Below are 493997 nucleotides of genomic sequence, written 5' to 3'. Positions count from 1 at the left end.
AGAATGTTACGTTTACACACATCCATAAATTACATGTAAATGCTTTAGCTACACTGTAATACTCACTACTCACTAATCTTGGGTACTTTTGAAAGCTCTACTTTTCACTCATACTTTGAGTAATATTTACAACAGTTACTTTTACTTGCACTACATTTTTGGGCAAGTAATGGTACTTTTACCTAAGTATGATTTTTCAGTACTTTTTCCACTACATAGATCAATTACTGTTTGTGGAACCATGCTTCATTGGACTCGAATTTGAGTGATCTGAGCCAAGAAAGTGGAGACAGAGAGGTGAGGCAAATGTTTTCAATATAACTCAAAAACAAAGTTTTAAGTTGCTTTAAAGTTTTTATTTAGTGCTTTGCAAAGAACTGCATGAAAATAGCCTTTGTTAGTTGATAATATGTCTATATCATTAGTGTGAAAAGGAACAAAAGTTGTTGGCATCATACTGAACCATATAGCTTTTATTTCATCTAGAAACTGCAGTCAAACACATATTGAAGTGCATTTTGCAGTTGAAGCATGTATTTCCAATGAGCCCGTGTCTTTACCTAGCCATCCTTGTGATCTCGACACTCATGTACCGGATGTGACAGCTGTTGAGTTGTGCCACAAATCCTTTTTTAGTTCATGTCAGAAATAGTTTCACCATTTGGATTATGTCAGAAATTAAATGAAGCATCAGTCTTGGATTTGTTGTGCTGTGCCCTGCTGCATACAGTTTAAACAAAACACAGGTTGATGCAGCCTTTCACAGAAACTCAATAAAAGATGCAGACTATATGCAGTTCATGACTGCTTTAAAGTCACCATGAAATCAAAATGTTTATAATTTTACAAATATGAAATTATTTAAAAATCAAACACACACACACACACACACACACACACACACACACACACACACACACACACACACACACACACACACACACACACCATTCGTCTGGGCTCACACTTGGCTTATCCACATAAAAGTAAAGATTAAAAAAAGCATAGCTGCCAGAATTCATAGATAAAAAAAGATCAAAGACAATATCACACGACAGCTGACAGGGAACACTGAACTTCAAAAAAAAAAAAAAAAAAAAAAAGAAGCTCCTGGTGGCTTCATTGACCCCGTAAATACAACCATATTTGCGTAAGCCAGCAAGTTTGACTTCACCTGTTGGCCAAGTTTATGCCACCACAATCTAACAATAAAACTAAAATAAAAAATATAATAATATTGATTTTTTAAATTACTTGTTTAAAATGAGCTGAAACAACATAATTACAGACAAAAAGATTGTATTATATTCAATCCAAAAAAATTATTTAAAAAAAGTTGACTTACTTGATTTGTGTTGAGATACAGATTTTTTGTTTGTGTAACTACCTGTGTAGTTATGCCAAAAATGTTGACAGTTCAAGTTTAATCTCTAAAACAAAAATAATTTGGTGATTTGGAAAAGTTTCTGTTAAGTTTTATAGTTGATCTCATGAAGAAATGTAAATGCTAGAAGAGTGCCTAGTTTGTAAGAAAACATTCAATTCTAAAATGGAGGCATGGCACAAACCCCACCTCATCACTGGGAGAAGAGCAAAAATAATACTAAAATACGCAGTAGGTAGTGCTGTCACCTCACAGCAAGAAGGTCACTGGGTCGCTGGTTCAAGCCTCGGCTCAGTTGGCGTTTCTGTGTGGAGTTTGCATATTTTCCATGCATTCGTGTGGGTTTCCTCAGGGTGCTCCGGTTTCCCCCACAGTCCAAACACATGCGGTACAGGTGAATTGGGTAGGCTAAATTGTCCGTAGTGTATGAGTGTGTGTGTGGATGTTTCACAGAGATGGGTTGCGGCTGGAAGGGCATCTGCTGCGTAAAAACTTGCTGGATAAGTTGGCGGTTCAATCCGCTGTGGTGACCCCTGATAAATAAAGGCACTAAGCCGACAAGAAAATGAATGAATGAATGACATTGTACATATTCATAAGAATTAACCTTCATTCATCATTTTCCTTTGGCTTGGTCCTTTCAGGGGTCGCCACAGCGGAATGAACCGCCAACTCATCCAGCACATGTTTTACGCAGCAAATGCCTTCCAGCCACAATGCAGTACTGGGAAACACCCATACACTCTCACATTCACACACATACACTACGGCCAATTTCATTCGTTCATATTCTTTTCAGCTTATTCCCTTATAAATCAGGAATTGCCAAAGCGGAATGATCTGCTAACTTATCCAGCATAAGTTTTATGCAGCTGATGCCCTTCAAGCTGCAACCCATCACTAGGAAATACCCACACACTCTTATTCACACACATACATTACAGACAGTTTAACTTACCCAATTAACCTATAGCACACATCTTTGGACTGTGGGGGAAACCGTAGAACCCGGAGGAAACTCATGCGAACATAAGAAGAACATGCACACAGAAACGCCAACTGGCCCAGCTGGTGTTCGAACTAGCGACCTTCTTGCTGTGAGACAACAGAGCTAACCACTAAGCCACCGTGCTGCCCATAAGAATTAATCACTAAATCAAAAAGTTACAAATTGTATTCGGTTGTGTTGATGTCACCACTGTCTAGGTGTAGTGTTCATGCTGAGGATGTCAGTTTATTACAGTATTGTTTGTAATTTCACTAAATGAGCATTAACAGTTCTGAGATCAGTCCCTTTTTACTTACCCAGTTCTTATGTTCTAAATAAAAATGTGTTATTTAAGTAGTCATGTTTGAACTGCAGTGGTTAACAGAACTTTCTAAGTGTACAAATTAAGTGATTAAGATAAATTGGCTCAACAGGAGCAAAATTTCAAACGTGTGCAAATTTGTGCCATAATTACATTTAGTCATACTGTACCAATGATTTATCTTTATTTTTGAGTGTATAGTGTGAGTAAAAAGTAAACAAGAAGCTTGACTGATAAATGGCTGTGTGAATTAAAACTCTTTTGCTAATTGTCCTGCCATCACACTGAGCAGCTGGAGGAGATCAATCAGGCGCCTCTGCACTGCTGCAGTCACCACTGCTTTATGGGCCAAAACTAGTGCCAGTTTTGCACATGGCATATCTGCAATTGTGCGGTAAAAGAGAAAAAAAAACTGGTGAACTCTAAATGTCGGGTACGTTGCTGCAGCATTAAGCATCTCAGTGGGACATGAGGGATGAGAGAGAGATGAATCCGGAAAGAGAAGGATGTGTGAATTTATCTCCACATCATCCCACATGGTGGGTTTTTACTGCCACATACAGATGCAGATGCCAAAGCCTTTAATATTTCCTTTCATCTCTTTTTTTAAGCAAACTCTCGTGAACTCCTCCCTGGCCTGAAGAGATTTTATAGCAGGGGGTCAGTCTGTGTGCTGAGAGACATGATATCCTTCACCCTACAGCTGTGAGAGCATATGGAGCTTCTTCAGGGCACAACAGGGAATCTGTCTCAAACCTCATGATTAAAATTACTGTATGCTTTGGAACAGGTCTGTGAGCTTTAAGAGTTTTATTTTAAGTAATGCATGAATATATGTATATTTGTGTATTCTGTTTGCAGACTGCTTTCAAATAAATAAATAAATAAATAAATAAATAAATAAATAAATAAATAAATAAATAAATAAATAAATAAATAAATAAATAAAAGAAATAACTAAAATAGGCAAGAGTCAGTAAATATTGAGACTATTAGGGAGTAATAATAGTCTAATATTGAAATATTGAGGGAATGAAAATGAGCAGAACATACAGTACAGCCAACAACCAAAACTCCTGGATGTGCAGTAAAACCAGTTGAGCTCAAACTGCACCTCACATGGTCACTTACCACACTGGATTGCAACTGTTCATGGGTCTATATCTAAATTTGGCTTTATCCAGTGCAAAATGACAAGAGGATTGTCCTGCTGCTATCCTTCAGTCATCACAATAATGGGATACATGTCGAGAGGTTGCTGTACAAGGGACTATGCATATCAAGCAACTGTACACTTCCACTTTTATATTCCATTCCATGGGTACTGATGGGCTCTTGGAGATCACAATGTGAACTCTATTACAGCATGTTTGGAACACTGACTTGGGTTAAGCCAATTAGAGAGGGCTATACATTACCCTGCTACATCAGGACCTTGCACACATGTTGAACCCACAATGGCACTACAATTTTATAGAATTAGATTGAAAATGCGTTTGTGGGATTGTTCTTTGTTCTTTTTTTTCTTGAAACCATTTAGTGGGCTACCCACAATATTTAAATTATTTCCTCATTAGACATAGGAGGTCACAGAATTCTTTACTAATGAAAAAATAGCAGAGGTTAACAGGGATTTTTTTCACAACTAAAGTATAATGCTTTAAAATGGGATGTGTGTGATTGTGCTCAACAAATCACAATCTTTTCAGTCAAGTGTTCTTTTAACTTAGTAATAATTAGTTACATTTTAATGTATATTTTATGCCTTGGACAGATTCATTTGAGGGGGATATTAATTTTCTTTACAATTTAAAGCATTGGTTTGCAAAAAAAAGAAAAAAAAAATAAAAATATTAAAAAAATGTATATTAAAAAAAATGTATATATAAAAAAAAAATTATATTATAAAAATTGAAAAAAAATTGAAAATAAAAATTTTGTAGTAACTTTAACAGCATGAGTGGTGTAGTTCGTAAAACGCATGGCAACATGTTTTGACACGTTCGAGCATGAACTTGGTTCGAATCCAGCGTCTGATTAACTTATTTCCCCCGCTACATATCAGATTTTGTCTACTCTTCATCACGAGGAAGACAAGTAGGAATCATTAATAAGTCTGTTCATCATATTTTATTTGCACATTTATTGAATGGAAATGTTTCTGATATATGCAAATTCATCAATTGCGCTTTAATATGTGGCTGGTCAACTGCATGGTATAGAAACCGTATATACCTGCTAGACATGCGGATGAGCCCGTCTCATTCAGCTGCCATTGCACGGCTCAGACACTTTGTAGAGTGTAATTTAACACAACTGTCTCTAGGAGTCGCCAATGGAAATAAAACAGACACACAAGAAATGTGCGTACGCCAGGCATGAAGTTGGTGTGGACCAAACGTAAACGTGAAACCTGGCGTACGCAAAGTTTTTGTGCGTACGCAGCGTTGATACATGAGGCCCCAGAAGGTGCTCTCACGTGGCAAATACAAAAATACTTATAAATATAAAAAAACAAAATACTTTTTAAAATACTTGCACTGTATTTAACAAACCTGCTGAAAATGAAATGAAATTTAGAATGATGCACTAGACTAGATTCTATGTTCTACAGATATTCTTAAGAATAAAGGTTCCTTATTGGCTTCAAAGGTTCGGTGAATTAGGAATCTTCCTTACAACATTCATGAAACCTTTTCAATCCATATAAGGTTCTTTACAGTGTACAACGTTCTTATGATTATGAAATTGTTACACAAAATGTTCCTCTGTAAAACAACGTGCTTCTGTGCCATCACTGTGAAAGCATCTGTGGTTCTTCCTTGTATCTTTATTTGTAATACCATTACAAAAAAAAAGAGAAAAAAGAAAGAAAGAAAATGCTTTTACAACAACAAGAACAACAAAAACATGGTTACACTGATCATAATGTAACCACTTTGCTACTCAGTTTCATCATGGTAATTGTAGAAAAACAACAAGGTTATGTTATGTTTTTTTTTTTTTTTTTTTTTTTTTTAGTGTTGATTTATAGTGTCGTTAGTCCATAAATTGCATTTGTGCTAGGCCAAGTCACTTATTTATTTTATTATGATTATTATTTTATTAGTGTATTCCTCTGACCAATGGAAGGTCATGCAGATTTTATTGCATTGCATATATTGCACAATGCAGATTATTGTTCTTACCATATCAGGCACACAGGAACAGATCTAAATAGCTGTGTTTCATTTTGAAGGGCTTTACCATCTAAAGTGACAATTTAGAAGGAATCAATACCGGTGACCATATTGTTTTATATAAACAAATATTTGACAGAACAAAGAAAGTATTAAATGTCATTTATTTAAGAAATTACACAATATTGAATGCAATTTGAAAATTAGAATAAAATGTTAGAGAGAATGATGTGAACTTTAGATTCAGTAATTTACATTGTTAATGGTTTTGATGAGCTTATAAACACCATTATTTATACTGTGATTTTAGAGCATTGGCGTGTAGTGTTGAGGGATTGGCTGGCATTCACTCATGATGCTATTTGATGTAATTCAACAGCCTGCTGACACAAGACCTGATGTCTGATGGAAGCGGTGAAAGCATAGAGGCTGAAGTCTCTGGAGACCCTCTTTCCTCATGTCCTGAAAATGACCTGAATGTGTAAAGACCCAGAGCTCAAATCCTGCTGGTAAAATCAAATGTGTTCAGAGCTTTTTAAAATACACAGATGCACTGGTGAACATACATAATGCAAATTGAACAGCAGGATAAAGAGACTCGCAAACAGTCTGTCCCTGGCATAAAATCTTATTTCACACTTAAATGTTTATCAAATGTGACTGAGAATCACAAATCAAATGGTTGGCCTGGTTGCCAGGCTCACATGGCCAGTGGGTGGTCATAAGCAGGTGTGTGACAGTGACAGAGCTGGCAGTGTGTGATTAGGGACATTTGATGCAAATTGTGTTTTGTCAATGGCAGTTGGATATCCAGCATTACACATATCCTCAGGCTACTGCACTTCTGTTGAAAACAAAACTAAAACAAAGAAAAAAACATTTGGACAGAGGGTGATTTCTATTACATTTAGCTTCTTGCATTCTTGAGCTGTAGAACTTTAGGAATTAACAAATATAATGATTATGTTCTCCATCATGATTTAATAATGACTCATATCTTGTATTTTGTTGAAAGAACACGGACAATGTCTACACAGTTGCATGATCATTGACAGTGCAGAATCTGTGTAAATATGTCTAATTCGTTTTGTAGCAATATCCATTGTGGATGACACTTTACTCATGGAATTATCATAAATTCATGCACGGGAGAAGAGTATCATTCTGTGAATATAATTATTATTACAATTATGTAATTGAATTAATAAAGAAATAGGCTAATTACAACATGCATGCACACAAGCAAGAACAGTATGTCTATTTATGAGAGAACTAATGATTTTAATTAATAATGATCTGATTTATCAATTAAAATGTAGCCAAAAACATATGTGTAAATATATCTCCCTTTTGGCCTTTATTCATCTTTGGAACATGAATTATGATATTTTAGGTGAAATGAGGCCAGAAATATCAGCAATAGTCATCAGCAGCACAACACACTGTGCACTCATGAGCAAGTGACCTAAACTGAAACTGAAAAGAAGGAATTGTTGAATTAAATCACTTTTTTTGTATACAAAAGAATTATTTTAGCTTAATAAAATTATGATTGAACCAGATGACACATGGACTGTTGACACTGGACGCTGTTCTTTTGTTACTTTTCTGCATTTTGAACATCTTGCGACTGTTGCTGGGTCTGAGCTCCAGATTTCATACAAAATATCTTAGTACTTAGTATTGAATAAAATAATTGTCATTTTTGGATGAATTATCCTTTTAATCAATTAGCTTATGGTATTAAAATATTAAATCAAAAGATATAGAATATGATTTGACCAAACTGGATCTTGGGTGTCTAATGCTAATCCTTTATTCACTATTACACCATATGAGTCCCATCTGTTTATAGTGACCTTTCATGACCATGCTTTTGTTTTGTTAGGTGTTTACAGTATATGGCTTGATAACAAAATGGTTTTATATTTATTTCATTTGTATATTAGGGATTTGCACTTGTTTTTCTCTAAACCTGTGACAGTGTTCTGTCAATCTGCAATTGCACAGTGATCAATCATTTACTGCATCTTCAAACGCCCTATTAAAACAAATACTAAAGCTATGGAATAATTTTTTACCAGTGTTGGATTAGATTGATGTGTGTATTTCTGAATGTGTCCTGTTTCTGTGGATGTGTGAATATGTTTTAGTGTTGGTGCTCAGCTTTGAGTTCTCTGCTCTCCAAGCAGCTGAATGAGGTCTCCATGGTAATAGTGCATTTTTCTTCTTGTGACATTGACTGTAATAAAACCAAAATGCACCGTTCCTTAGAAACACACATAATTTTTCAGAACATCAATAAAACTGTGTTTTTTTACCTCTGAATTTTTGTGTTGTATTTATATTGGAACTTTGGTTTAATTCCCAGCGGTCAATACCACTGTTGTGGTCAAATGTATTTTGTCTAAAAAAGAGCAGCTGAACATTAAAATCTACCTACAATGTAAAAATATAAGCCAGTATAACAACAAAAAACAAAATCCTTATTTCATTTCGCTTTGTTCACTCAACTTTTAAAAACATCAGCTGCATTGACCTAAATCATTTGTCAGTAATGCAAAAAATATTTAGTTAACAGAAGATTATTGGTTTTCTGGAGAGGTGAACTACTTTGTAACAAAACTTTTTAAGTTGTGCCAAATGAATTTTTTTTTTGTCTGCAGAACTGGAATGCCTGCAATGAGTTTTTTTCTTCTCATGCACTCAACATTTTTTCACCTTTTATTGATAGGACAGTAGAGAGTATAAACAGGAAAGCATGGGGAGAGGAGAGAGATTGACATAGGACCTAAAGGCTGGAATCAAACTCGAGTTTGATGAACACCATGCCATATGTTGACACACTTACCACTACACCATTGGTGCTGGTATGCTTGTCCTTTGAAAGCATCAGTTCCACTGACCTAAAATGTCTGAAGGAAATTGATGCTAAGAAATAATATATTATCAGAACAAACAAACATAGTGCAACTAACCAATTTCACATTTCGGAAGTCATCATAGCTGGTAAACTTAGAGCGCAGTTTTTTTTACAATCCTATTTCTTGAAATAATAAAAGAAAAACAACATGATGGTGTTATCAAGACTTTCATGAAAAGGATAAAATAGTGTGAGACTGATAACCACAGCTAGAGTGAGAGAATAACATCAAATTTACTCTCAGCCCCATAGACGCTGCATTAGAAAAACCTTGCATCAGCAGTAATTCGTTTTTTTGTAATTTGACACATAGATGATATATACACAAATGTATATAAATGTTCATACATTTAAAAAAAATATCTAAAAACTATAAAAGATTAAGATGCTGATGACCGCTAAACACATCATAACAGGCTTGTGAAAAGGGTCCATTGAAAAAACAGGAAGGCATGCTTCACATGTGAAGCATTATTTTTCCCTGTTTGTCCTGCCCTGTTTTGATCCTTGTCTTGTTTACCATTATTTTTGTTTTGCCTCCTGAACAAAATGAGTTTTTTTTGTTCACTCAATTTCAGACATTTTAGGTTAGTGCAACTGATGTTTTCAAAAACAGCATACATGTTAGTGTCAGTTGTGTAGTGGTTAGTGTGTTGATACATGGCACTCTGGTGTTTAAAGGGACCTGAGATCGATTCTTGCCTTAAGGTTCTATGGAATCCTTCCCTCCTCTTCCCATTCCTACCTATACTCTCTATTGTCCTGTCAATTAAAGGTGAAAAGAAAAAAAAAGTAGTCACAGTCATGAATAGTCAATGAATAGTTCTTGGTCTATTGTTTAAGCACTGTTTTAAATAAAGTAGATTGTCAGCAAATTTTCTACAGAGGAATAAAACTAATTTATTTAATGCAATTTTCCTAATATAGCTTTGTGTTTCATATCAAAAGCACAGTCAAACATTTTTAAGAATCAAAATGATATTAATTATAAATGATATTTTATTAACAAAGTTCAAGAAACAATCCATACTCAAAAAAAAAAAAAAATACTTTTGCTGCTTGGTCAAACTGCTTAATTAAAATGAGTTGAAACAACATAATTCTTAAGGTTTCTTACTTAAGGTACAACTTAATCCTTTTATGTTCAATCCACTTAAACCTGTTAAAAAACGTTAAAAAGTTAACTTAATAGATTTGTGTTGGGACAAACATAAAGGAATTGAGTCCGTTCAGATTTGTGAAATTATAAAATTTCTCACAAGTTTATATTGTGCATTAATATTCCTTTCTATTTTTGTCTTAGGGTACCAGGTTTCCATATAATAAAAAATAAAACATCAGATAAATACATTTATAAAAAAGCTTTTCTTTTTCTACTTCTTTATTTTATTATTATTATTATTATTATTATTATTATTATGTTGATCTATGGGGTCTCCATTGTGATCAGCATTTTCACTGGAGCAAATGGTCCCTGTAGAGACAGGTGTGCCTCTGCTTTTCATGTGCAGGTGTCCTGCTGTTCAACCGGCTGCTGCTGACTAATTACACAAACACATATGTACACACACTGACTAAACCACTCAACATTTTAAACCTCATTTCAGGTCAGTTCATTAAACTAGTCAAGCGCAATGCCCAACATTGGAGTTGTCATAATGACAAAATGCATGTGAGCAAAGCAGATATAGAAATAACTTTTTTCCATCAAAGTGCAATAATTGTCATTTGCAATTGGTTTCTAGTGGTTCATTTTTATGATAAATAATTTGTATATAATTACCTTATATGTACATATAATTATATGTACATATTATATTATCTATCTATCTATCTCTCTATCTATCTATCTATCTATCTATCTATCTATCTATCTATCTATCTATCTATCTATCTATCTATCTATCTATCTATCTATCTATCTATCTATCTATCTATCTATATATATATATATATATATATATATATATATATATATATATAATATACATATTTTTATATTGAAATAATGGTCATAAATGGTTATCAGGGAACTGAACAAATCAATTGAAATTATCAGTCATGTAGTAAGCAAACTCAAATATAGCTGCCTATAGTATAGAATTTCAGATGCAACACCAGTCTTTGGACAAAACAACTCAAACATAAAAAAGAGAAAGACTGGAGAAAACTACATTTATCATAACATAATTTATAAAGTGATGAGAGTAATGTGACCCATAATAGCAAAGAAAATTTTAAGTTTTTGTCTTGCCTTTTATTCTGCTCTTAAAAGTTCATATTTCCAAGTTACTCAATTCAAATTACCTGGCCAGCTAATCAAAGACTTGGGACACACAAGATGTAGTGGCTCACACTCTTTTTAGTATTTAAGTGTTGTCCGCGTCTCATATCTCCCATCTACCTCTTTAAACATTTCCCAATTGTCCCATTTTGATTTTCAATATATTTTTGTAAATATTTATTTATTTATTGTTCTTTTGATATACAGTTGAAGTCAGAATTATTAGCCCCCCATTGATTTTTTTTTTCCCCTTTTTTAAATGTTTTATAAATGATGCTTAACAGATTCAGGAAATTTTCACAGTATGTCTAATAATATTTTTTCTTCTGGAGAAAGTCTTATTTGTTTGATTTCAGCTTGAATAAAAGCAGTTTTTAATTTTTAAAAATCATTTTAAGGTCAAAATTATTAGCCCCTTTAAGCTATATATTTTTTCGATAGTCCACAGAACAAGTTATCATTATACAATAACTTGCCTAATTATCCTAACCTACCTAGATAACCTTATTAAACTAGTTAAGCCGTTAAATGCCACTTTAAGCAGTATAGAAGTGTCTTGAAAATTTTCTAGTAAAATATTATTTATTGTCATCATGGCAAAAATAAAATAAATCAGTTATAACAAGAAATGAGTTATTAAAACCATTATGTTTAGAAATTTGTTAAAAATCTTCTCTCCGTTTTGAGAGAAAAAAATAGAGAAAAACTAATCAGAGGGGCTAATAATTCTGATTTCAACTGTACATATCTTTTGTAAATAAAACTCACTCTATTGCATTTAGTTAGTCTTGGTTTTTTGTTCCTCACTAGTTGCTATTGTGTTTTTGCTTATGTGTTTAATCCAAAATTTATGTTACTCTCCTCCCCCTTAACTTACCATCTTTAAGACTGTAACAGGCAGATTATTGAAAAGTATGTTCTGGGTAATCATTGCTATGACAACTCTATTTACATTACTACCTGTACATTACATCAGCACACTCTGAGTGGGCCTGCGACACCTGCACAGATTCTCTCTTCTGTGTAGTTGCCAATTTTTGGGTGGACTTGTTTATTCACAGCTGACATTTAACACTCATTTTAAGAATGTTTTTAAAATAGTTTTATCATTTAAAGAACATGTATAAAACAACGTTTCTCTCACTGCTGATAAAGAAAGGCTTATTCCTGCCTCATTCCTATCTGCAAGTTTATTTAAGAAGCTGCAGTTTGTGCTAAAACCAACTGCTCCCATTTAAACTAATACACCATTTTGTTGTCATATTACCTGCTTTCTCAATTACACTGGTTTCCAGTTCCATCACGTATTGATTTTAAAAGTACTTAACTTAAAAAGCAATACATGGGCTGGCCCTAGAATATATTTGTAATTTGGTCTCATTCAGGGACATGCAGGTATTTTGAGAAGCTCAAGTGAAAAAAGGGCAAGTGTGTAAAATGAAAGTTTTGTTGTGACTTGTCTATTTAGAATTTAGTATTTATATCTGTGACATAAAAGTGAGCTTTCTAAAGACATCCACTGGAGCCAGAATAAAATATCTTTTTAGAGTTGATTATTAACGTCTAAGTGACAAAATGTGAACGTTCCAGAATAAACATTTTTGCTACATCAGCTATGAATCAAAGGTGATATTCATGCACATTTTGGCTGTAAAACCAGCTCTTTAATCAGTTGTAGCCTAAATCTCCAAAGTGTCAAGACTACAATGTACTACAGTCACACTTGCTCTAAGAGAACTGTTTGTTAAGACTGTGCAGATTAAAGTTATTAACATTGCAAATACTTTCTTATTTTCAATACAATTCAAGTTTTGATTGATAACAATAGTTCAAAATTAAATTTCAGCAGTGGTGGAAAGAGTACTGAAAAATCATACTCAAGTAAAAGTACCATTACTTGCCTAAAAATGAAGTGCAAGTAGAGTAAAAGTAACTGTTGTAAATATTACTCAAAGTATGAGTGAAAAATAGACCTTTCAACAATACCCAAGACAAGAGTAGTGGGTAGCGAGTACGCTGTAAACAGCTAATGCATTTACATTTAATTTGTGGATGTGTGAAAATGCAACTTTCTGTATTGCAATTAGTCATCATTGCCCAGCAGGCACACAACATCATTAGACATTAATATTAGCTTAGATGTAGGTTGTGACGTCAGGTGACCAAAATTCAATGTCTAGCCAGCGTCTAAGGACAATGTTTTTTTGATGTGTCTAATAGCAACATCAAATGACAGTGATATTAAATTGATTTTAGGTTGTGTTAGAATGTGACCAAAATCCAACGTCAAGCCAACATCTTAAAGCAACGTCATATTGATGTTGAATACTGACATTTATTTATCAAGTATAGCAACCAAAATCCAACGTCTGATGGACGTCATAGTGGTAACGTACACACAACGTCAAGATATAACATCATCAGATCTTGATAATTGGTTGATTTTAGGTTGGATGTTTGACATCTTGGCCTGACGTTGAGTTCTGACATCAACACGATTTTAATTTCCAAATAATATGCAACGTTCCTACAACGTTGGGGTACACCTTCAATCTGACGTTATGTTGACATCTTGTGCCTGCTGGCTGTTTAAGGTCATTTCGGACGTCATAAAGTAAAGATCCGTCATCTTTTCATCAGTGACATGCATCTGAACAGTCTCTGGGTCAATGTGTGTAAAGATTTTGGACGTCTTCTTGGACACTTTTAATGCTTCCAAACAGTTTGCAGCAATTATAAATCATCCATGCATTGAGATACTTCATTATGATTTATTTGATTGGAAAGGAATCACAGGACAGATTTTTCTAATCCCCATAGACAAGAAAAAATAAAGCGGGTTGAAGGAAAGTAGTGCAGTAAAAGTACAAATGCAGCACAAAAAATGTACTGAAAGGAAAGTAAAAGTACACATTTATAAAAATACTTAGTAAATTATAATCCCTGAGTAAAACTACTTAATTACAATCATTTGAGTATTTGTAATTTATTACTTTACACCACTGAATTTCAGATATCAACAATGAGGCATCACGGTGGCACAGTGGGTAACACGATTGCCTCAGAGCAAGAAGGTTGCATTCAGTTGCCATTTTTGTGTGGAGTTTGCATGTTCTCTGCGTGTTCGTGTGGGTTTCCTCAGGGTACTCTAGTTTCCCCCACCGTCCAAATACATGTGGTATTGGTTGATTAAATAAGCTACATTGGCCGTTGTGTGTGTGTGTGTGTGTGTGTGTGTGTGTGTGTGTGTGTGTGTATATGCAAGAGTATATGGGTGTTTCCCAGTGTTGGGTTGTGACTGGAAGGGCATCTGCTGCGTAAAACATATGCTGGATAAGTTGCTTATTTCGCTGTGGCGACCCCTGATTAATAAAGGGACTAAGCTGTAAAGAAATCAAATGAATGAATATCAACAATGAATATCAAAAATCTAATGGTTGATGTCAAAAAAAATTCCAACATTTATTTATTTATTTATTTTATCTTCAGAATCCAGATGTTCGAAAAGTTGTATATTGGCCAAATATTGTCCAATCCTACCAAATCATATATTATTAACGTTTTTATTGATAAATAAATCTAAAATGGTCCAGGGGCACAAATGTGTCACTGAAGTGCAAGTTAGCTCTTTAAGTGACTTCAAATGTCATTGGAGAGGTAAGTCAGCATCAGCACTGCTACATCAAACCTATTAAACCTCTGATGTTTTGAAAGCGCCAGTAAACGTAGGTAATAAAACAGAAAGAAAAAGGCAACCTGTCGGAGCTTTACATCAGTTTATCCAGCGTCCCCTCACCCTCCCTCCCTACACGAGGATTACAAGTGGCGTTCAATGAGCTCGACTCCACTGCGCTGTATGCAGACGCACGCGCTCCTGACGAGACAAAGACAATGAGCTGTCACAGTTTCAGATGAATTACTGTGAGTTCTGAGAGAAAGACATGCTGAAAGGAAAGTCCAAAGAGCGACAAATCGGTCTGTTGTACTCTAGGAACCCGCTGCTGGATCAAGACTACCTGTGGGCGCTGTAGTGAAAGGAACAACAGCTAGCGGCGTTATCAATCTACCAGCGAAACACACAACACACATTTATATGGCAAAGTTCCTCGCTGAGCTGCTGGGATGTACACTGCCCGAGAAAGGAGCATCTCCCATGTTCGAGGTGAGATTTAAGTCTGTTTGTTGACATTGTAAGCTACTATTGTGTTAGACTGTAATCTCAGATTTTTGGTTTAACAATGATTTGTTTTGGTTCACCGAAAATTAGCCGGGGTTTAATAATGTTTTGGCCATGTAGATTATTATTTGTATTTATCACAGTTTTAATATGGTTAAACTATTGGTAGTATTGCAAAACCATATAATTTTTGTTAGGGAACTGTTAATTAAGTACATCTTTAGGTCATCTGATTGTTTAAGATGCTGAGGTTTTTGGAAGCATTGGTACCTGCATCACTCACAGCAATTTGTTAATATTACTGCTGCTGCCACACAATGGATGGCTCACCTGAGCATTGAAATAATGGCTAAAGATTGTAAAATAAACATGCATTTTTACACTGATGAAACATTAGACATGTGTTAAACGGTGGATAGATATGAAACCCAAATCGTCAAATATTGATGGAAGGGAGTCAGGCTTGATGTCTTTAAGAAGCTCTTCCAGTGCGTATTTAGGTCACTGTGTCAGGAGAAATTGCACCTGTACACAAAACAGCATTTCTGAAAGCTCCAAGAAAACATAAGAATTAATGGATTGTTTGAAATGCAGAATAATTTTGTCCATACAAAAGGTTTAATGCATTTAATCAAAAGCTTTCCAACGTATGTAACGAAATTTATTGCAAAACATTGTGTGATCTTATATGAGAGATCACATATTTTATAAGTCAGTCCACTTTATCTACAGGTAGAATTTTGGCTTTGTTGCTTTTTCAGCTGTGCAGTCAGGTCACTCATATGTACCTTGTGTTTGGTACACTGTAATATGTGTACATATTGAAGGCGACTCATTCCCTTTCTCATGAAAATATGTTTGTTTGGATGATTTGTTTGTCATGTTAGCTTCTGCTTGGCTTCATTTTCTTTATAATCCTCAGATCAAGCTATTTCACCAGATGAATCTGCTTTTCAATTATCTCTAGAAATATGTTGCTGGTGGGCATAATCGGCTGTAATGGCAGTTTACAGTGAGTGACGAACAACTGCAGCATAGTGGTGTTGAGGGATTAGCGCCCAGGCCGTTATATAAGAGAATATTCTGTTCAAAGCCATCAGATCAGCCTTTGCCTCTAATCCCACCGTTGCCTGTGTTGCTGTTTATATATGAAACACCCTACTGTATGTGTTTTTTTTTTTTTTTTTTTTTTTTGCATTCATCCTAATTGATCTTTAAACTTTAAAGTAAATTTTAATTAGGGTATGTTGTAAGGCTAATAATCATAATGTGGATATGTGTGCAGAATCTATTTTTGCACAGATATAAAGACATATATTCTCTAAGATGCCATATTACCTGCTAAAAAAAGATATTGTCTCTCAATGAGACTATCCTGGTTAAATAAGTACATATTGAACATGTTGAATTGAACATGAAATTTTGAAGTTGAATGATTTGAATCCTTTGCTTTATTTATTTAGAAAAATAATGTGTGTATTTGTATAGTTTATTCAGATTTGTCAGATTTAGTTCTGTGTTTCTGATTGTTTAGCTTTGTTTGGTTTAGGTGTTGTGGGTTTAAACCGGGTTAGACCACTGGTTCTTAGAAACATTCACAAGATGGATTTTAAATTACTTTAAAATAACATGTATATCAATAAAAAATCTTTGATTAGAGTATAGTGGTTTAATTAGGTTTGGGTTAAATGTATTTATTGGTAAGGTTTAGATGCTAATTCTTTGTTTATACTTTGGTTCAGTTTGTTATTTTTAGCTTTCTAGAAATGTTCAGTAAAAGTTGAAATACAAGAAGGCATCTCTTACTGTTGTGGGGATGGTGTAGGTGTTGAATGTTGCATTGGCTCAGATCTGCTCCTCATTAGTATCCTGTGGTCACTTGTTTGACACTCAGCATGAGATTGACTCAGGCAAGGTGACACACATACATGCGCTCACACACACACACACACACAACATCACACACTGCCACCCACATAGACCCATACACAGATACAGTAGCTTGCTGTATAAAAAAACATCTTAATTCTAGTCTAACATCTTACCTGGTTTTAATGCATTATAAGATATTTTTTAAATTTTATATCCTTAAAGCCCTTTTAATGACATTTATTCTTAAGTAAATACACTTGACTCATTTCTGTTAGAGGTAAGCATTATTGTCAGCTTGTTCACTGAATCAATTCAGTATAGTTTAAGATAACCAATTCACAAAGTGAATATAAAAAAGGAAAGCAGTAGATATATAGAGTCATGTTTTAAAGTTAATTTCTTTGAATTTAAATGAGTTTATTGCTTTACTTTTTGATCAAAAGGTGTATGTTACTGCAGTAATAGTGTAAGTGTACAGTACTATATTTAAAAAAAAAAGATTTTAATACATAATGTGTTCTGTCTGATCTTGCCAAGGGCACCATGTGAGTCAGAACTGGCACTGTATCTTTTAGTTGTTTGAAAGATGTGTAGAGAGTATTATAGCACCCAAACAAATATGTCAAGTTCCTAAATGGATTTTGAGATCTGGATGGATGAGAAAGCAAAAGTCCCATCTTGAGTGAAGTTTTCATTTACAGGGCACATGCGCTCAGCTTCATTCCTAATCACAACCACGTCAGGATGTCGCTGCTCTCGACAGGCCATTTCATAGTGGACACTGAAATGCTGCCAGCCAAAACTGAATCCATTTCTTTTCGTGAGCTGACAATTGCTGGGTAATTGACTTGGCTGGTGTGCGCTTAGAAACGGCTGGACTTTATAGCAAAGATTTGTTCATGTTCTCTGCCATTTTCTCTAGGTTGTTGCTGCTTTCCCTAAAATGTGCTTTTTTTGAACACAGCCCAGCAGGCACAGGACGTCAACATAATGTTAGATTGACGTTGCACCCCGATGTCATGGGGACGTTGCATTTTGTTTGGAAATGAAAATCGGGTTGAAGTCAGAACTTAACTGACATCAATGTCCAACCTAAAATCAACCAAATATCAACATCTAATGATGTTACAGCTTGTGTGGACGTTACCACTGTATTTTTTTTTTGGTTGCCAAATTTGATGTCAATATGAAGTTGGTTTAAGATTTTGGTCACCTTCTGACATAACCTAAAATAAACCAAATATCAACGTCATTTGATGTCGTTACTGAATGTCAAAATAGCGTTGTTTTTAGATGCTGGCTAGACATTAAATTTTGGTCACCTGACATCATGACCTAAATGTAACCTAATATTAATGTCAAATAACGTTGTGTGCCTGCCTGTAATATTGCAAATGACTATACAAGTTCTCATTTTTTGATCTCTTATTCATTTAGAATAAGTAAAAGACAACTTGGCTGTTGATTCACTTGTTGAAAAAGGGTTATAATCTAAATACTTAGAAAATTATTTTTAAAGTTCAATTCAATTCACCTTTATTTGTATAGCGCTTTTACAATGTAGATTGTGGCACAGCAGCTTCACATAGAAGATCACAGTAAATTGAAACAGTGTCAGTCCAGTTTTCAGTGTTTAGGTTTATTTCAGTTTAGCTCTGTTTAGTCTGGTTAATAATCATTACACAAACACTGAAGAGCAAATCCATCAATGCATTGTCCAAATTAAGTTCTTACTGTAACTATGCATCTTTCTGATAAAAAAAGAAGTTTGTATAGTATGGGAGAAAAAAAAAAAAAAAGTCTTTTCGAAAGATGATCTTTACCTAATATTCTAATGATTTTCTGTCATAAAAGTAAAATGGATCATTTTGTCTATTCCCATAAATATAGCTATGCAACATAAGACTTTGGGTTTTAAAAGTGTTTTTTTTTGAAAGTGTAAAATTTAGTTTAGATAGTATGCGTTTGAGTTTTTATTTGTTCTTCAATTAGTTAGTTGTGAAGTCATAAAGGCATGGTTAGTGGGACGGCGTATGCCGGAAGAAAGAAAGTGGGTCAGACACAATTTTTGACTGGACGATGCACCTCATTTTTTTTGTTGGAAGAATCTTAATAGTTATATCTGAATTTTGATGCCTATTTTGTAGGTCAGTTATTTGTTTAATAAACAAAAGGAGCGAAAGAATGAGAGTGGAGTGTAATGTGTTTCAAACATAGCTCAATACCATGCCTCTGCGGACAGATCAAAAGGCTACAACATGTCTTGTTAATGCCAAATGTCAGAGGAAAATGGCCAGACTTGTTTGACCTGATAGTGCTGGTGACCTTATGTGTGTTTAAACAGTCCTTTAAAATAGTTGAGGAGAATGAAAACATCAGTCATGGACACATAATTTTCCTTATGCTTAGTATTTTGTTATTATATATAAATTTTCATTAAATGATTTGTTCTTTCCTGGAATAAATAAAATATTAGAACAATTAACTTTTTTTTCATTTGTGTTCAAAATTTTTGTGTTCATTTGTTTCAATTACACAATGAAAAAACTTATTCAGACATAGACACATTAAGCTAATAAGAATTTCACTAGAAAATGCAGTAAAATAATAGTAAAAATAATTCTCATCTTGAAATTACACATTGTGCTTTGTAGACAACACAACTGTCTTTGTTCTTATGTTTCTTTTGTATTACTAAATGGCTATGTTTCATATTTAAAATCCTAATGCCATAATTGCTTTAATAATTTTGTGATAATAACGCAGCTCAAAGCACAGTGCAGACTATTTGTCTTTTACATGGCATCACATGGATCTGTCATTCAGAAACATGGCTTTTCCTTTCACCTCTGTGCTGACAACACTCAGCTCCACCTTTCATTTTACTCAGATGATCAGAAGATATTTTCTGCTGATTGTAGAACCATCACCTTGAAGGACCGGCTCACCTAACCCTTAACCATAACTTGACTATAGACTGTCATTTGTCTACAAAATGACCACTGGCTCGGCACCTTTTTACTTAAACCTATTATTTCAGGCTTATGTGCACTATACAGGACTTTCTGGACACTCTGTGGTGCCATCCTAAGGGGCACAAAATCAATTGCAAGGACTTTTAACTTTAACGTTCCCTAGTGGTGGACTTATCTTTCCTAAATCTATGTTATTTTAAATATACGTAACTAATCTTAAGCAGTTTGTTTTATCAACACTTAATCTTGCAATACCACTTCCTATTTATCCATTATCCACCTGTTTATTCTCCATCTGTCTTGTTTGTTAAAAAAGTTCAGAATGCCAAACTAACAAAATAGTTTTTCACATATTGTTGTACTTCTATTATTCTTATTTGAAAGTCACATTGAAAAGGAACATCTGCCAAATTAATATTGTGAAATCTGAATGAATACATAATGCATGAAACTTTGAAACAGATGAGCTACAGTTTCGGAAGATTTGAACAGCAAACTGAGGCTATAATTCATACAGGCACCCCTAAACTGGACAGAAATAGAAAAGGATGTCTGGTCTAACAAGTCTCAAATTCCTCTGCAACATTTGGAGAGATTCAGAATGTGATGCAAACACCAAAGCAAATGATCTGTCCTGCCTTGTATAACAGTTCAAGCTGCTGTAATTTGCTTTCTTGTCATGCTTTGGGTCCTCCTTTAACACAACTTCTAAGTGAGTATTGTTGCTGACTGTACTTTTATGACCACACTCTCAAATTATCTCAAACTGGTTCCTTAGACATGATAGTGGGTTTACTGTACATAATATGAGTTTAACTATAATAACTTTTTAACAGATTAACTAATATACAGATTTTAATGTACCCCTTTTTTCAGCATGAACTTTTTTCCCTAATGTGTCCACCATGAGGCAGTGTTTAGAGAGACAATGTCAAAAGTTAAAACCATTGTTTACTATGCAGTTTTCATTTATTGTTGTGATGCCAAAATCTGCTTAATATGTTGGTTTCATGGAGAAGTGTCTTTAAAAAGGCTCGCTTCATTAAGTGGATTTTTTAATGAAGAAAGGAGAACATATGGTCATGATTACTTCACAAAAGCAGACATCGGTACATTTATTAGATGTGAGTTCTTAAGGATGTAGAGGTCACAAACAGATCATAACCAGCATACACAAGCAGAAAAGACCATACCATGGCTATTGTCAGCCTGATCAACATATTCCACTCATCATTTTTACATGTATTTTTTTGTTTTAGGACAATCTATAAACACGGAAACATTCAATGCAAGCTAACAAGAATTCCAGACAGGAGAAGCAAGTGACCTTTAAGATATGAAACTGTGCACAAAGATCAGTAAGAAATGCCACAGATTGTTTGATCAGACATGCTGCATGTTTCTTTTAAAATATGTGAATAAACAACTAAAAAGGGTTGTAAAAGATTGCAGGTTTTCTATGTAACTTTTATACAGTTGAAGTATTTATAAGCCCCCCTTTGATTTTGTTTTCTTTATTAACTATTTCACAGAATATCTGATAATATTTTTTTTCTCCTGGGGAAAGTTTTATTTCTTTTATTTTGGCTAGAATTAAAGCAGTTTTTAATTTAAAATTAAGGTCAAAACTATTAGCCCCTTTAAGCTATAGATTGTTTCGATAGTTTGCAGAACACATTTACCAATTACCAATAACCAATTACCCTAACCTGCCTTGTTAACCTAATTAACCTAGTTAAGCCTTTAAATGTCACTTTAGCTGTATAGAAGTGTCTTAAAAATAGATAGTAAAATATTGTTTACTGTGATCATGGCAAAGATAAAATAAACCAGTTATTAGAAATGACTCATTAAAACTATTATGTTTAGAAATGTGCTGAAAAAATCTCTCAGTTAAACAGAAATTGGGGGGGGGGGCTAATAATTTAGGGGGGCTAATAATTCTGACTTTTCATGTTCAGCACAACAGTCAGACTTCAAATTCTGTCCCTTTGAGCAAAGATGTATGTTAGAAACATGTGACCTGGCAATTCTTCTACTCAAAAGATGAAGTCTAATTGTAGAAGTTCAATTTATAGACATTTCAGTGTCCTTCAACCTTTAAAGTGCTTTTTCATGTCATTTCAGTTATGAAACTAGTCTGGTGCAGTTTAAATATGGCTGACTCAATGAAAAAAAAATTGTGCAAAGGAAGATGCAAAATAATGTCTTTCACTGGCCACAATGCATCATGTTTTAACCACAAACCAGCTTTTATAAACAAAAGGGGAAATAGTTTATGCTGAGTTGTGTGCAAATTGTTTTGTTTTGTTCATAATATATTGTTTGTGCTTTAGTGAAGCATTCGGCAAAGTGTACATTGCTTACAGTTTTGTGTTTTTCATTGTTTTTAGTTTCTGTGAGTGTAATTTGTGAGTGTGTGCATGCATGTGTGAATATTTCCATGAATAATTTCTGTATTTATGGTGGTTTAATTTACTTTTTTATGGTGGTACTAATTTACATTTATTAGCAACTGTGTTTAAATGCAAATTATTTATAATGGCTGGTTAAACCACCAAGGTTTATAATACCAAAATAATTGCAATTTAAAAAAATATATGGAGATGTGTTCAGGCATAGATGTGACTTATAATACCCGTCATCTTGACAAAAGCTAATATAATGGTTTAAATTACATTTTTATCATTAATTGCTATGTGCTTCCCATGCAGGAGTGATTTCATTTTCATAAATGCATTCTTTGAGGTGTAGGATTGTCATACAGTGTGTGCAGTTGCTTTCAGCTGAAAGAGCTTTGAGGCTTTATCTCTTTTTGTGCCTATTAGAGTTTTAATTGACCTTCATTGACTCTTATCTGAGGCAATTTCCATTTTAATGACAGATTTTTGACTTGGGGGTAATGGATCTTTCCTTCTTGGGTGTTATTGAGGTATTAGCTTCCTGAAAATTGAGATGTTATACCCTGACTTCCATTGTTTATTGTGCAGTTATGGATTGTTTTCTTGTAAAATGTTGTTTTTCTGTCAGTTGTACTGATATATAACCAACCATCAAAATCATAACTATTTCCAAAGATGCACCAAAATGCTTGTCTTCTGGCACACATTCAGTGTTTTATTTCTCCTTCTCACTGTGAATTAATTTGTTGGACATTTTTTTTCCAGGGAAAACAGGGAAAGCTGCAGTTTTGTTTTCACAGTAATCTCATCAAACAACGTTTTCCTTGGAAACTTTCAGCTCTCGATGCCATGTGTCAATCTTCTTTGTGTCTCGTTAGTCATGAACAAAGGCTTCGCTCAATCCACCTGCTGTTTTGAGCGGGGAATCATCAGGCTCAAGGTCTCAAAAGAGAGACATGTCACTCACACATAACAAGCTAATCAGCAAAGATCTTGGCGGCAAATTACGCAAAGGGACTTACAATAGAAAAGGTGCTTGCCAGAAAGATTTTTAATGAACACTCTGTTGCCTGCATCTCGTGTCTAATGCCTCTTGTGCTTTCATGAGCAGCTGTGTTTCTAAATTATGGGAAGCTCCCTCAACCTAAATAATGAGAAGCTAATTTGCACAAACCTTGGTTCATATGTGTAAACTCAAATGTGCCACAAGGGGGCTCTGTGCATTTCTAAACTCAAAGATTCACTTGAAAAAGTGACAAAGCATGATCTTTTAAAGGAGCACGTTTGTTTGACAGTGATGCTTCCATATAGTGTGATACTATTAGGCATGGGCCGGTGAACAAAAAAAAACCTAACTTGTTATTTTATTTAAATTAACAATGTTTTATTTATTCATTTTTTTATTGGCTTTTTATTTGTTTAAATAGTCAAAAAACATACATTCATTAATCAACATAACTAACAAAACAACACACACACACATATATATATATATATATATATATATATATATATATATATATATATATATATATATATATATGAATATATGACTATATAAATGGACGCCACATGGTAGTGAACTTAGACCCAGAACCATTTAAATTAAGTCTTATTTTTCCAGACTAAGGAAATGCAACACATCATTAGCCCACTGTTTAAAAGAAGGGGGAAATTATTGTTTCCATTTTTATTAAAATCAAGCGTCTTGCCAAAAGAGTACAATACATTTTATTTTGAGAACCATTTAAAATATTTTGACTTTTTTATTTTAAATAAGTCAGGCTAAATCATTTGAATTAAATCACTGACTATTTTCATTAGTTTTAAAAAGATTACATAACAATTTGAAAAGGCATCTTTGGAGATCTTTTTTTTCTTTAGATTTAAAGTAAAGCCACTGCACTGTTCGGGTCTATAGCATGTTTGTATGTTGATGTTGAAGTGACTTGTTTTTCAAACAATTTCTGAATCATGGCCTGACTTGTTGCTTTTGATTTGGAGGGTACTTTTGATGTAGATACTGTTGCCCTAAAAAGCTTAATGAAATAGTTGTGAAAATCACATTTAAAAAAACAACTTATATATACCATAGGGATGGTATGAAAGAAAATGTTCGAAGGTTTCAAAACCTTGACTCTTCCAAACCATGGTAAACCTTGAAACCGGTTATCCCATGCATAGATACTATTCAGTAAAAAACTTTTTTTTGGAACAAAACAGCCATATAGATGCAGTGGAGTCCTGAAAACCCCAGCAATTTTATTTTAATTGGTGCTCTTTGCATCTAATATTTTATGGTCATCATTACAATTTCACTATATAATATATTATATTAATTCATAATTTCACTGTTCATTCTGAACATCTTTTTTATGCTTTTAATCCAATCTACATTTAAGTAGGCATGGGCCGGTGTAAGATTCTGACGGTACGATAACCTTGGATAATAATATCACGGTTTCACGGTATAGTGATTGCTGCTCTAAACAATATTCTTCTAAATGTCTGGATAAAAATCAAAAACGTTTTTCACCCTTTGAACACAAAATATATATTTTGAGAATTTTTTAAAAGTATTTTAGAGCAGTAAACATGGCAGGCTAAATAATTCAAACAAATCACTGACTTCTGCTGTCTTCACAAGTTTCAAAAACACAGAAAATTAAAAGCTAAAAAAAAAACCTTACATATATTATAGAAATGGTATAGCAGAATATGTTAGCAGTTTTAAAACCTTGACTTTCCAAACTGCGGTATACCTTGAAGACAGTTATTGTCCCATGCCTACATTTAAGTACAGTTTTATTCAATATATGTTTTCAGTTATATTTTTTTCTGTAAATCTGTGTTTATGAAATGTGCTTTATAAATACTTTTTTTTGTTAAATTTCTCAGCATCAATAATGTATTAGATTTTTATAAAACATAAAACACTGGAGGTTAGTCTTTTGTAATTATATGAAAGCTTCAATACTTCTATATGACTGGGGCAATAAACCTTCATATTGGCTTTTTTCTCAAGACCTTTCACAAGATGTCAAGGTAATTTATCCTGAACTGTAAAGGAGACCCTTTACGTGATTCATTCCTTTTGTTTTATGAGACCAGTTCTGTGCATTAGCTGCATCTGAGAGAGAGAGTGAGAGAGACTCACAGCTGGGCAGGCCAGGGGTGAGCAGACACTGTCAGGACATCAGAGGCTGGTGTGCTGATGGGACCTCCGTTTGCTATATCTCATCCTCATGACAGCCATGCACTCCGTCACCCTGACGCTGATAAAATGATGCCCGCTGGATGGAGAGGCTGCCTCCGTGTCTGCGTTAGCCAAGGTCAGCTTTATATAAGTGCTGCTGCTCATCTGCTTGAAATGGAGGGGATGAAAAAAGACAGCGTCCTGTTGTTTAGATAGTTGAGCTGCTTTTTAGAAAATATTTATAATAATCTTGTCAGCGGATTCCAGCAGTCCTCTGAAATGCATAGTGTAGCTTTGTTGACCCTGATGAAGAAACACTTTGGTATTTGATTGTCTGCGAGTGTCTCCAAAGCAGTTGTTGCTATGAAGGCTTTATTATCAACAGTTTTGTATAAACATTGAAGTCCTTCAAGTAAAAGTAGGTCATGTATACAGTACTGTTTATAAGTTTGAAGTCTGAACATTTTTTTTCTTCTGTTGATCAAAAAATATGAAATTGAAAAAAATGTTGGAAATTGTCAGCTATTATGGAAGATAATGGCTGCTGGATCTCAACATCTTGCAAAATATCTTCTTTTGTGGTCAACAGAAGAAGAAAAAAACTCAAATAAGTTTGTAACAAGTGGAGGGTAAATAAATTATGACAGAAGTTTAACTTTGGGTGAACTATCATTTACATCCTTGGATGAGTGTAATAAATGTAAGTATTTCATTTGAAGGCTATTTTTGACATTTAAAATAAAAAAGTTCCAATTAAATGTAAAATTTAGGGATAAACACATGAGATTTAGCTTTTTTGTGTGTAAAATGTTTTCAGCATTGAATTTCATATTGGCATTATTTATACATATGACACTAGTACTGAGTAAATTCTGTTGATAGTTGAGCTTCACAGGAACAAATCGGGTTTTAAAACACAATATATTCAAATGTATTGATTTAAAATATCAAAACAACTATGTTTGACAACATTAAATTGTGTAATAATGTCTGAAAGTAGCTGACAATTTGCATACATCTTGTGACAGCTTGCGCTTGGCAAGAAACTGTCATTGAGATGAATGGCACTGTTAATGGATAATTATGTATATTACAGTCCTTGTGGCATCATGCATTAATATAATGCTGTATAATTAAATAGTGTATTTACCTTCTATATGAGCTGCATCTGTTCACTGAACTGATAGTGGATATGTAAGACATTCTGGAGTCTACAAATAAATGTTTTTAAACATCTATAGTCTCGAGAAACAGCCGTCGAACTATTGGATATGCTACATTTGATGATAAGGAGATTTTGATTGCTTTAATTACAGCACTTCATTGGGATTCTTTGGCATTTAGTGTAATGATATTCTGCTCATATATGCTCATTTAATCCTCGCCGTCCTTGACATTTGTGTCTTGCATATGGATGCTGCTTCTTTATCTTCTCAGTCTGGGGTATGGTTTGATTGGCATTTGGCATTAAACAGGTTAATGACGTCAGGACCCTTTCCCAACAATAGGCATTTGACAAAGATGCAATAAGGTGAAGTCTACTTTCATTTGCAGCCTTGCATTTGTCTTGGAGATGTGCTTTCGGTTTAGTCTAAAGTGGCGTATAATACAGAAAAGGCTTTAAATCATTAGTCATATTCTGCATTTGGAACGCAAATGAAAAGAATGTAATATGTCAACACCATACAGAAATGTTTTTATAATGTGGAATAATTCAGCACTCACAACACCAAAGGGTTTGAACTTCTTTTCAGCTCCAATGATTAAAATGTCAGCACAGTCAGAGAGAAATTCAAACAGTTTTAATGAAAAGGAAACAAAAGTAAATTTTTATTAGTGCTACAAAAGCCACAAACAAGATTAAAAATGACTCCCTTCAGCCATCCATTTTCATGGTTAATCTGAATTCATCACCACTTCTTTTATCTACTTTTATTTAACTAGAACTGTGAGATCAGAGGCTAGTTGTCATCTACTGTCCTTGAGATGGGCTGCTACTTGCGGGTTATCAACTGTGCTTTGAATACCAAATAAAGCACAGCGTCTATAAAAAGATTCATGAACAGTTCTACTCTGCAATTCTGCATTTTATTTTAGGGAGAGAAAATGTAAAAGCTCTTATAGAAATTCTGTTTATGCTGCAAGGCCATTTTAGGCAGAGCTATACATGTCATTTAGACTTTTCACTTAACATTACATTTGGAAGTTGTTGCAATGTTGCATCCTGAAGCTCAACATACTATAATCATAATATAGTGACACTATAATATAGTCATAATATAGTACTATGGGCGACATGGTGGCACAGTGAGTAGCACAATTGCCTCACAGCAAGAAGGTCGCTGGTTCGAGCTTTGTTCTCCCCGTGTTTGTGTGGGTTTCCTCTGGGTACTCCAAGTCCATGTGGTATAGGGAAATTGGGTAAGGTAAACTGGCTGTAGAGTATGTGTGTGATTGATTGTGTATGGGTGTTTCCCAGTTATTGGTTGCAGCTGGAAGGGCATCCGCTGCGTAAAACATATGCTAAATAGGTTGGCGGTTCATTCCGCTGTGGCGACCCCAGATTAATAAAGGGACTAAGCCGAAAAGAAAATGAACGAATGTATAGTACTATACCATACTATAACACTGGGGTAGGGAACCTATGGCTCGGGAGCCACATGTGGCTTATTGACCAAATATATGTGGATCTCAAGCTGGCTCTCTTCAATAATATTATAAAGTTTAGAAAATATAACTGTCACTACAAATAAGTTTTCTATTAATAATACAATTAAAATTCCCTTTATATTGTATTTTTTATTGCAAAATGAATAAGAACGCAGTTTATTATAAAAGGACGCTTCAACCAATGCATATTTGTGGCGCTGTGGATTAACTTGAAGCGCGACACCAAAAAAGGGCAAGCAACCTATATTTCACATGTAAATTCAAACAACATTCATGAGTGGCCATGGCAAAAAGAAAAAATATATAAATTATACTTTACTATATACTATAAACCATAAATTGTCCTTTCTTAATAGATTGTGATATTTATATTTGCTTATTTTTGATTTGGGCATCGACATAAATAAAGGTTTTGTTTATAAATAAATAAGGTTTTGTTAGATATATACCCCCTCCCCCCAATGGCTGTTTATTAAATGCATTTGATAAAAAAAAAGAAAAAAGGTTCGCGACCCCTTTTAGTCTCAGACAGTTTAGTTTATTCAATTCATTTATACCTGTATTGTACAATGAGAAACCGGAGCAAACCCATGTGAACATGGGGAGAACATGCAAACTCCACACAGAAATGCCAACTGACCCAGCCAAAATGCAGACCAGCGACCTTCTTGCTGTGAGGCAACAGTGCTAACCACTGAGCCACTGTGAAATTAGCTTATTATAAATAAAGTTGGACACAGTGGGTAGCACGATCGCCTCACAGCAAGAAAGTCTCTGGTTCGAGCCTCGGCTGGGTTAGATGCCATTTCTGAGTGGAATTTGCATGTTCTCCTCGTGTTCGTGTGAGTTTCCTCCGGGTGTTTCGGTTTCTCCCACAGTCCAAAGACATGCGTTATAGGTGAATTGGGTGAACTAAATTGTCCATGTGTGTGAATGAGTGTGTATGGGTGTTTCCCAGTAACGGGTTGCAGCTGGAAGGGCATCCACTGTGTAAAACATATGGTGGATAAGTTGGCTATATGATTGACCCCAGATTAATAAAGAGATTAAGCCGAAAAGAAAATGAACGAAAACAGTAAATGAATAAAGTGTAGCACACATGTCTTGCTTTTGATGGATATTTGCATGCAATGTAGGAAAGCTAGAACTAATTAACTGAATTTGAAACAAATGCATGTTGCCAAGTGCTCAAAGTGAATGGCTATGTGGTCAGTAAGAACACATGAAGTGACAATCTGTAGACATCTGTGCACCTGAAGAAGGTTCTGTGTCTCATGTCATGATCTTAGCTCCCACACAAACACAAACAAACAGACTCGTGTTGTGGAGGAGCTCAGTCATTCAGACAGCAGTCATAAAGGAGCATCAGAAATCATGCACGTGTCTGGCTGCTGTGGTAACTAGGCAACCGGGCTCCCTCATAATCAAGAACACTTATGTGACGTGGTCTCTGGTAGCCATTGCATTGTCTGTCCTCTCTCTTGATTTGTGCATGAGTCTCAAGCATTGAGTGTGCTGATGCATTTACATGGGCAACAGTTTTCTTTGCTGATTTGGTTCATAATGGTTCATTTTCCATTTTATAATTGGCTATTAGCTACATTTACGTTTCAGCTCTTCTGGAAAGGTTCATCATGTTTGATTGGCTGGAGCAGGTGTTGTTAGTCCAGGCCCAGTGTTGTGTCTCTGCGTCAGCTGAATACATTCACTCAGACCTCATTCCCTGGTAATTGCTTTGTCCAGGCAATAAAGTGGTGTCTGATTCAGGTCAGTGTTTAAATCTTGGCTTTAGAGATGAACTGGGGGAGACAGTAAGAGTGGTTTGTGTGCTTGCATGTGTGTGTTTGTGTGCGTGTACAGGTCCATGTGGTCCATCAAAATAAACTACAAAATACAACAGCCACAAATGTATCAAAGTATAATACTGTATTTTGTTTAAATACAAAATACTTTTACAAGGGAGCATGACATTTCTTCACAAACCCTCCATCAATAGGCATATTTAATCAATCCCTTCACCATTAAACTGACTTACTCTTTCATTTTAGCATACATTTTGTACAGATTTCATACAGAAAGTCCTGTCTTGAAGACAATCTCTTTAATCACTGCAAAAACTATCTATTGCAGATAATGAGTTGGAGCACTATATCTCCTTATTGTGTTTCCATCCACAGCGTAGCCAGTGAAATGCAACAATTTCTTAACTTATACTTAAATCCTATATTTAAAAAGGATGTATGAAGAGGCTATTTTATTTTTTGTTTAATAAATGTTTAAATAAATGTTTTTTGCAACTGAAATCTTTATTACTTAATGTAAAAAAGATGTCTTAAAGAATTTTAGTAGTCTGAAAACTACTAAAATCTCCAGTTTTAGTCATTTCCATCAATCATGTTTTTGTTTTTTTTGCAGTTGTACTCTTTAATGCACAAACAAATGACAATGATTTCTCTAAAAACTTAAGTTATCTCTTTTTGCACTAAACTCACTATATACATCCTACTGCTGCTGTATAACGGGAGTCTTGAAAATCCTCCACATTTTCACCCGCAGCACTGAGACTGAAAATGATTATGTGCTGAAGGCTCCATATCCTGTTCTTAATTACTTTATTCCTCCTCAATTCCTCAATTCCTTCTCAAAGCAAAGATGCTGATGCTGAATTGTACATTATGCAGCCATATTATATTACTGGTCTTAGCATTAACCAGTAAATTATTTTCAATGATTGTTGACTTGCTCCAAATATGCCATTTGTCTGTTATTTTCATTATTTTCATTATGTGTGCATAATTTCTATCAATACTTCAACCATTGACCTTTTTAGTCAGTTTTCTGTTCTGACTTTTTCATCAACCCTATCAAATACAAATTACAAAATACTATTTTGTATTTAAAATACATAATTGAAATAAATGTATCTTAAATACTGCTCATCCCTTACTAGGCCCACACAGAATGCATGCTCAGAAATCAGCAGATTTTTTTAGCCCATCATTAAATCGGTCTGTTTACTTGCGCAAATGTGTGTAAATTTGTATCTCAGTTTTTGTATAAATTTTAGTAATGTTATTAACTTATAAGCATATTTGTATATGATCTAATTACAAAACAGTTTGTAAAGTATTATTTTCTGTATTTTTGTAGATTTGTTTACCAATAAAGTGGTCCTAATTGCATTTGCAAAATGCAGAACAACGCTGGGTTACACACATTCGATTTGTGTTGGGACAACATAAACAAATTAAGTTATTACTTTTTACAAATAAAAAACCTAAAACAATTAAGTTTTCCTAAAGAAATCTCAGGATTTGTGTTGTTTAAGCTCATTTTAAAAAAGTAGTTTAGACAAACAACAAAAAATATTTGTAAACCTTAAATAAAAGTAAAAAATGTATTATTTTGTTATTTGATGTTTTTAGTTACTATACTTAAAATCATTATGCTTAAATCTGCTGATTTTTATTATTTTTATAAAATTCAACACAGACATAGCAAAAAAAGTGCAGATTGAGTCCGGCCCTGGGCATTATTTAAAAATACAGGGTGATGACTTGTGTCCATGTTATTAAAAATCATACTTAACGAGATCTTTTGAAATAACGAGTATAAGTGTAGGGGTGGCTTAGGACATATAATAAGTGTTTTTTTTTTGCAGTATAAAATACATTATGCCTATCCAGAGTCTGTAAACCATGTATACAAGTGTGGGTGTGTAAGAAAACAAGGATTTGTTTTTAGAGGAGGTGTCATGATTTGAGTCAGTTCAGGTATTTTTGTATGTGTTTATGCAGCTGGTGAAGCACAACCTCAGAGCAGTGACAGACTTTATCAGACTCGTCTTTGGAAAGAAAAGCAAGCTTGTTTGCTTTGTTGTCACGTTTTCAAAAAGTCTGCATTCTCTGATGAACCGGGCAATCAGAGTTGACAGCTCTGACAGAAAGTCATGTATAGTGTATGATTGCTTTCAGACATGTTTGATGTCCTCAGAGCTTATTTTAGAGCACATATTATCTACAACTGGAGTGTGTTTCCTACTCTCCAAACCAGCAAACAAAAAACAGCCCTTGGATATTTGGCAACCCAATGGTGGACAGAACACATGATGGGTTATTTTGATTCAGCTTGCTGAATTTTAACCCATTTTCTAGGTTGTTTTTGACATGCTGTGTTAAACTACTGTTCCAAGCAGATATTAACTGTAGCATAAAATTATAATGTATAATAAGGGATAAAGGTGTCAGTAAAGGTGGTTTGTGTTTCTGCAGTAATAAAAATACCGCTAGATCACCATAAGAAGTTTTCTCTCAGAACAGCTCACAAAACTCTTGACACATTTCTGAAAATGTTTTTTTTTTTTTTTTGTTTGACAGAGACTATCCAACTCTGGGTAAATGTGTGCAGTTGTTTATCATTTGTATTTATATGTCAGTGAATTTGACCCAGCAGCTGAATTACTCAACAATAGGCACCTGTGTTTATATACACTGTAAAAAAAAAAAAAAAAAAAAAAAAAAATATATATATATATATATATATATATATATATATATATATATATATATATATATATATATATATATATATATATATATATATATATATATATATATATATATATATATATATATATATATATATATATATATATACCTCTCAGTGCCATTTGAAATGTTCTTCTAATATTACCATTTTTCTCAGGTTTCTTTGTCTTGATTCATTAATTTCTCTTTTATGGCAAAGAATAGATTATTTTCATCACTTTTAACAAAAATAACTAAACATAAACATAAGAGGCTGAGAAAAATGCTTATTTTAGAAGGAAATTTCAGATGGCACTTAGAGGTTTTTGCATCGGAACTCTTCATATATATATATATATATATATATATATATATATATATATATATATATATATATATATATATATATATATATATATATATATATATATATAGTCACAAGTTTGAGAAGTGTGAGTGTGGTTTCTATGTTTTTGAAGTTTACTAAATCAGTAAATGCTGGAGGTACCATATGGGTTTTCCTCTAGCTGATGCAGATACCAATAATTAGAAATTAGGGCAGTCCATTTATATTATATGATGCAGATTTTTTTGGCCAATATGTTCAGCTGATTTTCTTTTTAGTTAAAAAAAGGGTAAAAAAAAATTAAGTGATAAAATATAATAAATAAAATTACTTAAATACCTTTTAGCTGGTTATAAATGTGCTGCACCGATCCAAATTATTTGAAAACGGTAAAAATCAGTCAGAATAATCAGCTTGCCAATCAATTTGTCAACCTCTATGTGCATGGAAATGTTTTGAAATGGGTTAGATAAATTGCATTATTTAGACTTTTATGTGCTTATTATACAGAAGATTTTGCTCTACTGCCTTGTTAATTTAACACCTCTTTGAATAGGTAAAAATGGTGAGTTAAGTTTTTTTTTTAAACAGAGACGTCAGACAAAAATTAGCTCTATTCACTTGCTGACTCTCTGCCAGCCTTCACAAATAGGACTGAATCTTTATGATGATGCAAACAATTAAGTTTAAAATGTGCTGACACAATTGTTTTTTTTAATTTCTGTTGAATCCCGGACCCTCTCCAAGGCTGAGATTATTGGATTTCTAAAATTGTGTTTAGAATAGCTGTTCAATGCCATGTTAATTTAAGTAGCTGTCACTTAGTTTATATATCAGTTGTGTTAAAATTCACTATTTTCTGAAGTATTTTTTGGTGAGGGAGAAAGCAAAAAAATCAATTATATCAAGCAAAAAATGTGTTTCTGTTTGTGCACCAGAGAAATAAAATCTCTGTTTGTTCCCTCCACAGTGCAGGAGTCAGCCACACATCGGACTGAGGCACGTCACCAAACAACGGGTATGTTCTCTCCTCTGTTTTCCCATGTTATATCCTGTAGGAAACAGGAAGCATTGATTTTTGGAGCATAAGCTAGTTGCCCCGAGGCAGAAAACATCACTGATATTTTCCCACCACTAGTTTTTGACAGCCAGACTTGAAATATATCATATATACCTTCTGTAAATCACACCTTTCACAATATATTTGAACCGTGAACTTAAACAGTGTTTAACTGTAAAACGTTTTAAATGAGTTCTCATTAAGTGTGTGTGCTGTAAATCCTAATTAAGGTAACTCAATTAGAGTATGTGATGGTCAAACCAACTGAGGAAACTGGTAGAAACAGAGGTACTTTAAGTGATTAGCAAAAAGACAATAATACTGTGTGTAAGCGTGCGCAGCCATTGATTTTTAAGTAAAGCAGCATACAGTTTTAATGGAATTATTTGGCCTGTCATTGACCTGTTCACTGTATCTGCTCTTCAGCAGAATGATATGCCTCAGATAAGTCTTTCTTGGGACTTTCATGCCCCAAACTCTGCTCTTATTTTTTGATAAAATTTAAAAAATCTTTTTAAAGGTTTACGCTGTTGTTGCAGATCAAATTTTAATATTTATATGTTTTTTTATGTAAAAATGTGTATGTTTATAATAATAATAAAAATATGTTAATTATTACTCACTTAGACCCTATCTAAACCTAAAATATCTAAAAAAATCATAACACATCCACCATGTTTGTATTTTAGACTTATGCTCTGAATCCAGTGCAGAGGATTTGTGGGCAATTTCCACCATTAATGTGCATCAATCTACACTTTGAATTGTTTTTAGAATCATTTTAGACTATTCTGTCACTTCCCAAAACAAACTGTGATTTCAGACACACTCTTATTCTCTATTAGGCTACTCTAATTCCAGAATAACAGAACACTTAATAACACTTAAAATTTGAACATTTTCTATCTTTTAACAGATGAAAGCAAAGCATGCTGAAACTAGAAATCTGCTTCATTAAATTAGTTATCGAGAACTTTTTTTCACCTAAAACTTTGGTAACATTTGATTAAAATATAGTTATAGGTTTATTTTTATTGTACTGTTAGGGTTTACAGTAAAATGGAAAAACTGAGCTTAAAGCTGTTATGTGTGTTTGTGTCGACAGTTTCCAGACTGTTCCACATTGTTCTGACAATTTGTTTTGCCTGCCTAAACAGAGCCACCAAATGCTCATCTACTAACTATTACATCTGTGCACAAGGATTTTCATGCAGAAATAATTAGCATAATCATTTTAGATTTTCAAATTAGTTTTAAACCAGTTGAAACAACAAACTGAACAACAACAATATTAAAATGAACATAAGAACATTCATGTCATTCATTAATTTTCCTTCGGCTTAGTCCTTTTATTCATCAGTGATCGCCATAACAGAATGACTCACCAACTTATCTAGGAAATGTTTTACACAGGGTGTAATGCAGTGGCGCAGTGGGTAGCATGTTTGCCTCACAGCAAGAAGGTCGCTGGTTCAAGCCTCGACTGGCTCAGTTGGCATTTCTGTGTGGAGTTTGCATGTTCTCCCTGTGTTCGTGTGGGTTTCCTCCGGGTGCGCCGGATTTCCCCACAAGTCCAAAGACATGTGGTACATGTCTTACAATTGGTACAATTGGTTTTGCTAAAATTGACAGTAGTGTATGAGTGTGTGTGAATATTTCCCAGTGATGGGTTGCAGCTGGAAGGGCATCTGCTGTGTAAAACATATGCTGGATAAGTCGGCAGTTCAATCCGCGGTGGCAACCCCTGATTAATAAAGGGACTAAGCCGAAAAGAAAATGAATGAATGTTTTATGCAGCGGATGCCCAGCCAGCTGTAACTCACTACTAGGAAACACCTATACACACACTCATTCACATACATACATTATGATCTTTTTAGTTTATTCAGTTCACCTATACCACATGTATTTGGACTGTGGGGGAAAACCAGAGCATCAGGAGGAAACAAGGGGAGATAAGTCTTGCAAGGCGACTGTGCTAACCACTGAGCCACCATGTCACCCCAAATATATATCTGCTTTTTATAATTGTGATGGAAATGTGTGAGTACATTTGATTACATATGTAAATAATCTTACTGTTTAAAAAATATTAACGAATGAGGCCCAAACAAAACGAAACAGCTCTGACACACTTTTTTGAAAAGAACACAAATGTCTTATTAGTAGTTGCCTATAATGAACGAAACCAATGAAATTGCAATAAATTCTACCATCATTTGCTCACACTCATGTTGTTCCATCAAATAACTTCATTTTTTGTTTTAAAGATGAATTAAAGCTGAGTGGATCTGTTATTACATGAGAATAAGTAAATAATGACAGAAGCTCTATCTTTAAACTGCTTTAACCTGTAATAACAGTAAAACACACCAGAGTTAAGACTCGTCACACCATTTTGTTTTGTATGAAAATACAGTCTAATCTTGCCTCGTGAGATCACCTGTCTAAAGAAGAGTTGAAGAGCTTTTTTTATTTACACCTGTGTGACCAGCATGATGAAACAGCACTCCATATAGTGAGACTGTAGCCTGATCCACAGACCTTCTGACAATACAGCAGCGGCGAGGGATCAGGCAGAAGCTCTCCATCAAAGCCCAGAGCTCTTCCTTGTCCCCATTAACACTGGGACCTCCATCAGCCCGGCACTGCAGGCGAGGCTTTGATCCTCGTGCACATACACAGTCACGGTCCGTCTAGGAATGCTTAAACATGACTTTCATCTTTGCAAATTCAGATTCTTATTCTGTCAGCATGTGCTCCACTTGTTCTCAAGGCAGCATTTGCTAGGCTCCACCACAGCAGAGGTCGACTGGGTTTATCTGACTCTTTGATACTATGCATTTGATGACATTTTTTTTTTCTGAGGCAAACAACTGAGCTTAGAATGTGAGGGCTGGATCGTGTTGCAAAGCTTTTGTTGAGACTCACCTGACTTGTACACTTGGCTCACAAAGCCCTTCATTAAAAAGTGTCTTCAATGAGCGATTATGCTGGGGAAACAATGAGACTCATGAATTCTGCCTCTGAACTTGCTCAGATTTTACATTTTGTTCTCACCGAAGGTAAACAAGGACTGTGGCACTGAAATGGTTGTGTGAGAACAGCATTATAAGGGTCTCCTGTTTCTTTATGTGGTTTTCTTTGACATCAAAAGGCATCTTGGACTGGGTTTGTTTTTGGTTGCACCCTTTCCTTTCCTTGTGGAGGATTAGAATGACCACCTAATGACTATTGTCAAAACATAGTTCTTATTTTCAAGGCAAAAACAGCTCTGTTTATTTTAATACCTGTATATTTTATACTTTGACAGGGCTTGAATAAAGGTTGGAAACTCCCTTTATAGAGTGTAGATTTGAACGATATTAGCATACATTCTTTGGGAGGACTTCACACTGATGAGGAGCAAACCATGTAAATGTTAAATAAATACAGATAATAACTAATCACAAGGTCAATCAAATTGCAGAAATATGACATGGGTCAAAATGTGTTGAAATTTAAACCAAGCACCCAATTTAAAGGAGCAGTTCATTTCCAGAATAAATATTTTGTCATCAATTTCTCACCCTCCACTTCTTCTTCACTTCCTGTATGACTTTCTTCTGTTGATTAAAAAAAATATATATTTTGAGAAATGTTGATATTTGAGCAGTTGATGGTCACCGTTGGCTTGCTTAGTAGGGCTAAAAAAATACTGTGGAAGTCACTGGATACCATTAAAGAAGTGGAAGTCGGTGGTGTCCAGTAATCCTTGAAGTTAACTACTCTTGGTTGTTGTTCAATGTTTTTGAAGACATAAGGGCTGGTCTGAGAATTTCAGAAAGTACAGGGACTACGATTGGACGTAAACAGGTTTAAAATTGTAATATTCAGCCTGTTGTGTACATCACAAATACGAAACATGCTCCATATAAAACAGTTCAGTACACTACAATGTAATTGTGTACGGGTCCCCCTAATTAGGCTTGCATTTCTACTGCCAACAGTGCTTATGCTTTATAGATGTCAACCCATGCTTATTGGAAATATGTGCACAGGACTGCATTTTTGAGAACTGATAAATATGTACCCTGGACTAGGTTGTCTTGCAGTTTTTGTTTTATTACAAATCCACTAGAGGGTCCCGTGTACATTTTTGACTATGTTGAAATAGTGAGAAACAGAGAGAAATGCTTTCCACTTATTTAATTGCAACATCTGAATGGCTCCATAAACAGCAATAGAGGATTCACCCTTTTTGTACCGTAGTTTTGTGCTAGGTACCCTTATGAAAGGGTCGCAAAAAGTGCTATAGTTCGCTAATCTGGTACTTTTGACAATGGTCCATACTATACTCTACTAAATACTTTACTAATACTAAACTGAATCCCTAATGAAAAATGAAAAGCAAAAAACAAACAGCTTAGAGGATAAAAATAAAACATGTTCCATACTCTAGGATTTATTCAATCAAATCTTTTTGGTTTATATTAATATACGGTATATATGGGTTATCCATAGATCCTGCTTGATCTGTTCACATTTACTGTTAACGATGGCCCATTCCACTCAACTAATAATGAGGACATGTGAAAGGAGCAATAAAATCTAACTAACTTCTACTTGGTCAAATGATGGCATGTACAAAACGCAATGCATCATTAAGAAAGGTTGCTGAGCATGTAATAATAGCATCGATCTGTCACTGGAACTTTGATTAACCTTAAAACATTAGCATGTCTGCTAGGCTGCATAAATCAGGTATTCGCTCTACAAAAAAACATGCTATGCTGAGATGCAAATACAGGAAATGTATTGATTTTCTTTTTTTTTCATGTCACGAGGGATGAGAATTTAATGGACCCTCATTATGCCTCTGCATGCAGTTGTGGTGTTTCATGCACAGATCTCTGCCAAGACTCTACTCCAGTTGATTAAGAATGGGACGGTCAGCTTGATTAGCTTGCACAAAGCTCCTGCTGGCCACAGTTTGTTATGTTACAGCGGCCAGAGTTAAAATTAGCTACAGCGACCTGTGCAGGATTCATTGCCAGCCTGTAAAACTCACTTTGGACTCATTTTGTTCTTAATCATTTCCTTTTACTCTAAAGTGTTTTGAGTGTCATGCAAAAATATGAAATCATTGCAGAAAATGGCATAAATTGGAACACTCAATTAATAACTACATTTCACAATTTATGATTGTTACATGCTTATGTAAACATGCACAATCTGAGGAAAGCACTCATCAAGGCTGTCTTTATTTGATCAAAAATACTGTAATAATAGTAAATAATGAAATATTAAATATTACAATTTAGATTAGAAGAATATATCCTTCATATATACGTTTTAGCACTGTTGTTATGCTTCTGTCTATGTTGCCTCTTGTCTAACATGGTTTTCTTGTTGTTTAAGTTGTTGATGTTAAATTGCTGATGACATGTCTGGACTTCAGTTCCTTGAAAGGACCACATTTTCCTTGACCACATTGACCTCATGTCTCCATTTCCCTGCAGTGGGTTAAACATGACAGTAAAGCTGAATTTGACTTTAAAAAGGCATACATTAACAATTATATCCCGTATTTTAGATCATTCAAGGAAATCTTCCTAGGCTTGTATGACCAAAAAAAAAAACATATAGCTGAAGAGTTTGTTTGTATGTATAAACAGATTTGGATGAAGGCATTTGAGCAATACATCAGGAAAATAAATGCAGTCTAAGGATACGCACACAGAAACACACACATGCACACGTACACACACATGAATATATGGTTTTTAAGGACTCGCCAAAGGTCTGTATTTTATACAGAAAAAGCTAATTATATTGGGAAAAAATGCTTATTATATGGCCTTACCCTACCCCTGTACCCCTAAACCCAATCTTCATGGGAAAACTGTAGAATATTTTGAAAGTTCAATATGTAAAGTATGATTTTTAAGCATTGTTAATTACAAGAACACAAGTCATGTCCTTGTAACTATCATACCCATGTCATTATACAATTTAATGTCCTCATAAACCACATAAACGTGTACACAGATGCACACACGGGCAGCAGCTGCTCTCCACTTAAGTGTGAGTCTGAGCTCACCTTTGACCCAACATAAACATGTTGACATTATCACACACTGGGTCATACTTAGCTGCAGTTAGCAGCTGACTCCCTTGTGCTTAATTATTTATTTACTTTTCTTCACCATCATCATTCTCTAGAAGAAACCACACTGGCATTTATAGCATGCCAGAATTCCGCTGCTTATGAAGTGTCATGTATTAAGCAGAATCTTTCATTCATTCATTTTCTTTTTGGCTTAGATCCTCTATTAATCTGGGGCCACCATGGTGGAATGAATGCCTAAGCAGAATCTGAATACTGAAATTGCACTTTTTTTAGTCTATAATGAGATTTGATCAAAACATTTGGCCAAAAATGTAATTCATTAATTGAATAAGGAAATTTTGTTAAATAATATTAGATTATAAGAAATAATATGAGAAACACAGGCTTAAATTCCTTTTTGTGTTTGGAACTGTACATCTCCCCTGGATTTAAATCTTGACAGTTTATAAACTGAGCTAAAACCTCATAACGAAGGGGAAAAACTACCAATTTATTGTGTATTGTAACATCTTCATGGACACATTTATTTTGGATTATAATTATTGAATGGTATAAAGCAAAATCAATAAATAAACAAAGGTCTGCCTGTATATATACTCTGCCATATCCAGAAATTTACCATCATCAAGTGTGATTTACCTTTATCTTTGTATTTATTCTTTGGGTCAAGTCAATATCACAATAAAACATTTGAATGTCCACTGAGGAAAGTGATGTATACTTAAAACAGTTGCTTATGGTCTCTTTAAAAGTCTTTAAGACGGCCTTACAAGACATCTGATGACAGAACAATATAAAGGCACAGACTGTTTGGCAATTCAAAATACTTTAAATTTTATTTTACTATGCTTTTATTTAGATAATATTATTTGTATGAAATACCATTTATTAAACAAAGCTATTTATTAAACAGTAATAGAAGGATGCTAGGCAAATCAGTCAAAAAACAATTGCAGTGTTTTGATTTAATTTCTGTGAAGTTATACAACTTTTCAACTTAACTGTTTGCTCTAGAACAAATAATAGATGAATAAGACCAAATGCAGCTGCATGGTGGCTCAGTGGGTAGCACATTCGTCTCACAGCAAGAAGGTCGCTGGTTTAAACATATGCTGTATAAGTTGGCAGTTCATTCCGCTGCGGCAACCCCAGATTATTAGATCATTAGTCCAGGGGTGGGCAAACTCGGTCCTGGAGGGCCAGTGTCCTGCACAGTTTAGCTCCAACACTAATCAAACACACCTGAACAAGCTAATCAGTGTCTTTAAGATCACTAGAAATCTATAAGCAAGTGTGTTTGATTAGAGTTGGAGCTAAACTCTGCAGGACACCGGCCCTCCAGGACCGAGTTAGCCCACCCCTGGACTAAGCTAAAAAGATAATTAATGAGTGAGACCAAATGCCTATAGATATGCCCAAAGTGAAAAAATATTTATTGTTTAAATACTACAAACACGTGCACCAAATTCCAGAAAAAGGGTCTGTGGTAAGGCTGCTCTTGGTCGTGTAGGTGAGTGGAACACTGGTAAGTAGCTGCTGAGCTCCAAAATCATTTAAAAAAAACACAAAAAAAATAAAAAATAAGTTGCCGACCTTTAGAAATAAAACAGTTCATTTGAAGTCTGAAAAAACTGCATGTTTATAAGATTACTATTGCATTGAATTGAGGTATGAAATCCGGAAGAGACCAACACTTCAGGATGACTAATTGACTGCTTTCAAACTGTCAGACATCCTTCAGCTGCCTGCTCTCAGACAGGTATTTATAAGTCAAAGCCGAGCATTGATTCACACATGTCTGTCTGAAGTCTAAATCTGAAAAAAAAAAAAAAAAAAAAAACTAGAGACCCATTCAGCTGAGAGATCTTTCTTTGTCATTTCACTTCAATTTTACTGTTAATTCCATTCAATCAATTCATTTCATATTTTCCACTTCAGCCAATCAAGTTTGCTTAAGGTTCATGTTATTAACAATTATTAACCCATTAATTTAAACCACACTTAAGGTGCAAACAGCTGTTTCATGCTGTGTTTATACAAACCTGACAAAACTCATCATCAACCTGTTGAGCTGAATTGATGTTTTGACAGTTTAAGTGGCTGTGGTGGGGGGTGATTTCATTACTCGTGTCTAGTTTGTCACTATATTTGCAGAGTTAATAGTTGATTTCTGAATTATAGGGAATGCAATTTCCTGCAATAACATGTAGGTGAGCATCTGTTTTTCAGCCAGACGTCAGTGTGACAGAAGAGCCACTCATCTGTGTGATTAGAGGCCTCTGGTGCACCTGTGGCAGCAGCATGGATTCCCCCAGTGTTTCCATTAAAGCAGAGATCTCAGTAGGCACCGTTTCCTGTTTAGGTGCCAGAGACTGATGTTCCAGTCAGCAAACTGAGTGTGAAATGTCTGGTTCCTGGCACACAAGGACGCCGGGTTCCCATTCTGCCTTTCAGACTGTGTTCTGTGCATGGTTGAAGATTATGAAAATTACCGGAAAACTTGAATCTTGCCTTAGGGAAGCCCCGGACATGCTTGGCAGTTGTTGAAGCAAACACAATGTGTTAAAATCAAGTTTTTTTTAAGGGCCGTTTGGGATTTGGAGCTCCTAAAAGCTTCCATTAACACTTTAGAATAAGACTCAATTTTGTAACACATTCGTTAATAAATAACTTATCCTGGCTACAGTTCAAAACAATGTTTCAGTAATTTACAATTAAAATTAGGTTATTTCAGGTAATGTTAAGTTCAACCTTTACTAATCCATTAAATCATATCAGTTCATTATCGTTTGATGATCCTGAGCTAACAATGAACTCCTGTATTACAGTTCATTATTGCATTAATTTATCTATATTAAGGTTAATTAGTAAATATTTTTTAATGATGATATATATATATATATATATATATATATATATATATATATATATATATATATCGTACCATTTTTTTATTTTAATCTTTACAAATTCTTTTTTGTAAAATGACCTTTGCTGTCATTTTATTTATATTTTAAAACAAAAAAGCACACCTGTAGTTGCATTGTTGTACATGTTACTGTGAAAATAAATACACAATGCATTATATATTGTGAAATTATCAAAGATTTTAAAACTGAAAATCAATTAATTAAACAAATTAAGAATAAAATACCTTTTTAACTTTTTAAAACTACTTTTAATTCTGTTTAAATTTGATAAACAACATAAAACTGGCTACAGAATGTAATTAATAGTTCACAAATGATTCAGCCCTCACACATGATAATACATGAGATCACATTCTTACCAGCTGTGCCAAAATACAAACATCCTTCCGATTAAGTCAGCATGACTTACCTTTTTGACCCAGCCCACTAAAACAAGTGCAAGACAGAACTTGCAGCTCAAATGGTTTGCAGGGGAGTATGGTCTGTTAGTGTGGCCCATTATGATTCCAGCAGTTGTATTAGTGCAATGTTTTTAATTACACGCATGACTTGCTTTGCTGCCTATTCTGTCATTTTCTCATTGCCGGAGGCACCGGGTGCTGTAACTTAGCACTGTTGTTTTGTTAATTGCTTTAGATCACTGACCGATGGACTTACAGAATGAGATGCTTTCTGCCATGTTGTCTCATTTGTAATTTTAAGGTCTAGACTTTAATTAGCCAAATGAGCTTCTTTTTTTCAATGTCTAAATTACAGTCACACAATTTCCATTTATCTTGACATAGACACCTGCTCACACGAGTAATGAATTCTGCTGTTTTATTATAGTCATCATTCCACAGCCCAAAGTCATTAAACATCCCAGAGGTTGTTAGACACAATGCGTCCTGTATTCACAACAATAGCCTCAGGAACATGTTATGCTGTGTGAGATGTGTAACACTGAGATCAGTTAAATTTATTAATTGTTCTCTCAAAGGTTGATGTGGGTCGTAATGATTGTTAAATTGTGAAATGGCTTAATAAAGCTCATAAAACATAGCATTCACATATTGAATCGTCAGCATCTCTCTTCGCAGTTTTATGACTGAGTCTGTGTCACTATTCCAATGAAAAATTCATCAGATGCTAGATGTGTGGATGTCAGAGTTGGCTTTGAATTTAAAACACTTAAGTAATTAATAAATTATTATGTAGGGCTCAGTTGCTGCAAAAAGTAATGCAATGATCAACAGTCTTTTATCTGCAATATCATGGAAATATTGAAAGAAAACTGGATATAAACAAGCCACGAGCCCAGAAAATGTTAAAGTGAGTAGTTCCCCTTCGGTTGGGGAACTTCAGTGCCATGAATGGGAGGATTCGGATCAGAAGCCGCTCATCTGGAGAGTATTGAACGGGCCAATGAATGAAATTAATTGGCAGCGTAAGCTTGCGCAGGTGTGCGACATCTGCAATTATCTCAGCATATAAGCACACCTGAAGCCAGCAGACGCCATCCTTTTCGCTTCAGATCCTTTCTGAGTGAGTCGATGAGGGTTCCTCTTGCTGATCAGCACTTCAGAGCGAACGAGTGTGTCTCCCGGTCCAGAGTGGGTCTTCGCGGTGGCAGACGGTCGAGCTGGGTTTCTCCCTTGCCTGCGGTTCTTTGGGTCCGGTCCTCCAGAGCGGTGCGTATAGTTGCAAACTTTCCTAAAAGAGCAACACAGTCGTGCAGCACGTCCTTTTCAGGATGGCGCTCCGACTGTGCGTTTCTGGATGCGGGGGTTTCCTGGCTCCGGATGATGGACACGATCACTGCATTGCATGTTTGGGGGTCCAGCATGTTAATGCGGTGCTCGCGGGCGGTTCATGTCGTCATTGCGATGCCATGACCGTTGCACAGCTAAGATCGCGGCTAACTTTTGCAAGAGAGCGAGCCACCCCAGTTGCCTCCTGTTCTAAAAAAGCAGCGGGCGCTCGGGCAGATCTGAGGGTTTCAGCGGGAGATAATCCGCCGCCCACGGGCTCGCAGACCTCTCGCTCCTCACGGCGCTCCATCCAAGCTTCGGGTAGTGGGAGTGATCCGTCTAACCAGATGGTAGCTCTCACACTCGCTGATACCGGAGATCAGATGTCCTCCGCGGCATCGGAGGGTGGGCTTTCACTGTCCGACGAAGATCCGGACCCGCTCGCCCCCTCCGGGCAGGTGAGCGCTGTCAAATCGGATCCTGAAGCGGACATGTTAGCCGTGCTTTCCCGGGCTGCTTCGGCCGTGGGGTTGGAGATGGTTTATCCCCCAGCTCCGCGGCCGGACCGACTAGATGGGTGCTACGTAGAGGACCAGAAGGCGAAGCCTTCGAAGCCTCTCGTCCCCTTCTTCCCGGAAGTGCACAGTAGGCTCACGCAGTCTTGGAGGCACACGCAGCATGGGCAGAGAAAGGTGACGGCGGAGCTGCCAGGGGGTATGAGGCGATCCCGTCAGTGGAGCGCGCTATCTCGGTCAATCTTTGTCCGCGCGGCGCCTCTACGTGGCGGGGTTTGCCCCGCCTCCCGTCCAAAGCCTGTAGGTTGTCTGCCTCCCTCGGAGCCAGAGCTTATAAGGCTGCGGGCCAGCCTGCTTCTGCTTTGCACGCGATGGCCACCTACCAGCGCTACCAAGCGCAGGCGCTGGCCGAGCTGCACGAGGGCGGGTCCAACCCAAGCTTATTACATGAGCTGCGCACCGCGACCGACTATGCTCTTCGGACTACTAAGTCCGCCGCGTGTGCGCTGGGGAGGACGATGTCCACACTTGTGGTTCAGGAACGCCACCTCTGGCTAAACCTGGCCGATATGCGCGATGTTGACAAAGTTCGCTTTCTTGACTCGCCCATATCCCAGGCTGGCCTGTTCGGCGACACCGTCGGTGAATTCACCCAGGAATTCAAGGCGGTGAAAGAGCAGTCGGATGCGATGGGCAATGTCATCTATCGGCGTGGCCGTAAGCCCGCTCCGCCCACCGAGCCATCCACCTCCGCTGTTCCTCGCCGAGGGCGCCCGCCAACAAGTGCTGCCCCGCCCCCGCCTGCGCCTCCGGCCAAGCGGGCGCGGCATACACCTCGAAAGCAGGCAGCCCCTCCTGCCCAGGGCGCCGTTAAGTCCGGTAAACGGACCGCGAAGCGTCCCTGAGACAGGCCATCCGGAGAAGAGGAAACTTGCTCTTTCCCCGCTGGAGGGCGGGGCCCCGATAACAACGGTACTTTTCAGTGCCACCAAAACATCAGTAAAAGAGCACTTTTTCCCTTCCCCGGATGTGACTGCACGAGTTCTGCCAGTCTGGGACGTGCTGCCTTCCGGCTCGCAGACTCTACGTGCTTCGCCAGTGGCTCACGAGCGCTGGGGGGACGGTCTCCCTTCCCTCAGCCCTCCAGCCCCCTCTCCGGAGTCAGGGTGCGGAGCCAGAGCGAATCGCTCTCCTCCAGCTCTTCCGCGGGACCCTCGTGCTTCCCGGATCAGCACACCCACTCCGCGCTGCCCCACCGCTGGTACAACAGCGATTGTAGCGATGACTCCATTAGCGAGGGCTCTGCCTGCCTGGTTAGCGCGGGCCAGCCCCTCGCGGTGGCTCTTACGCACAATCAGACTCGGTTACGCGATTCAGTTCGCGAAATGGCCCCCCAAGTTTACGGGCGTGTATTTCTGCAGGGTCAACCCCCTGTCCGCCCCTGTCTTGCGAGAGGAGATTGCTGCCCTCCTGGCGAAGGGTGCAATCGAGCCGGTTCCTCCAGCCGAGATGGAGAGTGGGTTTTACAGCCCATACTTCATCGTACCCAAAAAGAGCGGTGGGTCACGGCCAATCCTAGATCTGCGCATTTTGAACCGCTGTCTGCACAGGCTGCCGTTCAGAATGCTCACGCAGAGGCGCATTCTCCAATGCGTTCGTCCTCAGGATTGGTTTGCAGCCATAGACCTGAAGGACGCGTATTTCCATGTCTCCATTCTTCCAAGCCACCGCCAATTTCTGCGGTTTGCGTTCGAGGGTCGAGCGTGGCAGTACAAGGTCCTCCCCTTCGGGCTCTCTCTGTCTCCGCGGGTCTTCACCAAACTCGCGGAGGGTGCCCTAGCGCCCCTTCGGCTCGCGGGCATTCGCATACTCAATTATCTCGACGACTGGCTGATTTTAGCCCACTCGCGGGAGCAATTGATTATGCACAGGGACAAGGTGCTTCGGCATCTCCGCCTACTGGGGCTTCAGGTCAACCGAGAAAAGAGCAAACTCGCCCCCGTGCAGAGGATTTCTTTTCTCGGGATGGAGCTGGACTCGATCACCATGGTAGCGCACCTCTCCGAGGAACACGCTCGCCTGTTGCTGAACTGTCTGAGGGAGCTCGACAGCAAACTAGTGGTCCCACTGAAGTTCTTTCAGAGGCTCCTGGGGCATATGGCATCCGCAGCCGCCGTCACGCCGCTCGGGTTGCTCCATATGAGACCACTTCAGCACTGGCTTCACGATCGGGTCCCCAGACGCGCATGGCACGCGGGCACACACCGGGTCTCGGTTACTGCGCTGTGTCGCCGCGCCCTCAGCCCTTGGAACGACCCCTCGTTCCTACAGGCCGGTGTGCCTCTAGGACAGGCGTCCAGCCATGTTGTTGTTTCAACAGACGCTTCCAACACGGGTTGGGGGGCCGTGTGTCGCGGGCATGCGGCTGCGGGCCTCTGGAAGGGTGCCCAGCTGCATTGGCATATCAATCGCCTAGAGCTGTTGGCAGTGTTCCTCGCTCTCCACCGCTTTTTACCGGTGCTGGAGCGGCAACACGTGCTGGTCAGGACGGACAGTATGGCGGCGGCGGCGTATATCAACCGCATGGGGGGTATGCGCTCTCGCCGCATGTCTCAGCTCGCCCGCCGTCTGCTCCTCTGGAGTCACCCGCGGTTGAAATCGCTGCGCGCCATTCACGTCCCAGGCACGCTCAATCGTGCAGCCGATGCGCTCTCACGACAGCTGTTACGCCCTGGAGAATGGAGACTCCACCCCGAGTCTGTTCAGCTGATATGGGCGCGATTCGGGGAGGCCCAGATCGATCTGTTTGCTTCCCCCGAGAACGCTCACTGCCAGTTGTTTTTTTCCCTGACCGAGGGCTCTCTCGGCACGGATGCACTGGCCCACAGCTGGCCTCGGGGCATGCGCAAGTATGCGTTTCCCCCAGTGAGCCTGCTCGCGCAGTTTCTGTGCAAGGTCAGGGAGGACGAGGAACAGGTTCTGCTAGTTGCGCCCCTTTGGCCCAACCGGACCTGGATATCAGAGCTCTCACTCCTCGCGACGGCCCTCCCCTGGCGGATCCCTTTGAGAGAGGACCTACTCTCTCAGGGACAGGGCACCATCTGGCACCCTCGCCCCGATCTTTGGAACCTCCACGTGTGGTCCCTAGACGCGAGGAAGACTTGGGTAACCTACCGACTGCGGTGGTTAATACCATCACTCAGGCTAGAGCCCCCTCCACGAGGCGCGCCTACGCCCTGAAGTGGAGTCTATTCACTGAATGGTGCGTCTCTCGCAAAGAAGACCCCCGAAATTGCCAGATTAGTGTTGTGCTCTCTTTCCTTCAAGAGAAGTTGGACAGCAGGCTGTCGCCCTCCACTCTCAAGGTTTACGTGGCCGCCATCTCCGCTTATCATAGCGCGGTAGCTGGCGGCACCGTGGGAAAGCATAACCTGGTCATCCAGTTCCTTAGGGGTGCTAGGCGAATTAATCCATCTCGCCCCCCTCTCATGCCCTCTTGGGATCTCGCCCTCGTTCTCACGAGTCTGCGATCCGATCCCTTTGAGCCACTCGAATCAGTATCTCTAAGATTTCTGTCCCTGAAGACAGCTCTGCTGGTTGCGTTGGCCTCCATCAAGAGGGTCGGGGACCTGGAGGCATTTTCGGTCAGTGACTCGTGCCTGGAATTCGGGCCGGATTACTCTCACGTCGTCCTGAGACCCCGCCCCGGTTATGTGCCCAAGGTTCCTACCACCCCCTTTAGAGATCAGGTAGTGAACCTGCAAGCGCTGCCCCCGGAGGAGGCAGACCCAGCCCTTTCTTTACTTTGTCCAGTTCGCGCTCTGCGCATTTATGTGGACCGTACTCAGAATTTTAGATCATCTGAGCAGCTCTTTGTCTGTTATGGCGGTCGGCAGCAGGGAAGTGCCATATCGAAACAAAGATTATCCCACTGGATTGTGGATGCCATTTCACTCGCTTATTCGAGTCGAGGTCAGCCGTGTCCCCCGGGAGTACGTGCACACTCCACTCGGAGCGTTGCATCCTCTTGGGCGCGTGCACGCGGCGCCTCTCTAACAGACATCTGTAGAGCTGCGGGCTGGGCGACACCCAACACATTTGCAAGGTTTTACAATCTGCGAGTGGAGCCGGTTTCCTCAAGGGTATTAGGTAACCCTTTGGTGATTGAGGAGACAACTCGGTAGGGTGTTGAAACACGCTTGCTGCGCCATTCTCCCTAACACGGAGGTACGTGCGCCTTTTTTATCTGTCAGTAAAGTTCCCCGTCAGGTGAGCCCTGCAGATTCCTCCGTGGCCCCCAGCACTGACTCAGCGGAGGAGTCACTTGCTGGCCCACTACGTTGTAGGTCTGCCCGCTGGTCAGCCCGCGTTTTGGGTATAGGTGCCTGCTATGCGTGATCCCCACTAGGCGATCCCATATGCTTATTCCGCCACGGTTAAGTCCCCCCCCTGGGCGGACCCGTGTCTTCCCTCTCCGCTAACCACTCTTTTGCTATGCGTACTCCCCCTTTTTTAGGGCTAGTCCATATGTAAATTCTGCCATCTATCCCCCCCTTGGGTAACGGATGGCCTCCGCAGCGTCCTCCCTATCGGGATTGCACGCTTCCCAACGTACTGTCGTATTTCCTAGAATTATCTAGATGCTCACGACTTCCCAAAAAATATATCTAAATCCGTAAAACTTCTGTTGAAGTAGGATAAATTAGGGCCAGGGACACGTTGGAGGACCGCGCCCCCCATGATGTGGGTGCGTCACGCTTGCTTGACTATCTCCTCATCGAGGGTGTTGGTAAGGTGCAGTCATTATGGCGCTTTCCATATTTCTCCCATTCATGGCACTGAAGTTCCCCAACCGAAGGGGAACGTTCGAGGTTACAGAAGTAACCCTTCGTTCCCCGAGGAGGGGAACGGAAGTGCCATATTCCGTCGCCATAATGACTGTCCCTTAGCTGTTTGAAAGTCTCTTCAGCTTAAAAGGATGGCGTCTGCTGGCTTCAGGTGTGCTTATATGCTGAGATAATTGCAGATGTCGCACACCTGCGCAAGCTTACGCTGCCAATTAATTTCATTCATTGGCCCGTTCAATACTCTCCAGATAAGCGGCTTCTGATCCGAATGCTCCCATTCATGGCACTTCCGTTCCCCTCCTCGGGGAACGAAGGGTTACTTCTGTAACCTCGAACGATCTCAGTACCAATAATGTTTAAAAATGCATTGCTAAAAAAGCATAAAAAGATGCCAAGGCAACGTTGGCCAGGACAGAACAGTAAGACCTTTAATTGTCATATACTGTAGTTCTTTTCAGTAACAATACTTTAAGTGGCTTGTAGCTTTAGTATCCACATTCACACGGGGCGTCAGCGTCAACGCTTCCCATTCACTTTGAATGGGTGACGTCAGGCATTGCCGAACTGCATTGTGGATCTGTCGGCACTGCTTTAGAGGCATTGCTCACTGCACATAGATATATACATTAGATGTCGCCTGACCTATTGTTGTCTATTGGACGGAATGCGTCAATAGCGCCGCCATCTTGCTACAGGGTAGTGCTCCTTTAAAATGAATGCGGGACCAAGGTACAGTGGAGGACTGTGGCCATCCAAAGCCAGAGATATACACATATACACATATATCTATGATCGGGAGTTTTGTATGTGATTTTTTTTTTCTAATTACGAAAATTATAATTTTACATCACTTTTCTACATTGATGGATCAGTGACCGCATGGGCATTCCTGACAAAAAGCTTAGTTTGTGTGTACAGAAATGTACTATTCACCCTCCCTTTTAAATTTGATCTAATCATGTTGTGAAACACAGCTCCTCTCCTGCTTTCACTTCTCATACTGATGGAGGGAGCGATTCGTTTGTGAATGAATCCCCCGAACGACTCTTTTACTAACGTTAGCCAACAATAATACAAGTTTCTGGCAGCGCAGCATCTAGTTGTCATATTTCTTTTGCATTGTTTGCTGATTTTATTCAACAAAACTAGCATAAGCCGAGTGTTTAGTGCGAGATGGAGCTGCTTTGCCGCATGGTGAATGCAGTAAGTGACTGTTATCATCAATAACGTTACCTGATTAGCACAAAAGTTCAGAACATACAAAAACAGAAAAAAACTTAATATTACCTATGAAATGTTCTGCCTTTGTGCTTTGTTTTCTTTTTTTGCTTGTTACTACACCCGTAGACAGCGCTAAAGTCCCACATATTCACGTAATAACACTGTATTGACTAGTGCGGTTGAATGACATTTGTCTTGGGAGCACTGTACCAATGTGGCGGCGCTATTGACGCATGCTCAGGGTCCCTATGCGATATCTAGTGTATATATCTATGCTCACTGCAGAAGTTGGGACTAGCTCAAATTTTCAAGCATCGACGGAAGCATCAGCCAATCAGATCGCTGTATGCAAATACACCAGCTAGACAGTGGCCTATTGCTGACTGAATTTCATTGGCTGATGCTGCTATGACGATCGCATAAGCCCCAACTTCAGACACGCCTTCAGTCAAGCGTTGAGCTGTAATCATTAAAATGTATTGTGGGAAATGGAGTTTGTGAGTAGCAATGGTGCAGGATAAAGTGCCCTCTAGAGGAGCTTGTGGCCACTCCATTTGGTGATTAATAATATCTGGGATCTGGAGTGTTATCTGAATACTTTGAGTAGTTTAAATAATAAAAAGTATGGTGGTTTAAAAAAAGTACAGTGACTAAATTACCAGTTGTGGACAGTTTTACAATGGTTGATCAATCAGAATTACATCTCTTGCATTTAAGATTAATTCTCCAAACAGAAGCACAATTTTAAGATTATCACTCATCCTTTAAGATCTAATTACACTGTGTTAATTCATAATTCTTGTGTCCAGTGTAGACAGTGTGTAGTATTCTTAAAATTTTTCCTCTGCGTGATTTTTTTCTTTCTTTTTTTGCATTACAAACAATTTGTGTTTTCATTTTGAGTGGACCACTGGCCTTGATTTAACCTTCACTGTGAATTTTCATCAGGTTCTAGCTTAAGATCTTTCCCAATGCTATAGTATGTAACAAAGTCTGAGTGCAGAATGGTCAATTAGCTTGCTGCTACTTTTTGTCCAGTGCTTTTGTATCAGCTTCTAATCTGGTTTGATTTTTTTTTCTTTGATCTGTGAACTCTCTGTAATCATGACCACTATCATGTGATGTTTATACACCCTCCTTTACTTTAAAAGGAAATCTTCATGCTAGACTTTGCTCATGACCTGCACGTCAACTTTTTTGAGATTTTTAACTGGTTGATTTTTTACTTTCTTTTGCAGCCCACCATATTTGGGACACTTATTGAAAAACCACTTGGGGACCACAATGCAGTAAGCAAACACAGCTTATTTATTCTAACTATTTTACTGTTTGGAGAAAAAAATGTGTAATGAATACAATACAATATGTGGTTTTGGCCCGTTCTTCACTTATTAAAAGGCATTTTCCTTGATGTGATCGGAAGAGTTCATCCGAGGCACACACTGTTTTACATCTACTGTGGTCTCCCCTTTCATTGAAACTTTCATCATATTTTGTCACGCTCAGTGTCACTTTTGTTGGAGCTTTTTATGTGATGCATATATATTTGTACATGAACAGTGGGTGCTGTTAAAGAAACCAAGTTACATTGACTTGTTAGTGGGAATGCAAGTGAATGAAAATGTTGTGGATGTTAACTGCAGTTTCTATCATAATCTGTGTCTTTTGATGTAATGCAGCAAAGCATTAATATTTTGATTTAGTGTGGTTTCTCTGAAACATCCCATAATGATCTTGTTGAGTCAGTAGGCAGAGAGTAGTTTTGTTTTTGGAAAGCAATTAATCACATGAACATTTATACTGTAAAAACAATCTAATTTAATGGTGCTATATGTTTGTTTTTGATAGTTCTAAAGCATAAATGCCATAATATTAATATAAATTGCGTTCCTCGTTGGAATGTCTGTATTTGTTTTGATCTGAGTAACTCCGCCCATGCCAGTTTATCCAATAAAATTTTGGCATCCTGCATTGCCTTGGTGGAAAATACAGCACATTTCATTTAAGCTTTAAAGGCTCCCTTAATGTATGTAAGTGTGGCCCAAAATGCAGCCTCTGAAATAAGCTGCAGATTCAGAATTCCAAAAAATCCACATGAGGTGGTTCATTCAATTAGCAAATATTACAAATGTCAATATTGGCTAAGGAGCTTACAGTGTAAGGATCAATTGTAAGGTACACTCCCTCCTGTTTGTGTCATCAATTTGGCAAAACGAGTCATCTGAGGTGGGTCTGAGTGAAAAAAAAAATCCCTCCAATAATTTAAAAATGTTCTGCAATACCTATTTCAACCACTAGGTAATCTGTCTATTCTTTATATTTCATTCCATTTCATTTCCCTTTGGCTTAGACCCTTTATTTCTCAGGGTTTGCTACTGCAGAATGATCTGCCAACTTGTCCAGCATATGTTTTATACAGAGGATGCCCTTCCAGCTGCATCAAAGTCATGGGAAACACCCATACACATTCACATTCACACACATACACTATTGACAAATTGGCTTACCCAATTCACAAATTGCGCATGTCTTTGGACTTGTGAGGGAAATCAGAGCACTTGGAGGAAAACCCCATGCAAACCCTGGGAGATCATGCAAAATCTCCCATAGCTATGTCAACTGGCTTAACCGAGACTTGAACCAGTGACCTTCTTGCTGTGAGGTGACAGTGCTAACCACTGAGCCACCGTGACACACTCAATACTTTATACTGCACCTTTAATAAATGTTTGATGACCTACAGTAGAAAGTGGCTAAAAGTGGACAAGCTAAGAAGTTTTCATTTCTTTCTTACATCTGTATTTAACATCATTCACATGATTACACTGACCAAAACACCATCTTAATATCAGGTTTAAATTAGACCTCTGACGCATTAGTCTGTTCTGCTCTTGACAGGTTACTAGTTTATCTTTATTCATAGTCAGCCAGTGCTGATATTCAATATAATGATTAAATTTTTCATTTATTACTGGCAATTCTTGACAGCTTAACTATACACCAAGCCAGTACAGAATTGGGATGAGGAATGCAAAGCTTGCCAAGAAGCAAATGACTTATTCAGTTACTTGTGGTGCCAAGTGCATGAGGAAACAGACTTTCATTACATTCATTCATCACAAATAATCAATTTGTCATAACGGTTTGTCATGTCGCCACTTCCTTGCCCCATGATATGTTATGATGATCTTTCATTTGTTTGTGACAATGATGGCCTGAAGCAGTATTGGATGCAAATAAAGATCCAGAGGTGAATTCATGCTCAATATGAGTCATATTATAAACACTGCTTGTTAAAGAGCCCGTATTATGCATTAAATAAGGTACAACAACAATCTGATATGCATGTAAGGTCATCAAAACACTTTCATTTTCTTAAAATATACACTTATTTGAACCTAATTATACAAACGACTCCTATTTGTTCAGCGATTCATTTGTTCCCAAACCCCTCCTTAGTGTGTGAATGACCCATTCTGTTGTGATGGGTCGACTGCGTTTATCGTGAAATGAAAGAAATGCCCACCACGGCTTATCAACAGTATCGAAGTAGTCAGAGTGCAGAGTGTATGTGTGAGCCCAATGCGGGAGTGCATTAAAGCAATGCAGTTAAACACCAGCATATTGCTCTTTTCTTAACCATATGTAATAACAATGACACGCATTTAATATTAATCCACACAGCGGCAAAAGCTGAACTATTTTGAAACTTGACCGCCGCACACATGATGTCAGCCCACAGCTGACGGTGGCCATAGCAACGACAAACGACAGTACATTGATTCACACAAATGATTTTAAATCCGTAAACAAAGCGGCACACATTGCATTTTCAATGTGGTTTTAGACGTGATATGAGAATATAAAGAATTAACCAGATACAATACAAGCAGTTAAAAGTATCAAAACTCAATTAAATACATAATTTGCAAGCTAGAGAAAAGAAGGAGGCAACCTTTTTAATCACACTTAATTTACTTACACTTGTGAAATGCCTTGTGTAACTTTTTGATTTAGTGGCTAGTTCGTACGAATTCGTACGATCTAATTAATACAATTTAGTTCAATTTGCTCATCACCCAATGACGGTTGGGGTTAGGGGTGAAGTTGGGTGCCACGCCTCTATTTTAAAATCGTACATTTTCGTACGAGTTCGAATTAGTACGAATTTGCCACTAAACTGACAAAACGTAAAATACTTACGTTTCCTGGTGAGATCAGGTTGGAAATTCTTGTCAAGCACTGACAAAGCATCAAACACATCAAAAGTGTCATTTGAACCACTCTGAGTCAACTCTTTTATAGATGAATCAATAATTTTAAACATAGCACAATTTAATAGCTATTATTCATATCATGGTTTTTCCTTTTTTTTAATTATTAATACATCTGATTTAGGCTAAGGTGTGTAAGGCCATGCAGCGCACTGAAAGTTGTTCTTTGAAGCAACTCTCTTTCAGTCCTGCGGATACTCACAGCTGGAGATCACATTGTATTCTGTGAAGTTTTGGGCATCAGGCATGCTTTCTCTGCCTAATGAAACCTGGGAGAATCCAACTTGCCCAAAGACACACAGGAGGATCAAGGCCTAATATTATGCTAACGTATGCGTGTCGAACAATGGGACTGTGCACCAGAGCCAGTCGACACATGAGATCAGTGCAGAAGGCTTAACTCCAATGAGATGAGCTTTAAGGATTAATGCAATTACAATGTGCCAAAGCCAAATTGATTTTTTGCAGTGCTTTTGTTCTCTGCAAACCTACATTATTCAGATCCCTCATCCACCTTTACTGCTGTAACACATTATCTGGGGTTTGTATAAAAAAAAATGAAGAACATGTCTTAAGACTGATCGCCATTGGTCTTGTTCTTCATGGTTAATTGATGTGAGGATTTAAATATTTTAACTGAATGACAACTAGTTAAGCAGCATTTTAGCTGTGATCTTTTAATGAATTGTTCATTGACTGAGCTCTACCAAAAATTCAGCAGCTCTGGGACTCTTTCTGCAATGTCTACCGATGCACCAGTATAGCCTTTTCCCTTTAGTTCAGAAAAGGAACCTCTAAATCCAAGTGCAACTCTAAAGTTGAGAGAATCACATGCACAGTGATCATAGCAAGTGAAGCGTTGGACAATTCGAGTTGCATTAGAGTACCAAAAATGTTTGACTGACGATTGACTTGCTGCCTGAGGTTGTCCATTTGGTTGGTGTCCCATGAAAAGTGGCCAGGCAGCTCGACAGGAGCTCTGGAATTTTAATCAGTGTTTTGAGGGGGGTGTCTGATCCTCTGGAGCAGTTCAGGACAAGCTCTATATTTAGAATACATCTGCACACCATTTGAATAATACAGTAGTGACCAGCAGCATAATGATCTGACACAACTCTACAATAGACGGTTCACTACATGAAAGGGTAGTTGGAAATTGTCTTAACGGCTCTAAAAGATGTGTCAGTTTTATAATGTTATTAGATGTGAACCTCTTCATTTTCATTAAATGTTTATCAAAAGTATGCGTGGAATGTATGAAAAGTTCAGATGCTTCAAGTGGTGTTTGAAATTTTCTTCTAAAATGAGCATTTTTCTCAGGCTTTTGTGTATGTTCATTTATTCGTTCATTTTCTTTTCGGCTCAGTCCCTTTATTAATCAGGGGCCACCGCAGAGGAATGAACCACCAACTTATCCAGCAAATGTTTTATGCAGCAGATGCCCTTCCAGCTGCAACCCAGGTAGACCACGGACAATTTAGCTTACCCATTTCACATGTAGCAGATGTCTTTTGAACCTGTGGGGGAAACCAGAGCTGTATATGTTCAGTAATTTTTTATGGGAAATAATAGGTTCTTTTCAATGTCTTTAAAGTAAAATAATAACTGAACGTAAATGTAGGAGGTTAAGAAAAGCGTCATTTTAGAAGAAATTTTCAAACAGCACTTCAGAGGATTTTGCATCTGAACTCTTTTTAGTTAAAACACTATTTGAATTGTTGCACATCTATGTCTATAATCATTTTATTATACTTTTTTAATATGCCAAAGTATTTTCAAAAAAGTATTCACATGTGTTTGTTTTTCCCAGTGGTTGTTGTATGTGTAAATGTTTATTTATTTATTTTTTTTCCATGAGTTATTGGTTTTGATGCCCCGTGGGTCCTCATATTGAGTTGGTTTTTCTAGGTCACCACTATCTAACGTCAAATACATTTATTTGATGCCATGCAGCCGACTGCATTGCTATGGCAACAGGAAAAGCTTTTATGCCTACTTGCACCCACTGAAACAGGGAATCTTCAAAGAGAAGACATCATTTTCTGACAACATTGCATTAATATAAAACTGTTTTATTGGCCTGTTTATCTTAAACAGCACTCTTATTATCTTGGTTTCTATTTCTCATGTTATTATGAGTCATATTTGTTTATGTGAATGTGTTTCATTTTGGTAAGCACTTTAAATCTATTTGACCAATGTAGAGGCTCATTTCTACTATATAAGAAAAAAATGTTAAAGAAGAAGGTCATGATTATGATGTACAAAATGAAAAATGAGAAATTAATAAATTTGATTATTAATGTCATAATTATGATTCTCATGATCTCATAATTCACTAAGTGAATTAAGAGATCATAATAAATACCTTCTAGTTTATTTGTATAGTTAATTTTCACAATAAGTATTGTTCCAAAGCAGCTTTACAAAAGGTGTGCATTATTACATTACAATCAAAATTAGAAAACTGAAGTTTCAAGCTGTTCAGTGTATACATCTGCAATTATACAACATATTAGTAGTGTTAGCATATTCAGATTTTAATTTGTGTGTTTTTTTTATTTTATTTTATTTTTTTGCCTTTAAACAAATTCAAGAGCACTGGATGCCTGGTCCTGGTACACCATATGAAAGTTGCTTGAAAGCAAAGCTGAAAATCCATCCTAAAATTAATAGATATAAAACAACACTTTTAAAATGTACACAAAAACAGAACAGGCAAAGTAAATTCAATATAATATCATTTATAGATAAATTGCCTAAGAAAGCTAGTGTCATAATTATGACTCATGATCTCATAATTAACTTGTCTGGTAATTTCAGTTTTATCATGTATGATAAATAATGTTTGGTTGCTCATTATTTTATAGTACATAATGTTTACTTGCAGTGTACTTACCTAAGAAATTACTGGATAATATAAGGTAGGTTATAGTTAAGTTCAGGGATTTTTGGGGGGTATACAGTATTCCCATGTGAAAGAGCACTGTAAAAAAAAGCACTAATTTAAAGCAACATCAATGGAACAAATCATAGGATTGTATCAGTAATTCCATAATGAAAAATGTTCAGATGGCTTTATTTAATGAATTGCATGTCCATTTAATTTTTGTAGAAACTACACGTATATCACACATGCTTCAGCTTGTTGAGTGAAATCCAGGATTATCTTGGAGTCTGCCAGCCTCTGGTTTGCTGCCAACTGATGCAACGGTGGTCACTCAATCTAACGATGATGCATTATGTAACGAGTCAGGGCTCGTTATTAAGCTCTTCATTTCTCCTATATAGCATTGTTTCATAATTGGCGGATCATCATGACCTAGAAAACAGAGGTTCTAACAGACAGAGAGAAAAAATCTGTTCTGTAGCACACAGAACTACAGTATGTACAACTAACAGTGTAGTTGTATAATTTGATGGTCGAAGAACCTGCTGAAGACATACTGTAAGTTCATCCCCTGCACTTTATCATTGAAAAGTCACATAGAGGCTTTAGTGAAGCAATTTGTATACATAAATCTGTTGTAATATATATTTATACATTTGTGGATATACTGTAAATGTACATAAATATATTCAAAAAGACAAAATAGCAGCATGTGATCAATGTGAAGCAATGCCCTCGCTTGTCACTCTCTTTACTTTCTCCAACATTTAGAGAATTCACACACCACTAACGCTGTAAAGTACATTTTTCAATATTCTCACTTCAACTGTGTGTGTGTGTATGTATATATATATATATATATATATATATATATATATATATATATATATATATATATATATATATATAATGTATGTATAATATCATATCATATAATATTATAACTATATTAAAACTATATTCTGGAGCCTAAAGAAGGATCCAGCTATTTTCATCTAAAACTGTCCTCTTACTTCATCCTCTTAAACCCATTCAGTTTTGTCTAGTTCTCAGATGAACATTCCTGTGGTGAAGAGCAGTGGTTGATGGTCATTCCTGTGGATAACCTGCCCACTTCTATGTGTGTTTTTCAGATTTATTGTAGGCAGACTGAGATAGTTGAATGTCAAATGTACAATCTAATGCTTCTGCAAACTTTTGATAGACTGTGAGAAAGCAAACAAGTTCTTAACAATCTCTTTATGTTTTAGGCTTTTTTAGAAAAAAAAGTGCTGTGCCATTTTATAAAATTTTAATTCAGGTGTCTGCTAAAATTAACATTTGTTATATTTTTCTATGTTTTTTCTTAATTGGTCTGAAAAATAGCACGAGTCCTGTTTTCATTAGTAGTGTTTTTACAAACACAAAGGGGAGTTCACATTGGCCCACAGTCTTTACACAGTAAAGTCAGTCTATCCTCTGGTGAATAAAATGTATGCATCCTTGTTTGTGTCAGAGTGTCACTGAAGCTTTTCTATTGGTTATTGCAATTTCACATACACACTCAGATACATAAAATGAAATGTCTAGACCAACCCTTGTCAGAAGGAAAAACAAAATATGAAGGCTTTAAATTCACACCACATAGACATTGTGAAAACAAAGTGTTGATTTTGTGTGGTGGGGAAAGTGCCTACGCACAAGCTGTTCTGCCCATAAACTTGGGGCCAAGTGACCTTCCTCTGAGGGTGTTTGTCTTGCGAGGAAAGGCTGCTTTGATAACTCACTGACTCAGCTCTTTTTGTACAGGCTGCTTTATTCCAGTTTTATGGATGGGCTACTACACCCGAACCTCCCTAAGATGAGTTTGAACTGTTGTAGCAAACAACCTTTTGTATTTAAAGGGTCACGAAACACCAAAACACATTTTTTGAGCTGTTGACAGTCGTATATGTGTCCCACACTGCTAAAAACACTATTAGGACACCTATATTTCACTAAAAAGTGTAAATTGGTTGTTTTTGCGTTATTTCAAGCAAATTCGTACTTCCTGTTTGAAAAGAATTTTTGAAGCTGCGTCACGGTCATGACATAATAGCGTGTATTCCAGCGTGCAGACTGGGCGTCTGTGCCAGAGTGTGTCTTATTACGTCTTACAGTGTGATGCATTAATGCATGAGTAAGGCTTGGTTCAAACCAATCAGCGCGCTCTATTGTGCAACTTCATTAATATTCATTACAGAGACGCCACGTTGTGTTGGCAAAACAAGCGTGAAGTGTTGCTTTTACAGTTTGCTGCCATTAAGTTTCGTTTTCATTTTCTCTCTGTGAGAGCTCATCTGGATCACGTGTGGATTACAGTGTACGCGACGCTCGACAACAATAATTTACGTGTCTAAGGGGGATTATTGTTTACCTGAGAGCTGTTCTCATCTGCAAACGCTGAAATCCGGATTCCGGATGTAGTCTTCTCTTCATAAAGACGCGGCTCTAGTTGCTGGTGATTGTCCTGTCTCTACAGATTTGGTAAGTGAGCGACCAGTGCTCTTTGTATATTCAGTTTGTTCGTATCAAATAAGTTAACTATTGCATTGAGTGCAAACATGTTAGCACCGCATTTTGTGACCGGAATAACACACGCGGCTTTCTGACGCTACCTGCCGTGTGCATCTAAGTTTCCGGGAAATGCGGAGGTTTTTTTTCTGTCATTCGCCGTGCAGTATCAAACATTGCATGAAAAATACACGCTTAGAGCAGATCTTCGAATCAAATATCTCATTTGTCGCGAGGGGCATGAATGAATTCCCTGAATGAAAGAGCCAAACTGCAGTTAAAGTCCACCATTTAATAATTTGGCAAATAATTCGACTACAAATGTCCATGTAGGTTGAACACCATCCCTTTCTCCTGTGTATTTTGACTGAAACTCGCGCGTGCCCAAATAGACACTCCCACACCCTCCCACTTTAGTTCCTCCGACACTCCCCCCTAAACAGAGCTGGACACCCCCACTTTTCTGACTTTTTCCAAAGAAGAGGTGTGAAAACACCCTGCTGAAACGAGGGGGTTTCATGGCCCTTTAATGACCTAGATCACTGTGACGCAGTGCTTCTTCAATAGTTTACGCTTTTGTTCAACATGCGTAAGTGTTATGAAAACGTAATCGAGGTCAGGAGAGCAGTTCATGAATGAAGGTGTACTGTGTTCTGAAACGTTTGATACATTTTTATAGCCATTGATGAAGACCAACATAAAATTACATCTAAGTAATGGGCTACTACATGTGTCAATTGCCATTCTACAGACAAAACATGATGTTTCTAAATTATTATTCAGACTAAAAATTATTATCACTAGCAGTGATTACAAATAATTTGGTAATTCAATGAATTGAATACCTGTTGTGTAATTGCATCAGTTGACCTGACGGACCAATTTTTAGTCACACTTTATTTTATGATGCAATTCTCGCTAATAGTTCAATTAAATTTAATTCATCTTTATTTCTATAGCGCTTTTACAATGTAGATTGTAGAAGTTCTAGTAAATTAAAACTGTATCAGTCCAGTTTTCAGGGTTCAGTTTAGTCCAATTCAGTGGTTTAAATTTCAATGCTGAAAGTCCAAACAATGAAGAGCAAATCCATTGATGCACAGCTCCACAAACACAAACCAAGCTGGCCAGTGGTGACAGTGGCGAGGAACAAAACATCACCAATTGACGAAAGTGAAGGAAAAAAACCTTGAGAGAAACTAGGCTCAGTTGGGCATGACCATTTCTCCTCTGCCCAAACTTTTTGTGCAGAGCTGCAGTCTAGGCGCTGGAGACTGGTGAACGATGGACGTCCATCATGGAGAACTGCGGGTTTGAGCTGGTCACCAGCGAGTGTTCAGGCTGGCCCATGGGATCAATGCAGACACTCGTTTGTCAATGGGGCCTTTTAGGAATTGCTTTCATGTAGGCTTGCCACGATAGACGTGTTGACGGTGATTTTTTTTGACACTATAGTTCTTTCTAGTTTTTTTTTCTCATCATTAGAGTTTAATATTTCATAATGTTTATTGCATTACTTTAATGTCTTGTGTGTCCATGATGGTGTTTATTGGTTGTGTGAATGACACTGAGTGCCTTCTACATATTACTGTGTTTCTTTGTCCGCATGGAATTGTTGTTTGAGATGAGCTTTGGCTGTCTCGTTAACATCTGCTTTTGGGGTTTTTGTCTGTGTATTACAAATATTGTCAGGGTTCTGCCACTCTGGTCATGTAAATTCTTGTTTTGGTGGCAGAGTCCGGACACTACTCATGTCTAGTCCTGTCCTGTTGTGCTCGGCTCGAGTTTTCTTGGGTCGAGCACTTGTTTCTGTCATTGTGTGTCTCCGTGTGTGCGCGCGCGCGCTCCTGCTTGATGCGGCCGCGCGGGCTCTGCGTGCCTCCGACGCGCGCGCTTTTGTAATAGTGTTTGTGTTTGTTCTGTCAGTATCGTGCTGCTTCATTCTCGGCGCCTCTGTCTAGTTGGTTTCAGTTTTGGTTGGTGCTGAGATGAAGCATGTGCGTTGCTTATGTGTGAGCGCACGGTAAGGTGTTTATCTATGTCGTGTCTTGCGTCTCTTGTCAAAGCACGTGGCTTGCTGTTTACATTGTGGTCACGTGGTTTTGTTGTGTGCTTCATTGTTGCTTGTGTTGTCATGAACACGCAGTTAATGAGTTCTCATTGGCTGCGTGTTCTCGTCTCGTTTTATGTGAGCGCATGGCTTGTGTTGTCTCTCTGTGTCATGCGCTCTCCCGTCTATTGTCTAGTCCCACCCTCCTTGTTAACTCATTATTAGTTTGTCATGTTCACCTGTTTGTTTCATTTTACTTCTGCTTTATAATCTCCTCATGTTTTCTGTCCTGTGCCAGTTCGTCGTCAATCTTTTCCTATCCTGCTGTGTCCAGTCCTGCCTTGCCTTGCCTGCCCAGTCAGGTTTGTTTGTTTATTTGTTTTTTTTAGTGTTTTTCCCCCTCGGGGTTGTTTGTTTTGCCTTTTTGTTTTATTTGTATTTTATAATAAATCCTTATTTGTCTGCAATTGGGTCCTCGCTCCCTTTTTTACCTCACCCGACTGTGACAAATGTATGATGTAGTGTCAGTGTATTAACAATGTAAAAAAAATGTAGTTTACTGTACATGTAGAAATGTCTGTACTTTTATTTATAGTGACCAGTTTTTTTGTGTACATTTCCTCCATTAAACAGAAATAGACAAATTATGCTCTAAAAAGAAGAGAAAGCTGTGTTTTAGTTACCACTATAACAATTTTTTGCAATATGTTGTACTATTTACCACCGACCGTCTACTGTTACCAACTTTAGCAATACTACAGTAGACTAAGTCTTCAAGTGTTTTTCATCCCTTATTACAATTAAGCAGCTCTGAAGCCCAGCAATACACCTGACCTCATGTGAAATGGCCTTCACGTAATGAGGGTCTGAAAGAATATCCATCAAACAACTCACTGAGTCTGTGCACTGTGATTCTGTCTGACACACATTATCTTTCAGTCTTTCGTGACTGCTCGACTCGCTTTTTGTAATGTTTGCAATACAGAAGGAAATGACTTTGGCTTACAGACTTATGGACTTGGCTTAGAAATAACACTGGTCAAGATACCATTGAACAGTTTAAGAGGATTAGTTCTGATCCAAAGAGCTATCTAATTACGCTGAATTGTGTCATGAACCTGAGGCCCAGAATGATTTGCAATGCAACGATGATCAAAAGCAGTGTTGTAATGGACAAATTAAAAGAACTTCACATCAGATTCACCAAATCTTTTGTGACTTTCTATTTTCGATGACTCCAAATAAAAACTAAACAATGAAGTTCGCTACTAATACCAAAAACAAAGAATTAACAACATTTTAGAACTATATAACTTCTGAGCATAGTTTGCAGTGGCTCTGACAATGTATTCAAATACCTATCTTTATTTTTCATAACATTGTGTCTATTCATTTTCCTTTTAAATCAAAAATAAAAACCTAAAATAACTGTTTGCTGCAACTACAGTGATTTTCAATTGGTTATGTTAGGGCTGCACGATATTGGATAAATCTGACATTTTGTTTTTCAGTGATATATGTTGCAATTTAAATACAGTTTCACCAGATGGCTTGAATAGCTCTGTTTGGAAAGCCATCATTTATTTTGATTGATTGGGGAGATTTTGTAAGGGTGTGAATCATGTATAATAAATTATTTACAAGCAAAAATTATTCAATGGAGCAAAAAAAAAAAAAGTAAAATAAACAGTGCTTTATGGTTTTCCCTAGAGTTGAACAGTATGCATACAGAAAGTTAATAATAGAATGTATAACAACTCTTTATAGTTTTCATTGTATTAATAATTCAGTAAAATTATTCCTCGTTAAAGTTACAAATGTACTTTTTGTGCTTGAATGCTTTAAATTCTCTTGAAATGCCCTTAAAGCACATGCAAATGATACCATTTCACTCTGTTATGGTCATACTTTACAATGACAAATGTCATGCATTCTCAACTGTAGTGCTGATCAACTATAATCCCAACTCAATATTACATGTCCTGCGATGTGACTATTGTAAACACACGAATTGCGATATCATTGCTGAAATGATATATTAGCCTTAGGTAATGCGTATTTTCAGCTCTTCTCAGTGAGTATCATGGGGGATGTAGAACCTTGCCTTCTGGATGTCATTTACTGTCCCAAGACAACCATTATTTCCCTCATTAGCATAAAAGCTCCTCTGCCTCAGATCAAGCACATATGGCTAAGTGTTTTAGTGGATTTCTTTATACGGCTGACGTTGACTGTTTTGTCTAATAATGTCATTCTTGATGGATTTAAATCCGTATTCTTTCGTTTGGACTACCGTCATTGTTCAGTGTATTCAAATTAGCTGAATTGTAGATTGGTTGAAAAAAGTTTATTTTATAGATTTTATTTTATAGAAACTTTTGATTTAAACTTTTTTTTAAAGAAATACATTTCTAAGTAGTGGCTAAAGATTAAAGCCAAAATGTTAAATGCCATTTATGTATGTTACTCACTGTTTTGAGAAGGGGTTAAAATTATATTTCAATAGTCATTTTTTATATAGTCATTTTATATACAGTTCAGGTCTTATGAATTCTTATCCCCCCTTTGATTTTCTTTTCTTTTTTAACTATTTCCCAAATTATGTTTAACAAAGCAAGGACATTTTTACAGTTTGTCTGATAAATTTTTTTCTTCTGTGGAAAGTCTCATTTGTTTTATTTCGACTAGAATAAAAGCAGTTTGTAAAAAAAATAATAATAAAAAGCATTTTAAGTTTAAATGTTAAAATTATTAGCCCTTTTAAGCTATATATTTTTTCGATTAGCCTACGGAACAAACCATCATAATACAATAACTTGCCTAATTACCCTTACCTGCCTAGTTAACCTAATTAACCTTGTTAAGCCTTTAAATGTCACTTTAAGCTGTAATATATATATATATATATATATATATATATATATATATATATATATATATATATATATATATACATATATATATATATATATATATATATATATATATATATATATATATATATATATATATATATATATTGGGGTGTTTTGTAAAACGGGTTAAATTATTTATTTATTTATTTATTTATTTGGTTTTTTGATTTACACAGAGATTGGTAGGTCTATCAGTAGAATCTGCTGACTGATAACTATTTTTGTTTGAATTTTATGCCAGTGGAGAATATAGACAAAGGATGTTTTTTTTTTTTTCTTGAAGTCACATTAAATATGTTATCAATCAATGATTATGTTTACTTGGACATCAGTAATTGAAATATTTGTCTTAATCTGAATAAGATAATATGATTAAGGTGTTTACGTGAGTTGCTTTTTGAATGTTCCTTTCATGATCCAGTTTTACATGTTATAGCACATAGATCAATTAATGTCATTGCTTGTGGTATCCATGTTTTCATCTGGAATTTCATGTAGTTTTGGGTGTATCATTTTAAATTTGTCGACTTTAACTGCAGTTTGGCACTTTCACTTTCCTTCTAGAACATTTCATGCATGACTACGTGACAAACAAGATATTCGATGCAAGTATGAGCTGCTGGAAGATTGTTGTTTTAATGGTTGTTTTAATGGAATTTGACACCGTATAGGGAAAAAAAAAACTGAGTTTCGCGATGCAGGTGTTTGTGGTCCTTCACTGACTCGGTAGGTGCAGAGTATAGTGTCAAACAGCTCTGTGTGTATAATCTATTCTGGTGCAAAATGCGGTGAAAATCCTAACAATGGTATTAGCTTGATTAAAGTGTTAACATGTCTGTATACTGCACTTCAATAATGCAACCAAAATCAGCATACTCTTAATTTGATTTCTGTTCAGTTTGACTATGATGATCAAAATCTGATTAAGGTAATCAAAAATAACTGTTTACTGTAATATCGACAGACCTTTTATTCTCTATGTGCTGCAGGGAAATGTTTATTATTTTCGATCGCTTAAAATGAACACTAGTAAATTTTCATCTCATATTCTGGTTTTAATCACTTTTTATGTTTGTCATTCTTCTTAAAAAGTTGTAACAAAATAAGTCAGGGAATGGCCCAGCTGTATTTATTCATGGCCTCAGCAGACCAGAAATGAAACAAGTTTTAAATGAGAACTTGTGTGAAATTCAATGCTTTTTTTATACTGGTTTCACCAGGTGACTGTCAAATGTCCATCAGATTCATTTACTGTATCGCACATCAGTTCTAGAAACTTGCAGAAAACCCCCTCACTCCCACTCAGTGTAGTTTTCCATACTTCTAGAACCTGCTTTCATCTAACAGCGGTCATGTGTTTACTTGCGTTGTTTCACAGAGAGAAATAGTAACCTCAGCATTGTGAAATGCCCACATTCTCTTTTCATTTCCTCTTTCTCCTAATTCTCAGAGAATCATGCTGTAGATAATGAAGTCAACCATATTTGGCTGTAAATCACCATATTGGAAACCTTGGGACATGACATTATTGCACACACTTCTGTTTTGTGGGGAGAAAATAATTTTCCATGAATTAAAAAAATACTATATCTGGATGTACTTCTGGGGAAAGTCCTTTTAACAAGAAAAAATGCAAGAGGGTTGATTCATGAATAATTTACCACAGAATCTGCTACACTCTGTATTGAACAAGATAAACTGAGGCATGGCTTTACTTAACTAAGCGATGTGAGCTTTAGACGAGACAAAAACAGTATGCTTAGCCTGAAGGAATTATTAAAGCTTCCTTTTTTAGATTTGCTGCCCTTTTCCTTTCAGTAAAAAGAAAATGATAATGTTTTATTTATGCTGCACCGTAGCCTGTGGCAAGCCAGGAATGTTTCTTCTTGGTGAGATTAGATATGTTAAGTCATTTGTTAAATTGTTCAATGGGATAATAAAAGCTTCAAATTTGCATGTGTGCTTTGTTGTTGATTGCTTCATGTTTACAAACCTTTCAAAGGCAAACTGTAAGTCTGCAGCAGCAGATAATCACTTCCTGCTCCTGTGGTTATGGAAAGCTGGCTTGAATGGAAATGTGCACTTTGCATTCATTTGTATTTGGGTGATTTTCTCATTCGTTTTTTTGGACAGTGTTTTTAGGTATTAAGGCCTTTGCTGTGTAATATTGATCAAAGGAATACTTCATTACAAGCACCTTACCCCAACAATGTATATTCATAAATTAATAATAGAAATGTTTTGTGTATGTGCATATTATGAAGCCAGGTTTATTTCTTTCCCCCATTTTCTGTTTAACGGAGAGACGATTTTTTTCAACATATTTCTAAACATAATAGTTTTAATAGTTAATTTCTAATAACTGATTTATTTTATATTTGCCATGATGATATCTATCTATTTATTTATTAATATTTATTTTTTACAGGCACAAAGGTTCAACATGACCTGAGTTTTGGCACATTTTTTTCCCTTCAAGTGGTTATAAAGCTTTAGGAGTTATTTTTTTCTGTTAATCACCAAAGAATTTATTTTGAGGAAAGCTGAAAATCTCTAACTATTCACTTTCTTAATTGGAAAAACAATTTCTATGGAAATCAATGGCTACAGGTTTCCATCTTTCTTCAAAAATAATCTTCAGTTGTGTGATGAAAAAAGTCAGGGTTTGGAACAAGTGTCTTTGGTTTTGGGTGAACTATTCCTCATTCTTTCAACATTTTCCATCTGCACTATTAGATTTGAATATGGGGTAAGTGTCATGTGTTATTTAGCAAAGCATTAAATAATGATCTTAACTGCCAGAAATAAACAGTAAAACTTTTCTTCAGACAGAAATGTACTTTTATTATGGATAAATAAAGGTTCAACAACATTTTCAAAAGATTTACTGAATGGCACATTAATGTTAATACGGCAACAAGTGAATACTGTGAGTTTTTTCTATTCAAACATGTGTGGAAGTTTTTATATCGTGTTTAAAACTTGCATCGGTTTGTGCCCCTCTCAGCCGAATATATTTCTTAAATGAAATAAAAAAGTAATCTGAGTGAAAGGCACACATGTGACACATAGCATTATGGGTAGTCATAAAAGGTGTCAGTTTCAATTACATTAAATTGACTGTGACCACATGAATTGATGTACAGAGGGCGAAGAAAGGTAATGGAGCACCTGTGTCCCATCAGCTTGACATTTTCTACATGCTACAAATCAGACCACAAAGACAGTTGTAGACAGTCCATATGTGAAAGTCTACATTTTTGCATTGTGTGTGTGTGTGTGTGTGTGTGTGTGTGTGTGTGTGTGTGTGTGTGTGTGTGTGTCTTATTTTTAATGTTAAAGCGTTCCAGATTCTGTGAGATTAAGCCGTTTGTTCTGACCTGACTCTCTCTGAGTGTGTGGGATAAAGAGAGAGAGCAGTGGAGCAGTACCTGTGGGTGTGTGAGTGAGAGCAGGACAGGACAGGTGCGGGACTGACTGCGCTCAGCACTGTGACTAATGGTGCTGAGAGGCAGAGCGGGACAGAGACAGGAGGAAATGATGAGAGGAGGATGACTGTGTGGATGGAGGGGGAGATGAGTGACTTTGACTGGTGGGAGTGTGTCTTTCTCTCTGCATGAAATGACTCTCACTGTCAAGTGATGGACTGATTACATTGTTACCCCAAATAACATAAAGTACTTGTATAGAATGAATTTTAAGTTGAGTCAAGAATGCGTTGACTCAACTTAAAATTAAGGCAACAAACCTTAGGATATTTTTTAGTTGACTCAACTTTCAATCCAATTACTGCACTTGTCTCAATTTAAGTTGAGTAATTTCTAAAATATCCTGAAGTTTGTTGCCTTATAATTTTAAGTTGAGTCAACTTTTTTATTTTCCAGTGTACTGTTGTGTGTTGCATTTCATAAAAAAAAAACACAAAATGAAATGTTGCAGATATTTTGTAGCTGATTTATTTATGGCTGAATGATTAAGAACACCTACACTACAATAGAAATCTGATCACCATCTGGATGAGATATAAAATGGGCAAACTCAATGCCATAATGCCATATCCACTTGTGATTGGATTTTTAATAAATGCATCTTTAATACCAGGTGTCAAAGGCAAAAGGCAAATTGGGTTTCAGAAGAATGTTGCTTTGTTGAGGCACAGTATTGCACTCCCTGTGTCTCATAATAATGGCAATACTGGACAGGCATGGACTAAGTGTCTGTATGAGCATTGCTGTGCTGCAATTCATCAAACATTCTGTCATGTTGTTGGGAGTGAATGCTGAATCTCCAGTGGATGAGCTGTGATTTTTGCCTTTGACTTCAGAGATTTTTTAAGGTCTCACTGGGGACAATGGCACAGCTTTTACTGATGTCTGAATAGCAACAGATGAGAGAAGGGGAGACTCAGAAACCATTACTGTCAAGTGTGTGTGTGTGTGTGTGTGTGTGTGTGTGTGTGTGTGTGTGTGTCTTCAAGCCTGCTGAAGCATATACATGCATCTCTTCTCAATCCTCTCTGTCTCTCTGACTCATAATGAGCTCATATCCAGTTACATCATAGCGAATCGGCCCTTTGAATCCAATCGGTAGCCTCCGGCTGAGAATCTCATTCACCCACCAACTGTTAAATTTATGCTAGATTTATGTGGCTTTCTGATATGGGGAAATAATTCCTGCATAATTGCACTGGTTACGGTGTGTATGGGAAAACATGCTATCTTCCTTCTCTTGCTCACAAGTCTGATTGATCAGCTTCAGACTCTGAGCATTTGTCAAGCTTTCCTTAAGACGTTTGTCTATAGGTTTCAAATAAGAGTTGCTACACCTCTGCCCACCACAGCTCTCAAACAAAACAGAACAATTGATTTACAGGGATAGTTCACTCAAAAATGAACATTTACTTTCCCTCATGTGGTTCCAACTCTTTGTCATTGTCTTTTTTTTCCATTGAACTCAAGAGGAGATAGTTTAAAAATGTTGAATACCAGGAGCGATAGCTCTTGGCCTCCATACAGGAAAAAGGTCAGTGGTTACTAGTTTCCACCTCCCCCCTGAGGTTTAGATTGATTAACATTAGGGCACCTCAACCATACAATTGTATGTGTGCAGCATCTCTTTTTCTGCTTTAGCACCCAATTTCAACACACAAACTCTCAAAGAAGATGTATAAATGAAAAGGAGCATTTATTATTTAACACGTTAATCTAAGGAGAGACTAAAAACAAGTGATTTAGTAGAGAGGGGAAAAGCCAAAACTGCAAACAAATCAAATCCTAGCCAGCTAACTAAGGTTCAAACCTCTTTCACAAAATAAAAGATAAAGAAACAACATTGGCTTACCTAACTGTTGACCACAAAACATTGGAAAGGCTAAATAAAATGTTTTAACTTAAAATAACCTAATAAAATACTTAGGCCTCATGTTATGTAAATTAGATTACAAGGTTTGGTGTGCTGATACAATTTGGGAAAGTTTGTTATAAGGCATCCATTATAGGTTTTAAAGCTATCAGGTTCTTTTTGTTACTACTTTTTTTTTTTTTTTTTGTCGATACAAGCTATGATTAGATGATGACTCACTCAACTAAAAGCTAAAACAAGCTCTGTACTTTGCTATATTAGATCAAATGTACATAGTGTGTACATAGAGTGGTTGCATATATCATATTATTGAACCGTGTCAGTTGTTGCATGAAGCTACAATAAATGCACATTTATATTGATTTCAAATTATAAGATTGACCCTTGAACTACTCCACCAAGAAAAAAAATGTTTGGATTGCAGTTGAGCCTCCTCATTCTTTACTTTCACTTTCACTCTTGTGGATAGGGAAATGTGTTAAATGCACAGACATCAATTAGGCTTTAAATAATTAATTTCATTTGATAAATGCAGAGATTTGTTACAAAACCATTTCTAAATTCAGTTCTAATTTCCAGCAAACGAATAAATGAACAATAATAACGAAGTGTGGTCAAAAAGTTATATCCTAATACACGTTATGCTCCATATGATCTAAACCTGACAGGTGGGCAAATCTAAGCTTGTTTTTAATAAAACAAAAATGAATATGCATATGATATATAACGCTGCTAATAATAATAGCTTTATACAAAAGCAAATTGTTATGAACAAACTGAAAAGCCTCCCGAGATGAAGAAGGCATGAAAGTGTTTTTTTATATTTATGTGGGCTAGAAAACAATATGTTTTGTAATATTTTAATTCTTTATATTTATATCATATATATATATCCTTATTATATCCTATATATATCTTTAATATTTTATTTCCTTTTCATATGAGAAGATAAAGATATTTGCATATTGCTCCACATCAGGGGTGCTTAATCCTGTTCCTGGAGATCTACCTTCCTGCAGATTTCAGTTGCTACCCATATCAAACACACCTGCCTGTAATTATCACGTGGTGTTCAGGTCCTAATTAATTGGTTCAGGTGTGTTTGATATGGGTAGCAACTGAAATCTGCAGGAAGGTCTATCTCCAGGAACAGGATTGAGCACCCCTGCTCTACATCTTGTGTGTATTAAGCAGTGTGTAAGCGGGGCGCACAACTAACAAACTCTGCGCTGGACTATAGACCAGGTTTGTTCTGGGCTATTGAACAATCTATTAGCAACCTGCCAGCAATGCACCTCAACATGCCTCCTTTTTTAGACCAGAACGCTTATGGGTGCAAATATGAGCGCAAATGTATTTGCTATTTAAACAGCGTGGTGCAAAACATCAAAACGACTCTTGCGCCAAGCTGAAGCTAGCAAACAACAAATGCGTCACACCTTGCGCCAGGTGTATAAAAGGGCCCCTAATGTCACTAGTTAACACACTCAATGAATTTTTTTTTAACACATCCCATAATTTCTAAAATATCAGCCTCTACCAAATGGTTGATATGTCCGTTTATGGTAAAAGTACTGTAATTATTACATATACCATCAAAAATATGAAAACATGAAGTGTAAGACTAATTTATTTTTGAAAAAATATTCAAAATAAAACATATTTGAATACTAAATAAAATATGCCATTAAATATTTTAGATTCACCTTTTACATGTTTTCTTGTTTTGTTATTTTTGTTTGTTTGTTTGTTTGTTTTGTTTTTACAATAAAACCAAAATCAAGTGTAGTATATGTTTGAACTTTTTTTATTTTTAATTTTTTTTAAACCAGCAATGCTGTGTATAAGCCATTAATCAATACATTCATTTTTAAAATGACTTTAACAGTCATTATTTAAAACAGTAAAAATATTGTCAACCATTTGGTAGGGGTAGTCAAAGGGTTAATCATTACAATAATGACTTAATTATTTTTACCTAATGGTGACCAGAGACATTTTTACTCTGAGCAAATTCAGACTTTTCTTGATTCCAGCATGAATACAAAGAGTAAAGCAGATTTCAAATGGTTAAGCATGTTATTGATTGTGGATAATATGAGTTATGCAAGCATGCTTTTTTGTTCTATACAAGTAAGACAATCTGTTTTGTAACCGTTTCCTGTAGGCCTGTTAGTTTTAGCATTAATCTCATGAGATTTCCTCATCTATCAACTGGCTTTGGTACGTAACTCTTTACGGAAAAAAATATACAAAAAAGGTTTACTTTAAGTTGTAACACTGCTTTGTAGATGATAAAAGTCTGAAGTTTTACTTAGTAAACAACTGTCATAGAAACATTACCCAACAGGAAGCTACTCAGTGTGGTCACCACTGGAAACCGTTAATAAAGCCACAGTTTGTTCCAAAACACAGCCAGACTGACAAAAGCACAGGTCAATGTAGTCATCGGACAATTATTAAGTGTCCAGTTGCCTGGCACTGAGAAAGTTCTGACCCCTTCTTGGAGGGGTCATGATGTCCCAGACGATGATTTTGCGTCATCTCTATGACATGATAACATTCTTAAACTCCAAAATGATGCTTAAAGTCTTTAAAATGTACATCAGCAAAAAAAACAAAAAAAAAAAAAACATTATATTATAGCTATAATAAAATATTAGTATTAATACTGTTTTATTATTTGTGGAGCAGTTGCAAAAGCACCATTGTGACTGATCATACGCAACACTGAGTCACTTTCTTGACAGTTTGCTTTAGATGCAGTAACTACATCACAATCTCCTCCTTAGACTGAATCAAAACAAAATTAAGACAGCATTATCAGCATATTTAATAAGAAAAATCACATACACTAGGGGTCCTTAATCCTTTTCCTGGAGATCTGATTATCTAAAGTAGTGTTCAGTTGCTGTTGTTTTTAAACTGTATAATGTATCTGTGACCGTAAGATATACACACTGCATGACTACAAAACAATTGCTGACAACTCTGGCTCAAAAACGCACACAAAAAATGATACGATCACACAAGTTCATGTGTGAGACTATAAATGATACTCAATGAATATGACAACAAAATCTTTTATCAGGACTAGTTTAACTTTTGGGTAGCATTGTGGCGCAGTGGGTAGCAATGTCGCTTCACAGCAAGAAGGTCGCTGGTTCGAGTCTCGGCTGGATCATTTGGCATTTCTGTGTGGAGTTTGCATGTTGTCCCTGTGTTTGTGTGGGTTTGCTACGGGTGCTCCAGTTTCCCTAGTCTAAAGACATGCACTATAGGCGAATTAGGTAAGCTAAAGGTGTCTGTAGTTTATGTGTGTGAATAAGGGTGTATGTGTGTTTCTCAGTGATGGGTTGCAGCTGGAAGGACATTCGCTGTTTAAAACATATGCTGGATAAGTTGGCAGTTCATTCCGCTGTGGCGACCCCCGATTAATAAAGGGACTAAGCCGAAAAGAAAATAAATAAATTATTGAGGTTTAACTTTCACATTCTGGTCTAATCTGTTTGCTTATGTGTGGAATGCATCATCAATAAACTGCATAGTGAGTTTTGGCTTTTTAATATCATGTTTTAACAACCTTGGTTGAAGAAAAAACTTTTTTGCTATATAACTCTGTAAGTTAAGTTAGTTAGGAAAATGATTGGACAAAAAAAAAATTTGTTCTGTTGCCAGAAAAAAAATCTTAACATGGCTAATAATACTGACACTAACAATTAATTTATAAAATAAAATTAAAAAAATTAAACAGCCAAACCAAAAGAAACAATTTTCTTGCCGTTAAAATTTAGTCAGGAAGTATTAGAGAAAGAATTTAAATTTCTCAGTAGGGCTAACAATTTTGACTGTACATGTCGGACCATTTGTATTGTCCTGAAGCATATGTCACCTCTGTCACTCACTATTGCATTTTACTCATCATTTAGTATGCAGTATAATAGTGAACAAGAATATTATTTAACCAGAGAGAGCAGAGTATCAATGCATCAAATAATGACTTCAACAGCTGTGAAAAACATGCTCTCCTACAATATTAGCGCCAGACATATCAGCAAGCTGCCTCTGATGCAGTGTTGCAGCGTAGTTATACACACATTCATGTTGTGAAGAAAGTGATCATGTGTGCTAGAAAGGTCTTGACTAACAGCACAATGGCAGAGGTTTGAGTCCAAAAAACTCTTAACTTAGCCAACAGATTTGACAAGAACTCTCAGCCTGGCAGAAAGCAGTTTATATTACTCATTTAGCTGTCAAGCAACCTGACATACAGCAGTCATGCAGAAAAAGAATTGAAACAATTTTATTTTTCATGAAAACTACAAATACTATGTATACATGGCAGTTGTAACCCTAAAATTGTAAAATCAATTAAATGTATCACGTTTTTTAACGGATATAGTTATAAGGTTAGTAGGTATAATATTTTAGACTAGTTTTTTAGAAGCAAACTTCAAAACAAGAACTGCACAGGTAGGTGTGATGTGAACACAATTCATCTGAATTCATTTGAAGCAGCTAACTGTAGCATGTGTTTGCTTGTAAAATTAACAAAGACTCAACAAAAAATATGTTATTATTATGATTTTGAGTATAAGTGAATGTTGAAAATTGAAACAATGAACATGATAATTAATTATAGGTTATTCTAAAATATTTAGCTTGAAATTTTTTAACAAATAAATTATTATATTCAAATATATTTTTGATTTAAGGTTATTTACAATTCCACTGAATAAACTAATTATTTTACTTATTTATTACATATTTCTATAGTGCCCTCTTATCTAACTACTAACATATTATTACCATATGTACCAAACTGTCAGTTCTGCTTTTACTCTGTGTACCATGTGGCATTGTCTGTATTAACTACATACATACATACAGTGTCACAAGACCATTTAAATAGCTTAATCTAATTGTTTTCTGCCTGAGGCTAACAGTATTCCGATACAGAAAATATATAATCACAATGCAAAAACTCCATTTTTATTTGCTTTGTCTAGTTTCTAGTCCAAATATCAAAACAATTCTTAAATCAAGTAAAAATATTTTGTTTTCACCATCAGATGAAACAAGCCAAAGTTAAGAGTTTTTTCGTTAAAACAAGCTAAATTATCTGCCAGTTGGGTAAGTACACTAATCTTTTGCCTTGAAATGTAGATATTGGTAGTAAAAAAAAGAGAAAAAAAAACTTCTTTTTTTTTCGCACCAATCGTTTGAATTCAGTATAAATACACACTGTAAAACCCAACAGTCAACTTTATTAAAATAAATGAGTGTAGTTAACTCAAAATTTATTGAAAGTTAATTCTGCTCATTTAAAAAGAGCTTTGAACTCAGTGTTGAAAGTATTGAGTTAATTAAATACCTCATTACTTCAACTTAAATGAAGAAAGTTTACAGTACTCATATAGATTAGTTTTTAACCCAAATGGTTTGTAGCAATCGGTTTCCTCAAATGGTTTGATTTGCCTTAACTTAAGTTTTACAGTAGTAGAAACCAACAGGAAAGTTGGTTTGAGTTCTCTTCATTTCTTGGGTTTTACTGTGCTCAAATTGCTTCATTTACTCAAATGGATTAAGTTCACAGTACTTATTAGGATTAGTTTTGAACTTGAATGGTTTGTAGCAATCGGTCTCCTCAAACAGTTTAAGTTGCCTTAACTTAAGGGTTTTACAGTACTCAGGTGGTTTGAGTTCTCTTTATTTATTGGGGTTTGCTGTTTTCAAAGTGCTTCATTTACACAAATGGATTAAGTTCACAGTACTCATTAGGATTAGTTTTGAATTTATGGTTGTTGCAATCGGTTTCCTCAAATGGCTTCAGTTACTTTTTAGCTTTTAAAGTGCATTATATACATATATATATATATACATAATTAAATATAATTCTGTGGCTCTTGTTCAACTATAATCCAGACTCAACATAGCAAATCTTGCCATGTGACTATTGCAGATGTGCTCATTGCAAAATCGATGCTAAAACAGTATATTGTGCAGTCCTAGTGTTTGTTGTTTAGTTTCTGTTTAAATGTACATCGTTGGCCAATGTTTCAATGTCATTTCTGGAAAAGAATGTCTAAAAGATCTTTAAATGATAAAACAGCCTGGCAAAATGTCCAGCTATGCTTCCATGTACAGCTGATAAATCATTTTTGTAACCTTCTGAACATTTCAACTAATAATTGTTAGTAGTTCACAACTATGTTCATAGTTCACAACTATGACTTCAAACAATAACTGCTGCAGACTTCAAAGAGTAACATTGCAGTATTTCTGCGGACCCCTCATTGAACGCCCTTGTTATAAGGCATTAATCCTGATTCTGCATTTTGAGCTTATGTTTATGTGTGTATTACATCATGGCTCATTGTAGCACATTACATATTGCCATGATGTAACAGGCTTTTGTTCAAAACAGTCACACTATGACCGAGCATGTGTAGTTTCATCAGAATAGATCAACATTCACATGAATAATGAACAGCTCGTGCCAGTGTCATATAGTCTCCACCTATTGTAAATAAATAGTCCATGAGATGATGATTCAGTCTTTGAGTTTATTTTTTTAAAGAGACTAGTTTTAAATATGCTTCATTTATTATTGCTCCTACGCATTTGACTGCAGTAAATGTCAGTGTACTTTAGGCTATACGGTATCAGTGTTCAGCATAATCTGAACCTGTGGAGTGTCTCTGTGTCTTCAAATGGCAGGTGGGTTATCATTCTCCATAGGGCTCACTCTTCCTCTCTTAGGCCCCGTTTACACTAGAGCGTTTTAGTTTGAAAACGCATAAGTTTTGCTACGATTACGCCATCCGTCCACACTACGCCGGAGTTGTCGAGCGACGAAAACGGAGCTTTTTGAAAACGCTGGAGAGGCCGTTTTCATTCTGAAACGCTGCTGCTCCGTCTCAGTGTGGATGGGGAAAGACGGAGACATCTGAAAACGGAGGCGGGGCTGCAAACGTTCGCCTATCTGATTGGGGCTTTTCCTCAATATTAAGTAGCCCACACACAGTTCAGTCTCGCATCCTCTTCTTATAAGTTCAGACTTCGCAAGTTTGATCAAGGCTGCAGTCTCCCCCTTCTCAGTTTGATATGGAAAACATACCGAGGACACGGGTAAATCTTCAAAGGGAACAGTGTACTTTATAACTTCATTCACACCACCAATTGGCTACGTTGTTTCACTTTCTCAACAATAAAATGTATACATGATTTAAGGAACTTCCTATTTTCTTTTTAATATTAGCAACTTAACAGACAGCAGAAATGTTGAGGCGTCGTGCTGCATATATGAGCGTCATCTTCACTGTGTGGATATTTATAACAAAACAGAGCCGATAACAACTGCCTCCTTTCAATTTCAGTGAAAATACGAAACGCACCCTCTCTTTTGTTGAATATCAGTTTTAATAATCGATAATTATAAAAGTATAACATACAATAAGTTTATACATTGTAGGAAATAAAGGCAAGCGATCAGTCAATGTACCTGGATTAATCATTAACTTATCTTTGCGCTTAACCAAAACATGTTAACGTTACCCGTGAACAAGTAACTTAATAGATTCCAATGATCAAAGTCAGGGAATTGGCCTATGTCGTTAGATAAAGACAACAACATGAATGAAATATCACGTTTAGCAAATATAGTGAGATTAGATCCAGCGGGAGATGCTTGATGAGCAGTCCGACAAGCAGAGCTCTCATCTGGGTAGAAATGCTGGAGCGCTTGCCCGAGAGTGTGTGTGTGGTCACGTGATGTGCGTTTTCAGCGTTTTGGTGTGGACGGAGAGCAGTTCAGAAACGCTGGGTAAAACGCGAGTGTGGACGCGGATCGTTTTCATTCTACAACGCCGTTTTAAATCTAAAACGCACTAGTGTAAACGGGGCCTTAGACTCTTGTTCTGCACAAGATTTGACTTAACTGATATAGATTAGCCAAGCCTTTTAAGTAGCCACAGTTCCTGGTTGTGTACTGTTTTAGTGCCGTTGATTACATCTAAATTAAGACATTCTAAATACAGTAGTAAAAGGAAAGTTTGAGGTAAATAAACCTTATATGTAGATCTAGCCGGATTTTCCAACATAATAAAGCCTGACAAGTTTATAGACAGCCCTACACAAAACGGAGCCTGCATTGTAGTTTAATTAGATGTTATTGGGGAATAACATACCTTGAAATGTTTTGATCTGACCAATCAGAATCAAGTATTCCAAGAAGCTGTTTAATATTCGAGAATAATGAAGTTCAGAGAATGTAGTGCAATAATGTATATTTCATTTAAAATATATATTTTGTATGTTTCTTTTTGTTGTTTAGTTATGTTGTTTACTTCATTATTGTTAGTGTTGTGTGAGTGACCGTTTGTGTAGTTGTTGTGAAGTAATGTGTTTAAATACGGTATATAAAGTTTGATTTACTTCATCGCCTGCCATTTTATTTAAAAAAAAAAAAAGTTTATTTAAAAAATGCTGACTTGTTTTAACTGAAATGTGGGTCACTTTTGAGCAAATAAGCATTATGTTAAAAATATTAAAAATTATTATAAATAAAAGTTTAGGTTGGTACAGCTAGCATTTTTTTTTAACCCAAGTAACTTTATTATTCATCTAAAAATATTTTTCAGGTGTCTCATATGACAAGTCTACTAGAGGTGTGCTGTCTACATTTTTAGAATCTGAAATGCATTTCTTAGAATGTTTTGTACCTGAAGGGTTGTCCATCCGGCAGTTGATAGGTGAGGGAAATATATTTGATTGTAAATCATAGACACTGTTAAGTTGATTTGTGGTATTTATTTGAACTGCACAAAAGAATCCTTTATTGGTTGATAATATGTCCCTGTAAATATCATTAGTGTGAACAGGAACAAAAGTTGTTGGCATCACACTGCCCTGGAGCATTCATTTTACTTAGAAACTGCAGTCAAATATATGTTCAGTACGTTTTTTTTAACATTTTTTAGAAAAAAGTAGGATGAAGCTTGTATTTGCCATGAGCCTGTTTGGCTTTTATTAAAAATGTTAGGCAGATCACCTAATTTAGTTAATGCATGTCTGTACATTGACAATATATAACTTGCACCATATATATGGTTGTGTACTGTAAGATGAGAAACTCTTACAGTGGTCTATAAGATTATAGACTTCATTTATGTTCTACATGTTGATGTAAAGAGAACTAAAGTATATCCAAGGAGTACAAAGTGTTTTGGAAAGCAGAGGGCTTCTGATAGGAGGGTGTGTGTTGATAACTTTGTCTGTTTGGGATGGGCTGTTCAGCTTCCGTTTCACTCGTCACCTTACCAGGAAAACAGCATGATCACACACAACTTTAACGTGACTGAAATCACCAGATCCTTAAGCCTGGTTTAGACTTCTGCGTCAAGTGACCGGCGCAACTCACGGCGCAGGCAACGCGCGTGGCTGTGCATTTATACTTCTGCGCACTGTCTCCGTTGGTCTGCATTAACACTTCCGAAACGCTAGTGGGCAGTGAGGTGTAAATGTTCCTCTGTGTCGAGTTTCTTCACTTCTGTTTTGCTATTCTGAACACTTCCTGGATGTACAAGTGACTCAAACTCGCTCATTTTGAGGCAGGAACCGGCGGACGTGCAACAACTTTAACCATGAGGTAAACACAGAACAAAACTTTCCATCCGGAGCTCCTTCACGGGACTCCACACTTGTAAACAATCGCTCGCGCCATTCGCGCGGCTTTCGGTCCCGCCCAGACTCGTCAGCGCTACCAAGCCGACCAATCACAGAGCTTGCGCTACGCGTTGTTGCGACGTGTAGTTACAATTTTTGAGAGGTGCACGTCAGTGACGGCGATGGCCACGGCGAAGGGCTATGCGTCAGCGCCGTAGCCTACGCCGGTGTTTGACGCAGAAGTATAAATCAGCCTTTACTCTTTCCCTTAGAATAAACACAGGGACCCTTCATCGCTAATCAAAACATTACTATTCAGAAAAGATTTGTCATAACCATGAGAGTTTTAATCACACTTTTAACTAAATTTAACCACATGAATTCCCATATCACAGCAGTTTTAAGTCATATACTCAGTATTCCCAAAGTTATGCATTACAGGATGAGATTTCAGCACTTCTCACATAAAGTTTAATTTAAATATTTTTCCTTCCATTAGGTACGTTTGTGTTATATAGCCTACAGTGGGTAAAATAAGTATTGAACACACCGTGATTTTTCTCAGTAGATTTATTTCTAAAGATGCTGTTGACATAAAAATTGAACCAGATTTGGTAGAAAAAAATATGTTCATACAAATTAAACAAAAGTAATAACAATGTACTGACACTAGGAGAAAGCACTGAACTACTAAAATGTATTTAACACTTTGACAGCTTCAAGATGTCTTTTGTATGGAAAGTAAAGTCACATATTTTTCCACCATACTTCAATGGAGTCTTAAAATCTCAATAGTTATATGGGTTTCTTCTATGAATTCTGATCTTTAATTCTTATTTTTTATTGGACTCAACTTTTCAAGTGATTGTCTGGGCCAGTCTATGGCTTTATTTTCTTCTTCGGAAAGCAGTTGAGAGTGTTCTTGGCAGTGATTGTGTTCTTTGAATTGCTGAAATATCCCCCCTGGTTTTTGACAATGAGGAAGGGCAGAGGCTTGATTTCTAACTTGAGATATTTCATCTGCTGTCTGGGCTTTCCATGCCATTTTACACCTCCCTTTCTTCATGTGTTCAATACTTTTTCCTGCATTATTTCATTTTATTAAACATAACTTAGTTTCTAAACTAATCAGTTTTGTTTTCTTTGTATGTATGGGTTATTTTGGTTGTTACCAACAATTGTCAAGTCAACAGCACATCAAGAAATATGTTTTCTAAGAAAAATTGTCAATTGTAAATATGCATTTTACCCACTGTAAATCATTTACAGATAACAAAGGGGTCTCTCCAAAGATTGCAGTTTTTATGTCACCTGCTTATTTTCATGAAGAGTTATGTTTTCAAATTAAGCATAAAAATCTCTCATACGTTGCATTTAGTGTACACATCGCATTTTACAGTTTTATTAAAAAATGTAAATGTAAAAGGGCTAATATTACCAATATTTACAAGCCTTATAAACATGTATAATAATTCATTTGACTCCACAAGAAAAACGTTTAATTTACCGATATTAAAAATAGTAAAAAAGACAGAAAAAAAAGTCTTAAACAAGCCAAACATTTTGTCCCATTCATGATTAACATCCGTCATTTAAAAAAACATATAAAATGTGTTTACAGTAAAAGAAAAAATCAAATGCATTCAACAGCAATCTAAAAACCTTTTTTACTTTCTTTAATAATACTCCTATTTTATTTACTTTAATAATTAGTTTGATTAAAATTGCTTTTAATACGTTTTTATCTGTTTTTAATCATTTTACTGTTTGTTTGTTTGTTTGTTTGTTTTTAATTTCTTATACTTGTCTTTTTTATTATTGTTTATGTAAAGCACTTTGAATTGCCACTGTGTATGAAATGTACTATATAAATAAACTTGCCTTGCCTTTTAAGTAGAAGCAAATTTCATATGGAAGAATAAATGTTCTGAAAAATATAGTGCTTAACTTTTTTAAGACATTCGAGTTTCAACGAATTAGCTGATCATGTTGTCACGATGCCTGTTTTAGGAAAAGCTATTTTCAAAATCTATGTTTACAGTAGCTGTAAAAGTTAAATAGGAGGGATAAAAGGGGCCTCATGCTTCTGTCTGAGAACCCAAAACAGCACTAAGTGCATAATAGGCGCATTGTCCATCAAGTCCAACCTCCCCTCCTTTTCAGGACAAATTGTGCAATCTGTCCCAATTTTCAGGTCTGAACATTAGCCGATCAAAAGGAGAAATGGTCTGGAAGAAAGAAATGACACACGATGCAAAGGTCACATACTCATACACAGTCAGGTATTTGGGAATTCTTTGAGTTATCAAAATGTGTAATATCTACATACTCTTTTATCAGGCAGATAAATCCAAGGCCGGCTCCATCTGGGACTGCTTTGTGTGGCATTTGGCGTGGCATGACTGCCATCTGCGCTTGCATTGTTTCAGGCACTGGTGGCATGATGGAAAAGGCTGTGAACAGGGTCAGAGCAGACAGTCTAGCGGCCCGCTCCAAGAGACAAACGCCAGCATTAGGGAAAGTTAATTTTACAAGTAAATGCATTACTGACTTGTGTTACATCTTTGAAAAAGCACCTGAATGTGTTTCTTAGTTACTTTTTAACCATTATGTTTATTTTGCATTATATCAACTGGGCTGGGCTTGTTTGGTTGTAATTATTAAAACAACAATCTTGTCTAAACGAAAGGTCCTTTTATTCCAAAAGTCATTACTTTTTGATAAAGTCACTCTAAAGTAAATATTTTAGTGGTGGAAATTAGTGGTAGGCACAATCTGATTCCTAGATTAGTCTTGACCTACATTTTTTATTTACGTATTTATTTTTGGTTGTGCAAATACATCTTTCCAACAATCCATTCAAACCAAAATCTAGACCTTCTATTTTTTTTATTCAAATTTTATAATTAGACTCTATGTACGACAGTACTTAAAAATTATTTGCTCAAGAAATTTATATTCAGGATGAACAAGCTCTGAATTTAACATTGAAATGCTAGATCACAAAAAACAATGCACTTAGAAAGAACAAACTATTCTTATTCCAAAATAACATATTTAAGATGCAATAACATAAAACATCTTACATAACATATAATATAACATTTAACTCTAGCTTCAAAACATAGTAGTTCACAAAGTACCTCTGTTTGCAACAATGTACAGTAGCTCACTTTCATTCACAGTCTGTGGTTCAAAACACAATCTGCAATCAGTTGTACACATTACATTATTTTCCTCCTGTCCACATTCTTTGGTGATCCTAAAGCCAGTCACACACTAGATGAGAAGTGCATAACTGTCACATCTATGTCAGCTCAAGGTTTCACTTTATGCCACGCCACATCTGTAAAGTTCTTAAGTTTGTCCATCTTTTTCCAAATGAATCAAATTCAGCAGCATTGTATCTGTTAGCGCTTATTATTTTTCTGTTTCTAGCTTGCACTATGCAGGATCGCACTGTCACTATTTCATTTGAATACAGGGTTACACTTTAAATTGATGGTCCATTTGCTGAATTTAAGTTACATTGCCACAACATGCCAACTAATTCTGGGGTTAGGGTTAGCGTAAGTTGACTTGTACTCGCAAAGTTTCTTATAGTCAGTTAAATGTCTGTTTAGCAGTAGTATCAACAGATATTAAGCAGACAGTCTACTAATACTTGAAAGGACCACTAAAAAATAAAGAATACAGAATTACAGAATACAGATCTGATTCTGACTTTTGAAAGAAACACGTTGAAATATTAACTTTTTCCCCAAAAAGTAACTAGTTATGTTTCTTTATATTGTAAGCAATGCGTTACGTTACTTTTGAGTAACTTTTGCGTTACTCTTTCAAACTTGCCGTTTTTTCTTCCTTTTTTTTTAAATAGAGTATCTCTGCCATAAACAACATGCTTTATAACACTCACCTCCATTTACCTTTTAAAAAACACATTAAAAATGATAACTTCGAATAATGTTGTATTCTGAGGACTTCCTGACCCCATAGCTGTACATGCTGTATATACCGATTAATAAAGATTAAAGCCATGTGCTTGCTACTTTCAAAATAATGAGAATACTTCCATCGCAGAAATGTAAGGCTCTGGCCAGCCATCTTTGTTTCTGTCTGTTCCCTTGGGCAGTGCATTCTCTCATTGAGTGCGTGATTCAACATGACAATGTTAATTTTAATTTAACAATAATTTTTAAAGAGCGAAATAGTTAACATAAAAAGTAACACGCATTACATTTTTTAAAAGTAACTAAAATATTACTACTTAATTTAAGTTTTTTTTTCTTAATTTTTTTTCTCCTACCTACATTTTTTGCAAGGTCTTGGATAAAACTCTATTTTCTTCCACCAATATTTTCTTGCAAGGTCCTTAAAAAAATAATGAGTTACCTTGTTACTTTTAAAAGGTAATCTGATTACATCACTCAAGTTATTTGCAATTCATTGCCTAAAACACTGGCAAAGCACAACTTGTCCTAATGTACGACTACATGGCATTACATAAATGGTCTGAATTTGTGTCATCTTCAGGGGCTCAGAGCTCAGACAGAAAGAAGGGGCAGTGGAGCTCAACCTTAGACTTGGAAGGCCATGAAAAGGAAAAGTTGTTATGTAATCTGAAGAGATTATCTTAGTGGACTGTTTTGTCTTGTTACTTCATTCTGTGGCAGTGACATCATATCTGGCCATTCCTGAGCGATGTGAGATTATCCAGTGGCCGGCTTTGGAAAATAGAAACGGCAGATATGCAGCCAGTTGACTGAGCAAGTGTCCTTTGCATTTCTGGAATTAATGAAAGAGGATAAACACACAAGTGGGCCTGTTCAGCTGTTCGGCTGAGGCGGATGCATCCACCCTTTACTGGGAACATCATAACCGTCTGTTGACAGCAACATCATGAAACCACTTCTGACTCTCTGAATGCTGTGGGTGGAAGCTCATGCTGCTGCTCCGCTGTTGAATGTGTATGTTCTGTGAAGTGGGCTGAGCTGCATTATAATGCCACTGTTTACATGCAGAGTGTTTTCTGAATAAACCTCACTCAAAACTCGCTCAAAAATGAACATTAAGTACATTTACAGCCAATTTTCTGGTTATGGGTTTATATGCTCACGATCAATAACATATTACAACAATAAGCTATGCACACATGTTGGTCTATTCTTAATAAATGTAAATAATTAGAATGAGTATAATAAGTATAAGTAGAATGTTCAGCAGTCATTACTCCAGTCTACAGTGTCTCATACTTCTTAAATCATAATAATATGGTGATCAAGTGGCTATTCTTATTATAAAAATTAAGTGTTAGGTAGAAGATAAGTAGAATCTTAATAATAAGTAATGGTAATTCATTAGTTTTAAATATACAGTCATTATTTGATATTATACACTACCTGACAAAAGTCTTGTTGTCAATCCCAGTGATAAGAGCAACAAATAATAACTTGATTTGTAGTTGATCATTTGGAAAAGTGGCAGAAGGTAGATTTTTCAGATGAACTGCATCCCAGTTATCACAAATAATGCAAAAGACCTACTGGAACCCGCATGGACCTGACATTCTCATAGAAATCTGTCAAGTTTGGTGAAGGAAAAAGCATAGTTTGGAGTTACATTCAGTATGGGGGTGTGCGAGAGATCTGCAGAGTAGATGGCCATGTTTACAGCCTGAGGTTTTAAGACATTTGTGCTGCCCATTACATTACAAACCACAGGAGAGGGCAAATTCTTCAGCAGGATAGTACCCCTTCACATACTTCAGCCTTCACATGAGAGTTCCTAAAAGCAAAGAAGGTCAAGGTGCTCCAGGATTGGCCAGCTCAGTCACCAGACATGAACATTATTGAGCATGTCTGGGGTAAGATGAAGGAGGAGGCAATGAAAATGAATCCAAAGATTCTTGATGAATATTTGAGTCGTTGCAGAGATGTATGGATGCAGTCCTTCAAGCTCATGGGAGTCCTACACAATATTAATTCTTTTTCCACTGCACCATGACTTTATATTATATACTGTACATTATTTCTGTTAAGTGACAAGACTTCTGTCTAAGTAAAGTCAGACCATACTGTCCTAATTAAATCAAGGCATGATCATATTTTAGTTTGGTAAATAAAGCGCAATCTAGAGGCCTTTGCCTTTCATATAAGCCACTTGTGATACCAAATGATGAACTAGAAGTCAAGTTATTATTTGTTGTTCCTAAAACTTGAATGGGCGACAAGACTTTTGTCAGGTAGTTTATTATGAGTAATACAGTCAGGAATATGGCTTACTGCTATTTCTCAAGCATAATATTAGCTTAGATAGTTGTCCACCTAATTATGCCCATTTACTGGTAATTGTTTTACCCTCAGGCAATCAAGGTGTAGGTATACATTTCTTCTTAAGTAGAACATTAAAAAAAATATTTAGCTAAAACTGTGATTGGTGATTAATAAAATGCAAATCATCAACTATCAGCAATTTGTTTTAGATAAATAATAATAATAAATAAAAATATACGCTATACATGCAAAACTCAATTAATACCTGTAACTTCTGACATTATATTAAATCAAAATGTTTGGTCTGCAAAAACATCACTTAAAATTGTTGCTTACATTACTACTCATCCACAGCTCATTGATTTCCTATGTCTGACTATAATGTAGGCATGGAAGCAATGTGGCCCCCGAATAGGTTAGATTCTCGAAAATGTGACAAAACAATTCCTTTTCCTCAGGTGGTCTTCGTGTTTGTTTTGACAGGGGGGTTGGGGGGTGGAATGTCTCTGCCCAGAGGGTGGACGGGAGACGGGGGAGGAAAAGGCAGAGTATGTGGGTCACAGGGAGTTTGTCTGGGTGTTGTCTTCTAGTTTCCTCCGTTTCCTAACCTTCCCCCCATACATTAATGTCACTACACATGCACACATGCAATGTCTTCCAGCTGCTCGCTCAGTCTCATATGTTTTAGGACCCCTCCCAAAAGCTCATAGCTCGGGAATGCTCAATCTGTGACTTTATAGGCCTCTACATTTAAGCCTGTTTGTTTGTTTGTTTGTTTGTTTGATTGATTGATTGTTTGATTATTTATTTATTTATTTATGTTTAATTGCATTTTTTTAATTGCATTTATTTTATTTTATTGCATTTAATTTTTTTATTTTATTGTATTTTATTTTATAGCATTTTATTTTTATTTTATTTTATTGCATTTTTTAAAATTTCATTGCATTTTATTCTATTCCATTATAATTTATTGCATTTTTTATTTTATTGCATTTTATTTTATTGCATTTTATTTTATTGCATTTTATTACATTTTCTATCTTGATTAATTTAACTATATTTATTGTACTTGTACTATTATTACACTAAATTTTTTACATTTATATTATTTTAACTGTATTTTCTATTTTATATTGTGTTTTTAATGCATTTATTTAGTTTTTTTTTTGTAGAACTACTATTGTTCTAATGTGTTCTTTACCTTTTTTCTTTTCTTTTTTAAGCTTTGTTTTAATATTCAGTGTTAATTTTCGTAAATCTCTGCATTTTTGATACCCTTTAAATTTATCTAAAGATTTGCTATTTTTCTCATTTTTCTTTGGACATCATGTGAACATCTACAAAGGTCATGTAATATGCCTCTCATTTATAGAGTTTTATTACCCATCCTCTTTTGTTGACAGTTTTTTCCCAGACCAAGGCCTTCCATCTCTTCCTCTAGTCAAAGATAATTAAAATGTCAGCGCTCCTTCAGACGTCCAAGTCACAGATGGACACAAGACAGTCTTTTGCCCTCAGACTGACTTAACAAAGTACTGACTGTAGCAGCCAGATGGGAACAGAAAGCATAAAGCACACAACATATATGACTATATTTAGTTTAGACTAGAGCTTATAAATGTAAAGCTGGTCAGTATTGTGATTGCTTTGAGCTGTTAATGCTGTTATATGTCAGATCTGGCAAAAAAAAGTTGCATAATTCATGGCTTGCATCCAAGTAGTGTAAACATCCCTACTGAATAAACAATATAGTGTGTGCTGTATGGTATAATCCGGTTGTGTCTGTATTTTATTATTTATATACAGGTGAGTCTAAGCCTTCATCATATTATTGTGTTTACCCCTGAGAAACATGGACAGCAGATCATGTTTGGCCTAGGGTTTATGTGGGAGTCAACGAACATGATGTATTTTCAGGTTTCCCGTTCGTTTCCCTGCCAGTCAGTCTCCCACACACCTGCTAAGCCAAGAGGATTGGGTTTGTGTACCGTATGTATGCGTTAAAATATTTGCTGTGATATTCTAAAGGAGGAGCTTGATTCATATTGACGGATGAATGTTCTAAAATTTCCAGTTATTTTCTGGGAAATGCACAGCCTAAGTATTTCTATCCAGGTTTAGAACTGCCATACAGTTTCATATCACTTTTCTAAATAAAATTTGTTTAATTGTCATTATGTAAAATAATCCGAAAATATTGCATACCCGAGCTGTAATGTTAACAGTTAATTTGTAATAATTTGATGGAATTATATACACTCATGGCCACATTATTAGGTACACCTTACTAGTACCGTGTTGGACCCATAATCATATTGACATGATATAGCATCACACAGTTGCTGCAGATTTGTCGGCTGCACATCCATGATGCGAATTTCCCGTTATGCCACATCCCAAAGGTGCTCTGTTGGATTGAGATCTGTTGACTTTGGAGGCCATTTGAGTACAGTGAACTCATTGTCATGTTCAAGAAACCAGTCTGAGAGGATTCACGCTTTATGACTTGGCGCGTTATCCTGCTGGAAGTAGCCATCAGAGGATGGGTACACTGTGGTCACAAAAGGATGGACATGGTCAACAGCAATACTCAGGTAGGCTGTGGTGTTGACACGATGCTCAGTTGGTACTAATGGACTCAAAGTGTGCAAAGAAAATATCCCCCACACCATTACACCACTACCACCAGCCTGAATCTACCATCCAAATGTCACAGCAGAAGTTGAGCCTCATTAGACCAGGTTTGAATTGAACCCTCAGTTTTCTGTTCTTAGCTGACAGGAGTGGCACCGGGTGTGGTCTTCTGCTGCTTTAGCCCATCCGCCTCAAGGTTCGATGTGTTGTGTGTTCAGAGATGCTCTGAACTGTTGTCTTTCTATCAGCTTGAACCAGTGATTGGCTGATTAGAAATTTGCACTAACAAGCAGTTGGACAGGAGTTCCTGATAAAGTGGCTGGTAAACGTATACGACTTATTTGTGTGTTAGAGCATGTAGACCATTTTTTATAGTGTTTAGTAATGCAGTTATGTTTTACTTCTGAGAGGTTATCATTCAATATTTAATTCTACAATAATTGTTTTGATGACAGATGTCAAACAGCACATAAGATAAGATGTTGGCGTGATTGGGATTCGGTCACATCATTTGTTAAGGCACATTCGTGTTTATTTATTTTTTTGCTAAGTAATTGATTTGGGAAATATGTGTCAAAAATAGTTTATGAGCGTGTCTTACTAGATTCTGAAAATAACCAAAAAATATTATGACAATATTACATAGTTCATACAATTTTTATGGACATGTGAATCTTGGCATTTTCATCCAGCATATCCCAAAATTTGCATCAGAAAATGTGGAAGGGAAGATGGCTAATGATAAAAGTGTTTTCTCTTTGTAATTTGGGGCTGATTCTGTCAACCGAGTCGCTGTTACACCTGTTCTTTGATCTTATCCGCTCCATCTGTGACATGTTGTATCATGTGGCATCTGTTGATGTGGAGAGCGGAGGAGAGGCCAGATCTGTGACCTTCAGGACTGAGTTCAATGGGTTATTATCTGCCACAGTGATCCTAATGAAAAGTCTTCAGCGCTGAGGTCACCTCAGAAGAAACGCAAATCTCTGAGGCTGAATTTCAGTTGTTTTTTGAGTGTGTTCAGAGAAGGATTGACTGAACTTCACATCAAGGTTTCTCAAAAGTCACATCCCGCAGTCAGAGATGCCCTATTTTTTGGTTTCTGGGATGTGAGTGATTTTGTCAGGCAGGAATATAAAGGCGTTCTCCTGCAGGCTCACGCAAATAGCGAACTAGGCCAACTGTGAAAACTGCTTCAGACATTACTCTGGAAATGTATATTCTTGGCTAACATAGTTCCATATGGTTTTAATCATTATGTCGTATTTGACTATACCTGACTTGTGATTTTAAGGGTCCACTTGTGTGGTCTGCATTAGTTTGCAGAGCTAATGTAAAACCCATAGAGGGAAACTGACTGGGAAAGTTTTTTTTTTCCCCAGTCGGGGTTTCTCTGGTATGTTTGTGAAGAAGTCTATATAGACTTTCAGTAAAATTGATTGTGCCTATCTCAGCATGTTTTGTAAATGTTAAGTAAAGCTCTGGAATTAAGTGGCTGACGGAGAAGGTGAGAGGTTTTGTATTAATCTTTCTAAAAAGAAAAAGATCACTAAAAAGTTCAACACCCAAAGTAGGACAAATATTAATTATGATCTATGTAACTTATAGATAGTTTACTCAAAAATGATAATTCTGTCATCATTTACTCTCCCTTTACTTGCTTAAAACCTGTTGAGTTTCTTTCTTCTGTTGAACACAAAACAAATACTTTAAAGAAAGATGGAAATCTGTAGCCATTGACTTCCATAGTTCTGTTTTTCCCATGGATGTCATTATTACAGCATACATGGTTACAGGTTTTCAGCTCTCTTCAAGATATATTTTGTGTTCAACAGAATAAAGAAATTCATTAAGGTTTGGAACCATTCGATAGTGAGTAAATAGTGAGTAAACTTTCATTTTTGTGTGAACTATCACTTTAGATGACAATTTTAGCTTACGCCCTATGCTTAACCATTTAGTCAACAGTTTTAGAAGAACCATGATCATATTGTAAAGAACCACTTTCACATGTTCATATTGTAAATTCATCTAAATAAAAAATATATCTTTTTTTTAGAATGACAAGATAGATTTCATGGATCTTAAATTTTCTTCAAGGAACCATCAATGCAAGCAAATCATTTTTTTTTAGTGTGCACTCTCTTAATTATTTTTTTATGTTTTCAGAGTTATGTTTGAGAATCACAAGTTAGGAATCAAATTTAGTATCAAGTTTATAAGAAAGGGGATGAGAATTATTCGTTCATGAACCATTCAGAGTCACATTTGTTTTAACAAATAGTTTTTTGATAGCACACTAAATGTCCGAAAGCACCACACATGTGCCTTGTTCCTCATTCGGAAGCTAATTCTGAACCTTGAGTCACATTGGTTTCCATGCTTTGACTTTTCCACGCATGTGATCTTCTGACGTAACATGTGAGTGGCTAATGAGAGTATATGAAGAATGATTGAGTAAAGAAGAAGTAGACTGTAGCGACCTACTTCGGCCCTTTGTCTGGAATTGGTTGCCACCCATTATTTCTGATTTGAGGCCAGACTTATGGTTTTTCCCAATTATAGTAAAGGTAAATATTTGGTTGGGGAAAGCTGATCTGTGTTCAGTGCAGAGGTAAGCAGGACCTGAAGACTGATTTGCTGGAATGAAATTTGGTGTGGGTTTTCTACGGGCTTACATAAAATATTTGGGTCAGAATCAATACGTGATGTAAGCCAGCCTTGAGTTAAATATCAGTATGTCTGGAAGAGGTCGGATTGGTTTACTGTGATACAGAAGGTCTTCGTCTGACATTTTTTACTTGTTAGAGTAAACTGAAACTCTATCTTGTATAATGGTAGCTTTTAAAATTGATATATGGAGTGTTGTAAATTATTTTAATGAATGGACTTGCAAAATGAAGTCGCTATTAAACAAAGTGATAACAAAGCAACACAGCAGAGATCAAAAGATAAAGCTGATTGTGACCTCCTTGCCCTCAAGTAATGGAGATTCAACATGAACATGCAACCACATGGTATATTATGGCTTCTAACACTTTAGTATCTAACTACTTACGGCATCTAACTACTTTGTTATTTTTAACACTGAGCCTAATCATCTCTGTCAAGCAAGAGTAAACAGTGAGTACATTTTGGGTGAACTATGCCTTTAAGATAGCATTTTTAGCTCATGCCCTTTATACTTTCAAATAATAAACAAAATGGACCAATGGAAAGAACCATTTTCATATTGTGAAGAACATTCATTAATTCATCCAATTTCCTTTGGCTTAGTCTCTTTAATGATCAGGGGTCACCACAGTGGAATGAACCGCCAACTTATCCAGCATATGTTTTACACAAACAGCTGCAACCCAGTTCTAGAAAACACCCACACACTCTCACATTCACACACATTAACTACGGCCAATTTAGTTTCAGCTCTAGCACATGTCTTTGGACTGTGAGTGAAACCAGAGCACCTGGAGAAAACCCATGCCAACACAGGGAAACCTGCAAACTCCGCACAGAAATGCCAACTGACCCAGCCAGGGTTCAGAGCAGCGATCTTCTTGCTGTGAGGCAACAGTGCTTACCACTGAACCACCGTGTCACCACAAGAACATTTAATTAATCTAAATAAAATTTCAGCCTGTAAATAACTTAAAAGTATCTATATTTTTTTTATATAGATTGTTATGTGATCATTGGTTAACTGTATCTAACTACTTTGTTGTTTTTCATCTCTGTCAGCTTCTAGTACATTTGTTTTCAAGGAACAGATTTACCCAAAGTTCAGTAGCCTGATTTGAGAACTTATACATTTTTGATACAAGACTTGCTTTGTTTAATAAAGTAATAGAATGTCAGATTTTAAATTACTTATCAAAATCATTCATTAGCATTTTTCTGTTTTAGAGACAAGTAAATAAAATGTAACACTAGGCAGAATCAGCCATTCTTTTAAAGCATTTCAAAGATCTAAATTATTCATGTTGTCTCTCACTTTTAACATGCATAATGTCCCATCACTGCTAAACAAAGGTGTGAATACCTCTGGAGGAGAAGAAATGCTGTGCCAGACCGTCTGTGCTGACTAACCACAGATGGGATGTGTATTTAGCATGCCAAAGGATTGGACTTGAATTGACTTGTAGCTGTTTCTCTTCAACTTTTTCTTTTCTTTTTGCTGTTAACATTAACTTTTGCATAGAGCTGAACTCTTAGCCCTTCATATCTTTACAGACACCTCCACAATTCAACGCTTCACAATGAACAATGAATTTCAATACACAGAGGTTATATAACTGTGGGCCCATTGTGGAGGTGTTAGTCAAGATGTGAAATCTGCGAACGCTTGTTTTCAAGCATAATGCTTCCTATTTTCAGATGTTATTCAGGCTGTTTGTCAAAGGCATCAGGAAACATCTTCATTTTCACACCCCTTTTGAATATTCTTTTCTGATGGAGATTTGAGAAATGATTCATAATGTCTTAAAAAAATTCTGCTCTGTCTTAAAGGGGTAGCTCACCCATAAAATAAAGTTCTATTTACTCTATCCCCAGTTGTTAAAACATTTATGAGTTTATCCTATTATACACAAAAAGAAGATGTTTTAAACAATATTGCAAACCAGTTGACCTTTTATAGTAACACTGCAGTAATACTGAGTCCATGAAACTTATGTTAAACTGACTTAAAACAGCTTGCTTAACTTTTAAAATTAAGTTAGAATGTTATTAACTTAGTTTAATAAATTAGAATGAACTAAAAACATGCTGTCAGGATTAATTGATCATATATTGTCTTGTAGCTAGTTTCACCTTTAGATTGTTAAAATTCATATTTTCAATAAGTATGCCTTCAGTAAATATTATGCAGCATGCTATAATTTGTTTTAATTTCAGCTGTAAATGTAACTGATCAATCTGTCTGTCAGTTCAAGTCTGATCTGTGCCATTGTTGTTGCTAAGCTCAGTTAACACACCTCGTGAAGGTGAGATGGGAGATGGTGACCTATTGGCCCCTTGACCTGCGGGGAGAGAAAGGAAACCTCTCTGTGAACTGTTAAAGGTATTCACTTCAGTATCTGGGTGAAGGTTGCTCATTATCAGTCAAAAAAAAAGTTTCTTACACAGACACTATCAGTAGGCTAAATAACAGATTAACTAACCACAAGAACAAGACAATGAGACATATTACCTTCTGGACTGTTGTCTTATTTTATTTTCCTCTATGTTTGGATATCTATGAGCTAAAACCATGTGGGATGCTAAATTATTTTTTGTTGTTTACAAAACTTATGCAGTGGCGCAGTAGGTAGTGCTGTCGCCTCACAGCAAGAAGGTCGCTGGTTCGAGCCTCGGCTGGGTCAGTTGCTGTTTCTGTGTGGAGCATGTTCTTCTTGTGTTTGCGTGGGTTTCCTCTGGGTGCTCCGGTTTTCCCCAGTCCAAGGACATGCGATACAGGTGAATTTTGTAGGCTAAATCGTCCATAGTGTATGAGTGTGTGTGGATGTTTCCCAGAGATGGGTTGTGGCTGGAAGGGCATACGCTGCGTAAAAACGTGCTTGATAAGTTGCCAGTTCAATCCGCTGTGGCGATCCCGGATTAATAAAGGGACTAAGCCGACAAGTAAATTGATGAATAAATGTTTACAAAACAATGGCAATAAGAATATTCTGTTCTACAAGGTGGATATATAGCTAGATAATCATAATGTGATAATGTATGTATTTCAGACGCTAAAAACAGATTAAATATTATTTTCCAATGCATTCATGTATGTACAGTTTCTGGCAAATTAGTAAGTTAGATTGTTGTAAATTAGTAAACTAGACTCATTTCTTATGAATTCAAATAAAAATGAGTCTTTAACCATAAAAGTTTTTCCAGATGATTTGGCTTGAGAAAAGGCTTTTAATTTCCTTTTTCGGTTCTTTTTTTATTTTTAAATGAATTTCTCCTCATATGTTTTCTTTTTCATGTTTAGCCTGGTGGGCACGCGCTCACATGCACGCGGGCGTTCTGTGCTGTCCGCTGATTGGCTGACACTCATCCTACAGCCCAGCCCCACTATCTTTTACTATTCGCGCGCTCAGTGGATCCGCACACTTGCTGGAGATCGAGAGTGAAATGCGCGTCGCGCGTACTGCCTGGATTTATTTATAAGGATCATGTGCTTCATTGTCACAGTCCGTATCCATGTGATCTTGGAATACGCAGCGTGGTTTAACACTTGTTTTTAGTCATTTTTTTCTTAAGTGTGTGATTATACGTCCGGAGGTTCATCTTACGCAGCCATTCAACGCCAAACTTCTGCAGGGCTGCTGATCTACAGTGGAGTCTTGCTCCGTTTTGAGGTGAGAAACTCAAGAGATGCTGAATGATCTTTCACATCAGAAATGCTCGATTGACGCTTTCGAGTTGCGTCTGTATTTGCATGTTTCAATTTACTTGACGTTATTTACGACCCGCTATGCGTCCGTCGGTCAATAAATACGCGCAGACGAGGCAAAACTTGCTTATTAAACGTAATAAACATAATGAGTTTTTGGAGAGTTCATATGCGAAAGCTTCTACGTGCTGTCTAAATGTTTCTTCTAAAATAAGCGTTTTTCTCAGGCTCGTGTGTATTTTCTATCACTAATTTCAAGTATATGATGATGGACAGGTCCTTTTCAGTGCCTTTAGAGTGAAATAACAAATAAAGGAGGCTGATACTGAAAATTTTTCATTTTGTAAAAAGATTTCAGACCATATGCTTTTTTTTATATATAAATATATATAAACATCTGTGACAGCTATTGATATTGATGATACGATCTGGTTTTAGTGTTCTGGTGGTCTTGATTGAGTTTTAAACATGCTGATATGTGTTTATATATATATATATATATATATATATATATATATATATATATATATATATATATATATATATATATGTAAGTGTGTGTGGGTGTGTTAATTTTATACATTTTTGGTTATTTATTGTAATCTTGACTTTTTACTGCTATATTTATTGGTTAAATGATTTCTATTGATATAATTTGATGGTATGCTTGCGCTATTTGATTTGGTCATGAAAACTGTTTTACTGAATGCTTGTATTGTTAAAATATTTTAAGTATTTTAATTTTAGTATAGTTTCATGGCACTTTAGGCAAGGTTCCTCTGTCATTGAAAGCTAAATATCTCAAGGGAGATTTAAAAGGATAGTTGAACCAATTCTGTGAACTTTTACCCGCCCTTTACTTGTTTTAAACCTTTATGATATTATTTATTCTGTTCAACACAAAAGAAAATATTTTAAAACATTTTGGGAACCTTCAGCCATTATCTTCCATAGTATCCATTTTTCTTACCATGGAAGTCAATGGCTAATGGTTTTCAGCTTACTTATAAATATCAGCTTTTGTGTTTAACAGAATTAAGAAAATCAAAATGGTTTAGAACCACTCGAGTAAATAGAAAGTAAATTTTCATTTTTGGCTGAACTATAAATTTATTATGATTCCTAACCTTGAAGACCCAGTAGTGATTGTTTGGAAAATCAAGGATGACATATAATTGATTAATAATATAGCGTTCGTGACCTGTACTAAACAAATTGTATGTGCTGCAGAATGAAGACAGCAGCTTTATGTTTATTTGGGTGTTTGTAGTAGTGCTCTAGTGGCTGGTTTGGGGACTTCCGGATTGCTGCTGAATATTCCCTTGTTGGTTCAAGATGATCATTACCAATTTGTTTATTCCCACTATCAAATTATCAAATAAGTTGTTTTGGTGTTTAAGCAGATTGAAAAGATTAAGCAGATACAAATCAGTAGCATTTGATTGTAGTTTTATTGAATTTTTTTGTTGACTGAAATGTTTCCTGAAATGCTGATCTGTGTTAGGTCTTTGTGATTTGGCTGGACTTTGCCCCCGTGTTAGGAGTCACACAGGTAGCTCAAAGTGCTTTGTGCCCCACCACCAGTCTGTACAGCCAGCCAAGCCCTTTATTTACTCAAACACACTTGAGTAGTTTTAGTGAAGCTGTAGCTCCCTTCCCCCTTCATCTCGAACACACACCTGCTCCTTTCCCAAGGCTAACATGTAACCCATTTTGACAGAATCCTTAATTTGAGCCTGATGCTGAATTTATCAATTGATTTATCAAACAATGTTGTCACACTGCGGGATCACAGCAGTTCTTTTCCTCATTCCTTGATGTTCATTACATTGTTTTAAAGTAGCTGGTCATTACTATGTTTTCTGTTTGTTGTGGTTCACACAAAAGTCAATTGAATATGGCAGAAATGGCTTGTTTGAGTCTTTTAGTGGAATGTGAGTTGAAAGATGTTTCTGCAGTGATCAGACTTTTCTATTTCTAGAGATCCTTGGTTGTTTGTGAATTCAGCATGAAGTAAGTGACCTTTGAGGAAAGGACTGCCACATCAACTTTACAGCTCCGTAAAAACAGTCCAGAACACTGGGTTTTACCAATGTAGCCTTTAGTTATTTTTTAGTTTTTTTTTTTTTTGCTTTAGACATTGTTTTGTTGTCAAGAGAAAACTGGTAGATATATTAAAAAAAACATTTTGAAATCGCAATTTCAATGACAATCTTATAATCTAATATTGTTAGTAAAATATATGTATAATGCTTATTATTGTTTTCAATATTGTAAGATACTAGTCTCAATACTGTCCAGTGAAAGGATAAAACTTAAACAGAAACTGTATAAAAGGTGTCGGAGCCCAGAAGATCAGACAGTTTGTTTATCTTGTTTAAAGTTACTTCATGCTTGAGGAAGCTGTTTTGAACTAGAGACATGGTAATCAACTCTACAGTCAACATGTGGGTGGGATTGGTTGCTTTCTGACAGTCATAACTAAAATGCAGCCAAATGTTCTACGTAGGCTAAACAAAAGCTCTAACAAAAACAGTGCAGTAACTGTGTGAAAGCTAGGACCTTTTTTGTTTACTTGTATGCTTTACAGCCCCTGTTGTGAAGACTGTGCTTAGTGTTTGTTTAAGCAGGACAGGGTAGAGGACGTGTGGCCGGCCATACTTGACACCCGTAAACAAATCCAGATTCCCCTGCTACTCATCAGCTTCGGCTTTGTTTTATTCCCTCACAAAATTGAGTCGTGCTGCAGCTGGTGTGTCTGCTGAGTTTAAAGGGGCTTTGACTTTTTCTGTTGCAGTTTGAGCAGATTTGCATTATAGCCCGAGGGTTTCACTAATAAGGTTGCATGGGCAGATGCGCAGGGGGATCCAGTTTTTTGCCCATATGATGGGACAAATTGGACTCGAGTCAACACTGGATAGTTAGAAATTACTTACCTAAAGTTTTAACAAGTGTCTATATAGAATGTGAGATGAATTTAAACTGAATGTGGTTCCCAAAGACATCATTCATAAAGGACTTGACAAATTGTCAATTTCTGGTGATGAGCACAAAGTCATTTTGGCCTTCCTTGCTTTTCATTTCATTGACTTGTTCAGATGGTATAACACATGGTAAAGCAGATGCGCAGGGGGAGTTTGCTGCTTTGACCCTTTTGGGGCTCCATTTTGATGCTAATGTCTATGGTTTTATGAAGGGGCTTTTCTTGGGGGGGCTGTGGAGTGAGCATATCCTTCATCGTACAGCACCTCCTCCCTCTGCACAGGACTTCAGTCCGATTCTGGCACACAAATGCCTGCAGGCTTGAATAGGCAGGCGACCATTGAGGCTTCACATTGTTCGGGGTGTCCCTTGACGCCTCGTGCCATAGCTGTGAATGCCTCCATTGAGAGGCCCATGTGCTCCATGTCCAGGAATCTCACTTAGAGTCACGGGCTGAGCTCCGAAATGGCACAGAAGCTTGTGCTGGCGTGATAGAGCTACCCGCGTGATAAGGTGATGCATTGACTTTCTGCTATTCCACGAGAGCCTTGGAGATGTGAGAGGGAGGGAGGCAACGTGAGCCAGCACTCTTTGTGTGGGTGAAAAACTGCATTTGGTTGTTTATCACCTCAAGCTAACGCTGACCGACTCATAGGACTCGTCTGTAACGGGCCACGTTTTGAGGAGATAATAAGAATCCTTCTTTTCAGAAGCGCTAGACTCATAGGTCACTCTGTTTTTTGTGTCAGACTGTGGTTAAAAGAGCCTCTGTTTTACACGTCCACGTGAGGTAAAAGCACCATGAAGATTAATTTGTTGGTGTTTGTGAGTGAAATCCGCCAGCGGTACATTCAGCTGATATCTTGGTGGATTAGAGCCAGCGAGCGTGAGTCTGAAATTTTCACAGAATGGAGATTAAACTCAAGTTCTCACAGGCTCAATCATGAAAGGTGTTTGCACATTGAGATTAATCACGACATGTTAATCTCTGCGAGTCGTCCATCCGAAGAAGAGTAATTTTCCACTCAGCCTCCTGTAATGATACTGGGGACCTTTCGTTTTACGCAAAGGTAAACAATGTTCTAAGGAGGACCGAGGATTGGCATTAATGAAATGGTTATTGGTCTATATCAGTGTATGTGTTTAATTTGAGGTTTATCTGAGGCTTATCTGACCTGCCTTTCTTTATTTTCTCAACAGGACAAAATGCCTCAGACGCCACCCTTTCCAGTGATGTATGGATCCACCAATGGATACAACAAGAATCTCTACAAGGCCAAGGAAGAGGACTATGAAGGCTTGTATTACCATGACAACAACCTGATATCTGGGTCCTTGGAGGCTCTTATTGAGCACTTGGTTCCTACAGTGGCGTACTATCCAGATGTGAGTGTGCAAATATTCAGCAGTTTCAGATATTGTTTTTTACTTTGAACTTTGTCAAAACATTGTAACCATAAAACACATTTAATAATTGAAGTCAGAATTATTAGCCCCCCTCTTTATTTTTTCCCCCAATTTCTGTTTAATGAAAGAAATATATATTTTTTCAACACATTTCTGAACATAATAGATTTAATAACTCATTTCTAATAACTAATTTATTTCATCTTTGCCATGATGACAGTAAATAATATTTGGCTAGATATATTTCAAGACACTTCTATACAGTTTAACGTGACATTTAAAGGCGTAACTAGGTTAATTGAGTTAACTAGGCAGGTTAAGATAACTAGGCAAGTTATTGGAAAATTATGTTTTGTTCTGTAGACTATCGACTATTGCTTAAAGGGGCTAACAATTTGACCTTAAAATAGTTTAAAAAAATTAAAAACTGCTTTTATTATTGTTGAAATAATTGAAATAAAACAAATAAGACTTTCTCCAGGAAAAAAAAAAAAAAAAATATATATATATATATATATATATATATATATATATAGGCATACTGTGAAAACAGCATTTGCTATATATTTAAAAAAAGAAAAAAAATTCAAAGGTGGGCTAATAATTCTGATTTCAACTGTATGCACACATCCATAATTTGGGGTATCATAATTTAAAATCATTTATTCAAACTTATTATATGTAATAAATAAATACGTTTTTAATATGGACATATAAATAAAAACATTAAATAACTTTTTATCATATTTACAAACAAATAAAGGCAGCCGAAGTGATCATGATATAAAACCATTGAAAAATAATTCTACGGTTAGGCCTAAGCATTTAAATTAAGCTAACCAGATATGTTGTCTTGAAATATAGCAGTAGCTAATTAGTGCTTTCATTTTCATCTGATTAGTATCTTATTTTTGATTCACAGAGGACATACATCTTCACATTCCTGCTCAGCTCGCGTCTCTTTCTTCACCCATATGAGCTGATGTCCAAAGTGTGCCATTTGTGTGTGGACCAGCAGAGACTCAGTGATCCTCAGGCAGACAAGGTACAAACTTGACTCTACACCGATTTTCCAGTATCAGGGTGAAACAGTTTGTAATTACATTGTTGTTTTTTCCACTCTTTTGTAGGCTAGAGTCAGGAAAATTGCTCCCAAGATCCTGCAGTTGCTGACTGAGTGGACGGAGACGTTCCCCTATGACTTCAGGGATGAGAGGATGATGAAGAGCCTGAAGGAACTAACACATCGTCTGAGCACTGGAGAGGATGTAAGTCTTCTCTTTCCAAGTATCAGGCGATCGTTTCAGCTGAAACAATGAGCTTTTTATTCTCGAGGAAATGTCAGCTAAAGGCCAACGCCGTTTTAAAGTATTAGTCACCTGAAAGGTGTGAGTGCTTGCGTCAAAGACATTAGCCTTTCTTTATGGCCTTTGTGCCACTATTAGCATAGACCGGGCAAAACATTTTTGCATAAGCCTTAGCATGGTTCTTTAACGTTCAACTAGTTAAGACGTAAAATGTCACACGCTGGCCGAGAAGAGTGTCAACACCTGGGCAGTGGGGGGGGTGAAATTTCTTTAGTACTAAATCGCTCTGACAAGAGGGACGAGAAGAAAGCTCTTTTGTTCATCTGCTTTTGTCTTTACTGGTGCTTATCCACGGGCTGCATTTAAATAGTTCCATTAGCGCTGACTCGGATGCAACCCTGCTTCTGGCTTAGCGTTTTTTTCCTCAGAGGGACTTTTTTACCACATTTAGCATTGTTATTTATGCCAAGTTTTTTTAAAACTTCACTGGGGAAAAATCTAAAGCAAAGTATATTAAATTTTTTTTACATCAGGTTAACTTCAGCTCTATCATTTTGCTGTCTGTCAGCTGAGCATTTTAAATAAGAGAATATGAATAAAACCGAATGCCTCCATCAAGTTTTGTCTTTAAAAGACCTTTGTGGGCTTTTTTGATCATCCACCGCTGACCAGAAATTCTTGATTTTGTTAGTGTATGGTAAATAAATTATAGATTTTCTGTAGTTTGCACGGGTCATCCCAAGTGGTTGGAGTGCGTTAGTGTAATGACTAAAGAAGAGCAATAGTTAGAATAGACAGTTTAGGATGGAGGATGCCAACGCTTCAGATTCAAACAAATGAGGTTTGACTAACCTGAAAAGACTTTGTAGTAAACATGTGTGGCTATTGACCTGCTTTATCCTGACCCAGGAGATCAATGACCTTCTGCTCTACTGGCTTATGGAGGAGATTTTTACAGCCTACTCATTCTAGTGAAAGGGGTGATAAGCTAATAAGATTGCATGTATGCTCAAAAGGCTACATGCAAAGCTAGAACTGTGTAAGGATCAGTGATAGTGTATTTGATTAAAAATGTACTGCTGTTTTATGAATGCGTTATAAAAATATGATGTGTAGGTTTTATTTTTAGAATTAAAATATTTATATAAATTTGAAAATTTCAGAATGATAAAGTTTTCAAAACAGTCAGGAATGCCCAAACTTTTTCGTATGAAGGACCAAAAGCCAAATATCATTGAGAGCCGTATGCCTAAGATAAATATAACAAACTCTTTTGCATTAAAGCTGCCATGGGTAATTTCCTAATTTATTTAATAATATTTACAAAATAAAATAAAAAATTACTTTGCATCATATTAACTATCGCAGTATAACTTTTAATAATAGGTTATTGCAATAAAAACATAATCAAATTTATAACAATTACCCTTTGGCTTGATCTGCTCAACACTTTGCATTGTCCTCTATCTGTCGAGTAACAGTATGTACATTTTAAACTATATTACAGCATTTAAACTGAAACATTTGATTTAATTAATGTAGCTTAACAATATAACAAGCAAATAATAGGTTACATTAAATTTGAAATGACAATCTCTAAACCATCCCCATCATTCTCCCTCCATTCTCAGAAAGAGGGCCAAATCAAAGGTTACCATGGGCCAATTTTGGCCCGCGGGTCCTTGTTTGGGCATCTCTTGCTTAAATTATAAAATGTTATATAATAAATAATGTATAATAAATAAACTTAATTAAAGGACGTTGATGAATGAGTTTAAGTAGTTTCCTGTTGTATTATACTATACTATACTATACTATACTATACTATACTATACTATACTATACTATACTATCAATGTTAAGTTTCTCATTAACATTTTTAACAAAGCAAGGCTCATTCAGATTGTGAAATGCTGTGTTGCTTCCCAAAAAACTTGTTTAATAATAATAATAATTAATATTTTTAAAAAACACATACTTGGCTATGACTAAGTGTTGCTGATGGTAAAAGTGCTCTTTGTGTTTAATCAAAGTATAATGAGAAATATAATTTTTACACATGATATTTTTAGAGTCATTTTATTTTAGGACTGATTTAAAAATAAAGTCTTTTAGATCTTTGCATTTGCTACATATGCGAGACAAATGAAATCAGTGTTTTGAGTTATGGCTGTCTGCTAGATGTGCATCTATGCATGACGAGTGTATCATGAAGAATGCATTCAGTCACAGTTGGAGCATCAATATGTTGTCTGTATTATGCAACTCAGTCGCGGCTTTTTCTGCCATGTGAACGGCATGTACTCGTACGTGAATGATGTTAATGAGAGTGTCTGTAACAGTAGAGCACTGACTGGGGATTCACAGCAGCCAGAGCCGCACAATAGATGTATTTATAGCCAGACATGAGTCCATCTGAGACAAATGTTGTGTATTTTTAAACATGCTCTCCAGTGTTTGCAGCCCATCATATCAAGACCACTATGGTGTGGTTTCCAGTCAGAACTCTTAATGTTTTGACCTCTCCTGGACCTCATCAGCCCTTATGAGCATGCCAACAGTTTGCTGACCTGCTGTTTTCAGTCTTTTTACTGGCAGTTGCCTCACAGGGTCCTGAGAATAGATGCCTTAACATCTGTATCCAGACCACAGTTTGTCCTCTGGCTTCTGGTCAGCTTAGATTGTCATGTGGTCTCTGTATAGGAAAGGCAGGGCGCAGTTGTACATTTCCAGACACAGGCATTTGGTGCACATTTGGACACCTTTTGCCCAAATTCTGTTTATTGGGAAAGTAATGTAGACCGGCGTTCACTTTTGACCTGGGTGTGGTGTGTCCATGCCCGATTGATCTGTACTCTGAGCTTGTGCCATGCTGGACGGCTGTCCCACACTCGTTCCAGGGATAAAAAAGTGTAGGCTGCACAAAAGCAGCTTTCTCATTTTTCCACAACAAGTGACTTGTGTCTGATCTACTGCTCAAAATGTCAAGCGGTTATCGCCAAGTCCTCCTGCTAAAAATAATCTTTCTCTCCTCTGTGTCAACATATGGTGGACTTTCGTAGAGGGAATTATTAAGATGCTCTGTGATCTTTTAAAGTGCTGCAAGGTCTCGTTTCATTCTGAACACACACACTCTCTTCAAATCGTCAATATTCTTGCATCTACACAATGTGCTGGAGTGCACAAGAACGCAGGCTGTTCCGAGGCAGATGGATTTATGTGCCACTGACCTCCTGCACAACAGATTAATGGGCCACTTTTTATTTTTTATGCGTCAGAAAGGATTACAGAAGGCCGGAAGAAGCGGAAGATGTTTTGAACACCCTGCGTTTAATCAGGAAAATATTTAAACACTAGCTTTTTATCTACATGGTTAAACAGAAACCTCAAAGGCCTTTTCACACCAGGGACTTTAACAGTATAAATAAATTATCATATATACCAGTGGACAATAATGTTGGTGGTAGAATTTCACTTCATTTTTTGCTTAAAATGCTTGAGCTTTTAAAGCTGGATGAATCCTATTTGGATGATAATAGTTTTAGGTATGAAATGCTTGATTAAAAATGTTAATTGTCCAATGTAGTTCCAACAGTAATTTTTCAGTGTGATTTATGGTTATTAGATGTATTGTAAACTTCACGAATCTCACAAAATTAGGTACATTTGATTATAGTTATTGTTATTTACTTTTGTGAATAAAAAGTATAAAAGATATTAGTTGATATAAAAATGTATTTTATATCGATTGACTTGTATATGAATAGAAAAGCATAAACAAACCGGACTATATTAACGCACTGTATATTTATTTGTAAAGCGGTTTACACTTAACCTTAAAATAGTACTTTTCTAAAGTAATCTTAGTTAAAATAATTTTTAGGTTTACTATTATTAAATAACTATTATTATTTAATTTTATGTTTATTAGCACTCAATTGAGTACAATCGTACAATACTTCAAGGTACATTTGAATCTCAGTATGTGACCTTAAGTGACATACAATTTACATACATTATTGTCAGGTGTACTATACATAGTACTCAACTTTTGTTATGAAAAGAAAAAATTGCTTAAAACTAAAGAAAATAATACAAATAAAAATACATCCAGGGTGAGAACGCATAATATAATTCCTTCCAAAATAATCTCAAACGACCACCTCCATTATACACATGGGGATAACACTGGATATAATGTCAATATATAACTAGTTGAGTATCTTCTATTTGTTTATAGCAACAAAATGAGGTATTCTAACTGAAATAAATTGAGCACATTTCCTCCACATTCCCAGGACTATGTCCTTCTTTAATTTAACTACAGAAGTGATTTTTTTTTTTGCCCATTATAGGGAGCTCAATAGTTGCATCTCTCCGATTATTTGAGGTTGATCGCTTTAGAGGTAGCCATTTGCGTTTGATTGCTTTTTAAAACTGGCATCCACGAGAGCATTAATCAGGGATTCATTTTATGCTGTTACTGTGTCTGGATTGAGTTCAATACGTATAATTAGTCAAAGTTATACAAATAACTCAAAAACTCATTTTGAGTAAGACCATTTAAAGCCATTTTTTTAGTTGAGTAAGACAAAATCACATTCTAAGTTTTGAGATCTTGAAGCCCACTGGATATCCAGCAGGATGTAGATTCTTGCCTGGCTGATGTTGAGCAACAGGGCATGACCCGCTGCTGTCCTCTACTTATGCAACAGAAGTCCAGAACTGTGTCAGGCTCTTATTATTAGATAACTCCACTTAAAGCCATCTTGTGTTACGAGGGGAAATGGGAGGCATGCAGGACCCTTGTGAACCGTTGAAGGACATAAATGAAGTACTGCTGTTTTGTTATCCTGCTTTAACTGTTTATGTAATATACTCTTCGTCTTGGAACGATAGACCCTGTGAGCTAAACCATATCACGGCTGACCAATCAAGAGTAAAGCGCTATTATATGCCTGAAAATCCATTAAATGTTTACAGGGGCAAAACACTCTGTACATTTCCTCAGCTTTCTTATCAGTGTGAGACACATTGTGTTGTCAGTCTTCACATATGAATGATTACCTTGTAATTCTGGTCAATAAAAGCAGGGTTGTAAATCCTGATCTTGTGTGTGTCTTCAGCTGTATCGTAAGGCGGTGCAACAGATGACACAAACGCTGATCCGTAAGCTCACCACACTGAGTCAGTATGAAGAAGCGCTGGCCAAGATCAACTCCTCGGTGACGGACAGACTAACCGTGCTGAAGACCAAACCGCAGTCCATCCAGAGAGACATTCTGACCATCTGCAACGACCCCTTCACCCTGGCACAACAACTCACACACATTGAACTGGTGAGAGGAATTGCCTCAGTTTACACAACCTCACATTCCTCACCTCACCCTGTGCTTGGACTGATTTGTTTACTAAATCAATAATCTAGGGCTATTTTTAGGGTGACCATTTGGGCGAAATGCAAAGGTGACGTTGATCTCATGTTTGTTTTTCAGGAAAGGCTAAGCTACATCGGACCGGAGGAGTTTGTTCAGGCGTTTGTTCAGAAAGACCCTCTTGATAATGACAAGGTAACACTTTCTTCCTGTTTATGGGCAGTTAAAAATACACACGGCACAAATGTTATCTCTTGCACTTACAACAACAAATATCCAAATCAATAGTCGCCATGTTTACGTTAACCCTCGGGTTCAAAGTGGTGTCACCTTTTTCACGGCACATTCCTCTCCTAATCTGTCAGCGTCCAAGTTTCCCTCCTCACGTTCCACACACTGTCCTTTTGTAGCCAAAGCCTAGCAACTGGTTTCTCACAATAACCCGCCAAAAGTTTGCTCAGCCCTGCCTCGTAATGCCCATTGCTGTCTGGCTGCTAGGCAACAGCCTGTGTCGAGGCGGTACTGGTGCGATTTTTCTCTTTTGTTCTGGTCGTCGTCTCTCCAGAGGGTCCCTGTGCACGGCCGTGGCTCTCTGATGTTGTCCGTCAAAGGTGGTGTAGGGTGGATCATGTATTGTGTGACGGAGCGCACAGTCAGAGTGTAGGAATGCTAGGAATGAAGGGTTAGAGTGACCTAAGCTTTCAGACCAAGTGTCTGCGCACATTCCCTAAACAGATAATAGCACTGGGCCCAGTGACTGTGGAGGGTCTCCAGGGCAAACCAGCTCTCTGATTGAATGAGCATTGTTGCAGATCATCAGTCATTGCGGAGACCTTTGTTCTTGGTTCTAAATGTGGAAATCAGAGATCCTAGCAGGCGATCACTCTGTGAGATCACTTCACAGACAACAAGCTCATTAGATTCACTTCATGCCACACAGGATGAAAACTAGATATTGACATACAGACTGTTTATATGAGATCCAACTTGTTGCTTACTTGAATATCATAATCTGTTCTACTTTATTTAAATAATAATACTGAAACGGTTGATACTAAAAAGAGCAGCATGTCCCAGCTAAAATGTCCATTCCAAATGAAATTAAGTTTAAATGTTTTTGACTAAACTTATGTCTCTGTGTGGTTGTAATTCTGAAACTGATCTTTGAATCTTGCAGAATTGCTTCAGTGATCACAAGAAGGCAAGTAACCTGGAGGCTTACGTAGAGTGGTTCAACAGGCTCAGCTACCTGGTGGCGACGGAGATCTGCATGGTAATCATCTGCTTTAATTGCTGTGACTCTTCCAGCAACTTTACTTGCTGCAAATTACAAGCTGGGTTGCGCAATTAGTCATTTTAATTACAGGTCTAGAAAATATATGTGACCTTTCAGAGGTTTGCGCTCAGGAAATTTATAGGTACATGTTCTTTCTATTCATTAAAAAAACCTGGAAAAATATTTAAGAAATATAAATCAGAACAACTGTAAATAGCTCAATTCCACTCTAAAGACTTGAACAATGGCTTGAAAATTAGCCTTCGCCATAACAGCAATGCATTAAATCTGAAGTGTTAAATATTCTAAAACTGAAAATGACTTTTTAAATATAATATTTTATTGTGTTTTTGGTCAAATAACAGTCCAACATATACTTTATTTACCGTGTTGGGCAGTAGTAGGCGCTAATAGCTTAACTACATTTCTTAGTAGCGTATCGGTAGCGTTACTACTTTCTAAATCAAATAGCTTTCACTAGTAAAGCTTTTTGTTTTAGTCAAGTAGCTAAGTAGCGTCCACACAAGCTACATTTACTGTTTGCGGATCATTAAGTGATGGCACTGAAATTCACGGAGCTGTGAGGCCAGTGTCTAGCTGATGAAAGTAAATTCAGATGATGGCGAGAATGAAGACTTCCTGTTTTATGGTGGTCAACAACAAACTTTTTGATGCTTTACTGCCACCTCTCACAATGGTTTTGATGTCGCCAACCAATTATACTAACTTTTTTTGTTTTTGCGGTTATATACTGTAATTAAGTGTAGTTTGGTACAGCATATTATTTGCAGTACATAATGGAACTGAACAATTTTGCCTCATATTATTCATTGACAGTTTTATTAATCACTAAGATATGATTGAGTTGGATTGAAGTCGCTTCCATTTAAAAGTGAAAATTGCAAAAATAGCTTTGATGTAGCTAAGAAACTTTTGCCAAGTAGCTTTTAGCTTAGCTTGCTACTTTTCCAGGTGGGTAGCTTTAGGCGTAGTTAAGCTACATTTTAAGTAGAGTAGCTAATAGCTTAGCTCACTACATTTTTAAGTAGCTAGCCCAACATTGTTTATTCATAAAACATCCTTCCTTTTCATAGCAAGCTTAAACACATTTCCATAATCTGCACTTTTGTAAGACAAAAAGTGTACATTACAAATGATTATATATCACAAAAGTAGTTGGTATTCAATAAACATTAAAATGTGGAGTCATAAAGTCCACTCTATGGTGTACCTAAACATCGCTTTGTTTTCTTGTACAGCCTGTCAAGAAGAAACATCGGGCTCGAGTCATCGAATTCTTTATCGACGTGGCACGAGAATGCTTCAACATTGGCAACTTCAACTCGCTCATGGCCATCATTAGTGAGTGTTTTTGTGTCCCTCACAACACTTTACTCCAGCTCTTACAGCTACAGAAAGCTCTTTTGTTTCCCACAAATCTGTTTGGATAATACGGTTTGCTGTTTTGGCAGGATTTGGTTTGCTTTTCTAATCCTTGCTCTCGTGCGCTTAACACACACAACAGTGTCAAATCTTTTACAGGCTCTGCAAGCAAACTCTCGGTTTATTTGTTTGTCAAATCCTGCTGAGTCGTCTTTCGCTGTTCAGAAAATGAATTTCCAACTTTAGTTTTCAATCAACTGTATTTGTTTATTGATTATCTTCAGATTACAATATATATTCCTCGCTCTCTATGTTTAATAGACTTTATCATCAGTAATAATCTGCTGCATTAATCATTCACTTAGCTCTTTGAGCACAAACACACGCCGCTGCCTAAGGCATTATGGGTAGAGGAGCAGGACTGGAGGCAGCTGTTCAGCCTGTGTGACGACAGAGAGATAGACGTCCTAAAGGCAGATGGTCAGCGTTGACCAATCCAATAGGCTGAGACTCATTGAGAGGGGGATTGTCGGAGGGAGGGAGTGTAAGCAGCTGTCCTTTCCCTGGTCAGTCCCTGGAGACGAGCCCGCGGGCCTGGACTCTTACACAAGCCACTCTCCCTGGAGATCAAGGCCCGATATTAGTGTCACTGGAAGAGAACAAACAAGTCATGGGAAAGGGTGATCGCCCCTGTTTGTGTTTTTGTACATTGTGTGACGTGAATGTGGCGTCAGTGCGTGGCTAAATCATTGCGCCAGTATCATGTTTGTGTGCTGGTGGAGCTCTGGGCTTCACACCTGTTAATACAGACAGATTGTTAATGCTACTGAAGCCTCAGCTGGCGCTTTTGTAGATGGATGGATAGTGTTGCTGCTTTTGTGCTGGGTTGAAACCGTTGGGTTTTTTGGAAGTTAGAAGATACCTGAAATGATAGTAGTAGTGAAGTAGTGAACAACATAATGGGTTTTAATGTTGCAGTTTGTTATATAGAACATAAGATTTATATAACATAAGAACATATATAACATAAGAAGGCTATAAATTGCCATATGTTCCTGGACTCATTGTAAAAGGATTTTTTTTACGTCTGTATTTTAACGTACTACAGTTGGATACTACAAAGTTTTGGATGAATATTTTTAAGAAGGAAATTAGTGTTTATGCAGCAAAAATGCCAGAAATTCATCAGATTATTTTAACCTTACAAGAGCTTTTTACTTAACAAAATATATATATAAATTATTTCTGATTCATCGAACAATTTGTTCATCAACAGATCCCAAGAACAAGGGGAATATATATAAATACAATGTGTCCGTGGGGTCTTAAAAAGTATTAAACATTGATAAATCAATAATGAGAAATTAAAGCCCTTAAAAAGGTATAAAAAAGTCTTAATCACGTTTTTACAAAGTCGTCAATTTTGTTCAAGCATTGTCCAAAGTGTTTGACTCCAAAAAGCATAAATAATATTTATTTTCCTCCTAATATTAACAACGCGTGCTCGATTCACACGATTGCTTCAGGCCGGGGTGTGTCATGCCAATCTCCTCCGTCTGGGTGATGTGGAAGGTGATGTGACACTTTCCACATGTAGCGAAACCATAGAGCGAAACAGACGGCAAAATGGGAAAATGTAAGTTTGGGTACTCCTAGTTGGCGAAAGATGAGTTTAAACAGGGACTGAAGCCTGTGGCTGAAAACAACCACATAATTTATTCTTTCAAGCTTTGTTTCTTCCGAGCTTATCCGAGTTCTGTTGCATGGTTGTACTCCATTGATTTATTTAACTACTAACTGTTTATTAACAACCGTTTATTAGGTTAAAGGTTTGGAACTGATTAGAACTTGAAGTAGCGATGAGGTCTTAAAATAATTTCTTTAAAAAGGCTTAAAATGGTATTAAAATTATCTTTAGGATTCCTGCATATACCCTCTAAATATAACAATTGTTTTTGTCAGAACAAGATTCATAAAAAAAAATAAAAAAAAACATTTTATTCTTTATATTAATGTATATATTATATTACATGTGGTAGGTAATGTTATTTCAGTTAGTAACGTTATTTCCCAACATAAATGGATTTTTTACCAAATAAATACATAATAATACAGAAACTTTTGAAAATATAAAAGAAATTGTCTCACTCCAGATTTTTCTAAAAACCTTTCAAATTGGTTCGGTTATAAATGTTATTTTAGTCATTGCTGAGTAGTAAATTAGACCCACAATAAATGATAAACATTCATTCATCCATTTTCATTCGGCTTAGTCCCTTTATTTATCAGGGGTTGCTACAGCGGAATGAACCGCCAACTTATCCTGCATATGTTTTACACAGCAGGTGCCCTTCCAGCTGCAACCCAGTAATGGGAAACATCCATGCTTTCTCACATTCACACTCATACACTGCATCGCAAAATATTTGGGACACATTTTTATGTCACACTGATTAACATTTAAGCGAGACATAGTAAGAAACGATTGTATCATCAGTACAGAAGCATCTGATTGGCTGACCCACCTCAAGAGATTTCCAGTCAACACTCTGACCTCATCTGGTCATTAGTGCTGACTGCACAAGCCCACCGCCCTGACCCCAAGCACTATAAGCTGACCTCATTGTCAAAGGGAAATGATGCTCCTGCTAATGCCATTGTTCATGTGAGCTCATTGAAGCTCTGACAGGAAGTGAAACATTGCGCTGTGCTGACCTGTGTCTGTTTCTCTGTCTTTCAGCCGGGATGAACATGAGTCCTGTGTCGCGACTCAAGAAGACCTGGGCAAAAGTTAAAACTGCCAAATTTGATATACTGGAGGTATGTATCTGGTCATAGTTTGCTCTGTTGACAGCAGTGGGGTGGTGTGACTCATGGGATAGAGGGGGGGGGGGATTTAGATATATATAGGGGATAGAGTGAATACGTATCGATTCAGATACCTGTTTCAATTTGCTTATAATTAACAAGCTCTCGATTAGATTCTTGATTGATTTGATTCAGCCAATATGTATTTTATGAATGTGCATGTGCATGTCAAAACATAATCGTTTATTTGACCTAATAAGCCACAAAACTGAAGTGAATATTAAAGAAAAATGATGACTGGAGAATTGATGGTGAATTGCACACTGTTTAAAAAACAATTAGTTATTTGTTTGTTTGTTTTTTGGCCAACTCTAGTGAGTGGGAATTAATCATGGTGAACGCTTTGCTGATATGGCACTAATCATATTAAGAGTTGGACCCTGGCTCTAGTCCCTGTGACTCATGCATGCATGAAGCTCAAACCACTGACAATATGGATGCCACCTGATGCCAATTTTAGTCTCTAGTGGGCGAGAAATGTTGTGTATTTGTGCATCATCGTTTTTCTGAAGCCCAGCAATTCTCCCTTTGAGTGGGTGTGCACATGTTTACAAAGCTTCTTTTAGGCCATATTTGAGAGGGGTTGAGACCTTCAAGGCTTTAATTTTGAATCTGCACTCTGTTGTTTACTTTTTAAAAGAGGGTTTGTTTAGGCCTTGCTTTATCTTTGGACAGGCAAAGGCCTTGAACTTGGAATATGACTTAAGTACGTGACACAAACACGCACACCAACACATGGTTCAGTTTTGCCTTTGGCTGTAAATAAGGACTGTGCGTGTTGTCATCAGGGGGGTTTAGCTACTGTACTGTCTCAACAAATTGCCTATTTCCTATTGTTTTACTTTTTAAACAATGAAAGCTTAGTGGGTTATTTGTCTTCTATATAGAATTGGTATCATAAATAAAAGATTTTACAGAGCATTGTGGTGAAGTAAATGAAGCAAAAATGGACCCTCAATTTTTACTAATTGTGTTTTTGAGGTCTATATGACCCCAATAATCCACAATAAAAACTTCTGCAATGATATTTAGCAATTGATCTGACTATACCCCAAACGTTTGAACGGTGTACTTACTAAAACCCGCTCCTGTAAAATTGGTTTAAGATGACTAAACCTTTGTGGATGTTTCACCTTCAGGCGGAAGGTTCAATGAAGTTTGAAAGTACATGAAATGGATCATCTTACTTGATTCTCATGAAAGAATGCCTTATGCTGAATAGTAACTCGAGTGACTCATGATGCCTTTAGTTAAATCAGTAGTACTAACTGAGACATAACCATGTCTAATGGATTTAGGGCTTATTAGAAACTTCCATTTGTCGAAACTGCATCTACATGTTTCAAGTCCTGAGGTCGGGGAATAAACCACTTTTGTTTCTCTTCTCAGCACCAGATGGATCCCTCCAGCAATTTCTACAACTACAGGACGGCACTGCGCGGAGCCACTCAGAGATCCATCACTGCTCACAGCAGCAGAGAGAAGGTAATCCACTTCTCAAGTTTCCTCACAGAAGTGACTGGAACATTAGTTTCATAACACTGTTTGGGTTTGGGGTGTGCTTACATAAAAAAGTGTTTGAAGTATGCGATATGGTGTATTGATTTTAGCAACAAACGTAATGTGGACAGTGATAAAATCTTATTTATTACGTAAAAGATTGCAGTGATTGGCTCTTTTAAAGTCGCTTGAAGCGTAGACTCTAATCCAGATTGTTGTATTTACTGTAAATTGAGGTTGGGACCAGGCTCTTTGGTCGTTATGTAATATCAAGCGTAGAGGATGGTGGGACTGTTTGTGGACCATTTACTAAGGGCAAGATGTCAAATAGGACGTTCTGTTTCCTCTGCAAAATATGCTCTATTCTTGTTAGGAAAACATGGCAGTTGGCCAGTTAACAAAATGTTCTGATGCTCTTCAGTGTTTGTGAACTCGGCCAATAAAATGTGACTCTGCCAAGAGGAAGCTCAATGGTAATGTCTTGGTTAAACTGTTTTCAGTTTTGCTTGTTATTCTTCTTCACTTTTTGGATGTTCTCAGTTTTGTTGTTTTTTTAATAGGCTTCGATAAGCCTTGTTGTGCATTTTTGACTGGTTAGGGTGGAGATGCTTGCTGTGTGGGTTTGACAGAATGTTCCAGAACAGCACTGGAATGCTCAGCGTTCTGTAAGGGGATGTTTTTTTTTTTATATATTTTTTTTGCATCACTGTGACCCAGCGCCAATTGTTTTTTCGTAAGTGTTGGATGTGTTTAGGCTTTGGCTTGTGGTGTTCCTTTAGAGTTTCAAGTGACATATAAGTGTGTTCTCAGGCAGGAATTTCCACAGTAAACAAATTCAATCAGGAATGCATTACCGCTCGCGTAATATCTTTAACTCATCAACTTGTTTGACTACTTGTATTTTTGACCCCATGTTTTTCCCCTAGTGCTTGTTGCGCTGATTTTGAGCTTCATTTAAAGTTGAGGTTGACTGATCAATTTCTTAGTTTTGGTTTGATTTTCAGGCTTTTTATGACTAAATGCACAAAGAAAAAAACATAGGATGAGAGTTCTGCTATCCTGCCGAATGCATGCATGCAGTTAAGATTATGAATTGATCTTACATGACTCGCTCATTCGATGCATCAATATGGATTCTTTGGTCAATATTGATAACCGATAAATCTTAAGATATAGAGGCCTGTAACTAATATATTATAGCCAATAAATATAAATATTTTTAAATGTTATTTTTTTTATACAGTAAACAACTGATTTCATTTTAAAAACTTTATAAAAGTTTGAACTGATCTTATGAACTGAATAGCCTACTCAAAGCAAAACATAAATCAGCATGCCAAATATAAATTCATTTTCATTTTCTTTGCATAGCAAGTTATCATGCAACTTGACTGTTGCCTAAAAATAATAGGTTAAAAACTGAATACAATCTTACATTAACAATACATGGCAAGCAACCCGCTGAAAATAACATGTAACATATAATCATATTACATTATAAACAACCCAATAAGTTTTTTAGCACATGTGCATCGCTGCTATTATGTTTACACATGTGCTATTTTTCCTGAGGCGATTTAAACCAAAATACACAATGACACCCTATCTAACATATCTACAATGATAAGGAATATGGCTACTTACTGAGATATTAACACATAGCAATACCACATAAAGAAAGGATGGACTTTGAATGAATAAACAATGCGACGAAAACTCTGTTGTAGTGCACTAAACAAGTTCGACCCATGCATGCACGGTTCGGTACAAATACCTACTCTATTGGGTTAAAGATATCAACCTAATTTTGATTTCGGACCAATAACGATAACATTAAAAATAGCATTTATCGGCCAATAACATTATGGCGGCTGATATATATTGTGCATCTCTACTTATTTATTAAAAGGGGAAGAGAAATAAAAAAAAAAAAAAATTAAATGCAAGCGTCTCTTGAGTGTAAAACATTTTAATTCAGTGTCAATTATTAAATTATACCAGACGATATTTTATTAAAATAATTTTTTAATGGACGTTAAAAAGGTTGCTTCTGGAATAATACTACAGTTATTGTCATTCATCATGTTGACATATTTTATGTGAAACATATTACTATCATTTTAGATTTTTTTAATGCATGTTTTTATGCTGCCTATTTTTGAGATCATAAAACACTGAATTGAAATCATACTGTGATGAATAACTATTTAAAGTACATTATTTAGTCTTATTGTTTTACTTTTCAAAAAGATGTTAACATTTAGGAAATTTTAATAATTGTTAAAAAATCATAATTTGCTTGGTTATTATTTTTACTTGGTCTGCCCTGATGTTTAGTATAGTGCTGCATCGCTTGCATGCTAGGTGGATTTTGTTTTTTGCTTTGCTTTAGATCCAGTGATGCATCTAAATTTAGCAACACCACCTTTGTTTATCATGTTGTTATTGAATCTGCTACTACAGAGTTTGGATTTCAGCCTTGCGTACACCGCACTGCTTCCATGCGTCATGAATCATTGTTATTGCTCTCCAGAGCTGTAGATCCAGTTGTGCTGGGCCCTGTAGGCTTGTAGAGGCTGCTGTAAAACACTATTGCCTAACGCAGTCACACTGTGACCATAACACTTGCATATCTTCCAATAAGACTGCTTCATTTTACTTGCATATGTTTTTTAGTAGCTGTTTGGTAATGTTAAGTTCATTTTTTGTCTTGCAGATTGTTATCCCTTTCTTCAGCCTCCTAATTAAAGACATTTACTTCCTCAACGAAGGATGTGCCAACAGGCTCCCGAACGGACATGTGAATTTTGAGGTAATTCCTTCTGTTTGGCTTGGCAAAACAAGCCAGCAAACGTTATGCATGGAAACGACTTCTCTCACAGCTAGAGAATAACAATGAATGGCTCAGAAAACATCGTCACATAGCAACAGAAGTATCCCGTTTTAGTTCATTGACGTTGGCATCTGTTGAAATGAAGTTTCAAGGGCATCAGTTCTGTAAGACAGACAGAAGGTAGGCAATGCTTTCTAACAGAATGAATCTTGGTTTTGCTGCAGAAATTCTGGGAACTAGCCAAACAGGTGACAGAGTTCATGACTTGGAAGAAGGTGGAGTGTCCTTTCGACAGAGACCGCAAGATTCTGCAGTACCTCCTGACCGCTCCAGTCTTCAGTGAAGATGGTATGTGTGGTTTTGTGATGGCTAGTATGGTTTGGAGTTTCAGTTCCTTGTCACAGACACCTTCATCTCATCTAGGGCTAGGCGATTTGACTGAAAAATGTCCAAAATTCAATATTAACTGTTTTGTTTCTAATGATGAGCAAGCCGGTTGAAAATAAATGTAAATATTTGATGCAGATTAGTTGAGATGCCTCAATTTCTCATGGAATAAGCACATCAAAGTCTTTAATTAGTTTTTTGTGAAAAGATTTCTTCTATTGACGTCAATTCTTTCATGTTTGACTTCGTTTTGTTATTTCATTTCACAAAAGAAATTGCAGCAATATCTTAAAAAATAACATCTTTTTATTTAAGTTTACTGTAATGTCTTCATTCTCGTTTTGTTCATAAATGGTGAGAAAATTTAATCTTGAAAACATTATGGGCTCTATGCACAGCTAGACTTTCAAAGCCAATGATAAACTTCCGGTGAAACTTATTGTGACTATTTTCAATTTCACAAGGTTGTTTTTACAGTATCGATGTTGTAATGTAATTACAATACATTCAGTTAAATAGACTTATGTATTCGTTTAGTTGCTCAAGCGTAAAACAAGATGAAAGACCGTTGTAACCATCTGTGGCAAGAGGCTAGCACAGAAATCCCATTGAAAATGCTGAGGTAATATGCTGAGGTCATATTTTAAAGACATGGCGGAGAGTAAATAGAATTTAATACATTGCTTCTTGTCCGATCTGAGACCCACTTCACATCGTTTATCTATCAGGCAGTAAAGATCACTGATTATTAAAGAAATCATATTTTAAATGTGACAATTTTGTATTGGAAAGACAGTTCACTGGTAGTCCTTGGGCAGCCTGCCTGAAAATTAAAAGTCTGTGTGCATATAGTGCCATTGTAAAGCTAACTGTGAGGTTGAAAGAATAGTTACATTGATATTGACTGTTATCACCATAAATGTAAGTTTTTAACTTCAAATTTAAAGGCAGATTTTTTTTTATCCTGAGTGAATTTAAACTACTTGCATATCGACCAGATATAAAAATAAACTAATTTGATGTACCATATTTACTTATTTATTTTTAATTTTTATTATTATTAACAAAGCAAGCAGGCTGATTTAATTACATTATATGTGTCTCTTTAAACTAGGATATCCAATGAATAAAAGTTAACAAAAAACAAAAACGTTGTACAGCATCAAGAATGGAATAAATACATGAATACAATTATACACAGTAAGGCAAGGGGTGCAATATTTAATATGCTAAATATTTTTTTAAATATTTACTTTATATAAGTACATAGAGTAAACTTACTTATATTAATACATGTTAGAACAGGTTATATGAAATTATGTAGCAAATTTGTATTCCACAATGTTGTGACATCAATGCAGTAAATGTCTGTTATGTAAAACAATTATTAAGAGTTATAGTTTGTTAAAGTTTGTCAAAGATTGTCATACATGATATCATTCACTTGGATCATCTCATGCATAGGTAAGACAAATAAAAACATTTTAATATTTATTTCACATTATACAGTTGAAGTCAAAATTTTTATCCCTCCTTATCTTTTAAATATATCCCATGTGCTGTTTAACGGAGATAGGATTTTAAAAAAGTTTTAATAACATTTTTAGTAGCTAATTAGTGTTTACCATGATGACAGTACATACAATTTTTCTACTTATTTTGCAAGAAGTATTTGGATTTTGTATACATTTCAGTGCTTTCAGTTTAAGCACATAATAAAAAACTATTTTTTCTTATTAATAATAATAATAATAATTGTTATTATTATTACCTCTTTAATGTCATAATTTCATCAACATTATCGTTTTATTGCCCAGTCCTATTTCCACCCCAAGAAATTCAGACCTATTATAATACTAAATGCTTGTACCATTACTTTGATTCAAAATATTTTTTACATTACTGGTTTACAATCAACCTAGACATCCTGTGTGAGCTCAGTCTCTTCTGTTCACTTATTTTCTCACCATTCGCGTCATAAACCTGTTTAAATGATGTTTGCGCAATACGCACGCAAAGAAACCAGACACTAAGAGAGCGGCGCTTGTCATTGTTGCCTCGGGTGTAAAATGCTGTCATGCTAAATAACACAAGTTCAAGAGCATTCCTGGAGATTGAGAACAGGTGGCTTTGTTTTTGTGATTCTGACGCTGATCTTGCTGATCTCTCAACAGCTTTGTATCTGGCGTCATACGAGAGCGAAGGGCCCGAGAACAACATGGAGAAAGACCGATGGAAATCTCTCAGGTGTGTATGACGTGATTCATCAGCTGACTGACAGATAGACAGTTTCTATCAGCAGAAGTCATTTGCTGTTTGTTGCGAAAGAAAGCACTAACACCACTCACACTGTCAAGTTAGTGTTGTCTAGACCTTAAAGAGTCACAATAAAACAGTTTAGTAATAAAATTGTATCAAAACTGGACATTTCTGTTGGAAATTTACTTTTGAGTTCAATTTATTTACTTCAGTTTGTCTCTTCTAATTATAGTAATTTCTGAAAGTTTATTTCTAGACTAGGGATGCCCAAACCTTTTTGCTTATGAAGGGCCAAGTTTGAAATTGAAGCTTGATTGAGAGCTGTGGGTCAAAAGTAAACATCTCAAACTGTATTACATTAAGGTTGCCATGGGTAATTTATTTCATAATATTTAAAAATAAATAGAAATAATTACTTCAAATTCACTTTTTTGAAAATGTATATTATTTTGATGAACTATTACAGTAAAACCATAAACAAATCTATTTATTAAACAATAAGATCAATGCCAAATACACTGGTCATGCTGAACTTGCCTTTGCCTCGATTTGAACGCCGTCTTCTGCTTTGTCCCCTATTCGTTATGTGCCGGTATATAATTTTTTTTTTTAAATTTGTATCATTTACAATATTTAATTAAAACATTTAATTTAAATTTTTTTTTGTAGCTCAACAATAAAACAAACAAACAAAAGGTTACATTAAAATTAGAAATGAGAATGCTTTTAGGGAATGCCTTTAAAGGAGATTAAAGGCATTCCCTGACACTTCCTAATCATTTCTTCTCTGGTGAGCCAAATCAGAGGATACAAAGGGCCAACTTTGGCCCTTGGGCCCTAGTTTGGGCATCTCTGTTCTAGAAAAAATATGTATATATTTTATTTTAATTTCTTTCTAGAGAAACTTTACTAATAAATTGGAATGGTCCAATGTTAAGTCGACTAAAAATAGTAACATGACGATAATAATTGATCATGAAAACTGCATGAACATTAAATTAAAACTATTCAATATTTATTTTACACTATATAGTTAAAATTAAAATTATTATCTCTCATTTTTTCCTAAATATTTTTAAAATGCTGTTTAACGGAGAGATTATAAAAATAATTAACAATAATTTCTTGCAAGATAATAGTATTCATATTTTGTTTGTATACATTGTAGCGTTTTGAGATTAAGCACATTATAAATAAAATTGTTATTATAACTATTATTGTCATTATTATTATTACTGAAATCTTGATTAGGTTAACTAAGCAAATTACGCTAATTAGGCAAGTTACTTTACTACAGAGGTTTATTCTGTAATCAATCAAAAATAAATATAAATTCTAGAACGATATATATTTTATTTTTATTATGTTTTTTTTTTTCTCTCCTTTCAATGCCGTAGTTGTGGTAGGGTAGGGGTAATGTACTGCTTTAGATTGTAAATGCAAAAGTCAATAAATAAATATAAATAAATAAATATATATATATATATATATATATATATATATATATATATATATATATATATATATATATATATATATATATATATATATATATTAGTCACAGTTTGTCTTTGCTTTATTGCATACAGACTACAAGACTTCCATGTATCCCTTTTTCAAAGAATATTCATTATTATTTTTGGATCTACATTGATTTGAATCAGGTACTTCCAATATACAAACAAGCAAACTGACACAAACATCATCCATTATTGCTCTCCTGAGATCATGCAGTGAGAGATACACACACAAATGTGCTTGGCAAGGGTGAGGGCGTCTGGCTCATGCTTAGTCACGTTTCCTCACAGTTTTACAGCACAGGAGAGAGAGGTTGCGCAGGCTTTTGGTGGGCTGGGTGTTTTTTTCTTTCCACTGCGACAGGATCTGTCACCGCAGCAGATTTAGTCTGTATCAGCAGTTCATGCTCTCAGTTTCTCAGTGTGAGTTCAGTAGTCCTGCAGGAAAAAGAGCAGAGCTACCAGGAAAAGACAATCCAGCTGATGCAGAGATGAAGAATAATGTCCATAGGGCAGAGTTGCCTTTTATTGCTCATCTGAAAGCAGTTTATGCTTGATTTATCACGTGTAGGGCGCTGGACTTGGATCAGCACAAAGCATATTGTGTACAGAGCGTCTATCCTCATCCACCCTTGCCTGTGTGAGGGCTTTATAATATAAGCTCTTGTTCTTTTTAAATTCACTATTATTATTATCATTACTCCTATTTTAGAATAATTCAGAATATTCTCAACAGTTTCCTCATGATGACTACAATAATTAACAAAATAAGCAATGCACTGTTGCCTAATGGTTATTCAGAATGTCATAACTACATTAGGCAAAATGTTAAGTTAAAGAGCAATTCTTTATTATGATCAGACCTCTTATTAATATGACGTATCTGTGCCATGAATGAATATGCTCAATATCATTTGACAGGAGAAAGGTGAAACTGTATAGATAAATAGTATGTCTTATTATGTAGCAGCAGAATGTGTTTAAAGACTAACTGGGTTGCATAAATTGCATCTTATTTAGTATTCAAAGTGTACTTTTGGGGAAACATTTAAAATAAAGTATTGTTTGTCGACACACACCGTGTTGCTAACAGTGTTATTATCCACCAGCAGCTGTAATAAACACAGCTCTGGCTCCCTCTCCTGACAAGACTCTTGAAAAACACAGTGGTTCTCAATCAGGGGGCAGGCCAGAAGCCAGGGCTGAGAATAGATGAGCTCATTTTGTACGAGTCCTATTTTGACTGCTATGCCATCATTAATTGTGAAAATAACCCATCGAAGGCTTCAAGACCAAGCAGAATCTGACATAAATGAAGTCATCTTTCTCTATTGATCTACTGTATTGTGGTTAAATAAGAAAACATTTTACAAGTAACTTTTATTCTAAATCTTTATAAAGACTTTATTCTGGCCCATATTAAAGTTCATTTCAATACTGATTAGGCTTTTGTTGTTATCCATGAATTTTTAAATTGACTTTTTTTTTTTTTTTACAAGAGAGGCTAGAAAAAAATGATGGAGCTCTACATTATTAATATGTTTTAAAATTATTTTTTTTTTTAATCCACATGGCCAAATTCGGACTGATGAAAGCTGAATGTGCTGGCCAGTTTGTTATTCGGCTAATAAATGACAATAGGCTACATTTGTTTTTCTGAATGATATATAATGTAATACGTTTGTAGTTTTTTTTTTTTTTATGTTTCTTGGTTCTAAATCTTTAGAAACTATTTTTAGGTTTGTGGTTTTGATGACCATCCAACAAGCTAATCCAGCCTAAAATAGTGCTTAAAAGTTACTAATGGTAACTTTTTAATTTTTAATGGTTTTTTAATGGTTAACTACCTCATAATTACATACAAAATTAGGCTAAAACTGCAAAAAAGTAAACTTTTTGATAAATAAATGAACCACCCCTTTAACTACGCTGGCTAGTGGCTTGGGCGGCCTCCACAAACTTCTAATATTCCTTACAATACTCTGTTAAAACATATTAAAATGAAGTTGATCTCCTGAAAAAAATGTTGAACACTGGCAATTGTTTTTCTTGATACATTTACAGTCTATTTACATTTACTTATTGGCTTTTTGGTTTCATTAGTATTATACAAATGTTACAAATTAATATGGAAAAAATGCTTTTTTTTTTTTCTTACCTGCCTTTTATTGTGGCTAAGTACATGATATTTTCATTTTGAACGGTAATTCAATTATTTTACTAAATGATGGTTATACTTGATTTCTGCAGGTCATCTTTGCTGAACAGGACATAATCCTTTGAGGAGCTCCAAATCAAGTGATCCTTCTAACAAGCAAATTGTGTCCCCCTTTTGCCCCTTTCCAAAAGTGAGAAGTATCCCTGTTTTTCAAGGGAGATGACAATCCTTATTTTGCTGAACGGAGCATTTTTGTGTTGGAAAGAAGATCTTTTTGAGAGTCTTTCATACTGGATATTTCAGGCTTTTTCATCTCTTTGTGCAAACTTTTGTACTCCTTGCCCTCACCTCTCTGTCTCTAAAACAGTTTGAGCAGAAAGAACAAGTTGTTGAAAACGTCTCTACTAGACAAACCAATTCCAAACTATCCTGTCATTCTTCTGTATTGAGGAAGCCGCTGGTTGGCAAACTCAATTGGAGAAACTAAAAAAAAAAAAAGAAGGAAAAAAAAGTAAGCCAGCATTGTGTACTGGGTTCCAGTACTTGTATATTTTTATTGTACCTGAAGCATTAATTTAACTATAGATTTACGTTGTCACTATTTTTTGATATTGTGTTTGTCTGTTTTTTATGCATATGAGATGTGAGTAATGCATTGCTTTAACCTCTGTGAGTGACCATTGACTTACGTGTGCTTGATTAAACCCAATGAGGGTCGCCGAATGCACTGGATGCTTCTGTGAATAAAGATGTCAATTCTTTTCCTGTGGAACAATTTATTTGTGATAATTCTGCAGTTTAAAGCTTCATCCCTCGTCCCACTTTTTGTCGTCATGACTTTACTGTAGACGTTTGTCGGCCTTTGAAGGAAACATGGTGTTTGTTTGTCAGTGTTACCGTTGTAATACTGTTTTTACGCGATGAAGGTGATATTTGTAGGACTGTTGTCGACGCTCTTGTTTGGTGAGTGGTGTTGTGTCGCCCTCTGGTGGTCAAAAGGAAAATGACACTTCAGAGTGTCTCAAGGAAGAGTTGAAGGTTTATCGCACCCATATTAGCTGGGATTCGAGTCCATATGTAGAATGTGCTAGTTTTCATTACTGTTATTCTATTAATATTTCACATATTCCTTTGTGTTTATTTATTGGCCTCAAGGATATCTTTAGCTCTTGTTTTCAAATAAGCTTTATTAAATGTTATTTTGTACTAGGTACATGTTTTTTATAATATTCAGATATTCCCTGTCTAAATATTTTATAATGTTTATAAAAGTTTGTATGAGGAAAAACTAATATTTGAAGGTACTAGCACACAGTATGAAGCTAATGTATGTCGGATAATGTCAGCTCTACACTTTTTTTGATCTCCTACAGTATGTAAATATTATGTCATTTCTCCATTCTGTATATTGATATGTATTTTGATTGTTTGGGCAGATTACAGAACCTCAAAAGTGATATGGAGTGAATGAAAAAAAATAAAAGGAATTTAAGAATGCCTATGAAGTTCATCTGAGTCTCTTGTTTTTGTGTCATAATTGTGTTAGGATAAATTAAGTCTTCTCATTGGAATCAATGCTTCCATGAAGGCTTTTCACACAAAAAAATAATCAAGGTTAGTATTGTTAGCCCCCTTAAGTATTATGTATAATTTCTGACTGGCTACAGACTTATAAACCTAAACCTTTAAATTGCACTTTAAGCTGAACACTAGTATTTTGCAAAATAACAAGTGATTTATGATCTGTTGTTACAAAGACAATAGAAATCATTTATTAGAATTTAGTTTTTAAACTTGAAAAAAAATGTTGGAATTTGGGAAACTTGGCAAATATTTTTTAAAGAAATAAAACTTCACCTGAAATACAACTTCTCAATTGTATATATTTAATGATTTTTTATTAATGGTTCCACAAACAACCTTTAACATGTAGAATATTTCCATTCCACAAGAGGTACTTCAATTTATTAATGCACTTAACATGATTTCTTTTCAAGTTTTTCTCACACAGGTTATTCTTCTTTAAAGGTTTCTTTGGCTAACAGAAAATAGTTTTGCCATTACTGCAAACAAACATACATCTAGAATGTTTACATTAAAGAGAGTATTATGAAATATTACACTTAAAAAAAAAAGAAATGGGTCCAAAACTTTTAAATTCGCAAGCAAAGATTCTAGATGTGCAATAAATGACAGCAGAACAGAGCAACAGTATCTGGATGCAGCCTTTATGATGCAAGCTGAGACTGCATCACTCAGCGATGCAATGTCAGACACAATGTACTCAAATGGAGCTAGTGACGTCACTGTGACGGGTGGGGTTAGGTGAGCCCATTAAAAAGCATTAGATGCAGCCCAGATTGCACTGCACCAGGTCTGCAGCCAGACCCATCTTTAACAGAGAGCAAAATGAATGAGTGCATTAATAATCGTGGTAACTGCGTAATATGACAATAGTTTATTTTTTGCCATCCAAATTACTTTATTGTTGACAAGTTTTTAATTACATGTTTTTTATTTGAAATCTTATATTTTTTTATTACCATGTACTTAATCATTTTCCCTAAAATTAAACTATTTTGATTAAATAAAGAAGAAACAATTCTCCATAGTATTTCAGCATTATTAATAGTTTACAGCAATGGTCTCAAACTCAATTCCTGGAGAGCCGCAGCTTGAGTTGTTGGATCAGCAGTGTTTGGTTAGGGTTGAAGCAAAACTGTGCAGAGCTGCAGCCCTCCAGGAATCAAGTTTGATGATGACAGTGGCTTTAAGGATGATTCAACTTCAGATGCTAATATTGGAAAAGTGAAACGTGCCCTTGTCTCCATCTACTGGTCAACTATCTAACTCTCAAATACTAAAATTAAATCTATTTAGTTTTTATTTTGAGATATTGGCTATTTAATCAAAATTCTTCCTGTCTGTGCACTGCTGCTGTGTGTGTTTCTGTGTGTGTGTTGTCAGTGTAATACTTGCGGAAGGTTGTGATGATCAGATCATGTGGCAGACAGCTCTGAATGATGTATATGAACTATTTCCATTGCCAGAGGCTTGATGATCTGATGCAAGCCACTGTCTCTGATTCACGTAAATGCAATTAGATCAATACTGATGATTCTCGGATTGTCGTAATAGCAGTGCAAGCAAAATCTTTCTATCTCTCTCAGTGTATCTACATACATAAATGTGAATAGATTTGTTCTCAGCCTCAGTAAAGTCGATGGTATGACCCATGCAATAATGGGATGTGGTCTAGTTTGTGAGAGTTGTTTTTTATATAAACTGTTTTAACATTTTCAGTCAAATCAACGGTATTTCTACAGCGATTTACACACTGTTGATTGATTCAAAGCCACTTAATATGGATGAACTGGAATTGGATAAGATATTTCAGTTTTTTGGGACATATTTAGCATATCAGTAGTGGTTGAATGCTAGTGTAGTTCAGTTCAATAATATCCCTGTTGAAGGATGATCCAAGGAAGGCCGCATCAACCCCAACCAAGCAGACAAAAGGCAACAATTGCAAGGAATCCAAACTCCATCAGTTGTCATGAATAAAGAACAAACGAGAGGAGTCTGCATGCAGACTCGATGCAGTTGCAAGCTGAGCTAAATGTAATGCTTTTCATGCTCACACTTAACCCCACCCCTAACCCTCATATCGGTTTGACTAGCTCCATTGAGGGCATTATTTCTTACATTGCATCTCTGAGATATGCAGTCTTAGCTTGCAAATCAAAATCTACATCCAGATACTATTGAGAACAGACCTTGGGAGAAGCCAGGCAACCAGTTCTCCTTTAGCCAAATGCACAAAAGGCAGAGTTGCACTTTAAGACGTCGGTAACCTTGGGAGGATAAGCATCCATCACACTGTAAGTAAAGGTCAAAGTAGGTCCCAGATGGGTGTAGCAAAAAGGCTTTAATGTAGGGACACGTCTGTCATTGTGGTCTTTGCTGAATTGTAAAATGTATTGGTTACTTCACATTAAAAATGTGAGTTAACCCATTGCCCTGTACTGTAAATGACAAGGTGAATAGGTAAGAAAACCGACTAAGCCTCTTGTAACTTGGAACATTTAAGTTGACAACTTATGTTTTATTGTTGTACACAGTTTATTTACTTACTGATCACAAGGTATATTTTTTAATCATTCATTTTCTTTTTGGCTTAGTCCCTTTATTAATCTGGGGTAGCCACAGCGGAATGAACCACCAACTTATCCAGCACATGTTTCACGCAGCGGATACCCTTCCAGCTGCAACCCATCTCTGGGAAACTTCCATACACACTCATACACTACGGAAAATTTAGCCTACCCAATTCACATGTCTTTGGACTGTGGGGGAAACCAGAGCACCCGGAGGAAACCCATGCGAATGCAGGGAGAACATGCAAACTCCGAACAGAAACATAAACTGACCCAGCTGAGGCTCGAACCAGCGACCTTCTTGCTGTGAGGTGACAGCACTACCTACTCCGCCACTGCATTCCCGGTAACTTTTTTTAGGTAAAGATAAATGATCATGTCTTGTCTTGCGTTGTTGAGACATCGATATCTTCTCTGACTGTGTGGGGCTGTGCTGAGTTCGTCCTCTGTCGCAACAACCATCAAGGCTGGATATGGGATGGATCCAAAGAAACAGACAGACTAACATGAGCATAGATGCCATTATTTTTGGTATTTTGGGGTATAGCTTTATAGTTTTTGGTTGCCTTCATTTAAAAAATCAGATTTGAATTTTAAAGTTAAGTTTGTGTTTCACCTGTATACTCGTGCTAAGAGATGGGTGTTTAATCTAGATTTAATCTGCCAGAGTATAGGTAGATGCACTAGGAAGGATCTTCTACCTGTTAGTATTGATATTATGGGACATTCAATGAGAAACCAACATTATCTGTCCCTAAAATAAAAACATAAATACAGTGAACAAAGTATTTTATGCTAAAAATTACTAAAATGGACTGATGGTTGATTTTCTGTGAGTTGTTCTGTAAAGGCATTTGTCATTCATTTGGTTTCCAGATTTATTTTCTTTATTAAAAACAGTTAACAAATGTACAAACCCTGTAATTGTCTTTAACCCAACTGAATCTACAGCTTTAATAGTTCTGTTATGCTAAAAACTAGAACAACAAACTTCAGAAATAGCAGGTTTGAGTTGTTATCCACATCAACTGATTAAAAACATAACAATTATAAATAAATTCTACAAATAAATACTATTTTACAAATGTCCTCATGTTTCTGTCAGTCCTGTCATATTTGCATTAAATTTAACATAAAGTGTGTGCAATACACCTTTAAGGCTATAAATTAGAGGAAGTGACATCATTTGATGGAGGAGAAGCTGACAGTGATCAACAATGCATTCTATCATTGAAATATATCATTTTCTTCTTGTTTTAATGTGATTTTTTTGAGAAGGACAGGCTTAAGTCAGGCCCTGTCACAATTTTGGTAAGTAAAAATGTATATTTTTGATAGAATGTCCCTTATTATTAATTGGCCACAGTTTTTAAAGGGCTGTAATTACATCAGGAGCTCGCTGAAATGGCTGCTAAAGCTTTTAGGGGTTAGGGCTAGAATGTTTACATTTATACAATGTTTACTACGGAGCCAATATGAACTAATATGATCATGCTTCTCAGTTCTAGTGAGCACTCTAGCTACTGCATTTTGAAATCACTAAAGTTTGTTTATAAGGACTATAGGGCAACCAATTAGTAACCGATTACAATAATCTAGCCAGAAAGTCAAAGCATGAATACATTTCAAGCATCGTAGATGTAAATTGACAAGTTGCTATCAAATATTTACCCCAAATTTTTGAAAGACAAATATTTGTTGCTTACACTTAGCAATACCTCAAAACTGTTTTGGCCAACAAATTTTATCATTAGTAATCTACAGATTTATGGTATTCAAATCATGGTGCTAACATTTAAGCAATAGCATTTCACCTAGATTGCCTCATAGCAAGAAGGTTGCTGGTTTGAGCCCCGGCTGGGTCAGTTGGCAGTTCTGTGTGGAGTTTGCATGTTCTTCCCGTGTTCACGTGGGTTTCCTCAGGGTGCTCCGGTTTCCCCCACAGTCCAAAGCCATGCAGTACAGGTGAATTGGGTAAGCTAAATTGGCTGTAGTGTGTGTGTGTGTGTGTGCATGAGAGTGTATGGGTGTTTCCCAGTGTTGGGTTGCGGCTGGAAGGGCATCTGCTGCTTGAAACATATGTTGGATAAGTTGGCGGTTCATTCTGCAATGGCAATCCATAATTATAAAAGGGACTAAGCCGAAAAGAAAATTAATAAATGAATAAATAATCCATTAACGTGTTAATCCATTCTGCAGGATCTTTATTCAGAAAACAAACCAACAAATGAATGAATAATTGAATAATGACGCAGAGAGAGAGAGAGAGAGAGAGAGAGAGAGAGAGAGAGAGAGAGAGAGAGAGTAAGAGAGAGAGAGAGAGAGAGAGAGAGAGAGATCAATAAAATGTCCTGCTATCACGGCGGCATCGCGACTGCTCAGGGTCTGAGTGTGTAGTTACAGTACTATCGTGGAGACATAACAAACGCTGCCCAATGCGACTCTGTGTTTGTGTGTGGTGAGTGAACCGCGCTGCTGACCGAATACACAGCTCTATTTCTGCCGTCTTTTGGTTCTTTCACAGATACGTCGAAGAAAAGTTCCTTTACAACAAAACGGTAGGGCTTTCGTTCATTTAAAACCATTTACAAACTTTGTCTCTCAGTAGCTCTTAGCCTGCTCACAGATGGGAAGAACAGGTGTAACGGCTGCATAAGGCTCCTGCAGCCAAGCTTAACATACTGTAAAGTAACATGTTGAGTGTTTTAGAATATCTAATATCCATAATGTTCGTTAATATTTTGTTCGTTTAGATGTGCATTTTACTTGTTAAGTTGGTTAGGATAGTCCTTACATTATTTTTGTAGCCTAGTTAAGTTACGATGGATAGGCTACTGCAACTAAACTAAATACATCTTACAATAAGTAATGTAAAAACGTAAAGATATCACATCCCTTTGAATGAATGATTTTATTTAGTTTTTGGTATTTTTTTTTAAAATCTAGATATTTCTGGAAAAAAATAGAGAGATTTACTAAATTCATTCAGTATTGTGTTCAGTAAAATGTTAATATAGGATACTATACAGGTCTGATAACATTTATTCCAAAAAAAAAAAAGAGAAAAAGTAGTAATATAAGAAATTCAAATATATTCCTCAGAAAATAGGCAACAATTGGCCAAGAAATCAACTAATATTTTCTTTTGTTGGGATTCAAACTGTTTTGATGTCAAAACATTAACTTGTTGTCTAACAATTAATGTATAACATGTCACTTTATTTTTACTTTATCTTAGAAATTCTATTAATAATCAAATTTCCCTTTAATATTTTTTTTTCATTTTTTAGATATTCTATATTGTATTATCCAAGTTTATATATACATATATATATATATATATATATATATATATATATATATATATATATATATATATATATATATATATATATATAATCATCCAGTCTAAATTAAATAACACAAGTCAAGTCTCTCAATGATGTAACAACATAAGGATAATCAAATTTCCTGTGATTTCACCATCTAGATTGAATGCAAACAAAATAACGGTCTCATTGAGTTACACACTGTGTCTTTAACAAAGTTTATGTATGGAGTTGCAGGCATCTGTATGAGGTCTTGTGCTGTAAATGCTGTGATTGTACTCCAGCATTTTCTCTGTGGTGGGAGAGTCCAGTGTCCATTGTATGATGTTTGTAAGCCATAGTGAAATTCAAAACATCCCATTTCATTTTTTTTCCATCAATGAAATCTATGACATCAGCAGACAGTCCAGAAAGAGCGTTTACTGCACACTCACAGGGTGCTGGTGCCATCCGGTATTACTGTGCCTCTAAATTATTGATTAGCTCTAAATCACTGGGGCCAGCGGATCTCTCTTTCGCTCTTTATCTGAGATGTGAAAATATGGAGTATCATACTCAGACTTGTGGCACTGTCTAAGCCTCTTATAATGAGATACATGACAGGTAGATGAAAGGCTTGGGGAGGGTCCTCTAACCTTTACCATCAAAGTTGTGTTCTGTAGGAGACAAATGGCAGCATCAAATCTGACAACAAATGATCAGCACACACCCAGAAAGACCAGCAGCATTATCTATATTATTTATAAAAATCTGTGTTGGTAAAAGGACAAAATGACAATCTGCGATTCATTAGAATAATTAATAATACACCATGTGCAATCACACACTCGTGTTGACCCTGAGTCCCTGAGAGATGTTGGTATAAAAAGCAAACAAACAAACAAACAAATAAATAAATGAAAATATTGTAAAATCAACATTTCAGCATTCTCAATAAATAAAAAACTGCCGGTCTTTAAAAATGTAAAATGTCATTCATTCATTTTCTTTTCAGCTTAGTCCCTTTAATAATCTGTGGTTGCCACAGTGGAATGAACCGCCAACTTATCCAGCATATGTTTTACACAGTGGATGCCCTTCCAGCTGCAAACACCCATACACTCTCATTCACACCCATACCCTACGGACAATTTTAGCCTACCCAATTCACGTATAGCGCATGTCTTTGGACTTGTGGGGGAAACTGGAGCACCTGGTGGAAACCCACACAAATACGGGGAGAACATGCACACAGAAATGCCAACTGACCCAGCCGAGGCTCGAACCAGCTACCTTCTTGCTGTGAGGCAAGAGCACTACCCACTGCGCCACCGTGCTGCCCCAATTTATAATTTATTTCAGCTAGTTGCAGAGGCAATATTTCTATTTCAGCAATTCATTTTAAGTTAATTTGATACACTGTTTTATAAACTGTTTGGGGTCATATGCAGGGCTTAACATTCACACCCGCCAAATGCAGGTACTGTAGATTTCAGCTGAGGCGGGTTAGAGAGCCGCTCCCACTAGCCACTTTGGCTTATTGAAGTAATTTTATATTGTAGTTCATTAAGAAGCAGCACGACTGACAAATTAAATGTTCGTGTGACCAAAAGAAAGCAGGTAAATATTGAATGAGAGGATGATCATGTGCATGGTGAGACGCACGCTTTCTTCATTAACTGACGAGGGCTTTAATATCGTGCACATGGCTGATGTGATGTGTGTGAGTGTTTATAAATTGTGTGCGCTCCTGTTTCCTTGCGCAAAGCAACATTGCCTGCAAATGCAACTTGTGTGATCAGTTCTCTTTGAAATAGACTGGACAAAAAGTGATGCTCTTTTGCACAGTCCTGCTGGTTTCAAGGACTCCACATTTTTTTTCCTAAGCAGCTCGAGAGTTTTTTTGCCGCTTCACTTTAACCATTTTTTGAACAGATTATTATTGGGCCTAAAGTTAACTGACTGTGTGCACGTAATCATCCTTTCATTATCAAACATGGTATGTTTTCACCAGCTTTCTTTTGCACCTGCTTTTCTTATTTATGGTTTAATTATCATCCTTTACAATAACATTATTTTAATAGGAGATTAACTTCCCAAATACAATGCATGTATACAGCTATATTTGTTTTTATGTATTTTTTATTAGTTAAAACTTGTAGATAAGAAATAATTATTTGTTAAGTTATGTTTGGTGTGGCCAGAGAAAAAAAATGTTAAATCCTTAATGTTGAACCCTAAAAAGTTGTGTGAAATATGAACTAATTGCAATGCAAACCATGAAACCACAACCCATTTGCTCATGCTCATTGAGCAAGGTCATACACAACACACAAAAAAGTTAATTGAATGAGGAGGCTTGTAGACATAACACAAAATTTAAATCAAGAAATTTTAGCATGCCAAAGTCAAATTTCTGCATATAAAATATATTTTTCCAACAACAAAAATGTGGCTAGTGAAAATGGCGAGTGGCTATTAATGTTGAAAAACTACTAGCCACAGCGGCTGGTGATCAAAAAGGTTAATTTCAAGCCTTTGTCATATGTATAAGGTTATTAGTTTTTTTTTTTAAGTAGGTACCTAATGTTGCTAATTTTAACGACACGTTAATACAATATGATGAGGACCCATTATCTGACATTAGTTAATGCATTGATTATTATTAACTAACCACGAACAATGAACTAATTTTTACATTATTTTTTTTTTATTTGGGTGACATGGTGGCTCAGTGGTTAGCACTGTCGCCTGCTGGTTTGTGTCCTGGCTGAGTGTATGGGTGTTACCCAGTACTGGGTTGCAGCTGGAAGGGCATCTGCTGGATAAGTTGGCCATAAGACAGGGCGACAGGGCAACCCCTGATGAATAAAGACTAAGATGAAAGAAAATGAATGGATGAATTATTTATTTATCTTTGTTCATTCTGGTTAGTAACAAAATAAAGCTGTCGATTGCTAGTTTGTCTTCGCTTGTGTCTTTTAAGTAATATAAAAGACAGTTGTTTCATGTTTTTAGTTAATATCGTAAGCCATTAAATTGCCTCTAAGACCCCTAACAGAAAGCAAAGTTAGGATTAAAATATGTTAACGCTTTATATTTTAAAGTAATTAATCTAATCACATGATGTTATTCTATTGATGAGTCTGAATCTGATTGCCTTTTACAGTGAAATTAAAGCAGCAAAATGGGAAATGGCTCGATGAAGCTGAACCCTCTAAAGCAGGTCAGTGGATCGGCCAAATCCAAAAACAATGGAGAATCGAGCTTGGTTCCTCAAGTCCTCAGAGTACGTGTGGAAGAATTAGAGACTCATCTGAAGAAGAAGGATGAAGACCTGAATGCCAAAGAGCTTCAGATCAAGCATCTGGAGGAGCAGCTGGCCCAGCAGAAGCAGACCCTCTCTGAGATCTCTGACACGTTAAGGAGCAAGTGTCTCCAGCTCAACAAGCTTCAGGACGCTCTGAAGAGTCAAGGGGAGCTGGGCCTCCTGCCCTCACCCCTCAAGGAGAAAGTCAGTCAAGGTCTCACAGGCCTGCTCAGAGAAACACTCAACAGGAGAAAAGGAGCAAAAGCTGGAGTATCAGCAGAGCCTTCATCCAGAACGTATGATTCCAGTGGGATTCCAAAGTTCTACTTCGAGAGCGCACGAGTCTGGAAAGAGCAGAGGTGGGACCTTTGATTTATTTTATGTTTTTGAGGACAAATTTCTACAGAGATGGTTGTATTTTTTTAAAGAAATGTGATTAGATTTAAAAAAAAAACATTGATAAAGCAAAAAATGCTTCACATGCATTTTAGAAAATGCTCAAATCTTTTTTCAGATAGGCCTTTGTAAAATTAAAGTTCAAAATGACTTAAAATGGTGTAATCCATTTATATTATACTTTATATACCTAAATCATTATAGCTTTTGTTTGTTTTATATTGGTTTATTTAATGCTTTTAATATATCCGAAATTTGTATACTTCAAATGGTTTCTATATAGCTTAGGCTATTTTATCTAGATCTATGAAATTGTGTTGAGCCTACAAAAGTGGATACGTAATTTGTAAAGTTTTATGTCTTTCTGTTGTATTCATATGTGAAAACAAATATGTATTCATTATCTCCAAAATAAAAAGAGAAAAAGACCCAGCCGCTCGCGTCATCGACAGAGCTGAATCGAGTGCTCTTTTGCCCGGTTTCTCACACACAAATACATGCACCTAAATGCGCATGTTTCATGCACAAACAGACCTTTTAAATGTGACAAAAACCCTCGACAATTGAAAAGTCAATAGAAAAGCAGTTGTTCCTTGCACCACCTGGTGGCTATTGCGTGAAACACAAAAGTTTTTTTTTTAAATGAAAAGGCGGTCTTTGCTGCTGCAGCACTGCACGTGACAAATTGCAGCACTGTGTGTGAAGAAACGAGCGTTCTCAGTAGCCACATCTGTATATTGAAACATCCATTGATTCATGTTTTTGTTAATGAATACAGTTTTTGTACTCTTTCAAAACCCTCTGCCATCACGTTTTTTCCTGTAAGTAATATTTCTATAGGAGCTGTTGACATGGAGTTGAACCACATTTTGGTAAAAACCCGAACTGAAAGATTAGTTATGTGTAATAACAATGAAATGACAAATGAAGGAGAAAGTACTGAACTACTATATTTAATACTTTATGTAAAAGGTTTTTTTTTTTTGGTGATGGCAGCTTAAAGACACCTCTCATATGGAGAATGAAATCACATGCATTGCTAAGGTGTGAGTGTTTTCACAGACTTCCACATCTTTATGGTAAAAATCTTGATGGTTCTGGGGGTCTCGTCTATCAAATCTGATCTTTAATTTGTATTTTATATTGGGTTCTAGTCAGGTGATCGACTGGGCCGTTTTACAGCTTGACTTTCTTTCTCTTTTCATTTGAGAGATTCCTTGGTTCTGTTTTGTATTACTGTCTTGCTAAAATGTCCATCTTCATCATCCTGCTAATGTAGATGTTGGGCTGAAATATTCATTTACACTGACGAAGGGCAGAGGGATGCTGAATAACTACAGACAGATTTGAGCTGCTGCCTGGGCTTTCACTACCTTTCTACGCCCCGCTTTCTTCATGTGTTCAATAATTTTTCCATGCTTCATTTCATTTTATTATGCATAACTTAATTTGTAAACTAATCAGATTTGTTTTCTTTGCATATGCGGGGAAAATGTCAAGTCAACATCACCTTTAGAAATATGTTTTCTGAGAAAAATGGTAACATATTCAATACTTATTTTCCTCACTGTATAATGCCTGGCGTTAGCATTTGTACATTACAGTATACATTTACAAAGTTGTTCATGAACTTACCTCTTTCCCAAAATACCATCACATCACATGTGCAAATACAGTCTCAAATATTTCTGTTTCATTGGTTGTTGAGATTGTTAAGCCAAACTGTTTTAAAGAAGAAGAGACAAAAACAAATTGACATGATCAAACTTAATGTTTTTAAATAAAATTAAGTGTGTTTCTGATCTAAATGCCGTTTTTCTAAAAGGCAGTTTATTTTTTAAATTTTTTTTTGTTTGATTAACTATTGGTTAATATCTTAAGTTAAGTTAATAGGTTACCCTGGGAGGCTTTGTGTGTGTATGAGTTCACATTATTTACTGTATGTGTGAGAATTTAAACCGGAATATTCATTACTGCATCAAACAACCTCAACAGCTAAATTAGATGTGCTATTTCTTCATCTTGGTAATTAGTGTATGTTTTTCATATGCTAAGCTCAGGAGAGACCATGTGCACAGATAGTCATTATGTTGGAAGGCTTAAATTGGTCTAATCTCCCTGCAAAACATCACGCTGAGATTAATTATCCAGTCTCTATTCTAACAGTGAAAATAAAGCAACTGGTGTGCTTCATAGCGTGAACTTTCCAATTAGTCCCACTTGAATAATTTGTTTTCGGTCATCCCATATGATCCAAGTTTAACTATGTCACAGCTGTCAAACAGTGTTTATCTTTATCTTATTCTTCTGATTGTCTCATGGCAAATATTGACAGCTTGTCTTTGTTGTCACCGCTTTGTTGTCAATGTCTTTCCAACAGTGTAAAGAAGCTCCTGACAGATGCTCTGAATAAGAACCAGTATCTGAGGAGACTGGAAGTGCAGCAGGTCAAAGACATGGTGGAATGTATGTATGAACGGACCTACCAGCAGGGAGAATATGTCATCAAACAAGGAGAGCCTGGAAACCACTTGTTTGTGCTTGCAGGTATAAATCCATTGCATAATTGATTGTTTTATTACACTGATTAGGCAAAACCATGAAGAAAACTTTAAGACTGTTATATATCTGCTTATAATCTAAAAATGATGCTAATTAGCACTAAAATGTTTTTTTTGCTCGTAATCCTGGAGGAACCACTTTAATTACTACACATCAACAATATCTTTAAAGATGGTGATAAGTAGTACCTTATATTTTTTGTTAAATGCTCTGAGATGGGCATGGAGCACTGCGAGCAGAGGGAGGAGTGGGCATGGCTGATGGAGCAAGTAAAAAAGTGAAGGGCAAACAACCGTTGGCACACTGACTCAAGACAAAAAAATAAAAAAATCTGATACAAAACATGAGGAGAAACATGATTTTATATTTTACTAAGTTAAAATGCAAAGAAATAAACAACGTGTAATTTAATGCCCTGTTATTGGATAGGCTATTCGTAATTTCATATAAACTATTACCACAATTTTTTATATTATTTTTAACAGGGCTTGACATTAACTTTTTTTAGTAGCATATTACTGTTACTTGTTTAACATTTGTAGCAGTTATATTCATTATTTGTTAATATTTAACAGTTGTCAAATATGCATTGTTTTGTTAGATTAGTCTTACACAACCTCATTGTCACAATTTATGCTTTTTTTCTGAAACGAATTTACCCATCTTTAATAGAAATGGCCATCTCAGTCACGTTCACAGTGATGATCACTTTTTAAAAAGCTAAAGCTAAAGCCAAATCAAAAGCAAAAATCTCAAATATTGTTGGGGACAGTTTTGCGATTTCTAATTTATGGTAGGAACTTGTCCACCTTAATTTCTGTTGTGGTTACAGCCCTTATTACTCGCAGTTGTCAATTTTATCACTGTAGAGTAAATCAGAACAAACTCACAAACAGGGCAAACAATTTAAAGTGAAATAAGTTGCAATTACATTTGGAAAGCACAAATAATCTGTGTTTAAATACTAATTCCTCTTATAGATGGCAAGCTGGACGTCTATCAGCACAACAAACTGCTCACATCAATAGCAGTCTGGACCACGTTTGGTGAATTGGCCATCTTGTACAATTGCACCAGGACTGCATCAGTCAAAGGTGAAGTATTCATTTCTTCTTTTTCATTGTGATGTCCCACAGTAGTGTAGTTCTGTTTTTGACAAATATGTTACGTAATTGATTCACACACAATTCAGGCTGTCCTTGTGCAACAGCTTTTTTTGTGTTCAGCTCACGCTGTGATCATAGATTGGCCACATGCAGCCTCAGGCTATCGATAAACACCAGTCTGAACTAAACACCATTGTTTTGTCTTGTAGCGGTAATTTCATTGGTTTGGCCAGTAATTTCATTTACTTGTTTGTGTGTTCAAATGACTGTAGTCATAATATCCCTCTTGATTTAGAGTAAATTTTTATTGTTAGTATTATCATGTTAAGTTGTACATTCTCCCGGAGGTTTATTCTTAAAGGTGCTGTATTATAATTTTTGACCCTTCTAAAGCATAAAAATACCATAATATGTTTGCGGATATTTAAGAAACATGCCAAGTGAGCATTCATGTTTATCTAAAAAAAAACAATGCTGAAGTCAGATATTTTGCTTTGAAAATGCAGTTTTAGTTCTTTTAACCTGTCCAATGCCAGTTTAGCCAGTAAAATTTCTGCACCCCGGGTTGCCTTGGTGGAAAACCTCTTATTTCATTCATTCATTCAGTCAGAAAGGCTTGTGCCCGTGACCGAAATGCGACCTCCAGTGGACAGTTGCAGAATCCAAACTGAGATGCAGATTCAGAACTCCACACGAGGTGTTTATTAATTAGCAAATAATATAAATATTATAATAATGTAAATAATACATAAAAATATTACAAACGTAAACATTAGGTGAGCAGATTGCATTGTAACCCTGTGTCCTAACAACACGCTATATGAGGAGATTTGCAGTGATAAGCAATTTGGCTGTTTACACCAGACACAACATGACAGAAAATTAAATACAGCCATTCACATGCACAGTATATGCACTCATATATATGTTCAATCGTTCATTAATTTTCTTTTCAGCTTAGTCCCTTTATTAAAAAAGAGGACGCCACAGCGGTAATAACCACCAACTTATCCAGCACCTTTTTATGCAGCGGATATCCCTCCAGCCACAACCCATCTCTGGGAAACATCCACACACACTCATTCACACTCATACACTATGGACAATTTAGCCAATCCCAATTCACATGTACCCCATGTCTTTGATCTGTGGGGGAAACCGGAGTACCCAGAGGAAACCCACGTGAACGCAGGGAGAACATGCAAATTTCACACAGAAATGCCAACTGACTCAGCCAAGGCTCGAACTAGCGACCTTTTTGCTGTGAGGCGACAGCACTACCTACTGTGCCACTGCGTCGCCATTTATATATATATACATACATAGAGTTGTTGAGGTTAGAATTATTTGCCCCGCTTTGAATTTTTTTTTTCCTTTTTAAATATTTCCTAAATGATGTTTAAAAGAGCAAGGAAATTTTCACAGTACGTCTGATAATATTTTTTTTCTTCTGGAGAAAGTCTTATTTGTTTTATTTCGGCTAGAATAAAAGCATTTTAGGGACAAAATTAGTAGCCCCTTTAAACTAACTTTTGTTTTCAATTGTCTACAGAATAAATCATTATTATAATAACTTGCCTAATTACTCTAACCTTCTCAATTAACCTAATTACCATAGTTAAGCCTTCAAATGTCACTTTAAGCTGTATAGAAGAGTCACTGGCGACTTCCAGAAGCAGTTGTGTTAAATTGCACACTACCAAGTATCTTTGAGTCGTGTAATGGCAGCTGTATGGGACAGGTTCATCCGCATGTCTAGCAGGTATATAAGGTTTCCATACCATGCAGTTGACCAGCCAAACATTAAAGCGCAATTTGCAGCAGTTGCCAGTTTTCCCAATGTAATCGGAGTGATCGACTGTACGCACATTGCTATAAAGGTGCCACTTGAAGCCAAGAAATTTGTATATGTGAATCAGAAACATTTTCATTCAATAAATGTGCAAATAATATATGATGCACACACTTATTAATGATTCCTACTTGTCTTCCTCTTGATGAAGAGTAGTCAAAATCTGATATGTAGCGGGGGGAAAAAAGAAGGTCTTCATCAGACGCTGTATTCAAACCGAGTTCATGCTCGAACGTGTCAAAACGTGTTGTCATGTGTTTTACGTGCTACGCCACTCACGCTGTTATGGTCGCCACAAAATTTCACACCTATACATCGCACTATTTCTGTTTTAATCCACTCAGTGTGATGTTCAGACCCAACTGTGTTAACCGCATCAGCTAAACTCTCCCACTCAATTTTTTTCTTTTGTTTTTAATTCTGGAGGACAAACTTGCAAATAACCCCGTTTTTCTCCGGTCTACCTCCGAAAGCAGCACCTCCAAATCACATTCTGTTCAAAGTTTCTCTTTTTGCTTGCTTTTGCCATTGCTTTTTTGTTGGGTTTTGCCAAAGTATAATAACTAGCATGTTAATACGGGGGAGGAGGCAGGGAGGGGTTTTGCGCTCGTGCGCTCAGTTTCAGGTTCATTCAGATGTACAAAGAGAATATGCGTGTGATTCGGCGTACGCAGTGTTTCATACATCAGAATTTTTTACTGCATACGCACATTTACAGCTTTGTGCGTACGCAATGTTTTTAGTATGAATTCAACACAAGTCTTCGTACATGAGGCCCCAGAAGTTGGATTATTATTATTATTTTAAAAATTTTCTAATTATTCAACTGGACAAACCCTGACTGAGGAAAGTTAAATGTACTGGCCAGTTTGTTATTTGCCCATAGGCTTCAGTGTTTTAATTTAAAACAAGTTTTAACAGATTTCAAGATAATCCATTCAGTAGCGAATTTGCATTTATGTGGCTTAGATTTTTTTTAAAAAAGCACCTTATGTCCACTTTTTTTTTTTTTTTGCTGTCACCATTCTCACTTGTGTGTCACCCAAAATACCTTATTCATACACGGGAAAAAAAAACAATCCACTGGCACTGCTCATATCTAAAGGCAGCCACAGCCTCTCACATGATTGTAGGGAAAGTCTCAGCCAAACAAAATGTCCATATGCGCTTTGGGGGCGGGAGGACTCAAGGAGAGAACATGATTTAACCCTTTCTGCGTGTCTAGGTTAATGTTGACAGCACGATTTTTAAAAAGTGGATTAAATTATTGGTGGGGACATTTCTATGGTCGGTGGATATTGGTGGGGACAAGTCCCCTCTATCTATCCTAAATCTGCGCCCCAGTGCACTCACTCGCAAAATTTAAAGGTTTATAATCTAATTAATACATAGTAACCCTTTTTAACATTACTAATGTTAAACAAATAGTTTTTCACTCTTGCGTATTTTATTTTCAACATTTTCATTTACTAATTCACCACAATAAAATGTAATGACTTCCTAATGGGCCTATTAGAAGCAGCTGTTGTTTTGAAGTCACTGAACCGCTGAAGTTTAAATGGACACTCAGCGAGGAGTGAGGGAGCTCCTGGTATTTCCCTGACCTGCTGTTTTGTTTTTGATCACAGCGGCCAGCAATGTGAAGACATGGGCTCTGGATCGAGAAGTCTTCCACAACATCATGCGCATGACTGCCGAGGCTCGACACGAGCAATACCGCAACTTCCTGAGAAGGTAATGCAAACTGTTCATCCCTCCCACTGTTTACTGTGGTGTCCTACCACATAATGTGTAGCCAAGCATTAGCTGACGGGAAAACTTCAAAGAGTGTTTTTTGTGTGAAGTGTTGTGGAGATCAAACACACAACCTATAGCTAGTTTTTTTTTTTGTATTAGCCGTGTTATTGATAATGTAGAGGTCAGTGGCCTTAACGGTCTGCTTGAAGTGACCTTTGGGGCCTTTCTTATATAACTATCTGTTTAAATAACATACATGAAAGGATGAAAATGCCATAATTCAATTTAGGGCCTCTCAAAGACATTCTAATGAGCAAAGATATAGAGATATTATCTAACAAGATGAAATAAACACAACTGTTCTCCATAACCATTGATTCTATCTGAGTAAAAGGGGCAGTCTTAAATTGGTGGAATCAGTTTAGTCATGTGACAATCATAGATCAAAATTTAAGCCAATATGATTAACATACTATTGAAATAGTATGAAAAAAATGGCTTGTCTTCTACAAATGTCCTAACATTTTATTTTATTTTGTTTTATTGCTTTGTTTTATTTTATATTTTTTATTTGTTATTTTATTTTTTAATTAATTATTTTATTTTATTTTATTTATTTTATTTAAATTTATTAACATTTATTTTATTTTATTTTATTTTATCTTATTTTATTTTATTTTATTTTATTTTATTTTATTTTATTTTATTTTATTTTATTTTATTTTATTTTATTTTATTTTATTTTATTTTATTTTATTTTACAGTGTTTCACTTCTTGCCAGTCTTCCTGGGGACAAGCTAACAAAGATTGTGGACTGCTTAGAGGTGGTAAGAAAAACATTTTTTAACATTAGTAAGATCTGATGGTTAAAAAAAAGGATTTACCAATGCCATCTGATCCAATATACCCATCTGTAGTGAATAGTCTTCAGATGTCTCACTCTGAAGTGCTAATTCTGAACAAACAGTGTTGATATTCCATCTTTCACCACCTGGCCCAGTATATTTTTACCACAGTTATTTGACTAAGACAGAGCAGAGTTTTCGCTCCAATCGAGGGGACGAGTGATTTGTTAAAGATGTTTGCAGCAGCCACAGTAGGCTGCTGACTGATTTATTCCATTTCTCCATGAGGGGCCAAAGTGAGTTTTTCTAAAAGAGTGTGGGCTTTGTCAACTCAACGTCAAATAAGCCTCCTCGTGTTCTTCCATGCTGAAAAAACATCAAGGACATTCTTCTCGATTGTCGGCCCCTGGGGTCGAATGGGAGAATGTCGTTATTCAATCACTCCGATGGAGTTGATTATATTCTCCTCTCTAGGGGTAAGGAAGCAATGTAACCCAATAGTGGCCCAGATGTTTTGGACTGAAACATGCAGATAATGTGGAACTCTATCATTAAACAGTGGGAAATGGAATGCAGACGGGACACGAGAAGCGAACAAATGTTTTGAGACCCTAAGCGGAGTGTGGCATGCCTAGATAGCTCATAATGAAACAGCAGAACTCTGTCAGAAAGACAGTTGGGGGTGGAGATCGGTTAAGAGCGAGGACCAGAGAAATGAAGACTCTGAGATCTGATGGACCACTAAAATGTTATCAAATGCTTAAATTAATCAGTTTGGCAGAACATTATGTCAAACATTGTTGATGAGATTTGAGCTTACTTTTAAATTAAATCCACTAAATTCCTATGTAAATCGAACATTATCTTTGTAAATTGCTTGAAAAAGCCTTCTTGTTTACCAATAGTTGAAGGAATAGCAGTTCAAGCACAGAGTCCTCAAGGAAATGGACACATTTTGGTCATGTAAAAGCTTACTCTGAAAGATTACCAGTTCTCATACGAGTTTATAATTGTTTTTAATATAAAGAGTTTGAACTTAAATGTTTTAATTGTCAATTTTTCATCAACAAAACTGACACAAAACATTGTTTGAAATATGTATGTGTAGTAGATGTCTCTTCTGATATCCCTGTGGAAGCAGACATGACAGCCTTCCTGTTGTCTCCCTGAGGGGAATCTCTCCGGGAACACGACAGCAGTGGCTGGATGGTAAAATCAATAGCTAAATAAGTTTTGTCTTGTGTTTCCTGCTCAGGAGTATTATAATAAAGGAGATTACATCATCCGGGAGGGAGAGGAAGGAAACACCTTTTATATAATTGCCAATGGAAAGGTAAATTGCAGTATATTCTTGTCAACTTCTTTTGTGTTACTGTATTATGTGTATTAAGCTTAACATTAAATTATGTCTTAGTCCATGATATTACATTTTGTTCCGGTCAGAGGATAAACCTGTGGCCCCATTTCACAAACAGGACATAGCTGAAGCTAGGACTAGACCTTTGTTGAATTAGTTTATTTGAACAGCTTTAATAAAAATTACTTAGAAAAACAGATTAGGATGCAGTGTGCATTCTAAGATAAATCTATGGTGCTGACATATTTTAAGATATCTCACTATAAATTATTTTCAATTAAGACAACTCAAGCATGAAATTTAATCTATGACTAGTCATAAGTTTTGTCTGTGAAACTGGGGTCATTTGTCTAAACCAGGGGTGTTAAAACTTGGTCCTGGAGGACTGCTGTCCTGAATAGTTTAGCTTCAGCTTCCTTCAACACACCTGCCTGGACGTTTCTAGTATATACCTAGAAAGAGCTTGATTAGCTAGTTCAGGTGTGTCTAATTAGGGTTGAAACTAAAATATGCAGGACACCGGCCCTCTTAGACTGAGTTTGAACATCCTAGTTCGAGACCTTCTTCTTTTCAGGAAATTTGAAAATACCTGTATTTAAATAAATAACTAACACTGCGATATTAAACGTTGTATTGTGGCTTTAAAAATGGCCAGATAACCAAATGTGTGGTTTTTTGATTAACATTTCACTAAATACAAAAATCAAGATGAAATGAAGTGGTTGCTCTGTGGGCATTTGTTTTTTTCTTATCCTAATATATGATTGGCCAAAATCTAATGTTAAAAAAAGATAAAGATTATTTAATACAGAACTGGCTACGACTACATGAAAATAAGACACTGCTCATACAGTAATTATAAAACATTAGCATTCACAGAAGCAGTGAAAATTTTTATACATATTCAAATAACCATTTGCTTAACAAGAAGACAAAAATGGCTATGTTTACAGTACATGCAACCAGATAATCTGTCAGATTTAACAGCCTTCATGTAAACATCTGCATCAACCTGACTGAACCTAATCTGAATGACACTGGATCAGATTGAATTTGCATTTGTGATATGATCATACTGTCAGCCCTTTACATTGTTTACTACAATCACTTCTTATTTTAATTTCACAAAAGCTGTTCTTATTTCTGTACAGTATATGTCTGCTGTTGTCAGATGATGAGGCCTTTTAAGATGCATATATATAGTCACTTCCAATCTGCTGTTCTGCACATCCAAAATTCAGGTTTATTTAGAAAACACCATCTTTCAAAATTGAAATGATAGAAAGTCATTTTTCTACCTTATTTTTGTTGATTGTAAAACTTAAAAATAGCTAAAAATAGTGTAAATGCAATAATGAACAAACCCATTCGATGCTAGAGATAACCATCAAAAAACAAAAACAAAAGCGATTTGACCCACATGCAGCACCATTTTTCCAGTCCACTAATCCTCATGGACTTCACTGCAGATGCTGATGTGGGGCTGTGGGAGGTCGAGCGCGTTCAGATAAATCAGTAATTCGACACTGAAGGGGTTAAGAGACAGGACTCTCCGCTGGGAAGCAACAGGAACTGTTTAGCATGAGCTCGCCAGGCTCGGATCCCCTGTTGATTCCTGCCCCACTGTCGCTCAAGATGGGGGGGAAGCACGATGTTTTACTGAGGGAGAGAGAATTTAATTACCGGAAATGATGGTTCTCGTCAGCCTGTCTCCACCATGTCCGAGAGCATGTTGGGAATAAAGCCATTAGTGCTGGCCACCAAAAAATGGCCTATCAGTAAGGTCAAGCAGGTCACTGTGGTTTTATGGATCATTTTACAGGATTGAGAATTCAATGAACCGACCCCAGTTCTTCCATATCAGTTATAACTGGATACAATTTGTTGAATTGTGTTTCTCTGAAATGTCCTTATATAATAAAGTGACTAAATATATATTTATGCATATATACATATTAAATAAGGCAATATAAAAACAACTTTTGTTCTTGGTACTTTTTGTAACATGACCTCTGTCTCTCTGTGTTGGGCAGATTAAAGTCACACAGAGCACACAGGATCATGAAGAGCCTCAGATCATCAACACCTTGGGGAAGGGGGATTATTTCGGAGAGAAGGCCCTCATCAGGTGCTGCTCTTCTTCAACCCCTGCTCCATTTTCATTCCCCCACTTTAATCCAGATTTAAAAAGCTTTTTGTATATGAGGACTTTTCCCACAGCAACAGAGAACATTCATGTCGTCTATTTATTAGTTAACAGAATATTATTACAAACAAATCCATAAACTTTTCATTTTGGAAGACATCTGTTGAGTTGAGTTGACGTGTAACACACTTAATGAGTTCCTGCTTTGTCCCACAACAGTGATGATGTGAGATCTGCAAATATAATCGCAGAAGAGGATGGTGTGGAGTGCCTTGTGATCGATCGAGAGTGAGTTCTCACTTCAACATCACCATCATTCAGCTGATTTTGATTTAGCTCTGTACTCAGTAACAACAACATTATCTTCTTACAGAACTTTCAGTCAGACTGTTGGAACTTTTGACGAGCTTAAGAAGTATCTTCAGAGCTATGTCGATAGTTTGGCACGAGATGATAAGAAAAGAAATGCTAAGTAAGTATTGGTTTGTTTTTTTGTATAATTTCAAAGTACTGTGTGGGCATCACGGTAGCTCAGTGGTTAGCCCTGTTGCCTCACAGATAGAAGGTCACTGGTTTGAGTCCTGCCTGGGTCAGTTGGCATTTCTGTGTGGAGTTTGCATGTTCTCCCCTTGTTCGCATGGGTTTCCCCCACAGTCCAAAGACATGCGCTATTGGTGAATTAGGTTAACAAAATAGGCCGTAGACTATGTTTGTGAATGTGAGAGTATATGGGTGTTTCCTAGCTCTAGGTTGTGGCTGGTAGGGCATCCACTGCGTAAAACATATGCTGGAGTCGTTGGCGGTTCATTCCGCTGTGGCGACCCCTGATAAATAAGCAACTAAGCCAAATGAAAATGAACGAATGAATTAATTAATGAAGTACTGTGCTGTAAACATAGTTTTTCACATACAGCATCAAGGCTTAAAGGAAAAATATTTTTCACATATCTCCAACTGCCAGGACTGATGAATCCACCATTTACATACATATTTAACAAATAAGCACTTTATATGGACCTGAGTGGTTCCATGTAGAACCTTCTTAATGCCCACAGAAGCTTTTCATCACACTTTGTAAAAGGTTCTACATGTTATAATTTTATTTACACTATTAATTTACTAAAAGGTTTTTTATGAAAAATGGTTAGTCTATGGAATCAGTGTGAAACAGTGTGACAATTTGTATTCTTAGGATTGTTACGCATTGCTAATTGCTTAACATATTATGTGGTGTTAATTTAAAATCTTGACTAGTTTAAAAGCAGCATATTTCACTTATAAACATCTGCTTATTTATCTGTATATCTGTTGTGAGGTCACTAATGAAATGTTTCTCTTGAATTTTTGTGAACTTACAATATTACATTTCCAAGCATTTTCTGCAAACAGTGGTTAATGTCACATGTTTTTCACCTGGTTCTTTCATTTTCCTTCAGCTTGGTCTCTAATTCAGAAGTCAACACAATTAACTGCCAACTACAGTATTGCAGCACTTCCAGCCACAAACCAGTAGTGGGAAACACCCATACACTCTCACATTCACCTACACTCATACACTACGGCCAATTTAGTTTGCGCAATTCACCTTGGACTTTGGACTGTGGGGGAAACCCATGCAAACACGAGGACAACATGCAAACTCCACAAAGAAATGCCAACTGGACTCGAACCAGCAATCTTCTTGCTGTGAGGCAACAGTGCTAACCACTAAGCCACCTCCCCTTTTCACTTGGTTGTTTTTTTTTATTGCTAAATCCCATCTAAAGGGATCAAATATTTTCAATCTACAACGTGATCTTAAACCTTTTGAATCCACTGTATTTTTGACAATTTCAGAATTTTTTTAACCTGCTAAAAACACAGATTTGTCACTGTGAAATTATATTATAGCTCAGTGGCTGTTTTAAAATGAATGGCCAAAATATTGATCATCTCCTTTCTCTAAAACGTCTTGCGTGTTCTTTCAGGAGGTCAGGAAGCTGCACTCCACCCAACACACCAGTGTCACATGACATGATCGAGCTAAAGGAGAGAGAGAGCAGCTTTGCATCCACTATACCCTTCACCTGCCTCGAGGCTATTGCCACTCTGGGAGTCGGAGGCTTTGGCAGAGTTGAACTGGTTAGAAGTTTATTCACAATATTCACACTTCCTCCTCAGGACATAAATCATCATTTACACTGAATAAAAAAGTGATATGAGCAATAATGATGCCAGTTGTGTTCCAGGTGAAACTGAAGAATGAAAATGTGACATTTGCTCTAAAATGCATCAAGAAACGGCACATTGTGGATAACAGACAAGAAGAGCACATTTACTCTGAGAGGAGGATCTTGCTGGAGACAAACTGTCCTTTCATTGTGAAGTATGTTAGTCTAGCATGATCATACTGTCGTAGAAATGTCTGTTTAGTGACATTTTTAGGAAATATCTTGGTAATTTCATTGTGAATTGCTTTGAAGAAAAGATATCAACTGACTCCCATGGGTTAATTGTTGAAGAGTGTAACCAAAAATGACATTAAACATGTACTTATTAATGTTTTGATCTAATATATTTTATTTTTGCTCCTAGAATGTACCGCACATACAAAGACAACAAGTATGTGTACATGCTGCTGGAGGCCTGTCTGGGTGGAGAGATTTGGAGTCTTCTGAGGGACAGGTCAGCTCTACTGCATGGATGTTTTCCGGGATTGAGGAGTATGCTAAAAGTGTCTCCGTGTTAATACAGGGGGAGTTTTGAAGAGTACACTGCAAAGTTCTGCGTGGGCTGTGTAACAGAGGCTTTTGACTATCTGCATAATAATGGCATCATATACAGAGACCTAAAGCCTGAGAATCTGATGCTGGACACAGATGGATACGTCAAGTTGGTGAGCTTTAGAGCAGCAAACATCAGTTCGAAATCACTTCAGGGTTTTCCACGCTACAATTAGTTATCCTTGGGGAAGCATTGGGGAAAGTTACCTAAATTAATGCATTACAATATCGCCTTACTCGTTTACTGCATTTATAAAAAGTAATGCATTATTTGAATGATATGCCTGAGATGACAAGTCTTAAGCTTAAGGAAATGTAAATTTACATCTGTCTAGTGGAGGCGCATGTCAAACAAACCTTTAGACCTTAAAAATTATTGCATTATCCGACATTTGTAGCAAAGACATTAATATATAAAGGATGCATAATGAAAAAATGTGATGATTTACTTGTTTAAATTACTATTTAATTAAAGTAGATTTGCATACTATACAGTTTTTAGTGCATCATTTAGAGGGATACTGAATTTGTTTTTTGGAAGAGATATAATTAAATGCATGTAAATTTTTATATGTATTCATATGATAACGTTTTACACTTTACATTCTTAACCATTTTAAATGTCCTTATTTGCATATTTGCAATGTCACCAATTGGGTGATTGTGGCATTTGACCTGTTTACATAAAGGCTCTAACATTTTATGTGCTTATGTCATATTACATATTTCCGTTTGCGCAAGTTTTTTTTTTCTGAATGACTATAAATGTAAGAATGTCTCTTCTTCATTCAGGTTGAGAATTTAACACATTAATCCTGCTTCTGAATTACACGTGTGAATTTTTCCTTTATTTGTGGTCTAAAGCTGAGTTTAGAGCTAGATGTGTCAAAGTTTTGAGTTTTGAAAAGTCCTTTATTATCTTCTGTCAGGTGGATTTTGGCTTTGCCAAGAAGCTGAAGTGTGGCCAGAGGACATGGACATTCTGTGGGACTCCAGAGTATGTGGCGCCTGAGATCATCCTCAATAAAGGCCACGGGCTTAGTGTCGACTTCTGGTCTTTAGGAATCCTGATATTTGAACTTCTTACTGGAAGGTTTGTTTCAGCTTAACTTCTTACTTTTTTGTCATAAATACAGTGTGGAGGAAGATGTGTCGTAATACAGATGCGTATATAAAGCCTGCTCTAACTAACAGAGACATATCTGATCTGATTGTTCCTTAAGCCCGCCTTTTACTGGCTCAGATCAGATGATTATATATACATTCATTCTGAAAGGAATTGAGAAGATGGACTTCCCGAAAAAGATCACCAAGAGGCCAGGTGACCTTATTCGAAAGCTGTGCAGGTATGATCATGCATCATTCATTACTCAATCTTATGTCTTTCGCCTCTTTTCTGCAACTGTTTGGGTCCCAGTGCAATATTTTATAATATTGTTTTGTTGTCTAATTTTATTTCATGAAGACAAAACCCTTCAGAGCGACTGGGCAACCTGAAGAATGGAATAACTGATATTAAAAAGCACAGGTGAGAAAACAGTTTGCACCAACATCTGTTGTTTAACTCACAAGGGTGACATTTACACTACAGCGTTTTAACTAAAAAGCAAAACTTTCAAGCATTTTGCTTGTTCATTTACACAGCAATGGGGTTTTGTAGGTCTGAAAAGTTGGATTTTTGATAACTACACTATTATTGTCTCCTGGTAAACTACAAAAACATGATTTTGTGAATGTTTATTATATGTAAAGTCTAGAGGGGTTTAGTCATTTTAGCAGATACTTGTGAATGGGGTAGGCTTGAAAGTGTTGTGATCTATATACCAAAAATGTACATCATTTTATTTAAAGAGTAAGAATTTCTAACACACATTATTGATCTGAACCAAATTATTGTTTTCTTAAAGCCTGCCAAAGGTTATGACAAGTCAAACAGAAAAGAGCCTATTAAATTCAGTCAGAGTAGTGCACCTTTTTCTGCATAGTTCTTTTCTAGATGATTTAGCACAGGGCTGCCCAAACTCAGTCCTGGAGGGTCAGAGTTCTGCATAGTTTAGCGCCAACCTCAATTGGACACACCTAACCTAATGCAAGTTGGAGCAAAACTATGCAAGACACTGATCTTCCAGGACTGAGTGTGGGCATCTGTGATTTACCAACTAACACATCTTTTACTTGGTTTACACTACAAAAATAAGCAGAATAATGTACATTGCAGTGCAATCCATGCTGTTGCTTACATTAGATTATCTCCAAAATGACCACGCACATAAGAAAAACAGTCAAAATTGTGACATAAATGACAACACAGCATTGTGTTTAATAAATGCTTCCTGACTTTAATTTCTTGGATGTTTACTCTTTTGCATTTGCTAACGATTTCTATGATGTTAGGAAACATTATATGTGCATTTGGCACTTCTAAAGTGGGCATGATCCACAAACACTAACTTTGAGATCTGTGTCAGTGTCACTTAAAGGCATTTCATTTATAATAAGGCAGTATGTTGTTTTTGGTGTTTAGATGGTTTACAGGTTTCAGCTGGAGTGGTCTGAAAGCCCGAAATCTGATATCACCACTTAAAAGAGAGGTAAGAGACACAAACTCATTGTCTAGAGGTCATTTTAATGTAGTATCATACTGTGCTGTATACTCCACTGTTTACAAGTTTGAAGTTGGCAATGCATTTATTTGACAAAAAATACAGTAAAACATAAATATTACCATTTCAAATAACAGTTTTCCATTGTAGTTTATTCCTGTGATGACAGCTTTTCATGCTTCATAACTTGTTTTCAGTGTCACATGATCCTTAAGAAATGTGTTGATTTGATGCTCAAGAAATTGTAGTAATATTATAAACGTTAAAATTATTTTTAATAATAATCAGAAAGATAAAAAACAGCATTTATTTGAAATAAAAATCTTTAACTATATTAGAAATGCCTTCCCTGTCATGTTGAATAAAAGAAAAAAATTATTTAACTCTTTAACTGCCCCACCAAAAATGTTTTCTGGATAGCATGTCTTAACTTCTAACGTCGCTAGTTAACACACTCAATACATTTCTTTTAACACATCCCATAATTTGTAAAATATCAAAAATACCAAATGGTTGATATGTCGATTTTATAGTTTAAGTACCGGACTTACTACATATACTATGAAAAATCAGAAAATAAGAAGTGTAAGACCAATGTATTTAAAAATATCCAGAATAAAAATCTTTGAATACTAAACCATCTTTATTTAGAAAAAAAATATTTCAGATTGTCATTTAACATGCTTTCTAGTTTGTTTATTTTTACAATAAAACCAAAATCAAGTGTAGTTTTTTGTGTAAATCAACAATAATGTATGTGTAACAATTATTTAAAACAGTCTTTATTTAAAACAGTAAAAACATGGTCAACCATTTGTTTGAGCATGCAGTAAAATGGTTAAAATGGAAAACCCTTTTTGACCTCAAACTTTTGAACAGTAAAGTTTCATATTTTCACTTCCATCTTTCTTTTTTCTCCAGGTGAAGGGACCCACTGACCACAGTTACTTTGACAGTTATCCTCCTGAAGAAGAAATCCCTCCAGATGAAATGTCAGGCTGGGACACAGACTTCTAACTGACCCCCTGATGCACCCATGTGTTCAAACAAAACTCTTGTGCTGTTTGTCATTTGCTAGCCTTTCTTCAGCTGATCCTCAGCCCATGACGCCAACAGAAGCAGTTCATGTGCCCCAACAATGAACTCCTTGACTTGAGGCTGAAGAGCAGAGGCGGAGAGACATAAGAAACAAATTGTTTCGCTGTCTTCATGTTCTCATGCATTGTGATGGTAAACATATTTGACAGAAGCTGGACCACTGACATGTCAAAGCAGGATCAGCCTGTGAGAATGATGGGATCGTGGAGGATGGTGTGAAACCATTGGTAATATTTACTTTTGGACGTGTGGAGAGGTCTGTGGTTTGACAGGAAGATGAGATGTTCCTCGTTTTAGAAGAGCTGGTGATGTCATGTATTTGAGTTGCTGAAGGTAATAACCACCCGCGACTGTGACCGAATGCCCTGATGAGCTTTCAAAGGTTACCCTCAGCGGGCGAAAGGCGTCTAGAGTCTAAAGGCCTGATCACACCAAGGATAATAACTTATAGTGCTGATGATAAAGATATGGCTTGAAAAGTCACTCCAGATATAATGATTACAGACTAAACTATGACAAAAGCAGAGGAAAGATATGTTTAAAATTTATTTTAAGGCCCAAGTATACTTCAAATTAAATAGTTCAAATAAATAGTTCAAAACAGCTCACCAAAGTCCTGAGTCGTGGCTGGGCTCTGCGGACTGCCACCGACTTGCAGTGCCGGTGTTCGTACCGATAAAAACATATGCTTAAAATTCTAAAATGTATTGTGCTGCATGGTGCAATGCAGCTCGTTGTGGAGTGGCGCATCCGATGTGCGACCCCCTTTACATTCAGTGTCTATTTGCAGCAAATAAAATACAATGTAAAAATGTGGCATGTCTTGGGGGCACTTCTCATCTGATCTCATCTCTCTCAGCTGCCATTATTGTTGTGTTGTTTACACACAAGGAGCATGACACATTTACCACCTTGCCTACTGCAACAGAATGTTCGAAAACTTTATACCGTCTCACAACCTTTTTGAACTTGAATTTGCCCCCCAACGAGGATGGAAAAAGAACTACATTTCAAGTATACAGAGCCCTTAAGAACTTTTTCAGGACAGCCAATCAGAATCCATCCTGCTTTTCTTAGTGTTCCGCATGGGTACTGTATAGACCTTTTTCATAGAACGTAAAATTACCCATTATGCTTTGCGTGTATGTGGAGGGAGGATGCTTCGAATTTCGGTCGGCAGCTTTATGCGTAAAGAGTCAAATTTGGATTGGTTTGAAACTATAGTTTTTTTAATCGATTTTCATTGCTTCTATGGTCTTTTAAACTTATACCGCTGTTGATTAGCACCACCTTCTGGACTGATAATCTAAAAAATACAATCTAATAGGAATGTAAAACAAGTCATCGTCAGATGGCATCTTGTGCCACTTAAATGGAGCCTCATCATCACTAAAGTCAACATTTTCTTTTTTTATATATATAACCAACCCAAACAAACACACTAACACACTGAAAGAGTGGCACAAAGTGAAAATAAAGTGGCGTTTTGAAATGACAGAAAATCACTTGGTAATGAAACAGCCAGCAGAGTATCAGTAACATACGTTTTAGAAGTTTCATGCCAGTAATATGGTTTGCTCTACAGTGATGTATTGTGTGTTATGTGTGTGCGCGCATTGAGCACAGTATAACAGATGACTGGTCAGGAACACTTACTCTGTATTTCAACATCTTATCTGACAGATAAGAAGTACAGTATAACAGTATTTACAGTATAACGGCTAACACACATCATTCAAAATCAAAAAAGTTGTGCATTGCAAAAACACGCCATAATCCACTCAAAATGGTATTGACAATCCACTTTTGGATCGATAATTACCAGTCAAGAAATGCTGTAAACGGAAGTTCTAAGCATCCTACAGGAAGACAGTGGTTGCTATGAGTCTCCATGCAGCAATAAAGAAAAAGGTCTATAGGTGCGCCAGTGTTCAATGATATGCAGTATAGGTCAATTGGATAAAGTAAATTGGACATAGTGCGTCTGTGTGTGTTTGAGAGTGTATGGGTGTTTCCCACCATTGGGTGTTGTAAAGTAGTGCACTCAGTGCAGGGTTTTGGCAGGAAGGGCATTCACCAGTAAAGCATGTGCCAGGGTAACTGGTCAATCATTGCAGTGGCAACGTCTGATAAAGTAGGGGATAAGCCAAAGGAAAAAGAGTGAGTGTATATACTGTATATTGCATTAGTGTTGATGCTATAAATATTTTTATATGTATTGTTGTTGGTGTGAACGAGCCTTTGGGTCTATTCACCTGAAAATGAAATATTCATTTATTCACCCCCAGGCCATCTAATAAAGGTTTTCAAATCCAGGGGCACAGGATGATTTAAGGAAGTGCAATAACATTTATTAATGGTCTTTTAATTACAATATAACAACAACAATTAGGATAACTTTTGATTGAATCTACATTTAAATAGATGCGAAACAAATAATAAATCTTCGTCACCTGACGCGCACGTGCTATCACGCTTTTTAACATGGCGCATAGTGAGGACAATATTTTCATAGCCTACATTCCAAACAAATTCAGACTTTCCAAAAATTACTTGAACTGCGGCAGCTTCGACTCAAATCCTGAGGCTCCCTGTTCCGACAATGATATAACATATTGAAGAAACTGATTTATCCCAGAAAACGACAGCTGACTGGACGCGCCTCATCCAGTAACATTGGATGCACGAACGGGGAATTTCTCTCGCTACTTTCTCGTTAAGAAGTTCAGTGAGTTAAAAGACAAGCGGTTCGTCGACTACCCCATTTGATTTTGAATATTTAGATTAAATTGCTGGACTATTTTAACCCCTGAAGAACAGTAAGAAATGCTGCAGCTGACCTGACGGCATGTTGAAAAACTCGCAACAAATAGTAAAATGGATCAGTTTGTTTTTCCACCGTGTTTCCGATATGGAACAAAGGAAGAGTTTCATTGCTACTACTTTTTATAAACTATAGTGACCTAAAAGTGTAAAACTGGACTCTCAGCCAGGCTTAACCAGAATGAAGAGGAAACAAGTCGAATGCTTCTCTGGACATGCGTTTTGCTCTGACGCCCTGGTTTGGGATCAAAATAAGCAGGCCCATCCGTCTAATTAATGTAAGTTGTGTATGCACACACATGCGTGTATGTATGTAACTCCATTGTATGTAGCCTAAACGTGTGTAAAATGCAGTTGAATATGTGCGTCGCCGTCAGTTTGAAAAGAAAAAAAGGGCCGCAGTCAAAAAAGTTCGAAAACCACTGATTTAATATGATGCTAAGCAGGATTGAGGTAACGTTGGTTTTATATATTTATAATTCGTTCAGTGACAACTTGTGACACACAATATTATGCAAGTATGACTTGAAAGCAACATTAGCACTATTTAATTGACTGTGGAGAAGGCTGTACTTTGTGTCATTGGTTGCTTATATGATTTCATTTATAAAATCTTGATTTATTTAAATCTTAATATATTTTATTATATATGATTTATTTAGAATTGTCAATGAACATTTTTATGAAATTATATTATTATGGAGAAAGTCTAAATGTGTGAATATAAAACCAATTTTACCTCAATCAAAGCAGGTGACTTTTTTGTCAACAAAACAAAGAACCATCTCACTGAAACAGTGCTCACTGATGATGACTCGTACAATAGAAGGAAACAGCTGATGACACTTTTACAGTAACAATGAAGCATGCGGGCTAAATTAAAAATAATATTAACCCCGACTCCTGGTCATAAGTTGAGACCTTATTGAAAGAATTGCAGAGATTAGAAAGAACAGAAAGAACGTTATTTACATTATTACCTTCAACCAACAGCCCTTAAAGGGTTCGAAGGTTATAATAAAGTTGTAAATAATCTCCTTGTTAATAATCAAGTTTCTTGCACAAACCAACAATTTTGTTTCAGATCTCAGTGTCTCAGCTAAGGTAATCTTGGATGGCTTGAGGTTGAGTAAATTCAATTCAATCTTCATTTCTGGGTGAAGTGTAGGCTATACGATGACTCTAATCTGAGCCAAATATGTTTGTGTTCATGTTATACTTGATGTTTAGTTATTTTATCCTTGTGAACTGTGTAATTTGTAGGTGTAAACATTTAAATTTCTTTGAGTCTTCCCAGCAGATTCTTAAAGATATTTTAGATTTAATTGGATTTCATTAAGTCTACAAAAATGTAATAAATATGATCATTTCTTCATGTTTGTTTCCAGAGCATTTCAAATCCAGCGGTTAGTGCACACACTAGTGATTTGTAGCTATTAAATAATCGACTGATGTTAGTGTGGTAACCTTCCAGAAATTATCGACCCATTAAGCAATTTACATCATGTTCCATGATGCAACGGTCTCAGCATAATTTCTGATTGCATAACAGTGCAGTCGATATTCAGTAAAGCTCTGCTTTAAAGCCAGAGGGCTTTAACCTCATGATAAATAAACACAAGGCTACACAATTCTTAAAACTTTATTGAGTTTTCCTTGCTAAAAAGGGATCCTTTCAACTCGGGAGACGTGTTACAAAAATAAGCATTTTCACTCATTCGACATGCGACTGCTTCCTTTTGCACCCCTGTCTAACCTTTCCGCAGCAAAGCTCAATGAATATTTAATGAAGCCCCTCTGCGCTTCACAAAAATAAGACACAGAAGGCATCATACAGAAAATAAATAAATGCTTTTTAAAGGTCATTTCCATATACAAATATAATTTCTTATGAAGCTTATCATACAAAGCACATCCTTTCACCTACAGAATAACATTTACAAAACACACAGTGTGGTGGAGGCCTTCCCAAAAATATATTACACAAATGCTAAAGGAGTGCTTTACATAGTGTTTCGACGTATGTGTTATATATTAAGATAATAGCCCACTTTTACATATACGTTCTCTGTAGTCCATAGGTTGAACGTCACAAAAAAAAAATAAAAATCAATCCCACTAGCCCCCATTCATGAACATGCAGCTTGAGATGTGTCATCTATGCTAATTTCAACAGTACAAAATGTGGACAGAAAGCATTACTGGAACAAACGTCACATTTTTATCCAAATAATCTGAAAAAATCCTGTCAAAATAAGACATTTACATAAGTCATCTTTATGAAATATAAATATTGTAGTAGAATATTCACTAGATTTAATGTACGTTTTCATGTGGTAAGGCACTTTATATAGGCATCGTTGTGTTAAGGCAAAAGCTAACATACAATTTTCATAACTACCTTCCTGAACATATCACTGCTAATACGATAGCATCTGGATTGGCATTCATCATACAGTATACATATTTTAGATGTGAATAATAGTTCATATTTCTGAACTATTTTTAAGAAAGATCCATGCTTTTGGATCTACTGAATCTGCAAAGCATAAAACCAGTGGTGGCTTCTTAAAATCAAACGCTTTCTTCGAATAACGGCAGAATAATAGTTGTCCAACATTAAAATAAAACATATTCATATATATGTGAGGATGTAACCTTGTATTAGTAGGTCTGACGGAAACATAATATTTACAAATGCAAGCATCTTAAACAAAACTTAAACGTGCTGTAACACTCTTACATAAGGGCTCGTAACAATGGACATTTTTGGAAAAAATAAATATGTTTTATGACGATTGAAGACATTCAAAACAGAGTCACACAGAAATTAAACACTGTTTTAAGCTTAATGTGGAAAACTGAATATGTACTGTAAGTAACTTGTATAAGTAATCACTTTGACATTTATATATATATATATAGGCTATTTTTTTGTTACAAATAGAGATTCCTTTTCTTTTTTTTTCGACCCCAAAGGTCCACTTTTCAGCACATTTGGCCTCTGGAGTAAATCCTACCTATGTATAGCAGCCATAGAATATGAACATAGAGAGTCAATCAATGCCTCTGTAGCAAAAATAAAGCTATAATAATAATGACAGATTAAACAAACTGTACAGAAACGTGATGGTGACAGCAAATGTTTATCCCCTAAATGCTAAACTGCTGAGGTTATAGAAACATGAGAACGTCCTGGTCAAACAAACAAACACAGACAGACAGACAAACAGTCTCTTCATTTGCTCAAATCTCAAGCCTCCTGCGAAACAGTAAGGAATTCCTTCTGGAAAAGCGTATGTTCTTCACGATCCTCACATCTGTACAGTTCTTCAAGAATGGTGAAAGAAACATCTTCAGTCTTTCTTCCAGTGCAAACATTGGGAGTGAGTTTTAAAGGAGGGAGGCTGGAGGAAGAGAGTGGGGTGGGGGTTTACCGACAGGCGCAGGAGTCCACTGTCATGTTAGGGTAGACCTTGAGGACCACGTTCTTGTCTTCGTCGAAGAAGAGAATGCTTAGGGATGACATCTTTTCGGGCACACAGCAGGGCTCCGGGATGCCCGGCACCACACCGACTGCCCGCACGATGCTCTGAATGGTGGCGTGATTGGAAGGTTTCAGAGACTGAAGGGAGAGGAAAAGAGGTTGAGCACATTTGATTTCAGGAGGTGTCTTTACAAAACATGTTGTATGGTTCTCGATCAATGATCCGGTGTCTGTATTGTTTTTCTCAGAATTATTCAAAGACAGTCCTGCTATGTGATGGCTGTTGTTGAACATTTTTGAGTTTAATCAAAATGAACTGAAACTTTGGTTTGGAAAAGTCAAAATAAATATACCGTTCCTAAGATATATATAAGATTTTTTTTTATTTACGTTTATTTAGTTTTTTTTTTTTAGGACAACGGTATCTACAGCAGAAAAGAGACCGTTTTAAATTGTAAAGAAATCTGTGTTTTTGAAATGAATGAAGACAGCAAAAGTCAATTATTTATTGGAATTATTTAGTCTGACATGTTTACTGTTACAAAATATTTAAAATGATTCTTAAAATAGGATATATTGTGTTAAAAGGGGAAAAAGTTTTAGTTTTTACCCACACATTTAAAAAGAACATATTTTAGAGCAGTAATCACGATGTGGTAAAAGCGTGATATTATATCCAAGGTTATCATACTGGCAGAATCTTATACCAGCCCATGCCTAGTTGGAACATCAAGTTGAATTTTATAAACCCACAAAAATGTAGTTTACATGTGGTAATACGTTTATTTCACTAAAACTCTTTAAAAGTGTTTAAGATTTTTTCCTCAACATTTTTAAAATATATTTATTTGTTGAAAAAAGCTGAAATAAAATGTAAATTCTAGTTGCAACTAACTGAAATAAGTGCTAAAATGGCTAACTAGAATAAAATAAAATATTTATATAATATAAACTAATTAAATTTCATATAAGCACATAAGAAATTGAGCAAAAATTTAAAATAAAATGCAAAAATAAAAATATCTTCAAAATATTAATACAAATAATAAAATAATACTACTAATACATTTCTGTCCAAAAATACAATAAATTGTACAAATATGTTTAAATTATTGTACAAATTTTTTTATTTCTATAGGTCCGGTCCTTGTCTTTTCTATATCATTCCATCAAAATAAACTAAAAATAAAACATGGAAATCAATTATTTTGAACTTATATGCAATAATACAATGTACAGTATGAGAAATAGAAGTTGATTTGACATCATTATTTCATTTCTCCTATTAAATATTGTTCTCTGTGTTTTTAAACATTATCTTTCAATAACTGTTTTTGGCATAGGAAATGCACTATTAAATATGCACCACTGGTGCTGATAAATGATTAATAATTGATTCAACTGTGCTACCCTAATGTGCTGAAATGAGTAAACTTCTACTTTTTTTGTTTTGAATATTTATCATCAAACAAATACATTATAAAGTAAAACCTCTATTTATTTAGGTAAGATTGTAGCACAGAAAACACCCCAGATGAAAGGCCTTTGGTAGTAATCTCTTACAGTGGCAGTTTTATGATGACAAACGACATGTACGGTGTGATAATGGATTCTGAATGAACTGCTGTTCTGCCCGCAGTGTCAACTGGAAAGATTTACGGCTCTTTATCCAGACGGCCACTAGATGGAGCCTTTTTAAAAATTATTATTTCTCTCAAGCCAGAATCTTTGCTTTTCTCTACTGCTGTGGTCAAGTATATGACAGACAAGCATATTAAAGAAACACTCAACTTTTTTTAGAAATAGGTGCATTTTTCAAGTCACCTAGAGTTGAACAAATGACTTTTGCCATTTTCATTCAGCTGATCTAGCGGAGCACTTTTAGCTTAGCTTAGCATAGATCATTTAATCTGATTAGTCCATTAGCATCTTAAACAATGACATTTTGTTGTTGCATCATGTACTTAGACCTATGGAAAATGAAAAGGTGCAATTTTTAGGTCGATATGGCTAGGAACTATACTATCTTTTTAGTGCCTAGCTACACTGTAAAAAAAATGTGTAATTTTACGTTTTTTTCTAGAAGCTGGGGTGCCAGAAAAAAAAAGTATAATAGCAGCTGTTAAATTACAGAAATTTACTGTAAAATAGCACAGGTTGAATTACTAAAATTTACCAGAAATTTCAATTTAAGGAAATTTCTGTAATTTAATGTCCATTATTTTACGGTAAATTTCTGTACCCCAGCTGCCGTAAATAAACTGTAAAATTACGGATTGTTTTATAGTGTAGGTAACCATTCTTGCATAATATTTATGTGCCTGCTGCTGCCATGGTACAGCAGACAAATGTCTTGATTATTACACCGGAGTGAGAGAATAGTTCCTTGCCATATTAGCCTAGAAAATAGCAACTTTTTATTTTTCATAGATCTTAGTACATGATGTAACTACAGAAGACTTGAGCTTTACAAAGAAAAATTATCAAATGCTTGTTTTTTGTTTTTGAGTGAGATGCTAATGGTCTAATGCGGTCTAATTATATATGTTAAGTTAAGCTAAAGGTGCTCCTGCTAGACCAGGGAATCGACTGAATGGATTCAAAAATGGAAAAAACTTAACTGTTTACCTCTAGGGGACTGTAAAATAAGCCAATTTCCAAAAAAGTGGAGTAATCCTTTAAATGGTAACACATATTAGCTTCTTGCTAACTTTAAGGTAAATCCTAAATAACTGACTAAAAAACATGTGGATTTCTGTAAAGTAGACAACTTACCTTTGGCATAGGGAACTGACATGATCCAGAACAGTAATACGCATCAAACGACTTTGGTGAGATAATCCACTCGCTCCAGCCGATATCAGCGAAGTCCACCTTTAAATATCTGCGAGCACAGTTCCTGGGCTCGTTCCACTGCTTCTTGCGAGCTTTTTTAATGGTCTGCTCATCGAACTGCAGGAGCGGGTTCTTGTGTCGTGGGTTCTTGCGAGGCTTCTTGCGGGGCCGCTTGACAGTTTTGCTCTCCATCGGATCATAAGGGCTGGCCTCATCCCATGTAGGGATCTCATAAGGGTACTCTGGACCTGGGAGCTCATTGTTCTGCAGCGGAAGGAGGATGTTGGTGGATCGTCTGCTTCGATGTTGTGCGGATGCGTTGCGGTTATGCGATTCCAGCATATGAAGATTGGGCAACAGTCTGCTTTTGTGTCTCTGAAGGGTGGACACCACACTTTCAGGTTCAGAAATGGCTGAGTCATTTGCGTAGACTAGAATGTAAGGAGATCGGTCTGACAAGAGTTTCTTCCAGGGTTGGTGCCCTCTGGAGTTGATGTTAATGCCTATGAGGAGCTGGTCGTGATGCTTGGCTTGGTTGACCACACGAGTGATGTCTTTCCACTGCCATGATATGAAGTCCCAGTGCATCGTGGAGATGTTGATTGGAAAATGGCCGATGGTTCTAGTTGTGTTTTTCACTAAGCTGAAGCTCCAGACGTCAAGGTGAACGTGAGCTTGTCTTCTGAGGTTGTGTTGAGCACAGCTCTTGTGTTTTGAGCATCTGTGGCTGCTGTTGTGAAGATCACCAATGTAGTAGTGCAGCGTCGCTGAGAGAACATCTTCAGACTTGGTGAGGGAAGTGAGGTTAAAGATCTGCAACTGCCTATTGTTGATGGTTCCTGATAGGGATCCAAAAACAAAAAACAAATTCAAGTAATCTATCACTGTTAAACTAAACAAAACCTTTTTCTGTTGGACTTTTCACTGATTTATGACCACTGATCTTTAACTCAGTATTACATATGTCCTTATTATATGGCCCTACGCCTAAAACCTCACAGAAAACCTGTAGCAAATTTTGAATGTGAAAAGACCCTGTTAAGTATGATTCTTAAATGTTATGAATTACGAGGACACAATGCATGTTCTTATAACTCAACTTAATAGAGTGTAAGGTCATGTCATTATACACATTTCTGTGCTTGTAAGCAACCAAAACCAGTACAAACACACAAAACATGACTTTAAAAATTGAAGTAGTCCTGAAACACTTGTGTAGTTGATGAAACCATGTTTATTTACCTATATTGTTTGGTACTGTGCCCAAGCAGAATCCTAATGTAGCTAAATCTATTTGAATATCAACATCACATTTGAATTTGTGTCTTTAATATTAAACTGTAGAGTTAAAATATATATTTATGAAAACAAAACCATATTTTCACAACACTTATAACTTATAGCCACTTTTCAATTCCCACTTCAGTAATAACCTGCCACACATCTTTAAAAAAAGAGACCATACTTAAGTCTTTACACGAACACATTCAAGATTTTCAAATTCATTTTCAGGTCTGTGGTCAAAAAGTGGTTACCACGTCATGAATTGATTATAACTAGGCTACTGCATGTAGTTTTGTACCACAGTAACATTAATGCAACAAAAAAGACTATTGTACATTCTGTGCTGAATAGTATTTTCTCTACTTAAGCAACAGATAAAGAAATCAGCGCAAATACAAGCACACGAGACCACGAACTAAACACCAGAGGGCGCTATAGGTGCATGGGCTGCCATGTCTAATCAATAAGCCACTTTAGCCGTTTTTTTCAGTCGCTTATAGGCTAAATGTGTGAAGTCGGGGCAGCGCTATTTAGTGGATTTTCTGTCTAGCGGTGCGCAAACAACTCATTAAAGCAAAGTTGAACTCTGCCCAATGCCATTATAAGTCTTTTATTTACTCCTAGACTATATTTAAATTAGAATATAAAATGTATATATAAGTACCTAATAATACATCTCAAATGCAACAAATACAGTGACCGCTTTTTAAACTTTTTTTTTCCTGAGACTTTAGTAAACAACGCTACATTGTTTCTAATTTTGTCGCTTAATTTGGGTTTTTGTGAAGGAGAGATCTGGCAACACTAGTGCAGTTTTACTATCAGCGTCTCAGCCTGAGCGAGCAAAAGATATTTGTCAAACCAGCGATTAATGTTCAATAAACATCACATCTCATACCTGAAACATGATTTAACTAAACGAGAATCGCTAAATCCACCTGCAAATGCTAAAGACGGACACTCGCTTGTTTGGTCAACAACTCCGTAGAAAAAAAAAAGTTCAGCTGGCTCACTCAGTGACATCCAATAACAATAAAGTCTTAAAACCAACTTGTGAAATGATTTATGAAACGCCACAGGACAGGCTGTTCAACTAGAGCTGATGTCTCGTGCAAAACCAAACCAACAGGTGTAATAGCACCAACTCTTAAAGAGATAGTTCACTAAATCAATTTATTGTTTTATTTAGTGGCTCACTGCTTTAGTTATCATCTGCACATTCCGAAAAATCTCTTTGGTTTAGATATAAGAGAACAATGTAATGGAAACAATAGATTCAAACAGAGATAAGACGCAGACAGATTGTGTTGACTATTTTGACTGAATATTCCGTCAGTTGAAGCGCAAAACGAACAAGCCACTATTGAAAACCTTTTCAAACGTGACATGACGATTGCATGGATCTGTTTAGTCAATTACAACATAATCAATTAAACACTTACCCAAATGGCCCTTGAAGCTGCGGACAGTGTTTCCGTCTTTGAGAGGGAATCCCGCGCTGGTGTATTTGGCGTAGAGCATCTGCATGTGCTCTGACAGCGTGTCCTGCTCGCTCTTCTTCACATGCTGCTTCTCTGGCTCTTCTGCTTTTTGTCCAAGTTGCACATCTTTAGAGAACCCCATGACAGGCGTTTTAAGCACAGCACAGTATCCACAGCACAGATAACCGCATCCCAACAGGAGGACAAACAGCCGCTGACAGCGATCCATGCTGGAGGTGCGGGACTATGGAAGCTGATCTAGGTGTAGTGTATCAGTGCTGCTGAATACCTAAACAAACTCTTGTCTCTTGAGAAGGAGAGCATCACATGGGCCCCCGAAATAAGGCAAAAAGGGTGAGAAAATGAAAAAAAGAAAGTTAAACGAGATGTCACTTTGGTGTAGGCTACTCAACATAATAGTCCATATGCACGTTTCCAAAGATCGACGTTCATGCAGCAGAATTCAGTCCTTGTGTAAAATGATGTCCGTGTGGGTTTGATCTGCTGTAGTCTTAATGGTCAGGCTTGATCCTCGGTTTTGTATCTGAGCGATGCTGTCCTCAGCCAATCGCGCCTCTTGTCTGCGTTCATTGAAGGTAAAGCGTGTCGCGCTAGTAATATATAAGGCTTATGGGCGCATTCGGACACTATTGGGAAGTCCGACTAATTCTGCGAATCGGTTCTTTTGAACGGTTCTTTTCAAAGAACCGGTTCAATAAAGGGACTGATGTAGGTCACGTGCACTCTCGAGTACTCCGTAAAAGCTCTGCTCAAATTGTTGAAGTCAGAATAACATAAAATATAATCCATTTGTAAATTAAATACAATTTGCATTGACACTTTATTATACAATTATTTGGTTTAACCTGTTTTTTAACGTTTTAATAAAACAAATTTATTTAGGCTAGAAAACTAACCAGTTTGTAAACAACCTCTCAGAATTTTGTATTTATTAATGGGTATGGGATTTTCATTGTTTTTTTTTATTTCATACATTATTTGCAGTTTGTTCACAATTTTACAGCTTCTCAATTAAGTCCAATACAGAAAAAAAAATCTTCCTGCATGTGCTTTAGACTCTAAAAGTGTCGGCTTATGAATCACCAAGGACCAGTGTCAGCCAAAAGTCCTTATTTTAATGCCCTTGAAAAAAAAAAGCCTAGATCTAGAATGGCATGTGGTTTTTCATGGTCTCACAGTTGAATGATCAGTTAAGCAGCCAGACTTGTCCAAAAGATTCACTTCAAAAGACTCGGTTAAATAATTGCTCATTAATTTTCATTCCGTCCAATTCAAGAACCATTGTAAACTATTTAAAAACAGAAAAAGGTTGTTTTGGATTGCAATATTATTTCACAATAGTTTTAATATGTGTATAACTTCGGTAGGAGACTTTAGCACTTGCTGAATCGCTCGTTTTCATTCCGCCCGATTCAAAACCGAAACACTTGTTTTGTGAACTTCATCAAGTGATTTATTGAAAAGATTTGTTTCGCTCTCTATTACTACCAGCATGCTCTTCTTCACAAACAGAAGTATGAAGGTGTGACTTTGAGACAAAAAAAAAAAAAAAACTCAGCCGTAACGTAGGCCTAGTTACTGCACAGATGGCATTCTTTATCGCGCAGGTTAGTGCATCAAAACATTTACGTCTTCATCGCACACTGCGCGCTGTGTACCCAGTCATGTGGATGCGTGTTGTAATGCTCGACAGTGAGATCCGCGAAACGTCTCTCAGCAAAGCTGTGTGTCTGGACTGACGCGCTGAATGACATGGCTTATGTGGAGCATTAAAGGCTCTCTGTCCCATTTAGTGGAGCTCAATGGCGATGAGCAGACACATCCTGCACAGCGGACTCTGATCCGGATGCTGCACCGCGACCCCTCCGCACCGCAGCCCCGCGTGCACGGCCTCAATATCCTCTGTCACGGTCTCTCTTTCAGGAGCATTGAGGAGGAAGTGATTGACTCCCACTCCAGACATCTGATGCCAGGGGACTTATTTTCAAGATACGGGTTTTTCAGATCTGTCCAAAGTGTAATTGCTGTACTGAAGGGAAAAAGTGGCCTGCGCTCTATAACCTATATTTATCATGTTTTATTTTGCCACTAGCTCTCTCTACGTCCACTGTGGGAGCCAGATTTTCACAAGCACATCTGCTGTGTTGATTTGTAGGTGTATGAATGAGCTGTGCAGTTGTGAGGGACTGGAGTGGGTAGTTTCATCACACTGCCACTCCACCACATGAATGAGGGCTGTGGCCTGTTAACTCAAACAGTTATGAATGTGGGTGAATCACCACCCACTTCTTGAAGCCCCCATCCTGGTGATTAAACAGAAACTTTATGTAGGTACTACACACACATGGTAAATCTATTTTTTTTCTGTCAGACTGATTATGTGATATTAAGTTTAATATCAGGTATGTTGGACATTTGGGCTGCACGATATATCGCTTCAGCATCAATATCGCAATGTGCACACCTGCAATAGTCACATTGCAAGATATGCAATGTTCAGTCTGAATTATAGTAGACCAGGAGCTACAAAATTGTATTTAATTACTGTATTTGATTTATGCAAAAAAAAAAAATAAAGTTTCTTGTTTCTAGTCCAAATATGTACATTTCAAAGTGAAAACCAGATTATTTTGCTTACCACACTGGCAGAAAAGTTCGCTTGTTTTAAGGGAAAAAACTCTTCTAAAATGGAAAAACAAACTTTATTTTTACATGATTTAAGAAATAATTTGATATTTGAATAGAAGCGAGATAAAGCAAAGTGAGAAGTTTATTTTGGATTGTGATTATTCAATTTCTGTACCTGAATATGGTTGGGCTCCCCAGAAAAACATCAAATGGTGCCATTTAAAGTATCTTGTGAAACTGTATTCATATCACAATATTTATCACAGAAAAATAAAATATAGCAATATCAGATTTTACCAATAGCATGCGAACATGCAAATCAATCACAAATCAATCAAGTTAACTTAATAAATTGAATTGGAATGGAAATAAAACAATTAGGTTGTCCCCCAAAAATGTCAAGAATTGTGCTGTTTCAACTTAAAACAAAAAACAAAACATAGAAACGTTTGGAACCATTTGAAAGTGTAAGTAAATTAATTTTTTTGTGTCAATTTAGTCTTTAATTGATTGTTAGTAAAGACACCATTTTTTTGCAAAATCGGGTTAATGAAAATTAATAATGTACACATCATATTGTCAGCAATGTATACCGAAGTTTACACTCAGTAAAACTGTTCAAAGACTTTATAAATAAAACGGAAAGTTTTTTTTTCATTTTAGAGTATTTAAAAATAGAAAACCATTTCTAGCTTCGGTTAGGATAAGAAAAACTTAATTATTAAATTTGTACAGATTTAGTGATTGTTTCAAATAATATTGTATTGCATAATTATTGATTAAGGACAAAAAGTCCTTATTTTTTTCTTGCAAGTTAGCAATGTGCTGTTCCTACCAGTAATCGCCCTTCTTGTGAACTTGGCCAACTTGGCTAGAGTAAATCAGAACCATTCAAATACTAAGATGGCATCAGCAACCACCAGGAACCACCAGCAGTGCAATATCTTGCTGACTCCTTTTTTTTGTAAATTCTCAAAGAGAAAATTATTGACAGATGTATATCTAATGCCGGAACTCCCTGCAGTATCTTATGATCTCAATGTGTGTCCTTGTCTATTTCATGAAGTGTTTGGCAGCTTTTAGTCAAAATGAAGCTACAAGCAGTGATGCGGGGACATGAAAGAACCCCCATGTTTCTACAGGGATTTATCTTTGATTTGTTCAGACAAACAGAGGAGTTGTTTTAGATAAGAGTATACAATGCAAGGCTCAGGTTCCCAAGTGAGTGCATCACCAGACAATCTGGGAGAGCTCTGTCATTTAGCGGCTCAAATGTGTGATCGTTGATGATTAAAATGGGAAAGCATTTAGAAAAAAAAAACACACACAAAATGAAATTTGTATTCATAAATGAATTTTAATCTTGTTAAACAACTCAAAATAGTTTTACAGTGAAGTCTGAATTAGTATAGAAAATGAAAACCATAGATCAAAACGCACATATGTGCTACTCTACGCATCCAGATGTTGTGCACAAAAGGAAGTCAATAATGTAAGATTAACACTGTTTTTATATAGACGAAATTAGAGACTCTGTGTGTTTTAATACATTTAATTGGAGAGTGGCGTACAGGATCTGGTGGTGGGTTTTCTGATGACGTGATCATAAATGACAACATGCACATATAGGTCAGATTGGACAGGAGTTCGAGTGGAGCTATCGCCAGGTAATTCCTGTTGGATTACAGAAAATAAATAAATGGTGTTAAAACTGATTAGCCTTTCAAAATGTGAACTCAAATTTTCTACAGAAGAAAATTATGTATTTTCAAGCACCGTAGCAAGATTTAATGGATGCCAAAAAGCTTTTTAGTGGACTGAATCGTCCACACCTTTCTTACACACACTTCCAGTCTTTCTTACACACAGGTTATACTTATAGGAGACAAACATTATTCAGAGCACCTTAATAAATCTGTAATCCCACATTTAATGTTTTCACTTATCTTTAAGATTCAAAACACTGCAGTGCACAGAATTTCAATTTTGGATGCAACTCAAATGTCTGTTTACATTACTAAAGCAGAGAAAAAAATGCATATCTTGCAGTATAAGTTTGATTTGCTGTTTAAACATCTCTGTGGGTGTGACTTTAAAATATGGACTCCATAGGGTGCCTCCACCAAGAATAAATAAGATCTTAAGCCAGCTGGGATCCATTATTAAAGGGTAACATGTCAGAAGATTTAGGTTTACATTCATTCTTTGTATTTACCGTACATCAAACTTGTCTGGGTTAACCGATTTTTTGTTTAGAGCAAAGATAAATACAAACATATGCTGAACATTCCCCAAAAATGAAACGGAGCAAACGAAAAGCATTAGCTGTTGATTTATAAGGACTGGTTATCAGACTAAACCACCAACTGCTACTCTGGCGGGACAACCAACATGATTCCATCAAAAGTGAACATAACCCAAAGAAGAAGAATTCGGGTTTATAATTTTGAAATGTTCACATCGCTGGCTATGTCGAATGGGGTGTGAACAAAAAAACAAACAAACAAACAAATCAAATGCAGGGTTTAATATGCCATGATTCCACCAGTTTGGATGAAGGAATGCATCCACATGGGCAATGAGGTCATGCCTGGTGGGGGCCTGAGGTTGGATTCTGGGTGCACAGGCGGTTTCAGTGTCTGGGTTCCTTAGCCTCCCCTCGTTTTTAATAGCCGGCCTGGTTGGGGTGTGCTCGACCACAGGCAATACTCGCCTCTGCCATCTCGCCCTCAACGAGGCAGCCTGGGCGAGTTTGTGTTCAAAGAGGCCGGTCTGCAGCGTTGCCTCTTTTCCAAAATAGCATGCACTCATAGCTCCTGGGCACACAGGCAAAAAAATAGTGGCACAGGTTCCAGGACTGAATTTCGCGGTTTGCTCTAACCCACTCTGATGGATATTTTGAGAGATTGGAGCAAAAATGATACCCAGGTGCAACAATACAATCTCTCCACTTCACACGGAGGCTATTTGATATGATGATAGAAGGATTTCACGAAGACTCTTTCTGCTCACAGCTTGAATGTTGCTGTTAGGATTTTATGTGCACATGCGGGTTTTGTTCCGCTTTTGTTCACACCAAAATGAAAATTCATCATTTATTCACCCTTGTGTCATTCCAAACCATAGGTTTAATCATCTTTAGTACACAAATAAAGGTATTTTTAATCATATCTGCAAGATCTCTCCACTGAAAGTCTACAGTATATACCCAAAATTGAGTAGTTCCATAAAAGGCAGAAAAGACGTAATCTCTTCATGTGACAGAGCTATTTGTGATCTAATTTAATTTAGCCTTTTATGTGGTGTTCCTTTTTAAATGTCACAACAGCATGTTTGATCTTTTGCAAGAACCAATGAGCTTAGTTCTTCTGTGCTTGCTGATCAATGTTTAGCATATATGAATAAAAACCTAAATTACGTTGGCGCCAATAGCCTAGTGGTAAAGTGTGCTGACATATAGCTCTGAGATGCGCATGGCAACCTAAGTTTGATTTCTGGTTCAAAGTTCTTTGCTGTTCCTTCCCTCCTCTCTCTGCTCCCAAAGTATTCCTATCTCAACTCCACTGTCCTTTATAATAAAGGTAAAACCCCCTAAAAAAACTACACTATACATAACGAAATGACAAAAAGTCATGAGAGTATATTTTTATGTTACTTTAATTGTTTTTTAATAAGTTAATAATGTGACTCAACTTCAAAAACAAAATTTTAATGCAACAAACCTCAGGACATTCACATTTACTGCACTTGAATCGGTTTAAGTTAAATAAACTCAAAATAATCCTTAAGTTGGGTCATTTTAACTTGAGCCAACTTTTTCTTTTTTACAGTCTTAGCATAATTTTAGTCAGTTTGACTGATGTAAATTGAGATTACTAGAAAAATTCAACTAAAAATTTAGACAGCAATGTGCATAGGTACAGCATTATATGTATATCAATTTATTTTTCATTTCTTTATGAATTTTTCTATGCATCCAAGTTTTAAGTGAAAAAAAAATGCAATGGCGACAGAAACCTCACAAATTTGATTTAAAAATATATATTTGCAAAGACAGAAAAAAACTTTGTGTTTTAGAACAACACAAGGGTGGGAAATGATGATGGAATGTACATTTTGGGGTGAAATAACCCTGTAATCAATGGATTAAAAAACTGTATCTAATAGTAATACAGAGAAAATACAATGGCCTTTCTAATCCTTAATCAGGCTTGACTGATTCATTACACAAATACTCTGTTAAACATAGTGCAGGTGTTGGTTTACTTGTGGATGGTAAATAAGAACTGAGAGAGAGGTCAGCACTCTGTTTACCCCTCCTATCAAAGCTGCTCACCTCTGGGTCAACATTCAAGATTTTCCTGTCGTTCTTGCACTTGAAGAGCAGACCGCTTGGATTCTCCGTGATTACCTCATAGTTTGAGCTGTTATTGTGTTTGGACTTCTGCGTCCTCCAGTTGTAGAAGCTGAAAGAAAAGGTTGAGGTTAATACATTTCTAATTGTTTAGAGATTAAAATGCATGCCTTAAAGGTTTAGACTGAAAAACACTGCAGTATGATTGAACCACTTGGGGGAATAAAATAAACTTAAGACTATAATGTAAAAATGCTCACCTGAAAAAAAATGAGGATGTGCTTTGTTTGCTATTCTTAAGAAAATGATTTCATTTAAAGTTTCTAGTTTGATCAAATGTGCACTTAGAAAAGCCAGGTGTTAAACTGTGTATAAGACATTCAGTCTATTCAGTGTTTTGGACAAATGGAAATTGTTTTGCTCCTCCATTCTTGTTCTATGTATTGTTATTGACAACTGCTACAAGGCAGAAGTGCAGTCATGCTCTTGACATTCAAAAAATTATATTTATGGTGCATTTTTCTCTCAAAAATATTAAATAGCTAAAAGGAATTAATATGGCTGGAGAACATTTTCAATTATAATAAAGAAACAATACATCTTTAATTTTAATTGTGAGGACTAAATCATAGAAATCTAAAAGAACAGTTGAATTGAGCGCTGTTAAATAACATATCGCAGAATATCTCTGAATATGTCAGACAGTGGCATAAATGAAAGAATTTGTTTTGTAAATGAAATATTTATGATTTGGATATTTTAACAGTTGTAACAGTATTTTAAACCAGGGGTTCCCAAACTTTTCAGCCTGCGACCCCCAATATGACGATGCCAGTGACTCGCGACCCCCAATATCCTGGTTATGAATACAGAAACCTTGCATGCAATGTCATACACACACCAATACACCCAGGGATATTCTTCGTTTAATGTCAGTGCGGTAAATGGGCCAGAAACTTTAACCTGGTGTTATAAAATCAATCTGCTGCATCTGACGCTATTGCTGTGTCTTTAATATAATGCAATTACCACTGGGGTCGCAATCCAATAGAACTAGTAACTATAAGCGACTAAAGTAACTATAAAGTAATTATAAACGACTATATTTTTTCTCTTCTGTAGGTTATGGATAAAATATGGTCATTCCTATATGATTTAAGAATAATAAATAGATTTTTTAAAATCACCAGGCGACCCCCCCCCCCCCCCTTCATTGTCCCGCGATCCATCGAGGGGTCCCAACCCCCACTTTGAGAACCCCTGTTTTAAATGATATTTTAACTGTCATAACAGTATATTAAAAGATATTTTAACTGTAACTTTGCAAGTTTGTTAATATAATTTGTTAATATGAATATTTAATTTTGTATTTATGTGATAATCCATTATCCATCCATATTTATTTGGATGTTCACAGGCGTTTTCCTTGTGTTTAACATTACACATTGCATTGTGTTGTATTTAATATTTTATTGTCTGTAAACACATTTTAATGTCTATAAACTTAATGCAAACTAGTAATTGTAGTTGGCAATTCCAGCGTTTGTGTGGCACGGTGGCTCAGTGGTTAGCACTGTCGCCTCACAGCAAGACGGTCGCTGTGTCCAGCCCCTGCTGGGTCAGTTGGCATTTCTGTGTGGAGTTTGCATGTTCTCCCTATAATGGTGTGGGTTTTCTCTGGGTGGTTTCCCCTTCAGTCCAAAGACATGTGCTATTGACCTTATTCTTCAATGTGGAACGTCCGATTCAGTTGCCTATGGGAGAAATGACTAGAAATAATAAACTGCAAAAACAGTCAAACTACTAGCTCTACAAACAAGTGCGTTCATGAAAAATCAGACAAAGCAGAATAATATAATATAATATAATATAATATAATATAATATAATATAATATAATATAATATAATATAATATAATAATAAAAATCAGTTTACAACATCAAGCAGCGTTAACAAGCTGTTTTTAACATCTAGAAATGAATGGAAGTGAATTAGAATTCTTGAGCCAAAAAGATTCAAATGGCTGTGCCCGCTCGTACGCAATAGATGAATTGGTCATAGTAGATCAATAGATTAATTGAATAAGCTAAATTGGCTGTAGTGTAAGAGTGTGCATGCGAGAGTGTATGGGTGTTTCACAGTGATAGATTGCAGCTGTAGGGGCATCCCTGCAAAAAACATATGCTGGATAAGTTGGTGGTTCATTACACTGTGGTGACCCCTGAAAAAATAAAGGGACAAAGCTGAAAATAAATGAATCAATTCCAGCATTATGATTTGTGACATTAAACTCAAAATAAATATTCTCAGAGCAATGGTCAGCAATGGTCTCAGGTTTTTCTAATAGATATTTAAGGCTGAATAAGAATCGCTTTTGCAGACAAAATTACTCAGAATGCCAGATTTGACATTACAATTTTTTTTTTATTTCAAAACATTCATAGTAAAAAACGAGTTCGAATCCCGACTGGACCAGCTGGCATTTCTGTATGGAGTTTGCATGTTCTCCCCGTGTTGGTGTGGGTCTCCTCCGGCTACTCCGGTTTCCTCCATAGTCTAAAGACATGCACTATAAGTCTATAAGTGAAATGAATAAGCTAAATTGCCCTAGTGTATGAGTGAATGAGTGTGTATGGGTTTTTTCCAGTACTGGCTTGCTGGGAGTTCATTCTGCTGTGGCGAATAAAGACTAAGCTGAAGGAAAATTCATATATATATATATATATATATATATATATATATATATATATATATATATATATATATATATATATATATATATATATATATATATATATAGTACCCCAATACCTATTTCATTTGTTTTCTTTTCTTGCAGTGTACATGCTTTCATTTTCCAAGTGAATTCTTAAAGAAAAGAACTTTGAAATGTAGCCATTTGACTATTTTAGTCTTTGCATAGGCATTTCACTGATGTATCAGTTTCCCTCTAATTGAATGCAGAGACGTTGGGATATTTATTTGAATATGTTCAAGAATAGATGTCCAGCTTCAAAAATCGATGTTCGCACATGAGCTCCTACACAACTTTCAAGACATTCCAAGCTAAAGGAGAAAAACACTGCTCCAGAAAATTCCGGTGTCTGCACTGATCAATTTAAAGACTGAGACCCAGCAGGCCACTCTAAATAGCCGCGAGAATAGATCTAAAATATAATTAATGTACGCAATAAGCTAAAATGAAAAACGAGAGCATCTGGCCCAAGCTCAACTGCTGGAAAACAGCTGCTTTGCAGAAACACAACTCCAAATGTCACACTCTGAGGCAGCGAGGCTTGCGCAAATGGACCTCAGCTTTTCCCAAGCAGTAGTTTGTGGTCCAAGAACAAAGCTGGACTTTGGGGAGAGGCTCTTTATAAATCTGAAGGAGAGGCACATGGATACAAGAGCTTTTTATTCTCTATCATGATGATAACACCGTGGACGTCAGCCAACACGCTGTATGTTTTGTATTGCTAAAGCTACTTAGCAGTCCAAAACTTATAAACAGCATCTGTATGACCTAACCTCAAGGATATAAATCACTGAACAAACCTATGCTCAAAATCCCCTTGATTTCAAGATGGGTAGGATTTGGTTCAGTAGCAATCCCTGGTGCTGCATAAAGACACTTGAATATTTGCATAACAGTTGTAAAAATATTTTGTGGATACCATGACATATAACTGCATAATAAATCCCCAACATGCCTGCATGGGGATAAATGTCAAGTATTTATACAAATGTAGACAACAAGAAGCAACACTTGTCCTTAATCTGAGAAAAAACTTCAAAAAATAAACAATTACGTGCAATTTTTCAGTGCTCAGCAGGCCAATATCTTGAAAAGTTTAACATAATTTATTGCATATGGCTTTGTGGGTAAGAGAGTCATGGAAAGACACCTAAAACTTCCCTGTCTGCCATTTCCTGTCAAGGTGACCAGAAACCATGGTGCTCGTCACCAAAGCAAACAAAAGAGTGCCTAAAGTGAAAAGGCTGGCTAATAAGACATAAACAGAAAGTAATGGTCTGGATTAAACATCCTCATGGGGTCTCCTCTTGCCATTTTGCACCACAGGAAAGACGGTTGCCATCGGAGTGACTGCTGTAATGGTAAACATGGCAGACCCTCACAAGAGCCAGAGTCTGTGGAGAAATACCTTGATGCATGAAATGACAAGTTCAGTTCATGTTCTGTTTGCCTTTTGGATCAAACATTTTAGTCCCGCCTGCCTTTTTCTTGACACAAAAATGTATAGTCTGCACTTTTCTTCTATCCGTATGGTTTGTAACATATACAAAATGTAAAACTTTGTGAGGGACTTAAAGCAAGGACGTGTATTCACTTCCTCCTTTTTTAAAATAAGGTTTGACAGCATTTTCTGTGTCTATTTATACTGAAACGCCATATAGCAATTAGCATTTTTGGGTTGACCACTTTTATGCAATGGTAAACCACTTACTTTTGGTCGAAGAAACAGGACAGATGTGAGATATTTTAACAGAGAACATGAAAAGATGGGCAGAAGAAATGCTCCAAAGCTTTTACATTTTCAAGTCAGAGGAAGCTGAAAGACTCTCTCAGTATTTGGTCCATTCGTTTTTTTTGTGTGATTGAAAACGCATGAGAGCAGCAACGTGTCACTTTTTTTGTGACACTTTTTGGTCCCATATTGTCCCTGTAGATATGTCACATGGTAAAGTGAAATGTTTAATATTGATAGTGCAGCTGGATGGCAACCCACCCACACTAACTTACCAATGTGTGAAAGACCTGGGCTTTGTGGAAACAATTATCATGCTGTTAATAACAGGTCTGTGTCTTTACCATTACACTATATAACACTAAGAAGGAAAAGGATGTTTGTGTACCTCAGAGCTCCATGGTTACCAAACTAAAGCCTGATGGAGTGTTTTAAGAGTGTTTTTAAAATCCCCAGCTGTAACTCTATGGATCAATGAGAAAGAAAAAAATCTGGTTCGTAACCTAGAATAAGTGAGAAATCTGTTAAAGGAAGCCACACTTAAGGCCATTTAACCAAAGAAAGCAGATTTAACCAAAAAGTTTTCTCTATACATATTTATATCTCTTGATATCTGGCCATCTTTGTACCTAAAACAATATTCTACACTAAGTTACATTTGTTGCATCCAGTGTTATATTTCTAATTGTATAACTAGAGGTTTGTAGTTTCCATAACATGTCTCACCACACAGGCTACATTATTAACAGGCTGACTTCTTTTCCTCTTATGTCAGCTCTTTATAAAATTCCCCTCATTAAAGAGTTAGTTTAAAAATCAAACACTAAATTTGTTATTACGCCTTCATGTGGTTCCAACTCCCTGAAATCTTCGTTCATCTTCGGAATACAAATGAATATATTTTAGATGAATCTTGAGAGCTCCCTCATCCTCCATGGACAGCAACAGTCCTGACTCTTTCAAAGTCCAGAAAAAAAAACCTAGACCATATGTAATAACCCAGGTAATACGTCAGCAGATTGACTGAGCATGACTTGCATAAAGAACACCTCACTCTAGTGAAGCGTGCACTATACTGACACTGAGTATGTGCCTATTCTCATAACTTGATAATTTTATGATAGAACCACTGAAGACTTATGGGGTCCGTTCTTCATACCTTGCTTAAATGATCTAAGATGATTTAACAGATCCTGGATCCGTTAGTCTTGATAACTGATCTCTGGCTAATTTGGTTCTTCAAACAAGTTTGTGAATCAGATAAAAACATTGGGATGAACTGATCTGAGATCTCTGCGTTTGTTGTGAAGGACAGATTTATCCTCAAAACCATGATCTGCAATGCAGTGATTGGCTGACGGCACAACAGTGTAATGACATCATCTGATTATCATTCAATTATCCATGTGAGCAAAATTACTTAAAATCCATAGTAGGGCTGCTCGATTATGGGAAAAATCATAATTACGATTATTTTGGTCATAATTGTAATCACGAATATTCAAAACAATTATCGGTTGAAGTCAAAATTATTTGCACTGCTGTGAATTTTTTTTATATATAATTATTTCTCCAATGATGTTTAACAGAGAAATTTTTCACAGTATTTCCTATAATATTTTTTTCTTCTAGAGAAAGGCTTATGTTTTATTTCAGCTAGAATAAAAGCAGGTTTAAATATTTTGAAACCTATTTTAATAGCTCAATATTTTAAGCTCTTTTAAGCTATATATATTTTGATTGTCTGGAGAAGAAACTACTGTTATACAATGACTTGCCTAATTACACTAATTAAGCCTTTGAATAGCGCTTTAAGCTGAATACTAGTATTTATATCTAGTAAAATATAATGTACTGTCAACATAGCAAAGATAAACGAAATGAGTTATTAAATCTGTTGTTTAAACTGTGCTTTAAGCATCTTTACTGTAAGAAAAAAAACATCAGCTACTAAAGTCCTTCAGTCAAGAGCAGTGAGGGACTTTCTCCTTTTGTTGTTTGATTATCAAAACAGGCAGCAGCAGGAATATTGCGCACTGTCACTTTAAGAACAGTGCAGCTCTGATATGGTTTCTCTTTTACATGTCTTTTGATTCTCAACTTGTTTGTTTATTACACAAATGAGGGTTAATTTGAATAATCACTCAACACTGCGCTCTGACACAAATGTGCATGTATTTGACCATTAAGATGACGTTAGATGTGTGTGCTCTGCTTGTCTCAGAGCCTGTCCGAGGGAAAGCCCTGCGTGCACACACAGAGCATGTGCTCTTTCGTGCTTTTAAAAATATGAATGATGCGCATCCCGTGCTGTAAAAGTTACATTAAAGTAATCGTTAGAAGCCAAAATTGAAATCGAAACCGGATTTTCGATTAATTACACAGCCCTAATGCATAGTAAACAGTTTGTTAAATATGATACACAATAACTTTTGCACAACAACATTTGTTGTGAGCTGCAGGCATTACACTTTCATGTATTTAGCAATTTATTTAGTTTTACATTTAGAGTGGATTTTCTTTATTATAGTAGCCTAGGCCTATTCAAGTTTCCTAATCGGTGTAAAGAATAACTGGCTGCTTAAATGAATTTTGCCTCAAAAAAGCAACTTTTATGCAACTTTTGTGATGCATCAAATCACCATCATATCAGCTGTCAAAACATGTGCATGACTATATAAATAATTATTCCTTTAAAAAAAAGTCAAAATTGTACTAAAGCTTGTACCTGTAGTATGCTTTTGTATCTAAAAAGTTAAAAAAATCCAATAAATGTTCTGATTGAACCCCTTAAAGACAAGTTTTATTTTTTTTTACTTTTAATTGTATAAATATATATATATATATATATATATATATATATATATATATATATATATATATATATATATATATATATATATTAGCAATTTACTACTGTCCCAAGTGTATACAACTACTACTGTAAGAAAATATCAGAATTCAGTAAATACTTTTAGCATTACTTTTGATTGAAATGACCCCATCTGCTCTTGTTTATTTGAAATAAGCCTGCACCTGAGCAGGTTTGAGCTACCAGAACTGCTGCTATGACAACAACTCTCAGATGAGTTTTGAAGAACAAAATGATTCTAGATCGTGTCAAATTGTCAATAACCAAATGCAGGTAGTTGAGTAATCCATGTACGAAAGAACGGACCCATGGTGTGTTTTGATTATGTTTTATGGAACCTTTCTGGAGTTTGTGTCTGGACTATGGATGATGAGGAAGCTTTTGGATTTCATTTAAAATATATCTTAGTTTTAGTACTGAAGATGAAAAAAGGTCTCAGGGGTTTGGAATGACATGATTGATTATGATTTTAGTTTGGGGTATCTATTTTCAGATATGTACACCAACTTTATACTAAAAAGTCTATAAAGGAAATGTTAACAGAGATCAGAGAAGCTGAAGGCGGAGCACAGATGCAGCCAGATACAAAAAAATATGTTGTTCCTGATAGTTTGACAGCAGCGCCACACAAACATTGCTGACAACTGACGGAAAAACACAAGATGCAGTTATAAGAACAAGCTCTCACTTCATTCGTTTAATACTTTGGTGATTCCTAATATTAAATACTGTACAGATCACATTTGTTTGGCCAGTTTTGATTACAGGTGATTCACTTACGTGATCACTTGGGGATCACTTAATGTACATGGGCTACATTCAATAGAATTTTGCATCTGAAGAATTTTTTTGTGTGTGTGTGTGTGTGGATTGTAGTAAATTAGTTGGGTGTTTGAAAAACTTAACAGCACACATACTGTGCATAATGTGTGAAATATTGGAGGATAAAGCTAATCTCTGTATAATCAAAGCTATATAATAATCCATATTAAATAGGACCAGAGCAGCTGCATTGTTCACTGTAATCAAAGAAACTCCTGTTACTCCCACATGTGCCTCCTTGCTGGAAGAAAATTAAATAGCTTTTTTAACCATATCTACAGTTTTAGGTCTCTACCAATGTTTAATGTAGCATTATTTCATTATGTATTATTGTTTCACTATTTAAGCTATTTTTTTCACTTCATATATTTGTAATTAATTATACAATCTATTTTAAGTCACCAACTACCCAACACTGTAAAACATACAGGGTTCCACACAATTCATTCATCACACAACAAACACAAAATTGATTAAGTTAACACTTTTAACTAATTCATGTGGATTGAACATAAAAGATTAAGTTTTCCAATGAAAGCTTAAGAATTGTGTTGTTACCACTCATTTTAAATAAGTAGTTTGAACAAGCAAAAATAAAATCTTTTTTGAGTGAAGGTGATTCATGTTGCTCATTTGTGTGAATCAAGATTAAATTGCAGCTGTTGCCTCTAATTTGAAATCCTTGTAGATTCAGCCTGTGATAAAGCTTATACACTTTTTTTCTCACATAACCATTTTTTTCTAGCTTCTAGTTTAAAAATAGCACGAATAAATTTTAAAATTGTTATTGAATCAACCAATTTGCTAGTTTAAAAAAAACATGAAAAATCATGATCATGCATCACTATTAATTATTGAAGGAAGTAATTTTGGTAAACTAACTCTTTAAGACAAATGTGATTGCCCTCAGCTGGTGGCCATGGCATTTGTAGTCTTTATTTTTTGTGGTGAGGCAGTCAAAGTCTGTCAGCTGTAGAGTGAATTCATGCATCTGTATGGGAAGAACACAGCATCTGCTCCATCTTAGTTGTAACCACAAGCACTGCCTGTTATTGTTCCCGTGAGAAGGATGGTGGAGGAAAGAGAGAACAGAAAGAGAGAGAGAGGGGAAGAGAGAATAAGGAATTAAAAAAGAAGTAGGGAGAGAAAGAGATGGAGCTGGTTGGGAGTACACAGGAAATGAGAATGCTTATGCTGTAGTTTACTTCCTTTACTTCCTTTGATTAGATCATGAACTGTGGCAGTTAGGATGCTGATATACAAACATACACAGAGTTGGCTTGCATACTGTAGCAGCTTTAGATTAAAAAAAACCTCAATATTACATTTTTGCATTCATTCATTCATTCTTTTGCTTTTCTGCTTGGTCCCTTTATTAATCCGGGGTCGCCACAGTGGAATGAACTGCCAACTTATCCAGCACATGTTTTACAGTTATGTTTAATTGTGGTTACATGTAATTAGTATAGATAACAGAATGCCAGTCTTAAATTTGCTATGTTTTTTTTTTTATATTTATGTATTCATTTATTATTTGATAATATTGGGGTTCATTTTTTTCCATTTCAGCACAATGGAAAGGTGCATGTGAGCGAACAGTTTATTTAAGATATTTATGAAAATGTAATGACCTTGATATTACATGTCAGAGCAAGCTCAGCCATTGGAACCTTATTGTGTTATGTTGTTTGATGTTGCAAAACTGGTATTTTTACATTATTTCATTTTTACTTACACCAGTGATATCAAACTTAATTCCTGGAGGGCCACAGCTTTGCAGATTTTAGCTCCAACCAGCTCCAACTCACCTGCTTATTAGTCTCCAGTAGTCTTGAACAGCTTGATTAGTTGGTGTTTGATTTAGGGTCGGAGAAAAACTCTCCAGAGCTGCAACCCTCCAGTAATCGAGTTTGAGACCCACGCACACTGTAAAAAAAAGCTGAGTTTCACACAATCGATTTGTGTTGGGACAACATGAAAGAATTAAGTTAGCTTTTTAATTTTAATTCAAAATTTAATTTCAATTTTTAATTTTCACTAATTTAAATGGAAGAATGATGTTGTTTCGGCTCATTTTAAATAAGTATTTCGAACAAACGACGAACATAATTTTTTGAGTGTAGACCGTTTTCTGTCATATTCCTAGTCATTTCTCTCATATGCAATTAAATCGGAAGTTCTAAAAAAAAAGCTTAATTGTGTATTCCAGAATAAGGTCAATAAGATTTGATGATTTTTAGGTGCATTTACAAAATTGCATAAAATTATAGCTGTAAAAGTATTGGTTTTTGACCAAAATCTTGATCAAATTTACCATAAATGTTAACAATATCAAAACAACATCCTAATTTATGCTTTACGCTACAGAATTTTAAGCTTGATTAAAGCCCAATTAGCAAATGAACAAGGTCACCAACAGGTCAGGCAGTGATTAGGGAAAAATCTGCAGCTGTTCAGCACTCTGCAGTCTTTTTGTGTGAACTACTCAAAAAACACATCAAAGAGGCTTGAAAAACAAAGATGCAAAAAATAAATATTTAGAATGACATATCTAGACCAGTTGGATGCTTGTGTTCATGCTGTCAGGTGTAGCAACAGGCGGCAACTGATGGGTTGGCCATTGTGTTAAAGAAATGTCTGTGATTGGCTAAAATGATAATTGACTCATGTTCTCCACTAAGCAACATGGATATGGGTGAGATTCAAAGTCATGTACAGTATATCTGCTGAACTAATTGACGTGGCTTTTAGATGCTCTACTAAAAACTTTCAGTGAGATGATAGATTTGCTTATCTTTTTCAAAGATGATAGGTACCATATCATCTTGCCCCAAAATGGAGGATTGAATTTGTGAAAGCTGAGGAGGAACCCTGCCAACTGCAAAAGATAAGGTCGGGCCTCCTCCATTCAGCTCCTGACTGGAAGTTGCATGTTGACCTGGGGAAGCAGTTCCCACAGCACATACAATTGAAGTCAGTATTATTACCCCCCCTGTTTTTTTCCCCCCCAATTTCTGTTTAACAGAGAGAAGATTTTTTTTTTCAACACATTTCTAAACATAATAGTTCTAATAACTCATTTCCAATAACTGATTACTTTTATCTTTGCCATGATGACAGTAAATAATATTTTACTAGATATTTTTAAGACACTTTTATACAGCTTAAAGTGACATTTAAAGACTTAACTAGGTTAATTAGGTTAACTAGGCGGGTTAGGGTAGTTAGACAAGTCATTGTATAACAATGGTTTGTTCTGTAGACTATCGAAGAAATAAGCCCAAAGGGGCTAATAAAAAAAATTTAAAACTGCTTTTATTCTAGTTAAAATAAAGTTAATAAAACTTTCTCCAGAGGAAAAAATATTATCAGATATATTGTGAAAAGTTCCTTGCTCTGTTAAACAATTTGGGAAATATTAAAAAAAAAAATTCAAAGAGGGGCTAATAATTCTGACTTCAACTGTTGTTACAACATCACTCCGACCAGACATTATCTTTTCTGAGGCAACAAGACAGTTGATTTTGTTTGAACTTACAGTGCCCTGGAAGGGCGGATGGAAGAGGCAAGTGAAAGAAAACACTCAAAGTACCAAGAGCTAGTACAGAAGGGCGCTGGAAGACACACTGTGAGCCAATAGAGTTGGGCTGTAGAGGGTTTGCTGGGCATTCACTCTGTAAAGTCTTCAACCGACTAGGCATAGCAGTAGCAGCAAAGAAAATGGCCATTAGGTCTGTTAGTGAAGCTGCAGAGAAAGCCACAAGATGGCTATGGATAAAGAGGGCTGATTCGTGAGTGATGGCTACTGGGACGCATGCTGGAGTCTGATCAAACTCAGCTGAGTCACCTGTGAGAGGGCGCCTAATGTTAAAAGACCTGAAACACCCAGTGACCCCAAGATATATCCAACAAAAACTACTTTATTATTTTATGCAACACCCTTACATTTAAAAGGGAAACATAAGGGCGATCATATGCAAAAAGACCCCGTAAGGCTAGATGTTTTCTTTCCCTTACTTATTTATTTATTTGTTTGTTTGGGACATGTACTCATGTTCGATCGGAAAACTGTGCCCGCCTCTCCTTTCACTCCACCCCGAAGCCCCAGCTGGCCCTCTTTGGCCGAAGGTACTCAACAGGCCGAAAAAGGCCGGCCGCTGGCCCCAAGAAAGCCCCGCTTTGGCCCGATTAGGCCCCGGAAGTGACAGTGGAAACGCGACTGGCCTTGGCGCGCCCTGGCTTGCTCGCTTTAGGCGCGATAGTGGAAACGCAGCTACTGAAGATGCGCCCCAGTGCATCCAGATGATGTATTTTGCACACAATAGAGCTTAATCATCTGAGCTGGATGTCTTTTTTGATGGCTGAAATTCCATGATGGCGCCCATGATTACTGTACTGCTAAGCAAATCAAGAAAATTGCTCTACGTGAGATTTAACCCCCCAACTTTCTGCTTGGGTGTACAACTTTTATTAGTTTACAGGGGACACACATCAATTTTGGTGAGAAAGAACTTTCAATGTGAAAAGGAATACATAAACCATACTAATCTATCTTTGCAGTATGTTTCATGTCTATCCTAATAGTCAAAGGGCTGCATTAGAAAGAAAGAATAGCCACTAACTTATTTAGCTTATCATGTTCAGTTAACTTAACATGCTTAACATGCTACGAAACACCGGCTAAATATCAAATTGAATATAAAATGACCCTGGGAGTATTTCACCTAAAATATACCACACTTTCCTTGTATTTCCCTGTGTATGCTTGTTTTTTTTATTTATTATTAAATTAAAAATCATTAAAGTGAATCTTAAAACAAAAATAAGATCAACGATACACAGTAAAAACTGCATCAATAAATCGATTTGTGTGGGACCAACATGAGGAATTAAGTTAACTTATTAGTTTTTACAAATTTAAGTGCATTGCACGTAAAACAATGAAGTAGTTGCAAAAAAAAGTCAAGAGTTGTGTTGTTTTGGCTCATATTAAATAGGTAGTTTAAACAAACAGCAAAGTGCAAAGTAGTGTACAGAATGTACACTATAAAGCCTTTTGGGAATGTTTTAATTTTCCTAACTTGTTTTACAGAGGATCATCATAGACTAACATTAACATCACAGAATGAAAAGCCATTTCTCACAGTGTACATCTACTCTTTTTTTTTTTTTTTTTTTTTTTTTGAATGCACTGGTTATTGCAAAAACCCACTCTTCCTCTGTTTTATGAACAGTGAGTCTGTTTTGTTTTCACTGTATTTCATGCTCATTTTCATGCATCATTTGGAGTGGGCTTCCATGTCACAAAGACAAATGCTTCAGGGATCAGTTGGATGCTGCTTTCCTGCACATTAATCTAACCTTTGAGATGTTCAGTAGCACATCCACTAAAACAATAGTAGCCGGAAATCATCACGGATGGGTCATAATATAAGTAGGCTTACCTTAAGTCAGATGTTTTTGGCAAAAGCCTTTTCTTTCCGCTGAAATATGGCTCAAAGTCTTCAGATTTTAGTCGGTGGGAGTAGTCTATATACGCAGATATTTCCTGTCCACGAGCATTTTGGTCCCTTATGAAAATGATGGACTGCAAGAAAAACAGGAGGACATGCTGTATAAATAATCTGCAGCGTAAAGTGCAGTCTTGAGAAACTAGACGATTGAGATGTATAAATAAATACGATAGGGAAGATTCAGTTACAAATTCATCCCCTTAATAAAATTGTGTAACAATTCATAACGGTAAAAAAAAAACAAAAAAAAACACTCATTGTAATTGTTTTTTAAACGTAAAACATCATTCAGAGTTCAGTCAGTAGTTGTTTTGTCTGAATGGCAATGATGAAAGAATAATGTCCAACCACATCTGCTCTGAAGAGGATCCCTGTTTTGGCTTGTCTGTTTACCTCTTAAGAGACAGCGAGAGACAGAGTCGCACTTCTTTTGTGAAGCCATCCTTTTTTTGATAGCACAGTCAATGATATCACATTTGTATTTCTATCAGATCCCAGGCCATCTGTGGATTCCCCTTACATGTGCAGGATAAAAGTGAGATAACTAGCAGTGCAGACTTAAAAAGGAGCGCTCTTCCTTTAGATGCTTTAAACAGATGCTATCGGGTTCACAGCTGGCCAGGGGCTGATCCAGCTACCTTATCTGTGGCTTCTGCTCTTCCCCCGTCAGCCTTGAAAAGAAATCATCAGGCAAAGGCGAGGAATTACAGCGGGCAGAGCGAGCATTGGAGATCATTTTTCGATTGCAGACGAGGAATCAAAACCCTTTAGCCCACAGACATTCAATGGCAGAAAGGTTTCCTCTCGCCCTCATAAGCCCACAAGCCAAGTGATAAAAACAGATCTGACTGTTTCCATCCGTTTCCCGGAGTTTAACAGACGTTTACTGTATCTGATATTGCAAACATTACTTACAGACATTATAAACATGTCAGTTATGAATGAACTAGCAAAAGTCAAAGCCTCATTTTAGTGTTTGCAAAAAAGTTCATTTACAAACAAGATTTTTTAGATAATAAATGCAAGGACAGTGTCTTCAATGCTTCACATTAACTATGCTTAGTTTTATTATATGTTAAATAATTAAAAGGTCTTTGTTGACAAAACCTACAGCTTTGAAAGGATGATGGCAAATAATAAAGATCTAAAATGATAGTATTCTATGGCTTTTTTTGGACTCTTAAAAAGAGTATTTTAATATGTCAACAAATGATTCATGATCTGAGTGTGCCTAAAAAGATTGTTTGCTATATCAACTATTGTTTTACAGAATGACATTTAAGTAATCTGTAAATCTGGGTAAAATGTATGTTAGTGATTTTTGATCTGGAATATTCAGTTGAATTATTAGTCCCTTTTAGATTTTTTTTTTACTTTTTAAATATTTCCCAAATGATGGCAAGGACATTTTCACAGTATGTCTGATAATATTATCTATTATTGTCTTATTTGTTTTATATTGGCTAGAATAAAAAGTTTTTAATTAAAAAAAAAAAAAAACATTTTAAGGTCAAAATTATTAGCCCTTTTAAGCTATATTTTTTTCCGATAGTCTACAGAACAAACCATCGTATACAATAAGTTGCTTAATTACCCTAACCTGCCTAGTTAACCTAGTTAAGCCTTTAAATGTCACTTCAAGCTGTATAGAAGTGTCTTAAAAATATCTAGTCAAATATTATTTACTGTCATCATGGCAAAGATAACATAAATCAGTTATTAGAAATGAATTATTAAAACTATTATGGTTAGAAATGTGTTGAAAAATATTCTCTCTGTTAAACAGAAATTGGGGAAAAAATAAACAGGGAGGGCTAATAATACTGAGAACACCCCATTTTAAAAATGAATATTTTTGTTCATTTCTTAGTGAATATAGGCAATGTATTTTCCTGCATTTAAACAAATCAGTTTATTAAACAGATATATTTATTAAAAATTATCATATTTTAATCACCAAACAAATTTAGAAATTGAAAGATAATACATTTAAAGCAAAATATTGCAAAAAAATAAATAAATAAATAAATACAACCTACAAAACTTCACCTAAATTTTTCAATTTTTTTAGTTTCTTTTGATTTTTTCCCCTCTTTTTTAAAAAAAATTGTATTTAATATTTTTCTATAGCATAAATTTGGGTGTACTAGTTTTTGGACCGTTATCGTAAGTTATTTTGTTAGATAAGCTCCAGATTTGGCTTCAGTACTGACTAATCTAATGTATATGCACAAATATAATATTGAGTATCTTCCTATTAAAAATATGAATTTAAAAGATGTGTAAAGGGTGTATTTATATATGCTGAGCACTGTACAGTATGTGTGTGTGTGTGTGTGTGTGTGTGTGTGTGTGTGTGTGTATACACACACGCACACACACACATTTCGGCTTAGTCTCTTTATTAATCCAGGGTCGCCACAGAAGTAAATAAAAACAAAAGTATATATGTAAGTGGACAATTTTTCCAATATTTCAGAATATATATTTATCATATACAACATTTATTTTATAAATATGAAATCGAAATATGAACTGGTATGTTATATCTAATTTCTCCATTTATCAAATTTCAATATTTGTCAGAAAACAGCAAGTCATTAAACTGCTGTATATGACAGAACTAGTCGAAGGTTAACGTTGCTGTAGGGAAATTCACCACTGACTGCTTCGTGATGATGTTTCCTCTGGTAGCACATACCAGTGATGCGCTTCCTTCTTGGCTCAGATGAGTGTGTCAGGGCGGTACGATGGCACCCTCTCAAATGGATAACACGTTTAAGAGGAAAGCAGGGCCTCTTGGTGCTCTCCGGCCTGGGAACAATCCTGCACTGTCAGGGAGGCTTGCAGGTGTCTGAGGGTGTCAGCTGGCCTCTGTTTATTATTGGTGGGCTGTGCTTTAGGAGGAATCCCAGGCCATCACTAACAACTGTGTAAATTTGTCGGGGTAATGAAAACATGACCTGGATGAGAGGAATGCTTGAGGTCGGAGTCCTTTTTTTTTGGCAGGCTTACCCTTGTCCCTCTTTAGGTGTTCCTTAAGGGGGGGGGGTGGAAGGGCTTGCTTATTTGACTTGGACGTGACTTCACATAGTGAGGCTTGTGTAATAGATGCAGCGGTGAGTCCAGATGTGCCGAGGTGTTCTGCTTCTGTTAGGAGCAGCCAGAAATGCATTTTGCCTCTAGAAAACTGACTAACTAAGAGGGCCTGGATGTGTCACTGGACTTCAAACAAAAGCCTCCAACCTGGCACTGTGTTTTTTTGTGTCAGAATGTACAATGAAATGTTTCAAATATCTTTAGTGAAAATAAAATGGGATAATAGAAATAATCTGGATGATTATATGTTTATGTAAATGTAAAACGGATTTATTTTTTACCTGTTTTTAAAAAAAGTAAGTAATTAGTGCTTGTGTTTAAGTAAAAAAAAGAACAACAGACTTATTCTGTCCTGCTCTTAATATAATATATAGCAGAATAAGTGATCATACTATATTAAATTGTATGAAAAATGGGTAAAACCTAGTGGTTTAAAGAATAGTTGAAGAATTATGAAGGTTTATACTACAAAGCTGTTGAATGCTTGAATCTGGTTGGCTCTTGAGAATTTTGAGGCATGCAATTATTTTCAGGGAAACACACTATAATTGTTTCAGTCTGGTCTTGACAGTTTCATAGTTCCATATCACTAAGAATATCCCATGCAGAATGATTTTAGTTATTTCACAGCCAGCCTGATCTCACGTTAAGACGCATGAGAATGTGTGTGTGTGTGTGTGTGTGTGTGTGTGTGTGTGTGTGTGTGTGTGTGTGTGTGTGTGAGTGTGTGTGTATGTATATATATATATATATATATATATATATATATATATATATATATATATATATATATGTGTGTGTGTGTGTGTATATATATATATATATATATATATTTTTTTTTATAGCAAATTAATATTTAAAAAACTAATGTAATAAATACATTGATGCCTAATTGTGTAACTGAGATCTAAATTTGGCTAACATGTGGACTTTAGATCATAGAGGACAAGTTCAAGAGGCCAAAATGATTAATGCTTGTTAAACAACTAAAGTCTTCAGGGGTTTTAAGGTGTTTTTTCTGACCAATTCAAAGTATAGACAATCTGTGTTCAAAAAGGTTAAAAACCCATAACCACAGAGCAGTTACAACATGATTAAAATGTGGCAGTCACAAAGTTTAACATCTTTTTTAATGCCTTTGACAGACCTTACTGAGTTTCCGTGAAAATGTATGCAATACGAATGAAAATAATCAAAAGATGCTGCTTCCTTTTTCTTATAATGACAGGGTGTGTCAGAAGACAGATGTCCTGGCAGGAAAAACAAAAATGTACAACTTAACCATACCGAAAGACGGGTTGCTCGTTTTGGCAGCTGGACATTCGAATCTGGATTTACTTTGAGATTTTTTAAAAATAGTCTGATACATATTCAAAGGAAGAAACTGAGAGAGAAAGAAAGAAAAGAAAGTAATCAAGACTTGTTACCGTGGGACAGCAAATTCAAAGCAGGTGGTGGAACGATGACAGGACTTTTTGGGAAATACAGAAATAGGATTGTGCCGAGTTATGTGGTCGCTAAAAGAAAAGAATGCACGTCGAAAAAAAAGGAGGAAACGACAAAATAAGCTTGTTTATATGGAGGTTGAAGGGGAGATGGGACTTAAGCAAATGTTTACTCATGTGCTTGGTTTTTCCTATCATAAACACATTGCTTGGGTGTTTGTTCAAGAAAATAAACAGAGCCTGAGCAGGTGTCCTCTGGCCATCTACAAAACACCCTGAAAAGAGCTGGTGTTCCACTCTGAGGACTGAGATGGGATTTGACAACTGTGGATACTGCCAAGGGTGGAGGAAGTCAAGCAGGCAATCAGTTGGGCAGAATGTTGTGCTGGATCAGAACTTCAACATGCAGAGCCCAAACCACAATTTAAATCAAGGGGTCAACATTTACCAACTTTTTATTTAGCCTCTGCTAGTAAATGAAATTCAGTAACTACACAATTGAAACGTCAAAAATCATTGTCAGTTTATGCACCAGTAATATAAAAACTGCAATTGTGTAATTTCTTAAATCAGATTGGCTAATTATTCAACTTCCCGCCATATAAGATTTAGGTGACTTTTTTCTTTAGATGATCATTAACTTAATATGAACTGGGAAACCACGCGTGGAGATATCCGCAAATTTACTCAGATTTTTAGCCAATCATTGAGTCTACTTGTTTACTTATGGAAATGTGTGTAAATATACTGTCAAGCCTAAAATTATTCATACCCCATGACTGTATATTTGTTTAGTTTTTATATTCATTTCAGTATTATTATTGAATGATGCGCAAATAAAAGCAAGTATATTTTCTTTTGCTAGAAATATTATGTGAGAGATTGCTTTGTTTAGCAAACAAGTGGATCTTTTTAGATTTGGTTTGTAAGCCCTTTTAAATACATATATACATATAAATATATTTTATAAAATAATTTTTTAATTAAAAATTCATTCCACTCAAATTTCACAGATATTTTTACTGAATTATGTGCAGAAATAGTAAAAAAAACTGATTCTGGTGCCTAGTTGAAAACTAAAGGTAATTGTCATGTTCACCAGAGATCTAGCATTTGCGGATCGCTGGAAAAAAACAAATCTGCCACGTTAATGAACTACAGATCCCATCATGCACTTCACTCACACACCTGGCCCAGATTCCCCGTATTATTTATTTATTGTGAAAACACAAACAGCTGAAGCTATTTAGGACTAACCGAACAGACTAAAAACACGGCACACAAACATGCATGTGCACACACACAAGCAAGCAAGCAAACAAATATAAATATATTAAAAGTAATATGCCAGTGCATGCTATAATTTGTGATATAGTGTAAATTTACTGTGGACTTCTAAACTATCTCCCATATGAGAACAGTTTCTTTGACTGGTAAAAGAGATGGTCTCAAAATTAAAGATGAATGCACAGTAGGAGGCACAATGTCACTCATATATTAAATATTTAATAAACAGTTCATCTACATGTAGCTAAAGTACATGAAACAGAACTGCAACAGCAACTACAGATGCAGTGGCACAGTAATTCTGATGTAGCAAAAGGCAGGTGTATGATTCACATTTCAGAGTTTCTCAGCAGCAGAAGTCGTCATGGTTGGGTAAACTTAGAGTGCGGTAAATGGGAGAGTACAACAAATATTTTTTTTACAATCTAATTTGCTAAAATAAAAATAAAAAATAAAAATAAAAAAACGCCACAATGGTGTTATTAAGACTTTCAGAAAAAGGAAAAAATAGAGTGAGACTGATGACTGCAGCCAGAGGAGAGAATAACGTCAAATTTACTGTCCTGTCCCATAGATGCTGCATTGGAAACACCTCACATAAGTTGTAATTAATTTTTTGTAATTTGATGCAAAGATGATATAACACAATCATAAATGCATATAAATGTTTATAGGTTCTGATAAAATCTAAAAATTAAAAACCTTAAAAGATTTAAGCTTATAATGACTGTTAAGTGCGTGAAAAGGGTCCATTGTACAATTTTTTTTTAAAACATGGCTTAACTAATCAGAATCAAGGAATGAAACTATCAATTTCATAAAAATTGTTTTACTCTTATTCATTATTTATTTGAGCAATCTTAAAACACTAACAAGCTCATGCATTAAAGAAAATGCATGAATTATAAGGTGCAGCTTTTAAATATCAAAACAACAGGTGGCAAATGTTCCACGCTGAGGTCTGAATGCTAAGTTCAGAGGTCTATATTGATGAGGAAAGTCAGGGTGTCCACTGCCAAGGGAAAAAGTGTCTTAAATTAGGAGCACAGCTAAGTTATGTTGAGAACTAGAGCTTCAAAAACTAGCACCTGGGGTCAACAAAAGTGGCAGCACACAAATCAGTTGAGTTTAGGTCTCTTTTGAGATTTCCTACACCAATGTGACTCCATGCAGACAGCTTTCCCCAGTAGTGCTACTACTACAACCATTTTCCACATACTTTTGGCTTCCATGTTCCTTTTGGGAAAATTGAAGTTTATCTGAAACATGTGCAAAGCAGCACTGCCCTCAGGGACTTAAACGTCCCTGCATGTGAACCTGCGTGAAAGCTTTCCAAAAGTTGACATTTATGGATTAAGTGCTCATCAATTTTATCAGACACTTTCTCTTTCCTAAGTCGTAACATTTTATCTTTCTTACACATCATGGGGTACTTAAAAAGGACAAACCATGGCCTACTTATTTTCACAGGATCCAGCTTTTTGAATGTTTGTCACATCTTTCGATGCGCTTACAAAAGTTTAACACTCAAGTTAAGCACAGAAAATGAATGAAATCCATCAGGCTTTCTTGTGTGAACCTGGATCCCGTTTGCAAACTAATGAAGAATTCTCTTTTGGCTACAGAGGAAAACAATATTGTTTGTAAAGCCTGTCTTTATTACTGAAGGACACCACCTGCACAAGCGCATGAAGTGAAGCAAAGCGGAGGTGAACTAGAGGTGACCGAGCACATGCAAAGAAAAGCTAAACCTCAAACCTTGACAAACGTTAAGCTCCTCCATTCTCTGCATGAAGAATTCTGAAGGAACATACGTTTCACTGGGGGTATCATTAATGTAATACATTTCGCAACTGACATAATTGGCTAATCTTTTGCATGTTGCTTATACAAATACTGCAAAACTTTGATTTGAGCCATCTGAGTGAACAATGTACTAAAAAATCCACCCCAGAGTTCATTTGCAGTTTTTGCTCTATTTAGATTACGAAGATGTCATGGCAAACACTTATAGAGGAGATTAACAGCAATGAAAGCTTATGCACATGGTTCAGATGAAGTGCTGGGATTTGTCTAGATGAGAAAGCTTATGAATCTTATCATATAAACACATGGCTTGCCTGATTTTTGTATTAGATTATGATGCTACATACACGCTTTGTATTCATGTAGATTGCAGATATGTCATTTGTTGTACATTTACATAACAAATAACTTTTGTTGAACAAGGATGTGCAAACGGTGGCTGTGTTTAATGATGAGTTAAAATCTAATCTTTTTTTTGCTGGACATCTGCTGGGCCATTGCTTTGACTTTTAACTTGGTAAAATATTATATGGTTTCCACTAGTGTTGAATCAAAGAACTGAGAGGAAAGTCTGACGCAATTGACCTCAAGATTTCTATGAATGGAGTAGAATGATAAATGAGTCACTTTACTAAAACTTAATGTTCTTGGGTTGAAACCACACGCACAGCTGCCATCTGTCCCCTGCCTGAATGCAGCAGCAACTTCAGTGTAAAAATGGAGTTTGCTGAATTCTTCGGCTTGACATAAAAGGTGGCCACAAACAACTTTATTTTGGAATGCTCTCCCTTCCTGTTATTTAAGAAGGATGTGTTAAACTGAGCGTATGTTTACACGACAACAATGCACCAAAAACTTTTTACGTTTTTAAAGGTTTCACGTACAAATGACAACGTTGTCAAAATAATGTCCGTTCACACGTATCTGTGAAATCTACTAATAATGGTGCATGCCTGGCTACAAGTGTTGTACTTTATAAAGAAAGCTCAGGCATTTGTGCACACACACAGTCCTGTAGTTTGTATCGTTGTTTTAGTAATTCCCACACGTCTAAAGACTGAACATGTGTAGTTTACACGGAGTCTACATAGTTTACAATATCATTTTGAAAAACCTCCACCTTTAAACTTATTTTCAAAGCTTACATTTCGAAAAACTGAAATAGTGTTGTTGTGTATAATCTGCCAACTTGTTTTTCTCATGAAACGAAAGCAAATGAACAAACAAAAAAACTAACATAGTACTGGACATATTTTAAATTGTATTTATTTCAACTCTATACTGCATGCCCAATGAACTGGTATTATCTATTGTGCCTAGCTGGACAGGTGTTAGATGAGATTTGCACTTTAAAAGGTGCCATAACACATTTTACACTTAAAATTGTACATATTCATTTCACTTCGATGCACTAATTTATCTTGGATTGTTCATATTCACTGCACATATGCATTTGTAATTATGCTAATCTATCTTCATACTTCTGATAATTAATAGCAACCTGTACATATATCCATCTGTTGTAAATCTCTCATCATAGTTAATACAACCTGTATATATTGTTGATAGTACATATATATAAGTATTACCCATAGTTTTTCTATAACTGCACTTTATAACTTATACCTATTTCCTGCACTTGCTGCTATTGCACTCCTGGTTAGATTTAAAATGCATTTCGTTGTCTTGTACTTGTACATGCGTAATGACAATAATGTTGAATCTAATCTAATCTAATAAGTTAACCATATTTAACATGAACTAAGAATAAAAAATAAGATACAGTAGCACTTTATTTTAAAGTTTCCTTGTTACACATGTATGTTTAATCTACTTATTATAAAAATAACAATAAATTATGCATAACCAACAACAGTAGCACTTTATTTTATAATCCAATTTTATGCTTTCATATTATATGTAATTATCATAGTTTTCACAGAAACTAAAATATAGCTAGGGATAATAACCAAGTACTATCCCTAAACCTTCCCCTGAACCTATTTTTAACCCATGTTATGCCATATAACTCCATATAACTAATTTCTCATAGGCAAGTACACTGTAAATATACTTTAAGTACACATACTGTAAAAAAGTGCAACCATTCTAACCTTAGAGAGTACATGTAAAATAATATTACTTGGTACTTACATGTATAGCAAAGGGCACAGTAAAATAAAGTGTGACCTAAAATTGTTCTAAAGCAGACATGTCTAATGTAGGGCTTGCGGGTCAAAGTTGGCCCATTGTAACCTTTGATTTAGCCCACCTTCCTATCTGAGAAGAGGGTGAGAAGGATCAAGAGGGTTGGGGTGAACGCCTTTAAAAGAGATGGTCATTTATAATTCGATGTAACTTTTTTGTTTTATTTCTGAGCTCCAAACTGTATTTCATTATAAAATGTAAAAACATTGTGCTGTATTAGTCAATATAAACAAACGTTTTCTAGTTATTTTAAATATTATAAAATAAATTAGTAAATTACTCATCGCAACTCTATTCACCTTAGGCCTACTAGCCTCAATCAAGTTTAGTTTTTAGCCCTTCATAAGAAAAAGTTTGGGCACCTCTTTTCTAAAGCATTTATCAAGCAATTATCAGTATCTTTTAATAGATCATCTTAATCAGTTAATATTATTTAATGAAACTGAACAAACATGAGGCATGACAACAAATACGTGTACTTTTATATTAACAAATATTACTACACATTGTTACAAATGTGTTGACTATTCTTACTAGTACTTTTACAAGTACTAGTACTTGTACTAAATACTTTTTAGTAAAGTGTTACCAATAAAATTTCTGAGGAAGCAGTAGACAACAGGGTTCATACACATTTTTAATACTAAAATTCCATGAATTTTCCATGATTTTTCAAAGACTTTCAATTAAATTTTCATGACCTAATGTTTCATGCAATGTCTACATATGCGTGGTAAAAGAAAAACAATTTATGTTCAAATGTATTACAGCATATCGTTAAGCACCCAACAATCTATTTAGTTTCAATTTATATTTATATACATGTTAAATTGATTTAGATAATGCTTACACCACACTAATAATGTGAGAGTATGTGATTGGACAAGGACAGAAAAGAACTAAATAACCTCAATTCAAGTATACAGATATTGGTTTTTCATGACTTTTCAAAAACTTTTCCAGACCTGGAAAATGCCATGGCAAAATTCCATGACTTTTCCAGGTTTGCATGACTGTATGAACCCTGAAATAACTATATTGCAAATTGTATGCAGGAAGCGGCAGTTTCTAATAACTGAAAAATCCATTAATAAAATATACATACTGCATTGCTGTGTTTAAAAAAAAAATTACATACTGCATCCTTATGGTGCAACTGTCAATCAACACCATTCTATGGTCATTAAATTCATTACTACTCAGCCTACGTAGTCATTAACAATGCAAAATACACATTTAATTCACTTAACACAGTGTATCTTTTCTGGGCCTCATTCTTCAAAAGGAACTGCAGGCCAGGATAGACTTATGTCTAAAACATTGCAATCATAGTAATTACACAGTGCCTCTGGCCTAACCAAACTTACCCTCCTGTAATTAGGAGGGCCAGTCCCAAATGCACCGTGATAACATTCCTTCCTCGCACAGGACGCTCTTCTGCCCTGCAGACTATTTGGACTTAAATTCTGTTCACAATGTACACAAAGGTTCATTTACATGTGTTTTTTTCCCCGCCTGCATTTGTCTGTTTAATGCCACACCAACAGGTGGTCTGACAGAGTGACAGAGTGTGCAATCAATGGAGAGAAAAAAAAAAGCTGCTCATCATCTTCACCACGATGTTCTCTTGCCCACTGTCTATTATAACAGTGGTTCATTATTCTAAGGCAGTCTGAAAAAAGAAAACACTGACTGGTTTTATCGCAGGTGACATCTAATATCTTTCTCAAGACAGTTCTTGGACACTTTGATCAGAGGGAAGTGTGATTACAAAATGCCACGGGACGTGTTAAAAGAAGTCCACACAGGTGCAGGCAGTTTCTTTTTTTCTTTTTAAGGAGAGAGAGAGAGGAAGAGCGGGTGAGAAAGAAGAAAAAAAAACAGTCAGGGGTAGTAGGGTGTTGTCTGCTCTGTCAAAAACCCCTGAGAAGCAATTATTTTCCCTTATTCTTTTCTTGGAAAATGCTTTTCCTTTTTACTATAATACTGCTGTTTAAACTAGCAGAGTTAAACTTGTTCCTTAAAATCCCTTATTTTAATCTATTGTAGGGCTGGTCTGAACAGGACTGGAGTATTTTAGTTGTTTTGGAAAAAGATTAAGTCAAAAATGGAAATATTGGCCCATTAAGAAAACATTGCTCTATATTTCATCAGCATTTCAGCAGTAATGCTTTTTGATGAGACAAAACAGATGTCATTGCTACAATCTGGCATAAATATTAGTTCAATATTAATGGGTTAGAACTTAGTTCACTCAAAACATGAAAAATCTGTCAATGATTGCTCACACAAATTAGGATATCTTAGATCAAATCAGAGATTCTCCAAGTCCTCACAAAATGCCAGAAAACACCCTCGAAACTTACTACTTGCCTGCAGTGATTTACTTTGAATGTTTTCAACTTTAAGAATGCTTTTCTGTGTGTATAGAACAAAAATAATGACTTTAATCAACAGTTTCTTTTACTCCGTTTCAATATTTGTTTGTTAAGTGTGACGTCACATGAAGCGGCTTCTGGGTCCAAGCAACATATCAAACTGTATGGGGAGACTCAACGATTGGTAATAAATGTTTACAAAGCGATGTCATATTTTCAAAAATCATGATCGCAATGTATATATTCATGTCTAATATCAGATCCAGAAAAGGATTATTTTTTTATAAATTGTTAAAATATTGGTGTCTGTAATGCAGCAAGTCCAGAGACTGATATGTACACAATGATTTTGTATAAAAGTCACTGTGTGATATGACTAAAAACTAGTCAAACTTTTCTCAATTCAAATGAGCTGCCTGGATACCGTATTTCATACATCACTGATACGTCACGACTTATCAAGTGGATAGGGCATGTGTTCACGAGAGCGCTGTGCTGTTTATGCATGTCCCGTTTAGTTGTGTTGTTGACGTATTTCCTCGGCTGCTTCTGTCCTTAGTTTCAAAAAGAGGAAGCCACATGCAGGTTTCCAGGGTATGGTCTGATTTCACGTGGCTGCCATTTTAAACAGCGAAATCGAGACTGCGGTTGGAAGAAACCAGGAAGTATCACCTGAGTCACACAGGAATGCTGTGTACCTGGCTGTATATCTCATCAGCGAAGAGAAATCGACACAAATTTATACTTTCATCGCCTTCCGAGTGACTCAAAGGTCCGTTCTGAATGAATGGTGAAAATAAAAAGGGATATTAGACCTCATTTTCAGCTAAGGGAAATGGCACTAGTCAGCTAATGTTTTCTTTCCCAAACACACGTTTTAGATGCCATTCATCAAACTCAAGTTAATGAACCGATTCTTTCACTATATTAGACATGAATTTTGGTACTGAAATAAAAAAAGCGTCCATTTCCTGTTAACCTTTAAGCACTGTTGATGGCGTTCTTAAACAGCGCTGATATGCTATTGTGTTCACGTGGTCAACAGAAATGACTGTGATTGGCCATGAAGGTCATCAGTTCATCACACTTCACCGATGTTTACGGAGCACAAACACAGACAAGTGATCCGCTGATGAATCATCTGTTCTTCACAGCTTTAAATGCTCTAATGTCCGTCTATCTTGCACTTGGTGAAGAGCAGTGAGCTGATGACCTTCACAGCCAATCACAGTCATTTCTGTTGAACACTGGTAAACACTATGGTTAATCAACTGTGTTTATGAGAGCGGCGCTTAAATGTTAGCGGGAATTGGACGCTTCTAAAACTTCAGTACTGGGATAACACTTTTACAGACAACACGAGGGTGTGCTACAGAGGACTGCACTGTTGTTATTGTTGACGCGTGCGTTTTGATCAGCTGTGTTGTCGCGCGCGTACTGTAAAGCGGGGGGAGGGGGGTGGTTTGAGCGTGCTTACTCAACGTCGTGGGGGCACTTTTGATCATTATGGAAGGGCACTTTATATCCAAGACTAAAAAGGGCATGTGAACTGCACAGGTTGAGCCCTATGTGTGCACGTGCCTGCCAATGATTAATGGACTTTGGAATACTGCAATGATACTATGATGATATTACTGTACTTGAAATGATACTTTGGAGCTTTCCAAAGTAGGCGCATTACTGTTTATATAGGTTAAGAGAGCTTTCAGATTTTATGCAGACTTAATTTGTGTTCTGAAGATGAACGATGGTCTCTGGGGTTTGGAAACCTAAACAAATAATAAAAAATGTATATATACATATATTAAAATAAGTACATATTTTAAAAACATTGTTTAGCTCAGTGTTGTAAAACTGCATCTGCCTTCATCAAGTGACAGTGTTAAGTCTTTTTTTTTTGCAGTGTTCGTATTGTTTTGAAAATATGCCAGACTCCAGTTTTTTTAGCAATGTGGTTAAAGCCATCTTTGATGTTCTTGACCGTAAATTACACAATAGTGATGAAATGGGGTTGGGTGTTGTGATATTTACTGTACTGTTAGAGGTTAAGGAATGCTTTTCATCTGCCCATTTGGGCCTGGGGGATTCATTTAGGGAATGCTAGGAGTGCATTCAGAGTGGTCAAGTAATTTAGCTGTGAGCAAAGATTATTACAAGCTATGGCATGGTTTAAGTCCTGTGTGATTACCGTAATCGCCGTCTATGGCCACAGGGAAACTGTATGGAGATCTTTAGTAAAACCATTTTTCATTTATCTGTACTGGGATATAATTAAGCAGAACCACAATCCACAAACTGATCCCATTTAATGTTCATGAAAACTGTCAGCTCAGCTTTTGACACAGACAGTGACAGAAAAAGAAGACACTATATTTGAGCTCCTTAGAGCTACTGATGTCATTATTAGATGCTTTAGCGGAAAAAAAAAGATAAGAGAAAACCGACAGGAAGAAAGAAGGTTTGTTGATGTGTGCAAAACAGATGAGGCACAGCTTCAAAGCCCTGGGTGGAGTTTCATGTGTAATTTCCGCCCTAAAATGTTTATATTATTGTGATCTTAACAAGGTTTTAAAAAAAAAACATATTCCTCTTATGTCAAGCATCATTACCCATTATGATGAGAAGCCACGATAACACATGAAGATCTGATAACATTGAAACTCATTTGAACTATAGTTAAAGCTACTTAGCTAATGTTTTTATATTATTTATAACTTTGTTTATAACTATAATTTTTATTAAAATATATTTATAATTAAATCATTTTAATGAAAATAAAGTTAATTTCAATTTTTGTTCAACTCACAATGCATTATTACCAACTACAAAATTGTATTTATTAACACATTAGTAAATGTTAAACTATGATTAATGCTGTACAAGATTGTACATATTTAGTTAATGTTAATTGCGTTAACATTAAAAAATGGATGATTATTTGAAATTGTTATCAAACCTTCGTTTTGCAAAAGCATTGGAGCCATGCTTTGCACACATACAGTACAAAATAATCTGTTAATTAAAATAAACACACCACACTATGTACTAATAAAAATAGTCACATAAAATATACATTAGCTAATGTTATTCAAGCTTAACCTTATATTTCACATCAGCAAATGAATGTAAATGCATACATTGCAACTTTTAATTTTCCCTTATGTCTATGAGTTTTTACTTGCGTGTATAATGTTGTTTAAAACATTCTCATCTTCAAGTTATATTAATCCTTCAATTAATTTAGTAAACACACATGCAACAGTTTAAAGCTCAGATGACCACACCTGCTACACAGTGTAAAATAATGTTACCCCAGGGGTGTTTTCACTGCTGTGTGCTCTCTTATTTTCTGGAGAGCTCCACTTTGTCAAACTGACACAAGGTTTGTCTGCAGAATTTCATTTTAGTCAGAAAAGGTTGCTGTTAACATTAGACACACCTTAAAAAAAAGCATCTCTTTCTGATTAATTAGTACAATTGACTTAACACACTGAATAAGGCATCTGCTACATTTTCACTAATCAGTTTTTATTCTTTAAGGAAAGTCACATGCCAAATTAATTCTTCAGTTATAAGGAAAGATGCCAACAGTTATACGGAAAGAACAGGTTAGTATTAATAGTTCTTGGATGAATAAAATACAAAAAATAATTAATAATGCATGATTTTAGGGCTGCACAATATATTGCTTCAGCAACGATATCGCAATGTGATCATACACAATGGCCACATCACATGGATATGCAATGTTGAGGCTGGATCATAATTGATCATTTCGGATGTGTTTTTTAAGGCCTGTGACTGTGTAAGGATTTTAAAAGCATTCAGACATAAGAAATTGTGTTGGATTTAAAATTGAGTTTATTGAATTGGTTATAAAATGAAGACTATGCCTCCAAGTCTGAGGCCATGGTGCTCCACCGGAAAAAGGTGGTTTGCCATCTCTAGGTTGGAGGAAAGTCCTTACCCCAGGTGGAGGAGTTCAAGTATCTTGGGGTTTTGTTCACGAGTAAGGGAAGGATGGAACATGAGATTGACAGTCGAATCGGTGCAGCGGCAGCAGTAATGCTGTCGATGTACTGGTTCATTGTGGTAAAGAAGGAGCTAGGCCGAAAGGCAAAGCTCTCGATTTGCCAGTCAATCTCGATTTTCCTACTCTCAAGTATGGTGGTGAGCTTTGGGTCATGACCCGAAAAGACAAGATCTTGGATACGAGCAGCCGAAACGAGTTTCCTTCGCAGGGTGGCAGGGCGCACCCTATTAGACAGGATGAGGAGTTCTGTCATCTGGGAGGAGCTCGGAGTAGAGCCACTGGTCCTCCACATCAAGAGAAGTCAGCTTAGGAGCTCGGGCATCTGTTTCGGATGCCTCCAGGATGCCTACCTGGGGAGATGTCCAGGCATGTCCCACCCGGAGGAGGCCTCAGGGAAGACCCAGGACATGCTGGAGGGACTATGTCTTTGGCCTGGGAACGCCTCGGGATTTCCCCGGAGGAGCTGGACGAAGTGTCAGGGGAGAAGGAAGTCTGGAGATCTCTCCTAAGATTGCTGCCCCTGTGACCTGGCCCCGGATGAGTGGATGAAAATGACATGACATGACGAAGACTAAGCAGTATTATTTTACATTTGAATATTCAGTTATTGTATACCTAAATATAGTTAGACTCCTTGGGAAAAAAAAAAAAAAACGCTGTTTATTAAATTTGTAGAATTTTCTTTATAAAATAAATCTAAGCATGTAGATTGTTTGTTATATTCTACACACTCCCCTACAGAATCATACACAATTAATCTTAAATTATAAATTCTTTTCAAACAGTTATTTAACTCATCTAGTGAATCTAGCATTTATATCACAATATATATATATATATATATATATATATATATATATATATATATATATATATATATATATATATATATATATATATATATCGAAGAATAAATGAACATCGCAATGTTAGATTTGTCCAATATCGTGCAGCACTACATGATTTTACAAATCTAAAAATGTGTCTGCCACACATCTGTAAACACCTTTACAATTTTTCATAAAACTCAAGTGCATTTAGTTAAGCATAGGGTTACTTTTGCTGGAATGCATATGGTTAGAGGTGCTATTTATATTTACTTGGTGTGACAAAGCAAGTGGCATAACAGTGTGAGGTTGGCAGAGCTCTTGATGACTAATTCTCATATCTACTTGTGTGGTACGAGCTGCAAACCCTCGTTCAATTCAGGCTTTTGGGGAAGATCGGTTTGAAGATGGCACGCATGTAGCTGTAGTCTTACTAAGATTTAACAGTTTTTCCTTTCAGTTGTTGAAAAGTTTTGCTTTCAGATGACAAAGTTGGCAAAAAAATCCTATTCATCAATCAAAAAACAAAAAACAAAACAATATTGAACTGTGTATGCTGGGCCAGTAGTTGGCGATGTCACCTTGTAAACAAACTATATGGGCTCTATTTTAGCGATCTACATGCATGTTCTAAATAGCATGAGCCAGGTGCACTTATGGCATGTCTGTATCAGAATTTTTGTTATTTTAAGTATAGAAAAATGTCTTAAAAGATGTTCCTTATTCCCTTAATGAGCTATATGAGTGCTTTGTGCAAAACATGCATTAAACCAATAATTTTTTAAGTGTGAGTTTTGGGCATGCCAATTGAATTCTCAATTTATATGGTGCTATATATATATATAGAGCAAATCTGTTTTATCCATCTATAGGCGAACATCACTAATGCACTCTTTAAATAATAAAAAAATATATTGATAAAAACATGCCAATAATTTTAAACCTACTTTTAGTCTCTGTCTATTTCAGCAGCGCACTAACAATGCACCTTAACACACCTCCTTTTTAGACCAGCACATCCATGAAAGCACAAATGGGTGCAAATGCATTTGCTATCGAAACAGAATGGTGCTTGATGTGAAAACGATACTGAGCTGAAACTTGCAAAAACAAAACAATTGTGCCATGCCCTGAATGTATGAAAAGGTCCCATACTGTATGTCTATGCATGCCTGCTATCATTGTTTGTGTTATCTATTAATATTTACATTGTTGAAGTTTAGACACTAATGACAATATGTCTAAAACCAGCCTGATCTTACGAGGAAACTTAAGTATTTTACGTTTTGTCAGTTTAGTGGCTAATTCGTACAAATTTCTACGAGTTCAGTTGTACGAAAATATACGATTTTAAAATGGAGGCGTGGCACCCAACCCCACCCCTAACCCCAACCGTCATTGGGTGATAAGCAAATTGTACTAAATTGTACGAATTAGATTGTACGAATTCATAAGAATTAGCCACTTAATCAAAAAGTTATGAATTGCTGTGAGATTGTGTTTCTAAAATAATTATAATTTGGTGACATTAACTAATTTTCAAAAGTTTCAAAAGCATTTTCAGGCACCCAACTCCCCATTGTCATGTAAATAAATGGCTAAAACCCATAAACTTTTTCAGTTTTTTGCTAAATATTAGGTATGTGTAACACTAAAAGAGCAGAAATATTTCTTTTGTCTTTCTTTAAACTGAAATTATAAATAGAAATTATTCTTTGATAAATGGAAAGATAGATTTTGACATTGGTGTCGCATTCATAATTTTAATTCCTTTAATATTTGGTTTATACCTCTAGTTAACAAACAAAAATATATAGAGATATTTAAAACAAAAAGCAAACAAAATTGCACATTAAATAATAAGGGCTAAATGTGCAAATGAAATTTTTTGGTAGAAACCTAAAATTGATTTGATTGCTGGAACATTTTTTTCGCCATTTTATTCATTATATATGTATAGAAATGATCAATCATGTACCATACTGCAACCATCTATATCCCAAACCGTCTGCAAACATCTTACATGAATTTAAAAGAGAGAGAAAAAAATTGCATTTGTCTGCGTAAGTGCTTGCAAATGTGGTAACATTTTATTGGAAGCTAAATACAGATAATAATTTCAGTGGTCAAAAACAATTTAACAAATGAAAGACCTGTTAAAGATTGATTCTTAGCTTGGTAATTAAAGGTTACGGGGACAAAAATAAACAGTAGAGAAACAAGGTTATGATTAAACCTTTGAAAAGCATGATAGGCCTAAGAAGGAAGACAAGTTTGCCCTATATTTAAGACCGGGTCCATTACTTCATTCAACTTGGCTTCTTCTTTAGAGTGAAAATCACTTTCAAATGAATAAATAAGACGCAGCAGTTGTGATGATGATTAAGAGCTATATGGCAGAATATGAGTTTGAATAAATGTAGCATGGTGGGATTCTGTTGAAGGAATTAATAACTTCATTAGCATTAGCATGGCTAATGGGTAAACCAGGCTAAACCTCAATGACCACAACCACAGCTTTACCACTACCTCCAACTGAAAAAGACAAAATATTGAGTCGATGAGAGTTATAACTGTAAAAGCAATAACTTTATGATGAGCAGTACTGTATGAGATAAGATCTTGTTACTAATACATATTTCTTTAGAACTTCAATTTCTATTGATTTGTTTAAATATTAATGTATATGATTCAGTAGCCTGAGTAAAACAACAACAATTTAGTGAAATTCATTACACATTCAGTGTAATAACTGTTTAACAAACTGTACAATAAATGATTAAACAGATGTAAATTGTACTAGTTACATTTTCATCACTAACACAGCGCAGGAACATTCTCGAGTATGTCTACGTGTCCTGAAGGGTTTTCCTGTTGATTGGTTATCATAAACATTGTCCATTAGTTGTTGTTTGTCACATCTAGTCATGATGTAAACATAAGGGTAAGTGATACATGATCACATTAGCTAAAAAGAATGCTTAAATGAGGACAGTGTGATGTGCTGGAATTCAACTAAATTTGTATTTGTTTATAGCTATTATGTTTTATGTACTTTTGCATGATTGTGTTGTCGATCTATAAAATATTTGGGAAATGAGTGATCATTTAGACACACTTGTTGTAATGTAACATTTTGTTCTTTTTACTTTTTTATACAAGAAAGAATAAAAAAAGTGACCTGCAAGCAGTAAAAAAATAATGTGACGTTGTATATTCCAAGTGTAGGCTACTGGGGGTATGGATTTAGCCAAAACAAACTCAAATTTTAAGCTTGCTAACTAAACTCATTGGCTAGTAAATATATAAAGTAAATATATATTTTGGTGTATCACAATTGCAAGTTATTTTTGAAATTCATGTCATTTTAAAAATTCTGGACACACTTTAGATTCTTGCTATATTAAAAAGCCATTAACTATATATTTTTGCTATTCTTGCTTTCGATCAGGTATTATTTTGGCACTCATTAATAGTTGCATTTAGGTATTGGGTAGGATTATGAATGTAGAATAAGATCATATATAAGTACTAATAAACAGCCAGTGTCTTTATATTAAGCCATGATATAATTGGTATTGGGGGATGCAGTGACGCAGTAGGTAATGCTGCCACCTAACAGCAAGAAGGTCGCTGGGTTGCTGGTGTTATCCTCTGCTCAGTTGGCGTTTCTGTGTGTAGTTTGCATGCTCTCCCTGCATTCGCGTGGGTTTCCTCCGGGTGCTCCGGTTTCCCCCACAGTCCAAAGACATGCAGTACTGGTAAATTGGGTAGGCTAAATTGTCCCTAGTGTACGAGTGTGTGTGTAAATGTGTGTGTAGATGTTTCCCAGAGATGGGTTGCGGCTGGAAGGGCATCCACTGCGTAAAAATGAGCTGGATAAGTTGGCGGTTCATTCCGCTGTGGCGACCCCAGATTATTATAGGGACTAAGCCGACAAGAAAATGAATGAATGAAGAATTGAGAATTGGTATTTAAACTAAAATGTTACTAAAATTTCTGTCAAGAGCTCAACTCAGTAAAGAAACTATATTGGTACTTTTATAGGGATTTCAATGCACTGCATTTACTGTACATTCATCAGCCACTTTATTAGGTACACCATATTAGTACCGGGTTGGACCCACTTTTGCCTTCAACTGCCTTAATCCTTCGTGGAATAGATTCAACCAAGTGCTGGAAATATTCCTCAGAGATATTGGTCCATATTGTCATGATAGCATCATGCAGTTGCTGCAGATTTGACAGCTGCACATACATGATCTGAATCTCCCGTTCCACCACATGACAAAGGTGCTCTATTGAATTGAGTTCTGGTGACTGTGGAGGCCATTTGAGTACAGTGAACTCGTTGTCATGTACAAGAGTCCAGTCTGAGATGATTCACGCTTTGACATGACGCATTATGCTGCTGGAAGCAGCCATCAGAAGATGGATACACTGTGGTCATAAAAGGATGGACAGGGTCAGCAATAATACTCAGGCAGGCTGTGGCGTTGACACGATGCTCAATTGATACTAATGAGCCCAAAGTGTGCCAAGGAAATATTCCACACCATAACATCACCACCACCAGCCTGAACACTTGATACAAGGCAGGATGGATCCGTGCTTTCGTGTTGTTGGCGCCAAATTCTGACCCTACCATCCGAATGTCGCATCAGAAATTCACTCAGACTCATCAGACCAGGTAATGTTTTTAATGTCCAATTTCGGTGAGCCTCTTCGAATTGTAGCCTCAGTTTGCTGTTCTTAGCTGACTGGAGTGGCACCCGGTGTGGTCTTCTGCTGCTGTTAGCCCCTCCACCTCAAGGTTAGATGTGTTGTGCGTTCAGAAATGCTCTTCTGCATACCTTGGTTATAGCGTGTGGTCATTTGAGTTACTGATGTCTTTATATCAGCTGGTCGGAGGTCAGAGAAGTCTAGCCATACTTCTCTGAGCTCTGGCATCAACAAGGCATTTGCACCCACTGAACTGCCGCTCACTGGATATTTTCTCTTTTTCAGACCATTCTCTGTAAACTCTAGAGATGATTTTGTGTAAAAAAACCCAGATGATCAGCAATTTTTGAAATTCTCAGACCAGCCCCTCTGGCACCAACAACCAACACGTTCAAAGTCCCTTAAATCATCTTTCTTCCCCATTCTGATGCTCGGTTTGAACTGCAGCAGATCATCTTAAGTTGATGCCATGTGATGGGCTGATTAGAAATTTGCGTTAACAAGCAGTCAGACAGGTGTACCTAATAAAGTGGCCGATGAGAGTATATTAAATGTATAAGAGTTTTGGACTTATGTATTCTATTTGGCAGGTCAGACTGAACTGTGTAGCTAATAGAGATTGTATTTCTATTATATATAAGAGTTGTATATTTTTTCACCAAAAGTCCTGTTGTATGTCACAAGAACAGCTGGAATATATGGCACTGAATTTTACTGCTCTGATACTTTTGCCTCATTTAAAAACTGGTCTTAAACTTTTTTCTTTCTTTTTCTTTTGTTATTCTGGTGTATATCACTAGAAAGATTGGAATATACTACAATATATAATTATTCAATTGCAATAACATTTTTTGTTTTAATGTATACTTTTGTTAACAACATCACGAAAACAACATCACGGGTATGTCATAACTGTTTTTTTTTTTCATTTTTGGACGACCGACAGATTTGCTGATTTCACTGTTAATCTAATTTCCATTAATTCTATTCCTGATGGCTGCTAAAAGCATCAAAGACACTGGGGTGACTGGACTCCACTACTGACTGTACTCAAAATAAAGTGATGGGTTTCTGGTTCCACTTTAGACATAATGTTTAGCCTCTGGGTATTCAGTTGTTGGCTTCAAATGTATTCAGAGGCTGAAATTTCAAAAAACAAGACGAAGTAGCTGCCAGAACACAATCCCAGAGCCCAAATGAGTAGCAATATCCCATAGCAATTATATGTATGATATGCAACCAAAAAAAGATTTCTTTTTTATTTTTCCCTAGAACACACTGTTTTAGGAGATCAAAACAGTTTGTGAGGTTTCCAAAATCTGATGCATCACATGGATGAAAATTTAAACAAATCACACCTGCAGCCTCAGAGGACTGAAAAACTCTAACCTTGAAACGACTGTAATCTGAAAGCCATTTTACAACCCATTAACATAAATTGCCCTGTGCAATCTATTTTTTTTTCACTATTTTTCTCATCTGGTTGAGTCTGTCCTGATGCGGTGCTGTAGTCGATCTGAATAAGCAGCAGCTGTATATGACAAGGCTATGAAAACATGCTCCATAACCCACTTGTGAGTTTCCTTCCGAAGGATCATGGACTACTCCAGTGTAAATATTACAATCTTCCTTTCACTGATCATGTGCTAAACGGGAAGTCACAGCTAAAAGTTCTGTCCTTTCTAAGAGAAATGCAAATTGATGTTTTTTCGTATATAATATAATACAACACAAAATAACATAACATAACATAATACACGATTCTTACATAAAAAGGGGGTTTCAAGCATCCATAAAAAAAAAATAAAAAATAAGTAAAAGTATAATACAACTTTTTTCAGTACCTTAGAATGTGTAATATTTATTTTATTTATATTTATACATTACATTATATTTTATACATTATATTTAAAAAAAATTTCTACATAAAAAATAATGCACATTTTTACCAAAATGATTTGAGAACAAAAATGTAATTCATTGCGTAACAGTTTATACACTGTCCAAAACAATCTTGCCAGGAATATTTATAACAAGAATCATTTGATAAATAATGCCACTGTTTAAGGATCACAGTTTAGGATCACCCTCCAAAAATGTATTTGAAATACTTTTACTTTGCCACTGTCCTTAAACCATAGGTTTTACCCACTTGTCTGCAAGCAGTTTTTAAACCATTTAAAACAACAATCTATTTAGTTTAAATACACATATACAGTTGAAGTCAGAATTATTTACTGTCATCATGGCAAAGATAAATTAAGTCAGTTATTAGAAATGAGTTATTAAAACCATTATGTTTAGAAATGTGTTGAAAAATCTTCTCTCCGTTAAACAGAAATTGGGGGGAAAAAATAAACAGGGAGGCTAATAATTCTAACTTCAACTGTACACACACAATTTTAGGTTTCTATGAATTGTAGGGACTTAAAATAGATTCCTGTTGTTTTATACAAAAGACTATAGAATACAAAAGATGTGTCACTCGTATAGTTTTGAATGGGAAAAAGTTTAACGGTCAATATGGTGAATGAAGCCGATTGCTATAGATTGACGATTCTCTGGAGGCAGGGGTTTCGACCAGACGTGAGTTTCTGCAAATTTATTGTGATTCCAATGTTTAGAAATTAATCTAAAGAGACAGATGTTGTTTCATGTTATTGGTGAGTTCTCATATGTAACTTAATCCTAAGCTTGGCGGAATTTGAAGTTTTCCAATTTAAACTAAATGCTCGAGCATACTGCCCGATAGGCGTTTCAAAGATGCCCACAGAGTGAAATGACTTGCCCTAAAGGGACTTTAGCTGTTCCTCATTTCCAAGAATTTATGGAACGGACTTTCGTTTTCGTTTTTGCCAGGTCACCTCGGAAGAACGAACTCGCGAAACCGTGAGAACACAGAACGCTTCCTGTGAGAAATGAAATGCTGCATTCTTCCTGAAGGTCACATGACCTTCACACATTTTTAACGTAAAATAATTTAAACATTACAGCATTCATTCAATAATTTATTGTTTTTTCCCTTTTCAGTATGTACAACATGCACAAAACCTTACAAATGTACTTTGCACAATACAAATAAAACAGATTTTAATACTAATTTTAGCAAATAAACACCCTTAATTAAGATTTTCATGTAAAGTGTTTACTTTCAGGCGATTCAATCCGCTGTGGTGACCACAGATTAATAAAGCGACTCAGACGAAAGGAAAATGAATGAATGTTTATTTTCACCGTCTCATTTAGGGAAACTCCTGAGATAAATATATTTTATCCCTAAACGTTAATAATAAATCTTTATGAAATGCTGTGCTTCCCACCTCCTTTATTCAGTCGCAATGACTTCTGGGACTCCTATAGCCATTTCGGTACTCAACTCTGCATCGGTGCATCCTTGATACCAAGAACACATTCGGAAATGTTCGCACATCCTCCATTCTTGCGATCTTGAGTTTTTGAAGTGAACTTTGGCTGTTGATAATGACGTTACACGAGAACACGAGGACGCAAGATCGTTAAAGAACGCATATTGAGAAATAGCATTTGTTTATACTGACCAAATTACAATTTATACTATCCCTGTATCCAACCCCTTAACCTATATCATACCACCATATCATACTTTTAATACCAAAAACATCTGAAGCAAAAGCATGCATGTCTATAATTTGTAATGTCTAATTTAGTTAAATAATAAGTTGAAAGTTCTGCCATGTGAAATACTTGAGACACATTTCACTCATGTTAAATTATCCCCTCATCACACTTGAGTTGTAATTTATGTCTAAGTAAGCAGGATTTGAGCTGCTTTGCATGGTAAACTCTCAAGTTCCCTCTTCCTACGCTGGTGCAAAACTTTGCAACTGTGTTATTCTAAGAACTCTCATCCATGACACCTGTCAAGAGACCTTTTGCTGTTGTTGGCCTCATTGCTAGAAGCTTCTCCAAGATAAATATTATTGCCCCACCACTTTGCAGGACTCGAACGTATCCCTGCACCGCTTTAACCAGGGGGTCACATCGATTATGACAAGATGTTGGAAAATGAATGGCATGCTGCATTCATATGCGCTGGAAAAAGACAAAAATACAGCAAGACTCACACTTGAATTTACGCTTTGCCACACAGCACAAGCTGCTCACTGTTATCTGCAGCAGGCCTGCAATATCATGTTTTCAGGGCAGGATCAAAGTGGATGACATAAGCCATTACACCCTTTAGAGAAGTCAGATAAATGCTCAGCAAGGACTCTTATCAAAGGCCGGCTGTTTTAGGATTCTGATTAAAGTCCTGCAGGGCTTTTTTCATACTCCCAGTGGAAATAGGTGTACAAACATTACACTGTTTGCACTGGCAGGAGAATTTAGTAAGAAGCTCCCTCCAGATTGCCCATGAGACCCAAAAGCAGTTTTTTTATTCATTATGGGAAGGAGCCTTTAGTGTTTTCTTTGTGCTTTTTTTTCTGATGTCAAAAATCTTAGCGGTTAAACTAAATTCAACACTACTGGATTAAATACTGAGCATTTTTACATGGCTCTCTGGAATACTTTATACTGATAGGTCAATCACGGCATTCCATGGTATGTTATTCCCAGATAACAGCTGCTGAAACGAATAACACAGGCACAGCCGGGAATTTGAATCAGTTCATACGTTCACATCCATATTTACACTCAACAAAAATATAAAGAAACACTTTTGTTTTTGCTTCCAGAAGCTAAATCAGACATTTTCTATGTACACAAAGGGCATATTTCTTTCAAATGCTTTCCAACATTGGTTTAAATCTGTGTCTGGTCAGTGTCTGGTTTGACCAACATTTGCCGCAACGCATCTCCTTCACATAGAGTCTATCATGTTGTTGATTGTGGCCTGTGGATTGTTAGTCCACTTTGGTTGAATTCTATTCTATATAGGCCTTATAAAATGCCACCATCAGGACACTGATGGTGACCTTTTATAAGGCCTTTATAGAATCCATTTGAACCTTTTTATTAATTTGTTGGTTTGCTTTAAAAGTAAGACAGAAGAGCTTGCTGTCTAAGATTGTAAATACCTGCAGCAAAGTATAAGGGGTAAAAGTGCCGGGGTTGTCCTATTTGTAAGATAGCCAGGTGTTAAAGAAGTCCATTAGATTACATCTGATACATCTTATTCTCTTTTTGATTTATTTCAAATACTTCCCTCAGGATCTCGATATAGGGTAACTTTTAAACAGATTTAAATTTTCAGTTGTTCCTTGTGCGATTGATTTGCTGAATTTTAACGGGAAGAGCTAGTTGCTGTTTTTTTAGTACTATTAATGTTGTTTAATGTTTGTCTTAAGTGTGTGGTATGATATATGTGTTGTAAATCCAGTACACTGCAGAAAAAATTGCCCCAAAAAAGGACAATAAAAGTTTACAGTAACAGTAAATTACTCCAGAGAGGTTTCTGGATATTGGCAGGAACTGGAACATGCTGTTGTATATGCCAATCTAATATGTTCAATGGGTGACATGTCAAGTGATGCTTGCCATGTAAGAACTGGGATGTTTTCAGCTTCCAGGAATTGTGTACAGATCCTTGCAACATGGGGCCATGTTCACAACTATGACATTACAGTAGCAAACCGCTCACTCACTCAACTGCCATAAGTGCAGTCTTCAATTTGGAATGTACCCTGAAAATCTTAGTCTCAGACTATCTTGAAGATAAGGATTCTGGATGTGGAGGTCCTGGGCTAGTGTGGTTGCACGAGGTCTGCGGTTGTGAGGCCATTGGATGTACTGCTAAATTATCTGAAATGCCTTTAGAGATGACTTATGGTTAGGGCCTGACAGAATCTGTGGACATTTTTTGCTATTTCTGCTAAGGATTTTGTAAAAATCTGCGGATTTATGTGGAATGACTTTTGGAGTATTATAACTAAAAACTTAATATATGAAATAAAAAATAATACCTTTTAACTTAAATTTATTATATACAATGCAAGTATCTTAAATAATATTTACTGAAAAACAGAAAATATTACTTTACAAAGTAATATTTGTAAAGTAATTGTAAATATGTCTTATGAACGTAATGACTATAAATTTACAAACATTTACATAAGTAAATAAATATACTCAATGGGCTAAAAATCTGCATAAATCTGTGGATTTCTGCACACACAGTTTCTGTGTGGGCCCACCTATGGTAGAGAAATGAACATTCAGTTCACAAGCAACAGCTCTGGTAGATATTGCTGCAGTCAACATGCCAATTGCATGCTCTCTCAAAGCTTTGATGAAACTGCACATTGTAGGTCCTGCCCACATGAACTCGGGTTTTTCAAAACCACTTTTTTCTACCCAGTTTCGCTGTTTGTCCACATGAGTATCGGGTGAAACCGGAACTTTCTGAAAACTTTTTTGGAACTTATATTTTTGTTTAATGTATTTGCTTGTCTGTCATACCACATTTTTTAACTGTTTAACACCATGTTAGTGTATACTACATTAATCTCTTTTTGTTTCTGTCTTTATTCTGCCATAACAACCACCTTGATTTATCCTCCACTTATTGTATGTTTGTCTGGAATACTTCCTTCTGATTGGTCAGTAGCGATATTGCAGGGTATGTTATTCAAAGATAACAACCCCTGAATAAGTTGATGGTTCTGTGTGGAGTTTGCATGTTCTCCCCGCGTTCGCGTGGGTTTCCTCCGGGTGCTCCGGTTTTCCCCACAGTTCAAAGACATGCTGTACAGGTGAATTGGGTAGGCTAAATTGTCTGTAGTTAATGGGTGTGTATGAATGTTTCTCAGTGATGGGTTGCAGCTGGAAGGGCATCCGCTGCATAAAACATATGCTGGATAAGTTGGCGGTTCATTCTGCTGTGGCCCCAGATTAATAAAGGGACTGAGCCAAAAAGAAAATTAATGAATGAATGTTGTCGATAAGCCTGTCATTCTGTTGAACACTGTGGATGTTACATTAGCTATACACCGGATTTTTATCAGTGCTAATTAAGTAAAACCTTTTTAATAGTTCACCCCAAAAAAGAACTTTTACTATTATTTACTCATCCTACATACTTCTAAGATTCTTCAATAGAACACTAAAGAAAATTTCCACAGTACAGTTTTAGTAAAAAAAAAAAAAAAAACATATACTGGCAAAGCAAAATTGTCAGCCATGGCTCCTGATAAACCCTCCTTATTATACACGTTTACCAATACCAAAGCAGAAAATGATCAGTAAATATTCCAATAATTAACCTTGATTAAAAAATTACTTGATTAACAGATGATTGCTTAATAAATTCATTGTGGTTAGAGAGTTGAACTTGTGATCCAAATATGTGATCCAACTGCTCCCCTGGCAGCTCACTGCTCTGGGTGTGAGTTCACGGGCTTAAGTCACTTTTTGGATAAGAGCATCTGTTAAATCCTTAAATGTAATGCAATGTAATGTAAATGATTGGTTTAATGTACAACAGTACATTTCAAAATAATTAGTATTTATTTACTTTCATGTATTTATTTTACAAAACTTTTAATTTACCAATATACACAGAGAAAATGTACTAGTAATTTGCATCCAGGGAATTATCCAAATTTTGACAGATTCGTTTTAACATCATGTTATATTTTTCAGTATACATGGACACAAACTCACACATGGAGCTGAAACTGATGTTTACAACATTTTATTTAGGTTGCAGCACTCAGGATAAGCACAAGTTCCATTTTAATTAACAATACAACACAAACATCCTCTCATTCTGTTGTAAACAGCGTCAGCTCATGTGTGAGTTTGCACCTGCGTATACATTGTCATTATGCAACAGGAAGCTCGCACTTCAGACTGTCGAGAACACTCTCAGGATAGTTTGCCAAGCTTGTGAATTGAATGTTATAATGCTTCACTTCATAAGACCTCAATGTATCATCTGGAGCCGTTATTTTGCCTGTATGTGTTTTTAACTTTTAAAGAGCTGTATGCAGCACTATCATCTTAAATGTTCTATCTGGTGAACTGTCTTGTATGTTTAATGTGCAGAAGAATGGGAATGCAGTATCCAATGCTCACAGCTCATCCCTGTTGAATGAGCACCACGGAGTGACGGCAGTGGGAACATGTTTATTTTAGCACGCCTGTCAGTCTCCTGCAAAAGATTACAGGTCTTCCGCTGTCTGAAGAAGATGAACAGATTTGGGTTTGTCAGGGAGAAAAGACATGGAATGCATGGTGATATCAACATTGCCAGATGGCGGCTGGAAGTAGGAAGTTGATAGGTGAAATTCAAGAGGGCAATGATGACATTTTCACTCTGGGGGATATAGGAGCAAAGAGAGACTTACACAACACCATAGGCTTTTTTGGTTGGCTGATGATTCTCATAAATATTATGGACCCTTTTCACAAACTGTGATGATGTGTTTAAACAGTAGTTTTTAGTGTAAATCTAGTAGAGCATTTCATATTTTTAATTTAAAAAATTGGATGTGCACTTAAAGTATAAAGGCTAGTACACACCGGGACGCTTTGGGTTTATCGTAAGCATTTTTTGAGAGTTTTTTTTTTCCGAATTCAAACCCAATCAATTTTTACTGGCGTCGAGCAAAAGAGTATGCAAAACCACTCCATGACATTAGATGGCGCTACACAATTTTAAGTTTCTGACACCTGCTTGTAACACAAAAGAAGACAGAAAGTTGACACGCTTGTTGTTAAACTTACTGGCGATTCAAACAAGCATGGATGGATCAAGTAGCAGCTCCAGCTCTAGCTATGAAGAAATGAGTATTGTTCACCAGTGCAATAAGCAGCTCCACGTTCATATCGCCACTGGGCATCTTCTTTAATGAGCGCTCACATTGACAGTTTTGCACTTGAGCGCTTCCAATGCTGTTTAGTGTAACTTCAGCAGCTCCGTGCACATGAAAAAATTGGCAATCTGATTGGTGGCAAAATACGAGCATGAGGCGTTCCTTAAAAAATGATGCGTTTGCGCCTGGCATTTTGCGCGTTGGTGCCCTTTATTTAGTCACAAGGTGTTAAACGTCGACAGAAAACATGAGCAAACAGCAAACCGGTGTGCACGGGCCTTAACTCTACAAACTTGTCAATGTTGCCTTGTGAGATATTTAGATGTTTTTTCCCTTTTGCTGTTGGTGAATATGGGGAAAAAAAACTTTCTTGGAACCCTTGAAATGAAAATTCTACAACACAAGTTGACATTTTTACCTTTTAACATTGCCCCCCCCCCCCCCCCCCCCCAAGAAAAAATAGCAAAAGCCAATGGAATGACATGAGTGATTGATCACAAAAATGAAAGTGAAAATGTACATTTTAATTGGTATCTAGAGGTGTGAGGGTAAGTTACGATTATCATGCCATCCATTCCGTTCAATTCGGTATCACGGTGCATTGACGATGCTTTCCATACACAATATCAGATTTTACTTTACAGCACAGCAATTTTTGTGTTAAAATGTATACATATGTTTATATTTCTATAGTATTTGTAATACAATTTTGTCCTTTAATACAAACAGGCAGAAATAAGAACTGTACATTTAACAACTCAAGGATATACACAGAACAACAAGAGCATTCATAGCAAATAAACAAATGTAAATATCCCGCTCATTTTCTGATCATTGATGAGCGAGTAAGGGCTACGATTGACACGAACGCTCTGCCTCTGCTCACCGATGAGTGACACTGATAAACTGCACCGGCGATCACAGCTGATCCAAGATATACATAGAAGAGAAAACTTTCCTCACGCCAACAGATCAAAGATCGACAGTGAGAGAGAAATGCAGTTTACTATCATTTTCTCTATAACAGTGAAACAGGCCTTCTGCTGTAACTTCAGTGCCAGTGAAAGACAGTCCAGCAAACACACATGCAGTGTTTCTGCGTTTTTAAGTAAGTTAGTTGGACTTTTTTAATTACCTTTCTCGACATAGTAAGCTACTACAATATAGCGCATATGTGATAAATGACATCAGTAGATAATAACCGGTTATGATCCATTCCTGAAACGATACTGAATGGTCCGCGTCTGCATAGCGGTGCACCGAAGAAACAATTCATTTTGATTGGTATCCCTTTAATGAAACCGCCATGTGGATGGCTTTTCCCCGATTATCAGTTTGCCCGCTAGCTCGCCACATATGTTGGCGGACTTTAAATGCAAAGAGGAGTTGACCGTGACAATGGGGTTTGAGTCCAGTGAAGAACCGTTCCAGAAAGCAGGTAAAACAAAAACAAAAGTCCAAAAATATATAAACAACTAAATAACAGGGTGAGAATGCGGTAAAACCTGAAAATGGTAAACATCAGGCAGCTGCAAGGGCTTCTCTTTTTCTGGACTGCTTTTAAAAACACTGTCGGTTAAGTTTAGGGAAAGTGGTGGGGGGGGTCAGTCAGTGCTTAAAAAACACTATCGGTTGGGTTTAGGGTAGGGGGTTGTTGGAGGGATCGGTTGGTCGGTCAGTCAGTTTGTCAACAGCAAACTCGCGAGAGAAATTTGATATCTGAAAAAGCGTATACATCGACCTCTGGTGGATTCGCGAAAACAAAAACTGCAAAAAAAAAAAATTTTACCTCCTGGGACGTATTTTGCGATCTCCAGAAATGCATACAGGAGTACATATCTAAAATGAGCCTGAGTTGACACTAATGGTTCAGATAAAACATTAATTTTACACAGCTTGACCTGCAATATAAAAATAAAGTACTCGTACAACTATTTTAGATAAGTACAAATTACAATAGCCAACTATCAAATTAAAATAATAAGCACAATCTGAAATCTGCTTAATGTATTTTAATGTAACCAAATTCCATGTTCCATAGCAAACATTCGATTAAATTCCCTAAATTATTAATCAGATTAAAGTTCAGTTTTCTGGCAAGTAAAATTAGTTTCTTTTTTTTTTGCAAGCCAAGGTGGCAGTCCATCTATGCACCTGCTGTTATATTCTACAACAAACTGAAAATATGGAAAGAATTTGGCATGTCAACTACCAGCACTACAATAAACCAAATTCACTGCTACAGAGCACATGCACTATGTCAATAATTCATTAGAAGTTTGTCCCACACTGTTCCTAATACCTCCTAAAAGAAACAAAAAACTCTGCAAAGATGACATTGTTTGAGCTTGTTAAAAATGGCTGCGATTTAATCACATTAGCATATGGCTAGAAAAGGAGAGAGAGAGAGAGAAAGAACTCAAGGGCTTTGTGGGTGAAATGCTGCGCAGTATTTGCTCAGGTGGAATAATACACATCCAAGCCGGCCACTATGTATTGATAAAACAAAGAGGATTCCAAAGAATGTGCTTTGTGAGCTCTTGAGCCTGCTCGAGTATAATTGCATTTCCCAGTTGGATGGGCAGCCATTACCAACAACAGAAGTCCACGCAAAACCCTGACCACACGTCCACAGTCACTGTGTTGTGCACGAGCTCTTAAAGAACTCAAGATTGAAATAATTGACTGCTACAGGCCAAGTATTCTCACCCAAGTAATTCCGCACATCATCTATTATGTGTTTATTGCTCAGACGTCTTCAGCTGCTGAAACAATGTCCAGTTTATGTTGAGCTCATTCTTGACGTGAGCACTCTACAGCATAGGTTATAAAGCTCCGGAAAGGAAAAAAGCATTGATAGAGCAGGTGTACATTCCTCAGAAAGAAGAGCCAAGAACCCTTCAGCGCAAAGAGGTTAAATGGTTTCTTACAAGTAAGAGAGCACATGTCATGTGTCATGCTGAAAAATGATGTCTGTGGATGAGAGTATCAGGAATAACAACATCACGATGTCGGAAAGTGAACGAGACAGGATTCCTTCGGCCGGCTGATAAACAGGTGCAAGGAGAGAACGTGAAAAGGAATGCGTTGGAAATGATGGAAAAACCTTTTGATTATGGCAAGAGTCTCCCATAATGCTTCTAAACACATAAGGAGTTTTCTGATTTACGGTGCAAGGTTCAGATCAAGCAGTTATATGTTAGATATCGCTGTAAAACTGTGGGCCGCTGCAATTCATTTAAACCAGTAAAGCAGAACCAGAGAACCTAACATAAATTCTCTGGTTCTGCTTTACTGGTTTAAATGACAGTTCGCCCAGAAATCTTAATTTACACACCTTCTTATCATTCCAACACTGTATGTGGAACAGAAAGCAAGATGTCTCAATACTATTAAATTCAATGCTCCATTCTTATTTTGGAAGCATTTTAAATTATCGCAATAACATAATTCAGGATTGCAATAACAGAAATAATGGCAGAGTAAGCTTTCAAAAATGTGCTATTATTTATGCAGAAAACTATTTAATTTCATTTAAAGGCAAGACCAGTGTTGGGTGCCATTACAGTAGTTACAAAGTCGCTAGTTAATGTAGATTACTTTACCACAAAACTAAAATAAAATAAGGGATTACTTTTTTCATTTGTTTTATTCAAGTTACTTGTAATGTACTTGTTTAAATACTCAAAATAAATTGTTAAAAAAAAAAAATAAATTTGTTAATCAATTCAGAGATGCAGATTAACAAAATACAAATATATTTTGCTGAATAATTCTGTTTATCACCTAGAAAATTGCCATTATTTATGCAAAAAACAGTCTAAAAATAGTCAAATTAGCTATGACCATACCAGTGTTGGGTGTGATTGCAGGAGTTACAAAGTAACTAGTTACTATAGATTACTTTTCAAAAAAGTAAAATAAGGGATTACTTTTCATTTTTATCAATATTTTATCTTTATTTCATTTTACCTTTATTTAAATTACTTATGTACTTGCCTAAATACTGTAAATAAAATTTAGTGGTTCTGTATTAATCAATTCAGAAAAGGAGAGTTACAAAATACAATTATATTTTGCAGAATAATTCTGTTTTTCGCCTAAAGGAGGACACATTTATCAAGTCAATTGAACATGCTTAAGAATGAATTAAGTCAGAAATTAACAATAGTATATCGTAGGGCTGGGCTATTAAACAAAAAGTAATCGAAATCGACATTTAGAACCTTTAATCGATCTAATATAGAATATTTACAGTTACTTTCCTACCGCGTGTGGAGTCACATGACAACGCTCTGTTGAGGCTGAATTATGCTTATTATATTATGATTTATACTTACTATATTATTATGATACTATACTTCTGCCAAGGGCACGTGTACAGTCCGGCGCAGTCTTCGCACACCCATGCACCTCTTAAAAAAATGTACTTACACGCCACAATTACGCTATGTGATTGGTTGGTTTGGTAGCGGTGATGATGTCGGGCGGCACAGAGAGCCGCATTTTAGTCAATGCGTGTGTTAATTTTAGTTGTTGAGCGTTGATGTTCAATAAATCATCATAGATGGTAGATAGTGTGTGTTTCCTTCAATTATTTTTAAATCAAGTAATGCACCCTTCATTCACAAATCTTTCACTTGTATTATGTGAATATATTTACTGTACAAAACTTGTCAGTGAACTATGAGGGCAAAAACATAAAATAAATAAATACAATAATTGTTCATTAACCATAATTGAGTTAAAATGTTCAATTAATCAAGGTTTTGATTTTAGGCCAAATCGCTGAGCCCTAGTATATAAACAGTATATAAGTGTTGTTATTTGAATAAAGCTTAAAGGTCCTGCTTGGCTCAAATTTAAAGAATTAAGTTTAATTTCTATTGTGTATGCATTTGGATTTATGGGGATTTTAAATAGTATTTTATTAGTAAAATAATAGCAATTAAATTACCTGAGTAATATAGTTACTTTCACACATGGTAATTAAAAAAGTAATTTGAATACAATGCTAATGATGTAATAAATGATGAATTACTTTTTGAAGACTAAAAAGATTTTCGTCAATTGGTTAAGTTTGTTCCTCGCCTCTGCTTGCTTGATTAGGGACTTCTTTGCTCTTCAGTGTTTGAACTTTCAGCCGTGAAATTTAAACCACACTGAACTGAACTAAACTGAACTTCAACTCTGAAAACTGAACTGAAACAGTTTCAATTTACCAGAACTTCTAAGCTGCTTTGACACAATCTACATTGTAAAGGTGCTGTAGAAATAAAGATGAACTGAATTGAATAAACATATTTACAGAAATTTACCTCCAACATAATCAGATGTTACGACACAAGGGATTTATCAGCGATGTATGTCTTCAAGAAAAAAATGAATCCAGATGACAAATATTACACATGTGTTAGTCTACATGTTTTTTGGGGAATGCACCAGGCAGATGAACAAAACCCGGAGACTCGAGAAATTAGATTAAGTGTATCCCGTTTCATCTCCTCGAAAAATCTTCCAGCACATATTTGAGAAGATGGTCAGAAGCCTTTGCAGCTGTTCATTAGAGAGTCAGGCTACAGGAAACCATTAACGAGGGCTTCTTCCAGTCATGTTAGCAGAAAAAACATCATCCCGTTTTGAATTATGGCTAATGTACAGACATATATCTTTCCCCTGTCTGTTCTCTGTGGATTTAACACATATATTAATCTCATTACCTATTGTTTGCTCTCATTTACTCAATATTTTGTGTCAACATACAGAATTGGAGGACCCTTAACAGAATACCAAGCATATCTAAATTCATTTTACAAAGGGACGTCTTTGTCTGTTCTATGAAAGAGTCCAAACTTAGGGGGGTCAGATACCCCAACCCTCAACCCTTTGAAAGTCTTTGTGGGGCTTTCAAGAGGAGGTCACATGATAGCTCTGCATGACTGTTTTCTAAGGGACCTCCACCTTTGGTCAAGTGCTTTGAAACCAACATGCTATTGTTATTTTACTGGCCATGACAAGGACAAAGGGCCGACTGACCGGGACACACACACTCACTGTAATGGTATATGGCTGGGAAATTCACTCATTTCTGTGCTTCTTAATGTGATCTTTGAACTGCATGACTGACCACAGTATCTTCTATGCATGACACTTATCAATATAGAACATACCGGGTCTGTGGACAAAGGACAAGCTTCGGCTTTGTATAAGAAAGGGAAAGAGCACAACGCTAAGATGTATTTCATTTCGGCATTTTGAAAATAATAATCATTAAAAGGATTTCTATATTGTGAAATGGCAGCCTTTAAAAGGAGTGATTATTCTCTTGTCTTACCTGGCAAATGCAAACAATGTTTGCTTAAGCCAGCAAAGTCTGCTCAAGCGTAATTAGAAACTCATTAACAGGTGAAAATTGACTTAGATAAAGCATGTTTAAGATCTAATCACAGTTTTGAGTTAAGGATTCATTTATTTTGTCCATAGTTGGCCTTTCTAGTTTGTTTTAAATTGACCTTAAGTGTGATAAATGGAAGGAAGTACAAATAAATTATGTAATATGTCAAATGAGGTCATGAATGCCCATGCATAACAAGAAAAAAAATGGAGAAATTCAGGAAAAAATTGTTTAAAAGAAATATGGCATGGTGTAAACTGCTAAACATTTAAATTGCTAGGTTTTTAAGGAAAATTTGGGTCAAATATGGACAAACCTAACTGTTGGGTAATATATATATATATATATATATATATATATATATATATATATATATATATATATATATATATATATATATATATATATATATATATATATAAAAGATTGGATTTGTAATGTTTTTCTTTGTGTATATTTTTAGAATGAATGAAAAAATGATATATGTAAAATTATGTTAACAACTACAATTACATTTAAAATATATAAAATATGTTTTGTATTTAGTATAAAAACATGAATTTAATAAATAACGTTTGTTCATGTTAGTTGATGTGAATGCACCGTGTATAAACTAATGTTAACAAGCACAAATTTGGATATTAATGACGCATTTGTAAATGTTTAACTATGATTAATAAATGCTTTTCAAGATTATTCATACTTGGTTAATGCTATTAAATATATTAACTAAAATTACTTAATAGACTATTGATGGTTTCCCAACCATCACGTCCCTTCCGAGTCTCTGTAACTATTCTAAAGTCTTATCAATTTGTTTTTAAATTCTTGAAATGACTGAGAAACCTACTGGTAAGTCAGTTTGACCACAAACCTTAAAGCAAATCAAGAAATTCAAGACATTTGAGCTTTAAAATGTATTTAACAATTGTGATTTGTCTAGAGTCTGCAACATTTCCTCTGAAATTGAACAAAAACAAGTTCAAATGCTTCTCTTGTGACTTGTGTTTGGATTTTGTCGAGACGCTTTCCTCATATTGTATCATGCTCTACACCACTGTCACCAAAGCATTCATGATTTTGAACATAATTTGTGTTTTGGTGCAACTCTGTGAAGTATGAATAGCTTGTTTTGGTGCACTTTCTTAAAACATTTTCCTATAATTATCATAGGACAATGTGTATGTGGTCCTTTGTAGTTTATATTTGCATTTTTTGAACAACATAAGCCTTTACCAGGCATATTTTCAGCTCCCACTGGAAATGGAGAAAGTGGACAAGTTTAAAATGACCTTAAAATCAGTATAAATGATGTCTATATGTCACAAGGAAGAATACCACCAACAAACACTCACTAATAAATTATTCACACGTTCCCTCTAAAACATGCTCACACAATAGCAAAAATATGACTAGTGTTGCAGATACAGTTCTCAGAACCACCCACGATGCACACGGATGACTTGATTCCATCATGAAATTCAAACTATTGAGAAAGAATGGTAGACAAATCAACTCCAATGGCTGTGAAATTGAAGAGGGCATGAATGCTGACATCATTGTATCACTGGCGCAAGAGCAAAAACAAATAGCAGGAGGGTGGGGTGAGGTTAGGGGTTACAGCACCTTCAGTTTCAAATGTGTACCACCCAACAATGGAGCCCCTCAGGCATCCAGCACAGGTGTGACCTGGATTTGATAAAAAAAAATCGTAACTTCTTACCCAGAGTAAATAATGCCAAAGCTGTCCAGGTGAACCTTTTGTTTGTGTGTGACTTTTGGCAGCAGGGCAACTTTCGCAACACCAACCAGGAGAAAAAGTACAATGTATACAGAGCTGAGTGCTTTATGAGGTCATCTGATGGAAGAGATAACACAAACCACAAGGCTCAAAAACGCCCTGCCTGGATGGTGCTGATAAGAACTTAAATGACAGTAGCGTTTGTTTTGCCCCTGTTTTGGACCAAATTTGAGCCCATCGTTAAGTTAAAGCCCAATTTTGCATTTCCCCTCCAGTGAAATGCCACATCAGGAGATATAAAACAAGTTGGAACATTGATTGGAGAGTGTGGTTGAAGAAACAACATAGGTAATTTACAAAAATAAATACATAAATAAATAAATAAATATTGTGTACAAATCACACCACATATGTGTAACTTTGGTGAAAAAACAAAAAACAAAACTTACTTTGGTGATCAAAATACCTTCACTTGATATGTTACCAAAAAAAGATCCAGGAAGATCATCTGTGCTTCTGTAATGCACTCATTTGTGAAATCAACAAAAAGAAGAAAATTAAAAAAATAACATACAATAATAGTTGAATTTTCTTTCTAAGATAACCCATCAAATATATTTTCCATTTACCATTAATTTGTTAGGCCTGAAGTTGCCGATCTCAGGTGCTACAATTTTTTTATGTTTATATTAGGGCTACACAAAACTGTATATCGCTGTATTATTGCAATTACAATAATAATACTGCTATGACGATCGCGTCAGCCCCAACGTCAGACACGGCCTTTGTCAACCGTTGACGCTGAAACCCCGTGAGAATGGGGCGTTACGTGACACTCAATAAAAACAAGACTCGCCAAAGAGCTGTGTGTGCTATGTTTATATTGCTGGTAATCAGTCCAGCATGAGCTTACAGCTGTATGTGTGTAATTAGGGGGAATCAGAAACTGGTGTGAGAGGTGCATAATTGGAGTTGTAGTTTATAAAAATAGCAAATGTTCAGTTCTCCAGCAATCTGCATAGGCTAGATCGCTGGTCATAGTGACACATAGAGCTGAAAACTCTTAAGACAAGAGAAAAAAATGACTACAGCCAATTAGTCAGAATATCTGCTAAAGGTTTCGCTCTTAAGATGTTTGTACCTTGACACAGTTTTTTTTGTCTTACTTAGAATTAATTAGATCTGAAAAAATATATTTTATTTTTTTTAGATCTGAAAAATATATACAACAACAACCCTATTTATACATACATGCACGCACGCACACACACATATGCAAGCACACACACACATGTCCCTATAGGTTAAGCGGATCTTATGTATAATTCAAGATGTGTTTATTATGTTTAGCACTAAGGATTTTCTTAAATTGCAGTTAAAACCAGCAAAGGGCACTTTTTAATGTGTTTATGTGTTTAGGGCATGTTTTTAACTGTTACAGAAGATGCCAGAAACAGGGTTATTTTAATTAAGGTCTAATAATAATAATAATCATTATTAATAATAATAAATCATTTTATTTATAAATGGTGCCTTTCTACTAGACACCCACGGTTGCCTTACAACAAACATGCCATGCCAATCTTAATGTCAAGATATGTCATCATAACATACTACTTACAAAATGGCAATTTATTTTGCAAGAATTTTTCAGAAACATGGTTTTTTCCCCTCAAGTAAAGGAACAAGTTGTACTCTTTATATCAGCCTCAATTATGTGTTATAACTCTTTAGGACTTTAATATAGCACTGTTTACAAAGTCAACAATTAGTGGAAAAGTCTGTCAGTCGACGCTGGCTCTGCTTGCCGTGTGCTCCTCGTTTGATTGTAAAGTCACTCATTCCACTGGGGTTAGTACAAGAGGGTTAGGTAAAACACTAGTTCTGTATCTGGTTGTAACACGGTGAGTGCAGAAAAAAACAAAACATTTGGTCTCCCGGTGGGCCAGAAAAAATATGACTAGAGTTTATATTCCCCTTTCATTTATTTCTTTGGTCTTAAGTTGCACTGACACAAATTTATTAGTGTTCTGTAATGCCTCCATCATTTGACCCATGAAGTAGTTACAATAAACTATTTCTCTGGCGTATAAGGAGAGATCTCCAAACAAGATCTTTCATCCCAGATTTATTAAATGAAACAAGGCTGTTTTGGACAGAAGCCTCATTTATTAGGGATTTCATAACACGAGGCCATGATCAGATGTCTGTTTGGGATATTATGATAAGGCTCCTAATCCAACTGTTGCAACACATACTGCAGATCATATACAATTAACATTAAGTTGAGTAAGGCACTAAGGCAGACAGATTTCACTTAACTGTTATTCTTCCAGGTCTTGTCAATACAGTGTAATAGAATCATTTTAACTGTCAATAAATCTGATTGGGTGAGGAAAAAAAAATCTTCAAATAAACATTACTAATTTCGACCTGCAACAACAAAACTAGTCCAGTAAACAGAATTTCATTGTTTTATTTGTCTTGTTTATTATTAACTAATAAACAAATGTAATAACTGACCAATCACAATTATTAACACAACTGGCTGTTTTTGCTTCTTATTTAGAACATTATTTATGGTGGCCAAGAGAGCTTAAACATGCAAAAAGTCAGACCCCCTATTTTTTCGCCATTCCACAATCCCTGAATTCAATGCAAATGCAACAAAAAGTCACAAATTTTTGTGATGCTGCAAAATATTTAATTAAACGCAAAATAATCTTAAAAAATTTAAGTAATCTCATGAAAACATCCAATTCCAAACCATTTAATCAAAGTATATTAATTTCAGTTAGCAATTTATTGTTTTACGTGATTTATAGACATTGTATATATGCAGCGTACGTAATCAATTTGAGTGTCTCTCGAAAAATTACATCTCACCTGCGCCCTCACAATCATTACATTACATGAGAGTGGGGGAATTGTTTTTGTAGCCTGTGCAGTAAGCAGATGCAGATGAAGCACGTAATTTACATTTGAAGTCAATGCATAGATTGGATTAGGCATCCTGTGACGTGAATAGGGTGTTTTGTGCACTTGACGCGTGTCAGACTTCAAAAGAAAGTTTGAGCACACATCTGTCAAACAGAGCAGTGGAACAGACAGAACAGCAAGCAGCTTACAATGATGGACGTGACAGAATTGAAGGACATTATTTGTGCTTTACATGTCTGACTGGTATTATGGTGTGGGTGAAATAAAATGCTATAAATATTTTTGTGTAACTCTTTTCCTGCAGTTTACAAGAGAAAACGCTACTCTGCCATTGATTAGTTTTACGGGAATTTGTGTTTTAGGTGTATTAAGGTAACGAATCTCCTGAGTGTGGTACCTGATGTCAGATGCTCTGGGGAGTGAAACCTGAGAGAAAGTTGTGGATATAAATAAAAGTTGTACAACCTTCCTTTAGCTTAATACCATTTTAAATGTGTTTTGGACCTTGTCTTGACAAGAGACCAAAATAAAGAAGCTTTATTTTTATGATTTGTGTCATTGTTATTGTGTCAGATTGCACATCTAACATAGTAGCCCATCTAATATGGTAAATAATATATCAATACTATTATTCTAGGTCATTTAAGGCTGGTAGCTTGAGTGCTAATGATTGTCACCTGTGCGCGCCACCTGTCTCAAGTCTCACAAATGAGCTCTGGATCTTAAAAGGAGGAAGGAGAGCAGTGGAAGACGAGAGAGGACATGGTCTTGTTTTGCTTTCAGTTTGGTGGAACTGCCACCTGTTTGATTTGGTTTTTCATTATTAAACTTATTTAAACGTTTGTTAGTTCTCTGCCTAGTTCTCTTTCTAAAATGCAAAATACACGTGTCAGTGTATACATCTGCAATGTTTTGAGCTTATCTATTTTCAAACAATATATGTGGACCAAAGGACTGGAACATTCATACGTATTTTGTTAATACTGTCTGTACTAATAAAAATGATAAAGCATATTTGACATATTGTTGCATTTTAAAAACTGAATGAATTGTTGAAGTGGTAAACGTTTTCAAATTTACAGTCTTTTTTTTTTTTTTTAACCTTTTTACCATATTTACACTCAAAAGAGTTGAATAAAATAACAATATATTGATCTAAAAAAATACACAGAACACCAACATAAAATTTATTTTACACTGGGCGGTGTTAAATATAGTTACATTTTTAACTTTGCCCAGAGTTCAAACAAACCCTTATGTCGGTGTCAATGTGCCAACACTTTTGAAAGTGTTGATCTAATTCTGTTGGGAGTGGACCCCATGAGACACTTTCAAAGTATCGGAATTAACTACCTTAGAGATGTTTTGGGTCCCCATATTTTGCTGTGTATAGTAGGTAGTTGAAAACATTCGGTTGGATTGCTTTAATAGTATAGACAGAGGTCAGAGATTTGTTCCATGTGAGCTGTAATGTTAAACACAGCATCAAAAAACCCCAGAGCCTTACAAAATGTCAGTGGGAAACTTGTGTAAACTCATTCTTCTCTCATTTTTTGAAGTCTCTATGACTGCACCACTTGTCTTACAATCTGTATAAATGAAATGAGAACATATGTTTTATAACTTCTTGGGTCAAAAAAAAAGAAAAAAAAAAAGAGTAGGAGTTTCCGATATATTTCCTTTTCCTCCCTTCCGGAAAACACTATTGCTGGATGTGTTCATATCTGCAGCGAGAAGTCTTTCATGGCACAAACTGCACATGTGTTGCTCAGTTAGCCAACAGAACACATGTAAAGGTGTTTACATGCCAATATCAGGGCGATGGGCAAAAGCTGTGCCTTAAGCTTGAGTTGTTTATGACCTAACGGCAATAAAACAAAATGGTTTAACACTTTAACATGACCACACATGTTGCTGGCTTATTTGGTATAGTCAGTTTAAGAATGTGCAAGCAAACACAATCTGTGAAAATTGCTGTTAGACAAATTGATTTGCTAGTGTATTTATTTAATGTACTCTAGGAAGAGTTAGAGAGCTGGGCGTACAGGGCATGGTATATATCTATTTGCTATCATTTTTACATTTTTATATTTAAAAAAAAATCAATAAGTGGGTAAAATAATTTTGTAAAATCCTTATATAGACTTTTTATAATAAAATGTCAAGGTCCAAATGTTGAGGGGGCCACCGAAGGGCAAACCAGTGGCTACTAGTGCGCATGCTCTATTCTTTCTGTGGAAAGAAGACTGAGGTGGCAATATGGCAAGGTGCGAGAGAGAAGGGGGGTTACCCTACAGAGTTTGACACAGTGTGGATTGTGTTCCCATCCTTAAGGAATAGCAGAAATATTCGGGGGGAATCCCATTACGTAGCAAATGGAGTGCTGTAATAATGTACTCACATTCATTTCCCCACTGCGGTTTGCCTCCTCCCGCTCTGCCAGGGCTCTCAGGAAGTTATCTTTGAGTTCCTTTCCTGTACTTGCCAGCTTCCTGGAAAAGACAACATTTAAACAGTTTGAAATGTCTCTTAAAAATCAAGCTTAAATGTTTATGGTTGTTTTATTCTTGCAAGCAAACACTGATGCTTACTCTATTTGATGCTTATGGATCCTAGCAGTAATCTTTTCCACTAAATAAAAGTCTTGTGATTTTGTGTGTAGTTGTTTTATTTACTTTAGGAAAAGTACCTTGTAAAATCACTTTTTGGAAGCGAGATAAATCACAACAACATTTGTTCTTAAAAATATTAAAATATTTGGAAAAGAAATATCCTTCTGACTTAAATTACTATAAATTACACCAAACCCACAAGTAGACTTGTAACAATGATACAGATTATGAAAATATCCTAAATATCTGGTTCCATTAAAAATATGAAATGCGCTGGCTGAAAAATGAAAATAATCTCACGGAGTGATTTCCGACAAAATGATATCTTCATAAAAATAAATCACTCTGCCTCCACCCTAGAACTGCTGGTAATTAATCACAGTGGGAATTGCTATTGAATAATTCCACTCTTGAATTATTATCTCAGTCATTTCAGGAAGACCTTTTCTCTCTCTCTCTCTGTGCTATTTGGCCTGTTTCCATGAAAACAAAGTTCTGGCAAACTGCAGCCTGTACACCTGACATAACACTCATTGGCATTCATCTCTCAGACGTTTCACAGTGCAGTAACAGCAATAGCGCCTTGTCATTCAGCCTGAATTTGCTCAACTTTCATAATGTCTGCAGTATACCCGCAGAATCATCGGCCTGCCAGTAAACAAGTATTTGAGAACTTTTTTTCCTCTCGGGTTCGCACAGAGCAGCAGAGGGTGAAAAGGGCAGCAGAGATTACCCTCTCCTCATATCGCTGAAAGACGTAATACATGCCTCATCAAACTCGATGCATCTTCCATAAAAAAAAGAGTAAATTGGATTAACCTTTTCTCACCCTCAAGATTGTATACAGTTGAAGTCAGAATTTTCAGCCCTCATTTGAATTTCTTTTTGTTTTTAAATATTTTCCAAATATGTTTAACAGAGCAAGGAAATTTTCACAGTGTGTCTGAGAGTGTTTTTTCTTCTGGAGAAATTCCTAAGTTAAGTCTTTAAATGTCACTTTAAGCTGTATAGAAGTGTCCTAAAACATATCTAGTCAAATATCATGCGCTGTCATCATGGCAGTAATTAAATGAGTTATTAACACTATTATGTTTAGTATGTGTTAAAAATATTTTCTCCATTAAACAGAAATTGGGAAAAAAAGTGAACAGAGGGGAGTAATAATTCATGGGGGCTAATAATTCGCACATGTGAATGTATCTTTTTCACTTTTCCATAAAATAAAAGTAACTTTCGATATCTTTACAAACACATGATTCTGAATAAAATTCACTCCATCAAGGGGCAGAAATTTGCGAATGACTTGCGTATCTCAAATGGAGAAGCTGAAACATTAGCCATTTACAATAAACAGCTAAAGAGGCATCTTTTGTGTCAGTACTTGATATTTTATTACCAGCATCTTCTCCAGCGAAGTTGACCAATTTGTGATCATACAATGTCTAATGTGAAGAATCACGATGGATGATGGCTTATAAATAATTTATTTATTTCTAACCAATTAATTATTTGTAGTCTACCGTTTCAACTACCTGACCCGCACGGTCTTTGTTTTACCAATAAGCAATCAAATCATCAATACATAAAGATAAGTAATACACAGATTAGTACCTGTGTTTATTATTAATATATATATATATATATATATATATATATATATATATATATTAGGGCTGTCAAATTATTATAAAAATGTACGTAATTAATCACACTTTTTTGTAATAAATCATGATTAATCACGAAACGGCGTATTTATTTCAGAAATAAAAGCACAGGCATTAAATGCCATTTGAATTTCAAAACAATCAATGCCAAGAACAAACAAAAATGATTTCCATGTTGGATTCTAAGTGAACTACACACACAAACACACACACACACAATGGGCGCAGTAAAGCGGACTCGGTGAGCGAGAGAGGGATCCCTTCAGATTCATCAACACGCACGATCACGTTCATCAAATTTGCTTAAAGTATGGCTGTATTTTTTCAAGCCAGGATGTTGACACAGCAAAGTGAACTTATGAAATGTGAGGGCTCATGGACGCAGCTTAAAGGCAGAGAATAGGGCTGTCTTTGACAGCTTGCGACTTCATCTGCCATTTTCACTGAGTACATTTACATGGACACCAATACTCTGCTTTTATTATTAAGATAATACGGATTAAGAGTCTACCATGTAAACAGCGATTTTTCATCACCTGAAAGGATCACGCAAATCCCGAAATGCTGAGGTTTTTCTTTCCGTTCGACATGCCGTATCAAATTCCATTAAAACATCCTGAATGAAAATATGCTGAACTAGGGATGTAACGGTATCAGAATTTCACGGTTCGGTAATACCTCGGTATGAATGTCACGGTACGGTATTTATTGAATCATTTACAGGAAAAAACAAAACTTATGAAAATACTCCAAAAAAGTGCCAAAAGTGTCAATGACATACAAATTAGCCATCTATCTGTAAGCTTTGAAACAGGAACTTCAATTTTAATAACAAAAAAATATTAAACCATGTAAAAAAATAAAGTTTCAATTTAGTATTGTTGAAAACTCATCACATTCAACATTTAATCACTCACTCACTTAGATAGAGATGGGTTTAAAGGAAAATTATCATATAAATATAATCTGGTAAAAGCTGGTATCTCTGGGTATTTACAATGTCCCCTGCAACAGAAAAACCCCTCTCATTTGGGACTGAGGTTTCTGGGACAAGAGAGATATGACTTGGCCCAGGTTGACAGCAGTAGGTAACGTTGTGCATTGTCTTTTCCCCACTTGAGAGGACAAACCATGAGTGAGATAGAGGTCTCATGTCTGCATCAATCTAAACAGTGTGCTGACAACACCGCTATTCAGTACGCGCGCGACAACACAGCTGATAAGAACTCGCGCGACAACACCGCTATTCAGTACGCGCGCGACAACACAGCTGATAAGAACTCGCGCGACAACACCGCTATTCAGTACACGCGCGGCGACAACACCCGCTTTAGAGTTTTCCAGCTCTTTTTGATGCCCGCTTCTAGCAGCACACTCCATTTCCACATTACTGGATCTGTAGCGACAACAGACCGCAAGGGATGATGGTCAAGCATGGGCTGATGGGAATTGTAGTTTTCGTTACCTCCCGTTCGCTTCATTCGCCTGAGCAAATTTTCTCAGAAGACCTATAGTTTTACCGAGTCATGCGGCTACGGTAATATCGAAAAAAATTAATATTGCGGTATGACGGTATTTACAATACCTGTAACGGAGGTTGAACTGCAGTTAAAGTCTAAAGATTAAAAAGGGAACACCCGAAATTGCATGAAACTCCGGAGGAAACGCAGAATAGCCATGTAATGCGACATTAATTGTTTTGTACTGAAACTTTACTTCTTAAAGCACATCCTTGGTCTTATCCAAATTTCTTTGCACGTTAAACATGTGCAGGGCTGGGGCAAGCTGAACTGGCGCTCTAGGCAAGCGACAATCACACCGCCCTCAACCCAAAAGTGAAAAAAAAGTGACCGGTTTGCTGATGAAAGCAAGGACCATGAGTGACAGGGTCGGTGTAGCTGATAAAAGTGAAGACCGGGGGGTTCACTTAATATTATGCTGCCGAAGGCGGCCGCCTAGGTCGCCTTTATGCACACGCCATTCCTGAACACACGTCGGCCATAACAGGAAACAAATAACGCGGTAAATATTTAAAATCAATCTCAAGCCTTTTCATTTTAAGATCCTGCTTAGAAAACCAATAGCAGAATAAAAGTTTTTTTGTACTTGGCCTTTTTTTGCTAAGCGAATACCGTCTACCAGATGGAATTAACTGAAATTTTTTTAATTTAATTTAATTTAATTTAATTTTGTTTTATTTTGGGAAAGTGTTCATCAATCAATAATAATAAATAAGCCTGAGTTACCACCTAGTGGTAATTTTCATCTGTTGCCCCCTGCTAGAAATTAAAAAATGTGTTGATCCTTAGTCAGTTTGAAAAGCACTGACTGTACCCAGCACCTCTTTCTATGGCAAGCCCAGACGCCAAAACAAATCAGACCTATTTGATATATGCAGACAGCTGTCTTTTAAAGCAAAGAAATGGTAAGTTGTACTCAGTTTTACTATTATAGACTGTGACTGAGTCTAATGTGCGTCAGTTTAACAGTACTGACTGGCAGTTGAGATTTTGTGAAACGTCAAATAAAAAATGCAGATTTCAAAGCACTTTACAGGATGTTTAACGTCATACATACAAGCTTTATTTTTCTTCAAGAACAGGAGCAGTAAAAACACAAATGATCTCATATTTATTCATAAGCAGGTGACCTGTAATGATGCCTATTTGTTATCTGTCATTGACAGCGGCTGTGAAATAAAAAAGTTACGCACCTGTATTGGCCTGAAGACATAATAATCCTTATGAGCCCCCCGTACCCCTCCTCCCCTCAGGCCATACTCCGGTTACAGGGTGGCAGGTGGGGGGGCTTTTACAAACAGGCTGGCTGCTTAGAAAGGATTTAACAGACCATGATGCACTTGGGGCCCTGCTCTGTTTATTCTGGATGATGAAAAGAAACTGGGGGGAAAAGCTCTAAGTAAATGGAACACACACATGACATTTATTTTGGTCAACTACTTGGCTGCCTGTAGTTCATAAACGTGCAGCCGGACGCCAGGCACTGCAATACTAGCACGAGAAGCCTTTGTTACAGTTTCTTGGTGAATGCAGGACCAGGGCCATAATACTGTCAGAAGTGATCTGGAGCCCATGCCAACAACTACTATAAAAAACTTGATTAAACCCAACGCTGGGTCAAATGTAGGCAAACCCAACAGCTGGGCTTAAAAATGTAATTTAAATGTTTTTTTTTTATGTCTTAATTTTAGGTTTGTCTATCTTTTAATGTTAGGTTGATAAACAATCTATTCTAAAATGTTGGGTTAAATTTTACAATTGTTTAATCCAACAGTTAGACTAGTTCATTTTTAACCAGAAGTTGGATTAAAACCAACCCAGGCTCATTCTAAATAAATACCCCTAAATACATTTCTGGAGAGCGTTTTTTTTTTTTTTTTTTTTTTTTTTCAGTTTTTGTTTTTCCTCAAGAGGCCACGGTGAATGCTTTTTGAGATCTCAACTTTCTCTTGCGAGTGCTATACGAGTCCGCTCCTGCATATATCCACCTGAGGTTGCTGTCAACTGACTGACCCACCCTACTCCTTCCCTAAACCCAACCGATAGTGTTTTCTAAAGCACAGATAGATGAGTGACCACCCACTTACCTAAACACAACTGACAATGTTTTCAAAAGCAATCCAGAAAAAGAAAAGCCCTTGCGGCAGCCTGATTTTTAAAATTTTTTTTTTACCACATTTTCAGAATTTACCACATTCTCCCCCTGTTATTTACTTGCTTATTTTATTTTTTGTCGTGTGTTTTTTTTATGGAGTCTAGGGTCATATATACTGCAATTTGTACATTCATTTTTTAAATTAATTAATAGTCTCTTTTATATTGCAAAATAAAAAAAATTGTAAACAAAAATACAGTATTAAGCAAAAATAAATGAATAAAAGCAAATTTCCAAAAGTCGAAAAGCGAAAATAAATTTTTGAGAAATAAAAATGGCTGCCATAAATGCCCAAGTTCCCTTGACCCCGCCCCCTTGTCAAATCAGGGCCTCAAATTGAAACGCACAGAATTGTGAAGTGCAAAGTGAAAACAGCATCACAAACTCACGGTTGACTAGGCAAATCAAAATGAGAATTACAAGAGACGGGTTTTGAAAAAGGCAATGCTATAAAAATGTGTTTGAAATTGGTAAATTTTAGATTTTTTTGCACTGCTTGATTTTTATTTGCAGTTCTTTTTTGTTTGGAAATTTCATTTTTATTTGTCAAAACTTAATTTTCCCTTTGCTGTTCTTTATTTTTATCAGCAAATTTAGTTTTTATTTCTCAAAAATAAATTTTTGCTAAGCGATTTTTTTGTTTTGTTTGTGATTTGCATTTATTTATTTATTTTTTTGCTCAATACTTTATTTTTTGTTTGCAAAACTTTCCCTTATTTTGCAAGTATATATGGCCCTAGACTGACTAGTTTTTGTTCCAGCTTTCTGGAACCGTTCTTTACCAAACTTGAACCCTGTCCTTGCGGTCAACTCTGCTCTACGACACAAGTCCGCTGCCATATGTGGCTAGCTACTGGACAAACTGGGGAAAGCTGTCCATACAGAGGTAAGCGGTCAGCTGGTAAGCATGAAAAGGAACAGCATCATACCGCCCCATAGCATTCATTTTTAAAATCAAATGCATACATGTGTACCTCTGGCTACATATTTCGTGATCTCCAGAAATATATATAGGGATATATTTTCAGAATGAGCCTATGTTTATTAAAAAAAAAACATCAGACCCTTAAAAACCCCATTAGAGTGTTTTACCTGATCATTCTTCACACAACTGAACACTTTAAATCTTACTTCCTTTTAAGACTGCAGCATAGCTTGAAAATGTTCAATAGACATGATTACATGACCACCCAAGTGAGTTCTTCTCAAAATAATAGTCTGGTATCAACAAGCAGAAGTGTTAGAATATGCCCAGCCTGTTTGAGTACATCTCAGGAATAACTTCACTGGCTATCTATTTAAAGAATGCAATCCACAGGGTTGTCCAAGTTTTCACGCATCCATTCCTCAACACATATGGATGATGTTACCTACCAAGTATATGCTAACATGTCACCTTGCATCAACAATCCGGGCTGTGTTGAATTAGGAGGACAATGGTTGGAATAGCAGTACCATGAGCAAGTGTAATAATTATGCAAACAGAATGCTTCATCTGTGACTGACAGCAATAGGAGTGTATTCGTGTGGGCTCTCATTTTATAAGAAGTAATGGGAAGAAATTTGGAGCACTTCAGGGTATAACTCAAGCCAAACTGATCTCATTGTTCACTTCAGACTGATGGCCCAGCAGAAGTATTTCCGATTATTCCTGCATCATTTAGCGGACGGCTATAAAAAGCACTGTTAAATTTTACAGCAACAATTATAGGCCTAAAAGGACATGTCCATCATCTAATGTCTATCTTATTCTATTAGAACTTCATGTATTCACACGCATATGAAGATATAGCAGTGTTGACTTCAGTAAGATTGAAGTTTTGATGTTAGTTTATGCATTAGGTATAATGAACTAACAATAATACTTCGATGTTTATTCATTTAATTTAATGTTTGAATAAACTTTAGTTCACAATTTTTTAGTTCATAAGCAAAACACTTGTTTTAATTTGTAACTACATTAAAAATGTTGTTCATTGTTAGCTCACGACATTAAAAGAACAGTGCGTTTTCTCTGCAAGAAGTCTCTTATTCAAAACTATAAGTGCTTGAAGATGTTGTAAAGGCGTATGGAATCATGGGAGTTGTCACATTCACCTCCACTGTATGGTTTTTACATTTCACAGATCACATGATGAGAGCAGGGATGGTGGAAAATGTGTTACGTAATAGATCCTGTATTGTCTTGTAAAATGTGTAGTCAGTTAGTGTCCCAAATATCCTCACAATTATAGAAATACCAGTAAATGATGATCTTGTGAAAACATGTTTTGGTGCCTATGAGGAAAACAGCTCATAAATCACAGACAATTAAGTATTTTGAAAATGTAAAAATGTATGGTTTGGCTTTGTTTTTTTTTTTGTTTTTTTGGCAAAGTTCTCATTGCTTATATCTTTCTGCTATCTTATATCTCTACTGCTAACAGTTTATATTTAGAAATTGATTCAACAAAAAAAGAAAGTAACACTCTAAATAGGCAGAGTATTCTACTGTTGTCAAGATACCAAAATTTTGACTTGATACCACACCTAAATTAAATAGCCCAATACCGATACTAAATTGACAATACACCAAATTTCTTTTCTTTAAAAATGTTATTTATTAATAAACAACCAGTAGCTATGTTTCCATCCTCCTATTTTTATGCGTATTTTGGACATGCGCAAAAAAAATTTGGTTGATGGAAATGCCAAGATGTGCATACATTTTGAAAATGCGCTTAAAAAACATGCACATAACTGAGTAGGATAAACTTTTTATTGTCATGTGATTTTGTTGTAGGAGATCATGTGATGATAAAAATGTGTGTGAGTGAACAAACCAGCATGCTAAGCACACTGTAAAACATCTGAAATGTTTTTTTAGTCATTCTAAAATGCGTAACCATTTTAGTATTGGTGTTATCATATTATTATTGACCTCCAAAAGTGCCAAGATAGTCTGCGCTCTGTCTGTCACACCTTCAAACGCCCCCACATATTGCATCTGAGATGCAAGTCATTTATTAAATGAAGAAAAGATTCATGCAGCTTCTCCTACCTCAGCAAATTCCATTTTTATTGTTGATACTTGGCGCCAGTTAATCAGAAACTGACGTTTTTGTTCCCTTTGATTTGTTAGATGCTGTTAAACGCTGCTTTATTTGCATGTCTTTTATGCGATATTCCAGTTTTGCGCGTACATTTAATTAGCATCTTTGGAAGGAAACATAGCTAGTGTTTGCTGTCAGCTGTAATAAAGTGGGGGTTGTGCTGTTGAAGCAGCACACTGTCCCCTATTGATGAGCAATAGGAACTACAGCTGTCACGCAAAAGCACCGGTACTAAAAAATTGCAGAATCATTTCGTTGTGAGAGCCAGGATATCATGATACCTTTTTAGTATCGTATATATCGTATATCGTGCAACACTATTCCATTTTATATATATATATATATATATATATATATATATATATATATATATATATATATATATATATATATATATATATATATATATATATATTAGCGCTGTCAAAATTAACGCGTTAACGCATGCAATTAATTTGAAATAATTAACGCGTTAAAAAAATTAACGCAATTAACACATTTTTTATTTTATTTTATTTTTTTCCTCTTGTGGACAGGGGCAGATGCCGAGCAGTTTCCCGCTGGGTCGACGTACTTTTTGGGCCAGGCTGATCATCTTTTTATGATCTGATTGGCCCATATAACACTCAGCAGACTGTCATGTCTTTCTGCCTCAGTGATTGACGGTGCTGTGTGAGCTGTCAAGCTCTGAAATTAAGATATTTCTTTCCCGGACAGAGCGGCCGTGTAACATAATCTGCAGCCCATTGGTTCTTTTCTTTATTGACATTGGGCTGACCAAATCACAGAACTTCCATGTTAGGCAATGTGTAACGTGGGTGTGTATTTGTCAAAATAGCCGAGAGTCACGCCTGTTTCTTACTCGTCGCGCGGGTTCGTGCCGCGGGAGAGCAAGCTTTTGTGTCTGCACTCTGCAGCGGGGCACAGATCAATATATTCCCGTCTGTTCTATCTAGTTACCTATCTGTCCATATAAATATACTTTTTTTTTTACTTTAAATCTGCACCTTGGCTTGTGGCAACTCCCTCCTATGCTGTTTCCTTAACCTGCAAGTCTTTATTTTACCAATTATAAAGAATGTCTGCCTCTCAAGCTCTAAAAGAAGTGTTAGTCATGCATTTTAAGATGCACTCGGTCAGAAGACAATCGCATGAGATATCATGACATTGTTTTTTTGATCGTCAGCATGATGTAGGCTTATAGTGACAATAATATTTATACAATATGGTTAATATAATGATATTTATACATGACCAAACTAGTGTGCAACTTAAGCAACTTTTTTACATTTAGTTTTGTAGTTCTGCCCAAACAAATATTTGTTGCATTTTTTAATTGTTTAAATTAATTTGACACTGACAATGTAAAATCTTTTAGCTAAGTTTAATGTTTCATTGTTGAGTTAAACATTTTTCTAGGGTCTCTGATACATTGCTTTAATTATTTATCTTTATTTTATTAATCAACATTAAATCTGTGCGTCAGCTGGCAGTTTTTGTCATGTTCATCATTTATTAGGCTCCCTCAAAACACACAGGCACACATCTACAGTGTGGATTATAATTTTATTATAATAATAAATTTTTTAATTTGTCAACTCTCGTTATTTCCTATATATGGCTTTTGTGCTTTTATAGAATGGGAGTTGGTAAACCTATTTAAGGGCATGCACAGATTTTTAATACTTTATTATTATTATTATAATTTTCCATATCTGTAATACTTGTATATTGGAATTTGTTTTGCAGTCCACTTAGAATCCAACATGGAAATAAAGGTTTTCTTTATTGGCATTAATTGTTTAGAAATTCAAATGGCACTAACATGCCTGTTTTTTAATTCTGTACTAAATATGGCTGACAAGCCAGGATCTTGATGGTTTATTGTGGATATGTTGTTTACAGGAAGAAATCTGTGTTACAAGTTAAACAAAAATTCTAATAATTAATTATATTTTAAATTTAAATAGTATTTGTCTTGCGTTTACATTAATTTTACATTTGAATAGCCTACATTACAAGTTTCAGTCTTTTAAATGATATTAATCGCGATTAATCACGATTAAAAAAAAATTTAAAGTGCGATTAATTAGTTAATTTTTTTCATCGATTGACAGCACTAATATATATATATATATATATATATATATATATATATATATATATATATATATATTTATTTATTTATTTATTTATTATTATTATTATTATTATTATACCTAATATGGATGTCTATCATGCAGCACAGTGGCTTGCCTGACAGCAAGAAGGTCGCTGTTTTGAGTCCCGGCTGCGCTAGTTGGCGCTTCTGTGTGGAGTTTGCATGTTCTCCCCGTGTTCGTGTAGGTTTCCTCCGGGTGATCCAGTTTCCCTCACAATCCAAAGACATGCGCTATAGGTGAATTAAGTAAACATTTAAAAAAATTGCCGTTGTGTATGTGTGTGACTGAGTGTGTATGGGTGTTTCCCAGTACTGAGTTGTGGCTGGAAGGGCAACAGCTGTGTTGAACATATGCTGGATTAATTGGCGGTTCAATACGCTGTGGCGACCTCTGAAATAGAGACCAAAGCCGAAGGAAAATGAATGAACGAATGATGTCAATCATTACCGGTTCCCAACATTCTTCAGAATATCTTCTTTTGTGTTTTCGACTCTATTTTCACTCTTGAAAGACTAGAGATTTCCACAGCTTTAGTACTTAAGATGAAAAGATACTCGCAGCTGTGTAATATTTGGACTGAATGTGACTGTCAAACAGATGTGTCTCAATAACATTTCTACATAGCTAATTGGAAAGTACACAGATAAACTTTTGCCAGATGCCAGGCATAATTAAAACGTTTCTGAGAAAACAAATTACATCCAACGAAATTTACCACACTGGGTTCCTTACATCCGCTTAACTTTTAATATTCATATTGAAGTGGCATGTGTGGTTGCGACAGAGGCAGAGCTTGAATCTTAGCATCAACACAATAAAAAATGCTGGGTTCCACATAATTGATTTGTGTTGAGAAAACATATACACATTAAGTTAACTGATTATTTAATTATTATTTTTTTTATTTAAATTTAACAAATTTAATTGAACATAAAACAATTAACAATCAGCAAGTATTATTTTTATGTAATTGTGTTTCCGACTACATCTGAACAGCGCAGATTTATGCACAAAATAATGTAAAATAATTCTGCTTAGTCAAAATAGACAGATCTCACAAGGAAATATAAGTATTTTACGTTTTGTCACTTTAGTGGCTAATTCGTACGAATTCGTATGAGTTTAGTCGTACGAAAATGTATGGTTTTAAAAAGGAGGCGTGGCACCCAACCCCACCCCTAACCCCAACCGTGATGGGCAAATCATACTAAATAGTACAAATTAGATTGTATGAATTCATACGAATTAGCCACTAAATCAAAAAGTTACGAATTGCTGTGAGATTGAGTTGAAATAAAATATATTGTGTCTCTCTATTGCACATGTTTAAACTGCCAGAATTTTGTCTTTGGGGGAGAATGGTTTCTTTTGGCTTCAGCAACCTAAACGCACAGTCGCAAAGAAACCAAGCCCCCCATTTTTATTGGACTAAGATAAATGGCCCTTAGAGAGCAAGCCTAAGTGCCCTTGAAATATGGTGTTGATGCACACAGAGGGTTTGGTTATTTACATTCAATTTAAGGGTGTTTCGGACATAAGGCATGACACTCAGCTGGTCGACATCAAGTCAAAGACAGGGTGCAATGTGTGTCAAATGTGTGCATGTGTTTCCGCACAGGAGTGAGAAAGGTAAGTTCTTTGTGGTGCGTTTGTTCTACCGAAGCATCAAAAAGTTATGTATATCATAACCAAATGGCTGTTTTTGACTGTAAAGCATTCAGCAAGGCTGTGTGTGTGAGTGTGTGTGTTAATGAATACGTGTGAGTTGGTCAACTTGAAATCGTGACCACAAAAGAGGGGAATCATTTGGACTAGCCAAGCGCCCACAGAAGTAATTAATCACAGTGAAGGATAATAAAAGAGATTCTTTCCCAAAATGGAGCACAGATGGCCTTTATTCTTGATATATAGCTCTCAAGTGTAACTGTGTCAATAACAAGGCAAGTTAAGGAGAAGAAAAGCACATATAACAACTTTATCATCACTGTGAAAGAGTCCAAAAACAATGAAACGACTTGAGAATCTGCGAGTCCTCATAAGTTTTTAGACACAGATTTGCTGAATAGAGAGATTTAATTCATAACTGCAAATTGAAAGGTTCCTTGTGTAAGCGGACTCTAAAAGTCTATGTTACGGTTTAATACCAGTATCCAACCCCCGTCATGAAATTTATTAGCCCCGTCAAAAGCCCTTAGCTCAAACGTATGGCATTCCAGATGTTTTGAGTTTCAAAATCCGTTTTTAACCCAAAAAAATCAACAATGCTGTTTTCACACGTGGAACTGAGAGGTTTCACTTCTTTCGTTCAACTCCACATTTTAGTTTAAATTATAAAGGCTCTCAACACATTTTGTACATGTAAATGTTCAGGACAGAGACTATTTGAGTTCCTGAAAAAAAAAAGCTCTATCCTGACTCCAGTTGATCTGATTATGTTAGTCAGTCCAGTTTTATTTTAATACAAATATTTCTCTGCCTTGACCACTAAAGATGTTTTATTGTTAACATTGTAGGCTTTGCACAGATTTTTGGATGAGCTCTTATCAGATAAGTGATATATGAGGAGGTACTAGAACACACAAAAACACATTACCATACCACTGAGCCCAAAGGGATTAGGTAAATCCATACCTTAGCACCTCGTTTCTGTAAGATTGTATGATAACACAATTCTCTGAATATCTTCTCAGAAATTAACTTTAGATAACATGCTGGCAAATTGTAGATTGACTCATATATTTACATATTACAGTATGTTTGTGAAAGGAAGACTGATAATTTACCTAAAATTAAACAGAACAAACCAAAACAAAATCTAGAGGCTAAATTAAAAGGTTTTGCTGTATTCCATCTCTAGTGTTGTCACGATACTGGAATTCTGTACCAACTGATACAGAAATTTTAAAAACGTCCATTTTCTGCTAACATTTTAGCATTGTTGAGCCTGTTCTTAAACACTGCTGATTTGCCATTGTGTTCACATGCTTAACAGAAATAATTGGCCGTGAAGTTCATCAGTTCACTGAACTCACTGCTGTTTACTGAGTGTATTTACAGATACAGGGACACTGGAGCGTTTTAAAGCCACAAAGATCAGCTGGTTTGACTATAAGCTGATATCCGAGAGATCCCCGGATCAATTGCGGCTTTAAAATGCTCCAGTGAGTTCGGTGATTTGATGACCTTCACAGCCAATCACGATTATTTCTGTTGAGCCCGTGAACACTTGCAACTGTGAACATTGCAAGTCAGCATTGTTTAAGAGTGTGCTCAACAGCGCTTAAATGTTAGTGTAAAATAAACGTTTTTTTTTTATTTCAGTATTGATTGGTACTGAATTCCAGTATCATGACAACCCTAAGTCCATCCCATTAAAAAATGTTGGCTTTAAAGTTGACTTAAAAACAAATATACATCAATACTACAAAAGCTTTGTTTATCAATAAAAAAATAAATAAAAATAGAAAATAAATAAAAAATAGAAAATAAATAAAACAATGAAACATTGTGCAAAAAACACAATTTACTATTCCAAAGATATTGCGTCATAAACATTATATCATATTTTCAGTCAACTTTTCTTTATCAGATGATTTTATGTAAAACTTCTATAAACAGAATCAAGCGTGTCAATCGGTACATTTACATGTACACCAATAATCTGATTTAAATATGATTAAGACAATACTCTGAATAAGTATTGTTCACCATGTAAACAGCGATTTATGATTAATTTAATCCGATTAAGGTCATAATCGAACTAAACAAAAATCAAATTAAGACATGTGGAAACATTAGTCGCAGTATTTAAGTGCAGTACAGACACAAAAACACCTTAATCAAACTATTACCGTTATGTTGGATTTTTTGCCGCTATTTGCGGCAGGATAGTCTATACAAACACAACTGTTTTGACACTATTCTCTGCTCCTGTCGAGTCAGCAAAGTACCACAGACAGCTGCATCACAAAATGCTGAGATTTTTCCCCCTATTTCCCCTGTGCAGTATCAAATTCAAATTAATTATCAAATTGAAACTACACTCTTCCAGCAGTTCATACTCGCATCCAATATTTAATTTGTCACAGGGGCATGCAGGAAATGTTCCTAAATGAAAGTGAAAGTGCCAAACTGCAGTTAAAGTCAACAAATTTAAAATGAAACGTCCAAAATTACATGAAACTCCAGAGGAAACGTGGATAGCGCGGATATGCAATGACGTTAATTGAATTATGTGCTTTAACATGTAAAACGGGATCATGAAACAAACATGTAACTCATGTAAACACCTTAATCATAGTAATGTCTTATTCAGATTAGGGCAAATAATCTCACCACTGATGTCCATGTAAACACAGTCATTGTCTACCATGACGCTGATGATGAGATAATAAACATTTTTTCTTTTGCTGTACTACACTTTTTGCGGCTTTTTCCTTTGCATTCATTTCATAAAAATGTTATGATTACAAGCAATTATATTTAATTCTTTCACTACTACTCATGTATGTGTTACATTTTTAATGATTATGACATATTTTCTCCTCATGTTCTCCTCATGTTGGCGTGGGTTTCCTCCGGGTGCTCTGGTTTCCCCAACAGTCCAAAGACATGCGGTATAGGTGAATTGAATAAGCTAAATTGTCCGTGGTGTATGTGTGTGAATGACTGAATGGGTGTTTCCCAGTGATGGGTTGCAGCTGGAAGGGCATCAGCTGAATGAAAATTCTAAAAATAACAAATGAGCTAGATAAAAAAGAATGTGCTGGATAAGTTGGCAGTTCATTACGCTCTGGCGACCCCAGATTACAAAGCCGAAAATAAAATGAATCAATCAATCACAAATTTTTTATAATAAAAAATATTTGAAAGAGTAAAACAAGCCATTTGAAATTCCTGTTGCTCAACGAGGGAGTTACACTTTTTGAACAAACAAAAAACTAAGAGGAGAACTAAACCAAAACCAATCTGTACTAGAGTAAGTTGAACAGAAATGAAAACAACTGAACTGACAGCCATTGATACATTCATTTAGATTTTCTGTTTTGTTTTAATCACCAGCGAGCAGACAAATCCTGCAAAGATGATTTATGGTTGAGCAGCCTAGTGCTGGTCCCACAAAAAGACAAAGAGACGTACAGTATAAAGAAGCCTTTTCCAACTCTCACACTGCAATAATACAGTGCAGGCTGTCTTTGTTTTCACCCCCTCGGTGTTCAAATAAACTCTAATATGAAGGCGGAATGTAACCTATACCTCTCTATTGCTGATGCCCACAATGGAACTCTTAGAGGTATTGCATAGTGGTGAAAGTGCAGGAGCAGCATATATTCGAGAGCTGGAAGCCCACTTCATCTTCAGCGTAAGCGAGGGACTGCTGCTAGGTCACGGGGGCCGAGGCCCCAATGTAAACACAGGTGTTGAGGAGGAAAGTAAAAGGGGTTACCCCAATCCAGTAGCTAGGGAAACAGCAAAAGTCACGCTTGGAGAGTGAGAACTACCCCCGCAATTGCTGCCAAATGGAACATTCCCCATCAATCTGACATGACTCTTTATTAGGCCTCATTTGAGAGAATTAATGTGGCCTCTGCCTTCACACAGCAATTGCCGTAGCTCGTGATCAGGTGCAGCAAGACGTGAAACTTGGGTGTTTTTGAATCATTTGGATGGTGTTTATCATTCATCTTCTTACGTGTTTCAGTGTTTATCTTGGTCAGTGGACGGAATTAATGTGCTGTAATGACTCTGAGGTAAAATTGAGGAAGAATGGCTGCTTCAGCATTTGGAAAGCATATCCATAACTTGACGAATCCAAGGAAAGTTAAGCTTTGTGTATTTATTATAACCAGTCAAACTCTGTTACACAATTTAAGGAAAGAGATGCAATATTTAGTTATTGTTTGAGATATGTTATAGAAATTATACTATAATAATATTATACTATAATTATTACTGTCTGCTACGCAAAAATAATAAGGATTTTTTTTATATATACAGTCAAGCCTAAAATTATTCATAACCCTGGCAAATTAAAGTTACTTAAATGTTTTTGTTTTTTTCCAGGATGTCTCTTGTACATCATCTTATTGTCTTTTTTGTGACAAACAAGTGATTTCCGGTCGAAAAACTAAAATACTTGCTAGTTGAATAAAAGAAAAATACTCAGAATTTGGCAGGGGTATGAATTATTTAGGGCTTAAGTGTATTTAATTTTCTGACAGGTATACACTCGCCGGCCACTTTATTAGGTACACCTGTCCAAATGTTAGGTAACACAAATTTCTAATCAGCCAATCACATGGCAGCAACTCAATGCTTTTAGGCATGTAGACATAGTAAAGATGATCTGCTGCAGTTCAAACTGAGCATCAGAATAGGGAAGAAAGGTGATTTAAGTGACTTTGAATGTGGCATGGTTGTTGGTGCCAGATGGGCTGGTATTTCAGAAACTGCGGATCCACTGGGATTTTCACGCACAACAATATTTAGGGTTTACAGAGAATGGTCTGAAAAAGAGAATGCAGAAGAGCATTTCTGAACACAAAACACATTTCACGTCCAATCTTGAGATGGATGGGCTACAGCGCCAGAAGACCACACCGGGTACCACTCTTGTCAGGTAAGAACGGGAAACTGAGGCCACAGTTCGCAGAGGCTCACCAAAATTGGACAATAGGAGATTGAAAAAACATTGCCTGGTCTGATGAGTCTCGATTTCTGCTGCAACATTCAGATGGTAGGATCAGAATGTGGAGTTAACAACATGTAAGCATGGATCCATCCTGCCTTGTATCAATGGTTCAGGCTGGCGGTGGTGGTGTAATGGTGTGGGGGATATTTTCTTGGCACACTTTGGGCCCATTATTACCAACTGAGCATTGTGTCAACGCCACAGCCTACTTAAGCATTGTTGCTGACCGTGTCCATCCCTTTATTACCACTGTATACCCATCTTCTGATGGCTACTTTCAGCAGGATAACACCCCATATAATAAAGCGTGAATCATCTCAGACTGGTTTCTTCAACATGACAATGAGTTCATTGTACTCAAATGGCCTCCACAGTCTCAATCCAATAGAGCACCTTTGGGTTGTGGTTTAACGGGATATTCACATCATGAAATTGCAGCCGACAAATCTGCAGCAACTGCCTGATGCTATCATGTCAATATGGGCCAAAATCTTTGTCAAGAAGGATGAAGGCAGTTCTGAAGGCAAAAGGGGATCCAACTTGATACTAGTTAGGTGTACCTAATAAAGTGGCCAGTGAATGTAAAGGTTGGTAAATATGCCCCCCTCCCCCCACATTATATATAGAATAAATTATTTGCAATAATAGCATTATTGAAAAACATAGTGATTTATTTATAATACTTCAGATTAGTTTTATACTGCACTTTATTACAATCAATACTTATTTCATACTATATACAACACTACTTTTTGTTGTCACAATATCATTATACTGAATAAGTAACTAATCAAGAATGTATCTGATTTCACGTGATCATGAAAACTTTGTGTGTCTTGAAGAGGCTAATTCAGCTATGGCCACTGATATCTTTCTCTCTTGCTCTTGCATGAAAGCATAAGGTAAATAAAAATATTCAGAGGGAGCTGCTTGTTTTGGACAGATGACCACTGCCATGAATGGGCCCAAGTTCCTAATAAGCTTTCCTACCTCAAACAGATTGACGGGGGGAAAAATATATTTTCTCGTATAAAAATCTCTCGTATCATTCTCATATTGCACTGCTCAACAACAATTGGAGTTGAGTAAGAAATTAGCAACTAAAGTGTTGAAAATTGCAGCAAGATATTTGTCTGCCCTTCAGCTTACTAAATCAATTTAGTTCATTTTAATGGTCTTTCTTAAAAAAAAAAAAAAAAAGTGCTTACCATGCTCATACACTGTTAAAGACCACTAGTATGGCTGGCCAGCAAAATAAGAAGCTTTTTATCGACCACAGGACACAAAGTGTTCCCAGTGGTGCTCTCTCAGCTATGCACTGACCAACACTACGAATAATGATTTATCTCCTTGCTGCTCTTGAGCTCAGTTTTACTATCTGTTTGTACAGCTGACAGAACAGGCAGGCCTTAACGCTTGGAATTTAATAAAAGAGATTCAATACTGAGCATTGTAAACTTCTGCTCATCATGTGCTAAATATGTTTGAGCTGTACTATATGCATATCCTCAACCAAGACTAAGACACGTCAAGAACAAGAGATGTTGTGTTGAGGATTTGGACTTAAAATCTTGCTCAATAAAGAAACAGTATATCCTTCACTGGCCTGGCAGATGGCAGCTTTCAATATAGTGATTTCTAAAAATCAGCAGGTACAGTTCGTGAAATATTTTTCCTGAGGGCACTTGGAGAAAAAGAATCTTATGGAAAATATTATTTTGGGCCGTCGAACGACGAAGGAAATTCCACCCAGCATGACAATTTACTTAACTCATTTTTTTAAAGAAATTCTCTGTCACCTCTGATTATATTGAGTCAAATGTATCAGTTACACATACTATACATTCAGTTTTACAGAGGCCTCTCATTGTTAACCGCTGACGGTTGTGGTAGGGGCAGGTCTGTGAATGAAACATGCAGTGTCTTTAAATTACACTCAGTATATATTTAATATCATTGAGGGTCTGTCAAAAGTTACATTTTAACCCTTGCTGTCAAGACAGATTGAACGATAAAAAGACTAATTTGATTCGTCATAACATAACTATTAATTTTACAGATTAATATCTGACCCAAGCTGAACAGGTTTACTCAATTTAGCCAAGTTTCCTGTTAAAACTTGTAAATGTCAAACACAAGCATAATGTTAGTAAAGTATATCCTCTGCACGCAAGGAAAAAGGAAAAGTGTAGGAAAATGTATTTCGGGGACATCTAAATATGTTCGTGTTGCTTGAAATGAGTCGTTTCATCTCACTCTGACATTCAGCAGGATTCCTCCATCACAAGCACTGTGGCCCATTAGATTAATCTGCTTTGCACATGTTAGGCTTGTGGTTCTAACCTCATCAGTCTGCAAGACCTTCTAATCATACAGCATGCAGAAGTGGCTATTAACCACAGACAGACTAAGAAAACATAAGGACTGTATCTTACAAAATGTTCTGACCAGTTGGAATCGAGCTGTCTTCCTTATGTCTTTTGATGCATTTAGTAATTGTCCGCAGTCTTTCTGTCAATCTTAATTCTAGCAGCTGCTACAGATATAGAAGCATCAAAATGTGAAACACTTCTAAAGCCAGACTCTCTACAAGTGTTTAGGACAATTTATTACAAATTTTCCTCTGCCAAGGATCAAACAAGACAAAACAAAAATCTTTTTCAGGACCTTGGTCTATTCCAGTCTTTAACACAGAATATTTTGTAAGGTGTTTACTGACGGGGTCTTGCTCCTCCAGATCAGTTCTCTTACAAATTGGGAGGTCCCTTGATCATTTCCAACGTGTTTGATATTTTATAATATTAAATCGATCAAATGCATGCAAAGTTTTTAAGCCAGACGAAACATTCTGGTTAAAGGATCCTTTAAAAGCACTGATAGTGATGTGCATAATCAGAATGTAGTCAATAGTGCTGGTAAATTGATTGTTATTAAAATCGCAAACATTATTGAGCAAGCTGTAATGCATATCATGTGTCATGTTTTTCACAGTGGATGCATTTCCAGCCAAAGCCCAGTACTGGGAAACACTCATTCACCCTCACATTCACACATGCACTCATACACTACTGCCAATTTAGTTCATTCAATTTATCTATAGTGCATGTCTTTGGACTGTCAAGGAAACTGGACCACCTGGAAGAAACCAGGAAGAACATGCAAACTTCACACAAAATTGCCAACTGCCCCAGCCAGGACTCAAACCAGCAACCTTCTCACTGTGAGGTGAAAGTGCTAACCACTGAGCCACCATGCCACCCAAATACTGTGTTACATTTAGTAAAAAAACAAGTATTCATACAAGTATTTTCAAGAATCGACGAGTATGAACAAACTGAGGCGAAACAAAGTTACAAATACTATGTTCCACAAATATCATCGCATGGTTTATTTATGGTTTCTCCACAATTAAAAAAAACCTACAAAGTTGCAGGTGTGATTTCAGTTGACAGTAGGCAGAGCTGACAGCGACAGCAGCATAAGTCATCTGTATTAAAGTTATTCCACCACTGAGATCATTTTTGAATTATTATATTAACATTGAAACCTTACATAGTGCTGCTTTAATTTTGTAAAACTGCTTGCTTTAAAGCAATCTCCTGTTTATAGTGTCATATTATTTTACAAACATTCATATTGCTTTCAGAAATTGCTTTCTTATTTGCTGTTTTCTTACCACTGTCATTTTAGTTAAATGCTTTTGCAGGGCTCTACAATGCAACTGCATTGCATTTGTGAATAAAAATACTGAATGTAAAAAAAAAACTGTCAGACTAGTGTGATTCACCAAATTAGTGCTTGTGAATCATTATATGAATACAAATTAATTAAAAAAACTCCAGGAACCAAATGAACTTATGTTATGTTGCAGCATAATGCACTGTGGTTACTGTGATGTATTGCATCGTAAAAAAAAAATATTCGGTTTAATATTCGCTGGTCATTTACTTAAGATTCCAGTTTTTTAGAAAGCTGTATGAAATGCCTAATGGTCAGTCTGAATAGTTTTTTTTTTTCCCCAATAAATGGATTTGTGTTTAATTTAGACAACATACAGAGATAGAGATGTCCTGCCCCACTGCTTTGCCATATATATATATATATATATATATATATATATATATATATATGCATAACTATAGATGTGTTAAAATAATGAGAATATATATATATATATATATATATATATATATATATATATATATATATATATATATATATATATATATATATATATATATAAATATATTCTCATTATTTTAACACATCTACAGTTATGCAGTGGCTCAGGCTTACACCTCTTTCTTGACACATAGAAATAGCAATGCGTGTGGCATGACATCATTTTGTTGCAGGGATGCTGGTTAAATGCTGGCAAAGTAGAACAGGGAATCAGCTTGACGCGGAAAGCATGAGTATGTATGTTGTTATGTATGTAAGTTGAGGTCCTAATTGTTTTTATATAGGATTTTTATATATTCACTTCACTGAAGTGCTCTGTTTGCCAACAGAGTTGTTGAATGTTAAAATAAGGTGAATTAATTAAAAATAAGGAACATCCTGGTTCCGTTTCTTAGGTGTTCTTTATTCTTTTTTTATGTATTGTAAAAGTATTGGACCAGGATTCGGTATCAGTTACTCAAAATCATATGACTTAGACTCGAGGGTAAAAAAAACCTGGTCGGTACATACCTGTACAGAAATACCCTTTGTTTTTCTTATTCTAAAGACTTTTAGTTCATTCCCATTGTCCTACTGTTGATATTTAACCAATGATGTATATATATATTTATTGTGCAATTATTTCAGACGGATATTGGTGTAATTTAACTTTTCCAGTGGGGTAATGAGTAGGAATATGGTCAAACTACATGCTACAACAACTGTGTTTAGGACTATACAGAATAAATAAAAATAATACAATAAGTAAATACCATTTAACAACATCTATCGGCACAGATAACTGATTTAATGGTTAAAAATTAATGGAAGTGAGTTCCAGTGGCTCCTATATGAAATAAAATAAAATAAGGTCAATAAACAGTGAATGAAAAAACCCCAGCTGTGAGTATATTTGGGCCTTCATTTTGTTTTCAGCATAATGCAGAAGAGTCATTTCTCATCGGTTCCCATCTCCTTCCTCCACTAATTTGAGAGTCTTTTTGGAAAATCCTCTACACATTAACGCAGGTCCTGTTCAATGTCTCTGCACTGACAAAGCTATTAACATGTGTTTAACATAATACCTCCAGGTCACTGCAGAATCCATCATATACATCCGGCATTTGTGAGGAGGCCAAACTACAAAGCACATGATTGTCTAGTATCTTTATGGCGGAGGGCTACAGTATATAATGTGAAAAACACTTCCACCTCTGCACTGGAAGTCCCATCATGATCCATGAAACATCACAGGCCTTAGAGCCCTAGGTAAAAGAAGGCAAGGGGAAAAGGTGAACTCATACTTACCTCCGCAAAGTCACTAACCACTGTAACAGCTCATAATAAAAGTGTTTTTCAAAGAAGACCAGAGCCTGCTGGGACCTCTCAACTAAAATGCTATTTACATGACAAACAGTACACAGACAGGAAATAGCTAAAAGATAACAAAACAATGGTCTCATTAAGAGCTAAAACTAAGCCCAGCAGACAAAAGCTTTATTGGATATTCCACTGTTGTTGATTATACGTAAATGCCTGGTGCGACTGTAGCTGTGGCTAATCGGATAATTCACTGCTGATATCAATATTAATCAGATGCAAAAAAGACGAAATCATCGAAATCATGTGTCTCTATTTAAGGTTTGACCACACAGTCGTAACATGTGGTGGTGAGAATAATCACAAGAGTATAAACATTAGTGATTGCATGACCAAAACCGGGGTTTGGTCATTTGGCAATCACATCTGCAGTAATTCAAGAGGTAATTCAGAGCAATGCTACAATCAGATGCTATGTGATAAGCAACAAGCAAAAAAGGATCTTGTCCAAAGTTTTTGTATGTGTGTGTGTGTGTGTGTGTGTGTGTGTGTATGTGTGTCTAATGCAAAAAAAAAAATAAAAAAAATAAACTAAATATGTGGTTTTTAATCACAGTCATACAAAAATTAAGGTTTCACCAATCTTAACCCTGGTGGAAGACTGTATTTAAAGAGTAAACTGTTATAAATGTTCGGGTGTATGGCTTGATTAACAGTTGGGTTTTGAAAATCTCGAAAAGAAGCTCAGGCCTAAATTGGGTTTTCCTTTTCTTATTAAGAAGGGCAAGAAAAAGGATTATCCAAAGATGTTTCCTTTCAGTGATAGGTTGAGATGTATCAATACAATTTGTGATGAATGCATGTTCACATACTCATCATTGTACTTTGTATAAAATGGTTGGATGGTTTTCCCTGCACCAAAAAAGAAAAATGCATATGCTTCTATTCACCGCTAGGGCATTATTGGGTAAATTGCCATTTTATATTTGTAACCTTTTTATCATATTATACTTGTAGCTGTAGTACACATAATTCGTACAAATTACATTTAACTGTTCCTAATGTGTGTACATAGTTTGGAAAAACAGTTTTCCTCCTTTTGAATGAAATGAAATGCAAATGAAAAGTGTTATCATGATAGAAGCAATTCGTCAGTGCCAGTGTTGTAGTGGTTAGTGCGTCAACACATGCAACCGGTGTTTACGGCGACTCAAGTTCGATTCCGCCTCAAGGCCCTATGCCGATTCTTCCTCTCCCACTGCTCCCCCTGCTTTCCTGTCAATTCTCTTTACAGTCCTATCTAATAAAGGTGAAAACCCCGAAAAAAATATAATAATAATAATAAAAACAAAAATTATAGAAACAATTCCATTTTTAAATATTTTTAAAAATCTTTTAAAGTCTTACCAGGAAGAATCATGTGAATATTTTATGTAAATTTTAATTTGTGACATTTATGTGTGTCTAATTTTGTGTCTGAAACTTTTTGTGCTGTCATTTTGGTCAGGACCCTCTGGTTGAAGAGATGCATATCTCAATGGGAAATTCCTGTTAAAGTAAAGAATAAGTAAATAAATAAAATCCAGATGCAACTGCATCAGGCAACACTACATTGTATTGGTTTCTTTGTTAATAGCATTGCCTTCCCATACAGAATATACTGATGCTTAAGCACATTATATTTTAATTAGGATATTAACAAATCTCTCTGGTAGTACAAGGGAAGTCATGCACATTTTTTTCACATGAAATTGGTAGTCTATTACAATTACAGTACATTTGATTTAAAAAAAAAACTACAATATATAAGTTTTTAATGCTAGTTTTTGTTTGCAACATTTCAGTTTTATTTTTGCGTTGAAATGTGGAGAACTAAAATTACGTTTTTTTTTTATTACTTCAATGAAATGTTGTTGGAAATTTTAGAATGTTGACTTTTTATCTGCTGCTCCCACTAAAGTTACATTTTAGGTCCTTTGTATTAAAGGGCTTCTATTTTACCCCTTTTCTAAATGTGAGATAAGTCTTTGGTGTCTCGAGAATGTTTCTGTAAAGTAGAGGTCTGCATTCCCATAGTTGTACTGTGGGAGTCGCAGGACCCTACTAGATTTCTTGCAGCGCGGAATATATAACAATATGGCTTTCCAGAGTACCGACTTTACTTTGGAACACTCATATCTATGATTTCCTCATTCTTATTGAGCACTGGTACAGCCAGACTGTTACACATGCTGAACACATGATCAGTGCTTTTTGCACTTGCTTTTATTTGCAGTTTGTGTGTGCATCATCTGCATAATGATCTTCATTTTTATCTGTTATCGCTCTCTTTTGGTAGTACCCAATTTAAATGTAAGATTTTGGAAACCAGACCTAAATTTAGCGGGAAAGCTCAGGTCTGGTAGAAAATTATACTAAAGTGAACAGGTGAACAAAAACTGAATATACAGTGGGAGTGGTCAGGTGCAGAATAAAACCTTCCATGAGCGAAACTATACAAACAGTCCTATGTAAAGTTTCAGCTCAAAATACCCATTGGATTTATTATACCCTGCTGAATATGTGAATTTTGAGGTCCGAGGACACTGTAGCTGTTTTTGTTGCCTGTGCCTTTAAAAGCAAATGAGCTGGTTCTCCCAGTCCTCTGTTCTCACATGTGTGTCTGCTTCTTTTGCTGTGTCATGCCAGATAAACAAGCAGCCATTGACAGACACGAAGGAAGCAGATCTGAGAATTATCACAGTAAGAGTGGTCCGATTGGTTAGTTGATGTATTTGTTGTGGAGTTAATTCAAGCCTTTCTTCAACGATGAGTAACACACAATGTTGTTACAGAGTTCGTAGCAGTAGCAGTGCGCTATGGCTGCAAATCGGCACTGGATGGAGGCGTGCGCTGTTTTTCTGAAATTATAAATATTTAAAATATTTACTGTTATAAATTAGGTATAATGTTTTAACTGCGCAGTTGAAATCGAAACAACTACATTATCACCTAAAAAAACTTCAAAAGTACATTGTTGTCCAACAGCTGCAATATTTGTCAGACTGAAGTGAGTTTATTGATCTGCTGTTACTCTATGTGTGCAAAGTAATACAGAAGGGTAAGGAGGCTTTACAAGTGCTGTTATTGCAGTATTTCACAGAGCTATCAGCCAATTAGATTCGAGAACCAGACAGAACTGTTGTATATAAGGCCGTACTCACACTAGGTACAGTTGCCTCGAACCGGGCCAAAGCACGCTTGTCCCCCCTCCCGACGGCCCGCGCTCACACCATATCGGGCCTCGGCACGCTTACGTCATCGCTGCTGCGCTGTTCAGAAGCGCTCTCTATGGCAAGCCTTTTTAGCATTTAAATCTTTGTTCTGACTCCATAAATATATTTAGAGATATCTCTAATTATATTTTGACTAGTCATAATTATAATTCGACTAGTCAGAATAACAATTAGAGATAACTGCAATTGCAATTGTACTAGTACGAAATCAGATTGGAGATATCTGCAAATATATTATGACTAGTCATATTCCTCCATTGACTTCCATTGAAAAATATTTGCAGATATCTCTGAGTTTTGACTAGTCACAATTGTAATTAGAGATATCTCTAACTGAGTTTTTACTAGTCATACATTTGGAGATGTCTTTAATTCGTAATATTTAGAGATATTTACAAATATATTTGAAGATATCTCTAATTAATTTACTAATAGTCGAATTACAGTTGTAGATATCCTGAATTGGATTTTTGACGAGTCAAAACTCAGTTAGAGATATCTGCAAATATTTTTCAATGGAAGTCAATGGAGGAATATGACTAGTCACAATATATTTGCAGATATCTCCAATCTGATTTCGTACTAGTACAATTGTAATTGCAGATATCTCTAATTGTCATTCTAACAAGTTGAATTATAATAATGACTTGTCAAAATATATAATTATATCTCTAAATATAATTATGGATAGTCAGAACAAGGTTTAAATGTTAAAACGGCTTGCCATACGCTCTCACTCAGCAGCACGGTGCAGATTTCTCTAGTTATATCCTTTCAGTCGTTTGATATGCAGTGACATGCAGTCAAATATTTCGCCAAACAGTCCTTAGGGATGCGGGGACACGCAGTCAGATATTTTACCGAACAGATCCGCCACTTTTGGCGCTCATAAACAATCAAAGCTCTCGTGCTGCAGGAATGAGGAGGTCTGCTGAAGGCGCGCAGCTGGCGTGCTGTGAGGAGTTTGCGTCTTTAATAAACTACGGCAGTTTGCGATCACTGAACAGCAAGAATGATTAATAAATCCATATCAAACAGTCCCTTAAAAGTCACGTCTCGCTTTTGGTTTCGGGCTTTGGCGCGTTTCGCGCTCACACACAAGCGTACCGCGCCAAAGCCCAAGTGTACCGCGCTCAGGCACACCTCTTCCAACCGGGCCAGGGCCGGCCAAGTGAACCGTGCTTGAGCCCGATTCAGCGCACTCACACTTCTCAAACGATCCGGGAAACGGGCCTGGGCACGGTACGGATGGCATAGTGTGAGTAGGCCCTAAGTTAACATACACTACTGTATGGATATCCGTTATGCTAATGTACAAAATAAACCTGATTTAATGCTAACAAACCGGTACTGAAGCATCTTCTTTAATTGTTGTACTGAACAAAAAATGTGGCTGTGGTGATTCCAGCAGTTATGAATTTACATAGTGATATTTCTGTCTTTTATTTTTTACAAACATGCAATTTTAAAAACGTTTTAAACTTGTGAAACCTATTGCTGAGGTGCAGCTGATCACGGAGAATTGGAACAAATCATTTAATCCCAGTTTCTGTGCAAGTCCTGCCTTGTGGATATGATACTCATTTAATAAGCAAAATTGTCAATCAATTCAATTTAATGTCAATTAATGTGGAAAACCACACTCTTATGTCACGTTGCGGTAGGGCTCAAAATTGCAGTGATTTGGATCTTAATTTATTGTCAGGAAATTTCTCCAAAAAACGTGTTTATTTCACTCCAATATGACTGTGGACACCTATACCTTCTGTTGATTTTGCATCATAGCGCCTTTTGAAAATATTTCAGTATATACTGTATGTGCCAATCTATGTTGTGGAATTTCAAGATCACCAATAACCATCTAGACACTTTAAATAAAAAGAAATCCTAAAATAGATTGACTGTGATTAGTTTCACTCAAACAACATACATAGCACATACTGTACAAATAATTGCCTGTTTTAAGAATAAGCATGTGAAAAGTAAAGTGGCAAGTCAGTGAAATAGAACATTGATTCCAGATTGAATAAATCCATTGCAAAGCTCTCAAAAGGAAATTGAAATAAGATACTGTTATTCCTGACAAATCCCATTTCTTTTCATTGCTAACATGCTGAGCGACGAAGCAGATTTTAATTCTGGTGAGCAGGAATATTTGCTCAGTTGATTAAATACAACCCAAAAGTGTAAAAGAGAACAAAAACTTATTCTTGTCAGGAAACCTTTTATTTCTACCTATAATCATGACTGTAGATTCATTGTATCATTAATGGTTATTTGTGACTTTAAGCCTTTAATCATTTGACGGATTAAAATCTTTAAAGTACATGGAGGTTTGCTAGTTATCAACAGGACTGATGTTGGTAAAAAAAAAAATCTATCATGAAAGTGGAAAAATATACTTTTATTGTTTTTTGAGACAGGAAAATTTGTAAATTACTTCAGAAAACCAGCAAGATCTGACAATGCATTATCCAGAGGATGATAATATGTAGAACAGCCATAAATGAGGTTGATATCGTGATGTTGTTCCTTTAGAGTGGGTATGCGCATTAACTTGGGGAACGTGAAAATATGCAGATTTTGTTTGACTCTGACGTTTAGAAACGAAACTAATAAGACAGTTGTTTAATTTTAATAATGATTGCAAATATGTAATGTAATCGTAAGCTTGGCAAACGGTTTTGGAGAATTCAATGTTTTCCCATTCAGACAGAATGCCCAAGCATACTGCTCGAGCGGCATTTCAAAGATGGCCACCGAGTAAAATGACTTGCCTTTTAAAATAAAAAGTTTAATAATTTATATTTGTAATGTGAAGTGGGATGCTGAAAAGTAAGTGCAGATCCAAATGCATGCAGGGTTTATTATCCGGAGAATGATCAGACAAGCAACAATCAACACAAGAGCAAGCAGAAGTATAAGGGCAGTCCAGAGTCGCGGACAATACACAGGCAAGTGGTTAAAAGGCAGACACCATACAACATAATAAATTAAACAAACAAACAAGGCAAGGCAAGGGTCAAAACAGGCAAGAAAACCTTGTCTTAATGTTCACAAAAGCAGTATAACAAGACTCCCTTGTGTGTGTGTTTCTGTGCTGCCTTTAAAGTCCATGTAATCAGTTTTGAACAGCTTTAGCTGAGTGTTAGCAATCAGTGGGAAACTGGAACAGGTGTGAGTGTGTTGTGCATGACAGGATTTGTAGTCCATATGGTGACGGATTTGTAGTCCCGAGTGAAAGTGAGTTATTCCCTGCGATCTACAAGACTGGATTGCTGGTGATCCTGACAAAACTGTTGTCCAGCCTCAGTGATATAGTAGGACACATTTCACACATTTCACATTTTTGTCCAACATTAAAAAATAAGATTCACTACATTTAGTTTGTCACCTAAAACTTACCAACAACCAAAAGTGCCTCAATCACTCATCTCCTCATTGTCACTTATGCATAAAGCATAAATGTGTTTTTGCAATAGGGAAATTATTCTTAGTAATAGTTTACTAGCCTACAACAGGGAAGGAAGCAAAAAAAGATCAGTTTGCAGATTTTGAGTATGTTTACTAGTCATTTTTAAGTCACTTTGGAGAAAATCATCTGCTAAATAGAGAAAAAGATGTAATTGTAAATCTAAATTAAAAACATGTAAATGGGTCAAAACAGAGGCAGAGATTCTTCAATCAAACAAACAAGCAAAGATCTGCTGCAAGGAGATGCTGGTGTTAAACTCTGCTGGGCAAAACTCTGTAAGAATATGACCACAAAAGGAGTTTTGCTTGAGCATTCTGTTCTTTTTGTAAAATGTTTATAGCATATCTGTCAACATTAGGATGTGAATATAAGGGATATGCCCACCATCATAATAAGGCATACCCCTTTTAAAAAATCCCCAAATTACTAAATATGTTCATTTGGAGCAGTTCCATTGTAAATTAACAGTTAAATGGTCAGTAATATGTTTTATTTTTATTATTTACAAAAGAAAAAAATAAATAGTATACATTAGCAGCAAATATATTAGCAAACAGCTATAATAGCTAATAAAATAAATATTATGAAGAAATAAAATCAAGCTATCAAATCTCATTAGCTGTTTTTTTCACGGCATAACTTACACATTCTGATTAAAGAGCAACGAATGAATATAATTTATTTATATTTTTTTCGTTTGATTAACTTTAAATAACAGGTATCACTTTAAAAATGCACACTTCTAACATTTTAGCTTTTTAATGCTCATTTAGGACGAAATTAGAAGAAAAAAATCACCAAGATCGACATCTTTAGATATTATTATTATTATTAATTATGTTTATATGTCTGTTCAAACACGCAGCCAAAACCCAGACTTTCACTCAACTTCAAATCACGTGTACAGAATCCATTTGGGAAATAGCGTATGTTTATCACTATGTAGCTCGTCAGCTGCCAGTCACACGTATGACTGTTTTGAGGATTGCGTATGAAGAGGAGTCAGCATGTGTAAGGAAAAGGAACAGGAATCCTGCCGTTTTTATATTTACTTCAAAGTGTTTTCATGCTTTGTTTTCAAAGTGAAAGCACAGAACAGACTCACACTTAAGAGCAAGGGCGGCCCCTGGTGGTTCGGCGGTATGGGTAAAATACCTTTATTTATACCTTTACGGTATAATAGCGGGATAGAACAGTAAAATACGGGAGAATCCCGGGAAAAACGGGAGGGTTGACAGGTATGATATAGTTCCTTAAATGCATACTGTCCTTTATAGTAACATCCAGGTAAACTAGCGCCCAGATTTATTGTAACAAATTAGCTTTATCAGATTACTTTCCACTTCTCCTATAACTGTCATTGAACATCTTTTAGGTTTTGACAAATATTTAGTATTTTACATCAAAGCATAAATTTTGATGGTGGTTTGTAGACACAATTGTTCAGTTCAACATCTTGAATAGAGAGTAGAAAATAGAATAGTGATCTGCTTGACAGTTCCTCGGTATTAGATATCACGGCCACAAGCTACTCTTCTCTTCCAAACAGAAGAAAAGAAATACTACTCCAAAACGTTAGTACCATGGGAAAACATAGACTGGACATCCCCACCATTAATGACATCAATGCAAACTTCCCATTATCTTTAAAGTTAATTATGTTAATATTATGTAAATCTATATAATCACTACTGTAAACTACTGTATTAAAGAGATGACCTTATCCTTCATTCTTTCTCATATGTTTTTTAACGTTTATGAGCTTCTTTCTTTTGTTGAACACAAAAGAAGATATTTTTATATTTTGGCATGTAGCCTTTTAATGTTAACTTCATTTGATCTGTATGCATTCACAGGCATCTCTCCTAGCCTACAGGAGTCTGTCTGTTAGCCATGTGTTATAACCAATAAATGTCTTTGTACTCTTTCATTCTAAAGTTGTACGAATAAGTGTAATTGTTAACTTGTTTGTACAATATCACATCTATTTAGGTATCCATTGTCACTATAGCTTTCATGCTGATTTTTTACTACTACTGTACCTTGTGAATTGATGCCACTAAGGCACAGCTGTCACCTGCGGATAAAGTAATTTTGGTAACACTTTACTATTAGGTTGTATCAGTTAATGTTAGTTTATGTATTTACTAACATGAACAAACAATGCACAATAGATTTATTACAGTATTTTTGCTAACATTAGTTAATTTAAAAAAATGTTGATGTTTGATGAAAATGTTTGTTTGTTAATTTTAACTTACAGTGCATTAATTATTGCAACTCAGGCTCATTCTAAAACCGTACCGCAATATACATTTCTGGAGTGCGCCAAATACGTCCAAGGAGCTACGTTTTTTCAGATGTCAAATTTTTCTCGCAAGTGTCATTTACGCCTTCTGTTCTAGTGTAAACCCACCAGAGGCGTTGTCGACTGATTTACTGAATGACTGAATGACTGACTGACTGACCGATCGACTGACCCACCCTCCTCCTTACCTAAACCCAACCAATGATGTTTTTAAAAGTACAGATTGACTCGCCCACCCACTTTCCTTAACCCAACCGACCATTTTATAAAGCAATCCAAAAAAAGAAAAGCCCTCGCGTGATTTTTTTTTTATACCATGTTTTCACCGTTATTTACTTGTTTATTTTATTTTTTTAGCCTTTGTTTTTGACTTGCCTCCTTTCTGAAACTGCTGAACTCTGTCCCCATGGTCAACTCCTCTCTGCATTTCAAGTCCGCTGACATACATGTTGAGCTAATTGGACAAACTGGTAACAAAGGGAAAGCAGTCCACACAGAGGTAAGCGGCCAGCAGTTAAGCGTGAAAAGGAATGGTTTTATACCGCCCTGTAGCATTCATTTTAAAAATGAAATGCAGCCATACATACTTCTGGCTACTTAATTCGTGATCTCCAGAAATGTATATAGGGCTACGCTTTCAGAATGAGCCTATGTTGAATTAATGTTATCAATCACAACTTTGCTCTTTAATAATGCTTAAGTAAATGTTGAACAATAATTAATAAATGTTGTACAAGTGTTGTGAGTGAATGAAACCTTATGTGCATTTACAACAAGTCAAATCCTGCAGTGTGTGTACAGTATGCCCATTTTATTCTGATTACTTTCACATCACATGCATTGCATGAAAACCCCTGTAAAAAGTGAAGTATACTTTCGGCTTTATTGTTTATGGATTTTGTCAGTAGGCAGTTGAGTAGTGGTCATTTATGGCGGTCCGAATGTCTTCACTTTTAAAGCAATGTGACTGAATGCATTTTCAACTGCCTCTGAACTTTTCAGACCCCGTTCATTTTATTCTATTTAGTTCTGTTCACCTGTGACGAAATTAAAAATTTGCAGGTGCAAAGAGGTTTCTGTTTTTGGGTGGGTTCAGTAAGGGCACAATACACTTGAGTTTAACTCAATTGCTTTATAGCTTTGATTCATCCAAAACTTAATACTCTGTTATCATTTACTCACCATTCACTTTTTCCAATTACTTATGAAAGCAAAACAAGATATATTTGAAGAAAGCTGGAAAACCGGAGCGTTGACTTCCATACTATTTGTTTTTCTTACAATGGAAGTCAGTTGTTACAGGTATTCAGCCTTCTTTTCTATTCTGTTCTTAGTGTTCAAAAGAATATAGAAACCACTTAATTAATATTAATTATTAATCAATTAATATTGAGAAAGCACTTGAGGGTGAGTAAATACATTTAAAAAACTATGCCTTTAATTGCCTATCTTTTCCCCTTGTACAGTGCATGAACACAGCATGACAAAGCTGAAAAAGAGTCAAAATTAGGACCAAAATTTCACTGTGTATGCCTGGCATAACATATGCACCTTTCCGATTAGCTTCATTTAGCACCTTGTATGCTGGGTCGTTGTGGGACAACCAGCACAGGCCAAGCTATCCTCCTGATCATGGCCTGAAAAACAGGCCTGAAGGTCTTATTTCAGCCTATGTGAGCAAGGGATTAACACCGCGGTGCATATGTACAGTCTGTGTTCGCAGCAGGGTTTTACTTGGCTAGTGAGCGATGGCTCCAACCATCAATTTCGAAAGGGGTGAATTTGTGGAGAGTGGCATTTTTTCGACGGAGTCAAACAATGGACAAAGAGCATGGCTGTGGTTGTGCTGGGGGTTTTGAAGGAGTGGGAGGGGGAGGGGGGGTTCAAACTCGAGTCTCCGGAGCCTGTCATGAGCACGCGAGGTCAGGACATCTGCTGACATTTACTGCTGGGTCTGAGCCAGGCTGCAGGTTTCAGGGCTCCTGCCAGGGCCTCATATCAGGCCTGCGTAAAACCACCAGGCTCTCTCGCCTCTCTGAAACTCACACCAGAATGCTCGGAACCTGCATGACCTTACGCTTTTTGATCCAGGCCTAGTGGTGCAGCATTTATGAGGACGTTGTGAATTGTAAACTTGCTGAGAGGGCATGAGCCGGTTTTCGACATGACCTCGCTTCTAAACACCAGTTAAGGAGAAATTTTTTTTTTCAGCGCTATCCGTACGCTCAGACCCGAGCCAAACTCCTGATCGCTCCCATTCCCTCTGTATGGACCTGATTTATTAGAGGGAAAAAAGTAATGCTTTCACTCATCTGCCTAATTCACATTCATCTCGGAAAAAGTCACAGATGCAGAGCGAAAGAAAGGACGGCGATGAAGGAGTCTAGTTTTAATCGCATAAAGAAAGCTTTACGTTTACTGTTGTCCATTATTTCAGCGCAGTCATAAGTCATTGTGGAACCTTTTCTCCACAATAGCCATCTTTCAGTCAACCATCTCTTTCATTCAAGCTTTTCCCATTGCGTCAAGTATTGAGTTTCTCAGGGCGAAATCCCTTCATTTGTTCAATTGTGATTTGTTGGCAGGATACCACAATGCCTATCTGTCAAACGAAGCATGTTATGTACTAGCCTATAACAGGGCAACAAAAGGGCAACATCTGATTAGCATTCATAGCACAGTCTCCCTCGTCCCTTTGGTATTTTATTACCACAGGTGCAGAGGCATTCATTGATCAGATGCACGCTACAGGCAAAGCAAGTCTTAATTGAAAACATCTCTATTTATACACCTGCAGGCACTAAAGGTCTCGGTGAGCAAAAGGAGGCCTGAAAAGGCAGAGAGAAAGGGAGGAAGGAAAGCAGAGAGAAAGCAAACTGTGGAAGGCGGAAAATAAAAAGGAGCTGCTAAAGGAAAGAGATTAAGTGTTTGTTTTGCTGAGTTGATGGTAAAAGTGATCCAATCAATGATTTTAAATGTAATAAAAGTCACTCATCTACTTTTATGTGTTGTTGTACTGGATCTTAAATTCATATGTGTGGGGACAATAAAATATATGTATTTTTCAGTGAATACTTGAATTTTGTCAAATGTTTCTGATTCATAAAATTTGTTAATCAAAGAATTGCAAAAAAAGTATTACTTTTAAAATAAAATAAAATAAATAAATAATAATAATAATAAATAAAAATATGAAGCAGCACTGTTTGAACTGTTTTCACAAATGAGAATACAAATTTTTTTTTTTTTAATTATATCAACCAATTTGAAAGGGCAATTTAGTTTTTATTTGTATAAATTTCTAGAATTAACAGTTGTTACTGTTGACGAACCAAATACTTACATTCTGCTGAGAACATCTAGATGAATATAGATACATGCTATACAAGTTGACTTTTGTTCATTTTAGCTATTATTTGGTGATGTTTTCTAATGCTAATCCCTATTAATAGCTTATTATTTAAATTCTTCCTTCTCTTTCCAATATCATGTGACCAAAACAACTCTTGATTTTTTTTTGTAAAGTGACTTCAGCTTTTATCTGTATAAACAAACAACAATGTGGAAAGTAATGACAGCATATTGCTCAATTTCATGTGACCCAACAAGTGACATCCTTCAACACAGCCTTCAAATATGTAAAAAAAATCTATTCGGTTATGTTCAAGTATTGTATAACATTGATTAAAAATTTTAACAGTCCAGACTTACAGAAATTCAGAATTTAAGTGAACATAGTAAGTTAAAACATCTAATAATTCAGAGAATTCCGAGGCAGAAACAAGCTTCCATAAAAACCACTTACAAATCCAAACGTAACTACGTTTTATTAGTTTAGTGGTGAATTCGTTTTCGAGTTCAGCCATATGAAAATATACAATGTTAAAGGAGGCATGGCACCCAACCCCATCTCTAAACCCAATTGTCATTGGGGGATAAGCAATTTGTACTAAATTAAACGAATGAGTACGAATTAACGATTAAATCAAAAAGATACAAATTGCTGTGTGATCGTGTTGATTAATCTGTGCCCCGCACTAATACTGTAAACTTAAAATTCCTATAGAGTGTGAGCTTTTAGACATATATTGCCATTTAGATTTATTCTTGTTTTAAGAATTTCGCCTTTCTAACTGTGAGTCTTTTTTCTCCTCGCAATTGTGACTCTTTCTCAATTTCAACCTCTTTTACAATCATACATAACAGAGCTAAACTTGCGTATTAACCATAGGATACACACAACAATATGGTAACCTATAAACAGCACTGAAGTGATCGAGTCCTCGTGTGGATGAGATGGTTATTTGTGAAAACAACATTTGAAGGAATAGTTCTTTCAAAAATGAAATTTAAGATGATATTTTTGAAAAATGTTGGAAACCTGTAACCATAACCATCAGAAAAAACAAATACTATGGAAGTAGTATTTTTCAAAATTTCTTCTTTTGTGTTCAACAGAACAAAAAATTATTTTAACTTGTTTAGAACAAGTCAAGGGAGAGTAAATGATAAATTACAATTTTTTGGGTAAACTATCCGTTCAAATCATTTATTCATTCATTCATTCATTTTCTTTCCAGCTTAGTCCCTTTATTAATGTGGGGTTGCCACAGCGGAATGAACCGGCAACTTATCCAGCATATTTTTTACGCAGCGGATGCCCTTCCAGCCGCAACCCATCCCTGAGAAACATCCATACACACCCATTCACACTCATACACTACAGACAATTTAGCTTACCCAATTCACCTGTACTACATGTCTTTGGACTGTGGGGGAAACCGGAGCACCTGGAGGAAACCACATGAACACAGGGAGAACATGCAAACTCCGCACAGAAATGCCAACTGACCCAGCCGAGACTCAAACCAGCAACCTTCTGGCCGTGAAGCGACAGCACTACCTACTGCGCCACTGCGTCATCCCGTTTAAATAATGTTAAATTACTTAGCGAACCATAACAGTCAACATCTGCACCCAAACAAAGACGCTGCAACTTAAATGTAAACATTAATACACATAAACAGCCAACGCTGTAAATAATGCTGCGTTCCACACAACTGATTTGTGTTGGAGCAACATAAAAGAATTAAGTTATCTTGTTTATTATTACAAATGCAAATAGATTGAGCATAAAACAATCAAGTTGTACCCAAAAAACTTAACAATTGTAGTTTCAGCTTATTTAAAATAAGTAGTTTGAACAATACTTTTTTGTAAAATAAGAACAATTGAGCCTAAATTAATCTGTTAAACTTCTGAGGCCTGAATCCAAACCTTAACTGGCTATAGCCTATATAAAATTGAATGTCTAAGTAAAAAAGCAAACACGCTATAGGAGTCCTTTCAAAGAGTTCATTGGCTTGAAGCAAACACAATAGCATCTGAGAGTGCTTTACTCTACAAAAGGCTGTGTTAAATTATATGCCTAAAGAGTTATTTTCTTATTTGACTGCAATTTGATCTGTAATAGACGTTTCTGTCCTTTTTGCCATGTTATTTTGCTTGAACTGAGAGCCAGAACGTCTTTCTGCGCTTGATTTTCACAAGCACTGAACGCCACAAAGACACGTCTGCAGGTGGTTAAGCAGGGGAGCTGCCACAAGAAAACACAAATATAGTTCTCCAAAAATGTTTCCTGAAGCCTCACCACACCAACTATGCAATCCCTGTCCAAGTCAGCGACCAAGTTTACAGCATCCCAAAACTCCCACAAACACACATTAACACCACTTTTGCCTCTCTTACAGTGAAGGGACGAAAGATCTGCATTTAAGATACACTTGAGCTGTCAGGTGCGTCTATAAAAAGCATTCGCGTCAGCAGAAAGTCCATGCTGCTTTCAGCCAAGATCTATCTAGAAAGAGGCTGTTGTGTCCTTGGAGTTTTAGATCCTATAATCCAACATAAGTTACCATCTTAACGTCATTTGATGTCTTTGATATTTACAATGAGTCTGTGTCAATAATATATTCATTCTCCAAAGTCAATGGACCTCATTCATCCAACAGGAGCAGAATGAATTGTTCGTAAAACCCTTCGCACGTAGATTGTGACATTAAATTGAATGTGACGATGTACGTCAGAGTGGTTTAACAAACGATATACACAGAAATTCACTCTGCTCACGTTTCACGAAGGAAGCCTGACACGTTAACTGGAAAATACATGTTCTCAAGGTCACATACTGGTTTGAAATCTGTCCCCTTTTCATGGTCACTACACAAAAACCTTACTTCTGTTGGCTTCCTGAAGCAAGCCTGGAGGCCTCGGCAGCTGCTTTTCTTGTCTCAAATTCCTCCCTCTCCAAACTGCTATCCTTGAGGCCCAGCTCCACCAGCTGGCGGGCCAGTTCCTGATCCTGGAGGAGCAATAACACAGATCTGCTGAGCTAGAGGTGGCTGTACAATATGAAAAAAAAAAAATCATGGCATTCGACAATCTACCCTGGCATGGCATTTTTAAACAAACAGGCTAGTGTATGTACAACACATTTGTGCTAGTTTTGAGCTCAAGTGCTATTTATATCAATCCAATTTTAGTATACATGCTATTTATATGACAAAAGGACATGACTTGAGCTGTGCTGACAGTTTCGTGGCTGCCAGAATCAAGGATTTTTTGCCACATGTCACTGCAGCCTAGTTAAACCTGGATTGTATCATTTCCATATGATTTAGCGAGATGCCTTATGCCCACAAAAGGAGGAGCTGCTAACATGTGGTTATAGGGCATTGGGTTTGCAGTGAGGTGCTGTTTAAGAAAAACCTGGAAAGACCCATTTGCGAAGGGTTAAATCCACTGTTAAAACTAACGGATTCATAAAAACACTAAAAGTCAAACAGTAAAAAAGAAAAAATGCCAAATGAAAACAAAAAGTGTTTTTCCTCTGTAAAGCTGTTAAATCTGACACCATTAACGGTAAAGTCTATAGGATACGCGGCCAGCCGGAAGTTTTTTATGATACTGTATAACAATAATTCATATTTTTACAGTACTGTGACGGGGTAGACGTTAAAACATCCAATTTATTGGGTAATTCAATTAATTAATTCAATTATTTTCTTTTCGGCTTAGTCCCTGTATTAATCAGGGGCCGCCAAAGCAGAATGAACCGGCAACTTATTTAGCATATGTTTTACGCAGCAGATGCACCTCCAGCCACAACCCAACACTGGGAAACACCCACAAACTCTTGCATGCACACACGTACACTATGGCCAATTTAGTTTATTCAATTCACCTATTGCGCATGTCTTTGGACTGTAAGGGGAAACCGGAGCACCTGGAGGAAACCCATGCAAACACGGGGAGAACATACAATCTCCACACAGAAATGCCAAATGACCCAGCCGGGGCTTGAACCAGCGACCTTCTTGCTGTGAGGCGATTGTGCACTGCGCCCCGTGCTGCCCCTGAGTAATTTATTAGATAACATAAATAATAATACTCTGTATAACTGCTGTTTTTACATTACTGTGAAAGTTGGGGTTGGGGTTGGGGTGGTGGTAGACTTTAATAAAATATGCAAAGAAATAAAATACAATTAATGGGAAATTTTATAAATAATTTAAATATGTTTTATTAACTTCCGGCTGCAACCATATCTGATCTAGCAACAACCACCATTAACATCACCAAAGAATCCAAACTTAATTTACAATGTAAAACAACAGTTAAAAAATCATTTTTGATTTGTAAACATGGACTTTATGACCACAAGGCATAATTTATTTGATAAAATACAATAAAAACAGGAACATTGTTCAATATGGCACTGTAAAATAACTCTTTTTCTACTTAAATATACTTTCACATTTCATTTTTTTCCTGTGATGAAGTTAAACGTTTAATGTTTAATCATACAATTGTTGTAAAATGTTTGCAAAAAAGTATTAACTACTTTTAAATACTTTCAGAGACATGAATTTTTTCAAATATTTTATAATAAAATAAAAAATGGTCTAAAAGAGATAGACATCATAAAGCCCTATTGTTGTTTTGTTTTAAATTGCCCTAATTAATGATAATGGATACATTTATTAGATCAACTAATTTTATACATTATAACGGTTTTTTATCTGACGGACAAACTGTGCCTTTTCATGCACACAGAAATATTGGGTATCTCTTGACTCAATCAGACGTAGTTAAATGGCAAAAAGAAATGTGAGTTTAATTTCGACTTAAGTTATCATGTCGCCCTCTAGCGTTAAACTGCAATACAGTCTACTTGTGATACAACGTTACACACCACCAAACTATTTCAATTCACTCATTAAAATGCTGAACTACAAAACAAAAAACAAACAAATAAATAAATACAAATATAAAACGCACACTGTTTGCGAGTTTCACAATGATGAAAGAAATCCGGGCAATTTAAAATAATTATGTGATGTGCATTCGGATATTATTTGCGCTCAGTTAACTTAGCGTACAATATGAATTGTAATACGTCACCTCAAGGTAAAACAGATCCACAGGTTTAATCTGGGAATCTAAAAAGTCCTCATAGGTGCGAAACTCATCCATTTTTTCACCCGAAAAGACGCCTTTGCCGTTATCCATCCTGTTTACGTTGAGTTGTTCCCATGGTAACAGACAGTGCTGCGTTTTCTTCCTGTTGCAAACCAATCATAAACCATGTCCGCCCAAAACAAACTGTCGCGGGAAACATGATGAGACGTTGAACAACATCTCGATGTACAGCAAGTATATTTGCTTGATTGTTTGTCTGCCATCAGTGCTGGTCCATGTTAACTTTATTTCAACGAACAATAGCCTATATCAGCTAGGATGAGATTAGCTGAAAAATTCACTGCTATACATCCAAATACTGTTATAATAAGTACAATTATATAAATGAAATAAATCCAAGTGACAGCTGATTGAATGTATATCATGTCCTGTTGTTTGACATAGTTTTGATCTTCAGGAGGCTACTAAAAAAAACAAGGGAACTAGTAAAAACTTACCTAATGATTTCTTGTGGTCTCTGATTTCTTCCATGGCTAAATTCAGCTGTGGAAAAAACTAAAATAAATAAAAGACCACTTGACAGTTATTGTCAGTTATCTGTACGTATTTACAGTAAAATGTTGTGTTTTATTTTATAAACTATTGATAATGTGTTTTTATTGTCATTTAGAGACCATTTTATGCCACTCATTATATAATGCCAGAAGAATGACAATTCAATTGCATCATGATGCAAGTATGGTTTTCCAAAGAACAAACAATATTTTCTTTTTAAGAACATTTTATTTAATTATAGTCATTTTAACAATTTAATAAGTTGGCATTGGAATCAGAATGTGAAATTGTATGTCCTAAACAAATTAAAAGAAAATTGAACAAAAAAATTCAAGGTAAATAGAACTAGAAAAAAATAACAGATCTCAGATAAAAATGTACTATAGTAAATTATAGTAAATTCTATAGTTTTTTTAATCATACTGACACTGACACCTCCAAAAGAGATTGAGGTTGCGCAATCAACTTAAATGTTGCTGATTTAGTTTTTTTTTTTTTTTTTTGTCTGGCCTATATTGCATCAACAAAAATTATTGTTGTCATGGCCATGTGTTGATAATCAATATATTGATAATTGCGACAGGCCTATTAATGTGCATTATCAAAATTGTAAAAGTTTCACATAGGAATATTTTCACAGAGAATAAATTTGCAAAAAAATAAAATAAAATAAAGGCGTGTAACTATAAAATAATAAATATTTCGTTGTATTACCTAATTTGTTAAAAATTGTATTCATTCATTTATTTATTTCCTCACAATGACCTTTTAGATTTTTTTATTCAAACTTAAAAGCATTGTAATAAAGTCATTGTTATGTTGTTACTTATCGTGCGTCAGTGTGATGACATGTGAGACTGTATGATTAATTCATTATTAACAGCAAACGTCAGCATTAATATTTGAAGAGTTCCTTTACATAATCTGTTTTATGTGTGTTTTGTTTTGTTTTGTTGTGTGTGTGTGTGTGTGTGTGTGTGTGTGTGTGTGTGTGTGTGTGTGTGTGTGTGTGTGTGTGTGTGTGTGTGTGTGTGTGTGTGTGTGTGAGTGAGTGAGTGTGTGTGTGAGTGAGTGAGTGAGTGAGTGAGTGAGAGAGCGAGAAAGAGATAGTGGGTCTATTTTTGTTTGTGTCTATTTATATTTTGTGTGTACTATATGTATGTTTGTGAAAGCCTTCTCTTTTGTCTTTCAATAGTATTTAAAGGGCATTGATTTCTACAATGAAATCTGTTGTTACATCAGAATGAACCTACCTAAAGATCCAATATGTTAATTTAAGGAATGGTTAACCCAAAAATGAAAAATCATTTACTCTCCCTCAAATAGTTACAAAGCTTTGTGGGTTTCTTTTCTTTTTTGAAAAGAAAAGAAGACATGAATAATGTTGGAAATTTGAAATCCCATTGTAGTCCCAATGTCTACCAGTTTCCAACATTCCTCAAAATGTTTTATTCTGTTTTCAACACAATAAAGAAACTCAAACAGGTTTGGAACAAGTGGAGAGAGAATAAAGGATGACAGAACTTTACTTTTTGGGTGAACTGTCCATTTAACATAATTTGACACATTGGCATGTTTGGTAAGGTTTTAAATAAAACGTAGACACGTGAACTTTTTAAAACTTTAACTTTTTTTATTATGGTAGGGTTGTTGTACATTACTGGATCTTTACATGGATTTTGACATTAATGAATATCAGGGGAGTGAATTTGCCGATCAGCTTGATTTATTTTGCTAATCTATAATTGGTTGTGGTTCAAAATCATTTCTTGACAATCAGGACTGTGTAGTTTTTTGAAAAGTCAGGCCAAAATGTACATGGAGAAAAGTAATTCATCCTTAACCACTAGGTGTCAGACCTCTTTAAACTTTTATGAAGCAGTTCTCAGTGTGGAACGTTCTGGGCATTTAAAGGGACAGTTCACCCAGACTGAAAATTCTGTCATCATTTACTCACCCTACACTTGTCGGAAACATGTTTGAGGGTCTGGTCGTACATTATATTAGATTACCTTTACTAATATGTACGTAAACTGAAATTAATCATTTGTTACAATAGACTTATTGTGTAAAACATGGGATGCTCTGATCAGGATTTTTGCAGTCAATACTGAGTACCTATTTCTTGTCATGGTGACTGGCTGATACAGAGTACTAAATTCTGATGCATCAAGCTTTATATAACTTTGCCATTGCATAAATCACTTAAGTGGAGATCTTTTCTTACCTAAGAGAATAAATTTAAGGATTTTGCATTGAACAGTTAAGGAAAATCACTTAAACATGTCTTGTTTAATCATTTAGTATGGACATGTTATGGTCAGAATGAAGCAGCTTTATTGAAAATAATAGATTAAACAGATTTTTAAAAAATTGGTAAGAAAAATTACTATTTGGGAACATTGCAAATGAAGGAAAAATTCAACATCTCTCAATAAAGAAAATGCTTTGAGTGCATATTTGATTCCTAATCATTTAAAATGCACACCTATAAGCACTGCTGATGTATAACCTAGGGCGCATGTGTGTCTTCCTCTGCTTGTAAACTCACCAACAAACTTGTGATCAGTTCATGAGATCAGTTAGGTTAGCAAGTACTAATCGCATCATTAATTCCAATTTTCAGCCAATACTGATTTCCAGCCCATCGATTGGAGCATCCCTAGTAAATACACTATTTTTACATTGTACTTATGATTGATTTAATACCCGCACATCATTACAACTGTAATTAATTTATCTAATTACATTGTTGACCTTGCCTTACTTCTTAACTCACCCATAAACCTACCAATACCATCAAACTTGTCCCTAACCCTACCCATATCTCACCTCTAGAGCACCAGAAGTGTTCTGCAATACATTATGAACACAGTAAGTACAGTGTATTTATTGTTTGATGGAAGTACATAGTAGAAAAGGCCATCTAATATAAAATGGGACAAAATGTCTTGCTGTTGAACACAAAATAAGTTATTTTTAAAAATACTGAAAACTTCTGACTTCTATTTGTTTTTCCTATTATAGAAATCATTCCGGTTTCTAACATTCTTCAAAATATCTTCTTTTGTGTTCAACAGATGAAAGAACGTCATAAAGGCAATTAAATGGTGAGTAAATTAATTTTTTTAGTTAAATTACTGTATTTCTTAAGCTGTAATTTTTGCCACCATAGAAGCATACAGTTTTTCAGAAAGTTTTAAAAATTTTGAATGATAAAGCTTGTTTTCACAAACAATGTTCACAGTCTATTGGCAAACTTCCAAGCAGTATGAGGAAACCTTTTCATGTTTACCGCTTATGCAGACACCATTTGATGTGGATTCCTTGACGTCTTGACCCCTGTATTTCAACCTGTTTGATGAGACACATTGTTGTAAACCATTTTTCAGTGGAATGTCTGACCTTCACCAAACCCTGACTTTACCCCGTGGATCAGACCTTCAGTATATGGCACAAGCCAGCTGTCCTGTCAATTGTAATTCAGTCTTTAGACATTACCACTACTACTATCACTGGACGCTCAAATAATTATGAGCCGATTCAATCCATTTGTAGGTAAAGTATGCACAAACTCAACCCACGGGGATTAACATTTTATTTTCATTGAATAAGAAATTAACCCAGAGCTTGGGTTTGTACATATTTGACCCAAAATGAGGTTAAAACATCCCAGAATTTATAAATAAAAAAACAGTTCCTGTTGGGTTTTTTTTGTTGTTGTTTTTTTTCTTAGCAAAGAAAAATGAATCTTTGGATACAAAAAGACACATCCTAAAATGTAATTCAGTGTAACAATAGTTTATATACTAAAATTCTTATCGGCTTAGATCATGAATAATTTTCTGACTTAGTAAAATACTATGATTAAGGACCACAGTGGAGTCTCAAATTTTTAAACTAGTTGACGTTTTAAATATTTACACTTTGTACTCACACTAGGCCATCCAAACCGTGCCGTGGTATGTTTGACCTCCATTTTCGGGTTCATTTGACAAGTGTGAGTGCTCCGAATTGTGCCCAGGCATGGTTTGGTTGGCCAGCCCTGGCCCGGTTGGAAGAGGATTGCCAGAGCATGGTTTGTTTGGGCTTTGGCACAGTACGCTTCTAGTATGAGTGCAAATCATACTTGAGTGTGAAACTGAAGACCCAGTTTCACTTTTAAGGGACTGTTTCATCTAAATTTATTAATTATTCTTACCTATCAGTTAACTCGAACTGTCATAGTATGTTAAAGATACATCTTTTAAAAGCAAAGCACAGGTACACTTGATCTTTTTTAATGAGTTCTGGTCAGATTATGTTGTTTTATTTGTACATAAACATGTTACACTGAATAACAATGGAACATAATTTGACTCAAACATAATGTTGTCATGGCATTTTAATCAAAATTATTTGAAACATCCAAATAGACACTTTTAACAGCATTTAATTTGCCTTCTATGTATATCAAATTGCTTATTGTAAATTTCATTTGATGCAAACCACTAAATGGGATGTTTCCTCTTTGACTCATACACATATAGACCCTTTTCACATTTACGGGTTTCTCAGCAGCAGAGGTTGTCATAGTTGGGTAAACTTAGAGCGCAGTGAATAGGAGAGTACAACAAATTATTTTTTTACAATCCTATTTGATGTAATAATAAAAGAAAAGTGCCACGAAGCTGTTAAGACTTTCAGAAAAAAAAAATAATATAGTGTGAGACCGATGATCAGAAGAGAGAGTATTGTCAAATTTACTCTCAGTCCCATAGACTCTGCATTAGAAACATCTCGCACAAGCAGTAATTAGTTTTTTTGTAATTTGACGCAAAAATGATATACGTACATAAATACATATAAATGTACAAATGTTTTTTTTTAAAAATATTTTCTTATCTAAATATTATAAACTTTTAAGGATTTAAGATTATGATGACCATCATAAAAATATTGTGAAAAGGGTCCATTGATGGTCGGGAACATCTAATGCAGACTCAACGCTAATGGTAGTTGTGATAAAAGTACACCCTTTTAGGATTTCTGTTATTTCATTATATTTCCATTTCCCATGTGGTAGCCTTGTGAGGTAGACGATGTCCTCACAAAAAATTGTGAATTGTTTATTCCAAATGAACTATAGTTAAAAAGTAATGATAATTCATATTAATAATTAATGCTTTCAACTGTAAACACTAAAGATGATTTCCATAGTTTTTTTGCTTGACAGTTATAGGGATATTTTTTTATGGGTCAAACCGCAACTGTCTGCCATTTGATACACCTATATGAGCAGGGCTCATAAAAAACACAGAGCCGTCTCACAAGACATGTTTATCCTTGTGGGACATCGCTCTTCTGTGGAATGCACAGGGGTCATGACAGGATTTTACTTTCCATGACAGTCAGCAGCTAGATTGATTTTTTTTTTTTTTTTAGACGAACGAACATGTACTTGTTCAAAAAGTAGATACTTTCTTTCAAACAATTTAGCAGTCTATGTGCAATCCAGAAGCATTCAAAACCTTTTCATGTATTGTGCACTTTTTAAAAAATATATTTGCAGATAACCATCACAAACGTTATAATCTTAGGAGCTGGATAACTGTTTGTGCAAAAAAAAAAAAAAAAAAAGCTTGGAGACATAAATATATTGTATAAATACAGTGAGATATAATATAAAATGTAGATATATCTTGTAAAATCACTGAGGATACTTGGGTAAATCCTTATGTGAAGAGGAACTTCATGAAATGCAAAGCAGTTCATTCAATCCTGAAAACGTCTTGTGATTGGCTCATTCACCCCTTTGACTTGACGTACTGTACATGATGACTGGAATGCTCATGTCAAAGTTAGGTATTTTACCTAGAAGAGATTTTAAAAAGTTTATTTCAGCGAACCCATTTTCCCCATCCGGTTTGTCTTTTTGCAAGATAAGTCCATCTTTAAGTCAGCACTGCAGTTCTATCCGAATCGAAACTTTGGCCAGTACTTGACTATTGGTCGATTCTTCTTTGCAGTGTTGACTTTTGGTAAAGAAGGCTTTGAAGGATGCGGCGGAGGTTGTTTTTCCTCCTCTTTGTCTGTTACTGTGAATCCTTGCTCAGTCTTTTCATGTAGGTTCATCCTCGGCAGAAAATGTGTAGACACGTGTTGCGACTTCACTCTCGGACTGGACCCCATTTTTGCTTTTCCTCTCTTGTTGAGGGCCACAAACCACTCTCTACCAGTGCGATGGTTTTTGTGGATCACCGAGGCGTATGTGTTATAGCTGTTCTCCTGAAAGCGCTCTCTGAACTTACAGTCATCTGTAAAGCTCTCCTGCATGGGGAAGAGGGAGAATGAAGTTATACAAAAAGAGAAAATCAACAAGTTCAGTCTGATACTGATACGTCTGTGCATGTTAATGGTCACATTAAAAAGTCTTGAATCTTGGCGTTCAGCGTAGCCAGTGAGTGATCCCTCTGATGATCTGTGTTTGCACTTCAGCTAGAGCCCAGCTGCAATGATGTTTATGTAAGGTTAGGTTTCCTCTAATATTTGTACATCTTACTTTCAAATCTGATTATTACTTATACTAGTAAGAGTGATTGCAATACGCTCTTTGGATTTTTGCAAGATTGTGAGTATGTGCCTACAAGTAAAATAAATAAACTCTGGTTGCATAATTCACTATGGAATTAAATCACTCTTCTAGACAAGCAGTTTGTGTTAATATAGATACTACAAAACACCAGAGGACGTGTACAATGTAGCAGACGTGTAGTTCTCCTCTGTCATAAGATGATTGCGTCATGATAATAAATGAAAAAAGGGACTCTGTACTGCATGCATAATCATGAAGGTGATGGCATTCACCACAAAACAAGCAGTACGTTTACATGGACACCAATAATCCGATTTTAATACAACTAAGACAATACTCTGATTAAGAGTCTACCATGTAAATGCTGATTTTTGATTAATTTAATTCGACTAAAGTCATCTAACTAAACAGAAATTGGGTTGAGACATGTGGACTGTGCTGATTTTAGTCACATTATTGAAGTGCAGCACAGACATGTAAACACTTTAATCAACTATTATTATCATGTAGGATTTTTGCCACATTTTGCGACAGGATAGTCTATACACCCTCTGCTGAGTCAGTAAAGGACCACAGACACCTAAATCGCGAAATGCAGAGTTTTATTGCCCCCATATGGCGTGTGGTATCAAATTAAATTAAAACAACACTCCTCCAGTAGTTCATACTCGCATTCTATATTCCGTTTGTCACAGGGTCATGCATGAAATGTTTCTGAATGAAAGTGAAAGTGCCAAATTGCAGTTAAAGTTGAGAAATTAAAATGAAACACTCAAAATTACATGAAACCCTGGAGGAAATGTGGCTAGCGTGCTGACGCAATGACGTCAATCGAATGATGTGCTATAACATGTAAAACAGGATCATGAAAAGAACATTCAAAAAGCAACTCATCTAAACACCTTAATCAAATTATTGTCCTATTCAGATTAAGGCAAGTAATTCGTAAACATAGTCACTTGTAGAATGTTGTAAATGAAATAGAAAAATAAAGCTACAACAAATAGCAATCCGAGCTGTTAGACTCAACATTTTAACCATCAAAGACAATTAGAGAGACAAGTGCCCACCAATGATCATAAATTGCCTATTTTTAAAACGATGGCACTGCTGCGCGCACTCCATTATGCAGTGTTATATTGGTTATTTTGGAACAAAAAAGTTACATTTTAGGGTAGTCTGCCAATGTTGGAATAAATGAGATGTCCAATCAGATTAAAGCAATGGAACAGCTGCTTTACAACACATGTGTTATATGACCGACCATAACATGCCCTGAAACAAACTTAATGTCAAATATGAATATTTTCTAATTTACAGTATGGTATATGAATCATCTAATTAATGAATGTGATTTTTTTTCGTCATATAAAAGTGTATGATTGTGTGCATACTCATTAATTTTGTTTTCAGCTTAGTCCCTTTATTAATTAGGGGTCGCCACAGCAGAATGAACCACAAACTTATCCAGCATATGTTTTTTTTTACACAGCGGGTGTCCTTCCAGCTGCAACCCATCACTGGTAAACAACCATACACTTTAATTTACACTCATTCATATACGGACATTTTAGTATACCCAATTTAACCTTATAGCTCATGTCTTTGAATTTGAGGGGGAAACCGGAGCACCCAGAGGAAATCCACGTGAACATGGAGAGAACATGTAAACTCCACACAGAAATGCTAACTAACCCAGCCAGCGACCTTCTTGCTGTGAGGTGACAGCGCTCCCCACTGTTTCACTTCACTTGCCCCCATGTGCGCATCTTCTAGACAAGCAGTTTGTGTTAATATAGATACTACAAAACACCAGAGGACGTGTACAATGTAGCAGACGTGTAGTTCTCCTCTGTCATAAGATGATTGCGTCATGAAAATAAATAAAAATAGGGACTCTGTACTGCATGCATAATCATGGAGGTGATGGCATTCAACACCACAAAACAAGGAGTACGTTTACATGGACACCAATAATCCGATTTTAATACAATTAAGACAATACTCTGATTTAAAGTCTACCATGTAAATGCTGATTTTTGATTAATTTAATTCGACTAAAGTCATCAAACTAAACAGAAATTGCGCCCCATGTGCGCATTTAAGGATCAAAATGATAAATTCTGAATTCTTTTTTTTCTCCTTCCAAATGTCAAAATATGGTTGCAGAATCTTTATTTATTAATTAATATATTTATTTACTGCACTGAAGCAGCTGTACAATGCATATCCCCCAACCCCTGCCAATGTAATTCACAATTATATAATGTACATAATTCTACACCTCAAAAATGCAATTAACCCTCAAATTCACTTACCGGTCAAAAAATTATCCAATCATTAAAGAAGTTATAAATATTATTTTCTATTTTCAAAATGTCATTAGGACTAAAATGTTTTTTCTCTTAGGTCAATTGTGACCTGACAGCTATAAAACCATTTTTACACCACAAAAACTGCTGGCACGCACATGCATACTCCAACACACAGTCCAAAAACCAGACACAAAATAAGAATCTGCTGCTTTAACTTTTATGAATACTGTCTTGCTATTTTTTTTTTTTGTTTAGCATTCTTTAGCATTAGAAAATAGATCCTTTTACTTTAGTCAAGTATAAATGTTTCCTACTGATTAGGCATTGATGGAAAACCCCACTGATGAGGGAAAACCTGGACATTCACAGTTTATATGTTGTTATGAAAAATGGATTTGAGGATTAAAATAAAATTTAGCTGCTTTCTTTTAGAGCTTTAGTGAAGGCGGCTCATTTTTGACCAGTAGGAGAAACGGTATATACAGAATTTTAAGACAACAGGAGGGTTAAATAATTATTGTATCCTTTGAGCATTAATAACAATCTTTAAAGGGGCTATATCCTTCTAAAAGGGTATATGTCCACCTATGAGAACAGTACGCGATCGGCTTTGGTAATGTGCTCTAGTTTTACCACAGCAAAATATATGAAGCCACAGCACATCAATAAAGCTTTTAACACTTTGGGCACACAATAAGTAATTACTGTGCACACACTTTGTAGGATGCCACATTAGCAGCTGCTGGAGAGAGAACACTTTGTGGCCTGATTGAGTTTAGCCCCTCATAAAGACAGCTAATGAAAGCAGCACGCGGATTATAGACAGTGAGCCCCAGAAAAAGCATTGAGGGGGTTAGAGAATAATTGCAAGTTTTTCTTTTATCTCCCAGCTCAAAGTCATCAAAACCGACTTTCCAATCAAAGACTGTGGTGACTGACAGAAGCAGAGCTTTTGTTTGTGTGGGCTGAAAACTCATTAGGCTATAAAATAACTTTTTCTTCCAGGGCTCAGGAAAGCAGGACACTTGCTTTTTCATGGGCAATCTGTGGTTGTGTACTGGCTAGGGTTGACCAGATTTTAGGTTCTCCTTCGAGCTAATGTTTTTAAAGATTTGACCTACAGTACGTTTATTCTGTTTTATCACACGCAAGCTGATCATCAATTTATGATTCGAAATTCACTTTAATAGGACAATTTTTTTTTGTCTGTTATGTTTTCTTCAGATTGATGTCTGTCTGTTGGATGTGTCTGTAAAGGTCAAACCAGGCTCATTGGAAATAAGTGCTTCAGGCTGTATTTTTGTTAAACCTAAAATGTTTCAGGTGACAAACCCACCAGATGGCACCGTGTAGTTTTTTTTTTTTTGTGAATCTGAAATGTGTTACTTATGATACGTTTTGTTGTACATTTCAGATACATGTCCTTCTTGTACACGTCCATAAGAAGACAAGGCTTGTCATGCAGATAACTTAGCAAACCACTGACCTAAACCCAACCAATGGTGTTTTAAAGAGCAAAGGTAAGAGAAAGGTGCACTGTGCCCATGTCATTTTAACATTAATTTGACCTCTTTTGTGGAACTGTGCTTTATCAGTCTTGAACCCAAGCAATCTGCATTGCAAGTATGAACACTGGAAGTAAGCTACCTATGAAAATGCCAAAAGAAAAGCTGTTTATATGTAGATAGACAGGGAAGGCAAACATATAATCATTGGTATTTATTTGGTGTTAAGAACTCTGTGAAAATGATCTCTTATTAGTTGATAATATTTCCCTGTGAGAATTATTTGTGTGAAAAGGAATAAAGGTTTTTGTTCATCATACTGCATCATAATGATAATTCTACCTATACATGAAGTAAAAAAATAAATTTCACAAAAATCTAAGCTGGGGGCATTTTCCAATGAGCCTGTACTGCAACATCTTTGAAACTTTGTGTTGTGGTCAGGACTAACTCATTCAGGTCCAAACAAGTCTCTGTCTTGACTTGGACTCAAATCTTTTTTTGGTCTCGGTTTTCACTTAGACTTGAGTGAAGTAGCTTTGAGTACAATGCTTCAATTAAGTATTTGATAGTCACGGTAAATCGTAACTGCCCAGTGTTTCCAAATTTATTCATATTTGTATTAATTTATATTTATCTTTTCCAATTAAGTCTTGTGTAGGAGGAATGCATTTGCAATTTTATAAATCATGTGGTGTTTTCAAAATCAAACACGATATAAAGAACAACATAAAAAAAGAAGTGTAGTAGAAAAATTGCTGGGCAGTCTGATAGTATGCTGTATATCATTATTGTGGAATGAAATGTGTACGGTAAAATACATTTTCATTCCCTGTATATACTGTAAATAAATGGCATGGTCTCACCTGCAGCATGCATGAGGCTGAGAAAGACACTCCATGGGAGACTGTCAGTGTTACCAATTGTTTTATAATTTCAACAAGAGATCACTTAGTTTCAATATTTATACAAGAACTGTAAGAGCTTTTATTTTGTATCTTTTAAAGTAAAACCTGTTTATTATTTCTGAAAAGTGTAAAAAAAATAAAATAAATAAATTTATTTCCGTAGTAACAGGAAAATGATTCCTGTAATAATATTTCTTTCTTTTTTAAATATTTTCTAAATGATGTTTAACAGAGCAAAGAAATATTCAGTATTTCTGATAATATTTTTCTTCTGGAGAAAGTTTTATTTGTTTTATTTCATTTTTAATAAAAGCAGTGGAAATTTTTTTTTAACCATTTAAGGGTCAAAATTATTAGCCCCATATTTTTTTCCCAGATAGTCTACAGGATAAACCATCGTTATACAATAACTTGCCTAATTAACCTAACCTGCCAAGTTAACCTACTGTAATTAACCTAGTTAAGCCTTTAAATGTCACTTTAAGCTGTATAGAAGTGTCTTGAAAAATATCAGGTAAAATATTAGTTACTGTCATCATGATTCAGCTGACTCGTGATTCAATATGATTCACAATACTAATCTCATGATTCAGTCACAATTTTATTTAGTATACAAAATTATTTGAGACAAATTTAAGGTGAAGAGTGCTTACATTTTTTCTTAAATGCTGCACTTTTTTGCTAAATATAATATATTTTCTGCCATAACCAAACTGCTATTTAAAAATAATAATAATAATAATAATAATAATAATACAAACTAAAAAAAGACTCATTAATATGAACACTCAAAAACTGTGACTGTGCTGGGATTTGACATATTTTTTAAAGAAACATCAGCATATCTCTGTTTTCTGGCATAAGCTGAGGTCTTTGCACATTAACACTGTCCCCTGCTGATGAAAAAACCTTTTCACTGGGGATTGAGATGGGTGATGTGGAGAGGAAAGCCTTTCCTAAAGCAGAGGGCGGTGTGTACAGAGGTGGTCAATAGGCCCTCTGATCCAGGGTACTGGTCACTGGCATAAAACACTGATTATAAAAGGACTAACTATAAAGTAGAAAAAAGACAGGAGTTGAACATGATTAGGAAGGTGAATCATTACTATTTCTTGTATAATTAACTAGTAGAAGAATCAAATGATACACTTAAGAAGAGATAATCTTCAACATTTTTAAATATTCAATAATAATAAGCAAATTATTAAAATATGCATAAACTAATTTGAAAAAGAGAGGGTCAAATAATACCTGCTTCTGTAACAGAACAACTTTCTCTTTCAGTCTGAAAAACATTTTCACACTTTCGCTATGAAAACACTGATGCACCGTGTGAAATCCGCAGCACTCGTCGGAACAATGGGAGCTGCAAGTCATCTGGTTCGCGTGATTTGGCTTATTAAGTTTTTTTGCGTATTGATGCTGTGACAGTAGTTTTTCACTGTGCTGTCTGTTTATGTGCATCATATTTGTTGTTCTGTTAGTGTATGTAAACGTTTTTTTACAGTATTTGCACACAGTTTTATCTGGCGCACTTTACCGCTGTCATTTTACTCTGCCGCCCCAGCTCTTGCTCGCCGCTGCACTGTTGCCTACTATTTTCAATGAAAAGACGCTAAGCTCTGCCCGAAAAGTTGCTAGATTACGTCATACATCAATTTGCATATTACTGACATCATCACGTTCTACCGTTTTTGTTTGTTTAACAGTTTGTTTGTATTTGCACTACGCTTTATGTAAGCTTGTCAATTTAACAAAATTGATGGCTGTTCGAATACAGCATATTATTATAGATGTGTTGTGAATTTGCAGCAGGCTAATCTCTCAGATGTAATAATCTCAGACAAGTTCCGAAGCTCTTACTTAAAATATCTATTATTGTGAACAAGAAAATAATAAAAAGTCTAAATAAACTGTTAAAATAAATGACAAGCAGATCGGTTTGACTGTACAAGGGAAATACCTACACACTGCTGGTGCTAAATCATTGAGATGGGTCTGGCTGCAGGACTAGTGCAGTGCTATCTGGGCTGCATCCAATGCTTTTTAATGGGCTCACCTAACCCCACCCCTAACCCTACCCGTCAGTGACGTCACTTGCTCCATTTGAGTGCATTGTGTCTGACATTGCATCGCTGAGTGATGCAGTCTCAGCTTGCATCATAAAGGCTGCATCATTTGCCATCAGTACGCAAAGGGGTGATCTGCTGTCAGGCTGCAGGTGGGAGAGGACTGGGCTGCCTGTCAGTGCTTTGAGGCGGGGGAGGGGGCGGTGGCATCACCTGCAGCTCGTTGAGAAGAGTAGGAATGGTACAGTATGGACAAATGACAGTCTATAAAAATCTCTAGTAGCACAAAAAAGTAGCTAGATTTGTCGCTAGTTTTTTTTTTATTTGTCGCTAGGGGGGTCTGAAAAGTTGCTGTATTAGCGACAAAGTCGCTAAGTTTGCAACACTGCTGCTGATGTGCAGGTAAAGCGAGCTTGCGCCTGTAACCACAGTCACACAGCTGCCCCCTCTGTTCAAAACATGTATAGCGATTCATTCAACAATTCAACCACTTTGAATCGTCATATATTTGAATCGATTTTCAACCGACTCACTGTGAATCGTTACATCCCTAATATATAGTATAGTGCATTGCAAGCATTTTCAATGATAATTAAGTATTTAGTTCAATATTTGAGATAGTCAAAATTAATTATAACTAATTTAGTTACAACTAAAAAAAAATTAGGGTACATTAAGGTAAAACATCAAATGTTTCGTTTGAAGCACACAGGGATGTGATGTTAAGACTTAAAACTAAAATTAATAAGCATTAGAGCTACATTGTGATTCATAAAATGATTCTTGATCCAAATATGCCCGACAAGTTTTTTAGTTATACCCACTACATTTTAGTGGGAGTCTTCATAAAAGAAGTATTTTTCTTTCATTACCTAACAAGGCTGACTCAAGTTAAGTGAAGTCAAGTTAAGTCAAGTTAAGTCATGTTAAGTTAAGTGTGCTGTTTAGTAGTTTATAAACAGCTGCAACTGCAAACAGCTATGATGAATTTTGGCCTCACTCTCTAAAAATATATTTGGTGGGAAACTATATCATGAATTTAATGAGGGCCAGTCCCAAAAAAGAGGTCTTGCATAATTCCCAAACTCTGAAATAATAAAACTGTTCTGGATTGCTGAAGAGTGCAGCAAAGCAGAAAATGGTGCCATTACAATATTTTCTAAACATGCCAGTCACAACTTGACCCACCATAACTTCACAGGGGCTCTCTCCCCTAAATACGCTCATTTACCCCAAATTGACTGAACGTTTGTTTGATTAGTGTACATGGTTTTTGTCTTCTGGAAGTGCCTTATGAGCTGGATTTTAAAGAGCAGCCAGCTGTTGTAGATGCATCATTTAAGGACATTTTGAGAGGTTATTTTGACGTTGCAGGAGATACAGGAAATCATATATGTCTGTAGTTTGGTGTCTACGAGCAGGTGATGTTTTATTGTCAAGTTATGACGGCTTTCTTTGTCAAATAACATCTACAAACAATCCTCTCTTTAAGATTTCCCATGCTGTGTTACCTCCAGCATTGAGCTTTTGCAGACATGAGTAATTACATTTTGACACGGCAGATTTAATCCCATTCATAAGTAACAAGTCAGAGTTGTTTCCTTTACCTTGTGAGCGAGTGCAATTAAAAGTATGGTTCACCCCTCAAAAAATAAAGAAAGAAATAAAAACGATTTATTTGTTGTTAATTTCAAGATGTAGACTACTATTTTTTCTTTAGTGAAACATTAAGGTTTCGATAAAGAGAATTCTGAAAATGGTTTCTAAGCACATTATAACTGTTAGAAATATATTGCTGAAACACATTACAAAGACATTTTGTTTTCAGAAAATTTTGGGCAGGACAAAATCTGTGGCACAATAGAGTCAATGAGCATTATTAACAGTCATTTTTAATAGCCTAACTTCACTAAAGATAGTTGCATATTGCTAGCTTACATGAAAGCAGAAAAAAATCATTCTGCTGCAGACTGAGTGGGAAGAGGTCGATTTTCAAGTAGTCGGTCATTGTCCTCTAAATCAGATTCTAGCTCTAGAGGCTCAAACATTTATGGTTGTATAAAGCCAATTACTCTAAGGTTACAAGAGGTAGCATCTGTAGCATCTGTTTCGGTTGTAAACGGTATTTAACAGTTGAGGTATGGCTGCTTTCCTGCTAGTGGGCCTGGTTTCAGTGCAGCCACCAGACAGACTCTCAGCATTTGAGAGCAGAGAGACTTGATTATATTTTAAAAAGATTTTAATGACTATTTATTTATTTATTCATTCATTTATTTATATCATCATTAAAATTTGGCTCAGTGGTTAATAACACATTTTTTCTGTTAAATAAATAAATATCTCAGAACATATATTTTAATATCACTTTACCTAAACTTGAAAGACTTTCAGCTGAAACTGTGGTGACAATTCAATAAGGTTTTATGTAATGAAACAATTGGACTGTGAAAGAAATTAAACATTATTTGCTGCATTATTGTCTTTAATTCACAATCTCGCAAACAGTCCATTTTGTCAGCTTGGTGTGGTCTTTTAAACTAGCATTAATGTTATAAACATTGTTCAATTTGGTAGCACAGAAGATTTGTTCCACTTTATTTAGCAAGACATGCTGATGTCCATTGACTTTTTATGAATGACTAAGAAAGGATCTTGGTTTAACGCTTTAAGGCTTATGATCACACTGGTGTGATTAGAATAGGCTGGTTCCTGGAGTGTACAATCTTTCAGGTGGGAATAAAATGTTGAGCATCACACAATCAGCTGCTAAATTCAAATCTGTTCTCGTGTGGTGGCTTGTGCTGAAGCAGAGGAAGATGCGTGACTTGTCATAAATCATAATTTATCAGTGTTTTCAAATGTTTTCAAAAGACTTTTAAATACTCATACGTAGTAGTAGTAGTAAACATAACATTTATGATTTGTAAAATGATGTCTCAGGAGATGACAATAATAATTATTTTAACACATAAAAATGTGCTTTTAACATTACAAATGTGCTTTATTAGGTTACTAAAATATTACTTGGTACTTCTCTCAGTTAAACAACTACTTACTTTTGACATATTTCAGGAGAAAATTATGAATTACCATGTTTTAAATCCAGCAGCTATGCACACTTTGCTATGCACATATATAAACAGAATTGCTACTAAGTGGATATGTTCCATCTTTAACCGTTTTCTGTTAACTCCTGAGATGGATGTGCATGAAAACCAAATATTAAAAGGGTTTCTGAAATGCTCAGCCCATCTGAAACCACGCCCTTCAAAGTCACTTGAGCCCCTTTTTACCTCTTTTAAATGGTCAAACATTCCCAGATGACATGGGTGTTTTAGACGTAACAATAACACAGCTAAAACATTTGCCTGAAATCTGAAGCTAGAACAATAACCTCCATCATGGCAATTAATTTCAGAGCATATCATGGCATAATTTATATCATGGTAATCCAACATCAGAGCAGAATTTGAGACTTCCTAGACTTCTCCCTGTTTTTAATAAATGTGCACATTGCTGCAGCCATAATGGATTAAATATTATGATTATTCTTTATGCTGTTTAAACTTTTGAATATACAGTATGTTCCTAAAAATAGTCCAGAATCAGAATATCAGCTATTTCAAAATTTAATTTGTGAAAGTTTGTAAATATTTGCAAAAAAAACTACAACAAAAAAAAAATTTCATGTGATAAACTTGTAAACTTTAAAGCAATGTATTCTTATTGTCGATCACATGAACAAACTATGTATTTAAAGCTTATGAGAAAACGTTAAGCTAAAATTAAATATTCCAATGAAGAAAAAAAAATTGCTTATACCTTGGATGGCCTGAGGGGGAAATGTTTTTATTTTTAATGAGCTATCTACGGTGGCTGAAAGAGCTTAACGTGCTGCAATTTAAGAAAGCACATGCAGTTACACAAAACACCAGCAAATAAAAAAATGACTTTTATCAATATGACAGCACATGTGTTGCAAATTGGTCACAACACAAACAACTGAAGAAACGCGCAGCAAATTAGTCACAACACTTGCAAATATGCATATAACACAACGGAAATGCATCTAGGGGACCCCAAACCATGACGGACCCTGCCGAGACATGGATGTTTTTTTTTATTTATGTCGTGTAATCAAGATATTAAAACAAATGAAAAATAACTCACCTTTCAAAGACCCCCAATCACTTCACTGAGCAGTAGTAACGGCATAATAATACATCATATCTCAGCAGGGTTCTCATGATTTTGGGTACCCTAGAAACGTTTCCGTTGTGTTACGTACATATTTGCAAGTGTTGTGACCAATTTGCTACACAATTCTTCAGTTGTTTTTGTTGTGACCAATTGCAGCGTGTTTCTTCAGTTGTTTGTGTTAGGGTTAGGGTTAGCAACATAGGGAATCTGCAACATGTGTACTGTCAAATTGATGAAGATCGTTTCTTTATTTGCTGGTGTTTTTTGTGATTGCATGTGCTTTCTTTAATTGCAGTGCATTAAGATCTCTCAGCCACCGTAGCTATCCCTTTAAATGTGGTCTCAGAGCCATACACGTTTCATGGAATGGGAGATGGTTGCATCTCTGTTTCCCTCTTAGTTTCTCACTCGCTCTCTATTGTTTTCATAATAAATGCAGTGACCTCGTAAGCTTTGCAAAGATTATGTTAGTAATGGCTTGCTGGGTAGGTCACACGGCATAATGTACATCTGTCCCCTTTGCCATTATCACAGCAATAAATTGCCACTATGAAAACATCTAAATATTAAATATGACAGACAGTGCAACAAAATCAGACGCAAAGTCATTTGATACTCCTTTGGTTAGGCCGACTTGTCTACAGAGTGAAGTGCTTGGGGTTTAAAACCCAAGCTGACAGCTATTAAATAAGCCGCTGCAACTGTAGCTGGTCTGAGGAAATGAAACCCAATTCAAGTCTGACGGAGCCGCCGCAGCTGCTTTAATTACAGATGATGTCTGCAGCAGTTTGGAGGCTAATCCTCGGATTTATCAGACTGCTTTATTATCCGGCCCTTACGAGATTTCTCTAAAATTGTAAAACATTAATGTGAAGTAGGGTCCACATCAATTTAGAATATTTTGTCTTTTCAAAGTAATTTAATACTTTCTTTTTCAGCAAGGAAGTGTTTAACTGTTAGTGACAGTATAGATAATTACGTATAATGTTGCATAAGATCTTTTATTTCAAATAAATGGCTCTAACAAAGAAGAATGCTAAAAGAATGTATGTAAAAATATGTATGAATTGAAAGAACTACTTTTTATAACACTGACAATAATAATAATACCAACAACAACAACACATTTTAGCATGTTAAAATGATTTCCTGAAGAATTATATGTCTCTGAAAACTGGAAAAAACTGGCTGGTGAAAATTCTGCTCTGCTATCACAGGAATTAAATTTAAACATTAAAAGAGAAAAAAAGTTATATATATATATATATATATATATATATATATATATATATATATATATATATATATATATATATATATATATATATATATATATATATATATATATACATACATACACTTGTATGTACATACATACATATATACATACATACAGTTGAAGTCAGAATTATTACCCCCCCCCTGAATTATTTGCCCCGTTTATTTTTTTTCTTCAATTTCTTTTCATTTCTAATAACTGATTTATTTTATCTTTTCCATGATGACAGTAAATAATATTTTACTAGATATTTTTCAAGACACTTCTATACAGCTTAAAGTGACATTTAAAGGTTAAATTAAATTTAAAGGACATTAACTAGGTTAATTAGGTTAACTAGGCAGGTTAGGTTAATTAAGCAAGTTATTGTAAAATGTTTGTTTGTTCTGTAGACTAAAAAGTTAGCTTATAGGGGCTAATAATTTTGTCCTTAAAATGTTTTTTAAAAAATTAAAAACTGCTTTTATTCTAGCCGAAATAAAACAAATAAGACTTTCTCCAGAAGAAAAAATATTATCAGACATACTGTAAAAATTTCCTTGCTCTGTTAAACATAATTTGGGAATTGTTTAAAAAAGAAAATAATATTCAAAGGGGCCTAATAATTCTGACTTCAGCTGTATTTACCAAATTATGTGTGACAAAGCAAGGACATTTTCACAGTATTTCCTGTAATATTATTTCTTTCTTATTTGTTTAATTTCGGATAGAATGAAATCAGTTTTTAATTTTCAAAAGCCATTTAAGGGTCAATATTATTAGCCCCCTCCAACAATTATTTTTGGATTGTCTACTGAACAAACCACTGTTATACAATGAACCAAATTAACCTAGTTAAGCCTTTAAATTGACCTCTAAGCTGTATAGATGTCTTGAGAATTATCTACTCAAATATTATGTACTGTCATCATGGCAGAGATAAAATAAATCAGTTATTAGAAATGAGTTATTAAAACTATTATGTTTAGAAATGTGTTGAAAAAATTTTCTCTCTGTTAAACAGAACTTTGGGGGAAAAAATAAACAGGGAGGCTAATAATTGAGGGGAGCTAATAAGTCTGACTTCAACTGTACATTAGTTAACACTTTTTCTACATTAGTTAACACTTTTTGTTGCTAAGTATTAGCAGATACTAATTAACACTAAAAATATACATTAGTTAACACTCTGATTTGTGATGCAAGTTTTTTTTTAATTTACACTTTTATATTCAATTTTGTCTGTAAATTACGTTAAAAAAACTAAGTAATAGACTACTAATAATCTTTTCTGATATTGTGCAGATTTTTCTCACTATATGTTCTTTCTATTAGACCCTTTTCATATTTCTGGATTTCTCAGTAGCGCAAGATGTTATAGTTGGGAAAACTTACAGCGCAGTAAATATGAGAATACAACAAATAATTTTACAATTTACAATTTTACATTTTACAATATTATTTGCTCAGTAATAAAAGAAAAAACTCCATGATGATGTTATAAAGACTTTCAAAAAAAGAAAAAAAATTGTGTGAGAGGAGAGGATGACATCAAATTTACTGTCCTGTCCCATAGACGCTGCATTAGAAACATCTCGCATAAGCAGTAATTTGTTTTCTGTAATATGAAGCAAAGATGATATACTACATGCATAAATACATATAAATGTTCATAAGTTTTTAAAAAAAATCTAAGTTTTAAAAACTTTAAAGGATTTAAGATGCCGATGACTGTTAAAAGCATCATAACAGGCTTGTGAAAAGGGTCCAAATGTTGTTTCAAACTACTATGAGAGTGAATAACTAAGAGTGTTAAACCATTCTCGTTTCAAAAACCAAACCTGAATACAGATTCTAGTTTTTATCTGTTTCTTAGTAAGTCCCTGTTCTTACTTCTTGCATGCTAAGTGTTCTTACAGCTGCCCAAACTTTGTTTACACACATATTGATTTCCTTCCTTGAAAGATTATCAGCTACCCCAGATTTGTTTTAATCTGCTCTTCCCATTAACACATGCAAATAAGCTCTGCCTTCTATCAGACAGTCCAGACCCCTGCAAAGCCAGATAACTCTGAAACTGCAGTGTGTTTATGCACTGTTTTGTGCTTCAAAAGTCTTTGTAGAGCCATATCGCAGTAATCCGATATTTCCTTTAGAAGGTGTTGGAGAGTTTATTTAGCTCGTTTGCAGTTGGTTTGCAGTTCAATGGATGTATGTATTAGTGTGTTTGATCAGACTTACAGTGGCATGAAGCCTTCCCCTCTTGTTCATGGCTAGAAATCGGTTGCTGAAAACCCCTCGGATACCTATAACCCCTTGAGACACGGCGAACAGCTCCAGCACACCTAGATAGAGAAAAACACATTGATGGCCGATGACCTTTTTGTACTAAAAGTCAAAGGTCAGTATTAGGCTATGTTCAAACAGCAGCAGAATACAGTTGTTTAATACAAGAATTGGTTAGGAAATTGTCAACTGCATTTTTAAGGTGGTTTACTTGGATTTAAAATGCAGAGTCATATAAAATGTGTTTTCTGTTGTGTTATTGACATACAGTTAAATTCAGAATTATTAGCCCCCCTGTTTATTTTTCCACAATTTCTGTTTAACGATAAGAAGATTCAAAAAGATTTCAACACATTTATAAACATAATAGTTTATAACATAATAGAACATAACTCATTTTTAATATTAATTAATTTTATATTTGCCATGATGACAGCACATTATATTTATTAACAAGGCAGGTTAGGGTGATTAGGCAAGTTATTTTATAACGATGGTTTTGTTCTGTAGACTATCAAAAAAAAATATATATATATATAATATATATATATATATATATATATATATATATATATATATATATATATATATATATATATATATATATATATATATATATATATATATATATATATATATATATATATATATATAGCTTAAAGAGGCTAATAATTTTGACCTTAATATGTTTTTAAAAAAAGTAAAAACTGCTTTTATTCTAGCCGAAATAAAACAAATAAGACTTTTTCCATAAGAAAAAATACTATTAGACATACTGTGAAAAATTCCTTGCACTGCTAAACGTCATTTGGGAAATATTTTAAAAATAAAAACAAATTTCAAAGAGGGGCTTAAAATTCTGATTTCAACTGTATACATTATGTATGGAATGAGGTTTTCTATGCTGTCATCAATTTCAATTTAAAAATGTATGTCACATGCACAGAATGATCTGCAGTGAAATGCTTATACAACCAACCAACAAAAATAAATAAAAAATAATATGAATAAAATTCTTAAGTTATGGAGTATAATAAGAAGTAAAACAGAAATTTTAGATATAAATTTAAAATAGAACAAAATATACCATATTTAAGCTTTAGATTTGAAGAATATAGCAGAAAATAAAACAAAATAAAAAAGTAAATAAAAACAAATCTTAGCAATACAAACAATAACATACACAACATACAAAAAATGACATTGGCTGTTTGTTCAAACTACGTATTCAAAATAAGATGAACCAACACAATTCTTGAGTTTTTTTGTACAACTTAATTGTTTTATGTTCAATCTAATTAAATTTGTCAAAACTAATATGTTAAATTAATTCCTTCAAGTTGTGCCAACAGACACCAATTGTGTGGAACCCAGCATTTGTACAGTGTAGAAGTGTTTCTAATAAAGTGCTTGGTGCATAGAGAGGAAAGAGTGCATTCTACAGGTGGTTTGTAGTATCCTACAGCCTGTGGCTGTATATTGTACTGTAAAATTTGTTGCACAATTTTAAGTTTTACTAATTTAAACACTGTTGGAACTGGAATGTGCCAATGTACTGCATTTAGATGTAAATAAGATATACAATTTGACAGCTTTTTTTGAAAGTGTAAATTTATCAACTCTCAAAAATGACTCAAAATAGGGATTGGCTGAAAGGAGAAAACATTTTTTGGGGTGGGTGGAGAGCAAAGACAAAAATATCTAGATTTTTATTATTTTTTTTTGCTGTACATATGGCAGTAGAAAACAGGAGTACATTCAAACTAACTTTTTGAAAGCACAAGTTAAAATCTTTATGTTTTGTGTTGTTCTTTCATTAGAGATACAAGCATCATTACGGAGTGAAAAGCGAAGAGAATTATACACAAAACACATGTGGAACGTAACAGGTTAGAGAGGAGGATTGAGTTACATGTACATAGACATTATTCTATTCACTTCTGATCTACGTGTACCAACAGTTTGAGAGTCACATCTATAGCAAATATGTTGAATTTCACACACAGACTGTAAAAAGTTTGTATTAATTTTTTGTTTACTTATTTTCATTGCAAAAAATTCTAGATGCACTAAACACACTGTAAAAACTTTGATTAATAATTTGATAGAGGGGGGAAAACTATCTTAGTGGAACTAAAATACTTGCTTTGGTTTAAATAAGTTAGCAAATCTATACTTTGAAATTTATTTTAAAACATTAAAATGCAGTCAACAGTCAAGATGAATAATCCTGACTATAAACACAAATCTAGACTCTGTTATTATATATTTAAATTTGGGTTATAGGTAGGGCACCTAACCAAATAAAAGTAATATTCTGAAGAAGAAAATAATAATACACTGCAACATACTGTAAAACACACTAACAACCTATAAAACACCCCGCAAGAAAAAGGAATGTCATTGCTACAGTTTTAGCTGGTGTACTGACTTCATTAGTTTCAAAAATAGGCTTTTCACAGATTTTACAAAGCCTGTTATATTGCTGTCAATATAGAAGATCATTGTTTGTCGATGATGAAGATTGTATGTGGGATTCAGCCTTTAAGGGCAGTGTTTCAGGTCAGTGATGTTTGCTTTCTAAATATTCTATCTGGCAAGTGGACTTAACACCCGCAGCCAAACTCATAACAGTCCATTTTACGTTAATCTAATTTTGCTCATCTGTTTGACAGTAGACCCTCTAAATAGACCAAGTACTATGGTATGTGTACCGAGCTATTCAACCATTAACAGAAATCTAGTGCATGGCATGTTAATGATGCCACTCACTCCAGCTTTCAGCTCACTAGCATTCTGATCTCAGCCGCTGCACCTGTTCCCATACCTGTAAATAAACAAGCCTCTCCAAACAAGACACTCACACAATCAGAGTCATAATTCATTCGGCCAGCTCAATCTACAACATCTACTTGTGTTCTGAGGAGTGTTTTCTTATTTTATTCACTGTTCATCAAAAACCTGCAGTGATTCTGTGTAAATATCTTGCAAGGTGATGCTAAACTGTTAAACCGTCAATGCCTTTGAATCATTTTAATGATACTTTTCAATCGTTTTAATAATTTATCAGCGTTATAAATGTAAATAGCCACAAAAAGACATTCGTGTTAGTTTATTTCTAAGAGAAAAAAAATCAAAGGAAGGAATCTGCAGTGTGGAAAAGAGATCAGTCAGTCAGAAATGTGAACTTCGCTCTCCTCATAACCATTGGTAAACATGTAACTTACTTAACGAATCTGGTTCGTGGCTCCCGTTGACTCTTCCATCGATGTGAATCTGAAGGTGGAAACCTATTCCAACTCTACAGTACAATCTGCCAGTCCTTCGGCCAGATACGCGCCCTTCCTCGACAAGTTGGTGCTCCAAATACGCGCGTTCGCGTCCCGTAAGCTGTGCAGAGCGCGGCAACTGAAAGAGCAGCAAAAGCAGGAGAGGAACGTTCATTCTTTCCAGAGAGCGCTAGGCCACTTCCAGCATTTTTGCCGCTGTCCCTGCGCACTGAGGTAACGCGCTGTTTTACTGGTGGGCATTACCCTCGGCTGCAGGAGCTGGAGCAGATCTGCTGGCAAAGGGATATTTATATCACAAATGATCTCACTGCTTGATGCGTGCCTGAGATGTGCAGGACGCTCTCTCTCATCCTCAGTTTGTATCGGACGAAAGTTCACACCGTCCTGAGACCTATATTTCGTTGAAAATGAAAGCGTGGACAGAAATGCGCTCTTAAACGCGGGTCCTTTGCTGATACTTAATGATGTTCGAGGTGATACAAGGTTGAAATCTGCTTTACAACGCACGTGGTGTGTGTTTTGTTTTCATTTGTTATTTTGAAATGAGGAATTTACATGTGCTCTATATGTAAATATAGTTTATTCAAGCAAAAAGTACGAAATTTTCTCAGTTTTTTGTGCAATGATATTGACTCAACTTTGAGTGTTATGATTGTTTAATCTGAAAACGAAATGGGCTCCTGCGTATTGGTTAACTTACACTGGATTTTGTTTGGCATAACATTGATTATTGATTAATAAAGCATATTGCGATTAAGACGGTTTTCCACAATAATTTTTTCACAAAAAATTGCTACAATCACTACCAGAAATTCTAAATTATATATCTATATATATATATATATATATATATATATATATATATATATATATATATATATATATATATATATATATTACCTCAAGACATCTTTATTATATAAGAATCATGTGTTTTTGTAGGCTGTTAGATAAATTTCTCAAAATAAATCATCCTGTGGAAAGAGTGACGCGTTATGCATTTTACGCAGGAGAGAATATGTATGCCATTGGTTGGACGATCAAAAACCAATTGACAGTGAGAGGCAGTGGTCAAAAATGTCTTTCCTAAATTCTGAATCTTGATGTCCAGGTAATGCTATTGCGCATAATTAAGCACAAACACGAACTTGTCAGCATTAACTTAAAAAATGTTGATAAAAGCATAATTTACATGTATGAACTCGTCAGTTTTTGTTTTTCAGCTGACTAGAACTAGGTACACAATCTATATATATATAACTATATATTTTTTAATTGTTATTAACCTATTTATACAGAAAACATTAATAAATATCTGTTTTATTTATTAATTTACTAATTTTATTGTTATTTCTTATCGTTTATATTTGAAATTTGACTTTCTGTACAGTATGAAGTGATGACCCGACAACAGTGGTAGACATGCTGAATCATAGAAGGAAAAGCAACAGTTTTATCTAATAGTTTTTAAAGTAGGAATATTATCAATGCAAATGTTGTTTTTTGATTTATTTGTTTATTTACTAAGTATGTTTACAATTATTTTTGTTGGCATGTTTCCTCCTATTTTTAAATATTTAGGATGTGGTTTTCAAGAACGTCAGCAGGCAAAGTGCATGCATGCATGTTTTTTTTTTTTTTTTTTTTTTTTTTGGGCCTAATGCCAACATGGATTAGTTTAAAGTAGCACATGTTAATGACAACTTAGATCAACCAAAATGTATTATTTAAACAACCAATATGTTGCAATTTCATTGGGTCCTTTTCATTGGCCCTCTAATAATTAAACAATGGTAATGTCAAGGCCAGTTGTTTTAATACAGCTACCTGCTGAGTGAAAAGCAGCACTACATGCTTTCTTTTTAAAGGACAGCACAGTGGGATTTTCACTGTTCCTTTTAAAATGAACAGAACACATGAATTTCAATCATCATTATTATCATCATACAATATTTTGTTGGATGGTTAATTGTTAATTTCAGGATTTTAGAAATGTCATAAAAAATCTGAAAATGCTGTGTTTACTGTAGAATTAGTAAATAACTATACAATGTAGCTAACATCTTATGTGATGTTTTATTCTAGCAGTTAGATCTTTAGAAATAAATAAAAAGATGCACACAGCCTCAAGTGGTTTCAAACCAAAAGTAATTTATGAGAGAAATTTGCAGGTTTTCAGTTTAAAATATGTCCAAAATGACAAAAAGGTTAAATACATCATGCCTAAAGTTTTATGTAAATGATAAATTCACATAACAGATAACAAAGTGTGAATGTGGTTACTTTTTTCAGCTCTTTATTATTAGTCGTTTAGTTGACAGGTACAGTTGCTTGTCATTGCAAACTTGAAGACCAATGTCTTTTTTTAAAAGGCACATACATAATATGCGCTCTTATTATCTTGTATGCATGATCCTAGAGCGTTTGTAATTTTTCTCACAGCATCTTAAGTTACCTATGTGATGGCTGCCTTCAGTAATTTGAAAAGGAATGTGTCGGGAAAACATTACGATCTTAATCATTAGATAAATGACTGAGATGTGGAGGTCCGTGATGTATTCTTCTCTTTGTTTCACTTGCTGAACAACATGGATTGATCACTTTAATGTAAACAGTGCAGACTGTTTACCTCCCAAATTGTAAAGGCCATTTGTTTGTGTTGGACCCTCCAGTAACTGCAGTGAGGTAATACACCAGATGAGTATAAACACCAATGATCCTGATTGATTCGTCAACGATCCTGGCTTTTAAATACTTTTGTAGTATCATGTAGGGCTTCCTCTCTTGGGGAAGAGTCATTTGTTATTGTTTTGGCACTAGTGATCATTGTCTGCGAATTAAGCTTTTGAGTAACAGGGGAGGAGATGAGTTTTCAGGTACTGCCACAAATGACAGCATCTGGACAGTGTTAAGACTGTCTGGCCTGTTTAAAGATCGCTGCCCAATAATTTTGTCTGCTGGCTGATGGGTTTTAACACATATGCTTAAGCTGTATTGGTTGTGCTGTCTGAGGCTGTATGTTGTATATTATGTACCTGCAAAATTTGTCACAAGAAGTCAAATATTACCTTAATGAATGTGCTGTATAATTCTGGATAAAGTGAGATTCTATTTTTGTGTTGCGGTTGTTATAGAGATTGTACTATTCTGAATAAACAATCAAACATAACAATTAACAAGATGCGGTCAGTTTGAAATAATTTGTTTATGAACGGTTCTACAAAGACTTTGCTTGTTTTGTTACTGGTTAAATCTGCATTTTTTAACAAATCGATTGAATCAGTATCTGGGTTACCATCATGTTATTGCAAAATTTGAATTATCGCATGATACACTTTAATGAGTGTTGTCACGATACTGGAATTTAGTACCAGTTAGTACTGAAATTAAAAAATGTCCATTTCCCACTAACATTTGAGCGCTTTTGAGTGCATTCTTAAACAACGCTGATTTACCATTGTGTTCAAGTGCTCAACAGATATGACTTTGATTGGCCATGAAGGTCATCAGTTCACTGAAATCACTGCTGTTTACTGAGTGTAACTACAAATACAGTGACACTGGAGCATTTTAAAGCCACGAAGATCAGCTTGTCTGTTTATGAGCTGGCATTCAAGCGATCTCCTGATGAATCGACTGATCTTCATGGCTTTTAAATGCTCTAGGGCTATATCTTGACGATCCTTTACGCAAAGCGCAAAACGCAGGGCGCAAACACTTTCAGGGCATGTCAGAATGCATTTTTGCTAATATAAGGATGGTCTAAAAGGGTTAAGTTTATTTTCTTAATGAGTTAAAGGTGTGTTTTGAGAATAAACCAATCAAAGTCTCATCTCCCATTCCCTTTAAGAGCCAGTTGCATCGCGCCATGAGCGAGAATGAGAGATAAATGATCTACTTTCACTTTCGCTCTCGTGCATAGGGAAACCTTTAAGCACAGACATCAATTAGCCTATAAATAATTAATTTTGTTTGTTAAGCGCAAATATTTGTTTCAAAACTATTTCTAAATTCAGTTCTAATTTCCAGCAAACGAATAAATGAACAATAATAACGAAGTGTGGTCAAAAACCTTTATATCCAAATACACATGCTGTGCCCCATATGGTCTAAAATCTGCAGGTGGGCAAATCTAAGCGTGTTTTTAATAAAACAAATATTCATATGCATATAATAAATAATACTGCTAATAATAATACCATTATACAAAAGCAAATTGTTATGAATGAACTGAAAAAGCCTCCCAAGATGAAAAAGGCATAAAAGCAGGGGTTTTTTCATATTTATGTAGGCTAGAAAATAATATGTTTTGTAATATTTGAATCCTTTATATTTATATCCTATATATATTCTTATTATATCCTATATATATCCTTAATATTAAAATTTTTTTCATATGTAAAGATATTTGCATATTTGTTCTACATCTTGTGCGTATTAAGCAGTGTGTAAGCGAGGTGCAACTCTGCGCTGGAGTTTAGACCGGGTTTGTTTTGGTCTATTGAAAAATCTATTATAGTTTCTTAAAATAGCAACGCGCCAGCAATGCGCCTCAGAACGCCTTCCTTTTTAGACCAGAACACAATGGCAAATCAGCACAGTTTAAGAAAGCACTCAACAGCGCTCGGTTTAGTATCGTGACAACAATACATTAAATTATTTTTTAAAAAATAGAAAACAATGAAAAAAATTTTACACTCACGTTTGTGAGTGGTACTCATGTACCTTTATTTCTGAGAGTGCATTTGCTTGCCTAGTTTACTGTTAGTTACTACAGTAGGTTACAAACTCTTCAATCAGCTGTTCTTACATTTTTTTGGAAACGCACCTAATTCACATTTGGGACTTTTCATATTCTATTATTGCCATTATGACGGAAACCTTGCAAATGAGTGTTTATATTAGTTGCCATCTACTGGTGTAAAAGTGTAACTAATATTTAAAGTCATTCATTCATTTTCTTTCTGGCTAAAGCCTGGTTTATACTTCTGGGTCAAGTGATCAGCGTGAACCGCGGCACATGCAATGCGCGTAGCTGTGCATTCATACTTCTGAACGCTGTTTGTGTTCCTCTGCAATAACACTTCCGAAACGCCAGCTGGTTGTCACTGGTGTTTTGTTTTTTCTGATTGCTTCCTCAATGTACAAGTGGCTCAAACTCGCTCATTTTGAGGCAGGAACGGGCGGACGTGGAACAACTTTAACCATAAGGTAAACACAAAGCAACAGTCTCTATCCAGAGCTCCTTGTAAACAGTCGACACTTGTAAACAATCACTCCAACGGACTCGCGTGGCTCTTGGTCCCGCCCACACTCATCAGCGTTCCTAGCCAACCAATCACAGAGCTTGCTCTATGCGTCGTTGCGTTAAATTTTTTGACAGCCGCGCCGAGGGCTATGCATCCATGCGTAGGCTGTGCCATAACGTATGGTGCGCTTGATAAAGAAGTATAAATCAGCCTTTGGTGCCGTTATTAATCTATACTTTACTGCCACAGCGGAATGAACCGCCAACTTATCCAGCATGTTTAATGCAGTGGATGCCCTTCCAGCTGCAACCCATCACTGGGAAACACCCATACACTCTCATTCACACACATACTGTACACTACGGACAATTCACTTATACCCACATGTCTTTGGACTGTGGGGGAAACCGGAGCACCCAGAGGAAACCCACACGAACACTGTGAGAACATGCAAACATCACACAGAAATGCCAACTGACCCAGCTGAGGCTCGAACCAACAACCTTCTGCCCACTGTGCCACCACACCGCCTAATATTTAAAGTGTCCAATTAATTTTAAAAGCCAATATAAAAGTCAATTTGTCATTTGTTAACACTTGATTTTTTTACACATTTTGTTCATCTATTTGATTTAATTATGTGGTGAACACACCTTGGTGAACAAATCAAACAAGATGCTTTAAAAAGATGGTTCTCAGTCTTCCAAATGAACGCCGGTGCACTAAAATATAAACACAACACTGACCAAATACTTCTAAACTAACCAAAAACGGGACATGATGTCATATTGCCATAAGTACACTCTAAGGTTTTAGAAGTCATAGTCACATTTAAATGATCAAATCAACTTAATTATTATTTTGTGGATACAGAAGACAATTTTGTTTACAATTCACTCTCGATACTTTGATGACTGACAACATGGCAACTTTAGTGTTTCATGTGTCATGTATCTGCTGTTTTTGCTCCAAATTATATAAAAATTAACAAAGACTCTCAAAGACTCAAGCCACGGTAAACAGAGGTGCTGTTTTGTGCAGAGAAAGCCTGGCCATCTCCACTTAGTTTAAACAATGCTTCTTAAGATTAGTTCATTTCCAGAACAAAAAATCTTGATAATTTACTCACCCATTTTTTTAATCTATTTGAGGGCAACATACAGGATTGTTCTCCATGTGGTGCTCAGTGGCTTGAACTTCCAAATGGCAGTTTCAAAGGGCTTTACACTATCCCAGCTGATTTTTACCTATACCAAGACAATTCATTTATTTATTCATTCATTTTATTTTGGCTTAGTCCCTTTATTTATCAGGGGTCCCTACAGCGGAATGAACTGTCAACCTTTCCAGCACATGTTTTACACAGCGGATGCCCTTCCAGGTGCAACCCAGTACTGGGAAACATCTATACATACTCATTCACTATGGCCAATTTAGTTTATTTAATTCACTTGTAGCTCATGTCTTTGAACTGTGGGGGAAACCAGAGCACCCGAAGGAAACCCATGCAAACAGGGGGAGAACATGCAAACTCCACACAGAAATGCCAACTGACCCAGCCAGCAATTGAACCAGCGACCTTCTTGCTGTGAGGCCACAGTGCTAACCACTCACCCTCCTACCAAGACAATCTATAAATTTATATGAAACAAAAACCTTAATTTCTTTTTTGACTTAAGAAGATACACTTTGAATGACAAGTGTGTAAGTGAATTATGAGGATTTTGTTTTACTCTGGAAGTGAACTAATCCTTTAAACTGTATTTTTAGAGTTATAAAGCAGGAAGGGGAAAATCACACTATTTTGGTATGTGGTTGATTTATTATTTAGATGAAGTGTTTGTGCTTATTATTAGTTATTGTCCCTGTTTGCTGTTTGTTTGTTTTCTATAGTCAGATTTTACAACATTAATATGTCAAGATGTAGCTTGTTCCCTGAGTCTGAAATGTATTTAAATGCTACCTAAACAGCTAATTTTTCAGTTTGGCAGACACTTCACAGCATTTTTGTTAGTGCAGTTGTCACTAAAGCATTTTTGTACTTTAATTTGATTGTTGAGTGTGGTTGTCACTCCTATAAATTACTAAACTGTACATGCATAGAACAGGATTAGCTCATAAAGGTGCAGTGAAAACCATTTTTATAACCATAAAAGATCAGAATACTCAAACCTATCAGGTTTTATTTCTTACAATATTGCTCAGATTCAATAAGTGTTGCAAACATGTCTTATTGAAGCAGATCATTGTTCATTGACAGTGTGAGTCCTAATATTGTTTTGACTCATTTGATTGTATTATATCCAACGCTATCTGACGGCAATTCGTAACTTTTTGTTTTAGTGGCTAATTCGTATGAATTCGTACGATCTAATTTGTACAATTTAGTACAATTTGCTCATCACCCAATGATAGTTGGGGGTAGGGGTGGGGTTGGGTGCCACGCCTCCTTTTTAAAGTCGTATTAGCGAATTAGTCTCTAAACTGACAAAACGTAAAATAATTAGGTTTCCTCGTGAGATCAGGCTGATTATATCATGAAAACTTTTGTGAGTGGGCAGGACAAACCACCTGTTGAAAACACATGTCTTTTAAACTGTCTATTGCAAGGATTGATTTTGCATCTGCTCTCTGGTCATTTGAAATGCTTATTTTATTCTCATTTGTTAGTCTGTTTGGATAAAGTTTTCTGCTAAATGAATAAATGTAAATGAGTGCTAAACGCCACGTGAGCTATAAAGTAATGTTTAACTACACTAGGGCTGCAGAATATATAGTTTCAGCATCGATATCACAATATGTGCATCCAAAATAATCACGTCAAAGGATTTGCAATATAGGATCGGTAAAATAAATAACCAGGCGCACTAATGATTTTAGTCTTTGCAAAGTTTTACCAGAATGTTACCCAAACGTTTATTATTTGTGTGTTTTTAGGACCTACTGTATGATCATGTAAGCATTTCATGTCAGTTTTAAGAATTCAGGCATATGAAAATAACTAATATACAGTGTTCACCATATATAAGTACACCCCTTACAAATCTATCTTTTAAATTCATATTTTTAGGAGGCTGTACAATATTTTATTTGTGCATATACTGTACATTAGATTAGTCAGTACTGAAGCCAAATCTGGAGCTTTTCTAACAACACAAGTTGTCATAACGGTCCAAAAACTAGTACCGCCAAATTTGTATGTTATAGAAAAATATTAAATACATATTTTAAAAAAGAGATAAATGCTTTTGCAATATTTAGCTTGAATTTAATTGTATTATCTTTCAATTTTTAAATGTGTTTAAAATGACTAAAAATGACTAAAATCTTATTTTAATAAATATATCTGTTTAATAAATCTGTTTTGTTTAATTGCATCAAAATACATCGCTTATATTCACTGAGAAATGGATACAAATATTCATTTTCAAAATGGGGTATACTCAGTTATGCTGAGCACTGTATATTATTATAATTTATTTATTTATTTTACTTTATTTTTAAATAGAGATATTCGTTCCATCTGCTAAAATTATACTCAATATTTCACTATATATTGTAGAAAAATAGGCTGCAATGTCAGTTTTTTCCAACATCGTGCAGGCCTAAACCAAACCACCGAATAATGAACACACTTTTAGTTTATTTTGATTGCTATATCATAGAAATCAATGTACAGTATATATCCAAACTGTTAAACTTGTATTCCAGTAACCAGTGTTAATTTGTGTATTTTTAAAACTTAGTATAACCGAAAAATCAGCACTACACTCCAAAAAATATTTTGCTGCTTGTTCAAACTGCCTATGTAAAATGAAACTTGGGACAATTTGATTTTTTTGGGACAACTTAATGTTTTATGTTCAATCCACTTAAAGGTGTTAAGTTAACTTAATCAAATGAATTGTGTGGAACCCTGCATTTTTTATAGTGTGTGTTTGTGAAAAGACAAATGTTGAGTGAGCAGCAGTGTGAAACACAAAGACTGTGGCCATGCTTGTGGATGAGCCCAATTTTTTATCATCTGATTAGGTTTGCATGAGAGCTTGAATTGAGAAAACCAGCTTGTTTCCAATTTTCCCCTCACGTGCGAGTTGTGTTGTTAACAAGCCCTTTTACAGCCGATGTGTGAATCACTGATATTTATTTTTAAGTTCAGGGAATTTCCATTTGCCTGGGGGTGTTTCTCTGATGATTTGTGTAGATTTCGCTATTGAAATAACAATCAAATTGTCTGTGTGTTGTGACCCTAGAACCACTTTCTCAACCTTAGTCCCATGCAAACGTGCCTACAGTCATCTGTGACATTCCACCACAGCAAGGCGGAACAGGAGAGAAGGCTTTCGCTCTCAAATCTAAAGATTTCCTCATATATTTGAACTGTTACTCCAAGGGTCAAGAAATGTTTCCTATTCCTGAGAGTTGGAGCATGAGGCTACGTGAAAGTGGCCACGCATTTCAAACACGTCTTTTCAAAACAGCCCACGGATCAGCCAAGTATTTAATCTGTAACAGATCTAAACATTTGCTTTGGACAAAGTAGTACCCAGTTCATTTGTGAGAAAGTCGGCACTGTTTTTGCATAGTGTTCGGGGAGCATTTGGTGAGGAACAAAGAAGCACCTGTTCACTTGTTACAGACAGAGCAGCCTGTCAGTGAGAAGTGAAATCGCTGACATGACGCTGTCAGTGCAGAGCGATCAGGACCTACTGACAGATTTGGCAAGATAAAAATGAGCTCTGTCATTTCCCTCACTACACACACACACACACACCAGTCAGAGGGAAATTAAAGGTTGCTTTAAAAAATGTAACAATGAATGTCAATAGGCAAGGCAAGTTTATTTATACTGTATAACACATTTTATACACAATAGTAATTCAAAGTGCTTTACATAAACAAGAATGAAAGTATATAAAATACAAAGAATAAAAATGATTAAAACAGATGTGTTAAAACAGGTTTTAAAGTAAGGAAAAAGATGCAAATGTGTTTAGTGAATATATAATAATGATGTTTGTCGTTAAATCTGTTTTGTTACTGAGTATTTGATTATAGACAAATTTAGAGAATAAATCACCATTCTGATTAGATTGCATAGACTATTCAAAGAGCTGCTGCACATTCTGTACATCAGTAATAATAATACACAGTTTATAAGTCAGACTTTTTTGATGACTGTATCCAATTTAATGAAAAAATGACCTAATATACATAGAACCCATATTGAAAACAAGAAAAGTGTTGATTTTATTGTTTAAAATAACCTTTCTATTCAGTGTAACAGACATACTTATGTAAAAATTAAACAACATTTAGACCTGTTACACAAATTCGGGCAAAGCATTGGCGCAGTAGTGGTGTCGCCTCACAGCAAGAAAGTCGCTGGGTCGCTGGTTCGAGCCTCGGCTCAATTGGCATTTCTGTGTGGAATTTGCACCGTGGGTTTCCTCCGTGTGCTCTGGTGTCCCCCACAGTCCAAAGACATGCAGTCCAGGTAAATTGGGTAGGCTAAATTGTCCGTAGTGTATGAGTGTGTGTGTGAATGTGTGTGGATGTTTCTGGAAGCTGGAAGGGTATCCGCTGCGTAAAAACTTGCTGGATAAGTTGGAGGTTCATTCCTCTGTGGCGACCCCAGATTAATACAGGGACTAAGCCGACAAGAAAATGAATGAATAACACACACACACACACACACACGTATATATATATATATATATATATATATATATATATATATATATATATATATATATACAGTATACAGTTGAAGTCAGAATTATTAGCCCCCTTGAATTAATCGCCCCCCTGTTTAATTTTTACACCAATTTCTGTTTAACGCAGAGAAGATTTTTTCAACAAAATTCTAAACGTAATAATTTAAATTACTCATTTCAAATAACTAATTCTAATTTATTTTATCTTTGCCGTGAGGACAGTAAATAATATTGTTCTAAATATTTTTTTCAAGACACTTCTATACAGCTTTAAGACATTAAAGGCTTAACTAACTTAATTAGATTAACTGGTAGGTAATTAGGCAAGTTATTGTATAATGATGTTTTGTTCTGTAGGCTATCGACTATTGCTTTAAGGGGTTAATAATTTTGAGGAAAAAATGGGTTTAAAAAAATAAAAGCTGCTTTTATTCTAGCCGAAATTAAACAAACAAGACTTTCTTCAGAAGAAAGAATATTATCAGACATACTGTGAAAATTTCCTTGCTCTGTTGAACATCATTTGGGAAATATTTAAAAAATAAGGTTAAAAAAATTCAAAGGGGGGCTAATAATTCAGATTTTTTATTTATTTATTTTGAATAGTATAAGATGACATGACAACCTTTTTTTCATGGCCAAAACATATGTTAAATAAATTCCACATTATGACCATTACATTGCTTTATATTACTGGGTTGCGGGAACATTTTCAGTGGGTCGCTGAGTGTGTGGTCAAAAAAACAACAAAAGATTCATTTTTAACTTATTTTGACTTTTGTTTTGAAATGCGTGTATGACAACCCTACCGTTTGACATGTGAAATTTCATTTAATTATAGCAACAAATATGTCGAAGAGCAAGTACGACCTTGAATATGAAAGTATGGATTTACATATATTGACAGCAAAAAAGACTTAAAGCCTCAGTGTGTCATAAATAGCAAGGTGCTCTCATAAGAGAGCACGAAACCTTCTAAATTAAAATGACATTTAGAAACCAGGCAACATGTTTTATTAACAGTTCAGTTTACCCTAACCACTGTTTACAGTATTTGTTGTTTTAACTTTGTAATATTTCTATAATTTAATACATTTTGTTAAATGACAGGAATAAAATATAGTTTATTTGTAAGTCTTGGTGATTTTCTTATGATTTATCTGTCACTACTTGTGTATGTTAGCAAATAAATACAAATTATTCATAATTCCTAAAATTGTATTATAGTTCCTAAGAATTTGGGTTGTGGCTTGATGGCGATGTAAAAATGTCCCATGGCCAAACCAGTTGAGAACCCCTGACTTAAACTGTACATAGCTGATTTTATTTATAAAGAGTTTTTTTTTTATTTAGCAATTTTTTAATTGTGTAGAATGTTTAATTTCAATTTTTAAAGTTCTTCATTTCTTCGTTGTACATTTACTTTTTACTTCTACATTTACTTATTATTTGTAATGACATTTGTATTGAAATATGATGCATAAACAGTATATACAATGGAAGTCAGAATTATTAGCCCCCTTTAGATTTTTTTTTCCTTTTTTAAATATTTCCCAAATTATTTTTAACAGAGCAAGGAAATGTTCACAGTATGTCTGATAATATTTTTTTCTTCAGGAGAAAGTCTTATTTGTTTTATTTCGGCTAGAAAAAAAGCTGTTATTAATTTTTGAAAAAACATTTTTGGTACAAAATTATTAGCCCCTTTAAGCTGATTTTTTTTTGATAGTCTACAGAACAAACCATCATTATACAGTAACTTACCTAATTACCCTAACCTGCCTAGTTTACCTAATTAACCTAGTTAAGCCTTTAAATGTCACTTCAAGCTGTATAGAAGTGTCTTGAAAAATATCTAGTAAAATATTATTTACTGTTATCATGGCAAAGATAAAAGAAATCAGCTATTAGAAGTAAGTTTTTAAAACTATTATGCCTAATGTGCTAAAACAATCTTCCCACCATTAAACAGAAATTGGTAAAAAAAAATAAACGGGGGCACTAATAATTCAGGGGGGCTAATAATTCTGACTTCAACTGTACATATAATTAAATATTCTAAATGTAAATATAGTGCTTATCATAATAATAATCTGAGCAATTACTATCCCTAAACCTACCCCTCAACCCTTCACCTGTGTAAACTTATATAAACTATACTACAGTTCTTAGGTACAGTGAGTACACTGCGCATCTACTGTAAAGTAAAGTGCAATCAATATTAATCATTATAATTCGGTAAATAAATCATAATATTAATTGTTCCCAAAAAAATAGAGCAAAACATACTGAAGCCTTGAACTGCAATGTGAAAAAAGCAATCTTGGTGGTGACAGAAAAAAAAAGAAAACTTTTCTCATTATAACAACATAATATCTCAGGGCGGTTCAGGGCTTTCGTAAAAACAAGACATGCATGGAGGTCAAAAATACAGAATAGTGGTATCTTCACTAAAAAAACTTTTACTTTTTAAAATGTACTTTTGCTGCTTGTTCAATTGTTCATACTATTTATTTTAAAATGAGTTTTTTAGGACAACTTAATTGTTTTATGTTCAATCCACCTACATTTGAAAAAATTATTAAATTAACTGAATCGATTTGTGTTGGGACATGAAATAATTTTGTGGAGACCAGCATTTTATACAGTGTATATCACATTATACAGTACAGTTTTTTAGTATATACAGTATATGAAGAGTGCAGATGCAAAAACCTCTTAATGACGTCTGAAATGTTCCTTTTCTGTGCATTTTTTAAAGTTTCTTATGTTTATGTTTAGTTATTTTACTTTAAAGGCATCAATAAGAAACCTCAAGTAAAGAAAAATGTATCAAATGTCCTTTGTGCCAACTGCCATTAGAGTTTTAAATACTGGTTTCTAAGTATGTAAAGGGTTTTAAATTGAGTTTTTTTATTTTTATTTATTTATTTATGTGATATATGTGATAATGTTGATTTTGAATGTATTTGTGTTGCCTGTTTTTTCTGTGATGTGTGTAATGTGAATGCTGATATGGTTGTGTGGTGAAGCCAAAGATAAATTTCCACTTGTGGACAATAAAGTAAAAAAAAAAATGAAAACATCAAAAGCTATTTAGAGGTTTTTGCATCTAAACTCTTCATATACACAGATATTATATAATTATACAGTTTTTAGTTTAATCAATTGATCTTTTCTAGTCATCTCAACTTACATCAATCAAACTGACTAAAAATATGAAGTTAAACTTTTTGTTGAAACTTGAAAAACTTATCAAAATAAGTTAAACCAACATACAATTATTAGTTGTCTTGATTGTTTTGTTATAAAACCGTATACAGTGTATAGAATTTGTATCACAAAATTAGTAACTCTAATGCATTGAGTTAACCTTTGAGGTTCTCCACCTTTTGAGTTTGTCTCTCATTGACCACCTACAGTATAGCCACTGCATAAACTAATCTTCAGCAACATCCCTTGTCCAATTCATTATCTGCATCTTCCTTGAAGTGTCAGGCTTGTGCTCCAACATTTATTCCTTCAGGTCACTGTTGAGGCTCTACGGAAATGGCTGCTCTCTCTGATGTAGACCCATATCCCTCTTGTGGACTAGAGAAATGCATCTTTTGAAGTCTTCCCACCCTCCCCCTTTTTTCTCTCCCTCCCTGGTCCTTTCTCCTATCCAGTAAAACCAACAAACAGTCTCCATTTCCTCGCCCTCACCAATCACCAGTGCACTTCCTGTGGCATAAATCCACCTTCAGGCCTACCTGACTGGGCGGTAATCAGAGCCGGACACTCCAAATGCCTGCGCAGTGTTGAAAGATTAGTTCCGTCTAGTTTTACAGTGGATTTGCGTAGCTCTGCGCTTAAAGCGGCTTCTCTGTGTGACAAATGAGCCAGAGCAAGAGACAACAACAAACCTGCTGGTAGTCAAGATAAAAACGGGTGACCTGTTACACACTGCTGTTCTTGCTGATGCCGCTGTAAATCATGGCCTGGCATGACCTAACGTTCTGGCAACACCATGTCTGTATTAGCAGGACATAAATGACTGGTACATCTTTTTGCATAATTTACGTTCGATTGCGGTTTGAGCTGTAGCATTAGCTGGGTGAACAACAGCTGTGTCTGATATTGTTAGCGGCTGAGTTGTTGACACCTGCGTGTTCGGTATAACTGGAACTGTGGAATGTGAACATGAGCGGCGTGCTTTGATTTTATATGCATGTAAACGGTAAAGCCACTGCCAACAGAGTTCATAAGCAAATAGTGGATAGAGATACAGGAGAAATTAATTCTCAGTTTCTGCCCATTATTCCAATAGGAAGAGTGTTTAATTAAAATTTAAAATGAAATATTATGTTGTTTACTCAGATTTGTTTGATTCACAAAATCTCCCCACAATTCTGTTTTCTATCTTTTTTTCCTCTGAGCACTGACTTTACATTTTGCAATACTGTCTTTTCCCCTTTTGAATTTATAGTTATATCTCAAAATTCATTTTCTCATAATCCTGATTTTGCTTTTTTTTTTTTAAGTTGCAAATGTATATTGCCATGCTTGCGCTTATAACCTCTTGGTTAGACTATTGCAACTCTCTCTATTTTGGGGTGCCTGTGTGCCTGGAGTTAGAGCAAAATGTAGCAGCTAGATATTTAAGCAAAAACCCGAAATTTGTACAGTTCCCTTGCTACCGGTGAGAGAAAAAGTTAATTTAAAATCCTTCTCTTTGTCTACACTTCAGGGTTTAACGCTAAGGATTTTTTTCTACTGGCCCGATCGAACCAGTGGTTCAGATTTTTACTTGCCCTGCCAATATTGTCACTGGCCCCACCAAAAAAAGTTAATAGCTATTTCTTAGCCACAAATAAAAAAAAATGTCAAAATGTTTGTAAATCTAGAATTTGAATATTTAAAAAATGTTAAAGTGTTTTGCAAACAAAAGTAGCAAAATGTGCAGGTATTTTATTGCAAAACAAAGGATGACTGACCTGCCAAACTAACGGCAAACTGTACAAAACATCACTTCATTTTTTTTTTTTTGTCGTGGTGTACCCTTGTAAATGTCTGCTTCCAAGACGTTAGAGACAAATGTTTTCCTTTAGCATCATCACTTGATGTTGCCGCCATGTTGCTGTCTCTTAGCTTTACTGGTTGTTACGGGAAAAAACATTACATGCTCACAACATCCAATCAGATAAGAGGAACCGAGAAGGTAGCATTTGAAAAACACAAACGGTTTCTATATTCTGACTGTATTTGCATGCAATTGACAAATAGTCACAGGCAAATTAAACTTTAGTTACTGGGCATTAGCCCAACACGTTCTCACTCCCAACTCGTCACATACTGACGCTTGGTCAGGAACCCTCGGCGTAAGTTATTGACGCACAGGGTACCCCTTTAGCGTCATATTTAGACGTGCAGGGATTCCCTATAGAATCTGTGCCTGAGCCTGAGGCGTCATAGGGAGACGCTGGAGGCTCGTATAATACCCAATAGATGTCAATGCACTTTTTAAAACCTGATTTACGCCTATTATCACAGTTTTCTTATTTTAAAAATATGCAATTTTTATTTTGTTCATGAAAAGCGTCTGTAAACTGGGTCGAAACTACTGTATGAATAAACTTCGGTCCACGTGACATCCCTTCACGGTGAGTTTAACGCCGCTCTGCTATTGGTCAAATTGCATCAGCGGTGAGTTCTCAGATGAGTTCAACTGTCAACATTAAATATTACGTTAATGCTGCATAATTTATTTTTATTGGAGATTAGTTGGTGTTTATAAATATGTTATCATTTACTTTATATTTAATTAGTGAAAACATATTCGGTTGTCCAGTTTAGGGTAACTATGCCTAATAAAACTTTGATTCATTCATATTATTTATTGTTTTTTTACTTTAAAAAATATTACATTTCAATTACTAAGTTTAAAAATGTTTTCGGCTGATCTTTTTTATTTTAAACTATTTATTGAAGTTGGGGTCATTGTATGTGGCGATCTATTTTTTACAGTCTATGCTCGCTATCCCAAGGTTCATTGCGATCCCAAGGTTCACTGCGGTTTTCCACAAGGTAAGTAAAAAGTAAACAAATAAAGACGATTTGTTGATTTGTTGACGTTATCTAATTACATCAAGTTCATTTATTAAAAACATATTTTTCTCACATATAACGTTGGTCATGCATTAGAACAATATATACATTTTAAGATAAGGAACAGTGTAACCAGATTGTTGTTTTCCACAATAGAATTCGTGCAAAATCTATATATAATATGCAGTATGCAACTCTAATAATACAAATGTATTCGTAATGGTTTTAATATTAAAGAACATCAAGTGTTTCCAAAGGTTTATTGTAAAAACAATTATTTTCCATGCCTTTAAAGGAAAAAAGTCAGAAATTTTGCCAGTCTAAGCACATTTTATTCATTGTAAAACACAAAACTAAACAAAAAACAGCTTAATCTACCACACACACACACACACACACACACACACACACACACACATATATATATATATATATATATATATATATATATATATATATATATATATATATATATACAGGTGTAAATTATAAGGTGTTCACTGTTCAGATATGAATATTTTTTCTTTGCTCTTTTCAGGTTCTTTAGATTTCTTTAAAAATCCAATTTTGTTTTCTAATAAGCAAAAAATTAAATCACTTTACCCATGTTTATATGTTAAATTGCACTTGTCTCTCTCTCTATCTCTGTTAACACATTTGTATTTGTTTGATTAATTCTTGTGTCTTTCAGCCTGTTTCTGCCTATCACCATGAGTGATTCCTTTATACTCAGATTTATCATCAAGATCTCAATTATAAGCTTAAGTCTTGATGACAACTTGAGGATCTGCAGGAAGCACCACCATGTAAGGAAGGCCAAGACCACTCTGGAATCTTTTAAGGGTTAGTGAAGTTTTTCATTCCATGTATATTAAATATCTACATTGTTTAGGCATATATGATTGTATGAGATAAAATGCATTTATTCTTTCACTACTATGGTAATAACAGAAAGAGACACATTAGTTTTACTATTACTATTGTTTATGAAAAACATTATAAACTACAGTATAAGCTCACAAAATATTGTGGCCTAACTGTTTAAAACTATTTGTTCTGGGTGTTGATAGTGGCCAACCATTTTTTTCTTTTTCAGAAAGTATTTTGTTTTGTCTGATTTTATGACACCTTATAGGCCCTCAACTGTCCACATTGGGGTTTAGGAAATTAGAACTGCTTATGCTGCTTATCTACTAGTCTTAGGATAAGTTAGAAATGTTATAAATGTAAATTTTTTGTTGTTTTTATCTGGTACAGCTCATAGGAACTCCAATCTTCCCAACTGTGAGAGGGCCTTGCTCCAGTGACTGTCAGTGTGTACTTCATTGTTTCCATTAATCCCTGTATCTGTAGACCTAGGTGACAGTGGACTAGAGTCAAATTTTGTTTTTATTTAAACTAAGCCATACTGATGGCCTTTTTATCTCAGATTTGGTCATGCAAGTATTAATATATCCTAAAATATTTTTATATTCTTTCCATTGGTGGAAAAGATGTTGGTATAATTATTTTTAATGGACTGCTAAGATCTCAGCAGACATTTTTCTGAGATATTCTTGAGTGGGAGTCTGTGCAATACAAGGTGGATAGTATTTGCAAGGAAGAGTCCTTCATCTGTCCTGCTTCCACAGTCCTGTCCTGCTGCCAATTTAAGTAGATATGAACCATAAGCATAACCATTTCAAGAATGCACAAGGTACTTTAAACTGTATGTGTTGAAACTAAATTAACAAGAAAACAGCTCTGTGATGTTCACCTAAGAAAATTAGATTAGAAGATATAAACTGTCATGCACTTGTTCTGTACTGTTTCATTCCTTTTTCAAACACTGGCATTTTTGAAGGTTTATTTACAGCTAAGGATTAAGGATTGACAGGAAGATTTGTGGACTACATCAACTAATGACACTACCTCCAAAGACTTGCGAAAAGCTGTCCAAAGTGTCAGCACCATCTTTAAGCCCATGATTTTAGTGTGTTTCATGCCTAAGCACATGAGTTTATATCTGAGATAGATGAACTATGTGATTATCTTAAACTGATCTACAAGTAAATGCCAAAACTTATTGGTTTACTTATTTGTTTGTTTGTTTGTTTGTTTGTTTGTTTTTTTTTGTATATGTTAACCAGGTGAAATGGAGTGAGGCATACCAGGATATGTCTGGTTTTACTCTTGGGAAGGAGGTTGAACAGTGCAATATTTCTTCTATAGGATTGCAGTGACCAGACATGCTACTGTAACTCTCATGGTCATGTGCTGGAATTAGCAGATATTCAACAATTTGGCCATCTCGCTGACCTATTGATATCAGAAGGTAACGATATCCAGTAGAATTTGTTTTAGTTGTTCAGTAACCTATTTTAATAGTATTGTGATTTTTGATTGCTCATCACTGTAGACTGCAACAGCTCTGCAAAGCAAGTTGCAAAACAGAATCCATGGAACTGGCAGTGACTGGAAACCAATTGGAAGACTTTGGTCTGTGATGTAGAGGAGTGGGCAGAGGGTGAGGAAATTCTTATTAATATTACATGTAGTCATGAAAAATTGTAAGTGTTACTATTATTGTCATTTTTTCAGTAGCAGAAGCAAAGACAACAAACAACAGAAGTGATATGGATGTCTTCGTCATATGGCATGGTATGTACACTAGACTTCTGTCAGTGTTGATTCTTTAAAAGTTGACGTATAATCCTTGTTATACAACTTTCTTTTTATAAATATATTTCAGACTCTGCTGACCCAGCAACAAAGAGGAGGGTGTTCAACATCATCCTGCTAGTCAGGATTCTTCAGGAGAAGCAGTGGATTCTTGTGGCAGAGATGGCCAACCACTATAAATACCTTTCAACTCATCCTGGTTCCTTCAAAGAACTTTCCTGCTTGTTTGCTACTGAAATGTACTGTATGTATTTGTATTATTTGGCTCAAACTTAAGCATAAGGTTACCCAGACCAAAGGATATTAATATATTTTTATGTTGTTGTGTTCTTCTTTTAAGATTCGACATGTGGCCTAAACAAAGAGGGGTTAAAAGGTCTATGGATCATCATTCTCAAAAAGCAACAAAATAACTGAGAAATAAACAACAATACGATGGTGCAATCTAGAGACCTGCAAGGTACCTGCAAGTTTTGGCTGGAGCAGAGAACATAGATTTTTTAAATAAAGCTCCAGCTGATGAGTATGACATTGACTGTGGATTTTCTTTTACTGTAACCCAGAAGAGGATGACCTTAACCCTGAATCTAAAGCATGTAATAAAATCTGTAAAAATAAAATAAAATTTTCATCATCTATAACCAAATTGTTGTCTCTTTTTTTTTTAAATACATAGATATGTACAGTATGTAAGCATTCCTCTAAAATCAATAAGTGTTGTAAATTAAGAGCATTATTGTATGCCTAACTGCTTACAACATATAACGATTTAAGGAACTCTATATTAAAATAAAATTATTACATTAAATGACATTAAGAGCTTTTAAAATATTAATTTTATGATACATTTTTATGATAAATTTAATTTTTGCATATACTTGGCCAAAAAATGTACATTATTATGGTCAACTGCTCAGATACCTCCAGTCAATATGTGGCTGAGTCAGGCAACCAGACTTCTACCTCTGGAAAAATTAACCTATGATTTACATCAAAGATCTGATGGATCCATTTGGTCCTCATGGATTTTTCTTAAAAAAAAATAAAAAAAAATGAATCTCCTTTGATTTTTATCCTTACTTTGAAACATTTGTATTCATTTGTTAGAATGTCTAACAAAAAACTGCTGCACTTGTTGTGAGATAACAGTGCCACTGTTGTTATTCTGAAAAAAAAAAAAAAAACTTTGTATAATGTTTTATTGAATGCAAGATAAAAAATAAAATATTTTCCAAGAGATGGATTGCGGCTGGAAGAGCATCTGCTGCATAAAAACATGCTGGAAAAGTTGGCGGTTCATAGAGCTGTGGCGACCCCTGGTTAATAAAGGGACTAAGCCAAAAAGAAAATGAATGAATGAAAATAAAATATGTGTTTTTGGTAGACATAGAACTACACAGTAACTTATAAATACAGCACATAAATATTTTACTTCTAGTTTAGATAATTTAAATGTTTGCATTTTTATTTTGTTGGTTAATGGCTATGTATTTTTAATCATTTAGAGGTTTGAACTATTCGCAGCATTTGAAAGGATATCTTTTTGTCATTGTTACCTCATTTCTCAATATTTTCATGATTCTTACAATGCAGCAAATCTTACAATCATTTGATCATAAAGAAAATAATTAACAAATTAACCCACATGCAGGACAAAGAGATTATGTGGAATCATTATTAAACACAAGTTTATCCATTGTCATCAAAACATGCTGTTACACAAACAGTTGAAGATTTAGAAAGTAAAAATAATCAGATAAAGAGTGGTTTTTAAACAAATACATGTCTTTAAAAAGGTTTTATTTATAAACATTTACATATTTTAAAAGAGCTTTTATCCATATTTCAAATAAAGTGAAAACAATTAAATATCACATGATGACCATTAATGAAACACACTTACAGAATTACATCCACACATATTATTCTGAACTCATAATATTTGTGATGAACATAGATCACTATTGCTAATAACTTGTGATTAAAGAGGATACTAATGTTTAGCTTATTTTTACAGCTTTTTTTTTTTTTTTTTTTTTTTTTTACCACAACTGTACATGTGACAATACAATTTCTTGTCCATGTTGAAGATAATACATCTACATAGGTTAACTGCCCTTTTACTCAAAGGGGATGAGTAGAGCCCCGTAGAAAAGGAAAAAGTATTCACATTTCAAACAAGAAATGAGTGAGAGAATATCAGCAAGACTATTACCTATGCTATGTTCAATAAATAATGTTGGATATAGTCTGATATATACTAATCATGTCAATAAAAGCTGTTTAAAAAAATACTCATTGTAAAATAACAAATTTATGTCTGGCATTCATATATGTCATAAATATATGCACAATGACCTTATTCAGATACTCTTTAGTTCATTAAAAATTGTATTTGTTCCATTTTATTACAAAAAGGCTTTAAACTACATTACCCACAATCCTTTGTCGCTGTATAGATGGGAGGGGAAAGACATGGCGCTACAAATTGTAGTTCATTGAAAGGTGTAGTTAGGGTTAACTTTAGGGTTACGATCTTGGTTAATCGGTAACTATTTGAAACACAGCGATAACTCATTGATAAAGGACACTGTTAGTAAAGTGCCAAAGTTAGCAAAACATAGTTAGCAACACGAAGGATCTTTTAATTTGGCTTTGAAGTTATAGTCCAATCACAACGTCGCAATCTACGTCACACTTTGTCTCTATTTGGTAATCTTCCGGCTGAAGGTAGATTATATTAACCTTATAATATAACTTAAATATCAAAATGTGTATTAATATTACGTTATTTATTGTCTTATTAAAAATACAAATGTATATTTACAGTAAGATTCCTTTGTGGGGGTAACCTGATGTGCAAAATGATCATAGTAAAACCAGATCATAGGCAGTATACTAAATTTGAAACGAATAATAAAATAATAAAAAAGCTTCATGTTTGAAAACATTTCCAGCATTTCCTCTAACTAAACCCTGCATCATGTAGGTATACAAATATAAATATATGTCAAACTTAAATGACAAATATAGTGCCCATTAAATAGTAAAAATAGTAGTTCATTGTAAATGAGTATGCAAATAAACACAATACATTTTTAATGAAACATTTATAATTTATTTATAATGCCACAAATAAAATAAATAATAAAAATCACGCAAAAATGCAAAAACCAAAAATATATATTTTATAACAGTTTTTAATGCAATAATATATTACCATACATATATAAATGATTAAAAACAATTATAATTGAAGGAAATGTATATTTTTTATTATTATTATTATAATTATTTTGTGATATTTATTCATGTCATACATCTGGTATGTCAAGCTCAAGTAAAACTGCACTGCAATAAATCTTTTCAAATGATGCCTTTGGAAATGCCATTATAATAAACAGCTTTCACAACAACAAGAAGTCAATTTCATGACAAATGCAAATTATGTTTATAATAACAACTTTCTGAACTTAAACATCAAAAGTAGAATAAGTTCAAAACATATTCAAGTATTTACTGAAGAATAGCAAAAACATTTTTTACAAAACAATGAGAACCAAAGTGTGCTTGGTGAGTCCAGGTGTTTATGCTGACTAGACTGTCATATTGCAATCCGGTTAGCATGAGGAGACTTGGGCGTAAAGTGTCAGGAATTCCTGGAGGGTTCCCATGTGTTATTCCAGATTTTGCCACTGTAAAGTATTAGAAGTGCACAATATCATTACTGAACAAAGAATAAGTGTTAGGTTTCATTTAGAAAGTTCAGTGATATTTATTTATATATGTAAAGTGTCATTAAACCTGGCACTCTTGAATTAACTGTATAATAGGTTAAACATTTCCAGCTTGTTTCCATGTATTCCAAGCAAATCTGTCAGTTCTACAAACTCAGAGATCAGGATAGTGACTGCACTTCTCATTATGAACACCATTATCCTTCTCATACATTTTTATCACCACTGATGTCCACTGCTGTAGTTTTCATTGAAGGGAATGCTGACACAAATTCCTGCATGTTTTTTTTTAAATAGCAGAATATGGGTATTATTGGGCCAAAACCTTAAAAAAATATAAGATGCAAGATTTGAATCTTGATGAACATATTGTTAATTCACTTCTTGCAATTTAAAACACACATCTCTTGTTTGACTCATCAATTATATGAAAACTACAACAGCATACTGTGCTCCACCCTAAAAATATTTCTAAATTATAACAAGCTTATTGCTTTACATGGCTAAACATTTATGTTATGCCTGCATGATTCACTGCTATTACTGTAAACCATTACACTCTTAACCCAAACTAGTTGACTTTATTCTAATAAAGTCAACTAGTTTGGGTTAAGAGTGTAAACTGCATAGAAACATGTTGCCTTAAACCCTTTATGTTTTTACACAAGGTGAAACTAAACAGCCCACTTTAAATTAACCTAGAACCGTTACAATCTTCTTGGACTTGCAGTAATATTTTAATTCAAGTATGGCTGTTAAGTTGTACCTTGTATAAAATGTAAGGGGTTTAAGCCACTGGGTTTCTATACAATTTTCTAGTAAAGTCAACTAGATTGGGTTAAAGGAATAGTTCACTATTTACTCTCCTTTAAGTGGTTGTAAACCTTTTTTAAAAACTTCCAAATTACTTTGTGTTGAACATGAAGGAAGTTTTTTGAAGAAAGCTGAAAAGCTGAAAACATTGACATACATAGTAGGAAAAAACAAATACTATGGAAGTCAGTGTTTGCAGGTTTTCATCTTTCTTTAAAATATAATTTTTTGTGTTTAACTGAAGAAAGCAAGTCAGACATATTTGGAACAAGTGAAGTATGAGTCATTAATGACAGAATATTCCTTTTTGGGTGAATCTCTTTAAGAGTATACTGAAAGAAATGTCCTACTCAATGAAGCTAACTTCAGCTGCATGTGTAGCCCCATGAGTACTTATCTAGAAATCAAAACAATGATCACGTCAGTCCCATTTTAGACCCTTTATATCATATTGGCCACAGAATGGACTACTTAGTGTTGCAATAAAATAAAAAAATTAATAAAACTATGACTTACCACACAATACAAGACAAACAGTGAATTTTCAGCTCTGCCTTTGCTGTACACAAGATGAGGTTCCAGCTTCAACACTGATCTGAGTGGGGCAGTTGTGCAGCTCTGTGAGGTTGTGACTGTTCAGGTGCAGTGCTGTGAAGAGTTCTTTATTAAAATAAAGTACATTCTTTTAAAAGCTGTACATAATAACAAAGAAAATACAATGATTTTAAATAATGATTAATTCTGAACAAAAACCTCACCCTTAGTCAAGATGAATTCATATGTCAAAAGTTTCTGCATCTGAAATGAATAAAAACAGATGTGACATTAGTTAAACCCAGTAAACTACTAGATACATCAGTACTGCATTAAGCAGTTGTAAACTAGTGTAAGTGTAGTCCAAAATGAGCCTTAATCTCTTTAAGATAATGATTTAAAAAAACATTGCTTGTGTTAAAAACAATCCAGCCACTTGTAATACATATGATCAATGGTAAATTTCTGAGAAGGTGCAAGGTAATCCTTGAGTTTTACCATTACCATCCTGACTGACATAATATTTGACAAATAAGACAGCTTGTTGTGCCTCTTTACCACAATTTAGAGATGATAGATTCTTTATTTTATTAAATAAATTGGTAAAGGCCAAATTATACTGGTAATAGTGTATGATATTCATTGTGTGACATACATCAGCTTAAGTTATACCTGAGCTTTTGTTATGCTCTATATATATATATATATATATATATATATATATATATATATATATATATATATATATATATATATAGATATTTATATGTGTGTGTGTGTGTGTGTTTAAGGGCATGGAAAATAATCGTTTTTACAATGTAGCCTTTAAACCTTTGGAAACACTTGATGTTCTTTAATATTAAAACAATTACGAATACATTTGTATTATTAGAGTTGCATACTGCATATTATATATAGATTTTGCACGAATTCTATTGTGGAAAACAACAATCTGGTTACACTGTTCCTTATCTTAAAATGTATATATTGTTCTAATGCATGACCAACGTTATATGTGAGAAAAAAATATGTTTTTAATAAATAAACTTGATGTAATTAGATAACGTCGCTAGTTTACAGTACATGCTTTATCAACAAATCGTCTTTATTTGTTTACTTTTTACTTACCTTGTGGAAAACCGCAATGAACCTTGGGATCGCAATGAACCTTGGGATAGCGAGCATAGACTGTAAAAAATAGATCGCCACATACAATGACCCCAACTTCAATAAATAGTTTAAAATGAAAAAGATCAGCCGAAAACATTTTTAAACTTAGTACTTGAAATGTAATATTTTTAAAGTAAAAAAACAATAAATAATATGAATGAATCAAAGTTTTATTAGGCATAGTTACCCTAAACTGGGCAACCGAATATAATTTCACTCATTAAATCTAAAGTAAAAGATAACATATTTATAAACACCAACTATTCTCCAATAAAAATACATTATGAAGCTTTAACATACTATTTAATGTTGACAGTTGAACTCATCTGAGAACTCACCGCTGATGCAGTTTGACCAATAGCAAAGCGGCGTTAAACTCACCGTGAAGGGATGTCACGTGGACCGAAGTTTATTCATACAGTAGTTTCAACCCAGTTTACAGACGCTTTTCATGAACAAAATAAAAATTGCATATTTTTAAAATAAGAAAACTGTGATAATAGGCGTAAATCAGGTTTTAAAAAGTGCGTTGACATCTATTGGTAATTATACGAGCCTCCAGCGTCTCCCAATGACGCCTCAGGCTCAGGCACAGATTCTATAGGGAATCCCTGCACGTCTAAATATGACGCTAAAGGGGTACCCTGTGCGTCAATAACTTACGCCGAGGGTTCCTGACCAAGCGTCAGTATGTGACGAGTTGGGAGTGAGAACGTGTTGATTAGCCAGTAACGATCCTGTCTACTGTCCTGAGCATCTCACACGCTGGCCCAGGGCCATCGGGCAGTCCTTATTGTTGAGCCCTGCACTCTCAGAAATAAAGGTACGCGAGTTGTCACTGGGGTAGTACCTTTTCAAAAGGTACACATTTGTACTTGTAGAATGTCTGATGGTAAATCATACTAAAAGTTTACTATTTTAGGTCCATTAGGATTACCTAAATGATTTACAGTTGCTAAATGTCAGATTAATGAGAATTTTTTTAGATATTTTTTAAATTAATTTCTAAACCATTAAAAGTTGAAATACATTTCCTTGGTATTTTTTAGCTCTGCTTTTAAACTGTATAACTTTGACCAGATGTATTGGGTATCCTTCCACAAAACGAGGAATTTTGGCCCATTCCTCCTGACAGAACTGGTGTAACTGAGTTAGATTTATAGGCTGTCTTGCTCTCACAAGCTTTTTCAACTCTGCCCACAAAGTTTTTACAGGATTAAGATCAGGGCTTTGTGATGGCCTCTCCAAAACATTCACTCTGTTGTCCTTAAAGCACATTTTATCTAATTTGGCAGAATGCTTAGGGTCATGGTCTGTTTGGAAGACCCATTTGTGGCCAAGTTTTAATTTCCTGGCTGACGTCTTGAGATGTTGCTTCAGTATTTCTACATAATGTTCTTTCTTCATGATGCCATCTATGCTGTGAAGTGGACCGTTCCCTCCTGCAGCAAAACAGCCCTACAACATGATGCTGCTGCCCCCATACTTCACAGTTGGGATGGTGTTCCTAGGCTTGTAAGCTTTCCCATTTGTCCACCAAATGTAACACTGGTCATTATGACCAAACAGTTCAATCTTAGTTCCATGAGACCACAGGACATGTCTCCAAAAATTTGTCTTTTTCCCAGTGTAATTCAGAAAATTTTAATCTGGCTTTTTTGCTGATTCTGGCATGTTGATTTTCCCATGTTGTCACAAAAGGAAGCAGTGTGTTTGAGGTTTACCTTAAATAATATTCTACAGTTGTGCCTCCAATTAACTCAATTGTTGTCAATTAGCCAACTAGATACTTCTAAAAATGACACCATCATCTGAGCTTTTTCAGAGGCATAATAATCTTATTGTATGTAAACTTGACTTTCAAGAAAAGTTATAACAATTTCCCAAATAATCTCTCTCTCATTATTCTGCTATTAAACATAACAGATCAAATGTGATAATCCTAACTTACCTAAAAGAGAAAAAGTTTAGTCACATTAACATCTGACCTTTTCTCAAAAGTGTCCATGATAATGATGATGATGATGATGATAATAATTATCATAGTATATAATAATAATAATAATAATAATAATAATTATTATTATTATTAATATTATTATTATTATTATTATTACTATAATTCAACACCTACCAACACATTATTAAAATCAAAAGTTAATATTATTTAATATACCTAAACTAACATGAAATAACAATGATCTGTTTTAGTTAACTAATGTAAATGAAAATTAATAAATATCAAACAAACGTAATGCTCATTGTTAGCTGATCTTAGTTAATTATTAACTAACATTAATTAATGGTACCTTCCAAAAAAAGAATACAAATTATTTTGTTACAAATATCCTTTTCGAGTTAACTGTCCCTTTAAAATGCTACAATATGTTTGATAATGTATTATTTATTTAAGGCATATAAACAAGAGAAGACAGGAGATTTTTAGATGCCTGAAATCAATTGATAATCTGTTTCTCTTTACTGCAAGATTTAGTGTATGACCCATGAAGGACAGGAGTCTGAAGAGGAGAGACAGGTGCGGCTAAACACTCGCCTGCTCTCAGATCTGTCTATTACTCTCAGCAATGCTCAGAATTCGCAAGGCAGACACACAGCAGACAGGTACAAACAGTTGAGGAGGACAGAGAGCATGCTAAGTGCAAAAGCATGTCTATAAAGCGGATCTGTTCATCTTTGAAGTGAACGCTAAGTGTAAATTTGTCCATGTCATCGCAGAGGAAGATTGAATGTGTGCTGCTTTAAAATAACTTAAGCAGGCTGTTATCCGCTGCTTGTTCATATAGATAAATTCAACCAATCCGAGACCTTGATAAAGGAAAGGATTCATTTTAGATGTTCAAATTTACAGTATTATGGAATATCTTTATTAGGATATCTACACGTTTACTGATGTACTTCATTTGTGTACTTTATTACCAATATCCATGGCAAAGACTGTAATACTACACATAAAGTTCTGTGTTTTTTGTATCCATAATAAAATTGATACTTTTATATCATCCTATTTATCACCTGTAGTGAAAATGACCTCTTTATTTGATACCTCATTCAAAAATATATTTGGTCCTACTATTCATTTAAATGCTTAGTTCACACCACATTTTAAATTTCGATATTAATTACCCATTCTCATATTGTTTGAATCCTTCTGAGACCTTCGGAGCACAAATTAAGACATTTTAGGTGAAATCAAGAGTTATCTCATCCTTTAAAAAACAGCAATGGTTATTAGACGTTAAAACCAAAAATATTGTCAAGAAAAGTTTATGTGACAAATCCACAAACTCCAACACTTTTTTGTGTGGAAAAAAATGACTTTTTCTTTGCATGTCCTCTCTTTAGCCACATAAAGTCAAAGTGTGCATTTACTACAGGCAATACAATACTTGCATGTTGTACTGCTGACCTGGCAAGGTAGAGAAAACACTGCCGACCAAAGACATTTTTACAGTTTTTATTGGCACACAAATCTGTTGGAGCATAATACGATTATAATTGAACCTCTAAAGTCACATGACATATTTTGACAATATTTTTGGTTCCCTTTCTGGACTTTAAATGTCTCTGGACTACTGTCTAGGATCAGAGAGCTCTTGTCTTTCATGTAAAATGTCTTAGTTTGTGTGCTAAAGATGAACGAAGGTCTTATGGGTTTGGTACAATATGACGGTGAGTAATTAATAGCAGTCATAAATTGTCATTTTTAAATAAACTAACCCTTTAACCTCATGTTTTTCCAAAATGTCATGAATGCCTTTACAAAAATAACATAATTATAAAGACTGTTGATAACCAAACATTTCGTCACATTGACATCCATTATAGACCATAAAAGGAGATATTTCTAAATATTGTCTTCTTCTATGTTCACAGAAGAAAAAAAAGTCCTGCAGATTTGGAACAGCACAAGAGCAAGTAAGTAATAGAGTTTTTCACACTGGGCTTAACTTCAGGATAACAGATAACAGGTTAACTTCATAGTGTCATTCTGAACCCACCTTTTAATACCTTTTACAATAGCACTTTTGTAGTTTAGAACCGGGGTTAGCATTTCATTGTACCCAGGGTTATGCAACTCACCCCAAAAGAACTAGTAGCCCTGCTGCAAAGCAGTTAATCCTACATTTTTCCTGGTTAAACAGAATCTATTTTCTATCCTACTGCTTAATTCACCTTGGTTAATCATGCAGGTATTCATAAACGGATGTTTCACACTCATTCATTCTTAAAACCATTTGTTAAATTTTTTTTGTCATTAATTTGATAAATGCAGCCTTCGACTTGTTTAAAAGCCATAGCATTTAGTCTTTTAGCAGAATTGACAGACTTCTCAGTCTACAAAGTTAACAATTATACATCTCTTTCTCATCTCTCTCTCCTTCCCTTTCTATGACACATTTTATGTCACTATTTTTGGCATGGTTTTATATGGTGACTATAATGTTTCTTTGACTTGGCTTTTACAACTTCAGTAAAAAAAAGTCATATTGTGAAGCTTGTTTAGTCAATATGCTAAGTTGCTAACAATCATAGTGTGCTTTGGACAGTCAAAAAAATGTGTGTATAAATGCATTATAAATTTCTATATTATATTTGCATTTAATTAATTTATTTATTTTGTGAATTGAATTAAAGATGAATGGCACAATGGCTCAACTGTTTTTATCATAGTTGAAGATGGGTTTCCTCCAAGTGCTCCAGTTTTCCCCCACAGTCCAAAAACATGCGGCATGCTGTACAGTAGGTGAATTGGATAAACTAAAATGTTCATAGTGTGTGAATGGGTGAATGTGGATTGGATTGTCAGTCTATTAGATTTCTAACAATTGTCCAAAAATAGATTGGTCATCAAATAGACAGGAATGAATAGATAAACATGTAAACGTCTGTCTATTCTGTCTGTTTGATAACTTTTTTTGGCTTCTGTTTGATTTCTTTTAGTTTTTCACTGACAGCCAACATTTAGCCTTGTTTAGCCAAAATGTCTATACTTGGATGTCTATTAAACATGTTTTAAATACAAAACTGCTTTGTGGGATAGCTTATAGTCTGAGTCTAAAATGTAAAAATGAGCTGTGAAAGAAACTTGCACTGACAGTTCTTAAAATACAATATCTTAAAATATACTGGTGCCTTTTAGGGCTGCACAATATATTGTTGTAGGATCAATATCGTAACGTGTGCATCTACAATAATCTCTTCGCAGGATCTGCAATGTTGAATAGTTGACCAGGAGCCACTGTTATCAAAGATTTTTTTTTACCATAATAAAGCAAAAATTATTATTTACATGTGTTTTTAAGGCCTGTGACTGTCTGAGCATACCAACAGAGTTTAAAGCATTCGGATACAAGAAATTGTTCCATTTGTAACTTTCATAAAATTATTTTATTCCAATATTTATACAATGAGGACTATGCAGTGCTATTTTACATTCAATTAATTCATTTCTGTACCTAAATTCTTACTAAATACAGTAGAGCTATATGAGTCATCTGGTGAAATTGTAATTTCCAATATCATGCAATCCAAGTGCCTTTGTTTTGTCTTAAGATGGTCAGTGATACCTTTTTTTCAAAGCCACATTTATAAAAATGACTTCTTAAATGTCCTAATAAAACGCTGGCTTTATCCTAGTATCCTAATATACAATAGCAAGTGTGCTATAAATTTTCTTTTGTTTAATCCTGGCTTTAGTCTAAGTCCTGTCTGTGAAACCGGGCCTTCGACTGTAAATATCATTTAGGAACGTATGGTGTGAAATGTCAGCTTATGAATACAAGATTCCATTTAACAAGGGTTACTATGACCCAGGGTTACAGTGTCTATTTCAAGTGTGAAAATATTTAATACGAACTATTCCTTTCAGTAAGTCTACATGCAACAGAAGCTGTGATTATATTTTCTGACAGACATCTGAGTAAAACTGCTCTTCAAAGAAGAAAAAAAAAATAGGACAAGACTTTTTCCATTGAGAGTTGTTTCACTTATTAGATTGTTGTTGTGTGGCTAATTTGCTAATAGCCTGTCTCTCCAGTGACATGCTGCTGCTGGAGGGAAAGGGGAAAGGTTAACGTTTGTTGGTTCAAGATTACAAGCACCATGAATAATAATAATCAGAATAATGAGGAGGATGCAATGTGCACAGATGAATCAAGTGCTAAACATTGCAATGCTAATTTCTACAGAAAGAGTTTTGACTTTACTTTGGCTTTAATATTACTGTAGATTGTTGTAGTGTTTGCCTTGTTTCTTGATTGGTTACCACTATAAACAAATATCAGACAACATCTAATTTGATATATTTATAAGGATATTATGTAACTATTACACTGTAAAATATTATTTCCAAAGTTAAAAATACAACATAATTTCAGTTACTGAATCAGGTAGTCTTATAATTAGTGTTTATTTGTTTATTTGTTTATTCATTCATTCATTCATTCAATTATTCATTTTTTCATTCATTTTCATCCGCTTTTCCTCTGCCAGATTGGAGAGAACCCCAGACTTCCCTCTCCTCAGACACTTCCTCCAGCTCCTTCGGGAGGATCCTGAGGAGACATAGTCCCTCCAGCATGTCCTGGGTCTTTCACAAGGTCACCTCCTTGTCTGAAACACCTTCCTAGGTAGGCATCCAAGAGCCATTCGAAAAAGATGCCTGAGCCACCTCAGCTGACTTCTCTCAATGTGGAGGAGCAGCGGCTCTCCTCCTCACCCTATGTATAAGGTTGCGCCCTGCCACCCTGCTAAGGAAACTTATTTCGGTCGCTTGTTGTCGGGATCTTGTCCTTTCCGTCGTGACCCAAAGCTCATGACCATAGGTGAGAGTAGGAACGTAGATTGACCTGTAAATCAAGAGCTTTGCCTTTCGCCTTAGTTCCTTCTTTACCACAACGGATCACTATAGTCTGATCCCCCTATAGTTGGAACACACCCTTCAGCCTCCTTCTTAAAATTGGAACCACTGTTTGTGTTTGTTTATTTATTTATTTATTTATTATTTATTTATTTATTTATTTATTTATTTATTTATTTATTTATTTATTTATTTATTTATTTATTTATTCCCAACATAAACCTAAATTATTATTAAAACCTAATTATTATTATAATAATAACAATAATAATCATATTAATAATAATCAAAATAATAACGATAATAATAAAATATTATTATTATAAAATATTATTACCATTATTATCACTATTATTATTTATTATTATCTTCCTCTTTCTCCATTTTGGATTTTTTTTATTACTCTTGTATTATTGATTGTTACTGCTCTCTACAGTACTATTGTTATACCTGCTATACTTTTCTATATGTTGCTTTGCTTTATTTGCTATATTACCACCCCCACACATAGTTACAATCACACACACACACACACACACACACACACACATGCAAACGCCCTCACACACAGATCTTGCTGGCTCTCTTACATGTTTTGTTTACTTTTTTGTGTCTGATTTATCACCAGTACATTTCAGATTTTATGTCAGCATAATAATAATAATAATAATCACCATTTCAGTCTTTCTACTACACATTTCACAGTTAATTCAACACTTTACCATTTCCTTGAAATTATTTGTGAGATTTACTAGCAATTTCATTGTGGAAATTGTTTCAGGGCCACTCTTTTATTTCTCTCCAGTGTAGCAATTACACATTTCAGCCTGAATCGAGAATTGTAAGTTGTATGTTGTGAGTTGTTAACCATGCCTTCATCTTTCTCGTACTTATCATCATCTCGGATGTCACTGCATTGTTAGTGTAAAATAATAATCTATAAATACCTCACTCGTGCATATACAGTATGAGATTGGTGTGTTTCAGTCGGATCTATTTTGATGTTGGGGCCCCGTTTGCCAAGAAGTTAGAGAACAACAGGAAGGTGAAGGGAAGAAACAGATGTATAGAAGCTCGAGGCAGTTGACCATAGGACACAATCACACGAAAAGCCTGCTGGGTTAGCCAAGGGTGAGCACATTGGCCACATGTGAGAAGGGTATAAACTGAGCCCAAGCGAGAGGTGCTGAGTGATACCGTGACAAATGTAACCGGAGCTTACGAAGGGACGGATGACTCCAGTCACAAAACACGGGACAGGCAATAAATATCTTCACTAAGTATAAGTGACTATCATCATCTCTCAAGCCATTACCTCATATTCTGGACTAAATCCTTTCGTCGCTTTTTATGATTGAGAAAGGGGTATTTTTAGGTTCGCGTATTAAATTTCTGTCACACTGAGTTCAGGGCCTGCAATAGGGTTGATTTTGTTTTTAATTCACATATATAGGTCAGGCTTTAGTTTTGAGGATCAGTTAACTATCAGCTATGATTTTTAACTCCAAACTTTTAATTTGCTGATTGTTAATTGTTAGAAAGTTGCTGTTAAAGGAATAGCTTACCTAAAAATAAAAATATACTCACTGTTTACACACATAGCATGTTTTTAAGCCTTTATGAATTTCTTTTTATTTTTATTCTAACAAAATACAAACACAAAATAAGTCATTTTAAAGAATGTTAGAAACCGTTAACCTTTCATTCCCATAAGATGAAAAACAAATGTTGTTTGAAGACAAAATCTTCTTTTGTCTTCAACAGAAGAAAGAATCTCGAACAGGTTTATAGCAAGTGAAAGGTGAATAAACTATTTTTAAGAGAATTTTCAGTTTTTAAATTTTATTTAATCTATTATTAATAATATTTGTCCTCTTCCTAATCTCCTGAAATCATTGTTGTTGTTATTATTATTATTTATTTATTTACACTGTTTACAATTTCCTGCAGAATCTTCAGTAAATTACTAGTAGCAGTACGCCAGTAACTAATTGTATTTAAATTACAGCAAAAATACATTAATTTACATTTACAGCACCATTTATCTGGCTGTGTATCTTTTTACAATATTGAATGTCTTCACTGTAAAATATACGGTAATTTTCACAATGCTACTTTAAAATATGGTAATGTACTGCATAACTGTCCAGTAAAGTTCAGTTCATATTACAGTTAAATACTGTGTAATTTACAAAAGTTGTTAATAGAATAATGATTATTATTGTTGTGATTGTTTTTATTATTATTATTATTGTTTTTATTTTTTCATTATTATTATTGATATTATTATTATTGTTGTTGTTGTTGTTGTTGTTGTTGTTAGTACTATTGTTATGCATGGCCTTTTTCTTTCTCTGGCCTTAATGCTTTTTGTATTGCTCCTCTTTTTTTCTACATTTTTGTGGCAGGTTTGTGACAAGTGAAGTATGAGTAAATGATTATTGACGGACATTTCAGTTTTGGTCTTTTTATAGATTTTGTTATGGAGTCAGGTTAAGGGATTTAGCATGTACTCAGAATTATCTCATTATAAATTTTTTTTTTCCAATTTACGTTGACCACAATTACTGCCACCTTTAAGAGATTCATATTATAATATATTCATATTTTCGTTTTAGCATTTTTTTAGTCATAAAATTATTCAGACATGAGTAGGGTCAGACATAATCTGCTGACATTTTTTGCTTTTTCTGAGGAGAATTTTGTTAAAATTTGCAGATTTAAGTGTAATTATTTTGAGAGTATTATAACTAGGTAACGTGGTGGCAGTAGGTAGTGCTGTCACCTCACAGCAAGAAGGTCGCTGGTTTGAGCCTCGGCTGGGTCAGTTAGCTTTCTATGTGGTGTTTGCATGTTCTCCCCTCATTCGCATGGGTTTCCTACAGGTGCTCCAGTTTCCTCTAGAGCTACCTGTTTGGTAAACAAAGCAAGTCTATCATATGATATACTAAAAGACAGAATATTACTCTACAAACTGTATTGTAAATAAATCAAATGAACATTTTTTATATCAGTCAATAATATTACTGAAATTAATTTAACAACTGAATAGATATAAATTTACACATAAGTAAATAAAAAGACTCAATTTTGGGCTAAAAATCTGCCGAAATATGTGGATTTTTGCACGCTCAGATCCGCGTGGACCTAGACATAACTTACAGTTGTACACAAGTGTTAAATCAATCCGTTTTATTGCATATTTATTTATTTATTTATTTATTTAGTTATACATTTATTTATTTAAGGTGGCAATAATTTTTTATTAAGTGACATCTGAGGACGCGATAATAGAAGAATAGTTCTCTTAAAAGTGAAAATCCTGTCATCATTTACTCACCCTTTACTTTGCACAATACTGTTAAACACAAAAGAAAATATTTTGAAGTACAGTATGTTCTTTGAAGGCCAGTAAACATTGACTTACTTAGTGTTTTTTCATAGCATGGATGTCAATGGCTATATTCAGATTTCTTGAAAATATATATTTTTTGTGTTTAACAAAGAAAAACATAAAGATTTGGAACCACTTCAGGGTGTGTAAAAAGTGAGGAAATTTTCATTTTTTGGATGAACTATCCCTTTTTTAGAAATTTGAGGAAGAAATACATGTATGTCACATATTAGTGGCCTTTCCAGTATGTATACAAGAATAATAAAAGTTTTATCACCTCATCTGATGTGAAGATAAGTAACAGGCAATATGTTGTTTTTTCTTTTGCTTCATATTCATCTTGTAATCTTAATTGCAAATTTAGTAAGTACAGAGTAGTTTGCCTAGGCCTGTCACAACACTTTGCCATGACCTCAATATTTTTGGTGATGCAATGTACATCGCATATACAACATTTATAACATTAATCATAATTATTATTTATTTATTGAGGATGTTCTCCCCGTGTTCGTGTGGGTTTCCTCAGGGTGCTACGGTTTTCCCCACAAGTCCAAAGACATGTGGTATAGGTGAATTGGGTAAGCTAAAATTGTCCATAGTGTATGTGTGAATGAGTGTATATGGATATTTCCCAGTGATGGGTTGCAGCTGGAAGGGCATCGGCTGCGTAAAACATGCTGGATAAGTTGGTGGTTCATTCCGTTGTGGCGACCCCTGATTAATAAAGAGACTAAGCTGAAAAGAAAATGAATTTATTTAGGATATGCATTTTAACATTCTGACTCCAATGCCTAATTATTGAATCTTTCAAATGACTATAATTAAATTTAATATTGTTAAGAATAAAATATGTATATTTTGGAAGCGTGTACTTGCAATATGTTGCTATTTTACTGTCATTCTGGCATTATACAATATGTGGCATAAAAAAGTTTTAAAATGACAAAACAATAATTTATCGTAATATATTTAGTGCAGTATATATACCATACGACAAAAAATAGATATCGTGACAGGACTAGTTTTGTCTTTAAATGTATAGTTTTATTTAATTTATCAAAAATAAATATTCCATTATCATGTACTGTCTTTCACTTGTTCCAAACCAGTTTGAGTGTTTTCTTGTCTACTGAACATAAAAGAAGATTTCCAGTATTCTTCAAAATGTCTTCATTTTTGTTAAACAGAAAAGAAAACTAAAACTAGGTTTGGAACAAGTGAAAGGTGAGTAAATGATGACAGCGTTTTATTTTAAGGCGAACTATCCCTTTATCATCACTGCCGCTGATATATATATATTCAAATAAGTACTGATATAACCGTTAGGTGGCAGACTAAGGCTCTGAAATAGCAGGCAACCGAAACACATTTGTTAGTCTTGATTTGGTTGAATTTTTCATCATCAAAGCTTGGTGTCACTGTTGAGCTATTTTAAGGGCTAAGATCTCCCTCTCGGCCTCTTGGTTTCAAGCGCCACGCAACACAATTTCTGACATTAATTTATATTCAAAAAAGACATATAAACATAATATAAACTAACGAATAGCAATCAAATCATATGCTGTTTTAATGTCGGTTAAAGACAGAAAGTCGTTGTAAATCGCAGTTGTTTTGACACGCATTAACTTGCATGCAAAGGCTGTAATGTTTTATTGACATACTTGTGGCTCATGGTATGAATGTGAAATAAATGTCTAAATTATGAGAGGGAGCTTGTTAGATTTTTTTATATTAGACTGTGTTAATTTACAGCTAACATTTTAGCTACATTCGATGCTATTTAAATTGTTTAATTACATGTATTGAACTGAGTTTTTTTTCCAAATAGGTTAATAAAGCTTTAGCCTTCTAAATATACTACTGCAGCTAAAAATGAAATCAATAGGTTGGCTATTTACGCGTCTCTTAATTTCCTAAAGCGCACACTTTGGCTAAAATTAAGTAAAAATTAATTGATACAACAGTGAAATAAACGCTTTTAAAAAATAAAACACTTTTATTGATTGTATTCGTGATACCATAGCATGTGGTTTGAAAATAAAGAACGCCCAATGTTAAATATAGCTGCCGTTTTCGTTTGTTTATTTATTTATTTACAGTTATATTCATTATCCAGGAATTAAAATAATCAACCACACTGGAGATCGACTTTCTTGGAGGCGTCTCGCTATTTGATATTATAATTCAACTCTTGACGTTTTCCCTTAAAGAGAATGCCTTGGAAATGTTGCTTTTAACATGTTTTATTATTATTAATATTATTATTATCATCATCATCATCATCATGAATATAATTGCAATGCAGTAATAAACTAGCAAATATGATTTTGCTTAACCGAATAGGCAACTTTATGTATTTTTTATACAAATGCTTTTATCATGTGTGTATTTTTACCAACAAATATTTTTCATGTTGAATCCGACTCTTAATTAATTTATTACACGTATTAAAATCGGTGGTCGATAAATTGTGTAATGCATTAGACTGTCGCTTTTTCAAATAATCCAAAAATGGCAAATTTTTCCACATGAAGTTCTTTCTAAAATGATTGTTAAAACGTTATTAGGCTACTTAAAACTGCACACCTGCTTATCATCGATATTATTATTTCTGTATGAATTACTGTATGATTTTAAAAGAACACTGTAGCCGCAACTGTAAATAATACAATACTATAGCGTCCTATCTGCGACGCTCGATGTAGAGGGTCAGCGAACTATTTGCGTTGTTTAATATGTAAATTCCAGTTATTTTAAAGTCAGTCAGAATTAACCACACAGTCAAGTGAAAATAAAGCTATTTTATTGTCAAAGCATTCAACATGATTAGATAAACTATCAAATAGTAAATTTCAGCAAAAGGAAGAAACACTGAATCTATTCCTCACAGACACAAAATATGACACTTTGTATTCAAACAAAACAAGTATTTACATTGTTTTGAATAGACTGCATCTTATACCAATAACTATAATTTACATGCACTCTTAAATACACTTCAACATCATGTCCCCACTGTTCAATATCCTTATGCATATAGACAAAACATGTCATTGAAACTCTCAATGAAATGATCTGCATTTTAATTGTTTTATGTACATTATACATGAATATTTACAAAATTCAAAGTACACTTACATTATTATTGTCCCTTTTTTCAAATAATAAGTGCTTAATATAATAAATAGATTTTAGGTTTTAAAATGCATCTTTGCACACACACACACACACGCACACACTCACACAAAGAAAAACATGACATTTGAAAGAAACCATTATAACAATGTCTTTTGAAAACGAGAGCATATGTGTTGGCATAACTCCTCCAGATTAAACATATTCCCTTTTGATTAAAACAAATTGCAAGAAAAAAAGAAAGACAGAAAAATTAAATCCTCAGTTGTGAGAGGTCATGTGTCGGGAAAGGTGATGTCGCTCCCTGAAAGACTCATTACAGATTGGACACTTTAATTTTTCCTCTCTCCTTCTTTTAACTAGAGGTTCCATGGCAAACTCCTTTTTGTGGTGCGAGCGCATGTGGTAGACCAGGTCAGAGGTCATGCGGAAGGAGGCATTGCATTTGGCACACCAGTTCTGAGCGGGCAGACAAAGGGACGTGAACGAAGGGGGCAAGAGCGTGAGAGCAGAGGGCATCTGCAGCTGGATTGGGCCTGAGGTCTTGGGCCAGAAGGCTGTGGTGTAAAGGAAAGGGCTCTGTTTTGCAATGCCGCTCGGCACGGGGCAGTTGCTGCCGAGTTCTGAGCCTTGAAGCTTTGCGGCGAGGTGGTCTGCCTGATAGAGTCTACTGGAAGAGACAGTGTCGCCCACTGTGGGATGGCAGTCTACTGCCGGCAATAGCTTGGGTGCCATGACAAGAGGTGATAGCTGCGAGAAGGTGCGAGACGGCTGGCTAAAGGCACTCTTTCTCTCCGAGCCTCCGCCACTATGCTGGGGTACCGATGTGAAAGCGCTGCCAATTGACGAGGTCTCCATTCGTGACTGCGGGGGCTGAGTCTCACTGAGAACCTGTCTGATATTAAGGTGCTTTTCAGCTGGGTTGCTGTTGGGCCGGCCAGCTTCCTTGTTCTCTGAGTTGAAGCTGGAGTTTTTGCCACTGTGCTTCAAGCCCTGAGATGACTTCTTGACCTCGGTAAAGGCGCTCCTCTTGGTTTCCGTTGTCTCTGAGACAGAGGGAGAGAAAGCCCGCCTGCTCTCGTCCAGACCGTACACTCCACGGTACTGCTGTGCCGAGTTGGCCAACTCCTCTTTGGACTTGGTAGGCTGAGATAATCCACTGTTCCTGCTGTCCTCCATGTCAGAGAACTTGCGCTTTCCAGAGCTTTCGCTCAGGATCTCTGCCTCTTTGTCACTCGGAGGACTGGTTCGGTTATTCTCCAAATCCCTGGCCAAATTATGGAAGTCTGTGGATGGCTTTCCGTCCTGTGGATTGGAGAAGCCATCAGACCTGCCCAGTTTGGGACTGGACCTGGCAGGAGGTAAACTGGCCTGGTCACTGGCGTCCTTGGCCTCCTCCTCTGGGCTGGACATGCCTTGTAGTCTTTTAGTGCAGCGGAATCTGAGATGAGCCAAAAAGGGAAATTCGAACTGGAAACGCTGGCTACAGTCTGGGCACAAAAAGGGTGAAGTTCCTGCAACACATAATTGGTGGGAGAAGATAAAAAGTTGAGACTTTTTAGGGAAGATGTCCTTGAACAGGTTCAGATTAAATCATAATTTCATTGATTTGGTAAAAGAGAAAAAACTCTACAATTATTTTGAGTGTATAAATTAGTGACTGCATGACATTTTTCTTTACAGTCTAGAAATGCTCAGTTATTGCAAGCCAAATTTGAGTAAAATATGAAAAAGCCATACCACTTACAAAAAGCTAATTATTAAAAAGATAATGTTCACATTTTACCCAGATGCTGCTTCTTTTGAATACTTACATTTGTATTCACAATCAAAATGATATTTTATTATTTACATCCAAACACTGTTAAGAAATAGCATGTATGAGTCTTCAAATGTACCTTTACTTTTAACTTGATTTCTGCTGGAGCTCAAGAGAAGCAGCTCAATGAGATCCTTTCCATACCACACCAACAGCTCTTCATCTTTCTCTATTCTCCTCAGCGATCTGTAGAATAGCTGGCCGTTCTTCACATAGGCCTCCAGGTTCTGTTCATCTCTGTCTCTGGCCGACTGGACCAGCCTGAGCCACATCAGGCCTTCTGAGGAGTTGTTGGCAGCGGATGTGTCCACCTGCAGCACAAGTCAAACGGTCAGAACACTCAGAAACATTCAAACCATCAACAGTTACAATCCTCTTCTACAGTACTAGATTTTTGTTTAAGCTAAATAAATATCGTTCAAAATAAATAATTATAATGACTTGAAAAACTATTAGACCTGTTGCTGAAATGCAATAAATGCTAGGCTGGATGGAAGTGAAATAGGTAAACGTTGAACATACCCTGAAAATGTAAGGCGCAGTTCGTTTGTCTGTGGACTTCAGCGCAATGAAGGCGATGCTGTCGTACAGTGAAGTGTGACTCAGAACACATGGACCAAAAATGGCATTTTCCGGAATGTCACAGGTGGTGTAGACGCTGGTAAATATATCCGTTAAACACTGCTGCATCGCCTTTGCGTCGCCATCCCAGGCCAGTCTCTGCGAACAGGATTCCTCCATCATTTGCTGTAATGCAAAAACGCGAGTGAATAAAGGAAACCACTCATAAATTTCTCTATTGGGTATTTAAATACTTCAAATATATATTTGGGTCAATTTTGATTAAGTCAAATTTTGGGAACAAAAGTTCTCAAACCGCATTGTTTACATTTAGGCCCGTGACTTTTAAAAAATCTAAATGAAACCATTTATATTCAATTGTACATTTTTGCCGATAGATACGCTACTGTAATGCCATGCATATTTAAAGCATAATCCATATTACAGAAAATAACGAAGAATTAGGCTAAATTGTTTTTTTTATTGATGTGCATTAAGCTAAATTATTATTATTTATTACAATGTATTAATTCGATTCAAAAGCATGACTGCGAGAGAATAGCCTCTCAATGCGTATTTTCAGATTTTTCTTCCACTTGTCGAAAATATTTTACATGGCTTTGACAAGGATGAAAATCCGGCCTTATGAGCCCGTTCAGTCTATTTGCAAACCTTGACCATATCGAATGGATTCAATGGCTCTGTCAAAGTCACTGATTCCATGTCAGCTAACCTTTAGCTCTATTCTACAAGAAGGAACGTATGTCTCCTTATTACCATAATCCACCACATTTCTTCTGAGATTTTAATTAAGGCAGCACGCAGAGTTAATTATTTTTTCTTCTTTAACCCCCTAATTCAGATTTACAAATGAGATAAATCTCTCGTATAGTTTTACGCGTGAATTGCTGGTGTAACTTGTTCAACACAACAGTGTTTCTAGACAAAATCAAAACATAAGACAAATATTCCATACAGATATATTTAGTTTGTGAATAGTAATTGTCCACCTTATTAGTGTCTGTTTTTAAAATAGTTTTGTTGTAAATACTATAGTCTAGTGCAACATACAATTTCCACAGTCTCTTTTTGATGCGGTTTAAAAAATAAATAAATAAAATAAAATATTAAATGAGTGAAATATTATCAACTTGCAGTTGTGAAGATTGAGGTTATGCCGTGACCTCCAAAATGTATTAATAATCTTATTTATTTTAATTTATTTTTCAAGCAAATGTAATTCGTTTATATTTTTCAGCGGATCCAGATTTTTAATGCAATCCAGTTAATTTTTTTTAAATTCTGTATTTAGGCCTATTGCTCAAATAAAGTATAAGACACTAAAACAGACTGGATTAACATTTAGAAAAATAGCTATATTTCTGCAAAGTGTTTAAATAACAGTTAATTTATGATGATGAAGATGCTATTTCAAGCGGACACGTCCGACTCTCGAATGTATTATCAGGACACAAATGTTCAAAGTTCCCTTCATCAATAAAAAGCGTCAGTGTGAATTTTGCCCTTCTTTTCACGATCCTCTCCTTTTGTAGCTGTGAGGTCGCACTCTCACTCCTGCAAATCACACAAAGGATCCAATGAATATGCATTTCAACTAAATACTATAATAGAGCCACGAATATATGCGCATTTCTAAAATAGAGGAGGGAACCCATTGACCTCCTGTTTCAGGCTATAATTTATTGCGCTTTCTTTTAAATCTGCGGTCTGGTTGCTATTCTAACTTTACGACTTTATGATGTGTAACCAGTTTCTGTTTTCACGACTCTCGTCTACCATCTGCGGGCTTTCTAAACGCGGCTGCGAGGATGCTGTTTTGAGCGCTGCAGAGTCCCGTTTATTCTAGCCACCGGCTGCATTTATTGCAAATTTGTCATTACTCACCATGGTGTTAGGGTAAAATAATCCACAAGGTTCCGAAATGGCTGTCAGTATATCTTCAAATATGTGTTGAGCGCGTCCAGGGAAGTCCGTGCAGTCAGTACATTTCCCCGTCTGTTGAAAGTGACAGTGTTGCCGACCGTCTTATGATTCGCGAGCGCGGAGAGGCGTGCAGATGGGGCCGATACACTGACTGACTGGCACCCACATACACACTTTTTGTTTGCTGCACATAATCTGCCCAATGAGGCGTGACACGCTTCGTCTCCTCCCTTTAACTCTTCGGTCGCCGACAGTTAGTAGATGTAGAGTACATATGAAACAGTGTAATGTGTGCTCTGCAAAACAGATGCAAATTGGCCGGATATTTCATTATATTTTAAAGGAATATTCAAAATTATTTCAGCCTTTTTGCATTTTTATTTTTGAACTGGCTAACATTCATTGTGTTATGTTTATTTAGCTGTTGTAGAATGCATAATATAATATATTATTACATTTATGGTCAAAACTGTGGTTGCAAAAAAACAGTTGTTGCATTAAGGAGTGACATATTGATAACTATTTTATGGTAATTAGACTACTATACCAACCTATATCTGTTATGCTTTTGTACTGTTACATAGACTGATAATAACACAGGTTGCACAATGGAAGGTCACATGATATTGTGGCCAATAAAAACAATGCCCATATTGCCCACACAAACACACCACCAGGGCAACACGTGACGTGACGCTAAAATAAAGCAGAAACATTTACTAAATACATTATCTTTTTAAATGGAAATCAATACAAATAATGCTGCGTTCACTGAGTTTTGTGTCCCTTTTCTTATAAGACTTTCAAAGAAAATTTAGGCCTACTCTTTGTAACATTATTTTTTCTTTATTTTGTGCAGCAAAGTAAAACTGTAAATTGTATTTAAAGTAAAATTACATGTCAAAACACGAGAATGTAGCTTTGTCAACGAGTTAACTTACATAAACTTTCCAATTAAAGTTACTTAAGGTTATAGGGAAATAATTTTTACTTCTTGGTGGCTGCCTTGAAGACCTACTGATTTCATGCCATTAGCCAAATACACAACAGAAAGTTTCTTATTGCAGCTCTGAGTTGTTCTTAGTTGAGTGTCTTTGTCCAAAGGCTTTCCAATAATGAAGGACGGCTTCTGCCTTCACTTGGACTTTTCCGTGCACAGGCAACATGTCTCCACTTGCAACGTGATCCGGCTCTTAATTATGTCGTTGGAGACTATTATAATTATCATTTCTTTTTTCCCATTTTCCTCAGTGTTGCTTACAGACAACTAGCAAATTGCTCTATTGATAGTTATCTGCATCTGGGGCGCTCTTATTCCGCATCTCGTGAGCGCGGAGGTTTGTCGCGTGCACACCTGCTGTGTTGCGCCGGCTCGCGGAGAGAGAAGCGCTGCTGCTCACCCTTACCTCAGCACGACTGGATCTGATGTCTGTATTAACATCTGTGGGAGACAGCAGTGAGTATTGAGCCAGACCACTGCACACACCGCTGTTCCCTTCAGCGTACTCTGCGCGGAACGTATACAGACCCGCTGTGTTTTAACTGATATGGCGAAATGTTTTAAACATCACTCAGCTTGAAGGTTTGAGAACTTTTACAAATCTAGAAATCGCTTTGCGCTCTGCTGAGACAGGTTCATTGTCTTTATTAGGTTCTTTGGTTGGCGTCCAACTTTTAACTGTTATAGGGAGAATTAATGAACTGTCACAACAGATAAGAGAGATTTCGTTTGCTGCATTGTTCGTCTTTTTTTGGTGGCGCTTTAATCGAAAGATAGGCTAAATGAGGATTTGAAGACAAAAGTTATTTTATATAACTAAAATGATCTAGTGTTGCTGTTATTTATACAAAATATTAATAAAAACTCTGTTTTAGTTTGAACAATATGTAAATTTGGGGGTGGTTTAAATGGTCACAAAACTCACACTTACACAGTAAATGCATTTGCATTTTTAAACAAGCACAAGTCGGATGTGATGTTCAAAGGTAATGCCATGACGTCATCATTTTCAATAAAAAATAAAGTAACATAACTATAATAAGAAACTTTCTGCATCAGTAATCAAGCATATACAGTCAGATATACATTAGATTTGGGGGCATCAGCTGCATGCATATTTATAAAATGATACAATTTTAGATTTCTATATAATATCTAAGTTATGACTGAGTGATACACCAAATTAGTTTACACTGATAAATAGAAGACTAAAGTGTAATAAAATGTTCTTGTCACACCATTCTTCCCCAATTTAGAGAACTTCATGGCAAATTACTAAATGGTAACTGGAATTTCAACAGTGCATTAAGTGTAACTAATTCAGATTGATATGATATTGTTTGTGCTTTGTCTCATTTTTCCTACAATAGCAACATTTTTGTATGTTAGCCACACATGATTGCTTTTCAGGCATTGTACTACAGATCAAATATTTAGTGTGATTTACATTATGCATTCCAAATAATGGGACATATCCAGCACATAATTGTTTGGAGCCTTTTTATGCTGAGGCCTTTGACTTTACATGGTCTTAATCGTAAATCTCCTCTTGCTCCAAACATTTGTCCAGCCAAGCATGATAAGGGCTCTTTTTCCCATACAGTGTTGTGAAAGCTTGCTCAATCAGTAGCCATCTGCTTAGCTCATGAACTGCAGGTTCATGGTGGCTTGTAGAGGCTGTACGGCGGTCAGAATTAATCTCCCCTCCTCCTCCTTTATTGTCCTAAAACATATAGCCTCAGTTAATAGCAGCGCTTTAGTGGGGCAAACTGCCTTCTCAGTGTAAAGTACAACACTGCGCAGATTTCACCATGGCAGGCTCGTACAGAGGCTAATTGTACTTTGATGTCAGTTGTCAACACTACATGACCCTGGTGCTAAATACGGTTTTTGTCACAAAGACTTTTTTATTGATTATTAAGAGGGAGCTGAAAGAGTTTAAGATATTCTTTTGTATTAAAAATCTGATTGTAAAAAATAATCCTGCGCTAAGAAGGAGAAAAAGATTGTGTTCTTGAAGGATTAAGAACAAGTATAAACATTCAGACGTGCTGTGCGCTAACCTAAAATTATATTATTTTATTTCTAGCAGATAGACGGAGAAACGTGCTTCAAATAGAAGTAAGTCGGAGCTTAATTAAAATTAACAAGGGGTTGTTTTTTTATTTAGCAATTCAGCCGTGCTTCTTTTCTTGCGAGAGATTAAGGATGACAACATACACTGTGTGTCATGATAACAATAGGGATCAGCTGATGAAGGAGCAAGGCTCATATTTATCAGTGTTTTGATTAATGTTTACATCTGCTGTGGCGTTGTCATATTGGCAAGAGAACACAGATTTAAACTGCTGTACAATATAAACAAAGCTCATCTCAGATTGTTCACTTCGTCAGTTTAAGTAATGGCTGTCATATTACTTAAAGTATATGAAGATGCATTACTTAAGGCAAGACACAACTTGTCAATTTGGATAGTTTTGACCTTTTATAAAGTGTTATTTTAGTCTAATGGAAAGAAAACCTAAAATGTACATTTAAGTATTTACATATTTTTTTAATGCATTTTTCTCAAAATTAGTTTTTTTTTTCCTACATTGATCCATTAATCTGTTCTTCAGCAGCAATGGCATACACCAGTCTTCACCAGTACATCAGAGTTTTATTCACATCTGTAAATATATATATTTTTTGCCTGATTATATGCAATATTTTATTTAAAAAAAAGAAAAAAAATATATATATACATTTATTTATTTATTGTTCGTTTGTACTGTTAGCAGTATTTTCAGAATTTTAGTAGTGCCTCATTTGCATATTTAAGCAATATTTACATTTTCTACAATACTTTAATATAATTATTTTTAATGCATTTGTTTTGTTGTTATTTTTTATTTTAATTGATCAACAAGGGGAAAGTAAATAGCATTTTTTGTTGTTGAATTCACCTGCAGTGTCTTGCCTTAAATGCAATTACAAGAGGATTGAAAGATAGATAGACAGAATATAGACAGGAAAACAGATTAAAGATGAACTAAAAAATAATAATTTTAATAAATGACAGATAAAGTAAAGGCAGTTACTTGTAGAATGAATGAAGATCAATGGCTGTACTGAAATGCTAAACAAACACAGCAGGTGGATTACCACGTTAGAAAGAAAGTTGACAATTGCCGTGCATTGAACATACTGAAGACTTAGCAGAGTCTTTCCAATGGAGGGCAGAAGAGGAAAAGGAAGGAGTTTAAACCCAGTAAAGAGGAAGACAAAACAGTAGTCTTGTTATATGAGTGTTTATTGCACACTTTGATTGTCTTCTCTCTCTCTTTCTGTCTCATAAACATACTTAACACAGGTGCTTACAAAAGACTCGCAGGTAAAATCTCAAATCCTTCCCCATAATCTCTTTGTAAATGCCCTAATACTCCTCTTTCTATAAACTCTCGAGCTGCACTCGCGTCAAATGGTTCTTTTTAAAGGGGTACAAAATGGTAAAGGGAATAATTAATAATGAGCCACTTTTATATCGGATCCAGTGATTATACAAATGGAGGAAACCGCCAAAAATATTCTGTTATGGCATATGGCACTTCAGCTGCCATATGTGCCAGTTTTCACTAAAATTGGCACCGCGGCTCATGATGGTCAGTTGTGACTGCCAAAAACACAGCGAGGGCTGTGCAGAGAGAGCGAGAGGAAGAGGGGGGAAAAAGCTTCATTGCCTCAGACAAGTGCACTAATGTCCTTCTGCAGCTCCCTCAGCACAATCAAGAGCGGGTTACAGACACAAGATTTGGGCAAGGGGAGAAGCGGGTGCTGGGGACTATACACAGCTTTCACCAACACTTTCTTTACTGCACTTGTTCAACGCTCAGACCTTTTTCAGACAGTGTTCAGTCTACTTAACTGTGAAGTGAAGGAGAAATCAATGCATTTTCAGGAGGGGAAACATTGCTTTTGGCATTCAGAACTTGATATTAATTTAATAATAGTATGTATGATGTGAATGAGATGGTGAACTTGCATTAGCACCCCTGTTTACTTTTCCCCCAATTTCTGTTTAACAAAGATTTTTTCAACATATTTATAAACATGATAGTTTTAATATCTCACTTCTAATAACTGATTTATTTTATCTTCGCCATGATGACAGTAAATTATATTTTTCTAGATATTTTTCAAAGACACTATTCAGCTCAACGTGCAATTTAAAGGCTTAACTAGGTTAATTAGGTTAACTAGGCAGGTTAGGGTAATTAGGAAAATAATTGTATAACAGGGTTTTTTTTTTATGAAAACAATCTAAAAAAATATCCTAATTAGACTATCGAAAAAATATATAGCTTAAAGGTGCTAATAATTTTGACCTTAAAAGGCTTATAAAAATTAAAAACTGCTTCTATTTTAGCTGAAACAAAACAAATAAGACTTTTTCCAGAAGAAAAAATATTATCAGACATTCTGTGAAAATGTTCTTGCTCTGTTAAACATAATTTGAGAAATATTTAAAAGAGAAAAAAAATCAAAGCAGGTCTTATAATTCTGACTTCAACTGTATATAACAATTATTATGTATTATTATATTTGACTATTTATTTTATTTATTATTTATTTATTTTTTAGCCTTACCCTTGTGACTGGTTTTCATGTTCCGGGGTCTCGTATATAGACATATTTAAAAAATGAATACATAATATTTATAAATTAATACATATTTGACATAAAATTAATATAATTAAAATCATTAAATAAAATACACTTCAAACTGTTAATAAAAAACTACAATTATAATCTGTCGTTTTATGCAAGGTTCTAGAACTTTTTCAGAGGTTCTGGAATTTTTTAAAAACACATTTAATTAAATGATTTGCATTTTTTAACGATTCACTCTATTTACTACTTTTTACAATGCTTGTTGACTCTGTGAGACTAATAAAAAATGTTATAAATGTAAAAATAAAAATACACAACTGATCATACATTTTTGGCTGCATTGCAATTTGATTAATTTGAATATCTTTAATATGAATATTTAAATGTTCCAGTTTTTAATAAAAAAAAAGAAAACAAATAAATTCTATTCAGTAAATTCGTTAAACAACTTCTACACTTTCTACAGTGTGTCTCCAATGTCTCAGTGGTCCCTCTGAAATCATCAATACCATTGCGCCTGTTCAAGCCTTTCCACTCCAGCATTCTGGAGATTTGGCCATTCTGCTAGTAATGGATGATACCTGTTCATAGTGCAGGACAGTGAGTGCAGCCCTGGCTCTGTCTGCAGGCCCAGCCGTCCAGGCTTCAGATCCTCCCTCACAGCCAACCTGCCAGACTAGCTCAGGGTTCACGGCTGGGCTGAGCCACCATGGCAAGTTTTAATGTTCCAGGTTTTGGGCAGCCCCAGGGCATATGCTCACCCTCCCTTCAGTAAGAGGAAAGCTCACGTCTGGCAGTGCAGGACTGGGCCGAGCCCCAGCACTCCTTCAGATCCCCTGTTATGCAGGCCCTTTCACATGCCTATCAGTCCATGGACAGGGAACAGAGATATGTGTTTATTATTGCAGCTAAAAATTGTTGTTTTGTTTCATATATAGTTTTCTTTTCAAGCCTGGAAGAAAAATCCACCTTTAATTCTCTCAAGATTTTCCTATTGGGTTTTATGTGTTTGATTAAACAATTAAATACTGTCTACATTAAACAGAATTTAACGATACTTGAATTTTTAAGAAAGAAAAAAATGCTCTAACTTTTACATTTTATGAATTACCAGCCTGATCTCATGAGGAAACATAACTATTTTACCTACACTGGTTTTTGTATTCTGTGATTTTTTGAATTGCCTTATGGGACATTGACCTTTCGGTCCCACTTTATATTAAGTGGCCTTAACTAATATGTACTTACAATGTACTTACATGTATTTACTGTGCACTTATGCTTGATTAAATACATGTATGTAATTACATATGTAATTAACTTTTGTAATTACATTTGTAAATACACTGTTGACCATCCCTTACACCTTAACCCACCCTTAAACCTACCCAAACCACCAAACCTGTCCATAACCCAACCTCTATACCAACTCAAAAGCACCACAAGTGTTCTCAAATACATTATAAACACAGTAAGTACATTGTATTTATCTTTTTGATGTAAGTACATAGTAGTTAGGGACACTTAATATAAAGTGGGACCGACCTTTCTTACAACAACTTTTAACCTTGAACAGTTTGAAACAGTGACTTTTATTAACATTTTTAATAGTTTAAGGCAAGGGTGGGGTGGCCAAACTTAGTGCTGGAGGGCTGGTGTCCTGCAAAATTTAGTTTCAACCCCAGTCAGACATACCTGGGCTAGCTAATAAAGCTCTTACTAGGCTTGAAACATCCTTGCAGGTGTGTTGATTTAAGTTGGAGCTATAATCTACAGGACACTGGCCCTCCAGAACCGAGTTAGGACACCCCTGGTTTAAAGTAGTATATTGTCTGAGGTGGTGTTGTATATTATAGTATAGTAGGCTAGTTTGTGTGGAGTTGGTGTGTTGGCGTGGGTTTCCTCTGGGTTCTCCAGTTTTACAGTCCAAAACGTTCGCTATAGGTAAATTGAATAAACCAAATTGGCCATAGTGTTTGAGTGTGTGTAAATGTGAGAGTGTATGGGTGTTTCGCAGTACTGGGTTGCATCTGGAAGGGCACACACTGCGTAAAACATATGCTAGAATAATTCATTCCATTGTGGCGACCCCTGATAAATAAGGGACTAAGCCGAAGAAAAATAAATGAATGTAGCCTTTTATAAACTGACTCTGCTTTTTCTGTTATTTTACAGACTTATTTTTCCATATAGCATTTCTTGCACGTTATATTTTTATAACTATAAAATGTCAATAAAAGTCACTTTGTTAAACTCTAGTGTTAAATTTTCAACATCAAAAGTTGACAGAGCAGAGCAAAAAGTCTCATAATGCAATCTCTAACACCTTAACCCACCTCTAATACTACTCATACCACCAAACCTGTCCTTTACCGTAACTGTTCCCAATAGTTTTTTTTTAATACAAAACACATTAAGTATGTTGCGGGTGGCATAGTGGCTCATGTGGCTGGCTCGTGTCCTGGCTGGGCAAGTTGACACTTCTGTGTGGAGTTTGCATGTTCTCCCTGTGTTCATGTGGGTTTCCTCCAGGTGCTTCGGTTTCCCCACAGTCTCCACAGTCTATAAGACATGAAGTAAAGGTAAATTAAATAAACTAATTTGGCCGTAGTGTATGAGTGTGTGTGTGAATGAGTGTGTATGGGTGTTTCTTAATACGGGTTTATGGCTGGAAAGGTATCCGCTGCGTAAAACAAATGCTGGAATAGTTGGCATTTAATTCCACTGTGGCAACCTCTGTAATAGAGACTAAGCCAAATGAAAGTGAATGAATAAGTACGTTGCAATTTCTTAATGTAAGTATATTGTAGTTAAGGAACTTTTTGTTTAAAGTGGGACTCAAATGACCAAACAAACTAAAAATTAATGAATAGTCTTGTTTTTTGATCAGTAAAACATTAAATTGTTTAAATAGAACAGTGTACATATACAACCTTATAAAGGATTTCTATTTAAAATTCAAATAACAAAAATATGCAGCAAAAAATATTACTGAGTACAAATAATAATTGTAACATCACTGAAAGTTCAGCATCACAGGAATAAATTAGATTTAAAAGAAGTAAGCCATAATTTTTTTTTCAATTAAAGCAATTATAAAAGGAGGAGGAAAAATCTAACACAAATAATCTATTTTCATGAAAACTGCTATTTTCAGTTTTTTATTTTGAAAAATATCTACATGTAATTACATTTGTAATTAATTCCTCTAATTACATTTATAATTACACCACTGATCCATCCCTTACACCTTAACCCACCTCTAATACTACTCAGGTTTTTTTTTTTCAAATACAGCACTGCACTGCACTAACAGCAAGAAGGTGGCTTGCTCAAGTCCTGGCTGGGCCAAGTGGCATTTCTGTGTGTATGAGTGTGTGTGTGTGTGTGTGTGTGTGTGTGTGTGTGTGTGTGTGTGTGTGTGTGTGTGTGTGTGTGTGTGTGTGCGTGCGTGTGTGCGCGTGCGCGCGTGTGAGTGTGTGTGTGCGCGCGTGTGTGCGCGTGCGCGCGTGTGAGTGTGTGTGTGTGTTTGTGTGCGCGTGTGAGTGTGTGTGAATGAGTGTGTATGGGTGTTTCGTGATACTAGGTTGTGGCTGGAAGGGCATCTGCTGCGTAAAACATAGGCTGGAAAAGTTGGCAATTCATTCAGCTGTGGCGACCTCTGAAATAGAGACTAAGCCAAAAGTAAATGAATGAATGAATGAATGAATAAGTACATTGCATTTTTTTAAGGTACATTGTAGTTAAGGCCACTTTTTGTTTAAAGTGGGACTCAAACTAACCAAACAAACTAAAGATTAACAAATAGTTTTATGTTTTTTCATTAGAAAAACAATAAATTGTTTAAACTGGACAGTGTACATTTACAACCTTACAAAGGATTTCTATTAAAAAATACAAATAACAAAAATATGCAGCAAAAACATTTTTTATTACTGAGTACAAGTATCAATTGTAACAATGCTGAATTTTCAGCATCACAGGAATAAATTAGATTTTAAACTTTAAATTTTATAGACTGCCATAACAATTTATTTAATTAAAGCAATAATAAAAGAGGAAAACAAATCTTACACATATAATCTATTTTCAGAAATAAAGCTATTTTCAGTTTGTGTGTGTGTGTTTTGTCCCGGATGCTGTTTAACAGAGAAGATTTTTTCATTCATTCATTTTCCTTCAGCTTAGTCTCCATTTCAGAGGCTGCCACAGCGGAATGAACTGCCAACTTTTCCTGCACATATTTTAGGCAGCAGATGCCCTTCCAGCCTCAACCCAGTACTGGGAAACCCATGTACACTCATTCACAAACACTCATACACTAAGGCCAATTTAGTTCAATTTACCTATAGCGCATGATTTTGGTCTGTGGGAGAAACCAGAGAACCCGGAGGAAATGCATGCCAACAAAGGGAGGACATGTAAACTCCACATTTGCAACACATTTTTAAACATAGTAGCTTAAATAACTAATTTCTAGTTTAAGAAAATGGCCTTGCTCTGTTAAACATCAATTGAGGAATATTTGAAAAGATAAAAAATGTCACACATTGGATTATATACAGTAAATATGGGTTATGCTTATTATTTGGTTAAATGATCACGATTTTTTTTGTGGAGTCCACAAAAAATTGCACAATATCAATAATTTACACAATATAAGAACAAGAACATTCAAAAACCCTCAGTCCCCCAGGAGAATTAAAAAAATGCACACAACAACATTAGCACATGAATTGTAACAGCAACTAAATAAATAAACATAAAATACGAATGACACGCACACACTAATAAAAAGGGCAGAGATCCTTCCTAGGAAAAAAACACATTTTAAATCAGTAAAGAGATGTGTTGTATTCTTGACAAGATTAATTAGAGGATCCCAGTTTTTAGAAAAAAAAAAAAAATTTGGAACCTCTTAATGTAAACTTGATTTTTTCAATATATAGAAATGACTTTCCCAGAGGCTGGTTGCAGCTGTAAGGGTATCCGCTGTGTAAAAGATAAGCTGTGTTGTTGGCGGTTCATTCCTCTGTGGTGACCCCAGATTAATAAAGGGACTAAGCCAAAAAGAAAATGATTGAATATCTAACCATCGTCTAACCATGAGGTGGGAGGAGGTTTAGATAATAAAATCCGTCTCTGGGCTATCAGTTACACAAAGACTAGAGCACTAGTATTCTTATATGAATGGTTATCCAACACAGCCGTTACACCAAAAATAGCAATCAAAGGGCATGGTTCAAAATAAAAATTGTAGAAAAAGTATCAAAGGAAGAACTCCAAAAATTCTTCAACTTTGGACAAGAAAAGAACATGTGGGTATCAGCAGGAGCCTAAGAGCACCTATTACAACAAACATCCATGCCTGGAAATGTAACTAACTTCAATTGACATTCGTTAGATGAGTTCTATGGAAAACTTTAAATTGAATTAGATTTAGTCTGGCACAGGAAGAAGAGGAATTAACCCTCTCAGCAGCCATTTCCCACCATTCCTGGTTTAAACCAAGTTCTTTCTCCCATTATTGCTTAAACATACATGAAAAGTTAACTTCCTCCTGTTACTATTGTTCATCAGGAACACTTATCATATATTCAGAACAACATCGCTGTAGCTGGTGTGAAATTGCTTAATTGTCATGTGATTTTGGACTGTTTTCCCTGTGAGCTTACTAAAGGCTGAGTGCAGCTGTTGTTCTCCATAAATTAAACTCAGCCACGATAACAGTGCCACACTCAGGGGTATTGACATTTGATGTTGTTGTTTTAGTTGTGTGTACGCGCATGTGTGTGTTTTAGAAAGGTGTGTTTGATGTTGCAGAAGTGGGGTGAGAAGGTAAGTTGATGGCAAATGCCTTGAGGAGAAGCTGTCAGCACAGCCGGTTACCTCTGAAACCCCGGTGGCCCGAGCCGACCGTGGCAGAGTGAATCAAAGACCGCCAGCAAACCCACATAACGGTGGGACTCTGAGGGCTGGCCCCCAGATCATCCGTGTTTTTGAGGGAGTTTTATGGCTGTGTTCTGTGTTTCTGATTCCCAGCTCAGGGAGAAGATATTGGCACTCAGGACAAAAAAAAGTTCATCAAAGTTTACACTTGCAAAATAACATGGAGCATGGTGCATGGAGAATATATATGGGGCCTGTGGATAACAAATCTGCCTCGGTCAAAGTCGCTGAATATTTTGCACACTGAATTTGTGAACGCAGAGTAGAAAAATACAATGGAGACCAAAATAGAGAACTGGAAGGTAGAGGAGATTCTTTTGTCAGTAGCTCTTATAGTGCTACATATCAGAGTGAATGCAAATGTTTATCAGCAGCTCCTTCAGAAACATGTGGTTCCTTGCATGTGTTCATCACCCACTCAGACAGAAATCTTCTTTCAGGAAAATGGCATCTGTCTTAAGCAGTTTCTTCAAGTTGAAAACATTAAAATATTGAAATGGCAGCACAGAGTCCTGATGTAAACCTTACTGAATATCCTTGGCATCAAAGTTATGGCTAAGAAACGCACTGTTGTCAATGAACTGTTGAAGAGACTGAAGAGGAGCAGATTAAGAACACAGCTGAGTGAGAGATTAATGATGTCCAGTAAGAAACTAGTTAAGTTTTGTGAGAGACTAGTAATGTACGATGAGAGACTAGTGATGTCCGTGAGAGACTATAGATGTAATGTGAAGTGGAACACTGACAACAGGGGTGCAGATCCAAATGTTGGTTTATTAGGAATAATCAGGCAAGCAACGGTAGGCAGCAGACAACATAAACAAGCAAACAAAATACAGCAATGCAAAGGAAAAGGTCATAATGTTCACAAAGACAAATAACAAGACTTGGCAACGAGTGTGTGTGTTTGAGAGGTGTATAAATAGTGTTTGTAATTAGTCCTGAAAAGCTTCAGCTGCTTCTGTTTGCAGTCATGGAGGTCTAGGCCAGGTGTGTTAGTGGTGCATTACTGGATATGTAGTTTTTTTGTTGGCAGATTTGTAGTTGTCCAGCAATCTCCATGGGCTAGTGTGACAAAAGTGATGTCCCATGACTAGTGATATCTGTTAGAGACTAATAATGTTTTGTTAGAGAGTAGTGACATCCTATGGGTAACTTGTAATGGCCAGTGGAGACTAGTAATGTCCAGTGAGAGAAGTGACGTCTGGTGAGACTATTTATAAATGACCTTCAGTGATTTTAGTTGTAATCCTTCTTTTTCGCAGTATTATTTGTGCTTCTACTGTTGTGCCTAAAGTGAGTATTCTAGTGTGTGCCTGGAAAAGCCGCATTTCCATAGTTATTTCTAAGGCTTCATTGGAGTTTCCTCAGGGTTAACGTCTAGGGGTTTGTTTTTTGGTCTGCTGAATACCTTGGGCCAAAGAAGCCTAGCTGGGGCTTTGGGGTTAGTGGAGCACTTGGGACACGATGCCAGCTAACATTACAGTTGATGTGTAAACAAAGATAATGAATGAAAATACAATTGTGTGTGTATATATAAATACATAATTTAATACTGCACAATAACATACAATTTGTTCGCTTCAGTTTTCTCCATCTTGATTCTTTCATGATGGTGCAATAGGGCGTTTAGGGAGGGGTTTTTGTGCTGCATTGCAAGGTTGCTGCCCTACAGTGGAAACGTGGCATGGTTTTGGTCTTGCTGCTTGAGCTTAGGGGATAATGGCCCTGGCTGGCCTGATGAAACCCCTGACTCGAACTGGCCCCGCAGTGTAAAAGTAGCCATGGCTGTTTACTAGTTCTGATTACCACATTTTCACAAAATAAATGTTTTATTTTTTTTTGTTTCCCCTGGTTATTTAGTAAGCTAAAACAATGAAAACAGCAAAAATGTCATTAGATATTGAACAATGAAAATTCTTAAAGGGGTGGTCCAGAGTGTGTTTTTAAGTCTTGGTTGTGTTTATAAGATGCAAAGCAATCTGAGCTCATGCTTTATTTGTTAAAAATCATGTTACTTTTCACGTTTGTAATTCCATACCGCTACTCCGCTAACATGAAAATGACAATCATATTTCCTTGTTTCTCCGCCCTCAAGAGGCTCTGATTGGTCAGCTAACATAATGTGCTGTGATTCGCTGATCGGCTCCATGTCACAAGGAAGTGTCATGTGCAGTTACGCCTCTGCATGCACGCACTGTGCCTCTGCTGTATAAATTCTGTCAGTCAGGGTAGCCATGTCAGTGACCCTGAATTATACAGAAAATTAAGAGGACACAGCTGAACCTCACATCTGCTTTCTAAAAAAATCTGACATGTGCCTTTCATATTTATTTGGCTTATAAGCATGTGCAATTAATATGAAGTGTTCACATATTATTTGAGATGTATAGAGAGAAATTACAGCGCTGGTGAAGTGTGAGGGTGTTTACAGCGGTTTGGTGAATACATATGAATTTGTAGCTAAATTGTTAACAGTGCCAAACAGCATTTTCCATTGTTTACATTCTCGTTCACATCCTCGCTACAATATACTGTTAACGCTAGAAACTATGCATATAATTGATCAATTTTAACAAATAAAAACACTTACAGGTTGAGGCTCGGAATCCGCAGCTTTGTCTATTATGGTTGAAGCTGCTCCTTTGAGGGGGTTCAGCCAAACACAGCGCTGAACTAGGAGAGATTCTGGATGCTGTTCTTTGTCAAATGCTAGCTATATCTTTTTTATATTTCTCTGGAATATAATTAAAACTAAATTGTAATCACTTCTCTGTTTGTGTCATTTCCTTTGGAAGCCCAAATACAGAAACAGAACAAGCTCTTTGGAAATAGCAGCGTTTGGACGACATTTTAGCTTTTTCTGCTACAACATTACAGCACCTCTGGCCATGCCCCTTTCGCTGCGCGTAGTGTATGCATGTGGTGTATGTGTGTAACCTGAAGCATTTGTGATCACACTAGCCCAGATGTATTTTTTGTAGTCCCCAAACTTCGATCTCTCTAGCCTTTGCTAAGCTAACTCTGTAAAAGCCAATGTATGTTGTTTATGTTCACTCAGCTGCATTACACATTAACTAAAGTTTAAAATATTATATCAAAGTGGACCACCCCTTTAACAAATCAAGTGGTCAGCTGAAGAACACATAAGATTATAAAATTAAAGAACAATTAATTGTTTAATTTTGATGTTACGTGTACCTCTGCTTTGAGGCCAGTATACAACACATACCAGCTAGAGTGAATGGCAGTCCTGCCCACCCAATCATTAATAATTCTTCCTATGACTTTGGCCTGAAGGATGAAGCTTGATTTAACATTAAGAATGGGACACTCCTCAAGCGGTAACCGACTGCAGTGTTTTTCAATGATTGGTCCTAAGCTTTAACAAAGTTCTTCCAAAGCGTAGCGTCCACGGGAGAAGCGGAAGAGAGTGTGGCGGTTTATATTAGGTTAATTTAGGTTGAGGCTGTGCAGCTCAATGTCCGGCTAAATATTGCAGAGATTGGCCTGAGCTTACTGGTATCATAAGTGCTCACATTTAATCTTGTTTAGGTGCTCTGGAGCACACATCCCTGTTGCCTAGTGGTGTCAGACCCATTTAATGGACGATTAGTGACCTCATACAAGACAGACACGTGTTGTAAGTGGGCCTTTAAACATTGGAGAGGTATTCAGAAAGACATCACTCAGTATCTATGCAGTACATATCTGTTCTTGAATCTACACGTTTAACTGTCTCTTTTTGTAAATAAAGTCTGTCTTTACAGCTTCATGACATCTTTTTAGAGTAATTAAAACATGACGTATTGTTGGTTTATTTTAACATATGATGACTGCAAGGTAAGAATTCACTGGCTGAGTAATATATTTCCTGATTATGAATGTATGTGTCATTTCGAGAACAAAATTAGTTTTAGATGTCATAAAACAGCAAGTTAATCATAAATACAGTTGCAAATGCTGTTGTGAAAACTGGGAAAGCCAGTATCAGAAATGTGTCTAGGTTTTACAAACTTATATTACTTAGATATTTCCTCAAAGAATTATTGTAAACATAAACAATACACTACCTAACAAAAGTTTTGCCGCCGTTGTTTTAGGAATAATAACTTGAACTGAAGTTGATAATTTAGGTTCAGAAGAGGCTTTAAAAAGGCAAAGACCTCTAGATTACGCTTATTTTACCTAAATAAAATATGATCATGATTTTTAATTATTTAATTAGGACAGTATGGTCTAACTTTGCTTAGACAAAAGTCTTGTCACTTAACAGAAATAATGTACAGTATAAAATATAGAAAGTCATAGTGCAGTGGAAAAATAATTTATTTTGTTTATGAAACCCATGAGTTTGGACGGCTGCATTCATACATCTCTGACTTGACTCAAATAGCTTATTAATAAGGTCATCTGAAACGGCAAAGAAAGTGTTCCTGCAGGACTCCAAGAGTTTATCAAGATTCTTTGAATTCATCTTCAATGCCTCCTTCATCTTACCCCAGACATGCTCAATGATGTTCATGTCTGGTGACTGGGCTGGCCAATCCTGGAGCACCTTGACCTTCTTTGCTTTCAGGAACATAGATGTGGAGGCTGAAGTATGAGAAGGAGCGCTATCCTGCTGAATAATTTGCCCTGTCCTGTGGTTTGTAATGTAATGGGCAGCACAAATGTCTTGATATCTCAGGCTGTTGATGTTGCCATCCATTCTCGCCATCCATTCCTGCATGACCCCATACTGAATGTAACTTCAAACCATGATTTTTCTTTCACCAAGTTTGACTTATTTCTGTGAGAATCTTGGCTCCATGCTGGTTTTAATATGATTTATGCAGTATTTGTAATGATTGGGATTCAGTTCAACAGATGATTCATTAGAAAAATCTACCTTCTGCCATTTTTCTAAATTATCAACTAGAAGTAAAGTTATTATTTGTTGCTCTTAAAAACTGGGATCAATGACAAGACTTTTGTCAGGTAGTGCAAAAGTAAAATACAATTATTGATTCATTATTGATTGGTTTTTAAATTCAAGCTTAAATTTGAACATAGGGTTTGCTTTTTTATCTTAACTGTTATTTTTGTAAAAAAAATTATAAATAAAAATACTCTAAATGTTTGATGAAAATGCAATGTAACCAGTTTATTAATAATAATACAAAGAAACACATTTCCTATAGTTTGCACATAAAGAAAACATTTTTGTAGTTCATTCCTCCCCATCCTTGTGTTTCTACATGCACATCTGGCAACACAACAGTTGTTTGTGTTTTGGTGCATTCCTGGTGTATTGATGGAGCAGACAAGGATGTTTGCTCATTCAAATATACCGAGTATCTCATTGGCATCTCAAAAAAGGGAAAACAAAAAGGTGCACATGTCCATCTGTCTGAAAATGTGCAGCTCTGTGTGTCAGTCCAGGATGTGCTAAAACGGCGACCACTGCAGCTGCGACTGCCTCTCACTTGTTTTGGCCATTTGTGTTCTGCTTGGCTGAAATGACTGATATAATCATCTGCGATGTGCACTGACATGGCAGACAGCTCTCTCAAATGAATGAGAGAATGAGAGAGACTCCCATCCAGCCATAATGGCAGGTGATGTGTTGCTCATGCTGGTTCAGAATCACACTCAGGTTGCCTTAGTGTGCAAAATGAAAGCAAGACATTTTGTTTTTGTCTTGATTTTCTGTGTTTAATATATGCTGCAGACGGTCATGATGCACACTCATTAAATGATTACTTTATATAGCTTTATTTTACATTCTTGGGGGATATGAAACACAGACGTTTCGGCATAATGCCTAGGAATGCTAAGGAAGGCATTGTGCTGAAAGGCTTTGCTTTGCACATCCCAAAGAATGTAAAATAAAGTTATATAAATTAATTATTTAATGAGTGCGCATCATGACCTTCTAATTGTTATTATTAACTAGATCAACGCACCAAAATTTTAAAACCATGACCGTGCAGTGGAACTTCATAACTGAACGTAATATATGATGTAGGTTAAAAGTTTGAGATCAGATGTTTAAAATGTTTTTCTTTTTATTCTACTATTCTGCTAATTACAACTTAATGTATTTGATCAGGAATACAATTAAACTTTAAAATTGTGATATACAATGTTTTACAATAACTGTTTTATAATTCAGAATTTTTGACTATGTATTTCTGTGATTCAGAGCTGAATTCTGAGCATTCTTACTCTACTCTTCAGTATCAGATGATCCTTCAGAAATCATTAATTTGTAATATGCTGATTTGTTTTCTGAGAGTATTATATTATATTCAATTATTATAATTATGCAGTCATTAATAATGATCGCTTTATTTATCAACGCTGATATTCTTTCCTGCTTCAAAGTTTTGTAAAAACATTTTAATTTTCAAAGATTTTTTATTTGAGGAAAAAAAAACATTTAGAAATGTGTCCTTGTACTTTTGGATAGCACTTTATCAGTTTCCACAAAAATCAAATCAAATCAAAGTTTATTTTCAGAGCACACTTAATTACCTTTGGTCGACCATGGTGCTGTACAATAGCAGTAGCAGGTAAAAACAGCAATACACTACAATAAAAACAACAATATATATCAATAATAACAAGAGTAGAAGTTTCCAAGAAAGAATCAATTTAATGTAGCCTGGAACCGCCATTAAGTAATATTAAATGCACTCAAAAAAAAGATTAGTCTTCAACATCGATTCAAAAACAGATAGATTGGGAGCTATTCTGATTTTTAATGGTAACTTCTCTATTGCTTCTGCGTTTGTGACGAGATTGGGGTATTTGCAGTAGATGGCAGTCGGAATTTGATCTAAGCCATCGGATTCCAATACCTAAATGTTTCTTGAGCAGTAGATCATTGTATTATAATAATTTGTGAAGGATCATTTGGCATTGAAGACTATAATAATGATGCTTTTGAATGGCACTGTATCAGTTTCCACAAAAATTTAAAGCAACCAAAACAGCTGTCAACAATACTAATATAATAATAATAATAATAATAATAATAATAATAATAATAATAATAATAATAATAATAATAATATGTTTCTTGAGCAGTATTTTAGCAGTAATTTGTAAAGGACCATGTGGCACCGAAGACTATACTGCCCTACAAAGGCAAAAGACCTTAACGCCCCATTCACACGGAGCTTAAGCATCAATGCTTGACAGAGGGTGTGTCTGGGGGGAGTTGGGGCTGACAAGCCAGCCAGAGGTGCGATATGCACTTTAATATAGCATTATTTTTTTTAATGACACTGTATAACAGTAATTAATATTTTTACAGTATTGTGACGGTTGGGTTAAGGGTTGGGGTGGGGGTAGGCGTTAAAAATACAATTTATTGGGTAATTTAATAGATAACATAAATAATACTCGGTATAGCTACTGTTTTTAAGTTACTGTGACGGTTAGGTTTAGGGTTGGGGGGGGGTAGACCTTAATAAAATACAATAAATGTGAAATTTAATATATAATAGAAATAATTCTCATTAATGATCTCATATGCGATTAAACAACAACCAGGAATCGGCTACTGTCTGAGCGGGTGTATTTGAATACAGTGATCTGATTGGCTGACACTTCCGTCAGCGCTTGAAAAGTTGAGAATGACTTAACTTCCGCAGCGAGCAACGCCACTGAAGTGCCGACGGATCCACAATGGAGTTCCGCAATGCCTAGCGTCACCCATTCAAAGTGTTGAGTTGAGAAAAATGACTTCAAAGATTTTTTTGTTGCCCAGACAAATTAGTTATAGATAGGACATTGGAAAATTAGCAGCTACATGTTTTAGTGATGACATTTATCCAGATAATAAATCTAACTTGACCTTTGACCCCAATTTTGAAGTTATACTATTTTTTTGCTTGCAATTTACAGTCTTGTTTGCAGTGCTTTATATTTAGCAGATTGTTATTTATGATAGTAAGTATGACAACAAAACAAAGGCAGAATATCTCAAGTCCAGGCTGCTTACAGTAACCATATTGACGTGCAGCTGAACAAAGGCAGAGAACAGTAGCCTAATTAGAGCATACCAAAACCAAGTCAAAGAGCGGTAACTCGTGTAACAGTGTTCTGCTTTGGTTTCGCTTGGGCTTTTGGAAGTTACTTTTAAGAAAATATATTATTTTCTTGAAAAAAACAATGAAATGACTCAAGATACTTATCCACATGATAAAAGAGGTCTTCTTTGTCCCAAAAATATCAATAACTCATTCTCGGCATTTTCTTTTGCCTTTTTTTTTATGGCAGCATAGTAATCATGTTGAAAATTCAGTTTAAAATCACTCAAATAAATGAAATGAGAAATTCATTCAATAAGAATATAGTTATTTTAAAACGTGACACACTTTCACAATTAAAAATTTTTTTTTTCAGTATTTGCCATCAAATAAATACAGCCTCAGAGAGCAGAAAGTCTTCCTTTCAAAGCATTAAAGCAATCTTACTGATCCCATTTTTTTGCGATAGTGTTTATTATTTTTATTTTCAAATCTCCAAAGAAATTGGCTTAAATGAGGATCAAGAAGCTCTTCCCTATGATCCGTCTGGGAGGTCCCAACATGCGCAACACAAAATGTACCTTCTCAAGCATGTCATAAAGTTAGATGCGGCTTTCAGAAACTCTTCCTCGACTTTGCAGTAATCGGAAGTGACGCTGCTGTTTTTCTGGCTGTTGGAGTCTCTGTTCTGCTTTCCAGCGAAGGATGAGGTGGAGAAAATAACAAGCGGAGAGCGTGATGGTGCAGGCGGTGGGCCACTGAAAATGGCAGCTGTCAAGGCGAGCTGACAGCGAGAGGAGCTCGTGCAGGCCCTCGCTGTCTGAAGACTTTGTCACATTGCAGTAGAAACCTCAAGGAGTTCAGAGGAGATGCGTGGTGGCAAGCTTGTCATATTTATTAAGGAGATATTTGCCCAACATGTGAACTCATGTGTGACCAGCTAAGTAATTGCATTTAAAGGAACTAGTTTCTTTTCCAGTTCTTGGTGCTCTGTTTGCAACATTGTGTTTTGTATATTTGTGTATGTAGAAGTTCAGATTAAGTAAACATACTATTGGATGAAAGTCTGGATCTAAGCGGAGTAATAAGAGTTTAGTACATGGAAATTAAATCACTGAAAAAATATTATTCAAAGATAATTCCTTGGATTTAATCTTTTTTTTTTGCACTCAAAAAAAAAAAAAAAAAAAAATATATATATATATATATATATATATATATATATATATATATATATATATATATATATATATATATATAAAATTTATTTATTTTTTTACTTATTCAAACTACTTATTTAAAATAAGCTGAAACAACATAATTCTTGAGATTTCATTGTGACAACTTAATTTTTTAATGTTCAATCCACATAAATTTTATTAAAGTGTTAAGTTAACTGGCGATGCAGCAGCGCAGTAGGTAGTGCTGTCGCCTCACAGCAAGAAGGTCACTGGTTCGAGCCTCAGCTGGGTCAGTTGGCGTTTCTGTGTGGAGTTTGCATGTTCTCCCTGCGTTCCCTGGGTTTCCCCCACAGTCCAAAGACATTCAGTAAAGGTGAATTGGGTAGGCTAAATTGTAAATTGTATGAGTTCGACTGAGTGTATGTGGATGTTTCCCAGAGTTGGGTTGCAGCTGGAAGGGTCACTGCGTAAAAACGTGCTGGATAAGTTGTCGGTTCATTCCGCTGTGGCAACCCCAGGAGTCATCTTCATTACTTTCAAAAACACAGATTTCTTTACAACACACACAAAAAAACTTACAGGCACCTTAGGAACACTGTAACAGAAAATCTTATCAGTTTTAGAATCTTGACGTTTCTAAACTCTGGTAAACCTTAAAAACCAGATAACGTCCCATACCACATTTGGCAAATATGTCTCTAAAAATATTCTGTGCACATGCAGTACCACACAAAAACCTTGAGAGTTTTATTAGTTGAACTGATTGATGGCCAAGAACAGTACAGTAGAGTACATTGCTGTACATGTGCACAGATAAGGCTTTAATAAAACAACTTTTAACACAACTGATTGCAATGACAGCACTGTACATTTCAGAATGTAGAAAAGTGCCCAGGGCAAGTGTAACTGGAGCATGCAAGAGAGCAGTTAAATGGCTGTTTGTTTTGCATTACGTCAGCTTGTCAGTCACAAACTTATTTCTATGTAAGTGCGTTTCTCCAAAGGGATTTTTCTCTGTGTTGCAACCATTTACTTCTAATCGAGAATTCTCACAGCCGTGTTTCATAACATCCTTCACATGAAATATTAGTGTTGCTGTGGGTTTTTATTCCTCGCTTATTGATTAGGCAACCGCATATGCTTATTGCTGCATTTTTCTTGTGAGCAGAATTATTTTGAAGTGCCTTGTGAGGGAAAATAATAAATAGATGGATGAATAAATACCTTGGGTCTGTGTATGAGCGCACTCTTAGATGTTAATGCTGTTGTTTATCCACCGCGTTTTGTGATGTGATGAGACGGAAAAAAGTTAAGGATATCTTGAGTCGGGCGCTGACATTTATGTACAGGGCTCTGGACAGGAAGTTGAACAAACAATCGGGAGAAGCAGGTGTCGGTTGATGGACAAAGCTGCCAGCACAGGCTGCTTGTCAAGAGAGTAAACAAAGAGAGAGGAAATGACATATTCAAATTGTGCTGAGAGACAGATTTTAATTTGCTTGTTCTCAGACTGCTTTCAAGCGCTATTCGGCGGGCATCGAGGTGACAGATCTGGTACTGATGTGGTGCTTCAACAAATGATTTCAGGAGCTGGAATAATATTTTTTGTAAAGAGCAAAATGATGTATTCGAGTGTATACATAAATATTTATGGTGTAGAGAATGGAGGCTAGTTGTTAATGATTTTAAAGATTTATTTATACGAATATCAAGTTTCTGTATTTACTTTCGGTCTTTGCCACGAAAGAAAGTTATTATTCAACACACTTGTTTGGTTTAGTTAGTTAATTAGTTATATTCTGTTATTCAGGTTTGCAGTGGAATTAAATGTAGTTCACCACAATGCAGTTTACAAAAGCTTTTGAGAAATATACACTGTAAAATTTGATAAGTTCAGTTAACTGAAACTGTTTGAGGAAACTGATTGCGAAAAACCATTTAAATTTTTAAACAAAATGGTTTCAGTATTGTAAACATATATTGTGTCACATACACGTAAATCATTTGTGTTGATACCATCAAACTTTCAGAATATTAGTAACTTTAACATTTTAACTTCAGTCATCAAATCACTATTAGTACAAGTAACTTCCTTCCAGCATTAGAGTTAAGTTAACACAAAAAATATAATAAATTCATTCATATTAATTAGAGTTCTGCTTAATATAATCAGTTTATGAGTTACCATAACTCTTTTTCATTGAGTCAAAGTAACTTGAGTCAAAATTATAAGCTAAACTAACTTATTTCATTTAGTGATGTTCACTGATGGGTTTTACAGTGTAAGTTGCAGTTAAATGCAGTTAAATATGTTAATAGTATAGTTTCACATTTAATGAAACCTGCAAAATATAGATTTTTAAAGCAATATATAGATAAATTAATACATTGAAATTAAGTATAATAATAATAATTATATCAATAATAATAAAATAAATTGGCCAAGTATAACATTCTATTATTGATTTTTGTATTTAGAATTGTTTATTATTGTTAACATTATTATTATTATTATTATTTGTAGTAGTAGTAGTAGTAGTAGTAATAGTAGTAGTAGCATTGTTATGAAAAAGTTGCTATAAATTCCTCAACATAATAGCTATTTAGCGACATAGCTGATCTTTCAGTTCATCAACAAATTGTAAAAACATGGAAAAAACAGTTATAGTTTTCTGCAAAAATATTAAGCACCACAATTGTTTTTAAAAGTTTCTTGAACACCAAGTGAATGTACGGTGTGTTAAATATTTCTGTAGGTAAGTAATGTTTATTTATATAGCACATTTATCGTCTATGACCATATACCCAATGCATTTTAAAATCATGAGTGGGGTCTCACTCTCTCCACACCACCAGCAGTGTGCAGCATCCACTTGAATGATGTGACGGCAGTCACAGGACAACGGTAACAGTCCATTCACGACATACCAGCTGTAAGTGGAGTGGAGAGACAGTGAAAAACCAATTCTGTTGATGGGGATGTTTGGGAGGCCCTAATGGGTAAGGGCTGATGAAGGGAATTTAGCCAGGACACCAGAGTTGCTCTATTGAGAAATGACAATTTTTAACGACCACAGAGAGTCAGAACCTCAGTTTAACATCTCATCTGAAAGAAAGTGTCAAAGTGTCCCCTTCACTATACAGGGACATTAGGACCCACACCAGACAGGTTTTGCAGTCTCTGCTGTCCTCGCTAACACCTTTTTCGGCAGCAACCTACTTTTCCCATATGGTCTCCCATCCAAGTAGTAACCAGGCTCAGTCCTGCTTAGCTTCTGTGTGTAAGGCCGTACTCACACTATGCTATACGAACCTTGCCCAGGCCCATTTCCTGGATCGTTTGAGAAGTGTGAGTGCTCTTGGAAGAGGGTTGGAAGGGGTGTGCGAGATTGCGGTTCACTTGAGCCCAAAACTGAAAACTAGACATGACTTTTACGTGACTGTTTGATATGTGTTTTATTAATCATTCTTACTGTTTAATGAACGCTAACTGTTGTAGATTATTAAAGATGCAAACCCCTCACTGCACAACAGCTGCACCTTCAGCAAACCTCCTAATTCCTGCAGCACGAGGACTTTATGATTGTTTATGAGCGTCAAAAGTTGCTGATCTGTTCGCCGAAATGTTAGACAGCGTCACTGCATCCCAAACGACTAAAACAAAATAAATAAAGAAATGTCCACTGTGTTGAGCGAAATCGCTTACTGGACAGCGCATCATCGATGACGTAAGCGTGCCCAGGCCCAAATGTAATGTTAGTGCGGGCCGTCGTGGGAGACGGGAGGGGGGACAAGCGTGCTTTGGTCTGGTTCAGGGCAACTGTACATAGTGTGAATACACCCTAACTGGTCTTAGGCTGCAGGGTGATGTAGTTAAATTCATTCATGTTAACTAACTGATTTGTCCACTAGTAACTAATGGAGTACCTCTATTGTAAACTATTATCAAAATGTATTTTTACCCAAAAATTTAAACAGCAGAACATCTGACAACTTTCCCTCTTCTGCCGTTTTATACAAACGTTATACTTAGCGTTGCAATGTATCCAGCCTTGTGAAATCTACAAAATGTCATTGTCACATGAGAAAGTGTTGGACAAGGCGTCCTGCTCTCCTCATGCACATCCGAGCGCTCTCCTCTTCGACATCTTTTACCTGCTCTGATTGAGTCTTTTTTACAGGTCAGTCCTCATGAACCCGGCCCTGTCTGTTTTGATTTTCCCTTTTTCATTCCTGCTTGGGCACGTTCACGTTCTGCTCCATGCAGAAGAGGAAGGACGAGCAGGCGCTCCGCAGAATCCTCTCATTAACATGACAGGCCCAACCATGGCAACAATTAACTCCATTCAGCCACAATTCATCCCTCTTTTCAGGGCGCAGGGAAGAGATGAGAGGAGACGTGCGGGTCAGACTTTAGCGGAGAGTTAGAAAGATACAGACAGATACCGTTGACACTGATGGAGGTCTGTTCACAACATGATATCCCATTTTAGGGATGGACTGGTCATTGGGAGCATCGGGACTTCCTGCTGGACCAGTCGACTTTTAGATTTATATTTTACAAATGTTATTATACACTGTAAAACCCAACAGTCCATTTTATCAAATGAAATGAGTGTAACTCAAAATGTCCTGAAAGTTAATTCTACTCATTTGAAAAGAAATTTGAACTCACTGTTAAAGGTGATGAGTTAATTAAATACCTCATTACTTCAACTTAAATGAGGTAAGTTCACAGTACTCATATAGATTAGTTTAACACAAATGGTTTGTAACAATTGGTTTGCTCAAATGATTTGAGTTGACTTAACTTACAGGGTTTTACAGTTCTCAGTTGGCTTAAGTTCTCTTTATTTATTAGATTTACTGTGCTCCAATTGTTTCTTTTAATCAAATGGTTTAAGTTCACAGCACTCATTAGGATTAGTTTTTGAACTTGAATGGTTTGTAGCAATATTTGAGATATATTCAGTATAGCTCATTCTCCATGTGCTTGTATAATCATATTCTATAAATCTTATTTGTTCTTGTTACATCTTATGTAATCATTTAAAATTGTAAATTAGCATTAAAGTGATACACTGCTGGTAATTTTTTTTCATGCAACTGTCGGTCAATTTTGAGGTTTTGTTTTTTTTTCCTTTTCACACTACTTATGTTTAGAAAACATAAAAATTTGCACATTTAAATGGTTTTTCATGATTCATCCACATGTGTCTGTAAATTTCTACTACAGTACATGTTTTTTTACAATACCATATTAGTTTTTTTTTTGTCAATAAATCTCGACTTCAGCAGCAGCAGCGCCACCTAACTGCTCGGTAATAATCCTATCTATATCATGAAAGTTTTTTTTGCCCTGAGGGATATTGTCATACATTGTTTGCTTGATTATATATAACTTTTTATTCTGACTTACGTTTTATTGTAAATTTGAACTTTTTATTTTTATATAGCTGAAGATTATTAGTCCCCCTGTTTTTTCCCCCAATTTCGGTTTAATGGAGAGATTTTTTCAGCACATTTCTAAACATAATAGTTTTAATAAATCATTTCTAACAACTGATTTATTTTATCTTTGCCATGATGCCAGTACATGATGTTTGACTAGATAAGACCTCTATACAGTTTAAAGTGACACTTAAAGGCTTAATTAACTAGGCAGGTTATGCTAATTAGGCAAGTTATTGTATAGTGATGGTTTGTTCTGTAGACTATTAAAAATAGCTTAAAGGGGCTTATAATTTTGAACTTAAAATGGATTTTTTTTTTAAAAAACTGCTTTTATTCTAGTCAAAATAAAACAAACAAGACTTTTTTTTCGGGAGAAATAAATATTACCAGAGATTCTGGTAAAATTTCCTTATTAACCATTTAAAAAAAAAAAATAAAATAAATAAATAAATATATATATATATATATATATATATATATATATATATATATATATATATATATATATATATATATATATATATATATATATATATATATATATATTTACATTTTATGTTTCAATTGTACCTGTTTAGTAAAATTATATTTAATATTTTATCCCAACATTTTACTTTGTGTGTACTAATGTTTGATATTAAGTGTATTTGTTGATAGGCCTGTCACAATAATCAATATGTCGACTTATCACACAACACATGGACAAGAGCTCAATCATTTTTGGTGATGCAATATATACAAGCCATACATAAAACCAACAATTCTAGCACAGTTCTATTGGAGGTGTCAGTATGGTTAAAAACACCATAGTAATGATTACTATAGTATATTTTCATGTGGGTGTCTAACAACTAAAATTAGATCTAGCAGATATCACAGCCTCTGTTACTTTTAACCTTGCAATTTTTAGTGAATGTTATTATTTGTTTAGGATATGCGTTTTACATTTTGATTCCAATGCCTCATTATTAATTTGGTAAAATGACTATAATTAAATTAAATATTCTTAAAAATAAAATATTATGTGTTCTTTGGAAGAGTGTACTTGCGTGGTGATGATATTATTATGTTGTCATTCTGGCATTATAATGAGTGGCATAAAATGGTCTTAAAAATGACAATAATATTATTTATTGCATTATATTTTACAACAAAAAATAGATTGTGACAGGCCTACTTGTTGGATTAGTTCAATCTTGGCTTTGCACTGACTAATCTAATGTGTATGCACAACGATATTATTATGATTATTAATTATATATTATTATTCTTATATAATAAATCTGTGAGGGATGTTTTTATTTGCGATGATTTTTATGTATGTAAGATTGTAATACAAAAAAATTATTGCTGTTTTTAATGTATTTAATTGTAGAAATATAGTGACAACAAATCTTCTCCACCGGCAGTGTCTTGCCATCATCACATGTGCAAAAATCAGATTTGTATTTCAACCTATTGCTTTAAACTGTTGTTTACTGTTTCACAGGAGAATAAAATGTTGCCTGAAATTATGGATACCTTTGTTTTTTGTTATGGACTCCTGTGATAATGAGTTTCAACACCTCAGTGCTTTTCACAATTAGTTGAATTGTTTCCCTGTCATTTCCAATTATTCTTACCAAATGTCCATGACAAACCATTGGGATAGAACTTCCAACATTCCGATGAAATCTTCAGGACATCACCATAATCAAGCATGTAAAACACAAACAGTGTTTACACTACTTCAGATCCATCATCTGGATATATAACAATTATCAATATAATCCAAGCTAATTATGAAGATTCCACTGTGTTTGATTTATTGCCTTATTAAAAATTCATGGTGGCTTATGATGGTTTCGCCAACTCAGAGCATGATATTACGTATATACTGCATTTAGTGTAGCTCTGTCATTAAAGTACATTTGTTTTTCAAAAGTTGTAATCAAAGAAAATGCAAAAAATTATTCCATCATTGTCTGTAATCATGGCAGTTAAAACGTGAATGAAACGTAATTAATTGTGTGCTGTCATGGTGCAGTGGAAAAGCAGATTAATGAAACAATTCTCTGCCCCACCAATAGTCTAGACCAACAAATAACTTTCTTTGAGGCCCAATATTATTACAGTAATATAATAATAATAATAATAATTATTATTATTATTACTATTATTGTTATTACTGGTAGTATATTGAAGTTATAAATTTAGTGTGCACTGTTATGCAAAGATTGTTACAAATGAAGATTACAAACAATAGTTGAATAATATTGCTATTAATGGTAATAATAATAATAATACAAAATAATAATGAATAAAGTAGATTTGTGAATTACAGATGTTTTGCTGGATTTTCTTTCTGAAGCAAACACCTTAAAAATGTTAATAATTTAGGGTTAGCTCATTCTAATATAATAATTTACTCAACCGAGTTTTGTGTTGGCGAGGCTTAGAATTAGAAGTAATAATGTTCAATGTTCACTTCAATGAGTTGCCAGGAGCTACAAATATTAATATTGTGTTACAAGTAATTTATTTTACAAATTACAAATTGACCACTGCTTCTGCTAAATAAAAACCTACTTGAGAGTTTTTAATGCATTAAAGCTGCTGAAAAAGTTTCAGTTTGTAGATTTAAAAATGTCATGAAACAGGATGTGAAATTGAAGCTTCTATTTTAGTAATTCAAAAAACCATCTTATTTCCGTTTGATTGCTTCAACCACAATCCCGTTTGATGATGCTCATACCAAATTATACTTTATGTAAACAAATAATTAGGCTTTTATCAACGCATGTCTTCTAGTATTGCCTAAAACCTTCGTTCGTGAGAATATATTACCTCAGGGGATTGACTCATAAAAAAAATCCCTACTCAGATCCTACTAAGCATGACTAAAGGCCATATATTGCCTCATACAGAAGATACACGGGGATCGTCTGTTGACAACTGACATGCAATCAATGTTAAAAACAGTCTTCCTTCTAAACACAATCAGCATCTCACAAAAAATAGATGTAGTGTGTTTTTTATAGTCCCATTGAAGTACACATCCTGTTGGAGCGTCGCAGCTGCTGGGTGTGTGCGCGCGAGCCAAACGGCATTTTGACCTCAAAAACCCTGTTGCACATCTGGGCGGAGGCGCATGCGCACTAAAACTAGGTGAACTGCTGGAACTCGCGAGCAACTTTTCAACGAGTTCCTCTGACTTTTTCTAGTTATGACCTCTCGCAAAATTTGACACCAGGCAGTTTATCGAAGGGGTGGCGTAAACGGATACGTGAAGAAATCAGACTCAGTGACGTTGCACATCCTATGTTTCACATGAGGAACTTTTCTGCAACGCTATAAATTGGACAATGTTGCGACAGCCCGGGAGAGAAGGCGCTGTTGTTTTGAACTTGACATTGTTTTTATATCACTTTATGTAAGAGATTGTCGCTTTTAGGCCCTCTCTTATTATTTTTGATCCGCGGATGCATAACTCATTATCGTCATGACAAAGGAAAATCTTTGGAGCGTGGCAACCACGGCGACTCTTTTCTTCTGTTTATGCTTTTCATCTTTTAAAGCGGAAACCCCATCTTGTCATGGTGCCTACGACCTGTACTTTGTGTTGGACCGGTAAGTACTCGCAAACTTTCAAGTTTCTCTGAATTAAAGGTTTTAAAGACACAACTTTCTTATAAAGCATTGTTGTATTGTAAACATCACACTAGTCCCGTGTATAAATGTAAAAATACGATTAAGGTCCAGTCCGCGTCAGCTACTTTACAGTTTGGCTTGATTTTGTACATGTGTTAGGCACAACAGTCTCGTTCAGGGGCCACACAGAAGGATGCTTTGCTCAAAAAAAAAAAAAAAAAAACTTTACACAAGTGTTTTTTTTTCTGGAAAAGTGGGAAATTATTTGAAAAGTAAAAGTGTACATGTGAAAATATGTTTTTGATGTTCATCTTTCTAAGTTATAGCATGTATAACACAAGTTGTCTATCTATCTATCTATCTATGAATCTATCTATCTATCTATCTATCTATCTATCTATCTATCTATCTATCTATCTATCTATCTATCTATCTATCTATCTATCTATCTATCTATCTATCTATCTATCTATCTACAGGCCCATAGCCAGCTTGGCGAAAGGGGTGTTTTTTTTTTTTTCAAAAAGTAGAACTTTTTGCAGTTATGTGCCTCGTTTTTTATAATTATGAGGTGTAAATACTGCATTTTAAGAAATTTGGCTTATATTCTAGTTTTAGATTAACTTGTCGCATGGTCACACTTTTTGATGTATGAAAAACATTTCCTAAAGATTTAGAATAAATAAATAATACAATAATATACAAAAAATATACAATACTTATTTTAAAAATACAAATTAATTACATTATATATCATTAGATAAAATAGGCCAATTATTATTTATTAGGCAAATAACAAACTGACTAGCACATTCTACTTTCCCAAGGCAGACTTTGGGACACCGAATTTGGCACCAAAATTAGGTTTTTCGATGGGTTATTTTCACAATTTATTATGGCATAGCAGTCAAAATAGGACAAATGTGCTCATGTATGGGACAAATTCTGGACCTTTGTCAGTGAGGGGTAGGTCTTCCGAACCACCCGAACCCGTCCTGGCTTTGGGCCGGCTATCTATCACCGTTCTGTTGAAGATATCATGAAAATACTGTCATCACTTACTCTTCCTTCACTTGTTCCAAACCAGCTTGAGTTTCTTTCTTCTATTGAACACTAAAGAAAACTTTTTGTAAGAAAAAACTGTAAGCCTGTAACCATTGACTTCCAAAACATTTATCTTTCTTACTGGTAAGTTCATGGTTAAAGGTTTTCATCTTCAAAATATCTTAAAGAAACTCAAGGTTTATACCTATTTGAGGGAGAGTAAACAACAGTGAGTCAATTTTCATTTTCTCTTTAACTCGGTTTGTCATCAGTATACTGGTTTACTGGTTTGTATTAAATTACACTCGTTTAAGAACAGTTTTTGGCCTCAGTGCAGTCCTTCTTCCTGTTGGGGAATATTACAGGATGATGGCACAGATATGCTCTTTGCACTTTTTGAAAGAACTGAGAGCAGCACAGAACTAGCCAGGCATAATGACCGGTCAGGAACATCAGATCTGCCCTACAGTGTCTGTGGCCGGAAATTCAACTTCCCTTCATACTTCCAAACTAAAGGAGGTTTGATGTTCTCAGATTGTCCCACTAAAGCTTTTCTCAATTCTCTGACCTTGACTTGAAACAAGGAAGAAGACAATGCATAAAAAAAAGATTTTCTAATTACCTATCGCTTGTGTTTTATGTTCTCAGCACATGCAGTGGACTATAATTATTAGTTCAATTACCTTGTAGCTATTACATCAAGGGCACATTTTACACACTTTTCTCATTAAAAAACATGGAGGTGAAAGTCACAGAAATCCACTTCTACTTGAATTTATTCATGGACTTTTTTTATTGCAAAATGTACATATATCGATAATGTAAAAACAACTAAAATAGTTATGAGATTGTCTATGAAAATGTGTATAAACTGTAGAGGCCTACGCTGATAACACAGCTCAGTTTGAGTGTTTGTTGTATTTGCTGTAGCCACTTACTCTTCTTTGTCTTTTTTGAGACCAAAGATCATGTTACCTGTCCCATTGATGTACAATAATCTCCTATTAAATGTCTTAAAATTTGTTTGTTTGTTGGCTAGTCCATATACCAGGGAAATATTTGACCATTCTGAGACTTCCAGGTATTCAGTGATGAAATGTTTGCTTATCAGTATAATATATCAATTCTGGCTAACACTTTATAATAACTACACACTATGAATTATTTATTAAACATTAGCAAATAGTTCATTAATTATCTGTGTTGTAAAAAAATAAATGAGTGAAAGAGAGAACCCAGTCCAGGAGACTTGAACAAGCAGAAGAATATCTTTATTAAGACATGTTGGTTATTCTGCAGTCATACAGCGTCTTCAAGAAGTCCATGTGTCTGCAAGAGCCTACTGGAGGTCTGCAGTCTGCGAGTTTTATCACAAGTCTGAATTAAGACAAAGGTGTTCTGTCTATAATGTCTTTTTAGGAGGAGGGGAGATGGCTAAACAAAGCATACAAATTCAGTATTGGAGTCAGCATGATTACCAGCACATAGGTGTTTGAAATCTGCCCAACTACTGACCACACAAGTTAATCAACAAAAGGGGTTTCTTTGGTCTGAAAGTATCACCCGAAGACAAAGGCAGTGTCGTTAAAAGCCTGACTGTAGCATCTGCATCACTTTGGCTTAGCCCGTAGTCAGAAAGAACCAAAGAATATATCTTTTCAGTTATATGTAGATTATTTAAACTTATATTTCCACATCTGATAAGCATTAACAACTCTATATATTAACATATGTTAGTAAGCAGTTTATAACTGCAGATGCAAAAGCACTAGGCGTGACTTATAATCACATTTATAATGTGCCTAATGACTATATTTTCATACTTCGTTATTTATTATTATTTTTTTTTACTAAATTGTTTTGCATAAATACAAATTAGTTATTTGAGAGAAGTTGCTGTTTCTTAAGCATTATTTAGAATGTGTAAATAAATGATTAATAAACTGTTCAAATTAACATTTATATATCCTAATATTCAGGCATATATTAATAGTTAATTTGTATGTTAATAAATGCTTTATTTATTTTATCCAGTTTTGTGACATAAATGAGAACTATGTATGCTTTATAAATCCCTTATAAATGACAGTTAAAGGCTAGGTTATATTCTAAACAGGAAAAAAAGAAAATCAACAACCTAATTTCTATTGATTTAAAGATACACAAATGAATCTGTATCAAATGGAAAATAAATCTGTGCAATCTTAACTAAAATAAAATTACTGTGCAGTTTAAACATTGCTAATTAACATTGAAATGTTGTATCGTAATATATTGTTCAATTATTATATCGTTGTTGGTTTTTTGTCCAATTTTGTTATATTTTGACACTCCTGTTATTCCTAAAATGTTTAAACTTTACAGTAATTTTACTTTTTAGATAAGATTACGAAGACGTATTGTTCATTTGATACTGATCCTTTAATTGTCCTTCATAAGATATTTATGCAGCATAAATAGTCCTCACTTTAGATTAGGTCACAAAACTGAATGAAGTTGATTAAATGAAGCAGTTATTAACAGAAACAATTAACTATTAGTATAAGCCTGAATAATAATATATAAATGTTGATTTGAATAGTTTTTTAATAATTTATTAACTCATTCTGAATAATCTTTAAACACTTTAACTACTCTTAAATACAAACAATTTGTAAAAACTTAATTTAGTCATAAAAATGAATTAGTAACAAGATATTAAAAGTGCAATTATTAAGCACATTATAAGTCAAGAATATATCATTTCTATTATAAACTGCTTATTAAAGTCTATTAATGTAGATTTCATGCTTAACAGATAATGGATTAACTATCTGCTAATGCTTAGTAGATGATTCATAGTGTGTAGGTATTGAGCAATTCCAGCACTATGGATGTGAAATTTGCAGTAAAAACTTAAAACATAATCTCACATAGAAAGTATACGTTAAAATTATATTAAAACATCTGTTTATATTTTCCAAAACAACTAACCACAGAGTTATGGGAGCAGAAAAATATCAATCTGTAAACATTTTTTATGTTTTAAAAGAGGAAAAAAAAAACATGCATTATGGATGTGACAAAAAAAGTCTGCGAGTTTCAGTATACAACATACTTTGTTGAAATTCTGTGAAATAAGTCAAAGAAATAATGATAATCAAAATAATAAGAACTGACTCTCTATAGAACAAACATAATTGATTTTATTTTATTAAACATTTTTGCATTTATGAAGGAAAAGCTTTGTTATGGATGTGACACATTCACGTTATGGATGTGACGGATGTGAAATTGCCACTTGTGTGACTTTGGTAAATCAAACATAATAGTTTGAAAACATTGACAGATACATTTTTGGGTATTTTAAAGTACCGGAAAGTACTTGCTTACACAAAAAATGTTGAAATTGTTTCTCTATTTTGGTGAAAACTTTTTTGACATTTGCATGGAATTGCTCTATTATAAAGTGTTACTCCACTTTATATCTAACAGCCCGTCAGTGGACAATAAACAGTTTATATGGATTGACAGATTAAAACGTGAAATTACAAAATAGTCAATAATTAAAAATATTTAGGTTTCAGTGTTACTGTTAATTTTAAAATGGAAATGAAATGCAAGCAGTAATTGAGCAAATGTGACTGTATGTTAGTGTATGCAGTAAAGCAGTCAAATTTATTTCTTAAATGCATTTGGATGTTTGGTGTTGGATGATGCAATGATTTCGAGATTGTGTTATTGCAGGATCAAGTGTTGCTTAAAACAAAAGTGGCAGTAGAAATGCAGTGTCTTGACTCAGTGTGTCTTGATGTCATAGCATGGGCTCTGTCTCAAACCTTTTATAGATAGACTCTGTCATTTCTTTGAAACCGTGTTAACACTGAAGCATAGCTGACTCAGCAGGGTATTTACCACAGTGTAATCAGTAGCACAGCTCTTATAATAACTACAAAGACATAAGACATTTTACTTAATGGTTTAAGTATAATTGGTTCTAGCTGTTTTTTCTTTCTTGAAATTGTTTTCATTATTGCTGCTGACAACATTTTTAATGTGCTTCATTGCAGATCTGGAAGTGTTTCGACTGACTGGAGTGAAATCTATGACTTTGTCAAAAATCTTACAGAGAGATTTGTGAGGTAAATAATATTTGCTTTCTTTTCGGTTATTGTTTTATGTTAGGTTTAGTTTGTGTGCTTTAAGTTTTTTATGGTCTTTTTTCATCCCATGATAAAAATTCTGCAATCATTTACTCATCCTTAACCTATACAATGTTTGTTCTGAACATAAATTAAAATATTTGTAATAAAATCTGAATGACTTCTGTTTGGGCAGCACGGTAGCTCAGGGGTTAGTACTGTCGCCTCAGAGCAAGAAGGTCGCTGGTTTATGTCCCAGTTGGGTCAGTTGGCATTTCTGTGTGGAGTTTGCATGTTCTCCTGTGTTTGCAAGGGTTTCCTTTGAGTTCTCCGTTTCCCCCCACACTCCAAAGACATGCTGTATAGGTAAATTGGATGAACTAAATTGGCCTTAGTGTATGACTGCTTGAGTAAATGAGAGTGTATAGGTGTTTTCCTGTACTGGTTTGTGGCTGGAAGGGCATCCGCTGCGTAAAACACATGCTTTTTATAGTTGGTGGTTCATTCTGTTTTGGCCACCCCTGATAAGTGAGGAAAAAGAATGAATGACTTCTGTCTCTCCTTTGAAAGTCATCCTCACTATCCTTCGGCTTAGTTACTTATTTGTCAGAGGTTACCACTGAGGAATGGACTGCCAATTACTCTGGCATATTTTTTATGTGATGGATGCCCTACTGGATGCCCTATAAATACTACAATACCACTACTACTACTACTACTAATAATAATAATAATAATAAGTCCAAGTTTTCTTCAGTGATACGATTACATGTCATTAACATATTTCAGTCTTTTGTTCTAATATAAACATCCTTCAGCAAAGATAAACATTCTTGTGAAAGATCAAATTTGTTGATGTGACACAAGAATGGACATCAATGGTTCTCACATGCCAAGCAAGCATGACCAAGACTCAGGCTGATTTATACTTCTGCGTCAAGAGCACGCGTATGTTCCAGCGCAGCCTTTGCGTGGTTGCATAGCACTCACCGTGACTGACGCGCACCTCTCCAAAAATTTAACTACACGTCGCAACGATGCATAGCGCAAGCTCTGTGATTGGTTGGCGGGGTAGCGCTTATGATTGTAGGTGGGACTGAGAGCCGCGCGAATGCGTTGGAGCAAGTGTTTAAAGGTGTCGAGTCCCATGATGGTGCTCCAGGTGAAATGTTTTGCTTTGTGTTTACCTTACAATTAAAGTTGTTGCACGTCCGCCAGTTCCTGCCTCTGAATAAGCAAGTTTGAGCCACTTGTATGTTAAGGTAGCATTCAGAAAAAACAAATAACCTGCAAAGAAACTTGACACAGAGGAACATAAAAACCTACTGCCAGCTGTCGTTTCGAAAGTGTTGTTGCAGAGCAACTCAAACAGCATGCAGAAGTATAAATGCAAGGCATGCTATGTGGGTGACGCCGATCACTATACACAGAAGTATAAATTTTGCTTCAGTAAGCACATATCCAAGAATCAAATTTCAATATTGTAAAGATGTGTCTTTAGAAGACTAAAGTCATATCGGTTTTTAAAAAAAAAAAAAAATTTAAATCTTTTTTATTTTGGGTGAACAGAATACAGATATTTTATATAATACAGATATTTTAAATAGTGTTCTGAAGATAAACAAATTTATCATGGGTTTGTTTGTAACAACATGATGATGAGTAAATGATGGCGCAATGTTCATTTTGAGTTGAACTAATGTTGAAATACTGCCAAACAAGTCAGTTGTACAATACCTCCCAATCAACCACATCAAAAGAAGTCCTTAATCATTCATCAACTTCCACCAAAGCTAAATGCTAACTTGTCTACACAGCAGCTACATATCCGGTTCTAAGTTGGCCCTACATTGGATAAAAAAAAAAAACAACATTAAAAAAATCGCCAGATGAATGTGAACTTATGTAACGTTGACTCAATGTATGTGCCAGTACAGACGGTAGCGACCTAGCCAGAAGAAAGCAGTCTGCTTGAGAAAATAGCAAAGGGAGCAGGTGGGAGTGGGTGGCAAGGAGGCTCAGTCTTCTGGGCTGTGAGAATGGCCATTTGCACTGCAACCATCCAACAGCACACTTATCCCTCACACATGAAAGGAGAAGACGCAGCCAATGTACTTTAAGTCATGAGTGCAGGAAGACCAGCGCAGCCTGCCATAGACTCTGATGGTCTTCTGTTGTGCCATGTGGTCTGCACTGGCTCTCTTTAGGGTCCCTTTTTTAACCATGAATGGACCTGCAATCTAAATACATCTTCTTGGAATTACCTTAATGCCAACATGAGGGCTTCCGCTGGTATTTATCTGACAGATGCGAAAGATAACTCAAAGTTATGACTTATTCTTGATATCTTCAGGGAAATTGAAAGTTTATTTCTTTTTTAGGGCAATTCCTCAGTCACACAGGGTATCGTAATACCATTTGGCGAGTCATTGTTGTATTTATCACTCAATCAGCCTGTGAAATGTTCAGTCCTTCTGCCTCTTCATTTGATTTTTGTAACCAAATTTTGGCTTCGGCTGACACGTTTGGATGTTCTCCCTGAGAATCTCATGTGGGGGATGGTTGTGGATTGGATGTCATTCTGAGTGAGAAAAAGCAGCACCTCTCCTTATGCTCAGTCCTGAGACCTGACTTCAAATGTGTAGAGGAACCCAACATGTTCCGATGCTGTATCAGCTTTCGTGACAGAAGGTTGTGAAAAAGACCAACTGCTTCATTGAGATGTACTTGTCAAAATCAGCGATATATTTGTTGTCAGATGAAGTGTCAATTTCTTTCTGAGTAAAGAATGATATTCCGATATCATTAGTAGATTTTATTATTAGTTTTTGGAGATGTAAATAAAGCAGATTAGTGTGGTTTTTACAAGAAAATGCTACTGTACTTCATGGCTTTAATGGATCACTATTACATTTTCTTGCAATTTTTAGTAAAATGTTTTTTTCAGTTTTTCTGTTTATAATAAATTTACTCAACAATCAGTTTTTGTAAACCAGCAGATTGGTAAATGCGTAACAGCTTCAATGTGGTTTCTAATAAAAATAATTAAAACTGTTTTTGCTAACTAAAACAATGTGGCATGAAAAATGTTGTACACAAAAGTACTAAAATTTCTGATGTTAAAAGTAAACAAAATTTAAGTTAAGTAAAAATTAAGAAATTAACCAAAATTAAGAAATTAAACAAACAAACAAAAAAAAAAGGAAATGGAGAAAAACTGAAAGGGAGAAATAAATATATAGTATATACTGTAAGCATAATCATAAAAATGTGGATTCAAACATATGACTAGTGAAATAATAGTTATAATAATTATAATACTTAAAGAGATATTTTTTTCCACAATGATGCCTCTTGTACATTGTCTTATTATTATTTGTTAGAAGCCTGTTTCATTTTTTCCCAAAACAAAGACAAACTTATTGGTTAAATAGTCAGAATTTGCCAGAATTATTAGCCCTGTTTATTTCCCCCCTCCCCCCCATTTTCTGTTTAACGGAAAGAAGATTTTTTTCAGCACATTTCCAAACATAATAGTTTTAATAACTAATTTCTAATAACTGATTTATTTTTTCTTTGCCATGAGGACAGAAAATAATATTTTACTAGGTTTTTTTCAAGACACTTCTAAACAGCTTAAAGTTAAAGGCTTAACTAGGTTAATTAGGTTAACTAGGCAGGTTAGGGTAATTAGGCAAGTTATTGTAATATGATGTTTTGTTCTGTAGACTATCGGAAAAAAAAGTAGCTTAAAGGGGCTAATAATTTTGTCCTTAAAATTGTGTTAAAAAATAATAACTGCTTTTATTATAGCTGAAATAAAAACAAATAATACTTTCTCCAGAAGAATAAATATTATCAGACATACTGTGAAAATTTCCGTGCTTTCCTTCCTATATATATATATATATATATAGCTATAGCACTACACTAGAAAAATATCTTTAAGTATTATTTTTTTTACTTGTCAGGTCTGAATCCACATTTTATGACATCACTGTTCACAGAAAAGTTGTAAGTCGGCTCGTTTGTCCTATTCCTATTGCAAAAGGTAGGAGGTATAAATGGGTATAAATATAAGGTATAAATATAATCACCAACAGGATGTCTGCATGAATCACACATGACAACCTGTTTCCTGTCTGCCCATCAATTAATCACTTACTTGGTCCAAACAGACGGGATTTTTTTTTCCCAGTCACAAGCTTTTATTAGCTAGTCACATTGGCTATCTTACTCATAAACCATCTCTGATGATTGCGAAAGCAACATGAGGACAGCTAGACTTTCAACATCATAGGATTTCTCTCAGAGCACCGTATTCACCAACGCTTGTATTTAGCTTTATTAATAAGATATAAAATCAAGTCACTTCTAAAGAGCTGTTTTGTTGTTGTAAAAACGAAATGTCAAACTAGAGCAGCTGTACTTGATTTTGCATTTGACTCTCATTGACATGTTTTTCCTTTTTCCCTTTCTTTTTTTCATTCCAGTCCAAATCTGCGAGTGTCCTTCATTGTTTTTTCATCAAGAGCAGAGATTGTGTTACCGCTCACTGGAGACAGGTACAGAATCCCAATTGCATGAAGTACTTGGAGATCCTAATGTAAGAAAGCTGGTAATATGACTCATGTTTATGTTACAGGGATTAACATATAACTTGCTTTTCATTATTAGGTCAGAAATTAATAAAGGCCTGAAGACCTTAAGTGAGGTCAATCCAGCTGGAGAAACATACATGCATGAAGGAATTAAATTGGTAATTAATATATGCTTTATTTTTTTTAAAGAAATAAATATGTAAAAAGATTAGAGCTTTCTTTTCATGTTGTGTACAGTCACAATTGTCCAAAGGAAAGACTATGTGTTGTTCAATAACTTTGGGAAAGCTTTAATTTGATCCACTTCACTACTGTAGACAGACCTAAATTCTGCTTAACTGATTTCATGTACTTTAGACTTGCTGGAATAAACAAAATAAAAGAAGGTAAATTGTTTGGTTCCCTTCATGACCAAGATAAGGCGTAATTACATCTTTGTAAATAAACACACCCCCTTTAATGTCCTGAATCTAGCCGTGCCTGTCTTTGTTACTGTACATGAACTATTTTAATTTATTATACAAATATATTATATTATATAGTTAGAATAAATATAATATATTTTTTTATTTTTTTAAAGTTTTTAATCATGCAAAATGATCAATACTTTCCTCTTTTCAGGCAACTGAACAAATGAAAAAAGAGCCTAAAAAGTCCTCTAGTATTATTGTGGCCTTGACTGATGGAAAGCTTGAAACGTATATCCATCAACTCACTATTGACGAGGTGAGTTGCTTTCTAACACTTGATATATTGTCAATTTATGGCAATAAATGATTACTTGGTTATAATCATTTGTTTCTATATAGGCTGATTCAGCAAGGAAGTATGGGGCTCGTGTGTACTGTGTTGGTGTAAAAGACTTTGATGAAGAACAGGTAATATTGCCATTCCAGCAAATTTCAAAATAGCAACAAACCACTTATCTGCAATAAGCTGAAACGCCACAATTATTTTGGGACAAATTAGCTGTTTTATGTTCAATGAACTTAAATTTGCTACGTTAACGTAATCGATTTATGTTGGGATAACAAATAAATTGTGTCGAACTCTGCATTTTTTACAATGTACTACAATACATGATTACACTCAGGCCTTGTTTACACTAGCTTTTTTTAAAACACCAATGTTTTGGTACGGTTATGCCTTCTGTCCACACTACCCCAGAGTGAAACAGAGCGTTTTGAAAATGCTAAAAAGGCCGTTTTCAAAAAAGCTGCTTCTCCATGTCAGTGTGGATAGGGGAAAATGGAGGCTGATTGGGGCTTATTTTTAAGTGCACTAAGTTCTTGCATTCTTTCTTTAAGTTTAGACTTCACAAGTTTGATATGCAAAACAAAATCCCAAGGACACGTTGGGTAAAAACTGTGTACTGTATTCCGTCATTTGCGTCAACAATAAAATGAGAACATGTTATAAGGAACTGCCTATTTTTATTTTGATATTAACATAACAGACACTAAAATGTTGAGGCATCATGCAGTTACATGTTTATATGACTGTCATCTTCACTGTATGCATATTTATAACAAAATAGAGCCTATAACATAACTTTCACCTTTTATTTTCATTGAAAAATACGAAACATACCCTGTCTCTTTTGCTGAATATTAGTTTTAATAATCAATAATGGCCATTATAAAAGTATAACGTACAATAAGTTTATACAATATAGGAACTAAAAGCAAGCAATCAGTCAAATTTGCAGAATCAGTGTACGTGGTTACATAAATTAATATATTAACTTATCTATCCAGCCAGAACATGTTACCTGAGAGCAAGTAATAGATTCAAAAGACCATTAGATAGAGACAAGATGAATTAAATTTCACGTTTGACAACTATAGTGGGATAAAATCTAGCGGTAGATCCTTGATGAACTATCCGACATGTGGTGCTTTCACCCCGGGAGCTGTGCTCAAAGCACCCGCTGACTGTCTGGAGCTCAGACGTCCGCATACACTGCAGAACATGCCAGAGTGTGTGTGGTCACGAGATGTGGGTTTTCAGCAGTGTAGTGTGGACAGAGATCTTTTCAGAAACTTTAGGTGAAACGCCAGTGTGGACGTGGATCGTTTTCATTTTAAAATGTCATTTTAGGACTAAAATGTATTAGTGTAAACAGGGCCTCAAACACTTCACAAACTCTCTCAAGCTTCACCAAATGCAGAACGTAGCAGTGTTCCCTGTAATTACAAAACTGCTACTCTCCTCTACTATTTGTAGTGATGACAAATTAAGCTAAAGGAGAGGAAATGTCAGCACATTTGTTTTGTTTTTTGTTTGGCTATCAGACCTCTTATTATTATATCTCTTATTTGACTGCCAACAGCTAGCCGATGTGGCTGATTCCAAGGAGCAAGTGTTCCCAGTCAAAGGAGGCTTTCAGGCTCTCAAAGGCATCGTTAACTCGGTAAGTTTTCCATGCCATGGGGCACCCATCCCAAATAGATGCCTCTGCATGTGTTTTAGTCAGCTAAAACAGATCCATTACCAGCTAGTAAGTAGTACTACTTAGATTTGAAGTTAAATCAATCTAGATCTTAATTTACTAAAACAATAATAATAAAAATGCTTCTATGTTTTCAAATAAATAAATAAAATATCATAACATTGTAAAATCTGAGGTTGTAGGTAAATATTGAATTACTCTCCGGAGGTGATATGTCTTACTACTAGCTTTTATGATTCATGACTCCACATACCATGACAGTCCCACATACCTTTGTGAATACTAAGATGACCAACAATGTCTCTTTGACCCATCTTCAAAGAACATTGCAGATGGAGAGTGGGATGGGAGGGGGGGGTATATTTATACCCATTTTTGTTTGCACACTCACACACAAACGCTCTCCATATTGAAGGTTCACTCCAAGGTGCATTTAATGTGTGTGTTTGTAACCTATATGTTGTGTCCTATAATCTTTACAGTAGCCTGCATTGTGGGGGCATTTATTAGATCTGAGAAGGCATAAATCATGTTTTATGTACGCTTAAAACTATCATGTTTAGTAACGTTGCATTCCTCAGGTAATCCCATAACCCATGATTTAGAACTTCTGATGATATATTGTATGGTTTACATTCTTTTATACCGTGAGTTAAAGGCTAATACGCCCACTTGAACCATCTTATCAGATAACCAGTGAGGAGAACAAAGGAAATATTCCACTTAAACTTTCTCCTCAAGCCATTGGCCAGTCAAGAGAGAGGGGGCGTGACCTGATCAATAGCTTAAATTCATACCACACCTCAATATCTAGGCAGAAGTGCAGAGGGTCATTCCCAGATGTCCATGTAGCCTAATTTTTGACCAAACTCTTGAGTTTGTTCTCTCTTCCGCAGTTTAAACTCAAGTATAGTTTCGTGCCTTACTGGATCCTCCAACCTACCTTTATAATAATAATAATTAATAATAATATCTGATATGGATGTAACTTATAAATATGGATAAAAATTGTAAATATGGATGTCCTATTTTCAGTTTTAAATAATGCATGTCAATTCTTTTAGAACAGCCGTTAAAAAATCTAGACTTGCGTGTGAAACTTCCACTGTAGTATTGAGAGATGACTCATATTCCATGTTTGTTTGTTTAGCTTTAAGGATATAATCCTTTGGTTAGGTATAATAACTAATGTAGTAGTAATGTGATAAGAGGTGAAAGGTTTAATTCTTTGATTGATTCATAGTTGCCGTCTGTGGAGTGAGTTGCAATTTATGAACGGAACAGAGTTTATGAATGGAATTGCAAGTGCTCATTGGTTAACCCCTCACACATTTCGTGCATGTCCCTGTTAGGCATGAATGATACAGTCAAACCTACGGGAAGCAAAACATCCCTTTCCAGTCTCAAACTTAAACAATACTAATTCCTTAAATTTATATAGCGCTTTTCAAGACACTCAAAGTGCTTTACACAATAGGGGATCTCCTCATCCAGCACCAGTGTGTAGCATCCAACTGGATGACGCGATGGCAGCCATATTTTACCAGACCGCACACCAGCTGATTGGTGGAGAGCAGACAGAGTGATAAGGCTAATTATGATATGGGGATGGTTAGGTGGCCATGATGGACAGAGACCAGTGGGCAAATTTGGCCAGGATACCAGGGTTAAACCCCTACTCTTCAAAACTTCAAACTACCTTCAAACTCCACGCACACGACACAAGGACTTCCTAAGAATCTCAGTTTCTCCACGCACATCAGGACCCTTACATTAGGAGCAGAGACCAAAAATGCAAGTATTAGTTATGCAGTTGTATGCTGTGCCCCTTTTCATAAAAAGATTTTTATTGATTCTTGGTGGTTCTTTTTAGTTGTGTGTGAACTGAGTGAATATTGCCATTCATGAGCTAGGTTCTATATTTCCTTACATTTCCATGTTTCATGTATTGTACACTTTGTTCATTATTCGTTAGTCATGAAATCATTAAATACCACATGTATTGTCTTTGTTTTGCCTCACAGAAATGGTCACTTTAAGGGTAAAGATCTTCTTTTTGCTACCAGCTTTATTAAAATTACTTTAAACTTTTACAATTCTCTTACTTTACAAGAAGTATTGTTCCCTTTTCAAATATATAGACAATTAAAGGAGTGGATAAATTTATTGTTATTTTTATTTGGGTATACAGTATTTAACTGTAAGTTTAATCTTAATATTTATAAATGCATAATAACTTGTTACTAATAATTATTAATATTCTTAAACCTTGAGCTAATTTCTTTATGTATATTATGATGGAGAATGCGGGCATGGTTTTAAACTACCTTTCTGTGAAGTACGCTTTGTCATTCCATTGTGTTTTATTGTGTAAGAGCTTACAGAACCATAGGCTCCTCTCCAGCTGGACCCCTTGTTGCACTACCACAGAGTATTAAAGCGAGTTGATGTTAACTCTTAAAATATTCCGCAGATCATAATATTTAAAATCAACTTTACGAAGGCCACAAGTCTCTTTCAGATGCTTTAAATATTATCGTGCCTGTCAGAAGAGATTTCCCTCTTCTTCTTCTAAAATATTTTGGTTGATAATTAACAAATTTATCTGTTAAAAGCCTTAGCTAGATTGAAACTAGTTTGTTTCTGTTTCAAATTTCTAGACTACAGTATAATCTCTTGTAGTTTTAAACCGTTAGAGTAGATAACTAACAGTTTTAAAACTTATTCGCTGCAGATTTAAATAATTTCAGAACGCTGCTTGTCGGCTTCTAAGTTAATATTGGGAGTCTCAAGCTTGCCTATTATAGCCGCTTTCTCGAAAAGGAATCTCAGAATTATAAGCGTAGTACTGAAATGGTACTGATATCTGATATGGATGTAAATTGTAAACATGGATGAAAAATGTAAAAATGGATGTCCCATTTTTAAATAGCGTTAGCCTATTCTCTTAAAATAGTCGTCAAAAAGTCTAGACTTGCGTGTGAAACTTTCACAGTAGTATTGAGAGACGACGACTCATATTCCATGTTTGTTAGTTTGTTTAGAATTAGCGATATAATCCTTTGGTTAGATGTAATAATTCAGTGTAACAGTAACGTGATAAAAGAGGTGAAAGGGTAACAAATCTGAGTGATTCATAGTTGCCGTCTGTGGAGTGAGTTGTGGTCAGTTTATGAAAGATACAAAATTTATGAATGAAATCACGAGTGCAGTATCACTGAGTGCTCGTTGGCTTTCCCCTCACACATCTCGTGCATGTCCACGTTGGCTGTAAATGAAATGATACAGCCAAACCTACGGAAAGCGAAACATGCTTTTACAGTTCAAACTTATGATGCCACTCACATCTCAGACCAGCTAATGGCTAACGGCAGCCTAGATAAACTTAAATCCTCTGTCTTTCCCTGCTCTCCTTTCACAGTTTCGCCCACTATTGTGTTGATCTCAAGGATCGATATTATTTTATCCAAACAATATTCTGGTCTACTTGGTCCCCACTTAGGACTAGAGAGTTTTCCTTTTTTGTTTAGATTGTTATTATTATTATTATTATTATTATTATTATTAATATTGCTGTTTATTATTTAAGTTTTTTGTTATTTTCACTTACTTTGACCTGCTCAGATACCACACTAATGAGAACCACCAAGGTAACCTAAATAACTGATTGATAACCCTGAATGACTGAACCTGATTGACAAAACCTTATGGCCATGATGAAGGTATCAATCATAATCTAGTCCCCCTGCTTTAACTTCAGTGTCTGACCCACAAGGGTTTTAAGACAACCAATGTCTGGCCCGCACATTTCACCTAGCTGATGGCACTGTCAAACTAGTAATATAGCTGTTTAATATAGCTATAAATTACTAAATTTTGCACAAACTTGCATTGGCGCTTTTTCTCCTGTGTTATCTTTGTCTCACACCAGCTATCCAGTATGTTGCTTGCACCCAGCCCTGTCATTCCCTGGGACCCACTGGAGGCCTGGTTAAGAACCTTAACCCATACCATCCTGCCCAAATCCACCACAGACCTGCAGCTGCTGAGCAAAGAAGAGCTGGACGCCCGCATTTATCAACTGATGGTGAACAACAACCCGGCCGAGTGTCGAGACGGCAAGGAGCTGGCTAAACTCACTGGAAACCTCGCATACATCCTTCTCGCCCAGGCAAGGTTGATCAAAAAAGATTTTATCCAACTGGAGCATCAGGCCAAGGAGGCTCAGGACGCACGTGAGGCAATGAGGGAAAAGAACGCAAAACTTCAGGAGCAAGTGGACAAACTACAGAGCCCCCAGATGAAGCTAAGCATGGAAAATGGAGACAGGGAGCAAAGAGAAAAGGAAGCCAAAGATGATCCGACAGTAAGGCTGCAAGAGGCTGAAACACCACTGCAGACAGCAGAGCCTAAACTAAGTGACAAGAAGCTTGGGCTAAAGTATCTGAATAGGTCTGCATGATTAATAATTTTTTGAACAAAATCGCAGATTGAAAGGGTGCGATTTTCAAATCGCAAAAGCTGCAATTATTTCAATTTGCTAGCAAGCATATAGTTTTTGAAAGCTTTGGCAGTTCATAGGCATATCATCCTGAACAATTAAAAAATTTTAACAATCTAAATGTAAGCGTTTTTATATATCTTTATATTAGGCATGCTTTTTCAGATTAATTTTCCCAGCCGGCAACCATTACTTGTTAACCAGATATTAACCATGAACCAATCAGGGGTCCGTTTCCCAAACAACAACATAACTCGCACTGAACTATCATAGTACCATGCATCGTTTGGTAAAAGAACAATGTAGTGATGAGTGTTTCCCAAAACTGTAGTTTCTCTGTCGCAGATCCATCATTTGAACCACGTTAGTTATAACGTAAAATGTCCATAATGACGCTCTAAATGGGGCGGAGTTACAATTTCTATTGAGAAAAACCCATCCTTTTTTTAATGTAAACACACGTTTCCTTTGCAAATATTGAAAACATTCCACGTTCTATTTTAAAACATTAAAGCTAACACGATCATATAAATAATCAATAGTTGTAATTTACAGTTGGCTATTTATTAAGAAATCAAGAAAAACTACATAATAATAATTTTTATTATTATTGTTATTATTAACTAGGATCTTGTTACTTATTACTTTATTTCATTTTAATTGTTTTAAAAGTCAACGTTTACAATTTAACACATTCAAGTCACTAAAGAAAAGTTCTAACCAACAGATATGTCCTAATCAGTACAGATACATTTTTTTAATAAATAACCTACTATAAATTAAAACCATTAACGTATGCTATATATTCATGTTTTCACAAGCTTTGGAGACATATTGTGAATTCCACTTTTAAATAATAGGTTACCTATAGCTTTCGTCATAAGCCATGGCTGCATTAAAATTACATAAAGGCTTTCAAAGTGCACTGTGAAAGGAACGCAATTGTCAATATGAAGATTACTAAAACTGAACTGTAAAAATACTTTGAAAGCAAATTATACCTAAGAGAGACGACTAATTAAAATGTTAGAATGTTCTAAAAGAATAGGGCATAGGGGGATAACTGTGAATAGAACACAACCAGGAACTTTGTTCTAACTACAGCTCTGGAGGTGTAGTTGCAGTCGTACAAGCATCAGATTCAGGAAACGCCAAATCAACAAACAATGTTTGTAACGACACAACTTGTGATCTTATTTGGTTAATGATGGTTTTCGGAAACACACACCAGATTAATATGAAATTATCATTTAATATTAAAAGTAAAAAAAAATGCCGTGTCTATTTTGTGTCTGACACATTTTGTGTCTGAACAACAGCAGAACTTATTGACAAAAGAACCTGGCTTTATCGTCAAATGTTCACACACCTGCAGTGTTTCCAACAACATGGAAAAACAATAATCTAAAAAAAAAAAAAAAGAATAAAAGGTTTGCACTAAATATTTTTCACTTAAACTACAAATATAGGTTACAAAACGAAAACATTGACTGAATCCTTTTTAATAACCGCCATCGGCTTTTTTCTTCTGTCATATAAAAAGACTAACTCAAATAAATTGCTCCACGTAAAATAAGCATTTTTAATGTTCCGCTCTACGATAGTAGTTCCTATATCGCAAACTTCTATCAACATTTTAATACATTATTATGTCTTAAGAATCTGACCAATAGTGTAAATTCATACCACAGCCCAATATCTAGGCTGAACTGCAGAAGGTCATTCCCAGAGAATCATGTAGCCTAATTTTACACCGGACTCTCCTCTAAGACTGTTCTCTTTCTGGCAATTTAAACAGTAGAGTTTCATGCCTTCTGGATCCTCCAATCTGCAATGCAAACTCCACGCACACAACATGAGGACTTCCTTGGGATATCAGTTTCTCCACACATATTAGGACTCTTGCATGAAGTAGAGAGACCAAAATTGCAAGTAATAGTTATGCGTTTCTAAACCCTTTTCATCAAAAAGGTGTTTTATTGATTCTTGGTGGTTCTGGGAGTTATATGTATTTTACACTTTTCTTGTTATTCGTATATTGTTGTACTATTTTAACCATTAAATCATTTAATACCAGGTGGATTGTTTTTGTTTTGCTTCTCAGAAGATGGTAACGGTAAAAGATCTTTTTTTTTTTGCAGCCAGCTTTATTAAAATTACTTCAAACTTTTAAAACTATTCCCTTCACAAGAAGTATTTATTACCTTTTCAAATAAATAGACAATTAAATGAGTGGATAAATTCATTGTTATATTTAATCAGCTACATTTAACTGTAAGTTAAATCTAAATATATATAATTAAATAATAGCTAGTTATTATTAATATTTATGAATCCTATTTTTTTTACAACATACATAAAATATAGTTTTTGAGAGTTCTAGCATCAATTGGTTGTAAATTGATTCTAAAGGACTCCTATTTGTATTCGTATAAATTCACTGTGAAACTGTCAAAGCAGTTTCATCCTATACCGGTGTGTTGACATTTTAATTGTGTTATTTTCCATTTGCTTAAAGATGCTTTGTTTCTCGTTGAGTATTTTTGAGAGCATGTTTGTTCTTTGTGTTCATGGCATTTACCGATGATGTGGTTTAGGTTTGTAAACTTAGTAAGAAGACTCTGAACATTTTCTGCCATCCGTAAACTATCAACAGGTCAATGTTGTTGCACATGGCTATGTTGTTTTGTCACCACAGGAATCTGTTTCTAGGATTTTTTTTTTCAGCTTTAGTCGCGCAAGACAACAGAAAGGAACTCTTTGTAATTTATCATTTTGTCAAGAAAAGTAAAATGAAAAACAGGAAGGACCCATCTTCTCGTTATTGAGCTAGTTTGTTTGGCCAAATAAATTTTCAGGCCCAGCAAAACACAGGCATTCTCCAGTGATTAGTAATCTTGGAGGCTGGGCTAGTTGGCCTCATGTCGCTCTCTGCTCAGATTTCCAGGATTTGAGATCATCTGTGCAGCTTTGCAGTCCGGGCCTAAAGTAGACTTAACAGAGATTTCACATAAAAGCAGAAGCCTAAAGAATAGATTTAGCCAGGCCTATTTTAATATTTCAAGAATGTTTTGATTTATAGGGGAGAACATTAATTTGCATAATAAGGTTCACTGGTACATATGTGTAGCATAGCATTAAATGGTTTTTAATCGAGTTTTTTCTTTTTATTTGAATGGGGCGGGATGTTTTAGGTTGTGAAAAGCTTGAGCTTATGGGAAATAAAAATCACAAACCTGACACTTTTCACACAAACATTAAATATATCTAAGATATCAGTTTTAAACTAAAATTAAAACCTATTGTGTATTATTATTTTGTAGCTCGGAAAATGCACAAATTTAACTTGAAACCCTAAGGATTGGAATTGAAAAGTATCATTCTGCTGTGTCTTGGGCAAGACTTCAGCATTTAGGAGTGAAGTCATGGCAGTGTCATTCGGTGGTGCTTTTACTACACTGTAAAACTCAACAGTCAAAATTTACTGAAAGTCCATTCTACTCATTTGAAAAGAGGTTTGAACTCTGTGTTGAAGGTAATGCGTTAATTAAATACCTCATTACTTCAACTTAAATGGAGTAAGTCCACGGTACTCATGTAGACAATTTTTTTTACTCAAATGGTCTGTTGCAATCAGTTTCTTCAAACGGTTTGAGTTGCTGTAACTTATTGGGTTTAACAGTACTCAGTTGTTTTGACTTCTCTTCATTTATTGTTTTTTACTGTGCTTAAATTGCTTCATTTACTCAAATGGATTAAGCTCACAGTACTTGTTAGTTTTTGAACTTAAATGGTTTGTTGCAATCGGTTTTCTCAAATGGAAATGGAGTTGCCTTTACTTTTCGGGTTTTACAGTGTAGTCGTGTTTTACAGTGTAGTAAAAAACATGGGGTCAAAATACTGGAGAATACTGAATCTTGGAAAAAAAAGCTCTTTCAGGATTATTTGGTAATCAAGGTGTCTGGGGTGTCTTAAAAAGGATAAAAAAATTTATTAAACAAGTAAAAGAAATTTAAGACCCTTAAAAAGTATTAAAAAATCTTTAATGCTATTTTACAGCGTATTAAATTTGCTATTGGTATGCTAAATTCGACCTAAATTTAATCTCTAAATTTAATTTCTACACATAATAGTTTTAATTATGATTTAATTTTAATCAAATTAAAATTTGTTTTAATTTAGTCGTGCAAGACAACAGAAAACTCTTTGTGATAGTTTTAATTAGTTTTTTTCTAAAAACTGATTTATTTTCTCTTTGCCATGATGACAGTAAATAATTTTTGACCAGATATTTTTCAAGACACTTCAATACAGCTTAAAGTGACATTTAAAGGCTTAACTAGGTAAATTAGGTGAACTAAGCAGATTTGTGGTTTGTTTTGTATACTATAAAAAAATATATAGCTTAAAGGGGCTAATAACTTTGTCTTTAAAATGGTGTTTAAAAAAAATTAAAACTGCTTTTACTCTAGCCTAAATAAAACAAATAAGACTTTCTCCAGAAGAAAAATTATTATCAGACATACTGTGAAAATGTCCTTGCTCTGTTAAACATCATTTGGGAAATATTTAAAAAAGAAAAAACGGCAATGTTACTGGTTGAAAATCTTAAAAACTGGTTGGGGTCTTAAAATATATACAGAGTCTTAAAAAGGTCTTAAAAAGTTTTGATTTTCAATCTCTGATTCCTTTATGTACCCTGGTGAAAGTTCAAAAGGTCATTCAAGTTGAGTATTTGTGGCACTTTCAGTTTGAGAATTCCAGTTTGCAGGAAATGCCAATCCAGTTTTCTAGAGAGCTATATGATAATTACAGATTAATAGATGTTTCAATGCTTTAAGATTATTCCTGTGTGTGTATAGATACCTGTCAGAGAAAATAAGTAAAAACGTCTTGCTATGAACCTTCCTTTTATCGTGCCATCTCATAACTCATTAAAGACCCATGAAGACCATCCTGAATATTTTTCAGCCCTGACGTTTAGTCAGTGTTCCTTCTCCCCTTTAATGATAGCAGAGTTTATCAGGTGTCATATTCAATCAGCTCATTTTATACGTGTCCTCCACTTCAGTGCGAAGCCTCATCTCCGCTGCAGGCGATTCGCAAGACCATATCTATCTGTTAATGTTGTCTTTTTGCCTGTTGTGTACGGAGATTTGCATAGTTTGTCCTCTGTTGATTTATGTGGATGATGGGGAGAGGCGATGGTGGCTTCTCACAGGCCTGTTTATATGATAATGTCAGCCTACGGTCTCTAATAGAGCTGAAGAGGGAAAATGGCACCGCATAATTTCCCCATAACGGCTGACACGGGTCTGTCCCACACCGCACTGTATGTGATGCTCGACTCATTGAGCTTGATTTGGCACAGCAAACATCTCCGGCGCGAATGCTAAAGACCCGGACACTGTGATAGCTGATACAGTGATTCAGCAGTGACAAGTACTGATTTGAATACATTTTTTTTTATCATGCAGATCCTCAAGCAATCATGCACCGAAATCCTAACAGTGGAACCGTCCAGCGTCTGCGTGAACCGTAAGCATTTCAAGGGCTTTTACAGCTATCAGGGTGGATGAAATTGCCTTTGTGCATGTGTGTGTGTGTGTGTATGTGTGTGTGGACGTTGATTTGGGTGAACGCCCAGGAGTGCTTCTCATTATGTCCTCATCTGGTTTACATACCACAGAGTCCTTTGACATTGTTTTGAGAGGGAACGGGTTCGCAGTGGGGAGACAAACAGAAGGAGTCATCTGCAGTTTCACAGTGGATGGAGTTACTTACAGTAAGTATAGTTATATATTATTGACTGTACAATTATTGAACTTATTAAAAGTTCCCTCCAAAGTAATGTCACATTTGTTTCAATAGGGCTTTATTCAATAAAGAATTTGTCAAAGTGTCACAATCACCAGCAATCAAATCCATACAGATCACTGGTAAACACATATCACATAGGACTACAGATCTGCTAGTGTATGGATTAAAAGTTCCAGTCAAGCACCACACACACAGGCTGCGTTCGAAACCGCATACTTCCATACTGTACAGTTTGATAAAATCAATATCCGAGCCGAGTAGTATGTCCGAATTCATAGAATTCTAAAATCAATATGCGAGAAGTACCCGGATGACTTACTACTTCCGGCGAGATTCTGCAGTGTGCATCACATGCACGCTACGCTATCCCATGATGCTCCTCGAGAGGATTCATGAATGGGAGTAAAGCGACACAGCTGGAGCAGGTAGGTCACGTGACCATGACAAAATGGCGTATGAAGTACGTCCGAATTCCATTCATTCTTCTCCCATTCATACTGAATAGAACATACTTTTCTAATGGCCAAGTAAATTCAAATACAGTGAGTAGTAGGTGGTTTCGGACGCAGCCACACACCTGTTCCAATCATGATTGATTACACTCACACAGCGTGGAGCTGCTGAAAGACTGATTAGATGGACTTTAAAAGCAGTACAGACACACATACACTATTTGCTGAATCTTGTTATACTCAAGTGTGAGTGTAATCAATCAAAATCAGGAACAGGTATGTGTGTGTGTGTGTGTGTGTGTGTGTGTGTGTGTGTGTGGTGTGGTGCATAACTGGAACTTGTAGTCCATATACAAGCAGATTTACAGTCCTGTGTCAGGGATGTCCAAGCTCGGTTCTGGAGGGTCAGTGTCCTGGAGAGTTTCGCTCCAACCTTAATCAAATGCACCTGAACCAGCTAATCAAGGTCTTACTAGATATACTAGAAACTTCCTGGCAGATGTGTTGAAGTTGGAGATAAACTCTCAAGGACACCGACCCTGCACTGTTAGAAATTTCAAAGGGTTTTTACAGTAACTTACTGGCAACACTGTTGCCAGTAAGTTACTGTATTTTAGATTTACAGTATACAACTGTAAATCCGTTTACAGCATGTTACCGTAGTGTCTGAAAATGGTTAACTACTGTAAAAACCTAAGTTAACAGTTAGCTACTGTAAACCTTTTAATTTTGTCCTAAATATTTTATAATATAATTTTATTAATATTATTTTAATACTATAGACCTAAAAAAGACACAATTACAAAATATTAACAAAATAAACACTCTTTATTTAAAACATTGGAGATGCTTAAAACAAGCTTAAAAATGTGTAAAAACATTACATTTCAATCATTCAAAATATTTTATTTTAAGAAAAAAAACATTGAAAATGACAAAGCACATTAACATACATGTACAAAACTAATTTAAGTGTCTGACCTGCATATTGTTGAGAAAAAAAAACCCAATTGTACTAAGTACTACTGACATTAAACCAGACACAATTACAAAATATTCCATTCTTCAAAACATTAATAATGCTTAAAGCATTTAAGGAAAATGTGTGAAAATTACATTAAGCAATAAAATCAACACATTAAAAATAAATAAATCACACAAAGCACTAGAACATACATGTACAATAAAAATTTAAACTTCTGAATTGCATATTGTTGGAAAAATAAATATTTGTAACTATTAGCCGACTCAGAAACAACCCAACTTTAAAATATTACTAGTTCTGGTATCAAATGCTCAACAAGGTCTGAATTCACATGTTCAAATGCAATTCATCTTTATTTCTATTGCACTTTTACAATGTAGATCAATGATGTCAAAGCAGCTTAACATAGAAGTTCTTATAAATTGAAGCTGCTTCAGTCCAGTTTTCAGAATTGAAGCAGTAAATGTCTCTGCTGAAAGTCCAAACACTGAAGAGCAAATCCACCGATCCACCAATCGTAGCCAAGCGATCCAGTGGCGACAGTGGCATGAAACAAACTTCACCAACTGACGAAAGTGTAGAATAAAATCCCTTGAGAGATACCAAGCTCAGTTGGGCACGACCAGTTCTCCTCTAGCCAAACTTGTGCAAGGCCGCAGTCTAGGCACCAGAGGCTTGAAAGTTCACCAGCGGGTGGTCAGGCTGGCCCATTGGATCAATGCAGAAACTCATTGATCACGTGTGTCTTTTAGGATTCACTCCTCCATGACCACCACAGCATCTGGTCAGGATTTGGCCCAGTCCAGGATTATGAAGAACTCTGGATAAGGACAAACAGACTAACATAAGCATAGAAGAAGCTTGTTTAAAAAAAATAAATCATATACTGGTTAATTATTTTGAAGCATGGCATCTAGGTTGGGGTAGTTTTCAGCTGGTACTGAGCAACTGGCTCCTGCTCATAACCTGCTCACTACCATGTTTAAAAGAGAACTAACCAGAATGTCCTGTTTATTTTTTTCCCTAACAAGGTTTTACAAAAACATTGTAGCATTTGTGATGGGTTGATTAACTGCAGGACAGATTAGACTATTTGTTTTATGTATTCCTAATAAACTAAAACTGACTGAATACTGATACAACTATTGAGAGTGTCTCACCTAATCCAAGTTCTCAGTTAGCTGGTGAAAGAAGGATAACTCACTGTTGTTCATGGTTGTCATTCTCTTCACTACTTCTCCTGCCTTCTTCTGGCTCACTCTGGTTGTTGCTGTGCATTTTGTTTCATCCTCTGGAATTATTTATACAAAAAATTTTATTATTTTATTTATTACAAAATATTTAGGCAACATGAAATGGGGAAAAAGACATTTAATACATAGACAAATGCATGTATCCCAATACTAATTATTGTATTTTGAAATGTCTGACCCATGACAGACCTCAATCTGCTCAAAAATATTATAAACAAAGATGAAAAAAACCCTACTAAATGGTTTAATAAAAAAGGGAAAACAATTTTTTTATTTAGCTAGCAACTAAACATGTGACACATTTTGTATTAAAAGTAACGTTACTATATTGAGAAACAAATAGATGTACAGTACTTACTGTTGTATGAGGTCCAGTTAGCACAGGCAGGCTCCCAGTATTCTATATTGAGACCATAAAAAAGCCAAAAATACAGATAAGAATACCATGCTACAATCCACAACCTCCACACAACTTTTTTTTTATTTGTTTACCTTGGTTGCTTACTGGTCTTGCTTATTTTTTAAGCATAAGGCTGTGCTGATCAAGATGTTCCTTCGAAATGCTGTTTGTTTCTTCAGACAAAACCTGCTGCTGTGCCAGTGCCATATCTAAACAGAAAAAAATATAATGGTAACAATTATGTTAAACCAAATGTCAAGAGTTGTGATAAAAAAATAATTAGCAAACAATAAATAGCAAAAAGGTGGTTATTAGCATAATGCATAGAGGTAAAATTGGTTTTATATTAGCAGATTCAGACTTCCCCCTTAATAATTTAATTTCATAAAAGTATTATTTGCAAACTCTAAATAGCGATCATTTTAGCAGCTAATGACTAGTTATCAAAGTACAACATGCTCACGGTCAAATAAACAGTGTTAATGTTGATTTCAAGTCATACTGGCATGCTAATTCTGATCGAATATTCAAAGTAACATGGTAAACAGTATAGAGTCTTCTAAATGAACGAATGTGCGAATATAAAACCAACTTTACCTCTATGCATATTGTATAGATTTACGTTAACGTTCTTATAGGTTACGTCGCGATGTTATTTTCTCAAGCTAACGTTATAAGTTACTCTAAACCAGAGAAAAATAAGTTCACAACATCTAATATATATAGTATAAATCAATATAAGTTAAACGTTGCACGTTAAAATGAGTTTGAGTCCAATTCAGTATAAACTTAGCTCAGTTTAGCTAACAGTTAACATTGCCATTTTAAGATCGCTTCAGCCAATGTTGCCGAGCAAACAAATGCTAATAGAGGTGCTCAAATCAATGTCGAGTGTTGTCAGCACAGACAGACGCGCTTTTACCTGGATTATTTGTTGGTCTTTCATTCATATTCTTCTGGGGGAAAACACTCTCTGCCGGACCGTTGTCTCGTGCTAAGTGTCCTCCAAAACTGTCTGCATACCTCTGGTTCCCTCCTAAACCAAAACCCGCTGCAACACCGGTTCCTATGTAAATAAATAAAAAGATATGACGAGAACAATGGCTAATAGTCATAAACAGTCTTATTTAAAGTAATAGTAGTGTTAATGTAATAAATTAAATAAAGGTAACATCTTAATAGATTATATATTTCTCAAATGGGCGAAATAACGCCAAGCCAGAGAAAATATTAATAGCCAACTTTATACTTTACTTTGTTCTTTTCTCGTCCACAAAACATTCTGTAAAATGAAACACTGCCTCAGCTTACCAGAGTAAAGTTTGTTAAATCCAGTATGTTCTTCAGGCACACTAATAAATTGTCCTCCAGAATTGCTCCAGGGTCCTCAGCCAAAATGTGGTGCAGAGTAGTCGAATCGCCGCAAGGTGGCGTTGAAGCAGTTGTGGAAAATACAGTATAATACACGAATTTTTACAAATACAGTACATCGCTGTATATGTTGTTCGACGTCACACTAAATTCCCATAATGCAACGGTAAATACAGTTATTTACCGTAAAAGGAATTTGCAGTATTACACTGGGTGAAATACAGTAAATAACTGTGTAATTTACAGAAATGTCTAACAGTGTGCAGGACCGAGTTTGGACACCCCTCTTCTATGTGATCTGTGTGTTTAACAGCAATCTGTTGGAATTAGCTCGCTGGTAATTGTGACTCAAAGCATCCTTACAATGATGAAAAAGGCAAACATAGTTCAAGCAAAATTCATGAGGAAGCCAAAAAAAAAGCCATTTGCTAACTGAGTAAAAACATTAGGAAACTCAGGCACACTCAGTGGACCGGTTCTGCTCTGGCCAAGCAAATGAAGATCTGCCATAATTTACAGTACACATTCTCAAGATGTTCTAAACCTGTATGAACAAAGATATTTTAAAGTGGTTAACCAACAGTTGATACTGATCATTGCTGTCAGATGGAACCAGATACTGTTAAGTTAACCACATTTTAAGACCTTTTAACTGCAGCTGTCAAATTTAAGGTGAGTAAATATTGGCAGTTTTTTTCATTTTTGATGAACTATCTGTTATAACAATATTATACTGCACTAGTTAAATCAAACGATATAAGTCAGACTTTGTGTCTGCCCCTCATTGTTAAATCACAGGAAATGACAATCTAGCCACACCTAGGATGCAATACTGTGAAGATGTGGCTTAACTGTCACTTTAGGTTACTAAAGTCCAAGGTGCTTAAGCTCTGAAATAGAACACCCGCTTTGAATGTTATCATTTGATTAAATGGGCGTAATCAGTGGTTATCAGCTGATAGATATGGGCCAGTAAGGGACTTCAGCGCCTACTTGTAGGCTCAAAAGGCTGTTATCATTCATCCAAATGGTTAATCAGCAATATTTTTTCTTTTTATATATACATTAGTAACAGGTGATGCATAAAACATTAATTTGTACTAATATTGTGTGACCTGAATAAAAATGATACATATTAATTGTGCAGCGAGTTACACAAGTGTTTCAAAGGATAAAAAAATCATTACATGAAAGGAAAACAAATATTTAAAGAAAACAAAATAAGGAAAAAACTAAAGAAACAAAACTATTAAGAGTGCTACATAGGCGTACCAAAAGGGATTTGATCATTTAAAAGTAATGCTTATAATGATAATATAATTAATATAATAACGTTTTGACTGTTTTAAGTCAATACAAAATGTTCTAAAGTTAAGCAAACACTCAGTAATTCTACATTTGTGAAGATGGAAAAGGCCAGAAAGAGTTAAACATTTCAGTTAATCAGCTATACTAATAGAGAAGACTCCAGATCCAGATCTGTTTTTACATTACTGTGACGGTTGGCTTTAGGGTTAGGGTAGGGAAAGAAGTTATTAAAGTACAATTAATGGGAAATTTAATAAATAATTTAAATAATTCTTGTGAACTTTTGGCCGCAGACATGTGTGTACAACTGGTTAATCAGAACAACCTTCTGAGCCTACTAGTAGTTGCAGAAGGCCCCTAATGGCTCATATCTCTCAGCTGATAACCACTGATAATGCCCATTCAATCGATGGATAACATTCGAATCAGCTGAATGGAAACCAGGGACATTTTCTTGCTCAGTGAGAATTTTAGTTAAAATAGTAAATACCAAATATTAAATAGAGAATAGTGAGTTTTTTTTTTGAAAGCTTTATTTAATAACATTTATTTTTTACTTTAATCATTATCATTACATTTCCCTTAAAGGCGAAGCTTTTCAGTAAGTTACAGTTACAGTACTCTGCTCTTTAGTTCTGTTCCTATCAGTCACTGAATGCTGCAGTTTTATAAGACGACAACTCCACATCTGGTGTCCACATGCTCGCTCACTGCTTTTGTAACCAGACAGGAAATACATAAACATTGAATTCCGGGTGCCTTGAGCAGTGATGCGACAAAGAAACCCTTTTCAAGTTCAATGGAAAAAAAATGGCACTGTATCCTAACTCAAACGAACACGTCAGCAATTCTAGCAAGCTTCTACAGTATAACAAATGGCCTAGTGATACATATCTTGGGGGAGGTGCACTGTTAGACATTTCAAAGGGTTTTTACAGTAACTTACTGGCAACACTGTTGCCAGTAAGTTACTGTATTTTAGATTTACAGTATACAACTGTAAATCCGTTTACAGCATGTTACCGTAGTGGTTGAAAATGGTTAACTACTGTAAAAACCTAAGTTAACAGTTAGCTACTGTAAACCTTTTAATTTTGTCCTAAATATTTTATAATATAATTTTATTAATATTATTTTAATACTATAGACCTAAAAAAAACACAATTACAAAATATTAACAAAATAAACACTCTTTATTTAAAACATTGGAGATGCTTAAAACAAGCTTAAAAATGTGTAAAAACATTACATTTCAATCATTCAAAATATTTTATTTTAAGAAAAAAAAAACATTGAAAATGACAAAGCACATTAACATACATGTACAAAACTAATTTAAGTGTCTGACCTGCATATTGTTGAGAAAAAAAAACCCAATTGTACTAAGTACTACTGACATTAAACCAGACACAATTACAAAATATTCCATTCTTTAAAACATTAATAATGCTTAAAGCATTTAAGGAAAATGTGTGAAAATTACATTAAGCAATAAAATCAACACATTAAAAATAAATAAATCACACAAAGCACTAGAACATACATGTACAATAAAAATTTAAACTTCTGAATTGCATATTGTTGGAAAAATAAATATTTGTAACTATTAGCGGACTCAGAAACAACCCAACTTTAAAATATTACTAATTCTGGTGTCAAATGCTCAACAAGGTCTGAATTCACATGTTCAAATGCAATTCATCTTTATTTCTATTGCACTTTTACAATGTAGATCAATGATGTCATAGCAGCTTAACATAGAAGTTCTTGTAAATTGAAGCTGCTTCAGTCCAGTTTTCAGAATTGAAGCAGTAAATGTCACTGCTGAAAGTCTAAACACTGAAGAGCAAATCCACCGATCCACCAATCGTAGCCAAGCGATCCAGTGGCGACAGTGGCATGGAAGAAACTTCACCAACTGACGAAAGTGTAGAATAAAATCCCTTGAGAGATACCAGGCTCAGTTTGGCACAACCAGTTCTCCTCTAGCCAAACTTGTGCAAGGCCGCAGTCTAGGCACCGGAGGCTTGAAAGTTCACCAGCGGGTGGTCAGGCTGGCCCATTGGATCAATGCGGAAACTCATTGATCACGTGTGTCTTTTAGGATTCACTCCTCCATGACCACCACAGCATCTGGTCAGGATTTGGCCCAGTCCAGGATTATGAAGAACTCTGGATAAGGACAAACAGACTAACATAAGCATAGAAGAAGCTTGTTTAAAAAAAATAAATCATATACTGGTTAATTATTTTGAAGCATGGCAGCTAGGTTGGGCTAGTTTTTAGCTGGTACTGAGCAACTGGCTCCTGCTCATAACCTGCTCACTACCATGTTTAAAAGATAACTAACCAGAATGTCCTGTTTATTTTTTTCCCTAACAAGGTTTTACAAAAACATTGTAGCATTTGTGATGGGTTGATTCACTGCAGGACAGATTAGACTATTTGTTTTATGTATTCCTAATAAACTAAAACAGACTGAATACTGATACAACTATTGAGAGTGTCTCACCTAATCCAAGTTCTCAGTTTGCTGGTGAAAGAAGGACTGTTGTTCATGGTTGTCATTCTCTTCACTACTTCTCATGCCTTCTTCTGGCTCACTCTGGTTGTTGCTGTGCATTTTGTTTCATCCTCTGGAATTATTTATACAAAAAATTGTATTATTTTATTTATTACAAAATATTTAGGCAACATGAAATGGGGAAAAAGACATTTAATACAAATATTTTTTATTTAGCTAGCAACTAAACATGTGACACATTTTGTATTAAAAGTAATGTTACTATATTGAGAAACAAATAGATGTACAGTACTTACTGTTGTATGAGGTCCAGTTTGCACAGGCAGGCTCCCAGTATTCTATATTGAGACCATAAAAAAGCCAAAAATACAGATAAGAATACCATGCTACAATCCACAACCTCCACACAACTTTTTTTTTATTTGTTTACCTTGGTTGCTTACTGGTCTTGCTTATTTTTTAAGCATAAGGCTGTGCTGATCAAGATGTTCCTTCGAAATGCTGTTTGTTTCTTCAGACAAAACCTGCTGCTGTGCCAGTGCCATATCTAAACAGAAAAAAATCTAATGGTAACAATTATGTTAAACCAAATGTCAAGAGTTGTGATAAAAATATAATTAGCAAACAATAAATAGCAAAAAGGTGGTTATTAGCATAATGCATAGAGGTAAAGTTGGTTTTATATTAGCAGATTCAGATTCCCCCTTAATAATTTAATTTCATAAAAGTATTATTTGCAAACTCTAAATAGCGAAATCATTTTAGCAGCTAATGACTATCAAAGTACAACATGCTCACGGTCAAATAAACAGTGTTAATGTTGATTTCAAGTCATACTGGCATGCTAATTCTGATCGAATATTTAAAGTAACATGGTAAACAGTATAGAGTCTTCTAAATGAACGAATGTGCGAATATAAAACCAACTTTACCTCTATGCATATTGTATAGATTTACGTTAACGTTCTTATAGGTTACGTCGCGATGTTATTTTCTCAAGCTAACGTTATAAGTTACTCTAAACCAGAGAAAAATAAGTTTACAACATCTAATATATATAGTATAAATCAATATAAGTTAAACGTTGCACGTTAAAATGAGTTTGAGTCCAATTCAGTATAAACTTAGCTCAGTTTAGCTAACAGTTAACATTACCATTTTAAGATCGCTTCAGCCAATGTTGCCGAGCAAACATATGCTAATAGAGGTGCTCAAATCAATGTCGAATGTTGTCAGCACAGACAGACGCGCTTTTACCTGGATTATTTGATGGTCTTTCATTCATATTCTTCTGGGGGAAAACACTGTCTGCCGGACCGTTGTCTCGTGCTAAGTTGCTGTTTCTCAATTCCAAGAACGCAGAGAATGGACTTGCGTTCTTGTAGAGTGCGGTCTTGCCAGGTGTCCTCGGAAGAACGAACTCAGGAGACCGCGAGGGCAGAGAACGCGTCCTTTGAGAAATGGGATGCTGCGTTCTTCCTGATGGTCATGTGACCTTCACGTGTTTTAAATGGAAATTATTTAAACATTACAGCACTCATACAACGATTTATTGTTTTTCCTCTCTTCAAAATATATACTTTGCCTAAAAACATTAGAAATATATGTTGCACAATATAAATAAAACAGATTTTAAAAAGGAAGGTCAGCAAACAAACAACCCTTAATGTGTTTATTCCTTTATTAAGATGTTCATGTTAATGTTTACTTTCACCGTTTCATTTAGGGAAACTCCTGAGGTAAATAAGTGATATCTCTAAACTTTAATAATAAATCTAAATAAAATGCAGCGCTTCCCACCTCCAGTCGCAATGACTTCTGGGACTTCCAGAGCGAGTTCGGTGCTCAAGTCAGCATCAGTGCGTCCTCGATATCAAGAACACATCCGGGAAGTTTCACGCGTCCTCCGTACTTGCGGTCTTGAGTATTGGAACTGAACTTAGGCAGCTGATGATGACGTTTCACGAGAACACGAGGACGCAAGACCGCTGAAGAACGCATATTGAGATAGTGTCCTCCAAAACTGTCTGCATACCTCTGGTTCCCTCCTAAACCAAAACCCGCTGCAACACCGGTTCCTATGTAAATAAATAAAAAGATATGACGAGAACAATGGCTAATAATCATAAACAGTCTTATTTAAAGTAATAGTAGTGTTAATGTAATAAATTAAATAAAGGTAACATCTTAATAGATTATATATTTCTCAAATGGGCGAAATAACGCCAAGCCAGAGAAAATAATAATAGCCAACTTTATACTTTACTTTGTTCTATTCTCGTCCACAAAACATTCTGTAAAATGAAACACTGCCTCAGCTTACCAGAGTAAAGTTTGTTAAATCCAGTATGTTCTTCAGGCACACTAATAAATTGTCCTCCAGAATTGCTCCAGGGTCCTCAGGCAAAAAGTGGCGCAGAGTAGTCGAATCGCCGCAAGGTGGCGTTGAAGCAGTTGTGGAAAATACAGTATAATACACGAATTTTTACAAATACAGTACATCGCTGTATATGTTGTTCTACGTCACACTAAATTCCCATAATGCAACGGTAAATACAGTTATTTACCGTAAAAGGAATTTGCAGTATTACACTGGGTGAAATACAGTAAATAACTGTGTAATTTACAGAAATGTCTAACAGTGTGGGTTCCTCATCTAGTTTGGCAATGAATCATAACATGATTCAATGATAACACAATCAAACCTCTGATTTATTTTGCAGAACAAAAACCAACCAAAGTGAAGATTGACTACATCCTATGTCCTGCTCCAGTGCTGTATACAGTTGGACAGTAAGTATTCATGTTGTACAAACTAGCAAGTGTCATCGACATTTTTCAATGTTTGTTTTTGAAGTCAATTAAATGTTTCTCACATCATTGAAACGGATAGCAACAGCCTATAATGCGTACTTTAAGCTGAGGAATTGTGACCTCTTAAATTATCATGCGATACACCAGCCTAAAATGTCATGCTACTGCATTACGTTATTGAATTGAGCAACACAGCTCCCTGTGTAGATCTGGGATTAGCTGTGAGCAGCTTGTGTGAAATTATGGTCTGACTTACCCTGGACGTTTGATCCTTTATACGTGGTCGCCATTCAAAAGGCTTGCTTAATTAACTCTTGGCTGGCAACTGTGACCCATTAAGTAGTTTGCTGCTATGAACGGCTAGTAAACACATCTGGTGGAGGGCTTTAAAAGGATGTGCGACAGATGCACCGATTCCCTTTTCCACGCTCCCATTTAAATAATTCACTGTGCACTGACAATAGGCAAGCGCATAACACCTGCAACATGTCTGAGTGCTAGAAATTTCTCTCTCTGCCTTTTTCCATCGCTCTCTGTCCATTCCCAACCATCTGTCCAGTTTGCGTTCAGAAGACTGTCCATTTCTCGCTTTGCCACTTGGAAAGTACTTCACTGTGAATCAAAAATATAAGCGTACTGTATTTGGGTGACGCTGAACAACCCATGCTGGACACGCCATCGGGGACTTTCAAATAGTGTCTTTCTGGGATTCAAAGGGTCTTTGCGGTTCAGTGACGTAGTGGCAGATATCAGGGTCTCATCTGCAACGACAGCTGTTGGTTCGTCAGAGCAGGATCTAGGGCATCTGTCAGGCTGCCCATTAGCGCTGGCCGGCCCGTCCCTTCGAGCCTTTGGCTGGAGGGGGTGAGGAACTTTTGTCTGGCAGCAGCATGTCCTCACCTGCGCTTTCACAACAACAGCGGAGTGAGAAAAATAACTGAGGGACAGACCTGACACCTGCCTGCAGCGTGAGTGGTGGAACGTGTCTCATCAATAATCAATCTGATCTGTCAGGGCGCCATTTTAGTTCCATCTGCACAGGGGGTGGGAGATGCGCCCGGATAACATGGCAGCGCTGCCTTCACCAGAGCTCCTCCTCTCTCACTCTGCTAGATGATAAAGAGATGGTCACTCTCTCTGAAATGCAATGGTGTTCTAAATGGTTTGTTTGATTTTTAGAGCATATCTGCTTAGGTTAGATCTTTTCATCAGTGTTGGAAAGTGTCTTCAAGATAGCTAATCAGAATTTCAATTAGCTTATTTGTAGTTTAAAGTTTGGGGGAGATAAAAATGTATGTCATGTACTGTATTTAGCTATTTGATATAAAATATTCACACAATACGATGAATATATACTTGTGAGCACATTGCAGATGCACTTCAAATGGTGGCATTTAACATTTATGGTCCTGTTTTTTATTTGGTGTCCTTAGCTACAATGTACTTACTGTGTTCATAATGTAATGCAGAACAATTCTGGTGTTCATGAGGTGGGATACAGGTGGGGACAGTTTTGGTGATATTGGTAGGTTTTATGCTGGGTTAAGGTGTAAGGGATGGTCAACAGTGTAATTACTGAAATTAATTACAGATGTAAGTACATGCAGGCATTTAATGTCATAAGTACAATGCTAAAACATGTATTTGCACAAAAGTACATTGTAACAAATGATTAATTGCAGTGCAAGTACATATTAGTTAAGGCCAACTTATATAAAGTGGGACCACCTTTATTAACATTTGTAATTGCACCTAACTTTACCTCCAACGAACTCATTTGCAGTAGTATTGTGGGGATTTTCCAGAACATCAAATAGTGACACTTTAAATACTTAGTCATCGAGGCATACTTAATAGCTGAGGCCACTTATTTAATTATTTATAGAATGGCATTTTATTACTATTTTAAAAAATCTGAATCCTATTTTAACACATTTTGAAATGTAAATTATTATTTATGTGATGCAAAGCCTAATTTTAGGCATAATTGCTACAGTCATTAATGTCAAGATTCATTTAGAGATCTTTGATTCTACTGAATTTGCTGATTAGTTGCTCAAAAAATATTTATTATTATTATCAATGTTGATAATAGATTTAAACGTATTATAATGTTGTGTAAGCCATACTATATACTTTATTAAGTCTCAGCTTTTAATAATTAGATCAGTTGTTTGCAATATTGTTTTTGTAATATAGATGTCACACTTTCAATCAATTTAGTACATATTTGCTATAAGTGAAAAATGAAAAAATAAAAGTTCCAGAAAACTGCTACATAACTAGAAGCAAATAAAAGCTACAGTACTGTATGTAGCAGTACAAAAAACTGCTCTCTGTTTAGGGCTACTATTTTCTGTTTATGGATATGATGAGTCACACAGGTACTGGGCAGCCGGGACCTAGTATAAACTCATTTAAGACTGACCATGGATAAATCTGGAGAAAGATGGTTTGAAGATGAATTAGTAATGAGGTTATTTATCGAAAACATTTACTTCATTTTAGGGAAAAAGTTGTATTATATCATATTATTATTATCAATTTATTTACACTACCAATCAAAAGTTTAGGGTCAGTGGGATTTTTAAATGTTTTTAAAAAAAGCTTATCCTGCTCATTAAGGCTGCATTTATTTCATCAAGAATACAGTACACATTGTGAAATTGTGAAATTTTATTGTACTATAATATAACTGTCCAAAATTAGTTTATCATTTAATTTATTCCAGTGATATTAATAATGAATTTTTAGCTTCATTACTCCAGTCTTCAGTCTGTTGTTATTGTTACTAATATTATTGTTTTTAATATTATTATTTTTAATGTTAATAGTAATAAAAGCAATAATCACTGGAGTAATAATTTCATTTGAAATAGCATATAATTAAAAATTTTAATAAATATTTAACAATTTAATTTTTTAAACCTTTATTAAATGTCACCTTGGTGAACAGAATAATTTTCTTTAAAAAAATAAATAAATAAAAAAAAACCTCCAAACTTTTGACCTGTAGTGTATTTAATTAGAACATACGTTTCATTTGGTACCATAGAGGGAAAAACAGAGTTTAGTACTTGAAACAGTTTAGTAAATAAAAATGACATACAGTACCAAAAATCTCAAACACCATGTAAATGTTATGGTTTTAAAATCCAGTTGAAAAACAAGCAAATTTTGAACAAAATACCCATTCGTTAATATGCATGTCCCAAGCAGTGTTTGATTGGCCACAACATTTTCTAACGAGATTACAAAAATTAACATTTTTTATCTCCCACATTTTGCACAGCTTATTGTATTTCCTATGTGTGGGGGTCTCTTATTTTGAAAACAGAACAGGCATTAACTCTAGTGTACAGTAAGTCAATGCAACAGCACTGCATCTGTTTGCAGCTCATCATAATACAAAATTCGGAAAAGACAGATTATAAATTTATTCAACTTCAACCCAAAGAGGCATGCTTTTGTTTTTTTTAGTTTAACATGTATAGGATATTGTGAAGTTTTTTATGTATGTTTATAACGAGAGCTTATTATTATTTATAGCCCTTCCAAATAAGGTAAAAGTCGAGACATTTATTCGCGGGGCAATTCATGGGGTTCTAAATGGGTTTGTAAAAGCTTTTTTTGGATATTTATTCTGCACTTATCTAAGCCAGATAGTTTCTGTGTAGATATCAGAGAATTATTTAAAAAATATTGTATAAATGCATTCTATGGCACCTTTTATTTCACACTGAAATAATACAGTAGCATCAGACACAGCCTCATTTCAAGAAAACTCTGCAATGTCATAACTTGACAGTGAATCTAAAAGATTTTAATGTTCTTGTCCTTGTTGCCTTTTTGCGGAAGTCTGCCAGAGCTGATTGATATAACTTCAATAATGCAGGGTGTTAGCTTTTATTTGAAAATTAAGATTATGAAAGCTCTTGTAGTGCCATTCAGCTACGTCACTTTCAGTTTCCGTCACCATGTGCTTTGTGACAAGAAAAACTCACACACCACTCTCAGTCTCCTGTGGTGCTATGAGGGGCCTTCTGTGATGCCAAGAGCACTTTTGTGTCCATGTGCTTGACTCATCCTGCTGAACTTCTGTGACATGTTTTTCTTCTCTGCATTTCTAGACAAAATAAAACCAGACGAGGCAGTCAAAGTTAGAAACAGTTTTGTTTGGCATGGGATTCACCTGTTTTCAATATAAATGTTGGAAATGCCTTTCGGAGTTTACCATAAAATGTTTGAAAATTGGCATCTTATCGTGGTTTGTGATTCAGAGTGCCTCTACAGATAAATAAAATCAGTTTTCATTGATTGACATGTTTGGTTCCAATTGCAGCTTTTAGGAATACTGATTTAATATAATCACATAGCATCACATAGGTATTCCCCCAGAACTGCCAACCGTTCTGAACAAAGGTGATCTGAGAAATTTTAGAGCGTCAAGTCAAGTGCGATGAAATAAAATCATTTAGCGTATCGCTTCTTCTCTATTCACCAAACATACATGTATCCAGCTTGATTAGCAACCTGCCTCCCATTTGCATGTATTGAGTATGTCAGCTAAATTAGCCTCTCCTCTCATCCATTCAGAATCAGCACACAGACCTAGTTAACATGCAAAAAACCCTTTTACAAGCTTGCTGCAGCCTCAGGACTAGATTTTAGATTTAGACAGTTCAAGCTGGATTGAATAAACTACAGTTCAGCACTTTGAGATTTTAAAGTGTGGTTCAGGTTGTTATGGGAAACATTCTGCAGAAAGTTAGTTTTTCACTTAGTGTTGCCTTTGAAGTTAAGTTAGTCTCATTGGGAATGCTTCATTCATGACTAAAGCGTTAGTGTAATCTTGGTTGTTTGCTGTAGGTAACTCTTTCTCTGCTATGTCTGCATCATCATTGGCTCTGCAGACAGTGGCCTGTCTTTTTTACATATTCTCTCATTTTGGGAGGGATCTCAGGCGTTCAGTCAGTCGATTTCCTGCTTGAGGATTCTCATTAGCCCCATGGTAATTGTCTCCTGCATAATAGACATATGGAAATTACAATGCCGTTCATCATTAGTGCCTTAATTGCGAGCCACCTTCAACTCTCTTCCTCAGTAAATAAAAGAGAATTCAGCTCAAATTCTGTAGAAATTAAACTTTAAATAATTGTCATGGCACCGGTGAGCATTTGGATCAGTTCTATCTTGTTCTGCTTCTGTTAAAGTTAGTTTTGTAAGAAGTTGTAGATTTTTATTTATATTTTTAATTACTATTTTGTTCAAGTATAATTTAAGTTTTAATTCCTTTTTGCGTGAAAATGATTTAACACTGCCAGTTACATATATATATATATATATATATATATATATATATATATATATATATATATATATATATATATATATATATATATATATATATATACACAGTTGAAGTCAGAATTATTAGCCCCCTTTTGATTTTTTCTTTTCCTTTTTAAATATTTCCCAAATGATGTTTAACAGAGCAAGGAAATTTTCACAGTATGTCTGATAATATATTTTCTTCTGGAGAAAGTCTTGTTTGTTTTATTTCGGCTGGAATAAAAGCAGTTTTTAATTTTTTAAAAAACATTTTTGGGACAAAATTATATGCCCCTTTAAGCTATTTTTTTTGAGTCTACAGAACAAACCATCATTATAGAATAACTTGCCTAATTACCCAAACCTGCCTAGTTCACCTTATTAACCTAGTTAAGCCTTTAAATGTCACTTTAAGCTGTATAGAAGTGTCTTGAAAAATATCTAGTAAAATATTATGTACTGTCATCATGGTGAAGATAAAAAAAAATCAGTTATTAGAAATAGCTTTTTAAAACTATTATGCTTAGAAATGTGTTGAAAAAATCTTCCCTCCATTAAACACAAAATGGGGGAAAAAATAAACAGGGGCACTAATAATTTAGGGGGGCTAATAATTCTCACTTTAACTGTATATATATATATATATATATATATATATATATATATATATATATATATATATATATATATATATATATATATATATTTTTTTTTTTTTTTTTAATCAGAAAATGAGTCATACAGTACTACATCCAAATAATCCCCAGCTGTACTATTTCTCTATATTAGCTTCCCCATATCTGCTTTAACATTAATCTCTCAAACCTTGTTTACCAAAAAATAAATAAATAAATAAAATTGCAGCAAGTGAAGCTGGATATATTGTATTATATACTTGTATTGTACTGTATATTCACTTTCAGTGTGACTGTAAAATACTGGCTCAATGTACGTGTTTGTTCATTTCCTGCAGACAAATAGAGTTTCTGATCAGTTTGAATAGTTTATTATAAAATACTTAGTTTATCAAGGGTCGCCACATGTTTTACGTAGCGGATGCTCTTCCAGCTTCAACCTAGAACTGGGAAACTCATTCACACACATACACTACAACCAATTTTGTTTACCCAATTCACCTATAGCGCGTGTCTTTGGACTGTGGGGGAAACTGGAGCACCCGAAGGAAACCCACTTGAACACAGGGAGAACCTGCAAACTCCACACAGAAATGCCAACTGGCCCAGCTAAGACTTATACCTGTCATTCTTGCTGTCAAGCGATAGTGCTAACCACTGAGCCACTGTGCCACTCCCTTTTGCAATAGTTTCAGCAATTTTATTTCATTTCAGTTTGAGTTTTAGTTTTCTTTCATTTTTATGGAAATGTTTTAACCCAACCAATTGTAACACTGGTAATTACTGTAAAATACCTCCCTAATCAGCCTGTTTGTTACTTTTCTACAGGCAAATGGAGGTTCTGATCAGTTTGAACAGTGGAACATCATATATCACCAGTGCTTTCATCATCACTGCCTCTTCATGTGTAAGTCAAACAGGAAATCAAATGGAAAACCAGCCTTAAATATCTCTACAGCCTCTATACTTCAGATTCAAATGTAGAAAAAAATGATACAAATAACTTTTGTATTATGGATTTGATTTACATAGTCTGTTCTTTATTTTCTGTTTACATAACATTTTATGCTATTATTATTTTTGTAAGTGCATATGTACTGTATGCTCCTTCTCTCATTAGTCGGACGGCACAGTGGTGGCCATTGTGTTCTTGGTGCTCTTTCTCCTGTTGGCTTTGGCTCTGATGTGGTGGTTCTGGCCTCTATGCTGCACTGTCGTAAGTTTTACATGTCTTCAGTACTTTCATGTGGAAGAATTTTACTCACAGAATCTGCATTGGTATTAAATTTAAAGAGATAATTCACCACCAAATTAAAAGTCTGTCAGATTTACCTAAATTGCATTTTCTTTTAATTGTCTTGTGGTTTACATAATCCATTTGCAGTATAGAAACTGTCTATATTGTTTGTGACTGTATTAATTTTTTTGGTGTTAAACTTAGGCTGTGTTTATATTTAGCTAGCTAGAAAAGATTGTGGTTGAACTTTGAACTCGAGATAATTTAAAGCAGCACAATATACAGCAACAGACCTGACCACATCCTGACTATTCGTCTGATATGTGCAACCAGAACAGCTGCCAAAAATATTGAAGCATTTCATAAGTGCAAAAAAAAGAAGAAGCTCTTTTCCTGTTGTTTTTTTTCTCTCTCACTTTTCACAAAAAGTTCTCTTTACTATGCTTCAAGAAAAAAAGGCAGCACATTTCAGGCTTTCTAACGCACTTTTATACATGGATGGTGCACTTAGAATGTCTAGAATTAGTGAAGCTGGCAAGTATGACTATAGCAATCAGTGCCACTGCACCAGCAAATGATATGCACCACCTCTCTTCGAGAACCTGGTGGGAGTCATTCCAGGATGAGATGGAAGCATATTTTGGAAAACCAACAAAGGCATTAAAATGTAAACCCCCCGCAGCATGTCTGGACTCGGCCCTGTTTGTCTTGGTGGAGGAGCTGCTGTTCCTCTCCATCAGGGACCCCGGCACAAGAGAAGGGCCATGTGTGCTTTGTTAATATTTAAACTCAGCCTTGCCAGTTTTCAGCAATCAGAGAAATACAGAAGCACCTCATCCCTGCTGAAACACACACATTAGTATCTAGCTAAACAATTAATTTTTTTAGATTTGCAGAAATTTTACATCACGTACATAAATAGAGCTGTGCAAAAAAATTAAGAGATTTTAATTCTGTAAAATGTTGTTGACATTTCTTCCAAATTTGATTTATTTGTCATTTTCAGCAAGCAATACATTTTAGACAGCACAATGCCAATGTTTATTTATTTTTTTAATACTTTATTTATAGGATTTAATTATATACATTTGCACGAAACAGAAAACAGTCAACAACAACCAATCAAACAAACATCTTATTTCCCTTTGTGGCTTTAACAGAAGAGGCACATACAGTACTCAGCATATATAAGTAGACCTCTCACAAACCTATCTTTTAAATTCATTATTTTACTAGTAAGCTATACAACATTATACATGTGCATATACATTAGAATTTTCAGTACTAAAGCCAAATCTGGAGCTTATCTAACAAACTAACTTACGATAATGGCTCAAAACCTAGTACACCCAAATTTAAATGTCATAGAAAAACTCATTCATTCATTCATTTTCTTTTCGGCTTAGTCCCTTTATTAATCTAGGGTCGCCACAGCGGAATGAACCGCTAACTTATTTAGCGCATGTTTTACGCAGCGAATGTCCTTCCAGCTGCAACCCATCTCTGGGAAAAATCCATACACACTGATTCACACTCATACAGTACAGACAATTTAGCCTAGCCAATTCAACTGTACTGCATGTCTGGACTGTGGGAAAAATCAGAGCACCTGGAGGAAACCCACGCAAACGCCAGGAGAACATGCTGTGAGGCGACAGCACTACATACTGCGTCACCGCATCGCCCGTCATAGAAAAGTGTTAAATTTAATTTTAAAAAGGAGGAAAAATTAAGAGAAGCAAAGATATGTAAAAATTTAGTTGAAATTATGTAGGTTGTAATTTATTTTTGCAATATTTTGCTTGAATTTAATTGTATTATCTTTAGATTTTTAAACTTGTTTGGTGACTACTATATTATTTTAATAAGTATATCTGTTTACTAAATCTGTTTTGTTTAAATGCACCTAAATACATTGCCTATATTCACTTAGAAATGCATACAAATATTAATTTTCAAAATGGGGTGTACTCAATTATGCTGAGCACTGTAGCTGACAGTCTGCAAACATCAAGGTTCGAGTTCTCAAGCGTCATTAAAATGCACCGCAAGTGTATGGGTTGAAGTATAGGGTGCATACGCAACACCATTATAGTAGTAAAAAAAATAAACAATACCAATATTTTGACTGTTAATGATAAGTTAAGTAATCAATATTTGGTGAATACAAATTTTTACAGCATATTTATTATTATGGCCATTTGTGTTATGATTGTTTGTTATATATTGTTTGTTTTTTTTTTGTTTTTTTACAAGATTCTCTGAATTACATTTATTTTTGTATTTAAGGATTTTCTATTACACATTTTTAGAGTAAAACAAATAATTACATTTTACCCAAACATAATAAATCAAGTAAATATAGACAAACCTGAAATTTTCAATTTGACTTCTTCCTTTTTTTCCATTGATCTTATTTTTCAATAAGTGTGCTCGTTTTTGCAATTGTTTTAGAACTTCCGATTCAGTTGCCTATCATATAATACAAAGCAGAATCATATAATAAAAAAAGTCAGTTTACAACTTCAATCAGCATAACGAGCTTTTTTAACGTTAAAAATAAATGGAAGTGAATGAGACCGGAAGTCTCGAGCCAAAAAGAAATGGCTGCTCCCACTCGTACGCGAAAGATAAGGTCAGTAGCTTTTTACAATATATAAGGATTAAAGGAATGCTTACATAAAATTAAGATTTTTTTTAAAGATTTTTCCTATTAAAAGTACTTTTATTTATATCCTATTAAAACGCAATTATCTTTTGATAAAGACATCTGTTTATTTATGTTTTGATAACACACTCTTAGGCCATTCATTTGTTGTTGTACTGCAAATAGGTTAATTTTATGTTAATGGAAATGCACCGTTTTAATTTGCAAATATGCTACCTGCTACTTGTCCATGATCATGTTAAGCCAGGGAAACAGCTTGCCACAACAGTGTGTTCAGAGGGGTGAAATGAACAGATTATAAACTCCAATTGGACAATTATCCCGATAGCCATATGGGGACGTTACACCGCTGGACTGTGATTGGTCGAGTCCACAGCTGTGCCACTAGTCCTCAGCCCCTCATGCGAGTGTCAGATGGCTAAGTACACTGACGTTTTGGATTTAATTATCAGCTCTTCATCGTCCGAAGCACATTGAAAGGGTTGTCCCCACTTCACATCTGTCCGTCAGGTAGTTTGAAAACCTAACAGCCCAGCATGTCATTTGTGTAATGCCTTATTTATCCCACAATATGTCTGGCAAATATAAATCTAATCTTTAATTACTCAATAAAAAAAAGCTAATCCTTTAGCACAAGGTTCTGTCCAAAGTTATGTTAATCATCGCACGCCGGGGCCCCACGAATACGAATACGACTCGATTTTCCAACAGTCGTTTATGAGTCAAAGAGCAATTAATTAACTCTAATTGATCATTTTCCATCATTATAATGGCAACAATGGTGAAATGGTATCAGTGCGCTTTAATGTGAATGAAACAGCTGTTCTACCCATGATATGTGATGATTAAAAGGCATTTTTTCCTGAAAACTAATTTAGTAAATGCTTAACCTGCAGTGGCAGTGTATCCATCTTTCATGTTTAATGAGACAAGGCTTGCTTCCATTTTGGAAAGCCTCCGCAGTAGAAGGGGTTACATTTGACAGGTGAAACATGGTCACATCCAAGGCGTTTTATCTAGATTGTTGGAACCTATTCTGAGAGTTATAGACACTCGAGCTTGCTGAGCTTTTCAAATGACATATGTAGTCATTATATTGCAGTAGTTTGCTCTTTTAACCTCCGTGATAAGTGAATAGGACTGGTATATTCAAACGAGGTCACATAGGTTTAGCTGCTCGGTCATTTCTCAAAACTCACTTTCGTCTACGAACACATTTATCCATCATGTTCAAGAGTGGTTGAGATGTGTCAGGTCAGTTGATAAGCAGTTTGCTGAGGACACTTCCAGTGAGGAAGACATCGTGTCTGTGAGAGAAGTCACCTGCTGACTGTGTTTCTCGTGATGGATAAGCAGTCAGAGAGAGCGCTGCTTTCCTGTTAACGCTCCTCTCCTTTGCACTGGGGATCAGCCTGGAGTGAAGCCCAAGCTTCCCTTCTGCATTTCATTGCAGCTAATTAATTCCTCAGGACTTTATGATTGGGGGATTGCAGGGGAGCATTGAACCTCGTCCAATTAATTAAGAGATAAACGGACCACCGTGCTCACCCCCAAAGACTCCCCTGTCAACAAGTTGATTTTTGGTCTTTCTTTATTTTGCACTTGGGGCCTACAGCGTTAGTTTACAAGCAGATCCCTGTAATCAGTGGCCGTGGTGCCATGCTCCAGTTGTTCAATTGCGTATCAAGTCCTTAGAAAGAAATAACTTTGCTTAATTTAGATTTTTTTTCTCTCTTCACAGGTTATTAAAGACCCACCTCCACAAAGACCTCCTCCACCTCCACCTGTAAGAATGCTTTGATCTGTAAAATATGCTGGGTTGTTGAAACTAGGGATGTCCAGATCCGATCACGTGATCGGAAATCGGGCCCCATTACAGGGTTTTAGACTCGATCGGAATCGCATGTTACTTCCTGATCAGGACTCAAATAAATAAATAAATAATTATACTATATATATTATTTGTGGTATATATTTATATATATATATATATATATATATATATATATATATATATATATATATATATATATATATACACTCATTATTTTTGAACTTGCAGTGGCACAGAGTTGGAATTAGTGCGGCATGACATCACTTTGTTGCAGAGATGCTATTGGTTAAATGCAGGCAAAAATACAGAAGCAGCTTGAAGTGGAAAGTGCCTTTGCAAATGGCCTTGATGAAAACAGAAACAGTTGAATGTTAAAATAAGGTGAATTTAAAAAAAAAGGACCATACCAGATCTGTTTCTTTGCTTTTTATTTTTATGTAACATAGAAGTATTGGATCGTGTTTCGGTAGATACTCAAAATCAAATGACTCTGATTCGAGGTGCAAAAAAACCTGATCGGGACATCCCTAGTTGTAACCCAACCTTTGGTAAAATATCAACAAACTCAACCATTGGGTTAAAAAATGGCATTTAAATTTAACTGAAAAAATTAAATGTTGATTTTGTCTATATTTGACAAAACATTGGGTTATGCTTCAAATAAATTCTGTTTCAAATAAATGCTTTTCATCACAGTAGCCTGAAAGAATTAGATTGGTATTCACAAATGTATTAAGCCGGACTGTGTTTAATTAAAGTAATATGTTTCTATAAGCATAAGAGACATCCCTTAAAACATTTTACAAATCTTACCGATTCATTTGGGTTTAGCCACTTTAACCCATATGTTCTCGACATTCCTCATTCTGGGGTTCATTTTTCTCTTCCTTTTTCAGCCATTACTTCTATAGATGTAGCACCATCACCTATTATTGGCCTGTTTGGTGTGATGCCTGATAACTTTACAGTACCCACTTACTTTTTAAACTTTGTGGCCTTTCTTACTTTGCTTGCTAGGTGTGTAATTTTATTAAACTGAAAGAGCCCTCAGCCACCTTCGCATGTATGGTGGCTTAAAGAGGTTTTGTATTTTGTGAACCTAGAGAAGATTAGTTACTCCCTTCCAAGACATAACAGAACTATTGTTAAAATTTGGAAGACTTAGACCTGGACCTAGACTTGGTCCTGGAGGGCCAGTGTCTTGCATAGTTTAGCTCCAACTTCCTTCAACCCATCTGCCTGGAAGATGGAAGTTTCTAGTATACCTAGAAAGAGCTTGATTAGCTAGTTGTGTTTCATTGGGGTTGGAACTAAAATATCCAGGACACCGGCCCTCCAGGACCAAGATTTTACACCCCTGATCTAGACTGATCACCTTTGCTTGCTCTTTTCAATATTAATACATCAGTTTGTAATCTTTTATTGCTCGAATTTTAACATTGAGATTGTTGCATAAATGTAGACATCTGCCCCTCATTAAGTTGTGTAATTGGGTTTTCATTATTTTCATTCATTTATTCACTTTTAATTTTTTATTTACTTCTATAGGGGTTGTTTGATATGTTTGTAAAATATAAAATGCAAAAAAGGTTAAATAAATCATGAATAAAAAAATAAATCTTACAGACCTTACATTCTTAAGCAGTGCTGTACATACATTACAGGAAATGCAAATGACAATATAGTGGTTAAATTTGATAAATTTTGTGTCTGTATTTTTTTTTTTTTTTTTCAGAAGCTAGAGCCAGACCCGGAACCCAAGAAGAAGTGGCCAACTGTGGATGCATCTTACTATGGGGGAAGAGGAGCTGGTGGAATCAAACGCATGGAGGTGAACACAGAGACATTACATTTTAATGACATCTATAATGATGTGCAGCCCCCTGATGACAGCAAAGGTTTTGATGTCATCACAGCTGTCTTTGAGCATTTACCAGTTGTCTACCACCACAGCTCTCTCTCTGTCTCCCTGTCTCTCTGTCTGGGGAGTGTTCATGACCTGCCTGACATTATTAACACCTCGTGTGTTTATTAAGTCACGTATTGATTCGTCAACGTGCTTTTTGACAGTTTTCCTAATTTTAAAGCGAAAATTACTCAATTGTGTTTCATAAAACAGTTCGTTTTCAATGGTTATTGGTGCAGAGTTCAAGTGGGTTTGTGTAATTTTGGCTGGATTATGGAGCAAGTGGGCTGTTGGAAAGTTGGACCATCCGTTTTTTTCTTTGGCTTTCTCTCAATGGTGATTTTGAGGTGAGAGGGAAGCACAAATGGAAAATGAGGAGTGGACATGCATGTAGTGGAGTGACTTGAGTGAGGTCACATGTAGGTCACATATATATATTATAGGTAAACAGAGATAATTGTTTTTCTTATTTAGATTAATGTCACTGTAATCTTGGAATTAATCTAGATTAATCTACATTAAAATGGCTCATTTGAATTATGCCGAAGGCATATAGAATTTGTGTACTACCCAAATAATAAGTCTTTGAGAACAATTTTCTCAAGCGAGGTGGCACATTAGACCAGGGGCTCATCTCCTGTTTTCAAAATGCATCACAAACGTTTTATTTTATTATTTATGTAATTGCCTCAACAATAAATATACTTTTAACAATGTTAAACCTGTCATTTTAAAAAAGGGGAAGGACATATTATGGTGGAAAAAATGCATACAACTACATTCTTTTTTTTTTTTGACACATTAAAGTGTCACTAAGAATACTAGAAATAACTCTTACTGTTTAGCCATGTATAAGTCTAAAATTTTTTTCATAATGGTCTTAAAAGTGTCTTACAAAGTCCTAAATTTTACTTAATAAAACCTGCAGAAGCCCTGTATAAGCTGTTTGTTGGTTAGTGGATAAGGATGCAAAAGAACAACAGACTCACACTTCGGATGGTATTATGGTTCTTTGAGTCATGAATTGGGTTATTTTCCAATGCAACATAATCAATTTGCCAAACTCTTATAGATAGCTAGTTAGAAAAACAGGATAATGCTATTAAACATAATAAATGGATCTGCCCAAAGTTATAAATGAAAAAAATTAAAATTTGTCAAGTATAAGTTGGACTGAAAATGTTTTAACGCAAAAAAAAGTAACTCAGTACCAAGTTTTCTTTTTTGCTGCAATCATCAATGCACAGGCCCAGTATACAGATACACTGTTTTTTAAATCAACCGTATTTATCTCCCCAACACATTTTGGCAAAATTGTGTATTGTCCATTTAAGCCCTAAAAGATACAACTGAATACTTAACTCTTTGTAATTGGCTGTTTGCATGCTGAGAAATTCCAAATTTGAATGAGTGATATTGCTATTCTAAATGCATTCTAATATAATTATAACTTTTTTTTAATCGCTCCTGGAGCGATTTCATTAAATGTTGATAATTTGATATGGCAGTACTTCTAATTTTCTCTATTTTAATTGTAAGATGTTTTTAATGTAAGTATACTTAACTGCTGAGGGGTAGATGTTTCTGACCACTGCAGTCCATACCTAAAAAAAATCACACAGAGGATTACTGAAAATGAGTTTGGAAACAAAGGTGTATTCTTCTAGTTTAATCCACACAAAAACATTGGCTCTTCTTTTCACACAAAAGATATTGCGTCTGTGATGTCAAGCTCAGCAGACCTCAAAGTTTCTGATAAGAATCTCCTTAAATGTATTACAGCTCCTGACTGATGCTTTTGACGTGACAGGGCCCTGCCAGTTGAGCTCGCATGATGTCCTGCTGTCTTAAGTCATGTTGACGCTGAAGGATTGAGAACTGCTGTGACGAGATGAATTCATCTTGCTGACTTCCAGTCTGTCATTCAACTTTGTTCAGCTGAAATGTGCTACTTGGCACCACATCCATCTTAAAGCTAGATGTTTGTTTAACACTCAGCCACTCATCCTCCATGCTCCCAAATAAAGCAGACATCACTGAAGTTCCTTCTGAAATCTTGGAAAACCGTTTTCCACTACGATTTCCCTTGAGTTTGAAAGCAAATGAGAAGCTTAGGGTTTACCCAGGCACAATTTTCTTTAATGTGTCGAAAGCTTTCATTCATCCAGACAACCTATCTACATTTCTAAAGCCTTCCGTGGACCTTGGGAAGAGGTGTACCTAAGATCAACCTGCCTGCTAACTCTTTATTTAGAACACATGCTGATATATATAGAGGGAATCGTGGGATGCAAAGAATGTTTTATTAATTGACAGTTTGGGGTTTCCAGGGACTCTTCAGAAAAGCTGTTCTATATTGATGCGCCTTAACTTACAGCTTGATGAGCGCAGTTTTAATTAAGCCCTTTTCAATAAGAGTCAGGCATGAATATCCAAGGACTAATTGCAACAGCAGTTAAAAAAGCTAAATAAAAAACCACAATAGTACTTAATTTTACTGTTGTGTTCTGTACTTTGTACTTTTTATTGTAAATTACATTAAACGAGAAATAAATCAGTTTAGTTAACCAAGTGTTTCTCAATCCCGGTCCTTGCACCCCACAGCTCTGCATATTTTGTGTGTCTTATTTAACACACCTGATTTAGATAGAATAGAGTAGAATAGATTAGAATAGAATAAAATGTGTTTTATTGTCATTGTACATTATATGCATGTGTGATAAGATTAAGGCCCAATCCCAATTCTACCCCTTAGTTCTTCCCCTTACCCCTAACCCTCATTTTGCGCGTTCACGTTAAGAGGTTGGGGTGTCCAAATTCTCTTTATCTTGAAAGTGTAGGGCTAAGGGAAAGGGCTAGAGACCCCTCGAAAGGGAGATTTTTCTGGACCACACTCGAAACCAAGGGGTAAGAAAATTTCCCAGAATACACCTTCTACAACGACAGCATGGCTGCACATGGGAGTCAGGAGATCCTCAAATTAGTGTTTTTTTATTATTATGAATTTTTACAACAAACATTCAGTCATTCATTTTTTTGTCGGCTTAGTCCCTTTATTAATCTGGGGTCGCCACAGCGGAATGAACCGCCAACTTATCCAGCAAGTTTTTTTACGCAGCGGATGCCCTTCCAGCCGCAACCTATCTCTGGGAAGCATCCACACACACACACACACACACACACACTGATACACCACGGACAATTTAGCTTACCCAATTCACCTGTACCGCATGTCTTTGGACTGTGGGGGAAACGGGAGCACCCGGAGGAAACCCACGCGAATGCAGGGAGAACATGCAAACTCCACACTGAAACGCCAACTGAGCCGAGGATCGAACCAGCGACCCAGCAACCTTCTTGCTGTGAGGCAAATGTGCTACCCACTGCGTCGCCATTTTTACAACAACAAACAAACATGTTTTAATTTATTCATAACCACGTTCGTGTTTTACCGTCATGCTTAAAAAACAAAACAAAAAAAACACTAAAATAAAAATGACAAAATATTGCGTTCTATGATCCCTAATAATAACTCCTGTATAGCAGTTCCACTACATACTTTTACATCTGACACTCGATGACACTTGAATCCGCTGTCAGAAAAGTCTAGCGGCTGGGAATGGCTTTGTTAATGTTGTTTTTGTGTGTTTACATTGATGAATATGTATATATGGCTTGCATGGTTCGGGACTTGTAGAGCTGTGCATCGAGGAATTACTCTTCAATGTTTGGACTCTCAGCAGTGAATGTTAAAACACATTGAACTGAACTAAACTAAACTGAACTGAACTAAACTCTGAAAACTGAACTGACACTATTTCAATTCACTACAATCTTCTATGTGAAGCTGCTTTGACACAATCTACAATGTAAAAGCGCTATACAAATAAAGATTAATTGAATTGAATATGGCCACGGTGTAAATGCACAGTACACTTACGATCTTATTGCCGCATTATATCTTTATGATAACATGATATTGTTGCATTCAGTGAATAACACAACTGAAATAACTGCAGCAGTCGCCGTTGTCCATCTCATGTGAAGCAAGAGCTCATGATGACATATAATGACGTGTACAGGTGTTGAAGTGCTGTCCCATTTCTTAGGGGTAAAATTTAAAACCGTTCCCCATTCACACCCTTTCAAGCGCCAAAGGGAAGGGGTAGGGGTACAAAAATAGAATTGGGATTATGCCTTAGTGCATCTTACTACTCAGTGCAATGTAAATATATATACACACACACACACACACACAATACAAATGACACTAAACAAGAAGTTACAATAAAACATAATTGAAGATGATAAATAGTAGTGCAAAAATAGGGGATGAGAGGGCAAGATAACTAGCTCTTTAAAAGAGCTTCATGCATGAATTGTGTTTTGATTAACAGGTCCCTACACAGAGTGCATTGCTATCTGCTCTCTTCTTTTTCGTTGCCTTCTAACTGGGCACTTGAAACCTTTATTCCATTTTGAAACCTTTATTTATAAATTTACCTCTATAAATAACTCCATAATAAACCTTTGTAAATGAATAAAATGTAAAAATTAAAATACAAATGAAATACAATTACTATATCACACACTAAAATGCCATTTGAATTAAAGATATATACTCCCTTTAAACTGAAATCCTTGCGGAATATCCTGTGGAGTCTACTTTGTAGGGGACTTACAGTCAAATTACAACAAAAGTCCGAAGTGAAAAGAAAACTGTGAAACTGCACAGTGTTAAAGTGTGAGGACAAGGATTAAGAAATGAGTAATAAACCTAATCTTAACCTATGTTGTTACTGTATATATTACCAAGTACTTGTCTGTAGCCTATGTGTGTGAATGAGAGTGTATGGGTGTTTCCCAGTGATAAGTTGCAGCTGGAAGGGCATCCGCTGCTTAAAACATATGCTAGATAAGTTGACAGTTCATTCCTCTGTGGCGACCCCTGATTAATAAAGCCGAAAAGAAAATGAATTAATAAATATCTAAATTTAATTCAATTTGTTTTAATATTTTCTTGAATGTTCAAAGGTCCGTTGGGGAGAAAAAGGGTCTACAGAGGAAGGTGCAAGACTAGAGATGGCTAAGAATGCAGTAGTGTCAATACAAGAGGAATCAGAAGAACCCATGGTCAAAAAGCCAAGAACACCTGCACAAACGTGCCATCAATCTGAATCCAAGTGGTATACACCAATCAGAGTGAGTCATTTTCTGTTGTTATCGAGGTCAATCATTTTTATCTTTTGTCCCATTTCCTCATTTTGAGTTTTATTCTTCATGTGCAGGAAGTGCCACTGTGTGTGGTCTGATGCCTGTGCTTAGATGAGTAAAAATGAAAATCAAACTAAAGCCACAATTTGGTATTTCTTTCTTGGTAGGGCCGTCTTGACGCACTGTGGGCTCTTTTGCGGCGGCAATATGACCGAGTTTCAGTTATGCGACCAACTTCTGCAGATAAGGTAAGCCACTGTCGGTTCACCTCAGTGCATATTAAAAAAGTAAGCCAACACATGGCATTGGTTTACATACTGCCATACATAAAGCTATACAGTGTAAATTAGCTATATTGTTTCAGTTTATAGGCTATTTATTGTGTGGGTGTGTGTCTTTGTTTATTTCTGACCAAATGCCGACAGCTAATTACCAAATAATATGTTGTTTTAAAGAAAATAATGTTTCAGTATAATAACAAAAGACATCAAAACGGAATGGAACAGAATGGAAATTCCCCACAATTCACTTTAACTTAACATGCGCCTGTGAATGCACATTAAAAGTGTTTCATAAACCTCAAGCCCTGCCGCTGCAAATATAACAGGATGAGACTGTCATGAACTTGTATTGCAGTCACTTCCTTTTTTGTAACCTTTGTAATGCAATATGTGTGTACAAACAATTTTAAGGGCCTTAAACCTAAGCACATTGTGCCGTTTCATTCCTGTGCAGATTAGACTGCCGTTGAAAAGTTTGGAGTGTTTTTTTTTTTTTTTTTTTTGGAAAGAGGTTTACATTTGTTTTAATACAAATACAGTAAAAGAGCACTATTTAGAAAATAATTAATAAATAAACAATTATAAATTATAAAATAATTTGTAATTGATAAGCAAAAAACAATAAAACATGAGCAACATTCCAAAGAACCACATTTATTTGAAATAGAAGTATTTTACAAAATTAGATATGTATTTACTGTCACTTTTAATGACATTCATGCAGTAAAAAAAAACTCAAATATTTTTATACAACATATTCAAACGGTTCACCCTCTTCAGAGACAAAATTACTGCTGAAGTAAACAAGCTTCAAAAGTCTATGCACCCTAAGAATCAACTTTTATTTTTTTGTTCAAAGTAGGGCACAGTTTGAAGCATTTGTTTGGGTTTGTTTCATCTTGAAGAAGTCGTCACTGCATCCGCGGCGCTGGTGATCCCATTAGCTGAAATATCCCAGTCACGCTTGAGCCACTTGTTCTGTTTTACTTTCTTCAAACAAACTGTTAAAACCTTTGTAACTCTCAATACATCTGAGAAGAGGGTCTGGAGCCTCCAAGCGGGACCCTGGCACACTTCAGTCAGGCCACAGCTCGACTGTGCAGACTGTCAAGCCCTTGATCAAGTGCACTGGGTGCAGGCATGAGCTATCAAAGCCTGAGGAGTCCCTCTCCAGAGCCAAGGTGGGCTTCGTGCGCTTGGCTAGAGAAGGGAGGGGGGGCTTTGATGCCCGACAGGAACCCTCCGGGGTCATGAATTTTTCAGCGCTGGATCCGTGGGGTTACGAGGACTCGTACAGGTGTAAGGAAGCAGGTTGTCGCAGACATCTGTTCAGCTTGGAGACCCCTCCCGGACCCTCCCCCCACCCCGCCCACAGACAGACTGCTGGATTGTCAGCAGATGTAGTTTTTTCAAGACAGCCTGAACACTTTCTGCTCTCCCATTTACCGCCTGAGGGGCTCCAACACCAAAGGTAGAGCGGAGGGTGGACACAGCTGCACTGCCGAACTTGCCTGAGGCACAAATAAAGAGATCTAATGTGGTTTGACTGTGTTGTTAGGGAGACCGGGGAGCTAGAGAGGCACTTCAGAGCCAGCTTAGCGCTGCAACATCTGCCGTCAAGTTTCCGGAAAGAGCGGCAGGGGACAGCAGGTAGAGAAGGTGGCAGCGCGTCAAGGGTTGGCCTATTACTGGCGGGGGCTCTTTTGAACGCAGGCACACGCGACCGCCTCTGTGTTTCTCTCTCTCGCTCGCTCCTGCCTCTAACTAACAGTCTCAGCAGGGCTCGGTATTGTTTTACAAAGCAGCAGTCTGCAACACACTAATAAGCACCTTTATAAATGATACATTAACATACATTAACCCCAGAGAGCCACCACACAAAGGGAAAATCCAGACAGGACCCGCAAAAAAGGCTTTTGTTTCTTCTGCTGCTGTTGGTCTTAAAGAGAAAGTTCACCCCCTCCCCAAAAAAGACACTTCTGTCATCATTTACTCTCATTTGAATGTACAGGGAGGATAAGAGTTCTTTTCTGTTTTTGTCTCCTCCTCGCACTAAGGCTTGTTTTATTTATCCATTCATTCAAATAAAACAGTAATAATAGTGACAAACTGAAATAGAATCTCATTTATCCATGTGATCGCTGAATGTTTAGCATCATTTGTCTTTAGTCCCACAAAACTCATTTTGATATACTGATTTGGTGTTCAAGAAACATTTCTTCAACATAAGCTCATTCTGAAAACGTAGCCCTATATACATTTCTGGAGATCGTGAATTATGTAGCCAGAAGTATGTTTGGCTGCATTTCATTTTTTGCTACGGGGCAGTATGACGCTGTTCCTTTTCATGCTTACCAGCTGACCGCTTACCTCCGTATGGATGGTTTGCCTCCTGTTACCAGTTTATCTAGTCAGCTCGCATGTACGTCGGTGGACTTGAGATGCAGAGAGGAGATGACCACAATGACGGGTCAAAAGCCAAAAAAAAAAAAAAAGTAAATAGCAGTTTGATGAAACGTAGTAAAAATCAGACGAGGACTTTCTTTTTCTGAATTGGTTTTTAAATTTGTCAGTTGGGTTTTGGAAAGTAAGTGGGTGGGTGCTTTTTAAAATACTATTGGTTGGGTTTAGGGAAGGGGACAATGGGTCAGTCGATCAGTCAGTCATTCAGTCAGTCAAACAGTCAGTCGACAGCAGCCTCGGGTGGATTTACGAGAGAACAGCAGGCGAGATGGCACACACGAGAGAACTGAGATCTCAAAAAGCGTAAACAGCTGCCTCTCATGAACTCGTAAAAACAAATACTGCGAAAAAAAACTGTAGCTCCTGGGAATTATTTGATGGTCTTCAGATAGATGTATATAGAGGTACATTTTCAGAATGAGCCTGGGTTGCATTTTTTCTTACATTAGTAGCATCTTTGCAGCTAAAAAAAGTTTTGAAAATGTTTTTTTCAGGATTATTTGATAAACTCCAAAAATATTTGCTGCTTGTTTAAATGACTACTTTGAAATGAGCTGAAACAACACAATTCTTGTGATTTTTTGGAACAACTTAGTTGTTTTATGTTCAATTCTCTTAATTGTTAATAGTTTAATCAAATTGTGCTGGGACAACATGATCGAATTGTGTGGAACTCTGCATTTTGTACAGTGTAATTGTAAAGGTAAAAAGAACAGAATTTATTTGCTATACAAATCGTTAGATCATTAAGTATTTTTCCAGTATTGAGAATTAATGTTTTATTTTAACACGTTATTGACCTACGTTATTGGTCTTTATTGACTTGTATTTTAATGACAGGTCAAAACATCATCTTGTGTGTTTCACAGATGAAAGAAACTCACACAGGTTTGAAACGATAAGAGGGCGAGTAAACGATGACAGGATTCCTCTTTTTATTGCTTCAGTTTCCTCACCGGAGGTTTCTGGGTGTGGCATGGGAGTAATGATGATAACTGATGGTGATCGCGCATTGGGTGCTTTTGCAATATTCATTGTCAAGACGTCGATCAGCAGGACATTTCTTTTGAATATTTTTTCAAACGAAAATCAATCCTCATTTTTCTCTCTGGTTCCAACTCCCACACTCACTTACTCAGGCTCAGTCGACACAGTCAGATGTTTTGAAGCCAGGCGAGGCTCAATGTGTAACACAGCCACAGTACACACACATACACACACACACACACACACACACACACACACATACACACACACACACACACAAGATTTGCAGATTTACCACCGATAGCTCCCCACACCCCCAGAAAGCATTGTTCAAGACGTATAATGTCACTTTAGCGCAGCCTTTGCATACATTAAACCCTATTAAAATCAGCCTCTGTATAACACATACCTTATTAGCCCATGCCGACTGCTCGCCTCCTTAGGGCAGTGCTGTAATGAGGTGGAGTGTATTTTTAAATGGTGTAAATTCCGACCTCAGACAAAGAAAACATGTCAGCTCGCAGACCCGCGGCCTAGCGCTCGTGGCGGAAGTCGCAAATAAAAAAAATAAATAAAAAAGCACTGTAGCGGCCCAGTGTGACAGCATCTTAATTTAACAGTCATCGGTCACATAAACAGAGCGGTGGGAGCATTTTAATTAAGAGACTGCGAGCGGGCGGCACGGCGGGGCCAGCTCTTCAAGAATGCCATTAGAGGAGGCAGGAGAGAGGGAGAGAGGGAGGCGACGCTGGCATGGAGAAATAGCGACGGGGTGGAGGACGAAGGAGAGAGTGAGAACGAGGGAAAGATTAAGGCTGGAGGCTGGCGGGCCGCGTCCCTCAGGTCGCAGGCACACATGGCCAGGCTTAGCCGCAATAGTGTTTAAGAGCCCAGTTTCATGACTGGATTAGGGCGCAGAGCGGCAGACCGCGCACTGTTTGTGTTTTACCCCGGGAGCCAAGAGAGCGAACAGTGTCCTAATGAACTAGCAAGGCCAGTATGAAGTGGGTCTGGCTGCTGTAGTGAGGGACAACTGCCTAATGAGCAGAACTGAGCTGCACCGAACAGATCAGCAGTAAAACAGAAATGTGGTTTGCTTGGCACTGAGCAGAATCATTTAGATATGCAGTTTACGTGTTGCCTTTCAAACTTCTTTCTGTGACTTTTGTGCGATTTTGAGAATAATTTTTTCCTAAAACAAGTTTTTGTAGGCTGATTTTATGCAGTATCTATGTTGACTTTCAGCTCCTTTTACTGATTTTCAGCAGCTTAAAAATGAATTCATAGACAAATATTAAGCTATTTTGAAGGTGAATTTCCTTTGGCCTTTCGTCATCAAACACCCCTGCAAAACTGATATTTTCAAATGTGTTAACCAGTAATTTAAAACATTTTGTGGCTTTTAAAAATATGAAATGGCTCCATATAATTTCAGTATTTTTTAAAAGTTTGTTCTTATTTTTTTATTTGTCGTCAGATTATTTGTTATTTGAATGAATAAGATGTAGTGTTTCAAGTTGTTTTTTTCATTCATAGGTATAAATCCTAGAACATTTAGGAAGAATTATACTTAAAACAAGAAATACTAATACAAATACTACTAAGAAATGCTAATATAATCTGTATATAATGTTCATAGTACATCCATCTGTAAATATCACCTTAGTTTTTCTATAATTGCACTTTATAACTTATACCTAGATCCTGCACTTGCGGCTATTGTACTCCTGGTTTAGACCTTAACGGCATTTCATTGCTTTGTACTTGTACACGTGTAATGACAATTAAGTTGAATTTAATCTAATCTACAATGAAGGAAAAAACGATGGATGTTATTAAAACACTAAATAATAGCACACACATTAACTGTCTGCAATCTGAACAAATCTCTTGAGAAATTTTTACGTTATTCAAATTAAAACAAACTGAAAATACAGATTTTTATTTGTTTAGTGATTGCACTGATGAAACTTTTTCAGTTATTTAGTTTATTTTTAATTTATTTGTTTATTTTATTCATCACATTCATTTTATTCATTCAGTTGTTTAGTTTAATTACATTGTTATAGTTATTGCCTCTAATTATGTGTGCGAAAGCACTTCAGATTTATGGCAAAATAAGTTTTGGTTGCATTTAAATTACTTAATCTTTTACACACACACACACACACACACACACACACACACACACACACACACACACACACACACACACACACACACACACACACACACACACACAAAAAAAAAACCTTTTGTGATGTGTCCCATTGATATGCAGATTTCATATAATCAATGTGCTGATTAAACAAGAACGCAAATTGTGCGCTCACATCTCAAGAAAAATGACAGGAGATAAGAGCGCTTAATAGTATTTAATGATTTAGTCTCTCTCTGATTGTGTTATCACTGAATGTTATGTGACAAATACAGCACAAACACAGTTTTAGGTTTTTGTTTTGCCACTAGAAAAAAACACACACTTTCTGTTCTGCAGACAAATACAAGCGCTGGTCTCCGTGTACAAATAAAAGCTGGCAAATGTTATTAAGTTGAAACATACCCTAGATCAGAGGGCGCAAGATTTCTAATTAATGGGGTAATTGGAATTAAATCAGAGCGTCACAAATAATAAAGCAGAAGAAAGCACTTGTTTATGGAAGCCGAGAGCTGACCGCGTAACAAAACATTAACATATTCATAGAAGTATGAGTCTTTCACCATCTGCTGTACGTAAATCTGCACAACTTCATCCTTTTCCTTGAGTAGCTGAATTGTCTTTCTTTTTTTTTTTGTGGCCATTACAGCTCCATTGTGTTTGTTATGACAATCGGTGTGCATCCTTTAAACATGCTTGTGTCTTTTTTTCTGGTCCTCATTAGTGCTATCAGCAGACTGGCCTGTTACCATTAACAAGCATTAAGTAGAAGGCTGACAGTTCAGTTAAAGCGCACCGGCCCCAGAGGAGAAATGACAGCTTTAACAATGACTGGCTAGCCGATTTCACGAAATGGCCCCTTGCTCTTTGAACCAGCTTCTCTTTTTTTTTGGGATATGTGAAATGCGGAAAGTAGGGCAGATGTCCATGTGGCTGGTTGTAAATTCGACAATGTCTGCCGTGTTAATCTATGAGCCTCCTCAAACAGCCAGACCTCCTGGTAACAGGATTAGATCGGGGACCCTAGTGAGCTGGTTTGGAGGGTGGCATTGGGAACTAGGAAGTGGAGGGGGGGGATGACAGAGCCCTTGGGTTTGTGTAGTTTACACACTAGATGGGCTTGGAGAGGAAGTAACATGTCCACAAATGTAGATAAATAGCGTTTTCTTTATTTATGGCACTCAAGGCTATTGTCTTCAGTACATTAAGCACTATTAAATTGCCATTAGTGTCATCTTATGATTCTCAACTCTGAATTTCCATTCATTTAAAAAGAAAAACATTTATGTTACGATTAAAAGGTTAAAATAACAAGGTGTAAACTATAAACTAAATTAATTATTAATAATAATAATATGTAAATAAAATTTTTGGTTAGAATTTTTGACATATTTTTCTTAATTTTTTTTGTTATGATTGTGCATCGTGCTTTTAATTCCATTTGTTAAGCTTTCAGCATGGCTTTGTTTGACTTAAAACTTTCTTTCTGGATTGAAGGCTTGATCCGAACATAAAGCAATCCATTAACAATCATATTTTCTCTCCTCTTTGTTTGCGTTGTGTTTCTTTTTTCCATATTGAGGTCAAACGTTTTAGCCTACAGAGTTTTGTTTTCTGTTAGTGATGTATGTGACAGAGGCATGTGCTCACAAATGCCTCTTCTACTGTATCGGAGCACATTCTGCTGATTAGCTGGGTGGGCTGGTACCTGCCCCCTTTAGCAGACTGTTTAACACAGGCGCAAGCTTCTGTGTACTTCCCCTTAACCCCCTGATTCAATCCGAGCTGAAGTCCTGCCGCGTTTATGTGTGTGCGTTCTTTTTTTTTTCCCTTGGCCAGACTGGCTACAAATGTGCTCGCGTCAACGTGCGGGCCATTTCTTCACCGTCTATTAAAATCAAAGCCCCGTTGCAGTGAGAGCTGGAATCTTGGCTTTAATTAAACAGCATTACTGTTAGTGTCAGAGATTCCCTGGGCTGCTTTGTCGCATTGATTGTTCTCCTTAAGCGTGACAGACCTATGGAAGAATCATACAGGGAATCTGTAATGTATTGTAATTCACTCCTTCCCTCGTCTGATCAATTTGAATATTTAAAGTGATGAACACAGTACATGACTATTGTTATGAGATTTGTTTATTGGTTTGTTCATTTAGTATATGCAAATATGCACATTTTGCAACAGCGGTCATATTAAAATACAGTATAAAAAAGGGGAGCAATTGAAAGTGGTGGCTTTCAACTTTTAATTAATTTAATTCCAATGATTAAAATCAAATAAGACACATGTAAAATGATTAACTTAAATTAAATGTTGAAGTAAAAATCTAATATTTTGAATTTGTAGGCATACTCTTGAACCAATGTGAACTTTTATGTCTTAATTATCGCACGCTAAAGTTGTAAAGTCGGTTCATTCCGCTGTGGTCACCCATATAAATAAAGGGACTAAGATGAAAAGAAAATGAATGAATGAATAAACTTTTATAATACACAATGTATAATTTTAGTCTCTAGCTGCATATTTTCAGCTCTCTGAATAACATGCATGGGTTTTCAGCGGCTTGGTTATGCTAATTAGGTTTAATATGCAAATTTGGGAGGCCTCTTTATTATAAACCGATGGCCCAAGTAATATTAAATGCAGTTCTAATCTTTATTAGATACTAATTAATTGCGGTCATAATAGCGTGACTTTAATAGTGTTAAAAGCAAGAGTTTAACCCTGTTTTTTTCTCTCGTTCTCACCACCGATTCTCAGTGTTTGGCTGCGCTCTGTGAAACAGCACCCTGGCATCTCCCTCTAGATCTCATATCACATCACATTATAGATAAGACACACCGTCCCTCGATTTGGGCTGCAAGTCACTTTCTTACAGATGTGATGCAATGCAGCATGTAATTTTGAGCAGATGTATTTTTTAAGATGGCAAGTTTGGCATCCCTATATCACTTTGCGTTTGGAGTGTCTTTAACATTTCATCACTAGAGCCTGAATTGGCCATAAATAAATTACAACTCGTGGTTCATAATTGATTGGAAGAAAGGACACAGATGTGACAATTATCGTGCAGCTGTTGAAAAAATTGGTTTATTCATTTATGTATTTGTTCCGTCCTGTCAGTCAAACAATCTCTCAGAGGAGGCAAAGCTAGTGCCCTAAAAAAACTCAATCAAAAAGTCCTGCTTTTGCACAGTGTCACTCACAAAACTTCTGCTCGCACACTTTATCAAAATTAAAAAGATGCTAATCGCGATCCATATGACATTTATCATTATAATAGATCATCATCGCACTTTATAATCGAACCTAGTGAGTTTAATGATGAAGTCAACCTTAATGAGTTATAGGTCATTCTGTCCCATACATCATATCATAGATCATCAAATCAAGTAGAAAGAAAGGACTCAGGGTTTGTCGTCAGCAGAGAGATTTCGACATAAAGAGATCCGATCTGTGGGAAATGCCATTGTTTACTTTCCTTTGTTTTCATCACAATCATCTGGATATGTATCTGCGGGTCTCAAAACAAATGCATTTAAGTAGTTCTGAATCCCGATTTTTGTGTGCACAGATGCAGAACTGCTCTTGTGGTCTTAATAGTTTTAACCCATCAGATGGCCCAAACCCTTCCGAAGTGGCAGACGCATAAATTTCCTGCGCCGAGAACTTCCGAGTATTATACCCGTCTATCTGTCCAACACGGAAGATTTACACAGCCGAGATCTCAGTATGCTGCTCGTTTTGTTCTCATGCATACATATCTGACTGCATTTCAAACTGTACTGTAGAATCGGTGTAAAGTACGCAGTTAGTAGCGGCAGTAGCACTAATTAAGACATAAATGTGGTCAACAGGATGGTGAGGGAAGTAATGATGTAGCAAGCGACTGATGAAATGTGACGATCTCTGGAGGCCTGACATGAAGATCTAATGAAAGTCAGGGGCTTTAGGAGATACTCTGTGTGTGTGTGTGTGTGTGTGTGTGTGTGTGTGTGTGTGTGTGTGTGTGTGTGTGTGTGTGTGTGTGTTAGGGCTTTAATATTTTGTTATTCCTGCGAGATATATATGTATATATATATATATATATATATATATATATATATATATATATATATATATATATATATATATATATATATATTGCATTATAAATATAATTTGAAAATCAAATTACTTGAATTTCTCTGTTTAGAAGTAATTAATAATTTTAGATTGATTGGGGTGATTCTGCTTAGGAGTCCATCTTCATAGAATATAATAAACAAGCATGGACAAATAAAATAAAGAAAAAAGATTCAGATCGAATTATATAAACAGTGTTTTATTGTTTTCAATGGAGTCTAACGGGATTTAGGTATACTGTAATTGAATAATCAAATGTAAAATAATACTGGATAGACTTCGTTTTAAATGTAATTAAATAAAATTAATTGTTGTTAGCAGTAAAAACATGCAAATGATAAATTATAATCCAGACTCAGCATTCCAAATCTGTGATGTGACTTTTGTGAATGATCACATTGCAGTATTGATGCTGAAACGATATATTGTTCAGCCCTAGTGTGTGTGTGTGTGTGTGTGTGTGTGTGTGTGTGTGTGTGTGTGTGTGTGTGTGTGTGCGTGCGTGTGCGTGTGTGTTTGGCCTCCACGGATTTTCATGATTAGGAGCAGAAGGGCTTGTGTTTTTTCTGGTTTTGGGCCCAGTGGAATCATGGGGCGCAATTTGTTTGGTATCACGAATGTGTTCACTTTAGCCTTCATGTGAGTAATAACTTCATCGCAACATTCTGACACTTTAAGGTTATTTGAGGACACAGATGGACTTTGATTGTTATAAACGCATGGTGTAATAGTCCTGTCTCATATACAAAAAATAAAAAAAAAATCAGATTTTTGAAGAATCAGGTTTAATTTCATTAGGGAAATCTGTGTAGTGATCCTCATCTGGGTTTGTTTTAGGATTCAGATTTAATGTTATTAATCAGGTGGTGGTTCACAGATCATAAATTGGTTAACATACAAAAGGAAAGGCATATGTTGTTGAAATATACCATTTTTAGGTATGTGTTCTGCTTTGTATGGGGCATCACGGTGGCTCAGTGGTTAGCACTCTCGCCTCACAGCAAGAAGGTCGCTGGTTCGAATCCCAGCTGGGTTAGTTGGCATTTCTGTGTGGAGTTTGCATGTTCTCCTCGTGTTGGCGTGGGTTTCTTCCGGGTGCTCCAGTTTCCCCCACAATCCAAAGACATGCGCTATAGGTGAATTGAATAAACTAAATCGTCCGTAGTGTGTGTGTGAATGAGTGTGTATGGATGTTTCCCAGTACTGGAAAGGGCATCCGTTGTGTGTAACATATGCTGGATAAGTTGGCGGTTTATTCCGCTGTAGCAGCCCCTGACGAATAAAGGGACTAAACCAAAGGAAAATTAATGAATGAATGAATAATCTGCTATGTTAGGATCTGTATTAAGTCTGACACACAGGCATCAACAATAACAACTTAACATTCTCCTCATTGACCTGCCTATTCCAATATTGTAAATCATGTTATACATTGTTTGCATTTAGGATTGTCTTCTTTCTTATCCACAATCCTGTCACAATGTCTGTGCGAAAGTAGTGAAAGTAAAGAATGAGAAGGCTCTTTCTCTCATTCTCGTGCTGTAGATGCTGTTTAACTGTTTTCTCTCTAGTGAAGCCTTCAGTTTTTCCACTTACAAATTCCGCCATGTAAATAGCAAATGCGCTATGGCGTGACAAATTTGGTCAAAATGTGTCTTCTGCATTCAAGACTGTTGCTGTATCTCCTCATGCCAATCAGACTTATCATTTTTGAAAAAAAAAATGTTAAGTATTACATTTTAATAATCTGGGCATATAAAAAAAAGCCACAAATTTGGTGTTCAACATTAGATTTTGTTGCCATATCTTTTTAGGTTTATTAGACTTATAGTTTTCCAATAAATCATTTTTAAGCATTATTTTTCGCGAAATGTGGCAAGCCATACACTTCATGACTTAAACTCCATATGTTCAAGCCGTTTTTACATAATGTTCAGTTTTTGACTGTAAAAGAGACTATCATAGAGACATCTGGGTTGTTACAGTATATACAGTATCATTCGTATTTGCAAGAGGCTTTGATGTATCATCACTAAGCTGTCAATTGTAACCATAGCAATAAAACAGGCTAACCTAGCAACCATTTAAAAACAGCAATATCTCTACATCAGAACATTGTATGGAGCTGGGTATTGGCTCGTTTGACTCATGCCAGCAAATGGAACTTCCTGTGCGTTATGTATGGTAAAATTAATGAGCCAAATGCTAATAACGATTAGCTACATGCTATATATAATTATCTAAATGCAATAACATTGGATAGAAATTAAGTATTAGCTTTTGATCAAACATGTACACGAGCTTTGCATTGAGCCACTGCTTAGCAACCACCTAGTAATGCCATAAACATTTTAGCAACTGCCTATGCTTCCTGCCAAACTGCCATTTCCATTCCTATTGCAGTTACGATGGCTTTCTCAAGACAACATCAAAGTTCGTTAACAAACTTTAGGTTCTAGTGGTGATTTGATTGTGCATTTTAAACAAGATGCATATTAATTCAGTTCATTTTTATTTGTATAGTGCTTTTTTATAATGTAGAATGTGTCAAAGCAGCTTCACATAGAAGATTATGGTCAATTGAAACAGTGTTAGTCCAGTTTTCAGTGTTGCAGTTTAGTTCAGTTCAGTGTGGTTTAATATTCACTGCTGAGAGTTCAAACACTGAAGAGTAAATCCATCCATATTACTTAATATGCAGCTGAAAAAAATGGGTTTAAATTTAATACAAGAATAAAATTGTGTTATTTGAGAGTTTTCTTCAGCAAAAATAGATTGTACTGTGTTTTGCTAACACTAACATAGTTATAGAAGCTACATCAGAAAGATGGCATAGATGGCATCAGAAAACAAAAAAACATATTTGTCAATAAGTAATAAAAAGTTCAACTAGGAGGCCACTTGCATATCTTTAATAAATTTTGTATGTCAAGGAAATGCATCTTAATTGAAGAATTACTTTTTTACAATTCACAGAAAGACTAAACATACTGATGAATTGTTTCCGTATATAATTTATAAACTGTCAAATTAGAATATAAAACACATAAAATGTCTTAAATGTACCACTGTAAGCCTGCATAAACCATGAAAGTAACAATTATAAGAACTTGGCGCAGAGCAGGAAGCATTAGAATTTAGCGTGAACCTTCAGCTTGTGTTTTCGTCTCTGTCCGTGGGATGTTGCAGTATCATTTTGGTTAGACTTTCGTGGGTTGTTTCTGTGAACTTTGCTCTGAGGTACATATGCACAGACTCATGACTTTTCATAAGTAAGGCCATCGGGTATGGGCTGATATGATCCTCTGTAACATAAGGATATGGAAGGTTCTGCTCTTTGTTATGGTTGCATATATTAGCACTAATTCTGTCTTTGTCGTTGGAGGCTTGGCTTGGGGGCGTTGATTCTGCAGAACCAGAACATATGCAATAAATATTTATTTGTAGCATGCACAAAGTTGCCGTTTACTGCTTACTGTCAGTTGTCAAAGACTTGCTCTTCAAAACCCTGAATGTGTTTTGATTGTTAAAATAGTGATCCTTTCTTACTTGTTGACATAAAATAATTTTCTTGTTAAAATACTCACTGGAAACACCCTGAAGTGTTACTGGGGGCTATTAAAAGACTTAATACTTAGTAAATACATGTAAATTAACGTTTGATTATATTATATTATATTATATTATATTATATTATATTATATTATATTATATTATATTATATTATATTATATTATATTATATTGTATTATTTTGTATTATATTATATTATATTATCTTGTATTATTTTGTATTATTTTGTATTATATTATATTATATTATATTATATTATATCATATTATATTATATAGTAAATTAAAGGAGCCTTTATTGACTGAAATAGCACTGCAGTTTCAATATTGACTGAATATTGAAGTTCATAATAATAACCACAATTTTTATCAATTAATTTTTAAGACTGCAATATATAAATAATTTTCCTCAAGAATTTGATTGTAAAAAATAGGTTGTAAATTATAATGGCAGATATTTCTTAAATAAAGAAATGACAACTATCAAATATGGTTATTACAACCAAACCTATATCAAGAAATGAAGTGAAGCTGGACTCTAACTTATGCATTGTCTGTGAAAAAAGAAACAGCACAGTGTAAATAGCTTTTTAGGGGTGTATTTGCACTGCTACCTGATTTGCATAATACACTGAAACAGCCACAAAAACAGTGTGTAAATGAATGCTGTATGCTGCCATCTCTCTGTGTGAACTTTCCTTCTTTTTCTTTTACTTTTCTTAACATCAAACTGTCCCATTCTGCTGTGTTTGCTACGAGAAAAGGATTGACTTATGCCAGTTCTGTTTGGCCATTTATTTCATTTACTTTTTTTTTTTTCTTGTTTGTCTTTTTGACCTTCAAGAAAATTTAAATTCTCTCTACTAATGTTTTCATCTCTCTGAAGAGACAGAAAGTTAATGAGTGTTTGGGCAGTAAAACTGAAGAGCTGGTATTCATCACACAGGCTATCTATGCTAGCAGGGTAGGGTAACCGCGGTGTCCGGTTAGCGTGGTGGCAGCAGCGCGGGTCAGCCCACCTGGGAGGGAGACAGCTGTCTCGTCGCTATCCAGCGCATGTCAGGCCTAATGACTCGCAGCTGACACCTTAACCCAGCCACACTGCAAAGCAGCGCATTAGAATAATTACTCCCTGTCATCCTCCATTTAATAGCCAGGCCCACCCCCCTCCAAATATACCACACTCTTCAACGGGGCCTGTCCTTTACTAACACTCATACACGGCCTTAAACGCTGTCACTAGTTGGACCGTCAAATCTAAATATGCGCACGATCTCTCCACCCCCTGTCATTTACTCTTTAGTTGATTCAGTAGTATTTGCAAACATCATTTAAAGAGAATGACCGGCCAATGCTGCAGCCCAACACAAGGTTTTGATTTTAGTGGAAGAAAAACACACACACAGATCACACACAGATAGAGGCGTGTAGTCCTAATGTGTCCAGCATGAGCGGGCAGCTCATTATCATGGCATCTGCATATCTGCATGCAGGCACTCCTACAGCAGCTTCTTTCACTCACGCCACAGGACATTTTCTTCCTGTGTCATACTAGCTGTTATGATGTTTTCATGCCCCGTGTCACATTTAGATGTCTGTTTTCCAAAAAAAAAAAAAATTTAATCATGCATAATTTATACTATTGTACATATCTTTGTACATTGAGTTTAATTTGCATCCTTAAGTTAGTGTTTTTCTAAATCAGCACTCCGAAAACGCACACTCTGCATGTTTTTATGTCTGACACATCCAATCAAACCTCTGCTAATAAGCTGATGTGGTGAATCTGGCGTGTTTGATTAAGGAGACATGCAGAATTGGCAGTGTTCTCCAGGAATTTGTTTGGAAACTACTGTTTTATTGTTCAACCCACCTGCTGAAAATGGTGAAATCCTGATTTGCCACTTGTCTTCTTTTAAAAAGAAAGACGCAGTTCCAATTTGTGTTGATTGTCATGCCTCTATGAATTTGGTAATTTTGTGATTAATGTTTATGTTTATTCAGATGGTTAGTTAGTTAGTTAGTAGTTAGTATCGTCAACCAAGGATTTTAGGATTTTTATTTCAGGAAACAAGCCTAATGTTACATTAATGAGTAATAATTTAATAGTAAAACACCTAAAATGTTTGTCTAATATGGAAGGGTTATGCTAAACTAGCAGTATTCCACTGTATTCTATAGACAGGCATAGCCAATTGAGTTCTGAAAGAGCCAAATAGGCTTAACACACCTGTTTACTGTAGTAAAAACTTTACTTATTCTATATTCAATTTTATATATTCAAGTACATTTTCTGTTTCCCTGTATTAAATAAATAAACTGCCACATTTCTTATTAAATGACATAAACACACACACACACACACACACACACACACACACACACACACACACATATATATATATATATATATATATATATATATATATATATATATATATATATATATATATATATATATATATATATATATATATATATATATATATATATATATATATATATATATATATATATATACTGTAGCATTTTTTATTTATTTTTTTGCATTAAGATATAGATCAGAGACTGCAGTCAGGCCAGCAATTAGCATAAGGAACAAAAATAGTCTCACAAATTTTATTTATGAAATTGTGTGAACACATGAATTGGTCAGAGCAGTAATAATGCGATTAAGGTGTTTACATTCCTGTTTATTTTGTTTAAAATCAGCATATGTCACATCTTTTTAGACGATTATGGATTCTATGATTATGAGCTTTATTTAATGCAATCTTAATCTTGAATGAGGTATAGTGTAATTACAATGGTGCCTAAATCTCAAACGGCAAGAGATGCTGATGTTTGTTTACCACTCTATGCTAGTTTTACTATAATCCGGAATTAAGCTAAACTCTTAATACAGTCACAAAAATGTAATTTCTTTTTTTATTTTGTTAAATAGCAATACAACTGTAAAGTGGTTCGACTTTATTTTTTTGTATAAATCACACATTTTATTTATAAGTAAATAAAGTATTATATATATATATATATATATATATATATATATATATATATATATATATATATATATATATATATATATATATATAATATTTGTCTAGTATTTATTTTTTATATTCATTATAAAGTAAAATATTATACATGTATATAGTTGTCAGCATATGTTTAAATACATCTGATATAGTGCTTCTACACTGTAAAAGACGATATGACAGTCATGAAAACAAATGTTTTATGTTACTTACTTTAATAAGTGGGGTGGCTCGGTGGCACAGTGGTTAGTACTGTCAACTCACAGCAAGAAGTTCAGTGGTCCGAGCCCCAGTTGGCATTTCTGAGTTTGCATGTTATCCCTGTGTTTGTGTGCGTTTCCTTGGGGTGCTCCGGTTTCCCCCACAGTCCAAAGACATGGGGTATAGTTGAATTGGGTAGGCTAAATTGGCTGTAGTGTATGAGTGTGTTTGGGTGTTTCCCAGTACTGGGTTGCGACTGAAAGGGCATCCGCTACACAAAACATAGCAGTAGATGTGAGAGGTGTGACATACAGTAGTGTCTGCTCTCCACAGGAGGCTGAAGCAAACGCTGGAGGAAAGGTCACGGTTTGTCTTGTGTGGAGCCTGAACAATGCTGATCAAGAAGCTCATACAGACTCAGAGGGATTATTGCTTTTTGTAGTGATCGTTGGCTTGAACCGTTTCATTACACCTGTAAATTATGGATCATGTTTCATTGAAATATTTGAGACAGTGTGTGTAACTAAAGAATGATCTTCTAGGAATAACACTAGTGTGTGTGTGTGTACGTGTGTCTACGTGTGTGTGTGTGTGTGTGCGTGCGTGTGTGTGTGTGTGTAACTATTACTGCTCTGACCATGTGTGTGTGTGTTTTCTTCTGACCAGTATGTTGTCTGACCAACTCAGGTCACATTAACCCAGTTCTCACAGTTGTGGTCTAGAAAAAGAAAGAAAAAAAGGCACACACACACACACACACACACACACACACACACACAAACACATACACAGCTTTCCTTAGTAATGTGGTGTGGCCCGAAGCTGCTTCATGCTGTTAGATTTCCACTGTTGCTGTGCAATGATCAAGTTATTTACTGCTTACATTACCATGCGGCTTGATAAGCATATTTTCCCCAGTAGACATAACAAGATGGTTTATCACCATGGTTACTACTGAATATAGCAGGGTGTGCAGCCAGAGTGTATTTACACTCCTGTGCTTTATAGCACCACATAAATAAACCTTTTCTCTACTGTAATTTAAAGCGGAATTTTTTGCATTAAATAATGAGCTGAACTTGCTCGTAAAAGCATCACGAGGCCATAAATCAAAATAAAAGAGAAGATGTGCAGACTCAACTGTTTGGAAACTTTTTTTGAGGATATTATTAAGTTTAAGTATGTCGGACTTGTGTTATTATTTTTGTATTTCTTGACACTCATATATTTGCATATGATGCATAGGTTTCCTGAAGATCATTTGAATGAAAATAGGTGATTTCTAAATATTTTAACGTGTCAGCTTAGTTATGTTTCCTTATTTATATGAATGGTATTTAAAGATGATTAGTAGCATACTTACTATAAGCTTTTAGTAACGTTTTTATAATACTAATATTCTTATAGAAATTGCTAAGATTGTTAATTATATTATATTATATTATATTATATTATATTATATTATATTATATTATATTATATTATATTATATTATATTATACTATATTATATTATATTGTTAAATTAGTGCCCAGTGGACTAAAATAACACTGCATTTTGAGTATATATATGAAGTCTGTAATTGAAATAATAGCAACAATCTACATCAAGTTATTTTAATCTATATCAATTAGGCTCATTATTTATAAACCGTGTCTTTATTATTATTATTATTATTAATATTGTACATTATAACAGCTAACCGGTACTGATGGCAGACACTGAATTAGGATAATGTTTCTCTCTCGCACTTGAACTGCAATCTAACAGAAGCAGGACGACTTTAACACACATCTTTTTTTCAAAATGATTGTTTTGCTTCACTCCATAAGCCACTGAAAACAGTATTGACACCCAGTTGAGAAACGCTGGCTGATGACAATTCTTAACAGACGTTCTAAGCACCTTACAGGAAGGCGCTGGTCACTATGGTGCCCTCCATGCAGCAACAAAGAAAAAAGTCCATATGAATTGTGTTATTTGCCTGAAGCAATTAATATTTCCTTGTTGCTGACTGTAGAAACTCTTTGTGTATGTTTTAGTGATCTTTAGGGAAGTAGTTTAATAAATATGCGACAATAACAAATATTAAGCTTATATACAGTTGAAGTCAGAATTATTAGCCCCCTATTGATTTTTTTTTTCCTAAATGATGTTTAACAGAGCAAGGACATTTTCACAGTATGTCTGATAATATTTTTTAATCTGGAGAAAGTCTTATTTGTTTTATTTTAGCTAGAATAAAAGCAGTTTTATTTTTTTTAAACCCATTTTAAGGTTAAAATCATTTGCCTCTTTTAGCTATATTTTTTTCTGATAGTCAACAGAACAAACCATTGTTATATAATTTCTTGCCTGATTACCCTAACCTGCCTAGTTAACCTAATTAACCTAGTTAAGCCTTTAAGAGTCACTTAAGCTGTATTGAAGTGTCTTGAAAAATATCTAGTAAAATATTCACTGTCATCTTGGCAAAGATAAAATACATCAGTTATAAGAAATGAGTTATTAAAAGTATTATCTTTAGAAATGTGTTGAAAAAAATCTCTCCGTTAAACAGAAATTGGGGAAAAAAATAAACGGGGCTAATAATTGAGGGGGGGGGGGACTAATAATTCTGACTTCAACTGTTTATATGTACAGTATAACTCTAACTTTTATATATCCAAACTCTTAACACCTAATTTGTACAGGTTTCCTAAAAATCATTTGAATTATATTTGCTGTGTTTCTTTTAATCATATGTCAATTGAGTTACTTTAGTAAAAACAATAGCTTTTAAAGATGAGTATTGACATTGAATATATATTTTTTAAATCCACTGGCAGACAGCAAAACATCATTGGGACAAAATAATAACTGTATTCAGTTAGCCGGATTGTTACAGTCCATGATACCTTGAGTCAGAATGTAAAAAGCTGTATGTTTTCCTTTACATTATAGTCTCTCTAACAGGTCACCCTTTGACCTCTTTGTGGGCTGTGTGCCAGAAGCGATTCCACACACATTAGCCTCATCACTAGCTTTAATGCGTGCCACCCCACGAGATGGTAGGAGCCCTGGCACGTGTGTGTGGTCCAATCCTAATGGTAGGAATCTCACACGGACGCTACGCTGCTCCATCCTGACAGCTCCCTCCAATTACCGGCACTCCTGTCGCATGCCTCCATCTCTCGGTGGCCCAGATCACATGTGACCCGCCTGCCGCCCCGCTGGTGGAGGCGAAACAGAAGACAGAGGAGTTCTCCAAGGGGAACGGAGGGTCACGCAAACATATAGTCAGATACTTGATCTGCTATTTGCACGTTCATTCTCTCAGCAGCTATTTTTTATACGGATATTAGTCTATTAAATATTTAAAAACAGTTCATTTAACTTTTTATTAAATGTATTTGAGAATATTATATGCTTTCGATTTCATTTAATATGATTTAACATGTAGCTGTGGAAAAAAGTAGATAACACTAATAATTTTCTCTAGATTCACAATTTATTATAGTTTTGTGTTTGAGTAAAGTTTTACTTTAATTTTACTGTTTTATTATATAAACGACTTTTGACATTGCTTCCCAATTAATATATATATATATATATATATATATATATATATATATATATATATATATATATATATATATATATATATATATATATATATATATATACTGTATATATATACTGTATATATATTATATATATATATACAGTTGAAGTCAAAATTATTAGCCCTCCTGTGATTTCCTTTTTTCTTCAAATATTTCTCAAATTATTTTTAAGAGCATGGATTTTTTCAGGTCATGCTTTATTTTGATGGTCCATTGTTGAATTTATGTTACATTGCATCTACATGTCATCTTATTCTCATTAGATTATAAGTAGATGGTTAGGGTTGGGGTTAGGTTCAAGGTTAGTGTAAGTTGACATGCAAAGTTTCTTATAGTCAGTTAAATGTCAGTTGAAGGAGCAGCATCAACAGATATTAAGCAGAGAGCCTACTAATACTCAAAATAAAGGCCATCAAAATAAAGGCAAGGCAAGGCAAGTTTATTTATGTAGCACATTTCATACACAGTGGCAATCCAAAGTGCTCTACATAAACAAGAATGAAAGAGACAAGTAAAATAAAAAAACAAATAATATCAGTGATTTAAATGTTTTAAAGCAGGTTATAATAGAATGAGAAAGAAGAGAAAGACATACTAGTTTGATCTGTCAGATGTAGCACAGTGCTCATTCAGGAAAGGCACAGCTAAACAGATGTGTTTTCAGTCTTGATTTGAATGTACCTAATGTTGGAGCACATCTGATCATTTCTGAAAGCTGATTCCAGCAGCGGGCGGCGTAGTAGCTGAAGGCTGATTCACTCTGCTTTAAATGAACTTGGAATTTATAATTCACTTGATCCTAAAGATCTAAGGGATCTGTTGGGTTTGTATTCAGTGAGAATATCTGTATGTTTTGAGGTGCAAGGCCATTTAGTGAGTTACAGACAAGTTGTAATAATATTCTGTAAAAATCTATTCTGAATGAAACTGGGAGCCAGTGTAAAGTGCTGAGGACAGGTGTGTTGTGCTCTGATTTTCTGGTTCTGGACAGAATCCTGGCAGCAGCGTTCTGGATGAGCTGCAACTGTCTGACTGTCTTTTTGGGAAGGCCAGTAAGGAGTCCATTACATCCATTAATTCACCCTGCTGCTGATAAAAGTCCTCACTGCAAACGAAGCATCTCATTCTTGCAACGTTTTTGAGATGAGAGTATGCTGATTTTACTGAAACCAATATTTGACTTTAGAATCACATCAAGAATCTTTACCTTATTTTTTGTTGTTTGACCCTTAAAAAGTGTTATAAAGTGTAACCATTTTTTACAGTATTTCCTTTAATATTTTTTTTCTTCTAGAGAAAGTATTTTTTGTTTTATTTTGGTTAGAATAAAAGCAGTAAAAAAAAAACAACTATTTTAATGTCATTATTATTAGACCGTTTAAGCAATATTTTTTGATAGTCTACAGAATAAACCACATTTTATATAATGACTTGCCGAATTACCCTTACATTTTTGGAGGTATGTTTTCATACATTTATAAAATAAAACAAATATTAGCATTTTTACTTTTATATTTGTTCAAATATTAAGCTTTTCCCATGTCTAGGAAATTTTGTAAATCCAGAGAAATGGAGCATTTTCAAGTGGTCTCTTTTCATAGCTGTACAAAAAAAAATTATAATAATAACATGAAAATAAAGTATCAACTTTATTGTGTCAAATTAATTTAGCGAAAATAAAATGTAAATAATTTCAAACTGCAAATTTTTTTTCCCGCATAATATCTATAGTCCATAGTCAGACTTTTATTGTATGATTACATCTTCAGATAATCACATACAATATTAAATTAATATTCTATTTATGTCACAAAGTATAAATGGATCAATGAATCATTGGCTGTTTCTGAGATTACAGATAAAACAAGTTAATAATGTCTGCCCAAATGAACGTGCTCACAGATTTTAGGATGTTACACACATTTAATCATGTGTTAAATGGTCATTTTGACAGCGGTCATTTTTTAGATTGGAGTTTGTGTGTTTTCTCTTGGAGCATGAGTCTGTATGCAAGCTTATGGTTTTTGCGCAGCTGAATGTTTATCGTGTCTAGGGGCCTGACTGCAGGCCAGTTGAGACTGCAGAGACAGGCCAGAAATGAAAAAGTACAGATGAGCCCAACAGCTTTGTTTGGATGCTCATTTGCAGTGTCGTGAGATTTCTCTGAGGAGGGGAAGCGGGAAAATAGTCACATACAAGCAGAAGAGTAAGGACGCGGAGTTTTCTGGGACTTGAGGGGTTTCGCTGATTAAACAACAGCTACAAGCACATTACAGCTCCTATAAATTGCTTATGTAAAAGACTGTTTAATAGATCTTTGTATATGCTGCTGTATAAATTTGAGACATACGACTTTAATAGAGAAATTTATTTTATTTTTATTTCATTTTACTTTTAATAATTTTTTTATTTATTTTATTATTTTATTTTATGTTTTATATTTTATATATTATATTTTATTTGATATTATATTATATTGTAATTTATTTTATTTTATATTTTGTGTTTTTTATTTTATTTTTCTTAATTTTATTTTTCTTAATTTTATTTTTATTTTAGATCTTTCATTTTATTTTATAAATTTAAATTTTTATTTTCAAATTTTTATTTTATTTTATTTTAGATTTTATTTTACTTCATTTAATATTTAATTTTTTCTTTTTATTTTCTTTTTACATTTTCTTTTTTTATTTTATATTTTTCATTTCATTTAATTTTATTATATATTTAAAAATATTATTATTTTTTTATTATTACATTTTATTTTAGAAATGTGATTCTGATTCCATGCAACTGTTAGGAAAACTCTACCTTTCATAGAGAAATTATATTTTTATTATATTTATTTTATTTTATTTTATTTTTAAATATTTTTTAAAAGATTTAACAATGCGATTTTGATTCCACTTATTTAAGCTTTTTTATTGTTAGTTACAGTTTGTGGGAATTACAATTGACATGTTTAATCACAATTCCAGAATAAAAGGAGCTACAATATCCACAGCATCACTTCAGTGTTGAATTTTTGTTAGGTTTCAAAGCTCATGATAATTATTGCGAGCAGTATGTGAATCACTAAAATGAGCATCATTTTAAGCGTGCAACCTCAGGAGCATGAAACATTCATGCATTTACTACATTCACAAACAACAATGCGCGCTCCTCAACTGGCAAGCTGGAGCAGATACCTGCTGTCTCAAGTTTTGCTACTCTGGAACATGTATTTAACTAAGAACAATCTCCTTCCATCTGATCCGCTTGGCATCGGGCCAAACAGATTTCTCCCCCCCTTATGATTATTTTATCACTTTAAATTCTTTATGATGAAACGCTGCAGTGGTAACCTTGCTAAATCTGAGCAGGGCCTGGCTTTCACTGCTGCTATTTGGAAAAGCTCTCCTCGGTGGCTCGTTCCTGCTCCCTCTGTTGGATTCTGCTTGTCCATTAGTGCCATCTGTGCCCGCCTGTGCCGTCTGTGAGAGCCTGCGCTTCGCCAAAATGACTGGCATTTTCTCTCAAACAACCAGGGGATGGTGCCCAGAGCTGTTAGCTGGCAATGATGTGCACTTTTTCTGACAAACCCGGGGAAAGAAAGACAGGACAGGGAGCAGAAAACATCTGCACATGTAGTGCAGCTTTGCTTAAGCTACTTTCACAGGAAACGACTTTTCTGGTGACCATGCCGCTAAGCTGAGCTTTGTAAACTTGATCTCTTCCAAAACATTGGTTCCCCAGAGCAAGTCATCTCCAGATATCAGATGATCGGCAACCTTTGCGATAAGTCTTCTGTGGTAACGTATTGACACTGAATTCAAGTAGGTTTGGGAATTGAGAACTGCGGGTAGACCCGGGAATTACACAGTTGAAATTTGGAATGATACACAATTTTTTAAAAAGGAACTATTGAATATGTGTAGTACTAGTATTTGTTTTTTTTCTGTCATTATTTACTTACCTTCATGTTGTTTAAAAAATGTTTTTCAATATATATTCTTGGGAGATCTGAGGAAGAAAGAAAGTTACACAGGTTGATAATGACATTAATGACATAAGTCTTTTTTTATCAAACAATAGTTATGAATCTAAATAATTGAATTTCTTAATTTTGTATACATTTATTAATAATGGCTTTATGGTAAATGATTAGGTTGTGTCAGTATTTCCATTTCCATTTAGTCATTTAGCAGACACTTTTGTCCAAAGCGACTTACAATTATGGAGGTATTCAGAGATTCAACAAGAATAGGCAATACACACAAGAAGTGCTAATTACACAAAGGAACTGTTTGCGCTCAGAGAATTTAGTGCAAGAGTTAGGAGAGAGGTTTTTATTTTTTGAAAATTTCCCCACTCTTGTGTATTTCCAAACTTTAACCAAGACCATGCATAATCTGCAGACTCTTTTGCCATTTTTGCGCTAAAAACGTTCTAAGCTAAAGGCGTAATAAATATTCTTTCTCCCTTCTTAACTTCTATGTAACATTTTTTTTGCAAATCTAATTAGAACCACCTTTTTAATGCAGCTAAACATAGCTATAGTAGGTCACTCATGCAGTATAATACTGTAAATCCACAAGAAGAACTGGGAAAACCAAGTCAGAAAAAATTACTTTACAAATTGTATTGCACATCTAAACATTTGCACATTATTCAGTACATTTACTACAATTAATATGATGTATGTTTGAAGAAAATTGTACATTTATACTAAATAAATAGATCTCATGATGTGCTCAAAAATCTGCAGAAATCTTTGGAGTTTTCTGTGAACACAGATTCCATGAGCCTACTTATGATTTACAATTTTCTCCTGAGCACAAAAGAACATATTTTGAAGATAGTTGGTGACTACTTACTTTAAAGGTTAGAATTAAGACATTTCTTAGAATTGTTTGTGTTATTTTGAGGCATTTTGCAAGTCAGAATTGTCAGATAACAATTCACAAATGCCAGAAATACCGTTAGAATTGTGGATGCCTGTAAAATCACAACTGTAAGAGGTAACGTCACAAGTCTGAGAACAAAATATCTGAGTTTCAATTAGTAAACTCTACATTTTGAGACTGCCTATGAAAGCACAATTGCCATGTAAAGTTAAAATTACAGGAAAGCTTTTCTGAGATCCGAGTACCCGCGGGGTCTTAAAAGCATTAAAAAAGTCTTGAATTTCATTATCTCAAATTAAGGCCTTAAAAGCTTTGAATTTGGTATACAAAGGTCTTAATTTTATTAATTTATTTTTGCCTAAGATTAAGTTCATACCGTAACAAAATTAACTGTTACTAATGAAGGCTAATTAAAAATTCATGCAGCGTAACGTTGTGTGCATCTCACGCTCCACGCCATAGAAGAAAGTGCGAAAGCGTGCGCACCCGTTACTATGGTTACTTGAGGTGAGGTAGAGAACAAGATAGTCGCTAGCCTAGTTGTTGGCTAAAATGGGAAAGTGTCGCTGTGGCCAAGGAATCCGAATTGCGTTTGGGTGAAGCCTGTGCCAGGAAATGACCGCGACGCCTACTGCTGTTGATGCCGAAAATCTTTTAAGCTAACCTTAGCGACAATGGGTGTTACGGCCCCGGACTCCCATATGGGGGGTTGCCAAACACACTTATTGTGCAGTTCAGTGCACCGGAGACCTCTTCTGTTACTAAAACAGCTTTGGCGATCAGTAATGAAGAAATTTCTACATTAGAAGAATGACAGTTTCTTCTTCCTACTGTTTTACGGTGGTCAATAACAAAGTTTTTGATGCGTTACTGCCACCTTTCGCTCTTGTTGGTGATGTCGCCAAACAATTATTGGGCTGACATAAGAAACTTGCTTGATTGAAAGATGACTGAGGCATAGCATGCCCAACACTGCCACCAAAGCAAAGGAACATCCGATCTTACTGTGGCTCAACACCAACTCTGCAGGCAGATGTGATGTGGGTCCTTAAAACAATCTCTGAGCATCACTCTTTCACATCGAATGAGAACATTACAGAGGTTTTCAAAACCATGGTTTCTGACTCTGAGGTTGCAGTTACATTCTTGTGCGGAAGCAACAAAACTGCATATATTATTTAATTCAGATCCTTTTATAACTAAAGAACTGGGTGACCAGGTCAATAAGGCCAACTGGTTTGTGGTCATGTTTGACATTCAGTTGGACCTTCATAATCACTACTGGGTGGACGTCCATACTGTATGTATGAAATAAAACTGAAAATTTAAATAAAATGCTTTATTTAATTTAAGTAGCCCACTTGTACATAATTATTTTCTGTAGTTCAAACTTTATACAGATTTGACATTTTCCCCTCGTACTTCTGTCGGAATGGGTACGAAGTTGGCATTGAATTTCATTTAAAATGGCATTGAAAAGGTCTTTAAAAGCCTTGAATTTCAATTGGAGGATCCTGGGGGTACCCTGGAGATGTAAGAAATTAAGTTAGATAAAGAAGAATCACAACTATAAAAAATAGCCCAATAAACAACACTCGTGAAAAAATTAAATGCAGGAAAAGGTATGAGATAGGATCACAACTGCAATTTATTGCAGAAATAGAAAATCTGAGGAATAAATTGCCTGTAATAAAATGCACTGATTGATGAAAGAAAAACACTTAAATACTCAAAACTGTGAGACATAATCAGAACGCTCAGAAAAGGTAAAAATTGTGAATTCAGAATTGTGACAATCTCAAGATATAAAGATCAATTCTTGTGGAAAAATTGATTTTCCCTCTTGCAATTACAAATGTATATATTGAAATTCTGAAATTTTAAATAGCTTATACTTAAATTTAGCTGCAACACTGCTGACGTGTGCTTTGAGTCAACAAATAAAGTGAAGAAATCGTTATAGGATTTCATTCTGAATAGATTAATTAGGTTAATTTATACAGTTAAATATGTATTAACAGCATGTTTTATTATGAAAAGGTTAATAATTACAAACCAAAAAATATAAACCTGATGATTGAAAACGACATTTGCACGATTGCCCCACAGTTTGATCAGAGACATTTAGAGGTTAATGGCTTATGTTGAATGTTTTTGTTTATTATTACCTTCTAATAACTCTATTAAAAAAAATGTGAGCAAGTAATGACCAATTTGTAAACACCGTGACACCTAATACCAGTGCAGGACTTTTACTGGTGTCTCGAGATTAAAAACCATCATTCTTCTTGTGCCTCGTGGGTCAATGTGGTAGTCATCAGCTTTTGATTGCTGATCATATGCCACTTTATTTACCCAGAAGACTTGATTTGAGCCAGCAGGACTTGCTGTAAATATCGTGTCATTAGGAGGAGGGGGTGAATTTTATGCTCTTGTAATTTATGGTGTCTATATGCACCTCCAAAAGACACCGTGGCTCATTGTGACTGTGGCTTAAATTACAGGGATCTCCACCACGCTGTCAACTCTCACTTTCAAAGCAAGCTGCGGGTAATGCTTTTTTTCAAAATGTAATGCTTGTCAGAGGATCCGTTTTGATTCATTTGCGACAGCTACAGTTTCTAAACCGCAAAATCTAGAGCTTCTTTACCATTTCTGATGGCTCAAACTGCCTTTTTCTTGAGGCTTTTAATGCATTCACGGTTACAGTGCCTATATCACTTTTTAATGACTGGAGAATTTATCCAAGTTGTCAGCAGGCGTTAGATTTTAGGCTCTCTTGGCTTGGTTCTGCATCTCCACCAGACCAGATGGCGGTGCTATGTGGGCCGTATGTGGACCATGGGTGTGGAGATAGAGGGGGCCAGATCTAGAGTGCAGGATTGCTCACATTCTGGCAGTTACCCTGGGCCTGTTTGCAGCTGCACTTCCTGTCCCATTTTGATCTTCTAAAACATTCAATATGTGCAAACGTTTCTGAAAACGGACCTTATTGTGTATTACGTCACAGTAGTTTTTACAAATAAAAAGGTCAATGAGTACACCCCAATCAGTGTATTAGACGTAAAAGTGTCAGGATTTAAGGATACCATAAAATAAATCAAATTGAGTGTATTTATTTTTGTCATTTGAATTTAAATGTATTATTTTTCTTAACCTTAACATGCTAAGTGATCATACTTGTATGTTGATAAATATAAATGTTTTAAACATTTGTAAAACTACAGCAATTCACATAAATAATCTTAATTTCCAAAAAAAAAAAAAAAAAAAAAAAAAAATATATATATATATATCTTAATTTAATCGATGCTATGTAATATTTAATATTGGCAAGGCAAGTTTATTTACAGTGCTAAGCATAATTGAGTACACTCCATTTTGAAAATTAAGATTTTTATTAATTTATCAGTGAATATAGGTCATATATTTTGAGTGCATTTAAACAAAACAGATTTATTAAACAAATATATTTATTAAAATAATATTTTAGTCATCAAATATCTAATGCAATTAAATTCATGCAAAATATTGAAAAACTAAATTAAAAACTAAAAGAAATTAAAATAAATTTTATACATTTTAGTTTTTCTTGAATTTAGCTCTTTTTAAATTTTGTTTACATTTTTTTATAACATATATGTTTGGCTATACTCGTTTTTGGACCATTATTATAAGTTATTTTGTTAGATAAGCTCAGATTTGGCTTCAGTACTGACTAATCAAATGTATATGAACAAATGTAATATTGAATAGCTTCCAGAAAATATAAAATTAAATTAGAGATTTGTAATAGGTGTACTCATATATGCTGAGCACTGTATACAACATTTCACACATTGTTATACATCGTTAATAATACACACTGTTTATTCAAAGTGTTTTACATAAACATGAATAAAAACAAGCATAGAAAATAAAAACAACAAACAATACAATTATTAAAAACCGATCAAAACATGCAAAAAACGTGTTCAAACATTTTATAAAAAAATGAAAAAGAAAAAAGACTGTTGGACTGTTGGACGTAGCACAGTGCTCATTCAGGAAAGGTACAGCTAAACATGTGTTTTAAATTTTGATTTATATATAAGTGTTGATTTATTTTATATACATTTAAGCCAGAAATTATTCGTACCTTTGGCAAATTGTGAATGTATTTTGTTCAATTGGATTTTTTTTTTCCACAATGGTGCCTCTAGTATAGTCATTAGCTATGTTTCCATCCACCTATTTTTATGCACATTTTAGATATGCACATAAAAATTGGTTGATGGAAACGCATACATTTTGAAAATGCACATAAAAAACGTATGCACTCTGCTGAGTAGGATGAACTTTTTATTCAATAAGAAAAAAAATGTGCACAAACTACGACGAGAACAAATTCCAGTATGCGCTTTAAAAAAAGGTCATGTGATTTTGTTATCTGAGATCAAATCAACAGGCTGAGCACATTTCAAAACATCTGAAATGTTGTTTTGGTCATTCTAAAGCACCTTAACTATTTCAGTGTTTGTGTTATTATAATTTTAATGACCTCTACAATCAAGAGTGTCTGTGCTCCACATCTCACGCCTTCTAACGCCATTTTTATTGTTGATATTTGGTGCCACTTAATCAGAAAGTGACTATTTTGTTTCTTGACTCGTTGGATGAAAACGTTGCTTTATTTGCACGTCTTTCATGCAACATTCCAGTTTTGCGTATTCATTTAATTCACATTTTTGGATGGAAATATAGCTAGTGTCTTATCTTTTGGAAAAAGCCTGTGTCATTTACTGTAACACAAAAATGGATTTAAAAATTTAAAATAAAAGTATCTTTAAATCAGAATTTGCCAAGGGTATGAAAAATTTCGCACTTAACTCAATGTACTGTATATATATAATATATATAAATTGAATTATTTATTACTATTTTTCATTATAAAATTGGCCTTTTCCTTTTTGGAAATCAGCTAGTATATGGGCAATTTATATGATGGCCATTTTACCTCAAATTGATGTCTGTACATAGTAAGATACATCTTTTTATGGAAATAAAAATGGTGCTCATTTCATGTGCTGGGATGGTTCTAAGAAGAGCATGGGCTAATTTCCAAGTTCCACCTTTCTCCATTCCTGGATCTCACTCCTTTAAGGAACAGAAAGTGCAAGACGGCTCCTCAGGGAGTTCCCAGGGTTGGGGGAATCAAGCTGTTCCAGTGAGCGGCTAGCAGAAGATGAGCTGCAAAAACACATGCAGACTCCTCCTTTGGACAGGTGCCCAAGCACACGGCTAATCAGAGCAGCAGACATGTTTCTGTGAAGTCTGGTGGCCGTCAGAATGGTGCGGCTCGGAGAGAGAGCAGAGATTGAGGGGTAATGATGGCCCCCCAACAGACTGTCTGTGTTTGACTGATCTGTATAGGTGTAGCATATGTGTGGGGTCACGGAGGTGAAGCTCTTGATGAACCCAGCCTCGTGTGATCTCTTAAAGATGGCATGAAACCATGAGAAATCTCTCTCATCGGTTTTTAATAAACTCAGTGTGCTGTAATTAATCCTGCTTTTATGCATCCGGCAGCATTCAAATGATGTCGTTTGATTTTTTTTTTTTTTTTTTTTTGTCGTGTCACAGTGTTACGAGTGGTAATTAAAGTGAAATATGTGTTGCGTATTGACCAATTTAGCTCAGAGAATCCACACTGTGACTTTTAAACATACAGTCAGGCTTTTATCAACCTTTTACTGCATTTCAGATTATTGGTTGCACCAGTTTAGGGAACTCCCATTCAAAACAACTGCAAAGAATCATTTAAATAATACGGTTGCGCTATATAATCCATATATTGTTCATATAGTTTACAATACTGTATAGTGTAATCTATAAAGTGATAAAATCTATAAAGTGAAAACTGCCTGCCTTTTCCAGCACTTTTTAAGTTTGGCATATTACCTGTTTGCATACATATAGACTACCGGTCAAAAGTTTGGGGTCAGTAGGATTTTTAAATGTTATAAAATAAGCTTCTCCTGCTTACCAAGGCTGCATTTATTTCATAAAAAAACAGTACAAATTGTAAAATTGTAAAATGTTACTGCACTATAAAATAACTGTTTTAAAGTAATTTATCATTTAATTTAATCATTTATTCCAGAGATTTTAAAGATGATTAATCAGCTTAATCAGAAATCACTCTAATATTAATTATTATTATTATTATTAGTAGTAGTAGTATTAATATTAGTATTATTATTATTCATTTTAATAGTACTAAAAGCAATAATGACTGGAGTAATCATTGCATATGAAACTACATACAATAAGAAAGCAGTTATTTAAAGTTTTAATAAATATTTAACAATTTTTTTTTTATCATTTAATAAATGCCACCTTGATGAAGAGAATAATTTTCTTAAAAAAAAAAAAAAAGTAGTATACTTACTTCAGCACATTATGTCAGATGCTATTTGTTATTGTATTCTAGTATAGTATTTCAGGGATATTTTTATGACAGGTGTGCCCCAAACCCAACAATAAATTACTGTCATTTACTCTTTTAAATGTAATTTTGTCCCATCCTAAATGTGTCATCTTTCATATTTGTTTTGTTTTGCTTTGTGTTTTTTTGTATTTGTTTTTTTGTTTTGTATTTTTGTTTTCTTTTTGTTATTTTATTTTTTTTCTGTTGTTTTGTACACTGTGGGACCACCTTGAAACAGAAATGTCACATCTCAACTGGTTAATTCTAATGAGTAAATTGAAAGCAATAACATTTCAAGCACTTTCAAGAATTTCCAGCACCTCTGTAGTGTAACGGTGGCGCAGTGGGTAGCACGATTACCTCACAGCAAGAAGGTCGCTGGTTTGAGTCTTGGCTGGGTCAGTTGGCATTTCTGTGGGGAGTTTGCATGTTCTCCCCCTGTTTGCGTGGGTTTCCTCTGGGTGCTCAGTCCCTCACAGACATGCGTTATAGGTGAATTAAATAAGCTAAATTAAATTGGACCTAGGGTATGTGTGTGGATGCTGGATAAGTTGGCGAATCATTCCGCTGTGGCGACCCACATGGGCGTCACTAGGCCCATTTTATTTTTTATTTATTTTTTAATTTTATTTTTACTAAGCCCCCCTAAAACTTTTCTGATTAGCTCATTAACTGTAGACCAAATTATCGTCTCTGTGCCCTTTAAATTTGATATGAAGACAGCTCAAAATTCGGCTCCTCCCCAAGTTTCGTTTTTCATTTGATCAGCAAACTACAGCTTTGCAGAGCCAGAGAGCAAGGTGTGTCTTCATCGATAAATTGTTATAAAATATGCTTATTTGCAATTCTTTGCTATGGATACACTTGTATCACTTGTACCCCAATGTCATATAGGAGCAATCAGGTTTCCAATCTACTCTTTTCTTAGTGCTCACCTCATAATCACAGCTGTTTCATCCAGCGAAAGTAACTCTTAATGAAAATTTTACTATTTTTATATTAAAATAAACTACCATATAGTTTTAAAACACGTTCCAGTGCATGAGGCATATATATATATATATATATATATATATATATATATATATATATATATATATATATATATATATATATATATATATAATTTATATATATATAAATTCTTTTATTTTTTATTTTTCTTATAAGGAGCTGAGCCCCCCTAAAATGAAAATACTAAAATCGGCCCTGGCAACCCCTGATTAATAAAGAGACTAAGTCGAAAAGAAAATGAATGAATGAATTCAGTGTTTTTTACAGTTTACAGTTTTACAACAAACATTAGTTACACTTAACATTCACGCTAAATTCATAGGGCATTAGAAAATGTGATTTTGTGAGTGCTGCATGGTTTGTGTGAAATTCGTTGTCAAGTTTTTAAGAAAACAGAAAAAAGTAAATGCATTTTGTACCTTTTGAGTAAGAAAGTAAGGTAAAACTCTACACTTACCCCAAACACACTATCCAACAATATCACCTTGACAAATAGCCCATGGTCTTCCTATCCTCATTGCACAGGTGGGCTCTGTCTGTCTCAGTGTGACAGTGCATGTACTCAGTGTCCACTGCCAAGTGCTCTTGCCCGAGAGCGATAGAGTTAAAACGGGACTGACCGTAGGTTTGGATCTGACCGTATTGCTCTGCACCTGGTCGAATCTTACAGCAGAGCCCCATCACAGCCTTTGTGTTGGAGGCGGACAGCTTTTCAGAGTTCCTGCTTCAAAGCCTGCAAAATCCAGTAAACTTAGCCACACAATCGGCGCTGGCCAAAACAGCATCTGATGTGCCTTATTTGTTGACGGAGTGAGATCTATCGCAGAGGGTGCGCCTCACTTGGCTTACAATGCAGGGACAACGTAAAGCCCCTTATTCGTAGAGAGTCTATGAAGACGCTGGGTTCCTTCCAATATCTAATGCCAATTATGAGTTGAAACTAGGGCAGGCGACTGCGATTTTAGTTCTTCATTATTGGTTGTTACACACTAGTTTTCAGTCATACATGTTAGGGGTGGGGGGGGGGATATACTGCTTTAAAAAAAAATTATAAAGAGAACACTTAAGAGTTACATTGTGTTGTTTAAGTGTTCCCTTTATTTTTTTGAGCAGTATAATAGTTCTGTGTGATAAAATTGTTTCTGTAGAACATTAATAAATACAGTACGTATTATGCATCACACATGATGGCCCATGTGTGCGCTTGTGTGTGGCTGTTATACGCTAGGCGAGAGCTCCCTCTTGGTGCCAGCACACCCAGTTTCTGCAGCTGATGTGACACACACTATAGAGCAGTCAGCAGTGAGATACAATGACACTGTGCTCTAGTAAAAGAACCTTTTATTATTGTTTTAAATGATAACACTTAGAATAAGCAAAAATGTTTTAATGAAAATGATTTTATCATAATATTAATTTTGTTTTCATTTCATAATCTTTTTTTATTAAATGTTTATTTTCCAGAGACATTTTCCTACTCTACTCTGACATGATGTGTTAAATTGACATGTGATGTTGATGATGATGATAATATTAATTATAATTAAAATAATAATGATACTAGACATTAATTCTTGCAGTAATACATGTTGTAATAATATTAAACAACAAATAATTAAAAAATGAATGACTGTATGTACAAATGAATCAATCAGTTAATGAATTAAACCTCTTTTTCTTTTTCTCCTAGGGTCGCTGTATGAATTTCAGTCGCACGCAGCATTAACAGAGGACAAGCTCTAGAATATGAAACACTTTGACTTCCAAGTGTTCCAGATTGGACAAGAGAAAAAAAAGCAAAATTTCCCCGAGATGTCATAGCTTGTCTTTGGCCACTTTAGAGCATCTCAAGTATTGGCTTTCCAAAACGTACAATTCTGGGTCTGCTATCTCTCTCTCAAGCCACTGAAATGCAATGACTAATTAGATTAACACACACACACACACACAAAAAGAAGTGTCTGAATTTGCAGCTGATCTGGTTAGCTTTAATGCACAGTAAAGGCGTTTTGGTGTTCGGACCATATTGTGCCTTCTGTGAGGAAAAAAAAAAAGAATTAAAAATATGAATCTTATGGACACAGACGGAGGCTATTTAAAAAAAAATAGCAGAATGAGATGAGGCTCTTTGCCGTTGGCTGGGAAGTAGAACTAATCCCAGTAGGCTCATGGAGTGCAGAAGTACTTTGCCTCTTGGCAATGTCTCTACACAAAAATCTCTCCAAGCCCACTATCATCGGATGCCTAGCGGGGCTTCTTTGACTAGAGATCTTGTCATTTTAACACTGAGAAGTGCACACGCTTGACAAATTGTAGACAGAACGCCCTAAGGTACTGGGCGCAGTAAGACTTTGCCCTTTAGTTTGTGAAGACACCTTTCTATCAATGCGAGGACAGCGCAGAGAAATTAATAGAGCGTTATTGCACCGCAAGACACCCCGTGACCAAAGCTCTCCGGCAAGGTTTTGAGGGACAGCTTTACCTCTGATGGTTAGAGCATCCTCCCCGCTTATTTGGCAGTCTGTTCTGTGCTCACTAATGCATAGATGTACGCAGTTCAAAAGCATGCCCTACAGTTACAGCTTTTACACTGTACTTTAGTACTGCTGTCCGACCGTCACAACTCTCAGTATTTGTGCAGTACGAATATCAGAGTTGACAGCATCAAACTTTGATTGATCAAAAAAAGCTAGTTTAGAGATGTATTTGACCTCTGTAGTTTTTTTATTTTTATTATTTATAGAATTAGACTATTCAGCCATCCGTCCATCCGAGATACTCCAGAGATCAAACCGAAAGGGGCGACGGACGGATGAGTATTGTTCATTTCCAGAAATGATCTGCGTCGCTCTCCCCCCTCCGCTTAGTGCACAGAAAAGCGAGCAATATATATTTATTTTAGATTTCTTTAACGCGCTGTCATGACGGCGATGGCGAATGATGTCAGTGTCAGTGCAAACACTGTGGGGGAGGAAGGGGGCGGCAGCTGAAGAAAAAGGCTCGAACGATCCAGTCACTTTCGATACGCTACTTCAGATGCAAAATGGATATTCGAGTCGAAATCTGACAAAGCGTGCCGGCTTTGACGGGAAGTGGTATAGACAATGACCAGTGGCTGGGTCAGTGGGATGTCTCGGTGCAAGCAGGGAAGCTTATCAAATGACACTAAAAATAAGTTCAACAACCATCAAGTTTGAGGGGGGAACAGAATGGGGCGCAGTGGCTCGCATTCGGTGGGCATGCAAGTGTGCAAGATGGCAAGACCATTAGGGGAGGAAAAAAAATGCCCTTGTTTAATTATTTCTTTGTTTCTAGCATCGCAATTGTAAGGACGCTAATTAATATTCCCTCCACCCCCTTGCAAAAAAAAGAAAGAAAGAACCAAATTCATGCTTGGAAATGTTATTCTCAGAGTGGCACTTACAAGTTAAGCTAATGCACTTCATGGATAGCTAGGTGAGTGTCACTTTCTGCTTTATTTTTGATTTCTTTTTATACATCACAGATCACAAACTATTTAAATGAGATATTTGCATATTTGTTTAGCTCTAGCGCACATACCGTTACTCCATCTTCACCACAGCACCGCTTTGCTTTTTTATTATTGTTTTTGCATATTCACTTTTTGTTTTTATGTTTTCTTTCATGATGCATTTTTATTGTTATATTTTTGTTTTGATTTTATTTGTGGATCACTTGTTTTAATATTTTGGACCCATTAATGCATGTGGAGAGATTGTAAATCTTTCACATGTGCACAAAATTGCTTTTATTCTTTGTTTTGTTTCATTAAGCACTCTAGCTGTCATTTATTGCTTATTTTTAATGTATGTTTTTTGCAACAAAAAAAGTAAATCTAAATCGCACCTTGACTTTTTATTTGAAATTAAACATTTTGATGTAGAGTTTTTTGATATAAAAATATAATGTAGTTTTAAGCACCTCAGACATAACAGCTCTGCACTATTTTTGTACAAAAAATGCAAAAACAAACAGTCTATTAACAATGATAATTTGTTGAATTAAGTTCATAATTTGTTATATTTATTTTTTTAATGCAATAGTATTTGCAGCCCTTGTGCTTATAGTGCCTTATGTCTTACTGCAGTCCGGCCAATGAATGTACTTTCAGTAGTAACTTATTTTTACCAAATGTAGTATACACAAGGATTATTATGTTGTTTTTGCATTATGTATTATTAATATTATTTTTGGATGTTTTTTTTCTGAAAACAATAGGATTGCAGATTAATTCAGTAGTACTTTATTAAAGTAGTACGCAATATTGGCATTATAACAATGCAAATTAAATAGAAAAATACAAATACACAAATGAACAAGGAGTAAATTTTGAAGTAAATCATTTAAAAAAAAATTAACATTGATATATTGATTTATTTTTTACCAACATGAAATGCTCAGAAAGCTGAAAACACCCAGAACCACCATAATCATAAGCACTGTGCTTGTCGTGTGTTTTTCTGCAGTTGCACTCCATATACACCACTGCTTTTAGCACATCTCACCATGACAGATTTCACAGATATCTCATTTAATCGCGTCTTGACATTTTCCTTATTCAGTTTCAGACATTCCTGTATTTTCGTTCTTTTATATTTGCATTCATTTGAATAAAATAAATGTCACATTTTGAAATGAAGCTGTGTCCTTTCTAAGCACCTGTCAGGATCACTGAACTTTAATGATTCATCAGGCATCACACTTAAGCAGATTACTCACTGTACGTGATTCTGCACAGCTTACATTCAGTAACTCCGCTATTAAAAGCCATATTTTATATCATAAACTGCTTTTAACCAAAACATCATCTGTCTTAGCTGACTATTAGTGGAGCTGGATGTGTTAAACCCTTTACATAAACATCTCTGTTTAAGCTAGCATGTTATTATTATTATTAATATTATTATTTAGGTATAATACAACACTAAAAATTAAGTCAAACTCATGTGGCTCATGATTCCATCATTAGTCAACTTATAATAAGCTAGGTTATATTGTAAAATAATTTCAGTACTTGCAATACAGCCGCTTTCATTTACAGTTTATCTACTCTCACCGGCCACTTTATTAGGTACACCTTACTAGTACTGGGTTTTACCCTATTTTGCTTTCAGAATTGCCTTAATCCTTTGTGGCGTAGATTTAACAAGGTACTGGAAATATTCCTCTGAGATTTTGGTCTATTTGGAAATATTGTCCCATTTCAGCACAACCCAAAAGTGCTCTATTGGATTGAGTTCTGGTGACTGTGGAGGCCATTTCAGTACAGTGAACTCTTGTCATGTTCAAGAAACCAGTCTGAGATGTTTCGTGTTTATGACATGGCGCATTATCCGGCTGGAAGTAGCCATCAGAAGATGGGTAAATTGTGGTCATGAAGGGATGGACATGGTCAGCAAAAAACTCAGGTAGGCTGTGGTGTTGACACGATGCTCAATTGGTACTAATGGACCCAAAGTGTGCCAAGAAAATATCCCCCACAGCATTACACCACCACCACCAGCCTGAACTGTTGAGACACGGCAGGATGGATCCACGCTTTCATGTTGTTGATGCCAAATTCTGACCCTACCATCCGAATGTCGCAGCAGAAATCGAGACTCATCAGACCAGGCAACATTTTTCCAATCCTTTATTGTCCAATTTTGGTGAGCCTGTATAAACTGTAACCTTAGTTTGCTGTTCTTAGCTGACAGGAGTGGCACCCGGTGTGGTCTTCTGCTGCTGTAGCCCCTCCACCTCAAGGTTGGATGTGTTGTTCATTCAGAGATGCTCTTCTACATACCTTGGTTGTAACGAGTGGTTGTTTGAGTAGCTGTTGCCTTTCTATCAGCTCAAACCAGTCTGGCCATTCTCCTCTGACCTCTGGCATCAACAGGGCATTTGCTCCTACAGAACTTTACATTCTTTGTAAACCCTAGAGAGATCCCAGTAGTTCAGCCGTTTCTGAAATACTCAGACCAGCCTGTCTGGCACCAACAATCATGCCTCGTTCAAAGTCCTGTAAATTACCTTTCGTCTCCATTCTGATGCTCAGTTTGCTCTGGGGCAGATCATCTTGGTCATGTCTACACGTGTAAATGCATTGAGTTGTTGCCATGTGATTGGCTGATTAGAAACAAGCGTTAACACGCAGTTAGACAGGTATACCTAATAAAGTGGCCGCTGAGTGTATGTCTGAATAGGTTGCTGTAAGTTATTGTTCTTTCTCCATCCAGCCACACAAGGCTGTTATTAAGCATGCATTAAGCCTTCGTTAAACCTACACTTGATTCCCACCTAACCCTGCTTTCCAGCTGTGCCTCATACCCTTAAAATGCGTGACCAAACGGTTCATTGTGTTTGGTGCTGCTCATAATTCCCCCTTGAAATGAGGCGTACAAAACATTTCACACACCTGGTTACGACCATAAAACCACTTGATTTTAAAGTCAAAACTTGTGCCTTTAACACAACATTAGGTCTCAAAAGGAGATTTTACACTTAAACTAAGAAAACGCTCCGAGTTGAGTGGCAATGGCTTATTATCTCAGTTTCACACTGGCTGATAGATGTGTTACGGGGTGTAAATGCTGAATTATAGCATTTTTAATTTAGCTTCCAAGTTTGATGAAGTGAAACTTTCAACTTCCATCAAAGACTGTGCTGTACGATTTAATTTTATGATTGCATTTTTGAAGTTTTGCCTATTATGCTATTTCATTTTACTAGATCTTATTACTTATTCTAATAGATCCTACAGTAATTTGTTTCATCTCCTACAATAGAGATACATGCATTCAAGGTCAAAAAATTACTTTCATTTTTGCATAATGTACATTTTATGTCACCTCATCAAAAAAAAACTATCTTTTTTGAAAGCCTCCTCTGCCACCCGCTTATCACGCGATCACATGGGCGTTATCAGCTGATAGATATGGGTCAGTAGGGGCCTTCTGCGCCTACTGGTAGGCTCAGATGGCTGTTATCATCCATCCACATAGTTAATCAGCTATACTTATAGAGAAGATTTCAGATTCAGATCTATTTTTACATTACTGTGACACTTGGATTTAGGGTTAAGGTAGGGGTAGACGTTAATAAAATACAATTAATGGGAAATTTAATAAATAATATAAATAATTCTTGTTAACTTCCAGGCAACCGCATGTGATCTATAGCTAATTAAGCATGAGTATTGATGATAACAGCCTTCTGAGCCTACCAGTAGGTGCAGAAAGCTCATATCGATCAGCTGATAACCACTAATAACACCCATTCAATCGATTAATAACATTTGAATCGGCTGCCTCTGCCCTTGTTCAATTCAATTCAGCTTTATTTGTATAGCGCTTTTACAATGTAGATTGTGTCAAAGCAGCTTCACATAAATGGTCATAGTAACTGGAACAGTGTGGTTCAGTAACTGGAACAGTGTGGTTCAGGTTTTAGTGTTTAAGTTCAGTTCAGTTCAGTTTAGCTCAGTTCAGTGTGATTTAATCATTACTGAGAGTTCAAACACTGAAGAGCAAATTCATCGTTGCGTAGCTCTACCAATCCTGAACCATGCGAGGCAGTGGCGATTGACCTTGTTGGTCATATGGATCCATTTGTTGTGATTGTTCTACTGCTTCCAGCATTGAATTAGAAGTAAAATGTCCTACATACTGTAGGGGCAGTGTAGGTGGTGTACAATTTTACAATATCATTTCTAGACCGACTCTAATGATGAAACATTAATAGAACTAACAAATCAGCCTGAACCTCACAAGCACAACATTTCTCAATGGTAATAGAGAATAATAACTAATCAAGTGTTTATTTTGAGCTTATGATCTAGATAGAGATCAGAGGTGTTTCAGTGATTATCAACTCATTAGTGAGCTTTTTTGCTACACTGTAAAAACTGTAAATACTAAAATGGCAGCTATGCTTGCTAGAACTTTACAGTTAAAATAAGTTAGAAATTCTAAAATATTTTTACAATAAAAATCAGTAACCTGTTTAACAGGACATTTCCCTAATATATATGATTAATAACCATAAATTCACTTTCCCAGAATTCCTTGCATGACTTTTTTTAGTTATGTACTTTTTATGTTACATATAATGTGGAGAAATAAATCATATATTTTATTATTACTATTATTGTATCATATTATTACACACATTTACACAAGTAAATACATAGACTCAATTATGGGCTAAAAATCTGCGGAAATCTGCAGATTTCTGAACGCCCGTGTGGGCCTACATACAGTATGCTTCTTCTCTGCTTGTAGCAAAAGTTGTTTGTGTTGAGCTCTGGTTATCATATGACTTTCTCATCCACACCTGTAATTTACCATAACATTTTTAAAATATACTGTACTTTTCTATCATATTTTTTTTCCCAGTTCATTATAAATTTCACAGATAAATATTCAGTAAAGACTGTAAATTTGACATATTTATTTTTTACAGTGTAGAAGACGCTCAGAAGCATTCACAAAACTACTAAAGACCATCATGGTAACACACATTAAATTAATGCAATGAACATTATTTGTCAATCTTAGATGTCACATAAAACTCACATGTACATCGCAGATGAGAAAAAAAACAAACTAAACGAACTACAGAAATGGCAAAAAAGCAAAAAGGTTAAATACCATGCAGGGAATTCTGGGAAAGTTGATTCATGGTTGTTCATCATATATATTGGGGATTAAAATATACAGACAGCCTTGTAATGTAGATGTTAGACTGAGGCAGCTAACATACTAATTTCCCTCACTGTAAAGATTTTTACTTTATAATTTTTACCATTAAAATCATGGCCGTTTGTTTTAGAATTAATGCTACACCAGTTTATTAATTGGCTTGGCTATAAAAGGATCTCCTTGGCATGATTTTGACAGCACAGCAAAAGTGTTTGAGGCTGAAAGTTGATCTCAGGCTGTCAATTAAGGCCTGTAGTACGTAGATCAGTTAACAGAAATTCTTGAAGTCTCATTTAAACAGTTCAGAATCAAGTCCTTTTTTTAGGCGGCATTAACAGTATTTGCTGTGCACTATGAGCTTTAAATCTTTGCAGACTTTTACATTACACAATTTACGAAAGATACTATTTAATAAAGCATGGGGCATTTTAAATGACCAGAATGTGCTTTCTGAACAAAGTAAGACAGGATTTCCTCACCTAATGATGCCCATAAAACAGAATCCTCACTTCCTCAACTGTGTTTTTGGTATAGGGGCGGATTAATGCAGCTGCTCACTGTTTAAGCTCATCTGGTTGTACAGTTTTCAAAGTTATCTAAACATTGAAGGTCATGGGGATTAAACCTAATCTTTCAAAGACAGCCCGCTAGAAGAAAGATTTCATTCTTAGACTTGACCCTTGATTTTAAACTGTGCATTTTAAAATTAATAAAACATAATCCTGCCCATTCTGGAAACAGTTCAATGTTTGGAAACAAGTGCAAGTGAAGGAGGATTATTATTTTGTTATGGTTTTTAACTCAAGGTTATTTTTAAGCCCTTATAAGTGATGTTATACCGCATAGCTTAAAAAAAAAGCAAAGCAAAGCAACCATGAGGCATTCGCTGACACCGACGCCAGCACACTCACCTCAGTGCTGGGAGGGTTAGGGGTGGGCGAATCGCTCCGTCTGTTAATGCTAAAAACCAACATACGAGTGTCAGTTCACTTTTGACTCCAGAATGAGAGCCAAAATATTGCTCACCACACATCTTGCTACAATAGACAACTGGCAAGTCTCTCAGCCAATCCGCATCGAGGAACAATTGGCTGTCGTGAATGAGGGCGGAGCCTGCAGCAGCTAACAGAAGTCACCTTGCCACTGGTCAGAAAAGTTCATTTAATGCACATGGAAAGAAACAATGACTGGAGGTTATTTTTTTTTTATTTTATTTTTTTATTTTTTGCTGTTTTCATCTGAAGCTAGAACAGCTTTGAGAATTTTACAGCAGATGTTGGAGCAATTTGCATTAATACTGTATATCAGGCTGCAACAGAAATAAATGCTAAAGTGTAACTAAAGGTTTTTAAAAGCTATAATTGAACATTTGTTAAAAAATCTTGCATTTCATTAAGTGTCACATTTGCCTTTTCTGTATAATTACAGTGGGTGAACATGGTGTCCATGTGGGATATTTTCACAATATTTGCTTTTAATGACTTTACATTTGACTAAATTATTGAAATGTGAAGAATGTTAAACTCAGAAGAGAAAACTCATTAATTTGTTAAATGAATAGTTCGCCCTGAATTCAAAATTTGCTCTTAAAGAGATGGTTCACCCAAAAATGAAAATGTACTCATTATCTGCACTTCTTCAAGTGATTACAAAGCTCTGACTTTTTTCTGTTGAGCACAAAATTAAAAAAATAGATATTTTAAAGGAAGCTGGAAACCTGTAACCACTAACTGTCAGAATATTTGTTTTTCTTACGATGGAAGTCAGTTGTTACTGGTTTTTTGCTTCCTTTGAAAAATCTTCTGTTCAACAGAAGAACGAAACTCATAAAGGTTTGCAATTTCTTAAGGGGGTGTAAAGTGTGAGTACATTATCATTTTGGGGTGAACTGCTACTCACCCTCTGTTCTGGCCATCCAAGAAGTAGGAAACTTTTTCATTAAGAAGATTGAAGCTTTTTGGCTGAAACCACAGTCTTTGAAAGAATGAACAACAAGCACCTTGAGGAGTGATGAGGTTGAAGCATACACTACCTGACAAAAGTCTTGTCGCCTCTCCAAGTTTTAGGAACAACAGATAATAACTTGACTTCTAGTTGATCATTTGGTATCAGAAGTGGCTTATATGAAAGGACAAAGGCTTCTAGATTATGTTTAATTTACCAAAATAAAATATGATCAGGCCTTGATTTTCAGTTATTTAATTAGGACAATAAGGTCTGACTTTGCTTAGACAAAAGTCTTGTCACTTAATAGAAATAATGTACAGTATAGAATATAAAGTAGGCGGTGCGGTGGTGCAGAGGGTAGCACGTTTGCCTCACAACTAGAAGGTTGCTAGTCCGAGCCTCAGCTGGGTCAGTTAACATTTCTGTGTGGAGTTTGCATGTTCTCCCTGTGTTGTTTCCTTGGGTTTCCTTCGAGTGCTCCGGTTTCCCCCACAAGTCCAAAGACTTTAGGTATGGGTGAATTGGGTGGGCTAAATTGTTCGTAGTGTATGTGTGTAAATGAGTCTGTGTTTCCCAGTGATGGGTTGTGGCTGGAAGGGCATCCGCTGCGTAAAACATATGCTAGATAGGTTGGCGGTTAATTTCGCTGTGGCGACCCCAGATTAAAAAAAAGAAACTAAGCTGAAAAAAGAAAAGAAGACTATAAAGTAATGGTGCAGTGGAAACAGAACTATTGTGTATGACTCCTATGAGCTTGGACGACTGCATTCATACAATTCTGCAATGACTCAAATAACTCATTAATAAAGTCATCTCGAATGGCAAAAAAAGCGTTCTTGCAGGACTCTCAGAGCTCATCAAGATTCTTTGAATTCATCTTCAATGCCTCCTTCATCTTACCCCAGACATGCTCAATATTGTTCATATCTGGTGACTGGGCTGGCCAATCCCGAAGCACCTTGACCTTCTTTGCTTTCAGGAACTTTGATGTTGAGGCTGAAGTAGTAGAAGGAGCGCTATCCTGCTGAGAAGTTTGCCCTCCCCTGTGGTTTGTAATGTAATGGGCAGCACAAATGACTTGATATCTCAGGCTGTTAATGTTACCATCCACTCTGCAGATCTCTCGCATGACCCATACTGAATGTAACACCAAACCATAATTTTTCCTTCACCAAACTTGACAGATTTCTGTGAGACTATTGAGTCCATGTGGGCTCCAATAGGTCTGATGCTGTTTTTGTGATGATTGGGATGCAGTACAACAGATGATTGATCAGAAAAATCTACCTTCAGCCAGTTTTCCAAATGATCAACTAGAAGTCAAGTTTTTGTTTGTTGCTCTTACAACTGGGATCAACAAGACATTTGTCAGGTAGTGTTCTTTAGTTTTAAATTGTAAGCTGTAGTGTGTATAATATACTTGTAGAAAATGTACAATATTAGAATTTGTTTATATGACCATAGTTGTATTGCCACAGGGACAAGCACATTAACACAACATACAGTATAGGCTAATTCAAGCATATTATATGTTCTGAAACACTACATTTTAATTAACATTATAGTATTTACTTCACATTACTATAGCATGTTTTCATGAGGGTTATAATTGAGGGAGTTATCACTTCAAGTTATTTTGACAAAATGCAAAAAGGTTATTTAATTGCTATGCAATATTACTGGGTTCGTTTTACTTTTGTTTCAAACATTTTAATAAGCAGTCACTCTTCTGCTCATTCCTCAGTAAGCATGCTGAAACCATTTTTACAGTCTATGGTTTGAAACAAAATCAAACATTAAACTTAAACCTGGAACAACAGAGCAGAGTTCTTAAAAAAAAAAAAAAAGTTTTATGCTGTTGTTCACCTCGCATTTTTGTATCAACAGCAATAACGTGATCGATAAATGCAGTCGTAATTAATATAAATACGTACAAAATTAACGAAATTGGAAAAAATTATATTAGTCTGGCACGTCATTGCTATAGCAACGTGACGTCTTACGTAACGTCGCCATAACATGTGAAATAGGCCGTATATGATTCGCATTATACCTAAACACGGACGGTTTTGGTGTCTTTGTAGCGCGATTGATTTTTGCTGCCGACTTGTTTATATGCTCAGTTCGTAGGGGCATGTGTTGGTAAGTACAGTAAGTTAAGCTACTCGAAAAAGTTCCCAGATTTCCAGACACGAGTTTGCAAACACGCTCAGTTACAGCAGACTCGAGTAAAGCCATGATGCAGAACGAGACAGACGACTGAAGGAAGCAGTGAAAGATTCTACAACATTACTACAAGGTGAGTTTTTTGATAATATAGGTTGCAAAAAAAAAAAAAAAACTATTAATTTTATTTGGACTGAATATGTGTATCAGTGCTTGTTACTGAAAAACAGTAATTAGTTGCAGTTACTAACTTAGATAAGTTACTTCATTCAAAAAGTAACTTAATTACTTTATTGATTAATTACACCAAAAAGTAATGCATCACTGTTAAAAGTAAATTTTGAGTTACTTTTCAAAAAAAAAAAAAAAAACACTTTAATGCTCCCATTAATCCCCTTATAATGTCACTTCAGTGCTGCATGGAGATTTTTTAATTCACATGGAGAAAGTTTTAATTCATTTGCATTCTCACAACTAAAAAACACGATAAAAAGTAAGTTTCAAACTCTAATTTATTTAAGTCAGACCAGCAGCACAAGAATGAAAATACCACAAGCTGATAAACCAGCTGAATAATATATTCAGAAACCCAAAAAAGCAAAAACTAAAGTTGCTTGGGCTTTATAAAAAGTTGTTGCATTTAACCCTTAAACATGTTCTTTCACAGCTTGAGAATGGAAACTAGCAACAATATACAACAAACACTATACCTCTATGAATTAAATAAATAAAAGTAATCTGAATTATCATTCAGAATCAATTTAGTGAAACTCGCCACTAAAAACTGCTGTTTTAGAAAACCATACATTTTCTGCATTTTAAACAAAACAAAAACATAACAGCTGCCTCTTCTAAACTAATCAATTATATAATACAAAAAAATAACAAATGTGTGCTTATTTATTTGAAACAAAAAACCTAGTAGTATTAGTAATAGTAATTAATAATGGTAACTTTAATAGTCTCTCGTGTTTGGTCTCTTTCTCGTGTGCTCCTGGTCTCTTTCGTGCACACTTGGCCTCTGTCGCAGGCACTTGGTCTCTCTACTTTTGCTTGACTTTTGTTCAATCTACTACCTCATACACGACACATCTTCCCTACAGTGGTTGGTTGGCATCCACCATTCTCACAATGGTACGCCGCTGTAAACAGGAAGATGTAGGCTAGACAGTAGCCAAAATTAATTCTTTTACCAAGTAACGGACAATCGCATCATATTGTAAGGATAACGGAGATAATATATTTTAAAAGTATTGCATTAGAGTATTAGTTACTGTCAAAAGTAATGCCGTTTCAGTAACACATTACTTGTAACATGTTATTGCCCAACACTGATGTGTGTACTGTAGGATTGTCATGATACCATCAATTCAGGCCACGATACTATACTAGCTGAAGTATAACGATACCAAGTAGTATCGCAATACTGTATTTATTCATAACGTAAATCTACAAAATAAAGCAAATTGTCAGAAATAATATATTTTTTATGCCATAATACTTAAATTCCATTCACTTATTATTGAAAATGTAATGTTTGTACAGATATCTCTGCTTTTTTGTATTTACTGTGACTCTTTTGTTGTTATTGCAATAATAATAATAAAAATAAATAAATTATCATGCTATATGATCTGTCATGACTGCAGCAAACTATGACTCGACTGAAGACAGTTCAAATGAAAGTAAAATAAAGTGGTCTATTGATTATTTGCTGTCACAAATGTTTGAGCATTTTAGTGACTTTTCCACATATAACATATTGTAAAACCTTTAATGATGATACTACCGTTTACAAACTACAGTGGCACCACCAGTATTTTAAAGCCAGAGTATTGCTGTGGTACGAAAGTACCGGTAAACTGTGCAATCCAAGTATATTGTATATATTTATTTGTTTATTTTATTTTATTTTTATTTTATTTGACCATTTGGCAGGTTATTCTTTTCATTCTCTAAATGAAAGAATTTTATTTTAAATTTAGGAGAAGTATCATCAGTAGTTTACAGAACGAAACAAAAATAGTTTTACTCGAACACAACTATAAATTGTCGTATCTGCACTACACAAAATACACATTACATCTACATTAGAGATGCCACGATTCTCAATATAATATTGAACCGTTCGGTACGACCTCCACGGTTCAATACGTGCTTGTGAATTGCGTTTTTCTTGGTTTTGCGTTTAAATAATTTATGTGTGTTTTATATCTCCCCGAATTGACTGTGTGTGCCTCTAAATCCATGAGCTGAGATGAGGAAACTCCTCCCCGCGAAGTAAAATATCCAATCACTATGCACTAAAGTTAGGGGGCGCTTGACCATCATTCCACACTTTAACATTGCGAGCGGTGGTAAAGTGAGGCTGAGGCAACAGTACAGCGCCGGCGAAGTGAGGCAACAGTACGAGAAAGCCCCGGCGTCTTTCAAATCTGCAGCGTGAAGACATTTCGGTTTTTGCCGGTAAGCATAATGCCAATAAAAGAAAAAACGGTCAACAAAAAATAACTGTGTGCAAGCATTGTTTTACACATATAACCATGACTGCACATCTACCATCACCCAGCAATATCACTGTCTGAAGGCAGGATAGCAGAGAAGGTAATAAAGTCCTTCAAATAGCAACAGTCTCTCGCTGAATCTACCCAACTGGTTCAGAGAAACACATAAAATAACAAAGGCAGGTGTTTATTGCTAAAGATTTGCAACCGTTTTCGGTGATTGGAGATGCAAGCTTTTGTCATTTTATAAAAGCACTCTATCCGCGTTACAGACTACAGTCTCGCATTTTTTCAGCACCTAGATAATTAAGATGGTTTATTTATATTCACTTAAGTACAAATATGTTTGTTTAAAATGGCCAATTTATCTTTATTAACTTCACATGTATGTTTATTTTTAAAGTGTAGGATTTTGTGTTCCCCAGTTTGTACATGGGCTACCAGCAGCTGTTAGATTTCAGTGTTAATTTTTTTATACAATACACTGGGAACTAGTGTACTTTTCTTGGCTTTTAAGTAAAACAAAATGAGTATTGCAATAATCGATTTTATTTTTTTCTCCTTAGCCTCTTACTTTTCCTATTGCCTATTGAATAAAAAACAAAAAAATATAAACACTTGTCAAGCCATGAGAACCAAACCGAACCAAAAACCGTGTTAAAAAACCGAGGTATGTATTAAACCGTGAGCTAACTTTATTGTTGCATCCCTAATCTGCCTACAGTACTTCGATAAAGAGCAAAGATATAAATACACTTTTGGCTGCTTCTCCGTTAGTAAAGTTTACTAGCAATTTCTTAATGAAAATTTCTTAATGAAAAGTTTCTACACAGTAGGTGAAGATTTATTTATTCTTGCAGTAAAGTGTGTGATCAAGAGATGAATTACTTTCAGATCAACTGTATAGTGGTCGGCGACACATGTCGGACAATGCTCTAATTGTCATTTACGAGGGCCGTTAGAGAAACGTAGACTATTCCAGTGGAGTCGCTCTCAGCCAACAGTGCCCATAATGCAGCCTACCCACCGCAGACATGCACTGAGAGGAGGCGCTTTACTACCTCAGATGCTCCAAGTTCTCTGAGCACAAACACGGGCCGCCCACGCGCCCAGCAGCACCTCTCCCAGTCGCTGGCATCATTTAACATTACGATATTTTCCCTGTGTTTTTTGACGGATGATGGGGCCTCATTGCTATGCAAGTGCCAGATGAATCATAAACCTATACCATATGCCATCGCAATTTGCTGATGGGACCAAGCTGTTTTGGTGGATATAAAATCCAGGGATTATAAATGCCTGATCCTCAGTGAATGGTAGAGGCACAAGGTGGGGTGAACGCAAGCCGTCTTATCTAATGAATTGGGTCAGTGAGCAGCGGAAAAATGCAAAGATCCACCAGTATCAACCTGCTACCTTTACCAGGGTTAATCTGCAAAACAAACAGATATGTTCTGGACAATGGCATTGTTGAGATGAAAACACAAACATACCAACAGTTCAGTGACAACATGTTTATAACCTTTAGTCAATGTCAAAGCTTTAGGACAAAAATAAAAAAAACCAAGCAAAAAATGAAAATAATAATCTGAATTCTGATATTTTCCTCCCATTTATTTTAGATTATTTTATTTTCTCCTGTTTCTCTTTTTATTTGGTTCTTATAATAGCAATAAATTATTATTATTATTATTATTATTATTATTATTATTATTATTATTATTATTATTATTATACACTACTATTTAAAAGTTTGTAATTAGTATGATTTCATTTTCTTTAACTTAGCAGGGATATGTTAAATCTTTAGACCAGGGGTGACTTTTAAGGATGAATGGCCAAAAACTAAAAATTGTATTCATAATAATTCAAAATAAAAAGAAACCATAACTATAAATCAAATGAACTAATCCAGTATTCGTTTTTAAATGCTAACTTATTGCAATAAAACCAAACAATCACATTTATAACACAGTGGAGTGTGTTCTATAGTGTAGGCCCTTGTTTGGCCATCTCTGCTATAGAAAAATTAATAAAAGATTTATTTTAAATGTTTGTTATTCTTTTAAACTTATTACACTTTATTAAAAATCCTGAAAAAGAACAATGCACAAAAATTAAAAGTTTTTCTTTTGCATTTTTGAAAAGTTACATTATGTTGTCTAAAAGATTTACATCCACACTGATCCACAAAAACTGTTGAAGTGCTATATTATGCATGCCAAGCTAGTGGTTGGACACATCACTTTGTAAAGAAATGTTATGCATCTCCACATGCGCATGTTGTTGTGTTGGTTGTCTAGCATTTACACATGACTGTAAGGTAACATGCAAACAAAGACTTTTAAAAGGCTTTTTTATTATAATATGCAAGAGGTACACTAATTAGGATCACATAGGAAGGATTTGGTAACACTTTATTTTGATGGTCCATTTGAGTATTAGTAGACTCTCTGCTTAATATCTGTTGATGCTGCTCCTTCAATACACATTTAAGTGACTATGAGAAAATTTACAAGTACATGTCAACTTACACTAACCCTAACAGGTCTACTTATAATCTAATGAGAATTAGTTGGGATGAAATGCAATGTAAATGAAATTCAACAAACAGACCATCAAAATAAAGTGTGACCAAGGATTTTAAAAGTTTGAGTTTTCAGGCCAAAAAGCACCACTGTTGTGAAAATAGATGGGCAAAATCTTTAAAAAAGTTTATTTTCCTGATTTTAGTTGAAAACAGTGTTGTGTAATGCCTCGTTGTAATTCAGTAAAATACATAATTATATGATTTACTATTTTAAATGTCAATATGCAACATTATTGTTATAATTATTTTACTTATAATTAAATGTAGAGTAACTGTATGATACTTTACACCAGATCGTCAACTGATTTACTGATTTACATCACACAAAGCTATTATAATTCTCAATTATATTTGTTTATCTTTTTTATTTATTTATTTTTATTTATTTATTTATTTATTTTATTTTTTATCTATTTGAATTAATTAACTAATTCATTTATTTTATTTTTTATCTATATTAATTAATTAATTTATTTTATTATGTTTTTTATATTTTAATTAATAAATAAATAAATTAATTAATTAATTAATTTTTATTTATTTTATTTTTTTATTTTATTTTTTTATTTTTTATTTTTTTATCTATTTTTATTTATTTATTTATCATTTTGGGGGGCCTGACTGTTTCTGGTTACAATTTGTTTTTATTTTATGTAAAATAAATAGCTCATTAGCATTTTTGAAAACACTGCCATAATCAGCGTGTGTTAAATAGTCACAAGTGTAACCCGCAAAAATTCTGAATCATAATAATATCCCAGCACTGATTTAATATTTATTCTACCAAACAGTTTCACTTATTATGACATAAAATGCTGGTGAAATGAAAATACGTTAATCCCTCGGCTAACGTCACCTTCGCCATGATCCTTAACAGCCAACAGCTGCAATGTGTTATGTGATTATGATGTGCACAAAAACAGCGTTTGAAGCAACCACAGCAGCAAACTGTTTGTGTGTGTGTGTGTGTGTGTGTGTGTGTGTGTGTGTGTGTGTGTGTGTGTGTGTGTGTGCAAACTGTTTGTGTGTGTGTGTGTGTGTGTGTGTGTGTGTGTGTGTGTGTGTGTGTGTGTGTGTGTGTGTGTGTGTGTGTGTGTGTGTGTGTGTGTGTGTGTGTGTGTGTGTGTGTGTGTGTGTGTGTGTGTGCTGCTGGTGTGTATGCGTGTGTGTGTGGATTAGTCATAGCCCAGGTGGTCAGTGCTTCTCTAAACTAGGCTTGGATATAAGCGTACACATGCAGCATATACAGTATAGAGCTACAGTATCGCAGAGCATCTGCAGTGGCATTCATTCTGCATGAGATTAAACATCTTTCACTATATTGTTTAAGGCAAGACACTGCTGTTATTTTACTATGTTTCTGAGTTCCCTGATTACATTTCAAATGACAAGTCCCAAAAAAATGTATGAAAAATGTGCAAATTATGCATGATTTCCTTAAATTTCCATCAATTTGCTTAACTTTTTTCTGAACATTGGATTAAGTCATGTTTGAAATTCCTTTTTTTTTTTTTTAACGTTATAGTCAAATGTTTTTTCGGAGGGTATTTAAATTGTCTTTTAATTCCATATTTAACTCCATATTTAAGAAAATACTGTGAACTGCCCTAATATTATTTATTTATATATCATTATTATTAATATTGTTGTTGTTGTTGTTATTATTATATATAATATATAACTTGTATATCAGGGGTCATTACAGCGGAATGAACTGCCAACTGTTTTGGCATTTGTTTTACACAGTGGATGCTTTTCCAGCTGCAACCTAGTAATGGAAAACACTCATACACTCTCAAATTCACACTCATATACTATGGCCAATTCAGTTATAGCGCATGCATTTGGAGGAAACCCATGCAAACACGGTGAGAACATGCAAACTCTACAAAGAAATGCCAAATGGCCCAGCTGGGACTTGAACCAGTGACCTTGCTCTGAGGCGACAGTGCAATCCACTGAGCCACCGTGCCGCCCATTATTATTTTAGATTTTTATAGAATAGTAATCAAGCACATTTTGTAAGAGCATATTCTTTAGGAAATGGGAAAAAAGCTTTCAGCAAACAGAATGATGATAAATAAATCAGTTGTTAAGTTTTAAGTGCTGCTAAAATGGAGATTTAAGGCTCAGTGCAGTAGGGAAACTTATTTTGAGAAAACAGCCTTTAATATATGCAGTGCCATTTAAATTTACAGACAAATTGAAACACTCTTAAGTGTGTTTTGGGAGTTTCCTTTACATTAGACTGAGAACGCATTTCATGAAAAGCCAAAAATACTCAAAACACCTGAAATTATTAATGTATTATGTACATATGAGCTCAAAGGACTTGTTGACTTCAACAGTCTGTTTTTTTTATTTTGCAGAAGTACTTGAACTCAAAATCTGCAGTGTTGTCCATAACTCATGTCCCCAGAGGCCGAGGGTTGACCAGCAGCCTCCCATCTTTAATTGAGCAGGTCTGAAGCAGACTTTATGTCTTACCTTTTATGAGCCAAAGATCCATTAAAGGCCAAACTGCTGTAATTCAATCATTTTCATTGTGGAAAATGTTCACGATCGATGTGATAGATTTCTTCATCAATCAATATTACATACTGTAGGTTCACAGACTCCACGCCCTCAACGGAAGAGATCAAGCCATGAATTTCAGTTTTATGAAGCACATCTCTTCTAAAAGTTCATTAGTAAAGCCAGCTATGCGCTGATCTACGACGGCATCAGGGAAATGAAATTAAAAACTGGACGGGCAGCTTCACCATCTCTATTTGTCACTTTATCACTTTAAAGCACTGCATTTATTTTTACACAGCTTATTTTTATGGTGTCAGCTTTTCAAAAACAGAGCACACCTTTTATTTTCAATCCTTGTGTAATTTGCATTTGTGTCTATTTTCACAATCACATGTCCGGTCAGATTAATCTGTTATTTTGAAATCACCTAAGCTTATCCATATTATCTCAAATAATCCAATATTAATCAAAAGCTGTAAACATCTAGGAATCAAAGTTCAACCACAATTGTACCGTCAATGAACCCAAATATAAAAAAAAAATAAATAAATAAATAAATAATTATAAACTTAAAGTCAATTTATCTGAAATAAAAAAATGTATAAATAAATAAAATAAGTGAAAAATAAATTAAACAATATTATGCACACACACACACACACACACACACACACACACACACACACACACACACACACACACACACACACACACACACACACACACACACACACACACACACACACACACACACACACACACACACACACAGAATTATTAGCCCTCCTGTGAAAATGTAATTCTTTGTCATTTGTTTTTCAAGTGTTGTTTATCTGAGATTTTTCTGCTACACATTTTAAAACATAATACTTATAATAAATAATTTTGTTGTTACTAGTGATTTTTTTCATTGCCATTATGACAATACATAATATTTTACTAGTTATTTTCCAAGATGCTATTTTTTAGCATAAAACGCCATTTAAAGGCTTAAGGTTACTTTGTTTTAACCTACAATAACCTAGAGGCAAAGAAAATAAATAAATTAGTAATTTAATATATTTGTAAATACAATTTTTTTTTCAAACTTATGTTTTAAAATGTGTTGGAGAAAAATCTTTTAGATAAAAACGCCTAGAAAATAAATAGCCTTTAAAAAGTCTTCAACTGTATGTATAATTGTATTTAAATATTGTGTTTTATATACTTTTTATTTTCAGATAATTTGGAAGTGTATGTATATAATTATGGCAACGCAGTGGTGCAGTAGGTAGTGCTGTCGCCTCACAGCAAGAAGGTCGCTGGTTCGAGCCTCGGCTGGGTCAGTTGGCTTTTCTGTGTGGAGTTTGCATGTTCTCCCTGCGTTCGCGTGGGTTTCCTCCGGGTGTTCCTGTTTCCCCCACAGTCCAAAGACATGCGGTACAGGTGAATTGGGTAGGCTAAATTGTCCATAGTGTATGAGTGTGAATGAGTGTGTGTTTCCCAGAGATGGGTTGCGGCTGGAAGGGCATCCGCTGCATAAAAACGTGATGGATAAGTTGGTAGTTCATTCTGCTGTGGTGACCTCGAATTGATAAAGGGACTAAGCTGAAAAGAAAATGATTGAATAAATGAATGTATATAATTATTTATTTTTATTACAATTATTATCTTAGTATTACTTTCCTGTTTTCAAATATTCCCCAAGTTTTTTTCTGAAAAAGTCTTCTTCATACACAGTTGAAGTCAGAATAAGAGCCCCCCTGTTCATTTTTTCCCACATTTTCTGTTTAACGGAAAGCCGATTTTTTTCAACACATTTCTAAACATAATAGTTTTATTAACTCATCTCTATTAAGTGATTTATTTTATGGTTACCATCATAACAGTAAATAATATCTGACTAGATGTTTTTCAAGACACTTCTATACAGCTTAAAGTGACATTTAAAGGCTTAACCAGGTTATATATATAAACTGCTTTTATTCTAGCCAGAAATTAAATAAATTAAAACAAATTATATATATATATATATATATATATATATATATATATATATATATATATATATATATATATATATATATATATATATATATATATATATATATATAAATGAAAAAAAAACCTTGGGAAATATTTGAAAAAAATAAAAACAAAATGTGTTAATGCGCTGTCAGAGCTACAGTATGTCAATAAAAATGAATGAATGAATAAATTAATAAGGAAGGAGTAGATAACCGTTGCTGATAGGGTTTAAACTCATCCTAAACAAAAATGATAAAACCATTTTTTAAAATCCTCAAATATGTAAAATCAGATTACATCAATGCCATTATTATCCTACAGTCTGCATACGAAGCGGGGAGAATCCCCTGATGCCTGCTGTTTATTCTCCAGGATGCAGTGTTTTTTTTCTCTCTCTTTCTCTTTTCTCTGTTGTTTGGGGCTGGAGACGAAGGTTGGGGGTGTAGATCACTGGCGCTTCTCTCGATCCTGCACCCCAGGGCACACCAGGTGAGAGATGGAGAGAAAGACAGAGTGAAAAGAGAGAAAGAGAGACACACACACAGCTGTGGAGTTCTTTACAGGCAGGCGAGAGGCCCTGCAGGCACATCTCATTATTTGAAGGTCATCCTTTTTCATAGCACCAAAACCCAGTGACATGTTAAAGTCTGTCCCAACCAATCTGCTGGACCACAACTGATGGTCAAGTGGAGTAAACAACAGTCAGGAAACTGACAGAGGATTACATGATGCCTTTATTGTTGGACTGAATCAGTCAAAAACAAACAAACAAATGATAAAAAAAACCAATATTTTTAGTGCTGGGCAAAAATTTATCACGATTAATAAATAAATAAAAGTTTGTTTTAACATAATGTTTGTGTATGTATGTGTGTGTGTGTGTGTGTGTGTGTGTGTGTGTGTGTGTGTGTGTGTGTGTGTGTGTGTGTGTGTGTGTGTGTGTGCGCGCGTGCGTGCGTGCGTGCGTGCGTGTGTGTGTGTGTGTGTAAAAAATAAAATAAATAAATACAACAGTTCTGACTGGTTCTCGAATCTAATAGCCTGTCTGATAGCCGTGCAATATTCTGCAGTATCAGAACTCATACAGCTTCCTCACTCTTCTGTATTACTCCGCCCACATAGAGTGACAGCAGATCAATAAACTCACTACAGTGTGACAAATATTGCAGCTGTTGGACAACATAATGTACTTTTAAGGCTTTTTTAGGCAAGAATGTAGTTGTTTAGATGGCAACTGTACAGTTTATTTATAAGGATAGTGCCTATTTTAAATTTTTATTTTTTCAGGGATACAGCGCATCAGCATCCATCAGCCTGTCATACTGAGCAGAGCAAAGACGGTTGACATCGTCCATTCACAAGATGGTGACAGAGACCTCCTAATAATCCTTTAGAGGAGAAAAGATCTGCGTATTTTCAAACTACAGCTGATCAAATCATTATAAAATGGGTAAGTGACATTCTAAGTAAATAGCTCTCTTTTTTGTATGCTGTAGGGCTGCATTTCTACCGTATAATTGTAGTGTATTGAGTGTGACACCAGAACCGCATATCAGGAATGTGTGTATTTTGTGTAAAACACTTGTTACGTTTTGGTTGGCCATCTGTTTGTTTCTAATACGTCTCCTGTTTTTGTTACTGCAGACTAGTTAAGTAAACAGAAAGACAGAGGAAATGCCTGCATGTGTTTACCGTTTTTCCTTATCCCAAACAAAACAGTAATCTAGTAGTGATTGTGTTACTTTGGCTTTTTCAGGGTTTAATTATTGTAATATCTCGATTGCAACAGAGAAATACTAGGAAATCTCTGCAGACTGATAGCATTACATGCTGTTCAGCCGTATAATCAATGTCAGCAAAATCACCTGTTTTGTCATCACTTTAGACATTGCGCTAGAGAATCATTCAAACACTAGCTCTAAAATGACATTGGGGAAGTAACAATGCTTTCTGCTGTTCTGACGTCAGCTGCATATGTGTATAAATGGCGGAAGAAAGTAGTTCCTCTTACAAAACCACTTTCAAACTGTTGTATAAACACAATATCACATGAGTAGCAGTGCGATATGTCTGTATATTGTTACTGGTGGGGCACTAAGGGACTCAGCCTTGTGTGTGTGTGTGTGCGCGTGTGTGTGTGTGTGTGTGTAGTCAGTCAGTCAGCCAGTCAGAATTATTAGCCCCCCTGTTTATTTTTTTCCCCCAGTTTCTGTTTAACGGAGAGACGATTTTTTTTCAGCACATTTCTAAACATAATAGTTTTAATAACTGATTTCTAATAACTGATTTATTTTATCTTTGCCATGATGACAGTAAATAATATTTTACTAGATATTTTTCTAGACACTTCTATACAGCTTAAAGTGACATTTGAATGCTTAACTAGGTTAATTAGGTTAACAAGACAGGTTAGGGTAATTAGGCAAGTTCATGTATAATGATGGTTTGTTCTGTTGACTATTGAAAAATAAATTTAGCTTAAAGGGGCTAATAATATTGTCCTTAAAATTGTTTAAAACAATTAAAACCGCTTTTATTCTAGCCAAAATAAAACAAATAAGACTTTCTCCAGAAGAAAAAAATATTATCAGACATACTGTGAAAATGTCCTTGTTCTGTTGAACATCGTTTGGGAAATATTTCAAAAAGAAAAAAAAAATCAAAGGGGCTAATAATTCTGAATTCAACTGTATGTGTGTATATACACAAGCATAGAATGATAAACACATACATGAAAACAAAACTATACAAAATAATTTTCTTAAATAGATGTTTAAATTTATTAATAATTTGTATTGTATTTACATATTTTGTATCTAAATATAAATATACTGTCTATAAATAAACATTTTTTCAAACATATGCATACATGTGTGTACACATACTTAGATTATGACAAAACAAACTTTATTTTGGATGCGCTAAATCTTGATTTTTTTTTTTTTTTGCCCAGCTCTAATATTTTTTCTTCAAAAATCTAAAATATTGTCAATGGAATTTTTATTAGGATTTTAATTTCACTAAAATATAAAAAATAAATGAAAATGTATAGACACTTAAAATTTTATTATTTAAAATACTCTAAATAATCAAAATGTAAATGGATAAAGTATGAATAAAAACAGTACCAATAATTGTTCGATTAATGAATAATGAATGAGATTAATGGATGACAAAAAGAAGTAATAGCAAAATATATAATTTCTTTAGAAAGTAAATTAACGAAAAACCATTAACTATTTTTCAGATGCCATGTACTCATTTAAATATGTTTTATTAAGTCATTTAATTGTCTGTTATATTGGTGCAGTTGAAATTGCACAAGCATTCTCATTGCCTTTTTTTCCACTGGGCTCAAACTACAGATGCTCAAAATCCACTGTAAACAATAAATCAAGGCATCATGCGGCATCTGTGTTTGATAAGCACAAAGAAACTGAAGCAGAGGACAGTGGTTTCTTTATTCTTCAATGGCTGCTCCTCAGGGTCTAGCCATGTAACCCAATTAGCTTATAATTGATGCACTTTGAAAATTAATTAACTCTAAAACCAAAGGCTGGCTTATAATTAACTGTCTACATACTGCATTTAGAACAAGAGCGCCATTATTGATTGTGACTGAAGCGCTATGGTGAAACCAACAGCCCACCATTCACTACTGCTTATGAAGTCATATGTCAGCTCGTTTACTTCTGTTTCCAGCAGGTGTGTATGCTGTGCATGATAGGAACAGTGGAACTAATGGAACTAACGTTTTATAAATGTGCGTATATCACATTTTTTGTTCTGCGTTAAAAGAACGTTACCAAGTGGGTGTGAAAATGCAGTCAAGTCAGTCAGTCGGTCAGTCAGTCGGTCAGTCAGTCGGTCAGTCAGTCAGTCAATCAATCAGTCAGATCAACCAGTCATGGAAATTACATAGTGCCCATTTACTTAATTCATTCAACGCATTTGCCTAAAAAAAGCCTGCACAGTTAAACAAAACCTACTATGACTGTAGCATTGAAGTGAAATGCAAAAATTATGTTAATTTGTCGCAATGGTTTTAAATCTAGCCTTTTTGTACAAGTTTTAAAAAAGTGACATGTTTCTGTTGAGATAATGAATTAAATGGCAAATCATAGGTGCTTTCTAGATGTTGACATTGGCAATCTTTTTTTCAGTGCATTTGATTGCTTGCTCACTGAATTCTGCGATTGTGAATTCTCTGATCTTGTGCTATGTTTTGCCTATATCGTAAGTCTGAACTGGGAATAAAGTCATACCTTAGTTAAGCTTATTGTCACGATCACCTAGCAGTCTAGCAGTTGCAGATCGTTGGAGAACTACCTATCTGCCACTGATAAGAACTACAAATCCCAACATGCACCTCACATACATCAGTTCCAGTTCTCTCCCTGACTGGACTAACACAGCTGGAAGCTCATAATGGACCAATCAGATGAACCATATAAACAGCACACACACACACAAACACACAGATTTTGCTAAGATTTCTTGTTGTTATAGACACCTGGACCGATCTCTTTGAATCTCTTTATCCGATTTCTCTTTTGGATTGCCCTTTATGTACACATTGCTCCTGTTATTGGCCATTGCCTGCCTAATTACTCTTGTCAATATAGACGCTGCATTTGGATCCTCAACTCCATTGTCAGAACCGCTATCTAATACTAACACTTTCTACCTTATGTTTTTTCTTTAAGTTAAATCAAATTAACTTGACAAGTCATTTCTAATTACGTTGAACCAAGTTGAATCTCATATAACTTTTTGTTTTAAATTCTAAAAACATAAGTTAAATTAACATTACATACATATGTTGATCAAGACATTGATGCTATATTTTTTCAGTAAAGTAATACTCAATGCTGATTAATGTCTTTCAAAATCCGTCATCACTTCGATTAGGATTATAATTCTATCATTTAAAAGTGAAGCCTACTCTGCTTCTACTTTTTACTCAGAGGTTAAAAGATCATTTAAAATCATAGGAAAAAAATTGTTTATTGGCTGTGATGTGTTTTTTGCAATCCAAACTTTGTTTGGATATGACAGGAAGCACTGGCATCTAACAGTGCCTTAATTTTAAGGAAATAAAGCAAATACATAAATCCAAATAGGAAATAAAACTGTTTTTGAAAAAACTTGTCATTCATTAATTCAACAATTTAGTTAATATTCATCACATTCCAGCTTTGTTACAGAAAATATTAGATGAAAGTCATCATTGTAAGTACTGCAAATGGTTTCTCAGGAACTAGTGATAACAACCACAGTAAGAAGTAATGATAAAGTAACTTAGTATTTTAAGAATTTGGTATAAAAGTTAGTCATAAAATATCCTCTTATAAAGTAAAAATAACCCAAAAATCACCATCTACTAGTAAAAAATACAGCTTTCATTTACATGAGCCACATTTACAGGGTCTGGAATTGAGAGACATATTTAATCTTCTCTCATAACATAGACTGCCCAGTATAGTGTTTACTGGCAACAATTGTTTTATTGGCAACCACTATGTGATGCATAATTTAGAGTCATAATTTTGAATCTGCTCTTTTCTGCCTCGGCATGTATATTTCATGGCTGTGTCTCACAGGCCATAAAACGCATGCAGCAGATCTGCGTGGGTCACGAGTCACTGCAGGCCCAGCGTAGATCTCTGCAAACAGATGCTCAGAATTAGCAATGAAACAAACACAGGCCTTACATATACTGCAAAATAAGACGTCAAGACACATATTCACACTTGTAAATGTGTAGAATCAAAAGATCGCTATTTATGTATTTCTACCTTCAGTATCTGTCTGTCTGTCTATGTATTTGTCTATGGTGCTTACATTGACCCTAGTTCGATTCCCGTTTCAAGATCCTTTCGAACCTTAATATGTATTAAAAAAGAAATAGAATTTTAGCTTTTAAATTGAATGTGACCGAATTGGTCAAAATTTATGCAATAAAAATAAATGCTGAAATTGAAATCAGTAAATAAGAGGTCAGGGTTAACTGGTGACAGAAATGATGATGGAAATGTATGATTTTTGGAGATAGAACATCTATGGTACAGTAGATGGTACTTTTCAAATGAATAATAAAAATAGTAATAAGAAAAAATGTATTCTCATGGAATTTACTTATTTATTCTGATGGATTTTTTTATGTTCAATTTTTTACAGGTATGTATATATATATATATATATATATATATATATATATATATATATATATATATATATATATATATATATATATATATATATATATATATATATATATATATATTAATTATACAATTGAAGTCAGAATTTTTGTCCCCCCTTAGAGATTTTATTTTAAATTTTTCCCAAATGATGTTTAACAGAGCAAGGAAATTTTCACATTATGTCTGATATTATTATTTCTTCTGGAGAAAGTCTTTTTACTGTCATCATGGCAAAGATAAAATAAATCTGTTATCAGAAATGAGTTATTAAAATTATTATGTTTAGAAATGTGCTGAAAAAAATCTCATGGGGGCTAATCATTCTGACTTCAATTTTACTGTGTGTGTGTGTGTGTGTGTGTGTGTGTGTGTGTGTGTGTGTGTGTGTGTGTGTGTGTGTGTGAGTGTGAGTGTATATATATATATTTGTATATAAATGGTACAATATATAAAAATACTTAAGAAACATATTTCAAAGTTAATGTGGTTTAATTTTATAACAACTGCACCTTTCTTCATCTTCATGCACTGTAGCAAGATATTTAATTTCACATTGTTAAAGCAAATCTGCTAAATTATTAGCAGAAGAGAAACAGAAAGATGAAAAAATAAAGTAAATCAACCAATAAACCAGTCAATCCATCAAAAAAATATGAAAGGAACAGTCATTAGAAGCTGAATCATATTAATGCTGTTTATTCAAAGACGAAAAAAAAAAAACTTTTAAATTCCATTTTTTTTCATAGTGAGTGTATTAAAATGAGTCTTGATTATTGAATCATACTATAATTTATATATCACAACAATGAATTACGCTTGCATTTACATTACTACTTCTCATATTATATGATCTACTGACAATTTATTTTAAAAAATGCCATCAGTTCGAGATGATATTTATTTACACTGTTGGTACGGTACTGTATGCAGAGAAGAATACTCTAAGAATGGCTGACATTGCCGGACAGGAGACTAGTAGTGACAGAAATGTTTCTCCTTAAGAATGGCCATATGGGACATGCAGCGAGAGCACATTCCCATACCAGACAAATTGTTCTCTGAAACCCAATGTCCGTCTGTTTTTGCAAGAAATGAGAGAAAAGCAATAATTTATGCGCGGTAAAACCACAGAGGCTATTGTGCGAGCTGCCTAAAGTTATCCTTAAAGGGAGAACATATCATGAAAATCTGAATTAAGTGATACACACCGTATAATCAGGTCCTTGAGATGCATCCAACAACCTAGAAAATGTGAAAAATTGAATACCCAATTACTTTATATTAGTAGGAAAATCTCTGCAAGCCTGTGCAAGAATCGGCCGTGCAGGTTTCAGTCAACTAATGTAGGACAGACATTCTATTTTAAAACTGCTTCCCCTTAGGGCTGAATTATACTTCTGTGTATGCCTTTTGCATAGCCGTGCATTTAGACTTCTGCATTCTATTTGTGTTGCTCTGCATTAACACTTTCGAAACGCTAGCTGGCAGTGGGGTTTATGTGTTCATCATTGTTGACTTTTTGGGGGGTGTTTTGTTACACTGGAAATACCTGTGGTGCTACCTAATGGCTCGTTTCCACTGAGTGGTACAGTACGGTAAGGTAAGGGTCACACATATCAGGCTTGTGTTTCCACTGCCAAACGAGTACTAAATGGTTTCAGAAAGTTTCAGTCAACATCATTCTCGCTCGAGGAATTGTCAAAGTAAAGCTCTACGGGCCATACACATATCATATAAGAAGCACTTCACACAAAACAGATGCTTCATACACATAAATACTTGTATATAAATGTTCCTTACTAACCTTTTTATGAACAGGATTTGATTATAACTGCAGATCAATGATAGTTCAATGTAGCCTACTGTAACGTCTGCAATTATATAAAATAAATTATTAAATTCAACATATATGAACACATACAGACCCTTATAGTCTCCGATATGTTACCAACTACAGAAGAACTATTTTCAAGAATTGTGTTTTAGCAATTGAGAAAATTTTAGAAGTACCATAGCCTACTGACATCTACGCCAGTGAGGACAACGTGGTATATATAATTATATAAATATATGTATTTATATAATATATGTAAATATGTATGTATGTATGTATGTATGTATGTATGTATATATATGTATTTATGTATGTATCTATGTGTGTGTGTGTGTGTGTGTGTGTGTGTGTGTGTGTGTGTGTGTGTGTGTGTGTGTGTGTGTGTGTGTGTGTGTGTGTGTGTGTGTGTGTGTATTTATATATATATATATATATATATATATATATATATATATAATATATATATATATATATATATATATATATATATATATATATAATAGTATATAAATATATAAATAGAAACCATATAGAATAGATAAAACAACATTTTTAAATAAATTAGAAGTAATATATTAATACAATGCATTTTTAAATGGGCATATGAATAAGAATGAAAGGGTGCACATTATTTACAGTTAATAAAAAGTAAAAATGCCTCTTTTTATGTTGAATAGCAGCATAAATTATTTGTTATAATTGTAATTGTAAAATTTGTGTAGTTAGCTTCATAGAATATCAATGTTGGTAATTAAACATGCCTGTTGTAAAACAATGGCCAAATAATAAATGTTTCTGCTAACATGTTACCTCATAATTTTGATCATTCTCGCACCTTGCTTCATATGGGTTCTGTGAGCAGTAAAACTTTGCCTTTATTTAATTGTTTGGCTGTGAAACACATGGGTGTGCTTTGTCCAAAATCATGTATACAAATGTTATTGCCAACATAGAAACATCTACTGTACAGCAAATATACTTATTAGAGGGATCATTTAGCCATTCAGTATTATTATTTCATTTCTTTTTTGCTCAACAATTTTTTTCTCGTGGTATGAGAAAATTAACATACTGTATGGCATTAGAAAAGCATCAGTTGTCATCATTGTTTGTTTAAAAAGGCTAGCTCCTATAGCAGTAGCATTGAATAGCAGTAAAATGCTAGTCAATAAGTGTAATCAACTTGAGTTTTCTTCAACATGTACAGTAGATATATTTGTCTGTATCTTTTCCTCTCCATTATTGTCTAACTCTGGTTAAAACATGTTAACATTTGCGGTGAGATTTGCTTGTTTTGTTGTTTCTGAAGTGGCAGAATAATGTAGAGGCTCCGCCCTCTTCTGGAAAGCAGTAGCTCATTCGCATTTTAAGGGATATAAGCAAAAAAGAGTGTTTTTGCTCACACGCAAATATGTGCAAATTTGGCAAGCTTTAATCAAGGAATTTTGGTGTATTTTGAGCTGAAACATTGTAAGACAAAGATTTTTTTATTGTGAAAAAAGGTGGTATGCCCACTTTCATAGAAAATAATTGTTTTCATTGACCGGAGACTTCGCTGGCATTGAATAATCCATGAATTTGATTTGTTTTAAAAATGTTAAACAACGCATACCTGTCAACCCTCTCGTTTTTCCTGGGATTCTCCTGTATTTTACAATTCTATCTCGCTATCATCCCGTAAAGGTATTTTCCCGTATTTCTCCTGTATTTACAAACAAAGGGTGGCAATAAACAGTAAAGTTTATTGACCCTCGCTCTTCCTATGCAATTCTCAAAACAATTCATGTAAGTGGTGCATGACTGTCAGACGCCCCATTTTGATAAATAAATGCTGTTTCCCAAGCGGATTCTGTACATGCAATTAGAAGCGGAGCAAAAGTGAATACTCGTGCGTGTTTAAACTGTAATCATGTCGATCTTGGTAAAAAAATGTTGTAAACACAACAAATTTAGTCTTAAATGAGCATAAAAAGTTATTAAAGATGTGTGCTTTTTTAAAGTGCTACCTCTGTTATTTAATGTAATCAGAGGAAAAATATAAATGAGTGATTTAGTCGCTGCACTTTAATAAGAATTGTTTAAATTACACAGTGAGGAAAAAGGTTAATATTAATTCATTCAATTTCTTTATAATAGCTATCAATTTTAATAGGCTAAACGATTTATTTTATTTGCAGCCTTTTCTATAGTATACTATTTTTTGTTTATTTATACCTTTGTAAATAATACTATTAATAAAACATATTACTGATCCTTTCAAAAATTTATTTACAATGAAACAGCTCCAGATGAACATATTTAGTAATTTGGGGATTTTTGTTTTCTATTTTTTGGGGGGGTTGGGTGACTGGGGGGTATTTGCATCCCAGTGTTGACAGGTTTGTACCATGATTTGAGTTCAGCAGTGAATATTTATATATAAACATAGTCTATATATGACTTGGAACAGGTGAGTAGAAAGATTATTTTTAGTAGCAGAATTCTCAAGATTTCCCATTTTAAAAAAGGTCCTTTATTTAGTCAGTTGAGTCAGAACACATCTGTAGAAATACAAAGCAAAATGTATCCTGCCAACCAGCCATCCTGTGTTTCTGCTCAGAACATCTGAACGAGGAACAGACTGGCTCCTGAAGTCTGGCAACGGCCTCAGCTCAGTGTGTGTGTGTTTGTGTGTGAGACGGGGTTGTGTGTCCATGCCATCTTACAGATGTCTTTGTCAGAGCGTCTCTGTGCTGAGATGGCCACTCTCTTCCCCCTGATAGATAGCATGAGACACGCGGGGTGTTTGGGAGAGTTCAGCATCTGTTTTTCTTATGCAGCTGCAGCAGTGTGGATGGAACACATCCAGATCTACACACCCGCTCAGTGTTTGTGTGTGTGTGTGTGTGTATATGTTTGTGTGTTTATATGCATGTCTACCTATTCTATGAGGACAAATTTGTGCCACATGGTGTGAAAGATCAACTTTTAGGCACATCCCAACATGTTGTTTATTAAATAAAATTAAAAAATGCATTTAAAAGTACATATAATAAAGACTTTTGTATTGTAACTGACTATATAAATTTTACAATTAAGTGTTGTTCCTTTTTTATTTTCCTAAAAACCTGAAGAAACAAATATCTCACTCTAAAAAAATTATATAATCCTGCGACACTAACTTACTAAGATAAGTTAATCATGTTCTAACTTTCAACAATTTGTTAATGTAATTTAAGTTGATTTGAATCAACTTTGAGCATAATTATCCACATAAATAATAAAAAAATATACAAATTATAATTTTCCCTCCTGTTAGCAGGACGAGAGGAGAGTTTGAGCTTAGGTAGATCTTGATGAACTCCTTCAACTTATTTCTGGCTAATAACAGATATAGGATGGCTAAGGAGAGATATACGGCTTGCTAAAAGCTTGACTATGATGCTAATTCGGTATGTTCAAGTTACTTGGGTTGCATGTATTTTGGACTGTGGGAGGAAACTGAAAAACCCACCTGAGCACTGGGAGAACAAGCAAACTTCAAACAGAAATGTTGACTGGTTTAGTAGATACTTTAACCTGAGACATTGTTGCTGTGAGGCCACAGTGCTAATCACTGGGCTGCCGTGTCGCCCATCTCCCATTCTTCAAGACAAAGATACTGAGATAAGAAACTCTGGTTATTTATAGTTAGTTAGAAATTATCTGATTGAAGCACAAATATTTGTATCAAAACTATTTCTGAATTCCTTTTTAATTTCCAGCAAACGAATAATTAAACAATAATAATGAAGTGTGGTCAAAAAACGTTAACAAGTTATATGCAGGGCTTTAATTCACCTTATTTTACAGATCCCCACCTCAACAGCCCTCCTCCCCCGTCTGCTGTTCACTTTCACTTTATTCCACGACTCTCCAACCCTCTTCACTTTCGTCGGCGACGCCTATCCAACAATACAATCCCCAACCCCCGGTCTCCACTTTTGTGCACGACACCTCTCCATCCTCAGCTAACCTGCCAGATCCATTACCCTAATCTGTTCCGGGACCTGGCAATTCACAAATTAAGGACTGTTATATCCAAACATGTGTCCAAATCAAAAAAGTGGACAAATATAAACTTTGTTTTTATTAAAACAAATATGAATATGCATATAATAAATCATACTGCTAATAATAACATTATAATTAAAGTGCTAATTGTCATGAATAAACTGAAAAAAGCCTGTCATACATGAAGAAAAATTGGACTTTCTCAAAATAGCAATTTCCAGCAATAGCAATGCACCAACAATGCGCCTTAACACACCTCCTTTCTAGACCGGCACACCCATGAGACCACAAAATGATGCAAATGGATTTACTATTTAAGCAACGTGGTGAAAAACGCGAAAATTAGACAACAGAAAAATAGCAACAAATCACGCCAAACACATCTTGCACCTTATTACGTTTTTGCATTTGAATAGTTCTACAAAAGAAAACATTTATAGATTCATACACAATTTCAAAATCAGCGTTTTAAATATTCCAACTGTATGAACCCTCTCCATATACAACCGGTTTACTTGTTGCACAACAAGAATCACAGCATGCAAACGTACTGAAGCGAGCTGGGCTTCATCCAGTCTGCCTCTAATAGCATCTACCGCACACTTTCTCCCAGCACCACTGTGGCACAGCTGTTTGTTGTGCATTCCATCAGCCAGAAGGCATATTTCACTTCACACAAACACTGAAGCTGACCACTACATGCAAAGAAGCCTATGTCAGCAGTCTGCATATTTTCAGGGCCTGTTCTTATTCTTCCTCTGGAGGACAACATTCACACTCGCTCCGTCTCCAAGACCAGATCGGAGAGGACAGACGGACTCTTTGACTGTCTCCCAGAGATATAGAGGGAGAGAAGTGTCCTCTCCGCCAGTGTCATAGGGAGAAGGGCTGACGCTCAGTGTATGTGACAAGGCCAGTCCGGAGTGGAAGGCCCCCCTGCAATATTAACTCTCATTTGGAGCAGCTGTGGCTGAGAGCATGAAACATTGAACAAAACAGCTGCCATGGATCCACTGCCGTCCTGCCAGCTTGCACTGTCTGTTAGTGCGGAGCGAAAACATGCGCGCATACACAAACAGACACACACACACACAGACACATGCACGAGCCACTGACCTTTTCCAATTCAGCTTTCTGAGTGAAGTTGGTCCAGTGTTAGAGTTTAGCATACTTAAAGGTCTGGGAGGTTGCGGTAATGACCACTGACTCTGCAGAAAGGTCTGAGATTGCATGGCTTTTAAATCTGAGAGATGGTGTGCAGTGAAATTGTGCTCAGCGTTTTATGACTCCTGGGTTATTCCAATATCACTCATGTACCATTATAGGTCTCAATGAAATTTAAGATTAGATTTTGTTTTAATTTAGCTAGCGTTTTAATCGTTTGCTGCTAATAATTTTCAGTTTTAGCTAATCCATATTAGTCATTTTAGTACTTGGTACAAGTGCCTTGTAGTTTTATCAATAAAACTAAAATTTTATAAAGAACTACAAGTTTATTTTAGTTCAAGTAATGATTTTGTTATGGTTTTAGTTTTGATTAAATGATTAGTTTTAGGTTTAGTTCCTAACCTCTGTATGGCATGAATGAACAAATAAACAAATGAATGAACGAATAATAAGTTGATGAATAAATAAATAAATAAATAAATAAATTGATGAATCCATAAATATGCCATCAGCCATATGCCTGCAAAGCAGAAGGCTTAGGAAAGTAAAACTCACTGCATCAACTAAATTAGCTATATATGTTATGATGATAATCATTTATGTACAAAGGCAGCTAATGTACATTTTACAAATCCATTTATGGTATACTTTGAGAAAGAAAAAAGTTTTTGCTAAAGTTTTAACTTGGGAAGGTAAATAACCATCTAACCACTCAAAACCTTAGTAATTTCATTAAATTGTCATTTATGATTGTGTTACTTGGCTCAGCCGTTATACACCAACCTTTCACTAGTGTGCCAAACAACCCTAAAAAAAAATAATAATAATAAAATACAGAAAACCTGAACTGCATTAATAAGATTTCCTTAAATTTTTTTTTAAATGTTTTTTTAAATGTTTTTTTTATATAAAGAAAAAATATGAACATTTGTAATGATTAACCTTCAGAGCATTCCAAATCTGTATGACAGAATACTAGAGATTGTTTGTAAAATGTTGATGAGTTTTTTTTATATATATATATATATATATATATATATATATATATATATATATATATATATAATAATTTTGGGGGATGTTAACCATTAGTTCAGTATAGGCCAGTGTAGAGTGGATACACAAAAGCACAGGGAGCAGAGAGAGGGGGAAGAATTGAACTTGTGAGCACCACATATTTTTTAATAGGAAGCTATACAATATAATGTTTGCGCATATACATTAGATTAGTACTGAAGCCAAATCTGGCACTTATCTACCAAAATAACCTACGATAACAGTCCAAAAACTTGTCCACCCAAATTAATATGTTATAGAAAAATATTAAATACAAGTTTTAAAAAGAGTAAAAATGAAGAGAAGTGAAAAAAAAAAGAAAAGAGAAATTTTGTAGGTTGTAATTCATTTTTGCAATATTTCACTTGAATTTAATTGGATTATCTTTCAATTTCTAAATATGTTTGTTGACTAAAATATTATTTTAATAAATGTATCTGTTTAATAAATTTATTTTGTTTAATTGCACCAAATTACATATATTCACTGAGAAATTGATAAAAATATTCATTTTTAAAATGGGGTGTACTCAGTTAAGCTGACCATTGACAATGAAATATAAGTGGCATGTACAGTTGAAGTCAGAATTATTAGCCCCCTTCAAAAAATTTTCTTCTTTTTAAAACATTTTCCAAATGATGTTTAACAAAGAAAGGAAATTATCACAGTATGTCTGATAATATTTTTTCTTCTTGAAAAAGTTTTATTTGTTTTATTTCGGCTTGAATAAAAGCAGATTTTAATTTTTTAAACACCATTTTAGGGACAAAATTATTAGCCCCTTTAAGCTATATTTTTTCGTTTTTTTTTTTCGAAAAAGTTGGGACCGTGGGGAAAAGCAAAAAAAAAAAGTAGTGATTTCTGAATGTACTTTGACTTGTATTTCATTGCAGACAATACAACAAACATTATTTAAAGTGTTTCTCAATTTTATAGTACAGTGTCTTTGTTGTTGCATTTTGCTCTTCAAAATCCGCTACACATTCTATATTGGAGACAGGTTAGGGCTGCAGGCAGGCCAGTCAAGTACCTGTAACCTCTTCCACCATAGCCAGGACTTTGTAATGCGTGCAGAATGTGGTTCTGCATTGTCATGTAGAAATACAGTATGCTCTGGCATCCCTGGAAAAGAAAGCACCATAGTGTGCTCTTAAAATTTCTATGTACTTTTCAGCATTAATGGTGCCATCACGGAAGTGCACGTTACCTTTGCCAAGGGCACTGACACAACTCTATACCATGACAGACCCTGGCCTTTTGGTAACAGTTTGGATGATCCTTTACTTTATTGGTCCAGAGCACATGGCATCCATTTCTCCCAATATAATGACTGAAATACTGATTCATCTGACCACAGTTCAAGTTTCATTTTCCAGTTCATTTTCCAGATGCCTCCGAGCTCAGAGAAGTCAGCAATGCTTCTGGACACTGTTAACATAGGGCTTCCTTTTGGCATAGCACACTGGCATTTGTGGATGTAGCTATGTATTGTGGTGCTTAACAAAGGTTTGCCAAAGTGGTCCTGAACCCATGTGGGGATAGCACTGAATGACGATTCTTGATGCAGTGTCGCCTGAGGGATCGGAGATCATGGTAGTTCAGCTTAAGGTTGCACTCTTGATCCTTTATGCACTATAATTCCTCCAGATTCCTTGACTCTTTGAATTATTTTATGGACTGTTGAAGGTAAAATATCCAAATGTCTTCCTATCTTTCTTTGAGAAACATTGTTTTTAAACATTTCAGTAATATTCTCTCGCATTTGATGGTAAACTGTATGCTCAGAAAAAAAGTAATGTTATACAGATGTATTATGTCTTTACAACATTTTAAATGTGTTTGTATTCAGAAATTCTTACTTTACACCAAATGTTTGTGAAAAATTTACTGACAGTACATTACAAACAATTTCATGAAACCTTTATTTTTACAACTGTAATGTGTTCACAAATCTGCTGTGCTAATGTGCTTTTGTATTTCACAAGACAAAGGTTTATTTTAAACGAGCCAAGGGTGTAATGTGGATTTAACATACATGCGTTCATTTATTTAAGACAAGAGAACATGGAGCCTCTGAAGAGTTACATCTGATTTTAAGTGACATGTCAAAAGCACACCGGTGCAGAAATAGTCTTCCTGAAAGCAGCTCTCTCAGGGGAGCTTCTCCTGTCTACCATGTATGCAAGTGCTGCTACAAGCTAACGCTCGCAATGTAAAGTGTCAGTGACAGATTCAAAGGCAAATGGGCCTGAATAATTGATCGGGTGGGGGCCAGCGTTAGCGGTATCGCAGCCACTCGCTAATGACGGAGAGTGCATCAATTTTACAAGAACAATTAGCAACAGGAGTAATTACACTTATCACCGTTTTATAAAATCACCTCCCCTGCACACCCCCACACACTCATCATGTAAGGGAGTTTAATCAGAGAAGTCAGGCTTAAAATGGATGTAGAGCGTTTCATCAGAATGGAATTCAGTCAAGGGAATCGCCTGCAAATGACGGTTATCCCACGTACACTTTGGCTTTTATGTTTGTGGCTATGAACTTATTAAAGTCTTTGCAAATGAAGTATTTTATTTATTTATTATTTGTTGCTGTTTAGATATCCGTATATTTGGTTACACTTTTTTAACATTTTGATGATGCCCTTTAGACCTTCAGTTTAGCATATAAACAACTACATGTCAGTAGATATTTACTTGAAAAGTAAACAGTACAATGTCTTTTGGGAGAACTGGCAGCATTTTATTTGTACAATCAGGCACTAAAACTTTGCATGTTAAAATACAGTTGAAGTCCGAATTAAAACCCCCGATTGTTTATTTTTTTCTGCAATTTCTGTTTAACGGAGTGGAGATTTTTTCAATACAATTCTAAACATAATAGTTTTAATAACTCATTTCTAATAGCTGATTACTTTTATCTTTGCCATGATGACAATAAATAATATTTTACTAGATATTTTTCAAGACACTTCTATACAGCTTAAAGTGACATTTAAAGGCTTAACTAGGTTATTTAGGTTAACTAGGCAGGATAGAGTAATTAGGCAAATTATTGTATAATGATGGTTTGTTCTGTAGACTATCGAAAAAATATAGCTTAAGGGGGCTAATAATTTAGA

General features: G+C 35.5%; 8 protein-coding genes and 8 long non-coding RNA genes across 82 annotated transcripts in view; 7 read left to right on the top strand and 9 right to left on the bottom strand.

Annotated features, from left to right (window-relative positions):
* The first annotated feature begins 14917 nt into the window (after positions 1-14917).
* On the top strand, positions 14918-125397 carry rasgef1ba (RasGEF domain family, member 1Ba). 3 transcript variants are annotated; one of them, NM_001431104.2, is given in 16 exon segments: positions 14918-15242; positions 34215-34262; positions 52898-52948; positions 100818-101003; positions 101947-102069; positions 102155-102292; positions 107458-107670; positions 107827-107901; positions 108884-108979; positions 110242-110344; positions 113106-113185; positions 114623-114718; positions 117450-117545; positions 117791-117914; positions 120128-120200; positions 123980-125397. In NM_001431104.2, coding segments are annotated over 16 exon segments (1596 nt in total). In that variant the 5' UTR covers positions 14918-15173; the 3' UTR covers positions 124005-125397.
* LOC147844085 (uncharacterized) lies at positions 54683-65069 on the top strand. Its single transcript, XR_015491504.1, has 3 exons — positions 54683-59651; positions 59877-60707; positions 61894-65069. It is a non-coding gene; the product is annotated as an uncharacterized LOC147844085 (long non-coding RNA).
* LOC141385567 (uncharacterized) lies at positions 77208-107720 on the bottom strand. The gene is made up of 5 exons (XR_015491509.1): positions 107399-107720; positions 83677-83800; positions 81608-83575; positions 79587-81062; positions 77208-78438 (listed from the first exon to the last, which is right to left on the bottom strand). It is a non-coding gene; the product is annotated as an uncharacterized LOC141385567 (long non-coding RNA).
* Positions 81191-86409, top strand: LOC147844084 (uncharacterized). The gene is made up of 3 exons (XR_015491501.1): positions 81191-81330; positions 83542-83606; positions 83688-86409. It is a non-coding gene; the product is annotated as an uncharacterized LOC147844084 (long non-coding RNA).
* A 3838-nt stretch (positions 125398-129235) lies between the features above and the next one.
* On the top strand, positions 129236-153939 carry prkg2 (protein kinase cGMP-dependent 2). Of its 3 annotated transcripts, none has more exons than XM_087250941.1 (19): positions 129236-129355; positions 134522-135021; positions 137439-137605; positions 138601-138714; positions 142207-142312; positions 143080-143143; positions 144417-144494; positions 146552-146646; positions 146884-146952; positions 147038-147136; positions 148632-148785; positions 148893-149029; positions 149239-149328; positions 149398-149539; positions 150356-150519; positions 150650-150772; positions 150892-150954; positions 151951-152017; positions 152951-153939. In XM_087250941.1, the coding sequence occupies exons 2-19, from the start codon at positions 134540-134542 to the stop codon at positions 153044-153046; spliced, it is 2310 nt and encodes a 769-aa protein (XP_087107067.1). In that variant the 5' UTR covers positions 129236-129355; positions 134522-134539; the 3' UTR covers positions 153047-153939.
* Positions 153940-155596: 1657 nt separating this feature from the next.
* On the top strand, positions 155597-365364 carry LOC147844083 (uncharacterized). 32 transcript variants are annotated; one of them, XR_015491484.1, is made up of 11 exons: positions 155597-156228; positions 273720-273755; positions 273962-273991; positions 278948-278978; positions 279072-279176; positions 281185-281290; positions 325149-325190; positions 327768-327904; positions 336665-336812; positions 340239-340443; positions 363970-365364. It is a non-coding gene; the product is annotated as an uncharacterized LOC147844083 (long non-coding RNA). The 32 variants fall into 32 exon arrangements; XR_015491456.1 differs by lacking the exons at positions 155597-156228; positions 340239-340443 and adding exons at positions 270424-270551; positions 323743-323876; XR_015491457.1 differs by lacking the exons at positions 155597-156228; positions 340239-340443 and adding exons at positions 270452-270556; positions 323743-323876.
* On the bottom strand, positions 157577-165302 carry bmp3 (bone morphogenetic protein 3). The gene is made up of 3 exons (NM_001077765.1): positions 164999-165302; positions 162213-163111; positions 157577-159575 (listed from the first exon to the last, which is right to left on the bottom strand). Exons 1-3 carry the CDS (start codon positions 165264-165266, stop codon positions 159384-159386), a joined length of 1359 nt encoding a protein of 452 aa, NP_001071233.1. The 5' UTR covers positions 165267-165302; the 3' UTR covers positions 157577-159383.
* cfap299 (cilia and flagella associated protein 299) lies at positions 169024-270439 on the bottom strand. 4 transcript variants are annotated; one of them, XR_015490301.1, is made up of 8 exons: positions 270309-270439; positions 268082-268206; positions 229812-229902; positions 185667-185809; positions 182031-182148; positions 173760-173794; positions 172023-172152; positions 169024-169360 (listed from the first exon to the last, which is right to left on the bottom strand). XR_015490301.1 is itself a non-coding variant. In NM_001115124.2 (6 exons), the coding sequence occupies exons 1-6, from the start codon at positions 270414-270416 to the stop codon at positions 169238-169240; spliced, it is 720 nt and encodes a 239-aa protein (NP_001108596.2). In that variant the 5' UTR covers positions 270417-270439; the 3' UTR covers positions 169027-169237. The 4 variants fall into 4 exon arrangements, 2 of the variants coding, with proteins under 2 accessions (NP_001108596.2, XP_087108232.1); NM_001115124.2 differs by lacking the exons at positions 173760-173794; positions 182031-182148 and having other exon boundaries at positions 169027-169360; XR_015490302.1 differs by lacking the exons at positions 173760-173794; positions 182031-182148; positions 185667-185809.
* fgf5 (fibroblast growth factor 5) lies at positions 276834-295440 on the bottom strand. The gene is given in 3 exon segments (NM_001009561.1): positions 276834-277190; positions 291952-292055; positions 295224-295440. Coding segments are annotated over 3 exon segments (678 nt in total).
* On the bottom strand, positions 318101-321321 carry LOC137491368 (uncharacterized). 2 transcript variants are annotated; one of them, XR_015491498.1, is made up of 4 exons: positions 321213-321321; positions 320309-320348; positions 320067-320210; positions 318101-318695 (listed from the first exon to the last, which is right to left on the bottom strand). It is a non-coding gene; the product is annotated as an uncharacterized LOC137491368 (long non-coding RNA). The 2 variants fall into 2 exon arrangements; XR_015491499.1 differs by having other exon boundaries at positions 318496-319240; positions 319310-320210.
* On the bottom strand, positions 334315-339140 carry prdm8b (PR domain containing 8b). 2 transcript variants are annotated; one of them, XM_087252026.1, is made up of 4 exons: positions 338949-339140; positions 337005-338618; positions 336562-336793; positions 334315-336177 (listed from the first exon to the last, which is right to left on the bottom strand). In XM_087252026.1, exons 2-4 carry the CDS (start codon positions 337224-337226, stop codon positions 334925-334927), a joined length of 1707 nt encoding a protein of 568 aa, XP_087108152.1. In that variant the 5' UTR covers positions 337227-338618; positions 338949-339140; the 3' UTR covers positions 334315-334924. The 2 variants fall into 2 exon arrangements, with proteins under 2 accessions (XP_087108152.1, NP_001098575.1); NM_001105105.2 differs by having other exon boundaries at positions 337005-337229; positions 338949-339131.
* Positions 365365-368381: 3017 nt separating the features above from the next.
* antxr2a (ANTXR cell adhesion molecule 2a) lies at positions 368382-456196 on the top strand. Of its 9 annotated transcripts, none has more exons than XR_015490288.1 (18): positions 368397-368851; positions 373966-374037; positions 378531-378602; positions 378715-378796; positions 379260-379364; positions 379448-379516; positions 380971-381051; positions 391069-391129; positions 391281-391376; positions 402428-402497; positions 409313-409391; positions 409605-409700; positions 414131-414175; positions 415959-416054; positions 421164-421331; positions 421511-421734; positions 431186-431259; positions 431797-432103. XR_015490288.1 is itself a non-coding variant. In NM_001044709.2 (17 exon segments), coding segments are annotated over 17 exon segments (1437 nt in total). In that variant the 5' UTR covers positions 368382-368723; the 3' UTR covers positions 455869-456196.
* On the bottom strand, positions 393569-395504 carry LOC147844082 (uncharacterized). The gene is made up of 5 exons (XR_015491496.1): positions 395424-395504; positions 394594-394710; positions 394460-394501; positions 394053-394139; positions 393569-393668 (listed from the first exon to the last, which is right to left on the bottom strand). It is a non-coding gene; the product is annotated as an uncharacterized LOC147844082 (long non-coding RNA).
* On the bottom strand, positions 398355-401152 carry LOC147844081 (uncharacterized). 2 transcript variants are annotated; one of them, XR_015491493.1, is made up of 5 exons: positions 400962-401152; positions 400135-400251; positions 400001-400042; positions 399693-399816; positions 398355-399352 (listed from the first exon to the last, which is right to left on the bottom strand). It is a non-coding gene; the product is annotated as an uncharacterized LOC147844081 (long non-coding RNA). The 2 variants fall into 2 exon arrangements; XR_015491494.1 differs by having other exon boundaries at positions 399730-399816.
* Positions 456197-458511: 2315 nt separating the features above from the next.
* Positions 458512-465454, bottom strand: LOC147844080 (uncharacterized). The gene is made up of 4 exons (XR_015491508.1): positions 461731-465454; positions 460261-461459; positions 459701-460206; positions 458512-459402 (listed from the first exon to the last, which is right to left on the bottom strand). It is a non-coding gene; the product is annotated as an uncharacterized LOC147844080 (long non-coding RNA).
* Positions 465455-466779: 1325 nt separating this feature from the next.
* paqr3a (progestin and adipoQ receptor family member IIIa) overlaps positions 466780-493997 on the top strand; it is a 238227-nt gene continuing 211009 nt past the window's right edge. For 3 of the 18 annotated variants that reach the window (XM_087251509.1, XM_087251511.1, XM_087251500.1), the window contains exons 1-4: positions 466780-466933; positions 467005-467090; positions 474421-474513; positions 477863-478025. The gene's annotated coding sequence lies outside the window, so the exon portion shown is untranslated. Of the gene's footprint in view, positions 467091-474420; positions 474514-477862; positions 478026-493997 lie in introns of all 18 variants that reach the window. The other 15 variants (XM_087251519.1, XM_087251506.1, XM_087251504.1 and 12 more) reach the window with 7 other exon arrangements.

Source organism: Danio rerio, chromosome 5 (genome assembly GCF_052040795.2).
Source record: "Danio rerio strain M-AB ecotype USA chromosome 5, GRCz13ab, whole genome shotgun sequence".
Taxonomy (NCBI): domain Eukaryota; kingdom Metazoa; phylum Chordata; class Actinopteri; order Cypriniformes; family Danionidae; genus Danio; species Danio rerio.
Note: the sequence above shows the minus strand (reverse complement) of the source record. Positions and strands in the feature narration are given on the sequence as shown.

What these genes read in the sequence shown, in the direction of transcription:
- prkg2 (XM_087250941.1), top strand. Translation starts at nt 134,540, where the DNA reads ATGGGAAATGGCTCGATGAAGCTGAACCCTCTAAAGCAGGTCAGTGGA. An exon ending in TTGTGGACTGCTTAGAGGTG is followed by an intron (nt 143,144 to 144,416) that starts GTAAGAAAAACA and finishes TTTCCTGCTCAG; the next exon opens with GAGTATTATAATAAAGGAGA. An exon ending in AACTGTCCTTTCATTGTGAA is followed by an intron (nt 149,030 to 149,238) that starts GTATGTTAGTCT and finishes TTTTGCTCCTAG; the next exon opens with AATGTACCGCACATACAAAG.
- bmp3 (NM_001077765.1), bottom strand. Translation starts at nt 165,266, where the DNA reads ATGGATCGCTGTCAGCGGCTGTTTGTCCTCCTGTTGGGATGCGGTTAT. An exon ending in CAGCTTCAAGGGCCATTTGG is followed by an intron (nt 163,112 to 164,998) that starts GTAAGTGTTTAA and finishes GATCCCTATCAG; the next exon opens with GAACCATCAACAATAGGCAG. An exon ending in GTCAGTTCCCTATGCCAAAG is followed by an intron (nt 159,576 to 162,212) that starts GTAAGTTGTCTA and finishes CTCTCCCTTCAG; the next exon opens with TCTCTGAAACCTTCCAATCA.
- cfap299 (NM_001115124.2), bottom strand. Translation starts at nt 270,416, where the DNA reads ATGGATAACGGCAAAGGCGTCTTTTCGGGTGAAAAAATGGATGAGTTT. An exon ending in GCTTCAGGAAGCCAACAGAA is followed by an intron (nt 229,903 to 268,081) that starts GTAAGGTTTTTG and finishes TGTCTTTTCCAG; the next exon opens with GAAGCTGGCAAGTACAGGAA. An exon ending in TCTTGAATGTTGACCCAGAG is followed by an intron (nt 169,361 to 172,022) that starts GTGAGCAGCTTT and finishes GTAATCCAACAG; the next exon opens with GAATTACCTGGCGATAGCTC.
- prdm8b (NM_001105105.2), bottom strand. An exon ending in CTGCGCCTTACATTTTCAGG is followed by an intron (nt 336,794 to 337,004) that starts GTATGTTCAACG and finishes CTTGTGCTGCAG; the next exon opens with GTGGACACATCCGCTGCCAA. An exon ending in AAATCAAGTTAAAAGTAAAG is followed by an intron (nt 336,178 to 336,561) that starts GTACATTTGAAG and finishes TATGTGTTGCAG; the next exon opens with GAACTTCACCCTTTTTGTGC.
- antxr2a (XM_087252036.1), top strand. Translation starts at nt 368,724, where the DNA reads ATGACAAAGGAAAATCTTTGGAGCGTGGCAACCACGGCGACTCTTTTC. An exon ending in GTGCTGTATACAGTTGGACA is followed by an intron (nt 402,498 to 409,312) that starts GTAAGTATTCAT and finishes ACTTTTCTACAG; the next exon opens with GCAAATGGAGGTTCTGATCA. An exon ending in GACCTCCTCCACCTCCACCT is followed by an intron (nt 414,176 to 415,958) that starts GTAAGAATGCTT and finishes TTTTTTTTTCAG; the next exon opens with AAGCTAGAGCCAGACCCGGA.